We start from the raw sequence: 576,716 nt of genomic DNA, 5'->3' as shown, positions 1-576,716 counted from the left end.
GGAACAAGATGATTTTCCAGCTAGCAAGCTACTGCAGAGTCAGAGTGAGAGTTGAAGGAAATAATGTTGTGTGGTTAAGCATAATCCCCAAACACATCTGAGCATTTCAGTGTACTTTAAACCAAGATTTTGTATTCATGCCTCCTTACCACTGCAATGGTGAAAGCTCTGTCTCCTTCAGCTTGCTAATCTCTCAGCTCACTGCAGCTTGGCTGTAATTCAATAAACTTCACCCAGCTCAGTCAACCATCTTTCCCTGGTGAGTAGCAGCTGGGACTGCTGCAAAAATGGAGACCATGGTCACCATGTGGTCAGGGAGTATGGTATAGCATCCAGTGCCTCAGTCCAGTGAAGCCAATATAAGAACATGGAGTAAAATGCTAAACAATAATCAAAAGGCTGTCACAAACTACTTTATCTCAATACAGGTCAAAGAGTAATCTGAACAGTAGGAGATATTTACATGTGAAAATGCAGAAAGCGGGTTTGGAAGCCCAGCTCACCTGTTATAGAGGAGTATATTTGGCTTGATATTAAACAGAACTGGCCCCACTACTGAGCCCTGAGGAACACCACCATGACCAGAAAAAGAATTTTCAGAAAGGGTAGATCTTTTAAATTTGATTATTGTTTTTGTTTCATTCTGGAACAGGACAGAGTTGGTGCCACGATGACTCTGCAGGCTTTCCTCCACAGAGCACAGACCTGTTTTTAGAGAACTGCATCACATTCCCTCATATGCAAAAGCCTGAAGAGTAGCCACTTGCCTAGTGCTGGCATACTTTGCTTTACAAAAAATCTGTTAGCTTTTCTCTGGTCCCACAGACAGGCTTTGCACTGATGGACTTAGAACACCAGACATTTGCAATGAGACTAGGAACGTTAACAAGGGGTTGCATGTGCCCACTGGCTGCTACACTGCACTCCCTAGGAGTCTCCCAAAGGTACAGAAACCCAGCCTAAGTCTAGGGTTTCTACATATAAAGTGCATGTGTTTGGAGGTACAGTCATTCATTTCCTAACTGACAGATCTCTAGGATTTCTACACAAATGTGAGAATGTCAGTGTTCCTAGTAGAATCTCTTCATGAATTAGGAAGCAGTCCAGGTAGAGACAGTCCTCCTTGCTTTGATGGTTTCAGATAGCACTGCTGCTTATGGATGTTGCCACACAGCCCAGCCATAATTCTTTAAAGTTCAAAGTTGTGATGAAATAGTGAGAAAAGAGAACAGGGTCTCAAGCGTTGTCCCTTGGATCAGCAGCTCAGAGATATTCCATCCTCTGAAGTGTGCTGATTACTCAATTCAGAACCTGTGAGTCACATCTGTAATGACAGCTAGAGAAAGACAAATGCATGTCAGACTGACAGCTCCTATTGCCATTTTGCTTGCCTGCTGATGGACAGAGAGGTGAATGGCTTACTTCAGACAAGCAGCCCAGAGGTGATCTTGCAGCAGGCACTTGACCTCTGGCCTCTGGCTTGACATGACAGCCAACAAGACTAGATGCAATGCAACACTGCATAGCTCCTTTACATGTTGAGGCTGAAAGGAGGTAGAATTATCCATTTCCTCCCTACCCTGCCCTACTCCCCCATTTCTGTCACTTTAAGTCTCTTGTTTCTCTGCTGTTCTGCCACCATGAAAGTGTTACTGAGGCCAGAATGAAAACTGCTTCTGGGGCTCTCTTTCCTGGTTTAGGGGCATAGCCCCCTCCCTGATAGTAGCCTGCAGCCAGGTCCCTCTTCCCTAAACATTCAGGTAATTTCCTGAATCTGAGCCTCGCAAAGCAGCATTCAGCCACATAAAAACCTCTCACATCCCCCTTCCCTCCAGGGGCCCCAGCGTGATAGCGCAGCGCTTCACAACCACGCGAGTCTGCCTCTCCGTCACTGGGAATACTCAGCCCGTGTACGTGCTCCAGCATTTTACAAATTGTAGAGTTTCATCACTGGGCTGTGTTTAGCTCAGGGAGTGCAAATAAGTTCCTCGAGACCCATCATATGGTTAGTGTGAGCCAATGAGCAGGCTCGCAGAGGGCACCACTTGCCAAAAGAGCAGATGTGTCCGAAGCCTGTACCAGTTAATTTTGTGACCTGCTGAAATCACTGTGAGATTTATACTGCTAATTACTGACTTTGTTTCTGGTTTAATCATCCTTTCCTTCACCTTTCTGTAGAGCCAAGAAGGGAAAAACCACTGATAAACATCTTGTCTTCCACAGGATATTGTTTTAAATACATAAATACATGAAATAAAAAGAGGTGGGACAATTTGGGAAATAAAAATGGTTTCAAAGAAAACATTTTAACTAAAGCTTTTAATTCACCAGTGAGACATATCTTTATTTCATTTCCCAGCCAGAATCCTTCATGCAGTGACAGTAAAATGATTTAAAAATACTTTCTTTTCTGTTATGGACATGAAAGAAGGAGATGCAATAGACTGAAATTTCTCATAAATGCCCAGGAAAATGAGTGGCAGGAATGAGACTACATGAAAATACACTAAAACCTTAATTCTGTAGAGTTTTACTCCTCTTCATAAATACATTTATCATATAAATTCACTGAACCTTGTGTGACTACACACATGCATAAAATCACCAGTGCTCAGGGGAAGTGCTCACCTACTCTGATTTTCTGTCTGAATGGCACTTTCCAAGATTTGCTCTGGCTTTATGTGCTTCTCTCCCCCACACAGCTCTGATGCTGAGATCCCTTGTTTTCCATCATTGTCAGCACTAGGCACACCATGCAAACACAGGAGCAAAAAGGTCTGACTGTGAACAGTGGAATAGTAGACAGAAGAGAAATTCTGTGCCTTATTTCTTTGCATAGCAAATCTAGCTTTGAAACTGATTCTTCCTAAAGCCTTGGGCAAATTACTCCAATCTCTTTCTACCCCACAGAAGGGGCAGCAGTTCTTGCAGAGGTGCTCAGCAGTCTGGTAATGCCAAAAAGCTGCCACAGCCATCATGGAACAAAGCCCCTCAGTGCTCATGTTCTTTCCTTCAGGAGATGTTTGTTTGCTGGAAAGACCTGGTAGTGGGTGTATTTTGACCTTCTCACTGCAAGTTCTGCAGGTCAGAGAGCAAATGAAGAAACCAAAGGCAGTGTGCCACATCCCTCTGCAAGTTTTACTTCAGCATCTTCATCACTTGGTGCACTGAGTTTTTCAATGTCTCCAGGCCCTAAGGCAGCACCACTTCTAGTGTGTTAGGATGAAGAAGTCAGGATGTGGACCTCCAGTTTCAGTTTCTTCCCAAGAAACATTAGGTGCCTTGCCTCTCCCTCCTATCATTTCTCTTCACTCTGACTTTCTGGGCTTGCTTGTGCCTTAGTGTGGGAAAACAAATCTATAAGAAAAGTTTAGCCTAGGCACTTAACGGTCCTTCCTGGGCATTCAAATCCTCGCTAGCTGGTGACCTCGGTGTTAATATGCAAGTGGTACTGAAGTACTGAAGCAGTCAGTCTTGGTTGTCTCTCGGAGCTGTTTACAGCTCCTACCGTCTCTCCCAGAGGCGTCCCTGCAGTTAACCAAGGCACAGAGCACTCAGGTCCCACACCAAACCAAACCAGCACTGCCAACATCAGCACTCGGCACAAATGGTGTCCCCAATCCGGGAAAATTTGTTGTCAGGGACTTAACTCTGTATGAAAGGAATGTTGTTTCATTTCAGAACCAGAGATTTCCGACAAGACAGAGCATGAGCTTTCTGAAAGGCGAGAGCTTTTTGTTTTTTTCTCACAAACATGCTCAGACATAGCTTTCCTTTCAGCTAATTAAGCTGTTTTAAAGCAAACTGGTCAAACAGTGACATCGTGGTGGGGAGCCTTGGAATCAATTGCATGATATAGAAGGCAGGACATTTAAAGGGTGACTTCTGCCATTGTTTCCCCTGGCTGAATCTTTTCTACTTGGTCAATGCTGCCAGAGTGACCCTATACAATTGGGAGAATTCAAAGCCACTGACCTCAAGAGATGCCATTAAGAAGGCAACTGCAGAATAAGATTTCATGGTTGGGAGCCAAATTTACCTTCTCCTTCCATGTCTTGATGCTTACAATATTTTATATGTATGTTTTCTTCCTGTCATTAGCATATTGCTAAAACAGCTAAATAAAAAGAGAAGGCAGATGTAAAGCAGCATTTGCAACAATTGGATCTTGACTGTGCAGCAGAGCTGCACCATTTAAGGTGAAAGCTAGATCTACAGCATTATGGTGGTTCCTTCAGCTTCATGACAATGAATGATTGGTAGGAGTAAGCTCCACTTTGCTAGCACAGAGGATGGACTCTGCCTGACATATATTTTGTTAAACAGAGTATGACATCCATTGTTTTTCTAAACTGCTGGATATAAAATTGGTGAGTTCCAACATCTGCCAAATGACCATACAGTTTCCCATGTGCAAAGAATAGACAAATTTGAAATGTTCTGTTAATAAGCAGAAGCGATGGCAAAAATGGGTTCTGTACTGTTTTCTTTCTGAGGACATCAGGGAGGCCATTCAGACAGGCAGCCAACACACAAAGAGACCTTGGGAAACCGGCAAACAAGGGAGTCGCTGCTTCAGCCCAGTGCAAAGCCACACCAAACATAATGGCAGCAACTAGGGAAGGTTTCCTGCACCACTACAGAGGTGCTCCATCCAGATGTTTTCAGCACCCCCAAAGGAAGCTGAGGCTGTGCCAAGCTTCACAGCATCAGTCTGCTTTTCCACAAAGACCTCAGACCGGGTAGGTTTGCCCATGTGCTCGGGATGCACAGATAAAATGGAGGTGGTGCAGGACCATGGTGCAGTATGTGATGAACAACACTTATATGCCTATTTCTTCTCCTTGAGAATTTAACTGAAGCCCAGCCAGCCCCCTTGGACTTGCCCTACACCATTGCCTTCCTGCACATACACCTTGTCACTGTGTGGAGATCCTGCATCCTCTTGGGCAGAAGGTCTCCTGAAGGATCAGAGTGATCTGTCACCTCACCACAACACATGAGAGCAGTGCTCCTTCCTGAATCAGGGTGCTCAGGACAAGGTTGTCCTGCTCCCTGTAAATTTAATCAAGGCATCTCTGTGGACATGGGGCTGTCTTGCACCTGCAACCCATGCACATTATTTTAGAGGGTGCAAGGGGAATTTCTTTTAAACAGGATTATGCAGCTAAACATCTTCAGGTAACATCGTGGGGCAACACAACCCACATGGAAACATAATGTGGTGGCTTGCTTTGCACCACAACTGCTCCCAACCCAGCTGAGTGGTAGGGCAAATGTCTCTGCCCAGAGAACCCTCTGCAGCAGGTCACTGCTCTGGTGGGTCAGACTGGCCTGTCCAAACAACAGGGCTACAACCATGGCAGCAGCAGAGTCAGAGGATGGTGCATCATACTGCTGCATCATACAGAGTCAGTGCCCTGTGCACGCCACAGCCTCATGGAAAGACACTGAAGGTGGATTTAAGCCACGGGGATGGCCAGAGGAGCTCTTCCACGGGAGCATATCATCCCTGTGCCACCCCTTTCCCCACCTGTGCGCGCATGTGTGCTGGCATTTGTGAACACCCTGCCCCTCTCCCTGACACCAAGCCTCAGTGGCCACTGCTCCTGTTCCCGTGATGTCGCATGTTCAACGTGATGACTTGCTCTATAGAAGCCATGTGTTGTCATAATGTAACATCATTAAACAAAGTGTTTAGAGCAGTTTTCGCAGAGCCAGAACATGAACAACAAAACCCGCCAATTACAGTGTCATTTTGTGTAGTTGTTAAGGTTTCAAATGTCTCCAACTTTCTCTGGTAGGCCATATTGAGCATGTCACAGCGAACATCTGAGATAACGATTTGCTGGGCAATGTGTAATTCTCCCCTTTTTTTTTAAAATTTATTTTTTATTTTTTATTTAATATCCAGGAAGAAAGAGTTCTTTATAATAATTTGGCTCAAATGTCTACACACATTGCTCCAGCGTCTGTAGCAGCATGTGTTTCTAGGATTGTTCTGGAAGAGAAAATGCAGAAACAGCAGGGAGCAGAAGATAAACAGGCAATTCGTGACTCATTAAAACAAGCATTGGTAGCCAACATTGTGGAGTGTGTGAAGGCCCCAGATCCAACTCGCCTATAAACTTTTTTTACCAGCTGGACTTAGCATCTGTCAGAGTTTGGAAGGAGAGATAATCTGGTACAAATGATTTCAGTGTGTCGCATTTATTAACCTGCCACCTTACATAACGCTGCTGATTGGGAACTGGGGGACCAGCTTGAGCAGTGACACAGCTTATTGTCCAAACGGTGTGACTTTGCTGTTAAAGATGCTGTCTTCCCTCTCTCTTTTTAAATTATAATGAAGACAACGGAGCAACTGCAAAAGGGATAACGAAGCGAACTTACAAAGCGGCACCGTTTTGAGGAAAGTGTAACTATCAAGTTGCTATCCTCAGCAGATCTTTTCTACTTTGCTTTATTATTTTTTTCCCCAGACCCCAATTTAGTCCACATGCTCAGAAAACATTTTAGCCTGCTTGTCACAGGGGCTGGGATACACATCTCTGAGTAAAATAAATGCCCTATCTCACTGCCCGGACTACCACCCGCCGAGTGCCATGTTATTTACTGCCTGAACAGTTCCAGGAGCGGGAAGCATCGCGGATGTCATGGCAGGCTCAACTCCCCACATAAAAATGAACGTGCTATTTTTTCAGAGCATTTTAGAGAATTTCAAATATGTTCTCCCTTTTTAATGCAGTTTCTCTCATTAAGGGCCTGATCCTCCTCTAATTAGCGTAGATGGAAAAATTCCTGTGGGTTCCAAAAGGGGAGAAGGAAGGTTCCTGACGCTCTGCAGGAACTGCTGGTTCGGCAAGAGGGGAAAAATAAATATTGAAAAATATATACATTTATCTGAGTTTGGGTTCAGCTTTTTCCAGTTCACTGAACACTTACCAGGGACTCCTTGACAAACAGAAAACCACAAAGTGATATTTTGCTTCTTTTCCCGATTAGATGCCATGAATTCCAAATTAATAGAGATGTTTACTTCCTAATACAAAATTTACACGTATCCGCTTATAAAATATGAATATGCCTGTTTCTTGTTGCAAAATACAGTGTTGCAATTTCAAAAGCAAAAACTGCAGAGGCTTTGGGAGAAAAAAAATAACATTCAGGTTTCAGAATACCTCACATTTCACTTCGGTTAGCCTATTATTTGTAGTTTTGAAACTTTATTGGTCCCTGATCTAATCTTTTCTGAGTATGAAAACATTAACATATGGTTTAACACAGCACAGGGCTGGAAAGTCCATATCCCAAATGCACATTGTATGCAGGGTGACATTCACACTAAATATCATCCCACAGGGTCTGTACTCCATTTTACCTGGGATTGGAGAGCCATGAAATCTCTGGAAAAGTTGTTCATGAGTCTGAACCAAATGGCGTGCAGTGTACTGAGATACTAGCAGCGTGTGCTGCTGCCAAAGGTTGTGGCTCAAATGTCTCTCTAAGTAACATTAAAAATCTGCTGCTTCATGCCTATGAATTTCAATATTTATAGCGTTCAATAAAATGGTCCACTGTCAGAGAGAGATGTGCCACTGTGCGCTCTCTGAGCAGATGGGCTGCAATATGGCACATTTACATGGACCAGCTGTGGAGTGCAGAAATGAATGCTGGTCAGAGGCAGGCTGGAGGCACCACATCTGGAATGCAAACAGACCTGCCTCTGCAGCTACCGGGACCTTTTCTGAACAGGATGAGCTCTGATTTAGGGCCTCTCACCAGTGTACCTTAAACTGCATCAAGAGTCCTCATTAACACAAGAGACTACAGTGAGGTTTAGGGCCTGGAGCTTCTCTGCTGGGCATCTGTTAAAGCCCAATGATGGCACTCTGTAGCCTGGCATAGAGGCGCCCCAGGGAGACATTCTCTCATGTACTGTGTTACAGTTTAAATTTAGTTTCTGGGTTTTTCTTTCTATTTTTTTTTAAATACCCCCCTCTGTAATGTTGTACACTGGATGCCTTTCCGTGCAAGTGGCAAACAAGGCTTCTCTCATCCTCCCCTTCCCCTCTGGGCAACTGAGGAGTCTGCTAATACTCAGAAACTTAATTGAGTTTATTATTTGATGCAGAAAACAGCAAATACTCTATCACTGCATATAAAGAATAAAGTGTACTTCTGCTTTGTTTCTGGAGTAAAAAGGAATTTTCAAACCTTTAGATCATAATTTCTAGGCAAAAAAGGCTAGTGGCCACTTCTATATAAACCATTTTGCACTGCATTTGGGCAAAATCCCAGAGCCTCTGAAGTCAATGGCAGAATTCCCACTGATTTCCAGTAGAGATAGGATTTTGCTCAATTAGAATAAATAGACCTTAAAGTGGGTATAAAAAATAATTTACTCACATATTAAGGTCCCTCTGTGCTCTCAGAGTGGTCTAATGCATCCTTAGTGTATATAAAAATCACGTTTGAATCAAAAGGACAGAGTGAACATATATCTTTGATTCAGCACAAAAATAATCAAACCCAGTTGAATATATCTGATACTGCAAAACAGACCTTCCCTTTTTTCTAGACCAGTGTATTTCAGCACCACGTTTTACTTTCATGGAAGCAGTAAGTATGTGCTGGGGAGGAGAGTACAGGCGTGAAAGGAAAACTCCTTTTTAAAATCCAATGTTTTCTGTCATTTCAGCTTTCTCTGAGCTAATATCGCAGATGATACCAGACAAAGTGCAGTGCCTGCTGCATGGCATCTCCCCACTTACCTGGCTTTGGAGTATAAGTGAAAGAGTTTCACACATCCCTGAGGTTGAACATGCAAAACTATGGAGAAGAATTGATGCTTTTCTCCTAAGGAGCTTTCTACCCCTCCTCTCCTCCTCCTCTCACCTCCCACCTTTGCACTCCAGCCATTCACAGGTTTTAGAGCATTTTTAAAGGCTTGGATGGTTTTAATGAATAGACACACAAAGGGGGGGAATAAACTGCACAGTTTATGATTGCTTCTGTCATCTTGCTAAAGGAAGGCATGACAAGGGCTAACACAAGTATGGCTTCCAAGGGAGCATTGCTAAGTATCTACCTTATATTTTTCATCATTCCTTGGCATCTGTGACGCAGCAAAGTCCATATATTCTCAGGAAATCCATCACCAGCACATACACAGCAAGGATTTTGTGGCGTTGATTATCGAAGTGAAAACAGATACACAATTCTGCCCTCAGGGAAGTTAATGGTAGAGCTACCTTTGAGTGTTGGGGGCGCTGCAGCCTGGACCTGTTCTTAGCTCTTCAGTTAATAATTTAGAGGATGTCTGAAATCAAACATCCAGCATACTTCAAAGCTGTGCAAGGCACAGCATATTGCATGTTGGCAATAATATCCCAAATCTGATTAGGGCTGAACAGCTCTATCCTCATGGGGCAGTTTCCAGGGACTCTCCCTCCACACAGGAGATGTGCTGCAATGCTTCCCCACTTTGCTCTGCCAGGGAACAAAACACAAATTACATGGCAGGGTGGAGGGCACTGTTTGAAAAGCAGAGGATTAGGATGCCAGCCCAGAAAAAGAGAGCCCCTGCTCAGCTGCTAGTGAAAGCTGGGGGTGAATGAGGGTGTAGTGTGCACACATACATTGCAACCATTAAGGATGCTGTGACAGGCATGGAATCAGCTAAAAATCCTAAGGGAATCTTCCAGTGACCTCAGCAATAAGGGAACCTGAGACTCAGCCCTGTAGCTAGCTGGTAGTGTAGGCATAGCCCTAGTCTCTCTGTCTGTGAGCCACAAAGAAAAGTCCTACACCATCACAGGGAAGGAGAAATATACAGAGGGTTGTGAGGTGCCCCAGGACTGTGACCACAGAGCCATATTCACACCAAAAATATATGGAGGGCATGATGCCCTTTGGAACTGATGGCTACCTCCTAATCAAGGAAAGCTTAGGTAATTCCAATCTGAAGAAAGGCTCACAACACCTGTGTTTTTGTAGCCTCCCAGACCTGATAAGGGCAATTTTAATCCAGATTTATAGGCAGGACCTTCCTCCTCTGCCAGCCAAAATCGTGGGACTCACCCGAGTGGTCGGAGCCCTCAGGCCTACTGAGTGTGGCTGAGCAGCTTCCAGCTGATACAAGTTACAGCACTTGGAGACACTGTCTCTTGCTGTCTGGGCTGGAAGGCAGCAGACAGAGCCGTTACCATCACAAATCATTCCGACATTGGGTGTCCATCAGGCAAGCACTGTTCCAGTGTGGGGCTGTCTGGCACAACATGTGCCTGTCATGGACTGCTGCACAGGCGAGTTTTCCCATCTTGTAAGAGATATTTTGACCATATCCTTCCTGACAAGAAACAAATCTATTTAAGACCTTACTGTACTGCACACAAGTATATTTGGCTTCTAGTATTTCTTTTTCTTTTCCTCTCAATGCAGAAGCAGCTCAGGGAACTCCTAAGTTTATTATAATTGCTGTAGGGAGTTTTAAAAGGACTCAGACCTCAGAGTCTATTTGACCTTATCTATTCTTTGCCAGTAGTGGTATTTGATTGCTCAGTAATGAACACTATAATCCTGGGTGACTGCACAGTAAAGAAAGATTATTTTTTTTTTGCTCTGAACAAATTACACACAGTGGAAAAACACAAGTGTTACGGAGTTACTGACACATCTCGGATGCTCTTGCTCACCCCCAAGACTTGCTGAGTCCCAGCTCCAGGCTAAATTTAGAGCAGCCTGTGGGCTAATCTAATTTACACTGTTCTGGCAATGGTCACCAAAGGGGCTTCTGCCAGCTGATGATGGGGTGGATCAGATGAAATTGAGGGCTATATCCAGCCTCAGACAGGTTCCCCACCTGACAGTAGCACTTGAGTATTAAGTACTCCTTTTACATAGCAAACAGTCTGATTTTATAGAAAGATCTCCTAGCACTCTACCCCAACTCATAGTGCAAAACCAGTGCAGCCCAGGGGAAGGAAGTGGGATTCTGTGCAGCCAAGAGAGCTGTTGAGCAAAGGTGGCTTGGACAAATTTTTTTTGGTAGTACTGGTGGAAATATGCCAACCCCTGTGAAATAAGCCTGACTTGCACATTCCTTCATAGCTTGCATAGGAAAATGAAATTTTGTCATTATTGTTACAGACAGAGTACACCTCACCTGGAAACCAGTGCAAAGCAAGTGCAGAATTCTTTTCCTTTGTGCCAAGTGCTTTCTGATGGGAAGGAAAAGAGATACCATGGTGCACCTCAGTGTCTGTTGCAAGTGGAGGAGCATTGAAAAAACTGTCTGCAGACAATTAAACCAAATTTGCTGCACTAGTGTCTGCACTCCCATTTTTTGTGCAAACATTAGGAATCAAGTTGCTACTTGGTAATGCAAAATTATCACAACATACAGACTGAATCAAGATTCCAAGGAAGGCAAGCATATGCTGTCCAGGAAATCCTAAAACTCTTTATAGTGTTTAACAGCAATGGGGGGTAGGGGGGAAACAAACCACAAATCCAATCCTGTAGTAGTTTGTTCTGGAAGCATCACAACATGATGTTTTTAAAACCAGTCAGGCTCCTTTGTGCTCTAAGCAGCTGCCAGACTGTTTCATCCCCTCTTTTAACAGTGGGAAGTTTTTCAGCCACAGGATAGTGTAGTGCTGGATGTGGGGGCATGCTTGAGGGGGTCAGGACTTTGCTGACAGCTCAGGCCATGCTGCTGCAAAGCCATGCGTCCTCAGAGGAGCTGTGGATTGCCACTGCCCATGGAGATCTGCAGCACAATGTACCCTCTTTGGGTGTCAGAGCTGATGTTTAAGCTAGCAGAAAGGCAGCTGGCAGGGAGAAGTCACCCAGGACAGGGGGCCAAAGCAGTTTAGGTCCTCTGGATTACCTACCCTTTAGGTAAGTCGGCTTTCCAGTGTGGAGTGGAGCATCTCAGGGATACACTTGGACACGGCCAGCCCCAGCAGGAGTTCCACTCCACCAGCACCACTCAGCACAGTAGCCAGTCCCCGCTGCACCACATCCCATGCTGGCACACAGACACTGTGTGCACGCATTGGAAAGGTGCCTGCCAAGTCAAGATTAGTACCCAAGCAAGAAATATCTTTCTGTAGCACTCACAACCACCACAGCCCACAGAAGCACCACAAAGGTGCCCACCCAGGGCAGCAAAACTGCTGTTAACCCATGCCCTTTGAACTGCTTTAGCAGGAATGTGGCCACAGCATGCACAGCACCCAATGTCTCACCCCACGATGACACAGCCCTCTGTGCCTGCGTGTCCGTGGGGCATTTCTCACCCTTCTCCTTTGTCTGCAGCGTTGGGATGTTGCTTCCCCTGAAATCAGGGGCCAGAGCAAGGCATCAACAATAGTCTGACGCCGTTTTCATTTTGCAGTTGGCTGCATAATCTGAATAGAGCTGAGAGCACTGTGGGGACAATGAGAAAAAATTCATTTCTAAAAAGATATGGCAGTGTCAGGAGTGTAGGGTAGAAAACCTGTCTGGGTAGTGGTCTGCTGGGAGGTGGGGGCATGTGGCATTCCCCTCTGCCTAACAAGTTAAGCCTTTCATAAGCATGGTACAGGACTTTAAAACTTAAAATCCAACTACAGGGCTCCCGAAGTGCAGCTGGGCCCCCTGGTTTCTAAAGTGATTCTTTGGTACCTCTACTCTTCACCTCCACATTTGTTTCCTCCCTCTCAGCTTCCAGGGCAACCCTTCTGCTGTGTCACAGAAAAAAATCCAGTAGTAACAAATCTTGCTGCAGGTAACTCTCTGCAGAAGAGGTGAGAAACAGACCAGAGCCCCAACGCTGCAGTGTTTCACACACCATCAGCAGGGCCCTCTGGGTTTGCAAATTTGTACCAGTTTCTGGATTTATCTTACAGCTGGAAATGAATAATATAACACAATAAATACTCACTGGGGAAAATCCAAACAGACCATCATTCACATGCTACATTTTTTCCTAGCATCTAGGATCATGCTACTACTTACCGGCCAGAAAGACTTTTCATAGCAGTAAAACTGTCTCACACTGGCAAAAGGAGAAAGGGGGTAGAAGGCATAGAGGATATTTGCATTTAACTTCATCTCCTGGAGACAGAACATTAAAATGATATTGGGTAACTTAGTCATAGAGAAGAATAGCAGAGCCATAGGCCTTTTTTTCTTTGCCTTTTTTTTAAAAGATGTAACTCTTTTAAGAGTCCCCTTAAGAGTGCTCAGTAGGGTGTGTCAATATTGCTCCCCATGGAAATCATATGGTTTGCCTATGCAGACAGTGAATTGTTTTGTGGCTGTGAAATATTGTGTGTTGCCTTGTGAGCAGTGGAGCCAGTGGCTCGAGGAACCGTTGTTGAGACTGACAGTTACATTGTGCCACTGAATAGTGAAACGGCAGAATCAAAAACTCAAGTGGACCCAGACAGAATGTCCTGACCTTTAAGTAAAAGGCTGATTGGATATGGTGGGAGCTCCCCTTCATCTTCCACCATAATCCATTACACCTTTCTTGGCAAATCCTCGTAACTCATGTAGCTGCACAGATACATTTCCCATAGAATTTTTTTTCATGCTTATCGCTAAATTTATCTCTTATAACTTACTTGCCTTTGTATGATCCAGTTGTGACATGAACTGTCAGCTCCCTATGTTGAAGCATTCATAGTGTTCTGTCTAAGAAGTAATTCTGCACCTTGCAGTGTGAAAGCCCAGTAGTAATAAATTTGTAGGGACTTGGTCAGAAGGAGACTTTCTGCAGCACAGAAATAAACACACACAAAGATATTATGTAATGACCTGCAGTGGAAAAAGAATAGACCCCAGCCACATGAAAGCTGTGAACTTTACTACACTAGGTCTGTATTTTAAATTTGCTTGAACAAGACAGTGAACTGTTTGGGACAGACACATTTTATGCGCCTGTAATGTGCCATGGAAAGTACCTTATAAGTAGGAAAGAAAACAATATTGGCAATATCAATGTTGGCTGCAAACTCTGCATTAGAGAAGACCAAGGTTACATAAATGAGAACAAAATTGTGCTCTTTCAATCTTTGTTTTAAATTCTGGAATTGATTTTGGCTGGTGTCAATAGTTTACTTAATTGCTAAATGCATAGGAAAGGAAAGACACTGAGTACTTTTTAACAGAATATTGCCAGCATGTGCAGGAAAATTAATTTATGTCTTTATATACATTGCCTTGATCCTGGAAGCCAGAACTAATATGGTTTGTGTCCAGCACTCATTTTAGTGATGACAGGGTAAACTCTATATTCTATAACCCCATGTCCAACTGAATTTTTCCCTTAGAAACACAGGAACTTGTGGACACCTTTTTAATTTTTTTTCAAAGAAAAAGGAAAAGGAAAAGAAAAAGAGAAAGAAAAAGAGAAAAAGAAAAGAAAAAGAAAAGAGAAAGAAAAGGAAAAGAGAAAGAAAAGGAAAAAGAAAAGGAAAGAAAAGAAAAGGAAAGAAAAGAAAAGAAAATAAAAGAAAAGGAAAGAAAAGAAAAGGAAAGAAAAGAAAAGAAAAGAAAAGAAAAGGAAAGAAAAGGAAAGAAAAGGAAAGAAAAGGAAAGAAAAGGAAAGGAAAGAAAAGAAAAGAAAATGAAAGAAAAGGAAAGAAAAGAAAAGAAAAGAAAAGAAAAGAAAAGAAAAGAAAAGAAAAGAAAAGAAAAGAAAAGAAAAGAAAAGAAAAGAAGTGTTTTAAGCACTGACTGGTTTGTTGTTTTTTTCCCCTCCTTAAAATAAGTTAATGACCTGTATTTTTGTTCATCTGAAAGTGAAAGCTGTCAAGCCCTGTACAGATTTGCAGTGAGTACAGTGTTCATATTCAAGTCGCACACATCTGTTTTATATTATCACGCATATAAAAACACATTCCTTGGCATGAGGTTCTATACACAGACATGTTATTTCCCTGGATGCTATCTATCTCCTCTCTGTATGGGTTATCTTGTTATAGGCACACATTCCTCTTAGCCGACGATATGCACTTCGCCCACTTGCTTTGAATGAAACTGTATGACAGCTCCTGACGCGTCTGAATGTGGCACTGGCATTTCTTGCATCCCTCTTCTGCAAGAGGCGAGAATCTTCAAACTCAATTAGCATTTTAAAGAATAGGTTCAGTTTTGTGGTCCATTAAAGTCAGCTAAATTGATGCACTGCATGTCTTTATTTCAAAAATAAAGCTGAACAATTAAAGCCCATGTCTCTTTGCTCAGCTTTTGATTCCTCACAAAGCTTTCCCACTTGCTGCCTTTGGATGTAATGTTAACAAAGTCAGTTAACATCAAGAGCAGCACTAACAGGCATGGCACAATTCCTTGTTTTTGCTCAATCAGTCTGTGTTCAAACTATCAGTTTGATTTATTTGTCCATGCTGACCCTTATTCACCACTTAATTATCCTCGTATAATGTTTCAAGAGCCTCCTGACACAAGGAGAAAGACAATTGCTGATGTTCTGTGGAACAACTGTTGACCTGATGGCCAAAATGATGACTGTGGGTCGAAGGTTGGTCTCCTTTTGAAGGATCCACTCCATTCTTGAGGGCTCTGGCCGGAGCCACTTAGCCGGGGTGTTGCTGGCACTGGGCAGCTGGCCCCTGGTCCTTGCAGCACACCTGGGGTCAGCCCAGACAGACTGGCCGAGCCTGGCCGAGCCTGGCCAGCTGACAATCAGTCTCATGTGAGCAGCATCTTATCTGCCGAAAGAGTTGGTGTTTTGAGCGAGTCAGTGGGTGTGTTTTAATCCCCTCTGCTCCAGTGGCAGTGCTCAAGTTAGCTGGAACTAATCTCAACATCAAATTGCCAAAACCGAGATCAGAACCACATCCTCTAGGAAAAAAAGATACTACAACTGTCTCCACCACTGACCCTGAGCAAAGGAGCTGGCCCTTTTTCTTACAGCGAAGGACATTGGTTTAAAGTCCCCAATGCGTATACTCAGCCCCATGCCAGAGAGGGTGCACAATGACCTCCATTCATCCGGAAAGTATCTTTTCTGCTGCCTCTGCTTGGAAACACTGAATGACATTCCTATTCGTTTCCCATTCAGAAGCGAATAATCAACTAATAGGTTAATTTTGACAGGACACTGGCATCTCATGGGGACAGAGGGCATGGTCCACATTTTCAGGGAGACTGAAACAGTGCTCTGGAGCTAGGGAAAGAAGGGGCTGAATTGGCACAGTGCTAGAGTCCAGGCGTTAGGTGACCAACTTGTGCAAATTTTTCCATTGTTGGCTGTTGGGGGCTGAGTAGGGAAAGAGTCTGGCCCTTGTTTTAAACACAGTAGCCATCCCAAGTCTATGCAGTAAGGGCAAATTTATTTCCATTCAACCAACTGACTTTTCCTGAGCATGAAGGGTTCTATATTTCATCAGAGTTACACCATTTCAGACCATCATTTGAATTCTACCGCTTAAAGATCACCTCAGTTGTAAAGGCCTAGTATCCTCACCACCATTGGGCTAAACATGGTTAAATCAGCTCCATAATCCCCATGCCAGGAGGACCTTTCAGCCACACAAAGGCAGAAGGTCAACTCCTCTGTCATCCTTCATCTAGTTCTGTGGTGTCATCACTGAAAGACCGTGTGAACAGACTTATTTCTGGCTCACTGATCCCTGCCCATCTCTATAGCCTCAAGAAGGACTGGTAGGCACTGCAATTGGAAGCAGACTTTGGGCTGCTCTAGGTGGGATCAGCACAGGGCACAGCCGGTGCTGGAGCAAAGGAGTGTGAAGCCTATACTCAGGACCTCTCCACTCACTTACCAGTGCTTATAGTCTCAAGCCACCACCAAGCATCTGAGTGACAGTGAGGATGAAAACACAAAGAAGTAAAACGGAAGGCTGGATGTTGGGATGCAGCACTGAGTTCTCTGGCTCATGGGAGTCTGGGACATAACACAGTTGGTGCTTGACCTGCTGCTTTCTTTCAGAACTCCTGTTTGAGCAGAAATATTCACACATTAGTATTACCGTGATCTGAAAGGCTTATAACTTTAGTTTTCAGGCAACAGCATTTCATATGAAAATTCAAAAGCTGTCAAAAAATATTTTGGCAAGACAGAGGAAAATAATTTTCATTGGTCTTTTCTAGGAGAGAAATGAAGAATTCCCCAGCTGTCCTTATTAAATCACAGACACCTAAATGTGAAGGCAGAATGCTGTCAGCAACTCACTAGTTCTTCTCTTGATGTCCCTAGGAAAGAACCCTTAGCAATCATAGAATCATAGAATGGTCTGGGTTGGAAGGGACCTCCAAGGGTCTTCTAGTCCAACATCCTCTGCAGTAAGCAGGGGCATCCTCAACTAGATCAAGTTGCCCAGAGCCCTGTCAAGCCTCACTTTGAATATCTCCATGGATGGGGCCTCAACCACCTCCCCAGGCAACCTGTTCCAGTGTTTCACTACCCTCATGGTAAAGAAGCAGTTCCTAATATCCAATCTAAATCTGTTCTTCTCCAGTTTGAAGCCATTGCCCCTTGTTCTGTCACTGAAGGCTTTCGTAAACAGTCTCTCTCCATCCTTCTTGTAGTCCCCCTTCAGGTACTGGAAGGTTGCTATTAGGTCTCCCTGGAGCCTCCTCTTCTCCAGGCTGAGCAATCTCAGCTTCCTCAGCCAGAAAAATGATCAGGGTGCTCCAACCCCCTGATCATTTTTGTGGCCCTCTGGACCTGCTCCATCAGCTCCGTGTCATTCCCAGTGTCTGTGTCCCCAGTGCAGGGACTGTTGCCATACTGACACTGCTCACCTAGCTGACCCTTCCAGACAGCAGAAGAGGAAGCAACTAGTTGATGTCACAGAGGTTGATTGGATTAGAGGATGAAGTGTCCAGACTCATGGAGCTCCATCTGGCACCTTTGAAGACCTGGAGGTTGTTGGTGGAGCATGAGGGATTTTAAGAGACTTGCTTAAGGCTACGTGGCAAGTCTCTGTGCCAGGACAGAGGACCTTCTCTTCAAAGCCTAGTGTGCAACACATGATGGTTGTCAGTTGCTGGCTGTTTCCCATGGCAGGGACCATCATCTTTTCTCCATCTGCTTCCAAATGGAGAGTAGCAAAGGCTGGGCACAGTCCTCTGCCTCAGGTCAGTTTGAAAGCAACTGAATACCCTGCAGTATGGTGGTCCATCTAGGTTTCCTCATCAGCTCCAGATGGGAGAGATAGGTGGGAGATCCAAGCTGTGGGGTGTATCAGGGCAGAGGGACATGTGTAAGAGCTGAGAGCACAGAGCTCTGCCAGGGGATGCTGTGCTCAGCCGTGGATGTGGGGCTGCCAGCAGACCATGCAGCAGACCATGCCTGGCATGCCCAGTTTCTCAGCTTGGCCATGCCTCCTGAGAGGAGCTTACCATCCCTCCATGCTGTAGCTGTGCAGGGTGAGGCTCCGTACTAACCTGTGATGGGCCTTGGTCTGAGACCCACAACTTTTATTGGTGCTAGGAAAATCAAATGATGGCTATTTTATGGTACCTAGGAGAGGGCCAAGAGTTTCCCTGAAAGCTCATCTTTCATTTTGAAAAGAGCATCTAATCACTTAGGGGCAGAATAGCAGGACAGGGAAAGTCTCAAACCTTGTCTGAAAGATGGAAAATTTATGGCTGCAAAGGGCAGCATATATCAAAGAGCTTTTGGTCAAGGCTCACCAATAAAGCAATTCACCTACTGGGTGATGTGAGGACAGAGCAAGATGAAAGTAAAGTTCGATCATTTCTTCCCATCGCAACAAAAAGGTTGATAAAGAATATACTTGATATCAAACAGAGCTTCCTGCTGTCTCCAGTTACCTGGGAGTTTGGAGCCTGCAGTTTGAATAATGTTTCCTCCATAATAGGGTTGACAGCAGAAGTGTGGAGAGACTGATGGGCCTTCATGCAGGCTCAGCTTTTGTATTTCAGGCTCATTCTTTATTCTCAGAGTGGAGCAGATAATAAATGTGTAAATAAATAGTTAGCAATCTTCTGGCAGGGTAAAATAACTAGTTGCTTTCTTGTCCTGCAGAAGAATTCAATCACACTGATAGTAAAACCCCATCGGCTGCAGCATTTCACGCGCTTTGCAGATAGCTGGGGAAAGTCATTTTGTATTGTTTGAGACGGAATGGTGTATGGGTAATGCTGAACGTGTCTGCCAAAGGGACTGAAACAAAACAGCCACCACTGTAATTTTGGAAAATGAAGAGATTATTTAAAAAAAAAAAAAAAGAAAGAAAAGAAAAGAAAATTTCAGACTTTTTCTTCCCTTTAGTTTATAAAAAGAAGTCCACGCTAAATTCTGACTTGGCCATATGTTGTAGGGATAGATTGCATCACTGTTTCGTATGAACTCTGAGAAAATTAGAACAACTGCATTTACATTAGAATCCACAGTCTTTTCTTACTCAAATTATCAAGGTTTCCACTTGACTGCAACAGCTGTTGAGCTCTGGGTTTACCACACCAAGTTCATACACCTGAGAGAGATTCTTGTCCTGTAGTTCCAAGCAAAGCAGAGTCACAGCAAAATATCTGAAACATTTCTAACTGGGAAATGTATTTGTTTGTTAGTTAGCAAGTTATACAGCATTTAAGCCAATTACTTTCATGACAGATAGAAGCTACAATAATGTACAAATGCTTTGGATATGTCTGGGCAGTTTAAGTATTCCCACAATTGTTTTCCTTTAAAACATAAGCAGTGAGCGTCTTGCCGTGCACTTCTCTGCTACACTGGGGCAGGTCAGGGTTGAGCTAATGAAAAGATGCCGTCCGTGGGTACATTTGGATCGTCATAGCAGAGAGAGAGAGAAACTGGGTTGTTTCAAGGAGACACCCAACAAGAAGAGAGAGAATATGCCCTGTGAAATTCTCTTAAATTAAAGCACAAACTCTGGGGAGGACCTTTAAAAATGAGTGGAAGTGCCATTATTCCCCTCAGCTTGGTGCTTCAAAGGCATTTTTTCCCCCCTTTTTTTCTCTTCTGTGAGGAACTTACTCACAGGCAGCTTGAAATTTCCCTTTATCTGCTTGATCTTTTCCATTTTCAAAAAGTAATTCAAATAACTGATTCTCAGACATGCAGTTACTGCAGAAATAAATATACTTCAATACTTTTGGCCTTTCTTTGAGCAATGGAGATTTTTTTCATCCACAGTCAATTTATTCATTTACTTATTTTAAATGGAGGAATTACTGTTTTCTCTTTGGAGTGAGAAAAAGAACATAAAACACTGGAAATTTTTAAGGAAATGAGGAAGGAAAAAAGTAAAACCAAACCCAAACAAAACCCTCAAGGGAAAACAACAGACTCTTTCCACTCAGCTTTTTTTGACAAATATCTGTCCTAACTAATTTGTGAAATACAGTCACAATAGTGTGGTTTGAAAATTGCAAACCCATGATGTGTGGTTTTATCCTGGTGTTACAGGAAATATTTCTGGGCCTGTGCAAAGCCAGCACTCTGAGTATACAATGCAAAATTGCCAGTTAGAATTTCAGGTGGCAGCTCAGCATTAGCAGCATCCTTGACATCAAACAGCTGAAGCCCATGCTTAAAGTTAAATACAGCCTAAATGTAATGCTAAATAGCTGCATTGACACTTCATTAATTAGTAAATTAATGCCTTTAGCAAATTGTCTGCATACAATGGTGTCTGCTTCCTCCACAGATCTCTCCAGGCAATATTAGCATCTAGAGGAGTAAATACAATTAGAATGGGTGCACATTTGACTGCCTCTGTCATTACTGATTTAGGCGATGAGGCAAAAATCTTCTGAAGGCGTTGATGAGTTAGTGCTACCCTTCTGTGCTCTAGTGTCATAAGCTGCCATTGCACTGGTTTTATGAAAGAATGAAGAGTTTGTGTTTAAGGTACTGCTTTTATTTAAACACATCTCTCTCTTTGACACAGCCGCCATCAAATCCCCGACTTCCAAAGTGGAGGCTGACATTAGGTCTTTGTCTTGGCAAGTGCATTCAAGTGCAGCAGCCACTGCATGGGGAGCTCTGTGCCTCTGCAGGAACAGCTGCAGCAGAGGCCTGCCATAGGATCACATCTCTTTGCAACTGAGAGTTTCATTGAGAGGTTTATAATGTTCATGTTATAAAGAAAAATTTAAAAGTGACAAGTGAAGTCAGATTAAAAAAAAAAAAAGCATGTGGCACTTCAGTGACTACATTTTTACATTCTTTGGAGGAGAGAAGGAGGAAGAAACCCCCAGGCTGCTATAATAAAAAAGTCTCTTGCAGATCTAAAGCAGTGAACTCTGATCAGAGCCAGGAGAAAACGGAAAATCTGTTTGTAGGCAAACTGCATTATCATCCTTACAGAGGCAAGATCACACCCTGGTTGCCAAGGTACTCCTTGTTTGACGCTTGACAGCATGCTCTGCCTGCTACTCCTATCTTGAAACAGTGGCAAAACCAAAAGTGGGGCACTTTGGGTGCAATGCCAGAGTTCTTCACATCAGTTTCCTGCACATTGATGTCCACAGAGCTTGAGAGAGGCAATCAGATTTTGGGTCATCAGGAGCCCGAGGTTCTCTCTCCATTGTCATGGCAAGGTGTTTTTCCCACTCCAAGATCCCCTCTAGTGAACTTTCTTTCAGACTTCAACAACTTTCAAAAATAATTCTATGTCCATGAAGAATAGATGTTTCACCATAAAAGTAAGTGTTATACCCCCTCCAGCACAGCAGCTGGGAACCCAAAGGCACACAGGCACAGTGTCCCTACAGCAGAGAAGAGCTATTTCAGGGATTTGTTCCAATTTCCACTTAATATAGATGTGCTGGCACAACCTTGTGCTGACAGGTGAATGCTGGTGCAAGAGCCTGCAATTAGAGCAGCTGAGCTCTGCTTCCTCTGGGAGGGCCACAGAGGCCCCTGAAGCTCCAGCAGAGACCTGGGCAGGATCCAGCAGCCTTTGCTTGATCAGCTCTGTACCAGAAATCCTGCCAAGTAAAAGCCACTCTCTCAGAGTCTGCTTCCTAAATCTGTCAGACAGTTTGGTATCTCTTCTTTTGACTCCTCAAGGCAGCAAGATAATCTTTCACAGATGTGGCATTTAGGTAGATAGTTTGAGATCTGTGATGAGAAGCATTAGACTGGATCATTTTTTGCCCTTTTTTTTTTGTTGTGGTTGGTTGGGTTTTGGGGGGTTTGTGTGTGTGATTGGAACATGGTGGTTCCCCCTTCATCAGGCTGCTGTCATCATGCTGTCTGAAAATACTCCTGAGAAAAAGAGTGTATGTGTGTGTGTTTTGATGCCGAGTCTTCTCACCTCACCACTGATGCAATGCTGCCATCCTCTCTGGGGCTGCACGTGTGCTTGCATGGAGGGAAACTGCATGGCCCCATACAGCATTTTGTGCGGTGACACCACCTCAGGAGCAAACACTTAAGGGTCTGGCTCCTGGGTGTAAGTGGCTCAGCCCAGCTGCCAGTGGGACTTGCTGGCAGGACAGGGCACAGCAGGCACTTCCCACCAGCCCCGTCTGCCATGCAGTGCTGTACTGTGGTGCCTGCCTGCCAGCCTGTCTCAAAGCAAGAGCACTGTCATTAAACACGATATTTAGGGCCTCTCTGGATAGAGGCCTCAGTTATTAAAAAGTCACTTATTTCTTATTATTGACAATAGTGGAAGGATGTTTATGCCTTTAAATCATTCAGCAAGGAACAAATGCATGAGAGTCAAAACAAAGACGGCAAATGGTTTCTAAGCCTTTACTAATAGTTTTATGTAAATTCACTGGAAGTATCTGGATAACAATTAGTATTTAACAACCCTAACTTCATCACATGTCTTAAACCATATGCTTTATACATACTTCTAAAACATATTATTGTCATGCTCAATGCAGCATGAATACTGTGTAAAAATCATATTATTCTAATTAGAGGACATCATGACTGCACCAGAGATATGAAAGATGAACTGCCTTAGACAGCCTATGAAAGATATTTTTCTATGTACTGCTTTAGAGGAACTAAGCAGTTAAAACATGTGAGCTGCCGTCTGCCTTTCCAAAAGTGCACAAAATCAGTTTATTGTCAACACATGTCAATATATTTACTTGCACTGAGGAAATGGCTTCTGTTGATTGTTTTCAACCAGGCTGATATCTGTGTGCCAGATTTGCAAATCAAATGTTGCCACTACTGCATTTCTGGCAGAAAAAAAGCCAGAGCTGTAACTGCAGTACTGAAAAACGTCTGTCCTTCAGTGGCCTGACAGCCTTTGCAGATAGGGATATGAGATTGCATCTCTTTTCCAGAGGAGCAATGGTGAAATTCAGGATAGTCTCCACTGGAGCCATTCTGGGAGGCCAAGGGGCAGCGCTGCAGAAAACACTCACAGCTGACTGACCTTTTTAGTTATAAATTGTCCTGGGATGCTTTTATATTTCATTTTTGGCAATAAAGAAAGAAGTGGTAAGAAAGCACCAAACTCAGCAGAACTTTCGAGTTATTTACAAACACTATCTGCTGGTTTAAGGAACCTGCATCTTAGTGCAAATGAAGGCAGCACATACTTCTGCCAGGTCAAGTGTCAGGAACTCTTAGACTGGAGCAACACTGACTGGAAGGGATCCCTGAAGCTCATGTGATTCAGGTCTCCACTCAAAGAACCATCATCAGCAGTGGATCAGGTCTGCCATGACAGCTGAGCACTCACCAGAAGACTGGATCTAAGTCTACATACAGCTCATCTGTAAGGCTCCAACCCACCTGCATCTTCCTGAATGTTTCCATTTGCCTTGCTTTCATGACATGTGATCCATCAGCACGTGGTTTGGAAGACAGTGGCAGGCAGGGGCAATGTTGAAGCTTAACTACCTGGAGGCAATGGGATCTAGCATCAAATCTGGGAAGCATCAGGTCTCTGTGCTAATTGCTGATTCAATTTTCCTTTGAGTGAAGAGCTGTGTGTTTCTTCTGCCATTATTACTCCTGTCTTGAAAACTCTCTAACTTGTAATTATTTCACCTTAAAACATGGTGCAGCACAGCACAGTTTAATTACATACACACCCATGCAACTTGCATGTAAACACCAGGAGTGGAGTAAATACAAATAATTTTCTGTAAGTTACACAAAACTCTATTACAAATACTTTGTTCCTTTACATCTACAGCATTACACACAATGCTCAACGATATTCAGCTTTTAATGATCCCCCAAAATGCTGACCTTTTTTGAATTCAATGAGACTTTTCCCTGGGAGGACAGTCCATATTCAGGACTGGAGCTTGTTAGAGCAACAGACTCTGGAAAATAGCATGTGGAATCAGTCAGTACTAGTGTCTAGAAGAAGAATAGGCTCAGCCTTGAATGTTCATGTTGGATATTGTCTGAAAAGTTGCCCGTCATGTTACTGCTTGGAAGCCCTGGCAGTTGGGGATGACACGCTCCGGCTTCCCTATTAGCCCCCCTGCGCTGTCAGGACAAAGGGAACTGCAGGCTCCCAGCCAAGCACATACATTTGCAAACTGCCGCCAGTCAGTTCCCAAGGCCAGGGGCTGGATGCCATTGACAAAGAGATGCGAGCCGCAGGCATAGGCTGCTCTGCTCTCCCTGCCGAGCGAGTGGCACTTCTCATGGAGATCTATGGGGCTTGCTCTCTCCCCTTCACTGCCCACAAAGGGCTGGCCAGGACCTGCTTCTGATTTTTCAGGTTTTTAACCAGTCCTTTCCACCTGGCATGGGAGCCATTGGACCCTCATACATTCCTCACCAGTATCCCCTTCAGTGACAGATCTCTGTGGGGACATTTATCTGCCAGTGCACACAACATCTCAGTCTTTCATCTGCAGCATGGGAGAGCAGACCCTGATAACCCCGCTGGAGATTCAGTCTGGTCTTGCAGGTAGATGTAAAAAGCAGCAGCAGCACAGCAGCAGATAATCTCAGGAAAAGATCACAGGGCTGTGTGAAGCACAGACACATGCTTTATGTTTGCTCACTTGACTTTCACTTTTTTGCTTTACTCCAGTATCAGCCCATAGGGCTGAAAGGATATGGGAAGAATCAGCAGTATCTTCCATTTGGAGATGCCCAGCACCCAAGCTCATGCTTCTGTCATGCTGCTCTCCCAAACCATCACAAACCAAATGAGAATTTTTTTGCTGGTGAAATTAGACCTGAAACTGCCCTGAAATGATACAGGCTTGTGATGAAAGGAATTGCCTGGGTCCCAGCACAGCCTGTAAGGCAAGGAAAGCTCTGCTTTTCCCACAGACAGCCAATACCTCCTTTGGAGAGAAGCTGGTGCGTGCCCAGTACACAGCACCAGACCTATAAAGGGCAGGCACGATCTGGCCATGCTTCTTGCTCTAGGTTTAGTTGCCCAATGCAAGCATGAAAAATGACATGGCAAATATTGCTACTGGGCCACATGAGAGCAAGATCCAGTGGTACAAAACAACACATCTCCAAACAGCCTGTGAAACAGCACATGAAGTTCCTGCCTGACCTCTCCTTAGAGGGGACCAGGGCTCAGTGGAAGGGGGATGCCCTGCATTTAGAGTGACCAGTGTACAGGAATTAATTTTCTCAGCACTTTGTTGGCAGTAACTATTCTCCCCATCTTTTTCACCCTTTCTCTGCACCTCTTCACTTCTCCTATCTCTGGTCCCGTGTCCCAGTTCTCTCTGAGGTGCTCCAGAACTGCAATGGGGGCACTCAATCTTAGTCTAGCGTTGGCATTGACTCCCAAATGGCTTCTCACTAGCAATTTGCCTGTTAGCTGGGACCTGACACATGTGCTCTGTCTTCCCATGGGGGATATGCCACTGAAGCAGAAGAGCTACAAGACTGTACCTAGTATCAGCTGGAGGCTGAAACAACTTTCTTACTTGGAGGCTTAAAATAATACACCTGCCTGGAGGCTGTGTTATTCATAGCAGGATTCCATACTTAACCTGTGACCTTGGCCTGACAGGGTTTTATGTGTGATTTTTCTACAGATAGTTTTAATCACACTAAGCTGAAATTGCAGGGGAAAGCATCCCAGGTCACACCTATTTCTGAACCAAGAACTCTTTTAGACTGTGGGTTTTACCATGAATGCCCACTTGCAGCACTCTTGGCTCTCCCTGTCTGGTTATGAAATGGTGGTCTGCAACACTCCTCCTTCCCTAGTCATCAGCCAGGCCATCCCAGTGTATGCAGCCCACTCAGAATCACAGTTATCACAGAACTATTCAGGTTGGAAAAGACCTTCAGGATCATCAAGTCCAACCATTGACCCTGCTCCACAAAGTTCACCCCTAAACCATATCTCTAAGCGCCACATCCAAATGACCTTTAAATACATCCAGGATTTATCCTGGGATGCAAATACTCTTGATGCACAAAGATGATGCTCAGTCTGTTGCAGCAGCAATGGATTTCTTTCTCTCTCTTTTTTTTTTTTTTCCCCACTTGCTGCAGAAACACAGTGTGACAGTCAAAGCCTTCAAACCTCCCAAGCACAGAGACTGAGAACTCTGCTGGCAAGGGAACATTATATCTATTTACAAGATGAAGGAATGGCAAGAGTTAAATCCCACAAGGGTAAAATCTTGGACATTTACTTAAGAAAATACATGTATATAAAAAATTGTGTGAAGCATACTGATTTTTTTCCCCAGTAGAGTTCTGTTCTTTCCATTATGTGTCAGATTTGGGATCTAAGCAAGCTTTGAAAAGCACATGGGGCCCCAAGCATCCACCAGGCTGAAGGATAACTGCATTGCTGTGATTTCCTCATGCATCCCTGTCAGTTTTTTGCAGACCAGAGATACAGGCCTCTCATCTCATCACTCAGTCTTATATTCACATCTTCAGGCTGGGGCAGTGATGGAATCAGTGATGTTTTCCCTTCCTTTGCAAACCCCACTCCCAAGCTCTTGGTAGTTAGACTGTGAACATAGAGCAAACATTATGAAGAAAGACTGACATCCCTGGGGCTATTTAGGCTTGAGAAGACTGAGAGGGGATCTCATCAATGTGTATAAATATCTGAGGGGTGGGTGTTAAGTGGAGGGGGCCAAGCTCTTTTTGGTGGTGCACAGTAATAACACAAGGAACAACAGGTTCAAACTTGAACATAGAAGATTTCACCTCAACATGAGGAGAAAATTCTTTACAGTGAGGGTGACAGAGTACTGGAACAGACTGCTCAGAGTGGTTGTGCAGTCTCCTTCTCTGGAGACCTTCAAAACCCACCTGGATGCATTCCTGTGCAGACTACCCTAAGTCATCCTGCTTTGGCAGGGGGTTGGACACAATGATCTGTTGAGGTCCCTTCCAACCTCTCATATACTGTGATACTGTGATTATGGTTTTGCCCTCTTCCTTCTTCTTCCATCTCACAGAATCACAGGGATCACCAAGGTTGGAAGAGACCTCAAAGATCATCAAGTCCAGCACATCACCACAGACTTCATGACTAAACCATGGCACCAAGTGCCATGTCCAATCCCCTCTTGAACACCTCCAGGGACGGTGACTCCACCACCTCCCTGGGCAGCACATTCCAATGGCTAATGAATCTCTCAGTGAAGAACTTTCTCCTCACCTCAAGCCTAAACTTCCCCTGGTGCAGCTTGAGACTGTGTCCTCTTGTTCTGGTGCTGGTTGCCTGGGAGAAGAGACCAACCCCCTCCTGGCTACAACCACCCTTCAGGTAGTTGTAGAGAGCAATGAGGTCTCCCCTGAGCCTCCTTTTCTCCTTAATACTTTTTCCCCTTCAGCAGTGACTTGGAGTGTATAACCTTCTGGCTACAGCACATGGGTCAAAAGCATTTTTGCCATTTGCCTAGCTTTTAGCCTAAGCCTTCACAACCTTTTCTCACACTGTAAAACCAAAACCTAACTCCAAGCAGTGTGAATAACTCTATGTTATGGCCAGACCTATGTCAAAACTGAAAAAGCACCAAAAAATCTTTGTTTCATTGGGCACTGTATCCAGAGTCCAGAAGAATTAACACCATTGTCATAATCAGGAGAAAAATCCCACCAGGCTGAATGTGCTCACACACATAAGCAAATGCAACACACGCTAACCCAGATTTTTATGAGCAGCACTGTCAAGCAGGGAGATTGTTTATAGTTGCCAATAATTTATAGCTTTCAAGTGTAATGTTGGAATACAAATGGCTTTCCATGGCCCCTTCCCTCAGTGATCTGCTCATGAATAAGGCTGAAGGACTCACAACCAGGAAGACATGGAAAGAGGGAATGACTCAGCCTGCCCCCACTTTCTCTTGGCTCCTACAGATGTTCCTAGTCATGGATTTGCTCCCAGCCCAGCATCAGGGCTCACTCAGTGGACAGCTATGTGGGACATTTAACAACTCCTATCCCAGGCAATGAAATAGGAATAGTGCTCAGCCTACCCTGCAGCACAAATATATGAAATAGCATCAAGTAAAACACAAATCCCAGCTTTCTGGGGATGAGGTTTTCCTTTCCCCTACAGGATAAATGGCCATCCTAATGCTCCCCTCTTCTCTTTTCTCCTGCATCTTCAGATTGGTAGGGAAGAACAAGATACCAAAAACTGAAGTCAGTTTTATCACTGTTTAGTGGTGCTACAATTCATTGGCAGTCTTGGAAATCTATTTTGTCTTTAAGTAGTTACAGTCTGATTAAAGAAAAAAAAAACTTGCCAAGAGTGTTCCTCCAGACAGCCACCTTTTGCTCAGCTTGCCTAAAAGACCAGAGTGGAACCAATTGCTTTGGCTGCTGGTCTCTACCAAGTTTGATTGTGAAGGCTTAGAGGAGTATATAAAATAAGGTCAGCAAGTGATCGCAATGTTCATACAGTGCTAACAGAATGGGTTATCTGCAGAGCTTTTAACCTTCCTTCCCTTGTGTTTTCACTGGTTTTCTTCTCCCCCTCCTCATTCCTTTCTCTCCTCCCTCCCCCCTTATCTGTGATAAGGAACAGTATGGACTGCACAAAACTTTTTAGGATCTTCAGGTGGAAAGGCAAGGGCTAGCCTGTAAGATATTTATGAATAAGCACCAAGAACTGCAAAATATCTGTCTCACCTCTCACACTTGTGAACATTAACATTTGAGCCCTCAACATCTTAGATAAATAATAATGAAGAGCCCTGGATCATTAACTGTTGGGGGGGAGGGGGAATCAGGATAAACCTAAACAAACCACTGGAACAGGTTGGCCAGGGAGGTAATTGAGGCCCCATCCCTGGAAATAATCAAGGTCAGGCTTGGCAACGCTCTGACCAACCTGATCCAGTGGGAGGCGTCCCTGCTCCCTGCAGAGGGGGTTGAACTTGATGACCTTTGGAAGTACCTTCCAATCCAAACCATTCTATGATTCTGTGATTCTATAATGGGTGTTTCCAAATGCTTAAGAATTAAGACTATTGTGAGCTTCATTTAAAGCCCACGAAAAATCTGGGAGATTTTGTTTGGGTTTTGGGGTGGGTTTTTTTTGGTTGGTTGGTTTGGAGTTTTTTTGGGGGGTAGAACTCAGGAGTCAACTTTTCCAGCTTCTTTTCATCACCTTTGAATACAAGAAAATCCCATCTCATTTTGAAGGGATAACTGAAGCTTTGCCATGCTTATATGGTCACAGAGGGAGGGTTTTGAAGGGAAGTGTTAACATCACAGCAACTGACAGTGCTGGGAAAGACGACTGCAGAGGAAAGGAGCTGCAGCCAGATGGGGAAGGGCACAGGTAAAGGCTTCTGAAGACTGAACAGGGACACAGACTTTATGATTATTATGTGAGTTTGCAAATCTAGTATTGTAATGTATGTCAATACACACATATATAAAGTAGAAGAAGGAATCTCATGCTAGAGCTGTCAGAGTGAGCCTTGGACTGAAGAGCTTTGGTTTTGCCACATGGCAATATAAATAATATTTTTGTCCCTTAAATTATTTTTGTGCTGAGATAAGCCCCAGGCTTTTAGCACTTTTAACAATTTGAGCTACCAAAAATGAACTACCTGTACTGTTGCTTCAATTACTTAAGACAGATTCACAGAAAATTGCTTTCTATGGTTTTATTTAACTGAGTATTTCTGAAGGAGTCATCTTTTTCAGATAAGACTATCAAAGACTATTCAAAGTGAGGCCTGACAGGGCTCTGGGCAACCTGATCTAGTTGAGGACGCCCCTGCTTGCTGCAGAAGGGGTTGGACTAGAAGACCTTGCAAAGTCCCTTCCAACCCAGACCATTCTATGATTCTATTAAGATCATTATTATAATCTTTAAAACCTGGAAAGGAAATAAAGCAAACACTAAAAAAACCCAAATCCAACAGAGAAGTTTTCATCTAAAAACTGCAAACACTTTCCTACCATTCAAAATTTCAATTTGTCTGTTAGAAGCAACTTTCAGTTTCTTCATATTTTTCTCTTTTTGCTTTGATTTGTTTTTCACAAGAGCTCTCAGATATGCAAGGAGATGTTTTGAAAGCCAAGGCAGTTGAAGCAAAATATGTGCCTTTTGGGAGAAAATCTTTCTGATGTTGCTTTGTCAGAAGTGTAACTATTTCCACTGCTGCTAGGGCTATTGTCTCTGCAGTTCTGGGTAATTGCAGCTGCTCAGTCCCTGGAAGACCAATCTCCAGATCTTCGTTTGGTCAGCTTAATCCAGTCCTACTGAGGTGAATAGGACTTTTGTCCCTAACTCCACTGAGTACAGGATCACCTTCACCTTGCTGAAGTCTTAGGAAGAGGTGTCAGTCTTTTTTGGCAGGTTAGTCTGCTTTTTGCAAGGCTTTTGGCAAAATGCAGCCCTGCTGCTGGACAACATAAAACCAAACTCTTGGCTCAATGCAGGTGTGATAATAACAACACCTAGGGACTAAGGCACAAGAAAACATTCACTAGAAAGGAGTTACTTAACCCTGTGCCTTGATGGTCTCAGGCATCTTTCATTCCACTATCCTGTAGCCCAGCTTGTCCTTTCCAAGCAGTTCAAGATTTCACATGCAAATGAGACTATTTTCCAAACCAGGCTGGAGGGGAGCAATGCAATTCCTGTTTCATGTATTGTATACTATGAAGGAACAGCCAGAGCAACGCCACAGCAATATCAGCCTCCTCAGAACACATCTATCCACTGCCAAAATCAAGACAAGCTTTTTTGTCCACATCCCATAGCGGTTCTTCAGGTTGAGAAGCCCCTGTTGAGAGGCCACATTGGACAACCACCAGTCTTTTCACCTGTCAGGTCAGGTCTCCTTTCCCCTTGGCAATGCCAATCAGGTCAAATGTGGGCAGAGGGTACTAGCTCAGAGCTAGTGGCAAAGTCTCTACAAGAACTCACAGACCTGCCCTTTTCTGAGGCTCCCTGGGCTACATTTTAGTCTCTTCCATTCTCACATGCCTGTGAAAAGCCCAAAGCAAGGTCTTCACCCTTTTTGAGACAATTTCCCATTCTTAATCACTTAATCCATCTGCTTCCAAGGAGAGGTCACCAGAGGTGCTCTACTCCTTGCAAAGAGGAGGGAGGCAGAAGTATCAGAGAAACAAGAATGGGTTGTCCAGGGAGGTGGTTGAGGCCCCGTCCCTGGAGGTATTTAAGACCAGGCTGGATGAGGCTCTGGCCAGCCTGATCTAGTGTGGGGTGTTCCTGCCCATGGCAGAGGGGTTGGAACTAGATGATCCTTGTGGACCCTTCCAACCCTGACTGATCCTATGATACATAGTTACCTGGGATTTTGGGCAGTTGCATTGCCAGCTACTAGACTCCAGGCTTTGAGCTGAAGAATTTTTTGTGGCGCAATAGGTATATGCAGTATAGATTAAATTTTACCTGGCCTAGCTCTTCACTTTCCAGGTCACAGAGTCCTTCTAATGATGTTAAAGAGAAGCTTTGATGTATTTACAGTACTCAGCAAATAATTAATTCCTGAAAGTTGTGTTTTGTTGAACATAGAGTACATTCTCTCTAGCGAATGAAAAAATTAGTGCCACAATTACCTTGAAAAATGCTGTGATGATGCAGTTCATTTGGATAATTTTAAGCTGTCATCACTTTCTGAAAGAGCCAAATGATCACATTTATAGTATAAATAATCCTAAATTACAGTTAATATAGTTTCCACAACAGCACTTCTCAGGAAAGTGACTGCACATTAGTGGAAGTTTATTGAAGGGTTCATCTTCATTTCAAAAATTGTCAAATTGAAAATGTCCACATTGGCTTGGACTCGTTTTTCTTGGGAATATTGCAGATTCTTCAACTGCTCTGCATTCAGGCTCATCATGACATCTGCAAAAGTCTAAAGCAAATCACAAATACTACATGCCACCTTCATATATGTAATATATCAGAAGAGGGATTGCTGTAGAAATAGACTGCATGTAAACAGGGGCTGGATTGAGGTAAATAAACCAAATGAAATGTGTCGTTTGCCACAGTGGAAACTCTAAGTGTTCATTTATTAATTTTTAATTATACAAATATTGGAAATTATGCCATTCAGCAGAGATAAATTAGGCTTCAGATGGAAAGCATAATTCAGGTCAAGTAAGTAGCTGAAGGAAAAACTTGATATAATTAAATATTAACACTTGCATTCTTAAGACTCAGGTCTATGGGAGCTTATTTGAGATCTTACTCAGGAAAGAGCAAAACACAACATTTTTCCTGAATATTTATGTGGGAAAGCTTTTCAGATTCCTTGAGAAGATGTAGAAGTCTCCATTTTGATGCCCTCCCATGCAGCACCACAGGCTGTTTTACACTTGGAACACTGCAAAATACTGGTGTAATATATGTATATACTGGTGTAATACTGGTGTAATATGGTGGTAAGCAAGCACGTACATGGAAATATTCAAGAGAGAATCCTCTGATTTCTTTCAGCATATTCTGCTGACAAGATCAGGGTTACAACAATCATTAAAATTTCAGCACTGAAGATAGTTTCAAACAAATAAATCACTTCTAAGTGTAAAATAATGTTCATCCAAAAAGTAAAAATATGCAAGGATGCAACTATGTCATGATTATTGATGAAAAGTGTTTGGTGAGTTAAATTATCTTTTTAAGTATTATTTTAGAATTGTCATCAGTCTTATGCAGAACTACAATATATTGTCTATTGATAATGACAAGGGATAATGTCTACTGTTAAAGTTTTGTTCCAAAATACCCCGTGCCATTAATAGGCTAATGGCAATAGTAACTTCCTTCCCATTCAGCATTTTACACCACGTTCCCCCTTCTGACAAATGCTATCAAATGCCAATTGCCTTGGCTTCTCTGGAATTGCCCAGAGAATTGCAGCCTGGACTGCAGCTTGCTCAGCATCAGTTCTGCATTCTGGTTTGATCCTTTGCTAAATAGAGTAGAATAGAATAGAATAGAATAGAGTAGAATAGAATAGAATAAACCAGTTTGGAAGAGACCTTCGAGATCATCATGTCAAACAAACTCGGTATGCATTTGTATGGTGACTTAGGATGTTGTCCAGAAGGAAATACATCACCTTTGAAATAAGAATGGTCCAAACAAAAAGAGATGCAGCAACTGGGGCAGCAGTGCTAGTGCAAAGTCCCACGCTTCAGCATGGTCTAAGGATCTGGATTGCACACAAAAAATGTGGAGAAGGGACAAGGAACAGCAGAAAATTTAATGAGAGAAGTCACTATGCTATTCCTGTCCAGGGACAATCATTCTGTCTCTGAAATTTCTTTACAAAACTGAAACGGATTCATGTCCATTCAAATTATTACTAGTCACTGAAACTATAAGGTAATAATCTAGGAGACTTTTAATTTACAGATAGAAGGGGGTTTTACCTCTCTGATAACTGCACCTTTGTAAATTGCTTATGTTAATGTTGGCTTGTTACATAGCATGTCCTCTAATAAAACAGCATGCTAAAACTACCATGTATCAGTTGAGACTGGCATATAAAATGCTTTGGGGGGTTAATATCAACCATTACAGCATTTGTGAGATTTTCTGTATAACAGGGGGGAAAAAAAGGTGTCAGTTTTAATTATTTTTTTTTCCCCAAATAAAGTATACCATTTGCTGCTTGTAACTTACAAACCGAGGCCAATGCTTTTTCTCAATAGTTCTGCTCTGACAGCCTCTGTCCATTTTTGCAATCTTCATTTGACAATGACTTACTTTAGTTCCCAGTTCCATTTGGTTTACCTCCCAAAGCTTCCAGCCCTGTAGAAACCCAAGACAAACAGACACCTAACTGCACAAGCAGATACCACATAATTTTAAATTTTTTTCCCCCATAATGGCTTGGCACTTTGCCTTTACACCAGTTTGCAAAACATAACGCTATTCCTCAAATATCTGGCAAAACACGCTGTTAGAGTCTGCTTCCATAACCACGTTGAAACTCGGGCACATCGCTGAAGGTGAGTGTAAGAAGGGTCAGTTCCTTGCCAGTAACTCGGACGAGACAGTCCTAGGTTGCCAATCGGACCGCTCATCAAAGTGCCCCTTCGCTGTGTCGAGGGTAAGTAGAGCCGGGGGCAGCGCAGCCCCCGCCGGGCCGTGCCCGCCGCCCTCCGCCGCCTGGCCCAGCCTCGGCCGCTGGGCTACAGTGACTCCAAGTGGATTTGTACAGCTACTGCCATGCCTGAGAAGGGAAGCGCAACTGTTAAACTGAATCAGTCTCCACAACCCGCTGCCTCCTTAGGCTTAGGCACAACTTCATCGGGAGAGTAGTGACCCTGATTTCATTGCCCTTGCTTACCTCAAGAAAGGCGTTTCTGTGCACGCCTGTGTCAGAGTCTTCAGATACAAGATATATAGAAGGATAGAGAGAGAGATACATATACAGATATAAAAGCTCTGAAATCCAGTCTTGTGAACTTTTTAGCACATCTTTCTCTGTTGCTGGGTGGCCCTGCTGCCCACACGAAGACTGGCCACAGGAGAAGGTAGACACAGACATGCCTAGATGTGGGATGAGGGGAATCCCTCAAATACTCTATGGCCTTTGCAGTAGCTAACTGCAAACTGTGGAAGAATTTGCCCCTGTAACTGATCTAGTTACCTTTTTTTCCCCCGAGATTTTCTGAAAGGAACAGCCCATATATCATCCCTATAGATGTTACTGTAGTATCTCAGGCATTTTTGTTGGATAGTTTTTACTCCAAGATCTTACATGAATAAAGGCTATATAGAAGATGCTTACATTTTGAAGCAGAAAAGAATATCTCTCTCAGCCACCTCTGAAGGTAAATTCAGGTACTTCTTTGCATCATTCACTGAATGTTTGTTATCATAAACAAGCACTGACCAACCTGCAGAAAAGATGTACTATACTTAAAAATGCTTCTTTAGGCACTGCTGATAAAATATCTATAGACAGCCTGGATTTTGAAAGCATTTATTACAGTTCATGCAGTATGTTGGGATTTGCATATTCTTCTAGCCCCAGCCAGCAACTAAGCACCAAGCAGCCACTTACACACTTCCCCCCTGTTGGGTCAAGGGAAAGGATCAAAAGAGTAAAAGTGAGAAAACTCATGGGCTGAGATAAAGACAGTATAATAAGTAAAGCAAAAGCCTCACATGCAAACAAAGCAAAACAAGGAATTCATTCAGCACTTCCCATCAGCAGGCAGCTGTTCAGTCATCTCCACGAAAGCAGCTCTCCATCATGCATAATAGTTACTTAGGAAGACAAACATCATCACTCTGAATATCCTTCACCTCCTAGCTTTCTATGCTGAACATGATGTCATATGTTATGGGACATCCCTCTGGTCAGTTGAGGACAGCTGTCTGAATCGTGTCCCTTCCCAACTTCTTTTGCACCCCCCAGCTTGTCACTGGTGAGGAGGTACAAGAAACAGAAGAGGTATGAGAAACAGAAGAGGTCTTGACTCTGTATAAGCACTGCTCAGCAACAACTAAATTATCCCTGAATTATCAACACTGTTTACAGCACAAATCCAAAACACAGCCCCATGCCAGCTACTTTGAAAACTGATTCTATCACAACCAAAGCCAGCACACTCAAAGAGAAAGGTGTTACTTACCCAGCGAGCATTGCTTCCATCAACATTTGTTATTAGAACTGCATGTATCAGGCAGCTGCCTGACACCCTTTCATACTCCAGCACCTACCTCTAGATCATCAGAACAGTTTTCTAAGGGGAGCATAGATCTAGCAGCAGGAATCCCACTAGGGCTGCAGACAGCACTGTTAAGTGGTGAGCTGCCCCTGCCCAGCCTAGACAGCCAGGGAGACTCTGGAGGCAGAGACAGTGTTTCCCTGGGGGTCTCTGCCCACCTGCTACTGCCATCAGATCAGCAGTACTAGCTGCCAAAATTCTCTTTGAAGTGCTCAGGTCATGAGTTGAGCAGAACTAAGCGCTGTATCAACTTTCTCTGTCTTTTACCCTCATGAAACAGGTGTTGAATGATTTCAAACACCTAGAAAAGTCTAATATGGTAGCACTTCACCTGCCCTCCACACAGGTGTGAAGCCCACCCTGTAGGAGCACCCTGTCAGGCCCAGAATACCAGCTGTAATAACAGCTGTGTTTCACAGTCCAGGTTTCTTCAGGCTTTTGCTTACAAATATCTTTCAGAGAGGATTCCAGGCACAGTCAACATCCACCTCCAGATTTCCCAAGGTTAAAGCCAACCCATGTCCCCAGTAAACTGTCAGCACCTAACAAAAAGGATAAATCATTCCGAGGAGCCCAGCTTGAGTCATTTAAAAAAGAAAACAACTCACAGAGCCACTACTGCTCCAGAGCAAGGAGCCATTATCAGACGAATCCTCCGGGGCAAACTCAGTTGCGGTTGGTCAGTCACTTAAATATTCCTGTTCGGCTGCCTCCATGCTGTCCAGGACATGAAGCAAATGAAGCCTGGCTGTTACCCAGATGATCCAGGATGTTGTGACCAGATGGAACTTCGCTTACAACATGTGTAGGTGCCTGCTGGACAATAAACAGGCTTTCACTGTCTTTTGCTCTGATGAACTCAAGGGGGTTACTGGCAGGTTAAAACAATCACAGCCCCCAAAAGATTTATTTGGGTTTTTAAAATTTATGCCAGATGCACAGAACAACAACAACAAAAAGGTTAAATGGATGGATTTTTGTTCCCCCCCCTGTTAGTGTTGATTTCTGGTTTTAGCCACTTAAATTGTGATGAGCACAGACAAACAGCTGTGGTTTTGTCCATATGCTTGTGTTTCTTTATTTGTTTTCTCTTTAAATTGCTGCAAATACAGTTTACAGATAACCCCAAAATTATTGATGGACTGATTTCCACTGGGGGTGTTGGGGGTGTGTACATGCAAGCACGAATGCCCCCCTCCCATCTGTGTTTCTGCACAACTGACCATCTTCCTTTCCAATAACTTCAGAATAATTTTGACAATTTCAATTAAATTCTTATGGATATCATGAAAATGTAGAGCCAGGGACAGAAGAAAGAGGTTCTAGCTCCTGCTGACAGGAAAGCTTCAGTACAGGCTCCATCCTTGCCACCCACAAGAAGCTGGAAAAAAAGGAGAAACACACACACACACACACATATGTATTCTGACTGTTCCAGTTGTAGTAAAAACATTATTAGACCAGAGAAGATGCAGACCCATGGCCAGCCAGGCTATAACAGCCCTATTATGCTATTTCTCAGAGAATGGAATTGTGAAACTTGGGTGTAGAATAGAATACAGAAATGTCTGGCTCTTCTCAAAAGCAGAAGAGCCAAACCAAGCAGCCTTCGAACAAAATGCCTCCATTCAAGGCAAAGGATGCAAAAGCTGGTCCCAACACCCATGCTTTAAATGAAACTTTAAATGGAAGATGTTTGATTGTCCCTCACTCATTTCTAGAAGATGAACACTGATGGATTATGTAAACAACCCATCTCCTGCAGAAATTTGGCTTAATTATCTAAAAACACTATTGAAGCTTGCACCAATATATCCAGGTTTATGATGCAGGGAACACCCACAGGATCTGTTCCAGCAGCTCAGCTGTGCATGGAGCAACATCCAGATGAGAGGTCATATTGAACAGCTGCATTTTTTTCAAATGTTTCAGCTGGCTCTCAAATTATTTTGTAGCAACGTTCCTGCAGGGACAGAAATCTGTGCTTCTTTCACAGAAGAGAATATGGAAAATAGGCACTGTTCAGTATGAATCATGCTATTTTCCTGCGGTTCTACGCAAAAAGTATGTTGCTTTCTGGAAATGCAACATTTGTGCTGGAATAAAGAAATAAATCACAGTTTCCAGAGTGCAGGAACTTGGAAGCCTTTGCCTTTTAGTGAAAACACTCTGATATTACGTATTTTGGGTGCCTGTATTAATTCCATTTCCATATTTTCCTGCTGTTGAACAACACTTATGTTATTTGCCCAGTTTTCCTCAAAAAAAAAAACCCCACCCCATTCTTATTCTCCAGAGGTAACGTGTGTTTGTGAGGCTGAGGAGGAACAACCTTCAAAGAGTGACTGGTACACTCATGTTTTCACTTCCTAGAGTCAGAAGGGAAAGCATAAGTCATGGGAAAAGCTTAAGCAACAGTATCACAGTATCACAGTATAACTAAGGTTGGAAGAGACCCCAAGGATCATCAAGTCCAACCTGTCCCAACAGACCTCACAACTAGACCATGGCACCAAGTGCCACTTCCAATCTCCCCTTGAACACCTCCAGGGACGGCGACTCCACCACCTCCCTGGGCAGCCCATTCCAATGACGAATGACTCGCTCAGTGAAGAGCTTTTTCCTCACTTCGAGTCTAAACCTCCCCTGGCACAGCTTGAGACTGTGTCCTCTTGTTCTGGTGCTGGTTGCCTGGGAGAAGAGATCAACCCCTTCCTGTCTACAACCACCTTTCAGGTAGTTGTACCTTTCAGGTAGTTGTAGAGGGCAATGAGGTCACCCCTGATCCTTCTCTTCTCCAGGCTAAACAACCCCAGCTCCCTCAGTCTCTCCTCATAAGGCTTGTGCTCAAGGCCTCTCCCCAGCCTTGTTGCCCTTCTCTGGACACGTTCAAGTGTTTCAATGTCCTTCTTAAACTGAGGGGCCCAGAACTGGACACAGTACTCAAGGTGTGGCCTAACCAATGCAGAGTACAGGGGCACAATGACCTCCCTGTAATTAAAAAAAATCCAAAGACCTCTATAGGCAGATCAAACCCCGTGTTGCGATGAATAGCTGGTGTCAAAACAACATGCCACAGAAAAAGCGGTGTGCTGTTTTGAGCGGCTAAGGAAGGCAGCTGTGATGGGTGTCTGATCATGAAGAAAGGGGGAAAGATTTGTATTTTATCCTAGTAAATACAGGCACTTTTAATTCCATGAATATACGTTGAATGTTTAATCCAGAGTGATAATCTGCTCTGGACAAATGGATGTCCAGGAAGAATGCTCATTGGAAATGCTCTTGCCATTTGTAAATAGAGAAAATACTTCTAGACAGCATGGTCAGCCTTGAAGATGCACAAAAACGGAGGATAAGGATACATGGGAAAGAGGTATGCAAAGATAAAATTACCTCTCTTGTGGCTGTGATGCCATTCCCTCTCTATTGGACATAGTTTCACAGCACCAGACTCTCAAACTAATTGAGGTGAAGACTAGGAAGTGAGCAGTAAAGCCATTGTGCATAGATGTGATGAGTACCATATTCACAGGCCTTTAATGCCAGGCCTGCTTTCTGAAGTATTTTCTGACCAGACTCCAGCACCTTCTAGTCCTGGGTAAGTGAAATTCCATTTTCAGTTCTGTGGGGTAAGAGCTGATGATGAGGAAAGGTGACTGAAGAGGGCAAGCAGGCTTTGGGAAGCTGATGGGAACCAGTATGAATTTTGCAGGAGCAGGCTTTTAGGCAAGGAGGAGACAGAGATTTTTCAGAGAGCAGTGGATAAAGATATTTCCCTGTTACTCCTTGTCACCCCAAACCCCCTCATCCTCCTTACTTACTTGACCTCAGACTCTTTCTGGAGCTATCTTTAAAATTACACAGGTAATTCATATAAATAATTACAGTTGTGTCAAAACTGATCACCTTAGACATAAACAGCACCCAAGAAGATAATTTTCAAGACAAGCTGTAGTATTCCAAAGAGTTTCACTGGACCAATTTAGAATAGAATAGAATAGAATAGAATAGAATAGAATAGAATAGAATAGAATAGAATAGAATAGAATAGATCAGGTTGGAAGAGACCTTTGAGATCATCACGTCCAACCTATCATCCAACACCACCTAATCAACTAAACCATGGCACCAGGCACCCTATCAAGTCTCCTCTTAAACACCTCCAATGATGGTGACTCTACAACCTCCCCGGGCAGCCTCTTCCAATGGACAATCACTCTCTCTGTGTAGAATTTCTTCCTAACCTCCAGCCTAAACCTCCCCTGGTGTAGCTTGAGACTGTGTCCTCTTGTTCTGTGTCCTCTTGTTACTTAAACATGCCTTGAACAGAGGTCACTGAGCTGCAGCCTGGTAAAATGTTTCTACTCCTGGCTTTGACTCTGACTTTGCTAAGAAGCTCAAGACTCCAGACAAGGTCTGGCAAGGAAAGAGGAGTGTACACAGATGCTACTGCTCCTCATGTCCTCTCTGAGTTTTTCTCATGCTGGCTACCATCTGCAAACCAAAATCTTGCCTCCTGGCTGCCACCTCTTCTTTGTTATTCAGGGCTTGTTTCTGCCTAAGTATTTTCCAACTTTCCTCTGACTCTTGCTTGGCTCTTCTGTTTAAACTGCATACTTAAATCACACACAATGCTGACTAAAGTGGTATAAAGCAGAACAAGAAACTGAATAAGTTCATTAACCCATACAGTTCATTAACCCATATAGTTCATTAACCCAGCTGAAAATCTTTAAAGCTGCCAGAACTGTAAGTCACTCTGCACTCATCACTACACAGACAAGTTTGGCCACATTATGCACTTTTGAAACCTTTTAGCTACAGATTTAGTAGGTTAGTATGGCTAAACAAGCACACTGCAGAATGCAGCCAGTGCCAGGAAAATGAGATCACAAGTCACTGTTATTTTTCAGCTTCTGAATATTAGGAAATACCACCTGAAATAGTCATATGAAATGAGGTCCTCGAAAAAGACAACTGGCTAAGCAATTGAGCAGCAAATTACTTTGTGCAGTGAGAATACAGGGAAAGTTCATGTTTCTGAACTGCAAGTGTGGCTTCATTCATTAGCTCCAGACATTGATGCAGATAGTTTCAAAGATGTATATTTGCAAATATAGCAGTCAAACACTTACATGCTTGTTCTGTATTTCTTAGCAACAATGGAAGACAGGTGAAATTTCATGACCCAGGTGCTACAAACCAGTTGTGAACAGTGATGCACTTCAGCGGGAGCATCTGCAGGCTGCGCAGCTGCCTATGGTGCTTTGCACTTCACTGCATTAGATCGTTCTAGCTAACAATATTCAGCATCACTGCTAGACTGTAACTTCCCACTTTGTGCTGCAGAATGCTCTCAGGCTCTGAGAAGCACAAGCTTCTCAGAGCCTGCACTGGATTGCCAGCATCAGTCAGCTGTCTCTTCTGTGTCCTCAGGCAAAGACCTGGCCTCTTGAAGGGACTGTGCAAAGCAACTCCTTGCTTCCTTGCCCAGCCCATGCAGTACCATGGAGCAATCCTATGCTCCATGGCTCTCTAGAGGGTCACCTCGATGTGATTTTGCATAAGGGTGTAACCATGTAGCCTGCAGTAAGTTATTGTCATTGCTAGTAAAAGGTTATTTTTCTAAATTTTCTAATTCATCATCTGCCTATAGCAAATACTTCTAAACATTTTTGTATTTGTCTTTGCCTGGTAACTGCTGTGGTTTTACAAATCTAGCATAGCATGTGGTGTAAAGAAATACAGGCTTGGGGTGTGTGAAGACATGGAATGAAGTATAGAGGAATACAGCTGTGGAACTGCAAGAGACCAGGTGCAGGCCTGACACTGGAGACCCCAGAGGTACAAACAATTTACCAACAGCCAATTTAAGAAATGCAGATCTCAGCAAAGCTGGCTTTAGGTCAAAAAAGTGAACAAAGAAACAATACCTAACATACGTAAAAGCCATGAGATACAGCTCCTTCAGACAGGATTTGCAGGCCAGCAGAGAGAGAGCAATGTTTAAAGCACATTAGCAAGCACATAAAAGCAATCTAAAGTGGATCCTTGAGTGAAGAAGGAAAAGCTATCATTATGAACATCATATTCCTCCAGCAGAGGACTCCAAACACTGACAGCTTTGCCTAATACACACTCCACCACCTCCAGAGTCAAAACACCAACCCTAGAAGCCAAAGGAGCAAGGGAAAGGTGATTGAAACATTGGGAAAAGGCATAGAAACTAAGAGGGGTGTTATCGTTATCAATACTTCTGCAAGGACATAGTCTTTCCCTCTCTGTAATAGTTACTAATAATTTTTGGTTAGACTGTTGAGATTTGACTTACAGTAGCAACAGATTATTCTCTCTATACACAAGGTGAGTTTCCTCTGTGCCCATAAAGTAGTCATTGTGCATAACAAAGGATCCCAACACACTTTGGTGGGACCAGGATATACGATAGATTAACAGCCATGCACAGGAGATAGGGGCACTTTTGGCACTGGCAGCAAGTGTCCCACCTGAAGGGGATAGGACATCTCCTTTAGAGTAACTGCTCTCCCTGGGCAGTCACCCCCTCCAAAGGCTGATCACATCCAGTGCCTCACACTCCACAAGAAGAGATCTGGAGTGCAAAATCGTGTCAGGGTAGCTCCGTCAGGAGCAAGTTGGGTCATCAATATCCCTTCCCCAGTTGCACAAAGGTTGCAAATGGCATTCATAGGCCCTGAGATAACTGTGGTAGCAGAAAAGGGATTTTTAGCCAGCTTTCACTGAACACGAGGTCCACTTTATGGATACAATGCCTGCTCCTGAGTAGGGTAAGAGCTAGTGTCATCTTCTGCAGACAGGTGTGTCAGCAGTCTCAGGGTATCAGCCTGTGCCACAGTCAAAAATCCCCACAATCTGTCGCCTGAGGCATTTGGACCTGTCTACCAGCTCTTTGTATGCCAAGTTAAAAACAAACCAAGCCAAAACAACAAGTTATGATATGTTTTTAAAAAATGTATAAGATTTTGTTGGGAAAATAACCTCCTGTGTCATCAGTCTTTCTTCCTCCTAGAAGCCATTGCCATTCTAACTTCAGCATCTTAGGTCAAGAAGAGACAGCACAGCACAGTCAGCACTACCAAGGGCAAGACACAGATTTTATGAAATCTCTTGGATGTTCTTTTGTCTTTTGCAGATCCTGTAGCATATAATGTCAGCTTATTTAGGAACAGAGGCTCTGTTCTGTTTTCACACTTCCGCAGATGACACAGAAAACAGGATTTCAAAACTCTTTCAGGGAAGTGGTAATTGAAAAGTTCTGTTCATGCAGCTCTCTTGTACAATGTGAGCCACAGCTGGTAATTTTTTGCAGACAATTATGTACATATCACAGTGACCTAATCTATTACACTTCTTTGTTTTTGCATGGATCCTATAACTTCTGTTAAGCTATGGCATATTTTCTAGAAAGATGTTTCCCCTTGACTTAATATCAAATGCTAAAGATCTCATCAATTCCCTCTATAATTTGCTCTGACACTTTTCTTTCTTTTTTTGCACTGCATCTGTTTACAGAGTTTCCCCCAGACTCAAAATCTATCTTTTCTCATAAACTTCTTCCACATATTGGGAGACCACAATTTGCCTTCTGTTCAATAAACTGTACTGACCAACTTGGCTTGCTTTCTTTTCACTGGGAAGAATTTCCAAACCTCAAATTATTCTTTTCTGGATGCTCTGCAATTTTAAAGCAATTCAGGCACCATAAATGGTCACAACATTGAAGTGGCTACCTCAGTTATTTTGATTGTAGCATAGTATCGCTTCTACGCTTGTCTAATGTTCTGCTTGTGCATTCCAGACATACATTAGCTGTCTAACATACAGCTTCCTATTAGGAGCTTGTAAGAAGTAGCATGATAAGTAAAACAAAATGCCTATCCCATCCTTATCCTCACAGTGGCACTTAGGATAGGTTACCCAGATGCTCAGGATAGGATCTGTGCACTCATCTAGACACAGGGCATGTATAGAGAGACCCTTTCCTTGATAACACAATTTAGCATCTGGAAAACTACCTCACCAGCAAACTCAACAAGCTTTCTACATTAATCCATTACTAGCACCATGTGATGCTAAAAAGGCAGAATGTGCAACATCAAAGCAAACAACTTGATATATACATTGACAATTGTACTTGATATGAAGGAAAAGCAGGAAAATATTTCACTGAATCATAGAATGTTAGGGGTTGGAAAGGACCTTGAAATATCATTTAGTCCAATCCCCCTGCCAGAGCAGGACCACCTAGAGTAGGATATTGTTACTTTAAGCAGCATGCCAGATATCTTCCTCTGAAGTCATGGTTTGACAAAGAGAAAGTGCTTTTTCAGTGGTTTTGTTTTGTTTTATTTTGTTTTCTCTTAATTTACAATTTATATACAGATAAAGACATTTAGGTACAATTTTGCTAGAAGTAGTATAACAACTTTAATTAAATCAAAATCCTTACCACAAACATGCACCTCAAACAGTAAGTTCAGTTCTAATATTTCTAGATTTTCCTAAACACAAACTGCATCCAGCTGATGGTCTCAGCCTCTTCCCCTACGCAGTTTCGTTTTGACTTCGGATGGTATCAAACTCAATTTAAGGACAAGGTAGCAAAACAAAAGGTCAGACCATCAAAACTCATTTTGATCTGAGTGCTCACATGCAAGATAGAAGACCTATTAATTTACTCACTGACTGATTACTGCTCTCATCTGTGATTTTCTGTATTTACATTAATCATATTCTGACTTACGCAAAGCAGAAATCAAGTGGTACAGATGAAAAATAAAATAGGCATGCTGTAATCTCACACAATCACAGAATCACCAAGGTTAGAAGAGACCTCAAAGATCCTCAAGTCCAACCTGCCACCACAGACCTCATGCCTACAGGACCATGGCACCAGGTGCCATGTCCACTCCCCTCTTGAACACCTCCAGGGATGGTGACTCCACCACCTCCCTGGGCAGCACATTCCAATGGCTAACAACTCTCTCAGTGCAGAACTTTCTCCTCACCTCCAGCATAAACTTCCCCTGGCGCAGCTTGAGACTGTGTCCTCTTGTTCTGGTGCTGGTTGCCTGGGAGAAGAGACCAAGCCCCTCCTGGCTACAACCTCCTTTCAGGTAGTTGTAGAGAGCAATGAGGTCTCCCCTGAGCCTCCTCTTCTCCAGGCTAAACAATCCCAGCTCCCTCAGCCTCTCCTCACAGGGCTTGTGCTCGAGGCCTCTCACCAGCCTCGTTGCCCTTCTCTGGACACGTTCAAGAGCCTCAATGTCCTTCTTAAACTGAGGGGCCCAGAACTGGACACAGTACTCAAGGTGTGGCCTAACTAATGCTGAGTATAGGGCCAAACATACATTTACTTTCGGAAGACTACATAGATGGGATCTTTTTAGTCTTCCAGTCCTTCATTTGAGAATAAAAACTAGTTCCTGAAAACATTTGTATGTGACTAAACTGACACTGTATTCAGTCATATTAAATGTAATGTGTTAGATTTAGCAGCCTTTCAGTGCTTGACTTGCACATTTTACAATGTTAAAAGTGTGCATTGGTGAAGTAGCTACATCCACTCCCTGCATGCGTGCCTTTAATCCAAACTTCAAGGGCACATAGCTGTAGACAGAAAAGTAAGTCAGTGTTTTTTTCACTGTCTTTCAAACACAGATGTGTTTTCTTCCCTGGCTATTGTATGACATATGTGTTAACAATAGTACCTATTAGTTCCTCTCATTAGAAAGAGGTAAAACTGATGAAGTGCTGAAAGGTGTATATTACCTGTAAAAAGTTTGACAAGACCAGCAGCAGGATCAGAAATGTATCCCTGGCTCTGAAGTCCTAGGCTAGTGCTTTCCTTTTCCTTTCTTTTCTTTCTTCTCCCCCCCTTCCCCCCCCCCACTACCACCTTTGCTCTTTAAATCAGAGTACTTGCTTTCTACTTAGACATATTATCAACACTACAACACTAGAACTCCAGCTTTAAATACTCCCTCAGTCACTCACAAAGTATCATATTTCATACAAATAGTTCTCCAGTTCAATCTGCAGATGCTGATGAATGATAATGAATGATAAGAGTGGCTTAAATTCTCCTTTCCCTTCCTATAAGACACATCGTGTCTAAGCAATGGGCTTTGGGAGCAGAACGGAGAAACTGCAGGGAGTGGATGCAGCAGAAGATCCTGTGCAGCTGGAATGAAGCTGGAGGGGTTGCAGAGCAATGCTCCATGGATGAGTTGCCTGTATCACAATGCAGGGGAGGAGATCAAAGTCAGATGAAATGAATAATAATGAACAAAAACCCTTGTAATCCTTGATAAAACTGTGTTTATCTTGGGATGTGATCCCAAAGTCTCTGAGGTCTTAAAGTCATCAGCCACTCCTTCACATTTTCCAGACTTACCTAGGGATTTCCACATTAATCTGACACAGCTGTTATGGGGCATTTACTATCCATTTCTCCAGATTAAAGCATTATATATCCTTTCATTTGAATCACAGAGTTGCCTGGTTGGAAAAGACCACAATCAACCACAACCTTATATCTCCTCGTACACAACTGTTAGACCATTTCCTTAAGCATCTCATCCATACATTTTTTAAACACCTTCAGGGATGGTGACTCCACCACTTCCCTGGGCAGCCTGTTCCAGTGTCCAATGACCCTTTCAGTGACAAAATTTTCCCTAATATCTAATCTAAACATCCCCTTGTGCAACCTAAGTCAATTTCCTCTCATCCTATCATTTGTAACCTGGAAGAAGAGACTTTGCAACAACCTCCTTTTAGGTAGCTGTAGAGCAATGAGGTCTCCCCTCAGCCTTCTCCAGGCTGAACAAGCCCAACTCCCTCAGTCACTTGTCATAGGACATGTGTTCAAGAGCTCTCAGCAGCCTTGTTGCTCTGTTTAAAGTTACAAAGCATGCACGAATAAAGCATGGAAACAATGAACAGGTCTACAGGTCTGTCTAAAATTTTTTTTACAACACTGTGTCTGGCATTCCTCGTCTCTGGGGAAAACCAGTACAAACCAAAACACAACAAAACAAAATACAAAACCACATCCAATGAACCAACACCCCCACCGCCCCCCCCCCCCCTTACTGCTTGCAACATTTATGTGTCTTTTTACAGGCCACACCAGCAAGTTAGCTTTTTCACTGACATAAATGTTTCTGCTCTGCACTCTTGCCTCTAGAAGGGTAAAGGGTTTTAAACAATACACTGCCAGCTGGTTTTTTTATTTTAAGTATCCTGAAACTGTGTACCTGAGACTGGTTTAGGCATTACAGTATTACTACTCCTTGTTGGCTCCCTATCAGTCTCTTTACAGCTTCCCCTGATTTAAATTCTACTTGGCCTGAAGGTCATATATAAGCCTGGTAGCTACAGATTTGAAAATTAACAGGAAGTCTGACTCCTTCATCAGGCTCATATAGGGAAAAGAATGCAAACATTTTGCCCAGTAATGACAACAGCCATCCAGAGACACACAGGAAAACGCAGACCCCCTCTCTTTGACCACTTGCTTCTGTTTATCCCCCAAGATACATGCACATAGCAAAGCCTTTGCTGTAGTCAGGTTGCAAGGTATAGTTTGGCTGCAAAACTGATCACTCACTCATGTGTTCAGGAAGAAAAAGAACAGTTACTATGTTTATGTTTATTCAGCTTCTTGACCCCATTTTGCCGCCAAGTCACTGATTTTTCAGAACGCCAGGAAACTGGATAGTCTTTGTTTATCATTTCCACCCATTGAGGGGAGAAGTATCCACTTCCTCTTTGGTCAAAATTGAAAGACTTGGCAATGAACACAGGGAACTATATTACTGCCTTCAAAAAATAAGTAATTTAAGTCTCCCTTTCAGACCTACTCCATATTTCTGTAACCAACAACCTGATTCATGTTCTATCAGCCAAAGACAATCCCTTCCCAGCCACAGCAGGCACAGCACAAATACCTAGTTAAGATCATCAGGCCAAGAATGATTGCTTTTCTACAACCTATTCTGTCTGCTTGTGCACGTGCATGTGTCTTTACAGGTGCATGTACCCATTTGCTGCCTACTCATAGTGGAACAAACTCAAAGGTGAATTTCTTATCTAAGGTATCTGAAAGTTTGTTTTTTTTTCCTGGTTGCCTCCCATAAAAACAAATTACTTGCATGAGAACAAAGAGTGGTACATGATTTTCTTGGGTGGTTGTGGGTTGTTATTTCTTACATGCATTCACTGTGTAGATTCACAGATTTGTCCAAATGACAGCACTGTTTTGATTCTGGAACAGGATGGTTAGGGAAATAAATTGTGAAATAGTCCAAGTGTGTGGCCAGCTGCTCTCCAACATGATTTTCAAGACTGCTGTCACAGAATCATAGAATTGTCAGGGCTGGAAGGGACTTCAAGGACCATCTAGTTCCAATCCCCTGTCAGGGACTCCTCACACTAGATCAGAGCCACATCCAGCCTGGCCTTAAAACCCTCCAGGGACGGGGCTTCTTCCACCTCCCTGGGCAACATGTTCCAGTGTCTCACCACCCTCATAATGAAGAACTTCTTCCTAACATCCAACCTGAATGCACCCACTTCTAGTTTTGCACCATTCCCCCTAGTCCTATCACAAGCCAACATCCTAAAAAGTCCCTCACCAGCTTTCTTGGAGGCCCCTTTAAGATACTGGAAGGCCACAATAAGGTCTCCTTATAGACTTCTCCTTTGCAGACTGAATAGCCACAACTCTCTGTCACCACAGGAGAGGTGCTCCAGCCCTCTAATCATCCCTGTGGCCCTTCTTCAGACACGTGGCCCCTCTTTTGTGCTATCTATAGAAGTTTGTTCCATCCAATACAGTGTGCTAGAATGCAAAAGCTGCAGTTTTGTCTATCACACCCTGGTGGTGTTGAATCCATGGCATACATACAGCCCTCTGTGATCCTTGTCTTTCTGGAAAACTGTAACTGACCATTAGTAGCTTAGAGGAGAAATTATTAAGTTGTACTTTTATATTCTGGACAAAACATACCTATATGTTTGTGACAGATCTACACTTTCTAGTGGATTGGTTTTATCTCATTTTATCTTTGCACTTTATTTCAGAGATCCTTCGTCTTTTCTGACATATGAGTGATTTTGAACTCCTTGGGCTTTATATGGCTGTCCTCCCAATAACAGCAAATCACTGCAAGAGTCATACTATTTTCCAGGGAATCCAAAAAGAATTGTAGAAAAGTTTATTTTTAGGGGGAAAAAATCAGGAAAACGGAATTACACTAGTGTGCCCCAAGGATCAGTGCTGGGCCCCATGCTCTTTAACATCTTTACTGATGATCTGGATGAGGGCATCGAGTCCATCATCAGTAAATTTGCGGACAACACCAAGCTGGGGGCAGGAGTTGATCTGCTGGAGGGTAGAGAGGCTCTGCAGAGGGACCTTGACAGACTGAACAGATGGGCAGGATTCAACAACATGAGATTTAACACATCCAAGTGCTGGGTTCTGCACACTGGCCACAACAACCCCATGCAGAGCTACAGGCTGGGGACAGAGTGGCTGGAGAGCGGCCAGGCAGAGAGGGACCAGGGGGTGCTGGTCGATGGTAGGCTGAACATGAGCCTGCAGTGTGCCCAGGCAGCCAAGAGGGCCAGTGGCATCCTGGCCTGCATCAGGAACAGTGTGGCCAGCAGGAGCAGGGAGGTCATTCTGCCCCTGTACACTGCACTGGTTAGGCCGCACCTCAAGTACTGTGTCCAGTTCTGGGCCCCTCAGTTTAGGAAGGATGTTGACTTCCTGGAGCATGTCCAGAGAAGGGCAACAAAGTTGGTGAGGGGTTTGGAACACAAGCCCTATGAGGAGAGGCTGAGGGAGCTGGGGTTGCTTAGCCTGGAGAAGAGGAGACTGAGGGGTGACCTTATTGCTCTCTACAACTACCTGAAGGGAGGCTGTAGACAGGTGGATGTTGGTCTCTTCTCCTAGGCAGCCAGCACCAGAACAAGAGGACACAGTCTCAGGCTGCACCAGGGGAGGTTTAGGCTGGATGTTAGGAAGAAGTTCTATACAGAAAGAGTGACTGCCCATTGGAATGTGCTGCCCAGGGAGGTGGTGGAGTCGCCATCACTGGAAGTTTTTAGGAGAAGACTTGACGGGGTGCTTGGTGCCGTGGGTTAGTTGCTTGGGCGGTGTTGGATTGGTTGATGGGTTGGACGCGATGATCTTGAAGGTGTTCAGGGCGAGACTTGATGGGGTGCTTGGTGCCATGGGTTAGTTGTTTAGGTGGGTTGGATTGGTTTATAGGTTGGACACGATGATCTTGAAGGTCTCTTCCAACCTGGTTTATTCTATTCTAAACTACTAATTGTTTTGTTTTGTTACTGGTCTGTTTGTTGCCTATCAATATGTTTTATTTATGTTCTACAGTATGCTAGGTCAGTTTTGTTACTGATGTCTCATGTACTATGAAAGCAAATTAATTTTGTCTTACAAAGTATAAAACCTTATTGGCATTTTTTCTTTCTAAAAACTTATTTCTTAGGCTGAAGTTGATACAGTGGATGTACAGTGGTCACAATTGTGCCAGATCTTTGAACTGCCTAGTCTGTGGGGGGGGGTCTGCTGGTCATTTTGTTTTGATATGCTGACAAAGGAAACCCATGGCTAGTAGAAATCAGAAAGAGTCCTGATGAAATCAAGCAGGTTTTTTTCTCCTCCTTTCACCAGGCTTATATCTGTTGTAGACAGACGGATGTTGGTCTCTTCTCCCAGGCAAGCAGTACCAGAACAAGAGGACACAGTCTCAGGCTGCGCCAGGGGAGGTTCAGGCTGGATGTTAGGAAAAAGTTCTATACAGAAAGAGTGATTGCCCATTGGAATGGGCTGCCTGGGGAGGTGGTGGAGTCGCCATCACTGGAGGTTTTTAGGAGAAGACTTGATGGGGTGCTTGGTGCCGTGGGTTAGTTGCTTGGGCGGTGTTGGATTGGTTGATGGGTTGGACGCGATGATCTTGAAGGTCTCTTCCAACCTGGTTTATTCTATGTATTCTATTCTATGTATTCTATGTATATTCCCCTTTTGGCAGCACTATTTCAAAGCATTGTCAAAAGATTTTTTTCTTTTTTTTTTTTTTCTCTTATGGGGATATGGTTTGATTTTATTTTTTTTACAAAACCATAAAAAAATGTTGAGAGGGTATCAATAATACACTTCACCAAAAAAAAAATATGCTCGAATGTATTCTCAGCAGCTAATATTTATATGCACTCTTCAGCTCACCTGACAGATTACCAGAGTACTTTTCTTTGCTATAGTAAGCAGTCTTGTTAAGTAATTTCTTTCTTGGATGATCACTTTCTTAATCCCATTAATCTTATCAGGAAACTGTTCCAAGCTCTAACAATGGGAAAATTAGAAACTTCCTTCAGATTCTGAGCCTTAATTCATCTGCTTTAAAAATCTGAGACTACTTAAACTGCAAACATATTTACAGAGAGAAGTTCCTCTTCCAGGCTTTTCTTTTACCAGACTACACAAAAGAAGCATTTATGGTCTTTTCTCACGAGGGAGGGTAGCCACTTTCAACTGATGATCAGAACAGCTTCTTTCAGCACCCATTCCTGACTGTATTTGTCCTCTTGGGACACAAGCAAGCAGTTTGGTGCAATGCTGCAGAAGGCATCTATCCACTTTCTCAAATCCTGGAATTGATATTTCCCTGTCTCTGCTGGATTCAACACACTTACAACTGATTAGCCTCACAACTGATTAAAAAAAAGTCTGATACTATTGTCTACAGGCTTGCTAACAAGCACACAGCTCAAAACCAGCAAGTTTCCCAAAAGTATAAATTATTGTATAGAATAAAGACCAAGTATTTGTTCTGGCTTCAGCTGATGTCCCTGTTTCCTGATCCACCACTAATTTGTCAAATGCGCTGTGATTCTTTTTAAGCAACAGAAGCATAAACCCAACAAATTATATCTAACAAAGGGTTAAAATAAGAAATTTGGTAAGGCTGGTGCAAATACAGACGTTTTAATTGAAAACTAGTCTCTGTCATCTGAGATTTCTCCAAGACATCACTCAGCAATACTGTCCATGGGTTAGCCCAACAGAATCTTGGCTCAGGAATGCTCCCTGTAGAATCCTGAACTGAGAGAGTGATCCTTGCCAGGATGGAGCACAAGCCCTATGAGGAGAGATTGAGGGAGCTGGGGTTGCTTAGTCTGGAGAAGAGGAGACTCAGGGGTGACCTTATTGCTCTCTACAACTACCTGAAGGGGGGTTGTAGTGAGGCGGAGGTTGGTCTCTTCTCCCAGGCAACCAGTACCAGAACAAGAGGACACAGTCTCAGGCTGCGTCAGGGGAGGTTTAGGCTGGAGGTTAGGAGGAAGTTTTGCACAGAGAGAGTGATTGCCCACTGGAATGGGCTGCCTGAGGAGGTGGTGGGGTCGCCGTCGCTGGGGGTGTTCAGGGCGAGGCTTGACAGGATGCTTGGTTGTATGGTTTAGTTGATTAGGTGGTGTCGGATGATAGGTTGGACATGATGATCTCGAAGGTCTCTTCCAACCTGGTTAATTCTAATTCTATTCTATTCTATGTGTGTACATGGCTTCCGACGGGACACACAGGTGTGCCAGGGACATAGCTCATCTGTAGTTACGTGTCCTTAATTTCTCTGTAGAAATCTAATTTAACTTCTATTAATTGTTTTCACCTTTCATAATGTTCTATCAAGACTGTGCAGCACTGTAAAAACAAAACTTTATTAAGACCTTATTAAGGTCTGTTGATGTGGCTCCTACTTTAGGCACACTGATAGCCTTTCGGATGATTGTCAGAATACTTCACCTCTGTCCAGGGCTAATGATTCCTTATTCCTACTTACATTTGTGTAAAATACCATTTCAGTATATTAGAAAGTATCACAAAAACTTGCCATCACTCAAGAAGTTAAGCTCTGCATGCTAGTGAGTGGGCAATCCTTCAGTCACTACAGCTAAGCACTGGCTGATTGTGAAGCTCATTACTGCACTCTATTAAGCTCGGTAGTGTGTGAGCATAGTGTTGGTATGTAACGTAAGCAGAGTTTCACAAACCACTTTCTTCAGTCTTAGTGCAGCTGGGTGGAGATGCTGTCTCTCCAGCCTGCACAGACCCTACACCCCACAGCACCACCTTATCACATATGGACACCATTGCTTCTCAGGCCACACCAGTGGGGCCTTTTCTCCAGCAGTGATGCTATCTAAAGATTTCCCATTTCCTTGCTAATCATTCCCCACAATCACCTCCCCCGCTCCTCCCCGTCCTCCCCCCCTCCCCTCCCGCGCCCCCCCCCCCCCCCCCCCCCCCGACACACACAGCAAATCATGCTGCTTCCACAGCTTGGCAAATGCAGGCACTAGACGTCCCGAAAAACAATTCCTTGGCATCATTCTCCAGAAAGTGGGCCAAAATTTGGGATGGGAAATAACGGCTGGGGAGTAGCTGAAATAACTTTTTTTTTTCATGAGAGGCATGAGAAAACAGAAGCACAACGACTATGGCCAGAAGCTCTGTTTCCTGCTTTCCATCTCTTTGAAAGCCTAGAAAAAAACCTGTGGCTATCAAGGATCCCTCAAGTTGCCTCCATTATAGGTCTATATAAAAAGATATTTGCAGAATCTATGACAGGCGCTTAAAGAGCTACTACATCCTTCTTACAGCTGTGGAGATGTGTAGTGGAAAAGGTCTGTGTCCTTCTCATCTGGCCCAGGGTGGCTTTGAGGTTGAATGGTTAAGGTGCAGAATTGTCTGGCACTGGGAGACTGAGCAGGAGACACAGAAATGGGAAAGCAGAAGATCCGTCTTGCTTGGCAACACTTTATTTTTTGAAGTGTATATAAATTCAGGGCGTTTGCAGCATAGAATAAAATTTCTCAGCATGAATTAGGCCTGCCGCCCACCCAGGCTCCCCGATTCCGGCCTCCCCCGACGCCAGACTGGCGCTTCCCCAACTCGCAGGGCTCTCAGCCCGGCCGGGGTACCACCCGCTGCCCACCCACCCACGCACGCCGGCCCGAGGGGCGGAGCCGCCCGCCCCTTCCCGGCCGTGCCCGTGGGGAGCGCAGCGCGCAGGCGCTGGAGCGGCGTCGTGAATACCGAGGCGCGGTGGTGGAGGAGCCGGGGCGCTCCCCGTCCCGCTTTTCCAGCCGCTATGCGGGTGGTGCTGGCCCTCATGGGGCTGGCGGCGATGCTGGCACCGCGCCGGAGCGCGGCCTCCCTCGGGGAGCAGCCGTCCGCAGGTAACGGGGCTGGACGGGGCGGGCAGGCCAATCGAGCCGGGAGCACAGGCCCCCCGAGGGGCCCGGAGGGAGGTAGCGGGCGAGGGAGCTGGCGGTTGGCTACACGTTGTTCCCTAATATTTCGTGACTGTTCCCGCGTCCCTGCCTCTTCCATTGGCGCAGGGCGCCGGAAGGGAAGGGACGGGATGCGGCCCATTTGGTGACCTGGGGAGGGAGCAGCCGGGCGGCGGCGAGCAAACCGAGTCCCGCCGTCCCTCCCCGGGGCTGTGCCGTGTTACCCTACCGAGGTGGCCCGCTACCGCTGGATCTCTCTGTTCGGCAGCGAGATTAAGCTTTGCCGTGGAAGCGATGCAGAGGCATGGAAATGAGTGCCCTGGTGGCGCGACACCGTCCGTCAGTGCGTTCGGAGACCTCTCCCTGGTGCCTCGTTATTGTTGCGGATGTAGCCCCTGACTTTATGGCGCCTGCCATAAACGGTTACAGCCCTTTACGGTAAAGGCTGATACCAGCCTTATTTCAGGTGTTTGTGCATTTTCTCATGTAGTAAGATCAGTCAGTGCGTTGGGCAGGCTTACCGCACTGTGTTTTGTAAATGTGTGCGTCCAACAAAAAAAGGTTAGCTAGGAATTTCAAGCCAAAGTTTGGGAGTACAAGACTGGGGAATCCAAACAAGGCACCAGGCCTTGGCCACTGATGTGGGGTCACCTTGTCAGCCAAGCGTTGATGAGGAGGAGGGCTGGCCTGTCAGCAAAGACTGGAGTTTCATCTCTGTTCCGATAGAGTTTTAAGTGAATAGGGAAAGAAACAATCCATTTGGTTTGCAAGCTTCATTTTAAACTGGACCAGCTCATTAAAACCAGAGATTGCAGTTTAATATCTCAGGTCAGAAGAGAGCATGCATTTAGTTTTTAACCATGTTGAAAGCTACATACAAGGTCTAACGTGTTACGTTCTTCATGAAAGGTTTTGAAATAGGAAGCATGTCCACACATTAGATAAATGCACTTGATCCACAAAGTGAGATCCATTTGCCTAAAATACTGCTTGCAGGTGGTCACGGAAATAGTGATTACATCACCTTGGATTCTGCAGATGCATAATACAGATTCACTGGGACTTACTGCAGTTTAGATCCATGCCTAAGTGGAGTAGCTGAACTAAGTTACTGCTGGTGGTGGGCTACGCCATATGGAACTTTGGAAGGCTATTTAGGTTTCCTTAACATGGACTAAGAGCAGTAAAAATGGTAACCTACCTGTTGACTTATCCCTTAATAGTTTATCTGTTGAGCATGCAGTTTGTTCAGGTTTGTGGCTAGTTGTTAACCAGGGTGGAATTTTTTTCTACATTTGTTCAGTAAGGAGATTTGTAAGTTAAATGCTGTCTTTCAAAATTATTTATAAAATAGGCTACTTTTTCATTGAATTAATCAAACTTCGAGGTAAAAACATGATAACCAGTAAATAACTTGTAAAAAAAGCCTGGCATGATCCAGCCTAGTCCAGTGTAAGGCTACACCACAGCACTGTGGTAAAGTTGGTGCGGCAAGCTGCCTAGAAGCAATAAAGCTCATTTTTCTGCATACAAGTGCAGCAAACCCTCAGGTGAAAGGAGCAATATATACTTCTGAATTAGGCTTTGAAAACAAGCAGGGTTTTCCTAGTGATTTGCACACAGGTTGGCTACAGCCTCTATAACCATACCCCTCAGAGGCTTTGTTGTTTAAACAAAAACTTAGGTTTTTAGTGAACAAAAACATAATGAAGGGAATTCTAAGAAATATTGCTGTGTATTAGCTGAATGAAAATGCTGGCTATATCTGTAATGATGAACAAATACCATATCCTTACTTCATTATTGCATTGATAAAAGCAGACATGCTGGCTTAAAGTGAAAGGATGAAAGTAGAAGGGGAATTCTGAGGTATGTTTATAATGCTTTCCTTTGCAATGACACAGTGATTTGATTTATTTTTTCTTCAGTCTCAGTAGGGCTTCCAGTGTGCCAGTAACATAATACATATCTCAAGGCTGAGTGTAATGAAGGAGTGCCCAGTTGTCTTCATCTTCTGATTTAGGGCAGTTTTCCTTGGAAAAGCTGGACAAGCTGATGCCAGTTGTCTGAACAGACGAACACCCCCTGCATTTCCTTCATCTGGGTGTTTTATCATGCCTGCACAGATCGGCCTGTGACTCATCAGTGGAGATGAGACTTGTTGATGGGACCTCTTAAGTCTGTGTTTGAGTATCCTGGAAGAGAAAGTCTCTAGTCAAGATTATAGTGGTAGATGATTTGGAAACTGACAGCTCAGGTGCTTGCTGCACATTGAAAGCCAGATTTCCAAGGAGATGCGTGTACTCTATTTTTGCCATTGATTCACTGTTGTGAGTCTTAGTGGTCTTGATTTGTTGTGGGTGGTGATCCCCTGGTCTTGATTCAGATTATGGGCAGTATAACAGTTGTCTGTACATCTGCAAACAGACACCAGGTGATAGAAAGTGCTGTATTTAGATATAATCTATTAGAATGACTCAGCTATAAAAAAGGAAGAATAGTAATAAAATAGATAAAACCATATTTAGCATCTTCTATAACAGCAATAAGGTGGTGGTCAAGGTCTGCCTCTCTTCTCAATGCAGCATACCACCTTGCATAGATTGTAGTTGTAAACAACTCTTTTAAAAGCTTTGTGGAACAGCCTGAGCCCTGGGAAGATGAAAACCTCTTGTAAATGGAAGCTGTAAAAATGCAAAATGTAAATACTGCTTATGGTATTTATTCCTGATTCCTGTGAAATCATTTAAGTTCATTTAACTAAACATCAAAAGAGGTTAATAGTTTTAAATTTACCCCTGTTCTTCTGCTCTCTTTATTTTTAAGTAGAATTTGCCTTCTTTTATGAACTTAAGATCTTTTGAGAACTTCTAGTAGAACCTTCTGCATAGAATTGCTGCTGCATGCACTAATTTAAGATTGGTTTCAATAGCTTTGTTAAAGAAGTGCCATCAGGGCATAGGAGTGGTATTGCAAGAGATGTGTGCATCTTGGGTTTCTTTTGGGAGAAAGTGATTGAAGGCAAGCACCTGCAAACTTTATCAGTGCTGCTGTCACTTAGAAGACTGGGTGGGAGCAGGAGTTGACTTCTTCAGCACTCTGCTACTTGGTGTTTACAGGTCTGTTGAGCCTCCTGCCAAAGTCAGCCTACAGGCAGTCTGCTCTCCAGCAGTCTGATAAAAGTAGGAACTGGCCTGTTTACTTTCAGTGTCTGTCCTGCCAGGAGTGCACAATATAGATAAGCATATGGTAATTTTGGTGTACTGCCCTGAAGGGGAACGTGGCAGTGGACACCCCCCTCATGACAAGTCGATTTCCCTTTTTATCCTGTGACACAGGCTGCAAGCATGTGTTGAGCGCTGACCTCTTTCTCCTGAAATTGTCCTGCAGTTCTGGACAGTGCTCTTGGCTCTCTCCCAGGTGTCTGTACTATGCTTTACCATGAGCCAATCTTACTTGATTCAGAACATTCTGAATTGAGGCTCTAAATGATCAAAGTTCTCCAAGGAAATACAGTTTGCAGAAACAGGCTAAATTATTTATATGTGCTATTTTTCATCCTTAGCACAGACCTGCTTGCTACTCTGAACCCATTTTCCAGGTTTTCCTGGAAATCCAAAAAGCAGCAGAGCAGACTTTCTAAAGATGTTTTAACTTGTTTGGTTGGTTGGTCTTTACAGTTTGTCTTTTAAGCTTTCAGTTTGTGGTTTCAATCTGTATGTCAGTGCCTAGATGATGTTTAATAAGCACATGCAGTTTGAACTCTGTGGTTTGGCCCTGTTCTGTTGTCTGTTTTATTGCACTTCCAGTTAAATTGTACTTCTGTGAACTGCTGTAACAAATGTCACTGTGTATGCAGTAATGCCTTGTGGCCTCTGCCAGAATGAGGGAACTAACTTTGGTGTTGCACAAGATATAAACATAGGTTTAAGGGCTGTCTTTTTTTTTGTCTCTGAAATACCTTGTTCTTAACTTACCGGTTTAGTTTTTGCTGTTGGGCAACTGCTTAATGAATATGTGGGACATATGTGTTAGGGTGTTTTTTTATATACACATAAAGTCCTTCTGTATATACTTTCAAACCAGATTTTGCTGAGTATATCATAGTATCAGTCAGGGTTGGAAGGGACCACAAGGATCCTGTGGGCAGGGACACCCCACACTAGATCAGGCTGGCCAGAGCCTCGTCCAGCCTGGTCTTAAACACCTCCAGGGACGGTGCCCCAACCACCTCCCTGGACAACCCATTCCAGGGCTTCACCACTCTCATGGTGAAGAACTTCCTCCTCACTTCCAGCCTGAATCTCCCCACCTCCAGCTTCATTCCATTCCCCCCAGTCCTATCACTACCTGACATCCTGAGAAGTAGCTCCCCAGCCTTCTTGTAGGCCCCCTTCAGATACTGGAAGGCCACAATTAGGTCACCTTGGAGCCTTCGCTTCTCCAGACTGAACAGCCCCAACTCCTTCAGTCTGTCCTCATAGGAGAGGTGCTCCAGCCCTCTGATCATCCTCATGGCCCTTCTCTGGACATGTTCCAGCATGTCCATATCCCTCTTGTAATAGGGGCTCCAGAACTGGATGCAGTACTCCAGGTGGTGTCTCACCAGAGCTGAGCAGAGGGGGAGAATCACCTCCCTTGACCTGCTGGCCACAATTCTCTTGATGCAGCCCAGGATCTGATTGGCTTTCCGGGCTGCAAGTGCACACTTCAGATTTGTATTTCATAAGTATTTTCCATAGGTAGTGTTGTCAGGAGCAGTTATTCACCGAACAAGATAGGCTAGTTTCAAGCTAGTATAGGAATTTTTCCCAGTTTGCATGTGTCTGAGATTAGTGAAAGAATGGAATAGAATAAACCAGGTTGGAAGAGACCTTCAAGATCATCGTGTCCAACGTGCAGATGTTGTGTAGTTGACTGGGAAATGGATGTACAAAGCAAATCAATTCAGACTTGGATATATAAGCAAATATTTTCTGGTTTGATGCATGCATTTGAAACAGATCTATATCATACCATGTGGAGCTAGTGGATTAGTTCTACAAGTTATCTTCTTTAGTCTTAGAAGATACAATTGGGTAAAACTGTTTCTGTTACTTCGAAAAAACCCAAAACAACTGAACAACAAAAACACCAACTCTTATTTCTTAGCAGCCTGAAGCCAAGCACCAGATATTTGCAGTAAAAGAAAGCCTTTGGATGACATTTATTTTTTAATTTCCTCCCACACATATTTCCTTCCTGTCCGCTCTGCCAGTTTGCTCAAGTTGTAAGTGCCTCCAAAACTTAAATACATTAGTTGAGGTAATTGCATGTTGAGAAGATATTAGATTTATATATATATACACACACACAGAGAGAATATCTACATGCATGCACAGTCTCCAGTAGTCAAACCTGCTGAGGCCTTTGCCACCAACATTGCAGCAGTAGTTAGTCTGGATTGTTTGTATATGAACAAATAAATATTCATATTTCTCTGAGTAATGTGTATTGGTTATGAACTGATGCAGGTGTGAGTTTGCTTAGATAATCTGTGGTTTGCATTCCCAAGTCTGTTCTCTAAAAAATATACAACTTCTAGGTCACCTTGTGATCATACTTTTACTTGATTTCCGCCCTCCTGCCTTTGCTTTGTACCAGTCTGTTCCTTTATCCTCGAAATCCAGGCATGCTTACTTTTTCAGTAGAACAAGAGGACATGCTTACTTTTTCAGTAGAACAAGAGGACACAGTCTCAAGCTGCACCAATGGAAGTTTAGGCTCGAGGTGAGGAGAAGGTTCTTCACAGAGAGAGTTGTTAGCTGTTGGAATGTGCTGCCCAGGGAGTGTGTGGAGTCACTATCCCTGGAGGTGTTCAAGAGGGGTTTGGACATGGCACTTGGTGCCATGAGGTAGTCATGACTACATGGTGCCATGACTTGGTAGTCATGAGGTGGCAGGTTGGACTTGATGATCTTTGAGGTCTTTTCTAACCTTATTGATTCAATTATTCTAAATACATATCTGACCAGCCTTCCTTTCATTCCTTTGGATTTGCCTGTATATTCCCCTGGATGTAGAGCTGCTGTCTGAAGTCCCTTTTACACTGTTGCACAGTGCACATGCACAATTCAATTTCTGTATTTCTCTGAATTTTTTTTTTCTTACTGATCTCTGTTGCCTTTCTGTCAGCCAGTACTGCTGTCTTGCATGGCCAGTGGAGCTAACCGCAGATGGAAATAGCTGCCTGTGAACTGGAGCACAAACAGCGTCTTGTCGAGTATCCTGTGTCACACACTGTGACATGACTGTCCAATCAATTTTCTGCATACTTTTTCCACACTTAGTTTGGCACTGCTTGAATTTGCACCTGAAAGTAGTTTCATGTTTAAACATGTGATGGTTTAAGCCACCCACATTAACAAAAACCTGGCTGAACTCAGGAAGCAAATGGAAAGCTGTATTATCCAAGCAACAACTACACTCTACAATGGAATGCAATGGATATAGAATAGAATTAACCGGGTTGTAAAAGACTTCCAAGACCATCGCGTCCAACCTATCATCCAACACTATCTAATCAACTAAACCATGGCATCAAGCGCCCTATCCAGTCTCTTTCAAAACACCTCCAGTGATAGTGACTCCCTGGGCAGCCCATTCCAACGGCCAATCACTCTTTCTATGAAGAACTTCTTCCTAACATCCAGCCTAAACCTCCCCTGGTGCACCTTGAGACTGTGTCCTCTTGCTCTGGTGCTGGCTGCCCGGGAGGAGAGACCAACCCCCACCTGTCTACAACCTCATTTCAGGTAGTTGTAGACAGCAATAAGGTCTCCTCTGAGCCTTCTCTTCTCCAGGCTAAGCAACCCCAGCTCCCTCAGCCTCTCCTTGTAGGGCTTGTGCTCCAAACCCCTCGCCAGCTTTGTTGCCCTTCTCTGGATGCATTCCAGCAACTCAACATCTTTGTACAAATATACAGTATTTACAATATTATACAGGCATACAAAGAGAAAACAGCATGGAAATCCTCCTGTTCAGGAGGACACTGCCTCGCTTTCCCCCCTAACCTCTCCCTCCCCTTTTTTTCTTTCAGTTAATTAGAAGAAAAGAGAAAACAAGAATGTTAGAGAGAGTTCAATTAGCTCAAAGCGTCGTCAAAAAGTCAGTAATGCTTATCTGCAAAGTTAGCTGATAAGGGTCTCAGCAAAGCAGACATGCATGCCAGCAGAGAAAGATGGAATGAAAGAGGAATGTGAGATTCCTTAGAAATACATCCCCCACATCTGACCAATGAAATTTGTTCAGAATAATATCTTGTGTTCCTTCTTACACCCAACTGTGGATTTGTTTGTACTTCTTCACTCTCCTGCTCGAAAATCTGCAGCTGTCTTTTTAAAGGCACAGCCTAAAACCGTCACAAAACATTACTGTTGTGGTACTAGCTGCTAACACCTTCCTCCAGAAGCCATGTAGCTTCTGCTGGCAGTTCACATAAACATTCAGGTTGAAAAAGACCTTCAGGATCACCAAGTCTGACCAATAGCTCTACGCTACAGAGTTGACCCCTAAACCGTATTCCCAAGTACCACATCTAAACTACCTTTAAACACATCCAGGATTGGTGACTCAACCACCTCCCTGGGCAGCTTATTCCAATGCCTGACCACTCTTTCTGTGAAGAAATTTCTGTGACCTTGTCACCTTTTCTGTGAACTTACCACCTTTTAAACTTGTGGTTGATAACCTGATGATCATATTCCTTTTTTCCAATGACTGAAGCACTATTTTTGTACGTAGTAAAGCATAGCTAAACCACAGCACTTTTTGCAGAGTGATACATGTTGCCTTTATTGAATCTTTGTGGTTAATAGCGTATCTCAGACTCTATGTATTACTGTCTGTGTTATCTTTGTGGTCTTGTTCTCAAAATGTGAGAATGTTTGCTTTTCCCTCAATATATCACATAGAGTGAAGTTGGAGCGCCTTATGAACACGTGTTAGACTAGAGCAGGTGAAATAATGAGTTACCTGCTAATATTTCACAAAAGCTATATTAAGAGAATATTAAGGATGCCAAACCAGACATTGAGATGCAGAGAAGTAACAAAGTCACTAGAGGGACCTTAATTTTTCCCTTCTTAATGCCATGTGATGGCCATTCATAGATACAGAATCATGCATTTTTCTTTCCCCTGCAGCTGCTCCTCCGATATCTGTGTTGCTGTTGGTGCTTCAAACAGAACCTTGCTGTACAAGGAAACTATTAGTGGTGCTTCACTTTGTCTTGCTTACTCTCTTGCCTCTTACATTGTTTACTAAATGCACTTCAAGTGCTTTCCCATATATGGAACTACATTGCAGCTCCAGTGTTAAACTACTAACATTTGTAAGGAAGTTGATTGTCTTTACAACTTTCTACAAATACTGCTAGAGTGGTAAAAATGGCATTGTCAGACAATACCTACATTTCCCTGGCAGGTTTGCTGTCTTTTGGCAAGGCAGAGTTAGGAGGCAATAAGATTCAGCAGGACTCCCCTGGAGCACATACCCTGATAATGCAGCTTTGATATATTTTACCCCCTGCTCCCCTACCCACTATTCAGAGCAAGAGAAATCTACAACAGCTGGGCTAATGTCATCTAACTTTAGCAAATGAGTAGGCTGAGGTACTTAACACCTTCTTTGCCTCAGACTTTAAAAAAAGACTATCTCCAGGGCAGCTGGGTTCTTGAGTTGGTAGATAGGGATGGGGAGCAGAACGTGCCTTCTGTAATCCAGGGGGGAAGTAGTTAGGATCTAGATGGGATTCATCCTAGGGTGCTTAGACAACTGGCACAAGAGTCTGCTAAGCGACTCTCCATCATTTATCACCGGTCCTGGCTAACTGTGGAGGTCCTACATGACTGGAGGTTGGCCAGTGTGATGTCCATCCACAAGAAGGGCTGGAAGGAGGAGCCAGAAAACTATAGGCCTGTCAGCCTGACCTTAGTACCTGGCAGGGTTATGGAGCAGGTCATCCTGAGTGCCGTCAAGCAGCATATACAAGAAAACCAGGGAATCAAGCCCAGCCAACATGGGTTTAGGAAAGGACCTGCCTGGTAGATGAGGGGAAAGCTGTGGGTATGGTTTACCTAGAATTCAGCAAAGCCTTTGACAGTCCCCACAGCATCTTCCTGAAAAAGCTGGCAGCCCATGGCTTGGACAGGTGTACCCTTCATTGGGTTAAAAACTGGCTGGATGACCTGGCAGAGAGTGGTTGTGAATGGTGCCACATCTAGTGGCATCTAGTGGTCTGGTGACCAGTGGTGTCCCCCAGGGATCAGTACTGACCCAGTTCTGTTCAACATCTTTTATCAATGACCTGGATGAGGGGATTGAGTCAACCATTAGTAAATTGCAGGTGACACTACGTTGGGAGGGAGTGTGCATCTCCTGGAGGATAGGGGGATGATGAAGAAGGGCCTGGACAGGCTGGGTCTATGGGCTGAGGCCAGTGGTATGAGATTCAACCAGGCCAAGCACAGGGTCCTGCACTTTGGCCACAATAACCTCATGCAGTGCTACAGGCTGGGGGACGAGTGGCTGGAGAGCAGCCTGGCTGAGAGGGACCTGGGAGTGCTGGTTGACAGCTGGCTGAACATGAACCAGCAGGGTGCCTAGGTGGCCAAGGCGGCCAATGACATGTTGGCTTGTATCAGGAATAGCGTGGCCAGCAGGACTAGGGATGTAATTCTGCCCCTGTACTCCCCCTGCACTGGTGAGGCCTCACCTCGAATACTGTGCAGAGTTCTGAGCTGCTCACCTCAGGAAGGATTTTGAGGTGCTGGAGTGGGTCCAGAGGAGAGTGAAGAGACTGCTGAGGGGGCTGGAGGGAAAGTTGTAAGAGGGAAGGCTGAGGGAGCTGGGGTTGTTCAGCCTCAAGAAGAGGAGACTTAGAGGGGACCTTATCACTCTCTGCAATTACTTAAAAGGAAGCTGTAGTTAGGTGGGGGTTGGGCTCTTCACCCAGGCAATTAGTGACAGGGCATGGTATGAAACTGTGCCAGGGGAGGTTTAGGTTAGATATTAGGAGGCACTTCCTCACAGAAAGGATGATTAGGCACTGGAATAGACTGCCCAGGGAGGTGGTAGAGTCGCTATCACTGGAGGTCTGTAAGAAAATGTGGCACTTGATGGCATGGTTTAGCTGATGTCATGCTGTTAGGTCATAGGCTGGACTTGATGATCTCGAGGTCTTTTCCAGCCTCAATAATTCTGTGATCTGTGTAGTAGCAACATAGGAGTATAATCACCACAACTTATGAACATAATATGGACTCTCTGGTGGACTTGCTTTCAATGGACACAGGTTATCTGAGGTTCTGTGTTGCAAACAGGAAGAAAGCTGTCTCTTCAGGAGAGAAGAACGAATCTGCTTGCAGGGCTTGTATGTGTTTGTGCTGCTGACAGAGTTGGCTGTTTGGCGGGGGGCAAGTGTTTGTGATATTTGTCTGTAGTTTTTCCACTCGCTCCTAGTGTGTTGCCTTTCCCAAATAATTTAGAAATATATTAGGCTGTTCTTGTGTTTGACTAGGTCTATTTATCAAAATGAAGTTGTTCTGTTTCTTACAGTGCCTTCACCAGAGCAGATTGTAATAACATCTGAAAACTTCAAAACTGTGGTGCATTGGCAGTACCCTCCTATGTCTGAAACTCCTCATTTTATTGTGGAAATCAAACCTTACAAGTAAGTTCTTATTCTTTTGCCATTTCCTGTACCTGTTGTTCTCTGGAAGCATGCAAAACCAATCAGTCTCTGGTAAACTCTTTTGGTTTCTATGTGGTGAAGTCATATAGGATGAAGGAAAGGTCACCTAAGTGTAAATGAAGGCAAAAAATGTCAAATAACAGAGTGGTTAAGGTTGGCAGGGACCTCTGGTGGTCATCTGGTCCAGTGCTCCAATGCTTCTACTTAAGCAGGTTGCCCAGAACCATGTCCATGTGGCTTTTGAATATCATCAGGGATGGAGATATTCACAACCTCCCTGGGCAACCCGTGCCAGTGCTCAATCACCCTCACAGAAGTCTTGTCACAGGCAGTGTACTGTATGATACTGTGCAGTCGAAATGGTAATAACTATTGCTCACTCTGTTTTACAGTTCAGGTCACTATAAGAATGTCTCAGCTTGTGTGAACGTTGCAGCTCATTTCTGTGATCTCACAAGGGAAATAGGTGGCGCTTTTGAGTCTCACTGGCTTCGAGTTAAAGCTGTTGTTGGGTCACAGCAGTCTGAGTATGTTGAGACAAATGAGTTTATTTTGCAAAAGCATGGTAAGTTCCATCATAAACTAAACTAAACCTTGTCATTTTCCCCCCAAATAGAAAGAAAGTTAGTAATTATCCTTTTTGCTGTATTGTTTTGTCTCGTTTGGGAATATCATAAAGTCATGAGTCCCAGATGACATGAAGCATGATTGTTCAGTAGGAACTTGCATAGTTCTAATTTGTTAGCCCTGTGCCTGTAGTATCTGAATATTTTTTTAAAAACTTCTAAAGGCAGGGAAGTGATGCTGTTGGTGTATTCTCTGCCTCCTTCCCAAATTCTTGCCTGGTGTCTCGGACACAAATTTAGGCTCTGAAACCACTGCTTGAAGCTGCGGACCTTTCAACATCATTAAAGTAGTATACAGGTGGTTGGTGGTACTATACTTGACTCTCTAGCCCTATGTATTGACAGTGTGGGGTGTCTAGATGCTATCCAGAAAGTATGGGAGTCTGCTGTAGCTGGATAACTAACCATTACTCATTACTCCTGTAGATCCTTTGGGCTGCTTTGGGAGAAATCAGTGTCACGGTCCAACCGTCGGCAATTTGGCAGAAGTTAAACTCCCTTGGTTCCAGTTTGTACTGACTGTGGCTGAGCTTAACTCCTGAGTGACACCCAGTTGGATCTTTAATGTGACTAACTTTACACTCTCAGGAACAGAATTAAGACTCCAACACAGTCAAGTGCCAAATTGGTTTATTTGACAGGCTGCAGATGTAAATACTGCTGAGGTCAGGCAGATGGGCAGGGAGCGGTGCCAGGCAGGACAGCAGCTCGCTCTCTCCATGTCAGGCAGGGAGACAGGCAGCAGCACAGCAGGGCAACACGGCAGGCAGCACAGAGGTTTTCGATGGTCCTTGTCTCTAGCTACTGACTGCTCAACAACTGATTCTTCACATGCAGTTCCCTCACAAAATGGCTTTCCCATAACAGTGTCTTCTCATAGCAGGCAGTGATCCCCCCTAGCAGATTACCATCCTCCTGCCATACAGTGGCATATTTATAGTTTCACAGCTGTACTTCTGTTGCCTCTGCCACCAGGGAGTCTCCCCAGTTCTGAAGTCCCTCGCTTGACCCCAGGGGACCAAGTGCCAAGCTTCCTGTATCCCAAAAGATCCCAAATGATTCTCCCAACAATGTTGAGCCACATACATAATGATTCCTGGTCCCTTAGAATCAGTTTTGTAAAAGCAAATTGTGTGTCTAGACTCCAGGCCAGCCTGTCCAAAACTGTGCAACAGGCCACAGCATATCATGAGCTGTGCAAAGCAGGCAGAAGAGGGTAAGGAAAGATGAGACTTTCACTCATGTTTGCTGCATTCTCAACGAAGAGCTTTCAGGTGACAGATTACCCATGAGATCCTCCCTGACTTGGGCTGTGCTGAATTTCAGCATTGCTGGAACATAGGAATTGTGAGTCCCTCTTTGTTTTCCGTTATGATTCCCTCCTCACCCAGTACTCACGTAACTTAAACTCAGGGGCTGGTTTCTAGTGTTTGACAAAGGGACAGAACTCATGGTAATAATGCCAAGTTCGGCAATTTCCAGATAATTGATCGTCACACACAGAGGAAGGAGATAAAATCACTTGCTTATTGAACAAGAAACTTGCATGTTTAGTCAAACCAGCAGACGCAATTCATGTAGGCCACTGCCATTGGAAACAAGCCTCCTAAAAACTCTTGCTCAGGATAAGATTTGTTTAAATTTTCAGATAGCCTTTTTTTTAGCACAGTATTTTCGGATGACAGAGGTGATTGAAATCAATACGGCTGACCAATATGATCGGGTATCGATCCTTTATTGTTCCAGTATTGCAGGCCTATGGCTCAGGCCTATGGTGAAAGCATGGCACAGTAAAGCATGGAAGGAGAGGAGATAGGACAGGCAGAAAAAGAAGTGCGTAGCAAGGAAACTACTACAATTTATATAACCTTGGAGTGCCTTGTTGGCATGGACTCATTGGTTCCCTATGAGTGACCACACATCACACTCTTATAGATTATTGGTCCAACTACGGATGACACGAGGTTTGTTGATGCAGGTGCATGTCCTGTTGTCCCAAGATAACTTGCTATGTTTCTAGCTACCAGCATCTTTGTTTTTAGTTACAGTGCTGCAGGCACAGCACTGTTTTGGTACACTGGTAGCTGGCTCTGTGCTTATGCTGAGCATGGCCTAGCACCATGTCAGGCCCTAGGCCTGCACTGCCAGATTGCTCACACTGCTTGTTGCTGGCATTCCCACACAGTATTATTTAGCTGAGTGATTTATGGTGGGAACTAGTAAGCAGTATTTTGTGTTCTGTTCTCATTCATTTATGTTAAACTTTTTTTTTTAATGTTGTTAGTGAGCTGAGTTTTTATGGCTGTATGTGTATAGGAAAGTTAGATTGCTTAACAGTGAAAATCTGCACTGCTTCCATTTGAGAAGCAGGCTCACAAATGTGTACAAACGCATTCATTGCTTCTAAGTGTCCAAGCTGCTTGATGTTAGCAGCATTAAAATAAATGATGAAAGCTAACTATAAAAAGCACACTTTAAAATAAAAGTTCAGACCTAATAGCAAAGGTCTTATGTGTTGTAGGAAGAATAGGACCACCAAAACTGAACCTCTGGAGGCACAATGATGAACTCATGATTGATATTTTCCATCCTGAATTCCCCTCTGAGAATCTTCTTCCTTGGATTGGAGATGTTTACCCAATGCTCAAGTACTGGGTGACTTTCTGGGATAGTAAAAATCAGGTAAGTTCCAAAAGTAAAACTTCAAATTAAAATTACTTGTTTACCTTAAACACATATGAGCAAAAGGCTCACTCCTGTGATCCACGGAGCCAACTGATAGTAGGAAAACAATTGGCCGTAACATAGGACTGCTGAAGTCCTCAAATGTCAAATGCACCCCAGTGAGATACGGGATTGGAAGGTCTGGATTTTAGTTGTCTGAATGGATGTGTTATAACAAAAAATGAGATTATTACATTAGTTGTACACAAGATGCAGTTACCTAATCCTGTGCTACTGTTCCTGCATGTGTGCTTAACATTGGTAACTACTTGTGTGCCTTTCACCTGTCTAAATAGACTTTTCATTTAAGATCATCTGTTTAAGATACTGGTATCACACTTACTTAGCAATTGTGGAAGATGAACTTGAGCAAAAGGATCATAGGTATGTTTATTTACAGTAACCTTTTCATGTGCATCCAGCTACAAGTTCTAGAAGTTCATTAAGAATGTGAATCTAGACTATGAATAACACGTGCTTTAGCTTAAACCATGGCAGTGTGCTTAAATGTAGCAAGGTGCAAGGCCTATAGCTGATGTAGGAGGCACATCTAACAGTTACTGTTTCACATTTTTGGAAGTGTTGGAAGGTGCTGTAACATTTATATCGACTCAGATGACACAACCTCAGTTTCATTTTTTTTCAGAGCAAAGAAGAGTTTCCTGGAGACGACTGTACAAATTATACATGTAGCCTTGAGATCCCAATCCCTGCTGAAGGTTCCACCTACTGTGTCTCAGCAAAAGGAAGTTTATATGATGACCTGATGATTGGTGCCCCATCAGAAGAAAGCTGCATTCATGTTCCTCTCAAGCAGACACTCAGTAAGGGGATTCTAAAACTTTACTAAGAGCATACTTAGCTGGAACAGACCTTTGGTCAGACTCAATGTGTGACTGATACAGCCATGAGATGACTTTCATACATGTGGGAGAATATGAAAAAAGGAAAGCTTAATCATTCTTTTCCAAATGCACTTTAAAGATCAGGTATTACATGCAAGTAACCCTGAGTTTTTGAGTGCTCTTTCTCTTCTTAGGTATTGCAAAACCTATTTCTATAGTGCCTGGTCATCAGTGTAATTAACAAAAGACTAATGAATCATTCAGTATTCAGTATCACTAAGGTTGGAAGAGACCTCAAAGATCATCGAGTCCAACCTGTCACCACAGACCGCATGACTAGAGTAGGGAGGACACTAGTGCCCACTGCAGGCTTGAACTCACAACCTTCCCATTAAGGGTCTTATGTGCTACCAACAGAGCCACCTGTTTTATGCTTATTCACTGAGTTATATAATTTTCATAAACATCGTCCCTGATTTCTAACTATTTATTGTTTTTCTTTTCTCAGTCTTGTCACTGAGGAAAACATGTATGGACTTTCTCAAGTATGAACTAATAAAGTTGAGGGATTTCCTATTAAATAGTGGCTGGTGACTCAGCTTCATATGTAGCTCTGAGAACCTTTTACAAAGTTTTTAATTATGGCCCAAAACATCAAGAGAAGAGAGATAAAATTATTAGAAGCAGTTGTGTGCTTTTTATGCACAAGAGTCGCGGCATGATTGAATCATAGTATCAGTCAGGGTTGGAAGGGACCACAAGGATCGTCTAGTTCCAACCCCCCTGCCATGGGCAGGGACACCCCACACTAGATCAGGCTGGCCAGAGCCTCATCCAGCTTAAACACCTCCAGGGATTGGGGCCCCAACCACCTCCCTGGACAACCCATTCCAGGGTTTCACCACTCTCATGGTGAAGAACTTCCTCCTCACATCCAGCCTGAATCTCCCCACCTCCAGCTTCATTCTGTTCCCCCTAGTCCTATCACTACATGAGATCCTGAGAACACATAGAATACATAGAATAGAATTGAAGACAAGGACATTAAGGAGAGTAAGATCAGTGAAATCTTAGCTAGTAATAGTTAATAAGTCTATATTTTGGAAGATACCACATTTTCACTTTATTCAATCAATATGCCATCACATGGAAAACTTGCAAATCTGTTCATCTCCATCCATCATCTCCTAAGGAACAAAAAGATGAGTTACAAAATTCCTTTACCTCTATAAAAACATGGTTGTGTTTATATAAATTGTAACTCTTCGGTCATTCTACTTTTTGTTTGATATAATACTTTAAATTTTCTTGAGTGAAAAAGGTGGTAAATTAGCAAATTCACACATTACAGCAAAGCATTCTGACTGATTCCTAACTGATTTGCTCTAACTTCTTAGGCACACAAAGTGTCATCCTTCTGTGTGTTGTTACTCTGGCCCTGAGTCTGATGGTGGTAGTATATTTTGGCTGCAGGAAGCTAAGGAAGAGCAACATCAAGCTGCCTAAATCTTTGGTAAGTCCAGACTTCTTGTCTGCAATTTTTAATATACAGCTGGGTAACTTCTATAACATCTTTTTAACTGAAGTAGTAGTAGTTGGTCTAGTTTAAGACCTTGGTTCTTAAAAAAATAGACAGGTTTGTATTCATTCTAGTAGCAGAGACAGAGAACCACAGAATCACTGGATTTTTGGCTTAGAGACTTTTTGAGATCATCTAGCCCAACCCTTTTGCTCGAGCAGGTTGCACAGGACTTTCAGTTGGATTTTGAATACCTCTAAGGAAGGATACTCCACAACTGCTCTGGGCAACCTGTTGCAGTGCTTAACCATCCTCACAGTAAAAGTTGTTTTCTTACATTTAGGTAAAATTCCATGTGTTTCAATTTGTGCCCATTTCCTCCTGTTCTCTCCCTGGACACATGTGAGATTCCCTGATTATATGGTAGTATTTTGATACTGCTAAATGCTATGCTGTTCTGCAAGTGACGTGCAGAGTAAGGGGAGAGGAGTAACAGCACTGTAGGACAAGGGAAGAGTTAGGGGAAATCTATTCTCGCACTGAGTGGTTGCAGACAAAAGAGCTCAGAAGCTGCTCTGCCTAAATGTCCTTGCATCCATCCTCAGGAAACAGTGGGTGTTCCTTAAAGCGCAGCATTCCTTACTTTCTCATCAGACAAGAGTGCAGTATCTGACAAGTACTGTTACAGTGTCTTCCTGGTGTCTCCTTAGTTACATCTATGAACAATGGGCAGCAGTTGAAACAGGTTTTCAAGAACTGCCGTGTGAGACATTAGTAAATGGTGATTGTGTCAATAATAATCTTATGGGTGGATGCAGGAAGTCTCATAAGACTTCTAGAGAGAAGAGGCAATGATCTTCAATTCCTTGTCCTCCAAGACCCTTTAGAATAGAATAGAATTAACCAGATTGGAAGAGACCTTTGAGATCATCATCCAATGATATCTAATCAACCAAACCATGGCACCAAGCACCCCATCAAGTCTTTTCCTAAACACCTCCAGTGATGGTGACTCCACCACCTCCCTGGGCAGCCCATTCCAATGGCCAATCACTCTCTCTATGAAGAATTTCTTCCTAACCTCCAGCCTAAACCTCCCCTGGTGCAGCTTGAGACTGTGTCCTCTTGTTCTGGTGCTCGTTGCCTGGGAGAAGAGACCAAGTGACTCCTTCCTAGTGTGGGGGTAGCTCAATGCCTAAGGTCCCCTTGGAGCTTGCTTTTTGTGGAACAGAATGTTAGGAGATTGCTCTGACTAAATAGAAAAACCCAAGCCAGTGATGCTGGCTAGTCAGACAAAACACTGAAATGCTTGTTTCTTTCCCTGGGCTATGACAGAGCCATAAGACTAGTTCAGAGATAGCCATTTGCGCTGGAGACTTTAACAAATAGAGAGGAGAGAAAGCTTTCTGATGGAATCTGCAGGTAGACTGTAATATCAAACTACACAGGCCTGTAGAAAAAGTGAGACACTGGAGATTTTTTTTCTTTTTTTCATTTTCACACCCAGTATGTAACCGTCTGAATACACAATGTTATGTCCTACATACACACACAAAAAAACCAGCTCATCCAGAACAGCAGTGCCATGCTCAGTGGATCCAGTTATTCTGGCTTCTCAGTACCACTGTGATATTTTTTCCTGATCTAGATGCAATATCACACAAATAGAAAGTGTTCTTTTTAGCTCCTGTAAACCTCCTTATGCATGCTCAAAGTTCATGCTTCAGCTCTCATTGTAGAAACTCATTTGTGTGCCCGTATTCTCAATGTACTGGGTTATATTTTACCTTGTGATTCCAAGGTTCCAGTTTACCATGGTCTGGTTCACATTCCTTGCTATGCTTTGTGGCTAAGGTGCTGAATGAAACCTCTACCTGCTTATAAAGATTGTTTAGCTGTGTGCTTTAGCACTAAGACAGGAGCTAGTCATGGCCCCAAGACTGTCAATGTTCAGCGAGAATTTAGACCATGTTTTGAGGTGTATGATTTAACTTCTAGATTGCCCTGAGTGGAGTCATGAATTAGACTCTGGGAATCCTCTCTGAGTGGAATCAGGACTTTGACCCCTTCTGGGTCCCTTCCAAATCAGGATATTCTGTGATTCTGCCCATTGCCTTTGAAATCTGTAGTGACAAAAATGGCACAGCTCCTAAGGACAGTTTCTATATAGTTGATATGAATAGTGTGGCAGTTTAAAAATAATAACAACTTATGACTAATTGTTGATTATTTCATAACAAATCATATTAACTAATGAACAACTACTGCAAATAATGTAAGTTTAATGATATGAAGTTATCTTTATTGGCTTCTTGGACCTGAGAGCCTGTTGCTGACCTTTGAATGTGTACTAGATACTTCTCTGTATAGGTTATGACCCATTATATTTTACCTGAACTTGACTAAAACCAAAACATCTATTTTCCATCTATTATAAGGCTAGGTAAGATGACCTACCTTAAGGCTGCTTCATTCCTGGCAGCTTTAGGTAGATGATAAAACACTATTTGAATGACTTTCAGCAAGCTGGAATTCTCCAACAGGTGGAAAAGTAAGAATGCGTAACCATCAGGCATCTGCCTTGCCTGAGTCTCATGTACCCAAAGAAATGGGGGCAAAAAAACCAATCCATTGCTATTTAGATGTATTTCTTGTGCTGTTTGTGACTTCTAAGAATAACATGTCAATCATGCAAAGGCCTTTCTTTAACAGTGCAATTGTCTTTCAGTATGGGCATTGAATGATTAACTTCATCAGAGGAGATGTTGGATTAAATGATTTACAGAGCCTGTTCATAGTAAGATCCTGCCAGGAATATACATCTAAAAAAGTGGGACAGATTCCTTTACAAAATTTCATCATAGTAGTCTTCTGTTAGATCTGCTGAAACATCAGGGTTTTGTGATCAGCTGTAGTTAGCTGTTCATATTCTTTATTTCACAAAAAGTATTTCAGAAGGCTATCTCCTCCCACCCACTATCTACAGTCATTCTGGTTTGTCCTGTACTAGATTTCTGATGTAAGGTTTGTGTTAAGGTCTTGACCACTTTAAAAGGAGCCTGACTTTATTTTACTGGTAAGCTGTGGGCATTGCTCTCTGCTTGAACTTCACTGATTTTTAAGTGTCTCTTATCTTTGGATGAAAGCAAATCATTAGAAAACTCTTACTAGACGATAAGAGAGATTCCTTGAAAAGCATCAGCTTTCATTTTTAGCTCACATTTAAGTCAAGTTGTCCGTTACCTGGTGGTATTTTTTCTGAGCTTGACAGAGGACAAGGTTGTCTTCTCTCACTGTATTTGTAGGGCACTTATGGATATTTACAAAACAATTTCTTTTGTGACTCTGGCTTTTTTGGTTATGCAACATTATTTTCATTTTTTTTTAATTGGGAGAAATTTTAAGTGTCCAACAGCATGAGATTTAACACATCCAAGTGCTGGGTTCTGCACATCGGCCACAACAACCCCATGCAGTGCTACAGGCTGAGGTCAGTGTGGCTGGAGAGCAGCCAGGTAGAGAGGGACCTGGGGGTGCTGGTTGATGGTAGGCTGAACATGAGCCTGCAGTGTGCCCAGGCAGCCAAGAGGGCCAATGGCATCCTGGCCTGCTTCAAGAACAGTGTGGCCAGCAGGAGCAGGGAGGTCATTCTGCCCCTGTACACTGCACTGGTTAGGCTGCACCTCGAGTACTGTGTCCAGTTCTGGGCCCCTCAGTTTAGGAAGGAGGTTGACTTGCTGGAGCGTGTCCAGAGAAGGGCAACGAAGTTGGTGAGGGGTTTGGAACACAAGCCCTGTGAGGAAAGACTGAGGGAGCTGGGGTTGCTTAGCCTGGAGAAGAGGAGACTCAGGGGTGACCTTTTTGCTCTCTACAACTACCTTAGGGGAGGTTGTAGACAGGCAGATCTTGGTCTCTTCTCCCAGGCAACCAGTACCAGAACAAGAGGACACAGTCTCAGGCTGTGCCAGGGGAGGTTTAGGTTGGATGTTAGGAAGAAGTTCTATACAGAGAGAGTGATTGCCCATTGGAATGGGCTGCCTGGGGAGGTGGTAGAGTCGCTGTCATTGGAGGTGTTCAGGAGGAGACTTGATGGGGTGCTTGGTGCCATGGGTTAGTTGTTTAGGTGGGTTGGATTGGTTGATGGGTTGGACGCAATGATCTTGAAGGTCTCTTCCAACCTGGTTTATTCTATTCTATTCTAAACTTCAACTGATATTTGCCACAAATAACTGTCATCTTGTAGGAGAGAGTCTGCTTCATTAGTTTTTATGAAGGTGATTTGTTGTGGTGGTGGTGGGTTTTTTGGGGGGTGGGAGGAGCGGTGTTGTTTTTTCCTTTGAGCATCTATAAGATAATAGCATAGTCTCCTATTTATACATTTACACAACATTAATTTGTTGTGGAACCATGCAAAGGCCATGCAGATTTTGCCAAGGTCACAGGCCCTAATGAAATTTGAAACACACTTTTCAAACTTTCCTCTTTAAAATACACACCTGAAAGTACTCTGTAGGTGGACAAACCCATAGGAAAAAAAAAAGAAACAAACTGTTGATTGCTTTACCTGCTACTGATTCCTTGGGATTTGTGTGTGTCCTTGAGCCTGGCTTCCACTGGTGTATCTCCCTCGTCTGTTGAGACAGTGAAAGACCTAAAACAGGAAGGAATGTAAACACCTACACATTCCAGGAAATACTGCTGATATTTAGCTCAAGCTCACTGGTTGTCAGCTAGTATTAGATAACATGCATGAAAGAAAAGCACTAACTTACAGTAAGTACTTTTCTTGAAATAGCAGCTGTATCTTTATTACCCTTGTTACTTAATATGCATTGAATGGCATTCCAGTTAGTGTAGTAAACTGATTCTTTTGAAACTAGAAATAACTGGCATGGCTGAATGGCTAAATTGTCTCATAGTCATGACTCATAGATGTCTAAAGAACCCTTGGTACCAGGAAACCCACAAGAGTTTCTTCTTCTGATGGCTTCCTTCTTTCATGCATGGGAGGACGAGTGTTTTTGCATCATCTTGCTTCAGTCGAAAACTCACCAAGAGGAAAACAAGTTTCCTTTTTTGAGAAGAGAAGTCTTGGATGTAGTTGTACAGAGAGCATTTATTTTATCCTTGGGGTCTGTGTGCAAGCATTGCCAGCTGGTGCTGCGAAATAAGAACCTGTGTAGAGTACAGTGTGGTCCCTTAACACATTTCAGCACTGTGATTTCTAGAGCCACGTGAAAATCCAGGAAGAACAACTCATTATTTACAGCATTTATTGGTATGGGGAAAGATAGAAAGTTGTAAACACAACTCTTAGCTGTAGTTTCTGTAGTGTTTTGTCTTAATTCACATTCCTCAAGTATTCCAGCTTACAAAGAATCATAGAATCAATAAGGTTGGAAAAGACCTCAAAGGTCATCAAGTCCAACCTGTCACCCAAGAATGACAACTAAACCATGGCACCAAGTGCCACGTCCAATCCCCTCTTGAACACCTCCAGGGACGGGGACTCCATGACCTCCCTGGGCAGCACATTCCAATGGCTAACAACTCTCTCTGTAAAGAACTTTCTCCTCACCTTGAGCCTAAACTTCCCCTGGTGCAGCTTGAGACTGTGTCCTCTTGTTCTGGTGCTGGTTACCTGGGAGAAAAGACCAAGCCCCTCCTGTCTACAACCTCCCTTCAGGTAGTTGTAGACAGCAATAAGGTCTCCCCTGAGCCTCCTCTTCTCCAGGCTAAACAACCCCAGCTCCCTCAGCCTCTCCTCATAGGGCTTGTGCTCCAGACCTCTCACCAGCCTTGTTGCCCTTCTCTGGGCATGTTCAAATGTCTCAATGTCCTTCTTAAACTGAGGGGCCCAGAACTGGTCACAGTACTCAAGGTGTAGCCTAACCAGTGCTGAGCACCGGGGCACAATGACTTCCCTGCTCCTGCTGGCCATACTATTCCTGGTGCAGGCCAAGATGCCATTGGCCTTCTTGGCCACCTGGGCACACTGCTGGCTCATGCTCAGCTGGCTGTCAATCAGTACCCCCAGGTCCTTTTCTGTTTGGCAGCTCTCCAGCCACTCCGACCCCAGCCAGTAGCACTGCATGGGGTTGTTGTAGCCAAAGTGCAGCAGCATTATCTTCTTTTGTCACTTAGTGTGATTCTTGGAATTAGATTTTTAGCTTCCCCCCTAGAAAACTACAGGTGCTGGTCCATTCAAGGCCAGTGTGGGTGTAGCATAAGCATCCCAGATTTTCTTCATTTATCTGTGTAAACAGGTTTTCTAAAGGCACATTGATCTTGCAGTTGTTTGTAACATATTCAGTATCAACACATTATTGATCTCGTGCCCAGAGAAGGGCAACAAGGCTTGTGAAGAGCTTGGAGCCCATGACCTACAAGGAGCACCTGAGGGAGCTGAGGTTGTTCAGTCTGGAGAAGGGGAGGTGGAGGGGAGATCTTACCACTCTCCACAACTATCTGAAGGGAAGTCGGAGCAAGGTGGGGGCAGTCTCCGCTCCGTGATGACAAGCCACAGAACTAGAGTAAATGGTCTCAAGCTGTGCCAGGTGAGGTTTAGGCTGGATGTTAGGAAAGATTTTTTTCATGGAAAAGATTATCAAACATTGGAATGGTCTGCCTAGAGTGGTGGTGGAGTCACCATCCCTGGGGTTCTTCAAGCAGCATGGGTGCTGACCTGGCGCTTAGGGACATGGTTTGGTATTGGCCCTTTGGTGCTGGCTCAAGGGTTGGACTGGATGAGGAATACATACTGTATTCTGGTTTCTGCAACTGTCTTCTAAGGATTTGCTTCTTATGAATGGGTGAGTTCCATAAATACTCAGGGAAATTACTCTGAATGAATGTTCTTTATATAGTATTCTGACTCTTTCTGCATAACAGAAAATGAACATCCAGAGAAGAGTGTTAGCTAAATGGCAGGTAGGGGAATCACCTCACCTCTGTGACAGTAACAGCTTGTAAAGCTCAGTTAGATTTGTTAATAACTGCTCTCCAGGCAGTGTTTGTTTGCTTTCTGGTGGTGGTTGTTCCTTTTTATTAAACTTCATGGTTTCAGGGATCTGACATAAACCACAGAACCATCAATAGATATCAGGGCAACTGAAGAGGAAGGTGTGGGGCTGAAGTGAGAGATGAAGGCAAATTCTCATGAAGTCAGCACACTGAAGATATGAAAGTAACAATAGAGCCTCACAACCTTCTGCTCAAGGAAGATTCTTGAAAAGCACAGACAGATTTGATTGTCTGATTTTGATGGCTCAGTTCTTAGACTTTTTTGCCTGTTTGTAGCTTTTCTTAAACAACGTTACTGTTCACTCTGTTCTCCTCCTACCTGTGTCTGTCTTCTGAATTTGCCTCAACCTGCATTTCCAGTCAATTTTTTTTCTGAAAAGAATCTCAAAAGAGTGATTGTGTAACTTTTATTAGAAAATTAGCTTCTCTCTTAGTACTTTGTAGTCTGTCATACACTATATATATATATGTATAAATATATATATATATAAAATGAACTATGGAATTTAGAAAAGAGCATTTACTAATTGAGTAACCATTCCTCCTCGTGCTTTCTGCTAGCTTTGGGGAATATACCACAGAGCTGAAAATTCATCCCACTTTGTTTTTCCCTATATATTTTTTTTTTTTTAAACACCTTTTAAAAACAAACAAAACCACCAAAAAGCAGAAACAAATAGAAGACTCTAAACAGCCTGGAGCATGTCATAATCATTTAAAACAACACTGAAGGAATTAATATGCTCTTTGTGTGAAGGGAGTTTCTGAAGAAGGGTCCAGGGAGACCTTACAGCAGCCTTCCAGTATCTGAAGGGGGCCTACAAGAAAGCTGGGGAGGGACTTTTTGTAAGAGCTTGTAGTAACAGGATGAGAGGGAATGGATTGAAGCTGGGGGAGGGTGGATTTAGAGTTGGGTATTAGGAAGAAATTCTTTACAGTGAGGGTGTTGAGACACTGGAACAGATCACTCAGAGAGGTCATGGATGCCCTCTCCTTAGAGGTGTTCAAGGCCAAGTTGGATGAGGCCTTGAGTGACCTAGTCTAGTGGAAGATATCCCTGCCCATGGCAGGGGATTTGGAACTAGATGATCTTTAAGGTCCCTTCCAATCTAAACCATTCTATGGATTTACAAAACATTAAAGTTTGTCACATCATTGGAGTGCTTAGTGACAAGGGACTAGGAAGACTTCAGCAATAGGTATGACTGCTGGTATGCATAAAGGTCCTTATGTAATTTTAAAGGTCTCCTTCCAAAGATCACTTTCCTTCCACAGAATATTAGTCATTGCAAATTGCACTTACTAGATACAGAGTATGAAAGGTTTCCCCAGGTAGTTGAAGAATATTACAGCTTCTTTTTCTTTTGTTGTCTTCCTCTACATTGCAGACTTGAAATTCATTAAAGTACAGTGGGTCGTATGAAATAGATTTGGTCTTTGCAAGTGTGTTTGTCCATAGGAAGCATTTTTGAGCGTGTGCGTGAAAGTGTTACCGGCAACAAATGAAGTCATAAAATCTGGCAAGGTCATTATCCTATATCTAATCTTGATCAGTGGGATTAGTGAGATTACAACTGGGATTAGTTGTAATGACATGAAGTTTGTAATACAAACTTTTATTACAAACTTGTATCTTTTGGAGAGTGTTTTAACCTCTTAATTTTGTCAGAGGATGAAGCAAATAAACTAGGAGATAATGTGGAACTAATTTATTTTCTTTTCTCCCCCATTTCAGGTCGATATGATGATAAACCTGAACACAGAGAGCATTCTAGAACCAAAATCAGCAGCAAAATATATATCTGTAATAAGCTCCACCCAGTCAGTGCTGCCAGTGAATGGTGAAATAAACTTGCTGTGGGCAGAAGAAAAAGAAGTAGTAGTTAACCCTGAGAATTCCAGCGAAGGAGCATCTTCTGTTTGTCTCCCAGTGGCACCAGCCAAACCAGAAGAGGTGTCTGTGCAGGAAAGCATGGCAAACGTACCTTCTAATGATGACCAGAATCACAAAGTAAAAGAGAGTTACTTTGTTTCTGACAGCAGCCAAGTGGATATGTGTGGTAGCTCTTCAGATTCAGAGACTTCTGATGCAGAAATAAAACAAACAAGCAGCTGTTTCAAGTTTTCTGGCTATGACAAGCCTCATGTTCCATTGCATATGCTAATAGATGTTGGTGAAGAACAGCCTGTGATTGCTTACAGGCCAACTGACTAACCAGGATAGATAGAATAGAATAAAATAAACCAGGTTGGAAGAGACCTTCGAGATCATCGCATCCAACCTATCATCCAACACCACCTAATCAACTAACCATGCAACCAAGCACCCCATCAAGTCTCTTCCTGAACACCTCCAGTGATGGTGCTCCAATGGGCAATCACTCTCTCTGTGTAGAATTTCTTCCTAACCTCCAGCCTAAACCTCCCCTGGTGCAGCTTGAGACTGTGTCCTCTCGTTCTGGTGCTGGTTGCCTGGGAGAAGAGACCAACCTCTGCCTGTCTACAACCTCCCTTCAGGTAGTTGTAGACAGCAATCAGGTCTCCCCGAACCTCCTCTTCTCCAGGCTAAGCAACCCCAGCTCCCTCAGTCTCTCCTCATAGGGCTTGTGTTCCAAACCCCTCACCAACTTCATTGCCCTTCTCTGGACATGTTCCAGCAAGTCAACATCCTTCCTAAAACGAGGGGCCCAGAACTGGACACAGTACTCAAAGTGTGGCCTAACCAGTGCAGTGTACATGGGCAGAATGATGGCCACACTGTTCCTGATCCAGGCCAGGATGCCACTAGCCCTCTTGGCTGCCTGGGCACACTGCAGGCTCATGTTCAGCCTACCATCAACCAGCACCCCCAAGTCACACTCTGCCTGGTCGCTCTCCATCCACTCTGACTCCAGCCTGTAGCACTGCATGGGGTTGTTGTGGCCCATGTGCAGAACCCAGCACTTGGATGCATTCAATCTCATGCCGTTGGACTCTGCCCATCTGTCCAGCCTGTCAAGGTCCCTCTGCAGAGCCTCTCTACCCTCCAGCAGATCAACTCCTGCCCCCAGCTTGGTGTCGTCAGCAAATTTACTGATGATGGACTCAATGCCCTCATCCAGATCATCAATAAAGAGCATAATGAGATGAAGTGTTCAACCAGAGCTCAGGAGGAACATTACTGAAGGTTATGAGAAGTCTGGGTTATATTGTGACCATCTACAAATTTGTACTTGTTCTGGTCCAAACAAAGTAACCCATACACAACTTAGTACAGGGGGATTCTGAAATGGGACTGAAAGTAATGCCTCAGAACTGCATAAGAACTGGGGAGAAATTTCATAAGAATGACTTTTAGAAGAGTGAGTATATATGACTTAACTCACTCTTTCCTCCTTGGAGTAGCACTGTGGCTTTTCTGACAGTAACTATGGAGAACAGACTTCATGAAGGAGTATAAAACAGCTGTATCATTATTAGTTTCTGTTTCAGATTCTTTTCATAATTAATGCAATGAACTTAATGCTTGGGCAGTCCTTCACTTGTTTACAACAGAGATGTGCCACAGCTCTTTGAAAGGTTTTGCCTTTATTCAAGGTATTATTCTGCTTGTCTCTTTCTCTTTTGAAGAGTATTTTGTGTATCTTAAGAATTTGATTCCATGGCCATGAACCAGTTATTTATATTCTTTCCTGCAACCAGAAGTATGTACTTATAGACCTATTACTTCTTACTTTCAGTGAGTAAACAGTAGGCTTTTTCTTTTGTACTGTAAGTCTTGTGGCTTAAAAAGCTATTTCACAAAGTGCTGTTATTTGTATGTCATAGGTGATCCAAATGTTTTCAGAATTCAAAAGCCTGCTTCCCTCCAGAGCGTTCTTAGAACAATATGTTGTTGTTTTTTAAAATAGAAATCAATGGGGCTTCTACCAAACTCTTCCACCAGGTTGAAAATGAATCATTGCCCCCCTTTTTGTGACGTAACTCAGGAACTACCTCCAGTTCTCTCCCTCTAAAAACACATCTCAAGACTATAGAAAAATAGCATGGTAAGTTGTAGTTCCCTAAGGTGTTGTCATCTCTGAATTTTGTAGTGAGAGACTGTAGTTTTTAAAACCAAAGGATGAAGATTTTCTTTCTTTCTCTCTTTAAAAACTTTTGACTCTGATACCTGCAGTCCAGTTGTTTGCCTTCAGTCAAGTTTTGATGACTTATGTTGTTTGTAGGAAATGTTTGCAGAAGTTCTTTAATGAAGCTTAATTAAGAAAGAATAGGCTATTTTACATCCACCAGGTGCCTGTAACACCCCTTACAAATTTTTGTCTTTGGTTTAAAAGATCCAACCTGGTTTATTCTATGTATTCTATGTATATTCATGGTAAATGCATTTGTGCAGCTGCTAAGTTGAAGAGGAGAAAATGTCATCTGGCAGCCCTGGCAAGTCGTACTGAAACAGCTAACACCATCCAAATGTTTTCAAATAGTCAATAATACAATGCATTCACAGGACCTCCGGTGCAGTTCCAGCAATGAGCATGTTTCAACACTGCCAGCTCAAGGCTTCTCAGGCTCAAGAGCTCAGACTTACTACCCTGAAGATAAGGATTAGGATTTAGGGGACACAGTCTCAAGCTGTGCCAGGGGAGGTTTAGACTCGAGGTGAGGAAAAAGTTCTTCACGGAGCGAGTCATTCGTCATTGGAATGGGCTGCCCAGGGAGGTGGTGGAGTCGCCGTCCCTGGAGGTGTTCAAGGGGAGATTGGACGTGGCACTTGGTGCCATGATCTAGTTGTGAGGTCTGTTGGAACAGGTTGGACTTGATGATCCTTGGGGTCTCTTCCAACCTTAGTTACTGTGATACTGTGTGATCTTTTTTGTAGGATTATCAAAAATGTTTGCATGTTATAGCAGGTGGTTTGGAAGGAAAACCAGTAACATAGTACTTCTGTCCTTGTGTTTCTCAGTGGCATGAGCATTCCCCAGATAGACAGTTTATACAGCAGTTTCTGCACTCTTTCCATTTCTGCAGGTATCAGACACAAAGGCATATTCCACAAAGATTTAAAGACAATAGTTATTTTTTCCTTTCTCTACTCCAGATCTGTTAGCAAGGTATTGATAATTTGAGGAGAAGCCAAATCAAACAGGTGAATTTTGTAGTTGTGGTGTAATGGAAAGCTCAGCTATAAAAAGATTTCTCTATGTAGCAGTTGGCTTTGGTTTGTTTCTGCATTGTTCAAATGCACTGAGACCCTCTAGTACAATTTTTCATGTTCTTGATTGCTTTCCTAGAAGGCCATGCTGGTGACAGTGCTTAGGATCTCCTTGCAGCAGTGCAGAAAAGCATTTCCTTGGCATTAAAAGAAGGCTTTGGAAATCAGAAATGCACTTGGAACTTCCAACTCAACTGACTTTTCAGTTAATCATATGGTTCCTCACTGAAGCATGCTTTTAGTACCTCCTAAGGGGATGAGCAGCTGCATTTTGTGCAGAGCTTGAAGTTGATGCCACTTCCTTCAGGTTTTGTGGGTTTGTTGATAAATATGAACTGCAATAAATACCTCAGGACTTTATAAATGTCATGTAAATGTTTAAGTTTAATTTGGCTAGAAGGGAGAAACAGAGCATTAGAAATTGTGAGCTGTTTTGGGAAGATTTTTTTTTTTTGATCCATTTGAGTGTTGTGTTTGCTACTGCTCAGGGTATTTCATCTTATTGTGACTGATAGCTTGTTTTCCTTATGTCAGTTTTGTTAAAAATACTACTACTCTTCTCCAAGAAGCACAGGAATTTGCTGCTGTAGTCACTCCATTCAGTATATCTGCCTCAAAACTGTTCTGTCAGAGGCTTGTAATTTCTTGGAAATACTAATAGTGTGTTTGGCAACTCTGGCGCTGGTAGGAAAACTGTTAGCTAAGACTCAGCCTCTTAGATGTGTGTAAACATAAAAGATCACTAAGTGTTTTCTGTTCTGAAAGACTTTTCCTTTGCTGGCACTCTGGAAGAGGAATGCTACTTTTTGCCTGGGCAAGGGCAGATAGATGCATTTTAAAACCAAGTAACTGTCACAGATTCGTTTCTCTTCCTCATGCAGTACTATTGCCTTGTACACAGTCCTGAGTCTTACAAGTAACATGAAGTCCTATGTGAGTAAAAGGGACCCAGCTAGGTGCTAGGATATAATGAAGGATGTGGATGGTAAGACTGATCAGAAATACATCAGCACATGTGGAAAAGTACAGCATGGTGAGTAGTTACAGGTGGTGGCAAGCTGCTATTATTCTGCAAGGTGAAAATCAAGAACAGGAATGAGTGCTATGTGCTAGGCAGCATGTGTGTAGAATATATCTATGTGCACAACTGACCTTGTTGTAACTGTCACGTGGGTAAATGTCTCTTTTAGTGAAAAATTATGAATTGTAATTAACAAAAGGCACTGAGTTATCACCCTCCCTGTCTTCTGTATGCTGCGTACTTAAAAAGTAGCCAGTAGCAGGAGGATAGTTTAGATGTTCAAATTACTCAGGACAACTTGCAGATTATTTTAATTGGGAAATAAAAGAGTTGTAAGAGTGCACAAAGCACCACATTCTATTTATAATTTTTTTTTGTTTGGCTGTGACTAGCTGAATACATGAGGCCAGAGTTAGACAAGAAGGTGTTCCCTGAGTCAGTAAGCTCTACTTCCCCCGGTCGTCTTTCCAGAAGTTGCAAGTAGTGGTACTGAGAGCCTAAGAACAGGGCAGTTGCATGTGGTGCTATTGGTGCAGGGAGACAACCCAACAGCCTGCAGTGTCGGGACTTCATGGGACAGGGAACATGGAAATGCCTTTCCAGCCGGGTTTTGGCAGTTCTGTAATTGCCAAATATCTCAGCCACATAGCTTGGAAGATCATTTAGTAGCTCTTTCTTATTAATGGCTGTTTACATGGCACCACTGAAGAGCAATGGATTGTCTCTAGCCTTGCCATTTTAACTCGTGAAGGGCTCTATGCAAATATGCATGTCTGTTCCAAGCAGCTGGGATAATACAAGATGCCTTGTTTCCACAGATGTCAGTAAATTTGCCAAGAATGAATCTTTTATAACTTTTTTTTTTCAGCTACCTTATTGATGTGGGAAAAGTGTAAAAACAGATCAATTGATGCTTCTGTGACAGCACACTTCATTGTTGTTTGCAGGTGCGACAAAGGTAGATGGTCACTGGGTTTGAATCAATAGTTGCAGTGTGTCTTTAAAAAAACACACCTCAGAACAAGCCAAGCACAAATCACCTTTCATCTTGTGAGACCTGCATATATCTGGGTTTTTTTAAACTCAGTCCTTTTGACTGTAGAGCCTCTGTTATTAATACACTGTCTATAGTGTCTGAATGGATGCAATCATATGGCTAGGTGGGGGGGCCCAGGGGGTCTGTGGTTCATTCTCCTCCCCAGAACTGTATCGTTACCCCTATGCATTTGTTTAAAGACTGGGACACCATCATGCAATTTATTCTGGGAGTTTTTCACCATTAGAATTTCATGTTTAATGCAAGCCTTCCTGACTTCAGAAACTTTAATTAACCATGATAATTAAGGAGACCTTATTGTGGCCTTCCAGTATCTTAAGGGGGCCTACAAGAAAGCCAGTGAGGGACTTTTTAAGATGTCAGGTAGTGATATGACTAGGGGGAATGGAGCAAAACTAGAAGTGGGTAGATTCAGACTGGATGTTAGGAAGAAGCTCTTCACCACAGGGGTGGTGAGATGTTGGAACAGGTTGCCCAGGGAGGTAGTAGAAGCCCCATCTGTGGAAGTTTTTAAGGCCAGGCTGGATGGGGCTCTGAGCAACCTGATCTAGTGTGAGGTGTCCCTGCCCATGGTCCTTTCCAACCCTGACAATGCTGTGATTGTGTGATTCTCTAATGTTGGGCCTGCTAAACATATTTTGGTTTCTGTCTGAAGCTTGTAATATAGTGACATGGCACTTGGTGCCATGGTTTAGTAGTCATGAGGTCTTGAGTGACAGGTTGGACTTGATGACCTTTGAGGTCTTTTCCAACCTTACTGATTCTATGATTCTATGACTCTATGATTCTATGACTTTAAACTACTTGTAAGTACTGTAAATCTAAACACTTTTTACAATTCATTAAAAAAAGTATCTGAGAAGAAAAATGTGTATGCTTGCCTTTTTCTTACTGTTAGCTTTTGTACTGAAGACTGATTTTGGAGCTTGCTCAGTTCATGTTATGCATGTAGTGTAGAGCATTGTTGAAAATTAACAGGAAATGCCATGGGGGATGTGCAGAGCTTGTATGTGTGCATGAGTAATTCTGTGTAGCCATTTACCGTGTTACGTGACTAAGGACATTTCTTATTTGTCAAGGACACCTGTTGGGTGTGTGGTGGGTTGAAATTATACCCCAACTAATTTGGAGAACTACCCCCACAATAAATCACCAGACTGGCTCCATTTGGGGTGGAAGCAAATGAAGCTATGTTTGCAAGCAAACTACAATCTAGAAATATGAAATGAAATGAGTATGTACAAAATATACAATATATGTACCATATATATTTACATGTTACAAACAACACAAACTCCTCAGAACCCCCCTGGATGGATCCAGGGGGGCCGTTCACCTCCTCCCCCACTCCCCTCCTTCCTGTTACCTCACACAGTAGTCAAAATAGAGATACCCTGGCAAGGCCACAGGAGAAGAGAGGGAGAGAGAGAAGTTGCAAGCAGAACTGACAGAAGAAGAAAAGAGAGAAAGAACTGTTTATGCCACTGCTCTCTATTCCCATTAGCAATCCAATGAATTACACAGACCTTATCATTATTTTTCTTTTGTATCCAACAGTAATTTTTTGTTTGTTGTGGGTTTTTTGGGGTTTGGATGTTTGGGGTTTTTTTGGTTTTGTTTTTCTTTACTTTCAGTCTTTGCAGTCAGGAACTAGGTTAAACTTCCCCCTTCACCCTGTAACAGGGTGGAATACCTCTCACTCCAGACAGTAGAAGTCTCAATCTGAGGACATGATTGACATCACAGAATCACCAAGGTTGGAAGGGACCTCAAAGATCATCAAGTCCAACCTGTCACCACAGACCTCATGACTAAACCATGGCACCAAGAGCCACATCCAATCCCCTCTTGAACCCCTCCAGGGATGGTGACTCCACCACCTCCCTGGACAGCACATTCCAATGGCGAATGACTCTCTCAGTGAAGAACTTTCTCCTCACCTCGAGCCTAAACTTCCCCTGGTGCAGCTTGAGACTGTGTCCTCTTGTTCTGGTGCTGGTTGCCTGGGAGAAGGGACCAACCCCCTCCTGGCTACAACCTCCCTTCAGGTAGTTGTAGAGAGCAATGAGGTCTCCCCTGAGCCTCTTCCAGACTAAACAATCCCAGCTCCCTCAGCCTCTCCTCATAGGGTTTGTGCTCAAGGCCTCTCCCCAGCCTCATTGCCCTTCTCTGGACACGTTCAAGTTTTGTACAGGTGTGAGGTGGTGTCTTTGCTCTGCTGCAGGTGATCCTGGATAGGGATGAGAGTTGGCACAGAGGATCAGTTTGATCCACTGATTTTTACTATGCATCAGCTTTATCACTTTTTTTTTTACTCTCTGCAGCCAGCAGTAACTTCTTTTTTTATCTCTTCCCCCAACACATGTCTGCCAACCTCTCCCCCTTCTCATGCTGCAAGTCACCCTGGTGCAGTTTGTAGTCTGAGCAGGGCTTCAGTGACCAGGCACAGACTTCCAACCACCGCTCTGGTAATATTACAGGTACTGCCTCAGTTGTTTCTGGTTGAGGTGTGTCAAAGAAAACAAGTACCAGCATTACTAGACTTTGTGCCCTCTTTAGGTGGACCGGCATGAACATACCTCTTATCTATGTACCGCTTTCTTGCTGGTTAAGTCATCACCTGGCACCTTTCCTATACTATTAAGATTACCTAAGCAAAACCCCAAATCTGTGAATATTAATTCCACATGTCTCCAAGATGGTGACTTTTTGTTATGTTTTGTGTGTGGATGAATTGGTGAGGTACCCACAACCTACAGAAAAATTAGTCTTTTGTCAATGGAATTAAACAAGCTACAGCACTCCCTAGCAGGAAAAAATCATCATATAGATAGATACAAATCATATGGCCTTACAAATAAGGAAAACCTGAGAGTTTTAAAGAACCTTGTCATGTAGATAAAAGGCATTGAGCTCTTTTGGACTTGGTACTTACCATTCTTAATGAATGGTTGTGGAAGTTTCTGGTGCAGTTCCCTGTCTTGCACATTGTTAAATAAATACTTATGTGCAAACAATGACTTGGCACACAGCCTTCAGAGATCTTAATCTTCAGTATGTTCAGAGTCTCAGTATCAAGATGCAGCTATGGTATTGGGAATTTCTAACCATAGTCTTTAATATGTTGATCCAAGCCCTTTTAACAGAGCTGTACAGCAGGCAGGGGGCAAACAAAGGCACGCACTGTGGAGTGAAAGTCAGCCTTACTTCCTCAGAAACTTCTTTGTGTGATACGATATCACTTCCCTGAAGGGTGGGGGAAAAAATCATCTAGAAAGTCCCTTCTGCCTGCCTGGGGTTTTTCTGGTTTCTTTTAATTTTGTTGGGGTGTTTTTGTCCCCTCAGCTGGGAGCAGCAGTGTCTGCAGTGTCAGATTTATTTGTTTTTCTGTAAGGCCTCAATAAAAGCAGAAAAAGTAGCTGTCATAAATTGCATTGGTGGAATTCCACGGAGGCATATGGGGGAAAACTGGCCCTGAAAGTGGTTATCACAGGCTCACAGGATGTTAGGAGTTGGAAGAGACCTCCGGAGATCAAGTCCAACACCCCCTGCCAGAGCAGGACCATTGAATCTAGCACACATCACACAGGAATGCATCCAGATGAGTCTTGAAAGTCTCCAGAGAAAGACTTCACAACCTGGGGAGCCTGTTCCAGTGCTCTGTGACCCTCATAGTAAAGTTCCTCATGTTGAGGTGCAACCTCCTGTGCTGTAGTTTACATGCATCATCCCTTGTCCTGTCACAGGGTGCAATGGAGAAGAGCCTGTCCCCTCCCTCTTGACCCCCAGCCCTCAGATACTTAAATCCCCTCTCAGTCTTTTGCAGACTAAAAAGCCCCAGGTCTCTCAGCCTCTCTTCCTAGGCAGTGCTCCAGTCCCTTAATCATCCTGGTAGCTCTCCATTGGACTCTTGAGTAGATCCCTGTCCCTCTTGAACTGGGGAGCCCAAAACTGGACAAAATATTCCAGGTGAGGTTTCACCAGGGCGGAGTAGAGGGGGAGGAGAACCTCCCTTGATCTGCTGGACACTCCTCTTAATGCACCCCAGGATCCCATTCGCTGCCTTGGTCACAAGGGTATATTGCTGACCCATGGATAACTTGCTGTCCACCAGGATTCCCAGGGCCTTCTCCACAGGGCTGCTCTCTAGCAGATCATTTCCTAACCTGTACTGGTGCAGTTTATTATTCCTGCCCAGATGCAGGACTCTGCACTTATTCTTGTTGAACCTCATTAGATTCCTCTCTATCCAGCTCTCCAGTCTGTCCAGGTCTCGCTGAAAGGCTGCACAGCCTTCAGCCTAGCCTCCCAGTTTGGTATCATCAGCAAACTTGATGAGCAGACACTGTCCCCTCATCAATGTCATTGATGAAGATGTTGAACAGGACCGGCCCTAGCACTGATCCCTGGGGGACTCCACTAGTTACAGGTCTCCAGCTGGACTTGGCATCATTGACGACCACTCTTGGAACTCTATTTTGTAACCAGTTCCTAATCCATCTCACTGTCTGTTCTTCTGTCCCACACTTCCTGAGCTTGCTCACAGGGATGTTATAGCAGACAGTGTCAAAAGCCTTCCTAAGGTCAAGGCAGACTACATCCACTGGTCTCCCTCCATCTGCCCATTTAGGTATGGCATGATAGGACGCCATCAGATCAGTCAAGCATGATTTCCCCTTGGTAAATCCATGCTGACTACTCCTGATCATCTTCTCTTCCAGGTGCCTAGAGCTGACCTCCAGAATGAGTTGTGTGGGATAAGAATGCCATTAGACTTGCTCTGACCATTAGACTAGCCTGGATACCTCCATACCCTTCTATGACAGGTTTTCCTGTGAGTCCACACTGGCTGCTCAGAAGAGTAAAAGTCTGAAAATTACAGTTCCAGAATAACCTAAGCCACTCATTTTGTATTGTTACTTTGTGTGAAGTACCACATATAAAGGTAGCTTGTCTGGCCCCTGGTAATCACTAGAAGTATTTTTACTGTACTTTGGACAATTCTTCCCTTGCTTCTTCCCACACTCTCATCCAGGTGTCTAAGCAAAACCTACTCTCCCATCTGCAAATATCAGACTCGCATCTGAAAACCCAAACGTGGTGCTGCAGAAGCAGTTCCAGGGTTAAATTGTCTCCTCCTAATGGATGGGAAAACTCATTCAAGGGGAAAAAAAAAACATACCACAGAAACTGAGAGGTGGTGCTATCGTGTTGTATGAGTCACGCCGCTTCCAGCAAGAATGTAATTGACTTTTACCTCTATGTAGCAATATCCAATCCTTATGAGAGAGAACTCTGTTTGCCCATCATTTGGATAGGCTTTTATTCCAGGAATGGAAAAAAATTCTCCCCATTTCTGTCAGTTCACGGAAACATCAGTCCTCCTGTGTCGCAAAGGTTTGGATCTAAATGGTGCTTCAGTGTAACCTAGGATGAGCCAGCAGCATAACGAGTTGCTTGGACTCCACTGAGGAAAAGAAATACATTGCCATTTGCCATTTCTTTATAAAGTACTGTTCAGAGTGTTCTTAAATAATAGATAAGTTTTTAAGTTCTTGTATTTTAAATGGCATAGCAATGCATGTCACACTCTAGTGTTCCTCACTTGTTTATGTTTTCAGATGTATTCCATGAAACTCGAGGTACGTACGTGTATGCATTTGTATGTCTGGAGCTGGTACTAGTTTGAAGGTAGATGTTTTTATTACACAAACCATGTGAGAAGCAGCATGACTGAAGTTGATGAGTAGGACAACGTTACAGAAGCTAATAACCTGGGGATTACCAGTGGCTGCTTAAACAATCACAAACATTATGTGAGGAGATTACTTCAGACTATCAAGTCGAATTGCAGATAAAGCACTATCGGAGGACGGCATGCAGGAAGCCCTAAGTTGTTCTGTGGGATAAGCATTTCTTTCACTGCCCACACCACTGAGCAGCCTATTCTGATGGAAGCCCTGTCCATGCTGGGCAGGCTGGCCTTCACCTCTGCATTCATAGGAGGAACTGACATCAAAAGTGACTTTGGCAAAGCTCCACACCAGCTCCTGGCAATGGCTGTTAGCTGAGGTAGGGGAAGGTGTGTCAGTACAATTCTAGTAAGCAAATACAAACCTGCAAGTGAACTTTGATGATGCTTCAGTCTGATTCATAAAAATTCCCTTTTCCCCACAATCAAGCTCATTTAACATGATGAAATACTAATTGCACTTGCTGTTGGCAGCTACATAAAGGTCACTGGATTCTGAAAATGTCTTGGAAATGGATGGATAAAAAAATGCCCAGGCAATGGTGGCAGGGTGGCCTTTCTGCCTGCCACATCTCTTTTAGATTGTTGGGTTTTTTCTGTGTTTCCTCTAATTTTTAAAATTTCCCTTAATTGGTTTAACAGATTAATTATTAACAATATATCTCCTGCAGGTTTGGTGCTTGGATAATGGAGTTGAGGTGATCATCTGAATGAGAGCCTGGGCCCATAAATCTGACTGAAGCCAGCTAAAGATATCTTCATTTGAACCAGAACTTGTACTTTTCTGACCAGATAGGTGTTTTGCTTCCATCTTTTCCTGAAGTAAAGGTGATTGTTAGGTAAATTTTTGTTTCTCCAAACAAGCAGGCTACACATCCGTTATTTCTTTGGTGGGCATCATTACATAGTGCTGGAGAATGTCATATAAACTCTGGGGTTTCTCTTCATGCTTGTCAGTGTGAGAATACATCCTGACTTCTGCTGAGATATGGTGGTGTGAGAGCAGCAATGTACATGTGGATGTCAGCACCAAGGACCTTTTGAGGAAGAAGAGTGAGGGCCAAGGCTGGGCAGGAGGGCCAGCAGGCTCCCAGCTGCCTCCAGTGGCAGCACATTCACTGCCAGCAACCAACATGCCTGAGCTTCCCATATATGCCAGGAGCATGAAACCTGCCTGCCACAAGGCAGGTGCACACATGGCACCAAAGCATTTACAAACATGGTGCAGGGTCACCACATTTCACCACAGGGCACCCAGGCTCACAGGGATCTGCATGTAGGAAAAGCAGCATTCAACAGCAGCATTTGTGCAGACAGCATTGTGACACGCACCCATCAGTCAGGGCATAGAACAGGATTGCTAACAAAGTCCGTGCAGAGGCAACTTTGGCCTGATGGGCTGGGCCTGCCTATGCATTCCAGGCTGGCTGCCCCACCTTCCTGGCACCAATCCATTGAGCACATGGTATGGATGCCCTGCCCAACAGCGTGGCTGACAGCAATTTCACTGCCACTTGTTCCTCTGACAGCGTATTCCTTGATGACATCCTTCTGCAAGCGCACCTGGGAATGCCTCACACACAACCTGAATACAGGCCACCAACTCAGATGCCTTCTCATGGGTAGGTCTTTTACTTTCTTGTAGCAAAAATTGTGTTCTTCAACTCTGAGTGTCTAGGGAGCTGAAAAAAAACCCAAACAACAAGCAACAACCAAACAAATATATTTTAAAATGAATCTTAGTATGGGAAGTAAGTTTGCATGAGAAGTTTATGGGATAAAGCAATGTTTCCAGATGTCATTTGGGAATTAGTGCCTTTAAAAGAGGACCTTTTCATGCTGGTTTGCTTTGTAATTAGTTCCAAACTTCAGAGCGACCACAGCTGCCAAATAAGAACAACTGCTTGTGTTTAATTTGGAACAACTCATATGTTTCTTTCAGATAAATTAAGCCAAAGCCAAAAGGGGTATTTTGCAAACCTCTGAAAATAGGGAAATTCTGGACAATTACTTCCTCATTAGACATGCCCAAGAGGAAGAGACATGCTCTTCAGTCATGGAGCTGCTCTCCTAAGCATGAGGGGGATCACGCTTTCCTCCCTCTGCTTGCTGATGCACCTGCTTCAGGATGAGACAGCTAGTAAGTGACAGCTTTCTGCTTTTTTCCTGTGTGGGGAGGGGGGCACTGGGTGTGTTATTGAGTCTCTGGATCAGACAAAAATTGTTAAGGTCTTTTGGTAGATTTCAGAAGTCCAGTCACTTCCAAATGAGTCTGTTACTTTGTCTCTCAAGGTTCTGAAATGCAGATAAAACAAGCATGTTGCCCATTAAATTTATTCATGGCTGTACTACCAAGTGTCAGTTCAACTAGTACAAGTCTTACCTGATTCTGTGCTGTGCCAAGGATAAAGCTGCAGTTGTCTGGGTCTCATGAAGCCCAGAAAAATGTTAGCATTTGGATGCTTCAGACAGGTTGTTAACTAAGTCTGCTATCAGTAACTGTCACAGTCTGAAAACAAATTATCTCAAAAACTGTAAGGCTCCTTTTCCAGGAGTATAGACTAGACAAACAGTGAATCTCTCAGGTTATTTTTTTTTTATCAGGCAAAAGCTGATAAACACAGCTGTGGCAACAGTTAAAAGAGCTATAACCCCTGTAGGTTAAAGTTGAGATGTAGAGGACAGAGTACTTGACATTAACTGTTGATGGGGCTGCTCAGTGCAGGTTCTGTGAATTGATCTGAAGGGCTTGTTTCCTGGGATGTCCACCAGGCATCTTTCAGAGCAATAAACTGACTAAGGAAAAATGGAAAACAAAACAAAACAAAACAACAAAACCCTGTCATCAAAACACACAACAAAACCACACAAAAGAGCTTATTTCATAATATTGAATGTGTTTGTTCTGTAACTGCTAGATCAGATTGCTGGGATACGTAAAGTTTTGAACATGAGAGTCAGATTTAATTTCTTTTCAGTCTGCTAGTCTTGAAACCAAGTAAGCTGTAGCAATATCCCCCAATTTCAATATGGAGGAGCATGTCTGTGACAAATACATGATGTTATCTTGGTTGGTTGGTTGGGTTTGTTATTGTTATTATTTACAGCAATTTTAGGTTTGGAAAACCAAGACTTGCAATACTGGATCAAGCCACAGAAGGTGGAGTTTCATTCATTAAACTTCAACAACACTTTGCATTGGCAGCCTGGGAGGGCCAGGGAGGCAAGAGACACAGTCTACTTTGTGCAGTATAAAGTGTAAGTACCAGGGGAACTCCAGCCTCCTAGTGGGCTGGGGCCCATCCCTGCTTGGCACATCAAAGGGATTTCTCAGGCAAGGCAGGACAGTCTTCCTGTTCTTTGGGAACAGTCACATCCTACTCAACTGCCAGCTCTTGGTTGTTGCTGTAGTTGCATAAGCTGAACAGCCCAAGGCAGGAAGGGACCAGGAACCCCAAGCAATACATTCTGCATCTCCTTTGCGCCACAGAGTTGCAGGAAAAAATTGTAGTTTGCAAGGGATCTCTGGAGGCCACTGAGGCCAACCACCTGCTGAAGCAAGGCTGGATAGTTTCAGGTACTTCTGCAATCAGACATTTAAGGTATCTCAGTGGCCCACATTGCCCACAGGAGTGCCTCAGGGTGCCTTGCATGGCAAACCTGAGGCAGGCTAGGAACTGCTCCTCAGAGAAGCTTCCATCCCTGGCACATCCAGTGCACACAAGAAATGACTATTGCCTTTGAGAAATTAGCTGCTGGAAACCAGCATTCTGCCCATCACTGAACACACTGGCTAAGCCAAAGCTTGCCTGCCTCTCCTGACAGGCAACTATGCAGTGGCTTCCTACAGGGCTGGTGACCCACACATCTCTGCTATAGATTTCTTTCAGAAAAGACAGAAACCTGTAGCTCCCAAACACCCATGAAATCAACATTCCCTGCCATTAAACCGAAGGGAGTTAAGTTCCATGGCAGAACAGTTGTCAATACCATCAAGTTAAAAACCTTTATGGACCTAAATCTTCTTCCTTTCTTCACAGGTATGGGCAGAGCACATGGCAAAACAAAGACGACTGCTGGGGGATTCAAAGCCATGTCTGTGACCTAACAAATGAGACCTCCAACATCCAAGAGCCTTACTACGGCAGAGTGAAAGCCGCGTCAGCCGGCATCTATTCTGACTGGAGTCTCAGCTGCAGATTCACTCCCTGGCGAGAAAGTAAGTGCAACATATGGGTCTCCCTGAGAAAGGAATTAGATTGTCTGTGGCATGGACACATCATTTTTGCTTACAATTTGCAAACATCAGTAATTCTTTCCTAGCCACAGATCTCTACCAAAACAAACTGTGGGTCAGTAGCTCTCAGGTGAAGTGTTGTGATGAAGTAATTTTCCCCACGCTTGAAAGCCAACCAGTTACAGATAAACAGCCCTTATTGATAATCAGGCTGAGTGCCTAACTGCCTTTAATTGAGTCTCTTCCTAAAGACATGGAACTACACAAATATTTTTCAGCTGCTTTCAGAGATGCTGGAAGGATTGGAGTCAGTGCTTTGGGGGGAAAGGGAGAAGAAAGCTGAGAGCTGTGTGGCCACCAGCCTTCTCACATCTATGTGTTTTCCTGTCAGCAGTGTATTTAGAAAAGACACACACAGAGCTTTTAGTTTGTATAGTCAATACAGTGCCACAGCATGTTGGAAACTGGAGGACTGTCAAAACACAGAGCAGTACCAGTGTACCCACCAGTAAGTTCTCTGTGAATCAACCAGCTTTCTCTCTGGTGAATGCAATACTGAACTGTGAATGTCAGCTTCACAGCCCTGAAATGCAAACTGCCTTGAGCTTCTTGTACAGATGAAACCACAATTTTGACATAAAGCAGTACCTTGCAGCAGCAACAGTCCATCTTGCCCTGTGCCACCTCCTCCTGCAGAGATGTATTTACAGGATCACAGGATGTTAGGGGTTGGAAGGACCTCCAGAGATCATAGAGTCCAATTCCCCTGCCATAGCAGAACCATAGAATCTGCACACGTCACACAGGAATGCATCCAGATGGGTCTTGGAAGTCTCCAGAGAAGGAGACTCCACAACATCTTTGGGCAGCTCTGTGACCCTCACAGTGAAGAAGTTCCTCCTCATGTTGAGGTGGAACCTCCTGTGCTGTACTTTATGTCCATTACCCCTTGTCTTATCACAGGGTGCAACTGAGAAGAGCCTGTCCACTCCCTCTTGACACCCAGCCCTCAGATATTTAATAACATTTATTAAATCCCCTCTCAGTCTTCTCTTCTCCAGACTAAAATGCCCCAGGGCACTCAGTCTCTCCTCATAGGGCACATGCTCCAGTCCCTTCACCATCCTGGTAGCTCTCCGTTGGACTCTCTACAGCAGTTCCCTGTCCCTCCTGAACTGCAGAGCCCAAAACTGGATGCAATATTCCAGGGCAGAGCAGAGGGGGAGGAGAACCTCCCTCAATCTGCTGGACACACTCCTCTTAATGCACCCCAGGATCCCATTGGCCACAAGGGCATTCTGCTGACCCATGGATACCTTGTTGTCCACCAGGACTTCCAGGTCCTTCTCCACAGGGCTGCTCTCTAGCAGATCACTTCCTAACCTGTACTGATGCAGTTCATTATTCCTTCCCAAATGAAGGTCTTATCCTGGTAATGGGCAGCAGCTGTTCTGCCTCCACACACCTCTGTGGCTGCACACACAGGTAGAACATAGGCACTAGCCTGGACTCTTACCTGTGTTGAACCAAGCAAATTGGGGGGGAATAATAAAATCAAGAAGAATAATTAAAGCTGTGAGTCTGGGGTAGCTTCATTAGTTAGAATTGAATTGAGTTGAATTGAATTGAATTGAATTGAATTGAATTGACCAGGTTGGAAGAGACCTTTGAGATCATCGAGTCCAACTTATCATCCAACACTATCTAACCAACTAAACCATGGCACCAAGTGCCCCATCCAGTCTCTTCCTAAACACCTCCAGTGACAGTGACTCCACCACCTCCCTGGGCAGCCCATTCCAATGGCCAATCACTCAATCTATGAAGAACTTCTTCCTAACATCCAGCCTAAACCTCCTCTGGTGGGGGGGAGAAATAGCTGTTCTATGCATTCCTAACACACACAGGGAGGGTGGGAAACAATGCAAACAATACAAAGCATTTTGCTTGAACAGGCTGCAGTCAGCAACATTTAGCTCTGAGAGATTTCAAAAAGTTTGTCTCAAAGATGATTTACAAACACAAGAAATGTCACTCCCAAAATATACCCAGGAAATAACCACCAAGAAGCAAGGAGCACAAAGTGACACTTTAACAACAAATAGAGTACAATATATTGTTGTTAACAAGAACACTTAATTGTTGGACAGATTCCAATTGTATTTTGTGAGACTTTATTAGTATAATAATCTATAACTGTGTTCATAACTTTGGGGTTTTTCCCTAGCTATCATAGGACCTCCATCAGTAACTGTGGTTCACAGCAACAAATTCATAAAAGTAAAGCTCCAGGCTCCATGTTCTCCTTACAGAAGGAAGAAAGGCAGCAAGATACCAATGACAAACTATTATGATCTGCTATATCAAGTCTTCATAATTAACAACTTGCTGGATGAGGTAAGTGTACATTGAAATAGGAACCCTTTACCATTGAAAAACCAGAAAAGGAACAGCATGCTATTCTTGTTTTACAGCTCAAATACTCTTCTGAGATTGTGAGAGCATCAATGGCTCTTCAATTACATGAAAACCAAGGAGACTTACTGTTGAGGAATTGAATCTGACTGAATGGAGTTGCAATTCCTCTCTTTATTCTTTCCCATCTTTCCTATTGTTTCCCTATTAGTATTTCATACTCTAAGACCTAGATTAAAAAAAAAAACCCTAGGACAGGAGGGGGATTTTCTTTTAAAATCATAAACAAATTATTAATGCTATTCACTGTGCAAGTCCATGTGCTGCTCTGCATCCTCTGCTCTTATCGAACCTTACGGTCAGACACACTTGCTAAAGTGACATGCTTGACTGGCTATTTTTACTCTACTCTGAAGCAACACAAGCTCCTGGTATATGAAGGAAAAAACAAGGTTATTACAATAGAAGATCTGAGGCCTGGAGTCAGCTACTGCATCACAGCTAAAACATATGTGCCGATGCTGGACCGCAGCAGCGCCTACAGCAGCAGGCAATGCACCGTGCTGGAGTGAGGGCTGGAACCTCTGCAACAGGTAAGTCACCTGCTGAAACTGGATTATTACTGTGGAAGTCAAGAACTATCCCCGCCACCAAAGGCAGATACTCTTCACAGTCTCAGGCTGCATCAGGGGAGGTTTAGGCTGGAGGTTAGGAGGAAGTTTTACACAGAGAGAATGATTGCCCATTGGAATGGGCTGCCCGAGGAGGTGGTGGGGTCACCATCGCTGGGGGTGTTCAGGGCAAGGCTTGACAGGATGCTTGGTTGCATGGTTTAGTTGATTGGGTGGTGTTGGATGATAGGTTGGACACGATGATCTCGAAGGTCTCTTCCAACCTGGTTTATTCTATTCTATTCTAAAATAAGAAAAAAAAAGGGTTCAAGGCTCAGCATGAAACCTGCAATCCTGTATGACATTATTAGCCAGAGTTCTTACGTCATCATCTCAGCTAGTTTTACACCAGGTAAGAATGATATGGTTAAAGAGATTAGAGGAATGACGTAAGTAATGAATTGCATGCTGGCACAATCCACAGCAACATCCCTTCTTCCCTTTCTTTGTACAGTTATCATTTTTTATTGCTGCCATTAATAATTAACTAAGAAAATGAGAGACTTCCAGCTTTATTAACATGCAGTTCTTTTGCAAGCTCTGCAATTCCGTTCAGGAATCTACCTGATGTATTTAACTGAAATGAGTCTGTCCTCTTTTCATGGGCATTCTTCAGGTGACCATTGAAAATAAATCAGTTATGGAATTTCAGGATTTTCCACGGGCCAAAACGCAGGAGTTAGGTCAATCAGCTGGTCTTAAAATTCTGTTTGTTTACTTACCTCAGCCACTGCTCTATCTTCACATATTATATGCCCAGCAGAGAGAGTTGCTATCAATCCTGCCTTGCAGGTGCCAAAGCAGAAGAGTATATAAAGACCTAATCCAAAACTGGCTTCAGTGCCATTGGCTTCAGCAAGCTCAGATTTGGGACCTTTCAGGGGGTAATGAAGGAAAACTGGAAAAGCATCAGAGTTTGAACCTGTGCTTCTGTTCTCAGTGTGCTTCTGTTCTCAGTTTAGTACCCTAACTACAAAAGATTTTCATTCTTCTGCTTCATAATATCATGCATAAAGTTGGCCTCTCTTCAGACTTGGTCAGTGGGTTTAGGCTAAGGAGGGAGCCAGGTGATTTTCCTGCATTTTTGCTTGCTTTCCCAGTATTGTAAAAGGCTGGAATCCCAGGTTTGAGTGGGCTTCTGAACAACCTGCAGAGTTACAGGAGGGATGCAGGCAAATGGTGTGCATTGCACTTTCAGATAAGTTGAATACCATCCAGCAGCAATTCTTTTTCTCTTTCCAGTTACAGAGACAATGGCAGAAGATGCCTCCCATCACAGATCCAACTGTAACCAACACCTGTGGTCTGTCTGGAATACACACTCAGATACCTTTTAAACCTTTGCTGCATTAAATGATTTGACTCACCGTAATCATTTTATGCTACACAGAGGCCCAGGATTCTTTGTATGTCCTATAGTACAATTTATAGTGGTGTCTATTTGCATTTACAAAGCAAACAATCTTGTAATATATTTTTTTAAATAAAATTTAAAAAAAAACAAAACAAAACAAAGCAAACCAAAACACCAACCAAGCAAAACACGTGAAAAGCATCTGTGAAAATATCCTTACAATTGTTCCTGAAGTTTTTCCATTTGAAACATTGGAAGTAAAATGCTATTTATAAAAATAGCCATTTCAGATATTTTCTTTCTTCTGGAATGCAGGTTTCAACAGAAGATGGGGGGGGGGGGAGGGGAAAGAGCTCTTTCTTTAAAACACAGACTGTAGAGTACCAGAGTAAATCCCATACAGAGCTGTAGGAGTACCTAGGGGACACAGTCTCAAGCTGTGCCAGGGGAGGTTTAGACTCGAGGTGAGGAAAAAGTTCTTCACTGAGCGAGTCGTTCGTCATTGGAATGTGCTGCCCAGGGAGGTGGTGGAGTCACTGTCCCTGGAGGTGTTCAAGGGGAGATTGGACGTGGCACTTGGTGCCATGGTCTAGTCGTGAGGTCTGTTGGGACAGGTTGGACTTGATGATCCTTGGGGTCTCTTCCAACCTTGGTTATACTGTGATACTGTGATACCTAAAGTGCGCAGGCCTGGATAGAAATACAGCTGTCACGCTATGGAGCTGTGGAGACACTGGACACCTGAAACCTTGTCAGTTTGATAAGATGATTTAAAATGTGCAGCATGTATACTGGGGGAAGCAGTGGAAGGCCTGAAGAAGTCTTGCACTGTTGTGTTCGCTAACCAGATTTCACTTCCACAGCAACAACGCAGGCTTACAGAAAGCAGCATAAGAGCTGCAGGGATGGTGTAATTCTGTTCTGATGGTACCAGGATTTATTACTGCCAACCCCGTGATGTTCTGCAAAAGACAACTTTCTCTTTCCATTTGAAATGCAAGTTTACTTTCAGCTCTGCTCAAACCTGGGCAACGTGTAATTTTACTTGGGAGGGGTTTGGTAGTAGGACTGATGCTGTCGTTCTTCTCTGCAATCCATGGCAGTGAGCATATTCCCAGGATATGCTCCACTGAGCTTGCAGCATGAGGTTTTACAGGGAGATCTGCTGTAGCATAGCCCAGCTGAGTGATCTGCACTCACAGCTGCTAAGTAGCTGTGGGTTTGAAAAAGAACTTCATTATGCCTCAGCCTTTATGCTGTGCTGCTGTTTATGTCTCAGTGAGGATGGAATGGAGAAAGAGGTCTCTAAACTACAGCTGGGGCTTTTCCATTGCCAAGTCACTTCGGAAAGACCTGGAAAAGTGAGCCCTAGCCCTCTTTACCCATTCTCCTCATAGACACAAGGAGACCACATATGGCAATGCATCCAAAACCCCTCCCCTGCCCCATGGAGTCAGGAAGGGGGTGAAGATCAGCAAGTGTGAGAAGAGGGGTAAGGAGGAAGGCAGCTCCCCCCTTTCAAGATCGTGTCAGCTGGTACCTGGGCCCCTTTCCCCAAGTCACATGCCAGGGCAGAGCCCTGGGCCAGCACAATACAGAAGCTGATGCTGGTCAGTTTCTTGCCCTTTTTTGGGCATGTGGAACATGATCTGTGTCATTTGAGACACAGGACATCTGGTCCATGAGCTGATATAAAATTGTTTTGCTAGAGAGCACAGGAGGCTCTTCCTGGGATTTCCTCCCCCCACACGTGTGGACCACACTGTGCAGTCCAGAAGGATTCCTTGAGAAACAGACACTAGGAGGACTACCCACAAGGGGAACCAGGGGTGTGAGTATGTTTGGCACCTGCCTGAGTCTCTGGGGAATACCTTGTCGTGTCAGTAGGGGCAATATACTGCTCTTGGGTTCCATCATTTTCCAAACACTGATCTTCAACCATTTGTATCAGTTCCTGTACCCTTGAGACATTGTGCAACCCAGCAATGAACCTGTAAATAATGTTTTATAAATCTGTATGTAAGTTCCATGGGTGGAGGGATTTCTATGTTAATAAATTATATTTTGTCTATTTCCCACCTGCAGCCCTTCATCTGTTACACCACCTGCTATGGGTCTGCCCCTCCAGAGCTGCCTGTGCTGGCAGCTGGCCCTGCTGTTGTTAGTGTCCATGAACACCAATCAGTGCAGGACGCCTTTTACATCGTTAACTTGACATTGTTAACTCCTTCTGGCCATAAGTTTGCCATAAGACTGAGCTGAAAACACCATTTTCCTGGTTTTTTGGTTGGATTTTCCCCCAGTCACTTACAGAGCAAGCATTTTCTAACAAAGTGCCAAATGCCAGCTTCTCTTTCAGGAAACAGAAATAAATGCTAACTTCTAGGGGTATGGCATGTGGTGGGGAAGACCAAGCAGTGTAACAAAACCAGGACTTGTGCAACCTATTCTGTAAGCTCGTGCCTGCTGCATCACTGAGGGATGTCTGCAGTCACGGGCATGGTCTGTCACAACAGCCTCATCTGGCCAAGTCCCTGTAGTGGCTGAGGGTCCCATCAATGAGAAGTAGATATTATGCCTTCTAGAGTTTGCAGTTACTGATCTTTGTAGGAAGTGGAGCTCATCCCACAGGGGCCTACCCTTCTTTGTTTTCAAGCAGTGGTTGTACATCATCTTATCTGTTGATGGAGTAAGAGCTTATCTCCCACTGTAAATGGTTTTAACTTCCCCTTCCAAGAGCAGTATTCACCTATGAGAAATTCAAGAACAGGGCTCTGGAAAAGCTGAAAGAGCAACAGCAATGGACCAGATGCTCCAGCCTTATAAATTAGGAGAAGATTATGCATAGCCAGCTGTGCCATATAAATGCCCAGTTTTATATGATGCCATGATCCTCAGAGTTTATCTTATGCTCTAGCATCTGGCCAGTCCTGTTCATACCTCCCATATATCTGCTCTCATCAGATGTGGACTTGGCCTTTATTCACTTGCATGACTTCATTTTAGCTAAGAACCACTCTTGTGGCCCAGGGGTGGGTTGCTGTTGTGAAATTACATTGGCTTTTGCCAATGTATCAGATATTATCAAGGTATTCCAAACTGCAGGGAATTAATTGCAAATAGTTTGGGGGGTTTGTGGAATTGCTGTGGATTTCAATATTTGCTACAAAGATCAAAGAAACTAATCTGTAAAATCTGTCTGATGGGAAAAAAAGCAAAGCAGAAAGTAACCCCCAAACTCCTGAGAATTAGTTTCCCACAAAGGATGCAGGACACAAAACAGAGGAGCAGAGGGAAAGAAATTATATCAGTGTTCATCATCAGGAAAGTTACAGTCTCCCTGAGGACCTTTCATAAAGTGCTTCCAAGGAGAGGGAAAAAATACCAAACTCCAAAACAAACAAAACAACCCCAAATCAAACACACACACCCCCCAAAAAAAACCCAAAACCAAACCAAACCCAAACCCACAAAACAACAACATAAAAGCTAAATTCTTCTGAGGGATGAAATCAATTCACTACAAGCCTTATGTGTTGAGTCCACTGAAGTCTCAGGTCAAGCAGACATTGCTGCACAAATTTTGGCTTGAGATGGGAAGAAATAGGAACCTGATGCTTACAAGGAAAGTTGAAAAAGGAAATTCCTGAAAAGGCTTCATCATCTGTGAGGTAAATACTGAAGACTCACTGACAACTTTTGTGTGTGTGTGTGTGTGCTCTCTTCTAAGGCAGTGAGGACCTGATCCTGAGTTGCTTTAATACCCTCAGTACTGACAAAATGCAGCCCAATGCTATCATGCTCTGAGGACTAGGCTCCAGGATAACCATGAAGAGCTATTGTGTTAATTGCTATACCTGCAAAAGAGCAATTGGAAGATTATCATTAAATTTATTTCAGTTGCCATCATTCTGAAAGCCTTTTTTGGGGTTGTTTTGGGGTAAGAAATCATGAAAATCATACTGATTTCCAAGAAACAGCCATAAGCTCTTGTCTTTCATTTGATGAATATGTTTTACTGTTGCTTGTTATGGAACACTGAGTTTGTTTAACAGCTGTCAAGCAGATGACTGTTATAGGACTGGGCTAAGCTCTTATTTCAGAGCTTAATTCTCACTATAAATTCTTCTACTGGGAAGAATAAAGCTCCTAAAAGATATCAGCAATAAGAAAAAAATAGGATAATTTCTGTGAAATCAAACATGCACACTGCTAAGGGGTCTGTGAAGTTACTAATCATATCTTGAGTGGAATGAGATGACAGAAACTGCTGGAAAAGGCTGATTTTAAGCACTAAAGAATTAGAAAGAGTCCGCATAGTACAGAGCAACTAATAGAAGGAAAGAAGGCAAAGTACTCACAGAGAAGGGCTGGGAAGAAAAGGGCCTGCAGTATCAGAGCAGAAATGTGTATTTCAACACGCTTATGAAACAGAAGCAATGCAATTTGGCCAGCAACACAGTATAGCTAGCTGCTGGCACAGACACTGCACAGTTTCTGCCTTGGAAAAGGGGTCCTGTATTTCTGTGGAGCAGTTATTTTATATACATCCATAGCCAAGAAAAAGATATCACAGGATCACAGGATGTTAGGGATTTGAAGGGACCTCCAGAGATCATCAAGTCCAACCCCCTGCCAGAGCAGGACCATAGAATCTAGCACAGGTCGCACCAAGAATGCATCCAGATGGGTCTTGAAAGTCTCCAGAGAGAGAAACTGCACAACCTCCTCATGCTGAGGTGGAACCTCCTGTGCTGTACTTTATATCCATTTCCCCTTGTCCTGTCACAGGGTGCAACAGAGAAGAGCCTGTCCCCTCCCTCTTGACACCCAGCCCTCAGATATCTATAAACATGTATTAAATCCCCTCTTAGTCTTCTCTTCTCCAGACTAAAAAGCCCCAGGTCACTCAGCCTCTTTTCATAAGGCAGTGCTCCAGTCCCTTAATCATCCTCATAGCCCTCTGTTGGACTCTCTCTAGCAGATCCCTGTCCCTCTTGAGGTGGGGAGTCCAAAACTGGATGCAATATTCCAGGGCAATCACCACCAGGGCAGAGCAGAGGGGGAGAAGAACCTTCCTCAATCTGCTGGACACACTCCTCTTAATGCACCCCAGGATCTCTGTGGTGGTTTTAGGCTATACCTTTAAAATGTGGTTACAGATTTTGAACAGAAAAGTAGAAAAATACAAATAAATCACTATTGGGTGTAAGAAGGGAATGTGCTGCCCAGGGAGGTAGTGGAGTCACCGTCCCTGGAGGTGTTCGAGAGGAGATTGGACGTGGCACTTGGTGCCACGGTCTAATCATGAGGTCTGTGGAGACAGGTTGGAGTCAATGATCCTCGAGGTCTCTTCCAACCTTGGTGATACTGTGATACTGTGAAAAGATTATTCTAAACTAATTCATTAGACAAATATCTAGTGTAAGATGAGTTGTACCAAAACAATTCTCTCTTCTTTTCTGATCTCTGCTGTTTTGCTTCACTCAGGAGAGATTAACCTGCTTGTTCGCTGGCCTTGTCTGAGCTGTTAAGTCTAACCCACTGCTTTCTCTCTGCTTCTCTCTCTCTTGTGGGACAGGGGAAGGAGGGGCAGTGGAACAGCTTCCCTGGTCTCTGACCGGGAGGTGGTTTCATGCTGTTTGCTAATTGTGAATGCTGTATAATACTGTAAATACTGTGTATTTTGTACATGTTCATTGCATTCCATCATAGAGTGTACTTTTTGCTTGTAAATACAGCTTCATTTGCTTCCAGCTGAGTTGGTCTGGCAAAGTTAATGCTGGGGAGAAACTTCAACCCACCACAGATCCCATTGGCCTTCTTGGCCACAAGGGCACATTGCTGTCCCATGGATAACTTCTTGTCCACCAAGACCCCCAGGTCCTTCTCCACAGGGCTGCTCTCCAGCAGATCACTTCCTAACTTGTACTGGTGCAGTTTATGATTCCTGCCCAGATGCAGGACTCTGCACTTATTCTTGTTGAACCTCATTAGATTCCTCTCTGCCCAGCTCTCCAGTCTGCCCAGGTCTCGCTGAATGGCCACACAGCCTTCAGGCCTATCAGCCAAGCTTGGCCTATCAGCCAGTTTGGTATCATCAGCAAACCTGCTGAGCAGACACTGTCTGTCCCCTCATCAATGTCATTGATGAAGATGTTGAACAGGACTGGTTCTAGCACTGATCCCTGGGGGATTCCACTAGTTACAGGTCTCCAGCTGGACTTGGCACCATTGACCACCATTCTTTGGACTGTATTTTGTAATCAGTTGTATGCTGCTTGGAGAGACCATTTCAGATATTTCATCAAAATCTTAAAGAGCAAACAACTATTACCAAAAAAAAAAAGCTGGAGTGATAAATTTATCATTTGGAGAATCATAGAATGGTTGGGGTTGGAAGTGACCTCTGAATGTCATCTAGTCCAACCCCCTCTGCAGTCACCAGGAGCATTCTCAACTGGATCAGGTTTCCCAGAGCCTCACTGAGCCTCACTTTGAGTATCTCTAGTGATGGGGCCTCAATCACCTCCCTGGGCAACCTGTTCCAGTGTTCCATTACCCTCATAGTAAAGAACCTGTTCCTAATACCCAATCTAAATCAGCTCTTCTCTAGTTTGAAGCCATTGCCTCTTGTCCTATCACTGCAGGTTTTTGCAAACAGTCTCTCTCCATCCTTCTTGTAGGCCCCCTTCAGGTACTGGAAGGCTGCTATTAGGTCTGCCCAGAACCTCCTCTTCTCCGGGCTGAGCAACCCCAGCTCTCTCAGCCTGTCCTCGTAGCAGAGGTGCTCCAACCCCCTGATCATTTTCATGGCCCTCCTCTGGACCCTCTCCATCAGGGGCTCCAGACCTATACACAGTACTGCAGGTGAGATCTCACCAGAGCAAAGTGACAGAATCACCTCTCTGGATCTGCTGGCAACGCATCTTTTCATGCAGCCCAGGATGTGATTGGCCTTTTGGGTTGCAAGTGCACCCTACTGCTCATGTTCAGCTTCTTGTCCATCAGCACCTCTAAGTCTTTTTCCATAGGGCTGCTTTCTATCACCTCATCCCCCAGTCTGTATTGATAGTGAGGATTGTTCCAGCATTGCAACTGGTCAAGAAACAAGCATAAACTCACAGTGTGGCTCACTTCAGCATATGTCCCTCAACATTTAGCATACCTATGAAAATCCAGAATATTCACATGTGATTGGCAGAGACAGTCAGGGAGCTGCATAAGAACCCCACCTTCCCAGGGTGGCAGCTGAAGTCACAAGGACACATCCCACAACACGCAGTAGACATTTATGCCTGGGTGACTGAAGCTTTACCCCAGTTACTGAACTGCTACTGCAATGTACTAGTGGGCCAGTTACCACATACAAGCTGGACCATTAAGTCATGTCTATATGATTTGTAGGGTTACCTTAATAAATCTAAAGAGAAAACATGATTTTGAGGGTGAAAACAGATGAGAAAATGTTGGTGGGTACAATAGAGTTCCTCGTTAGCCTTTCTAATCTAAAGTGATTTTCTCCCCTAATATTTATAGCCACTACATGTTAAAGACAGCCAAAAGCACCAACTCATATTACCAGCAGCCACCTGAAGGAACATTATGTTGTTCATTTTACCATGACTGACCATTAGAACAAAAATATCCTCCTACTTCCAGATGAAGTAGGAAAAGTACTGTTTTAGAGCTAGGCCATCAACATGATCAAAGGAAAGAGCTATGCATTGGTGAACCCAGCACCTGGTGAGCTGTGGCTAGAAATATGACATCTCAAGGCACTTCCCAAGTCAGTCATGTTATTAGATATGGTAGGGAAATATGCCAAACATTGGAGGGCAAATTGAATAGCAGGGAAGCTTCAGCTGACTTTCCATAACCCATTGTGGATGACCATAATCCTGGTGTGGTATCGCAGCTGTTGCAGAGAGGCTGTGGAGCACAAGTAAGGACAAACTCTACACTTACTGTAAGCTGTGCCAAAAATCTGAACCAGTTTCAAAATCCAACGGATAACTTCATGCCATGACATAGACCATCTGCATTCACTTGCTTAGAGGCAGCATCTCAGCCAAGGTCTGCATAAAAACACCAGATGCGAATGGTTCACTGCCATAGAAAAATCAGAATTGCTTGGGAAAGAAAAATCCCAGTTTCAAAAATTAGGAGGAAAAAAAACCCAAACCACCATCACAGGTATGATTTCTTTGTATTTGCTAAGTGTATTAGCTTGACATGAGACGTGCCTGGAAAACTGAATGTCAGAAATGAGGCTGTAATGAATGTCTGCTCTCCCATTATTTGCCTAAAGAAAATCATGAAAAATCCCTGAGCAAAACAAATTCAGCTACTGGGGTTTTTTTTGTTCCTGAAACAGAGCTGCTTTTATTTTCTTGGAAGAGGTAGATTTCTACTCAGTGCAGATAGCTATTTCTCCACAGATGGAAAGAAACAGAGCTGAGAACAACAACAGCAAAATCCCAAATCCCAAGGCCACATTTTCTACATAGAGCAGCCTGGATGAACCATAACTGGCGTTATACTGACATTCTGTGGCAGGACAGCAGTAATGCAACGCCTTACTCACTTCTGGGATCATAAACCTGTTCTGCTACTCTCCTCCCTCTGGTGGAGATGCAGAAAGAACTCTGGAGTGCTCAGCCCCAAACTGAGTACAAGGACGAGGAACCTGAGAAAATACATAGAGCCACGAGGATGTTTAGGGGATGTGAGCATCTCCCCTATGAAGAGAGACTGAGATCCCTGGGGCTGCTTAGTCTTGAGAAGACTGAGAGGGGGTCTCAGCAATGTGTGTAAATATCTGAGGGGTGGGTGTCAAGTGGAGGGGGCCAAGCTCTTTTCAGTGGTGCACAGGAATAAGACAAGGAACAACCACTATATCCAGACTTTCTAACTTCTGTTGTAATTAAAACAGGTTCCTACCCACAACACTGTTATAAAGTAAGCGAATTTTATGAAGCAGCACCAGGTTTTACTTTGCTGAACTTTATGAAGTGAATTCAGTTTTGTTATTCACTGTAAGAGAGAGCACTGCAAAACAGAAAGGGACCTGGGGGTGCTGATTGACAGCTGGCTGAACATGAGCCAGCAGTGTGCCCAGGTGGCCAAGAGGGCCAATGGCATCCTGGCTTGTACCAGGAATAGTGTGGCCAGCAGGAGCAGGGAAGTCATTGTGCCTCTGTACTCAGCACTGGTTAGGCCACATCTTGAGTACTGTGTCCAGTTCTGGGCCCCTCAATTTAAGAAGGACATTGAGACACTTGAACGTGTCCAGAGAAGGGCAACGAGGCTGGGGAGAGGCCTTGAGCACAAGCCTTGTGAGGAGAGGCTGAGTGAGCCAGGATTGTTTAGCCTGGAGAAGAGGAGGCTCAGGGAAGACCTCATTGCTGTCTACAGCTACCTGAAGGGAGGTTGTAGCTAGGAGGGGGTTGGTCTTTTCGCCCAGGTAATCAGCACCAGAACAAGAGGACACAGTCTCAAGCTGCACCAGGGGAAGTTTAGGCTGGAGGTGAGGAGAAAATTCTTCACCGAGAGCGTTGTAAGCCATTGGAATGTGCTGCCCAGGGAGGTGGTGGAGTCGCCATCCCTGGAGGTGTTCAAGAGGGGACTAGACATAGCAGTTGGTGCCATGGTTTAGTCATGAGGTCTGTGGTGACAGGATGGACTTGATGATATTTGAGGTCTCTTCCAACCTTGGTGATTCTGTGATTCTGTAACCTCAACAGTACTTGGCTTCTCAGGCACAGAGCAGCACACAGCTACAGTAGACCTGGGACTACAGTGAAAACCCCACAGTCTACAGAAATGAGCAAGCAGTGCTTGTGCTGCTGACTTAGGTAATGTTTCTTTGAAAAGAACCACATGTAGTATTATTACCTAGAGTGAAAGGAATCATTTTTCTTTGCCTGCTGGCACATGATAAAGTTGTTTCACATCCCCGCCACTGCCTCGTGCATAATTCTTTCTGTCTTGACACAAATGTAGTTTGTCAGAATAAATACATATGCAAATACAAAATGGCTTGAAGGTTACTCACAAGAGAAATAAAAAGCATGACCCTTTAAAGCACTCAAAGTATACCTAAGGTGAACATGTTTAAATAAGCTTTTCCCTAACACACTTAGAGTTTCCTTGGCCAGAGACAAAAAAAAAGTTTAAAAAAAGCTGTTTCACAGCCCTCTGCTTCTATGCTTCCATAGTCCTGTGCTGCCTTGTTTTAGTAATTATTTTGTTATTTTGTGTTACTGCATAGAGTAGAGAAAACCACTGCAGCCAACACATGGCTCTGTGCTCAGCAGATAACAATTTCACCCTCCTGCTCTGTATATGTTGATGCCCACATCCCAGAGGAGTGCACTGAACCACAGCATGACTGGCTGAGGAGAGCCCAGCAGCTACAGAGGCAGCCCACCTAGTACAGGCCACAGCTCCAGTCACCTGATTTTGGTGACACCCATCTTTACCTCCCAGGGAGCCATGTAGCAGTCAGCAGTGCTGCAGCTGCCCTCAGGCTGTGCTAAAGATGCACCCATGGGGGAGCAGCAGCATGCCTCTAGCATCCACAGACCTGGGAACAGCAGCAGAGAGATGAAGGTCCTGTACTGCTGCCTTGCCTTTCAACAGCTTGCTGTACAGACAGCTTCAGGCTCCATCCAGGTTCTCCAACATGCCAGGAAAAAAAGGGCAGGGCAAAAGAGCAGCAGTCAGGGAGTACCAACAGGCCAGATTATAACAAGAGAGGAGAGACCCGGGAAAATTGCAGCATGGGAGCATGGCAGTAAGATAGAGACAAAAACAGTGGTGAGTCTCCTTCCCAGAAAGTCAGGCACTTCACCTGAGATTACATGCTGCACTGGGCACGATGCCTAGGAATTAAACACTGCAGTGCTGAAAACTGCAACGCTGAATGTTGCAATTCAAGAATTCTATTTGTTTCCCTACCCCCATGGAACCCTGGAAAAAGTGCAGCAGATTTTTCTTTGCTGACTGGCAACCCTCTGTAGGAAGCAGACAGGAGGAGGCTAGGTGTCTCCAGAGGAGTCAACTCGCCCTGACAAGGTTCTAAAGCAGACCACGCAAGAGAATCTTGCGACTTGCAATGTGGATAAATGTGTAAGCTTGAAAAACAAACCAATTGAATGCTTGAAAAAGAGAAACTACCTTGAAGATTCTATGAGCATTTCAAAGCCAGCCATTAGATGCAGTACCCACGATCTCTCCAATGCAAGCTGAGAAAGCAAAAAGCCTTGAACTTCTGCATCTCCTCGGAAGGGGGAGTGCAATGGTTATCACTGCTCCCTGCCTGACTGCAGAGCTCAGGCAGCGACAATGTGACCGTCCTTTAGTTTCTTGACGCTCATACCTTGTCCATGCGAGGAGATTCCAGTTGGTGACCTGTGAATTTTGAACCTGTTAAGTTTCCCCATATAGCTAAGTCTGCACTCTGACCTTTTCTTGACAAACTTAGGTCCTCAACTTCCTGCCTGCTACACTCACAGTCCACAAAGCAGATGCAGAAATCTCTTACACTATGTGTACATATTCCAGTGACAGAAGATAACTGGTAGGAACTCAAATGCTTTATGATGCTCACTGCTAACTAAATTACTTTGGTTTTACACTGCTAGTAATACTTATAAAAACTTAAGGTTTCTTAAGGTGAGACTTGTTAGAAATGGGGAAATGACAGTATTCTTGCTGTTTGATAATCATAGAATCATTAAGGTTGGAAAAGACCTCTAAGATCATCAAGCCCAGACATCAACCCAACACCACCATGCCCACCAAACCATGTCCTGAAGTGTTATGTCTACACTGCTTTTGAACACCTCCAGGAATGGTGACTCCACCGCTTCCCTTGGCAGCCTCTTCCAATACTTGACCAAACAATGATAATGGATTTGTTATCCAGGATAACATAGCTCAAGGGACTGTATAAAGGCAATAATAATACTAAAACACCAGGAAGGCAGGGGTAGATGTGAAAAGGCAATTTCTAAAAGAGAATTCTCTATCTAATGTATACCCAAAGGATTTTTACAGGGTTTTGTGAACATGCACACAATTAATGCAGCCAAGCAGCTGACTGGGTATTTGACCATCCCTGGAGGCAGTCTTGGCAGACTAGTCAATCTCCAGCTTTGGTTCTTCTGCAAATTCCCCACTTTGCCATGTGATTTACTGGAAGGAAGTGTCACTGCAGCTGGAAATAACTTTATGTCCATTCTCAGTTCCTTTAAAGTCAACCAATCACTCCAACCTCTTGTACTACTGCAGCTCATCAAAGACAGACGGCAAGAAGAGACAAGTACAAAATAATTGCAACAATGGCATTTCAGTGAGGCTGTGAATGTGAGGTGTAAGCCAGATCAAACTGCCACACTCACTACCATTATTGTTAATTGAGAAAACATCACAGCAAGCAGAAAACTCCCCAGGCATTTTATTATGTTTTAGCATGGTCCCAATGGTATAATGCATCGGGACTGTAATTTCTCTTTGTAGGCAGATGGCAAGACAACACACAAAGCATTGTAATGATCAGTGTGGGGTGTCACTAAGACATGAATTAAAGCTCCTGGACCATAAAGTCTAGGATTTTATAGAGATGAACTACATTATGGACACATGCTTTCAGTGTGGGCTCATCATCATTTGCAGAAATGAAGATTATGCTTAGCTCATGGCAACTTTTGGGGCTGACCTGATTATGTGCTGCTCATCTAGCTTTGTCTATGTCCAGCTGTTTTCTCTTGTGAAAGCCCTGTCAGGCTGAGTCCTCTGACACGTTTTCAAGTGTTGAAATGAATCCTATGAGGCCAGTTCATATTAAATGGAGTTGCAGTTGTACTGTTGAGCAGCCTCTTTCAGACCAAACATCACACAGGATGCTGTAACTTTCCTTTAATTCCAAGATTCCATTCCAATATTGATAGGTCTCCACTGAAAACATACATCTGGGGCAGGTTGTAGTGACATAAATCAGGGCAGCATGTACATTTTAGGTGCTGAGTGTATGCTGCCTGGCCTCCAGCTGCCATTGCAAAAGAGAATTCTTATCTCCCTGTAACATGTGTTGTATCTACCTGTAGCTGGATACTCAAGGGCATGGTAAACTGAGTAGAAGTAACACCTACCAGAGTGATGCATACTAATACCTCTGTCCTCTTAGGTGGCAATTTATTTTAATCCTGTAAGTTCTTGGCTGAGGTACAGAAAACTGCACATCCAAAACACACATTCTCCCTAAATAAAGACCACAGTTAACACTGCAGTCAACATAAGTGCAGGTTCTGCATTGGTGTTTAGCTGTTCACCCTTCTTACAGTGTTCAGGCTAGCTAGTTTGGATGCTGTTAGAAGGGTTGTCATGAAAATGCCCAAATAAGTTAACCACCTACAGGCACATTGCTATAGGTATGTCAGACACTTCAGATATAGGTTTAGATGCCACCATGGAATAGCATAACCCTTATCACAGTAAGTGCATAGCTCTGGTGATGTGGAATGGAGTAAGCCATTGGATAGGGGACATATATGTGCCATGGGCCTGTTCATCTTCCTGAGGCCTGTGTACTTTATATTGCTGTCCTATTGCAGCTGCAGTGCCACCCAGCCCCACACACAACTCGTTCTCATGACTCTGGTTTGGGAAACCTGCAAAAAACCATCCCAGCTATGTATGGGGATTTTTGCTTACTTGAAGCAGCCATGGTAGGCCAGCACAGAAGCCAGGATACCAGACTTTAAAGGTTAATGATCTATCCATTATGCTAAATCCTATGCAGCAGCACTAATTCTTCCTATTCAATCATCCCTTTCCCAAGAGCTCAGGACAATACAAGAGACATGGAAGGCTAGCTGATTTATTACTTTCATGTAAAAGGTCAGGTTAAGCAAGACCAGCCACAGGAGTTTGTTGCCCTATAAACTTAGTATCTGATGAGCCATTGGTTAGCTTGGTTCAAAACATCCTTTGACATGGAGAAGTTACTATACAAATAACACTTGGAGACTTTCAGTAACTTGTTCTTCCACTTACCTGGGTTTCTTTTGTTTGTTTGCTTGTTTTTCTGCAAAGCAAATGAGAAAATAGGTTTTATTACCTCCCAGGATGACATATTCACTCTGAAATAAAAGCTAGGACTTTCTGATTTACCATATCAAGCTACACATCATATCTTCATGAAGGGCAAACTGATGACTTATCACAGAACATAAATCTACAGTAAGACCATAGCCAAGATTTCTGTTACCAAGTCAGAATACACCATGTTAACAGAAAGAAGTAGTCAATATTTTCCCTTTGAAATAAACCTGCATGTCTCTCAGTCTTCAGCTCAAACCTAGAGCTTTAGGGTTACTGAGAACACATACATCAGCAGTACAAATGTGTGCTAATATGTGACATATTTGTCTGCGTATATAAAAACACATACGTGTGTAATGTAGATATGTATTTAGTATATATGAGCATATATATTCTCTGCAAGCTGACAGACACAAAAGACCCTAAGCCACCACTTCTGAGCTTCTCTCTGTAGGAGAGTTACCTTCTGACAGCAAGATAAATGAAGTGGCAGCTGTGTTCATTCTCTAGCGCTCACGCTTGTTTAGTACCCTGATTAATGATGAGTGCTTTACTTAGTCTAATTTATCTCTTGCAAGACTTTATATGCTGTTCAGAACCCAATGTAAAGTTTATGTGCAGATGCACCCACACAATAAAACGATTCCATATTGAAAATTACTTTAGTTTAATTTCAAAGTGAGTCCCCAAGGACCTCATTGCCAGAGATGTAGTATCTGCATCTGCCTTGACTTTAAGCTTGCATGATGGCTTTGTTGGCGGTCCACAAGAGTTACAACATTGCAGTAAAAGTGCACAGGAGATACTGTGAGGAAAGGGTGACATCCAGTCGCTACTTAGGAAAGAGGAACCTAGCGAGGTTCTACAAGAATAAGTGCAGAGTCCTTCATCTGAGAAGGAATTTGCCATGGGTCAGTTGTTTAGGTGGGTTGGATTGGTTGATGGGTTGGACACGATGATCTTGAAGGTCTCTTCCAACCTGGTTTATTCTATTCTATTCTTTCTATTCTATTCTATTCTATTCTATTCTATTCTATTCTATTCTAATAATAAACTGCACCAGTACAGGTGAGGTGATCTGTTGGAGAAGGACCTGGGAGTCTTGGTGGACAAGTTACCCATGGGTCAGCAATGTGCCCTTGTGGCCAAGAAGGCTGATGGGATTCTGGGGTGCCTTAAGAGGAGTGTGTCCAGCATATTGAGGGAGGTTCTTCTCCTCCTCTACTTTGCTCTGGTGGTGATTGCCCTGGAATATTACATTCAGTTTTGGGCTCCTCAGTTCAGGAGGGACAGCAATCTACTTGAATCCAATGGAGAGCTACCAGGATGATTAAGGGACTGGAGCACTGCCTTGTGATGAGAGGCTGAGAACCCTGGGGCTGTTTAGCCTGGAGAAGAGAAGACTGAGAGGGAGTTTAATGAATGTTTATAAATATCTGAGGGCTGGGTGTCAAGAGAGAGAGGATAGGGTCTTCTCCATTGCACCCTGTGACAGGACAAGGGGCAATGGATATACACTACAGCACTGGAAGTTCCACCTCATCATAAGGAGGAACTTCTTCACTGTGAGGGTCACAGAGCACTGAAACAGGCTGCCCAGAGAGGTTGTGGAGTCTCCTTCTCTGGAGGCTTTCAAAGCCCATCTGGATGTGCTCCTGTGCAACCTGTGTTAGATTCTATGGTCCTGCTCTCACAGGGGAGTTGGACTTGATGATCTCTGGAGGTCCCTTCCAACCACTAACATCCTATGATCCTGTGCATTTTTTCTCACAGACATTTCAGAAAGAGAAGGAAAGAAGCAAGGAAACAGATAGATACAACAAGTTGCATACTAGAAGTCTATTGTAAGAAGACATGTCTGCCTAAACAAGATAAGAAACTATGACCTTTACTCTGAGACTCCTTCTGTCCCTGAAAAAAAGTACATGTGGAGGAAACATCATGGCATGAGCCTTCTAAAGAAAAAGCAAATGATGGAGTCCTGTTGTATCTCTATTAAAGATTTCAAACTACACTTATAGGACGAAAATGACTGTTAAACCAGCATGATGGGGGATCATCAGGTGGATTTTCAGCACCTCTTCATAGACTGATTCATTGCAAACCTCTGGACTAAGAAAGAGCTATGTGAGCAAACTCCACATGAACCAAGCCCCAAATAGGTGAGCTGCAGATGCTCAGAAATAGCCCATGGTACCAAAGCAGGTAACAGAAAAAAACCCCACTTTGTTATAAATTCAAGTGCACACAGTTAGGAAGATGTGTGCATAACATTTGCTGGCTTTCAGCAAGTCCAGCTGAAATCAGGAATAACTGATTCTCTTCTTTGCTAGCATGTAAGCTCTTAAGGACAGGAGGCTTATATTAGTCACAAACCAAAGGATCCTCTATGTGGAAAGGCAAAAATGAAAAACACATGAAAGGATAGCTCCTCTCATGTGATAGCAAAGAAGAGAAGGCAACTCAGATCACAAATTCACTTTCTGCATGTCATCTGTTTGGCGGGACACTACTGAGACCTGTAAAGGGCTCATACATCCTCAGCTAACTAGGCTAACTAGGCACAAACTTTGAGACTAATCTTACTCAGAGTTACAATTTCAACTTTGACTTTATGAGGAGAGACTGAGGGACCTGGGTCTTTTTAGCTTGGAGAAGAGGAGACTAAGGGGTGACACCTCACTCATATTTATAAATATGTAAAGGGTGAGTGCCAAGAGGGATGGAGCCAGATTCTTCTCGGTGATGCCCAATGACAGGACAAGGGGCAATGGGTGGAAGTTGAGGCATAGGAAAGTCTATGGAAACAGGAAGAAAAAAATTTTCACTGTGAGGGTGACAGAGCACTGGAACAGGCTGCCCAGGGGTGTTGTGAAGTCTCCCTCTCTGGAGATATTCAAAACCCACCTGGTTGAATTACTGTGTGATCTGGTACAGGTGACCCTGCTCTGGCAGTGGGGTTGGACTAGATGATCTTTTGAGGCACCTTCCAGCCCCTAACATTCTGTGATTCTGTGACCATGTATTTCTTGTTCTTGCTCAGTGTTTATTTTTAAATGTAAGCTTATGCCTTTTGAGTACAACTTCCCTAAATAACTGCTCTATGGCAATGAACACAGATGTTCTCTTTGTTGTTTTATTTTTTAACTAGAACTGGTATAGTAAGCAAACATAAACAAAAATTATCTTTAAACTCTATGAGGTTTTTGTAGCAAATATAAATGCAGCATTTATTTTTCCAAAGCTAAGATGCTCTGCTGTGTTCTCTACGTCAACAAATGTAATGCAGAAATTGCAGTTTCCTGCAGTGAGTGAATTGTTAACATTTAAAAGAAGATCAGACTTACTAGACTTTACAATTACTCAAGTATTTGTGCTATCAAGCATTTGTGTGGTCACACAGATTTCTTTATCACTGTAGGGATATAGAGTAGCAATAATGCTTGTTTCCTTCAGAGGTTAACAGTCTGACTTTCAGCTAATGCTTTCAAAGTTATACCATTATGACATCTTCAAGGGCTATTCTTTTATTTTTCCTATGTCCCACAGTGTGGAGGATTGAAAACAAATTACTTGTAAAAACTTGATTTCAAGAGTTAGCAGTCTGATACTGGAGTTAAGCAGAGGAGATAAAATCAACAGACGCTTTACTCAGAACCTATGGTATCTGGTCATTTTCTGAACAGCTATAATGGAAGTAAAATGTCTGTTTAGGTTGCTGCTGTTAGTGCTACAAATGCAAACTCACCCTCCAGCCTCTGCAAAACAAGGCTCTGATTCATATCCCTAATTTCTAACCAGTAGCCTCATTAATCTCTTGCAGTGTTAAACTTCTCCGTAGGCACACATTCACTTTATTGCTGCTTCTGTGAGCTTTAAAATCACACTCCACTTCCATGAGTTTCAAGGGACTTGCTTGCCTGGTAGTAACAATTACTGCATGCAGTGGCAGTAGAATACAGTCTATTAATTAATCTATTAATTTATTCTAATTCCCTTGCTTGTCCACAGTAAATTGCCTGTGATCATTGGCAATATCTTTGCAAATTAGCAGCTGTCTTCAAGAAGTAATGTGTCATGTCTTGTTCCTAAGACATATGGTCACAGGTGTGACAATCCTGAGACATCCAGCTGCAGGCTTCACGAGGGATTTCACCACATGAAAGGCAGCAAATCGTCTCCTTAAGCTTGGTCAAAAGCATTACCAGAATGCTGGAGGGAAAGCCTTATTTAGGTCAGGGAATCTGATGGTAAATTAAAATAAGTATGACAGAAGCAGCAAGGAACTATTTTATTAAAAGTGTAGGGCAACTAGCACTCATCCAGTTACTTTAAATGCCCTACCCTCCTATTACCTCCAGACACAGCAAGTGCAGGCTGGAGTTAGACAGCAATCTCAGAAAGTACACTGCAGGAAAGGTAGCCTGCAATACCATACTTTGCAGGAATCAGCACAGAAAAGGTTGTTACTTGTCTTTTACATACTCTAGATGATGCTGAGACACCTCAGAGTCTCCCCAGTTTGTTTTTGCTTCAGAAATGCAGGCAACCTTCTTCCTCGTAACCCTGATCCATCCAAGGACCATATTCTGACATCCTGTTTAATCTTTCCCTTGTACTGATGTCCTCATAAGTGACTTACCCCTTGGCACTCATTCATTAGTACTTGCTTCCAACTACAGCTGTCTATATTACAGAATCACAGAATGTTAGTAGTTGGAAGGGACCTCCAGAGATCTTCTAGTCCAACGCCCCTCCTTCAAAGCAGGATCACCTAGGGCAGGTCACCACACCTCCCACTTGGTGACCAAAAAGCAGTGTAGATTCAGGAGAACAAGACAGACAAGCAAGTCAGCCTGACTTGCATAGGATGATGAGATGTTTGAAGCTGTCCAGTTCTATCCTTGTTTTTGCTTACAGGTAATACCCAAGCACATGTCATACTCATGTCTATTGGGAATGTGTGTTCAGCAGGAGCCCAGGCAATGAAGCATGTTCAAATCATGCCAAACTTGTGATGATTGACCATAGCAAGGCAGGAGGTGTGATTACATGGTTTAGTGGTAGATTTGGTAGTGTTAGATTGGACTCAATGATCTTAAGGGTCCTTTCCAACCTAAATGATTCTATGATCTAACTCTTTCAACCAACACTTCTGATTCTGTGATACACTCCACGCTGTGTTCAATTAAACATGGAAGTGGTGGCAACAGCCACTTTTACCACTTCATCCTAGAAGGACTGTACCCATATATGATGTGGAAGACTTACATTCCTTTACCCAGAAGGGAATGCCAGCCATCACATCTTCACTATTCAACTGCATCCAACTACCCTTTAATGCCAATAAACACATTTCAGGCGTGTGCCACAGCTCAAAGCAGCTGATAGAAGGTACCATGTCTGTGTGTGCTCCTGCTCCACTTGGAAGTACTTTTTACCACTGTTAGGACAAAACCTTGCTTTTGGACATCTGTTCTCCTTAACAAAATTCTGCTACAGTGACACCCTCTTACATACTTGCCATCTCTTTCAGGAATAAAAGAGGCCATTCATTATTTATATGGAATGGAGCCTTCTCCATTCATTCAAATGACTGCTTCAGCTGCTTCTTATGATTTATTCAGTATTTGCAATGTTTTTCATTTTCTTTGTTGTATTACCCTATCAGGATCACCTTGAACGGGACAGTTTCCACTCTGTTCCCAAGGGGCTGTAACAGAGTAACATAACACCTGCATTCATTAAGTGATAGTGAAACCTTTAAATGTGTGCCTTCTTTATCCATGGTGTCTTGAGTATGCTGTGGCACTTTTAGGCTCTGCCTAAAAGTTAGCTGCAGATTTCTAGAAGAAAAAGTGGAGAAATATAAACAATTCACAGTTGGGTGTAAAAAGGAAAACAAAAGAGTATTCTAAATGAATTTCATTGGCCAGATGTGTGAGAGGTACCCTAGCAATCTTACATATTCCACTTCATTCCTGTCCTTCTTCTCTGGCTGTTGACTGTTTCTGCTCGGTTGGGAGGATGCTAGCTGCTAGCTGACCTTGCAGATAAGGAGGCTAATGATGCTTTGAACTAACAGTTCTCCTAATATCTTTCTCTTTTCTTCTAATTATAGAGGGAAAGGGGGGTTAGGGAGGAGTGGAGCAGTTTCCTCACTCCTTTTGGGATACCAGAAGGGGTTCAGGGGGCTTTTCCGTGCTGTTTTCTGATTGTAAATACCTGTATAGTATTGTAACTAGTGTACATTTGTACATATTCACTGCATTCCACTGCAGAGTGTAGTTTTTGCTTTGTAAATATAGATTCCATTTGCTTCCCAACTGAGTGAGCCATGCTTTTTGTTAATGTAGAGGGAAAATTTTAAACCACCACATTTTTGCACATGTAACTCCTAGATGACAGTGCTGCCTGGGCTAACCAGGCCAAGTTAGGCTACAGTCTGAAAGATGATCCCCACAATGAGCCCAATGTTGAATACAATTCTGGACATGCCATGTCTATCTGTGTGGTGGCCATTCAATCTGCAGGTCTGCTGTGAACTCTGCCCTGTGCGTAGTGGTGCCAGTCTGACTGTACATGTGATGAAGAGCCCTAAGTTATTCAGATTCAGGCTTATCCAATCTTTAAGATACCACTGACTCAAGGGACCTACATTAATAATTATATGTGGCTTTCTAGCTACCTGGGCGAGGGTGCTAATTACAGCAAGATCTTCTGAAGTGTCTTGAAGACCTCATTTGAGAAAGACACCTAAAATAGGTGGCTCTGTCAAAACACAAACTCTTGAACACTTGACTGAAAATCAGGCTTTTTAAAGCTTATGCACATAAGCAGCACCCCTAACAAGCAGCCTTAAAAACCCCACAGCTGCTTGAAAATAATTTGTGAACAAAGAGTAATCCCACCAATACAGATGCCTGACCTAAACCCAGATGAGATTGCATCATTCTGGTACTTCTCAGGCCAGGAAAGACATATATAGCAGTAGGGGATGAAGCTGAAACACCTGTCTGTGGTCAGGTGCCATAATATGAAGGGCAGGTTGTACTCTGAAGGCCCATGCAGGAATAAGTTGCCTTCCTGTTTCAGGTGTGTCCTTGACAAATTTATGTTCTACAAGGTTGTATCTTAAGGCTATAAATGTTTCTGGCAACTAATAATCTGGTTTGCAGGACAGGCAAGTTTTCAGTGTACCATGTTCCTGGTTTTCTGAACATTCACAAGAGACCTCCTGGGATTCATGCTAGATCCTTTCAACTTTGTACAGCAAGTTTCCTCTTGCTGTGTCTCACTGTGCTTCTTAATTATCCAATAAATTAATAAAGAGAAGGGGATAAAAGAAATAAAATGCCTTGACCAGCTCAGTGGGACCTATGCATACAAATGACTTATTGAATCATCATTTTCCCTCTACTTGCCCTCCCGAAGAGACAACAGTGATACACACTTCATGGTCAATCCATTTTAGGCTGCTTTTGATTCCACTTAATCCTTGGGTGAAACCTTCTGATATTTTGGGGGTTGTTTTTCTGAGGACAGAATAAATTCAGCCTCTTCAGGAAGAACGTCAGTTGTTTTCCTCTTGAGGAGGCATGAACTGATTCCCATCAGCAGAGGATCTTAACTCAGAGGCACACTTCATATTGCCCACTGTTGAGTTCAAACATTTCTCAGAGGTCTTTGTGTTTGAGTGTCCTGGGTCAAGCTCAGCTGGGTATAGTGGCATTATAGTTATTAATTCTCTGTCAAGGTTAGATTTTTCCATGTCAGTGAACTCACGTTGGATTTGGTTTTACAAAACTGGACAAGTGTTTGACTGTGGTCAGTGCTTGGACCTGCTGTCTGGACTATGCAAATCAAGATTTGTAAATACACCATTAAAAATGGCCCTGCACCTGTGACTTTGGAGGGTGGAAGAATGATATTTACTTCCCTTAATGCAAGGGTTTAACTTTGTGAGTTTTGGTACTATCAGTAGATGGAGTCAAACCACAACCCCATGCCATATCCTCCCACATATAACACCTGGTGTTGTCTTAGCTGAATTAGAGACAGGGAACAACTCTGGTATAGTTATCAACATGTATAGGCACTGGAAGGATTATGCATTCCTGCTCTGTTAGTCCTTACAATAAGCAGTTTGCTTTTACAGGGATTTTTGACAGCATGGTAGTCTGAGGGATTTTGCTGGGAGAAGACATCTCACTTTAGAGTTTCTTTGTTGATAAAACCCAGAGCAGAGTGTGTGTGTGTGTAGCTATCTCTGCACTGATTTGCAACAGTCAACAGTCTCCCGAACTCCTGAGTTTAGATTGGGTATTAGGAAACAGTTCTTCACTGAAAGGGTTATAAAGCATCAGATCAGGGTGCTCAGGGAAGTGGTTGAGTCACCAGGCCTAGAGGTGTTTAGAAGATACATAGATATGGTGTTGAGGGACATGGTTTGGTGGCAACTTGGAAGTGTTAGGTTCGTGGCTGGACTTGATCATAAAGGCCTCTTCCAACCAAAATAATTCTGTGATTCTAAACCTTGAGACAGATATTTATTTATTTATATATTTATTAACTCACAGCTCCAGTAGGCTCCCATTACACATTCATGTGTGTTGAAGTCTTGCTTCAGTTCAGTCGTGACATAGGGGAGATGAGGGCTAGCTGCAGGTGAGGCAGATAATGCCACAGACAGTACTGCCACTCTGACTGCTGTGGAAGGGGAGAGGCATGGCCAAAGAAGTATACCTCCACTTCTACCCTTTTCATTGAAAGGAAGCCACCTGCAAAGCATCCACAAATATGCTGAAGCATGGGTATCAGAACTTCTTCCTTGGTCAGTGTTGTGTCTTTTAGCAATATCTTGTAAGAGGCAAGAGGCAAAGCATTTGCAGAAGAGTGGCATTTTAATGAATATGTAATAATTTCATTCACCTCAGGTTGCTTTTTAGAGAGTCTCAAGGGTCAGCTGTGTATAAAAAAATATTTTGGATTGATGCTCGTTTGTTTTATATATGAGCTTAAGATTACCTGTTTTGTACAGTCAGTCTACATAGAGCAAAGGAATAGAACAGAACAGAACAGAATAGAATAGAATAGAATAGACCAGACCAGAATAGAATAGAATAGAATAGAATAGACCAGACCAGACCAGGTTGGAAGAGACCTTTGAGATCATCAAGTCCAACCTATCATCCAACACTATGGAAGACACAACAAGCAGTTTTTAAGGTGTTTCAGTTCACTGTGAGCAACATCTTTTCATGATGTTCTGGAGAACATTGTTTGAATGAGATCCAAGTTCTCAGTGAAGTAGAAATATATCTGATCCTTTTCTTTAAGCTTCTGACTGAAAGTAACTGTACTATTTTGCATACCTTGGAAATCATATGCTTTTATAAAATCTCTTGTAGTAAATGACAAAAATATCTCAGGAAACAAGATGATGAAGCAGCTCTTTCACAAGAGGTACTTCATGGGGGCTGGAAGATGAATAACTGTTTTTACACTGAAACTAGTAGTATGAAGAATAACCTATAAACTCTGCCTAGGGGAACATGAGTCATTCCTCAAAACTCTCTTCACTAACAGTCAGAACAATTTGCTTTTGGCCTCCTCACATTTGTCTTTGGAAGCTCTGGCAGATTCACATCCAAGGTAAGGAACAAATGCTACTCCACTACTTGTTGCCTAAGTATCTTTTTCTTTTATTTTCAAAATGTGACTGAATTTCATAATCAGGAAGGAAGAATCACAAATAAGCGAGTTCTGTCTGTATTTTCCTTTGGACACTTTCTTGCTACAATGTTTTAAACAACATCATGGAGGGTAGCAAAGCTAGCAGTCAGGCAGTCTTCCCATTGATGTGGACAGCAAGCGCTTATTTCCCATCTATCTTCTACTGAGTTGAACAGCAAGACCTTTGCCTCGGATTGCAATGGCAAAACCCAGCAGCCTGCCCCTGAGTTTTAAGCTGGCTAACATAATAAAGATTGAATGCACAGGACTGATGAGTATGCAAAGGGGGTTGCAAACATGAAAGGCATGAAACTGTACATTATCAGAAGAAATGCATCCCAGTCTAGCCCTAAATTAATTGGTGAAAACAAAAAAGCACTTAACTCATGATTGCAACGTGGCTGGCCTTCAGGGTACACAAGGCACACAGGTCTGTTCCACACAACCACCACCTTTCTCAGTTCTACATCTGGATTTCAAAACAAAAGTATGATAGCAACTGCTAATACTTTCAAGTACTTTTAGCTTAAATTCCACTGAAGAATACCAAAATGCTACCATTCTATCAACTTCATGCATTCTGTTTCTATGGCTGCCTGCATGTTTAACTACAACCATTTAAATACTTCTGTAGGAAGACTGTGGCCACATCTCTGAACTTTCCAGTTCCCTCCTAATGTTCCTGTTGTTCTTTATGAAAACATTTGGCAACGCCTGAAGCTATCTGCCTTAAAACAAGTCACCTATTTACACTCCTGAGTTAAACTAATTACAGAGTGTAGGCGGTCACTTTATGAGGCAATCACTCCCTTTGTTGGTGGAAGTACTGAAAAAAGTTGGGTTTTTTTTCTTTCCTGCTAGCAGGTTTATATTCACGGGGATGTATCAGCAACCTGATGTTCTAAACTAAAAAAAAACCCAGCACTGTTTCATTGAAACAGGGCTTTTTATTGCTTTCAGACAACAGACATGATCTGTAGTAATATCTAAGAAGTCCACTTACCTCAATTTTTGTCCATTAACACATCCAATAATAGCCCCCACTCAAGTGTAGTCAATGTATCACCATCATCTGGCATAAACACAAAGCCAGACACTGCATGCCTCACTCAGACTAATTTCCATCTTGGAGGTCTCTTCCACCTGGTTATCCTGTGATCCAACAGCACCTGAGACTGAGAAAGGAGCACAGGGTTATAAACAGAGCTGAAGTCAAGCGCTGTGTATATTCATGTATACATGCACTGTTCCACAAAATATATGTCTTAGAAACATGAGCAGCACTCAGTGAGAGGTTCCTGAAAATCACAATCATAGTAATTTCAACTGCACCCCTTGTAATCAGAGTGGGGGGAAGTCCCAGACTATTCCTGTCCTAGATACATTCAAACTGGTTAACAAACCCCCAAGCCTGTCAAGCACAGCATCTTCTCCCTCCTGCTGGCTTTCTGGGGCTAAGAGGGTCAGGTGAAACAGCAAAGAAACTCCCCAAACTTGCCTGCAAGTTCCTTGGAGAGGCAAGCTGTTCCTTAACACCTGCCACACAGCATCTTACCGGGAAAGATTATCATCTCTTTCCCACACTTGACTGACACAGGCAGGAATTAGACCTGACAGTATCTCACAGCCCCAACAGCTAAACAGGAGTATAAATCAATGTGTCTAGGATGGGATTTTTTTCAATCCTAAATGGAGTTCTGACTTTTTTGTGTATAAATTACCTCACTTCTTGAACTATTGCAATAAAGATATTCAATCAACTCCATTTGCTTTAGATAGTACATAAATTCTGCTCTTAGGCACTCTCTTTTACAATCAGTCTGAAGCAGATCTACAGGAGTTAAGAGCAAACCCCAATTTGCTGTGATACAAATGAGAGACACTCTGTCCCATTGGATTCTCCTATCATTCATTTCCTCCATTCTTAAATATTTTTTTTAATGAAAAAAATAAAGGAGCTGAAGATGAAAAAGTCCAAATTACAATGGAAACAAAGCTCCAGTGTCATGGATGGTAGAGGCAGTCAAAGGTGATAGCTGAGTGTATGGGCAGTCGCAAACTCTGCCAGGATCATAAAATCATCAGGGTTGGAAGGGACCTCAAGGATCATCTAGTTCCAACTCCCCTTCCATGGGTTGCACTAGATCAGGTTGCTCAGAGCCACATCCAGCCTGGCCTTAAAAACCTCCAGGGATGGGTCTTTTACCACCTCTTTGGGCAACCTGTTCCAGTGTCTCACCACCCACATGGTGAAGAACTTCTTCCTAACATCCAATCTGAATCTAGTTTTGTTCCATTCCCCCTAGTCCTATCACTACCTGACATCCTAAAAAGTCCCTTACCAGCTTTCCTATTGGCCCCCTTCAGATACTGGAAGGCCACAATAAGGTCTCCTCAAAGCCTTCTCTTCTCCAGGCTGACCAACCCTAACTCTCTGCCTGTCCCCATAGAAGAGGTGCTCCAGCCTTCTGATCACACTCTTGGCCCTCCTCTGGACACATCCCAGCATGTCCAGATCTTTCCTGTAATAGGGGCTCCAGAACTGGATGCAGTACTCCAGGTGGGGTCTCACCAGAGTGGAGTAGAGGGGGAAAATCCCCTCCCTCGACCTCCTGGCCACACTTCTCTTGATGCAGCTCAGGGTGTGATTGGTTTTCTGGGCTGCAAGTGCACACTAGTGGCTCATGTTGAGCTTCTCATCCACCAGCACCCCCCAAGTCCTTTTCTTCAGGGCTGCTCTCAAGCCAGTCACTGCCCAGCCTATACTGGTGCTTGGGATTGCCCTGATCCAGGTGCAGGACCTTGCACTTGGTCTTGTTGAACTTGATCTTATTCCTGAATGAAGATTTTTAAAAATTAGTAGCAACAGGAAAATACCAGTGAGTAACAGGTGCAGCATTTGACCAACACTCATGCCACATCCAAAGAATGCAGGCAAAACCTGCAGATTTCTTTTCCTTCTAAGGCAAACTTCCCAGTAAAACTAACCCCAAAACTACTGAAATGTGACTTGATAAGATTCAATGCAGAGTAATGGGGAAAAACTCAAGCTTCCGAACACCCAAAGACACAGATGTTAGCCTTCAGCTAAAAACAAGGAGTATAACCTGTCCCGCCCACTTCGTTCTCATGGTGTCTCTGGGAGAGAGTTACTCAGCAGTGAGAGCACCGAGGGGTGCAGCAAAAGAAATCCCGGGGCATGGGGGCAGCACCCCCTCCCCGAGCGGACCCGCCGCCCATCGCACAGCTCCGCAGCCCCCGCGCAGCGCTGCCTGCCCGGCTCCTCCTCCCTTGCCCGGCGTGTCCCGCCCGCCGCCGCCCGGCTTCTTCCACCTGCGCGGTGGCGGCGGCGGGCAGCCGCTGGGCCTTGACATGTGAGCCCCGATGGTCGCCGTCCCGCCGCGGCGGGGGGCGGCCTGGCTGCTGCTCCTGCCGCTGCTGCTGCTGCCGCCGCCCCCCGCAGCGCACACAGGTAGGTGGCGGCGGTGCTGCTGTCCGGTGCCGCTGCCCGGTGCCGCTGCCGGTCGGTACTGGTCCCGCTGACACGGGAAACGTGCATCCCTCCCTGGGCCGGTGTGGGAGCCGGAGTCCCCGCGCCGCGGGTACCCAGCGTGGTTTCCGCGCTCGATTCTTCTGGCACGGCGGCCGGCCGGGACAGGCAGAAGCAGCCCGGGCTCATTGTGCCCTGCTGGCCGTGCTCCCGCAGCCGGCTGGAAGTCGCACAGGCGCCCCGGGCGGCCAGGGGTCCCGTGAGCCGCTTCTGTTAGGCAGCGGTGTCTTTGGGTGGTGGTGGTGTTGAAGGCATCCGGTACTTAACTGGAAGCGGAGCACTGAGTCTGTCTGTGATGTTGCTTCATCTTTTTCTTTCCCCCATAGTTATGCAGACTTAGATTTTATAATGATGTGCATGAATTGACTTTCAGCTGTATGCTGTGTGTCCTCTTGAGATGCTCCTTGCTATGTGTGTCACAGTAATTCCCAAAATATCTTTGGTGTTTCTGTCTTCCTTTGTGCTTGACAGCTGCCATCCCCAGCAGTCCAACCTGAGCAGTCAGGAGGCATCTTAAAAGAAAAGGCAGGAGGTATTCAGCTCATGTGCCAGTGTCCAGAGTGGCTGATTCTCTTCTTCTACCTATAGACTGGAGCGCTCCTCTGGTGACAGCCACACGTCCAAGCACAAGGAGCTGGGGGGAACATGACAGGGCAGCTAGAGCAGGCTGTATAAGCAGCTCAAACAATGCCGGGCATGGGCAAGGATGTTGCCAAGATGGACTGAGTTTGTAAACTGAAGCTGTTGAATATGTCTGCATGGTCGCTCCCCTGCTGCTATTGAAAGCATCATGCACTCCTTTTTGATATCCTCAGCTATAAAACTAAGCAAGGCATTGCAGAGATTAGCAGGTCCTGTGAGCTGCCTACTCTGCGCTCTCGTTCTGTACTCCAGACTAAATCCATAAGAACACAGTCTGCTCCCATTTAAAGCCACAATAAAAAATCCAGAACCTGTGAGTGTTCCTCATACCCTGACTGCTGTTAAGTAGCACTAAGTACTGTGTCTCAGTTAAGTCTCGACAAGCCACTCCATTGTGCATCAGTGATTTTGAGCAGCTTTCAGAGGAACCAGTGCCAGCATCTTTTTGAGGTAAATAACCACATTATTTTATCTTACTTAAGCCCACCCATCATCAGTGCAAGTGTTTTGGAAAATCTGTATAACTGGCATTCAGTTGCCCTTTAAAAAATATTCCTAATTTGATTACTACTGGTTTTGATTCTAAAGGTTCAGAAAAATGTCAAGGGGGTCGTGTTGCTTTTGTCTAATGGTTGTTCAAGAGAGAAGAGAATTTGTGTGCACATTCCTGAGGTTTTAGCTGGGCATAATTTCAGGGGGTTTTGACAGCACTACCAGCACAGAAGGGAAAGCTGTGTCCTTTTAACTGAAGGCTTGCAACTCCAATTTTCACCTCTTTCAGCATGAGGTGGTAAAAGTTGGTCTAATTCAGCCTGGCAGTATTTTGCTAATAATGGAAAAAAAATATCTGCAGAACTGTCACAGCAGTGCTCCTGTTCTTTCTCCAATGTAAAGTAATAGGTAGAGGAGTCCCTTTTGGGTACTTCCTCCCAACAGAAGTCTGAGTCCTCAGTTGCAAGCAAATGCAGTCCTGAAAATACTGTGGTTGCCCCGAGGCTTGGTCTTGTGCTGGAACAGGAACAGACTATAGCAGGGCCCAACTGCCTTGGAAAGCAGTTTTACAGCAGGGCTTCAGACTTGAATTCTTGGGTCTTGAGGGTCTGTCATGTGCCTGTCCCCTTGGGATCTCTTGTTGAGTTCCTTTCTGAACTCTGTCTCAGCAGCATTTAAATGGACCTCAGCAAAACATCAAGTAAATCACCTTCTGCTTTTACCGTGGTATGTTAGTGGGTAGGATTTGATTGGTAATGCATTAAACCTACATCTGCAGCTTCAGTGGTCGCTGACCGCATGCTGCTCTGGAGCGCTGCTGTCTAGTCATCTGTGCCCACCTAACAGCCTATCTGAGCATTGCCTGGGTTTGCACAGGACCCAGATTCCACTTGTCGCTGTACTTCAGTGGGAATTTTACAGATCAGTGTTTCACTCGTTGTTTAAAAGCCTGTACAAATAATAGTTAAAATCTGAGCAAATAAAAAAGCACAGAAAAAGCAAATTAAAAAGGAAAGAAAGGAAGATTCTTTTTGATCAATAGAACTACAACTGCAACTACCTGAAAGGTGGTTGTAGCCAGGAAGGGGGTGGTCTCTTCTCCCAGGCAACCAGCACCAGAACAAGGGGACACAGTCTCAAGCTGCGTCAGGGGAGGTTTAGACTCAAGGTGAGGAGAAAGTTCTTCACTGAGCGAGTCGTTCATCATTGGAATGGGCTGCCCAGGGAGGTAGTGGAGTCACCGTCCCTGGAGGTGTTCAAGAGGAGATTGGATGTGGCACTTGGTGCCATGGTCTAGTCGTGAGGTCTGTTGGGATAGGTTGGACTTGATGATCCTTGGGGTCTCTTCCAACCTTAGTGATACTGTGATACTGTGATACTGTGAATTGAGAATTGTAGCATGTTCCTCTTTAACACGTAAGAGAGCCTAGCAATTTTTGCACAAATCTCATAAGGATAGAAGGAATATTCTGAATTTTAGGAGTAGTAGAATGTTAATCTATTAATTTACCAAGCTCCACCTTAAGTCCTTCCCCATGTGGAAGTTTCCCTAACCACATTCTTCTGCAGTTAGAGAAACCACTAAAATATTTGAACCCTAGAGTCCAGTCTCTGTCTTTTAGATCTATGCAGAAGAAAGAATGCAATGGATACTACAATATATGTTATTCTGAGGAAAGAGAGATGAGCCTGAATGCTGCACTGCAGAAACAGAAGCATTTTGATACATGTAAGGCATGTTTGCTGGTTTTGTTCAGGTAAAGCATGTGATTTTGAAGCAAATCTCTCAAATCATTTCACTCACTGTGCTTTTGTCTGCGTTATGATGTGGTCTTGGAAAAGGATTTCTTCTGGACAAAGCTGCCCTGGAAAGTCTGTTTCATCAGTACATCTGATGTAACTAGAGCTAGGCCAGTCTTAAACAAAAGAAAAAAAACATGAAAGATTTTTTCAATGCCAACATTTTCATGTCACAGACCTGCTTATGTTGGGTTCCATTAACCTCTACTGTAGACTCAGCCTTAGATCCCACTGGACTTGGTATGTGACTATAAGCATTCCTTATGAAGCTTTCCCCTTTCAGTGTTTTCTTTCTAATAGTTGCATAAATTGCTTGCTCTGCACTGATATGCCTGATTCAATTCTCTTTCATCTTCCACTTTATCCCTATTTTTACTAATAATAGATCTATATTTTGAGAGGCAGCTTCAGGCATCCCTCTAAACAAATGTCAATGTTTTCTCTCACAGTTACTAGAGCAGTGAAATATACAAAACATCCCTTCTGGAGGGTAAATAATAATAAATGGACAAAAGGGCCTTGCAGTTAAGTTATTGAGCTGGAGTTTAGGGACCCCATTGATGCCCAGATACATTTTATCATGTTAAAACTAACCAGGAGGAAGGCAGTATTGGAGTGCTAATGATCCACCTCCCTTCCTCCTCATATATCCACAATGAATCTTTGTGAAAGCTTCCTGAAGTCAGCATACACACAGTGCTTTAAAACTTTGTAGTCTCTGGGTGGATGCTGCTCCTGGATTTAAGAGAAGGGAAGAGATTACTGTTTGAAATTCACTATCCCCCAAACCTGGGACAGCAGAAGCAACTTGCTGAGCTCGTTTTCTTAGAAAAAAAGCCTGAGCAGCCACTTCCTGTATGTCATAAATGGCCTTTGAGAACCAGTCATAATTTGTGCAGGACAGGAGTGAAACACTCAGCTCCGAGTTTAGCAGCGCTGTAATGTTTTGGTATTGGCATGAAGGTAATTAAAGGTATGTATTGGATCTGAGATGAGGCTGATCCATAGACAGTAAGTATTAGCTAAAGTATGAAATAGTGTACTGAAGCATCAGATTATTTCATATATGAACTATGCAGCATGCATGTAAAACATACATCACCCTGTGGATATATTCTGTGGTGTCCAAGTCCTGGGAAGCTTATATATTGCACTTGAAGTGCTGGCTGTATGTTAGCCAAACACAGGAAGAGCTCAGAGATAACTGTCTTTGTTGATTAGCTAAATGACTCAAAGAAGAAAAAAAAATGTTCATAAACCAGTAGAGATAAGAAAATCAGTGGTGGAAAATACTGTAAAATAATGATTTCTGAACCCTCAGAGTACTTGATTTTGTATGTGTGTGTGGTATTTTGTATTACCTACTCTATGTCTATATACTCAGCAGAACTGAACTGGGTTTGTGGTGGCAATAATCTGTGCGTTTACCTGCGAGGGCGTTAAGCTTCAGGAGCAGGCTGAGCTTGGTGTTTTTAATGCTATTTCCTGGCTATCTGCCAGTGTGAAAGAGAGAAGAATAAATGTAGCATACACATAAATAAAAGGGAACATTGGCCTAAGGAGTTCTACAATATATGAAAGAGTAGTGCCACATTTGTATAGATGAAAGGCTCATCCTTATCTTCTCATCTCCAAATTCCAAACCCATGCCAAGCTGTTTCAGACAATGCTGGGATCTGTGCCCTATTGCTTGGCTTTGCTTCTGATTTCCAAAACTTCACAAATTGTTATTACCTGCTAATTAGGACCAGAAAGGGTTAAAGGAGACACTTTGAATGCTACAAAGGGTGGCTACCAGGATGATGGAGACTGCCTCTTCACAAGGAGTCACATGGAAAAAACAGGGGGTAATGGGTACAAATTAATGCCTGCAGAGGTTCAGATTGGCACCAAGAAGAAAATTTTTCACCATGAGAACAGGTAGACATTGGGATAATCTCTCAAGGGAAGTAGTGGATTCCCCTGCATAGAATCATAGAATCAATAAGGTTGGAAAAGACCTCAGAGATCATCAAGTCCAACCTGTCACCCAACACCTCATGACTAAACCATGGCACCAAGTGCCACATCCAATCCCCTCTTGCACACCTCCAGGGACGGTGACTCCACCACCTCCCTGGGCAGCCCATTCCAATGGCTTACAACTCTCTGTGAAGAATTTTCTCCTCATCTCGAGCCTAAACCTCCCCTGGTGCAGCTTGAGACTGTGTCCTCTTGTTCTGGTGCTGGTTGCCTGGGAGAAGAGACCAACCCCCACCTGTCTACAACCTCCTTTCAGGTAATTGTAGAGCGATAAGGTCTCCCCTGAACCTCCTCTTCCCCAGGCTAAGCAGCCCCAGCTCCTTCAGCCTCTCCTCATAGGGCTTGTGCTCAAGGCCTCTCACCAGCCTCATTGCCCTTCTCTGGACATAGTTTAAGTGTCTCAATATCCTTCTTAAATTGAGGGTCCCGGAACTGGACACAGTACTCAAGGTGTGGTGTAACCAGTGCTGAGTACAGGGGCACAATGACCTCCCAGTTTCTGCTGGCCACACTATTTCTGATGCAGGCCAGGATGGTCATTTCTAAGACTCAGCTTGACAGGGTGCTGGGCCATCTCTTTTCAACTACTCTATCACCTAGAAAGGTTGGACCAGATGATCTTTGGGGTCCCTTCCAACATGGCATTCTGTGATACTGTGAAAGCTGTTGGGATTTGTGATTAAAGTCCAAATCTCAGATGTGCATTGCAGTAACCCATGCAAATGTTCCAAGTTGACCATTGTAGTTGATCACCTTACCCTTCTATGGCTATTGTTTTTTAGAGACCTTTTTAGTCTTAATTATAGCAGAGACAAGGGGTTAGGATTACTCAAGTCATTTGTGCATGTTTCCAGTTTATAGATTTTTTAATATATATATAGCTGTGGCTTGTACAGATTGATTTTTGCTGATTGGTTTCTCTCCAAGTAGTGGTGCTGGTTATCTAAAATTACAGGATTAATAGCTAAGAGAGAGAAAAATCACCCTTTATGAGCTAATCAAGAACTCTGATGTTTGAAGAAGCTCAGCTTTAAGAGAGCCTGAATTCTGGCAGCCAGGCCTATCTCTAGATAAAAATTAACTTTTACTGGGGAGTTTTGCTTAAATGATGTATAGATCTGTTTGTGTTTTATGCTGTATGTGTTTTATGATGTACCAGGAACTCAGAGGTTATTATCCACTGCTCATCCTATCTTGAAAACCAGTACAGTAAAACTGAGTAAATTAGACAGAAAAGGAAGCAAGTCATAGGACTGGAGTTATGGTATAGTTTCCAAATTAAGAGATTAAATTACTATATTTCTTTCTCATCAAAAATAGATGACTTTTCCTGTCTGCCTGACTACTGTAAGAGTATTTTAAGGACTGGAGGAAGACTGTAGTCTCATCTTGCCTTCTTTATACCCCAGCACCCTGAGCTAAATCTCACCTGATAGCTGAGCTATTTTTCTGCCTTCCGTTTTCCACTCCCTTTTCTGCAATAGGAACAGGAATGTGTCCAAAGAGAAGAGAAGCAGAAGGTTGCTTAAGGAGGTGAAAGGGTCTTACATACTGTTATCAAGATCTGTGTTTGAGCTTAATCACACTCCTTGAATAAGAACACACACATGAGGGGATTACAGCTCTTATATGAAAGGAGTTCCTTTATTTTCTACTAGTTTCCTAAAGACTGGAGGGAGCAGTTGAGATAGTATTTATTATTGCATCTGGTTTGCAAAAGACCTCACTTCTTTTGGTTTTCCTTGTCTTTTCTGAAAGTGCATCAATATCCTGCTCTAAGAGGGTACTGTAGTCAAAAGAGTAATGTACAGGATGTGGCTCAGAAGCACTGAAAACTGACTGTGCCCTGAGAAGGCTGAGGCACCTGTAATTACTGACAGGGCTTCTTCCCACTGTAAGAGCACACAGGCTTAGAAGTAGATAAGTTCAGCTCTCTGAGTCGCAGTGATTCAAACATGACCAAGAGCTAGCTCCTCTGCCATCTGAGGCAATTGTCAGACTCCTCCTGAGCTCATCAGAGTGTTGCCTGTTCCCTTGAATGTCAGCTACACCACACTGTCCCTTGGATCCAGCTGTGCTTTTTACCACATTTGTCACCAGCTCTAAAGCAGTCTTTTGTAACTTATGTGTAAAGACATAGGTGACTATGCCAAATCACTTCCTTTGTACAGCAAAATCTCTTTAAATCTATGTGCAGGTTAATGAGTCTAAAAACTTTGCCTGGTGGTTTTTACAAAAAAAAATTGTCAAGAACAGGAAAGATACTAAAAATATTACTACTGTACCTATAATTAGGTACTGAGTGGTTCACATCTGAAATTACTGTGGGACACTCTGAACAGTCATATGGTGCCTCAACGCACGCCACCTCTCACCTGACTGGAGACCAGCAGAAATGGGTGGGTACCCCAGGAAGCCTTCACTTTTTATGAGTTCTCTACAAGCAGTTGCTTCCTAGAGGCACTTATGTCTTTGATCATCTGTGGGTAGAAGTGTAAATGTGGGACATGAAGGAAAAATCATTTGGAAGTGCTTCAAGGGGCAGAGGTGCTTATCAGACTGTCTCACGCTTGTTGGGGTATCAGCAGCCAGCCTCTAGCACCAAGCAAGAGATCATACCTTGGACCTTGCTGGCTGTCCATGGGATGAACTTGAAATTGCCTCTTGCCATTTGCAAGCACTGGCTGGGCACTGGAAACTGGCAATTTATGATTGTTTGGATGGGGGTGGCTGTGTGACCTTGGTAGCTTGATTGCCTGTGAGATAAGGCATTGAAGCTTGCTAAGAGTGTTGGTCCTTCCTCTCAGATGTCAGATGCAAGAGAGTTTTTGACTTGCATCCTTTGAGGACTGCCTTTGCCTTAGAAATGAAGGCAAGTGCTTATCCTCTGTTGACATCACACTCAATCTTCTGGCCAAGGGAAAATGTGGATTGAGAATTGGGGATTTAACTAATTAAACTAGTTTGGACTACTCCAAGAAAAGCAAAATCCTTCCTCTAGACAGCCATCTAGACAAGCAAGGAGCAAAACCTGTTAGGCAATAAATTTGTCAGTTCTAACTGAACTGTTGTTGCCTGATAGACAGTAGCCAGCACTAAATGATGGAAGCCAAAACTAATTTTTGCTCAGTTTATTTGTAAAAAAATAGATCTTTTATGTAGGGATAGATGAGAAGTATTCCAAAATGAAGTGCATCAGGATCCACCTGATCACTGTCACATTGCATTTTTTTTTTTTTCACAATATTCAAACTTAACCTTTGGGTCTTTTGAAAAAATGGATTTGTCAGAGGTATTGTAACTAAGCTTTCATTTTGTTGGCTGTTGGGTCATAGTTGGCCTAAGTAGTAGTAAATTGGTCACGCTACATGCTCTAGGGAGAAAAGAAAATCCTCAAAATTACATGTTATTTTAAACATTTTATGTCATTTCAAAACACGTGTTTAAAAAAAAAAGAAAAAAGAAAAGGCAATTGTGTCATGAAATTGTCAACAATGTGCTTTTAAAATTGATTTAGTTTTCTTTTGGCAACAAATGGGTTTGCATTCCAAACAACAAAAACCCATTCGATTTGATAATTAAAAAACCCCAACAAACAAACATACCAAACAAACACATCCCCCCCCAACCACCCAGCAACCAACAAGCACAAAATACCTCTGAGGGATTATGACTCTGAAAGCCTTGAAGGGGTAATGAGTAATTTTAGAAGAGCACTCGCCTTGTTTCAGGCCAGTATTGATCAATCAGAATCAATAGAAAACATATGCATAGTAACTTTCTCCTGCTGAAGTACACCAAGGATAGTTTTTTTGCAGCAGGGTATGACTGGGTAGTGTGAACTCTGCTCTTGCACTTGCAAACCTTCTACACAGTGGGTAGAAAATTCAGTTTGTTCTCTTTCTGGAATGGATGTCAGCTGCCATGGCCATCTCAGCTGTCTCATAGCCAAGCCTTCAATGAACTGGGAAGATTTTCTCCTGCTTTCTGAAGATGAGTCTTTCTGGACCAAGTCTGAAATGTTCTTTGACCATTATTATCTGTAAAGGTGTTCTTATAAGTTAGGACAGGTTTGGATAAATAAATACAAGGCTTGACATGGAGGAGCAGAGCATGTCAGGACAAGCTGCAGTTTCAGTCCCTCTTCTGCATCTCTCCCATTCTTTGGGCAGTATTTCCACTCTCTTTCTTTCCCTGGATGACTTCCTTGAGTTCACCTGTTTCCAATGGCACCTTGCCTATTTCCTCAAAACCAAACCTCACATGCCCCAGTCTCAACCTTCTCCCACATTTCTCCACCAATTTCCTCATTTCTCCACCACCTGATTTTCATGGAGCCTTACATCTCCATTTCTGTCCCTGTCTTTCTCTTCCTTGTGCCTCCTCTGAGCAGGCTGTGACAGGAGTGACAGGCACCTGTTCTGGGAGGGCAAGAGTGTGCTTTGTGGTTAGCTCTTGAGCGCTGTTATGACTTGAACAGGAAATCACATCCGTCTCCTCCCCACATTCCCACCAGCACCACTCAAGTCAAAGGCTTTGCTAGCTTGACTTCATACCCAGGGCTTCAGGGCTCCGGCAATCCATCAGGAGAAAGGCAGCTAAGCTGTGATGATTCCTACACGCTTCTCCTCCTCCTCTTCCTTGTTACCCAGCCTGATGAGTTCAAGTCTAAAAGAATGGGCTCAGAGAAAAGCTTTTAAGCCCACTTAAATAAAAATAATTAGAGAGAGTGAGAGAGAGAAATGAAAAGAGCTCATTTAAATTGTTCCTAAGATGACTAAACAGCAGGTAGTGAGATTTGCTAACGTATTCCTGCCTTTGCTGGGTTTCCTTTCCTTTCTGTAACTTCTGATCTCCAATTTTGGCTCGGTTCCCCTGTTTACCACTTGGTGTACTCCCTCGCATTCCTGCATGGCCAGTGCCAGCTTGCTTGAGGCTGCAGATGTGCCAGAAAAGACAGTGCCACTGAACGTGATGCTAAACGTGCATCTGCTCTGAGAGAGTATGACGGTTTGTACGTTATGCTTAGGCGTGTTTGAGGGAATATTTTTCACTAACAGTATGAGCATTGAAACAGATGAACTGGAGGGAGTAAACAGAATAAAAGTGCCTTAAAAAAAATAAAATCAAGAGCAGCTGCATAGAAGGAGCAAGCAAGATTGCACAGGAGATTGGTGGAAGTCACCAAAAGCTGTACAGAAACACTGAAGAAAGGCCAGTGGCTTAGAGCGCTGCAGGAACCTAGATTGCTCCTAGATTGTCTAGATTGCTCCTAAATTGCTTGACGCTTCACTGGTGGGTCTCAGCTCCCAGTGGGAGAAGGTAAATCGAGGACTCAACCTGTTTGAAAGTCTGCCCTCCCTCCAAAGTGTGTAAGCGTGGATTACATCTATGGTCATGGTGTGGCAGCTGCGAATGGTGAGGCACAAGGAGTTCCTGCAGTGTTGCCCATAAATTGCATTCCTAGCACAAAGGAGCTTCTTCAGATATGCTCCCAGGCACCATTTTCATGTAAGAAAAGACAACAGGAGTTGAAACCAAAGTCTCTGTCGTTGTCAGAAAAGGAGTTCCTCTTTCAGATTCCCAGACAACTATATGGGCAGGGTCCCTGGGTTTTACTGCTGTGGCTGCTGGGGAAAGCAAGCTGTGTTGCAGTAAGGCCTGCCCTTCTCTCCTAATGCCTTCCACATCACTGATTGGCTTAGAGTGTATCTTACAGTTGTCTAGAGAAGCCCTGTGACATCCTTTATTGTTTTATTTTATTGGCTAATTTAGTGATTGCACCCTTGTGGCCATGCCACAGCAAAATATAGCTGATGATTGCTCTGAGAGCAGCACAGTCAAAAACTACCTACACAGGAGGCATTTCTGTGCCAATAGGGGAGCTTTCAGTGAGTCCTCTGCCTTCTCCCAACCCCAGAACTTTAGCCCATGTACAGAAAACAATCTCTATGTTTTTATGTGTTTTTGTGCTTTGCAGATTCTTGGTTACCCAAGTGGAGTGAAAGGTTAACCTGTTTGTAGTGAGGGTGGAGGTTGCTGTAGCTGTGTTTGTTCTGCAGCACTGACATTAAACACAGCTGTTTGTCACTGGGGTTAGCAGCGGTGCCTCCTGGCAGAGAGAGAGCAGATTCTGAGTGGATGGTAGCAGCAACATAACCAACCATAACTGAACCCAAACTTTGAACCCTGTCAACTCAAGTGAGACATGTGCCTTGCAGGGAGATCTACACCATTTAAAGCTGACCAGGTTTTTGAACCCAGCTGACACTTTGCTAAAGAGAAGATGAGGCATGTGCCATGCAGTCTTTTACTCATGCGGAGAATCTCAGTAACGTCAGTGGGTTTTTTCGCTCACACGTGACGGTGTTTTCAGGCTAAGTCATGTCTGTTTTGGAGAGTCTCACAACAGCTTATTTAAGATCAGAGCATGTCTCTTCATTGTGGAGGTGAAGTTTGCAAGTCTGTATTACTGCTTTCTTTTCAGTCCAGGTGTGTAGTCATGAAGATGTAAAGAATGGTATTACTCAAGGTTTGATTTACAGCGTTTCCAAAAGCAGTAATTAAGGTCTCCAGGTTTTGCCATGCAAAAAATAAATAAAGTAACTTTGTTATACTAGGAAGTGGTGACAGCTATTGCAGACTATCATTGAGACAGACTAAACACAGCTAACCAACATGTATGACTGATCTCTGCTCTCACGTAGGCCTGTGCAGACAGAAAATATTCCACGTGACAACCATGCCATTAATCTCAGTTAAAGGAAATAAAATCAGAGTATAACTAGATATATTGTGTTTGAAGACATGATACTGAAATAAGCAACTGATGTACATACTTGAGTCCTTTCCTGACTGATAACCTTGGGACATACAAGCTCTGTTTTCTACACATACCTCCTGATACTATCAAGTGTAGATTAGGCATGGAGAAGTTTATTCTTAACTCTCTCTGGAGAAACAGAGGTTTTACAGATGCAGAACTGAGGGATAAAAAACCCTTGCATAATCTGTTGTAAGGCTAAACAGAATCCTTTACTAAAGAGGCAAGACCAGAGACGGAAACCAAATCTCTGCTTTTGCAGCAAATAGAAAGTTAACCACCTCGATCCATCTGCCCTCCAAATCACACTGAGATGGGAGCACACTGACAGTGTTATGCCTTAGATCTTGTAGAGATACAGTCTGCGGGTTCTGCATGCTGAGATTGGCCCGTCTGCTGCAGTCAAGTGTTTTCTGTCTTGAAATGTCATTCACCACAACAGAAACCACACTAAGAGGAAGGATATTGAAAAACAAAATAAAACAAAACAAAAAATCGACCCAAACCCATCTTTGCATGCTACAAGTTTAAAAATCATTTAGTGTAACAGACAAATGCTTGACTCTTGCTACTTTAAAATGTGCTTGAGGAACGTAAATGTTTTGATGTGAGGATGGGCAAACGTCAAAAGGAACAGGCAAACAAAAAGCTATTCAGTAAACCAATGGCAATAATTTCCTGTGTCTGTGATGAGCTGGCTGCCTCCAGCCAGTTTAGTTCAGGGACTATGGATTAGCCTGAGCAGCAGTACATAGTTTTTAAACTTTTAAAGAAAAATAGGAGTGAAAAGTGAGCTGTTAAGGAAGTTTTTTGCTGTCCTGACAAATTCACGCAGTGTGAAGCCAGATTTATCTGATAGTGTAAGAAGGCTTATCAAAATGTGGCTGGTAGTGATCTTAAGAGATTGCCTGGTCCACTTACCTGTAGGTAGATTAAGATGAATTAGTGTTATTGCTAGAGGGGATTCTCTAATGATCCAGCAGGCCTTCTGGGTGACCCATCTGCACATGTTGCTCCTCTTCCCACAACAGATTACTCCCAATGCCTTCTTTCAGGCTGAAACTCAGCTTCATTCCTTTTCCTCCATATTCCTGGTGGACCTGGACAATAGATATCCTTCTCATGTAAGGACTTGCAGTGTCCCCTGCCTTTCCTCCCTGACAAGTGCTGAGGGAGCAGAGATCAAGGCTGACGGGCTTGACCATCACCTCTGCTGAAGAAAGAAAGAAGAATCCAGTCTGGTCCAGTCTAAATATGGAAGAGTATCTTTGTCTGCCCTCTGTGACCACTGCAAAGTAGAAACCTTGCTCAGGGTCCAAGTTACCAGACACAAATGTCCTCCACATCTGCTGCTGTTTAAGGGCTAGAAATTGTAGTCTTTCTTCCAAAGGTTTTTTGATTGTGGAGTATTATCCTCCAGACTTTGTTTTAGTCTTCAATATCTCCTTGCTGGGCATTTTTTTCCCCCTCTCATTGTTTTCTTAATGAGAAGCCTTTTATAGCTTTGATTCCTAGCAATCTAAGGAAATACCTATGCTGTATTTCCTCCTGCTTGCCTCAGTCCGTCCTTCACGTTCCACATGAATTTGCCAGGTTGCCTTTCTCAGGGCTTGGGCAGCATTGTGTGCTTCTGAGATTTTTGTTTATTTTATTATAATGTCTTATTCCTGGCTGTTGATTATGCAGTCAATGAGTTTCCTAAAGTGTCATACACTTCAGTGTTGGGATGTGGTACAAAGAATGAAACTTGATGCATGGATGATTTCTCATAGTCCATGCGATGCTGGTTTTAATTTGTTTCTCTTAATAGCACATACACTAATTCTTTACATGTTTTCCCTGGTTTACTGAGCAAATGTTGCCAGTTTTAGGCTGTTTTCTTAGCTCTCTTGGACAGCTTCATCTTTACACTTGGATTAGTTTCACCTAAAGCAGTTGGAGGGACATTTATTTTGGGGGAAATCAACACCTGAAGAGAAGGCTCGGAGGTGACCTAATTGTGGCCTTCCAGTATCTGAAGGGGGCCTACAAGAAGGCTGGGAAGGGACTTCTCAGGATATCAGGTAGTGATAGGACTAGGGGGAATGGAATGAAGCTGGAGGTGGGGAGATTCAGGCTGGATATGAGGAGGAAGTTCTTCACCATGAGAGTGGTGAAGCCCTGGAATGAGTTGTCCAGGGAGGTGGTCGGGGCACTGTCCCTGGAGGTGTTTAAGACCAGGCTGGATGAGGCTCTGGCCAGCCTGATCTAGTGTGAGGTGTCCCTGCCCATGGCAGGGGGGGTGGAACTAGATGATCCTTGTGGTCCCTTCCAACCCTGACTGATACTATGATACCTTTTGTTTTCTAGGTTCTGTATTTCCCACTTGGAAGCAAATATAGTAAAATAGATTGACTACTGGAGGTCTTTTTCTGCTGCTGCTTTCACGTCCCCTGGCATCCAGAAACTTTTAAAACATCATTATAGCTTGAGTCTATAGTTTGAGCTCTTGCAATATGACTGTCACTGGGCATTTTTGTGTTCAAGGAAATGGGACTTTCTATATAGTTTTTGTAAATAAATCAGCTTGCCCTAAGGACTATACTGGACAAAATTTCTTTTCCAGCTAGAAAAAATAATAATAATTAAAAGCCACTGAGATAAAAGAGAGCAGCATTAGAATGCCCTCTATAACCAGATATAAACAGAAGATACACAGATAAACAGAGAGAAAGAGATATAAATCCGAAGACACAGATGCAGACATACACTGAAGTTTGTCTTCTGCATTAACTTAGAGATGGAGGAGGCTTGGAAAATTTCCATTGGGAAAGTTTAAAAGTAATTGGTCTCTACAGAATTTTAAGGAGATTGTTTTAATAACCATAATGAAAAGAAAAGCTTTTACTGCTTGGCTCAAAGTCGACGGCTAGAAGGCAGCAAGTTAATAAGGAAAATGGTGGTGACTTTTGCTTACAAAAGCAACTGTATGTTGCATGTAAAGGTCAAAGAAAATGATTACCCTCGTAATGGTGAAATATACTACAAAAAGTCCCTTAAAGTCTGCTTAAGGAATTAATTAACTAATAATTTAGACAGGTTCCTAGTATTTGTGTTAATATGCTTTATTTCACCCTTTCTCTGTATCTTTTTGTTACCTTAAGAACTAGAATTGCATCCCAAGAGGAAGAGCTTAAAGGGTTTTGAAAAGTTCTGAAGAACCACAGGGTCACTTTTTCTCTTCCCTGTTATGCTCTTGTGGCCGCTTACAGTGAGAAGCTCCTTCCCAGCAGCTTCATCTTCAGGGCTGGTATATTGCAAAGATGTGAAATGGATTCTTTAAGAGCCCCAGACTTGCTTATCCATTTCAAAAGCTCATGCAATGATCAGCAATTTAGATGAGTGGCTTAACCATAGGTGTTTACTTTTGACTTTCTGGAGAATCAAAAATGACACTGGGGCTATTGTGATCATCCCATCTGATTTTCCAGTGTGCAGGAGACTCCATGTGTCTTCCTAAAAATACCTGGTTTAATTCTTTAAAGTCCACAAGAAGTCTAATTTAGTATTTTGTGTTAAATTGTTGTATTGGGTTGGACTGAGCTGGAGTTAATTCTCCTCACAGCATCTTTCTAGTGCTGTTATTTTTGCAGCAGTAGTTGATAACACAGCAGTGTTTTGGCTACTGTTGAATAAATATCCAGGCTGTGTCCTTTCACCATTTCCCTGCCCCAAGAGTACATTGAGGGGTGGGCAAAATCCTGGGAGGAGACACGGCTGAGCCAGCTGACTCAGACTGGCCAAAGAGGTATTCCATACCATATCACATCAGCTCAGGTATAAGAATGAAGTGAAAGAAGGAAGTGTGGGCATTCGTTCATGGTGTCTATCCTCCCAAGTAACCACCAAGCTTAGAGGGCCCTGCTTCCTGAGACCAACCATCGTCCTGCTGATGGGAAGTAGAGACCAACATCTCTGTCTCTGCTTTTTGCTTCTGCACGGTCTATTGCTGTTTGCTTATTAGTGTTATTAAAATTGCTCCTATCCTATTCCTGGCTTCTGTTGCATTTTTTTTTCCCTTCTCCCCCTGTTCACTTAAGAGGGGGAGTGATAGAGCGGCTTTGGTGGGCATCTGGCCTCCAGGCCAGGGCCAAACCACCACAATTGTGTTGAATTGTTCTGCTGTCTCAACGCTTTTATGATTTTAAAAAGCACCTCTCTTTGAGACTGAACTTTTCTAGCTTTAGTTTGTAGTTCCTGGCTATTTCCATGCCAATGTCTGTCATAAATGGCAAAGCCATTTTTGCTAAAGAAAACCCCACTCATACAGGTGAAATTTGGAACTGCACTAGGTTCTAAAAAGAAAGAAAAAAAATATTTTCTGTGGCCAACAGCCTTGTGATTTCAATAAGAAAGGCATCATGAAGAATTTTGTAGCTTAAATATATATTTGATTAACTTGCAAGCATATGTGTTTGCATGTTCTTAGTGTATATTGTTCCTTTCTTCTTTTCTTTCCCAGGAGAGTTGTATTATTCTTTGCCCAACCCTAGGAATGTCCATTTTGAATCCGTAAACATGAAGAATGTTCTTCACTGGTCAGCACCAGAAGGCACAGGAGATGGAGTACTCTACAAGGTGAAGTATTCAGTGTAAGTTGGCTTCCTTATTTTATCCCCCAGTGACTCTTATTTTATCATTTGAAATAATAATTTTAAAATCTCAACTCAAGATAAGGCTGCTTAAAAAAAAAAACAAAGAAAGGAGAACTAAAATATAGGTTAGACATAAGCAATATGTTTTAAAGTTTTACTTCTGGTACTGCTTACTTTGGATTCAGTTAACATAAGGAGACTTTCTTCATCTGAAGTGTAGTCTGCAGCATGGAGACTTTCTGCACACATTACAATGCATATGGAGATACAGAATTTCATAGAACATGAACATCACCCAGGGTTTTATTGTTGTTTCCTGACAGGCCCAACCCTCATAGATTTCTTCTGATGCCACAAGCCTCAGCAGTCTAAGAGAAAATACACTGAAGTTATCAAGTATTGTAGAAAATGAAGTAATGAGTAATATTTTCAAGGGGCTGCAACTTTGTAGGGTATCAAGGAATTAGAGTGAGGACCAGAATCCCTTTCCCAGCGAGCTCTGGGTCATTCTGTAGGACAGTGTTGGAACTTTAGCTTATAAATGGATGTAGCACTGTCATCGTGGATGATGCAATGCTTCCAATCTATACCTCTAATATTTACAATTCCATCAACCTAGCAGTGTTTTCATGACACTAAAACAAATGTAAGTAAGTTTCCTGTAACGTGAAGTGGCTACTGTAAAAAGCTAGGAGTTGATAATTGTCAGGAACTGCAACCTATTTTGCCCAGGTCTTTGTCCTCCATGCCAATAGAGGAGCAAAATAGTTCATCTCCTAGAAAAGGAGAGAGTGCTCAGTAATTGTGGCGTGAACAATAATTGTGTGCAAGGTAAAATGCTCAGAGAGCACAAGTTCTGCTGGCTGTGCAGGGTCAGCTGATCCCTGGAAGAGTCTGTCACTGTCTTTTGCACTGAATACAAAACCACTCAGATGTGACTCTCTGTACCTAGGGCAGCAAGGCCTTGAGTTAGGTGGAAAATGCTGGTGAGCAATACTGTCCTGCAGTCGTGTAGAAGCTGCCACACATCCTCGATAATTAGCAGCCAAAGGCAAATTCTTAATAATGTGAATATGAGGAGCAAGAGCTTCTGACCAAATCCAGGCAGGAATTTTCCAAGGATATCTTGATTCCTTCTACTAGTGTAGAAGAGCTTGTTGGTACTGAGGCATTATTGGTAGCAGGTATATGCTCTTCTCAACTAAAAGGATTTTTAAGCTCATTGTATTCCAAGGGAGTCTTTCTTTTAAACTAGAAAAAGAAGTTACAGTCACCAATGAGTAGTCTGCTGTCCACTCATCTTGGAGACCCTGAGCATCATCTACCCCTATACACACCAGGATGAGCCACTGATCATTCTGACAGAATTCTTTGTCTTTGTATAAATAGTTATCCTGATTCTATTTTCACATGTTTAGAGTTCAGACTAAAGCTGTGGAGACTAAATTTGAGAGATCTCTGATTTGTGCAAGCAAAGTAACATCCCAAACAGTTCCATATAGCCCCTTTTGGATCAGGCCCACTCTGATTTATTTTTCACTCAAAACTCATGGAAGTCTTGTGTTTTATCTCAGCTGAAGTTGGGAGTTCCTTGAAATTGCAGATTTCTGCAAAGCAAGCAAACTTCTTTATCAGCTGTAATACCAGTTTCTGTGCTATGTTACTAAGTAACTAACATCATGGCAATAGCTTTTATACAGCTCCTTTCTCTTTCTTTTTTTCGCTATAGATACGGTGTTGGCAAATGGATTAGAAAGCCAGACTGCAGGAATATCAACAGAACATGGTGTGACCTCTCCAATGAGACCTCTGACTATGAAGAACAATACTATGCAAGCGTTAAAGCCTTCCTAAATGGGAGGTGCTCTGACTGGATAGAAACAGCACGATTCAACCCTCTTACAGACAGTAAGGAAAGCTAATCAGACAGCCAGATGTTCAGTAGCCTTGGTTAATCTTGTGTGCTCAGACTACACGTGCCTTTGTAGTGTGTGATACTGAAATTTTATCATGAGGTTAGATACCTTATTGTGTTTTCAGTTGTTTCACATTCATGCTTTTGGCAGAAGTAATTGAAATGATCACATTGCAATTTGGATATGTGTGTGTTATCTATACAGTCTTACATATACACTGAATACTCTTTTATACTATAGTAAAGCTTTACTCAAGGCAAATAAAAGCTGCAGCATATCCACAGTATAAAGAGCTCTGCTTTTGAACAGGGTTTATTAAATCAAGCAGTAATCATACTCTAGAGAGCAATATCTATTATCTGTGCCAGATAATCTGAGAACATACTGGTAATTTAGCTTGTTTTAACAAATAGTGCTTCAAGGTTGTTTATTCTTCAAAGTCACAAGAATTCCTAGGCAAAAGTCCAAGTCAGTGTTCACCTCACTGTAAAGGTCACCCTAATTATCTGATAAAATAAATACAAAACACAAACGAATTGTTTGAAGTCCTATTTAGACTTGCCAAAACATTACCAAAAAATTAATATAATCCACTTTTAGAAACTGTATGGTCAAAACAGTGTTCCTATCTGCATTTGACTGCTTTTTTGCATACTCATTTTTCCAGCTAAAATTGATCCACCCATGGTAAGTGTATCTTCTACTGAGAAATCTATTTCAATCATTCTGACTGCTCCTGAGAAGTGGAAGAGAAGTCCTGAGGGAGAATCTGTATCTCTGCTTCAAGTGTATCCAGGTCTACAATACAACGTGTCTGTCCTCAACAAAAAAACAAAGAAGCGGGTAAGCTTTGACAGGGCTGCAGAGCTACACCTGTGAAACCTGTGCTTTGTGCTGCTCAAAATCCACTTTGTCTGTAACAGCAATGTTAAAAATAGAATTCATAGAATCATAGAATCAGTCAGAGTTGGAAGGGACCACAAGGATCATCTAGTTCCAACCCCCCAGCCATGGGCAGGGACACCTCACACTAGATCAGGATGGCCAGAGCCTCATCCAGCCTGGTCTTAAACACCTCCAGGGATGGTGCCCCAACCACCTCCCTGGACAACCCATTCCAGGGCTTCACCACTCTCATGGTGAAGACCTTCCCCCTCACGTCCAGCCTGAATCTCCCCACCTCCAGCTTCATTCCATTCCCCCTAGTCCTATCACTACCTGACATCCTAATTCATAGCCTTATAGGGCTTGTAGCATCATTCAGATTGGGAAGGAGCTCAGGAGTTCTCTAGTCTAAAGTCCTGTTCAAAGCAGGATCAGCTGTGAGCTCAGACCAGGCTGCTCAGGGTTTGTCCAGCTGCATCCTAAAAACTGTCAAGGATGGGCACTACACACACATGTTCCACTACACACTTTTTCCTCTGAGAGGCAAGTAATTTCTTTATAAAAAATAAATACCTTGAGGTTTTGATTGCAGTCAGAAAAAAAAGGATGCAGCTGGCAGTTCTTAAAGTTTCATTATTCTTCCCAGAAGATTTGTGTGCTTGTGATACATTTTGTATAAGAGCTTTACCTTTCTGTAACAGAGGAGTTAAAGGGAGAAAAGTAGTATTTTTTTTGTCTTCCAGTGGTTCTTCTCCATCAGCAACAACACCTTGCTCGTGCCCTGGTTAGAACCTGGAACGGCTTATTGTGTCAGCGCACAGATACATGTCACCACACCACTTTTGCACAGTGGGTTCTCCAAAGAATATTGCATTTCTACCTTGAGAGGTATGCATAAGCTGGCAAATTACAATTAGAAGAGGTCAGTTAGAAAAAATCATGGTGATTGACACTGTACACTTTTTATGTGTACAGTGAGAGTGAAAATTGTCATTGTTTCTCCCCTCTCTATGTATTATCACAGTATCATAGTATCAGTCAGGGTTGGAAGGGACCAGAAGGATCATCTAGTTCCACCCCCCCTGCCATGGGCAGTGACACCCCACACTAGATCACGCTGGCCAGAGCCTCATCCAGCCTGGTCTTAAACACCTTCAGGGACAGGGCCTCAACCGCCTCCCTGGACAACCCATTCCAGGGTTTCACCACTCTCATGGTGAAGAACTTCCTCCTCATGTCCAGTCTGAATCTCCCCACCTCCAGCTTCATTCCATTCCCCCTAGTCCTGTCACTACCTGATATCCTGAGATATTTGTACTTTGCCTTTAATAAAATATAACTGGAAGGTGATCAGAACCTCTGATGGAAATTATCTGCATTCTTTGAGTCTTAGTGAACATAGAATGTTTTGGGTTGTTTTTTTCCCTTGGGTGATGTTTGGGAGTGGCCGGGCTGGGTCAATGTGAAATTTGCAACGGGAGAGCCATAGGGAAGGTTGGGGTGATAACAAAAATTTGTCCTGTAGCTCAAATGTAATTTTTTTTAAAACTCCTGTTGATTCCTTGCTTTTCCTTGTGCAGTGTGGTGAATTCACTCATTACTATCTGAATGCATTAAAAAGTTGCTCAGTACAATGAAAACTTCCGCTTTTTGTTAACAGATAAAACAGCCGATGAGACTACAACAATCGTATTTGGATACGTTCTGCCTGTAATGCTGACTGTCCTTTTTATTTCAATGGCATGCTATTGTGTGCACAGGTATATTCATGTCATCAAACAGAAACACCCAACAAACCTGGTAAGTGTTCTCTGTTGAGAAGGAGGTCTCTGATAAACTTGGCACTCGCAGCAGAGCTGTGCATTTTCCAGGGCTCCGAGGCAGCTGTGAGGAAACCATGGCTAGCTGCAACTAAAAGCTTTAGTTGCTACTTAAATCAGCACAACATCACCTTGAGGGTTATTAAATGCAAGAAAAACAGAGTAATAACTCTAGTTAGCTACTGTGTCTAAAAAGATAACCAGATCTCAAAATGTGACCAGAGCTAATGAGAATCAGAACAGAGCTCTTCATTTGGCAAGAGCCATTGCCATAAGCAAGCTCTGAGGTGCACTGAAACAAGCTCTGTTAGGCAGTCAGCAATCCCTAAGTTTATCTGGGAATAAGCATTTTAGAGAGTCAGTGAACAAAAGTTATTAATTGGTTGAATTCAGAAACAGGAAGGAAAGATAATTAAGCAGTACCTAAACTCCCATGATGTTTTCTTGGGCTGTCACTAGGTACTACCATATTTTTCCACTTCATTGTGATTGTGAAGGATTCAGCATGTAGGCATCATACAAATAGTTCAATGTGGATTTCAAGAATACTTGCACATCCTGCACTATTTCCTAACCCCAATAAATGTATGAACAAATGCATTCTGTTATTTAGGCAGCCCCAAATACACTTTCTACCAAGAAATGTGCACGTTTCTCAAAGCTGCAAAGTTTGTTAATCATTAGGAAGAGCATACAAAGTCTAATAAATACTACTGCTTTCCAGCTCATGAGCCCAGCAGAGTTTTCTCACACCTAGCTCTAAGCAAGTTACTCAACCATAAACAATGACAATAATGAATGAACTCTTTGATGTTAATCCCATATGCGTGACACCCTGTGATAGGAGTTGTTTTCAACATCCTGATCTGAAATAATACAGAGCATCACAGAGGAGGTAGGAGAAACGTTCACTGAGAGACTGGGTTCAGAGGGGTTCAGGAGTAGAGCAGCTACTGCTGCAGTGTGGTCAGGTGTGCACAGAGACACCTCCTGTATTTGATGAGACACCAGCTTTATAATGGAATTCATAGTACCATAGAATCAGAGAATGGTCTGTGTTGGAAGGGACCCATGAAGGTCACCTAGTCCAACCCCCTCTGCAGTAAGCAGTGGCATCCTCAACTAGATCAGGCTTCCCAGAGCCCTGTCAAGCCCCAGTTTGAGTATCTCCAGGGATGGGGCCCCAACCACCTTCCTGGGCAACCTGTTCCAGTGTTCCACCACAAACTAGTCCACATGGGCACCCTGTGTGGTCAGGGGAGATGGAATAAGCAGTTTGTTTTGATTCTGACCCAGGGAAAGTTTTCAGACTACCTAGTACATTGATCAGTGGTCTTAGTCTGCCATTCAAGCTTTAAAGCACTGAAGTGCAGCTTTCTGGTGGTTGTTTTCCTATTGCGCTTTCCTTTAGCGACTGCTTCTGCAGTATTTATTCCTGTTAAAAATACTGCTCATTTCAGAAAGATTCCTGATGCTTAATTAGATGATTTATTACAGAGGCAAAAAGCAGCCTGTGACAGACTGCAAAGTGCAGGCTCCATACACTGCACTTCAACTTGATGCAGCTGTCTCTCTGAAAGGAAACCTGATACTATTTAATTCAATTTAAGCTATAACTTCAGATGGTACCTGACTCTGTGCTTGTGGGATGTGGAATAGATTGTGTAATCTGTGACCCAGGGGCAGCTCATGTTTTCTCCACTGTCACTTGAGCTTGTATTGATGGAATCAAAACCAGAAATTGACAGAATTGTTCTAATCATTATTTTGACATGGAGAAGATGAGAAAAGGTATATTAGAGCTAGTCAAAATATAGGTTTATTTTGGGTAGGACGAAAGAAGTGGAGCACGTTAACTCTCATGGAGGTTTATGTGATGAACTTCTTTCTTCCCTCTATTGAAATAATCTCTTCATAAGGTCTTGCCTGGCCTTATAGTTTGAAAATACATGACAGCACAAGAAGCAGGAAAACAGTATTTTTATTGTCCTTCACTCAAATTCAAACTATTTTTTTGCTTTGCAGGTATGGCACTACACTGACAAATGTAACGAAATGGTTTTCACACCACATGAAAAAATCAACCCCATCACTATTAATGTGGATGAGGCCAAGCCATCTCAGGAATCCAAACATCTATCAGAAAGCAGAAGTCCCCACTATTACAATGTTTACAGTGACACCCAAGGGGAGGATTTGCCTTCAAAAGAAGGGCTGGAAGCAAAACATTTGCTTGATATTCCCCACAAAATGGATATTTTAGCAGGAGGCAGCCAAAGTGGGAATTGGCCATCTTATGGCCAGCCTGAAACAAAGAATACTTTAAGACAGAAAAATTCAGAAACTGTGGAGTATGAACATGATATAAGGGCTGAAGACTTCAGTCCCAGTCAGAATCTAGAACAGAATACCTCTGCCCTCGGAGGACTACTAGGTGACCCACAGATGACTTGGAGAGACCTGGTTAATATGAAAACAGTACAGCCTTATTGTCCCCAACTAGAGATGAGGGCGTTAGACCCTTATTTGGGACAGAAAATAGAGGAACTTAATTTGAAGATGGTTGATGCATCAGGTGAACAGCCCATATTAGTAGATTGGGATCCTAACACAGGAAGATTGTATATTCCTGCCTTGTCCAGTGTTGAAAACCAGGTGTGTGAAGGAGTATTCAAGGTTGATGATCCTGACGAAGAAGGACTTTTGTTCAGACTGTATGAGAAAGAGATGTCTGATGAATCATCGGAGGGCCCAGAAATGTATTTCCTGCAATTCAAGGAACAATGGGGGCTGCATGTAGAAATGGAAGACTGAAGAGTAATTTTCTAAGAAATTCTGAAATGCTAGGTCTTGTTTACTTGGCCAAAGAGAGTGATGGACTCAGTGGAGCAAACACATCTTAACATATTAAACTTTTTGGAGCCATCACAGTTGAACAACTTACTCATGATATGTGTTTATAACAGTTTCCAGATGTGATATAAGAGATTTTGACTTCCATGATAAGCCTCTCAGGTAAAATATGCTGGTTATGAGATTGTCTTCTTTTAAAAAGTATATATATTTTTACACAGGGTGCTGTTAGGATTTTCACATTGTAATTTCTACATTTGAAAGCAGTTATTTTTAGCAAATAAAAAGCAACAATATGATATATTGCTGTGCTGTTTCACATATCTTAACACAACACAAGTCTTTTCTAGGTCTCACTCACACAGAATCACAGAATCACCAAGGTTGGAAGAGACCTCAAAGATCATCGAGTCCAGCCTGTCACCACAGACCTCATGAATGGACCATGGCACCAAGTGCCACGTCCAATCCCCTCTTGAACACCTCCAGGGATGGTGACTCCACCACCTCCCTGGGCAGCCCATTCCAATGGCTAACAACTCTCTCAGTGAAGAACTTTCTCCTCACCTCAAGCCTAAACTTCCCCTGGCACAGCCTGAGACTATGTCCTCTTGTTCTGGAGTTGGTTGCCTGGGAGAAGAGACCAACCCCCTCCTGCTACTTGTAATGGTTTGAGCTGAAAGTTGTAGAAGTTAAGGGCATTCCAGTGTACATTTTTTTTTCTTGTTTATAAATATTCTTCTACTTAGTGAAGTTTCTTTTGAAAGACTTGTCCAAGTTGAGGATTCCTTTCCATACTGTATGTCATGGGTTTAAGGCACTGGGATGTCTTAAACCACAGAGAAGTGTTTCAGAAGGACTAGACAGTCTGGAAGAAACATACCAGAAAGTGTAATCTTTTGTTACTTCATTCCCATAAGCCCGCCATCTCTGTAAAACCAAGCATTTCTGCTTGTTCTGCCCTTTTCCTCTCTCTGTCCCCTCTCCCAGATGGATCTTATGTCTTGTTTGTTATTTTGAGGGAGGGTTTTCAGCCTTGAGCAGCCTGAGCAATGCTGAATTTCTTCTGCCCTATTTGGGCCCAGAGGCATGGGCAGGGTAGAGAGGTATTGAGGGTGGAAATTGAGGCCTGGGGTTTTGGCCTAAGTGGGGGAGGTTTTGAAAAGGTTTTTTTGGATTAAAGAGGTTGTTGTAAGCCCAGGTCCAAGGACTGGGCTGAGGCTGAATGTGAATTAGGGTAGTTTGTAATAGCTCTTCCATTTTAATTCGAACTCTCCAATCATGTGTGAGAGCAGCTTTATTTCACTTCATTTGGGGGGCAAAATATAATTTTCTGTCCACTGTGCTGCACAGATACACAACCAGCAACAATTCCCTTAGCAGGTGTGCCTCCAAGATCAACAGATAGGAGAGAAGCAAGCAAGCGTTAGTCATATTTTAAACTGGGGGGAAATGTGGCAAAAAGGGATTCAGGGAAATGCCTGTAATCTTACTGGATGGACCATGTCTCACCCAGCCTTAGACAATCTCAGTACACCATCTGTATGACTCATCTCCTGCAAATGTCTGTTCCTCTCTGATGACTTTCATTGGCAAGCTGGTGTGGCCAGCCCAGATGGAAAAGTGTGCTCCAGACACACCGCTGCTTCTGCAGTCACTTTCCATTTGCTGTGGCAGACCCAGAAAGCATACTTGTGGGCTTCCCTTTTTTATCTGATGTCATGACCAGGACCATTGGTTCCAGTTCACTTTTTCTCCATGTCATGAGGTATGTAGTAGGGGTACTGATTGACAGCCATCTGAACATGAGCCAGCAGTGTGCCCAGGTGGCCAAGAAGGCCAATGGCATCCTGGCCTGCATCAGAAATAGTGTGGCCAGCAGGAGCAGGGAGGTCATTGTGCCCCTGTACTCAGCAGTGGCTAGGCCACACCTTGAGTGCTGTGTCCAGTTCTGGGCCCCTCAATTTAAGAAGGACATTGAGACACTTGAACATGTCCAGAGAAGGGCAACGAGGCTGGTGAGAGGCCTTGAGCACAAGCCCTGTGAGGAGAGGCTGAGGGAGGTTGTTTAGCCTGGAGAAGAGGAGGCTCAGGGGAGACCTTATTGCTGTCTACAGCTACCTGAAGGGAGGTTGTAGCCAGGAGGGGGTTGGTCTCTTCTCCCAGGCAACCAGCACCAGAGCAAGAGGACATAGTCTCAAACTGCACCAGGGGAGGTTTAGGCTCAAGGTGAGGAGAAAGTTCTTAACAGAGAGAGTTGTTAGCCATTGGAATGTGCTGCCCAGGGAGGTGGTGGAGTCCCCGTCCCTGGAGGTGTTCAAGAGGGGATTGGATGTGACACTTGGTGCCATGGTTTAGTAGTCATGAGGTCTGTGGTGACAGGTTGGACTTGATGATCTTCGAGTTCTATTCCAACCTTACTGATTCTATGATTCTATAATAATCAGAATTTGAAAACTTGGGAGCTAACCCACAGACTCACCTTATTAAGTTCTTTGGTCATGGTAATCCTTTTTTCTGCATCTCAAAATTTATAGCATTTATTTCCTCTCTTCTACTCTTGTACTTAAAAGGGCATCACCTTCCTAGTTAACACTGCTTGTGATCAGGGTACAAGATACTGAGATTCTTGCAGTCACAAAAGGATTTTCATGATAAATTAATTCTTTGGAATAGTAGTTAAATTTTGTTCAGTTAATTTCAGTGTTGCCTTCTTTTTGATAGAAATTTGCATGACATTCAGAACTGATAGTAGATTATGCAAACAGTCCTTCATATTTATAAGATGCACTTTCAAAGTGTTCTCAGGATAATCACAGGGAGGAGAAAAAAGCTTAGGGGGGAAAAAGTAGTAAATTAACTTTCTTTTATATGCAAAAGAATTTTTTGAGTTAGCTAGTCAACTTCTGAAACTGATGAGGCAGAAAACATGGTGCCAGTTTCTACAAGTATAATACCAGTAAATTGTTGCTGTCTGCAGAGGGACCTCGACAGGCTGGACAGATGGGCAGAGTCCAACGGCATGAGATTGAACACATCCAAGTGCCGGGTTCTGCACATTGGCCACAGCAACCCCATGCAGAGCTACAGGCAGGGGTCAGAGTGGCTGGAGAGCAGTCAGGCAGAGAGGGACCTGGGGGTGCTGGTTGACGGTAGACTGAACATGAGCCTGCAGTGTGCCCAGGCAGCTAGGAGGGCCAATGGCATCCTGGCCTGCATCAGGAACAGTGTGGCCAGCAGGAGCAGGGAGGTCATTCTGCCCCTGTACACTGCACTGGTTAGGCTGCACCTTGAGTACTGTGTCCAGTTCTGGGCCCCTCAGTTTAGGAAGGATGTTGACTTGCTGGAATGAGTCCAGAGAAGAGCAACAAAGTTGGTGAGGGGTTTGGAACACAAGCCCTACAAAGAGAGGCTGAGGGAGCTGGGGTTGCTTAGCCTGGAGAAGAGGAGGCTCAGGGGAGACCTTATTGCTCTCTACAACTACCTGAAGGAAGGTTGTAGACAGGCAGAGCTTGGTCTCTTCTCCCAGGCAGCCAGTACCAGAACAAGAGGACACAGTCTCAGGCTGCACCAGGGCAGGTTCAGGCTAGATGTTAGGAAAAAGTTCTCTACAGAGAGAATGATTGCCCATTGGAATGGGCTGCCTGGGGAGGTGGTGGAGTCGCCATCACTGGAGGTTTTCAGGAGAAGACTTGATGGGGTGCTTGGTGCCGTGGGTTAGATGTTTGGGTGGTGTTGGATTGGTTGATGGGTTGGATGTGATGATCTTGAAGGTCTCTTCCAACCTGGTTTATTCCATGTATTCTATGTAGTCTTTTTCCTTAACCCCTTGTAATTACATAAAACAAATGTAGCTGATCAGATGTACATGGTGTGGCCAGCAAGCCAAACAGTTAGCAAGGAATAAAATACTTCTATGTACAACTGTAATTCTACCTACAAGATTTCAGAGAAGAGGCAGCTATCAATTGCACGGAAAAGCCAAGCAATCAGTGAGCTGATGTGTTTGCAGTCTTTATTACACTTCACTAAACTGCAGTGAGACACATTTAATAGAGTTAATGCAGCCAAAAGTAAGGTCATATATCAGATGCAAAGACTATACTCAAACACAAGCCTACTTAGGGCCTTAAAATCAATTATTTTGAAAATTATGTGGGAGATTAATAGAACTAAGTAGCAGTATGTTGAGGACAAAAGGATGTGCACTTCTTGACTACAGTGGCAATTCAAACTTCACTTCTGTCTGCAGGGAAAATGTGATCACTACTAGAAAAACTGCATCCAGTTTACAAAATAAGTCATGAATCACAAAACCATTCAGGTTGGAAAAGACCCGCAGGATCACCAAGTCCAACCGATAACCCTACTCTACAGAGTTCACCCCTAAACCATAACCCCAAGCACCACATCCAAAAGACCTTTAAACACATCCAGAGTTGGTGACTCCACCACCTCCCTGGGCAGCACACTCCAATGCCTGACCACTCTTTCTGTGAAATTTTTTTTCCCCTAATGTCCACCCTAAACCTACCCAGTCACAGCTTGAGGCCATTCCCTTTTGTTCTATCACTAATTCCCTGTGAGAAGAGACCAGCACCAGCCTCTCTATAATGTCCTTTCAGGTACTTGTAGAGAGCAATGAGGTCTCTCCTCAGCCTCCTCTTCTCCAAACTAAACAGCCCCAGCTCCTTCAGTTGCTCTTCATAAGATTTATTCTCCAGGCCATTTCCCAGCTTTGTTTCCCTCTTCTGCACTTGCTCCAGCACTTCCACATCTCTCTTGTACTGAGGTGCCCAAGACTGAGCACAATATTCAAGGTGTGGCCTCACCAGAGCCGAGTAAAAGGGGGCAATCACCTCCCAGCTCCTGCAGGACACAACATTTCTGATACGAGCCAGGATGCCATTGGCTTTCTTGGCCACCTGGGCAGACTGCTTGCTCATATTCAGTTGCTTGTCGATTGACACCCCCAGGTCCCATTCTGCCAGACAGCTTTCCAGACACACTTCCTCTGTAGCATTGCTTGGGGTTGTTGTGACCCAAGTGCAGCATTTTACCTTGCTGAAGCTCATCCCATTAACATTGGCCTATTGATCCAATCTATCCAAGTCCCTCTGTAGTGTCTCCCTACCCTCACAAAGATCAAAGATGGAAGGCAAGTACTACTATAAAAGTCTAAGGCAACGCTCTTTCAAGCTTGAAAAAACAGGAAACCTCACTGTCAGTCGGATCTAATGGTGATGAAACATAGCTAGGTGTGGGCACAGAGTTTTGCAAAAGGAACTATAATTCTTAAGTGTGGTTTTGCTGCCTACAACTTAAAAAGAGTGACAGGGTTCTTAAGGAGAGACTGAAACAGGCAACTGAGTGCAGGATACCTGTGGTCTGACTTACAGCATCCCTGGGAAAACTGCACAGTAAGAAGGAGCAGATGGAAAGTAGGCAAAAATTCAGTATGAGCTGTATGCCTGGCATGGTAAGGACTGCAGCCTGCCCAGTGCAAGAAGTTTGCCAGGTCAGGAATACCTGATGAATGCCTACTACATGCTGCAGAATAGCCTGTAATGTGAAGCATAGGGAAATGATCAAATTGTTGGAAGGAAAATCAAATTACACAGCTATTGGATGCAACATCTGGATTGCTTGGACTTCACAGGCACTCAGCAACTCGCCAGAGGGCCACTCAAGGAAACATGTACGGGGCTGACCTGAGAATGTTCTCTGCAAAAGTGGGATCAGAAAGAGTTGCTGGCTTGCTGTGGGTAGAGCAAGTGGGTGCATTTTGGAGATGCCAACAGTGTTTTAGCATCTCTGATGTTCCTATAATGTGTAATGCACCACTAGTGCAATGGTTAAGAGAGGCGGGCTCTGAGAAGAGTACTTTACACTGTTAATAGATTGATAGCATAGACTTTCCTATGGGTATTAAGATGGATCCATCAAGACCTCTGAAAAACATTCTCAGGATCTAGAAAATGCACAATATGAGAACATCCTGTGTGAGGAAATAACTTCAAAATACATTATCAATAGACGACCACATAGAAACATGCTCTACTTCTACTGATTTCAAACTGAATTTTAAGTTAAGCCTATGTTTTAGCTCTTCCCTAAAGAGGAATAAAATTCTGAATTTGGCACTGGCAAAATCTATTACAGTTTATCAGAAGAGAGTTAAGTTATGCCTTCTCTAAGGTCTAACGTGCAAACTACATGAAACAACTGAAATGAGAAGCAAGTGAACCCTAAAATAGAATAGCAGCATGGTTCAAACTTTTAAAAACAAGGACAATTGACTATTTACTGCAAAAATTCTTCAAGGCCTGTAGGTCTTTCAAGCAAAAGTGCCTTTCTTCAACAATAATGCTAACAAATGAGTGCCATTTCTTGTTTGGAATGTGCTGAATGGTATAATGATGCTCACATGCTGTCAAGTCATAAAACTGATTAATCTTTTTTCCCCCCTTTAAATAAGAAATGATGGCTCGTCTACACAGTATAGTTTAAAAAAAAATAGTTATTTCAAGCACCATATTCTTAAACAATTGCAGTTTCTGTGTCTGACATGATTCACTCTGGCAACATCAAAGACTTAAACCTGTTCAGCTGTCTCCCATTGTCCATTATCGTATCCATAAAAGGAAAACACAGCAACAAGTCAAGATTTTTCTGCTTTGATTTTGCATATAGGTTTCAAGCTTCATCAGCCCAGGATCACATAACAGTAAGTGTAGGAAGTAATTTTCACATTTAGTGTCATCTAGAAACCATAAAGATTTTTGGTAATTTGCACTGTCAATAACACTAAGCTGGTCTCCTTAATTTCTCACTGTCTTTTCCCTTTCTGTTACAAAGGGGAGGGGGGAATAGAGAAAGAAAAATTTGAAAGCACACACTACCATTTTTTTTTCTTTATAACTTCTAGAATCAGTTTAGGTGAGACAGAGTTTCCTGGACTGATTTAGGTTTTAAGAAGAGGACTTGTTCCTTAGCACCACATAGCTATGAAAACCGTGGCTAGCTGAGAAAAGACACCATTCCAGTAGTGCTTCTTCAGTGCTCTGCTCTTGCATCCTTTCTGCTGGAGAAGTGCTGTCCTGCACTACAGCAATGTTTTTAAATCACACTTTCCCTGCTCTGAGTGCATGTTGCTTGCCACTTGTCTTTAAAACACTCAGGTCTCTGCAGTCTGAGAAACCTGTAGTAAGGGAACAATCCTGATTCTGTATCACTTGCTAGATAGCCTCCTACTTGCAAGATAGCCTCCTAAATCTCACTCTGCCTTACAGGGCATCATTCATCCAAGTAGGAAGCTATCGCTGTTCCTCTTCTCTGGCAGCAGTTTCTGCATACACTGTCTGCTAGCTTCCAAAATTGCTGTAACGACTCCTGTAGTGCCAGAAACCATTCTCGTGTCACAAAAACCCTCTCCCAGGTACTGGTTTTAGCAGCAGCAGCCTGTGCCATAAACATGCATTGTCAGTTCTGCCTTCCAAAAAACTGTCACTAAGAAACATCTTCCAGCTGTCCAAAGTACGGCAGCATGCTGACAGCAGCATGGCCCAGCATCAGGGCAGAAAAATTACTTAGGGTTTCTAAATTCTTATGATCCTGTTGTTGCAGGAGTAGAGGAAAGTGGTCCTCAGGACTCTGCACTGTAATGAGTAGGGAACTCTACAAAAATACCCAGACACCTTCAGTGTGACAGAAATTGGATAATTTAAGTAATTTTAACTGTTGCAGATGAAGTTAGCACTTCAATATATCATTCGTGTCTTTTAATTTTGGCCCAGATTCTTATTTCTGGTCATATTTTAGGCCCTCCAAGCATTTTACAGTCATTAAATACAGATAAAGAGGAGTTGTTATTTCAGTTCTACAGATAGGCAAACTATTATATGGAAAGGCTAAAACGGCTTGGAAAAGCATCATACGGAAAGTGTGGGGTGCAGGGCAGGAGAGATCAAAGCCCAGATTCCTCTTCCCCTGGGCCATGCAGTAACCACTGAGTTCACAGTTCCCCTCAACAGAATGTCACTGTAGTGCAAGTTACTCCAAGTTGTTGGAAGGGCTGCACACATATGTAGTTTGGCTTGAATTTAAGAAGTGGTGAAAATTTAGTACATGAACCAGCTGCAGAGCCTAGAGATGACCAGCTTGAAGATCAGAGCTCTGGGAAACCTGACACCCAGAGAAAAGTCAGCCAAGCTGATCTAGGAAAACTACTCTCCAGGGTAGACAAGATAGCAAGCCTTGCCATGCAGTCAGCTTCATGTGGCACTAATCTCTGTTTGTTCAGGTTGTAGCACTGCTTTCTTTCTAGGTAGACCAGTGGATTATTTAGCTATGGAAGAGCAGGCAGTTCTTAAGAACAGAAGAAAAATAATAGAGAAACATCAGTCAGGAGTGGGTTAGATACAGCTGATCTTTCTGGGGAAGAGGGTAAGAATCAAATGAACTGCTCCTGTTTTGTGTCCATGAGTGCTGCTAGCCAATGCTATTTTACAGCAAGCTGCATCAACCCAAACAGCAAACAAAGATCCCACTATGCACTCAAGCTGTCAGTGGAACTGCTTCTAGACCACTCCTTTTGGTTTTGGCCTCAGATGAGGCATGGGTTGAGGGAAGTGGTTCTGCTCTTGCAAACCACTCTGCCTGGGCTGAGAGGAGGCCCCGTGCATAGGTTTTCAAATTTCTTAGTCATGCCTTTCACTGTTCGTGACAGCTTACAGGCTTCTGGTCTTTCAGCCCTTGAATAGCCACTTTGCACTTAGCCCAGTGCTCCTCCTGAGTGAGTTCTGCTCTGCAAGCTCTCAAAGATAAAACTTCCTTCCCCAATACTCTAACTGTTGGGAAATGTTTTTATAGGTTTCTAAGTTTCCTTAATTATTCCCTGTGCAAAATCACCAGTTTTCAGAATGTTTCTGTACATATATACATGTATGTTCCTTAGCCTGCCCCTTGCTCCTTGTGATGTAAGCACCATTGCATCTACAAAAAGATCTCAGGGACTCAGCTTGTGCAGTGTAATTTAGGAAGTGTTTTCTGTTTTCCCACTAAAATTAAAAATACAGTGTGCTCCTTTTGACTCCTGCTAAGCTAACTTACACAAACACCCCAAAATAATTCTCTTTCTAAACTGAATGTGCTTATGTTTTCCTGTGTGCTCACAGAGGCATTTTACTCTTCAAGCAGTCACCACAGACTCTATGCATCTGTGGTGGGTTGAAATTACCCCCCAACATAAAATTGCCAGACCAGCTCAGTTGAAAGCAAATGAAGCTGCATTTACAAGCAAGACTACAATCTAGAAGTATGAAATGCAATGCATGTGTGCAAAATACACAATATTTACATATATGTACAATATATAAACAACACAAGAACCTCCTTGGAGAAAACCAGGGGGTTGCCAATAGCTTCCCTCCCCCTGTACACAGAACAAGAGAAAGAGCAGAGAGTTGCTGTTAGTACTTAACCACAACAAAGAACACAGCCAAGGTCAGCAAAGCCAGCAGTAGCCAGAGCTAGTATCTGCCAGAGTGGAGGAAGTGAAAAGATAAAGAGTTAGTGTACAAAACTAACTTTATGTTAGCTATCTGTCCAACAGCATCATTTAGACTGTATTATTATTTTCCCTTTTGCATCCAGTGGTAATCTATTTACATTCTATCACTTCCTGTTCAAGATCTGTGGAAAATTTTCTAGGCACAGCCTAAAACTACCACAACATCCATTTTAAAAACTCCTGGGGTGAGCATTTCCCTGGTATGCCAGATTGATCTTGCATATCTCACAGACTGATGGAAACAAATGTCTATTAATTCTTCCATGAGGATATAATACAACATTTCATATGATCTTCTAGTGCTTTCACGGTCAATCAGAAATTTTAACACACCCCCCCCATACATTTAAACTGTGAAGAGACATGGGTAGCAGTCTATTCTGCTGCTCAATACTATTCTCCCTTTTCTTCCTGTACCCTGGGCCTCACATTTTTAAGCTGTAGCCAAAAAGCTGCCTGACAGTAGGGCAGCAATTATCAGTAAGAAAGGGATGGTCAGCAACTGTTCAGGGACAGCCAACAATATTAATGTCAGGCAGTGCAGATGGCTGCAGTAAAGATGGTGTGCATTGCCAAAGAGCAAAAGAAAATGGTAAAAGCTGTTTAAGGCCTTTTCTGTTCTGCTGAATCACAAATTTAATTGTGTTTGAGATGAGCAGAGAAGTGCTGCACCTGCCCCAGGGCAATGGTAGGAGCCTTCCACCCTCTTCTTTTCAACAGGAACTTATTACCTGGAAACAGGAGCATCTACATCCCAGTGCTGACCTGCTAGGATTCTCAACATGCACTAATGAAAGCATTTGGCAGAAGACCCCAAAGTAATTATAACTACAAATTTAGCCTCTGCCTGAAGCTGGCATTCAAACTGTTTCTGTAAGGATTAAAAGCAAAAATTCTTCTGGGGAAAAAGGCATAGTGATTAGGAAACCTGACTTCTGCTCCTTTCAATCTCCAGCTCAATAGGGGACTTCGTTGCTGAGAAAAGGCCTGAAAAAACATCACCTGCTGCAATGTCACCTGCTCTGCTGAGCCTATGGAACCAATCACGAGCTGGTCTGTAAGCTCCTTTACTACTAACAAAGCTGAGGTTTGTCAGCAAAGTGGTCCCCTATCTTTTAAAGCACCACTTACACCAGTATCTTTAATAGAAAACTTCCCATAATCCACACAAGTTCCAGCCAAGGGTGCTTCTCAAAACCTTTTCTTTGTCAAAATGCAGAGTATTGTCACAGAGTAAAAAACAGTCCTGTTTTCCAAGACTGTGTCAATACCATCATCAAAAATAAGGTGGCCCAAGCTTAAATGGCACAGGGCAGACAATCTGCAAGTTCCCTCTAGAGGAGAATCTCTGTGCAACATTACATTGCAGCTGCCCTTAGGTTTGAATACTATATGCACTATTCTTTTTCCCATTCTCCTGGCAGTGGGAGATTATAGCAGTAGATGTTTTACCCTGTTTCTTTGTGCCATGCTGTTGTGGTTCAGGCCCAGCTAGCAGCCAAGCCCCACAAAGCTGCTCACACAACTGCCCCCTTCCACACCCATGGCAGGATGGGAAGGAAAATTGGAAGAAAAAAGGCAAAGCCCCATGGGGTGAGGTAAGGACAGTTTAGTAGAACAGCACAAAGAGACAACAACAATCAGGGAGAAAAATAACACTAAGAAAATAGATATACAGTGAGTGATACAAAACACAGCACTGAACACAATGGCCCAGCCTGGTGTGTCTGCCTGATCCTGCCCTGCTGCCCATGCCATGCCACAGTCACCTGCTCAAGGCACCCAAGCTTGCCCCAGCCATGGTAGGCATGGTGTCAGGATGGTATGGAACACCCAAGCTGCCTGCCTTGGCTGAGGCTCCTCCCAGCCTCTTCTGAAGGAAAAGAAAAGGGAAAAGAAAGGCAAATGGAAAATGTAAGCCTATCCTAACTGAACCCAGGACACAGCCTATGTTTCCTCAAGTCTGTTAAGGTTAACACCAGTTTTCCTTTCCTAGTCAACCTCAGAGGAAATCTCAGCAAAACTTCTGAATTGCCATCTCCCTTCTCAACATCACATGGAAAATGAGTGAGAGAGAAATCCATCTTCTGCCAGAGCTGGAGAGTTTGAAAAGTAGCATGGTCAGCACCGGAGGTCCTCAGTGATTGCACTGAGCACAGACACTCCTGCATTACAGCATTTGGAAAAGAAAACCCACCTCCCCCCAGGAAAGGGGGCTCAGTCCTACATTTGATGGAAGATGCAATGAAGATAGAAAATGGGAACTGAAGATATTGTTCTATAGTCACAGAATCATTTTGGTTGGAAAAGATCTCCAAGATCATCCAGTCCAACCATCAACCCAACACCTCCATGGCCATTAAACCATGTCCTCAATTGCCATGGCCACATCTTTATTGAACACCTCCAGGGATGAGGACTCCATCACCTCCCCAGTCAGCCTCCCCCAATGCCTGACCACTCCTGCAGCAAAAATTTCTTTCCTAATCTCCAGCCCAAACCTCCCCTGGAACAACTCCAGGCCATTTCCTCTCATTCTATCACCTGATACTAGAGAGAAGAGACCAACCTCCACCTCACTCCAACCTCCCTTCAGGGAGATGCAGGGAACAATGAGGTCTCCCCCCAGCCTCCCTCTCTCCAGGCCAAACAATCCCAGTTCCCTCAGCTGCTCCTCATTAGTCCTGCCCTTCATGCTCTTCACCAGCTTTGCTGCCCTTCTCTAGACACACTCAAGCAACACAATATCCTTCTTGGACATTGAGGGGCCCAAAACTGAACCAAATATTCAAGGTGTGGCCTTGACTTGTGTTTGATTTTAGGAAGTATTGATGGGCTTGTTCTTTTTGCATGGAGGCAAAGCAAACCATGAACTGCAGTTGTGCATTATGAAAGATTTGTGGAAAATGAAGTAATTGTAAAATCCCCTCCTTTCACCACCACCTCCCCTTTCCCACCATATCTGCCCCTTTTCCACCCCACCCACCCCATTTTTCCCCTCAAATCCCAGAGCACCTGGGCTCTGTTGGTATCTCCTCCCACCCCAGGTGTGAGCCATATTGCCCTTCCTGCCCACTCCCCTTTTTAAACCCCGCCAGGAAAGGCAGAAGCCCCAAGCTGAGCCCATCTGGGCTGGAGGATCCTCCTCTCATCACTGGTGAGTCCTTGTGGTGCGCACTGGGTGATGGTGGTGGTGACAACAAAGGCCGGGGGGCCTGGTGGCCCCCCGGTTAGGTAGGGTAATGATTGATGACTACTCCAATATCATTCACAGGTACTGGCTGGGCCTCCTTACTGGGGCTGAGCTCCTCTGTGTGGTATCTTGGCTGGTTGAGGGTCTTACTCCTGGCTCTGGGATGGGTGCAAAAATGGTGGTGTTCTCTTTCTAGTTTTACAGGAAAAGCATGATGCTAAGAAGTTGCAGCTACTTTGAGTTTCTGAAGGCTACATCTCACAGGACAGGAAGTCTCCATTGTTTTTCAAGACATGTGAACATCATCTGTACCTTGGTAGCTGAAAAGCTGAAAAACAGACTAAAAAGTGCTTCTAATTTTTGTGGTTTAATCTGGCAGGCAGCTGAACTCCACCAGCCATTTCCTTACTCCTCTCCATGAGGGAAAGAATCAGAAAGAAAAATTACAATTTGTGGGTTGAGATAAGGGTGGTTTAGTAGGATAGAAAAGAGAGAATAATAATATGTCCTGGTTTGAGCTAGAACAGAACCAATTCCATTCCGTAATTTTACTTATGAGCTGTCACAAGTAACTGCGCTTTCTGAAGTGAAGAGCACATTTTCACAGGCAGTTTCTGCTTACAGAAGTGATAATGCTTAATATCTATAGTTAGTATTAAGGAGTGGTATGCAGAAATGCTCTTGCTTATACTTGCTTCTATGGAGACCAAGGCCACTGCTAAATCTTATGCATTGTGTTGGAGGTGCAGTAAGTAAGAGGCTGCACCTGCAGGGAGGAGGGGACAGAACAGGTGACCCTAAACTGACTGTCAATGTGTTCTATTACAGATATGTCATACTCAGTATAAAGTTCTCTTCTTCAATGGCCAGTGTGCAAGGGCTCTGTCCATTGTGCTTTCAATCATGATCCATGCATTCCAGAATCCAGCTCACATCTGCCATTGAGTCCAGCCTGGGACTTCCTCCATGTCTTCCCATAGCACCAGTGGTGATGGTGACACAATTGCCATCAGGTGGCTTGGATTTGATACTGAGATTGTGTTTGTATGTATTTAATTTTATTGTTGTTATTTGAATTAAAGCTGGTTTATTTCTCTTATCCACAAGTCTCTCTCCCTTATTCCCTTTCCCTTATGGGAAGTCATGAGATCCTGGGTGACAAGTTGGACTTGATGATCTTTGAGGTCTCTTCCAACCTTATTGATTCTATGAATGCCTGGAGCACTCTAATGCCATATAACTTCCTGACATCTGTGTGGCACTCATCAGTGAAGAATCTCCCACTGCTAGGTGTCTTCTTAATAACTCTGCTTTGAAGCCCACCCTGTAGATGCAAAACCATTCCCACCTACCATCTGTAGTTTTTTCAGTGATCAGGTCATGCTGCCTTAAAAATTTGCATTTTCAGTACCTGACAAAGTTGAAATATGCATCTTCAAGGCTCCTGACTGATGCAAAGCCAAATATTCCAGTAAGTGGCAATGGTCAAAATCCATTAAGTGGATGGACCAGTTGTGGCTTGTTTTCCCTAGCTTTTTACTCTTACATTTTTCATTAGTAAGAAGGCAGATCTGTTCCTCATAACTTTGTTAGCCTTTATCAGAAAGCTATCTGCTATAGTGAGGCCATCAGAGTTCCCAGGAAATATATAATAAAGACCAAAGCAAGCAACCTCATTGAGACTAGGTTTGCAAATTTGCTTATCTTCTAATTTCTGGTCACCATGACACAGAGCAGATGGCTAGATTTCTTTCAGACTGATTTGATTACTACCTGGTTTTGTCTCTTCTGATAGAGAGCACATGGGACTCCACACTGAGCTAGCTGGGAAGAACCTTGTCCTAACAGTCTCACCAAGGTAATCTCATTACTCCATGATCCAGTGCACTCTCTGGTGCTTGTAATAGTGTAGAAACATCAAAAAACAAACAGTGTACACAGTTGAAATTCAGCTGAACTAAGCACCTGAACTAGGTAGTCTGAATATTATCTATTAAACCCAGAAATCTCATAGCAACAAGCACACTAGAAATGCCAATGCAGACAAGCAGCTTCTGTTAATGGTGGAAAACTGTTGCAGTTCAGATCCAGGACAGGAATTTAGCATTTCATCCTGAGGCAATGGAACACACTTCACTAAGACTTGAGGAAAACCAAACTGTTTCTCCCTTTTTATATTTCTGCCTCTATTACTCCATGTTAGCTGTTTTTAAAGTTCCTCAAACTGCTCTCAGCTTTGGTCTGCCTAGTTCAGTACCTTCAGGGACTAAAATTTTGCCTCAGACAGATTTTATTCAGCTGGAGCAAAACCAAAATAAACAGGAGTGTTTGGGCTGCCAAGACACACTGTTACTCCTGACAAACACCAGGTGCTGCAGGGGGAATCCTTTGATTCATTCTCTCAACCATGGAAGCTGCTTACCAGAAATAGGTCATGCTACTGAATGGGGAGGCCAAGGCAGAGCCTGAGAGCCTGGCTCCAGGTCCTTGAACACCCTCAGATGACTTTCCCAAGCCCTTGCTTTCTCAGATGGAGGGATGGTGTCTAGACCCTTTGTATGCTAAAGAAACTAATGATACTTGAGTTTCCCCATGCAATGGTAAGCCTACCCAAGGAAGTTGACTGTTGAAAGAAAACCTCTTCACAATCAGAATGGGAAGTTAAAAATCACAAAATGGATGGATTAAATGGATAGACTAAATCTGCTGCAGTTTTTTGACATTTTTAAGCTGATGCTAGTAGTGCAGGAGGAAGTACTCAGTGAGACAATCATCAGTTACAGAGTTTTGAAGCCACTTCCCTGGGCAACCTGTTCCAGTATTTCACCACTGTCATTGTAAAAAATTACTCCTTATAGCTAGTCTAAATCTACCCTCTTTTACTTTAAAACTATTATCCCTTGTTCTTTTGCAACAGGCCTTGCCAAACTGATTGTCCCTATCTTTCTTACAGGACACCTTTAAGTACTAAAAGGCTGCAATAAGGTCTCCTTGGAGCCTTTTCTTCTCCAGGGTGAACAATCCCAACTCTATCAGCCTATCTTCTTGCCTAGGAGAAGCCCCCAGGGTGGTTTTGCATAGGTCTGGGAGAGGGGCTCCCAGGAGGGAATACATTGAAACCCTTTATATCTGTCTTTCTAGAAGCTCCCCACCAGGATCCTCTCCATTTTGAGGGCTGTCACTATCTTCCTCTTTCCAGATGACAAAGATGTAGCAGTGAGTTCTCACTATTTTTTTCCATTATTTCTTAGATTTGTATTTCCTAAGAAATAGTGAGAGCAAACCAGAATCTAATAAAGATATTAAGTGCAGGAACCCTCTCCAAACTGGACTCAACTCTAGTTTGGTGCCTAAAGTTGTTACTTAAGTAATAAGGACAGCTGGGTGTCTCTAGAGGCATCAGAGCAATCAGCGCTTGAAAGAGAGCCCATCATGAATCAGAAACTCAAGTTCTGTGGCTTTGGGATGCTATACTTGGTATCCTGAGCCCTGAAAATGGGTATTCAAAGCAAGAAGGGCCTCAGTCTTCTCTTAGCAGGATGACTAGGTGGTAGGGTACCACCAGTGCATTTCAAAGTCTGAAGGCTGGATCATTCACCCAGGAAGTGGGTCACAGCATGAGTTCTTCCTCTGCCTAAGGGAAGATCCAAACCCATATCAATATCCATATTCTGCACATCAGGAATGTTTGAGGTTACATAGAAATTCAAGGAGGAAAACTTCTCACCTGTCTTGAAGAACACAAGAGGAAGCAACTCTGTCTTTTCTTGTCAGCAATATGGAGTCATTTATTCATGTTTCTTCTCTCCCTACTGATTATCTGGTTTATTCATTAAGGAAAATGCTACCTACAAGGGAAAGAATGGCAACTCTCAGGATGTCCTGCAGGAGAACACAGTAGCCAGCACATAATTTGTAGGGAAACCACACTTGTCAGTGTGTATGAAATTTTCAGAATAGATAAAGCCCCTGGGGAGACTTGGGAAGAAAAATAAAAAGATTTCTGGATTGCAGTCAGGTTCAGACATAATTGGAGTGTATCTACTGCCAAGATTCAGATCTTTTTCACCATTTAAATACGCCAGTTCCACACACTCTGTACCTCCAGCCATTTTTCTTTCAACAAAGGAATAGGAATTATAGAAGACAAAGACATTACACAGCAAAAGTTGGTTACCATGGATCCTGCTCTTCCTTGAAACATGTGAGAGAAAACACCACACCATTACAGTTCAAGAGAGTAGAAGGACTTAAAACAACCAGGCATAATCTGAGGATGGTAGCAAACTTCTGCTTCAGCTGTTACCCATGAAGATGATGTAGAACATGTTAAGCAGGATGATGTAGCCAAAATGGCCCAGGGGGATAGATATGCTAAACTGTAAATTGCTATCCATGATTTGGAAACAGAGCATGTAATCACAGAGTTTCTCATTACTGGCGAGTTAAAGCTCTGGAAAAACCTTTCAATAGCAGCATTTTTAAGAGCTTCATAAATTAGTGAAGGGAATAATATTCAAGACTGGACCAAAAATGGTCCTTAGCAGTTACGAGCTCATGTTTATAAACCAGGGAGTAGAGATTTAACAAAATCCCTGAGAGGCTATGCACTATTATCTTTCTGTGAGATCAAAAATACTGAGAACAGAATAAAATGTCAGCAAAGACTCCAAATAACAATGTAGACAAAGTCAACTTTTGCTTCCAGTTCTTCAGATCTTATATTACATATGTGTGATTGGCTGTGGTCTACAATTAGTATATTTCATGCAAATTCTGGACCATGCATAGTCACATGCAGGCACAAGTCCTGAAAATGAAAGGAAGCATACTCAAAAATGGATGCTGAGAGCCATATTCTGTGTCCTACAACTCTTACAATGAGGAGACTGTAGAATAGAATAAACCAGGTTGGAAGAGACCTTTGAGATCATCAAGTCCAACCTATCATCCAACACCATCTAATCAACTAAACCATGGCACTAAGTGCCCCATCCAGTCTCTTCTTAAACACTTGCAGTGATGGTGACTCCACCACCTCCCTGGGCAGCACATTCCAATGGCCAATCACTCTTTCTGTGAAGAATTTCTTCCTAACATCCAGACTAAACCTCCACTGGCACAGCTTGAGACTGTGTCCTCTGGTTCTGGTTGCCTAGGAGAAGAGACCAACCCCCTCCTGGCTACAATCCCCCTTTAGGTACTTGTAGACAGCAATAAGGTCTCCCCTGAGCTTCCTCTTCTCCAGGTTAAGCAATCCCAACTCCTTCAGCCTCTTCTCAAAGGGCTTGTGCTCCAAACCCCTCACCAGCTTTGTTGTACCAGACCATGAGGCTGTGAAGCCAGGGCAACAGTAATGCCTCAACTGCAGTGACACGAGGAATGCCTCTTCTGCAATGGCTGCTTCCACCGAGAGCAATGCCATAAAAGAGCATTTGAGGTCTGGAAGCAGTGTTCACCTTGCATTAGGACTTGGGCATGAAGTCACAGTACAGTCCTCTTAGTTTCTGTGCTGCTGCATGGGCAGGGTGGGGGAGAGAGAGAAAGAAAGAGAAATGTGAATGATGATGCTTGCTCCTCATGGAGCTGCTAAAAAGTGGGGCCTCTGTTCCTGTATGGACAAGTGCCCTGGACCATAAAGCTGATTACTGCCCAGGCTCCCTGGAACACTTTCAGATCGCTGTAAACAACCTGGTCTTATTTTGAGTCAAGGGCTCAAGCTTCACACATTTTCAGAGGGTATGAATACCATAGGTAGAATGAGGATGTGAACCTGATAGCAATTTTGCAGAGAGACTAATACTAGTAATTGCTATTTTGCTTTGAGTTTGCTTTATTTTAAAAATGTGTTTAAGTAAAAGCAATCCCTTTTTTCAGAGAAACCCAAATAATCAAGAGATCTGCCAAGACTTCTCAATTGGTTTCCTCTTTGAAGATAAATACCGTGCTTTTATGTTTAGATGCAGAATCTTCTGCTATGTGACTTCATCCCTGATGGATGGAGACACTGATGGTCCCAGATAAACAGCCAAAGGAGCAGGAGGCCAGCTTTAATCATTTGTAGCTAATACACTGTGCAACAGAGAGAGACTGGGGAGAATAATTCTACAAAATATTGTATTCCTTACAATTACCTGCTCTTCAAAGGAAAGAAATACTGTGGTGGTATATAAATACTGGTGTTGTGGTTATGCCATATCTGCTGCATCCTGTGTGAATTAGTTTCATTCAAGTATGGACTGTGTTGGTGGCTTTCTAATTTGCATTATGCCTCTCAAGAGTTTTATATTGCGTTTTCTATCGAGTTTTCTATCTTCTTTTGAGAAGAACATGGAGTTTCAGACAAATGGAATATTGTGCTCTCTTTCATGTAGATCATTTGGATCCAGTCAATTCAGGGTTTTTTATAGCCCTTTAAAAATGGCATTTTATTTTTAGAGTCTAGAGCTTTGTTTGTTTGCTGGAGCCTATTCTTTTGCAGGGGCACATTGTTTGTGAACAAGTGGCTTCACACAAACACAAAGGATCAGAAAAGCTGTAGAGGCTATAGGAAAATTTGAGGCTGGAACATAGCACTGTGATGTGATGCAATATATGACAGAAAAAATACCAGATTAAGTGGAAGAGCTACTTCATGATTCATCTATTTCAAGCCTTTGTCATGCTTATTACTTTGGGAAGGGATAGAGGAAGCCAGGAGCTGTATTTGCTGCACAATGTAGCAGTGACTGCACCTTCCAAATAAAAGATTTTGTTATGCTTGGCCATGGCAAGGAAATGCTGCTGCTTTCCTAGGGACAAGGCACCCTCTGCTTCCTCTCACAGAGTCTAAGATCTCCTGTGAGGGCTCCAGCTCCAAACTTCAAACTCCCAAACCCTCCAGCTCTAACAACAGGGAAACAGCCTGAAGCCTGACTGCACTGAGGGTTTTTTCCACTCTCACATATAGCCCCCAACAGAGGCCCACCTAGGGACTCTCCAGGAAAGACAAATTTGGTTTCCCCCATTCTTTTGCTGCTTTCTGACAGTTGCTACCCTGTCAGTCTCCATCTACATCAGGTGCTCACATTCATTTTCACTTCCTTCTGAAGGCTACGTTGTTCCCCATTGTAGAAGCAGTCACCTGTGACAAGGACAGTAGGTACACTGTCACAGATGTCTGGGCATCTACTTCTGTGGGTCCCACAGAATATTCTGTTATCAGGAACAGCCTGGTTTAAAAAGAAAGCCAAAATAAAACATTACAGGGGCACAGAGAGCTGCCTCACCAGGGCTTTGGAAGCCAGGCAAGGTGGGGGCCGGGGTGGGGCAGCTCACAGTATCACAGTATAACTAAGGTTGGAAGAGACCCCAAGGATCATCAAGTCCAACCTGTCTCCACAGACCTCACGACTAGACCATGGCACCAAGTGCCACGTCCAATCTCCCCTTGAACACCTCCAGGGACAGTGACTCCACCACCTCCCTGGGCAACACATTCCAATGACGAATGACTCGCTCAGTGAAGAACTTTTTCCTCACTTCGAGTCTAAACCTCCCCTGGCACAGCTTGAGACTGTGTCCCCTTGTTCTGGTGCAGCTCTGTTCACACGGGTGTAAATCAGTCTAAGTAGTCCTATGCTGTCACAAAGAGCTACTTTAGATGTCTCTGCACCTGAGGCAATCTGTACCTTAGATAATCTTCCCAGGAACAATAGAGTTATTGAGTGTAACTCATACACTAATCCCCATAACAGACCAACCCAAGAATACCACAACCCATTTTACAGAGGTGGAATGAGGCATGCAGCAGGCTTTGGAAATGGCAGTGCCTGGTTTCAAGGCACCTTGTTGCCTGTTGCAGTCCTCCGCCCCTGATGAGGGATGCAGGCCTGCAGGCAGGTCTGGGCGGGCATGGACGCCAAAGCATTAGAATCCAAGACTCTTGCTGCCAATCAGGACCTGCTAACACAGGAAATGCTAAAGAAGGCAGTGCATCTGAAAATGACTGTTGGCAAAGAATTTCAGTTCTCTTGTTCATTTGGTGCCCATGACAATTTGTCTAAGCTTGAAGGTTGCCAATTGTTTGGGTTTTTTTGCATAGCTAACAAGGACTAACCAAGTCCCCTAACTGTTCTTTCTTTGTTATGTTACCATAGAAATACCATCTTCAAAATGCAGTTAGTAAAGGGCCTGCAAAACATGAGAGATTTATAGTACAGAAGTATAGCATAGACTCCTAGTAGTGAAATGCATTAACCATCTTTTATCACAGTAGGAATGATTGCTCATTTTGGGGTCATCTGTGAAACTCCCATTAACTAGACAAGAGGCATCTAATAAAAGCTGTTTACCACTCACACTCCATTTATCTTCTAAAGAAAGTGAGGCCCAAGTCTATGTGATCAGTAGCTCCACAGACAGGAGTATTTCTCTGAAGCAAGAAACAGCATTAAAGAAACCCCCACACTTCACTCTCTCTTAGTTGGGTTTACAGTCAGAGGCAGATTATTCTTCCTTCTACCAGAGTGAAAAGCATTGTCAGAGGTAGTAGGAACGTTTTCCTTCTGCGATATATATACTGAGTTCACTGCTACAAAAGGCCAAACAGCATGATCCCCAGTGACAGCTCAGCTGAGCCTTTCACTGCAGCCACTGCACCATGGGCTCAGAGGACTTTCCTGTAAAGAGAAAACAGCGTCTGGGCAGCTGCACCTTCTTTATCTCACTTCTACACCTGTGAACTCTTCATTACTTCATCTTCCTCTCTTGAGATTCAAGCTATTATGAATTGTTAAAGAATATTGCATAATGTATTTTACTAATCAGAAGCTACCCACAGATGGAAACCTGTATTAGATGAAGCAATGCTATCTGTCTGCCCTGACAGGTTTGTGAACTGTGAGCATTTTTATTATGCACTTGATGCAGTTTTATCTGCTAGTAGTGCACACAATTGATGGGGATCACTCAACATTCAGATTGCAAAGTCTTTTGGCAGAGACCATCTCTTGTATAAGCAGAGCCTGACACAACAGGGACCTGATTTTGTTTGCAACTTCCAGATACTTCTGAGATGCAAAACCACTTCAGTCAAACCACCAGTCACCTGCAGCACTTCACTCCTTCTCCCCATTTCCACCTCTACATCCCAATATTGCCAGTCCAATCCAGACCAGCTCTCCCAGTCACCTTGCTCTTTGGTGAGCACTGTATCTAATTTCACAGAAACACAAAACCATTCAGGTTGGAAAAGACCCTCAGGATCACCCAGTCCAACCAATAACCCTACTCTACAAAGTTCACCCCTAAACCATATCCCCAGGAACCACATCCAAATGGCCTTTAAACACATCCAGAGTTGGTGACTCAACCACCTCCCTGGGCAGCACATTCTAATGCCTGACCACTCTTTCCATGAAAAAATTTTCCTGATGTCCAGTCTAAACCTACCCAGTCATAGCTTGAGGCCATAACATTTTGTTCTATCACTAATTACCTATGAGAAGAGACCAGCACCAGCCTCTCTACAATGTCCTTTCAGGTAGTTGTAGAGAGTAATGAGGTCTCCCCTCAGCCTCCTCTTTTCCAAAGTAAACAGCTCCCTCAGTTGCTCCTCATACAGTTCTTTCTCCAGGCCCTTCCCCAGCTTCATTGCCCTCCTCTGCACTTGCTCCAGCACCAATTCGGGCAGGCACAGAGATGAGGAGCTGAACCAGCTGAGATCCTTGGCTGCAGGAAAGGAAATCCCAGTGGGAACACGTACCTAGTACACACTCAGCTGCTGAAAGAATCTACACTCCTGCACCAAAGGAGCATGTGTTGGCACATTCTCAGGTGGGCTCTGGTCTCCCTGCTGCAGCAGTAAGAAAACTATCATGGAGGCTGTGACTATTTCAGTTCTCTTCAAGGCACAGGAGACAACTCTTGAGCTCTGAGCTGGCTAGTGTAGCCAGAGGGTGCAGGGTTCAGCTCCTGAGATCAAGCCTGAGCTGCAACAGGTGACTATCCCTAGCCCTGTTCACTACGCACAGCTCAGGATACCCTGTATCTCATCTACTCAACATACACATATACATTTGGTCCCTGAAAGGGGCTGGTGACATTAATGTAGCCCTGGAGAGCTCCACAGGGAGAAAAGCAATTAAAATCATGCTTTGCCCTCCATGTCTTGTACCACTGTTTGTTTTGTGCCTTTGGAAATTTAGCCTTGCATGTGTTCAGCTTTTAGTGCTCTTATGGATATTCCAAGCATGTGAATCAAATTATCATTGAATCAAGTCATTTCAAATCAGATCAAGTGTCGGTCTTCAAATTAAAATGTTAAATACAAAAAACAATGGGAGCATTTACAAAATATTGCAGTCTTGGGATTACTTTAGAGATGCAGTTACAGGTTTCAGGCAGCCGTAGTTGACTGCAGAGCGCAGGAGTATCTTTCAAACTCAACTCATGCCTCCACTTACCTTCTGCACACACTCGTGGCTGTTGCTCCTGTGGATGACATATTCCTGGGCTGAGCACACACAGCATCAATTGGATGCTTGAACAATCACCTGCAGCCCATGGCACATACATGTTTTCTCATAATGGGTAAGCAAACAGACCTCACCAGCCAGGAGACTTCTGAAAACAAAGTACTTTTAGGTTGGTACTGGACTATGTGTGTCTTACTGGAGACCAAACCATCCTTGAGTCATCAAGTGTAAGTCCATCACTAGGGAAAATCAGAGCAGAATGACAGTGAAGGAATTTTGGATTTAAAGTGGCCTTAAGCATGGCTGGATCAAGGTTATCCTCTGCTGACTTTAAGCCTTCAAAAGTCTGAACCATAGAACATACAAATTATTGGAGGTGCCTGGTTCTGGGCTGTCATTAAAAACTTGTGTATGTAAAATTTGCTGTAGGATTTTGCTGTTTCAAACTGTCCTCTTCTGCTACACTTAAGGTCCAACTAGATCCACAACCCAGATCATGATTTTGAGCAACTTTTGAGTATTCTTTGTGTCTCAAAGTACACTGAAGCCCTAGTACCTCTTCCACCCTGCAGTGCAAAGAGCTGCAAAGGATGTGGGAGCAGGAAAGAAATGGTGGATCCAACAAAGGGGAAGCATGTACGACCATTATCTCCTACAGCTGCAAACCACTGCTTAGTGTTGCACAGATAGTCTGGCTAAATGTTCTGTAGATATGATGGATGGGAGTAGTAAAATGGAGGGTTTTGATGACTATTGACAAAGCTTCATGTTGTGCTTGTAAACTGGGGATTGTCTAGTAGCCCCTTGAGGGGGTTAGAGCAGGTACATCATTCACTTTCAGGGTATTCTCTCGGGAACATGGTATAAGTGTTCCTTATAAATATTGTATTATAAATATTATATGTGTGCTTGCAATTACTGTGATGTTTAATAGATGAGGAGGTGGGGAATGCCAGCAGCACATACATTCAAAAGCAAGCAGTACTGGTGAACTTTTTTACCAGAACTCAATGGCTTTTGCAAGGATCTTTCTTTACTTCTAACCATGCCAAGTCACTATTTTGGCACAGCAGAGGATAAAAACTAAGCCAGAGTGCAGCAATGAAATTACTAGCATGTAAGCACATATGCTTACATATGTATGTACTGTGTCCAGTTCTGGAGCCCCTATTACAAGAGGGATATGGACATGCTGGAACGTGTCCAGAGAAGGGCCACAAGGATGACCAGAGGGCTGGAGCAACTCTCCTGTGAGGACAGACTGAAGGAGTTGGGGCTGTTCAGTCTGGAGAAGAGAAGGCTCTGAGGTGACCTTATTGTGGCCTTCCAGTATCTGAAGGGGGCCTACAAGAAGGCTGGGGAGGGACTTCTCAGGATGTCAGGTAGTGATAGGACTAGGGGGAATGGAATGAAGCTGGAGGTGGGGAGATTCAGGCTGGATGTGAGGAAGAAGTTCTTCACCATGAGAGTGGTGAAGCCCTGGAATGGGTTGTCCAGGGAGGTGGTTGGGGCGCCGTCCCTGGAGATGTTTAAGACCAGGCTGGATGAGGCCAGCCTGATCTAGTGTGAGGTGTCCCTGCCCGTGGCAGGGGGGTTGGAACTAGATGATCCTTGTGGTCCTTTCCAACCCTGACTGATTCTATGATTCTAAGAAGCCCTTAAAGTCAATCCACCGATTTCAACTACTTAGTGGTTTTAGCCCCTTGCTGTTTCAGGTGGAGCTGACAGCTACACGCAGGTACACAAAGGGCCTTTTGGATAACTGAAGCAAGCACTACTGTACAAAACCACGCTGCTACCCACGGTCTGCTGAGATTGCTGGTTGCTAATGTGGAACAGATTTACTAGTCTATGGTCTAGCAGAAACCACAGATTTCTATAATTTCTCTAATCAGAAGCATTTCTAGAATTACAGAAATGGGAGCATCCTCTCCCTCCTGCCAAAGCAGGATGACTCCATTCTGCAGCCGTTTACCTATGTGGGTTCTAGTTGTTGTTGATCACCACAAGTGATAACAGAACAATTAAATGGGTAGGCATATGGTGCATCAGATAATGTGGAAAGCCAAGCTGTTTGAGGTGGGCTGCAGCCATTAGGGTCTAATGCTCACATTGCTTCTACCAGTGTCTAACTCTGTACAGGAATTCACAGAGCATACATACATACATCTTCTAGCACAGCAGAGAGACATTGGGATGTCTAAATGGAGCTGCAGTGCAAATAGGGAAGATAATTTTGCTGCATAAGCAGTTTCTTCATGTACCAAATATTTAATTAAAAATTACTGGGGGGGGCAGGGGGGAAAAGGAGAAAATTAAGTTGCAGTTTTTCTCTCCTCCAGACTTAGACACTGCTTATTCAGGACTTGTTACAAGGAAGTGAGAGGAAACCTAAGACTAAGATGGGGAGCCTGCACAGTTGGAAGAAACAGAAGGATGGTTACCTCCTTGGGGGGATCTGCCACTGATGGAAGAAGCTTTTACACCCCACTGAGTTCATCCTTTTCCCATCTCCTGCACCAGATACTACTCACCCTGAATTTTGACAATGAATAGCTCCACACCTTGTGGATCTGTAGGCTGCATCTGAACTCGGGGGACAGACATGTCCCAGAACAGAGTCTGCACAGAGGGAGCAGAATGAAAGCTTTAACTAATGATGAAATCACAGCAAACTGTGCAGTGCTTAGAAAAACAAGTCAGTAAAAAGGTCTCCATTCAGCATGCAAGTGGACAGTAATTGCCATAGGAAACTGCTCTGCAACATGGGGAGTTGTAACAAGACAAAAATCCTGATCAAATCGTCAGCAGCCTGTATGCCAGGTATACCAAATCACACTCCCTTCACAGCAGCATTTATCTGCTGCTCTCTGCTGCCACAGCAAAGAACTCTGCAGTTTTATGTCCATTGTTTCCTGACTGAGAGAGATGCTTATAGCTCACGAGGGACCCATTTGTCCTGAACCAATTTCTTCCCAATCAATTTTATTGGCATTATGGGACCGTGCCAGTGTAGCAGAAGAGAACAAGCTCTTTACTTTCTTTGCAACACATTGATCTCCCCAAATGTGCAGAATTAACTCACAGCACAAATCAATGGATGAACCCCTCAAATACTCATGCCTCCTCTTGCAAAAGCAAGCAACAGCGCCGTTTCAGAGGGACTGCAATTCTATTTACAGCTGAAAAGAGTCCAGCAATGAAAAACCTGGCTATAGTCCAAGTCTAATGGGCTTTATTTAAACATACACACCAGCCCTGGAACACAGCAACGCCTATCACAATCGCTGTAACAAAAACGCCAGTGTTGGTGGACCATCTGATTCTTATCTCACAAGTCAGACACATCAAAAGCAAATAGAGCATTTCACCCAAACCCTCACCAGTCTTTAGGAAGCAAGTTAGCATAAACAAATATGACTAAATTAGCCTGAAGTCTGTGATCCAAGAAAGAAAAACAAACAAACAAACAGCCACAAAAAAAACACTACCACCCAAACCCCCCCAAACAAACAAAAAACCCCAAACCCAACCCAAACATTTTTGGCTTTCTTGTTTTCTTTTTTTTCTGGCAATATGCAATGTTTATGCTAGTTTAGGCATCATCACACAAAAAAATATGGGGGGTGGGGAGAGATCTGCCCCGGAGGAAAGAGGGCAGTAAACAGGACCATTGACCTGAAACAGCTGTGAAGTTTTACATGTTGGCTATATGTGCAAACACAACCTTGGACAGAAAGACAGAGAAGATGTATTTATTCCCAGTAACCCAGAGCCCTGCATGCCTTAGATAGGGGCTGCTTCAGCTATTTGTAGGCTCTTAAAGGTGATGTGCACAGGGAAGCTGATGGCTCAGACCCAGTAGCTCCTTCTAAAGCACCTCATGGTCTCCCTGCACCTCCATTTGGGTCAGATAGTGACATCAGCTTTAAAATAATCCATCTTGCTAGTACTCAAATGTTTATTCATTGTTCTGACTGAAAAAAAAAATGCAGAGCAACAGTAAATCTTTGAAAATGACCACTTTTGCTGTTTCCCTTGTTTTTCCTTCTTTCTTAGTACTCTTACATTATTACTGAAGTATTTTAATTAAAATGAGAGTTGTTTTCTGAGTGAATCTGCAAAATTGATCTTGTGTGTCTCTACTGGCAGCCACCCACATGCAGACTTCACTCACCTTAATGCTGGAAATGCACTTACCTAAATTAGATATCCCATGGCAGAAGAGTGCACTGATGGCAGGGGCATATCAGTGCCACCTGTGGCCCAGGAATCAGCTGGCTACTCCTTATCTTGCAGGAGATTGAATTTACAGCTTTTTTTGATTCTAAGGCTCAGCTCTAAGGATGCCAGGGTTTGTTTTTGTCAATTCAGCTCAAGAATAATGCTAAACCCTTGGCATTCTCAAATGGGTTTGAAGTTTGGTTGCAGCAAAGCCATTTTACAGAGTTCATTCTTCATTACAATCCTTACCTTTACATCTGGGTTTTCCTAGCTGCTTCGAAGGCAATGAAAATAAAGCAGCCATCAACCTAATCCACTCTATATGCTGAATTATTTTGCAAGATCAGCCAGTGCTGAATCGCCTGCAGGAACTTGCTTCTTAAATAAATCTTTCCTTCTACAAAACCTATTAATGTATTTGCATATTTCCTTTCAGAAATATAGAGGGAGCTGTGACTAAGGAAAAAAAAAAGGGGGGGGTGTGTGTCTGATAATAAAGGAACCATTTCTGTTCTGGTAATAGCCTGGCTGGATTGCACAAGTAAAATTTTTACCACTCCCCTGCATCACCACCATGCCACTGAATGTCTGAGCTGGCTTGTTACCTTGCACAGGGAGGGGACTCAGCGAGCTGCAGTGTGCCAGCTTCCTCTGAGGTGCTTTGGGAAAGAGGTAAATCCCTGACCCTGAAGGAGAACACTCATCCATGAAGCATTAATGGCAAGAGCTGCTCTCATAAGCTTCTGCAGGTACAGCTGTGATTGTCTGAGAGTGCTAGTACAGCCCTATCAGCTGGTGGCACTTCTCCAGTGGCATGACTGTGCCACCCAACCCAATGAGACATGCTGAGACAACAAAAACTCCCTTCTCCTGCAGCAGGTGTTTTTATCATCACTTGTCCTGCCACAGCAATGTGAGTAAATAGATTATGGGGAGGATGAGGTGTTTCCCTGACACTGCTTTGCTAACTGTGAGTACTACCTCCTGAAGCACAGAACTCTGATCAGTGGGATAGAGAAGCAATCTCAAAACTCACCTCTAACCCTCTCCTCTGGCTGGGGATGTGGAATACCAGCCATTACTGAGCCTCTAATGCAGCAAAATGTTTTCGTTTAGGTTCGTGTCCTACTGAATGCTGATTTAGCCAAGTCACAAAACAAACCTGTGCCATCGTATTTTGGTACCAAGGCCAGGACTACAGCATGAGAGCATCCCTGACACAACCGGGAAGGTGTTGCAGTGACTGCTCTGTATTGCCACCTAGGAACCTGCCTTCACATAGCAGCTGCAGCCTCCAAAGTTCACCCATTAAAGTGCCAGAACGTTGGTTCTATGCAATGCATGAAGAAACAATCTCTGATTTCAACTCTTGACTCTGAAGGCCTTTCCAAATGTGCTTGTTCATTATGAGTATAAATCAGTAATGATGCTCAACTACAGAACAGCACCTCCATGTCTTTGTTTGGGAGCATGGGATCTGATGGTTTTTGTCTGCTGGATGAAGCTTTGACTTCCCTGAAGAGGACTCACAAGGGTACGTGCCTGGCCCAGGGCCCCATTGTGCCCTACCTGACCAGTCACTGGTGGACAGGCAGAGGTGAAGCTGGCAGAAAGACCTTTAAAAAAGAGTGGTGCCAAATCGACACCAAAGCTCAGCCAGGATTAAAATTTGCAAGTTTTGAGGAAAGGCACTGAAGCAGATAAAACTGGAGTAAGTCTAAAGCTTGGATAAAAAATAACCAGAGCTCTTTCTGCAAAACCTTCTGTTGAAAAGCCAGTTCTGCCTGTCATTCTCATCTTCCACGTCTTAAATGAAAACATGATAAACCAGAGAAAATAATTTCATGTGATATATGCACATGAAACTGCTCTTCAGTAGTTAGGTATTGCTTAGTATCTCACTAGAACTGTAGCACTGACTACTTGGAGCAGCTGATTCTGTAAAAGACCTTTACTGGAGTACAAGTAAATTGTTGTGAAATAAATCCTGCAGATGGAAAATGAAAGGGCACTGGTTGTATTGGAAGGCAGAGCTGGATACAGCAATATCAGCCCTGGGCTGATCAAGCCATTGCAACATTCAAGAAATTCAGAAGAGTTCAGTTCTCCAGGACGTGACTAGATGCAACAGACCATTCTTCCCATGCTTCACTGTTACTAATTTCAAAACAAAGGCAATTTTAAACATCCAGTCTTGTCTCAGGAATCCTTGAGATGGGCTGCAGACTTAGCAGCGATAACTCTTTGGAGAGGAGCTCTTCACAGAGCCCCACATCCCAAATTTCCTAAGTTAAGCAGCTTCTTCCATGATGCCAAGCAAATGCATCCTGGTCACTTTTGGTTTAGAAAACGTTGTGACTCCCAAGGCCAAAATCCTATGCTTGTGCTGTCAGTTGTGTTCTCTGCATCAGCCTTCTAGTTCAACAAATACTCAGACCCAGGGGCCTGTCAGCTGCTACGCTTGAGGAAATGCAATTTGGTTTTGCCCTGCAAAATTGTGATAAAGACATACTCAGCTGATTTTGTATGCTTGTCAAAATATGTCTTGTTGGACATTTTCTGTGCCTCTGAACTCACCCAAGAAGGTGCATTGGCACCCTTCAGTTCATGGTGTGGTATTCAGAAAAGAAAATCCCTATTTTACCTTTTAACCAAGTGTACAAGGTTTGGAATTGCACAGGCCCAAAGAAGATATTTGCAAAGATACCATGAAGAATAAAAATGCACCTAAATGAATCAAGCCAATCCAAGATGCAAGGAGTTAATGGAGATACACACAGCAGCCTGTAGCTGTTTTTACTTATTGATGATACTTCGGGATTTGCAGCAGCAGGTAAACCTGACTGGTTTTGCTATTAAGTCCAGTTCCAACTCTTTATTCTCTCTCAAGAGACTCCTCCAATGACAGGTGAAAAACAGTCTGTGGCCTCCAGGGTATATATGTCCAGTAAAACAAAACAAAACAAAACAAAACAAAAACCAACCCCAAACCCAAACCAAACCAAAACTAAACCACAAACAGAAGATCTACCAGCCTCCCTGCCAACCAGGTCATTCATTCTGCTTCTTTGCTCAAGTGTCTTGCTTATCTGGGGCCATAAATTTAGGTGCATTCACTGCAAAATTCACCACAGTGCTTGACCCTGGGTTTCTGATGCTATCACTATTTTCTTTCCTTGTAAGAAGTCACAAGCTGAAATTAGGTGGAGGGGCTGGCTTTCAGCTTCCCAGAGCTGGGTGTGTGGTAAAGGGGTATGAGCTGAAACGTTTTGCTTTTCTGAGAAGTCTCACATTTTTTGTAACTCCCATAGTATTTTTCCTCATGCCTGAATCCTTGTACCTCTTAGAGCCCTGTTTTCATGCTCTCTACCCAGGTTTTCATTTCGGGTATCTCTCCTACCCAAACACAATGTCTAGCCTTAAAGTGTGAGTAGCTTTCCTGCCTCCACCAGAACATGCCTGCCTCACCAACAGTAATGATGGCAACCTCTTTTCAGGTGTATAGGTTTATTACTCAAAACACTGTGAAAAAAAATCTGGCTTTACAGTTATAATAAACATCTACACCAATGTGCACAACCAGATTTTGATGCTGGCTGGCAGTGAGAACCTTCACTCCCGCATCTATCCTGCACCCAGCCCAGCTCCACAGGAAATTGGTACGTAGCCCTGGCTCAGCTTCACGAGAAGCTGGTTCACAGCCATGGCTAAGCTATATAGGGAACTGGCAAGCAGGGAGCTGGTGTGCAGGAACATGCACAAAGGTAGCAAAAAGCAATCTGGACATACAAATCCTACTGTCCCACCCCTTCCCTGCCCTTCTGAAAGAAAAAAAGGAGAAAAATAACAGTGCTTCAGAAGCCTCTTCTGCAAGTCCTCTGCCACTGGCAAGAATTTTCAGGCTGGACACTGGAAAAGCGATTTGAGAAATACAGTGGGAACAAGGGAAGAGAAAGGAGGGCATGTGCAAACTCATCAGTTCCCAACGGGTGTGAGGTTGAAGTCAAAAGCTTCCTGATGACCTCCAACAAGCTACTGAAGCATGAATATAGCAGCTAATTGAGAGGCAGAGTTGATTGCCTGAGCTGCACTTAGAGGCTTCAGGGTAAAAAAATACAGAAGAAACCTCAAAGTGATACACAAATTTTTATGGGACATGGACAATGAGGGCAAGGAGAAGGGAATCTGTAGTGTTAAGCCTTAGCCACGACAAGCAGTACAATGTTCAAATGTTAATTTAGAGAGCAGAGCAGAAGAGCTTGCACCTTTTTGCCTAATGAAGCCTTTGCCTGCAGCACACACACATAATGAAATTATGGTAGGCTGTTAAGCACTGACAATAAACTATCCCTGGACATACACAGGGCTGTGCAGTGTTGCTTAATAAACTGTAAAATTTCTTTCACTCTCACCTGCTTTTTCTGTAGGCTGATGTTCATTTTACTTCTGGAAGGGATGGCAAATGCAGCATCGGTTTGTCAGTGATGTATGCAAATTTTTTCCATAGCCTTAGAAATTGTAAGTGTCTCTGCCTCCAATGCTCTGGCCTCTCTTTAATTTCTTTGAGAAAAATTCTGTGTTTCAGAAAAGATTGTCAGCCTGGCTTTCATGCTCCTGTTGCATGTGCAATCGTGTGCGTGCACGTGCATGTTCGTGCGACAGAGCAGTGCTAGAGCAGGTGTTACTCGACGATCTGCCGACACTGACATTAATGTTTATTCTCAGAGCAGCCATTGTGAATCAGGGTCATTCATTATACATAGAATACATAGAATACATAGAATAAACCAGGTTGGAAGAGACCTTCAAGATCATCGCGTCCAACCCATCAACCAATCCAACACCACCTAAACAACTAACCCACAGCACCAAGCACCCCGTCAAGTCTTCTCCTAAAAACCTCCAGTGATGGCGACTCCACCACCTCCCCAGGCAGCCCATTCCAATGGGCAATCACTCTTTCTGTATAGAACTTTTTTCTAACATCCAGCCTGAACCTCCCCTGGCGCAGCCTGAGACTGTGTCCTCTTGTTCTGGTACTGCTTGCCTGGGAGAAGAGACCAACATCCGTCTGTCTACAACCTCCCTTCAGGTAGTTGTAGAGAGTAATAAGGTCACCCCTGAGTCTCCTCTTCTCCAGGCTAAGCAACCCCAGCTCCCTCAGCCTCTCCTCGTAGGGCTTATGTTCCAAACCCCTCACCAACTTTGTTGCTCTTCTCTGGACTCGTTCCAGCAAGTCAACCTCCTTCCTAAACTGAGGGGCCCAGAACTGGACACAGTACTCGAGGTGCGGCCTAACCAGTGCAGTGTACAGGGGCAGAATGACCTCCCTGCTCCTGCTGGCCACACTGTTCCTGATGCAGGCCAGGATGCCATTGGCCCTCTTAGCTGCCTGGGCACACTGCAGGCTCATGTTCAGTCTACCATCGACCAGCACCCCCAGGTCCCTCTCAGCCTGACTGCTCTCCAGCCACTCTGACCCCAGCCTGTAGCTCTGCATGGGGTTGCTGTGGCCAATGTGCAGAACCCGGCACTTGGATGTGTTAAATCTCATGCCGTTGGACTCTGCCCATCTGCCCAGCCTGTCGAGGTCCCTCTGCAGAGCCTCTCTACCCTCCAGCAGATCCTGGAACACAGACAGGGTTGGTGGTTTTTTTCTCTAAACTGTCCTGCAGGCACCTTTGTGTGGAGCTCTAAGATGAATTCTGTAATAATCACCAGCTCCAACGCCTGGCACATCCCACTTTCAGCCATGAGCACATTACATACCTTTCATCCGAAGCAAAAAGGTAGCAATTAATGCTTAGGTCATCTCCTAGGGCCACCACGTTGACACAGCTGGTAATACAAATACTTAACGTCGTAAAATAAAATCATTATTAAGTCCTTTAATAAAGCAATGATTTTATAATGTAACTGTTAATAACGAGCATCATCTTATTTTTATGTGTTCTAAAGTTACAGCAGTTGCAGTAGTAGATACTAAATAATCTTAAACGTGTGACCAAAGAAATCGCTGCTGAGAACAGGCTGTACAGAGGACAGGGCCATTTGGGATTCTTGTGGTCCTTTATCTGTCCTTAGTCCCTCCGTCCATGACAGTATTTATAGTGTACGGTCACATGCTGAGGAAACTTGGACGGTACAAAAGAACAAGAATAACTGGAAATGAATGAAAATTGGGCACCCTAGAGTAGCAACAATAAGAAACCCAGAAGGCTTTTGGAAAGCAGTGCATTTTATTCCCACATCTCGTTCCGTAGTCTTCCGCTGATGCTATTAAAATACCTCAGCACGAGGCAGTGCTTTTATTTCATTGTGCAACAGTCTGTTTTTACTGAAAAAGTGGACTGCATCAGGGCCAAATTCCCACTTTAATTCAGGGAATTGACATTTATAAACGGAGTACAACATCACCACATCTCGACGATACATGCAAACAATACCACAGGATAACAGCAGCTTTTTTTGTTTTTTTAACAGTGAAAAACTGTTCAGATTTCCTCAAATTTCTACTGACACTTGAACAACAGTGAGCGGCAAAGCACTGAACCCTCCCAGGTTAGAAAGGCCTTCCACAAGAGTCCAGGGGGAGAGCTTTCTACAGCACGTGCCACACGCAGCGCAGGCTATGAGCTCTAAGACCGGCATCCAGGTCATGACGAGGTCCAGATTTCGTGTGGACGCTGAGCACAGTGAGGACAGATCAGATTAGGTGGTGTTGGATGATAGGTTGGACATGATGATCTTGAAGGTCTCTTCCAACCTGGTTTTATTCTATTCTATTCTGTTCTATCTCTTCGGCCATCCGTCTCTGATTGTAATGCAGTTCAATATTGCAATGAGCTCAATCGTACGGCAACTGTTAAGTCATAGGCACAAACTTCTGTAGTCTAGGACACGTCTGAAAAGCTAACAAAATCTCCATTATATTCACCTATAAACAATAAATAATCTTGTTGAAGAAGATGCCATGTGGAACTCGAATGGAAAGTAAACATGTTTTGGCATCCAGCCAGTGTCTCTCCACTCTCAAACACAAGTGACACAAAATGTGCGATGCACAGACCTCCATGCCCCATCCCCAGCTCAGCAGCTACAGGCTTTTAGCCTGAATGTCATTATAGCTGTCTCCAAATTCATGGGTGATGCCAGGTCACCCAACTTCTGCACTCACTCTGAACACATACTGTGGCACCCAATGCCTCTGCCTGCAATTATTGACGAGAATCTAAAGCTCCCCTCGAGACCAGTTTTGCAAATATTCCCTGCTGGGTAAATTGCTCATTTTGGATTTCAGTGCTGAATGTGCTGTGAGGCTAATGCTGCCTGCTTGGCTTCAGAAGGCATTGGGCTAGGCACTGCTTAATTAGGGCTGGGAATAATTGGGTTTTAGTTCAGTGGCTTAATAACTAATAATAAAAGCAGTAACAACAACAACAGTAAACAACTTGGTTCCTTTTTTCAAGAGATGGTAACAACTTGTTTCAGCTGGGGCACCCTTTTGGGATGAGGAAGACTGAGTCAAATCTCTTCTCTGCCTGATTCTGAGCAAAGGTTTGACCCAAGGACCCTCCCCTACCAAAAGGGTATCTCCAGACTAAGAAATGCTCAAACATCTGTTTCCCCAGTCCTTCCCATTGAATGTACAGGATACAAAATATTCACATATTCAGCAGAAAGCCCACTGATGGGCCTGCTTCTTGCTTCCCACAGAAGTGCTGTAGTGGCCAGGGTGGAGACTCAGCTCTGTCCCTCACAGCCCACAAGGCACTGGGGATCAGCTTCCACAAGAGCTGTGCACACCTTGCTGCTGAGGGCACCAAGCATCCTGGTCCACCAGTGCTTGATTGTGGGACCCACCAGCGCACTCTGCAGCTCCCTCCTTGCTTGCCTGTGCCTTCTCCCACTGGACACCACAGTACAGGGACAGCGAGGGCCAATTCACACAAAATCATGTCCCAGCACGTGGCCAGGATGTAGCAGACCTGTCCTGCAAAAGCACCCCTGGTGACCCCAGAAATGGTGTCCCCAGTTCTGCTATCAGCCTGTACTTCTGAAAGAGAGAGATAAGAGAGGACACCTAGGTTCAGGCTCTGGTTCACCTGACTTTAGGGTACAAGTTTGGGATAGCACAAGGCACACACTTCAATTTTTTTATAGCCCTCCTAAATCAAATCACTATATAAAACATTTCCAAACTCTTTTATTTGGGTCAAGCTAATATTCCAAATGCTACATGTAGTTAAAGCTCATAGAAAAACATCTGTCTTTTGCTAACCAAGGCTTCTCAGAAGTTCAGATGTGGTTCAGCTCTCTCACACACCACTGCAATACAAAACATTTATATTGAAGACACAAACCACCCAATGTAAACCAGGTCGAAGGCCCAGCCTGGCCTCGGAATCAAGGAGAGTCTCAATTCTGCAGTTAAATGGGTGATTTTTCACCAGTGTAAGTTGCACAACCTCTAGTTCTGTTGCATTTGCACTGACACAGAGGAGCATATAAAAGTACAGTTAATAGGACCTTATACATTGTAGGAATTTTATCTACATTGAGTACCTATAATTGGACAGATGCAGATAAGGAAGCACATCGACAGAGCCTCCAAATAGTGTTAAAATCACAAGGCTCCAGACACAAGCTAAGCTACAGGCCACTGCTGTGTCACTGGAACTGCCGACTAACTCAATGGTACCCGTGTCCCTTGTCGCTCAGGCTGCTGGGCAAGCACACCATGACTTCCCATTACCTAGCTCTCTGTGTCCACAGCAGAGGACTTGGCATTTTTAGCTGTGGTGGGTCTAAATTGATGTACCGAAAGCAGCTGAAAGCAAGCTCAAAGCATGAGTAAACTCTGACCTTTTGCTTTTTGACAATGAGGTAAAGTCATTCTACATGATCAGCATCAATGTGGAAATGTATGCTCTGCCTTTCCCCCTGTACCAAGAACCAGGCGTCTGTCCTCAAGCAATAGGTTTTCAGACCTGCTTTTTAAGGGTTTGGTAGCTCTTCATTTTCTATCAAATAATCCTTCTTTATATAATTAGCACCCCTCACCAACCTCCACACTCCAAGATAGGCATCCTTCAGGGAGCTCCTGTTCACGTCTTGTGTGCTGGTGGCTTCTCCCTGGACCGCCAGTCCCTTGACAGGTTTCTCAGTGCTGTCTTTTTCTTCCTCTCTGATCTGGCTGCTCCCCGTGGCTGGTCCTTCCACTGCTGCTTCCTCAGCTCCCTTCTCCTGGGAAATAGCCTCCACTGCAAACAGTGCTTGATCCCCAGCCTGCCTTTTCCCTTCCTCTTCTCTAGCTTCTTCCTCCAGGTCCTCATAATTGCTCTGCCGTCTGGTCTCAATGTACTTGGCCACGCAGTAAATGACAGACCCCAAGGTGTTGACCACAACACCAGCTATAAATAACCTTGTGGGCTCCACATCATTAAATGCCACCATGCCCACTGTGATAGTTGCTATGCTCTTCACCACCCCTACAAAGCTGGTGGTCACAGCTGAGTTAATGTAAGTGCAGTGAAGGGTGGTAAAGTTCATGGCACAGCTAATCAGGATGCAAGCGATAAAGATGCATACCATGGCAGGGTCCTTCCACCCTGGGAAGGACCAGACATTGATGGAATCCATGCTGGCAAAGGAGCAGATGATGAGAAAAGGAGTGGCTGAAACAGCAATGGCATACTGAGCTGTCAGGGGTCCATATTCACTGTCTACACTGGTCTTCTGAATGAGCACCAGGTAGGCAGCATGTATCAGCACAGCCAGCACACCCGTCACATAGCCCATAGCATCCCCAGTCAGGTCACCAGCTCCTGTTGGGAGAGTCACAGAAAGAAACAGGCACATTTTTTGTCATGTGAGACAGAAAGAGAACACTCTTTTGGACTGGGAGGATATTTGGGAAATTGGCATCTGCACACTTCCCATAACTCCTAGGATTTGTCATGCTTGTCCAAACAGATCTATCTTTTGGAGGGTTTTTTTGCACATTGCAAAACTACTGTATGTCATTCACCGTTCTCCCTTTTGTGAAGACATGATGGGTGATTTGCAGCTGAAAGAGCACACATGCAGAGCAAGCCTGGGCACCCTCTCGCCAGCACAGGCACACATCAGCTCTAGCTGGCCGAGATGCCTCGAGCCTCCAGCCCTCCTGCCCACCACGGCAAGGCCGAGATGCATGGAGTCCCCGCAGTAAGAGACTCCTTGCTGAGCTTCCCGACAGGCTTCTCTGCAGATTAAGCTACTCACCACCTGTGCTCCGTTCCCTGGGGCAGCACCCAAACGAGTTGTGCTGCCAGGCCACATAGAGCCAGCTTTGCCTCCTTCCCTACCTACACAGGTAGGGTGTCTGGCCCCACAGGTCTGCAGCTGAACTCAAAGATACCTCTTTAAGACTGCACTTACTCTAGTAGGGCTGCAGATTAGGTTGAAATTGCCCCAGACGATAGCATCTGCCTCTGTAAGGTTGCACCCACGTCTGATAAGACCATACTTCCCTCTGTGGGGTTGCCCTCCCCTAGTCAGGTTGCAGAATGTTGCACCGCTATCCATAATGTTGCACCTACTCCCACAGTTTAAGCACGGACCCTACAGGACTGCACTGACCCACACATGGATGCAGCTATCTTCGTAATGTTGCACTCAGTCCTGAAAGATTGTACCTGTCACAGCGCTGCACTATTTCCCCCGTACAGTTGCATCCCGTCCATGCGCCTGCATCCCCCCCGGTAAGGGCTGCACCTGCCACAGCGGGGCTGCAGCTGCTCCCCCCACCCCTGGGCTCGCACGCCCTTCCCATGTACTCGCACCCGGGCTGCCGGTGCCCGCTCCGAGGCGCAGCCGGAGCGGCGGGGGCTGCCGGTGCAGAGGCGGCGCAGCCGTCGGGGCGCCCCACAGCAGCCTGCCGCGTCCCGTCGCTCCGGTGCGGTCGCACTCACCGGCCAGCGCGGCGCCGCAGGTGGTGATGAGGACGGCGATGAGGACGCCGGGCGAGGGCATGCCGTCGCGGAGCACCAGGGCGCCTGTGAGGAGGGTGACGAGGGGCAGGCAGCGCTTGAAGACGACGTACATGGGGAGGCTGAGGCCGCGCAGCGACCAGAGGGTGAGGGTGGACTGCAGCGTGGCCAGGGCAGCCACGGCAGCGAAGGGGCGCGCCAGGCGGGGCCCGAAGGGCGGCAGCGCTGCCAGGCCCCGCCGCCGCAGCGCCTCCAGCCCCAGCGCCGCCGCCGCGCTGCTCAGGCACTGCAGCAGTGTCAGGAAGGCGAAGTGGTAGCGGGCCAGCAGGAACTTCAGCAAGATGTTCAGCGAGCCGGAGCACAGCCCGTGCGCCACCGCCACCGCGACGCCCCGCGCCCGGCCACGCCAGCGGCCCATCCTCCCGGCGCTCGGCCCCGCCGCCGGGACCCGCGGCACTGCCGCCCGCCCGGCCACCCGCGGCGGCGGGGGGGTGCACGGGGACTGGCAGAGACAGGGGGCGGGCGGAGGCAGGACGCGCTCCCGGCAGGGTGGCAGCCGCCCCCGACGTGTACCCCCTCCTCCCCGCCCCTCACATGCCCCCCCGCCACCCTCAATGTGTCTCCGTTGCCGCTTTCGATGTCCCACCCCATCTCGCCTCGCGCGGTGCCCCCTCTCTTCGTCTTGCGGTATCTCCCGGCTCAGCGGGGCTGGGAAGCCCCCGTAAGCCCAGACCCGGCGGTTGGCGCGGGCGGTGTCAGCACTCTGCTTCCAGTCCGGAGGAGAACCGTGGGCGCCCGCAGCATCGCGGCAGAGAGCGGGCGGCTCAGCAGGGAGCCTCGCGTCTCCCTGAGAGAGGCAGTTAGAGCAAGTCCGCACGCACCCCGAGGCGGGCACAAGCGGGCAGAACGCTTTCCACTCCGCAGAAGAGTACGGGCTCCCAGGAAGCATCGTTTGATCCCACCGGAGGCATCCCTCCCGCAGGAGCCCCCTTCCTCCTTGTTTGGGTCCCAGCCTTCCCCGGCCGCAACCGCTAATTAGAGAGCCCCTTCCTGGTCGAAGGAACCGCTGCTGAGAGAGCTGAGAAACTGTTCCTAGCAGGGGAACTTTCGTTGATAAGTTACCTGTAACTGGTTATCACTCAGCAACATCCAAATATTTAAAGCCCGGCAAAGTTTAAATAAGCTTTTTTCCCTCTCTCGACTTGCCGATGAATGTTTTAGGGGAAGACTGCAGTATATCATCTCGACTCTGAGAAAAACCAAAAGCTGCAGTGCTCTCAGCCAGCCGGTCCTCCACCAGTCTCCTTCAGCATCAGACAACACAAGGGAATGAAAACCTGTGCTTTTATTCAGAGCTGCCTTATAATCTCAAGCCTCCTTTTAACATCATACGTGGCTAGGGCTCTCAGATCATCAGCTAAGGCTACCTTTCACCCCACAACACAAGATTAGCAAAATTATTCTTTATTTTAAACAAAACCAGCCACAACTATTTTCTGTGATTTCTGCAGGAAAAAATGTTACATTTCAGCCTTAGTCCAGTTCACTGACCTCCCTGGACATACCCAGCTTCCAAAGCCTGCTCTATTTCTTCCCAGTCACTGCAATGGAAACTCTTGTACAGCTCAGTGTTCAGGTGAGACATGTAGCAACTGAAGGAAAGGGATGCTGATGCCAACAGATGTCAGCAAGAGCAGGGCAGGCACTAGGATTGCCAGGCAGGGAAGTGTGCATGAAATGACCATGTTAGTATGGAGGAGTGGCAGGGAAAATACATTGGACAGGCATCACTGGGATCTTCATCTGAACCAAGAGTAGCTAGCCATGCAGACCAGGATTACTGCTGGGTGTAGTAAGGGTGCTCTGGTTACTCACACCACGCAGTTGCACTGAAGAGGATGTGTTATAAATTTCCTGGGTTGAAGCTAGCGGTGCAGCTGGTACAGGCAGGGAAAGAAGGCAAAGAAAGGTTTATAAAAGGAGACAATAGAGGTACACATGAAAGTGAAGATGAAAATCGGCAATAAGTGAAAGGAAACCATGGGTACTGTTAAACAAGAAAGCAAAAACTAAAGGAGCTTCTTTTCTTCAACTTTTGGGGTAAGCATGGATGCAGAAGCAATGTTTGGATATCTGAGTCTGCTTCCAGAAGCCAGGAGCTGAGTGCAAGTCTACCTTCAGTGCCATCAGCCATGCTTGTGCAGGAGGTCAGCAGCTGCTGTTGACTCTGCCTGATGCAGACACAGCACTTGCTTCCTTCTACTTTCTGACGTATGTTCCTGCATAAATATTCTTTGTCATCCGAGGCTGGATCTGCCTTGCCTGCCTTTTATTTCTTAAATTAATTATATTTTTTAATACTCTTCTTATTCCCTCTTTCTTGCCTGGCATTTTCTCACTCACTTTCTTTTTCCCATTCCCATGACAAAGCCTGTTATTAATGCAAGGACAAGACTGACTTTGGGAGGACTGCTTTAATACCCACCCAACTCAAAACTGCAGCCTCTCTTTCCCTCCTCCACCTCTTTTCTTCTCCATCTTTATAGAACCTATGGGAGGATTATCCTGACATCTGTAATTTTAATTTGGCTTTTCCCCTTTTGCCTTTAAGTGTTCCCTAATTATTTTCCATGACAGTTGATTCTCCACTTTGTTTTCTCTCTAGTACTTTCCAAGGCAGTTGTATTTTCATCTTCTTTTTACATGCAAACCTTTAGCTTTAGTAATATTTGAATTTGTACCTTTCTTTTGATTAAAAACTCTATACTGATAACATTACAACACTGAACACCCCCTCACACCTTCACCTCCCCAGGACTCCTTGTGTATCACTACTCTTAAAAGGCAAGTGTAGTACCTGTCTGAATTTCTCAGATGACCTCAGTCACAAGAGCCATATATGTAAATCAGGATAGTTGGAAGTTTAATTTTTGTGCATACAAAATGACACCAATTGTGGTCACCTCCCTGGTGTCATGGGGTGCTCAACCTCAGGGACCTTCACTCACTTCAGCAGCTTCACCACAGCATAAGATGTGAACTCACAGTGAGGGGTCCTGAAATATTAAGGCATATAAAGGTCAAAACTCTCAGTTAAATTTACTGGATACCAAATATCCAAGTATTCAAAACCAACTGGAGAACGGTGCCAATGCACTTACACCAGCCTCCATTTGGACTCAGACCAAGGCTACACATGGCACAATTCAAAGGAATGTGTGGATCATTGTGACACTCTTTGTACATGGGAGAAAATGCCTCCTGCCAAATGAGTGTGGGTGGAAGAAAAGTCTAATCACACTTTCTGGAAGTGCTGTAGGAGCTGGCACTCCACCTAAGTGTAACCTCTGGAAGAAATGATTTTGTCCCCTCACCAGAGAGATTATCATTAGAGAAGTGAGCCTCTGACATTGCAGAGGATCAGGCTGCAAGTCTGCATTGGAGGCTAAATAATTCCCTGACTGAAGCAGAAAAACAAGTGTATCAGAAGAATAAAATTTGAGTAGAATAAATAGTTCATTTGGAAAGGACCCATAATGATCATCTAGGCCAACTGCTTGGGACCAATTCAGGGCTGACCAGAAGTTAAAATATGTTGTTGAGGGCACTGTCCAAATGTCTCTTGAACACTGACAAGTTTGGGGCATCAACCACCTCTCTAGGAAGCCTGTCTCAGTGTTTGACCACCCTCTCAATAAAGAAATGCTTCCTAATGTCTGGACATTAGGAACCTTTGCTTGCACAGCTTTGAACTATTCCCATGCATCCTCCACTAGATACCAGGGAGAAGAGATCAGCACCTCCCTGTTCACTTGCCCGCCACAGGAAGCTATAGAGAGCAATGAGGTCACCCCTCTGTCTCCTTTTCTCCAAACTAGATGTCTTCCTCATAGGACATTCCTTCCACTCCCTTCATCAGCTTTGTTGTCTTTTTCTGGGCACATTCAAGGAGCTTCACATCATTCTTAAATTGCAGGGCCCAGAACTGCACACAGCAATCCAGGCAAGGCTGCACTAACACTACATTTAGGAACTCAAATGTCTGTGGCTCAAGTCCTACATCCTATCTCCTGGATCTCACTTGTGTTGCAAGGGCAGCATCTTCTACAACATCTCTCATGGCACTCCTAATTTTAATCTTGTCTATACAAAACAAGGAGGGCAGAGAGGATGGTGCTGTCTTTTGCCTAACCACCCCTTTCACAATATGGACTTGGGCCAGGCCCAATACTAGTTTCCCACTGTCCCTCCACACTTGCCAAGACAAGTTCCCCTGCTCTTTGCTGGGAAGGGCTTGGACAAAGCAGCAGAGAGACATACTTGAGGTACTATCCTAACATGAGCTGTTTGTGTCAAGAGACAGCAGTGGGTGCAGTTCATAAGCTAACATGGCTGGGAAATTTTGACCTAACAGGGACACAGATCCCCTTGCACTGTGGTTCATTACAGTACGGAGATGACTGTGATCCTTCACTCAAATCCTTTGATGCAAATTGTGTTCAGTTTTGCATTTCACCTAGGTACATTGTGAGAAAAAAACCAAAACAACAACATGTGGAACAAACTAGTGTCAAATTCCTAAGGGCATCACTTCTTTAAATGGATTCTTCAATGAAAATGGTGAAGGATCTATTATCAAATGTTCAATGGACAGTTTGCTTTAATTAGGGTGCAATGCAACCAGGAGGTAGATAGGGGTTGTGCAGAGTTGAATCCATTCCCCATCACATGATCCTGAGCACATTCAAATCTAAGTAGTACTACTGGAAGGCTTAGTATGCCCAAGCCTCAGCAGCAAATTTTGAGGCCAGCATTGAACTTGGGTATAAGAAAGAGATCACTTCATTACTGGCATGTAGTCTGCACAAGACACCACCAAGAGCTGGTTAAAATATCTTTTCTTTATCAAAATGGAAACCTGGGGGGGCATAATGCTAGGGAAAGTTGCATAAGGTGTGGTCTCTGAAAGCAGAGAGAAAAATGTGACTGTCACCCAGTACTCATATAAGACATATGCCATGATTATGCTACTCTTTACTTATATGATACTCCTAGTATCTTTCACTGCATCTACTTTTTGATCAATGTTTCTTAATTGGGGAAGTGAATACAAGAGTGCAGCCAAAGATACCGTGTGCAATTAGTTTAATAGCATTGTAGCACAGCAAATCCACTCCTTCAGAACATGCTCAGTATGTTTCTTGAGCCAAGGAGAAACCTATGGGCTCCCACAAAACAACATCTTCCACAGGCTTAAGTTTAAAAGTAGAACATGTTACATCTTTTAGATTGATGTCATTAAAAGTCTGTTTCAGTAAACAAACAAACAAGATGAGAAGCTAGTATTATGGTCATAAAATAAACAGTATTCCTTTAAAACAATTACAGCAAACATTCCCTGAGAATCAAGAATCAGCAACAACTATTGCCAGATTGGTTTTCCTGTTACAGTGCAGAAATTTTACAGCATATTCTCTCCATTCAAACATCACACTCATTAAGATTAAAGGCCACAGCTTTTTATTTACCATGTGCATCTTCTGGATGTGCTCCTTTTTCAAGAGAATTAAATCTGGACACAGCACTGAAAGTGACCAGGACATGAGGGGAGAGAAGCTAAGAAAAGTTTTAATCCACATTTGTGTGTGTGTTTTCGGGATTCATTCCCTCCCAACTCCCTGTGCTAGATTTTCTACATTTGCCCTTCCAGCTCACTGGCTATGGCAGCATTCTGGAACACCATCCTCCCTCCCCCCCCAGAAACCCACATATAAAATACATACCCATCACCAAAACCTTCCGCTAACTCAGGCAACTAACTTGTAGCATAAGCAGAAAAGGGGTATAAAGCAGAGGAGGTTTCAGCTATTAAGGTTGAAATAATCAATTTCAACGCCTAAAATCGGATTTTATGGCCCATGGTACTGCTGAAAGCTGCATGCAGCACAGCTTTGTCGCTGCAGCCTTCCTCAGCATACAGAATTAAAGTGCGGTAAACATTTGGAATTTGGTGCCACACGTTGCCACAACAAAAAAGAAAACCCACTTCTTGTTATTAATTCATCTTGAGAAGATGGCATTCTGGGGGCAGTTTGCACTGACCCAGGAAAAAATATGATCCTGTCAGGATCCAAATTCTCATGTTACAGAAGAGGGTCTCTTTCTGTCTTTCCCTAGCACCAAATCAATATATGTGTATCTCCCTATGGTTACCTGACAGTTCCCTAGCTTTCTCTCCAAGACAGCACAATATTTCTTTCCTTGCAACTTGCAGGTCTTAGCTTTGCTGAAATCTCTCTTCCACTTCTTCAAAGCATCCAGCAGATCTGGCAGTGTCTGCTATTGCTTGATATACGAGTAGTGCAATACTGAAGTGTACAGCATTCGTTAACAGGAGGCTTTGAAAGCCCAAATAAAGATTTCCAAACTGGAAAGAGTCTTTTGATGGTAAAGATTGTTGATATGGGGTAACAGTAGAAGGGAGACAGCTTGAAGAAGGTAAAAAAACAGGCCAGCAGGAAATCAGGAGGGAAGCCTAACATGCCAATGAGAACTGCAGAAGTAGAATAGAATAGAATAGAAATTAACCAGGTTGGAAAAGACCTTTGAGATCATCGAGTCCAACCTATCATCCAACACTTATCTAATCAACTAAAGCATGGCACCAAGCACCCCAACCAGTCTCTTCCCAAACACCTCCAGTGATGGTGACTCCACCACCTCCCTGGGCAGCCCATTCCAATAGCCAATCACTCTTTCTGTGAAGGACTTCTTCCTAACCAGCCTAAACCTGTCCTGGCACAGCTTGAGACTGTGTCCTCTTGTTCTGGTGCTGGTTGCCTGGGAGAAAAGATGCTGTTGGATCCTTAAAGAATATTCAGAAAAGACTGGAGAAGTACAAAACCCAAACATCTTTACCTACCCCAGAAAAACGAAGATGAAAATACCAGTATGTGGGCTGAGGAGTCAAAGTGGGCATGCAAAATGCTCAACATACTTAAAATGTGTTGAGCCATGCTGGGTCTGCTATGCTTATGTCATATAGTCTATCTGCATCGGTGTAGGTTTAACTAGTCTGGACACAGCTCTCACTTTGGCCACGCTCTCACAGGTCCAGAAACACTGAATGTGGCTGAATTCACCTTCTCTCCCTTGGAAAAACTTTTTCAGCAAAAATAGAAGAGTCTTCTAAGTCTAATAGAAGAGATGGTTGTCCTGTCTCTAATCTTGAGGATTGTGATCCAATTAGTGTTGTATCTATTTCATTTTTTTTCCTAAGCCCTTCCTCTATCATTGGAATATCTTTCCACATGACTCCATTAACTGTTTTACCCAAGAAGATCTAACAGAAAAAAAATAAATATGAAAATGATCTTTACCATCTTTGTGATGGTAAATCAAAAGGGTCAAATGAATCAGCTGGCTATAAACTGCATTTACAATCAAGAGTATTCATTAGATTGCACAAGAAAATGCAATGTGAGTCACAGTAAAACAGAAATATAAATGCATCTGAGTGATAACAAACCTCAGCTGACACTACAGCACTTTACAGTGAAAAGTCACTTTTTTCTTTCTTTTCACAGTATCATTATTTCAAATACACTGCCAGTTACTTTTCTTTATAAAGATCCAGAAGATTCAGGCCTCTACTCTCATCATCAGCCACACAGATCACAAAGTTCTGTTGGTGATTCTGCTCTACAGACAATAGCTCACACCTGCTACTGCCACACTTCAGCCATTCAGTAGCCGTTCAACATTTTGCTGTCTCAATTACTACCTGTACAGTAAATCGAGCCCTAATATCTCCACGTGCTTAAGTGTACAACACTCTGCTCAAGTTGAGTTTTACTTTGAAAGAGATACTAAGATTAGTGACACAGCTGACTCTGGTTGTGGTGAAAGGGAGAAGGGTTCCCGCTGTGTCACATCTTCTTTGCTTTTTCTTTAGACAGGAACTGCCAAACATGACGGAGTATAGATCTTGACTAGTTCGTCCCAAGCGCAGTCCACCACCTACAAAGCAAATAACATCCTTTTAGAGCCTTCCTAAATGCCATTTTTACAAAAACCCAGAAGGAACTTAGAAGACATTAATGCAGTTAATGCTGGTTGGTACTCTGATGTATGCTTCTTCAAAAGCACGAATTAATATAGGGTTTGGTTGGTTTGAATAGAATAGAATAGAATAGAATAGAATAGAATAGTTTACTCTTTTTTATTAGTAGTAGTAATAACAATTTATTTTAAAGAAACAAACACAAAAACTCCCCAACAAAACAAAACAAAACAAAAAAACCCCAAAGAAACAACAAAACCCCACAACCCCCCAAACATCAGCTGTGTCTCAACTTTACTGAGATGCAACACAGTCTCCTATTTTTCATGCTCCCCATGAGGGAAGTGGAAAAACTTGTGTATTTGAACTGACTGTTCCAAATAAGCTAAGGAACATAGAGTGAAAAAGGAAAGACACAATGAAGTCCAGATCTGGTGGTGTTTCTTCTCTTTAGAGCATTTCAAAGCCCTTTTGCCATGCTATCTAAACACTTCATGACCGAATCTGAGAAGCTTTCTTACACTTGCAGGTATGGAAAATTATTACAGACAAATTCTTAATGGAGAGCTGAGGAACAGAAGGAACAAAGAAGTTGATCGAAATGAAATGGAATGTTTCCTGAAGGATTAAGCCAAACTTTCAGTCTCATGATCATACGCTGTATTATCTCAGATCACTGTATTATCTTTTGTTGAGAAGAGTTGTTTGTTTGCTGAGCATTAAGAACTGTGGGATGGTGGTGCTGTTTCAAGCACTACCTAGACCCCACGTGTCTGAGAAGGAATGCCACTTTGAGCACTAGCATCTTATAAACACAGCAATTGATTTCAATTTTAACTGAAAGTTTTTTGAACTGCAGGTCCCAAGCTCTATTCCAGATGCATGCTTGAACCTAAAAATCACAAAACTAGAAGGTTAACCTACTTTGACAGTATTAAAAGATTTTAATAAATAACATGATTGCACAGAAGAGTAAATAATATTTTAGAATAGAATGGAATAGAATGGAATAGAATGGAATAGAATGGAATAGACCAGGTTGGAAGAGACCTTCAAGATCATCATGTCTAACCTATCATCCAACACCACCTAATCAACTAAACCATGCAACCAAGCACCCTATCAAGTCTCCTACTGAACACCTCCAATGATGGTGACTCCACCACCTCCTCAGGCAGCCCATTCCAATGGGCAATCATTCTCTCTGTACAGAACTTCTTCCTAACCTCCAGCCTAAACCTCCCCTGGCACAGCTTGAGACTGTGCCCTCTTGTTCTGGTACTGGCTGCCTGGGAGAAGAGACCAAGCTCTGCCTGTCTACAACCTCCCTTAAGGTAGTTGTAAACAGCAGTAAGGTCACCCCTGAGTCTCCTCTTCTCCAGACTAAGCAACTCCAGCTCCCTCAGTCTCTCCTCACAGGGCTTGTGTTCCAAACCCCTCACCAACTTTGTTGCTCTTCTCTGGACTCGTTCCAGCAAGTCAACCTCCTTCCTAAACTGAGGGGCCCAGAACTGGACACAGGACCCGAGGTGTGGCCTAACCAGTGCAATGTACAGGGGCAGAATGACCTCCCTGCTCCTGCTGGCCACACTGTTCCTGATGCAGGCCAGGATGCCATTGCCCCTCTTGGCTGCCTGCACACACTGCTGGCTCATGTTCAGCCTACCATCGACCAGTACCCCCTGGTCCCTCTCTGCCTGGCTGCTCTCCAGCCACTCTGACCCCAGCTTGTAGCTCTGCACGGGGTTGTTGTGGCCAATGTGCACTTGGATGCGTTCAATCTCACGCTGTTGGACTCCGCCCATCTGCCCAGCCTGTCGAGGTCCCTCTGCAGAGCCTCTCTACCCTCCAGCAGATCAACTCCTGCCCCCAGCTTGGTGTCGTCAGCAAATTTACTGATGATGGACTCAATGCCCTCATCCAGATCATCAATAAAGATGTTAAAGAGCATGGGGCCCAGCACTGATCCCTGGGGCACATCACTAGTGACTGGCTGCCAGCTGGATGTGGCACCATTCACCACCACTCTCTGGGCTCGGCCCTCCAGCCAGTTCCTAACCCATTGCAGTGTGCTCCCATCCAAGCCATGGGCTGACAGCTTGCTGTGGGGGACAGTGTCAAAGGCCTTGCTGAAGTCCAGGTAGACTACATCCACAGGTGTCTCCACATCCACCAGGTGATCACTGATCATAGAAGGAGATCAAGTTGGTCAGGCAGGACCTGCCCTTCCTAAACCCATGCTGGCTGGGCCTGTCCCTTGGCCATCCTCCAAGTGTTGTGTGATTGCACTCAAGATGACCTGTTCCATAATCTTTCCTGGCACTGAGGTCAGGCTGACAGGCCTGAATTCATCCAACAGGCACTTTTTGTGTATGGGCACCATGCTGGCCAGTTTCCAGTCCTCTGGGACGTCTCCAGTGAGCCAGGACTGCTGAAAAATGATGGAAAGCGGCTTGGCCAGCTCATCTGCCAGCTCTCTCAGCACCCTAGGATGGATTCTGTCCGGTCCCATGGACTTGTGGGGATCCAAGCGGCTGAGGAGATCTCTACCCCATCCTGGAACAGAGGGGAACTATGCTGCTCCCTGGCTCCTTCTGCCAGCTCTGCAGGCCAGCTGTCTGGAAGATGTTCTGTCCTGCTAGTAAAAATTGAGGCAAAGAAGGTGTTAAGTACCTCTGCCTTTTCCTCATCTTTTGTTACTATGTTCCCCTCCATGTCCACCAAGGAGTGGAGGTTGTCCTTGCCCCTCCTCTTGCTATTTAGATTTGAAAATTATTTGGCAATTCACTTTAGAGTCTGTAGAGCCTGTAACCAAATGAAAGGGTTAACCACATTGATGACTCAAGTAGACAACCCATAATACATATTGACAAAATTGTGTGGGAGCCAAGAATTAAGGTAAAGGGAAGAAGGAAGAGCAGAACTAAAAAGTTGTTGAGCCCCACAAATATATGTCAACAAATCTGACAGAATCCATCTTGCATTATCTTTATGATGTCCTTTCCAGTTGGGATCAGAAAGGATACAGCATCAGATCCTCTGCACAAGTTTTCTTCTGCTGCAGACTGCAATTCCTGTTCTCTTCTAGAGCCAGAATGAACAGCTGCACATCAAAAATTTGGAAATCCAACTTCAATATTTGATTTCAGACTATAATTAGCCCATTTTGTGTTTACTATACTGAACTACTATTCATTTTTATTGCTTCCTTAGCTGGTTCTACTTAGTTATTTGAAGTGGTTTCCATATACATCTAAATGGATCAAAAAAATCTCTTGACAACGTGTCTGCCTATTCATACAACATAATAGAGCTTTGTGCTATACAATGTTCTGCTGCATTGCAGTCTCCCAAATTGTACCAAAAAGAAAATCTCAATTCTCCACTAAATGCTATTTAGAAACTGGCAATCACATAAAACACAGCATCTTTAGCATTCTCCACAGCTCTGGATTAATATCTGTATTTTTGTAGGCAACACTTTCTACCTTCATAAAGAAAACAAGAAATAGAGATAACATTTGGAAAAGATCCCACGGGAATTCCCACCTGTTACTAATGTAATTAGGATCTTTGAAGTACCCTCTGAACAAATAGTTACAGAACCATTTAATCTAGCAACACCACAAATAATCTAGAGATTTAAAAAAAGGAGTTTGAAAAGGTAATTTGCCCAACACATTGACTTAATGATAGCACAGGAAAGATGAAAACATGACCAAGCAAAGGAAAATAAAAGCTACAGCAAATATCAGTGTACCAAGTTCCCCTGTGTAGCAGGAAGTCTGTAACAGAATACAGCTATCAGAAAGCAGAATAGAATAGAATAGAATAGAATAGAATAGAATAGAATAGAATAGAATAGAATAGAATAGAATAGAATTAACCAGGTTGTAAGAGACCTTTGAGATCATCGAGTCCAACCTATCATCCAACACCACCTAATCAACTAAACCATGGCACCAAGTATCACAGTATCACAGTATCACAGTAACTAAGGTTGGAAGAGACCCCAAGGATCATCAAGTCCAACCTGTTCCAACAGACCTCACAACTAGATCATAGCACCAAGCGCCACGTCCAATCTCCCCTTGAACACCTCCAGGGACGGCGACTCCACCACCTCCCTGGGCAGCCCATTCCAATGACGAATGACTCGCTCAGTGAAGAACTTTTTCCTCACCTCGAGTCTAAACCTCCCCTGACACAACTTGAGACTGTGTCCCCTTGTTCTGGTGCTGGTTGCCTGGGAGAAGAGACCAACCCCCACCTGGCTACAACCACCCTTCAGGTAGTTGTAGAGGGCAATGAGGTCGCCTCTGATCCTTCTCTTCTCCAGGCTAAACAATCCCAGCTCCCTCAGCCTCTCCTCATAGGGCTTGTGCTCAAGGCCTCTCACCAGCCTTGTTGCCCTTCTCTGGACACGTTCAAGTGTCTCGATGTCCTTCCTAAACTGAGGGGCCCAGAACTGGACACAGTACTCAAGGTGTGGCCTAACCAATGCAGAGTACAGGGGCACAATGACCTCCCTGCTCCTGCTGGCCACACTATTCCTAATACAGGCCAGGATGCCATTGGCCTTCTTGGCCACCTGGGCACACTGCTGGCTCATGTTTAGGCGGGTGTCAATCAGCACCCCCAGGTCCCTCTCCGTTTGGCAGCTCTCCAGCCACTCTGACCCCAGCCTGTAGCTCTGCATGGGGTTGCCGTGGCCAAAGTGCAGCACCCGGCACTTAGACTTATTAAATGCCATCCCATTGGACTCTGCCCATCTGTCCAGTCGGTCAAGGTCCCTCTGCAGAGCCTTTCTACCCTCTAACTGACTAACATCTGTTCCCAACTTGGTGTCATCTGCAAACTTGCTGATGACTGACTCAACCCCCTCATCCAGATCATCAATGAAGATGTTAAAGAGGATGGGGCCCAGCACTGATCCCTGGGGGACGCCACTGGTGACTGGCCGCCAGCCGGATGTGGCACCATTCACCACCACTCTCTGGGCTCGGCCCTCCAGCCAGTTCCTAACCCAGCACAGAGTGTTGTGGTCCAAACCACGAGCTGACAGCTTAGCCAGCAGTTTACTGTGGGGGACGGTGTCAAAGGCCTTGCTGAAGTCCAGATAGACTACATCCACAGGCCTCCCCACATCCACCAGACGGGTCACCTGATCATAGAAGGAGATCAGGTTGGAGAGGCAGGACCTGCCCTTCCTAAATCCATGTTGGCTGGACCTGAGCCCTTGGCCATCCTTCAGGTGCGCAGTTATTGCCGCCAGGATAATCTGCTCCATCACTTTCCCTGGCACTGAGGTCAGGCTGACTGGTCTGTAGTTTCCAGGTTCCTCCATCCGTCCCTTCTTGTGGATGGGGACCACATTGGCCAGTTTCCAGTCACCTGGGACCTCTCCAGTGAGCCAGGACTGGAGGAAAATGATGGAGAGCGGCTTGGCCAGCTCATCTGCCCCAATCAAGTGCCCCATCCAGTCTCTTCTAAACACCTCCAGCGATGGTGACTCCACCACCTCCCTGGGCAGCCCATTCCAATGGCAAATCACTCTTTCTATGAAGAACTAATGAAAATACACATGCAAAGAACAGCAAACAGGTACATATGAGATGCAGGATCACCACAGCATGGAATGGCATTACAAAATGCAATAGCATTTCTATGTCTTCAAAATACAGGCAAGACTAAGAGAAATGGGACAGATGCAAGCTATCAGCACAGCTGCCAGCATTAACTGATAGACAGATGCTTCATGCCCCTTTGCCTCAGTTTAGGAAGGATGTTGACTTCCTGGAGCATGTCCAGAGAAGGGCAACAAAGTTGGTGAGGGGTTTGGAACAAAAGCCCTGTGAGGAGAGACTGAGGGAGCTGGGGTTGCTTAGCCTGGAGAAGAGGAGACTCAGGGGTGACCTTATTGCTCTCTACAACTACCTTAAGGGAGGTTGTAGACAGGTGGAGGTTGGTTGCTTCTCCCAGGCAACCAGCACCAGAACAAGAGGCCACAGTCTCAAGCTGCACCAGGGGAGGTTTAGGCTGTAGGTTATGAGGAAGTTCTACACAGAGAGAGTGATTGCCCATTGGAATGGGCTTCTGAGGGAGGTGGTGGAGTCACCATTACTGGAGGTGTTCAGGAGGAGACTTGATAGGGTGCTTGGTTGCATGGTTTAGTTGATTAGGTGGTGTTGGATGATAGGTTGGACGCGATGATCTTGAAGGTCTCTTCCAACCTGGTTTATTCTATTCTATTTTATCTCATAGCTTATCACTGCCTCAGATACAACTGACTAAAATGAATCCTGGGATAATGAGAAGTACCTGTTCGTGCAGCTACTGCATCAGTTTACATCATGTCTTCTCTAGTCATTTTGCCTTTTATATTATGATCTGTCTTATACAATGGTCTTACAACCATGGTATGCCTTTCCCCAGATGAGGGGAACATAGGATGTGGAATCTAAGGGCTTATGAACATTTTAATACAGACTTTAATGATCTTTAGCTGATTCAAAAAAAAAAAAAGTAAAATCACCTCACAACAAAACCACTAAATGCTACTTAATTTAAATATTAAATAGCAGCAGGAATTCCTTTGGGATGAGGGCTGGTCCAGAACATCCTAGTAAATAAATACGGCATAATAAAAGCTGCAAGGATCTAGAGGCTATATTTTGATCAACGAGATGATGTTAGTAACAGATGGAGGAAATTCTCCAGTGGTAGGATGAAGGACAAAGGAAAATTGAGAATGGACTCACATGTTATTTGCATACCTGATAAAAGTTATTGCCACTAGGAACACAAAGACATGAAGATTTGTCTTTCTGTAAAAACATCCACTGTCCTGGAGACAGATTTTACTCTTGGAATGGGCTACCCAGGGAGGTGGTGGAGTCACCGTCCCTGGAAGTGTTCAAGAGGGGATTGGATGTGGCACTTGGTGCCATGGTCTAGTAGTGAAGAGGTCTTGGGTGACAGGTTGGACTTGATGATCTTTGAGGTCTTTTCTAACCTTATTGATTCTATGATTCTATGATTTGGGGCTGTTTAGTCTGGAGAAGAGAAGACTAAGAGGGGTCCTTATCAGTGCTTACAAATATCTGAAGGGCGGCTGTCAAGAGGATGGAGCCAGTCTCTTTTCAGTGATAGGACAAGGGGTAATGAAGGTAAACTCAGTCACAGGAAATTCCATCTCAACATAAGAAAATTTTTCACTGTGAGGGTGATGAAGCACTGGAACAGGCTGCCCAGAGAGGTTGTGGAGTCTCCTTCTCTAGATATTTTCAAAACACACCTGGATGTGATCCTGTGTGATCAGCTCGAAGTGGTCTTGCTTTGCAGGAGGGTTGGACAAAATCTCTGAAGGTCCTTTGCAACCCCTACCACTATGACTTCTATGACTTCAATATTTAGAGGGTGCATTTTAATTTTTTTTTTCCCTTAGGCTGACAGAAAGAGTAGAAACCAGTTAATTTCATATACTTTTGAATATTTTGGACATCCATGAATATTAAATCGTTCTTGTAACTACGAAACAAAATTCTACTACATCAACTTCTAACCCTCACAAATTGCAAGGAAAAGGAGAGTAAGTACAGTTAAGTTGTAAACCAAGAAGATTCTGCCTTAATCTGACTGGTAAATTACATCAAGAAATAATGCAGAAAGAAAAAGCACCCTGAACCTGGTAATTTTAACTAGAGCTATATGGAACAAAGGCTGTCCAACAAAGTGACATTTCCCACTTATCTCTAATGCTTTTACTTCAATACCGAAGTTGCAGTATTTGTATATATGCTAGGGTTACTGTACTTCTATTACTGCAGAATGAACATCATGCCAAGTTATCTGCCAGTAGAGATTCAAGTAAGTCTGTCTGAAGGACATAAAATGGGGATCACTGTATTTCCCTTCACATAAAGCAAAAAAGCAAACAGTCATCACGGGAAGCTAATTGCTTGACTGGAAAACCATACTTTAACAAAACTACTACCCTGTATTTTATTGAAGTGTTTATCCATGTCCCAGGGTATAACAACGTTTCCCACCAATTGATTTAATACTGACATCCATTCATTTATCAAAGCCACTTCCATTTACTCACTAACTGATTTACTCTTCTGACAGGCCCTCTGCTTCCTATTCATCACAATCATCTTGCTTTGCAATAGACTTAGACCTTTTCCAGCACCCGAGGACAATCTGTTCAGTCTAGTGCAATTACCCGCATGACATTCTGCCTCTTTGCTGCGCAGAAGCAAGAAAACAAAAGAAATCTCCCAAGTTAGTAGCTAACTTGTTGGGTTTTTTTCAATATCTGAAGGTGTAATAAACTCCCAAGCCCTAACCAAGATTAAATACATTCAAAAGACCAGCTAAACCCATTTGAGTTCAGTAGTGCTTTTACAAAGGCACAGCATCAGAAGAAAGTACAGCCCTCTCTACATAAGCGTTTCTGGAAACATCTTGGTGCCACTCAGCTTCCAGAGTGCTCATTATAAATCATAAGACACAGATGTGAGTGACCCATTTGTCTTCTCAGCCCTTCTCCATCCCATTGTGAAATAAAACTAATAAGGCCTGTCTTTTTCTCTGTAGAAGAGACAGCAAAAAAAGTAGTCACTTCTTCACTTCCATTAATGTTGGGGTTTCCTTCCTTTTTTAGTTTCTTTTCTTTGGTGTCTTTTCATACAGAATTTAATGGTCTATTTTTATAATTATTATGTATCTTTGAAGGGTCCTGAGCATCCTATGTAAGTCTGTGGGATGGAGATTGAGTGGAGATAAAGCAAGCTATTAGGTTTGCTACTCATCAAATTACTTTCACGGGTGGTCAATAAAACCGGTTATTTAAGTGCATGATAGATCATGCATGAGTTTAAATACATTTGATACCTTTTTTGTAGTAGAAAATTCTAACCACTAGTGTGGCCTTTTGTTTGGTCAGCAGCTGCCAGGGTGAACTGCACATGACACCTACTTTTACAAGGACTGAAAGTGATGAGAATTTGTAAATCAAAACTGTTTATTTTCTATGTGCAATAACACCAAATGGTTTTTAATTTGCTTTACAAAAAGACATGCATTGATTTAATGATTATTTCCAGTAAAGACAGACTAAAACAAACCCTGGACCAGAAGCTCTTATTATAGCTCAAATTACAGTTTTGGGGAACAGATGTTCCAAATACTGCTTAAGAAATCCATTTCTCTCTTAAGGAGAGCAAAATTACTTGATGAAGATTCTTTTTCAGACTGCAAAGATTAATCTGAAAAAAAAACCAAAAGGGAGCTTTTAAAACATTTGTTCTGTTGCTCTGACATGGGCAACAGGAAGGTGACTGGGTGGTCGTGCTACACATTTCTAAATGCAAGTCTTCTGAAGGTGCATTTCATCAGTAAGATGTACGGGAAATTGAGATGAGTTACAGGTTAGAGAAATCCTTGGAGTCTTCACAGAACATGTAGCTACTCCTCTGTACTCTACCAATGAGGGGAAAGCTATCTCCCCACTTTTTTTCCAAGCAGCATTTTTAATTAGTAAATTCAATCATAAGTTCTGAAGAAGATACACTGGAACTGCAAAATCCTTTTCTGATCTGACTCTAACCTTGATGCAGTCAATTCACATGCTGCAACAATGTGTTTTCTAATGACTCTATCCAATCTTCAGATTCATCTTTCAGCTCAGAAACAAGCCAGGTTCCCTTCTTTTGGAATATAATCTGCAATAATATATATATATTATATATGTAAAATATAATATCAATATAATCTAATCATATAATTATAATATATAATTATATAATATAATCTCAATATAATATAATCTCAATCCACAAAATCCAGTTGTCCACTACTGCAGTTCATTGGGCCTTCTCAAACAGATTTATTGATCATGCAGAAAAGAAACAAAACCCACTACAATGACTAAAAGGCTCACAGAAGCAGCAAGTCTTTGTAATACAATGCACAAGCAATACACTGAATGAGCAAAGAACTGTTGCCTTCCATCTCTTCCCATTACTTCAGGATCAAAATTAAAGTGTATTTTCCTCTCTTTACATTTGTAGCTTTTACAGAATTATGATGCCTAACAGCAACCTTTCCAAACACCTTAAGGAGAGACTTCTGATGATGGCAAAGAGTGACCGTTACTTATGAATGCCTAATGTGAAAGTTCCATTTTAACAGTTTGGGAAAGACATACAGTAAGCACCAGCAGTGTCACCTCCATTTTCCTATTCCCACTCTGTAAAGTAGTTAGAATAGAATAGAATGAGTTGTATTGGAAGGGAGCTCAAAGATCACCTAGTTTCAAAGATCATCTAGTTCCAACCCACTGCCATCAGCAGGGACACCAATTGTTTTAACGTTTGCAGCTGGTTAAATTTGATCTTTCCATGCAAAAATCCACTCTGAAATTAAGTAAGAGAACAGATGCTGTAAGATCTTTTTATCTCAAAGGATCACTAATTGCATAACTGTAGTAGCATCCTGAAGAAGGACCATAAGGAGAGATTAAAACAAAGTACAGATAGCAGTGTAATTATAGCAGTGTGATAGCCACAACAGCTGGGTAGAAGCTATTGATTCCCTGGCAATTAAGTGTAAAACATAACAGCAAGTGATCTAAAGAAAAAAAGAAGAGAAAGTATCTGTTTTTCTGTGCTATTCCTTAAGATGTAGCTCCCCTTTTAGATAAAGCAGTCAACATTTCTGGACCAGTTGAGGGTGGAAAATTAATTCAGATTACCAACAAAATACATAGGAGAATAGCTTCACTAAAGACATCCTCTGTATTTATATTCAGCTCTACTGGTTAACCCAACCTCAGCAGCCTGGCTCAATAATTTATGCTTTCTACTGGCATAAGGTGTGGGCTGAGAAAACTTTGAGACAAAATTCAGAGCTTCAGTTTTTCTTAGACAAAATGCAGCTTTAGAACTGCCAACAGACAGAATTGGGGGAAAAAAGGCTGTTTTTTAAAAAAGCTGCACAAATAATACCAAACCAAGTTATGTTCATGCTCACATGCTGCAGGTAAGCATAGCAAAACCCAGTAAGAGCTAAGCTGGAAGGAGCATTCTCTCTTAATTCATCAGAACATTCACAGATCATATAGAGGGAAAGTATCAGAAGAGAAATAAAAATGACTCAGAAGCTGGAGTTCAACAGAGACAAATTCCTCCCAAGTGTGCCAGGTGTGGCACCGCAAAAGCCACTGAATCCCCTCAGGTGCCCCTGTATAATAGATTTGCTGTTCTTAGTGAGCCTGTTTTCACCAAAACCAATGTTTAGCAAGTGAAACCAACTAAGAGCAGCTATGAAAGCTTGTCTAGTTTATGTTGTTCAGAGAGGCTAGGAGTGAGCAAACCTAGTGTCGAAACATCTGCAGTTAAGAAGAAATGATGGGTGCATGTCATTGGGGACTCACTTCTGAAAGGCACTGAGGGCCCTATATGCAGAATTGATCCACTCTTTAGGGAAGTCTGTTGCTTACCTAGGCCAGGGGCAAGGATGTAGTAAGAATACTTCCTACCCTGGTCTGCCCAGCTGACTACTACCCCTTGTTGGTTTTCCAAGTAGTCAATGATGAAATTTCAAAAAGAAGTTTGAGATCAGTGAAGGAGGACTTCAGAGCCCTGGGACGAATGGTTAAGGGGTCAGGAGCACAAGTACTATTTGCTTCTGTCCCCCTAGGTTATACCTAATGATGAAACAAATATGAAAATCCAGCAGATTAATGCCTGGCTGCAGTACTGGTGTCAATGGCAGGATTTTGGGTTCTTTGATCATGGGCTACTCTACAAGACCCCAGGCCTGCTGACTATAGAAAAAACTGCTTGTCTCTAAGAGGAAAAAGAATCCTGGGACAAGAGCTTGGCAGGGCTGATTGATAGGTCTTTAAACTAATTTCAAAGGGGGAAGAGGGGAAAAAACAGGCTCACTGAGGACATTCCTGGGAGAATCGTGAGGCAGGGTACCAGCTCCACTGCTGTCTCAGGGGCTGTAGGAGATAGTGGATTATGCAACATCCACAACAGTAACAGATACTCCTCTGCTAAGTCTCTGAAGTGTCTGTATGCCAACACAAGAAGCATGGGAAATAAGCAGGATGAACTAGAAATCTGGGTGCAGTCACAGGGCTATAATCTTGTGGCAGTTATAGTGACAGAGTGGGACAGCTCCCATGACTGGAATGTGGCTATGGATGACTACGTACTTTTCAGGAAGCACAGACTGACGAGATCTGGTGAATATTCAAACATTACCTCCTCCAAGCTCAAGAGAAATGTATTCCCTTGAAAAAAACAAAATCAAGTAAGGCAAGCACAAGACCTGCATGGATAAGCAAGAAGCTCTTAGTAAAACTCCAGAAGAAAAGGGAGGTTTAACAATATGTGGAAAAAAAGGATTAGTCAGTTGTGAGGATTATAGAGATACAGCCAGAGAATGTAGAGATGCAGCAAGGAAGGCCAAGGCCCACCTGGAACTGACTCGCCAGAGGGGTGAAAGAAAACGAGAGTTTTTCCAAATACATCAATGATAAAAGGAAGACCATGCAAAAGGTGGGCCCACTGCTGAATGATATGGGAGATATGGTAACTGATGATGCAGAGATGGCAGAGTTGCTGAGTGCCTCAGTCTTTACTCCTAAAACCAGCCCTCAGGAACCTCAGTCTCTAGAAGCAAGGGAGCAGAACTGGAGAGATGTGGACATTCCACTGGTCAGTCAAGACTGAAGACAAACAAATCCATGGGCCCCAGTGGGGTGCATCCACAAATGCTGAGAGAGCTGGCTGACACTGCTGCTGAACCTCTCTCCATCATCTTTGAAAAGTCATGGAGAACAGGGGAGGTGCCTGGTGACTGGAAGAAATCCAGTATCACTCCAGTCTTCAAAAAAGGCAAGAAGGAGGACCCAGACAACTACAGACCAGTCAGCCTTACCTCCATCCCTGGAAAGATAATGGGGCAGTTCATCTTGGAGGTCATCTCTAACCACACTGAAGACAAGACGGTTATCAGGAGTAGCCAACATGGGCTTACCAAGGGAAGATCCTGTCTGACTAATCTGATGGCCTTCTATGAAATTATGACCAAATGGGTAGATGAGGGAAAAGCAATGGATGTCCTATGTTATGACTTCAGTAAAGCTTTTGATACTGTCTCCCATAACATCCTCATAGATGCTCAGGAGATGTGGCATAGATGACTGGTCAGTCAGATGGACTGAAAACTGGTTCAACAACAGAGTTCAGAGGGTCATCATCAGTGGCACAAAGTCAACTTGGAGGCCTGTGGCCAGTGGTGCTTCCCAGGCATCAGTACTGGGTCCAGTTTTGTTCAATACCTTTATCAAAGACCTGGGTGAGGGGATTGAGAATACCCTCAGCAAGTTCACTGATGATACAAAACTGGGGGTTGGCTGACACCCTGTTGGGCTGTGCAGCCATCCAACATGACCTGGACAAGCTGGAGAGCTGGGTGCAGGCAAACCTCATGAAGTTTAATAAGGACAAGTGCAGGGTCCTGAATCTGGGGAGGAATAACAACATGCATCAGTACAGGTTAGGGGCTGCCCTGCTGGAAAGCAGCTCCATGGAGAAAGACCTTGGAGTGCTGGTGGACAGCAAGTTCTCCATGGAACAATGTGCCCTTGTTGCCAACAGAGCCAAAGGTATCCCAGGATGCACATTTTTCTATGCACCAGGAAGTTTGTTAGTCATCTGAAACTGTTATGAACCTGACACCAACATTATGGTGGAACAAAACCCCAAACCAAACAACCGCTGATTTTACTAAAATGTGAAGATTTCAACAAGTGCTTACTTTCTGTAGATGCAGATACCCCCAAATAAGTATCAGAATCTTAATTAAGCACAAAGGAGTTTTGTGTTTCATCTAGCTGATACTTACTTTACAACCTGGGAACCATTCTGTGTCACCAGATCTTGAGATCTAGCTCCCACACACTGCCCCCTGTTAGCAGGATACTGTACAAGAATCAGCCTGCCTACATGTACCTACTCTCTGCCTGTGTATTCTGTTCAATGCTCAATCAGTTCCACAGGAATGTCTTGCAATTCCTAGACCAGGTATTTAATTGCAGTATCCACTTGGAATACTTTTTTCTACATTACAGACTGTTTTTCCCCCTTGACATGTAAAACACACTTCAAAAATGCTGAAGTTCACTAGCCAAAGCCACAGAATCTGGCTAGACAACAAAAACATCATTAAGAACAAAAGCAAAGGTTAATGACCAGAATGGCACTTAATTTGACTGTAAATGAATAGCTTGTCCGTTAGGAATGAAACACCCTGCCTGCAAGGAGGAGAGAAGCAGTTCAAATCCCAAGTTGTAACTCCTTATAAAGCACACAGTGAAAATCACCAATCATACAAATGCATGTGGAACAGCCATGACTGGGGATTATTATCAGGTACTGATAGAAAGCAGACATGAAAGCAACCTGCATATTGGAAACAGCAGGATAAAATTTAAGCAAATAATCTTTGTTGGATTGATGTAGAAGCCAAGGAAAAGGTGCAAGTATTCAGGAAGTGTTTATTTGTGTAGTTAAATTATGTGGCAGGTTTTTAAACTTCTTTAAAAACCAGACTGTTTACACTTTTGACTTGCTGTGATATCCAACCCTCACAATATATTAAATCAACTCAATAGAAAAAGAACCCAGAATATTAAAGTTGTTGCAGCTGCAAAACTTCTGTCTGGAAGGCACTCTGGCATGCACTGTGTATGAATATGTACCTCAGATTTACTGATTTTGTGCATTAAGTCCAACACTGGACTTGCAGAATTTGTGGGGGGAAAAATATAACTGGATGCATAACTGCATAATGTAGATGAGTAGGCACACCATCATTTTCTTTTTTCCAATGTATAACTGCACATGCAGCTGTTTGCTTTCAATTCATGACCTAATCAATAAGCACTTACTTGACCTTGTTCCAAGAAGGCTATTCCATACATTGCAGTTACAAAAGAAAGAACATCCACACAGTGGCAACTCCAAGTTTGCAGACAAATTGTATAAAAAGAAATCACATCTAGCCAGACAATCAGAAACACCATCCACTGAGACCCATTCAGTAACACACAGGGCTCTTTGCAACAGGGTTATAATCAAGCTATCATCACACCCTCAATACAAAAGGAAGCAAAATCTTCTTGCCTCATTCAAATCCATAGCAAAACCCACACCAATGTCATGGAAAGCTGAACTGGGTTCAGAGCATGCAGTGATACAGCACTCTAGGGCTCTAATGCACCATGCTAAGCTTGCTGCTCCCTCTGAATCACAGAATCACAGAATCACCAAGGTTGGAAGAGACCTCAAAGATCATCAAGTCCAACCTGTCACCACAGATCTCATGACTAAACCATGGCACCAAGTGCCATTTCCAATCCCCTCTTGAACACCTCCAGGGATGCCGACTCCACCGCCTCCCTGGGCAGCCCATTCCAATGGTGAACGACTCTCTCAGTGAAGAACTTCCTCCTCACTTTGAGTCTAAACCTCCCCTGGCACAGCTTGAGACTGTGTCCCCTTGTTCTGGTGCTGGTTGCCTGGGAGAAGAGACCAACCCCTTCCTGGCTACAACCACCTTTCAGGTAGTTGTAGAGGGCAATGAGGTCACCCCTGAGCCTTCTCTTCTCCAGGCTAAACAATCCCAGCTCCCTCAGCCTCTCCTCATAGGGCTTCTGCTCAAGGCCTCTCACCAGCCTTGTTGCCCTTCTCTGGACACGCTCAAATGTCTCAATTTCCTTCTTAGACTGAGGGGCCCAGAACTGGACACAGTACTCAAGGTGTATCAAGCCAAATATTTTGCCAAACTTACATCTTTTGCCAAACTTACATCTTTCTCCTGTATCCTTTTATGAGTAGGAAAAATTATGATGGTTTTATTTGCTTTGTCCAATCAGAATTTCAACACAGATGTTACAAGTCATTTTTATCTGAGGTATGTATTAGAATCTAGATGCAAATGTTGTCTGTAGCCCATTAAATCGAGCATTAGTTAGTTAATTCAGTGACAGTAATTTTTGTGTGAAAACTATGGGCTTTCTCATTTTAAAGATTTCGTTTTTCTGCCTTTCTTGCCTGAAAACAACAGTTTGTTACACACAATCCTTTACAAAACAGAAACAATTGCAGCAACAGAAGCAGCAGAGAACCCTACACAACCAATGCCTGAATAGGTGTTCCTGGTAAAATAGGTTCTACTCATGCATGTTAATAGTTGAGGCTTTACAATTTTGGTTACATATTAAGCCTCTTCTAGTACTCCAAATATTAAGACAAACCAAGTCTAGGTGTCATGTGACACTCTAACAACAACTCTAACAACTGGACATTCTAAATAGATGGAAGAAAGCTCTGTATCTCCTCTTGGCATTCTAGGCTCTTCTCTATCCCTTCTGAAACAAAACTACAGCATTTTGCCCTGAGCTCACCATGGCTTTCAGCTGTCTGATTTTGCGATTCCATCTGTCCTGCCCTCCTCTCCTACCCAGCCCAAGTAACTGCTTTATAAAGAAAGATGGAGCTAAAGTGAGGTTTATTTAATAAGCATTCAGACAGACTTCCAGAAGCTTTATTCAGGCTCTTACTTAGGATCTGAGTCGTACAGTACAACCATGACCACAGTGGCTGTAACAGGCAAGGAAAAAGTAAATTCATCCCAGATCTTACCTGACCACGGTTGTGAAGACTTAAATCCAGCCCACATGTGAATTCAGTATGGTGCTCAACTGTTTCCAGCAATGGATTAGGTTTGGAAAAGTCCCAGAATCTACAGAGTGAGGGAAGGAGGGGGAGAGAGAAAGAGGAAGAAAGAAAGGGGGAAAAAAATTAAAATAATTCAAATAAACCACAATTAAAGTAATTGAAAGGCTGCCAGGGTGTTCAAAAAAGCAAACGCATCCACTTAGGAAACATAACAGATCATATTCCTGCAAAGCCATCTGCTGATTTGCATAAATTAAACCTCACTGGGCAAACCCATCTTTGTCTCCTGTTGCAGAAACTGAGATCAAAATTGGCACCAAACAGCAGCCATTGGGACATTATTAGAACAGAATATGGGGTACAATACTCTTTTCCATTTTTTGATGGTTGGAGAATTCTATACCTGAAAGACATGAGCACAGTTTATGATTTTTCTCAGGTTTTGGTATTGTTCACTATGGGGTCTGTATTTAATGAAAATTATACATTCATTTAGAGAAACTGGTCAGTCCCAGTGTAAAACTTGAGACTGCAAAACAGAACTTAGTATTAATAACATTTAGTTTATTAGTTTTAGTTTACATTTAGTTTATTTAGTTTATTAGAATTTAGTTTATTATAATTTAGTTTAATAACAGATTTGTATCACAATGATAAGTTGCATGATGCAGTTAATGGCACTAGTACATACTTCAAAAAGCTATTTTTCTTTCCAGCCTTGGTTGATGTAAATGTTTAGGAAATAGATTTGTGAAGTGAAATCTCCATCAATGGAGCTAACAATGGAGCTAAGGATATGAGAGGCGGAAGGGAAGATGAGATGAAGGTATAAGGAATCTCAGTCATGAAAAGAGGATTCAGGAATAGACACCATATAATGGCACAAAAGAAGGATTTGGATTTCCTTTTTGTGTTGTATGTACTGCTTAGAAAAGTCCATGGGCTGCCAAGCACAGCACATTTTTAGGGCTGACAGCTGTAATCATATTTTCAACAGCTTGAATTTTCTCATAGTGGTCAATCATATGCCTTACTTCTGTAACAACAGAGGGCTCTCTGCCTTGCTCCTATTGGGGAGAGTGACAATACTTCATAAGAACAGTTCATTATCAGACCAGCTACACTGAAAACACTGTTATGTTCCCACCAATTCAGTTAAAACAGCAAACACTGGAAGCAGGACAGTCAGTTTGTTTAACATGTAGATGTAATTTCCTTCATAAATGAGCAGAGTGGTATCAGCACAATGGCTACACCATAGCAACAATCCTCTTAACTTTTTCCTAGTTCCTGAGACCTAAGATAAATGACTTATTTTGCAGGACAGAGGAACAAAAGACCATCTCAGCACTTTCATCCTCCCACATGCGCTCATAAGTAGGTAAGGAAACAAATTTTGGGTTTTTTTCTAAGTAATAATGGTAGCCTTTCTTACCACATTAACTCTTGAAAGACAGATGCTCATAACTGAAAACTAAGATTAGAGAGACAACTTCAGATCTACATGAATAAAAACCTGAAAAAGACTTTTTGATCAATTTTAAACATAGGACAGTTCAGTGGTAGTTCCATGAAGTCATGTCTGCGAGAAGTCAAAAGCAGTATAAAGAGTACTGCAACTTAGTCCAAGTTCCACAGACTGTCTGGGATATAAAAATAATTATTATATTACTATATTATAGTAAAAGTAAAAAAATGAAGTCTCAAGGCTGAAAACCACTGATGACAATTATGGCTCTCACAATGATTTTGCAGTCCAAAGTGAAAAACACTATCTGTAAGTCAGCTTCCCAAACCTGCATAGTGACAAGAGTATTCTCCTAAGAGTGAACTTCTATTGCACTCAGAAGACTGAAAGTGCAATGCAGGTTTGGTAAGGCAGTGTTTATCCCAGCATGACAGCTGTACAGCAAAATGAAGGTGCATTCATAGCACAAGTAGGTGTGTTCACATTGCTTTTAACTGTAGGTGTACCTACACAGCTGGCAGCGTGAACTTCAGCAGCGCACTAGACAACCACATATGCTTTTAGGGTCCATTAGAGGTCTGTGCAGCTTGCACAGCCAGAGGTGTGTCACTTAGAACTGCCATTTTTACCCACATCACACACATAAAACTAGCACTCACAACTGCAGTCATAATTTAAACACCCTGAAACCTGTATGAATGTATTATATTCTTTTTTATTCACTGGAATTGTTGAAAGTGTGTATTTCCCCCTTTTTTTGTAGTTTATTACTTGTTCTACATGTATTCCACACACAATTCATAAGCTACATAGCAAGGAGACTGCTTCTTCTAAACAAGCCATTGAATAAAGAGAAAAAGCCTGTCATCCTATGGATTTTGTACCTTGTACCACTCACTGCTCCAGATTTCCCCATCTTGTGTGCTCAGGAGTTTCCACTAAATTTGCACAAACTTAGTAAACTTAGACTAAAACTCTTCCATCAGATCCAATGACATTTTCAATAGGTTCAAAAGTTACTTTACAAAATAATTCAGGGAAAATGAACAGATGAAAGAATAAAGAACACAACTCCTCGAGTCCATTTCCTGGGGAACAATAACAAAAACCCACATGTGGATGAAAGCTTCACCACTGCTCTTGGGTTTCAGACAGAAGGTATCTTCATACATGAGATTTTTAGGTGTGTGTGAGACTGCTCCCCACAAAGGCTCACTCAATTATTAACGTCACCACAAGTTTTCAAGGGTAACCCAGAATTCAGTGCCGTTTGCTACATGTGTATCTCACAATTCATTCTCCTGCTCTCATTCTCTCACCCCTGTGCAAAGAACCTGTAAAAGTTCTTCCTGCAAATTAGAAAAACTTCTAAGTTGAACTTATTGTCAAGACACTTTTTGGATACAGGCCAATCAGGGCAGTGTTGTTACTTCAGGCGTTAATTTGGAACATCTAACTACTCCCACAATAACGTCTTTAAGAGATTATTTCATTACATTTCCAGTAATGTATTGACATGAAGAAGCAGCTTGGGTATAAGAGAAAGCCTTTATTCAAACTATTAGAATAGAATAGAATAGAATAGACCAGGTTGGAAGAGACCTTCGAGATCATCATGTCCAACCTATCATCCAACACCACCTAATCAACTAAACCATGCAACCAAGCATCCTGTCAAGCCTCGCCCTGAACACCCCCAGCAACGGCGACCCCACCACCTCCTCAGGCAGCCCATTCCAGTGGGCAATCACTCTCTCTGTGTAAAACTTCCTCCTAACCTCCAGCCTAAACCTCCCCTGACACAGCCTGAGACTGTGCCCTCTTGTTCTGGTACTGGTTGCCTGGGAGAAGAGACCAACCCCCACCTCACTACAACCCCCCTTCAGGTAGTTGTAGAGAGCAATAAGGTCACCCCTGAGTCCCCTCCTCTCCAGGCTAAGCATCTTATTATCTTCCATAAACACCAAAAAAAAAAAGGAGAAAGAATTGCTGGAGTGCCAAATGAAACGAAAAAGGATCCAAAATAACTAATTTTGAAATAGGTTTCAGACTCTGTGATCCAAGTTACAGAACTTGTATAAAGCTACAGAGAGCTGGACATAGTGGTTTACCTTAAAGCATCTTGCAGACATAATGTCCAGCATAGTACAACTTTCAACAAAAATCACAGCACGCTGCTGTGAATACATGTCAAGATCTGGCCTGGTATCAGCTTAATGAAGTTCTACAATTTATCAGATCTTCTGTTTAGATTTTAGTGAGCACCATCTGTGCTTAATGCACCTAGATATTTTTTTTTATATACTGGAGAGTCCAAAAATATAAACCAGTGATTCCAGTAAGAGATGACACTGATGTTCTTTCAAACTGAATTTTGATAGAGATAAGGTTTCAGAACACTCATGCAGACCTAAATAAGTCCTGGAAATTATATAGTACTTTTTCAATTTCCTGACACTTTAATGAGTCATCATTGTTAAAACTACTCTTTTATTGATCTATATTTTTCCTAAACTATTCCAAAAAGGAAGGAAATTATATATATAAAAATATATAAATATTATATATATATATATGTGTGTGTGTGTGTGTGTATGTATCAAAAAGAAGTCTCAATGAGGCATTTACTAGACAGGGGTTAAATCCAAATTATTATGCCCAAGTATGTAAAAACTCCAGTTCAAACCTAGACCCTCTTTTTCTTAGCCCCTAGTATGAAGCTGACCTCTGAGCCATTTTCCTTTTAGAATCTTGAATATAATGCACACATGCAATGATTATCCTATTTGCAAAGGATGAAGCTAAGCATTGCTAACTTTGCTTTCAACCTACTATTTCTTGCTTTTAGGTAACACATTGTCATTACATGCCAAACTAGCTGTTCTACCTGAAGCTAAATCCCTGTCTCTTATGTGGCAGCTTGCTCACTGTATCTAAGACTTGCACTTGTTTAAGCAAAACAATAAAACTTCAGTAATATTTAAGATTACAGAGCTTAAACAGTAAGCTATACTGCATTCGGTTATCTACTACATGTTAATGCTTACAGACAATTCTGAGCCTTAAATAGAAACATTAAGGAAAATGAAAGAACAAGATCACCATTAAGCTGCTGTTAAAAATCTCTCTGCTTCTCATCTGTTAATCTGTTTTAAAGGACATTTGTGAAGAAGTCCTGAAGCTCGGCATTTATGGGCACTGCTACATGACCTAGGAGCAATCCTCATCTTTACTGACTGGTGCCACATATGAAAATGTCCAGTCTGGATTTCAGTACTGCATGAATAACTGTAGTGCCAAATCTGAAGGATACATAGCTGGTGTCAAAAATGGGAAGAGCATGACAACATAAACAAGTCACCTCAATGCATCAGCATCCTGATTATTAGTCTTACTGCTCAGACAAGGCCATTGGAAGAAACCAATTACCACTTTCTATCGTAGGATCAGAAACCTTTTGAGAAACAATACACTCACACTGCATCAGTAAAGGATGTTAAATAAGAGCCCATAAATAACTTGCCACAGACCACTGTGCAGTGTTCTATTAGAATTACATTTTAAACAAAAGTAAAATGAAGCACTCTAAAACAGAATGCTGGTACAGCAGTCTAGAAAGCTATATACATATGCACATCACAGCACTAACACTGCCAAATTCCTGGCACCAACCACACAACAGGCTATCCCTGGCAAGGCACTACCCCTTATAAGAGCGAGCAAAAGAGAAACTACCTAAGTGTAGGAAAGGTTCTCAAGCACTGAAGTCTTTTACTGAAATATTGACATGCCTATGGGGGACAGGAGGATTATAGAAGGTCATCATCCAGGTCTAATCTACAAGAGATAAGTGCAAGGAACAAGCCCATACAGGGTCTGAAAATTTTAAGGGAGTGATGGGACTGCTAAACTCACAGATATACCACTACCACCACCTCACTTTCCTAACCTCTCTCTGCTGAGAAGACTTTATCCCCTGCAGCACTCCAGTCTTGCGCGTGGTCTCGCCACCTCTCTGTAATCCCCAAAAGGCCACAATTCTGCTGCTGCATGCAGACTTCCAATTCCCCTTTTGTGTCCCCCTGCTGTATACAGGTGTCGATTTGCTTTCACAGAGAAAGTGCAAAAGCCTCTGGTATGAAGCTGTTTCCCACTCTTCTCTGATCCTCAGGCCTTCTCTTTAGGATATGGTTGCTCTGTCCTGGTAGTTTAAAATACCCTTCACTGGGTTAAGCAAGACTGTTGGCAAAGATGCTCTTGCACAACTTTGCCAGGTGGATCTTCTGCTTGCTTCACAGTACCCAGTGAGGATCCTGTGGTTGCAAAAGACAAAGTTCTCCTTATGACACCAGCTATGCAAGCAAGGGTTGACTTGTCTTTTCCTACCTGAACCTTTCTTCTTTGCTGTCAGGATCAAGAAAAACACCTCCTGGGCTCCCAGTGCCACTCTTGATAGATTCACAATCACCTCTTTCAGTAACATGGGAACTCATAGAGGTAACTGAAGAAAGACAGTGTACTGAATCTGGACAAACCCTAGCAGTGTCTCTCCATCTCTCCTCATCCCAAGGAAGGCAACAAAACCTTCCAAGGCATCAAGTTGGGTTTGGAGATACATACATCTAGAAGAAATGCAACAAGATGCAGTCTCCACAATTATACACTTTTTTTTTTGGTGCAGACACTTGATCCAAGCTCAGCTGACTACTAGAGTCACTGCATGTTACAAAATCAAAATGTAGGTCAAAGAATGCGACTAAAATATTCAGGAATGTATTTCATATTGACTTATGACACTGTGTATGTTAAAGAAGTCCTAATACAAATTCAAACTTCTTAGGACTTTTAATCAGCTTTAAATCAGCTGTATTATAAAATTCTCAGCAGCATCAGAAGGGCAGGAAGGGCAGTTTGCAAAACTAAAGAACTTCAGCATGCACCTTATGGAATTAAATACTAAAGCTTTCTCAGATACTGGAAGGACAAAAGCTTTGCTCATAAGAAGCTTAAATAAAAACATGTCACAGAAACATACAAAGCCACCTACCTACATTCATTTAAGAGATTATTATCTTCTTACCAGACACTATCACAGCCAGATGCAACCACATTCAGCAGAGTAATGTGAAAAGAATTCAAGGAAGCATCTGTCAGAGCAGGTATCATTCAGAAGAGTAATTGGGCTAGCCTTTAAGTGTAGAACCCATGCATTTTCAACACAGTTTTCTATGAAGACATAAAACGTTTGATAGCAATACTAACTGCAGTTCAGCATGTCCATTTTAGAACTGTCTTCTATTGCAAGCCACATGATGATAGATTATCTTTCATTTTTATCCAATTGAAAAACAAGTACCATACCTCACAGTAAAATCATAGGAGCAAGAGGCCAATAAGGTTGCATGGAATGGTGAAAACTGCAAGAAAACAAAACAGGTCAACTTTAAAATTAAAACCATTTTGAACATACAGGACTTATTACAAGTAGAAAGTAACCTAGGTGTAACTGTTTAAACTGTCTTGGTAGGTACCATAGCATGCTGCAACAAAACAGACTATGTGGAATTTCCCTGTTCAGAATACTTCTGTTCTGTAAAGGTAAGAAGTTTTAGGACAGTCATACAAACACTGATTAAATTCTCCTTCTGGCTAACAAGCTGAGTATCATCTCATTATATAAACTGGGTTCCAGAAAAGCTATGTGACCAATTTATTATTTTCAGAGAGAGAAAATTTGTGGCATACTGCAGAGAATGTAAGATATATTACCGTCCTAAAATTCTTTAGTTGTTTACAGAAATGAGAAAACTGGAGATAGCAGAAAAACTGAAGGCAGTATAATGACCCTTCATAACTTCCCTCTCTCCTGCAGGGCATTTTACAGGACATGCTCTTCTACGGATTTCTGCAGACAGGTCCAAGAACTGCAGCAATAAAGATGCAGTTATGTGAAAACTGTTGTAAAATTGACATAACTTCAGTTTGAAATGAAGGTCACCCACGTCATGGTTCATAGGTAACATTCTTCCTGCAAGACTTAAAATCTCATTCACAGCTACTACAAAGCCAAAAGTTAAGCCTCAGCTACTGCCAGAACTGCCCAAGTTGCCAAGGGAGCAGTCTATGTCGTTGCCTGCTGAGCTCTGCTGACAGAGCACTCTTAACCATAGCAGAATTGAGGGCTGGGCACATTTCAACTTTAACCTCCACAGCTTTCCTGCAATTTTTCTAGAAGGAAAAAAAAATAAAGATAATCACAACAAAACACCTTTTTCTTCTGCACCTCAAGTATATGAATAATAAAGGGGAAGAAGTCTGATGGGCAGAAAAACCCAGTGGCACATTTCCCACATGCCCTCTTTTCAGCTTTGTCCAGTTTCAGATGAAACAAAACCAACTTGTCCAAGCTAAAAAGCTTTCTCATTAACCTTAAGTATCCTAGAAACTTACCTAAGTAAAGTCTATGAAAATACTTAGTGGAGTACTACACATAAGTTGAAAGAATTTGCATACTGTCATTCTGCTACAAAGAGAAGATAGTATTTTAAAATTCTGTTCCAGTGAACTGCTAAGATACAACAACTGAACAGCTGTATAGGGACAGAAGGGCCCAATGTATCATCCAGCATGACCTCCAATATTTTTGCAGACCATTCATCCAAACATCTTTCTACATAAACTCAGAAACTGTAACTACATTTCAGTATAACAAATTGAAGTCAGTGAAACCTATGAAACATACAAATACACTGATGGCAAAATCTCCTGTGAAATGGGCTCCAGCAACCTGTGTTGGTAATGTGCTGCACTGCAGTGGAACACCACGAGAAATCTGCAGAAATCCTGACAGTGTTGTGTTGGGTAGAATTCCCTGCCAGCCTCAGATCTGGCAGCACAATCTTGAACAAGCAAACAGAAGACAAAAGACAAACAACTGAAGACCATGATTTCATGGTTGGTTTAAGATAATTTAAGAGTACACTGCTGCCAAGACTTGTAGCCTTCCCTTTCCACTTCAAGCTTGTGCTCCTGTCCTTCTCTTTTGTTTCAGGGCTAGCAATTGTGCAGAGGAGTGACAAACTGAAACAGCTTAGTGATCTAAACAGGAACTAGTCACTTTTAAGGACAGGATTTTGAGTCGCAGCAATCAGCTAAGCCAGCTTGCTGCACAGCTTTATATGGCTAGTATCAGCACAGTTTTAGAGGAAGCGATGTCAATGGGGACAGCTGCCTCTATTTAGTAGCATCCTGGTCTTTCTCTCTATTTTCTGTGACTGCTGAGGTCTACCACACAAGTGTAGATATGCTGTATCACCTCTAAGTCCTTAAGTCCTCAAGTCTCATACCGTATGTCCACAAGGACTACACCTGTCTTGAAACAGAAACTACAGAAGCCTGCTGAGATGGAATGGAAGTTGTGTACTCTCACATACCTCACCTTTGCAAATGTATGCACATGCAGCCTTTGAGACCAGTGCAGTATGTTTACACAGCATGTCCTGTATTTCAGTTTACATCAGTCACCTCTGGTCCTCTCACTAGATACCACTAAGTCAGGGTTTGTTTTGTTTCTGATTTCCCAATTGTTTCTATGCAGTGGTAAGATCCTCCCTGAGCCTTCTCTTCTTCACACTAAAATTCTAGCTGCCTCGATCTCTCCTGGTAGGACAGGAACTCCAGTCCCTTAATATTTTTTGTGGTCCATTGCTGAGTTTACTCCAGTATGCCCATGTCTTCCTTGTACTGGGAATCCCAGAACTGGATCCAGCACTCTACATGTTGTCTCACTGGTGGAGAGTAGCACGGCACGATCACACCCCTGATTTTGCTGGCAGTGCTCCATCCTCACCCAATCCAGGACAATAGACAGCAGAGAAATTAGTTCTAAGCTGAAAGTTTCCAAGGACAGTCACTGGAGCATCTAGAATCTTGACACCTTTTTTATTTTTGGAGTTATTAGATAATATAAAACATTCCTGCTTTCCAGAAAAATGTGTGCAACAATTCAGTGGTGGGCAGTGGAGAAGAAAGCACAACTTACTTTCACTCTTCTGATAGCATAGGTATGACCAAGCAAGACGAACACTGGTTGCCGGATGTTCCGCAAATCCCAGCCTTTCAAGCTGCAGTCAACTGCCCCAGTCACCAGCAAGTTCTGATGATTTGATAAGACAGAGGTACATCAGGACAATTTAATTACTAAGTTGCAGCAATGTGTGTGTTGGCTACAAAAGTCAGATAAATCAAACAACGCAGATGCATAAATCACAAATGAAGACTCCAGAGTATAAAATATACCAAACAAAAATACAAACTGTTTCTCTGCTATGGACCACTACACAAAATAAAAGCAAAACCTCTGATCTCTTTGGGCCACCAATCTGTTGGACCATTGCAGAGGGACCTTGACAGGCTGGACAGTTGGGCAGAGTCCAACGGCATGAGATTGAACACATCCAAGTGCCGGGTTCTACACATTGGCCACAACAACCCCATGCAGTGCTACAGGCTGGGGTCAGAGTGGCTGGAGAACGGCCAGGCAGAGAGGGACCTGGGAGTACCGGTTGATAGTAGGATGAACATGAGCCAGCAGTGTGCCCAGGCAGCCAAGAGGGCCAATGGCATCCTGGCCTGCACCAGGAACAGTGTGGCCAGCAGGAGCCCAGTTCTGGGCCTCTCAGTTTAGCAAGGATGTTGAGCTGCTGGAACATGTCCAGAGAAGGGTAACAAAGCTGGGGAGGGGTTTGGAGCACAAGCCCTATGAGGAGAGGCTGAGGGAGCTGGGGTTGCTTAGCCTGGAGAAGAGGAGGCTTATGGGAGACCTTATTGATGTCTACAACTACCTGAAGGGAGGTTGTGACTAGGTGGAGGTTTGTCTCCTCTCCCACGCAACCAGCACCAGAACAAGAGGACACAGTCTCAAGCTGCATCAGGGGAAGTTTAGGCTGGATGTTAGGAAGAAGTTCTTCATAGAAAGAGTGATTGGCCATTGGAATGTGCTGCCCAGGGGGGTGGTGGAGTCACTGGAGGTGTTTAGGAAGAGACTTGATGGGGTGCTTGGTGCCATGGTTTAGTTGATTAGATAGTGTTGGATGATAGGTTGGACTTGATGATCTCAAAGGTCTCTTCCAACCTGGTTAATCCTATTCTATTCTATTTAATATTTTTCAGAAGATGTAGTAGCATATGAGAGCAACAAAGCAGCTAGATGTGTTTTTATAAAGAAGGTTGCAATAAAAACCACCCAACTCCTGCTATTCAAGCAGATTACTTCAATTAGGAAAACAGCTGGACATACAAGTTTATACCTCATCATATTTGCACCAGTCACAGCTCAAGATCTCAGCTTGGTGTGCTGGTATCACAAGTTTGACTCCTGGGGCTTTTATATCCCAAACTCGTAAAGTCTGGTCACCTGAAACAAAGAGAAATTGATTCAGCGTTGCTGAATCTGTTACAGGAATAAGGTACAGGAATAAGCGTTTCTTTAGCAGAAACACTTCTGGGATAGTTAAATTGGTTATCATCAATAGTTACTGTTTTTGTGCTGTTTAGATACAAGCATTTTGATGGATTTAGTGCCCCGTTGGTAACTGGCCTTAAAAATGCACATCTGGACACAAAATCATAGCTCTTTTCAAGAAGCTGTCTACAGTTCAAACAAAACCAGCTCTGGAGCCACAACAGTAATATTCCTACTGAACAAACCACCAGGCACTGTAGACTTTGCAATAACATAAAAAACATGTGCAAAGTCTGAACACAAAAATGAAGGTGGAAAGCGCTTGGTTCTACTACCTGACACAAGAATGGCTTTCACTGTGCTAGCAAACAGATCGTGGGAAGCTCTGCTCTGATTGTTGGTTGGCTTTTCCTGAGACTCAATGATTGCAAGAGATCCTGTAGTCTTTGGTGGATAAATTCCCTACCTATAAGGTGGGAATAGCACACATTTTTCCACAGTTTTCACTCCCCTTACCTATTTTAATACTGTCAAGTGCAAGTGCTCAGTGTATGTATGTACTCCTGACAATGATACCCTGCAGTCAGCTGAAGCCCCAAATATCACTACAGTGCTTATAAAAACCAGGGTAACATATGGAGAGGAAGAAACAGGACCAGCAGGGTCTTGGCAAAAAAAAGGCAGCATGCCCATCCACCCACCATTAGCCTTACTAATCTGCTTCAGTTTGAGTACTAAGTCTGAGATATTATAATGTACTTCTTAAAAAGCTTTTATTTTAATTTGATCAGCTAGCTTAGATTTGAAGGGGAAACACATATTTCACTACAGACAGGATCATTTCTCCCAAGCAAATAAACATACAAATCCAGGTAAACGAGAAAGAACTGCTACAGAGATGGGCCACAGTAGTATTATGAGGGCCAAAAACACTTGGGAGAAGTTGCTCAGCCAATAACAAATTTGACACTATAAATGTACAATTGTCTCAATTATTTCTTTTGTAATAGAAAAAGCTGATGCACAAGAAAAAGAGCTATTTTCCTTTTTTTTTCTTTGAAAATGCTAGACTTAGTTGTTATTCATTCTGGCTGGCACTATTTGTGAAGTGTTTTTTGATGGAGTAACACAGCATGCAAGTGAACCTTTCTGTGAAGAGAAATTTTGCCAATGGCAAATCCAATTTTTCCATTTAAGGAAAGGAATGAGATTAATTAAAACCAGCTGATAAACATACTTTAAGACTTTTTTTTTAGCCTCAAACACCTTTCCATGATCTCACTACAGATAGGTAGACAGACAGAAAAACTTTCAACAAAAGTTGCTGTTAGAAATTTTGGAATATCCACATTTCCATGACTCCTTCAAATCTGCATTATGAAGGATGTATTCCATATGGTAAAGTAGGAGTAGGATAATAATAGTAATAGAAAGCAAAAGCAAAGCACACCTCATATTCACTAAGTCACTTCTCCAGTTGGCTTCCCAAAGTAAGTAAAGAGAAGGGTGGCCAACAAACAATTCCCTCCCCAAATATTTCTATTTCTGTAACAAGCAATTTCTCTATGGCAACAGATTTTTGCTGGTCTGTTAGATAATTATGATTCCAGATTTGTTTGTATATTATCCTTGCTTTCTTTCATTTTAATGAATATTTGTGAAATCTTGGCCGAGTCACTAGAACTGCACAATATATACTCATCTATTCAAACTGTTTGAAAGAGATGCTCATCTCTAAGTGCATCAGCCCCGTACACAGGATAAAGACAGCTAATGTGAATGACAATGTATGATTGTGAAGAGATATAGTTTATTTAAGATTTAAACTTCATGTAGGTTTTAGACTGGCTTTTTACTCACAGAGAAGGCAACAAAGTTGGTGAGGGGTTTGGAACACAAGCCCTATGAGGAGAGGCTGAGGGAGCTGGGGTTGCTTAGCCTGGAGAAGAGGAGGCTCAGGGGAGACCTTCCTGCTCTCTACAACTACCTGAAGGGAGGTTGTAGACAGGTGGGGGCTGGTCTTGTCTCTCAGGCAACCAGCACCAGAACAAGAGGACACAGTCTCAAGCTGTGCCAGGGGAGGTTCAGACTGGATGTTAGGAGGAAATTCTACACAGAGAGAGTGATCGCCCACTGGAATGGGCTGCCCGGGGAGGTGGTGGAGTCAGTGTCATTGGAGGTATTCAGGAGGAGCCTTGATAGGGTGCTGGGTTGCATGGTTTAGTTGATTAGGTGGTGTTGGATGATAGGTTGGACACGATATCTTGAAGGTCTCTTCCAACCTGGTTTATTCTATTCTATATTCTATATTCCTCAAATCCATGAATCATAATGTCCTAAACTGTTATAATAATCAGCTAAGCAATCATTGCCAGACAGTGCAAAAGTACAACAATAACTATAAAAAAAACAGCTAGGTATCTGGGAGATTACTAAAACTCCAAGAAACCTTAAAATCTAGCTGAAAGCAAAAAGTATTTTAACCAGGATAGATACCAAGTTTCTCAAGAACCAAAATACTGTTGCAGCAACAGATTATAAATGAAAACCTGGAGAAAAGGAGGCTCAGAGGAGACCTTATTGCTGTCTACAACTACCTGAAGGGAGGTTGTGGCCAGGTGAGGGTTGGTCTCTTCTCCTGGGCAGCCAGCACCAGAACAAGAGGACACAGTCTCAAGCTGCACCAGGGGAGGTTCAGGCTGGATGTTAGGAGGAAGAAGTTCTTCATAGAAAGAGTGATTAGCCATTGGAATGGGCTTCTCAGGGAGGTGGTGGAGTCACCATCACTGGAAGTGTTTAGGAAGAGACTGAATGGGGTGCTTGGTGCCACAGTTTAGTTGATTAGATAGTGTTGGATGATAGGTTGGACTCAATGATCTCAAAGGTCTCTTCCAACCTGATTAATTCTATTCTATTCTGTTCTAAAACACCTCACTTCATTACATAGATCTGACAAAACTAAGAAAGCAAGCAAATTATATTTTAAGTTGCTAGCACAAACATCAGTTTAGCTAAACTGGTATGAAGCCCAGTAACTCCACAGTTAGTTTGCTTTCTAGATGCTCAGTATGTACAAGGTGACATACAGTAAATTGAAGCCTCTTATTCCTTCATCCCTCAAAGATCTGAATTCCAAAAATGACCAATGAAAGGTGTTCATGATGGCATTTCTTCTCGCACATTCAATGGCCAAATAACCATAAGGAGAGTGGACCCATACCCAAACTAATGGAATATAAACCTCTAATAAAATGTATTGGAACTCATGACAAACCACTGTCATAGCAGAACAGATTATTTCCTTTGGGGTTTTTTGGTGGGGTTTTTTTGTTTGGTTTTGTTGTTGTTTTTGTTGTTGTTGTTTAAGAACCAGAACAAACACAAACATCCTTGGAAATACTTGTCTTTAAGACTTATCCCCCAACAGCTCCTTGCTTTGTCCTATGCTGTTTCTGAAATGGGAATGTGAACTGAGGCTTCAGAAAGCTGAAGTGGACAACCTGACAATCCCAAATTTGGTCTAGGAACTTACATATGAAAACTTACACACAGAATCATAGAATTGTTAGGGTTGAAAGGGACCTCAAGGATGATTTGGCTCCAACTCCCCTGCCATGGGCAGGGACACCTCACGCTTGATCAGGTTGCTCAGAGCCACATCCAGCATGGCCTTAAAAACCTCCAGGGATGGGGCTTCTGTTCCAGTGTCTCACCACCCTCATGGTGAAAGGAGCTGCACTCAGGGCTATTCCTTTCCAACTAATTCATCCCCTCAGTAGAGGTACACCTTGCCCAGCTCATTATTTCACACAAAATAGTATGTTCATTTTTAGTTTTCTTTTACAATTTGGATACCAAACAGAGAAAGATGTGCAAAGACTACATGCCAGCCTGGTATATGAACCTACAGCTTGACAACTGCTTCACTACACACATTTGTCACTAAGAGATCAGCAGGCAAAAAGACAAACTTTTACAAACACAACTCATTATGTCAAGGCTGGCAATAAAACAGAATACAAGATAAACAATGGTTTTAACTTGAAGATTAAAATCTAGCACTGAATGGAAGGGCTTAAAAGGAGGAAGGGCTCTGTCAAATCCAAAACATTCTCATTTTCATTTGCCAGTCTCCTATCTGTATCAAAGAATACTACAGTTATGCAGATAAGGGTAAAATAGCACCCATTAATTACTTTCCACTATTAAATTTAAAGGGTAATAAAACCAGCTGATACTATGAAGGATACTTTCTTTGTAAACCAGAGGACTAAGTCAGGGAGAATCATTTAGTAGAACTGATTCATGTTTGAACATACACTAATCTTGTGTGCACTTGGCACCCTTCTCATCTGCCTCTCACCAATTCATTCTCTGGGTGAATAAAAAGGAGGAGGGAAAAAAAAAAGGAAAATAAAAGAAGAAAAGAAAGAGACCTTTTGGGCAAAGGATACAATGACTCATTCAACCCTTTTAGCCATAGATGCTGTTAAACACTTATGTCACTTCTTCCATGACATTTTGCACGACTGTTTTTTCAGTCTAAGGCAGATATTTACCAGGGCTCTAGGTTGGTGCCGCACGTACACCTGAACCTCCTGCTTATTTTATCAGCTCAAAATTGGTACTGGCATCACAACAGCAGCTATTTACATAGACAGAATTAACAGTTTGTCCTGTTACTATTAACTCCCAATTTCAAACAATAAAATGAGAAGCCATTTAGATGCTTTTTAAACGACTGGACATGAAGATGGCAGCGTTGAAAAGTACCTCACACATCCCTGTAAATGTTAAATGGAAGTGTATCAGATGCTGGATAAAAGCTAATTTAACTGAAGCATCAGACAGATCTGTCTTCTCTAATTTAATTGCATTTTATTGTCCACTGCAGGCAAACTGAGTTTTCCTGTATGTATTCAGGTCAGGGATTTAATGAAGCAAAATAACTATACTTAGTATCAAATTATTTTTCAGCTGTTTTATATTGTAGCCTTAGGTTTCTCATTCTCTTCACTTGTATTCTTCTTCTGGTTTCAAACTGGTCTTGAGAAAAGGTTGTATTTTAAAGGCAAAGATTTAACCATATCAGCTTCAGGCAAAAGTTATCTAGGAACATAATGGTCCCTCTCAGCACCTATTTTAGTGTGGCTTGGCGTTGTGCTTGTATTTTTCTATTCAGTATTCAAAACCTAATTACTTAAGTGGAAATCAAACTTTTGCTGGCAATTATGTGGATTCAAATAGAGAAAAAGAGCAGAGGTGAGGGATGCAAAAGGTTCCTAAACCTCCTTCCTTTTTCCTTATTTTCTTTAATTTTTTTTTTTAGTGCACTGCTTTACTCAAATTAGTTAAATCAAGAGCATTCCAAGACTGGCATTTTTTACTGTCTACAGTTAGCAACATGAAAATTTGAAGGTGTTGAAACATGAAAGAGCTAATTTCTGGTCTGAAGTGCTAAGACTTTATACTATTAAGACATGAGTAAATACATGGGTGTGGGTAGGCGTGTGTGAGGTTTGATGAGAGGAAGGGGACAGGAGGAGCAAGAGACAGCAAGAACACACACACTACAATACTAAAGCAGTGCAACTCCTCCAAAAAGGGAATGTTTCAATATTCTCCAGTAACACCCTGCAAAAAGCTATCATTAAAAACAGTTAAAAAAAAATAGAGATGAAAGGAAATGCAAAAAGTTTCCCTCCAGAAACATTTTCAGGCAGTAAATTTCAGGACAACACGAAGTTGCAATGAAGAGACCACAAACCTTAAGGTCAATCCTTCCAGCAAGTGTATGGAAGGGAAGACCTGTAAATTCAACACACCAACATGTTGAGATTGTAAGGTTTCTACAGCAACAACTTTAGCTCAATAGGAGTAGAATGGAATAGAAACTCTATCCTTTACTGGATGTGGGGGGAAACACAGTGACCAAGGATTGAGGAAAAGGCTGAAGTACTGAATGCTCTCTTTGCCACAGTCTTCAGTTGTAGAACCAGATATTTTCTGGGTACTCAGCCCCCTGAGATGGAAGACAAGGAACAGAATGAAGACCCCATAATCCAAGAGGACGTGGTTAGCAACCTGCCGGGACACTTAGACACACTCAAGTCTATGGGGCCAGAAAAGTAGAGAGAGCTGGCAGAGGTGCTCACCATGCTACTTTCTATCGCTTATCAGCAATCCTGGCTAAACAGGGAGGTCCCAGTTGATGGGATGTTAGCATATGTGATACCCATATACAAGAAGGGCCAGAAGGAGGATCCAGGGAAACACAGATTTTTCAGTCTGACCTCAGTGCCAGGAAAGACAATGGAGCAGATCATCTGGAGTGCCATTACACAGCACATAAAGAGCAGCCAGTCGATCAGGCCCAGTCAGAATGGGTTCATGAAGGGCAGGTCCTGCTTGACTAACCTGATTTCTATGACAAGGTGACCTACTTAGTAAAGGAGGAAAAGACAGTGGATGTTGTTTTACCTGGACTTTAGAAACCCTTTTGACACCATGTCCCACAGCATTCTCCTGGAGAAACTGGTTGATTGTGGCTTAGATTGGCATACACCTGTGTTAAAACCTGGCTGGATGGCTGGGCTCAAAGAGTGGTGGTAAACGGAGTTAAATCCAGTTGGTGGACATGTGGTGCTCCCCAGGGCTCAGTACTGGGGCCTGTTCTCTTGATTATCAGTGATCTGGATAAGGGGATCAAGTGCATCCTTGGTTAGTTTGTAGATGACATAGATGACATCAAGTTGGATGGGAGGGCTCTACTGTGAGACTTGGGACAGGCTGGATTAATGGGATGTGACCAATTGTATGAGATTCGACAAAGCCAAGTGCCAGGTCCTGCACTGGGTCACAACAAGCTCAGGCAACTCTACAGGTTGTGGGGAGAGCATTTGGAAAGCTGTCCAGCAGAAAAAGACCTGGGGGTGTTGGTAAACAGCTGTCTTAACATGACCCAGCAGTGTGCCCAAGTGGCCAAGAAGGCCAACAGCATCCTGACCTGTACCAGGAATAGTGTGGGCAGCAGGACTAGAAAGGCCATTGTCCCACTGTACTCAGCAACTGGTGAGACTGCCCCTTGAATACTGTGTTCAGTTTTGGGTCTCTTACTACAAGAAACACTGAGGTGCTGAAGCAGGTCCAGAGAAAGGCAACAAAGCTGGTTAAAGGTCTAGAGAACAAGTCTTATGAGGAGCTGTTGAGGGAACTGGGATTGTTTAGTTTTGAGAAAAGGTGGCTGAGGGGAGACCTCATTGCTCTCTGCAACTACCTGAAAGGAACTTGTAGCAAGGTCAGAGCTGTCTGTTCTCCCAAGTAGCAAGCAACAGGAGAGGAAACCAGGGGAGGTTTAGATTGGGCATTAGGAAATATTTCTTCACTGAAAGGGCTGTCAAGCCCTGGAACATGTTGCCCAGGGAAGTGGTTAAATTATTACTCCTTGAAGTATTTAAATACAGGTAGATGCACTGTTTACATGGTTTAGCAGCACACTTAGTAGTGTCAAGCTAATGGTTGGACTCAAGCTTAAAGGTCTTTTCCCCTGAACTATTCTATGATCCTACAAGCAGTGAAAACTGACTGCAATTAGCTTCAGGCTCCAGCAGTACATGTTAATCCCTTCCAAGAATGAAATTCACAAAAGAATAGGAACTCTCTAGTGTTTTAGTCAAAACTTCCAACAGCTGCACCCACTGACTCACTCAAAGAACAGATCAATTGTATGTTGCTGTACCCAATTTAAGCACCACCAGATACTGCATCCAACAATCACTGTTTCCCAAAATTGCTCAAGTGGCAACATATTAAAAGAGAGTTTGGCTTTATATCTTAGAGAATTGAATTTGAAATGAGGAGCTGGATTGGCAAAGCACTTTTGCTCATCTAGAATATAAAAAATTTTGTATGAGTAAGATTACCATGGAGAGGAAACTTCTGAGCAGGACTTTGGAGAGATCACAAAATCCCCTAGAATTTGCAAAACAACCTAAGCACTGTTTTCTCCACTTACCTTTGACCAAACGGTACTTTAGTGAGTACTCTGCAGTATATAGCTGCACTTGAACAGAACTGTTCATACGGCACACAGGGCTCCATCCTGTCAGTTTCTGCACATCCTGTCAGATAGGTACCTCACTAAGTGCTATCTCCTCAGTTTGAAAATATCTGTGCTTCCAAGCACTACTGTGTTAGCACAAATCCATGTAACTTACTAGCCATTCTAGTTTAATTCTGCAAGCAGTCTCGGATGGAAATAGCCAAAGTGAAATTTTAGGAAAGCCAGATGTACTTTTTGATCAAACTTGCCACAAAATAAGGAAGATCAGTATCTTGCATACTCACTGTCTCTCTCTACCTTCAGTAACAGAAAAACGTTTATACTTGCTTACCTTCCTGATATGAGCACTAAACAATTCCTATTGCAATCAGAAGTAGACTTGAAATCAGAGAAATGTAAGTCACTGGAGTTAATCTAACAATATTTGCATTAAGGTAGTGCCTTACTGCCCCTCTATTCCCATGAACACTCTCTGGCTCACAGAACCCCTTGCCCAGTTAGGCAGCAGTTAAGCTCCAGGTCTCAACCCAGAGCTCTCCTTGTGTCTCTGGAGCAGGAGCAGTGTTTGGAAAACACTGTCACCTCATCATAGAATCTCTTTGCCTCCATGTACACTCAACTCAATTATTCTGTTGATGAGTAAGACTCAGAGCACTGCCAATTACCTTTCCCAGCAAACATGACACACAGACCTCCAGGAGTACTGAAAAGAAACTGTACCATGGGAACTATGCTTCTCACAGCTAACGGTCTACTGACACCTGAGATCATCTGAACAAAAATGAAACTTTGAACAGAAAACAAAGCATTATTTAGTAGTCAGTAACAACAGTGAGATGAATGAAAGAGCCAGATAAAATAACTGGAAAAACTGCTACAAGGTCATTGAAGTGACTGCTAGAAATCTGCTGATCGTTGTCTAAATGGCCATGGGGGTGATTTACAGATCATAATAGAACCTACAAGTCCCACTCCAGCAATATGTTTATCTTTCCTTCTTCCCATTTTTTGATGTGATACACACCCACCATCTGCTGGACAAAGTGCTGAACTAATCCAAATAAAAAAAATAAAAGGGTTTTTTTTTTTGGTGCAAGAACTCCTTTACCATTATGTTTACCTGAGGCAGAGGCAAAACAGCCTGGGATGTGTGGAGACCATATAGTGCTGTAAACAACCCCTTCGTGGCCTTTAAAAGTGCATAATGACTTCCCCACTGCTGGATCCCACTGAATAAAGTGGAAAAAACCAAAACGAAACACAAAACCAACATTAAGGCACACATTCAGTAAGGAAAATATTTCATAGATAAAAAAGCTTTATGCATGCAGAAAGGACTAAATAAAATTCTTTTTACCATGTATCATGAAAAGCATTTGCATACTGATGTCGTTTACCTGGACCCGAACAAAGCCTTCAACACTGTCCCGCACCACATCCTGGTCTCCAAACTGGTGACACATGGGTTTGATGGGTGGACCACTAGATGGATAAAGAACTGGCTTGATGGCCGCACCCAGAGAGTGGCTGTCAATGGGTCCGTGTCCCAGTGGAGGCCAGTGACAAGCAGAGTCCCTCAGGGATCAGTCCTGGGACCAGTCTTGTTCAAAATCTTTGTTGGTGCCATGGACAGTGGCCTTGAGTGCACCCTCAGCAGGTTTGCTGATGACACCAAGCTGTGTGGTGCAGCAGACACGCTGGAGGGAAGGGATGCCATCAGAGGGACCTCGACAGGCTGGAGAGGTGAGCACAAGCCAATCTCATGAGGTTCAACATGACCAAGTGCAGGGTCCTGCATCCGGGTCAAGGCAATCCCAGGCACAAATACAGGCTGGGCAGTGACTGGCTGGAAAGCAGCATGGAGGAGAGGGACTTAGGGGTGCTGGTGGATGAGAAGCTCAACATGAGCTCTCATGTGCACTTGCAGCCCAGAAGGCCAATCAGATCCTGGGCTGCCTCAAGAGAAGTGTGGCCAGCAGGTCAAGGGAGGTGATTCTCCCCCTCTACTCAGCTCTGGTGAGACCCCACCTGGAGTACTGTGTCCAGTTCTGGAGCCCCTATTACAAGAGGGATATGGACATGCTGGAGCGTGTCCAGAGAAGGGCCACAAGGATGATCAGAGGGCTGCAGCACCTCTCATGTGAGGACAGACTGAAGGAGTTGGGGCTGTTCAGTCTGGAGAAGAGAAGGCTCAGAGGTGACCTAATTGTGGCCTTCCAGTATCTGAAGGGGGCCTACGAGAAGGCTGGGGAGGGACTTCTCAGGATATCAGGTAGTGATAGGACTAGGGGGAATGGAATGAAGCTGGAGGTGGGGAGATTCAGGCTGGACGTGAGGAAGAAGTTCTTCACTGTGAGAGTGGTGAAGCCCTGGAATGGGTTGTCCAGGGAAGTGGTTGAGGCCCCATCCATGGAGGTGTTTAAGTCCAGGCTGGTTGAGGCTCTGGCCAGCATGATCTAGTGTGGGGTGTCCCAGCCCATGGCAGGGGGGTTGGAACTAGATGATCCTTGTGGTCCTTTCCAACCCTGACTGATTCTATGATTCCATGATACTTAAACTGGTATCAACTGAGGGATAAAGCAACATCTCAGTTAAAACAGCATTTAAGCCTCAGGGTAAAAATAAAGAGGAATGGTGCATCAGTGTTGTGTCTTAACACAATGAACTATCATGTCCAAAACAAATCACAATTGTCACCTTCAGCAGAACACCAACATACCAGCTTAGCTGTTTGATCCCATGAACCAGACACCACTAGCTGCTCTCCTCTAGTTTGGCTCCAGTCAACACTATATGCCTGTAAACAATACAACAAGTCTAGTTTAGAAACAGCCTTAAATAAAAGTTTGAGACTCCAGGTAGACAAAGTTCCATGAAAAAGATTTGGATTTGCAGATTGTATCATGATCAGCTTAAAAAACCCACGCCAATCAAGCACTACAAAGCTGATACCAAGGACATTTCTTTGAAAAACACATTTAAATTTTACATCTCAGTCTGGCATTAAAGGTACATGCAGGCTCAGACAAGTATTGAAAAAAAAGTAAATACTGGCCAAAATAGAGGGCAAAAAGAAAAGTTGTAACAAAATCTACACAGACCCATCATCTCTGTAAGCTTCTACCACCGTAAAAACCCATAACTGAGACTGATCTCTTACCTTTGATCCAAATTTATTCAAATATCTACAGTTTCTAAGCACTACTCATGTAAAGGTGCTCTCTCTTTTCACAGCTGACTATGGAGTTGACGTTGAGGTTTCAGCTGACTAACAATAAATACCTTTTTGTATCTAACTCTCACAGGAAATACAAGCCACAAAATATTTCTGATTTGCATCTTTTCCAGGTTCTATGACACTTTTTTTAGCATTCATATCTTTAAAGAAATAAAGTGAAAATCTCAGCTTCCCTAGGAAAATTACTTTTCATTGCATAGTTGAAATAAGTTCCCTTTCTTCTCTGACAGTTTCACAGAATTGCGTAATGTTAGGGGTAGGAAGGGACCTGGCCAATGGCATCCTGGCCTGCATCAAGAATAGTGTGGCCAGCAGGAGCAGGGAGGTCATTGTGCCCCTGTACTCTGCATTGGTTAGGCCACACCTTGAGTACTGTGTCCAGTTCTGGGCCCCTCAGTTTAGGAAGGACATCAAGACACTTGAACGTGCCCAGAGAAGGGCAACAAGGCTGGGGAGAGGCCTTGAGCACAAGCCCTATGAGGAGAGGCTGAGGGAGCTGGGATTGTTTAGCCTGGAGAAGAGGAGGCTCAGGGGTGACCTCATTGCTCTCTACAACTACCTGAAAGGTGGTTGTAGCCAGGAAGGGGTTGGTCTCTTCTCTCTAGCAACCAGCACCAGAACAAGGGGACACAGTCTCAAGCTGCACCAGGGGAAGTTTAGGCTTAAGGTGAGGAGAAAGTTTTCCACGGAGAGAGTCATTCGTCATTGGAATGGGCTGCCCCAGGGAGGTGGTGGAGTCACCATCCCTGGAGGTGTTCAAGGGGAGGTTGGACGTGGCACTTGGTGCCATGGTCTAGTCATGAGGTCTGAGGTGACAGGTTGGACTCAATGATCTGTGAGGTCTCTTCCAACCTTGGTGATACTGTGATACCACAGATCATCTACTACAAGTCCCTGCCAGAGCAGGACCAGTAAGAGTAGGCCACACAGGAACACATCCGGACAGATTTTGAATATTTCCAGAGGAGACTCCACAACCGCTCTGGGCAGCCTGTTCCAGTGTGCTGTGACCCTCACAGTGAAAGTTTTTACTTACATTTACATGGAACCTCCTACACTCCAGCTTGCACTCACTGCCCCTTGTCCTATCATTGGACATCACAAAGAGCCTGGCTCTGTTCTCCTGACACTCGCCTTTCACATATTTACAAACATTAACGAGATCACCCTGCAGTCTCCTCCAAGCTAAAGAGCCCCAGCTACCTCAGCCTTTCCCTGTAAGGAAGATGTTCCACTCCCTTAATAATTTTTGTGGCTCTGTGCTGAACTCTTTCCAAGCAGCTCCCTGTCCTTCTTGAACCAAGGGGCCCAGAACTGGACACAATATTCCAGATGTGGCCTCACCAGGGCAGAGAGTAGAGAGGGAGGAGAACCTCTCTTGACCTACTAACCACACTCCTTCTTATAGACCCCAGGATGCCACTGGCCACCTTGGCATTGGTCCCTGCCTTGGCAGAGTGTATTTTAGCTCCTTCCTTCACTGCTGATTTTTCTACTGCCTCAGTGGAAACAACACTCCTATGGTAGCTCTTAAAAATACCTCAAGTCTTCAAATCCAAAAGTTGGAAGTAAAACTTCCATCTTCAAATTCACCATATCTTTATCTACATGATGGAAGGTGAAGTCTACTGTCTAGCTCTACCCAACATCAAAATGACTCAGTAAACTGCAGCAGGACATGAACAATTTCAGTGCTAAAGTGGATCAATATTAGCTGAAGCAGTTTATTTGCTTCATCTTCTGACCCAATCAGACTATGACACTTCTCAGAAATGTGGCCACTACTTCCCAATAGCAGGTAGCAATGCTTTCAGTCAGGCTACTAACCAAGGATTTGTCCTCCAGCTGGGACAACCTAGCTGTAGCACAGCACTAGATCTAATCTGTAAGCCAACGCACTAGATGCCATGTTTGTCTTGGGTAGATGGAATCATGCATTAAATGACAGCAACCCTGTTTTGAAGGTGAAAGTATCTGGATTTGTGTCACCAGATAAAAAGCAAACCACACAAAAAACAAGCAAACCAACTTAAAACAAACAAGCAAAAAACCCAAAGAAATAAAAAAAACCCCACCACCAGCACCACCAAAACCACCACCACAAAAACCCACCCAAAAAATCCAAAGTCTTCTACAGAAGCATCCTGTCCTGTATGAGAAAGGAAACTGTGGTTCCTGTTAAGTATTTCCATCTACGCTAGATTCAGCTTAAAGTAACTGGTTTTCAGCTATTTGCTTGGCTTTCCCTAAGTGGAAAGCAACCACTGTCTGCAGAAAACCAAAGTGCATTACCTGCATCTTTCCTTTTCTGCAATGTACTGCTTCCCATATACAAAATGGTGCTCTAGCATAATTTTGTGCTAGCTCCCTTCCTTGAGGAATTTATAATCCAAATGTACCAGACAGCAACCACAAAAGCCAAACAGCAAACTCAGGGGCAATTCTTCTGTTAGTTTTTCCAAACCATGCCTTTACCTCCTGTCTTTTTCTACCTTTGCCAGCTAACTACAGTACTCAAGCTCATCAAAGCACCTTCCCTTTCAACCTGCCATTAAAATAACAACAAAGACAACACACAAGTACCTGCCCATATTTTAATAATGGAAGACATCCCAGTCTCTGAAGTGGCTCCTGAGTTCCTCACAAGCATTAGTCTCTCTCATTCTCCCTGAGTCTGTCTGCTGGCCTGGGTTCCAACTCCTACAATGTTGCTCTTTGGAAATGCTCCTAAATGTATCACTGCACAGTATGCCTCTTTGACACAAAGGTCCTATTAAATCAGCTCAGATGGACGTGTCTCACTCACATGTTCACATCCAACATCTTCCAGAAAAAAGCAAGTCTGAGAAATATGCACCTGCATCACACAACTCACCCAGCCTCTCTTCGGGGCAGGTCTACTGCAGATAAGGCAAAGCACACGTAAGGTTTACAACTCATTCACAAGCTATCAGAACACAGCACCTGTTGAACATGTGTTGCAACAAGGGTCTGTGTTCACGTAACAGATGTGGCTGGGACTGCCCAGCACACTGCAGCTCCATCAGAGGCAATGGGACCTGGGCAAATTCTCATGTGGTCAAGAATTATGAACAGAACAGACAACAGATTCAGAAAAAGAAAAGCTATTTTCCATTTCTATGTGACAGGTCCAGATTGTGGGAAGAGAATGAAAAGAAGGAGGTGGTGAGGACCACAAAAGGTTCCCTTTCATTCTTCTTTCCTTTTCATGCTATCATGCAACATAAATGTACAGACACCTCAATGGAAGCTGTGTTGAGCAACTGGGAAAGACTAAACACAGCATAAACCTTAGTTGTGAATCTTTTAGTATTTTATCTTCGATCACAACATACATTAATGCTAGTTTATGCCTAAACAGTAGCATGAAATTCCCCAGGCAAGATGAGAAGATGAGGAACAGTTACAAACCCATAAAAAGTAATTAAAAAATACATGTTCAGGCTAACTTTACAAGACTAACTTAATTCAAGCAGTCTATTGGCTCACATTCCAGTGAGATCTCATCAAAACTAAAGTAAATTAGACTAACTTATTAAAGAGATTCAACATTTGGTTAGTGCTGGAATAAAACCCATTGTCTTTTGATAATACAGATGCAATTTGAAATTAAAAATGCACATTGTTTTTTGAAGATACAAAATAACCCCACTTAGAAAACAAGAAAGGGATCCTTGTCAATCTTGCCTTGGAAGTATTATAAAATGCAGTGATAAAATTGTCATTAGAAATGTCAGACAGGGATTAAGGATTAGGAAGGTAGTCAACGATTTTAAAGAGCATTGTCTGCCAGTGTTTACCACAAATGACTAGGTAGATTCCTTCTGAGATCTACCCACTTAAGGCATGTTTATAAAGAATCAGTACAAACCTTTCCTGTATGATAAACACTCAGCCCATGCATCCTATACTGCCTTTCTAACGCATGGTTGAATGCATCCACCTCCCCGTGCTACCTGCTAAACTAAGACTTGGCCACAGAAATGTTTACTTCAAACAACAGATGGTGTCACAGAACCAAAAAAAAATTATGGACAGAATTTCAATGAGAGAAAAAAGATAATATATTTAGTACTATGCTTTGCCTACATTTTTCTGCTACTACCATCCACCTTTGAACACTATCACAAAATCCTAATCACAACCACAAACCCATATCTCAAAATTCTTTATTTACATAGAATATGTATTAAATCAAAGTTGGAAAAAACCCAACACTAAGAAATGAGGTACAGAAGACAGACTTAGGTAATTTCAGTCACTCAGCTGTTTCGTGTTGTGCTTTGTATCTGAGAAAAATCTTAATGTCTTTTTTAATGCAAAACTGGATTTCAAAGAATGGCTTAGGTTAAAAGGGACCTTAGAGATCATCTACTCCAACCTCCCTGCCCTGGGCTGGGATCCCTTTCAACTAGGCTCAGCAGCTCAAGGCCTCATCTAACCTAGCTTTAAACACTCACAGGGAGGAGGCATCCACAACCTCCCTGGGCAGCCTGTTCCAGAGTCCCACCACCCTCATACTGAAGAACTTCTTCCTAAGATCCAGTCTAATTTCCTCCATCGTTTTTCACCAACTACATACCCAATAGATTATTTTATTCAGATTTATGTTATTCAGATAAAGTGTAAATAATGCAGAATAAAATGGATTGCATCTGAAATTCAAAGACTTGATAGAAGTGAATCAGAATAAAAGCATGAAAAAGTTAGAAAAAAAAGATCACTTGAAGGCAAATATACTAAAGCATACATGTCCTTAAAAATATGGAAATACATTCATGAATGTATTACTGTAACATTTTTTCCTAGACATATCATATTGCATAAAGAGTTTGAGATTCAAAGAAAATAAAATGCAACAGTACCAAACCAAAGATAAAAAAATACATGCTGTTAATCAGGTAGAATTTCAAAGACACTAAGCTGTGCCAGGGGATGTTTAGGCTCGAGGCGAGGAGAAAGTTCTTCACAGAGAGAGTTGTTATGCATTGGAATGGGCTGCCCAGGGAGGTGGTGGAGTCACCGTCCCTGGAGGTGTTCAGGAGGGGACTGGACGTGGCACTTGGTGCCATGGTCTAGTAGTCATGAGGTCTTGGGTGACAGGTTGGACTTGATGATCTTTGAGGTCTTTTCCAACCTTGATTCTATGATTCTATGGAAAAAGATAAGCAATTTCCAGCTACAACAGAAGTCCTAAAGATCTGCATAACATGCATCACTCACATTATCCTCAAGAATATATCCTCAAGGATAATACTGCTATACAAATTAGCTGTCTGATTTAGACCTATCCAATAATGCTCTCTCAGAATCACAGGATGGCTGCAGTACATTCACACCATACAAGTGCTTAGCCTACAAACACTATTTCTGAATATATTAGATTTATGCAATTAAGTGATGCATACTACAGCACATGAACGTGCATATGCAGGTGTATAACGGGTAATTCACTTTACATTCAAAGTAACATTGCTACAAATCCAAACCACAGATGCAAAGTTAAAAAACAGACAACCCCACTTTTGAATGTAAGTCCACAAATCTTTCAGTAATTCAAACATTAGGTTTATTAATTTTTTACAAGTTTGCTTGTTTTACCTCCTGGGTGTGCTCTTTATAGACCTGCAGCGGACCTTTGGTTTTAGTTGTATCCCAGATTTGCAGAGATCCATCTCCACTAGAAGTGATCAACACATGCTCATTATTCTCACTCCAGGTCACATCAAACAGGCCATCGTTCCAGTCAAAACTAAGTTGGAACAACAAAGAGACTTGTCTGTGAGAGTGCACAACACAAACCTCTGAACTAGATACATGCAAAAATGGTACTTCTTTAAATCATCCATTTTAAACAGCATTTTAATATATTTGAGTTTCCAGTAAATCTTCTCACCATTAACTTAATTGTTATATGTCAACTTCTACAACTGTATGCCAGGATAGGTTAAGTTAAAGCATAAATGAGCCAAAGACCTCATACAGACAAACAGAAACAGAGGTACCACATCTCAGTATCTTTTGCAGTTTGTTTAGCATGTTGCTACAGAGGTAGAAGCCCTTTGTCATGGAAATAGAACTGTGTTGAGGGAGCTCTGTCCAATTCACAACACCATTAGGAAACTTGAATCACCATGAAAAAAACAAACAGTCATGACCATATTAAAGATCTTTACACTCCCAGTTTTGTTGAGTATGACCAATTACTTGTTAAACACATCTATTTCAGCCCTCTTAACTAAACATCTCCTTCAAAATGTTATTAAAAAAAAACCAAATTGGGTCAATTATAGCATGAAATCTCCTTCTTCTTCTCCTACCATCCAGAACACAAATAGAACTCCTCTCAAATCCTTAGAATATTCCATCTTCTGGGAAGAAGCTCCATGAGTTTATGCAGCTTCCTGCTCTATTTTCTGTACAAGTAAATCATAAGGGCATAAATGTAGGTGGCAATGAACTGCTCCTAAATAGCTAACACTTTTAATTTCACACTAGGGCAGAGAGGCTGCATGTAATTTACACCGTCTGTTTTCTATGAACTGACTTACACTACTATGCAACATAAAATTATCATTTGCATACAAATATAAAGACATGTATTCAACAGATACTATAGCATGGATATAATACTTTTTATTACTAATAACCCAAATTATTTGGCTTGTGTGTTGCACTCACAGGTACATAATTTTTTCCCTTGCAAAGTGAAAACTTAAACCTGTTACCTCCTAAGCAGAACAATCCCAGCTTCATTTTGTTCCAGCACTGCCAGAGTTCCACAACCTAAACCAGCAAAATAAAAGCAAAATATCACAGCTAGTTCCCCCACGCCAAAGGACACTACTGTGGTCTTCAGGCAGCTTCAGTGTACAGACAGAAAGGGCAAGTGAACTTTAAGAGGCCAAACAATCAGCCTCACAAATAAACATGTATTTAATTTGCATTAGATTGAGTTGTGGTGGTTGGGTTTTGGTTTTGTGTCTGTCTTATTTTACCTCCAGCATTACCTGTAGCTTAGGTTGGTAAAAGAAACAACTCACAAAGCATTAAAATCCATTTTCCCTGTGAGCTTCGTTACAGACATACCAGCATGGGGTTTCCTTTTAAATTTTTGATAATAACACTTTTTCACCTTCCACTCCCTTTGAATCTAGTAATATGAAGACAGCTCTTCAAGAAATTAAACAATTCTGTTCTGAGAAAACATGCATGAGTAGTGCTTTTCTATGTGACCAGACGATAGGATGGGATGGGATAGGATGGGATAGGATGGGATAGGATAGGATAGGATACGATGGGATAGGATAGGATAGGATGGGACGGGACGGGACGGGACGGGATGGGATGGGATGGGATGGACCAGACCAGGTTTGGAAGTGACCTTTCAGATCATCATCAATGCAATTCCACCTTTAGAATTTATTTTTTTTTAATTGAATGCTTTAGGAGGACTATTCCCACTGGAAAATGTTTGAGTGTTGAGAAAAGCTCTGCCTGAATCTTCATCAGGACGGCAGAGGCATCGGGGCCCCTGTGGACATCCAGTGACTGAGGCTGGAGCAGCTAAAATTTTGAGGAGAAAATATTTTCCGAAATTCCATTCCCACCGTGTATGTTTCTAACACTAAATTTATTATCAACTCTATACAATCAGTACTCCTGTGAGAATGTCTTGCCAAAAAAACCACCACCGAAACAGAGGGTTTGTATTTTCGTATGCCGGAGAACGGGCAGGTCGTGGACGTCAGAGGCAAGCATCAGGCTGCGGTCTGCTCCGGGTCTAACCCCAGCCCGGGCACAACATACAAGTTCTACCAAAGCAAAACAAAAGCAACGCAAACGGAAACCCCAAACGCGTTTAAAGACACTGACTGTCCTTCCGGACATCCGAATTGCCAGGCACGGGCGGGCCCCGCTGAGGAGCCGCCGGCGGGCAACACACGTTAACCATTACCCCACCGCCCCGCCCGCACCTGCGATGCCGTAGTACTGTGAGGCGGCGCAGGCCACGCGCCCCGGCCAGTAGGGCGAGAACTCCACCGCATAGCCGTGCAGCCCAGGCAACCGCAGGACACCGCCACCGTTAGGGCCCGCCGTGCCCATGGCCCTACCCGGGCCCCGGCTGAGACGCGGAGGAGCCGCCGCGCGCAAGCCCGCGCCGGAAGCGCGCCGCCCGTCGGGCGGTGCTGAAGCCGTAGGGCCGCCGCCATCTTTGCTAAGGGTACATTGTCACGCGGCTGGTCGCGCCGACTCCGTCGTTCTGGACTGGCATCGGCGGCTTTGACCGGAGAAACGGAACACCGCTGCTTCAGAGGCTCCCTTGGGCTCCAGGAAGACCGGTGCTGGCGCCGAGTAGTCGTCCCGCTCTGCCTCCTCAGCAGCGCCTAGCGGCTGCCGGGTGCACACTAACTGACTCTGAACGTGGCAGCCTTGCGCCTCAGTGGCTTATTCCTCTGGTGTAGCCTTGTCCTCTGATCTCTACCGAGGAAAGCTGAAAGCTGAAAGCTTCGGGGAGCCCAATAGGAAAATTATAGTTGGATACTGTTGTGCTTTCGTACATACCCCCGTGTGACTCGTAATTACAGGTCATCAGGCCCAGAGCAGGCCTCCTACCATTCAACAGCTGATTCCCACTATAAACAAATGGTGCAAAAATCTCCTTCTAGTGCTGAGTAAATAGCTGTCAAACTTTAGAAACTTCTTTTTTTTTTTTTTTTCATTTTTTTAATATATGCTATATAAGACATAAATCAGCTTGCTGTGTGTTTGTCGGCTCGGGTGCATGGAGTACTGTGTCCAGTTCTGGAGCCCTTTTTACAAGGAGGATCTGGACGTGCTGGAACATGACCAGAGAAGGGCCACGAGGATGATCAGAGGGCTGGAGCACCTCTCCTGTGACGACAGACTGAGGGAGTCGGGGCTGTTCAGTCTGGAGAAGAGAAGGCTCTGAGGAGACCTAATTGTGGCCTTCCAGTATCTGAAGGGGACCTACAAGAAAGCTGGTGAGGGACTTTTTAGGATGTCAGATAGTGATAGGAGCAGGGGGAATGGAGCAAAACTAGAAGTGAGTAGATTCAGACTGGATGTTAGGAAGAAGTTCTTCACCATGAGGGTGGTGAGACACTGGAACAGGTTGCCCAGGGAGGTGGTAGAAGCCCCATCTGTGGAGGTTTTTAAGGCCAGGCTGGCTGTGACTCTGAGCAACCTGATGTAATGTGAGGTGTCCCTGCCCATAGCAAGAGAGTTGGAACTAGATGATCCTTGAGATCCCTTCCAACCCTAACAATTCTATGATTCTATGATATAAGTAGATATGCTGCCTCTCATTTTTCCTTTTGGAAAGCTCTTCTATCTCATCCTCTAATTTCTTGAATATGTCTTTGTATTTTATCATTCTTCTTGTGATGTAGCTATGCTTTATGGAAGACCATTTCTAAACAAACTCACATTTTCTTACACTTGTGCCAACTTCTGTTTAAATCCGTGGGAATTTTGCCTTTGAAGGGAAAGGGAGTGGGGGGAGAGGGCGGTCCGAGATTACAAAATACTTTAGCAGCGCAGCAACTGCAGCTTTTCTTTTACTCCATTCTGTGTGTGATGTACAGGACTTGAAAATACAGACACTGAAATTCCAGTTTGACACAAACACAAATTCATTATCACAAATTCATTATAGTGACTTGTCTATATGTGTAAAATATGAAAATACCAAAAACAAACAAACAAACAAAAACCACAAAAGTATTAATCAAGGTTACATCATGGAGCTTGGAGGGTGTTTATGTATTCCTGCTATTCAGCCTTATATTTAAAACTAAGCAACTGAAAAATCTAATGTAAAGTCACACAGATGTCTGAATGCTTAAAGTCGCACTCAAAGGCAGGTCACTGAATTGGGCAGTTCCACTAATTATTTGATCTCATGGTAACAATGAAAACATACTTTGTCAAGCAGCTTCCAAGGTTTTAGAATAAAATCAATCAGTGCAAGTGAAGCTCAGTTTAATGCATCCTTTGGATTATCACAGCAGCTCTCAAGGCCTCACAACTGGCAATATAGGCTGAATTTACTGACAGACATCATATGAGATCAGATTTATTAACCCTGGGGCAAAGGAATACGTCACTGAATTGGCTGCTGCTGGCCAAATTCCACCATTTTTAGCCTCTGTGTAGTTCAAGTTAGAAGACAATTTTCTGAGCAAGTGTTTTTAAAAGTAATTGCCCTTTGTCACTGAGATATCAGTAATGACGTTTGAAGAGATACAAAGCCACCATGGTGGTGCAGTAAGTAAATCTGGGCACTGTCCTTTGTGAGTTAAGTGCTTGATGGTGTAAAGTCCTGTTACTCTCTAGATGTTTTATCACTGATATATCTGAGTATCAGAAAGGTTTCATCAAGTGCATTTTCAAATCCAGTTGATCTTTTGTCATGAGGGAAATTCCACAAAGGGATTATGCAAACAGGAAGCAGTTCTTATCAGTGGCGCAGCTTTGTTTTAAAGCCAGATTAAAAGAATTTTTGTAGATGTGAAGATCAAGAAGTGGGTAAAAGGTTACAAGGAAGTCCTGAGAGAAGGCCAAATTCTCGAAACCTTTTTAGTTTGTGAGTTGAGGTTTTGATGATCCTTAGAAGTGAGAAACAAAATATTACAGTGAATGAATTATTTGCACACAAGATTTCAAGGTAGAACAACTAAAGAAACAAAAGCTATTTTACAAGCAAAGAGAGAGGGGCTCCAAACCCCAAAACTGCTAAACATGACTATATTTCCTCCACAGCTCCCGGGCAGCTGAGTAAATTAAAAAACCACGAAGGGTGACCTATCACAGTAGCATTTTTTATGCAGCTATTGAAACCGGATGGTCTGCCAGCCAGCGTTTTCCACCGACACCGAACAGACATATGCCGCCTGCAGCGGTAGATGGCAGTCATGTTCCACGTGAAAATGAAGCCCTCAGTTCTCAAAAATTTCCCTACTACACTGAAGGGAAAATAGAAGAAGTTGCTTAGTTTGTTCTTTTTAGGCTATATTTATACTGCAGCCACTTCTCTGAGTGCAGCTCACAATCATACCCCTCGTTAGCATTAGAATAGGTGGTTGAGATGCTTACAGCAACATCTCCACATCCTGTTCTGTTACGAACAGATGTCCCTCGTTTCCTCAGCTTGGTGGCTGACAGCTAGCTTAGCTTTGACCAGGGCTGGTAACCATCACTGCTGTATACACGAATCCTTACAAAAGCCTTTGCTAGTGGGCCAAAACAGTTATCAGGAAGGCTCAGGTCCAAGCATTTAAAGACGTTGTGGAAAGAGGTTTTCTACCATAGAAAGTATATTGTGAGCTATACTCCCATGTGCAAGGACAGGAAGCTTTAAACACCTAAAATACTTGGGGACCGCTGTAAACTTTTTTCTGCCATGTAGTTACTGAGCCATTTATTAGGCTTCATGCAATCTAGTTTTCCTTCTACAATGGGGAATGCTCAGTGGCTAATAGAAACACAGAGATGTTCTCAGCTGAAATTCCCATACAGTCATAAAGCTGCACAAATTGAAGTTTTCCAAGGAACATTTAGTGTCCCCAAGGTTCCTGATAATATTACAAACTGGCAACAGTGAAAATAAAGTAACAAAGGGACCTGCAAGAATGAATACAAAGGGAAAAGAGCCCCTTCATGTGGGGAAGATGAGAGTTGTAGAAGTTGGAAGGAAAAGGAAGTTAGCAGGGAGACTTTTTGGTGAGTTTAAAAGAACAAAAGCAAGAGGAGGGAAAGATGCTGGAGCAGAGCAAGATTTAGACTAAGAGATTCAGAAATAAATGTGAGAGTTCTTTGGGGGGGAAAGGATATGAAGCAAGAGCAGTGCACATTCTTCACCACACTCACCAGGCAAGGCCTCCAAGGAGAGTCTTGACTGAAGAAATATCCATCCCCAATGATGTATCTGCATTGCTGCAGGGGTTTTTGCTGATTGCCATTTATGTCCACAATGACATCATTTGGTAAGTGGATTGCTCCTGTTATTACTGTTCCATGATCAGCTGCATCCCTGCACAACAGTCCCCAGTTTCTATTTACCTGCACCTATGTACTTAAATATTGCTTTAAATGTTCAGCACTCTCAGATTGACTTCTTAAAGACTGGCAGCTATCTGCCTCATAACAAACTATTGCCCTCTCTCCATTGCACATAAATGATAGAATCATAGTATGTTCTGGGCCAGAAGGGACCTCCAGTGGTCATCAAGTCCAACTTCCCTGCAGTCAGCAGGGACATCCTCAACTAGATCAGGTTTCCCAGGGCCTCATCAGGCCTCACCTTGAATATCTTCAGGGATGGGGCCTCAACCACCTCCAAGGGCAACCTGTTCCAGTGATTCACCACCTGCATGGTAAAGAACTTGTTCCTAACATCCAATCTAAATCTGTTCCTCTTTAGTTTGAAGCCATTGCCCCTCATCCTGTCACTGCAGACCCTTGCAAACAGTCTCTCTCCATACTTCTTGTAGGCCCCCTTCAGGTACTGGAAGGCTGCTTTCAGGGCTCCCCAGAGCCTCCTATCCTCCAGGCTGAACAACCCCAGCTCCTAGCAGAGATGCTCCAACCCCCTGATCATTTTTGTGGCCCTCCTGTGGACCTGCTCTATCAGGTCCATGGCCTTCCTATATTGAGGGCTCCAGACCTGTACGCAGTAGCCCAGGTGAGGTCTCACCAGAGCAGAGTCTGCTTCTGATTCTCTACAGTGATATATTAAGTCTAACTTTTTAGGACAGTTTTTAGATACAAATTTTTAATTTCAATTTGATAATTTCTACTGCTTGTGAGAGTTCTGGTCTAAAGCTCACAGAGATTTCATTAGTTTATGTACTTTCAATATCTCATTTGGATTTTTGTATCTTCATATTGCCTTTTTGTTGTTGTTGTTGTTTTTGTTTATGCTCATAATTGAAGCACACTGGACTTTACTCCTGCAGTCTTCTTTGTCTTAACAGTGAAGAGTTTACAGTCTATCTCCAGTCTCTCATTTCTCTATGTTATCCTGTAAATGAGGGCCTTAAAGCATGAAATTTAGCCCTCATTTTAAGCCTAGTATCTGCAGAGATGTATTTAGTCCATTCTATCAATTCCGTCAGCTCTACCATAAGCAGTGCCTGCTGGACACTGGTGGCCATAATACATAAAAACATAATTTTGAGAGTTATGTTAAATGCACATTTGTTTTAAATTTAACCTCTATTAATCAGGATACACTGGAACTACCCTTTTTTGGTCTTGGATCTTGTCTGCACTAGTTTGAGTAGCTAAATCAAGTCTGTGGCATCTGCCATATGCTGTTTGTCAGTCACCAGAAATAGCATTTATATTTGCAACTAATAAAATTGTCAGATTCTTGTATAAGAGGCAAATGACATAGAGCTGTAAAAACATATAATGAAGGAGAGGGTCATTATTTCAACAAATACTACATCTAACTGCTTGTTACAAGGGTTTTTTTGTCAGGAAAAAAACCAGAGCTGGAACAGGGTGCTACTGCATTGTGATTACATGTAAACCATCTGTTGCTAAAGATGTTAATTTTACAGCACTTGAGAAACAAGTGAGCAAAGTAGGTGTGCTTCTGATAAATGGGGGTTTATGTATTAAAAAATAAATAAATAAATAGAAATTATTACCTCCTAATGAAGCATTAGAATTCAAGAGCTCCAAAAGGTCTGATCACTCACTTCAAAGAGTTAACAGATCAAAAGATATTTTTGTACTTTATACAAATTTGGGCAAACCATGTTTGTTATTCCAGATTCAACAGCATTTTGGTATTTCCCCCCCCAGTTTAGGGCCCAACCTCACTTCCAGCCAAGTCCATAGAAAAACTGAGTTGAGTGTGGAACAGGCCGGGTGCTAATAATGACGCAAGGCTCACAACTCAGTAATGTTAAGTGGAATAGCATGTTGTTTCCGTCTCTTTTCAGCTCAAGACTTCCTTCTGCATCTGACAAACACGGGCTGTTTTTGAGAACAACAGAGACATATTGTTCTTGCTTCCTGTAAGGTGATGTAACTGCAATGCTGAATGGATTAACACAGACTCTGCATTTTTTGGAAAATGGCATTATTTAGAAAAACACTGATTGCCATTCAGACTGTAGCAAGAAACAATAAGCTACTGTATCTGGCAGATTAGCAAATATTAACCTTTCCCTCTAAATTAGTCTTTGGTTTGCCCGTCATCTTCCCACCCCATTTGCCCATTTCTTATCAGCAGAAGCAAATGCCTGGCATATCTCATTGAAAAGGGGGACTGCTCAACACAAAAGCAAACAGAGCTACTGAACGTACTGCAGTAATTAATGTGTTCTAATTATTCCAGAACTGATCCTCTGACTACAGAAGTAATGGAAAACAGGAGCAGGCTTCATGCCAAGTTGAGTAGTCTTCATGAGATCAATTTAACAGGATGGACCAAGTGACAGGACATATAAACATTATTGTAAACATGTAGAGTACTATTTTTTCATTCTTTTCTCCTGCACCTATTTAATAGAAATGCCTAATTAAAACAAACAAAAAAAAAATCAAATTTCATGGTATTTCTATTCAAAATAAGACTCTATTAAAAAACCCTCTCAACATAATTTCCTTTTCAAAACCATTTTTAATTCCTCATTTTTAATTTCATTCTTGGCCTGCAAATAACCTGATAGTTTGGGGTGTTCCTCCTTCATATTACACCTTATTTCACGTTGAAGGATCTTTTCCTCTTCCTCGACTGGGCGTTTGAGCATACAAAGTCAGTGCAGCTTTTGGCCATATACTAGTTATTCCAGTCAGTTTCTTTGTCCATTAACGGTATTTTTGCTAATTGTCAAGTGCTACAATGTTTTTGACAGGCACAATACTGGTGAATTTATGAAACTGACATACTTAACATGCAGGAGTAGTTTTCCAGGTTCTAGGTATAGCACTTGAAAACAATGAGGCTGAAAGCATACATCAACCCTTCAGTGAACTTTGAAGCCATTTGGGAACACAGAGAGGGACGCTGAGGTAGGAATAATAGTAGAAGACAAGAAAAAGAAACTGCTCTGAACACACAAACACGCACCCAAAGATAAGGGGGCGGTGGTGTGTGTACTTCTGCTCGGAGGCGGGGCTGGAGGGAGGTGCCGGGCATTGGGGCCGCCTCAGCCCGCGCTTCCAGTGGCAGCTGTCGCTCGGCTGAAGCGGGGGCGCCGAAGAGCGATCCCACAAGTGGTTCCTCCCTGCGGCCGAGTAATTTCGCTCGGCCGGAGGAAGCGCGAGGTCCCCGGGGCGGCAGGAGAAGGAGGTCGGGTTGGCGGAGGTCGGCTTGCCGGGTACTCCTCAGAGGTGCGGGGGAGAAGGGAAGGCGCGTCATGGTGTCGGCGGCAGACAACGAAGGAGGCTGTGCTCGTCTCTCTGCCTCCGGCAGCCTTCGCTAGGGCCCCAAGGGGAGCCCCTTGCTTCAGCCCAGCCACCTTCTCCCCTCCAGCAGCTCGGCAGGACCGTTCCGGGGCGGGCGGCGCAGCATGGCATCAGCCTAACAGTGGCGAGCGCAGCAGAGTCCGGGACCCGCCGCGGTGGCGGCGGCCGCTTCTCAGCCAGAATGAGTGACAGCAGCGAGGGGATCATCAGCTTGCCGGTGCCCAGCCCTCCCGGCGGCGGCCCCCCCTGCGAGGAGGTGCTGGGCAGGCGAGCGCAGGGGGCAGACGCTGGCGCCCGCAGCCTTCTGCCCGATTTGGCCGCGCCGCCGCCCGGCACCCTCTGGGCTGAGGACGGGGCCGCCGCCAGTCCGGGCAGCGCGGCGCGGGCCAAGGGTGGCGGCAGGCGGACCGCCGTCACCTACGTGATCAACGAGGCGAGTCAGGGGCCGCTGCTGGCGGCGGAGAGTGGCGCCCTGCAGAGCCTGCGGGAGGCGTGCGAGGTGGTGGGGGCCACGCTGGAGACGCTGCACTTCGGCAAGCTGGACTTCGGCGAGACAGCGGTGCTGGACCGCTTCTACAACGCAGGTGAGAGCAATCTGCCGTGGCCCGTCGCTTGCCGTCACAGCCCTGGGGTCATGGCAGGGCAGCGGGAGCAGGCGGCGCCCTCCCCCGCTGCGGGGCCAGCTCCGCCTGCAGACCCCTCGCTGCTACCGTGTTTCAGTGACACCCTTCGGGTGGCCACGATGGTTTACGTGGAGAGGCAAAAGGGCGACAGAGCCTGTTCTTGACGGCCGCAATAACGTGTTTTGGAGAATAAGTTCTCGGTCAGCAAGCGTACTGTGAATCAGCACTTGGGATTTTTCCCTCTGGGTGAAATAAACCTGATCGTTTGCGCCCCGTCTCCTAATAGAGCACAGGGGTGCAAGTTCTCGCTAGCGCTTCGAGCTCTGGCTGGAACAGGCAGGAACTGCGAGGCCCCGGGAGCTTTGAAAAGCAGATTTTGGCACCAGCCGTGTAGCTCCACAGTTTCTTTCTGCTGACACAGGATCAGGGGCGCTTCGTGTGCTTGTGCTTGGAAGTTAGTGCTTCTGATACTGGTTGCATAAAACATTTATGATGGACGGGCTTGAACAAAAGTGCTACATGCACCGGTCGGGTTGCTTGGCAAGAATACCCAGTGCTGCATCCTCTTACACCTGTTTGCTCATTCTCTTAGTGGCAAAATTGTGATGCCTTCACATGTGGTGACCCAGGATTGTATGCTATGATTTACTTGTCCCCATTAAAAAAACCCCACCACCGCCAACGAAACCCGAAAAGCTTCCCTCGGTCTTTATTTTGTTGTTAGATATATGGTGTGAATGTAGACTATAGAAGCCTGAGTACTAGATACATACAACTAAAATATTTATAGTACTGAATTAATGTCTTTTTGCCTTAAAGTACTAGAGACAGAAAACTGACCTAATTTACATTTTTAAGCTTATTGTGTGGCATGTGTTTTTTTCAGTATGTGAAAGACATGCAGAAAATAAACATTTAGAAAGTTTTGGCTGCTATAGTAGTTTCCTCCATTCTGTGGGATGAGAGAAAAACCCAACAAACCAGTAACAACAAAAATCCCCTAAAAAACCAAACAAAACCCCACCCTGGTGGTATTGTAGACAGTTTGCATGAAAGACTTTTCATCATGGACGTGCTTATGCATGTAATCGTTTTGAAAGTCTGTGAGCTTTACCTCCCAGACTGCTGCTTTCAATGAGGTGGGCAGTTCTGATGTGTGCTGTGCCAGCTCATTCCCAGTGCTATTTGCAGAGCTGTGTCGTGAGAGGTAACACTCCCAGAAGTGAGAGGAGCTGTCCTCGCAGGTGGAAATGGGAAGGCCATAGAGCTTTGTTATAGATCCTGTACTCTCTCCACACAGAAGAGAGACTTCAGTTCTCAAGCAACCTGACATCTCCACTGTTCCCAGGCAGGTGAAACCTGAGACTCTCATTTTGTTCTGTTTTAGAAGCTATCACTTAGTGAAATTCATGGAGTTGAATTATCCTGGGTGGTTTTGTGCCTCTTATGCTGGTTAATTTTTAGACCAAACTTTGCAGTAGGTGGGGTCTCAGTCGTTCACAGAGGTTTTTCTTTGTAATGGGAGACTTGACTTGAAGTGGGCCCCTTTTGATTCTGGCAGTAGGCATTTGGCATAACTGCACACTTATGTAATATAATTGGTTATTTCTATGGCTTTTGAGCAACTGTGCAAATGTGAAAGCATTACTTTTTATTTCAGTACTGTTGGCTATGGGAATTTAATCAAAGTATTGCAAAACAGGAAAAATACTTTGCTGTTCTGCTTTAGTAGCAAAGCCTGTAACCATGTGAAGAAGTAGGAGGGTTCATCACATCTAGCTCCTGGACTGAAGAGAGCGGGATGTAGGAGTTTGCGTCTGCTCCATAAATACTTGTACTGTCTGAGCTGACGAGTCATAAACCAGCTGCGATCCCAAAACTGTTGTGCTGCCGACTCTAAGGCTGAACTTAGGTGTAAAGTGAGATTTCATACTTGTTTCTTTACTCGTGTTGCATTTTATACATTCTATATATGTTTTTAAGAACTTCAAAATTCTAAGCTACCAAAAAAAGAAAAAGTATTTCAAGAACAAAACATTACAGTTAGAAGCTGTAGAAGATGAAGAATGCAAATGTGGAACAAGAGTGATCATGGAAGGTACATTCTTTTTCTAACTGCTTTAACAGAGTGGTGGAGCAGAGCATTTGCACGTGAACTAAACTCCTTCCCTATTTCCTTATGTGCTTTCAGTGATCAAAGATGCTATCAGTGATATTGAAAAAGAGTATCTGCACACTACATTACTTAAAAATCATAGTGTATAAAAATACAACATGACTGAATGTCAGATGAAAATTGAGCAGTAAAAGCATTTTCAAATTAATGAATGGTTAATTGGCCCTAATCAAAGTATCGAGCATTGCTGGATTCATAACGGCCAATGAAGTTACATGAGTAAGGAATGGTGTGATTTCACCAGGGTTTGGAAAATTAAGCTTGTAACTGTTTGAATGAAATCACACAGCCTCTCAAATCTGGTAATGCATATAAATCAACTGTGATTCTGGGGGAGAGGGAAGAGCTACAGTACAACATATTTGTCCATCATTGAGCCTTCCCTTTTTAGTGTCACATTTCTTTTTTTTGTGAAACGGTCTGAACTCAGGTTGATCTCTGATGTAGGTTCGCTTCATGCCTCTCTCTGCTTCAAGAAGAACTTCAAGGAGTATTAAATAAAATCTAATCTAGGATGTAAATACTCCATAATCTGTTCTAAATGTAGATTAGCCTACCAATAATCTTCTTCAGTCAGCAGAATGTCCTTAAATGCTGAGACATAATTAGCAGTGCATATGATTAGTGAGTAGGTCTCAGCTACGTATAATTGAACCATTCAAACACCAAATACTAAGAATGAGCCTATTCTAGCATTTCTACTGGCGTGCTTTAAATTTGGCCTGATTTCAGAAAAAACCCAAAATTGCTTCTTGAGAAGTAAGCGTCAAATTTGCCTTAAACTGTTGGAAAAGTGTCTGACAGAAATAGAGGGTTTAAAATGTATCACTTTTTTCCTCCGCTTAAAGAGATAGTAAGGTGGGGGGAGGAAAATCTGGTCCAATGTGTTGCAAAATTCTTAATAGCTGGGTTTGATCAGCTGTCTTAAGGGCTTTTTTTCCTTTATGAAGAGCATACTTAGAGGTTTCTCTATTGTGTTGCTTTTGTTAGTTTGATTTGTATTTTTTTAAGCTGCAGGTGAACTGCAGGTCTCTTTTAAAGTCAGCTTAATTTCTAAGCAGTTCAGAAATGCTTAAAGAGGCAGGCAGTTTGAGACATGCCAAAATACAGCAGGGAGACCTCTCTACAGTGCAGTACGTAGTCATGGTGTTTTAGAAATTGCTATAACCATTGATATTTGTAATTAAAGGGTATTTTCTCTACATTATAATGACCAGAACTGCATACCCTATTGTTGTTTTGTTTCTTTATATATATATATATATATATATTTAAATTGTTTAGTTCCTTTTGAAAACTGAGCCATAAGTGAATGTAGCTTATTTATTGTTTGATAAGTATTTTTTACTTTATCCTTTTTTTAAGCAATTTAAATTAGGATGATTTGCTTTCTGTGCAGACCTTTAGGCAGTCATGTTGTATTGCACAAATGCATTTATGGAATAGCTGAACAGAGGGTGTTAGAAAAAGGGGGGGAAATAAAAGGAGAAGAAAAAATAACATTGATCAGTAATCTTGATCAGCCCTTCATAAGAGGGAGATGCTCTAAGTCAAGGTAATTTCTTCACACAGGCTTTTAAGATTAGACAGGTTTTTGTTGATTACAAGTCAAATGAGACATCTGGAATTTGTTTTAGAATGGTATTGATTTTTAAAAGGCAGGGTGTGTTAGGAGTGAGTGTTCAGTTGACTAGCAAGACAAGTAGTATACAAGTTTCAAGACCAGGATAACTAACAGAGGTTGCTAACTGACAGGTGGGAATGACCTGTAGAGTACTGTAAAGGTGAAAGCTGTGCTCTTTATTCTTGAAGAATTTAGTGCTCTCATGTTTTGAGGGAGTCATACCTTAAGGAGTTAGGGAGAAACCATATTGGAAGAAGTACTTTGCCCCCTCTCTTTTGGAGAAACATGTTGACTTAAGAGTGCACAGATGGAGGGCTCCTTTGTCTAGTGTTTTCAGTTGTGTGTTCTTCCTCCTCTTCTGCCTTGCAAAGTTAACCTACAGAAAATCTTCACTTTGTGAAGATGTAAAAACATTTTTTTTGAAGGCTGACAATTTCTCAGAAGCACAGCATCAGGCATTCTGACCTCTGTGTTCAATATCTGAAGGACCAGTGGAAGACAAGGGCCACACAGTCAGTGACTGAGGAGGGTCTGGATTTTCTAATCTGTGTGGTCACCTGTTTTAGAAGAATTATCAGGCTAAACAGCTTGACTGATGTGCTTGTCATACAAATCTCTCCTTGTAACCTGAATGTTGTCTTATATTAGGCAATTTTCTTCAACTTCTTACACTCAAGTTTGATGAATCAATGGCTTTTATGGTAATAATTTGGTACTAACACTATTGGGTGAGGCTGAGAGAATTTCTCAGAACAGCAGTGATTAAGTAAAAAGGATGTTGTTGGATAAAAGATAGAATAGGTTTATTATCCTCTTGTTTCTGGAATTCAGTATTGCTGCTTTTAGAGTTCATGCAGGCTTGGGCTAGAAATCATCAGTGTCAGCTTACTGGGCTTAGAAACATTGTGCAATGTGCTTGGGGAGAGTCTTGGCGTACACAACATAAAAAATCTTCAGAGAGGCATTGCAGGAACTTGTGTGAAAGTGAACTTTGCTTGGAAGATGTTCTACACCTAAATTATTTCTGCAGACATCACAGAACATTTGTGGATTGTGCATTTATAAACATTCACAGGCACACAGAAATGCAGTACCAGCATGAAACTACATTCTTTCAGTTCATTCCTATTTTTCTCTAAATAGGTTAAATTCTCTGTTGTTAAATTACTCTTTTTTTATGTGATTTATGCTTTTATATAAGTTTCCTGAGTGTTCTGTGATTGTGATACACTAATGCAGACTCTCCTCCTGACCTGAAAGAGGTGACGTTCTCTTCAAAACACATGTTCTTTTTTTCTGGCAGTTAATGTAAACGTTTTCCATGGTAAAAAGCAGCCTGCTTGCTACCATATTAGTTGTTTGTAGGAACCAAAACCCAAACAAACAGTGAAAACCTAACCAACCAAAAAAACCCAAACAATCTGCCCGAGACAGTTAACTGCAAGCTTCAATCTACAAGTTGTATGTGAGAATGACTAGATGTTTTTCACCAACTTTTACTCAGTGAAATGGAGAGGGGGGAAAAAATACTAAAAAAGGAAATACTAGCAGTTTTTCAGACACTTGAAATACTGCACATGCTTTCTGTGGTTTTGCAAGACTCACATCCATCATATTACTTTTTTGACACCCCCCTCCTAATTCCTCCAGGTGCTGCTGAATCACCACTACTGTTTCTATAGCATCACGACTGGATAATCTCTGTTCCAAATGATAGTTCTAATTAACATAACAGTGGAAATAATCCTGATGCATTGTTCTTGTCCAATTTCAGAGTCAAGGCAAACCACTAAACAAAAATGTTTAGCCCCGCTGTGAGCAACAGTATGTTGCAAATGATGAATTGCGGCAAGAAACACAAGTAATAATGCAGATGATGTGCAGAATAGAGTTGATGATTATAGCCTTACTCTCAGGATAAACGCGTCAGGGGTGTGAGGTAGTATGAGTACAGGATATTTGTGTCTAATGCATAGTTTATGTTGTAACATTTAACTGGAGTGGGTTATAAAGCTCCTTTTGACTCTGGATATTGATTCTGGACTCTATTACCTAAACCAAATGCATGGTGCATTTGCAGCATAAACCAATATTTCATTCTGAAGCACTTGAATATGATCTACAAATCCTGATACAAAGTTTCTTCTGTGTGTTCATAGTTAGCGCTAGTTGAGAACTTCAGAATTTGGAAGAAATTATGGGATTTGCAACAACACAGTCACAAATACTTCCATGGCTGGACCAGTTGTAAATTTTATAACCGGATTACAGTGTTGGTACTGTATGCATAACTTCCATTAGGCTACTTCTCAGAAGGTGACTGGAAGCTTACTATCCCATCAGTTTCTGTATGAAGTAGGAGGAGCACAGCAGATGCATAGGGGGCTGTATGGGATTGATGGATGTGGACTGTGAGACCTGGGTTCTCTTTCAAACTTAAGTCACCGGCCTGCCACAGGAGTTAGTAGGTTTGATGTGTGGGTTTCTCCTCCCAGCTGAGAGGCTTGTATGGCATCTATCATGGTCATGTCCTGGTCACCAAAGCATGTGAATTTCCAGCCATTCCTGTAATATGAATAATACTAAGGGTGTGCTTTTGCTGTGCTTATTTACTAAATCTCCCACTAATATCTGCAAGACACCTGAATAGATATTCCACATCCAGGCTTCTGTTGGCTTATTAGAAGTTATAGGCTTTTGACTTAGAGTTGTAGAATCAATTAGGTTGGAAGAAACCTCAAGGAATATCAAGTCCAAAGATCAGTCTTCTCTGAAGTGCATCTTTATTAAGTGCATCAGGGTGTTTGAGTTAGTTTTTCAATACTATGTGTTGTGCAGTATTTGAAATGGTGGCAGAAATGCATGTTATGAAATTATTAGTCTCTTAAAATACAGTAATGATGTATATCATCCCTATGAGGAGGCATCATGAAAGTCTGTTCCCCAGCAGGGAGAAGGCTGAATGGAGCTAGATAAATGCTTTTTGAGAGTAATGCAGAAGAAGGCCTGTGACTAAATTTTTTTTCCTTCAGTCTGTGTTTCTGTAGCTCTGAACAGGATGTGTCATACAAAAATGACTCCTGAATTCAGTGCACCCATGATAAGTATTTGACTTCTTATTTTGCACTCTCTAAAGAAACAAAAGACAAAAAGCTGCAAACATAGCAAGTGACAACAGAGCAAATCAAATCGTGTTAAAGCCTTAAGGATCAAGTGAAAAGTAGAATAAGGCCTTAGGGTATCATCTAGGATCTTTTTCCCCGGTAAGTTTTCCAGTTTGTGGCCTTAAATAAAATCAAGGGAGTGAAAGTTTCAGTTTATTGGCAGTTCATTTTTGTCTCTTGATAGAGAAAAGCTGAATTTAAAACATTCTGTAGTCCTGGTAATTTAAAACTTGTTCATTTTCCCCCCTGCCCTTTGGAGGAGTTGCTGTTTAGAACTGCTGTATTTGCACACATAGGTAACTTGTAAGCTGTGTTTGTAAATTATACCCAAATAAACTGAAAAAGCTCAATGGCTCAACAATAATAGGGGGTTTTGCACATTTGTAGTTAATAAATGGAACTTATTGCTGAGATTCCTATCTTTCATTGTAGTTTCTCTGCTATAGATTGTCCCCAAACACCCACTGTCCACGGTAGTCTCTGCTTATTTTGTATGGCATCTCTGGGGGTTTAGACTCAATGATGGAGACACGCTCAGGGTTTGTTGGAATGAAACAAGAGGACACAGTCTCAAGCTGCGCCAGAGGAAGTTTAGGCTTGAGGTGAGGAGAAAATTCTTCACAGAGAGAGCTGTTAGCTGTTGGAATGGGCTGGCCAGGGAGGTGGTGAATCCCTGGAGGTGTTCAAGAGGGGATTGGATGTGGCACTTGGTGCCATGGTTTAGTAGTCATGAGGTCTTGGGTGACCGGTTGGACTCGATGATCTCTGAGGTCTCTTCCAACCTTATTGATTCTATGAAATAGACATATAAAGCAGTCATGAAATCCTCCTGTACAGCAGAATGTGTGACAGATGACAGCAGAATCTGTTTTGACATTCGGGGAATTTTCTGGTAATCGCTGATGGGTACATTTCTGTGAGAAGTTTGTAATTGTTCATATTCCAAGAGAAAACAAACCTCAAGCTGAGCCTGACATGCGAGCACAGGCTGCTGCTGCTTTGTGTATATTACCTTTTTTCCTCTGAGACCAAATTTATTCCTTGACTGGAGCACACGTAATCCTCCTTTCAGTTATGAAGAGCTGCTGATCAACTAACAATGGCATACCAGAGTTGAATTCTCCTCTTAATCGTGTCTGCCTTTATTCGTAACCTTTGGGATGCGTTTAGATGCAGCACGGATCCTGAAGATTTCCCACAGCCTGACTCATTTGAAGTCGGTGGGAATCGGCACTCTTTCAAATCCCACAAGAAATGTAAATTTTGATTTAAGAACTAAGTACCCTTGTAAAAAATTGGCTCTGCATTTCTCCCTTACTATAATAAAGTAAATGAGTTGCTCTGGGACTTGCTTGCTGATGGCATCAGTGGATGTCTCTTGCAGAGAGTGCGCTCTGGGTGAGTAAGCAGCTGATGCTTTCGGCAGTGAAGATAGATTTTTAGTGATGTCTTCACAGAGGAGTTATCCATAGTTCTTGCAGAGAGTTTTATGGCATCATCTTCCCCTTTACATAATCACAGAATGTTAGGGACTGGAAGGGACCTTGAAAGATCATCTAGTCCAACCCCCTGGCCATAGCAGGATCACCTATACCAGATCACACAGCAACTCATCCAGGCAGGTTTTGAACACCTCCAGAGAAGGAGACTCTCCAACCCCCTGTGCAGCCTGTTCCAGTGTTCTGTCACCCTCACAGTGAAAATTTTTTTTCCTTGTGTTTCCATGGAACTTCCTATGCCTCAACCTCCACCCATTGCCCCTTGTCCTGTGATTGGGCATCACCAAGAAGAGCCTGGCTCCATCCTCTTGGCATTCACCCTTTACATCTTTATAAACATTAATGAAGTCACCCCTTAGTCTCCTTTTCTGCAAGCTAAAAAGCTCCAGCACCCTCAGACTCTCCTCATAAGGAACATGGTCCACTCCCTTCATCATTTTTGTGGCTCTGTGCTGCACTCTTCTAAGCAGTTCACTGTCCTTCTTGAGCTGAGGGCCCCAGAACTGGACCCAGTGTTCCAGATGCAGCCTCACCAGGGCAGAGTAGAGAGAGAGGAAAACCTCTCTCAACCTGCTAACCACAGCCCTTCTACATACACCCCAGAATGGCATTGGCCTTCTTGGCCACAAGAGCACAATCCTGGCTCGTGGTCAGCCTTCCATCCACTAGGACCCCCAGGTCCTTTTTCCCTTCACTGCTCTCCAAAAGCCAGTTCCCAACCTATAATGATACATGGGGTTGTTCTTTCCCAGGTGCAAGACTCTACACTTGCCTTTGTTGAATTTGATTAAATTTCTCCCTGCCCAGCTCTCCAGCCTAAGTCTGTCTGAATGGCAGGACAACCTTCTGGTGTGTCTGTCTGATACAGACAGGTATAATGCTGATTTCACTGCAGTCTTTGTGCTTTACTCGGGATTATAGACTGAAACCTGCAATCTGTGAAGTGTGAAGAGATGCATATTATAAAATTACCAAGAGTTGAAAGTCCTCCAATACCTTCCCGTGGACTTGCAAGCTTTGACAGAAGCATGTTCTGTAGCATGCTGGAGTGCCCAAGTCAGTCATCTCACTGACAGCGCAGAAAGTCCTGGATGTGAGTCAGGAAGACTCAGTGACCTACCAAGCAGAAAGGAGTGCTTGTACCTGTAGGAATTAATTTATGGTTCTGAAGTGTGGCCCTTCCTGCATGGGATAAATGTATCCAGTTATGTTGACATAGTAGCAGAGTGCTTCATTTAACTCCACGGAAGAGGCACACCCACAAGATAAAAAGCTCCTACTTCCACTGTTCTGCCTTCAGTATAGCTAGACCTGCTTATAAAAGTGTGACAGTACTGTTTTCTTTCCCCTCTAGAGAAGTATCTGAGGGGAAACATGCTAGATAGGTGCCATCACTTTGTGTTTTACTGCTTTATTACTGCCGTTCAACATGGTGTCTAAGATAAGGTTTCTCAATCTTCCTCCAGGAACTTTTTGAGTGATTCATATGAAAATGGGTTGACTTTAATCTGAATGCATGTGTGCTGACCACTGGTGTTGCCTCTATGTGCTTGCACTAATGTGCTGCTGAAAGGCAAGTTTTTAGTTGTCTTCATTTATTCCTTGCAGCTTGTGCCATTAGTGGAAGTGACATGGCATTTGTAGAGAAGGACAGAAGCTATTTGCCCCCTGAACATAACCTCTTCCAGATCACAGTTGGAAGTAAGAAGTTTGTGCCAGGTGTTGGTGTGAAGGACTGGGAAACCTTCCAAGTCTCCCTGGGAGCGGAATTTGGTCAGTTCCAAACACCATCGCCATTCCTGGGAGAAGTGCAATTGCAAAAGGCTCAGTTGACACTGTCTGATCACTTTCACTAGACAAGAAGTGGTTGTTACCTGTGTAAATAAACTGAAGTCCTGTTTATTTATGTTCAGATTCCTTCAGGTCAGTTTCAATTTTTGTTTTCTGCAGAGCTGAACTCCACTGGTACTTCATGCAGCAACAAATCTACTTCTTATGATACTTGGAGTCCTTTAACATGTAGTCTTTTATGAGGACTTTCAGTGACATTGCCCATCTTACAAACTGCTGTGCAGAAGGTATTTGATTTGCTTATGATGATGAAACTTAATTCAGGAGGTAAACTTCCCTGGTTAATTCATTCTGTATTAGTATGTTATTCAGCAAGGCCTTTGACACTGTCCGCCACAGCAAACTCCTGGCCAAGCTTGGACAGCAGCACACTGCGCTGGGTTAGGAACTGGCTGGAGGGCCGAGCCCAGAGAGTGGTGGTGAATGGTGCCACATCCAGCTGGCAGCCAGTCACCAGTGGTGTGCCCCAAGGATCAGTGCTGGGCCCCATGCTCTTTAACATCTTTATTGATGATGTGGATGTGGGCATTGAGTCCATCATCAGTAAATTTGCAGATGAAACCAAGCTGGGGGCAGGAGTTGATCTGCTGGAGGGTAGAGAGGCTCTGCAGAGGGACCTCAACAGGCTGGGCAGATGGGCAGAGTCCAACGGCATGAGATTTAACACATCCAAGTGCCGGGTTCTGCACATTGGCCACAGCAACCCCATGCAGAGCTACAGGCTGGGGTCAGAGTGGCTGGAGAGCAGCCAGGCAGAGAGGGACTTGGGAGTGCTGGTTGATGGTAGGCTGAACATGAGCCTGCAGTATGCCCATGCAGCCAAGAGGGCCAGTGGCATCCTGGCCTGCATCAGGAAGAGTGTGGCCAGCAGGAGCAGGGAGGTCATTCTGCCCCTGTACACTGCGCTGGTTAGGCCACACCTTGAGTACTGTGTCCAGTTCTGGGCCCCTCAATTTAGGAAGGATGTTGACTTGCTGGAGCGTGTCCAGAGAAGGGCAACGAAGTTGGTGAGGGGTTTGGAACACAAGCCCTATGAGGAGAGACTGAGGGAGCTGGGGTTGCTTAGCCTGGAGAAGAGGGGGCCCAGGGGAGACCTTATCACTCTCTACAACTACCTTAAGGGAGGTTGTAGACAGGCAGAGGTTGGTCTCTTCTCCCAGGCAACCAGCACCAGAACAAGAGGACACAGTCTCAGGCTGCACCAGGGGAGGTTTAGGCTGGATGTTAGGAAGAAGTTCTACACAGAGAGAGTGATTGCCCATTGGAATGGGCTGGCTGAGGAGGTGGTGGTGTCACCATCACTGGAAGTGTTCTGGAGGAGACTTGATAGGGTGCTTGGTTGCATGGTTTAGTTGATTGGGTGGGTTGGATAATAGGTTGGGCACGATGATCTTGAAGGTCTCTTCCAACCTGGTCTATTCTATTCTATTTAAAATTTCCAGACTGTGAAGTCCATGCAACTCTACCTTCCACAACCTGTTTTTATGAACATGTGTTTACTAGGAGAGGAATGGAACTTAAACAGTGTGTTTTTTTTAAGATTGTGCAACTCAAGACCTTTGTGGTTCTGGCTTCATTTTCTTTTCTGATGGAGGTTTTTTGCATTCTTTTTATGTCTCCCAGGGTTGTCACTTAATTTTGGAATTTTCCTGATTTATTAACCAGGAGTAACAAGTCTGGGTATGAATCTTGCATATATGAAACATAGGAGAGATTGAAGGGAAAACCAGAAAAAAAGTGGCACATCCAAAATATCCTTTACAGTCACAGCATTGATGTACAAAGCAGGATTTTTTTTTATTTTATTTTGTTTGTTTTAGAAAAAATTGTTGGTGTTCTTTGTTAAAGGGGAGAAAGGGCATGATCCCCAGTGCTGCAGTTCTAAGGAATGGGGGCAGGGGGAAACGCTCCCTTGTCATGAGAGCAGGCTGATGCAGCTGGTGCTATTTTCTTTGAGGAGGTGCTGGGATCTTTTAACACTGCCTGCTTCTGTTCTGTTCTTGAGAGATAATGTTCTTTCTTACTCCTAGATGAGAATGAACGTAGAACTGTTTTTTGCCTCTGCTTTCACAGACCCCGGGTAGCACATGGGTACCCTGATTTAGCACAGCCATAGAAGGCCAATTCTGGTGGTGAAGTCTGAACTTCACATGGCATTGCTGAATCCAGGTCTTTAGCTGTAGAGAAAGTACAGCATCAGAACAAGAGGACGCAGTCTCAAGCTGCACCGGGGGAGGTTTAGGCTGAAGGTTAGGAAGAAGCTCTACACAGAGAGAGTGATTGCCCATTGGAATGGGCTGCCCGGGGAGGTGGTGGAGTCACCATCACTGGAGGTGTTCAGGAGGAGACTTGATAGGGTGCTTGGTTGCATGGTTTAGTTGATTAGGTGGTGTTGGATAATAGGTTGGACACGATGATCTTGAAGGTCTCTTCCAACCTGGTCTATTCTATTCTATTCTACTCTATTCTATACTTCTGCAGCCTCTCATCGTGAGGGAGGAAGCTCTCTGGGCTGAGCTGGAGCTGGGGATGGGTGGTGTGTGCAGGGTTCGGGACAAGCTGTTTTCTGTGCCAGACCTTCTAAAGGCAGCACTCTCTGGGGTCATGACTGAACAATGCAGGCCAGCCCAGCTGTGCTAGCAGCTTTTTGCTGGACCAGTCTCAGGATGTATGGCAGAATTCTGCAGATGAGTTTTCAAGTGTCTCAAGGATTTGGCTGCCCCTGAGAAGATCTGTATTACAGCTTTACTGAGGTGCACTTTGAGGTTTAATAACAGAAATTTGTGGAGGTCATTAAGTGTGAAGTGGTTTTAACTTGGTTTAAATACCTCACTCAGCACACTTGGGTGTATTTCACAATTTTGAGGAAAAGGGAGAAAGTGTAAAAAGTATGCACGCCGAAAGATTTTCCACAAAAGAAGCAAGAAAATAAGGATTCTTGCCAATAATTCTTTTACCAGAACCCGTGATCTCCCTTTTCCAGCAGATGCAAAAAGGCCAAGATGCAATAAAATGCTAGGAAAATGGACTGATCTCAGGCAAGAGCTTCTGTATTAAACCCTGCCAGATGGGTGTGTAACTGGAAAGCTTCCAGTCCCTTTTGTTGCTTAACTGCCTGCACTTCGCTCTGGTTTCTGCAGTGTCCCAGAAGTGTCTCTGCTCCGAATGATCACTGTGTTGACAACCTGATATTTTGTCTCTATTTGTTTAACTACTTCAACAGTAGATCCAGTGGAAAAATTTCCTAGTAGACAGATTTCCAATGCCTTAGTAGATTTCAGTTTATCCTGTGGCTGGTTGCAGACTGGCAGGTACCTGTCCTCAGGATTTAATTCTCTTTGCAAGAAATTATTTATTCCGTATCTATTATTAATTGAAGCTATTGATTTAAAGCCTCTGCCATAGTAATTTCGTAGCCATACATCTGCAGTAGACCTGTCTCAGACTTTCAACACTAAAAGGCCTAGATGACATGACATATTGTCAAATAATCTTAAATTCTGATAGATAAATACAAGTAAGGTGACAGTTACTGAAATATGCCTATTAATATCCAAAAAGGAGAATTATTCTCCTGCTAAGGGTATACTGCTGGCTTTCTCTGGTTGCAGTGCTAAGTAGGGTAAGAAGATCATAAAATCAATTTTTGTATGCACTCTACTCTCCATAAGTAGCACTGATGGAAGAACTGAGTTATTGTATCCCTTTGAGGTGCAGTCCCATGGCAGGTTAAATGGCTGAAAAACTGGAATAATGCACTCCTCCCTGGTGCTGGTTTCAGTATTCAGAGTTAGATGGTGAGGTCGGTCCTGGAGGTGACCTGATTGTTAACTCACCCCTTTCTTTCTTTCTGGTTAGCTTCCTGTTCAGTAAATTCTCTGAGCTGAGCACATGTTCCAAAGAACAGAGGCAAAGCAGGACTATAGCAACCTGAGTTGAGATTGCCTAAAGGTGTGGTTTTATGTTAGTCTTGATCCTGTCTGGCTGTGGGTTGCCTCATATCCTTTCCTCTTCCTGTAAGGGTGGCTAAGGAGTGTGTTTCGTGTTGACTGTGCCAGGTGCTTGTGCTCTCAGCCTGATATTTGTTCAGAAACTTCAGTTTACAGGAACATTTGAGAACATGATTTTACACTGGTTTGGAACAACAGCTTCAGGACATCTCACCAGCTAAAAGTTCAAAGATTCTGCCACTTGAATTTGAAACTCTTGACTGCCTCTCTGCTAGCGAACAAGAGCATTCATAGATACTGGAGTTCAGCTGCCTGTGCTGTTAGCTTGTTACCAATTCTGACATGCTTTTTGCCCTGGGACCAACTGATACAATCTCGGTAGCATTCCCCGTGGCAAATCTGGAGGCCTCAACCTGAGTCTGGGAGAATTTAAGATGTGTGTAAGACGTTCCAGGCCACTTGGTCCACATGCAGAAGTGGGATCTGGGGCGTGTTTAATCAGTCAGTGTCAATTTACTGGTTTCATAGTTCAGGTGTAACAAGTGTCCTTTGTAGAGATTTGAAGCTTGCACTGAGAACTGAGAACATGCAGAGTTGCAGTGCCATATCTGTTCAAGGAATTGGGTTAAAGATACAGCCTCTATGAATGCATAATTCCAGCAGCTGTATTAGCTTCCAAATTCACAAACTTTCTTGGAGCCCTTGAAGTGAATAAAAGGCAGTGGGCAACTGTTGCGAGTCTCAGGCTGCAATAGTCATCAAGCAAATAATCTGACAATATGAACTGTCTTCTGAAAAGGAATCTTTCCAACAGCACCTCACAGGACTAGATTGCAAATACGATGTTTGTGCATCTTTTCCAGCATGGATCATCAATTCCTTTGAACCTTGCAAAAAGTCATGACTGAATATTGTGTAAAAAATTTAGTACATTTGGACTTTCAGTACGAGTGTAAGGCATGACTGAGAGAGTGCCTCTCAGTTCCTGTTTTGATAAAAGAAAGTTTATCAGTGATTAATTTCAGCATAATATAACCGCTCTGCATTACTGCAGTTACTTACATGTGGGAAATGAAGAAGGTTGACTGCAAAAGAAAGAAATGAAGTTTCAGGAGCTTAATTTGGACTCATGCTGTTGTAAATGATTTGTTCAGTGCTGGCCAGGTTTCATGGTTCAATATGCTGGCCTTTGTATCCAGGTACTTTTGGGAAAACTTCAGTATTTCTCAAAGAGCAAGGGTGGCTACTCTGCTCAAAATGAATGTGTAGGTAGGTGATAGCTGTTGTCACTTTTTCCTACAGTGTCTCAATGTTTCACAATCCTAAATTACTCAGGTTTTAAGAAGTTGAAGAGGCTGAAGCACAAGAACTCAAGTGTTAATACTGTACAAATGCAAACTGAGATGCATTTCTTGCCAGCTATGTTGGATATGTTGGGGTTGCTGTGGCCAATGTGCAGTGCCAGGTTCTGCACATTAGCCACAGCAACCCCATGCAGTGCTACAGGCTGGGGTCAGAGTGGCTGGAGAGCAGCCAGGCAGAAAGGGACTTGGGAGTACTGGTCAGTGGTATGCTGAACATGAGCCAGCAGTGTGCCCAGGTGGCCAGGAGGGTCAACCGCATCCTGGCCTGCATCAGGAAGAGTGTGGCCAGCAGGAGCAGGGAGGTCATTCTGCCCCTGTACACTGCACTGGTTAGGCCACACCTTGAGTACTGTGTCCAGTTCTGGGCCCCTCAGTTTAGGAAGGATGTTGACTTGCTGGAACATGTCCAGAGAAGGGCAACAAAGTTGGTGAGGGGTTTGGAACACAAGCCCTGTGAGGAGAGGCTGAGGGAGCTGGGGTTGCTTAGCCTGGAGAGGAGGAGACTCAGGGGTGACCTTATCACTCTCTACAACTACCTGAAGGGAGGTTGTAGACAGGCAGAGGTTGGTCTCTTCTCCCAGGCAACCAGCACCAGAACAAGAGGACACAGTCTCAAGCTGCACCAGGGGAGGTTTAGGCTGGAGATTAGGAGGAATTTCTACACAGGGAGAGTGATTGCCCATTGGAATGGGCTGGCTGAGGAGGTGGTGGAGTCACCATCACTAGAAGTGTTCAGCATGAGACTTGATAGGGTGCTTGATTGCATGGTTTAGTTGATTAGGTGGTGTTGGATGATGGATTGGATGTGATGATCTTGAAGGTCTCTTCCAACCTGGTTTATTCTATTCTATTCTGTATTTAGTTTGTGAAGCTGAGTATCTATTTCACTTGCAATTATTTGAAGACTTGCATCTGTGTAAGCCTTCCTATTCACATCAGTAATTGTTGCAGGAAAAAAAGAATTCTATTTTTGGCAGAAATTACTGTTATCTTGCCATTTCATCACTACAGCTTGCATGGAGCGTGAAGCCTGTCTTGAATCTTGCAGTTAGGTCTTGCATACTGAGTTACTTCAGTTAATTGATACCAGGCCACTTGGAATGCTAATTGAATTTCAGAAATTACTTGGAATGAAAACATTTTTACCTGCATCTGGGAAGGAAGAATAAACTGCACCAGTACAGGTGAAGAGGTGATCTGCTAGAAAGCAGCCCTGTGGAGAAAGACCTGGGAGTCCTGGTGGACAACAAGTTATCCATGGGTCAGCAATGTGCCCTTGCAGCCAAGAAGGCCAATGGGATCCTGGGGTGCATTAAGAGGAGTGTGTCCAGCAGATTGAGGGAGGTTCTCTTCCCCCTCTACTCTGTCCTGGTGAGGCCAGACCTGGAATATTATGTCCAGTTCTGGGCTCCCCCCTTCAAGAGGGACAGGGATCTGCTATAGAGAGTCCAGCAGAGAGCTACCAGGATGATGAAGGGACTGGAGTACGTGACCTATGAGGAGAGGCTGAGAGCCCTGGGGCAATTTTGTCTGGAGAAGAGAAGACTGAGAGGGGATTTGATAAATGTTTGTAAATATCTGAGGGCTGGGTGTCAAGAGGGAGTGGACAGGCTCTTCTCCATTGCACCCTGTGATAGGACAAGGGGTAATGGATATAAAGTACAGCACAGGAGGTTCCCCCTCAACATGAGGAGGAACTTCTTTACTGTGAGAGTCACAGAGCACTGGAACAGGCTGCCCAGGGAGGGTGTGGAGTCTCCTTCTCTGGAGACTTTCAAGACCCATCTGGATGTGTACCTGTGCTAGATTCTATGGTCCTGCTCTGGCAGGGGGTTTGGACTCAATGACCTTTGGAGGTCCCTTCCAACCCTTTAAATCCTGTGATCTAGAGCTGAGAAGAGAACTCGGGTTTCCCGAGTTTGTGAGCTGCCACCTACATTGGATGCACTGCTGCTGTGATTATTGGTGATTTAGATATGATTCATTTCTGTTAAGAAGATGAGCATTTTTGGTCCTTATCATCAAAAAACAGAGGCTGGGTATTAAATTCCACTGCAGTACTTCTAAATCAGTACTGTAGCAAAAATAAAACGAGTCATACAAAGATATTTTGCTTTTGGAAGTTAAGTTTGGGCACTTGTGTATTCATATAGAGTGGCAAGCAGTAGTCAAGGCTATTTTTGCTGTAAAACTGAACTGAATGGGAATGAAATAGCTCTTGCAGGCCACCTGGAGTTGCCATTGACAAAGTCAAACACAGCCCTCCTTATCAGACATGTTTAATCTCGTTTTGCAGCAATTAGCAGCCTTAATGTCAAGCGTAAAGAATTTAACTCAGATGAGTCATATCCGTTTTCAGTTGTGGGATGCAATAGTGCAGTTACTTGTGAGGCTGGGCAGTTGGTGCTACCTTAGTGGCAGGTCATGGTGTAAGCAGTAGTAATTTTAGATATATAGTTTTTTGGTATTTGCAAATTAATAGCTGCTTCTCAAGAAATTTGAGAGTGCAAATCCAGAAATTTAACACTAAGTAACTTCTTCTGTATGCACATGCGGTTATTTTAGTAGAGCAACTAGTGTAGTTTTATCCTCCTCAATAAAGATCACAGTATCACAGTATAACTAAGGTTGGAAGAGACCTCGAGGATCATCGAGTCCCACCTGTCTCCACAGACCTCATGACTAGACCATGGCACCAAGTGCCATGTCCAATCTCCCCTTGAACACCTCCAGGGACGGCGACTCCACCACCTCCCTGGTCAGCCCATTCCAATTACGAATGACTCGCTCAGTGAAGAACTTTTTCCTCACCTCGAGTCTAAACCTCCCCTGGCACAGCTTGAGACTGTGTCCCCTTGTTCTGGTGCTGGTTGCCTGGGAGAAGAGACCAACCCCCTCCTGTCTACAATCACCTTTCAGGTAGTTGTAGAGGGCAATGAGGTCACCTCTGATCCTTCTCTTCTCCAGGCTAAACAATCCCAGCTCCCTCAGCCTCTCCAAAGATAAGGCATATACTTCCTTCTCTCCCCTTTACTGATACTGTCTTACCTTAGTGGGCTTGAAACATGAGGGGTAGGTGTGTGATACATGGATCTGTCCATTATATCTCAAATTCTGAAAGTGATTTCAAACTTGATTTGTGATAAAGAGAGATGAACTTAAGCTGAATAAAAGCAGCCTGGGTGAGCATGAGTCTGCCTGGACTTAAAAGATGTCCTGGTTCTAATAAAGCTGCTATGCCACCAGTTCCAAACATCGAGTGATTGTGCACTGTGTACCTAATTAAGAAGCTGGATCAGAATCACAACTTGCAGGAAAAGCTAGTATGTTTCAGCTTTGAGTGTATCTTCAAAATGAATTCAACAGGCTGGCTGGTCCCTCCCAGCTGAAACCACGGCAATTTCATAAGACTAACATTCTCATCATTTTTGGTGTTCTATCTTCTCCCTAGATGTAGGCTACATTTATTTTATTCAAGACTTTTGTAATTATTGTCCTTGGGAACCAGTGAGACATGAGATTTACAATAGGACAGCCATTCCAAATTTTCTTCTAGCCAGCAACCATACTTTCACTGTAATCAAATGCGTATGTCTGCAGCCATATACAAGGCTGCAGCTTTGGTTTTTTTCCTGATGGAAAGAAACTCCTCATCCTTTTGAGTTTTTAAAAAGATTAAAGATTACTTAAAGCCATGCTGTGGAGTGCTTTGCAGAGCAGGACACTGATTCCAGCTAGATCTTTTGTGAATAGTTGTGTTAGAGGTAATATGGACATGCAGGAATGTGTCCAGAGAAGGGCCATGAGGATGATCAGAGGGCTGGAGCAACTCTCCTATGATGACAGACTGAAAGAGTTGGGGCTGTTCAGTCTGGAGAAGAGAAGGCTCAGAGGTGACCTAATTGTGGCCTTCCAGTATCTGAAGAGGGCCTACAAGAAGGCTGGGGAGGGACTTCTCAGGATATCAGGTAGTGATAGGATTAGGGGGAATGGAATGAAGCAGGAGGTGGGGAGATTCAGGCTGGAGGTGAGGAGGAAGTTCTTCACTGTGAGAGTGGTGAAGCCCTGGAATGGGTTGTCCAGGGAGGTTGTTGAGGTCCCATCTGTGGAGGTGTTTAAGACCAGTCTGGATGAGGCTCTGGCCAGTCTGATGTAGTGTGAGGTGTCTCTGCCCATGACAGGGGGATTGGAACTAGATGATCCTTGTGGTCCCTCCCAACCCTGACTGATTCTATGATTCTTTGTCACTTATCAGGTACTGATGGAGACTTACTCTTTTATTTTTTTTTAATTTCTAAATACTCCAAACTATATTTTTATCTTGACATTTGAGACTTTCTGTGTGAAGTAGGTACTTTTATGAAGTACTTTTTGGTAGGGCTCAGGATATCTTTTAAATTGAGTTTAATTAGGTCTGTGGTGTTTGCTTTACTCGGCACTTTCTTTGTGTTGACTGAAGTAAATTCCCTTGTGTAGCTGAGTGCTGCAGGTGGTACAAAGGATTCAAATTATTCCCTGCTAAATTGTAAGGAGAGCTGCATGTAAAACTCATCCTCGTGACTTGTGACTTAGTGAGGTCTAACCAAACCCTGGGAGAGTTTTCCCACCTGCTTTCAAATCGAGTCTGACTTATGAAACTTTAGTACTTGTGTTAAGTCAAAAAAGCAAAAGCAACTTAACTGGAGTTCTGTAGCTTGCTTTTGATGATGAAAACAACTGATGGTGGTTTCCCTCTCTCTATTTTTTTCTTTCTTTTTTTTTTTTTCATTTATAAAAGGAAGAGCTGGAAATGGGTGAGGTATACAACTAGGAAAAATTACAAATCATCTTTTGAATTTAAAGAGTGAATATTTAGGTTCTTTGTATGTAGACAGTAAATCATAATAAATTCTTGTGCTGGAGATGATGAATTTGTTATTGTGCTTGTAGGGAAGTGGGGGAGATGGTGCAGTCGCCATCATTGAAGGTGTTCAGGAGGAGACTTGATGGGGTTTAGTTGTTTAGGTGGGTTGAATTGGTTGATGGATTGGATGTGATGATCTTGAAGGTCTCTTCCAACCTGGTCTATTCTATACTATTCTATTCTAAATAAGAAGTAAAGACGACAGAGATTGGAATCAATACAGCTAACCAATATGATGGAGTATTGTTCCTTTATTGTTCCAGTATTGCAGGACTATGGTGTCAGTATAGCACAGTAGTGTAAAGCAAAGAAGAAGAAGGGAAAGGAAAGGAAAGTGTGCAGCAAGGGAACTTCTACAACTTATATAAACTCGGAGTGCCTTGTTGGCATGGACTCATTGGTTCCCTATGAGTGACCACACATTGCACTATTATAGATCATTGGTCCAACTACTGATGACACGCGAGGTTTGTTGATGCAGGTGCATGTCCTGTTGTCCCAAGATAACTTTCTGTGTTTATAGCTACCAGTGTCTTGTTTTAGTTACATGCTGCAGGCACAGCACTATTTTGGCATACTGCTAGCTGGCTCTGCACTAATGCTGAGCATGGCCTACCACCATGGCAGGCTCTAGGCCTGCACTGCCAGATTGCTCACACTGCTCGTCGCTGTCATTGCCACAGGGAAGGAACATCCTTTGCTACCTGGAAACCTGTAAGCAATGAAGTAGTTAATAAAGTAGTGTTTACATGGGTTTGTTTTGAGAAACACTGATCAGTGTGGTCACTAGAATAATTTCATTAGCTAATGGAACAGACAGGCACGAAAGGACTAAATGCTGCTGGACACACTTGTTTTCTAAGCTGTTAGGATGCCTAACATTGGTTAGAGCTACTGCAAATGTCTGAAAGCCTCATGGGAGTAATAAATTTAAAAAATAACAAAAAAAGACAAGTTACTAGGAGAGAAATGAGGAAAAACTAGAAGAGTCACTTGCTGTGTAAATGTGATGTCTATCTATGATTCCATGATTCTTGTGTCTTCATTATTGCACGCACCTCTGCTCATTTCATTCATAAACTGAATGTGTAACTTGGTGAAAGACACAGGCAAGAGGCATTTTTCAGAAGGGAAAAAATGGAATGGCAACATAATTTTAAAATTAGGAAGGGAAAGGAAGGATTAATGAGCAACTCCTCTTTTATTTGTTTTCACTTTCTAGCCCTTATCTGCAAGCAACTTTCCATGCAAGGACGTAGTTAAATTGCCTTCAAAAGGACTAAAATTCATAAGGGATGGATTTGCTAAGATCTGTTTTGTGTGGTAGACACTTGAAATGTCTCAGGAGGTCTTCATGGTGTTGGATTTCCAGAAGCTTTAAGGATGTGCCAGGTGGCTCTGCAGTTGCTCTGTTTCTTTTCCCAAGTAACTGATATTGACAGTGGTAGAGATGAGATGTTGGACTAGGTGGACTTTTGGATCTGATTTAATGCTTATTCTCTTAAGACCAAACTGACACAGTTCTTTGGCAGATAATATACATTTTCTAATTAACTTGCTAGACAAGTGAAATTGTAAATGCTTTCCAGAAGTAGCTGCAAATGATGATGGTGAGCAAGGATGACCTATTTAATGCCAAGTGGGGGAAAATTGTCAGCTAATATAACCTGATTCACAGAAGCATGCTGTTTTGGGCTGGGTGAGGATTGGGCATCTGAACAGCAGCAAGACTGTCCATAAGTATAGTGCCAGATTGGCTTTGGGATGTGTTTTCTGTGCACCGTTGCACAGCCACAAGGGTGATCTCCTTATCTTCATTGCAATGCAGCTCTGGGAGCTCTATTGTTAGGATGCTCTCCTCTGGCAGTAGCTCTGCATCTTTAATTTGTCACCTTCAAAGTAAAGCCAGGGAATTCGGTGTTTCAGCTCATGTCTTTTGTTGCATGAATTCCAGTAACCTGTAGCTGGGACTTACAAAGCAGAATTGAGTGGAGTTGGGACTAGGATCCACTGGCAATGATTATCTGAGAAGACCGTCCTAGAATGTACTGAGACCTCATAGATATTTGAGGCAACCTGAATTCCAGTGAAATGAAGCTCATCTTAGCGTGATTTCCTTTTGATGGCTAGGCTCTGTAACATTGAGGATATCCCTAGGGATGCTTTAGAAAACACTTTTCACAGTCTAGTTTCTGACAGCTGTGTTTTTGTCTTCACACTTAAAGTGGTTCCTGTAAGTATATTGGAGGTGGATAAAAGCAGTCAAAAAGGGTTTCTGTTGATGTAGCTGTTGTCAGTAAAGGGTGCAAACTAATCATGGCTCTTTGAAAGGTCATTATTAGGATATTTTGCTCTGGGACAATTTTCTGCCAATGGGATGGGAGTTGTTTTTAAAAGTTCTTGTCAGTAACTTAATGTTTTTGCTCTTCAGTACCTACCTGCCTCTGACTCAAGTGAAGGGAGGTTAGTTCAATATAGACTACTTCTGGAGGCAAAAGTCTTCATTACAGCTCCTAGAGTGTCACTGTCCTGTAATTCAGACACAAGGAAGGTTTTGTAGAAGGTGCCTTTAGGAACTTCACAGAACTGTTCAGGTTGGAAAAGACCCACAGGATCACCAAGTCCAACTGATAACTCTACTACAAGGCTCACCCCTAAACCATATCCCCAGGCACCACATCCAAACAGACCTTTAAACACATCCAGGGTTGGTGAACTTCTTTTGATTGGAATTGTGTGTGGGTATGATGCAATGCCTAATTTGTGCAAAACCACTAAACAGAACATCAGAAATATCTGGAATGTGCTGAAGCGAAAAGAGCACTTTCCGTGGTGCATCTTGCTCTGCTCTTGTGCAAGTTGCTTTGTGTGCTGAAACATTACAGTGTGGTTGAGCATGATGTGAGTGAGGTTCCCATTTTGTCTTTTCATTTCACAGATATCTGAAAGGGAGATTCTCTACCCATTTTCATTGTACCCTTTCAAAGAAAAAGCTCTTACAAAATGAGATCTCAGACTGCTGGAGATGTTTGTTGTCTGCTTCTTTATTGTGAATATGACTTTCTGTATTTTATGAAAGGCCCTTTGATATATAATCAAAATGCACATGTTCAGAGCTCTATACACAAAGTGTTTGGAATACCTGCAGTATAGATACTGACATAAAAGCATTCCTATTTTTAAAATAGAATAGAATAAACCAGCTTGGAAGAGACCTTCAAGATCATCGTGTCCAACCTATCAACTAATCCAACCCACCTAATCCTTCTACTTTTTGATTTACGCATCATCATATTGTTATAAATGCATTTCAAACATGAAGGAAACTGCCCAAGTTAGTGTTCTAATCACATAAACCAGAAGCAGGAATGCAGTATGGTTTTTGTTAAATGAGAACAGTATGGCTTGCAAATACAAAGAGGCCAGTGCACGTCGTAGAGGAATGTAGGGTTGGTAAGAGGTCCATGGAGTTGTTAATCCATCTTGAACTGTTGACTGGAAATTTCCAGTCCAAAAGGGTCTTGAAACTCCCTTAAAGCCTGCTTAGACACAACTACCTTTAGAGAGAGAATGCTTTTCCCCCAGATCTGTTCTAAATCTTGTTTGCTTTGGAAGCAAATGTATTCCAAGAGATGTTTTAACCTCCCCCCAGCGTTATTCTATATTTTAACTGAAAGTAGATTTTATTTAGTTCTGTTATTCTTTTACTCATCAGAAATGCAGGGAAATTTAATTGCTCTTCTGCTTGGCAGCAACTTTTTATGCAGTGAGGGGTTATCACATGATATGTCCAGTGACAGTAATTTATTTTTTTGCAGAGTTGAAACAACTCCACATTGTTCAGTCATGTCTCCTTCATCAGGTGTCTTTAAATCTCTTCTTGATGTCATGTTTTGCTCCTTTCTTCTGGATACTTTCCCAGTTTGATTTTCTTCCTTCAGTTATGCCCTCGATTGTGCACAGCATTTCATTTGGTGCCTTGTGAGTTGCCAGGTAGAGGATGATAATGATGTCTTATGTTTTTCATTTAAACTCCCCTTCCCACAGTCCAGAATGTTTTGTGTTTGTGTGGGTTTTTTGGTTTTGTTTTGGGTTTTTTTCCCCCTCCAGTAGCCTACAGTACTGCCTCATTTGTTCTGTGATTACTATACGTGCAAAATAAGTATTTTTTTTAATCCTTCTTTCCTGTATGCTGTCTGGACAGTTTTACATTTTATTTCAGCACCCTTATGCAAAAGGGGATAATAAATACTCTTTACTGAATGTTGTCAGTCTTACTTCAGAATAGGCTCCTCTGTTGGCCTTCAGGGTGCTTCCCTAATGAGTGCCGTAGACAAATTCTATCTATGTTGACATTCAAGTCAGGAATGCAAGTATGACTTTGCACAGTTCTTTGTGATATTGCACTGCAGTTTGACAGTGAGTCATGGGTAAATACTCTCATCCTGTTAGAAGAAAAAAGATGTGTATTTTTTATGGAACTTGGAAACTGCAAAAAGTAGACATGAGCATTTTAAATTCTGGAGTCTTCAACCCAGCCTGAAGTTTAAGTAACACAGCGTATTGCTGGCTTAATAGTTATGATCAGATATGTTAGATGAGACTTCTCATGTCAGTTTTTTAACAGACTATAAATTGTTATGATTCTTAGCTCCTCTGCTGCAAAGCAACACACTCCTTTCTGGATTAATCCTAATGAATAAAGTATTTTGCACTTTTTGAGAGATGGTGGTGTGTGTTCTATCAGAAGTCACGGTGCGTGAGAGTCCTTGGGGATCTAGGGTCTTTCTGTTCCTGGGAAAACGTTGGACACAGCAGTGAAAATGGTACAATGTAGACATTTTTCTGGAGCAGTTGGTTAGAGCCAGGACTGGTAGATGTATTTTGTACCTTTGGTTATGATGAAAATTGGGGCCCAAGATTCTCAAATGGGGTACTATTTATGAGAGTTCTTCTTAGGATATAAATATTTTCTTGACTAAATGAAGATATTTAGCCAATGTGTGTGTTTCCATCTCTTAGACTGCTTTTGTTTCCAAACTTTCAGAAGCCTGGGAAGGTCCCCATTTTGTACAGGCATTCCAGCTGCTGTTCATCATACTCTTGAAATACTATGTAGATGCTTTTCAGTCTGTGCTCACTGCTCATGAATCTTCTGGAATGTGCCCAGAGAAGGGCAATGAAGTTGGTGAGGAGTTTGGAACACAAGCCCTATGAGGAGAGGCTGAGAGAGCTGGGGTTGCTTAGCCTGGAGAGGAGGAGACTCAGGGGTGACCTTATTGCTCTCTACAGCTACCTTAAGGGAGGTTGTAGCCAGGTGGGGGTTGGTCTCTTCTCCCAGGCAGCCAGCACCAGAACAAGAGGACACAGTCTCAGTCTGCACCAGGGGAGGTTTAGGCTGGATGTTAGGAAGAAGTTCTATACAGAGAGAGTGATTGCCCATTGGAATGGGCTGTCTGGGGAGGTGGTGGAGTTCCCCATCATTGGAGGTGTTCAGGAGGAGACTTGATGGGGTGCTTGGTTGCATGGTTTAGTTGATTAGGTGGTGTTGGATGATAGGTTGGATGCAATGATCTTGAAGGTCTCTTCCAACCTGGTCTATCCTATCCTATCCTATCCTATCCTATCCTATCCTATCCTATCCTATCCTATCCTATGTTTAAATCATTTTTGGTATCACTGGATTGAGAAATGTTAACTCTCGTGACTTGAAAATAATGTTAGATATAATTCTACATTTTTGGATTAAAAATGCTTCTGGAGTTTTTTTGAACAGCTTCATAGGCATGGTTCTGGCTTTATTCAGAAAGGTCTACACATTCTGCCTCAGTCTGTCTTATCCTTTTAGTTTGACCTAGTGCAGATCACATTTCTTCTAGAAATTGTGCAAGAATGAGCAAGCTTCTTACCAAGAAATTGAAAGGAGTAACTAAAAAGAGGGAAAAGCTTTCAGACAGCCTGAAGACATCTTAGGGAAAATTGCTTCCAGAAATGCATGTTACTTACTAAAAGAAATTTCAAAGGAGGAAGGAATGCAATTATACCTTTTGAAATGGGGACTTCTGTCCAGATAGGGAAACAAGTTTAAAACCTCATGAATTATGGCAAAATAAATGTAAGCCTTACTAAGACAGCTTCTAAGAGAGTTTGAGCAATACTTGCTGAAGACAGACTATAAATTAAAAAGAAAAGGAAAAAAAGAAAGGAAACAAACAAACACAAAAACTAAACCCAGAAAGAGCCACCCCAGCATTCTCGAGGAAGCAAGGTAGAGATCCTGTGAAATCAAGGTGGAGAAGGAGAACCTGACAAAGCTGCAGTTTTCCAGCTACGATCTTAAAGACTTTCAAGGGATATGGCTGAGGACCTACCTCAGATTTAAATTGTGAGGAGAGGAAGTTTTGTAAAGCTGATAAAATGAGCAGTGACAACTCATAGGAGCTATGAGATGATAAATCGAAAGTTCTCAAGGAGCTCCAATTGAAACAAACCGAGCTGTTAATTCTAGTGTGTGACTTCTGACTTCTGTTGATGTTGGCAGCATAGGAAAGAGATATGATAATATAATACCAGTAGGACAAATGGGTTGAAAATATAAATACTCTGCATAGGCACCTGGATTACATCTAGTGGCTTTTTTTGTAGACTGAAATCACACTTTTTTGTGAGCCTGTACTTAAGGGTGATTCATTTAAGAAAGTATATTGGGATTTCAAAAAGCTGTTAACAGGTAAGAGATGGCTTACTGAAGACTCTTCAAGACACAGAAGGACAGGAGATGACATCTTTACTCACTTCAGATGAATAGGTTCTGGAACAAATGGAACAAAAGATAGTTCTGCAAGGAAGCAAGTTTGCCAGTAGAAAAATGTGTTGGTGAAAGGATTACTCTACTTCCTTCTTGAACTGAGCTTATTCAGAGGATTCATGGCCAATCTGGAAACTTCTTGCTGGTGAGCAACATGATGTCAACATTTACTGATGTGCAGGCTAGTCAAAACTGTTAAGAACTGGCTATCAATAGTTACAGAAAGTCTGATGGTATCAGGCAAATAGGTAAAGGAGAGTTAAGTTCAGTGATAGTGAATGCAAAGTAATGTACATGAAGAAAATAAACTCTAATTATTCACACAATATTAAGCACTAAATAAGTTGTTGCTATTCAGCTTTCTAGATAGCTCCAGAGTTTTCTGAAAATGTCTCTGGATTGCTGACTGAGAAAGGTCAGTCTTTGCCCCATTCTTACCTTGTCCAGGTCAAACCTCCCAGCTACCTTAAGGGAAGTTGTAGACAGACAGAGGTTGGTCTCTTCTCCCAGGCAAACAGCACCAGAACAAGAGGACACAGTCTCAGGCTGCGCCAGAAGAGGTTTAGGCTGGAGGTTAGGAATAAATTCTACAGAGAGAGAGTAATTGTCCATTGGAATGGGCTGCCTGGGGAGGTGGTGGAGTCACCATCACTGGAGGTGTTTAGGAGGAGACTTGATACAGTGCTTGGTTGCATGGTTTAGTTGATTAGGTGGTGTTGGATGATAGGTTGGACACGATGATCTTGAAGGTCTCTTCCAACCTGGTCTAGTCTATTCTGTTATAAAGGTGTGCTTGGTTTTCATTTTTCTGCTGTTGTGTTTGTAGATTTTATTATTATTTTAACAAATTAACATTTAATACAGGTTTTCACACTTAACTAGCCCTGCAAAGTGCTCAAGCTTTCAGCTGGGGCTCCTTAGTTACCTCTTTGAGCTCTATTTCTTTCTAATGCAAGATTTGGAGTTCAGATAGTATTTAGTATTTGGTGTTCTTGGCACCAGGGAGCCTGTTTCACTGGGATTGATACAGATGCAGTAAGCCTTGAACATGTTGAGGTTATTTTTAAATAAATGACTCTTTGTTTGCTTGACATCTTTTATTCTTGCTTAATTTTGAGTTCCTCCCACAGGCATCAAACTGAGAGTGGGCTTTTCTGAATTGCTGAGGATTGGAAGAATGTGATAACATCACAGGTCTTTGTCTTGGGCCAAGAGAGAGTACTTTTTTTTTTTTTAATCTCAAGATTGTTTCTTTTTTTTTCTTTTTGTTTCTTTTTTTTTTTCCCAGCAGAAAACCTTTCTGTATTTTTCCAGTTGTCTTCAGATCACTAATACAGTACTTGAGATTTTACCAAGTAGCTTGCTGTATTTGTTTCTGCATACTCCCTTTTCATGTGTGTCATCTACATGTTTTCCCTTTTCTTAACATCTTTATGAACTTTTTTGTTTTACCAGTTAGTTGCCAGCTTCTGCTTCTTTAAGTATCCTTTGCTTTGCTCTTATCAGTCTTGGATTACAGAAGCAGGAGAACATAATAGAATAGAATAGAATACACCAGACCAGGTTGGAAGAGACCTTCAAGATCATTGTGTCCAACCTATCATCCAACAAATCCTAATCAACTAAACCATGCAACCAAGCATCCTGTCAAGTCTCCTCCTGAACACCTCCAATGATGGTGACTCCACCACCTCCTCTGGCAGCCCATTCCAATGGACAATCATTCTCTCTGTGTAGAATTTATTCCTAACCTCCAGCCTAAACCTCTTCTGGCGCAGCCTGAGACTGTGTCCTCTTGTTCTGGTGCTGGCTGCCTGGGAGAAGAGACCAACCTCTGCCTGTCTACAATCTCCCTTCAGGTAGCTGTAGAGAGCAATAAGGTCACCCCTGAGTTTCTTTTCTCCAGGCTAAGCAACCCCAGCTCCCTCAGCCTCTCCTCATAGGGCTTGTGTTCCAAGCCCCTCACCAACTTTGTTGCCCTTCTCTGGACATCCTCCAGCAAGTCAACCTCCTTCCTAAACTGAGGGGCCCAGAACTGGACACAGTACTCAAGGTGCGGCCTGACCAGGGCAGTGTACAGGGGCAGAATGACCTCCCTGCTCCTGCTGGCCACACTCTTCCTGATGCAGGCCAGGATGCCATTGGCCCTCCTAGCTGCCTGGGCACACTGCAGGCTTGTGTTCAGCCTACCATCGACCAGTACCCCGAGGTCCCTCTCTGCCTGGTCGCTCTCCAGCCACTCTGACCCCAGCCTGTAGCTCTGCATGGGGTTGCTGTGGCTGATGTGCAGAACCCGGCACTTGGATGTGTTCAATCTCATGCCGTTGGACTCTGCCCATCTGTCCAGCCTGTCAAGGGCTCTCTGCAAATCCCCTCTACCCTCCAGCAGATCAACACCTGCCCCCAGGAGCTTCTTGTCCTTTCATGTACTCACAGTGCAGTCTACAAGGCCAGGATTTAAACAGAAGCTCTCAGTCTAGAACACTGTTGTTCTAATGCGCCCCCCCCAAAAAAAATTCTTTTTTGGTTGTTTTTGTGGTTTTTTCCCTTCTCCTTCCCTGGGTGCTTCTGCTCAGTGAAGTCTTGCACTTGCTTTTATAAGATCTGAGACAATTAGCTACAAAAGTTGGTAGGAATTGATTTTCATGGATTCTCCTGAGAAGTACAAAATCATAGAACTGTAGGGGCTGGAAGGGACCTCCAGAGAGCATCTAGTCCAACCTTCCTGCTAAAAGAGTTTCACCTAGATCAGGTTGGAAAAGAATGCATCCAGGCAGATTTTGAACATCTTCAGAAGAGACTTCACATCCTTTCTGGGCTGCCTGTTTCAGTGCTCTGTCACCCTCAAAGTAAAGGAGTTTTTCCTTATGTCTTCATTTAGTTTTTCCATAATCACCTTGATATATCATGTGTGTTTTGCAGTGCTCCTATGTGACAGCAGAGCAAACATCATTGGTCCAGAACATTGTGACTTGTGGGTTATGAACTTTCTTGTGATTTCTGGTTTAAATTTAAAAAGGGGCAGCTTATGTTTCCTTTTGCACCACATTGCCATCCTTTAGCTTAAGTTGTTCTTTTTCCTTACCTATCAAGGAATCAGCTACTATCAGTATTTTGAAAAGAAGAAAGGTTGCTTTTTTGCTGTTTTTCTCATCAAGCAGATTCCCAGAGATCTAAGTTGCATCTCATACAGAGTACACCTGTACAGATTACATCTGTAATGGGGTGGATTGAGGTGTATGTATGTGTTTGTTTTCTGCATTGTGTCTCAAGGAACTCTTCTTCCTCTGATGAGGTTCTATCTGGAGTTCACTAGATGAGTGGATGTTGTTTCCATGTCTGTATGGAGAATAAAATTTCCTTACCCACTAGAAAATCCCATGACACTGTCTTAAGTAGAAGTTGGGAGGGATTCAGCTGCATCCCTGCAGATACTGTAGTGTCTGGTGCTGCCTTTGTTTAGGACCTAGTGCATGTGTGGGTGGAAAGTGAGATCATCTAAGTGATCCAAGAGGCAGCTAATCTTGTGCACTCACCTTACCCCTCCCAGCCAGCAGAGAGACTTAGTTGTCTCGTTTGGTATTAACCACACTAGATCTGATATAAATGTGGGGGAAGGTAAGGACCACCCCTAACAGTAACAGCTGACTGAAGAGTTTATCTGAAGTGAAATCATACCTCTTGCTTATGAATCTAAGTGTAGAAGTTCACTTCAAAATTGAAGAGAAATTCAACTCGGCTATTCAGGGAGCAGTGGGCTTAAAACCAGTGTGAGGACAGCATGGTCCTGTTGTATAGAGGACACAGTCTCAGGCTGCGCCAGGGGAGGTTCAGGCTGGATGTTAGAAAAAAGTTCTATACAGAAAGAGTGATTGCCCATTGGAATGGGCTGCCTGAGGAGGTGGTGGAGTCGCCATCACTGGAGGTTTTTAGGAGAAGACTTGATGGGGTGCTTGGTGCCGTGGGTTAGTTGTTTGGGTGGTGTTGGATTGGTTGATGGGTTGGACGCGATGATCTTGAAGGTCTCTTCCAACCTGGTTTATTCTATGTATTCTATGTATTCTATGTATTCTATTTACAGGTAACTTGTTGCTTTTGGGGTAAATACCAGGTGCTTTAAGTATTTCTATCTCTACTTTGAGCTATCCAGCATCCAGAAAGGGACACAACAGACTGCTGGGCTTGTGTTGCATCAGCTGGAAATACGTGGTCAGAATACACCTGTGAATAAATTGCAGGCCTGCTTTACATTTCAGTGATGCAGCATCTCTGCTTCCATTTCATGAAAATGAGACTACTTGAGCCAGGATTACTATCAGGATCCTGAGCCATTATGCTTTCTATGAGGTAAGAACTAGCACATGTCAATTGCATGTCTCTCTATTGATGGCTTTGAGCATACCTTGCACATCAGTTAGAGCTTCTACAAGTATGCTTTTCCCCACATATACGACACACTTAACTTGCCTGTACTGAGTCATCATTATCAGCTTTTTCTTCCCCATAGCCAAGTCTGTCTCAGGCCCTTATATAAGTTCTTTTTCAGGCTAGCCTTTCACAATAGACTTGCTCAGCTGGTCAAGTTACCTGGAAGGTCAGCCATTCCCTTGTGTTTAGGTGTTCTCAGTGGCTCCCATCAATTGTTTCCGGTCTTTAAGATGTCTGAGACGCTCTTGACAGGAAATGTCTGATTCCAGTGGTGCTGACAAGTCAGTGATGCTGTCGTTTGCATGGTTGAACCAGAAATTCCAAGCTGTGCTGATGTGCTGGGATTTCCCAAGCATATTTTCTGCCTCATGCAGGCTGTCTCTGGGTAGAGCGGAAGATAGCCATGCCAAGCATAGAGAATGATGAAGAAGTTGAAATAGATAAGGATATTTCCTCATTTCTGGAAACTTATCCAATAATAAATGGCATTGGGGCTTGTCAAACCATTGTTCTAATGCTGAGTGGAGAGATGCAACTGCAGTATAAAAAGTAGTTAGTTTTCAGAGCTGCATTGAACTAAATTTTGACACAAGCTCTTCCTGTATCTCTGTCAGAAGAGCATCTTACTGTGTCTTCTAACCTCTGAGTGGAAAAGAATCCGAGACACTGGGCTGTCTCAGAAATTGCCCCTACCAGCTTTCCTTGTGCCCTGATTCATTGTGGGACAATGAATGTAAGACAATGGCCATGTGTTTAATACCAATTTATGAAAATATAATAAGAAACATAAACATTCATTAGTTTTATAGCTGCTCTGTTTGTATTAATTATTTTTCCTGGCAGCACTATAGTAAGCAGGTAGTATCAAAAAGTAGGGTCTACGTGTATGACAGAGCATTTGTTTAAACATTCTTCTTTGCCCTGTTCTATTTGAAGCAATATACACCAGATGCACTTTGGTCATTGCCTTTAATTTATTGCTTTCTTGGTGACTAAGGGCGTCATTGATAGCCAAGGGCAAAGGGCTTTGTATCCACTAATGGGCACCTACCCTTCTTGCCCATGGTATTGTGTATAATCATAAGTTTTTACTGTTTCTTTAAGAAAGCCTAATTAGTAGAGATTTTATATGTGAAGTTCTTAGACTTTGCGTAGCTTGAAAAGAGCTAAGTGGATTTACACTACAGGTAAGAATTGTTGGTAGCACAGTTGTGATATACACCACAGTTCAGAGATGTGTCCTTTTCCCATGCTTCCAAGGAAGGGGTCAAGCCAACTACCTCCAATTCCATCACATGAATCTGGTTTTCCAGTCTAGTAAGAAGCCATTCTCAGTGTAGTGGTGTTTTGTTTTCTTGAATACGTAGTGGTGTGTTTCAAGCTATTGTTGGTGCAGATGTTAGTTAGCCTGATAACAGAGTGTAACTGCTCTTGTCTGTAGCTCAGTGTGTTGTTAGACAGATAACATGTAAGGTAGGCAACTTCATTACAGATGACTTGGTGGTTGTCATCAGGCAGGTAGAGCTCTGGGTGGTCTAGGAAATAAATGGAATCTAAGAGCTTATTGAACTGCTGCCTTCTGCATTTATGCTGTTTCTACAATGTAAGCCACAACTAAGCTCTAGTCTCATGCTTATAATATCCTTCAGTCACATCTGTGTAGGCATGCCAGTTGTTTAAGAAGATGGGAGAGAAGGTTATGGCTAGATTGACCTCATTGTTTGTAAATTAGCAAGACACAATCATTTACTGTAAGGTTTATTATAAGACCTTTTAGGCATAATATCAAAGATGACCTGCAAAGGCAAAGACCACAATATCCTTGTTTTCTGTAAATAGTATTAGTGATCTGTAACCAGGTCTGCTTTCATAAGGAAGAGAAAGCAAAATTTCATCTTGTACCCAAAACCGAAGTAAGGGATAAAATGTATTCTTCATTGCGACCTGTGGTGGTGTGAGAATTGCACTTCCCTATTTCTTGCTCTTGGGTTGCATGGTGTGCTTCCATACCCACACTACTCATTACTCTGCAAGTGTCTCTCAAGTCTGATTGTTCTTTGCTGTGACACCAGGGACATGCAAGAGCATTTGGAGTGAATTGTCAATCTCTGGTCTTTGAAGTGGCTCATCCTGAGGGCTTATGTGATGAGAGGGTTTTACTCTGATTCCTGTGCTTGGTCAGTTTTGTTTTTCTTGCCTTGAAACTGAAACTGCAAATACTTTGAGTTTTATTCCAATGTAACCATAGAGATAATTCTTCCACCTTTAGTGAAATAGTACTTTGTCATGTGTGGAATTAGGTTTTCCATCCACTGGAAAATACATCTTTCATTGCAGTAGGCTGTTAGATAAATTTATATTGGAGATCTGAGAGCCTGATAAGTGAGATTCTGGCAGTTGATACATATAATAAGAAATTCTTCATAGAGAGAGTGATTGGCCATTGGAATGGGCTGCCAAGGGAGGTGGTGGAGTCACCATCACTGGAGGTGTTTAGGAGGATACTTAATGGGGTGCCTGGTGCCATGGTTTAGTTGATTAGATGGTGTTGGGTGATGGGTTGGGCGCAATGATCTTGAAGGTCTCTTCCAACCTGGTCTGGTCTGGTCTATTCTATTCTATTCTGTTGAAGAGTTGATGTCTCAAGTATGTTACTTTTCAACAAGTTGGAGAGACACCCTCCCTACTTTCCTAGTTGAGAGCATGGCCATAAGGCTTATCTTTTATTGAATATCTTTGGTACAGTTTTGATGATCTAAGCAAATAGGGAGGGTGAAAAGTTGTGGTTAGAGATAGAATCTCATAGAAGATCCATTAGAGAAAGTTTCTCTAATGGATCTAATAAGATCTTGTAATTTTTTTTGTTTTCTGGTAAGCTTTTTGCCCATGGAGCTTGTCTTGCTATCCATCTTTTCTATCATAAAAGCATCCACAGAAAGGGGAAAGCAAGGGGAGATACTGGAAACCAGGCTGCTTGGGTTTTTTTTTTGTTCTACTCTTAAAAGAATTATGTTCCTCTGGAAAAAAAGAATACACAAAGCAAATCCCTAAAAAACCAAACTTCTGAAAGAAAAGAAAAAAACTGAATTGGTTTAAGAGGCAGAAGCACTTTTGCAGGAGTGGTGGAGATGAGTCAGTTTTCTTCTTTTGCTCTCTTGATTCCACAAGCCTTTTGCAGTGGAAATATGCTGCCTTTTTCAATGGAAGCCTTAACTGTTTCTGCTGACACTTTGTAATTGCCTCTTGCTTTACTTAGGTGTGAATCTGGGCAAATGAAACACGTGTTTTGAGAGAAATTCTCCACTGTATTCCCTGTTCTGTAAGCATTTGTGCATATGCTTAGTTTTATCCATGAACAGAATTATCTGCACAAAAAAGTTTTTACTTACATGGGAATTTGTATGGTTTTTACATACTCGCTCCCTCTCTCCTTCCTTTCTACTATACAGCTGTTTTCTTCTAAAGTTCTAATACAAAATCTATGCTGTAAGTTTTGCAGTGCTGTAAATGTATTACATGATTATTATTTTTTTTTGCAACTTGGCCAGAGGGTGAAAATAAACATTCAATGGAATTTTTTTTCTTTTAAATAAGGTCATCCATCATTGTGCATTAACCAAATAGTTTTCACTCTCCAAATTAACTTTTTGACTTTTCTTGATTAGAGTTATTTTTTTTTTACTTGAGGAAGTCATATTTTCTTTCAAAAAAAAAAATAAAAAAGGTAGAAGGAAGGAAGAAAGAAAAGGTAAAAAATTAAACCACATCCTGCTGACTAAATTGAAAATTCAGATGTGACAGCTAAAATGGGGAAATCCCTCTCTGTCTCTTCTTTCCTACTTGAGACTGGGTCCTCTTAACAAAACAAATAATGTGAAAATTTATAGAATCGTAGAAAGCTTCTTGGGGTGGGGCTTCCCCTACCTCCCTGGGCAAACTGTTCCACTGTTTCACCACCCTAACTGTAAAAAAAAATAGTAAAAATTCTCCTTGTATTTGTTCTAACCCCACACTCTTTAAAACCATTGACCCTTTTCCTGTTGCAACAGGCCTTGCAAAAAAGGCTTTCCTCATCTTTCACTTGGGCCCCCTTTTAAGTACTGAAAGGCCACAACAAGGTCTCCTCGCACTTTTCTCCAGGGTGAACAACTCTGAATCTCTCAGCTTTTCTTTATAGGAGTGGTACTCCAGCCCTCAGATCATTTTTTGTGGCCCTCCTCTGGAACCATTCCAACAGGTTTGCAGCGTGCTTGTGCTGAGAGCTCCAGAGCAGGATGCAATACTCCAGGTGTGGTCTCACTGCAGTGGAGCAGAGCAGCACAGTGCAGCAGAATAACCTCTCTGTCTTTTAATGCTGCCCAGGATGTGATTTGCCTCCTGGGCTGCAAGCACACATTGTTGACTAATATTCAGCTTTTTATCCACCTGTACCCTTGTTACATCATCCCCCAACCTGTATCAATACCAAGGATTGCCTGGACCCAGGTGCAGGACCCTGTGCTTGGCCTTATGAGGTTCACACAATCCCACCTCTTGAGCTTGTCTGTGTCCCTCTGGATGACATCCTGCCCCTCTGGCATGTCAGCTGTACCACTGCATCTGTCCTAGATTCCACTGCCTGTTCATTTTTTTCTTGCCCTTTATTTTGACTATCAGGTCCCAACTCAGCCATGCCAGTCTCTTCCCTTTCTTGCCTGATTTCTAACACCAGGAGATTAAAAGCTCATGTGCTCTGCAAAATGCATCCTTAGAGATCTGTCAGCTCTGTTCTGCAACTTGCCCCTGAGGACCTTTTCCCAGGGAGTCTTACTAACACTTTGGAAAGATGGAAGTTTGCTTTCATAACATTCAGGGTCCTGACTTCAGTCTGTCTGATCCTGTTTATCCTGAGGGATATCCCTCAGGATTGTGAACTCCACCAGTGTGTGATGATTGCAGCCCAGGCTGCCTCCAATCTTGACTTTACTGACAAGCTTGCTTGTGTTGGTGACAATCAGGTCCAGTATTGCATGCTCTCTGATAGGGCTGTCTATTACCTGGCTGCAGGAGTTATCTTTGGTGCATTCTGGGAGTCTCCTCTACTGCTTGAAGCTCAGTGTGCTGGGGAAATCCCTCTAGATCACTTACATCCTACTTAAAATTGGGTCTTATCAAGGCAAATTCTGTGAAGAGATACGGTGTAGAAGTATTTGGCTGTCAGAAACGTTTCTCATTAACAACTTTTTTTCTTTCTGCAGATATTGCTGTTGTAGAGATGAGCGATGCCTTCCGTCAGCCTTCCCTGTTCTATCACCTGGGAGTCAGGGAGAGCTTCAGCATGGCTAACAACATTATCCTCTACTGTGATACAAATGTGGAGTCTCTGCAGTCACTGAAGGTAGATTTGAATGGAAAAATGGGGTGTGCTGGGAAGAAGTCACAGTTAGTCCAACTCCTGAAATGGGTGCTCTGTTTATGTAGGAAATACAGATGCCACCTGTGGTTCACCAAAGAATAGCAAAAATATTCTGAGGTCTGGAAAACATGGCCACAGTGAAATGTTAGGAAAACTCAGTTAAATTTTCCCAAAAGAAAGATTTAGGTGAATTTTATATCACAGTCATTAAATAACTAGGTGTGGAACGGTTCTTTATGGATACAAAAGTTTGATAAATTTCAGATGAAGAATTAGTTGATATTATGCCACTAATGGTTAAAAGACATGATTTTTTTTTCATTCAAAGGAATTACTGGTGTTGGGGATAAATTGTTACTAATAACAGTCAGGTGAGAATGGTAGTGTGTAGGGGCCAGCAAAATAATCCTTAAGTTTTGGCTCATGTGTGAAGTAGCAGTTTTCTGGCAAAAGTTCTCTTGGAGCCTTAGATGACTTTTGGTATATCTTGCTGAGTTATAGCTATTTGCATCAGGTACCTGCAGGATTTCTGTGCTGGAGTTTACCAGCAGCAGATCAGAGTTGGTGAAAACAAAACTTGTGCATGGTTCTCAGGGTCACAGTAGGGTAGGTTGGCTTAAGGGAAGATGCTGATTTAAGATAATCCATAGGGCTGTGAATTGTGTCAGCCAAGGAGTTGATACTTACTTCCTCCTGCAACTCTACTGAAGATTTAGTAACTCCCATGGGGATGGGCAGACAACTTGGATGACAGCCTTTTCAATTATTTCCCTTCCCTCAGATTCATTGGCTGTTATCAAGAGACGTTTTGTGCCATTGCACTTCCATTCTAGGCATTAACTGAAAACTCAGCTTATTCTGCTGGCTCTTCCCTCCAGATTTTCTTGGCCAATTGGACTAGTTGCAATCCCATTTTCTTTAGCTCTTTTTGCAGCACAGAGTATTCAGATGAAAACCCTAGAAATAAAACTGCTAATGACAAAAGACCTGTCTGTCACTAGAATTCAATTTTGCAAGTATAATGATCTACAGTACAAGCAGAGCAAAATCTCATTGTACTGCATAAGAAGCCAAATATCGAACACCCGGTGAAAATCACTTGCAGTGAGGCACCAGACTTCCTGGGGCACTTGGGACAACTTTTTACTAGTTTATGAGCCATATTTTGCAAATAGGTCACATGCATGGTTCCTGTTGACGTCAGTGGAAGCCCAGTTCTGCACAGGAAGATCTGAATGTCCCACTTGCCACTGGTACAGTGCCCGTTAAAAAACTCTCTTGAGACTCCTTTAGCTTTGAGCTGGGTCCATGTTTCTGCTTTTGACAGTTTGCAGAAAAGTCCTCAGAGAGTGAGATTCTTTCTGTGTCATTTAGTGACTGCATGAAACAAGTAGTCGTGGGCACGCCTGGACATTTTGTATTTGCTACAGCCACCAGATAAGAGTAGAAGAAATGCAGGAGTCTGTATGCTGTTCTAGTGGTGAATTCCAAACCTGAAAATGAATGCAGGAAGTAAACTGCAGCACGTGGTTTAACTGGGATATAAAGCAGTGTAGGTAGTAAACTCTTGCTGGTGTTCCTCTATAGGAACATTCAGATCAAGATGGATGAGGCTTTGAGCAACCTGATCTAGTGGAAGACGTCTCTACTCATGCCAGGGGTTTGAATTGGATGGTCTTTTAAAGGTCCCTTCTACCCCAAACCATTCTGTGATTCTATAGATGTACCTACATAGGTTTGTGTATTTCTGTATGAAAACATTTATATCCCCACACTTCAAAAGCTTCAGCAGTCGTAAGGCAGACACGTCCCCTCAGCAGGGGGAAGAGCAGTTTTATGGGACCCTGACTTAAGCAACATAAAAAGCATGAGGTCCATTCGTTTAACTTTGTTTTTAATGCTGTGGTTTAGCTGAAGCTGAAGTGTATCTGCCTGATAAATTTGGCAGAGTTCTCATCAGTTACTGAAATTGCAACTTGCTGACAAATTTTTCAGGACGCAAGGTCTACAAGTGGCTCACACTTGGGCTGTACCCCTCAGATGAGAGCGCAAGAGCCAGCTCTCTTAATCTGTATGTGCTCTGGCTTCTTGTCCTCTGAAACTTTACATTTGAGATGTGGAGATATGGTCTTTGCATTAGACTTATTGGAGCAACTTGAATTTCAAGCAGTTTTGGAACATTTTAAAACCTCAGCAATAATTACTCTTGCTGTTCTTTGCCATTTCTTCTGCTGGCAGCAAAATGTTACTTAAAATATTTAACTTCTCAAATACAAATGGTTGTGTATTAATAGCCAACTTTGGGATGACATCTCTCTAGCAAAATTTATGTAGGGGGGGATATGTACTTGTGTGTATGTATGTGTTTGTATATACAGATGCAACTGCTACATATATGTAGGATGTGTGTATCTACTTGGTTTCAAGATTGTTGTGTCCCTTCTGAGACAATACATGATTTTATATTGTTTTGACAGGCATAGACAACATCCACTAACCAGCTCTTTCCTGTCATGTGTCGGTAAATGTTAATGTTAGCAAGTCAAACTGAGCAGTTATGTTTCCTAGTAGTTATTAAGTGATACCAACGTTATCTGTTTGTCTTTTTTTATATTCCAGGAAATTATTTTCCAGAAGAATAATGTAAGTATTATTTCTGGCTTCCAGCTGAATTGTAAGCATTCCAAACTTGTGTTCTGTGTGATGCTGCTTGTCTTATGCTTGCCACTTGAATCCATTTAACACTCTCCCACTGTATTTTACAGAGTTAGATGCAGAATTCTGGAAATCCTAGCAGCAAATCTGTGTATATCACTTCGTTGCTAGGTGCCAGGCTCATTTCTTACCTTGCCTACATCTATCAGTGTATTTTCCTTGCTGCTTTTACTTGTCTGTCATGTTTTTTTCTCACACACCATTTACATCTTTCATTTTGTGGTTGGGGTTTTTTTTTTTTGGTTGCCTTTTTTCTATGCAGTATTCTTTAGTGGTTTTTTTTCCCAAGAAAATACTTTATTGAAAAGAGGAAACAGATGCTCATTTTAGAAACCCGTAGCTACAGCTATGGAAAAATACATACATTTATGAAGAGTGTGTGTGTGTGTGTATTTGTGGAAGTTGAGTCCTGGAGCCTGTTAGTCCTAGTGCAGTGCAGATCCCAGTGCACTGTCTGTGACTGCCAGTCATTAAGCAGGGGATTTCTGCACCTTGGTATCCTTCTGGTTTCTGAGGTTGCCTTAGAAAGCACCATTCCCTGTTTCACTCCCAAGCTGAAAGGAGTTGAACCTGTGACTGGTAGAACACTGCTTTCTCAATGTGGTTTGTGCTGGAGCAGGAGGACCAGTCATGTCAAAATAAAATATCTGTCATGTCCAGTTGTTCTTGGCTTCCCTTTGGGTAGGCATGTATGCTAAGATACAATCTCACAGCATTGAGTCAGTAGTGTGCAGATATCCTGAGGTGCTACGTGCATACTGAGCTGTTCTGTATGTTTGAAAAAAGCTTTTCTAGGGGGCATATGAAGTAGTGTATTTTAGAAACTGCTCAGGTTTTATTTCACATGGTGTCAAAACAGCCTTCCTGGTTTTATGTCAGTTTAGGAAGTTTATGTCAGTTTAGGAAGGACATCGATGCACTTGAACGTGTCCAGAGAAGGGCAACAAGGCTGGGGAGAGGCCTTGAGCACAAGCCCTATGAGGAGAGGCTGAGGGAGCTGGGATTGTTTAGCCTGGAGAAGAGGAGGCTCAGGGGAGACCTCATTGCTCTCTACAACTACCTGAAAGGTGGTTGTAGCCCGGAAGGGGTTGGTCTCTTCTCTCTAGCAACCAGCACCAGAACAAGAGGACATAGTCTCAAGCTGTGCCAGGGGAAGTTTAGGCTCGAGGTGAGGAGAAAGTTCTTCACTGAGAGTCGTTCGTGGTTGGAATGTGCTGCCCAGGGAGGTGGTGGAGTCACCGTCCCTGGAGGTGTTCAAGAGGGGATTGGATGTGGCACTTGGTGCCATGGTCTAGTCATGAGGTCTGTGGTGACAGGTTGGACTCAATGATCTTTGAGGTCTCTTCCAACCTTAGTGATACTGTGATACTGTAATAATGAAAGCCATGGATTAAGCATTGACTTGTGCCTGTATGAAACTGGATTATTTGAAAAAGATGCAGTGATCTACTGTGGCTGATCCCATTTCTAAAGGTGATTTCCCAGTACAATACTTTGGCCCTAGCACTGCATTTTAAATTACATGTTATTTTTTCATTAAAAGAAAAAAAAAGAAGGCAAAGAGGGCTCCATGTAGAATTTCTGTATAACTCTTAACCAAAAAGTGCTTTTCAGAGACTCACAGAATGCTGTCACTGATGTGCTAAACTAAAAATCTCTCTCCTACCTAATGGAAGTGGGGTAAATGATCAGTTAGGCTTTTACAGAAAATGAAAGAGAACAGTAAGGCCTTTCTTGTAAATGAATGTATTGCATGTTTTACTTTTGTTCTGGTGGCCCAGGATGTAGGGAAAATGATGTGTGACTAATGTAATGTCCCTGGGAGGGTAGGGGAAGAACTCTGTTAGCAGGAAACCAGCAGGAGATGACTGGTACAGTAGAAAAAGGGGGAGATACTGTCATTTTGTCCTGTTTTTAAGTGACAGTCTCTGACGCTTAAGGAGGGGGTATGATAACTTGGCAGTCATCTGTTTGAGAAAGGATTGTTCTGTTTTCCATGTAAATTTGGATAGGTGGCTGTGAAACTGTCACTTATCACTTTGAGAAATATTTCAGTGTATGCCACAAAAAGAATGTGTTCCTTGAGAATCTTAGATGTTTTCAAGCACACCCACGTAACATCTTTTCTGGGAGGAAGTATTTTCCTGAGGATTAGAACAGAGAACTCAGTGAAACTGGCTTAGCAACTCTGCAGCTGATCTATTTATTTTACATTCTCCCTTTTTTCCACCTTTTTTTTTTTTTATTTTGTCAGCCAGATTACCTGGAAGTAGACTATTCATAATGTTGATATATGCCTAAGTGTTGAAGATAATTTCTGCTTCATGCAGTTCATGTTTCTTCATAAATCATGAGACTTGAGGATAAATGAGCGTGACAGAGGTGCCATTCTTGAGAAGCTGCGACTGTGATGCCCACCCTTACCAAAAATAGGCTTACAAATGATGATGGGAGGTTACAAATATTATAAATAAATAAATAAATAAATAAATACACCTGTGAATAAACTAAAGCTTTAGCCCTGCTATTCTAGAACATGTTTTTTAATAGCATGCAAACATCGGCCCCTAGCAGGACAATGGTATCCCTGGTACCGGGGGATTAAAAAGACTGCAAAACAAGTGTGTGCGTGCACGTATCTATATATATCTGTCTAACTGAAATGCCTTCTGTTTGCTTTTCCTGAGCCTTGTGTCTCTAAAACTAGTGGGGAGAAGAAAAAAAAATAAATAAATCCATTACCAACTGTTTTGTTCTTTGTTCTGCCTGGGGTTTTTGTGCTTCCTAATAACAGTCAATACAATGTTGCATAGCTAGGATAAGCTACCTGGAGCCTGTCAGGGCAGAGCAGTATGAGATAACATAGGCCCATTTCCTGTTGTATGTGGGTTTATAGCTATTTAGTTGGACTTTTGCCAAATGCTGCAGTAATACCAGTACCATACATTTCTACAGAGAGTGATACTAAGACAGGAGGCAGTTACATTGATACCTGAAATCTGAAGTTCAGTTTTTGCTGTTACCTAATTTTTGAGGTCAACCAAGCAGCAGAGGCATTCTAGAAAATACCAGTTAAGAGTTTCAGTCACAAGGAGATGTTGGTATAAAGGGTACAGTTCATGGCTGTAGTTTGCTTGTTTTAGCTCACCAGTTTTTATTTCATCTTAAATATCCCCAATATGATTTTTACTAACTTTGGAGAAAACTTGCAGCTCAGGTTCCAAATTTGTTCAATTAAAAAAAACCCAACAACTTCCCTTCTTGCTGGAACTGAATGCATGCATTATACATGTGAACTATAACCAGTTCGAGTAACACATCCACACAGTGCTCACCTTTCAGTTCAGGCTGCTTGCTTGCACTAGGTTGTAGTGATAGGAAGCCTCATGAGCTGCCAGGGGTGTGAGACAATGGTGTAGTTGCTGGTCCGATCAGAACAGTGACTGGGAGGTGATTGGAACCGTGCTGCTGAGCAGCTGGCCCACTGGCGTTAGTGATTAAGCAACAGAGTTAATGTTGTATGGCTGGGAACTCTTGATTAGTGTTATCTTTTTCTGATGCTTGGAGAGATCAGAGATTGCAAGTTTTACTGCTTTTCCACAGCCCTTCCTAACTGCCTCATTTTAAGATGTGGTTTGGGAGATAGTTTTGATGCACTGCTTCAGCAGGAGGTTCAGTGACCCTGGATGAGGCATGTGAGAAGTGCCTTACGGCTTGGAGCCTCCATATAGATAACTGCTGGAAGACTGCTAGTCCCATAGGGTATGTCTAACTATTGGTTTCTTTCACCGTGGAAATAAGAAGAAGTATTCTTAATACCCCTCACCCAGCTGACAGATTATTTGGAGGTAGCTTTATTTCTGGTATCTAGGTATTTAAAAATGCTGCCTAGTAACCTTCACTAAATATTTAATTGATAACTACAACTATGGTATCAATTGTAATTTATGATATTTCTCTCTTTCCTCCTTCCTTCTTTCCTCCTTCCTTCTTTCCTCCTTCCTTCTTTCCTCCTTCCTTCTTTCCTCCTTCCTTCTTTCCTCCTTCCTTCTTTCCTCCTTCCTTCTTTCCTCCTTCCTTCTTTCCTCCTTCCTTCTTTCCTCCTTCCTTCTTTCCTCCTTCCTTCTTTCCTCCTTCCTTCTTTCCTCCTTCCTTCTTTCCTCCTTCCTTCTTTCCTCCTTCCTTCTTTCCTCCTTCCTTCTTTCCTCCTTCCTTCTTTCCTCCTTCCTTCTTTCCTCCTTCCTTCTTTCCTCCTTCCTTCTTTCCTCCTTCCTTCTTTCCTCCTTCCTTCTTTCCTCCTTCCTTCTTTCCTCCTTCCTTCTTTCCTCCTTCCTTCTTTCCTCCTTCCTTCTTTCCTCCTTCCTTCTTTCCTCCTTCCTTCTTTCCTCCTTCCTTCTTTCCTCCTTCCTTCTTTCCTCCTTCCTTCTTTCCTCCTTCCTTCTTTCCTCCTTCCTTCTTTCCTCCTTCCTTCTTTCCTCCTTCCTTCTTTCCTCCTTCCTTCTTTCCTCCTTCCTTCTTTCCTCCTTCCTTCTTTCCTCCTTCCTTCTTTCCTCCTTCCTTCTTTCCTCCTTCCTTCTTTCCTCCTTCCTTCTTTCCTCCTTCCTTCTTTCCTCCTTCCTTCTTTCCTCCTTCCTTCTTTCCTCCTTCCTTCTTTCCTCCTTCCTTCTTTCCTTCTTTCCTCCTTCCACTTTGACTAATTTGTGGCACATACATTCCTTGGAAAGCATACAAAAACATTTTTCCCTTTGTGAATATGACCCTATAGAGTGGCATGTGGCATGGTTGCAATAGAAAGTTATTGCTGGGCATATAAAGGAAGAATATATTCCCAAAGAAAATGGGAATTAGTTAAAAGAGTAGACCCAGTCTCTGTGCTTCAGTTCACTTGAGATGTGAGGCTTACTCACGTTCCTTTTCAAATCGGTAGCAAGACTGTCGTTCCTATGAGTGGGATTTGAAGTAAACCCAAACTGAGTCTGTATTCATTAAAACATCAACACTTGTTGATTTACTGTGTGTTTGGGGGATGGAGGGAATAGATTTAATAACTTAGTTTAGGATTTTGCCATCTGCTACATGTAACAACGTGTGCAGTCAGAGAATTACCTTTTAAAAACAAATCTCTTTGGATGAATTAAAATGAAAGCAGATATTCCTCAAAAGAACTAGTAGAAGAAGTGCAAAAATGTGGTCTTAAACAGAGGAGAGTCAGCAGGAAGAACAGTTCCTACTGTGAGAGATACTGGCTATTTTTATGACCTCAGCTGATTTTAATTTTATGTCTTTTAAGGTTTCCTTAGATGCTGACCTAAAGCTTAGGCAAGTAGATGAGGTTCTGCTAGATTCTCCCACCCATGAGTAAAGCATCATGGTTTTGTTTTAGAGGATTTTGGTTTTCTTCTATTGTTTCTGCCTTTGAAGGCAGCTTTCTTCTTTGTGGATATTTGACTGCCAAATGATTCCAACAGAGTAGAATAGAATAGAATAAACCAGGTTGGAAGAGACCTTCAAGATCATCACGTCCAACCCATCAACCAACCCAACCCACCATGGCACCAAGCACCCTATCAAGTCTCCTCCTCAACACCTCCAATGATGGTGACTCCACCACCTCCCTGGGCAGCCCATTCCAATGGGCAATCACTCTCTCTGTATAGAACTTCTTCCTAACATCCAGCCTAAACCTCCCCTGGCGCAGCCTGAGACTGTGTCCTCTTGTTCTGGTGCTGATTGCCTGGGAGAAGAAACCAGCCCCTGCCTGTCTACAACCTCCCTTCAGGTAGTTGTAGACAGCAATAAGGTCTCCCCTGAGCCCCCTCTTCTCCAGGCTAAGCAACCCCAGCTCCCTCAGCCTCTCTTCATGGGGCTTGTATTCCAAACTTCTCACCAGCTTTGTTGCCCTTCTCTGGACATGTTCCAGCAAGTCAACATCTTTCCTAAACTGAGGGGCCCAGAACTGGACACAGTACTCAAAGGTGAGTAGTGTTAGTAAAAAGCCTCAGGGAACTGAGATGACTGCCCATTGGCTCCCTGAGATTGTGCACATTTTCTCCCTCCTTTTGAAGTAAAATTCAAAATCTGAGAATTTATTTGGCAGAACTCAAATTCTCATTTATGTAGTACCATGTCTTCATCTGTACAGCTTTCAGAGAAAAATCTTCTGTACTACTTCAGAGGTATTTGTGGCCAGAGAGACCAATGTGTACCTTATGGCGTGATGATGTTTCTAAGATGACATGAACTCCAAATTGAAGTCCCAAAAGACTGCCTCTTTTACAAGCAACAGTTGTGTCTTAGAGGGGCATATTGAAAGAAGGGCTAATGTATATTCTTATTGTGATTATTAAAATACATAATGTATTTTTATCTCTTAAATACAAAAAGGTGCTATGTTAATTTCTCCTCAGATGCTGAGAAAGGATATCAAACAAGAAGGAAGTGCTTCATGTTCCAGTGACCAGTAGGTTTAGCTAGGAGCAGCACGGTCATAAATTCTGTAACTGTAGAGCTATTAAGAAAATGTTATGGCTATATTTAAACTGAACTTACACAGACTCTGGAACTAGGATTTTGCACAGTGAGGAAGGGACATTACAAAAATACAATTATAACACTTGCAAAAGTGAATCACAGGTTTTGTCAGTTTGTGGAAAGCATTTATGCGTGTGTAGCTGACTGCAACTCTGCCTTCTAATTAGTCTGACTGATTTGATGAAATGGACTGTGACATAGTCTTATGGAAGGTTGCCTGGTGTTGCCAAGTACCAAGTGTGCTAGCCCAAAGCCTTCAAAGATAAGTTTTTTCTTATCTCCTAGACATAACTAGTTCAGCTGATCTGAGAGCTCAGGCCAAGTTTACCTTATCTAACATCCTGAGTTCCTGTGCATCAGGCTGAACCACGTTAACGATCTGTATGCACACTCGTGGCCTGTCACAAGCCCTGATGTTTTCATAGTACTTTTCAGCTTACAAGTCTTGTGACCTGCAATCATTTTGTGACTCTTGTTAGCATAATCTGAGCTCTTCAACCTCTAAATAATGAGGGATTTACAAAGAATGGAAAATTAAACTTTTATCACTTGTTGTTTGGGAAGGGTTTATTCCCACCCACTTTTGAGACCCCTTTATGCAATTCATGTTTTTTTTAAAGGGTGTTGATGTAACTGAGAATATTGCAATTGGATTTAAGGTATTAATCCTTCCAAACTGCCCATTTTTGTTAAATGCCTCGATTCTGTTACTTTCATTATACCTGGTTTGGCAAGTCAGCAGAAAGGATCAAAGGGAAACAGCAGTTTTGTCTTGGATGCTATGCAAACTTACAGCAAAGCTAATTAAGGTTAGGAAAGAATATCAGAGTTTATAAGATTCGAGTGGGATGGAGTGTTACAAAGCAGTTTTTAATGAGTGGAGTGCATTTAAACTTCCAAGTGGAATAAGGTGCGATAGGTGAAAATGTCAATGCATGAGCAGATAGGAAGTCTGTGTCAAAGACGACCTGATGATTCCTGAGTAAGGTCAGCATAGCTTATATTTTGACAAAGATGAGAGATCAAGTAGAAGTGGCTGAGACAGAGGTTGCATAGCCTGGGAATGAGGGAAAAAAGCAAGTCATGCATTCTGCTTCAGGGAGAAAGGTTTAGAGCTGTGTGATATTGGAGCAGCTCCTCAGCGGCTGCCTTCACAGTCTGGTCTCTTAGGCTTTCATCTCAGTCATTGCCAAAATACAGTCAGGGCAGGGCAATTTGTAGTTAGAATATGTGATGGTGACAAAATATGTTTCTTCAGAGTGGGAGACCATGGACTTTATTATACAAGAGCAGTCTTGTTGTCACTGTTATCTTACCTTCCTTCCTCCACCACCTTTAGTAAATAATGCATAACTTCTGGGTTTTTTTTCCTCCCTTTTGTCATCAGAGCTACTGCAAGTCTGCTTTTGTCAGGTTCAGCTGTCAAATATCTAATGTGCTCTTTAGCTAGCAAAGAGAATTTGAAGTGAATATTTCTTTTATTAACTTTACTGCATGTGTTCTCTCCTTTTTTTTCCCGTTCTTTTTCTTAAAGTTTGTTTTCTAAGGAAATGTGTAGGCTACTTCCCCTCCCCCCCTCCCCTTCTCTACCTTCTTTCTGTATCTGTCTTTTTGTCTGATGAGTTTCAACCAAATCTGAGCAGTTTCAGAGATACAGAGCTGCCCACAAAAAGTAGGTTAAGTTACCAACCACATTAATGCCCTGGCTGAGGGAAAGGCCACTGCGTTCCCACACAACTTACTCCAAGGATCAAGCTCAGAGAACCACAGGGGCCCTCTGCACAACTGTAAATTGATTTTGTTTTCTTCTCTTTTCTTCCCACATAGTGTTTTCTTCTGTCTTTACTGTTAAGTTCTTCCTTGTCCCTTGCTTCTGAAGGCTACTGCGTCTGTGCATCTTCTAGAGTAGGCTCTATATCACGACCAGCATGTAAACTGATTTCTCCTGGCTCTCTTGTTCCACTGAAATAGATACTTACTTGCTACAGAAGCTGCACTCAGCATCAGCTGATAAGAGCTCTTGCTCAGTAATGGACTCAGGCATTCGGCCCCTGCAGGAAGAGTATTTTTCCTGCTTGTAGGGTTATTTAGGTACTGTCTCTTCAGGTGGCCTGACCATTATGCCAGGATAAACTTTTGATTCAGTGGATTTCAAAAGCTGGAAATAACTTTTTTCAGAGTTGATTTTTAATTAAGACCTGAGCTTTGGAATCAGTGTGCCAGAGGTCTGAGGCAGCCTTCCTGCAAGTAGTCTTGAATTTATTTTTAGCGCATTGAGTAAACGTTAGGAAGTAAAATACTTGCCGCAGGATATCTGTGGCTACTTCATCCTTTCTCTTGGTTCTGACTTCCCAAACTTTTCCATCTTTATTTAAAAAAAGGAAAGTTAGAGAATCATCTGCCTATGCTTCATAGTGCCAGTCACTGCATACCCTTGCCCTGTGATTGCTGAAACTAGTCCCAGCAAACTCATCATTTCCTCTGCTTTTGACTGTGGGGCTAATAGATTACATCAGGGTCAAAGGTTGATCCATTCACTCTTGAATACATTTGTTTGCCTTGTGTGTACCATATTCTTGAACAGAAGTGTCCATTCAATTCTTTGTGTAAAGATGAACAGTGTGGGCTCTAACATCACACTCCTTAATTGCTGGTTCAAGGTACTGTCGTACACTTTCCAGTTCTTAAGTTTCCTTTGGAATTGCTGCACTCATGCACAGAAAAATGTGTCCTAGTTATTCAACTGTAATAGCTTGCAGTTGTTGAAAGAAAAAGACTGAACTCATCCTTGTTGAAGTCTGTGTATGCAATAATCAACAGCCAGGTTCTGGGTTGGCTGAGCTCAGAGGGCTTCATGTAAGTGCCTGTATTGATTACTTTTGAATTGTACAGAATTAGTCTATATCCCTCAGAAGTGGGGGAATGATTGCCTTTATAATGAGGTCTCATAGTTTAATAACATACTAGGGTATAATAAAACAGAAGAAAAAACCAACAACAACCAAACAAAACCCCAAAACCAACCCAGCCCAAACAACAACAATAATAAAACCCCCCAAACAAACAAAACCCCACCCCTTTACCCATCATAGCCAATCTCTGATCTGTACACAGACGTATTTACTGATGTGTCTGTAGATACACGTTTATACAGATGAAAGTACCTCAGTCCTTCCATGTTTTTCAAATCTAATAATGCATCTTACAATGCATTTTAAGAACATACAGTGAAAACTATTCAGTCACTGCTCTCTCAAGGCATGGAGCTCAGTTTACCCAAAGAGTCTCTGAAGTAGTATCCCCATTGTTGTGTTGACTTCTGGGAAGGCAGAACAATCCGACCAGAAAGTAATTAACCTTGAAAGTAATTTTGGAGTACCAAAACTATTGGTCTCAAGAATTGCCTCTTTAAAGCTTTTCTTGCTGGCCTTCTGGCTGCTGTGGTAGTGGAGATCCAAGTGACAGAACTCCTCCTGATTTTGATGGTGTTCTGTCTCATGGTTAAGAGCCTTCAGAACCACAAATATTCAGCAAGCTTTCTATCTGCATAAATCTGTACTCATACTACAGACACCTTACGTCTCTCTTTCCTGGAAGATAAATAATTATTTTTTATTTAAAAAATATTTAAAAGAAATGTCTGTGATGCATTGATACATGGAAAGCAATACATTTTAGCAGTGTGGTTATTCTGAAGTGTGTATAGTTTTAAGTCCTACTGGCCAGGAAGGTTTGCTGTGTAGCAAGGAATTTAATTTGGTTTTGTTATGCTAAACTATTTGAGCCATTTTGCAGTTCATACAAGGATTAGTTTTCTCTACAGTTTTCCTGTTGTAAAGCAACTGGCTCGTGTTATTGTTTTCAACATCTATGAGCTTAACTATACTTAACTTGAGTGTGCTTGCTGTCTTCTGAACATCAGTCACATTGAGAAGTGTGTATGTCAGCTTCCTTTGAGTGTGTGTGCTGCTTAGACATGACTAGGGTGTGCCCTCAGAACTGTTTTGCTGTTGAGGCATTGACTATTTTAAGGTCAATGTGATGTGTCTAAAAAGACTCATCCTGCAGGAAGCAGTTCAGAAATCTGAAAGAATGTATTTTGGGTATATATAATATTAGAGATGAAAAATGAAGGTATGTAATCCTAGATTTCATAAATAAAATGTTGGTCTTGCTGAAGTAAGCAGCAGGATCTCCTTCTGACTTAAGCAGGTGAAATTCGGCCAGTAGTATATGCAGTTGTTTTATGCTTACACTTGCAAATTACAGCTGCTCCAATTATTGCACTTTGTTTCCCTACAGATGTGCACTGGTAACTACATATTTGTTCCTTATATGATAACTCCACATAACAAGGTGTACTGCTGTGATACCAGTTTTATGAAGGGTCTAACAGAGCTGATGCAGCCCAGTTTTGAGTCGCTGCTTGGGCCTATATGCTTACCCCTGGTGGATCGATTTATTCAGCTCTTGAAGGTGGCACAGGCCAGTTCGAGGTGAGTTGCTTTTTCATTCCCCTGTGTAAAACTCTTATATTCTGCTGGCAATACAAATGTTGGACAGTTGCTTCGGGGGGATTTGATGTTCTGGCTTCTGTTGAGACAAATGGATAATGAATAATTTAGCTTGGCCAAATCTCTCTGTTGACACTTGACTATCAGTACTGCATCCAGTTCTGGAGCCCCTTTTACAGGAAGGGTCTGGATGTACTGGAGCGTGTCCAGAGAAGGGCCACGAGGATGATCAGAGGGCTGGAGCACCTCTCCTATGAGAACAGATCAGTCTGGAGAAGAGAAGGCTCCAAGGAGACCTTATTGTGGCCTTCCGGTATCTTAAGGGGGCTTACAAGAAGCTGGAGAGGGACTTTTTAGGGTGTCAGGTAATGATAGGACTAGGGGGAATGGAACAAAACCAGAAATGGGTAGATTCAGATTGGATGTTAGGAAGAAGTTCTTCCCCATAAGGGTGGTGAGACACTGGAACAGGTTGCCCAGGGAGGTGGTGGAAACCCCATCCCTGGAGGTTTTTAAAGCCAGGCTGGCTGTGGCTCTGAGCAACCTGCTCTAGTGTGAGATGTCCCTGCCCATGGCAGGGGAGCTGGAACTAGATGATCCTTGAGGTCCCTTCCAACCCTAACAATTCTATGATTCTATCATCAACAAGTTTTCCACATATAGATTGTGGAAGACCAAAAAAACACCCGTCATACAAATGCAAGGGACCTGTCCCAGACTGCTGACATGAAGTCATTCATTTCCAGCCAGTATTTCCGGGAATCCATTCTGAATGACATCAGGAAGGCTCGTACCCTCTACACAGGCAAAGAGCTTGCAGCAGAGCTGGCAAGGATTCGACAGCGAGTGGATAGTGTCGAAGTCTTGTCTGCTGACATTGTCATAAATTTACTGCTGTCTTACAGAGATATCCAGGTATGAATCCTCTGCTCTAACATCACCTAAAATACGGTAAATTAAATTGCATTCTCAGTAATATATTCAGGGTATTTTTCCACAGGCTTGCTAATAAACTATATGAATAATGCACACCAGTAAAAATGTTCTACAGCATCTCCCCTGATGTTTTTTACCTTGTTTTGTAATTACACTATTTACAGAGCGCCTTTGCATAGCAGGAAAGTGTTGTTACATTACACAACATGTTATAGAGTTACATTACACAACATGTAATAACTCAGTGTTACCTTGTGATGAACAGCCCATAGCATGGCCTACTTAGCAGAATGCTACCATAGTGTCTATTGATATGTATATGTATTCTTTGTCATCATGCTTGTGACATAAAGTGTTCCTATGTATTTCAGCTTCTGGAATGGTGCTAATAATTGCTTACTTTGTTACACATCCTTTCAACTGCTGCTCCTCAATTATCTTGAAGTGCTTTGGGTTGGTTTGTTGTTTATTAAGAAAAAAACAAAGCCAAACCCAAACCAAACAAACCCCCCTCAGTGAATAAGTTACTTTAAAAGCTGTGGTATTGTAAGATTGGTGTGTGTTTTGGGATTGTTTGGGGAGGGGTGTTGGTTTTGTTTTGGGTTGTTGTGGGGGTTTTTTTGTGGCTCATGCCTGCTTCAAGAGTTTTGTGATGCCTCAATTCAGATGCAGTTAGTGTTGTAATGTCTGCCCAGTATGAAATCTGGTACGTGTTCTGTCCCTAAAACTATTTGTCTTGTAGGTGTGCTGAAAGTTCCACAGATCTTTAAAAGAATCATTAGTATGAATGAAGGAGTGCATAGTTCAAAGAGGAGTTTATATAGGCATACCTCAGTAGAGGCAGCTAAAATATCATTATTCTCTTCTTTTGGAAGGATTATGATTCCATTGTGAAACTGGTGAAAACTTTAGAAAAACTGCCTACTTTTGACTTGGCTTCTCACCACCATGTGAGGTTTCATTATGCCTTTGCGCTGAACAGGTAAGAATCTACCCTTCCTTTCACTGTTGAACAGTAGATCAGAACTGGAAACTTCAGGCAGGGTTGTGATCCTAGCTGAAGTTTCCTACCAGAATCTACATGTCAAGGTCTAATGTTTTCACTGAAGTAGCTTTGGAGACTCTGAGCTTTGTGATCAATCTAAGCTTTTCTTTTCTCTCATACTGTCAAATCCCATTCCTTTTCCTTTAGTGTGTTTGAATTGTTTTTCCATAGGTTTGCATAATTTTTTCTTTTCTTTTTCTTTTCAGTACCTAAATTGGATCAAATAGATACCTCTCAGTAATTTGCCTCTGCTAAATGTACTTTTTAAGACTTCTGTACAAGTGGTAGTGCTGATGAGACATCATGTCATTTGAGTCTGAGTTCTGGTAGCATCAGTAGACAGGAAGAGAACTTTCATCAAATGTCCATCAGAAGGTTTAATTATATTATGATAACAATAAACTAATTTTTGTGTTACCTGATAACATGCACAAACATGCACCCAGTTTTCCTGGGTAACATGAGAGCAAGCCTAGATTTTACTCTAGGATACTGGCAGTTGGGCAAAGCACTAAGAGGGGGGCTTTTCAGTGAAAACTGTAGAGGTTTTCTGCTCTCTTGCTGCTATCACATGGAATATTTTGCTACTGACATTTAAAGGAGTAGACCAGGTGTCAGGAGGCATTGAAATTCTCATATACAGAAAATGTCAACAGATTTTTCTGTTTCTCACAGGTTTGAATACTGTAATTCAGGTTCACTGAGGAGACTCAAAAAGCAATGTCAAAATCTGTTACAAGTATTTAGCTGAAACAGTAAGATAAATTAGTTTTGCAAATAAACTGGAAAAAAAAAAAGAGTATCAAACCCCAAACAACATCACACCCCTCAAACCCCCAGGAAAAAAATAGCAAACAAACAATTAAAACCCCAACAAACCAACCAGAAGAATTTCCAACACCACCCCCCCGCCCCAAACCAGGTATATAGCATTGTTTTGTCTGAATAAAATGTCCAGATACTTTCTTGTTCCTTTATTCCACATACATGAAAATCTAAATATTGGGCCTTTTTTTGTTCCTGCTTTGCCATAACTATGTGCATCTTTGCAGATTAAATAATCTAACATATGCTGGCATTTCTATGTAAACCTCCACAAAAGGAGGTGTACCTTGGAGTCTTAACAAGTTATTTAGACCTCAGGGTCACCCTTTGCTAAAACAACCACTGAAAACAGGTTCTCTGGGGCACAAAAAAACCAACCCTGTAAAACTGCAGTTCCATCTTTTCAGGCAGATCTTTGTGCTTCGTTGGTTCTGTTGGGACTTGCAGACTGAAAGGTCTGTTTTCACAGATGTGACTGTAAGATGTAGCCTTTGAGTTACCTGTCAGACAAAAGGTCTACCTAGTACCTCTAAAGGAGATCAGATATTTTCTTCTCTCTCCCTTTTCTGGATTGTACAGTTAGCTGAAATCCATGTCAGTCATGAAAATGTTCATGTTTTGGTTGTGCCATGAAGAAATTACTTTGGCTGACTGTAGCTTGCTTTTTTATTGGGAATATGGAGGATATTTCTTCAGCTAAGGCAACTCTGGAATAGCCTGCACATCTGAGTGTTTGCTGTGGAAGAAGCTGTCCCTCTTGCTTCTAATCCAGGTCACTAGTATGGAAGGATGGAGCAGCTCAATTCGTCAGGATTAGTCTGACCTAAATCAAGAAAGTGTGTGAGGGAAGAATAAGCAGGGGAAAAATAGAGACCTCTGTTTGGAGACCAAACACTGTTGTGCGCTACAGGTTTTGTTGTCATTAAGTTCAGCTAGCTATTGGTTTGGTCTGGATTAGTGGTAGTTGATACAAGATGTGGAAGAGTTACCCACCTGAAACTGCATCCTGAAAATTGCCTTTCTGTAATGAAAATCAGCTGAAAAACAAAGAAGCTGCAGACTTGCCCTTGTTGCTTTACTTCAGTGGTCACTATGAGAAGAGAAAACAAAAGGAAGCAAACCTTCAAACCTCAGTGATCAGTTGTCAGGGGACATAAAATAACATAGACCTAAAGGGGACTGTTACTTGCTCAGGCAGGAGCACTTGATTTCACTTTCTTCTACACCACTTGCTTCTGGAGCTTCAGAGCTTATGAGCTCGGGTATCAGTTGGAGTACATACGCTCTGATCTCTCAGGTTTGACATCGACACTGCCTGTACAGAACTTTCATGTGTTCTTGTAGAGGAAGAGAAAAATCCCTTACTGAACCTCTAATTGAGCAGTATCTGCTTTAAGATGGTTGTGCCTTTTGAAGTGTGTGGGGATTTTTTTGTTGTAGTTGTTTTCTTCTGGGGTAGCCCACTCTTGAAAGCTTCCTCAGTGCAAAGCTTGCAAGACGGATACAAAATTACGTTTTTTTCTCAAGTCAAATTCTAGCCTCTCCAATAGTGCAAGCAATTTCTCCAAAAGAATATAATGCTGTCCCCAAACCACCAAAGAACAGTTTTTGCTGAGAAAGGAGTCATTTTCTTCAGTACACAAATATGTACAAAATTTTAAACGCTTGATCATGAGTGATGTATGTATCCAAACTGTGAGTCACCAGGAAGTGTCTAATGCTTGCAAGTAAGTGGTATATTTGTCTGAAGTGGTACTGTAAATATTGTCTTACTGGCTTCACTTCCTAACCTTGCCTGTCATGAAGATTTAGTCTGGTTGGTGATTTTGGTGGTGTTTCTTTTTGTATAGAATAGAATAGAATAGAATAGAATAAACCAGGTTGGAAGAGACCTTGCAAGATCATCGTGTCCAACCTGTCATCCAACACCACCTAATCAACTAAACCATGCAACCAACCATGCTTGGTTCATTTCTTTTGCTTCACATTCAAAGTGCATGTATAAAAAAAAACCAAATCACAAACATCAGGTGGAATCGTTTTCTTTTCCTTTAAATTTTGAATTCCTATGAAAGAAATACCAGATATGAAACCAAGGCTCATCTCTTTCTGTTTTTAAAGCAAGTAACACATAATCTTTTTAAGAGCTGCTTTTGAGGTTCTTGTCAGTTCTTTGCTCTGATACTTCACGAGAGAGACAAAACCCTGTTTGGGGGGTTTTATAAAGGTGTCCCATTATGTTAAGAAAAGGAAACAAAAAGGAGGAGGAGGTGGAAAAGAAGTATGTGTATATAATATAGTCCATTGTGTCTAGAAGCATAGTTTATGTGGTCATAAAAAATTATTTCTTGTCATTTTATTGGATTTTTTTTAATACTTTTTTTTTTTCTTTTTTTAATAGGCGAAACCTGCCTGGAGACAGGCAGAAAGCTCTAGAAATTATGATTCCTCTGGTAGAACAGGAAGACCAAGTAGCTTCAGATATGTACTGCCTGGTTGGTCGGATTTACAAGGACATGTTTCTGGAATCTGGGTTTATAGATACAGAAAGCAGGGACAAAGGGACGTTCTGGTGAGTACTGTTTTCCTGGTCTATGTCCTTTTGTTAGCCTTGGGAGAATATTCCTCAAACAAGCATGTATTTCAACTGTTTTTTCATTCCAAATATTTGGCACTCTTAAGGGATACACTAAATCTTCTAAACTTCACTTATATTTTTAAGAACAGGAGATTTATGTTGTTCACAAATCTGGTTCTGCAAAGTTCTTCAAATGCCTCAGAGGCTGGTAGTTTAGGTGGCTCTTATCAGTGTATTTTCCTCTTCTCCATCAAGTATGAATTCTCTGTTTATTGTACTACTCTTGGGAATCTGGGCCAGACAATATTCAGCCGTGACTCAGCTAGTGTATCTGCAGCCTGATAGATAGGCCATACCTTGAGTACTGTGTCCGCTTCTGGGCCCCTCAATTTAAGAAGGACATTGAGACTCTTGAAGGGCAACAAGGCTGGTGAGAGGCCTCAAGCACAAGCCCTATGAGGAGAGGCTGAGGGAGCTGGGGTTGTTTAGCCTGGAGAAGAGGAGGCTTATTGCTGTCTACAACTTCCTGAAGGGTGGTTGTAGCCAGGAGGGGGTTGGTCTCTTCTCCCAGGCAACCAGCACCAGAACAAGAGGGCATGGTCTCAAGCTGCGCCAGGGGAAGTTTAGGCTCGAGGTGAGGAGAAAGTTCTTCACAGAGAGAGTTGTCAGCCATTGGAATGGGCTGCCCAGGGAGGTGGTGGAGTCACCGTCCCTGGAGGTGTTCAAGAGGAGATTGGATGTGGCACTTGGTGCGATGGTCTAGTAGGCATGAGGTCTTGGGTGATAGGTTGGACTTCATCCTTGAGGTCTTTTCCAACCTTGTTGATTCTGTGATTCTATATTAGCTAACTGGGCTTAAAGGTGTTGAGGTTTAACTCTGGCTGGATACTTAGAATGTACCATTCTGTTTTTTGGGGTTTCTGCACTTGCAAGTGATATGACTGTTCCAAACTCATGCAGGTAAAAGTTTTTTCCCCATCATCACCATATAGTGTGTGCATATTGCAGTGGACTACAGTACCATGGATAGTCAAAGCAACACACAATAGGCTGGACAAGCTCTTAATTTAGAGGTATCATTGTTTTTATTGCTTTTGAAATGCACAAAAAAGCTATGTAGAATAAATTTTTAAATGGAGACACTGGATGCTGCCCTGGACTGTGAGGATGGCTTTTCTCTATTATGGCTCAGAGGAGGAAACAATTTGCTCTTGTCTCCTGCACATCAGATCCTAGTTCTGGTCTTGTGCTCATCAGCTGCCTGTTGAAGTAAGTTCCTAGAATGGAAACATTCTTCTCACTCATTTATCACATATTTGCAGTCAATTTCAGATTAGAACTGTCTCTGGTAAAAGATAAGATAGAATTGCTTACCATTTATGGCCTCAGAATACAAGTACTGTTTGTAATTGCTGGTCATGCTTTACAGTTTTGCAATGCTTACTGGATTTTATGAAAGATGTTGAAACACCAGGGATGCAGCTTATTATCATCATCCCTCTCTGTAATTTTGAGTTACAGAAAAATTTTATTTCCTCTAATGCAAGATTCTGTATTTTTTAAAACAATGCTTTGCTAATACAATGGATAAAAATTGATAAATGTAGACCTGTACACAAATATTAGGCATTGTCACAGGTTCACAGAATGTTAGGGACTGGAAAGGACCTCGAAAGATTTAGTCCAAACCCCCTCTGCCAGAGCAGGATCACCTATACCAGATCACACAGGAACTCATCCAGGTGGGTTTTGAATATCTCCAGAGGAGACTCTGCAACCCCTCTGGGCAGCCTGTACCAGTGTTCTGTCACCCTCACAGTCAAAAATTTTTCCTCATGTTTTCATGAACCTTCCTATGCCTCAACTTCTACCCATTGCCCCTTTTCCTGTCATGGGGCATCACCAAGAAGAGCCTCTTGGCACTTAATGTTTACATATTTATAAGTATTAATGAGGTCACCCCCCAGTCTCCTTTTGTCCAAGCTAAGGTGCCCCAGCTCCCTCAGTCTCTCCTCATAAGGAAGATGTTCTACTCCCTTAATAATTTTTGTGGGTCTGCACTGGACTCTTTCAAGCAGTTCCCTGTCCTTCTTGAACTGAGTGGTCCAGAACTGGACACAAATGTTCCAGATGCAGCCTCACAGGGCAGAGTAGAGGGGGAAGAGAACCTCTCTCAACCTACAAAGCACAGCCCTTCTAATACAGCCCAGAATGGCATTGGGCTTCTTATCACAGGCTAAATGCAGTAAATGAAAATTACTTTTGCTATTGTACATCTTGCTTTCTCCTCATTATAGTGCCTTAGGAATGGATAAAGATTTTCAAATCTAATTGGACTAAGAATGATTATATTAGCAGTAATTACTTCTAAGATATTTCATGTAGCCATTGTAAGAGTTTTAATTAGATGTGTCTTAGCAATCAGGATATTCACACATTTGATGAGGTGGAGTGATTGCAGTCAGGCAAGTTTGGGAGAGGACAATAGACTAGCAGCTCCTGCAGCAGGGTAGGATGTTGACCAGGCCAGCTTCTAAATAATCCCTGAAGTCTCTGGCAAGTAAAACCCAGTACAGACTCAATATTGGGGGAACCTGCTGACAATGAACAAGGTGATCTCTGTTGAGTCAAGCTGAAGCTTGGCCAGAAGCTGTACCAAATAGGCCAGTTGCTTTTGGTTTGCAGTTTTTGATGGATATTGATGTGAACTCTTGATGTGGCTGAAGAGTTGACTCAATGGAAAGCTCTTAGGAAGGACCAGACCTACTGTGGTGCTAAAGCAGGCCACAGTGAGGGAAGGTGTGTGCAGGAACAATGCCTCCATGATAGTGTTACTTAATGTTGAGATGGAAATTATTATCTCTGTCTTGGAGAAATGAGTATGTAGGAGAAGTATAGTGATAAGATAATGAGGATTTGGAAACAGAAGCATTGATTTTGCAACAACTGGTGGTGTCAGGGTACTTCGGTCTGTTAAAAAACCCAAAACCATCACTCAAAAAAAAAATACAAACCCCCCCAAAAAAAACCAACCACAAAAAGAAAGAATCACAGAATCAGCCAGGTTGGAAGAGACCTCCAAGATCATCAAGTCCAACCAATCACCTTACCCTAACTAATCAACTAGACCATGGCACTAAGTGCCTCATCCAGTTGCTTCTTAAACACCTCCAGGGACGTTGACTCCACTACGTCTCTGGGCAGCCCATTCCAATAAGTGATCACTCTTTCTGTGAAGAACTTCTTTCTAAGATCAAGCCTAAAAGGAAGTCAATGTGCTTTCCTGGCAATTAAAAAGCAGAATAAAAGACATCTTTCATATAAATATGAGAAAAGAGGTGAAAGATTAATTCTTTACTATCACTTTCTTGTTGCATACTGACAGTGTAAACCAGACTTCCCAAGGCTATCAAGTCTGGATTTGAATCTTTTCACTGCTACCTCCTGAATTCAGTGTCTGCACTGCAATATTTTCCCAAATGTCAGCTTTCAGTTTCTTGATGGCATTTACAATTGCATCAGCTAAGCCAGCTTTTACTTCATAGGCAGACTTTTGAACCTTACTGCCTTTCTACACTACCGTGTTGGCCACTCCAGTGATATCTGGGGCCTGACAATGTACAGAAATTGCAGCAGTTGCATTTAAATCAATTCAGTCAACAGATGTGAGTGCTGGGTGCTGCACTTTGGCCACCACACCACCATGCAGAGCTACAGGCTGGTGTCAGAGTGGCTGAAGAGCTGCCAAACAGAGAGGGACCTGGGGGTGCTGATTGACAGCCACCTAAACATGAGCCAGCAGTGTGCCCAGGTGGCCAAGAAGGCCAGTGGCATCCTGGCCTGCATTAGGAATAGTGTGGCCAGCAGGAGCAGGGAAGACATTGTGCCCCTGTACTCTGCATTGGTTAGGCCACACCTTGAGTACTGTGTCCAGTTCTGGGCCCCTCAATTTAAGAAGGACATTGAGACACTTGAACGTGTCCAGAGAAGGGCAACGAGGCTGGTGAGAGGCCTTGAGCACAAGCCCTATGAGGAGAAGCTGAGGGAGCTGGGATTGTTTAGCCTGGAGAAGAGGAGGCTCAGGGGAGACCTCATTGCTGTCTACAACTACCTGAAAGGTGGTTGTAGCCAGGAAGGGGTTGGTCTTTTCTTTCTAGCAACCAGCACCAGAACAAGGGGACACAGTCTCAAGCTGCGCCAGGGGAAGTTTAGGCACAAGGCGAGGAGAAAATTCTTCACTGAGCGAGTCATTTGTCATTGGAATGTGCTGCCCAGGGAGGTGGTGGAGTCACCATCCCTGGAGGTGTTCAAGAGGGGATTGGACATGGCACTTGGTGCCATGGTCTAGTTGTGAGGTCTGTGGTGACAGGTTGGACTTGATGATCTCTGAGGTCTCTTCCAACCTTGGTGATACTGTGATACTGTGAGGTGTTTGGGAAACAATATTATCATATTTTCAAAATTAATTGTTGTAGGTTGATTTCTTTTTTAAAATTTTTAATGTTTGTCTGTAAACTTTTGCTGTCTGGACTATGTGGATACAAGGTAGGGTTAGGAATGTTAGCACAGGGTTGCACAAAATAGGAAATTTCACTTTTTTTGGTAATAACTGTGATGGCACAGGTCCAAGGTTAAGAGTATTCTTTGGTTTCAGTAGCATGTAAAGTTGAATAGAAAAATGGAGTTTTGTTGCTGGGAAGGGAGATTTGTTAGGGTTTGGAAGGAAAAGGTGAACCCAGGAACAAAAATTCTCAGGATGTCCCTTCTGGTCTGTTTGGGTTAGCTCCTGGCAGAAGGGGATTGTGAGAGTGGCCTCTGACAAGAGATAATTCTCAGCCATCTGTGATGGACTCATGAGTGGTCAAAACTGAGCTCATCAGCAGTGCTGGTGGTGCCTCTGTGGTAAATATTTAGGAAAGGGTTGTTTTTTTTCAGGCTGCTTCACCAAGACTTCTGCAAGGAGTAACTATTTGGCAAACTTAACGCTCATCTCCTTCTCCTTTGCCTACATGATTAATGCTGTTTACAGCACAAATGTTGATACACATGAGAGATGCCTCTTTTAAATGTTGAGGGTTTGTGTGCATCTGTCCAAGAACTAGAAAAATTTTGATAGTCATGCCAGAAATGAGAAATTTTGGGGCAAACCAAAGTTAAAGTACACAGTGTCCCGTACTGGAACAAAAATACTTATTTTCAAGGTTTTTGTCTCCTCCTCTCCTCTCTCCTTTTCCTGGTATTGCACAAGGATTACATCATGAAAGATCCCTAGGATTAAAAAAAAGGAGTCCGGTTCCCAATGTTGTTGTCTCTCCAAAGTGATTATACCAGCCAAAGAGTCTCTTAGACAGGCAGAGGTTGGTCTCTTCTCCCAGGCAACCAGTACCAGAACAAGAGGACACAGTCTCAGGCTGCACCAGGGAAGGTTTAGGCTGGAGGTTAGGAGGAAGTTTTACACAGAGAGAGTGATTGCCCACTGGAATGGGCTGCCCGAGGAGGTGGTGGAGTCACCATCACTGGAGGTGTTCAGGAGGAGACTTGATGGGGTGCTTGGTTGCATGGTTTAGTTGGTTGGGTGGCGTTGGATGATAGGTTGGACGTGATGATCTTGAAGGTCTCTTCCAACCTGGTTTATTCTATTCTATTCTATGTAGATATATATATGTACCTACATATATGCAACTAAACATGTGCTTACTCTGTAGAAAACGTTTAAAGCACTCTAGATGTGCTGTCACTGTTGTCACTGTACCTTTCATTGCCAGCATGAAGATATTGTGTGGTGTATATGTGAAGCCTCTCAACTTCTTTGAGGCTATTTGAATGTTACTGCCATTCATCTTGCTTGTTCACTTCCTTGAGGAGAAAGAAATCTGGTATAGTCCCATTTTATGTGCACAGACTTGTAAGGACAGTGTCAGTGAAGAGTGAAGTTTGGAGCAGCTGAAATTGTAGCTAAATACAATATGTTCTTGTCACACTTGCTTTTGTGCTTGTGCCTTTTGATATACTTGTATGTCACTGTAGCAGCTGCACAATAGAAGATGAAGTTTCAAGTCAGGTAAAATTAATATATTTGAGAGCAAATTAATGACCTTAATAAATATAACTGTGAGACAGGTCTCTTACAAGCTATTAGCATGAGTTGATTTTTTTTCTTCAGTCTTGAAGAGAATGGGAAATCTAGTAAGATACTGTAACTCTATTGGGATTGATGAGTAGGGTCTGTGCTTGTTGTGTGAGGGGAAAGGAAATGGGAGGAGGATATATAAATAACTGACTCCTAAAAATAACCACAAAGCATGTGTGGAAACCAGTAAAATATTTTTGCTTCCATGGATTCTTGCTGTGTAAACAGAAGATAAGCACTTGAAATACCTAAAAGTATCATTATGTCCCTATTAGATCACGTTATTTAGAGAGTAAACTTGTATGTTTATTTTTTTCTAGGTTCAAGAAGGCATTTGAGTCTGAGCCCACATTGCAGTCAGGAATCAATTATGCAGTACTCCTCCTGGCAGCTGGACATTGCTTCGATACTTCTTTTGAGCTGCGGAAAGTTGGTAATTACAGTTTGCAGATTCACAGTGAAATCACATTCCAGTGGAAGTATGATACTCCCACTGACATGGGAGAAACCTGGTGGTTGTACACAAGTGCTTTGATAGTGAGAATCTGAACATTTTACTTGGTCTACCTCTCCAGTACTGATCCTACATGACTGTGGGTGAGGGCTGTCATGGGCTTGGTCCCAGTTTCAAAGCCTTAATTGGTTACTGGAGGTCAATGAAACAGGAATGCCTGAAGGGGGAATGCAATTCTAGTTCACATTCTTGAAAACAAACAAAACTCCCTGTAAAACTGTGAAGAATATAGGCCAAAAATCAACCCTATGAGTGGGGAAAATGCACTTGACTTGAGCTTGGGATGGACTGAGACAACAATTTTTTTTCTTCTGATGCTTTCTTTGCGGTTTTCTGAATGCCTGTACTCATAGAATCAGAGTGGTTTGTGTTGGAAGGAACTCTTTAGAGACCATTTAGTCCAAGCCTTCTGCTGTGAGCAGGTATAGAATAGAACAGAATAAACCAGGTTGGAAGAGACCTTCAAGATCATCGCATCCAACCTATTATCCATCCCACCTAAACAACTAAACCATGGCACCAAACACCCTATCAAGTCTCCTAAACACATCCAATGATGGTGACACCACCACCTCCGCAGGCAGCCCATTCCAATGGGCAATCACTCTCTCTGTGTAGAACCTCTTCCTAACCTCCAGCCTAAACCTCCCCTGGCACAGCCTGAGACTGTGTCCTGTTGTTCTGGTACTGGTTGCCTGGGAGAAGAAACCAGCCCCTGCCTGTCTACAACCTCCCTTCAGGTAGTTGTAGAGAGCAATAAGGTCTCCCCTGAGCCTCCTCTTCTCCAGGCTAAGTAACCCCAGCTCCCTCAGTCTCTCCTCATAGGACTTGTGTTCCAAACCCCTCACCAACTTTGTTGCCCTTCTCTGGACTCATTCCAGCAAGTCAACATCCTTCCTAAACTGAGGGGCCCAGAACTGGACACAGTACTCGAGGTGCGGCCTGACCAATGCAGTGTACAGGAGCAGAATGACCTCCCTGCTCCTGCTGGCCACACTGTTCCTGGTGGAGGCCAGGATGCCATTGGCCCTCTTGGCTGCCTGGGCACACTGCAGGCTCATGTTCAGCCTACCATCAACCAGCACCTCCAGGTTCCTCTCTGCGTGGCTGCTCTCCAGCCACTCTGACCCCAGCCTGTAGCTCTGCATGGGGTTGCTGTGGCCAATGTGCAGAACCCAGCACTTGGATGTGTTAAATCTCATGTTGTTGGATTCTGCCCATCTGCCCAGCCTGTCGAGGTCCCTCTGCAAACCCTCTCTACCCTCCAGCAGATCAACTCCTGCCCCCAGCTTGGTGTCGTCCGCAAATTTACTGATGATGGACTCAATGCCCTCATCCAGATCATCAATAAAGATGCTAAAGAGCATGGGGCCCAGCACTGATCCTTGGGGCACACCACTAGTGACTGTAGAGAGTGACTAGAGCTCTCACAGATTGCTCACCCTGACTTTTAACCCTTCCAAATGGAGCATTCACAACTTCCATGGGCAGCCTGGTCCAATGTCTCACCACCCTCATCATTAAAAAAAATGTCTTCTTTATGTTTTTCTGTTTGGGGAGAATGCAAAGTCAAGATTACTCAGTAATACTTTCAGTGCTTTCTCCCATACCTTCCCTGAATGTTGTAATATGTAGTTATATGTTCTTTGAAACTGGCATTCTTCTCCATGAATTTGTATAATTCTTGACTTTCTGTAAAGTCTTTTTTTAATCCTTCTGCCTCCTGAGGAGGTTGTCAAGTGAGAAAGAAACAATGTCCTTCACTCCAAAAAATATACCTGTAATCAGTCACTGCTCTAGGTTAGTAGGTAGGTGTGCACTCTATCTCTGAAAGTAATTTCTTAGTGGTTTTTTTGAGTGAGATGGTTGCTTTCACCTAAATAATGGAAATGAAATTCAAATTCTCTCATGTGAATGAAGGTACTCACTTGGATGCAAGGGGCTGTGTAGAGTTGCTTCAATTACTGTGTTTGTCCTTCTGTGAGTGGGTGACAATTTGCAGTTTGGGTCGGTTAGAATACTTTCATCTGCTGCACTGAAATCTGAATTCTTGTGCCAGTGTGGGAGGTAAAAATATGTTTTGTTTTCTACATAGCATCAGCAAATATTCACTCAGCAAGCCCTATGAGGAGAGGCTGAGGGAGCTGGGTTTTTTTAGCCTGGAGAATGTGAGGCTCAGGGTAGACCTTATTGCTCTCCACAACTACCTGAAGGGAGGTTGTGGACAGGCAGAGGCTGGTCTCTTCTCCCAGGCAACCAGCACCAGGACAAGAGGACACAGTCTCAAGCTGCGCCAGGGGAAGTTTAGGCTGGAGGTGAGGAGAAAGTCCTTCACAGAAAGAGTAATTGGTCATTGGAATGTGCTGTCCAGGGAGGTAGTGGAGTCACTGTCCCTGGAGGTGTTCAAAAAAGGATTGGACTTGAAGCCATGGTTTAGTTAGTCGTGAGGTGTTGGGTGATAGGTTGGACTTGATGATCTCTGAGGTCTTATTGATTCTGTGATTCTAAATGAGATATTTAACTGAAGCTGGGCTTTGTTTATTTTGTTGTTTAATTTGAACCCTTCCACTTTGAAGAGACTTCTCAACTGAATACAGACTGCAGCCAACTAGGTTTGGACAAATTAATTGTACTGATGAAATCTGGGTGTTCTTTGTAGGGATTAGGTATTTGGTATCATCTGCCTGTGAGTTTGTCCACTGTTGTTTTCTCTATTGTTTGTATGAAGAATTTTACTTAGAGTAATAAGGAACCTTAATTTAAGGTTCCATCTATGACTCATTAATGGTTTGGTGGAGAAATATCTGGTAGCACATTAGTGGAAGGTTGTTTTGGTGGGTTTTGTTTGTTCTGGTGTTGTGGGGTTGCTGTTTGTTTGTTGGGTTTTTTGTGTGTGTGTGTCTGCTTCCCTTGTGTAAACTTGTACTTGGTGTCTGATGAAAACCCTTAATTTCAGCAACCCCTACTGTTACCTGCTACTGTCTATCTTTCTTACTTTGTTATGGGACATATTGTCAAAATATTTTAAGCCTCAAACTGACACAGCTAATTTGAAACAAATTTTCACACATGTACCTAATATAGACCCTCTGTGTGTCTTTGGTTTCTTGTTAACAACTCTTGTGATCACTCTTTATAGAATGATAGAATACCAAGTTGGATGGGATCTCAAGGATCATCTGATCCTAGCTTCCATGGCAAAAGCACTGTCTGTGCAAGACAGCCAAGCACCCTCTCCAGCTGAATTTTAGAAGTGCCCAATGTTGAGAATTCCCCCACTTCCCTGGGGAAATAATTCCAATGGCTGATTGTTCTTGTGAAAAATTGTACTCTGGTGTCAGATTAGAATCTCCCCAGGAATAACTTGTACCCATTATGCCTGGTCTTTTCCCATGTGACTGCATCTTCTCATTAACCACCATTTAAATACTGGAGCATGATGATAAGGTCTCCTCTAAGCTTATTTGTCTCAAGGCTAAGCAAACTCAGTTCTAGCAGGCCTTCCTCATATGGCAGCTTCCCAGCCCTTTGTAGCCCTTCTGTGGACCTTCTCCAGTCTGTCCACATCTGTAGTGTGGACCAAAACTGAGCACAGTGTTCTAGGTGTGGGCTGAGTAGAGTGGTGTCATGACTCCTTTATCTCTGCTTGGTGCTACCCTCATTGATGCAACCCTCATCCTGCTGCTGCAGCATGCTGTTTGTTCATATTGAGCTTGTGGTCCACTAGGACTCCCAAGTCCCTTTCCACAGAGCTGTTCCTCAGCCAAGTGGATCCCAAGCCAACCTGCACTACTGCATTATGTTTTCCTAGGTGCCTTAGTACAATGAGGTTTGTCAGCTGGTTTGAGTTGTACAACATTCTGAGCAAAATTTGTCTTGGGTGAACTGTAATGTTTTGAACAACAACAACAAAACCAAAAAAAGGCAAACTTACAGGGGTTGTGTGGGGAATTTTCTTTGTCTTCTTTCCTGTCCCAACAATCTTTTGCATGCATGTCATTCTTTTGATGTAACTTCTTGCTTAGGTCTATGTGTACAAGACCGTTCAGTAGCAGTAGATTTGCCTGGCAGCACCTTCAGTTTGGTGTCCACCTGCAGTACTAGCTGTAGCACATAGAAATTAGAGGAAGTCAGTCTTCTGGTGGGAGAGACATGAGCAAGCTGGTTGAAGTACAGTCCAGGCTGTAAGGAAATGATGCTAGTAGGTTGGGAACGGCTAAGGAAGGATATTGTGCCTAACAGCACTTCAGAGGGTGCATGAGGGTGTAATCATAAGATGTATATCTGATTACATTGGCAATATTGTGATAATTCCAGTAGAACTAAGAATCCAACAGACATTTCGCCACTCTGCAAGAGATCAGAAAATTTGCTTTCTAAATGTTCCTACCTCTGCTTGTCAGATAATGGCTTACAACTAAATGATTGTGTGAAGCATTAACGAAAATCTTCCTTCAATTTTCTGAATAGCATTGCTTTCTTAATGGTACAAAACTGCAGAACTCTGAGAGCAAAACAGAAATGCAAAGCTTTGCACTGACAGTAACGATCTCTGCCGGCTGTGCGACTTCGGCACATGAAGAATCCAGTAATGCAAATTGTTCTGTCAATATTTGAGCAGGGAAAGCAGTTTATTTATAAAGCCTCCATAGTAATGTTTAACTGGCAATATCTACTTACTGTATCTTATGTTCTTTACAAACTGTGGATATATTCTCAGAGCTATAAAAACAATGGCTTGCCTGGCATTAATGGTTCCTCTGTTTTTGCTCATTCATTCTTAAGACCAAATATTTTTTATAAAAGCTACTGGAATTCAACTGCTGCTTTTTTTCCTCCCTTCATGAATGCAAAGTTTGTATGTCCTGACTTTGCCTGGATTTCTTTATGCTCTCAAAAAAAAAAAAACCTTTTCAAGATGGTGCAATCAAAATAAACTAGAGAAATTATACACATGGAAACCACAAACTCAGGGTGAAATTCATGAAGATGTTCGCTTTGCATAGACAAGTTGTGTTCCCCCCAACCTCTCCAAAAGACAAAACCCATTGGAAAACAAAGCAAAGCTAAAAAAACCCACCTCTAAATTAGAGTTGTGGTCTTTTGAATCTATTGCTAATGCCTCCACATTTTTTGCAATTGTGTTTTTCCAGATTGCTTTTTAAGTATAAGTAAGGGTTTTTTTTAGATGATCTTTGTAGAGGAAGGTCAGCAAACTTGAGTGAGTTTTAGCACCAAGTGCCTCATCTTTCTCAGAAGTATCTGAGAGGCTGATGTCTTCTCTAAGGTCATAGAATCCACTTCACAGGATACTTGAGTAAAACTTTCAGTTCACCTAGGGTACAGTATCACAGTATCACTAAGGTTGGAAGAGACCTTGAGGATGATCGAGTCCAACCTGTAACACACTTCACAGGATACTTGAGTATAACTTTCAGTTCACCTAGGATACATAACAGTAATGATTCTCAAACTTGGTGTCCTCAGGTACCATCTCTGCCACACATCCCTCCATTCTCCCACTACCTTCCTGTAGCTCTCCCTTATTCTATGAGCTGAGACTCATTAAGCTGCCAGTCTTACCCTCCTAACAAACACTTCTCCCTGCCATGCCATTAATCCCAGTTGTGCTTCTCATCAAACCCACGTATTCCATTTGTACCTTGCTTTGAATCAATTCTCATGCCTGGAGCACTGGAGGGTTCTGATGGATGAATTCCTGCAGGTGCAATGAAGGATGGCAGAATATGTGTCCTGTGAACTGGAGACCAGTGATGCTGCTTGCTGTGACAAATAGCTTGTGATAGCTTGTTAGCTGTCACTGCAACCTGTCGGTGCCATAGCGCAGTATTCAGCCTTCCACACAGCTGAACTGCTCCTTTATCCCATCTTCCCAGCTGAAATGATTCATGTGTCCCTGTGATAGCAGCTCCTTACATTCCTTGTGCTGAAGTCATATCCAAAGCCTGTGGAAGTTAACAGAAGTCTATCTGCCTTTGTATGTTGTTGCCCACATGCATGCAGATGTTTTAGACACTCTAGCTGAGGCCTTCAGCCATTGAGGATCTTGCTGAGTAGTGTTACTCTAGGGTGCTGGGGCAGATTAGCTTTTGTTTTCTGTTTACTGTGTTGTGTAGGAAGCTTGTAAGTTTTGGTTTCTGGAACCCAAATGAAGTTGAAAACATTTAACACAAATTCCCCCTTCCTGTCCTACACTGACAAGTGTAGGTGTATGTCTTCAAGCAGTTTCTTGACGATGTGCATGTGTATAGCAGCCTGGCTTAAAGCCTCACAGATCTGCTATCCAGAAAGATGGTTACTGCTGTATGTTGTGGAGTTAATGCAGGTGATGTACACTGCATCATGTCTCAGGTAGAGCTGAGATATTTTGTAAAATCTACTGCATATTTTTCTCTTCAGGAATAAATAAACAAAATTCTTTCCTAAGAAGTGAACAAATAATGTTAGTATGATTTAAGTATTACTTTGTTATGTGTGTTACTCAAGCTTGACAACATCTTGCTAGCAAGAGAGCACATACTGTGAAATATAGATCTGAAATAGGCTGTAGACCACTTGGATACAATTTCACACTTCAAAAGCATTTATTATGTGATGCTGATAAGAAAAATATGAACATGAGAAATCAGGATGTGTTTTGTGGGCTGAAATGTACCTAATGTAATGACAGCCTTTTAGGTAAGATTTGTTGCTGCTTCCAGCATGAAGTTTTGTCTGCTACCTACTTAAGGAAAAAACAAAGATCAACAGTCAGACTGAAATTTCTTGTGAATAGTCAGCTTTAATATCACAGAGAATGGAAGGTGATGTGGGAGGGAAACTGTCACGGTGGAGTGTGGAGAAAGTGAACAAAAGACTACAGTGGTGAAGAGGACTGGTTTGTAAGCTGCATACAGGGGGTAGTGTAGCGTCTCTCATTTAGCCTATAAATATGTAGCAGCTAATACTAACTAAAAATCATCCTGAAGGCCACAGGAAACTTGTAGTTCTCAGAAAACTTAACAAGTCAAAATAAAACCTGAGGCTCTCCACAGTCTTGAGTTGCTGAGGGTCTTTGGAATATTAATAGATGTCTTTCATTGGGGTAGGACTTGCGGCAATTTAAAGAACATCACTGCTGGAAGAAGCCCAGTGGATCATCAGTTCCTTCTGCATGGGGCCTTGTCTATAAAGGTAAGTTTGGGGCTTGGGGCTCATGAGTTAAAAAAAAAACAAAGCAGAAAAAAACATAATAGGTGCCTTATTCAGCATCTGTTAAGTTTTTACCAGCTATGTTGTGTAGCCTAAGGCCCCAATTTACCTTTACAGATGAGGTCCATGCAAGAACATAGGTAATCTGACTATGGCCTTGTCCTGACAGTGATGCCTTAAGTTTCCTTTCTTGAGAAGACTTTAGGAAGATGGGGAGGGGAAAAAAAAAGTGCTACAGCCTAGGGTGTTTGGAAGGCATATAACAGTAACTGGTAAGTATGATTTCCATTTTGCTTCACTGAAATAGAGAGGCTACAGTAATTTAAGCAATTAATAAGTTTCAAATCAGGAAAATGCTTGTGGGTTTTTTTAAACTGTATGGATACATTGCTGGGTATTTTTGTTTTGTTTTGTTTTTACTACAGGAGTAAAGATCAGCAGCCTGCTTGGTAAAAAGGGGAGCTTGGAGAAACTGCAAAGCTATTGGGAAGTGGGATCTTTCCTGGGGGCCAGTATGTTGGCTAATGACCATATAAGAGTGATCCAGGCTTCAGAAAAGCTGTTTAAGCTAAAGGCACCAGCATGGTAAGGGGATAAACAAGATCATGTACGTGACTGTGATAAAACAGCTTTCACATTCAGTGTTGTATTTCGCTGACAGAAGATTGTTTTGGTTTCTTCAAACAGAGTTTGCTGTCTGTGTATTCTGTCACTGCACTTTCACCCAGACAAGGAACTCTCTTCCCCTTTTGTCCTTATTCAGGGACAAGCTTAACATGGATCTTTAATTCAGTGTTTGAGAAGGGCAAATTCACTGTTGGCTCCAGGCTTTTCTGAGGGCAAGGGAGGAAGGAGGAGTTACTTGTAAGGACCATACGTTACCATACAGTTACGTTGCTGAAGAGAGGTGGTATTGATTTACAAGTTTAGTCATAGTGCCTGAAGGTTTGGGGAATGCAGAGAGCTTGGATTGAGAGGCATGGATATACCTTGGAATACTGTGGTGGTTATTGCACATACCAGTTACTTTAGCAACTTGAATAGGAATGTGATGTGTGGGGCAAGTTGCATTTCATGCTTGAGAAAAATGCAGATTGAAGTTCAGAAAGGTTAGCAGAAAGGTTAGCAATCTAGAGCTAAAGATAACCCTGTGGACTCAATATATGTTCTGCAAAGGCCAAAAGATATGTGCTCTGAAAGGAAGCTTCCACACCTGTTTTGCTTTGGATGTGGGCAGCAAGTAAGGACTGGTCACTAATTAAGGTCTGATATCCTGTTATCTGGGCAACCTTTTTCTGACTAAAAATGGTTGTCACTGCCAATTGAAAGAGTGTGTATGTTGCAGCCTGTGTATTTTTGACTTTTTATAAAGACTAGAAAATGTCTCCAAAAGCTGGTCAGAAGGAAATTATAGAATGGTTTGGGTTGGAAGGGATCTTAAAGATTACCTTGTTCTGATCCCTTGCTATGGGCAGGAACATCTTCTGCTAGATGAGATTGCTCAAAGCTTCATCCAGTCTGGCTTTGAACACTTGCAGGGACGTATGTATGTGTGCTAAAATATAGGCATTCCAAAATTCTTTATCAACCTAATATGGGAAACTGTCAAGATTAAGAACTCTAAATTACTGACCAAGTACTCTATAAATGCTGTCTACAGAGCATTTATCTTCATGATTTTCCATTTTTAATATGTGCATGTTTTACTGAGAAGCTGGATAGCACTCTCTGCAAGTCTCCTGTTCAGAGTTTTCTGGCGTTTATGAATGCCTGATTGTCAGGATTTTATGTACCAGTTCCCGTGGGGTTTAAGTCAGTAGATTAAACTCTGAAAATACACAGTCGTTTGTGCTTCAGGAAGGATTTCTCCTGTGAGCAATTCCTTCCCAGTCTGATTCCTGCTGTTTGTCAGGGCCCACCCGCAGCAAAGGGGAGTAGATCCAGTGTTTTAAGCCAAATATCCTTATGCCCTAAGAAGGATGACTTGAAAATACATAGCTGAAGGCCCTCTTGAGTTTACATTATACCTTCTTGTTATAAGCCTGGAAACAAATTTTCCATGAATAGTCTAATTGTGATAAGGTAATAGCTGTGATAAATCCTCTCTAAGCATGTGTATCTCATTTGCTGTTGTATTCATAAAAATGGTGTAAGATGATGTTTGCAACTTTGCTTTCTCTTGGCATTCCTGGAAAAAAATAATGTTATAAAGATTTCCATAAATTAACCCCAGAAAGCTGAACAGCAGAGAAAGGCATGAGCTGTATTTAGGAGAAGCATTCAGCACTGCTGTTTTCCTTTCTTAGCAATGCCAAAAGGCTGCTTAGCATAGCTCTAGTCATCTTTATCAGATAGTCAGTTCCAGAAGTGTCATGTTTTAGGAAGCTCTGTTAAACAACTGCCAGTGCTGGTACAATACAGAAGACAGAACAGTGTAACAAGTTAAACTAGTGGATTTCTCACTTGAGGTATTCATTTGATGTTGGTCATTATTGAAACAAGTTTGTCATGGGCTCAGCTTGGTCCGTAGGTGGAAGATTTAGTTGTCGCTTGAATCTTTCATGGTTTAGGATACTCCAGAGTATGGGATCAGGAATTTAAGCAGGAAGGAGCGTCCCAGAACTCACTTAGATTTCAGGTTACTAATAAAGCAGCTGTATTTTGATTTCTAAACGGTAATTGCTATAATTTAAAGCAATCCTAGAGAACCAACATCTTACTGACTGCCTTGGTGTTGCAATGGTCAATGTTTCAGTTGTGATTAAAGGTAGAGACATTACTATTTACAGACTGCCTTTAATGTGCTAACTCCATATGCTTGGATGATCACAGGTACCTGAAGTCTATTGTAGAGACTATTTTGATACATCAACATTTTAAGAAACTGACTACAGAGCAACATACAGCCAAACAGGAACTAGTGGACTTCTGGATGGACTTCCTCGTTGAAGCCACAAAGACAGATGTGTCTGTAGTTCGATTTCCAGTAAGTGGTTGTCTTATTGTTGGTTTTGGTCTTTTGTCAGAAATTGTGACATGAAGGAAATGGACACAAAACACTGCTGATTTTTAGGTTGCCAACAATAAACTGTTTGGCCCACATATTAGATTGGCTTGAATTGATTGCATGTAGCTACGAAAGGATTGCACAGCGTGTTCCACACAAAAGTGATGAGGAAAAAAGTCAAGATACAATTGTGTTGGCTAGTGTTTGCTAGGAGTGGGTATACTTCTGAAGCAAAGCTTTGCAGTATATCCTAGGTTATGCTATGTTAATTATATCGTGCTTTGAAGAAAAGCTATTTAATTTCAATCTCTTTCTAGCTCAGCAGGCTTTACATAACCTGCTAGCAGTTAATCTAGTAGAGGTTAAATGTCAGCCCATGCAATTAGAAATCTCCCAGCTACTAGACAGTATGTTTCAAAACCATTGCACTATGAATATATATATATGTGTATGTACTTTTCTGATTTCCTTCACAAACACTTTGCTGAAGTTCTTTATTAGACACCCTGGTATTGTACAATGTCCTGAAAATACACTGTAGAAAGATCTTTGTTCCTGTACATATTAACTATATACATATGGGAAATAATGTCTGGGGTGTTCCTTTTTTAGTTATGCATTAGCAAATACAGCTTTTTGTTTTCAATAGCAGTTACTGTTGCCTCCCAGATACTCCCAGTATTGTACAGTTCTGTTGACTTATGTGTATAGATGGCATAATAAAGCATAAGGAAGACAGTTGTGTTGAACAGCAACAGCTTAAGGCAGTAAAGCAGAACCAGCATGAGACTCTCCAGGGAGTCTGATTCTTGTTCTCTAAGGAGAATTGGTGTAAAGATTTGCAGGGATGCAAAAAAAAACAATTTTGGAATCCTCTGGTATTTGGAAAAGACAAGGCTGTGTTCTTTTTTGATGATGGAATGGTGCATTTGGATAGTTAAAGTAAGTTCTGACCCATAAAACTGTCAAAGTCTGGATTTTGGTTTGGATTTTTATTAATACTGAGACAAAATGAAACTGATCATGGCAATAGCATGAGCCAAAAGGAAAGCCCAGTGACCACATAGTTGGACTGTGTGGCATAAGAAACTATCCTGATATTGCAGGCAGACATACACAGTCTCTTATGATACAAAAATTCTGTTTGTGTCTAGTCAGAAGGAAAATTGCATCATTCAGCAAGTCACCAAAATGAGACATAGTGGCTTTCTTTTCCTTACCTTCTCCCAGATTCCTGCAAATAAGTTATCCTGATTTTTTTTTTTTCCCCGTAATTCCTTACTGTGAATTGTTCTTGGAGCTTGAAATTAAGAACTTTGCTATCCATCATTACAAGCTTAATTGTCAGTTACTCTCTTATCTGGTAGCATCAGTGTCATAAATCTCTTTTCAGCCTTTAGAGGAAGAAATGACACAGCGTGGGGTTAACTTGCTATAGGCTAAAGACCCAAATTAGTGAAATAGTCTAAACAAGATTTTAGAAAGTCTAAGTGTCTGAAGATGCCAAGTGACACGTTGGTCATAAATGCCTTGGTACTTTTGAAAGTGTGGCCTTCTGCTTCCTCCAGTGTGTCTGTCTGCTCATTGTGGGATATTATGTGGCTTAGATTTGACTCTAAGAAGTCATGGCCCTTTCCAAGACTTTCTGCTTAGCTGTTTATGTATTTCTTGCAATTTTTGGTGTTTTTTTTTTTAATAGATATAGACCAAGTTGCTCCAGTTAATCATTCTTTCCTAAAACTGCTATTTGAACTCCAAAGAATTTCTGTATCTTGAATTTCTGTATCTTGAATATAGAAAGCAGCTCTGAGGAAAAGGTCTTAGGGGTGCTGATGGATAAGAAGCTGGACATGAGCAGGCAGTGTGCGCTTGCAGCCCAAAAGGCAAATCACATCCTGGGCTGCATCAAAAGATGCATTGCCAGCAGATCTGGAGAGGTGATTCTGCCATTTTGCTCTGGTGAGACCTCACCTGGAGTACTGTGTGCAGGTCTGGAGCCCTCAACACAAGAAGGACATGGACCTAATGGAAAGGGTCTAGAGGAGGGCTACAAAAATGATCAGGGGTTGGAGCACCTCTGCTATGAGGACAGGCTGAGCAAGCAGGGGTTGTTCAGCCTGGAGAACAGGAGGCTCTGAGGAGACCCTAATATCAGCCTTCCAGTACCTGAAGGTGGCCTACAGAAAGGATGGAGAGAGACTGTTTATAGAGGCCTGTGGTGACAGGATAAGGGGCAATGGCTTCAAACTAGAGAAGGGCAGATTTAGATTGGATGTAAGGAACAAGTTCTTTGCTATGAGGGTAGTGGAACACTGGAACAGGTTGCCCAGGGAGGTGGTTGAGGCCCCTTCCCTGGAGATATTCAAGGTGAGGCTCAACAAGGCCCTGGGCAAGCTGATGTAGTTGAGGATGTCCCTGCTGACTGTGGGGAGGTCGGACTAGATGACTTTTGGAGGTCCCTTCTGGCCTGGACCATTCTATGATTCTGTATTTTGAAGATAGTGTTTGATTTGAGCTTTTATGGGAGAGGGAAGGACAGAAGAACAAAAGATTATCAGGTTTCCCCAGACTCTTCTCCAGGCTGAACAACCTCAGCTCCTTCAGCCTGTCCTTGTAGGAGAGGTGTTCCAGCACCCTGGTCATTTCTGTGGCCCTCCTCTGGATCCACTCCATCAGGTTTGTGTCCTTTTTGTGTTGATGACAGTTCTAGGGGTTTTTTTCTGTTCATTCCAGGAAATTTTCTGTAATCTTTAGATCTCTGCTCCTTGTTGCTTTTGACAAAGTAATTTGACCTGGTGACCACAGTTAACTGTGGTCCAAATCTAAAGCAATTTAATCTAGCACTAGGTTGCTGTGTTTCTCTGATTTACCCAAATACACTTCATCCAAAAGGTGATAAAATCACAGTGTGAATCTTGTCCACCTGGGTGATGGGCATTCTTGAATGGCATTGCAAGAGAATGGATTGTGACAGAAGTGGAGTGTGACAGATAGTGTTCAGACATATAATTTGGAAAACTATATTATATTTGCTACCTATTGACACAGCAGGCTTATGTAAAAAACTAAAATTGCCTTTAAAAAATATATAAATCTTAAATTACTCTCAGCCTACTAAACTAGCCTGGTACCTAAAATTTTACACACAGAATCACACAGAATCACCAAGGTTGGAAGAGACCTCAAAGATCAAGTCCAACCTGTCACCACAGATCTCATGACTAAACCATGGCACCAAGTGCCACGTCCACTCCCCTCTTGAACACCTCCAGGGATGGTGACTCCACCACCTCCCTGGGCAGCCCATTCCAATGGCTAATAATTCTCTCAGTGGAGAACTTCCTCCTCGCCTCGAGCCTAAACTTCCCCTGGCTCAGCTTGAGACTGTGTCCTCTTGTTCTGGTGCTGGTTGCTTGAGAGAAGAGACAAACTCCCTTCATTCTGTTTCTTCTGCCTTTCCTGCTTCCTTTACAACAGAAATAGTTGTAACTTTTTAAAAATTCTATGTATTTTGTGCTAACTCTTACAAATTATTTTGTTTTTCTGCAAGGTTTTAATATTAGAACCAACAAAAATCTATCAACCCTCGTATCTCTCCATCAACAGTGAAGCCGAGGAGAAGACTGTATCTATCTGGCATGTACTGCCTGATGACAAGGTACACCCTCATGTTGTCTCTAGTTGTAGCTATTTTCAAAATTAAAGTATCCATGGTACATAAGAGGCATAATACATAAACAGTAGCATCTAATGATGGATTCTGCAAAGGAGAGAAGTTATTTAGCACAGACAGGAAGATGCTGTGATCATAACTTGCCATGCATGTTTTAAAGTAAATTTTTTTCATATGACATTCTTCATTTTTTTTTCTTTAAGTTTGTCCTGTTGTTCAATGGATCTTTCATCTCTAATTCCTAAAAATGACTTGCTTCATCTTTCAGGTTGTTTTAAACCAATGTATAATATACAAGTCTGTTGCTTAATATCTAAGTGATTTCCAATATACTGTCACACGAATAAGGTAGCATAAAATTAAGTATACAAACAGAACTGTCTTCTTCCTGTGCTTGCAGTGTTCCTTGTCAGCTGTGGTACATATGTCCTTTGCTATGAAAGCATTAGAAGCTAGTGTCTTAAAGCAGAATCAGTGAAAAGCCAAAGAACTGTCTTGCAGAAGGATAGATAGATAGATGGATGCTCCAAAGGCCTGGAAATGGAAAATGCTGGGAAGTCCTTAAGTCAAGATGTGATATAGCCAAATGTATTTGGAAGGGAGCTTAGAAAATCCATACATGCAAGGGGAGATGAAAACCTAGACTCATTATTGCATTCAGTAATGATTAGGAAGCAAAATCTTGGTAAGAGTGAAAACAGGGAGACATCATAGAACCTCAGAGAAGAACCAGGAGCACAGAAATGAGGGGAGTGTATGAGGAGTGAGCACAGGCCAAGTCAGCTGGAGGCACATCTTGATTTGTACTTGGCAATATGATTTGTAAGAACTAGCAGTTAATTCTTCTGTGGAAGCATTTTATTTGCCTGCAGGATAGGACAGTGAAGACCTGCTTTTCAGATAATCCATCTGTCAACTTTTGTACTTCTAATCCCTGAAAGGAGAAACATTTTTGTGTGTAGAGTATGTGAAGGTGAGCTGTTTAGAATTTGTTCTGGGTTCATGAGGAGGTGTAAATGGACAGTGGCTGAAATAGCATACATAGAGCACAAACTGAAATGTTAGTCTAGACCAGTGAATTTCTGGTTTTGTGGTTTATTCTGACTGATGTTTTTTCAAGTAGACTCAGCCTCTGAAAATACTATAAATAAGTTTCTTGCACAAAACCAAAATTTACCACAGAGTAAATAACTATTTGTCAGCAGTACTATTTCTGTGTTCGGTTTAGTCTCTTTAGAAACTACTTGAACATCCATTTTATGGTGGGGTTTGTTTGTTTGATTTTTCTTTTAGGCTAGGCTTTTTTGCATTTGCATGGAGTTCGCCTCCAAACAATATTTTCCACTCTTTTATGTGGCTTATCTATAGCATAAGAAAGAACATATGACTAGAAGGAATTTTCTGGGATACTGAGTCATCATAGAATGGCTTTGGTTGGAAGGGACCTTAGAGATCATCTACTCCAGCCTCCCCACCATGGGCAGGAATGCCTCTCAACTAGATTCAGCTGCTCAAGGCCTCATCCTCACCTTTTGCAGACACTCTTGGCATATAGAGTTTGAATACTAGTGTAGGTTTCACAGGTCACTATTTGTGCTGGAAAGTAGTTTGAGAATGCTATTGCATCCCCGTAAAAGCCTAGAGTGGAATATTGCTGCTGAGTAGAAGACTCTTAAGTCTTCTAGCTTTCAGTATGAATTTGTTTGTTGCCATTTCGTACTCATTTATTCTTTTGCCATTGGTCTGTCAGAGTTTTACCAGCTCACGCTTCAGATTTCAGTTTAATTTGGCTCATAAGTTGTGATTCTACTTATTTCCTTAAATGTAGTCAGTGCTCTGAGAATAAGAATTGTGAGTTACAGAGCGTATGAACTTCCTTTCATGCACAAAGAAACCAAATTCCCATTTCAAATCCAAACTGGAACTCAGTGGAGCCTGCAGCTGGCAGTTTGTAATAAATAGGCATATGACACCAATGCCAAGATAAATAACATGGCCTCTTCTGTGGCTTACTTTTTCAGTAGTGTATCTTAACATTTATGCCTTTTGTACTTCAAGTTTAACCTGAACAAATGCCCACAAAAATCAGTGTTTCATTTTGTAGAATGCACATTACCTTTGCCTTGCAGTTCTCTCATTTTAGCAGCTCTTTCTGCAGGGGGAATGCAGTAGTGTTGTTTGCAAGTCTGAAGCAGAACAGCCTGTCTCTGTTTTGCATTGGATTCTGAATCCATTTGGAGTTTTGTTTTGGATAATTGTAGGGTTTTTTTTGTTGGTTGGGGTTTTTTTTCTTCCCTAACCAAAGAACAGATGCTGAGTTTGGATAGCATGCCTGATATGTTTACTCTGATGTAGTCAAAACTTGGCCAGATCATGAGGGATGTAGCTTTTATAATATTTAATTGCCTGAGAGCTTTGTGTGGTAAATAAAAGATATATGAATGTATGAGAGATTAGTTGCACATAGATGACAGGTAACATTCACAATAATTATGCTTCTTATGCTTCTTGAGCATTTCTGCCTGTCAGGATATATCTTTTTAACTTCTTTAGATTTTTAGATTATGCCCAGAAGTGGGAATTGGATAAAGACCAATAGCTAAGATCCAAAGAGCTTTTCCAAGCATGGAAAATTGGAAAGTGTCAGAGTTTGTCTGGGGAGGGAGGAGTAAGAGACAGTGCAGATACACCCTCCTTATAAGCAGAGGAATTGAGTTGGTTGTCTGTCCTCGTGCAGGAGAACCAGGTAACCAGAATATTAGTTTTGCAAATACTTCCTACTACCAGCAGCTAGTGCCTCTATGTCAAGGTGCAAGCCCAACTTTTCTTACAGTCAGGCTATTCTCTTGTTCCTATGTGCCACTGGAGAAACTCTTTCCCCCATTTGATGTTGAAGTGGCACCAGAGTTTATCACTTTGTACCCTATAACAGTGTGAAGCGTGGGCTTCAAGAAATATTTTTGCTTTTATTTTTGGTACATTGCATTAAGAATTTTATGTTAGCATCTCAGCCTTTAACACAATTTGGAGAGGAAGGAAGGAATTACAGAGGAGGAGAAAATTGATGCATCAAACCTCATAGAAAGCTGTTATAGTTGGGAGAATAATTTCCTCTATTTCCTGCACATTGTGCAACTCTTTAGTCAGCATATCTGTTCTGACTTCTGTTCATGAACTGTTTTATAAGCTACACATTTTTAAGTCTTCTTTTGGAGTACATTTGATTATGTTTATGTTTGACACTATGTCCTTACCCTATAAATTACTCCTCGGCAAGAAATGCCTCTGTGCCTTTTAATTGCTCAGGTGTAAATGAAATGCCAAATAAAATTCAGCTCTAGAAAGCAGAGATTCTTTAAATATGTTGCTTATTGTGGTGGTACCCCAAGGGTGCCAGGACTTTGAGGTAGTGTAGTTCCACCTTTTCCTGAAAGGAGAATGTTTTCATTAGAATATACAAAAGGCTTCTGTTTCCTGCAGTGAAATTTTATTAGGCCATAAATATGAGCAATATGACTGTCTACAGAGAGGACTCAGTTCTGCTGAATGAGACATGTAAATTTGAAAGATCTGAAAGTAAATGAGGCTGTTTTCATAGGGTGACTTCTTTCTTCCAGCCACATGCATTACTCCCAAAGCTCTTAGGAGTTTTGGTGCATTCTTACTGCTCTCTTCTGGATTCCTAGGGAAATAGTTGCCTTTCTGTATTTTTGGATGCCTGGCCTTCAGATTTTCTCATTGCCTGGGCAATTCCTCCTCCTTCTCAAGAACTTCTTGCTTTCCAGCTTCAGACTTCCCACTTGTAGCTCTCTTCACCTGCTTTTCCTGCACATGAGGGCACACAGACCAGGCTCTTGTTATTCAAGATAGAATTCCCCCTTCCCCCACTTTCCAAAGGGTTGTGCTGATCCCAAGTCATCACCCAGACCAGGCTATACTGGCAGCTGTTCTGATCTGCTGTTTTGCATATTTTCTGAAATAGTATATTGTTTGCAGAGTAAACAGTTAAGAAACAACCCAAACCTTCCATCTGTAACTTCTGGTGCTTTGGGTTTGGGTGGAAAGAAAATAAAATCCCTGGAAAATGAATGTTAAAAGGTCATAGGCTGTTGTAATTCGAGTGATTCTCTTTGCACCTCCTGACTTTCAGTCTAGAGGATGTGCCTACTGGTGCTTCATTCATAAAAAGGAACTTATTTATTTGTTTATTTTCTTCTGTATGTTACAGAAAGGTATCCATGAGTGGAACTTCAGTGCTGCTTCTATCAGAGGAGTGAGGTAAGCTGTTTCCCTTTCAAGGTTTGGAATAAAAAGAGTGTCAGATCAATATTGTATTAAGCTGTGGACTTTGTTGGAGTAGCAGACACTGAATCAGGGCAGTGTATTGCAGGTACTTCACAGGTGCCCGGCTGTTAGTGAAACCCCAAGAGTCATTCAAAAATGACCACTTGCAGAGTTCATTATGTAAAATTCAGCAGTCAGAGCCCACTGAATTCAAGAAAAAATATTGGCTGAAAGTTGGTAGTCACTTTCTTTATGCGAATTTAAATAACTGCCTGGAGCACAGAACATGTAAGTAATGAAGTTATGTGTGGATGCAGAGCAAGAGGGTATGAGGAACCGACAAGATTAGGATGTCTTGCCACACCTTAACTGCTTACCCCTTGTTGGGTTTTGCTGTGAGTGTTTAAGTTTCAGGGGTTTTTTTGTTTGTTTCTGTGTCTTGTTTTGGATGTGGCAGAAAAACTGTTTCAGAGGAGGCCCATAAGGGGAGAAGCCTGTCAGTAGTTAGACCACAGAGTGAAAATGTGAAGGTTGTTTGAGAAAACAGAAAAGGCAGTGAGAGAAAACAACCCCTCACGTCCCAGAGAGTCACATGGAGTAGGATTAGTAAATTTTATGATCAAGAATGACATGTGCAAGACTGCCTTGACTAGATTAGAAGGGAACGATGTTGTATGTCCAAGGCCCGTTTTCATCAGCACACTTCCCTCTTTGGGACAGGGTTAATGAGATAATGACAAAGGAGTAAACTTTGCCATTTATTTATTTGGTTGCAGCAGAGTGTTTTCTGTCTACTAAGCAGAAAGGAGAATTCTTTGCTGGTTTGTGTGTGATACTGTCAGTAGAGGACAGCTGAATCTGGGCTAGTGGGTCTGATCTGCTAGCCCCGGTTCAACGTAGCGTGCATTGTTCGGCAAGTCCAGCCTTGCAGTTTGTTTCTGGGGTTTTACCACTGCTATGGTTCTATTCAGATCAATTCTTTGCCTTAGTCTTTTTTTTTTTTAACTAGGACTGATCTGTACTTTGGCATCCTGCAGCTTTCCACTTTTGTGGTTGCTTTTAATATAATTTCTAAAGTCCAGAAATCTTAACATGAAAAAAAAAAAAAAAAAGTCATTTCTCTGTTCTAATAATAACTGTTCCATACACACAAAGCTGTTGCTATGTCTGCAGGACATTTTTGTACAGATGGATGGTTTTTATTTTTATTTTTTGTTCCCCAAAGTAACTTAAACTATCAATAGACACAGAAATTCAATCCTGCAAGATTCGGCTTATTTTAGGCATAAATTGCAATGATATGCTTAGTCCAGTCTGGTTTGGGTTTTGCTTACAGTGTATTTTTGTGTGCTTCTAAAAGCAAACACACACAAAAAGCTAAAAAAGAAGAAAGTATGTATTTATTTTTGGCTTTTTTTTTTTCTCTTTCCCTTCCCCCTTACTAAACCAAGCTGTGGTCAGTACGGTTTCTGGGGTTTCCTCCTGTATTTGTTATAGAAACTGTTAATTGTAATTTAATTTTTCAATTCAATTTCAAATTTGTTCATCTGGACAGATGCCCAAAACAACTTGGGAGACTTTGTAGTGCAGCAAGAGTCACTGTGAATTCTTAGAAAACAGGCTGCTTCCATGAGGAGCTGCAGGGGGAAATCTTTATCTTTTGCAAGTACAAAACTGAGTAAGCCTTGGGGGTTTTGGATGGATTTTTTTATTTCTTCTTCCTCCAAATATATGCAAGTTTCTGATCACTTATTTTTTCAGTGGGTTTTTTCTCCCCCTAGTTTTATGAAGGCAGGTATTCTTTAGAGTGGGACAGCCTTGAGAACCAAGCTTGATTCCAATCTATTTTTATATCAAGACTATTTTTGCCTGCTTTGAATCTCTTGGACTTAATGCAGTTTAAGAAGGGGGAGTTCCCAGCTCTGTGAGGATTCTCAGCCTTTCTAGACTATTAAGTGCCAGCTTTAGAAGTGCAGCCTTAATGTACAAGGCAGGTCTTTGTACATGGTCTTGGAGGCTTTTTCAACAAAGGCCTCCATAAATATTTGCTGCATTACGTAAGGAGAAGGCAGGTCTGAGGAGACATCTAGCATTGAAATGGCTAATGGGTTTTGTAAATTGTTCAAGGAAATGACTGAGGGGTCACCACTTTGTGCTATGTATCAGCCAGTGTAATCAGCATCTTATTTCATGAGTAATAGAGTTCCACTCTCATGAGCTGCAAAGGGATTTGGAAAGTATACATAACTCTGAACAGTGCAGTGCTAAATCGCATCCAGTATGCAGGGAGTCATAGTTACTAGGTTAGCTTCAACTCATTGATTTGCAGTTTGTGTGCTGCTGTAAATAATTCTGCTTTTATCTCGTGGCTTCTTGACCTCTTAATGTAAATATTTATTATTGAACCTTAAAGGCTTTATAAGAGCCTTTGAGAACATGGCTGCTACCCCAAGGTGCTGTGCGTCTTAGGTGATCCAGAAAAGTCTCTGGTGTTCTTCAGAGCTGACATCATGTGAGCAAGAAGATACAGCATCTTTATTTTTCCAATTTAAAAATAAAGTAGCAAACTGAAGTTGCTAGACTACAGGTTGGCTTTTTCTCATTGTTTGGGACAAGCACTGTATTATGAAACAACTGCTGCTTGTGATGTTTCCATGGGAGAGTGTCTCAGAGGTCATGCTGATGAATGCAGTGTTAGAAATGGTGAAAATGTTGAGTTCAGATCTGCATCCAGTTTTCTTTGTAGCTTAAGAATTGGCAACAAGGATATTTGTCTTCCATCCCAAGTCCTTGGAGCTTGGAATCTCACCAGACTACTTAATTATGACAGTGGGAAGTGTCTATACTGTTACGCTTCTGAAAACAAACAGAAGTTTCACAGAGCTGCATTTCTGTTGCTGCCAATGCTCAACTGTTTTATCTGCTGCTTCATCTGGATGTATTAGTAAGCAGTAGTTAGAGCATTTGCAGTACTTCTCATGGCTAAGGGGAGTTCTGGATGCACAGGAGCTGGGCATACGGCCACGCTACATTGTACTTCTCTGTCTTCAGAGTTTCACAAATTCAACCCAAATTCTGCTGTCAAAGTCAGTTGGTATTATGTGAGCTTGGGAACTGTCAGAATGAGAGACTTACTAAGCAAATTATCCTTTCTCTTTTTATAACATGGTATGTTTTAGTCTTCCTTTTTTCACTTCAACAGCTTTTTTTTTTTCCTTCCCTTTTATTTTTTTTCTTCCAAGGAGGAAAGTAACATAAAAGGAATGTAAATGTTCACTTAAAGGCCTGAACTATTTATGAACGTGCCTGTCCTTTTGCTTAGCCTTTTGTTCACTGCTGTGTAAGTGGCTTTGCTGCACATCAGGTTTAAACTGATAATTTATGCAGTAAAACATTTACGTTTACATGGAACTTGAAATGAATGAGTAACTCTGGTAATATCAGTGGCTCCATAGCTGGAGGCTTTACCTGTATGCTTTAAAAATTGGAGAAGAGGCTCAGGGGAGACCTTACTGCTGTCTACAACTACCTGAAGGGAGGTTGTACCCAGGAAGGGGTTGGTCTCCTCTCCCAGGCAATCAGCACCAGAACAAGAGGACATAGACTCAAACTGTGCCAGGGGAGGTTTAGGCTCACGGTGAGGAGAAAGTTCTTCACAGAGAGAGTTGTTGGCCGTTGGAATGGGCTTCCCAGGGAGGTGGTGGAGTCACCATCCCTGGAAGGTGCTCAAGAGGGGATTGGACGTAGCACTTGGTGCCATGGTTTAGTAGTCATGAGGTGCTGGGTAACAGGTTGGACTCGGTGATCTTTCAGGTCTTTTCCAACCTTGTTGATTCTATGATTCTATGAAATGTTAGTTTATAGACTGGAAACAGTGGCTGTCTTCCCAGATGTGTACAGTACTTAGCAGTTATGAATTTTTTCTGACATAAAACTAAACGAGTCAGCACCCTGAAAGCAAAATATTCTTACAATATAGCTCACTCTTCTCCTAGATAGCTTCATGAAAGGCAGGCCTCACAACGTGTCTGACCTGCCATTTGTTTATCAAAAGTTACACAGCTCTACAAACAGAGGCATTCTAAAAGGAAGCAAGGATCAGACAACCTTAGATGCCTATTAAAAGTTGAAAATTGCAAGTATTTCCTGATATGTGAAGAAAAACTGTAATGTTAATCAAATCATCAATCCTTTGGTACAGCATAGAATACAATCTTATAAACATGATGTTTATATTGATGCAGCTCAAGCAGAGTGATTTCGCTAGGACTGTGGATTTTGTCCAGTATCCTAATGTTAGCAAGGGGACTTAATTTGTCTTGGCTTCTCAAATACTGCATTATATTCCTTTGTAATCCTGCTAAGCCACATGGTTTTTTTCCTTTCCTGATATAGTAACAATCAGTTATGCTACATCAGCTTGACACCTGGCAACATGTGACAAAGTTACAGAAAGAGCTGTTTGAAATAATATTTAATGTTTTCTATGAGGAGCACAGAAGTGACATGCAAATGGAATGGAATGGAATGGAATGGAATGGAATGGAATGGAATGGAATAGAATAGAATAGAATAGAATAGAATAGAATAGAATAGAATAGAATAGAATAGAATAGAATAAACCAGGTTGGAAGAGACCTTCAAGGTCATCGCATCCAACCTATCATCCAACACCACCTAATCAACTAAACCATGCAATCAAGCACCCTATCAAGTCTGCTCCTAAACACCTCCAATAATGGTGACTCCACCACCTCCCTGGGCAGCCCATTCCAATGGGCAATCACTCTCTCTGTGTAGAACTTCCTCCTAATCTACAGCTTAAACCTCCCCTGGTGCAGCTTGAGACTGTGGCCTCTTGTTCTGGTGCTGGTTGCCTGGGAGAAGAAACCAGTCCCTGCCTGTCTACAACCTCCCTTCAGGTAGTTGTAGAGAGCAATAAGGTCACCCCTGAGTCTCATCCTCTCCAGGCTAAGCAACCCCAGCTCCCTCAGTCTCTCCTCATAGGGCTTGTGTTTCAAACCCCTCACCAACTTGGTTGCCCTTCTCTGGACATATTCCAGCAACTCAATATCTTTCCTAAACTGAAGGGCCCAGAACTGGACACAATACTCAAGGTGCGGCCTAAGTAGTGCAGTGTACAGGGGCAGAATGACCTCCCTGCTCCTGCTGGCCGCACTGTTCCTGATGCAGGCCAGGATGCCATTGGCCCTCTTGGCTGCCTGGGCACACTGCAGGCTCATGTGCAGCCTACCATCGACCATATGAAACAGTTCTGCTGAATGTTTGCAAGAGCTGCAGCCTACTTGGGGTAGGAAACTGTTATGGGTACCAGAATCTGCACCTCTTCTGTTGGGACATCTGTGCATCCATAAGAATATGACCAACATGCTACTTCATTATATTTTTTTTCTCCTGTTATGGCAGATACAACATAAAACTGAAGAAAGGTATGGAGGGCAAGGGTGGTGAAGTCATGCATCTAATTTTTTTATGCTGACTTACACTGATAGCCTGTTGGGAAAATATTAACAATTCACAAGGAACTGATCAGAAATTTTTGTTCAAGGTTGAGCTGCGGCTGATTTCTAAAGCAGGAAGAACTCATAAGTTGAGTTCAAAGTCCAGCTTCCTGATGTGAATCTGAAAGCATATTTCATCCTGGCTGCAGGGGTAGAAATTAAGGGTGTTAACTAAATGCACTGCAGAAAAAAATGAGTCAGGTCAATGGAAATAATCCTATTAACTTTTCTCCTACTCTTTCTCAAGCTATGTGTACTGGGAGAGCAAGCTGAACGATAGCAAACAGTAGAATGTGAATGTTGGAGGATACAAGAATGTAATTTAGGTTTCATGTGGTGCTTCCCTGTATTGAATGGGTTGATCTGTGTGGTTTGATACAGCAGGTGGGAATGCAAATGCATGTGTCCAATAACGTTATTTACTTGGCTGTTCTTTCAGCATTTCGAAATTCGAAGAACGATGCTGTTTCCTGTATGTGCTGCACAACTCAGATGACTTTCAAATCTATTTCTGCACAGAACTCCATTGCAGAAGGTGTGTCCCTGTTACTCCAGGAAAAAATGTGGCTTGTGATGGGGTAGTTGGTGTTTGCATGCACAACAGAGACTGTTTCAGAACTGTGGTGAAAGCTGACCTTAGCATCTTCAGTGATCGCTGTCTTCTCATTCATACTACCGTACTCTAGAGATGTAAGAGAGTTTGAGGGAAAAAGTGTAAACTCAAACAGGTGTTGGAAATAAATGTGATTACAAATTAATTTTTTTTAACACACTTTGAGGGATTATTTTTCATTTTTTCTAATACTTAGAATACTTTTTCTAATACTACAAGTGTTCATTGCCTTCAGTCCAACTAAGCATCCTGAACTAAAAAATGGTCTTTCTGAAATAGGAACACTTGAGGTAACAATAAGGTCTGGTCAAGATTTGATTTGTACTGCAATTAGAAGTTTATATATGATTATGAGGAGGCATGCTTAATGTTCTATACACTAGCATCATGTTTACATGGGTGAGATTGTACCAGTATCCCCACAGGAAACGAGACAAGGGTTTGGTGCACGAAATTAAGGGTGTTTTGGTTTCTCTAAACTGTGTGTCTGCTGCTTGAGGGCTGTGAGGATGAATTGTTCCAGAAGGTGTTCCCAGAGGAAACATCACAGGGTTTTATCCTAAGAAAGGCTGCAACTTTACCAAAATTCACTGCAGTATGCTGTATTAATGGCTGTGGCCACCTCCCAACTCAATGCATCACTTGTTCCCTCATCTATTTTAGTTCATATAGATGATTTCACCATGTTTGTTCCCCTTTGTTTCCGAGCACTTCTTAGAAGGCATTTAAGCCATACCTATTTGTACTTGCAGTCTTTCAAAGGGGTAAAGTCATTTGGGATGGTTTTGTTGGGTTTTTTTTTAATGGAAAGTTGTAAAATAGACTCCAGTTTCATTCAAGCAAGAACTTGAAGCTAGCCTTCCTGCACTACAGAATCTCCTCCAAATGTAGGCAGGACTTCTGGGCACTTCCATGGTGCTTCAGTGCTTTTATTGGACATAAATAAATGGGGGTGTAAGAGGAGAGATTCGGCTGATAGTAATTCCATCAACAATTTCAGACATCGTTGGATATCTTGCACATATAAAAGAAGAATATAAGAGAATAGGAAAACTGCAAATTTTCCCTTCCCTTAATTCTCTATGTAAACCATTTATTTATGTTTTTTTTTACTGACAAACTGAGTTTATACTTACTCTACTGAAGTCCTCTTTAATCTCATTCATTACTGTAGAAGAAGTGTTCTTTTTTTCCCTTCTGTTGTCTTAAATATGTATTTGCTATTCCTTTCTGTTTATTTTTCCTTTTAACAGGTTTTTTGATATGGTGAATGGTATCACTGAAGAAATAGGGAAGACTACAGAGGAAGGGGAATGTGATGGAGACTCCTTAGAGGTATTTTTACTTCTTTGGTTTTTTTTCCTCCCCTCCCCGACATACTATGTGGAGCTTTTAGTGTCCCTTCACTGCAGGGAATAACTTACCCCTTCTCTGGAAGAGGTTAGACAAGTTACTGTTTAGAAAATTTTATCCTCTACTGTTTATAAATGAATTACTCTTTTTAATGGTCCTTATGTAGCTTTTATTACCAGCATAGCTAAATCTCTCATATCTCTGTTGGCACACACGCTTGAGAATGTACTCAGCCCTGGAATTCTCCAGTCGTGTTTATTAGAGTGACTGTTGAAACAGTTGCTCCAGAATGTGGTCAGGCAGCATTAGCATCTCTTTAAATTTTAAAGACTGTTTGTTGGCTGTTTCATGCATCACTGGAATTGTGTGCACTTACATTATTGGGAGGTTATCTGCACAAAAAGTAAGGATCACGGGATGTTAGGGGTTGGAAGGGACCTCCGGAGTTCGAGTTCAACCCTCCGGCCAGAGCACAGGTCACACAGGAACACATCCAGATGGGTCTTGAAAGTTTCCAGAGAAGGAGACTCCACAACCTCTCTGGGGAGCCTGTTCCAGTGCTCTGTGACCCTCACAGTGGAAAAGTTCCTTCTCATGTTGAGGTGGAACCTCCTGTGCTGTAGTTTATATCCATCATCCCTTGTCCTATCATAGGGTGCAAGTGAGCCTGTCCCCTCCCTCTTGATCCCCAGCCCTCAGATAAACATTTATTAAATCCCCTTTCAGTCTTCTCTTCTCCAGACTAAAAAAGCCCAGGTCTCTCAGCCTCTCCTCATAGGGCATGTGCTCCAGTCCGTTAATCATCTTTGTAGCTCTCTGTTCGACTCTCTTGAGTGGATATAACTGTAGCAGGGGAAGGCTTGTCTTGCTAATTACCAGACAAATACTGCAATGAGCAGCAAACTTAAATCAGATGATCATGTCGGTGCTGCTGGAGGTTGTTTATACCCCCAGCCCATGAGCTCACACTGAAACTGCTACCCCTGTTAGCTAAGATATAGCTTGTATGGGTACTCTATTACATGTTGTATTCTTACCTTGGGTTTCTGGTCTGAACATATATGTAATTGTTTGTCTGAATATACATGTAATTGAAAGTTGAGTACAGGGCCACTGAGTGCAATGCAGTACTTAGGCTTTCTTTTGGATAGCAGGGAACAGGATAGAATATCTCTAATCCTATGTCCTATTACACACAAATCTAGTGTTCTGAAGCTCTAGAGGTATCCAGAGCTATCTCAGAGTCAGCTCTGTGTAATGAATACAGACAGCCCTCCATCCCGGTTTTGATGCTGGAATTTTTATAATACATCTGAAATTGGAGACAGGACAAAGAGAAACCACTAGAGTGGTTTGTAGGATAGAAAAATACCCTGCAATGAAAACAGTAGGGTGCCTAACTTGATTTTTGCAAAAAGAAAAGCAGTGGGTGACTTAATTACAGTGGATAAGTATTTTTACAGGGAGAATTGTGATGTGCTAATGGTCTCTTTAATCTGTTGAAGATAAACATAATGAAGTAGTGACACCAAAGAAATTTGAATTTAGAGGCATGAATGCATGAGAGTAATTGTTGAAACAAAGTACTAAAAGCAGTAGTGGATTCTCTATTTAAAAGATTGCAGTCTTTCTTTGGAGAAAAATACACCCATTATCCAGGCATAAGATACTGGGTTTAGCATGAGAGCAAGTCTGTGAAATTACATGTCTGTGTTACACAAGAGGACAGATCAGATAACTATCTACTGACCATTTCTGGACTGCCCTTAACATCTTTGATGTTCAAATTCAGCCAAAAAGAGGTTTACTGCACCGCAGTCGTGACTAACCTCCATTGGCACATTCTGCTGGCTGACCCAGCAACGGCAAAATTAAGGTTGGAAGATGTGGTCAGGTCAGGAGAGCATGTGGAAGAAATTGAGGCGATCCTGCCTTGCTTTCAGTGCCTGTGTGGGAGCTGAAGTTTTGAGCTTGGCGCAGAGGGCCCTCTGTCGTCTTCTGTTGTTATAACAGTACCCTGCCAGCAGGATTGCAGATGCCCGTTGAGTAAGACATGCAAATGTAACTACACAGAACAGGTAAAGGCTGGCTTAGTTTTATGCATTTACCTGAAATGGGTAGCTTAGAAGCCAGTGTTTCCTGTACAGTCAGTGAAGGAAAACAGGCATATCTGCACAATACCTGAATTTTGTTTGTCTTGTGTTTTGTTGTGGGTTTTTTGGTTTTTTTCCCTCTCCATGGTCTGCAGAAAGCAAGTAGCATTGTAGATGCCTTAGTTATGAGCACAAGGTCAGGTGGAATTACTCTTCTTCCTCTGTTTGATTTCATGTTGTTGTTTGCTTTGCAGTATGATTATGAATATGATGAAAACGGTGAGCGAGTCATTCTGGGGAAAGGAACTTATGGCATTGTGTATGCAGGACGGGATTTGAGCAACCAAGTCAGAATTGCTATTAAAGAAATACCAGAGAGAGACAGCAGGTATGGTAACTGTGGCTGATTCCAAATTTTGTGCAGGACATAATTTAGTCAGTAACATGATCAACCGGTTTGCTGATCAAGGAGTACTTCTGCAAAGCAGCCACTGAAGTACCTCTGCGTGCGGTATGTAGTGGTGTTCTCTATCTTCGTAACCAGATGTTTCCAAGTTATGGAATAGATTATGACCACAACAAAAAAAAAATTAATGTTTACTGGGTTTGGTGCTAGTAGTTTATAGTACTTTTTCTTTACAAAAGAAATGTTGCTGAAGTGCAGGTTCTCACTTATACACCTACTGATAAAGCCGTATCTACTTATCATAGTATCAGACTTAGACATGCTCAGGCATGTCCTTGTGAAAGAACTATTTGTATTCATCATTTGTGGCATCGTGTAACATTCTGAGCCTGAACAAATGATAAAGATGTTTTCATTTCTTATTTGTGCATCATTTATAATGAAGCCTCTTAACATCAGAATAAATCATGTGGAGTGATCTTTTTGCCCACTTTCTGATGCAGTCTCTTTGTGTACTTGTTGTCCTCTCATTTATAAAGGTTGCCACGTAAAGAACAGACACTTGATGCCCTTAGTGCTTGTATACTTTATATATATATAATTACAACCTGATGTTTTAGCATTTTGGAAGAAATCTATAGAAAGAGAAGGATTAACCATCTTCTGAATTCATAAGGAATAGTTAAGTTCTGAGTCAGATCATGCCAGAAACGCAGTGATTCCTGTACAAAAAACAAGTCTTGGATACTGCTGTCTGTTAAAAATCAGCTACTGATTACTTCATTGTCAGGAAATGTTAGACTGCAGGGACATATTCTGAAACAAAAGGAATCATTCCTGCAGTGCTGTTTCCTTCAAATGCATTTCCAACACTACAAAATAGTTCTAGTGGCCATATCAGTTTCTCAAGTTAAACTAAAATCACGTTAGGCAGATAATCCTAGAAAGCTAGGTCTTGCTATGATTTGCCTTTCCTCATAACATTTAAAGTCTTCTAATTACCAAGTTCTAAAATACTAAATGCTTCATCTAACTGTAGAACTTTCTTATGGCTTTAGTTTATTTGCTAAATTATTTCAGTTGCTCAAGACTCCATTACCTCTGCACACTTCAAAAGTGCATGGGGAAGAATTATAATGAATATCCAAATGAATATCCTGTTAGATCTCAGGAATACAATTTCTTTTTCTTTTGCATTTCTGAATGACTAACAGTGTAGTCAGAATCCTTATAGTCATGGGTGAAGAGGCAAGCCAAAACTCAGATGAATTTTCAGTAAATAGAACTGGAGTTGCATAATCATTAACCAAATACTTCCTGTGTTTTGCAAAACAGTTATTTTCCAGAGGGATGTTCAGATGGACGCTTGGTATTTTTTAGCTCTTCCCTCTGCTTTTTTGAATTGAGCCTCCACTTGTAGCTTGATGCTGCTGTTAGACTGCTCCAAAAGGGAGTGGAGGTTATAGACACTTTTTCCCTGAACTTCAGATGCATTAGAGCTTTGATTGCATTTCTGGCACGGGCATTCCACTGAATCCAGGGAGAGCTAGCTCCTGGGCTTGTGGCAGCAGGAAACTACCCCTCCTCTCATTGAGTAAATAAAATTTTATGGTCAGATCTTTAGGGGACAAGAATGCACCAGTGCTGGTGCGAAGTCTACACTGAGAGCAATGTGGTGGAGGAGGCAGTAAAGCTATTCCTTTTGGTGCCAAGTTGAGTTTGCTGCTTACTATTCTCTCACTGTAATCATCTGAATATGTCTTCCGCTTGCTCAAGGCTCTACAGCTCCTTCTCACATCTGGGCTGATAGAAGGAGGTCCGTATCTTTCACCTGGTTTAGTATCCTGAAAGTCTGACTGAAGATGTTAGTGCTTTAGTGAAAATAGCCACCAGACTCTCAGCATATTGTCTGTTTTATCACACAGAATCTGGTAGCTGGCCTGCTTTCAGCTCACCCACAGTTGGACGAGCAGTATTAAGGGCTGGCCCAGGGGGCACATCAGGTGTTGAAATCTGATGGACCACACCTGAGAAGGAACTGTACTCCAGAAACCTTGTCACAGAGACTGCTGAAAAACTGACATCTGAAAACTCTTTTGCCTTGGACTAAATGACATTTGACGAAATTGTTTTGATCAGTTCTTCTGAATATTTTCACATGAAGTGATTCCTGTTTTCTTCTTCTAATAGTTATCCACTCTTGCTTTCCCATAAGACTTCTACTTTAATTACTTAAGAGTTAAATGGTGATTTATTTATTTAGTTTTCATTAATGAGATGAATTGTATACTAACTTTATGATTTGCTAGTTCACTTTGGCACCAGTCTGAATCCAAGCCCTTGTCCAGCTGTTTATGCTCAAGTTAGGCTGGAGAAAAGTTAATTTTCCACAAATTTTGTTTTGCTTAGTCTATGTACATTTACCACATTTTGTGTGGGTATGTATACACAGTATTATGTCTATTTTATATGTGTTATGTACTTTTATATATTGTTACATGAATTTTTTAGTATGTGGTGGTCTAACACAGTCATTTTTGGTGAAAACTGAAATAGACCTGAAATAGGACTTCAGCTACTGCACCAGTGGTAGTACTGCTACAGCACTTTCTTCCAAAGGTCAATATTGAATAAACTGCTTCTTTTTTTCCCAGATATTCCCAACCTCTGCATGAAGAAATAGCTTTGCATAAGCATCTTAAACATAAGAACATTGTCCAGTATTTGGGTTCTCTTAGTGAGAATGGCTTCATAAAGATATTCATGGAACAGGTGCCAGGTGGTAAGTTGTTGGGGAAGGTGGTTTGGTGGTAGTTTGGTTTCCTTGTCTTTTAGCATTTTCAAAGTATAAAAACCTATAGTACTGCAACAAGATATTTCATGGAATGTAATATTCTTTAATGACTCTTTCCTAAATTAATGGGGAAATCTGTGTCACCAATGTGCTTGAATCCTCTCATTCAGTATTTAGGTAGTAAGTGCTACAGATACAGGTCAGATCATTGCTGTGGCAGGTGAACTCCTTTTATCCCCAGATGTGGGGTGAGTTGACCCTGACTGGATACCAGGTGCCCACCAAAGCTGGACAGGAAAGGGAAATAAAGGCTTGTGGGTAGAGATAAGAACAGGGAGAGTTCAGTCATCAGTTGCTGTCAAGGGTAAAACAGAATTAACTTGGTAAAAAAGAAAAAATTATCAGCAATCAATTATGGAGTAAGATAATGAGAAATAAACCCAAATATTAACACATTCTCCTAACACCCCCACTCCCCCCTCTTCTTAGGCTTAACTTTACTCCCAATCTCTCTACCTCTTCTCCCGCTCAAGCAGCACAGGGGGATAGGGAGTGAAGTCAGTTCATCATCACATGTCTCTGCTACTCCTTCCCCATCACAGGGAGGACTCCTTATATTCTTCCCCTGCTCCAACATGGGGTGCCTCCCATGGGAGACAGTCCTCCCTGAACTTCTGCAGCATGTGTTCTTCCTAAGGGCTGGAGGTCTTCACAAAGTGTGGGTCCAGTGTAGGTCTTTTCCACAAGGTGCAGTCCTTCAAGACCAGACTGCTCCAATGTGGGTCCTCCATGGAACCACAAGTCATGCCAGCAAAACTGCTCCAGCATGGGCATCCCACAGGGTCATAGCCTCCTTTTGGCATCTACCTGCTCCAGCATGGAGTCCACAGGCTGCAGGTGGATATCTGCTCTACTCCTGATCTCCATGGGCTGCAGGGAACCCTGCTATAACCCTGATCATGGTAACATGGTCTTCACTATGGGCTGCCAGGGAATCTTTGTTCTGGCACCTGGAACACTTCCTCCCCTTCCTTCTTCACCGACTTTGGTGTCTGCAGAATTGTTTCACATATTCTCACTCCTCTCTGTGCCTAGAGTTGCACAGCAACTTTTTCCCTTTCTTAAGTACATTAACATTGCTGATAGGCTCAACCTTGGCCAGTGGGGAGGCCATCTTGGAGCTGACTGCATTGGCTCTATCGGATGTGAAGGAAGATCCTAGCAACTTCTCAGAAGCCACTTCTGTAGTCTTCCCACTACCAAAACCTTTCCACACAAACCTAATACAGGATCAGAGATGATCTGACTAGAGAGACTGTAGTTAGTATCATATGGCTGAGCCATTCTCAGATACCTGATACAAGAGAAAGATGATTGATGATTGTGGCTTCTTTGAGACCAAAGAACTCCTGGCAGCTGGGTACAATAGAAATCCCACTTCTTGAGTTTAGCTTTTTGAGGAACTGGAGTTGATGTATGCACAAAGACATGCAAAGCACATCCACACTTCCTCACACTTTTGCACCATTCTTCTGGGGCAGCCTGTCCAGGCAGAGGAGAGAGGTGAGCACATTGATTAAGTAGGTTCTGATCTGCCTGCTTGAGGAAGCATATGCTTCTCTGCTGCAGTTGAGTCCAGTGGAGATACTGAGGCTCTCTTTTTATTTACTCACACTGGTAATGATGCAAGTTAGCATTCACCTGGAGATGCCTTTGCTTACAGAAGAGGTGCCTACACTTGGCTTGAGATTGATTTTTATTGTTAGTTTATGTTTTTCCTTTGGGGAGAGAGAGCAGAACTTTATTAGATTTTTAGTCTCACTTCCTTTTTTTCTTTCCCCTCTCCAAAACAATAGGCAGCCTTTCTGCTCTTCTACGATCAAAATGGGGACCATTAAAAAATAATGAGCAGACAATTGGATTCTACACCAAGCAGATTCTTGAAGGATTAAAATACCTCCATGACAACCAAATAGTGCATCGAGATATAAAGGTAAGAATTTGCAGAGGACTGAGCCTGGTAGTGTTATGTAACTGCATAACCATTTCTTTGTCCTCTAATTTAAAACCTTTTCATCTGAAATGTCTTTGTTGTCACGTACCCTCTCTGTTAGTAGGAACTTTGGGTTGGGTAAGTTAACCATTGTTGATTTGAATTTGCACCAACAAAATATGGAGGTGTTTATTAATTTCAGAAGAATTTGTAGATAGTCACTTAAGATGTGATATCTATTTTCAGCGACATGTTCCGTCTTTCATTAAAGCTTATTAGAGGTGAAGAAGATTGTGGATGGGATATTAGCAAGTTCTTTTCCAAGGAGACTGCAGATTAAGATGTTCCCCTCTTTAGAAGTAAAAATAATAATGAAAAAAGAAAAAGACAGCCTTTCTCCTCCTCTCTTAGTGTTCTTTGACTGAATTCCTGTATGTTCCTGTAGTAGGGGAAGTTTACTTTGAAGTGAAGTTTCTGGTAGTGGGATTACATGAGGCAGGACACTATTGATTCTTTTTTCACTTCCCCTCTTAAAGGCCACAAGGCAATCATTACTTACTAAAGAGTGCATTGTAGATACAGGGTATGCAAGAAGTATTAGATAAAAAGTCATCAGAGAAAAATAACTGCTCTGAATGTTCTGTTCCTCAGGGTGATAACGTGCTTATCAATACGTATAGTGGAGTGTTAAAGATTTCAGACTTTGGAACGTCAAAGAGACTTGCAGGAATCAACCCATGTACTGAAACTTTCACTGGTATGTTCTCAGAGGGGACTCTGTTCTCACATAAACTGTGCATGTAGGGTCAGAATCTCACAGCTACTGAACTTTCATTCAAATCCATATGAAAAGCTGCTGCTGGCATAACTTTTTGTGTAGCTTTAATTTTAAACTGTAAACCACACTTTATGCACTGTTCAAAGAGAATGCTGGTTTGGAAGTTCCACTTGAACATAAAATTCCTGTAAAACAGAAGAGCTGTCTGCTTCCTGTGTTGTATGAGTCTGCCTCTTCTGTGTGCATGGCTTTTTTATCTTGCTGGTCAAAGGCTAACTACCTCCTTTTTTTTTCTTTTTCTACAACTGGCCTGGGCATCCTGGCATCATCTCTAGAGCTGCTTATCTAAAGAGCCTGTAATTACCTTGATCCACATTCTGTTTGATAATTTGATTTAAATCATGCAGTGGCACTTCATTAAATAATTATGTGAAATCACAAGTGGCTGTTATTTTAATTCTGTCCTCTGCTATTCTGTTTTTGCTCTTAAGTGGATCAGAATGCAGAATGATGTGTAAGGTTGATTCTCTTACTTCAGAGAAAGTGTTCGTGTCACCTGCTGGTTTAGGTTCAAATTTCAGGTTTCAGTTCCTTTTGTCTCTGGATGCAATTCAGAGTGCTCTTCCTTATTTTAATCTTGAATAGAGTAAATGAAAATGCTCTGTGATTCAAAGCTCATTGAAACATCCTAAGAATTGTAACTAATCTCAAAAAGTGACATCATCAGATGAGTACATGATACTAGATACTTTTAGCACAAGTAGTATTTTGAATAGAATTTTGGTTTATGTAGAATGCATATGGAAGATGTTGAAACTGAAAATACTGATCAACTCTCCTGATACTGCTAACTCCTCAGTGATTTTTGTCCTTCTTGTCCTTTGGTTACTTGGATCATTAGTGTACCTAAGGAGGAAAACAAAAAACCCCCAACAACTGTGTTTTAAACAGGTACCCTTCAGTATATGGCACCAGAAATCATAGACAAAGGGCCACGTGGCTATGGGAAGGCTGCAGACATCTGGTCTTTAGGATGCACAATCATCGAGATGGCTACAGGAAAGCCCCCGTTTTATGAACTGGGAGAGCCGCAAGCAGCTATGTTTAAGGTCAGACATCTTCCTTGCACACCTCTGACCAGTATTTGTAAACACAGGAAGTCTTCTGACTGTTCTGGAGAAGCTAGAATTAAAGATTGCAGGGAAAGAAGATAAACAAAATGCTTGGTTAGTGAGGATGTTAAGAAGAATGAGGTGATTCAACTGAGTGGGTGTGTGGTTTTCAAGAGCATAATGGAGCAATATCAGATACTCAGCTATTTGGTTTTGCTTTGTGAGAGCTGCTACTTGCAACTGCAGGGGTTTATTAATGTGATTGCATACACAGATTGAAATAGTGTTGTTTGGTTTTCTTCTCAACATTAATCAATTAGTTGGACATGATGATCTTTGAGGTCTTTTCCAACCTTATTGATTCTATGAAAGTTGAGAACAATATACCACTTTTATGATACAAACACCTTTTTTGATGCTAATTTAGCATTTGGGAAAAGAACAGTGTAGGCCATTGTTTCTCCCTCTCTTCATCTCAGGTTGGAATGTTTAAAATACACCCAGAGATTCCTGAATCCATGTCTGCAGAAGCCAAGGCTTTCATACTGCGTTGCTTTGAACCAGATCCCGACAAACGAGCTTTTGCTCACGAGCTACTTATAGATGAGTTCCTGAAGGTTTCAAGCAAAAAAAGGAAGTCCCCATCAAAGCTCTCAGGTGAGTGTAGCTAAACTCAATCTGAACTTCTAGTCTTGCCAGTAATACTGTTTCTTGAAACTGCTGCTTCAGTCTTTAAGATGACCACAGCAGATCTCTGTGCCAGGTAGACAGTCAGTTCTAACCTTTTCCAGCAGCTTGCTTCAGAAAAGCTCTTGTAGCAGAATTCTATTATGTTGTCACAAAGGTGTTTTATCTGAATATGTCTAATGAGGTTTCTAGAAGTCTTTTCATATTCAGCTTTTGTGTCTTGTGGTTTTATTTGTTTGGATTTTTTTTTCTTTTTAATTTGCATATTTTTTCATTTGGAGAACGTTTGCACAGGGTGCATTTTGGGTAGGGTTAGAGCTTCCTGTCGTGCCTCAAAGTGAGCAAATTAATATCTGCCCCAGAACAAAGGTACATACACAGCATTACTCTTTTTTTTTTCATGTACTGGTTTCCTGTAGTTTTCTCTATTATGGGTTGTAACAGGACTTTAGAGACTGTGAATGACATGTTGTACGTGCATATATGCATGAAAATACCTTCTGTATATTTTTAGCATGATACCTCAAAGAAATAAAAATAGCAGATAAAGGAGGTGGAATTGGAACATCAATTTTGGTGTGATTTTCATCCCTCCATATTAAAATTAACTTGAAATCACAATAAATTATGCTTTTTAGAGACTACAGACAAGAGAGTGCAGATAGTCCAGAAAAATGGGAAGAGAGCTATCCTTTAGCCTGTGCTTATTTTCTCAGTTAACTTCAACACATTTAACTTTCTTTTTTCTTTGCTTTTCTCCCGCAGTTCTTCCAGCTAACACAAATGGTGAGTTTTATTATACTTCTCTCTCAAAACAGACCTGTGTAGATACTATGGTTATCACTTACTGTGGTATAATTTGTCACACTGAAGTGTTGCAAAGAGGAGTGGGCAAGAGTATGAAAATAAGTGACTTCTCTCTGTGAGAAACAGTCTAATTCATGGTGAATATCCTGTCTAATCCTTCCAGACTATGGCTTAATTGTCTAGGCTGGTGGTAATACAGGCATTTGATACACCCTGTGAGGCCTGGGTAGAGGGTAGTTAACTCTTTCAGAAAATTAATTGGATTGGAGGGTGCAAGAGTGAAACTGAACAAAGACATAGTTACCTCCATGCTGACTTGCTATAAACATACATACTGACATGTGCACATGTAAAATAGGTATGAATAGTTTCTTGCAGCAATAATGTGTGCTCTGGATTTAAAAACAAAAGTTGTGTCTTAACATGTGTGACTATGAGCTAATTAAACTTGCACAGAAATAATCTGATAAAATGTATCTTATGTGTTTTATGTGTCTTATGTCTTATATGTGTCTTTATATGTATCTTATGTGTTTTATATGCATGTATGGTCTATACATAAATCTATTTATTTCTATATACACATAAGATTAAGATTTGGCAAGGTGCTTGGATGACTTACCCAGTAGAAACATTTTGCTACCGCTGGAAGTGTGCACTAATGCTCTAAGATGCACATTCACTCCAGTGGTGACGTTATGTAAGTGAACTTGCAAGAAAGCCCAACGCTTCCATATCTCAGGAAGCTTTTGAATAAAAACATAACTGAAAGATAACTCTATTCCAGAAGAACAAGCTTTAGAAGGTTTGGGGTTTTTTTGTCATTTTTGTTTTAATATACTGTATTGGTGTGGGGAAGAGTGGAGTCTTTCTGTTCCCTCTGAAGGAATCAGCTTTTCGCTCCGGAACTGCGATGTCCCTATTACATTCTAATTCCTGAATGTTTCCATATGAATAGAGTATCTTCGGAGTATTTCCTTGCCTGTTCCTGTTCTGGTGGAAGATACAAGTAGCAGCAGTGAATATGGCTCTGTCTCACCTGATACAGAATTAAAAATTGATCCATTCTCTTTCAAAACAAGAGCCAAATCCTGTGGAGAAAAAGATGGGAAGGGAATCCGGTCCCTTTTCCTGAGGTAAAGAACTCTCTGGCATTTATGTTATACAGTAGATTAGGAATGTGTGTATTGCTTTTATAAAGTTTCCTTTCACTGAGTGTCTTCCATTCAGCATCCCAGATGAACATTTTGAGGATCACAGTGCACCTCCTTCACCGGAAGAGAAGGATTCTGGGTTTTTCATGCTGAAGAAGGACAGTGAAAGGAGAGCCACTCTTCACAGGATATTAAGTGAGGACCAAGAGGAGGTGGTGCGAAACTTGATGGAAGCTTTGGCTCAGGTAAAGTAATTCCAGAAGGCAGCCAAAATGTTATGGAATTTGTAGACTTCTCTGCAGTTACTTGAAACTTTTGAAATTATACATAGTAAAGCAATTAAAAAAATAAAGCTTTCATGGTTTACTGTTTTACTTGGGGTATTAAAATTGTTTATGCTACATCATGTATGCCTTTTGTTTGCAAATACTATAATGTATACCTGGATATTAGTGCTTGCCAGACAATGAAAATCTTGGTTTGATGTTAATGTATTTTGACAATGATTTTCAAATGGGACTGATTGAGGCTGTCAGGTCAGTACATCTAAGATAGATCATCCCCTGGAGGCTCTTACCTTGCCCCTCCTTATGGAGTTCTATTTTTGGCTGATGGGTTTCACACAGAGAGGTGGGCTGGCTGGTATACCATTGCTTTCTACCCAACAGCCATGAAAGAAGAGTGAGTAGGCTAGGGAGGAAAAGACATTTCAGCTATTCCTCACAGCAGTGGGGTATACACATGGAGGGGAGGGAAGGTGGAGTAACAGTGGGAGCAATAGCAAGCAACAAAATAATTGCAGAATGACCTTTTCGCCCTTCTTTCAGGGAATGATCACAGTTAAGGATGACACTGAATAAATTACAGGTCATGCCCATGCTGCTAAATGCTGCAACACCTTAATTGGATGATGTGGGTTTTTGTTCTTATTTGTAATGTTTGTGTTAGTTAATTGACTCACTCCATTCTCAAGGTTAAGTATTTGTGTAAAATGTGACAACTCACCTTCCAAAGATAGTACTGTTTAGAAACTGATGCAAAGCAATATGATTCTAGTGCATGAACTACAGTTTATGTAATTGGAAATGGATGCTATTCCAATAAAAAAGGGCTTCTAACTCTTGGTGGAAGGGAGAGAGGGAGGAGCCCACAGTTGCCCTGGTAACTACAGAACTTGTTAAAATAGGAGACCATAAGAGAGGTGCTCATGATCTCTGCTCTGCTAGTGTTGCTGTAACAGAGACAGTTGTTAGCAGGTGTATGAAAGGAATAATCAGTGATTGTGTGAGGCTGAAACTCAATCACGAAATCCAGAGGGGGTGCTTGGTGTTTCATGCCTTCCTCAGCTGGGGCTGGAGCAGTTCAGGAGAGGAGCAGACAGACATGGAGTTCTGGAGCAGAAGAATTCAAAGCATGTGTGGCCTTCAGGAGGATGCAGAGCACAGACTCATGAATGCTGTTTTCTCCCTTGAGAAAGGGACCCTGGTGAAAGAGTAGGAAACTTACACAAACCACCAGAAAGTGGTAGTAACTGCAGTTTAACAAGAACTCAAATGCCAAAAGTTGCTTGTTAGGCCTTAGCAGGATTTATGCTTTGCTGGTGCTTTTTCCTTCACAAAACCTTTCCTAAGAACAATCTTAACAAAGTCATGAAGTCAGGGGAGGGGACTGACCACCCCAAAGTAGATCACTGGTTTTTATTAGGGAGCCATTCTGGTTGCCCTGTTGCCAACATGCCTTGATGAACTTAGGTCCTGTAGTCCAAGGCTACAATGTGTTGTGTTCAGCTATCTGCCCTAATGGCTTTTTAATTATTTACACGAAAAGGAGATAAACCATCCACTGCAATTTAGCAAATCATTGGGTCAGTCCTCCAAATCATGTCAGAATTAGAGGCTAGGATCTTTATCTCAGCGATGGGTGCTTTAGTCAGTGGAATGTTTGTCTGCTCTAGACAGTCTTCTTTTGTCAGTTTCTCTCAAATTATTTTTGTTTCATCCTGATCAGAATTAATTAACTAAAAACCTTAACGTTACTGATGTCTGGGCAGTTGTAACAGTCATGGCACAGGACTGGCAAATGCAACAGAACCAAATGCTGTGTGTCCTTCTGTTATGGTATCTTTAGTCCTTATAAATAATTACTTTTCAAATGCTTATTCTGAAGGAAGTTACTTGATGTTTAATAATTAGCACAGTGTTCTATCTCTGGCTTAATATTTGGAATTGAAATTTGTATTCAGGTGGCAAAACTTTACTTTAGAGAGTAAATACTGTACTCTGATTCCTAGTTACTTATGCTGATTATTATGTGAATGCTTTCAAGGTTTTTGACACTTTGGTAGCCCGTGTGAAAACAGAAAAGCTTTTAAAAATAGGCATATGAATATTTATAATAGAAAGATGAGAGATTTGTAGACCTGCTCTAAGAATAGGTAAGTGTAGAAGTTCCATATCAAGGGAATTTATGTAGGAAAGAACATCTCTGAGCCTTCTGCAGTTTGATTAATCCCTTCCTTTAGAATACATAGAATATATAGAATAAACCAGGTTGGAAGAGACCTTCAAGATCATCGTGTCCAACCTATCAACCAATCCAACACCACCTAAACAACTAACCCATGGCACCAAGCACCCCATCAAGTCTCCTCCTGAACACCTTCAATGACGGCGACTCCACCACCTCCCCAGGCAGCCCATTCCAATGGGCAATCACTCTCTCTGTATAGAACTTTTTCCTAACATCCAACCTAAACCTCCCCTGGTGCAGCCTGAGACTGTGTCCTCTTGTTCTGGTACTGGCTGCCTGGGAGAAGAGACCAACATCTGTCTGTCTACAACTTCCCTTCAGGTAGTTGTAGAGAGTAATAAGGTCACCCCTGAGTCTCCTCTTCTCCAGGCTAAGCAACCCCAGCTCCCTCAGCCTCTCCTTGTAGGGCTTGTGTTCCAAAACCCTCACCAACTTTGTTGCTCTTCTCTGGACTTATTCCAGCAAGTCAACCTCCTTCCTAAACTGAGGGGCCCAGAACTGGACACAGTACTCGAGGTGTGGCCTAACCAGTGCAGTGTACAGGGGCAGAATGACCTCCCTGCTCCTGCTGGCCACACTGTTCCTGATGCAGGCCAGGATGCCATTGGCCCTCTTGGCTACCTGGGCACACTGCAGGCTTGTGTTCAGCCTACCGTTGACCAGTACCCCCAGGTCCCTCTCTGCCTGGCTGCTCTCCAGCCACTCTGACCCCAGCCTGTAGCACTGCATGGGGTTGTTGTGGCCAATGTGCAGAACCCAACACTTTAAATGCTACTGTGGGACTTTGCATGTCTGAAATTAGAGGCTGTATGAAGTAGATTTGTTTGCAATTGGGAGCAATTTATAGGATTCAGTGCTCAGTTTATTTATTCCTATCTTTTTACTCCTGTACAGTGAGACATACAGACTGTAGTGTGCACACATATTCAACAACTGCTATAAAGCAAAATCAGCTACTTGCTTGTCTAATAACCTGCATTACCAGGGAGCTCAGTGCTAGAGCTCTTTGCTGCTGTAGTTATGCTGCTGCCACTATCTGACCTGCAGCTGCACCTTTCCATTAACCATAGCAACAGTTTCTGAAAATCTGTCTTGCCAACTGATACTATTGGCTGAAGTCCCTCAGAGTGTGTATTTCAGAAGATGGCTATCAAAACTATTTCTTTTCCTCTCTCTTCTACCAGGGAGCTGAAGAGCCCAAGCTGAAATGGGAACATATCACAACGCTTGTGTCCAGCCTCAGAGAATTTGTACGGTCCACAGATCGCAAAATCATCGCAACCACTCTTTCGAAATTGAAACTGGAGTTAGACTTCGACAGCCATGGTATCAGTCAAGTGCAGCTTGTGCTGTTTGGTTTTCAAGATGCTGTAAGTTGTCATTTTTACTGAGAACTTCATGCACCAAAACTGACACTCCCAAGAATCTAGAAGTCATAAGCAAACAAAACTTCATGAATAGAATAGACTAGACTAGACTAGACTAGAATAGACCAGGTTGGAAGAGACCTTCAAGATCATCGCGTCCAACCCATCAACCAATCCAGCCCACCTAAACAACTAAACCATGGCACCAAGCACCCCATCAAGTCTCCTCCTGAAAACCACCAATGATGGTGACTCCACCTCCTCCCCAGGCAGCCCATTCCAATGGGCAATCATTCTCTCTGTATAAAACTTCTTCCTAACATCCAGCCTAAACCTCCCCTGGCTCAGCCTGAAACTGTGTCCTCCTCTTCTGGTGCTGGCTGCCTGGGAGAAGAGACCAACATCTGCCTGTCAGCCCATTCCAGGGCTTCACCGCTCTCATGGTGAAGAACTTCCTCCATATGTCCAGCCTGAAACTCCCTACCTCCAGCTTCATTCCATTCCCTCTAGTCCTATCACTACCTGATATCCTGAGAAGTCCCTCCCCAGCCTTCTTGTAGGCCCCCTTCAGATACCAGAAGGCCACAATTAGGTCACCTTGGAGCCTCGGAGCCTTATAATACACAGGATAAGAAGGAAGGGAAAAAAGCTTACTTTCTGTCAGTAATTAATACAAAAATTACTATTTCCTACAGTGAGCAACCACATGCACACATTGATATCCTTTAAATAGCTAGCTAACTGAAAGCAAATGTTTTCTCTTCTTAAGCTGTGTAAATGTTAGATCAGAAGCAATTAGGGTTAATGATTAAGATGAATAATCAACATGGGAGGGTGCGTCTGTGCTGGCCATCATTTGTCCAGAATGAAGTCAGGTAGCAAAAATGAAATGACAATCTGGATAGGCATTTGAGGTGGATGATTCTGTTAGCATTTAAATCTGGGACAGTCTGATGAGTAACAGAGATGTCAGGAAGGATTGCATAGCATGCAAACTATTTGTTGTGTAGACTACATGGACAAGATTGAGGTGCTATTTATGAAAAAAAAAACAACATAATCCTCATGTGTGAAATGAAATTTCTCTTTAAAAGAGAAATTTCCACTAGCTGAAGTTGTCTCTTTTGAGTCTTCACTTCAGCCCTCTGTTCTATTTAGTCTCGTATAAATACTGCTTTGATACTTGGAAGAAAACAAAGCAAAGCAAAACCAAACAGACAACAAATGTAAAAGATTAAGAAAAACATTGAAAGGAGAAAAGTGCTAACACCTGTTAGAGATGTTACTGGGCATCAGTTGTTCAGCAGTATTGCCTGAATGGTGTTATTGTCAATAAAGATTTTACCCTGTTCTTGTTAACTTCATCACTGTGAGTTGCTTGCTTTTTAACTAATAAATGTCTCTTTCATTCCTATCTGTTATTTAACTAAGATAACCCACAGAAAGTTTAAAGAAAAGCTTTCCTTTATACATGCCCAGTTTTCAGTCTTTTGAACATACATCAGTAGGGCACTGAAACCCAAATCAGTATCAACACCTCAGGTATTACAGAGGCTGGGATATTGCTAGAAGTAAAGTTGTTCCCATTACCAGGACTAAATAGGGTAACCTCAGGTAACAGGGTTTCATAATCACAATATCCTCATTGAAGCAATGAAGAAAAAGTAGTTTTGTGCTGTAATGTAAATAGTTCAGTCACATTAGTGTGGGTTGTTGTGTGCTTGATGAAGGTACATCCTGCTTCTTTGGTAAATAGGCTGCACGTAGCTGAACACGTTGTCACTGTCTTGTCAGGAGTCAGTATGGGAAAGTGCAGAGTGCCTGCCAGCAGAAGTTGTGCTGCCTCAGAGGGTCGTGGGCAAGCCTTTGGAGCACTTTGCTGTCCAAACGTTGGGCAGAGGGCAGGCTGCCCCGGCACAACTGACAGCTCCCCAAGTCCAAGCACAGTACCCAAGTGCCATCTTGTGGCCATCGGCTGTAGAATTGAGAAGATGTAGGTAGTGTGGTGCATTGACCCCAGCTGGCTGGTAGTTGCTTGCTCACTTCTAGCAGGATGAAGCCAAGAATCAGAAGAGTAAAACATAAGAAAACTTGTAGGTCAAGCTAAAGACTGCTTAGTACATGAAGAAGGAAAAAACCACCCCAGACCTGAGAAGTGATGCAAATGGAATCATTCACTATTAGCAGACTAATGCCCAGGCAGTCCCTGAGCAATGACTCCTTTAGAAAATCTACACCCCCCACCCCCCAGTTTTCTTGTTGAATATGATATTATATGGAAGGGAATATCTCTCAGGTCAGCTTGAGTCAGCTATGTGAGCAATGTTCCCTTCCAGCATTTAGTCTACCCTCAGCCTACTCACTGGTGGGACAACGTAAGAAACAGAGGAGGTCTTGACACTGTGTACATTCTGCTCTGCAATAGCTAAAACATCAGTGTGTTATCAAAGCTGGTTTAGTCACCAGCCTGAAACATAGCAACACCATGTGAACTGCTGTGAAGAAAATTAACTCCATCCCAGCTAAACCTATTGCTGCATTACTGACTATTGTTGCTTTGGGGCAGTGCAATTAATAATGCCTTCTGAAGGCATCCTTTTTGTACTGTCAGTTATCTTTTACAGAGAGAAGAGGATTAACCTACTCTCTTTTTGTAGGAAGACCTAAGAGTGAAATACTGTCTTGCTACATTTTTTTTTAGCAAGCAGTAGTTGCTATGGTTTTTTTTTTAATGTCTTTGAGTAATTTCATCATTTTTCTAAACATTGTTATATTTGTTTCTTTCTGCAACTTCTTGAGTGTGATGTTTCTATGGAGTCTGTTGCTTTGGATTGCTTCCATGGCTGGAAAACACCACCAAGTCTGTTTTGTGCTATTGCCAACTACTGTGGCTAGACGTTTTGTTGTAGCACTGTCACCCCACCTGCTTCTTGAAAAACGGTTCCCACAAGGCAGAGACATTCTTGCAAGTGGTATGGAGCATTCATAGAGGCACCTGGGAATATGGCTAAAAATGGTTTGAAGGCAAGTCTATAGTCAATTAGGGGAAACAGCGTAGAAAACTATCTGTATGAAGTAAAAAGTAGGAGAGAGAGAAAGGCACAGTATACAGTTGAAGTCCTCTGACTATTTAAACTAATATTAACTATTTTCTGTATCAAGAAGGATCAGCATTACATTAGTTCTTTGATATTTCCTGCAATTGTGCTCAGAGCAAGCAGTGCAAATTATGTCCCCCAACCCCCCACGATTAATTATCTTAAGTTACAATCCTTTCATAATATAGCCCTTGGTATTTGTCTTGCTAGCATTCTTTTTATGTTTCTCTCCACACCCAGGAAGGTTAAATAAACTGCAGTATCAGTCATCCAAAAAAATCACCTAACACAGGAACTAGTACCTGACAATAAATACACAATATTGCATGACTTGTAGTAAAAGGGTAGGAGCTGGCTGTGTTGCTAGTTTATTCAATGACAACATGAAATGGTCTTAATCACCTGCTTTTGATACAGTATCTGTAAGTTCCAACACCTTATACAATGATGAAATAGACCAAAACTTAAAACTGTAACAGCTGAATTAATTCTCTGTTGCTAGGTCAATAAAGTTCTCCGAAACCATAACATCAAGCCACATTGGATGTTTGCATTGGACAGCATAATCAGAAAAGCTGTGCAGACTGCTATTACTATTCTGGTTCCAGGTGAGTGATTTTTCAATAATCAGCTAATATTTGTCAGCTGATTTCTTTAAATGTGCTCAAGGCTTGTGATCACAATTCTTCACTCAAGATTCTGAAACCAGAAGTGGCCTTTATGCTGCTCGCTGTCTGGCTTGGAACTCAAAATCAGTGTGTTGGCCAAGTTATTTTGGAAAGCATGTCTAATCTAAACAATCCTGCAACACAATGAGCAGTGGTAGGCTAGGGTGCTCTGGGGACTCCTTTTTTGAGGTGCATAAATGCTGCCTTCTGAAACCCAAAGGACAGACCACTTGTCAGTGCATGCCAGTTTTAGGAGGTGTTTTACAATGTGTAGATTAATGAGGTGCTTGTGGAGCACTTGGAATTCTCTGTCTCCTGGTTGGAAGCTGTCTAGAGAAAAGAAATCTGCAGTGCCTGCAGTTTGAATATTGTATTTTGAATGTTGTGTAAGTAGAATGCACAGCACAGCTGGAGAAAGGAATCTGTGTAGAACAATCTGTAGCCCATTCTGTTACTGGCCTGCCTATTTCCAGACTTAGCTTCTCTGCTGCTTCTTAATTTTTAAGCTTCTTGTTTTCAAATACATGATTTCATGCTTTAAGTCTGAAGAGCTATGTTCCTGGTGTTTTGCAGTGGGTTAAGTCTGAAATTATCACAAGGGCATCAGCAAATTCCAACAAAAGTTACATCTCTCTCTGTTCTCCATAGTATTTTCTGCATCCCCAGAGCAAGGTACAAAGATTACACAGGATTTCTGTGTTACTTAAAAGTCATAAGGAAAATCTTGTCTTTTGGTTAGAATGCTGAACACCTTTAACAGGCATGTACTTTATTGCTGTATAATACAAGTACTGTAGAAGTCCTCCTTAATAGATTCTTTTTCTCCAGACAGCACAGTACTAGCATTGAGTGTATGTAGTCAAGCTTAAACAAAAGCCTCTGTGCTTTAGCAGCTTTTGGCCACTGATCATCTGCCTCTTCCCTAACTGCCTTACTCTACTCTGATTGCTTTCCTTTGCCTTTACCTTTCTGGTTTTTATTATTATTATTCATTTATTTATTTGGTGGGTTGGTTTGGGGTTGGTTGGTTGTTTTTCTGTTCCTATGAATGATTTATCTCTAAATGTGTGGGATTTCTTTTTTTTTTTTTAAGCAGATGTTTTACAGTGGTACTGTCTGTTGGTGAACAAAGGCAAACCAAGCTTCTGTTCTTACTAGCATGACGTAGAAATGTAAAGCAAATTCAAACATTTGCTTAGAAATGTTCTTGTAATATATAACAGATCTGCATTCTTTAATTTAGAGGAGGCAAAGCTCTGTGTTCATCCTAGGAGAATGTATCATAGTATCATAGTATCAGTCAGGGTTGGAAGGGACCACAAGGATCATCTAGTTCCAACCCCCCTGCCATGGGCAGGGACACCCTACACTAGATCAGGCTGCCCAGAGCCTCATCCACCCTGGTCTTAAACACCTTCAGGGATGGCGCCCCAACCACCTCCCTAGACAACCCATTCCAGGGCTTCACCACTCTTACGGTGAAGAACTTCCCCCTCATGTCCAGCCTGAATCTCCCCACCTCCAGCTTCATTCCATTCCCCCTAGTCCTATCACTACCTGACATCCTGAGAAGTACCTCCCCAGCCTTCTTGTAGGCTCCCTTCAGATACTGGAAGGCCACAATTAGGTCACTTCGGAGCCTTCTCTTCTCCAGACTGAACAGCCCAAACTCCTTCAATCTGTCGTCACAGGAGAGGTGCTCCAGCTCTCTGATCATCCTCGTGGTCCTTCTCTGGACACATTCCAGCACATCCATATCCCTCTTGTAATAGGGGCTCCAGAACTGGAGGCAGTACTCCAGGTGGGGTCTCACCAGAGCTGAGTAGAGGGGGAGAATCACCTCCCTTGACCTGCTGGCCACACTTCTCTTGATGCAGCCCAGGATCTGATTGGCTTTCCGGGCTGCAAGTATGTATGTAGCATTGAAATGATCAGACAAAACAGATCAAGGAATGAAATGTCCCTCTAGCAAAGAAATGTGCTTGTTCTTAGCAGAAATGATTCAAACATACTACATTTTCTTTTTTCTCCCTGAATCACACTTGGTTTTTGTATGTTTTGGCGAAGAGACTAAAGAGAATGCTCAGCAGTAAGAAGCAAGAATTTAAGGAAGGGAGGGAGAGAGATTTGTATGAAATGGTTAGAATTGACAGATGTTGTTGCATTAACATGTTGTGTAGGAGTATAAGATTTGGTAAGATCTGTTCGGCAGTTTAAACAGGGAGTAACAGAAACCAGAGTACCCATAGCTTTGTATACTCAGTTTTGTGGATGAACATCATTACAAAATATGCAGCATTCTCCCTGATAAGTGGAAGGGAAATGTGGTGCTTTTTGATTGTTGAGAGAGGGGCATCTGTTTTGTTATTTCCTCTCTATGGATCTAGATACATTTTTGTTGTTGTTGTTAAACACAGTATTCCTATGAGAGAATGCTAAATATGCCAGAATAGCAACAACACAAACAAGTGGATAGGGAAAAAAAAAAAGGGGAAAAAAAAGGGTTATTGGTTTAATAAAACATTTCAGGTCAGAGACAGGAGAAATTGCAAACCACTGAGAATGGAATTAAGCAGAAGAAAGTACTTCTGCTGTGCATAGTACTTCAGCACAATTTGACATGAAGTGCTCGCCAAATCTGGAATCTTGTTCGTCAGACTTTTGGTTATTAGAGCTTTTGACTATTCAATAGGCTGAATAATAATCAGCATAAACTAATGTGATGTTATGTTCTGGTGGTCTTCAAACCATGCTACAGGACTTCCCAGATTGGTTTAACCAAAGCTGTAGGATGGTCTGTAAACAGTCACATAGCTCTGCTTTTGCTTTAATGTTAATGCTTAATATCATAGACAATAACATACAATAACATCTATACAATAACATCTTTAATGTGTTTGTTTGTTTTGCTTATATTTTTATGTGACTAATAGAATTGAGGCCACATTTTAGTCTTGCATCTGAAAGTGATACAGCAGATCAAGATGATATAGAAGTTGAAGATCAAGATGAACAGCCTCAGAATCAAACTATCCAACAGCCTTGCATTGTCATGGAAGATGCAGTAGCTACTTCAGGTGTAAGCACGCTCAGCTCTACAGTATCCCATGACTCCCAGGCTGTTCACAGAACACTGAGTGTCCAGCTGGGCAGACTAAAATTAGAGACAAACAGGTAAGTCTGGACATGAGGAGACACTAGCCTGTGATAGTATATGTATTGTTTTGCTTTTCAAATATATGTGCTAGAATATTAATGACAGTATCAGCATTCCATAGCACTGCAAGTTGTTCATTTAAATGATGTTCATTGTTTAACTGTGACTGATCACTTACATCCATTTTATTCATTTCAAAGGAATAGTGATGCAAGTTAAGGTCAATCTTGATTTCAGGTGACCTTTCAAGGAAGGCATGAAAAAAAATGAGCTTGCTGCCAGGCTTCTGCTTTTTCTCACCTTCATATGCTGTTTATGGCTGATGAATGATACTATGTTTTGTTTCCATTAAGGCAGAACTTGCTGTTCTTTTCTGTGGTTACTCTTGGGCAATGAGCTCAAGCTAGTGGACAGCCACACATGAACTCTACAGGAAAACTGCTTCAGACTTGCTTTGTGCATAGAATTCACTGCAGCAGGATCTGTGCTTACCAGCAGATGTTACTGTTTTACTATATAAATTTTGTTCATCAGAGAAAGATGGGGGAAATGGGTGTGTTGTTTAGAGAAGAAATAAGCCAGGAAACTGGATATTGGGTTGGGTTTTTGGGTTGGTTTTGTTTGTTTGTGGTGTTGGGTTTTTTTGAACACACATACTTCATTTTAAACCTGAGAACCTTCTTTGTTTAAGAAGTGTCAGAGACAAATCTGTCTCCATTTTTTTTAATCCAAATAATCTTCCATAGCTTTTTGTTTTCTCATCATTCAAATATACCAGATAGTCTGTTTAAAGGAGGTATTTTAGCTTTTGCAGTATCTGATTTGTGACATTGGATCTCCCACTGACCTCAGTAAATTTTGAATATGGTCTTGATAGGGAACATGCCTTCAATATGACAGTTGTTATGCTGCCAGAAAATTTTGTGATCTTTCCAATGTAAATGAAAATGTTCAATTTCACTTTTAAATGTGTCCAAGAATTTTGCCATCATTAATCTATTAGACTGCAGTAATTTTAATGAAGTAGTGACATGTTTGAGTTCTTATTTTACAGTTCCTGTTTTTGCTGGTGGTAGTTTTACTGCTTTATTGACACACTTAAATACATAAATAATTTTGACTGGCTCAATTTTCTTCCCAATTTCATGATGAGGATTAGTATCAGAAGTGATCAGTTTGCAGAGGTACTGTTTTCTGTGCTTCACTCTTGTCGTTTTCCCAAATGTAAAGCCTTTGGCCAAATAATTGCATTCTGTCATTCATGCAGAAATTTTGAGGTAAATAGTATGAACAGTTGTTTAAGTATTAATAATTGCTTGCTGCTTATGCCAATAAAGCTTTAATCAAGAAAAAAAAAAAGATTATTTTATAGGCCCTGAAGGCCTTTACAACTAGAATGGGTAGAGGAGGACTAAATTAACTGAAAGGTGACTGCACATCTGTCTGGACAGAACATCAGCCTGCACTGAGATTAACCAAGCTGTGAGTCTGCATAGCGGCACAAAGCAGCTCTGTTCACATGCAGCCTGGAGTTGCTAGCTCAAGTGTGCAAGCACTCAAATGCAACTATGCTGCTGGTAGGCCTGCATGCAAGCTTAAAAGTAGGGCTAGGTAGTTTTCTAAAGCAATCATAAGGGATGTAGTTTCCTTCTGTGCAAGCACGGGTAAGGTAACACATTCTCTAGCTGAAGTCCAGAATATCCTTATATTTCAGTGTTGCAGAATAAAAGTTGCAGTGCTTAACTGATAAATAAAATCTTAAAGCAAACAGACCAAAACAAACACCAAGCCACAGAACAACAACAGAAAAAGAACTCTAAAGCCCCCCAGCAAAACAAATAAACACAACTGAACTAAAATCTAACTAAAATAGTTATTGCATGGTTCTCGGGCTGACAGAGGCTTCAAGAAAGGCAAGAAGGTGCTGCAGAACTTCCTAAGACTCAGAAGACAGTGATAGGTTTTTTGAGTGTGTTCTCAATTTCTCCATCCAAGTCCCTCAATACATATTGTTCACAAGTCCTCCTTCTTACTAAAATACTTTTCTGAAACAACAAATTGCAGGATTTCACTTACTAATTTTCCATTGTATTCTGATTATTTTCCTTTGATCAGTTTGAAGGCTGCTGACCACTGAATCTTTCTGGGTTTCTCTCTGGGTTTGTGTTATGAAGGAAGTCAGTATGGGCTGTAATTTGTTGCTGTTTGAGACTCTCAAATGTAATTTCTTAGGAGAGGACATAAGGTGTTTTGTCTCCTCTTTTCTCACTCTTCATATAGCGTAAGAGGATAGGCACAAAGTGCCTAGCATGTCAGGAAGGTACGGCCCTTGTATGGGGCCATGAAAGGGTATGATTACATTTCTTAAAGGGGGAAAATAAGTTTTCACCATTTTTTCATCACAGTTCCACCCTTGAAAATGTCTGCTAGAGAGATATGAACTGGCATTTTTTCCTTACAAGAATGTCACAAGTTTAGCTCTTGGTTTATGAAACACTTTGGTACTTGTTCTTCACAGTTACACAGTTTTGTTTAAAACAAAGCTGGATTTCACTGAAATATTGGACCATGCCACCTGTTTAGTGGATGGATGTTTATACATTGGAGGCTGGTGTGTTTGGGGCTTTTGTTCAGGTTATTTTGCTTGCCTTTTTAATTTATTTGGTTTGGGTTTTTTAACGAGGTATAGCTTTAGAAACCAGTCAATGTTTATGTCTTGATCTGAGTCATAATAAATTTATAGTGAGAACATATTCCTATGAAAGCTGAAGTTGTTATCTCTGTCAAGGTTTAAGTGTGGTATGATCTTTGCTTTCCTGAAAATTGAAAATTACTTAAGGAAATGTGCTTCCTTGTCATTTCACAGGTTATTGGAAGAGTTGGTTCAAAAGGAGAGAGAATTTCAAGTCCTCTTGCATCAGGCTATAGAAGAAAAAGATCAAGAGATTCGAAATCTACGGCTGAGGTCACAGCCAATAGGTAAGTAATTTTCAAGGAAGTTTTATACTGGCTACAGATGAAGACAGTGGCAGCTAAACTTCTGTCCTTTTTATTGAGCCAGTCTCAACAAAGATGCTTTATTGTGCAGCTTCTGGTAGGGTTCACTTTGAAGTATGCATAAATGTTGTGGAAACAAATTACTGCGTTTTTTAATCACTGTACAAGGAATGGTCTGATTTAAATATGTTTGATTGTGGCTACATGGAAGAACACAATGTTCATATCCTACAGAAGAGATACTTCTAAGGAGGATAATCTAGTACAGTCAGGTATGTGTTCTTTGAATTACAGGCTGTTCCAATTGTTACACTGAAAGTTCAAGAAGATCTAATTAGTAAGATGTAAATACAACTCAAAGCTTACTGAGGAAAGCTGAGTTTCAGCTGTGTCTGCCCTGAAGAAGATGGAAGTGCTAATGTAGTTTGATGTTTCAGTGTAATGTGCTTAAATGAAGCGCTGCTTTTCAAAAGCAGCTGATCCTAGTCTAAGGCATTGCCTGCCTAGCAATTGTGTGAGTTAGGCTGAACAGTTTAATTAAATGGATTAAAAAGTGTTGGTGTAGAAGCAGCTACAGTGAAATTGATGTGCTTTCTACTAGGAAAGTCATTTTCTGATGAGGACAGAAAATACATCTGTATCAGTGTTCACACTACTTTAACTGTACCCCTGACCAAGTAAAGTAATAGGTGTAAAATGGTCTATAAACTGTAAGTACATGCTTTGGGAATTTACACTCATCTTTCTATATGGAGATACTGGCAGTCTAAGCTTGAAGGGAAAGCACACTGAACAAAGTGCTTCAGCAGTCAAAAAATCACAAGAGGTTGCTTTGGCAACACAAACCCTGTTCTCAAAAATACTTGTTGCAGATATTCCAGGACTGTCTGTCTGTCATCGTCATTCCACTGGCACGGGGACCGAAGACCCTGATCTCATAAACTGGCTGAATGTTCAAGGAGCTGACGAGGCCACAATAAACAAGGTATCAATGATTTTGTTCACTCTGGCACAGTTTTGTTTCAGAGTATCAGATAAAGCCAGGAACATGAAGGCCTTCATAAAAAATACAACTCTGTACAACTACCTGAAGGGAGGTTGTAGACAGACGGATGATGGTCTCTTCTCCCAGGCAGCCAGCACCAGAACAAGAGGACACAGTCTCAGGCTGTGCCAGGGGAGGTTTAGGTTGGATGTGAGGAAGAAGTTCTATACAGAGAGAGTGATTGCCCATTGGAATGGGCTGCCTGGGGAGGTGGTGGAGTCGCCATCATTGAAGGTGTTCAGGAAGAGACTTGATGGGGTGCTTGGTGCCATGGGCTAGTTGTTTAGGTGGGTTGGATTGGTTGATGGGTTGGACGCGATGATCTCGAAGGTCTCTTCCAACCCATTCCATTCCATTCCATTCTATTCTATTCTAATATGGTCAGTAATCCCTATATCACATTAGGAATAATGGGAATAAGGGAACAGTGTGCTGGTAAATAGATGGCATTGCTTTGGTTTATACATTTTTCAGTGTCTTTACACATTGTAGCAGTTCCTGCTGACTGTACCCTGGATATGGGGTACATTTTCACCCTTTGCTCACTGTGCTGAAATCTCCTGAAGCAGATCAGTCTGCTCTGCAGCAAATTATATAATTTTAGAGGTGTTAAGCATCTCAGAATTTCAGCTGACTTAAACCTGCATATAGTTATCACTCCTACAGATCAGATCAAAGCTTTCTCAAAATTCAAGTACATGAGATTTAGATGTCACTTTTGAAAAGGTAGATCTTGACTGCTGCTTTTAATTTCCTCATGGATGAAGTGTGGTATTAATTATGCTCTTGTTTGTGTTCATGGAAGTCTGTGACTCTGAGATATCAGTGCTAACAGTAGAAATGCCACTTGACAGAAGCTTTGAGTAGCAGTAAAAGCATTACACCTTTCAAGTCATGCCTGGTATGCCAATGTATGCAGTATAAATATCAGGTAGCTTCACTGTATTTCTACAAACAGTGGATTAATCTGTTACATAGACACATTTTGGCCCAAATTTAGGTTTCTTCTAAACGTCAAAGTTCTATTTTCAAGTGCAGATGGTACATAAAGCTTCGAAAGTTAGATTATATTTCTAACAATGTTCATTTAAACTTCTTTTTGTAGTTCTTGGCTGAAGACTATACATTAATGGATGTTCTCTGTTATGTTACACGAGATGATCTGAAATGTCTGCGACTGAGGTAACGCTTCACAGTTAAAGGAACTGCGCTGAGCAGGAGTTGTGTTCTGTTACAAGAGTAAATAGCTGATACTGTCTCTAGTACTGTCTCATTTGTCACTGGAATGTGCTGCCCAGGGAGGTGGTGGAGTCACCATCCCTGGGAAGTGTTCAAGAGGGGATTGGACGTGGCACTTGGTGCCATGGTCTAGTTATGAGGTCTGTGGTGACAGGTTGGACTCGATGATCTTTGAGGTCTCTTCCAACCTTGGTGATACTGTGATAGTATTGGGTTGTGCAGTATTAATACAAAACAAGCAATGCACTCCAGTGTGTCTTGTGTACTGATGCATTCCTGATAAACTGCTGATAGTGTTTAAATTTTAAAATATGCTTTTCTGTTAAAGGAAAGCAAATGGATTTTTTTTAATTAAAGCTTTTTAAAGTAAAAAAAATTGCAAGTAAACCTTAGACATGGAGATGCTGGATATCCCAGCAGGGCCTTGCTTTTATTTAATAAAGATTAAGGTAGCAAAACATTCTGTAGTTTATCATCATCCTCGAGCTTCAGAAATACTCCTCGTGGACTTCAACTAACCCTAGATTCCACTTAATTATGCCAGGTGTGTGGGTCCCTGCAGAAACAAGTAGAAACAATGGAAGTGATCAAATACTTTGTGTGTGCCCAGTCATTTTAAAAATAACTAAATTAATTAACAAAACAAAGGAAGACATTAAGAATTTTTCATAATCAACACACTCATAATGCTGGAAACTGCTGTGGGTTATGCAGGTCCTTTGGACCCGAAGTCTGAATTCCAGAAAGCAGGCATCTGAAAAATGGAAAGACTGCCCTGTACTGTAATCAGAAAAGGACTCTGCTCTCTGAGTATTGCATGTTGAATTTCACCTTTGATCAGCCATCCCACTGAATTTCATTGGTCAAAACCACAGCAAGAGAATCAGAAGGCACCTCAGTTAGAATGCTTTCAGGCTAGAGAGTATCTTTGTGCCTGAGCATCTTTGTGATTTTTCTTTACAGAGGAGGAATGCTATGCACACTGTGGAAGGCCATCACTGACTTTCGAGAGAAGCACACCTGAGACTGAAGCTTTTCTTCACTTCTCTGCAAAGAGGGAAAGATTTCCTTTCAGCACAGAGCAGGTGTGCTGTCAGAAGGACTGTTGCACTTTAATCCAGTATTTGTTTACCAATGCTAAAAACTCTGCAGCTTCCTGACTGCTTTTACTCCTCTAATCCGTAAGGAATCTGTAAACAACCTGCAACATTATTATTTTACTTCAAACGTTTTTACATGCAAGTTTTTCAAACATTAAAAGCAGAACCAAACCATTATAAACTCATGAAATATTGTAGTTAAAAGTATCCAGGTGTTAATTTCATGACAAATGATGTAAGATTTCATGTGACTGTACATCACTGGAACAAAACCAAAATGTGACAGGAACTTCAAGTTTCTTTTTCTTTGTAATGTATCTCAATAACCTGTAGTAGAACTTCATAATTTCAGTAATAGATACTTTTCTTTTAGTGTGCAAGACCTAAGGGTAATTGTTCTTACCTACTGCCCTACATAGTTTAATGTTTATTTTTGGTAATTTAAGTTCCATGGTGCATCTGTTTTAGAGTTGTTTATGTACTACTGAACTGTACCAGTTGCATACACCTGAACCACAGTACTGTTAGCTTGTTCTAAAGCTATCTCTGACACACACAGTTGAAAATAAAAAGAACCTAAGACTGACTTTTTCCTATATTTTTGGACTTGGAAAATACTAAAAGTGTAGAACTGAAAAATATTGGAATAAAAAAGAGGAAAAAAAATCATACCGAGTATCAAGGGAACCTTTCTGACACATGCTAAAGTTACTGTGATTTGAATTTGATAATCATAGCACTGAGTATTTTCTCTATTTTCCTGTTCAGTCTGATTCCCACACTGACAGTCCAGGGCCAAACAAAATTTTTCTCTGGGTGCTCTGCTTGACTTGAGAAAGTGATGTCCTGACTCCACATACTGAGTAGTCATTGTGGCCTGTTGGTTTTTTCTGCTGTTGTTCATAGACTGTGTCTTTTCTTACATATAATGACAAAGGATGGTGGATATTCCCTGTCTGTGCACTCTTGTTATCAGTCCAGCACTCCAGCACTGGGTATCACCAGATTCTTATGGGGAAGCTGCAAAAAAAATTCCACTACGAGACTTGTCTGGACAAGAAGCTGCTTCATTCTTCATAAGCCTTGGTAATCAGTGGGAAGCTTCTGCCCTTAATTTTTCAGGTCTAGCAAGTATTTTCAAAGAAAATTAAATACACTTTTTTCTAAACATAAACATTGTCCTAACATGTATGTAGTAACTTGTGATTACTAAAACCCCACAATTACATCTAATTTCTATTACCGCAGAAATCAGTACAATTTCAAGGTACTTTTAAGCACTGGAAAGAACAGTGGTGGAGGCTGACCTGCAAAACATGAAGCAGCTAAGAAAAATTCCATGAAAAAGTGACCCTAGAACAACGAACTTCCATTTTTGTGTAACATGAGCCTGTATCAGTTCATAACCTCTGTTTTCATGCAGCATGAATAGAACAGAATGTAATTGCATTGCATGCAGCCTGATCTCTGTGACTCAGGGTGCTCAGTAATGCCAGCTATGTGGAAGTGAAGGGAGTGTGATTGAGGAATCAATGTCTCCACAGGACCTAGCCTAGGCCCAGCTGGAAATCAATTCCTATAGTTCACTGCTGGCCTCACCAGACTCATCATGGCTTCTGCACAGCTGCTCAGCAATCACTTCTCTTTTCTCGACTGTTAGATTGTATCAATTCTGATGCATGCACGGACTCTGCTGTGTACATTCAACAGCAGCTGAGAGACCACAAACTGGTGTGAATGTGATTCCGTGAACAGCACCGTTTAGCCATCTCTGCTGGAGTAGTGCACAAAAGCTTATGTAATATCCCTACTTCGGGTTCCTTCCTATAGCTTCTGCCTCGGGCAGAATGTGAAGAACGTTTTGGGACACACTGGTGGGTGCTTACAGGGATTGCAAAATGAGGTATTTCAGATTATGTTGTAAGGATGTATTATGTTTTAGTGATGGATTTTGCCGAGGGCAACCTCTGTCATATAGGGCATCTCGAGCTTGCATAGCCTTTACAGGAAGGACTGCTACATTGACAGCTCTTCACAGAGACATTTTTGGTTTTGGAAGCCGAGTGTTGCAGGCAGTTTAGGCCCTTTAAAAGCATGTGCCGTAACAACGAGACTACAGCAGTACCGTTCTTTCCCAAACGACGCGGCATAGCGCCTGGGCTAGTGCGGTGGCTTACATCTCTTCCACCCTCCTGTCGAGACACCGGCGGTGAACCGGTCGGCACCCCAAACTCTGTTTCTCTCCGCGCCAGCACCTAACGACCAATGCCAATGCGGTGGGAGCCCCTCAGTGGGAACACCGCACACCTGAGGACACCCCGGTACAGGGACTCGGGGGGGGGCTGCCGCGGGCGCCGGCTGCGCGGACTGCTCGCTGCCTGCAGTCCGCCCCCGCCTTGCCGCTTTACCAGCGCCGCTGAAGGCGGCGGGGTTGCGTGCCCGTCAGGGGCGGCCGTTACGGGTCCACGGCTGTCGGGCCCGCCCTCACCTGCTCCCGGGCAGCGGCTCGCCCGCGGGGGAGGGGGGACGTGGCGCTCTCACCTGCCCGGGGCTGCGGAACTGTGGGGCGGAGCAGCCGCGCTTGGCGAGGAGGAGACATGGCGGAGGCCGCGGGCAGGAGCGGCGGGCACCGGCGTCCTGCAGGTGAGGTTCTGCGGACGTTTGGGGTGTAGGGGAGCGAGCGGTAGGGGTCGGCGGGTGCAGGCGTCCTTACGTACCCGAGCGGCTGCGAACATCTGTGAGGAGAGGGACCGCAGCGGGGCTCGGCGGCGGCCTTCTACTGCAACAGGTGCGGGGCCGCCCCGCGGCTGCCCACGGCCGCTGTGCTGTGAGGGGGTTTCTCTCCCTTCCCTCAGGTGTCATCCTCTGTGAACCGCCACCTCCAGACCCGGCCCGGAGCTAGCCGGAGGAGCGGCCGCACGCAGGGGTGCTGCGGCCCGGCCCGGGTAGAGCCGTGCTGTGCCAACGGGGCCGGCGCGTCCGGCCTTTGCCCCGTCTTAACGGCGAGAGCCCTCACGACCACCCGCCGGCCCCGCGGAGGGGTGCGCGCCGTTGTGCTCGGGGCGCCGCTGGTTGTTTTGAAACCACTCGCTTTTAGGGCTCGCTGCGCCGTGGGTCGCTTTCACCGCGACGGGGATGACGCGGGGGTGCCGAGAGGCGCGGGGGAGGCTCGGACCGGCCGGGGGTCAGGGGCTTGGGGTGCTGCGGCCGTCAGGCTCCGGTGCGGGAGCTCAGGGCGTGCGGGACAGTGGGTAGCGGCCAGCCCCTGCAGTTAGGGCGAATTACTGCCGCGTCGCTCTAACGGGGCTGAGGCAAGCCCTAGCGAGGGAGAAGGGATGGACCGGTGGGGTTAAGGTACCTGGTAACTGTGCCCAGGTAGTGGTGATCGCCCCTGCGAGCGATGCCTGGGGCCTGCACCCTGCCCCCACGGTAGGGAAGTTCTGCAAGAGCCCCGGGGCTTTGGCTGCGCCTTAAAAGCGTGCAAGCGATGGGCTTCTGCAAGCTCATACTTCCTATAGGAAAAGCAGGGAAGTAGGTGTTTTTACATCTTCTTTAAAGAAGGATGTACGCTGCAAGAGCATTTAAAAATGCTTTTATTTTGTCCTAAGGGTGGGGAGGGTGCAGGGAGGAGATTTTGGCTTACGCAAGCGGATCAACCACTGTATCACTGTTGTAGGCGGAGATGCTGTTTGCTTTTGCAGGCAATGAAGGGGTTGCATTTCTGGCACATTTCACTGGGATTGCTGCTTGCTGGACTGTGCAGTTTACTTCATCTTTCAGTCACAGAATCTCAGAATGGTAGCAGTTGGAAGGGACATCTGGAGATCATCTAGACAAACCCCCCGTGTTAAAGCAAGTTCACCTAAAGCAGGTTGAACAGGACTACATCCAGATGGGTACTTAATAGCTCTGAAGGAGACTGCAAAAGTCCTCTCCTTTCCCCCATTTTTCTCCCTACTTTCACAGTACAATTCTGCTCGCCCTTTGCCAGTCCTTCATTTCTCTAACATGAATCCAAGTTCTCTGAATCACAGAGTGAGGTTTTTCATCAAAACAACATATGAATAGGCCATATGGCTGTTGGTTAATTGTGTTTCCACAGTATAATATTTTTAATACATACTTTATATAACTTGGGCATGCAGTCACAGGCAACAATTGTGGGCAGACTTATCCAAAGGCTCTTTCTCTATTAAAGTTAGAAGTATCCTGCTTGTGCTTAGAAATCCTTTTAACATATCGTTCCCAGACAGCACTCTGAAGTTCAGCATCAGAAAGAATGCACTTCAGTTATCCTATGTGTTTCAGAGTTAGCAACTTCATTAGCATCACTTTTCCACAGGAAGAACTGGCTGTCATTGTGTTTTTAAAGCCATGTTCTCTACTGTCCATTGTCGATGTGATTTAGAAAACAAAAGAAAGACAAAACCAACACACACAACAAACTAGACCTGTATTACTAGTGTTTTTTAAGTTAAGAAAACGCCAGACAAGCTGCCAGGCAATAGGTATTTTGCATATGTATAGTTTTAAAAGTAGGTACTTAGATTTTTTTCTGATTTTGCTTTGTAGTTTTGTTTGTTGTTACTGCGTTGAACTTTTACTCATTAGGACATATTTGTAGGCAGCAGGTGGATCTACTTGCATGAGTTGTTGATTGTTTTGAGTTTCAATTGCTTTGTGCTGTCAAAGTTCATTCTAAGCCTCCTCATGTGTGAAATGCCAGTATTAAACTTCGGTGAAGCTGTTTATTGTCCACGGAGGATCTTATAGGCCTCTGAGTTATCAGAGGGGCTGCTTTCCAGGCATTCACAAATACGAGCACCCTCTTTGCTTGTGAGGGAGCTGCTCCGTGGCTGTTTGATCCTTCTGTGAGTGAGCAGATGTGTGTGCCCAGGGAGGGCCATGCGGGTGGCCTTGGCTGTTGTCTGCTCCACAAGCGGAACGCCCGCGTCTGGATCCGGCTGCTCAGGGAGGTCAACCTTCTGTCCTGGTTAGGTGAAATTGCATACTGGTTGACTCCTGTTTTAAAAACAAAGCAAACTAAGTAAACAGTTTTGTGTGTTGTATGTGTGTTTTGTTTTTTCCTCTCCTATGGTTAGATCACAGGCTTTCAGGCTAGATCACAGCTGTTCCTAGGGAAAGCTTTAACAGCAGCTCAAGGACTTTGCAGAGAAATGCTAGAAGTGTATCACTTTATTATTGGGCAGATGGTCTGCTGCATTTAACTTCCTTCAGGTGAATGGCTTAATTACCAGGATGAGGTTTATTTTGCTCTGCCATTCATAAATGTGTAGATGGCACAATGCACACAGTGCTGAGGGAGTTCACTAACTTACACCAGTTACAATTTTTTAATCAGAGTTACTCGAGCAACTTGTAGTACTGAAAAGCTTTGTTTTTGTGATTCCTGAGATGAGAGTGGCCTCTTGTGGGGGATACAAAACAAGAAAATCTCCTCCAGCACCTTATTCTGTAGCTGCCTACTCATAATGTTATGATTTTGATACTCTTCTAGTTAGTGTTCTCCTCTAAGTGAGTTTAATACTGTTCAGTTCTTTTTGCAGCAAAGTAAATCAATGCCTTAAATGATGTCAGTGTCGGGTAGCTTGTTAAAGCCAGACCGAGGTGTTATTTGTAACAGCTGCTGAGGCTTTGCATCTATTGCTTGCTTGTCCTGGTATTTTGTCCATCTGAGTATAAATCAAGTTTTAGCTCAATGTTTTTGGGATTCGTTTGTTTCCTTTTTACCAACGGCTGCATTAGGGAGGCAATCCCAGCGGGACAGAGAACGTATATAAACACTACGTTGGAACTTAAAGCGGTGTCCGTCTGCCCGTGGTGACAGGCGTGCTCTGCGGGACGGGGCTGTGCGGCACTGGCACGCACGGCTTGTCCCCGAGTCCGGCACGGGCGGATCCTGTCCGTCCCGCGGGGAGCCGCCGGCGTTCCCGACTCCGCGCGCTGTGCACCCGTGAGCACCGCGCCGCCAGCGGCCGGCCACCGGCACCGGGGCGGGGGGAGTCGGGCCGGCCCTGCCCCGCCCTCCGCTTCGCGTGTGCGGGGCGAGGGTCAGCCCAGCCTCGGCCGTTGCTCTTTGCTCTCGGTGAGCTGGGTGGCGTGACGGTAACGGCGCTTGCCGCGCTGGCCTGCGCGTACAAAGGCTGACTGTGAGCGGTGCTGGAGTGCTGAGTTGCCGTCCGCAGTGGTTTGAACCTCAGACCCGTTGTGAATAGTTCCTGGCCTTACACAGATAAAATTGAGGATCTGGCATTCTTCTATTGCTATCCCTCTCTGATAAAAACCTATTCAAACTTAGAAATTCCATGCCACGTCTTACCGTGGCTTAATTGCTCCTAGATGAGTAATTTCCTGAGTCAGTGCTGTAGCTCTGAACACAATGAGGCTCTAAATTATCAGTAGCTTGAAGAATAGAAGTGATACAACTAAATTAAATTTGGAAGTGTGGGCATGAGAGGGTTAACATCCTTAGAGAAGGCGTCGCTCAGCTTTTGAAAGTCACTGAAAGTACTGTCTCTTGATACCTTTCACTGGTAATGTTTGTGCAAGGCCTACACACACTGGAAAAGTTAGAACAAGTCTTTTTATATGCAAATTGTCTAACCTGAGTCAGGCTGTCTTTCTCCACCCACCTACTCCCAGCACTGCTACTGTACAAAAAGGGCCATGAAGGGGGAGACCACAACAAACACACCTCTCCAACCCCTTCCCTCCCAACCAACCCCAAAAGAAAACCCAAAATACCACACACACACACAAACCCCCAAACCCTCCCCCCACCAAAACCGACAAACAAAACAATCCCAAACAAAAATCCTGAAACCAACTACTGCCACAAAAATAGTCCAGGGTTGAAAAATCAGGGCAGTTGAATGATGCTGGAGCAGTTGGCTTAAGTGCTGCTTCCATAGGAAGAGAGCTTCTACTGATGAAGCTGAAGGAGTATGCATTGCTGTTTTACTTGAGCTTCACTTTGAAAATGGATGTTCCTTTGTATGTGCTGTATCAAACTGTAAAAACAGTACGTTTCCAGTAATCCGAGATGGCTGCTGTTTTATTTGTTTGATGACTGGTTTATAGAATAGAATAGACCAGACCAGGTTGGAAGAGACCTTCGAGATCATCATGTCCAACCTATTATCCAACCCACCTAATCAACTAAACCATGCAATCAAGCACTCTATCAAGTCTCCTCCTAAACACCTCCAATGATGGTGACTCCACCACCTCCCTGGGCAGCCCATTCTAATGGGCAATCACTCTGTGTAGAATTTCTTCCTAACCTCCAGCCTAAACCTCCCCTGGTGCAGCTTGAGACTGTGTCCTCTTGTTCTGGTACTGCTGTCACAGATAAACAAGTTTAATAGTTTACAGCTGAAAATTATTTGTGATATTAAAAGTAATTAAATAATTGCCCCAATTATGTGGATTCTGTATAATCTTGCACCAAGATACTTTCTTTTCCACTTGAAAAAAATATGCATTAATCTAGACCCAAAATATAAGCCATTGCCTTCTGCTGATGTTGCTGTGGTAACTCTTGTTGCATACCCACCTTTCCTACAGGACACAGATCTCCTGTATGTGACTTGTGTTAAATAAATGCAGTGGCCTGCTAGGAACCGTGACAGAACAGGCTACATGCATATGATACTATGAGAAGATGCTGCATTTGTTAAACTGTGCTGGGTTGAGACCCTCCCCACCACGGGCAGAAACAATGACTCAGACAAACGGATTGCAAAAGTGATGGAAAGTTTAAATGGAAAGCGATGAATGTGTACAGAGAGCCAGAAGTGCAGTGACAAAAGAGATCCCAAAGCAGACCCAGAAACATCCCATCCCCACCTGAGGGTACACCCAAGACCCCCAGGGCTCCTTCTTCCCCCTCCCCCCCTCCTCCCCCCCCCCCCCCCCCCCCCCCCCCCCCCCCCCCCCCCCGCTAGGCTAATCTCAGCTGGCCAGATCTGAGACTGCCCATCCCCCCATGTCTTTGGGCCTAACCAGGCCCAAGGCCGGGAGACATCTCTCCCAGTTACCGGGTGGCAGAGGGGGGAAGAAAAAGGAAGTGCCAGACCCTGCACTGGATCTTATAGTGGTGCAGAGAATCATGGTATGAAATACCTAATTTCCTGTGTCCACCCCGCTGGGCTGGACTTCTGGACACAGGAAGTAAACACAGCAGAGGGCACCCAGCCCAAACTGCTACATAAACCGAGTCTGTTCCTGAGTATTGATTCTGGAGTCATGCTGTTATTTGCTGTTACTAAAATCAATCTTTGCTTTAATTAACCTATGTAGAAGGTGTGTTTATATCCTTTGTGGCTTTGGAGAAAAATCTTGAAAATATGTATCCTAGGAGATCTGTCAGAGTTCCAGGAAAACTATGCTGAGCTGTCTGTTACGATCAATCATATAAGGGGGATAGGCTGCCTGACTGTTCAAACACATGGAGTTAGCCACCTTAATTTCTGTTGACTTTAATACTCTTCAGACATGTAAGTGATGGTATGATTTATGCTCCAGACTAATAGTCACTGTGAGACTAGATTATGGAGGGATGAAATCAAGCCTCCAATTATTAATAACAATGCAATATATTAAATGTCTCCAAGTATTTCTCATGTCTGTGTCTGATATTTTAGCATGTTGTCCTCCAAAGTTCATGGAATCCAAAAATCCAGACTTCTTGGTCACTTTCTAAGATGGGCTGAAAAGTGGTGTCCCTCAGGAGTCTGCTTTGGGCCCAGTGCTGTTCAATATCTTCATCAATGATATCAACAGTAAGATTGAGTGCACCATCAGCAGATTTGCAGATGATACTAAGCTGAGTGGTGTTGTTTGTAATACTGAAGGACAAGATGCTATCCAGAGGGACCTGGACAGGCTGGAGAGATGAGCTGAGGAGAATGTGAGGATCAATAAGGCAAAGTGCAATGTCCTGCACCTAGGTTGGGGCAATGCTCCATGTCACTACAGGCTGGGAGATGACAGAGAGCAGTCCTGCAGAAAATGATTTGGTGGTACTGGTGGATGAAAAGCTGGACATGAGCCGACAATTCACACTTGTAGCCCAGAAGGATGGTCACATCCTGGGCTGCATCAAGTGAAGTGTGGCCAGCAGATCACTCTGCTCTACTCAGGTGAGACCTGGCCTGGAGTACCCTGTCCAGCTATGGGGCCCCCAACACAAGAGACATAAACCTGCTGGAGTGGGTCCAAAGGGCCACAAAAATGATCAGAGGACTGAAGCACCTCTCCTGTGAAGACAGGCTGGAAGAATTTGGGCTGTTCAGCCTGGAGAAAAGAAGGCACTGGGAAGACCCTATAGCTACATTTCAGTATCTGAGAGGGACTTTACAGGATGGCCGGGGAAGGATTGTTTAAAAACCAGCCTGTAGCAATAGGATGAGTGGCAATGGTTTTAACCTGAAGCAGGGTAAGTTTAGGTTAGATATAAAGAAGTTCTTTACAATGAGAGCAGTAAAATACTGGAGCAGGTTGCCCAGGAATGTGGTTGAGGCTCAGTTTCTGGAGACATTCAAGGTCAGACTTGATGTGACTCTGGGCAGCCTAATCTGGTTGGAGGTATCCCCGCCGACTGCAGCGGGTTGGACGAGATGACCTTTAAAAGTCTCTTCCAACCCGATACAATCTGTGAATCTGTAAGAAAGGTGTTGGGAAATGAGATGTCAGGAGAGTGCTGAAAGTTATCACTGCATGAAGCAGTTCACAGGATTCCATCCATTGGATACTGTCAGTAATACAGCAATAAAGGAAATTTTAATTGGTCTTGGCATGCTGCCTTTTCATTCAAGTATGTTCACGTTTGTGTGAAAAAGCTTAGGGCCTTTTCTTTGACGTATGTTAACGTTTCTGTGAAAAAACTTAGCACATACATAAGTGCTCTCAATTTGCAGTGTTTTACAAGTACTTGGTTCTTTTGACAGCTGTACAAACTGGGTATTTAAAAACTAAGCTCTTTTTACAAGCAGAAGCAATGACAGCACTGTTAGGGTAATTAGCATTGATGACTTCTGTCTTATACTGAATTACCTGCTTCCTACTGCACTCTAGAGTCCCCATAGCTTGCTCTTTCTCCTTATTTAACTGAGCATGGCTGAAGCTTTAGGGTGTCAGATAATGATAGGACTAGGGGGAATGGAACAAAATTAGAAATGAGTAGATTCAGATTGGATGTTAGGAAGAAGTTCTTCACCATGATACTGTGATACTGTGATGAAGGTGGTGAGACACTGGAACAGGTTGCCCAGGGAGGTGGTGGAAGCCTCATTCCTGGAGTTTTTTAAGGCCAGGCTGGCTGTGGCTCTGAGCAACCTGCTCTAGTGTGAGGTGTTCCTGCCCATGGCAGAGGGGTTGGAACAAGATGATCTTTGAGGTCCCTTCCAACCCTGGCAGTTCTGTGATTCTAAGTTGCATGGTATGTTTTACTATAGGATCTGACACCCAGTTGAGTGGTGCAGTTTGGTTGACATGACTGAGGGTAGATTTAGACTAAACATAAGGAAAAAAAATTTACATTGGGTGTGGTGAAACACTGGAAGATGTTGCCGAGAGAGGTGGCAAATGCCCCATCCCTATAAGCACTCAGGATCAGGTTGGACAGGGCTCTGATCAACCTATCCACTGGAAGATGTCCCTGCTCACTGCAGGGGGTTTGGACTAGATTTTTGGACTAGGTTTGGACTAGACTTTTAAAAGTCTGCTCTGACCAAGCCATTCTGTGATTCTGTGGTCATTCTGTTGTATGTAAATAAAAAGTGTTGGCTAAGAATGATCCACTCTGTTTTCATTCATCACGGTATGCGTTGTGCAATTTTGAGTAGTCAGACAATGCAAATCCATTTAATTAGAAAAATGTACCAAGGCTTGCTAATGTACATCTTGGTTGTTTTATTGGTGTGCATGTGTTCAAAGTGGGTTTGGATGATGACACTCTTGCCTCCATATTCATGTGGTTTTGGCTCTGATGAGTGAGTTTGAGTCAGAACAAGGCAGAGCTCCCAGCCATCTCCTTGATTTTCCTATGCAATAGTATGCACACAGATTCAGTTTTAACTGGCAGAGGGGAAAAATGTTAATGCTTACCTTCTAGTCAATTTTGAGGAGCTCTTAAGATCCCTTGGTCCAGCGTGTGGCACTGTGCGTGTCATAGGGACAGCTGAAGCTGGGAAGAGGTCACCTCTGAGAGAAGCCTTCTGTGTCTAAGCACATGTGTGAAGGGCATGTTCCCTGGTGGAGCTGCTTCCTGCTGCAGGGACCTGTAGGCAGTGTAGCTGCTGGCACAGCTGCCTGCCTGTGATTCACCAGAACCACAGTGGGTAGTGATGAGGTGGGGACTGGAGAAACAAGTCTCTCACATCACCTGAAGGATTTGCCGTGACTGCTTTTATGAACCTATAGTTCTGCAGCCAAAAATTACATCATCTTACTGTTTTGATCAAAGTAGTATCTAGAATGTGCAGACATCACATCTTTGCTACATCTTTGTAGTGCATGTGCTGGGATCCATAAACAGATGGGTAAACCACAGGAGCCAAAGTGGTCAGGATACTTGATAGGAAAATAAAGACCTGGTGTCCGCCTTTTGTTTCCAGGCCTATGACACTTAAAAATTGTCATCTCTTAGGCAGATATGTACAATAATTCAGAATTCAATTTATTGGAAAGGGAGATACTGGAGAGGTGGGTGCAGGCAAACCTTGTGAAGTTTAATAAGGACAAGTGTAGGGTCTTGCATCTGGGGAGGAGTAGCAACCTGCACCAGTACAGGTTAGGGGCTGCCCTGCTGGAAAGCAGCTCCATGGAGAAAGACCTTGGAGTGCTGCTGAATAGCAGGTTCTCCATGGAACAACAATGTGCCCTTGTGGCCATTAGAGCCAATGGGATCCTGGGATGCATCAAGAATGGTGTGTCCAGCAGGTCTAGGGAAGTTCTACTACCTCTCTACTCTGCCCCGGTGAGACTGCATCTGGAATACTGCATCCAGTTTTGGGCTTCTCAGTTCAAGAAAGACAGAGACCCGCTGGAGAGAGTCCAACAGAGAGCCATGAGGATGATCAGGGGACTTGGGCATCTCCCCTCCTATGAAGAGAGACCGAGATCCCCCAGGGCTATTTAGTCTTGAGAAGACTGAGAGGGGATCTCATCAATGTGTATAAATATCTGAGGGGTGGGTGTCCAGTGGAAGGGGCCAGGCTCTTTTTGGTGGTACACAGTAATAAGACAAGGAACAATGGGTTCAAACTTGAACATAGAAGATTTCACCTCAACATGAGGAGAAACTTCTTTACAGTAAGGATGATGGAGCACTGGACCAGGCTGCCCAGGGAGGTTGTGGAGTCTCCTTCTCTGGAGACTTTCAAAACCCACCTGGATGCATTCCTCTGCAGCCTACCCTAAGTGATCCTGCTTTGGCAGGGTGGGTTGGACCTGATGGTCTCTGGAGGTCCCTTCCAACCTCTGATATACTGTGATACTCTGATACTGAGATATAAATGAGAATAAAGACATGTTTGTTCAAACTCCAGGAGAGCAAGGTCAAAAGAGCTGAACCTGCCTTTTGAAGTTTACTTTTTGAAGAATCTTAATACTGCACTGCTCTCCCCACTTTCCCTACCACATATGTGAGTGTTTGCTTAGAAAGGCTGAAGAGTTCTCCTCTTTCTTGATTTGAAGCACCTAATTCAACAGATGAAGAAAGAATAAGTTCATGCAGCTACCATGGTTTTATGGCCTTGACTTTTTAAAGTGAGTTAACTCATTGCTTATTTAAAGCTATTCAGAATGTGTCTGTACTCTTGTCATCAGGATTCCTAGTCAAAAAGATGGTTTACCGATTAATGCCAGGGGGCTTTTCTTTTCTTCCAAGAAGGTGGAAGGAAGAAATCAACAACTGTATCAGTATATCACAGTATTACTGTGATACTGTGATACTGTGTGAAAAGATGTTTAAAACAAATAATGTAGTGCTGCAAAAATAATTTTCCAGTCCTTTAGTTTCATGTACATAAAAGTGAGGCCTTAGATGTATCTTAGAAGAGAGCCTTAGAAACTCTGTAATAGACAAGGTTATTCTCTGTCCTTTTTTGACAGTTAAGAGGTAGAAGGAAGAAGAGTATAAGGATAGCAGTGCAAATATTTGGTGTGCATGATGTTTGAGGGAAGGAAGCAAGTATTTCTGCTGATGCAGTGGCTATTTTTGCTATTCCCAACTTACCTTTTTTTTTTTGGTTACTGTTTTGGTTTGTTGTTACAAAAAATAAATTAAGAGAGGAACAACTCTGCCTGTCTTTTTGAGGCTATTTTGCGCTGTCCTAGATTTACATGGCACTGAAAAGGAGATCTCCAGTCCTTTGATGCTGAGTAAATAGCTGTTTTCTCACACAAGGGTGGGGGAATAAAGGCTCTACTTTCTCAGTTCTTTTGGCCTGATTTAAAACCCAGTGAAGCAGAATGTAAATGTGAAGAGGTGAGCCTTCTGAAGGAAAGCAGAAGGAGATTAAGTTTGGAGTTCAGTTGGTGTCCATGTTTTCCAACACTGTCCTGTGAGGAGTAGGGAGTTGAGAATCCTTATGGGCCCCACCCAAGATATTCTACAATGGTATGATCTAGCAGTGTCTATATTATGTATTTCAAACAAGTTCCTAAAAAAACCCTTTTACCATAGATGATTAGTGTTGAAAATGTCCACACAAAATATGGTTGTGTGTTTTGATGAGTAGGTAGTTGACATTTTTTGATGTACTGTTTTTGCAGAGCAGGATGGGAGCTTTTGACTGTACCCTGGTTTTCTTGGTCTAAGAAAGAAACACTTAGAAACCAGTTCCTTATTGTTTCATGCTAGGAAAACACGACTGTAAATGCAAATGTCATATCTGCTGTTGTATGAGATTGTATGGGAAGGAGCATATGTAGAAATAATATATTGATTTGATCTAATTATTAATGTAAAATGCACTTAACTTGAGGGGAAGCTTTCCTGTTATGGTAAAAGGCCTTCAATCACCATCCAAGAGCAGAAGTAGAACAGTGTCTGCTTTGCTTTACAAATTCTGTGTCCCAGACTTGTAATAAGTTAGTGGTGTTTGGAGGGTTTTTTGGTTGGTGAGATTGGGTGGTTTTGATAATCTCCAGCCGTTAGCAGTTTCAGGTAAAACAGAAGAACATACTAAGGATTGTGGACAATGCTCTAAAATCACTGAAGCAATATGTGTGACTATTCTTGTTCAGCTTGTGGTTTTCACAGTCCAACCTTTTTCTCTTAATTGTTTCAATAGTTGAATAGTTTATGAGTAGCTCTTATAACAGGAAGGTCATGCAAAATATTCTAAAAGAAAGATGTATTTTATAAGAATCAATGGGTTCTTTTGGAAGAATTCTTTTGAAGTTTTTATTCCATTCCATAACTGAGAAAATGAGGATAGAGGTTATGACTTACCGCGAGCTTTGCAGAGCTTAAGTGTCAGAAAGGACAACAGTGGCAAGCAGGCTGCCCTGGCTGGGTACATGGTACATCCATACCTCAAACTTTTGTTATTGTTGTTGTTGTTGCTTGTTTGGTTGGGTTTGGTTTTGTTAATCCCTTTGGCTGGCAGTGAGGAAGAAGGGGAGCTTTAAGCATGGATATTGTAATCAATGGGTGGTCGTATCTGGGTTTCACAATAATGGCAGACATTAGGGGGTTTTGATCTGGAAGAACTGGTAGATTGGTGTTTGCTTTTTGTTTGGTTGGTTGTATTTTGGTTTTGTTCTGCATGGGAAGGTCTTTTCCAACCCATTCCATTCCATTCCATTCCATTCCATTCCATTCCATTCCATTCCATTCCATCAAACCCCCAACTTCTTAGTTACTTGCTCTTTGCATGTGGTATTCTTCTAAAACAGTTTTTAAAATGCTGTTACATTAAGAAAATAGCATGAGGAAGACATTAAATTCCTATAAAATGTAGGTTGTTGAACATACAATGGATATCTCATGCAGCAGGAGGAATGTCTATATATTGTCATTCAGCAGTGTCTTAGGAGTGCTTCTGTTTGCAGGGCTTTTCATAGGCAATATGTTTGTAACTTATTTTTTTTTTTTGCAATAGTGCATGATCCTGCATTCAGGTGGTTTGATTTTCTGTAAGGTAACCTGGCATGCCCAGTGATACAAGATGGCTTCTGGTTGGTGTTCTGTCAAGTGTTTTATCTCTTGAAAATATACACAGTCCTGGTTTTCACAGCATGCCAACCTTGTGAAAGATATAAATTGTCTTCTCTTCACACGGGTTTTCCGTTCTGTGAGTTAGTTAACTTGTGTTGAATGTGGCCTTTTGTCTTCCCACCCCACTGTGAGAAAGCAAAAAGGTTCACCTGAGTAAGTTGGAACTTGTGGTCCCTTCCAACCCCGACTGATACTATGATACTATGAAGTTCAGACTGACTGAGTGCTTCACAGGGCAGTGACTATAGGACATGAGCTTGGGTGCAACTCATTATACTCTAAATCACAGTAATGAGCTTCATGTAATGTCTGCAGAGTATACAGGGACTGAAACAACCCTGTGGGTGAAAGAAGATAGCAAATCTAGAGTTCAGTCATTGAAAAGTCTCAGATTACTCATAGCAGACTGCATGGTGTCTGTTCTGGTGACAGGCTTCAACTTGATTTTCATTTCATGGGTGGAGTTGTTAAGCCTTATGTGGTGGGTTGTCCCTGGATGGATACCAGGTGCCCACCAAAGCTGCTCTGTCACTCCCCTCCTCAGCTGGACAGAGGAGAGAAAATAGAATGAAAGGCCAAGATAAGGACAGGGAGAGATCACTCTTCAGTTGCTGTCCCATGCAAACTGGAGTTGAATGGGGAAAAAATAATAATATATGACCAGTCAAACTGGAGTAGAATAATAAGAAATAAACCCAAATGTTAAAAAATACCTTTCCCTCACTCCTCCCTTCCCAAGATAAACTTGAGTCACACCCCTGTCACTCCCCACTAGCAAAAGCTTGCTGTGGAACCCCAATCCACCTTAATGTTAAAGCAGACACATCAATTAGCACATTGCTATAAACATTAGCCCTTGTCAGATCACAATATAATTATCATAATAGCCTTTATTCAGACTGCTGTTTAAGAATATTGTCTATCAGATAATGTATTGTGCAGGTAATTACACCTGTAGAATCCAGTGGATAAAAGTGGGTGTGTTTAAGTGTAGTGGTTTAACTGATAGTGCATTTGAAAGTGTTGTGAAAAGGAAAACCAAAAAATTATCTCCAGTGCCCTCAAGATACACAGTTGCCCTCATTCTGTCTCTTGAGAGTCTCATTCTGTCAGCAAGAGCTCAGCTGTGATTGTATTCACAGTATGAGTAATGGTTAGAGGTGGGGGGAGAAATCACTAGGGGCAGTGTGAGCAAATGTTTTATTGTGTTTTTTGTTGTTGTTGTTTGTTATTATTACCTTTTTTAAAAGTCTTTAACAGCCTAACTAGTAAAAATATCCACCACTTTGTTCCCTCCAGCAAATCGTTCTTTCATCTCAGTTTTCATATAGATGCTCCCCCATAGCTGAGACAAGGTTGAAATAAGCAAAGCTTTCTTGTTAGCAATACCTCAATAATTTCTTATTCTGCACTAAAGCAAATGAATGGAGGGAGGGGATTTGCCAGCACAGGCTGGTTTTTTGGTACCTTTTAATGCATGTTTAATAGTGTTATTAAGAAGGCTTTTTTAAGAAACTTCCCAAACTACCTGAAGTTTTATGGTGTCTTCTATGTGGCTAGGATGCCATTTTATTAGAGATTTAGAAACACTTTATTTCAGGGCCCCTGTGGTTTAAAAATCCTGCTGCATAAGCTGGATGTGTTGCTGATTCTTTTCTCCTGTCAGAATTAATCCCTGCATTAGTAAGTCAACACAAAGAAATAGGCACCAACGCCTTGGTTGCCTGTGTGTCATAGCCCAAATCCATCTTCATCAGCCCCTGAAGTATCAAACTTAGTCATTATTGTATTTTGCACTCAGCATAAGTCACTCTTGTGGGTGCAGGGGATCTCGCAAGAACCAAGGACGGCATTCTCAGTCTTGTAACTGTTCTCTGTGGCTCCTCAGGTAATGGAGAAATGGAAACACTGAAACAGTTATCATACCTGTAAGCTTGAAAGCTGCTTTAGAAGCCACTCCAGTCAGGTGCATTTTTGTGTGTTTGATACTTCTAATATGTTTTCAAATGGCCGTTTAAGTAGTTTGGCAATTAAAGGTGATTGGTTGAACATAGTGTTTAAAGGGATAGGAATCCTTTCTTAGTGACTTAAAATAGTGAAACTGAGCAAAGTGATTTAAGATGCAATGTAAGTGTTTTCTGTTACTTTTGTTCTGTTGGCAGCAGTTTTGGGCACCTATGAAAAGCTTTCACAGTGCTAACTACCATCCTTTTCTTGTGTCTGTGTATGTGCTGGTGTGTAGTACTTGTGGCAGGCATTAAGTGGATGGGATTTGAGAAATTGAGCTGTTTTTCTTACAGAACAAAGTAGCAGCCCATATAAACCCCAGAAGGCAAATTGCTAAGCTTGAGAAGAGTTTGTATTAGAACTTCGTTTCTTACATCTTTTTTTGTTTGCTTATTTCTTTGTTCACGCCCTTTAATGTAAAGTGTCTTTAACTGTAGACAAATGTCATGCTGTCCAGCTTCCTTGTATGCCCAGAGAGTCCAAGGTGCAGCCAAGCAGTAAGATGTAGCCAGGAGGAAGTATGTACCAGAAGTGCACTGTGGGCTTAGTTCAGAACTGCTGCCCTCTTGCAGAATACTTCTGTTTTGATTGGATGTTTAGTGCCTGTGCTTGAGAGAAGGAAGAACGGTCCAGCTGAGTCTTCAGGTGTTGCCGTGTTCTCCATCCACTAGTTTTCTGGATGATGAGCCTGAGGTGTGTGAGAACAGAGCTGTCCAGCCAACTGAGCATGATCTGTAAAGAGCATCTCAGGCCACTGTGATACTCACCACGTTGACCACCATAAACTCTGACCCTTCTTCTTCAATATTAGGCTTGTCAATGAGTTGGTCATGTGCATCGGTCGATCTTGTATTTTCAATAGAAGACACCTGCAGGCTCGTCAACTTGTATGTGCCATCTTGTGGTGGCTGATCACATTGCATCAGAATTCGTTTCTTTATAGAAAAAAAAATCTGAAGTGGGGAAAAAAATCCTGTAATTTGAACGTTATAGAGATGTTCTAGCTTGCAGGTTTTCTTCATCAGCATTTTCAAATGGTGAGCACACATTGAGCTAGAGAGGTGGAAGTGCATCAAATCAAGATCTCAAAGGAAAAACATCCAGCATGTTGCATAGCATCATTTGGAGACCTGGAAGATTGCAAAACTCGTGAACAAGTGCTCTGTCACAAACAGCTAAAGAAAATCCAGAATGCTAGCGTGTGAAGGAAACCCAACTAATTAAATGCATTTTGTTCATTTTGCAAAGTGAAGGCTAATGGTTGGGGCTGTAAAACTAATGGTGCTGTACAGGGTATTCACTCCAAAAGTCCTTTTGTTGTCCTATGTTGTCTGTACAAACTAGAAATCCCGATTTTTTTTAGTTTTCACACGTGGAAAGGAATGTTCCAACACCTGCCTTTTAACTGGGTGTATACGTTCCTAATGCAAAAGGTATGCACTGCATAGGAAGGTGATTAAGTTAAGGGATGGGGCACGGGGTGGGGGTGGGGGAGCACCCAACACATGCATATATGGAAGAAGACTCATCCTTATTGGTTTAGTTTAGATTAGGCTACAATTGCTAAATATGAATAAACAGAGCAGCTGGCAAAACGCAGGTTCACGCCTGGAGCCTTCAAGGCTTCTTCTCACTCAGTGCTCATCAGCTTGTGCAAGCACAGCTTCATCCTCCCACCGCCCTGCGAGGAGGAAGGAACAGCCCCTGCCGCCGAGGTGCTTCCAGCTCCCCGCAAGCGTGCGGGAGGGAGACAGCGTTCCTGGGGCCGGCTCGCTGCAGCTGAGGAGACAGAACTCAGACCCTCTTTGATTAGGATGTGTCAGTGTTGTCAGGGCAACTGTTAACAGTGGCGTATCATATTTTGTCCTTGTGCTGCGTGCTGAATATTGTAGTGTGCTGTAGCTGGAAGAGAGTTGCCGAGGGAAAGGTGCTGCAGCACGGAACCTGGAGCTGTGGGCTACGATCTGACTGAGCAGGTTAAGACAGCGACGAGCAGCATCCAAAGCAATGTGCCTTTAACTGGGGCTTTTCCTGAAGGTGGGGAAAGACTTCAAGCCTTTTGCTGCCGACTGGATAGTGGCATTTGTCAGCTGTTTGCAGACTGCTTATCCATAGGGGATCTATTACAAGTGCTCAAATGAACAGACAGCGCTGCAGCTAGCAGCTAACCAGGGGCTGCAGTTTCCTAGTTGTTGTGGGTTTTTTTTAATAAGCAAGAGGCAGCAGCAACATGACTGGTTCAATTGCTGCTCTCCGACAAGAGAGGCTGAAGAAAAGTGCCAGGCCAAATCCCCCGGGTTTATTCACCATTAACGAAGAGGATGAGCAGCAAAAGAACGGGAATTCCAAAAGACCAAAAGGTACGCGGCGGCTCTGCGGCGCGATAGGGGCTGTGGGGGGTGGGGGGAGTATGCTGCACGGGGGGCACAACATTTTATTGGCTTTTCTGTCTGCCGTAGAGAGTCTGTAAGTGCCTGGTGCAGTTTGGCAATGCCTAGTGGCACCCACAAATGCACTGTGCCTTATAGGTGTCTGTACTTAAATCCCCTGGATTGTTATGCAATAATCTACTTAGGATATGAAGAAAAAAATACTTTTATTAACCCCGATTTTTCCAGTAGGAGTAAGAGTCCTCTGTCATAAACTTAGAGAATTTCTCTGTGTTTTCTTTGATCTCTGTGCACATTTTGGATAAATACCTATTAAAAAGGTGATCATAGGCTTGGAGAGTACAGAACACAACACCAGCTCGTTCCAGATGACAGCTTTGCCAAAGACAATGTAAAATCAGCAATACTTCCATTTGTGTGCATAAGGGGAAGCATGCCTTTGGCAGGGTATAAAAAATATAACACATTGTTAAATTGTACTGATTTTGAGAAGTCTGACCAAAAAACCCCCAAACCCAACCCAACCAAAACCCCAACAAATTGTAACTACTAAAGAAAACAATCTGTGGTGTTTGAGGTAGGTGGTGGTGAAGGGGTGCTGATGGCCACTGATTTACAACAGAGGTCTGTCAAGCCTGTGTAGCCACTCTCTATCTTGTATCATGTAATTAATGTTTTCCACCTGGATCCTAGTGTTTAGATTCTGTTGGTCTGGCAAGGATCCTGCACCTTTGCAATTGTGACTAGAATTTTAAGTCTAATCTTTACAATTGCTTTTCTTTCTTATTTTTTTTTGTGACCAAGTGATTCCATTTGTATGAGCGCTCCTTTTTGTGGTCTTCTAGGGGGGGTGTGTGTGGAAATCGTGCCAGATTTAGTTTGTTTACAAAACAGATGTTAGTTTGCAGCCTCAAGACTGTTTCAAATTTCAGATATTACCATTTTACCATGTAACAGGAGAGGCCAGCGAGCATTTAAATAGCAAATTCATAGTATGTATATTTATTAGAGCTGAATCATTTACAGCTAACAGGTTATTTTCTTTTTCATGAAGGAAAAAGGTAGCTTGGTAGCTGTTACAAACAAATCTAGAACTCAAGGTTTCCTTGAGTTTGCAGATTGTATTTTTTTTTTTTTCCTCAGAATAGTAAACCTGACAGATTTGGGCATCATGAAAAAAATAGATACTGCTAGTCATTGTTAATGTCTCATGTGTTATGGGCTTGTGTACATAGTTACTACCACTTCTGTGTATTTGCAACTGCCTATATGAAATGGAAATACAAACTCTAGTGTGAGGTTATTGAATTTTCAATGTTTTAAGAAGCATATTACTTTCCTTTATCACTTACTGGATGACTTCCAGTGTCAATAGTCCACAAAGCTCAGAATCAGTAATTATAGTAGTTTTGTTCTGTGTCACTGATAGTTTCCCAGGGTGAAACCTCGCCTGCTATAACTGAGATTCCATTTTTGATTATTCCTTTTTTAAAATCTTTTTGCTGTGAAGTGTAAGTAGAGAAATGAATACAGGAGCACAGACAGCAACTTAAACAAGTGCATGGGATTTCAAAAAGATAAAAAAATTGGTGACTTACCTTAAATGCTCCCTGTGAGAAATACCATAGGAGGCTGCACAAAATATTTTGGAAGTATACTCGTTTGTTTTTGTTGTACTAAATACTTAAAATGGCTCCTGATGTTTCTAGAATGCCATTTGCACACTGATGCATGTCATTGTTTACCCTATTGTACATTTGAATGTGTTATCAGTGGTTAGGTAGGTTAGAGCTGGAATGCCTGGTCATGGAGAGTGCAGGGTGGTGCTCCTGCTTGCCAGTACCAAGCAAGGTGACTCCAGTGCAGCTCTGAGAGGAAACATAAGATATGTGATGGACCTCTGTAAGGCTTCCTTGAGTTTTTAGTCTGTTGCTCTGTTGCTGCTTTACAGTGCTGCTTTGTCTTAGTTCTTTACCTGTCCTCTTTGCTCAGCAAGCACCTGCAGCTGCTGAGAGGTTTGTTTTTTCCTTTTTCCTCTTCTATCATGTATTAAGTTAGTGTCATCTTCATAGGAGCTGGGCTATATATCTTCTTCTTCAGCAATTTCTATAATCATGCTGAACATTATTCAGTGATTCAAAATCCAAGAGACCTTCAATGAATCTAATACTCCAAAGTAATGAACTTTCTCTTTCCTCCATTAATCCCATCACAAGTTTTAAAATAATCATGATTTTGTAGTTCAGATCTTCTCAGAATACTATGATTTGGTTAGAGTTTGTATGAGAGTGGGTTTTTTTGTCATCTGAGAAACAAATATTTTTTTGGCTCATGAAGTGACTAATATCTGTGAGATTTTCTGTGTATTAGTTTTGATACCAGCCATTTCTTTGCTTGTCTTTGGCTGCCTATATTGTATCATGAGAAGTGTGGTAGGCAATGAGTTTTCTCTTGTAAACAAATAATGAAATTGTATTTGTCTTTTTTTTAATTTGGATATATTAAAAACCTGCAGTGATCTTTGCAGCTACATGCTCCTGATTCTTCCTTTCCTGTGATAGGAATTGTATCCTCTGCTTTTTCCCCAAATATTTTCATTTCCTTTCCTCCTCTTGTCTTTGGGACGAGGCCTGCATTGTTGTTAAAGAGTATCACAGTATCACCAAGGTTGGAAGAGACCTCAAAGATCATCAAGTCCAACCTGTCACCACAGACCTCATGACTAAACCATGGCACCAAGTGCCATGTCCAATCCCCTCTTAAACACATCCAGGGATGGTGACTCCACCACCTCCCTGGGCAGCACATTCCAGTGGCGAATGACTCTCTCAGTGTAGAACTTTCTCCTCACCTCCAGCCTAAACCTCCCCTGGTGCAGCCTGAGACTGTGTCCTCTTGTTCTGGTGCTGGTTGCCTGAGAGAAGAGACCAACTCCCTTCTGGCTACAACCTCCCTTCAGGTAGTTGTAGAGAGCAATGAGGTCTCCCCTGAGCCTCATCTTCTCCAGGCTAAACAATCCCAGCTCCCTCATCCTCTCCTCATAGGGCTTGTGCTCAAGGCCTCTCCCCAGCCTTGTTGCCCTTCTCTGAACACGTTCAAGTGTCTCGATGTCCTTCTTAAACTGAGGGGTCCAGAGCTGGACGCAGTACTCAAGGTGTTATGTGTCTGTATACTACCCACTACTGTAGGATAAGAATAATGCAGATAAAAGTTACTTTGAATTGCCTTTTTTCTTTTATTAATATCCTCTGTTCTGCTCTCCCATTCCAACATAAAAGAATTTTGTTAAAAAGTGCACTCTTCCAATACATTTTGTATGGGTTTACAGAAACTTTCTTTGCACTTGAATTGGTTTTGGTTTTAGTCACCAGCTTTCCAACAGTTCTGTGACTGTATCCACAAAGGAACCAGACGAAGCAGGCACAGAACCACCCTTAACAGCTTCAGTGTTCCCTTAAAGCTTGGCTTGTAAAACAGATATTGTTTCTGTGACTGAAGATGGCCTGTGAATACGGTTCTCTATGTAAATTGCAAAGATATATCCAGATGCATTAGTGCTTAATTAAAGTAATTTTGTGCAGGTGAACTTTGGCCTCATCCATTCTTTAGATTCAGGCACAAGTGATTTGATTCACCTTAGTATTCCCCTCCTCTGCCCTGTTAATTTTGTGAACCTTGAGTGTAGTCTTAATAACTGTTACTGGTCCTACATCTGGCTCAGAGCAGACCCAAGCACTGATATACGCTAGGCCAGAGACTGGCTTGAGAGCAGCCCTGAAGAAAAGGACTTGGGGGTGCTGGTGGATGAGAAGCTCAACATGAGCCAGCAGTGTGCACTTGCAGCCCAGAGAGTCAATCACATCCTGGACTGCATCAAGAGAAGCGTGGCCAGCAGGTTAAGGGAGGTGATTGTCCCCTTCTACTCCTCTCTGGTGAGACCCCTACTTGGAATACTGTGTCCAGTTCTGGAGTCCCTATTGCAGGAAGGATCTGGAGGTGCTGGAGCATGTCCAGAGAAGGGCCATGAGGTTGATCAGAGGGCTGGAGCACGTCTTCTGTGGAGACAGAGTGAGAGAGTTGGGGTTGTTCAGTCTGGAGAAGAGAAGACTCTGAAGAGACCTTATTGTGTCCCTCCAGTATCTGAAGGGGTCCTACAAGAAAGCTGCTGAGGGACATTTTAGGATGTCAGGTAGTGATAGGACTAGGGGGAATGGAGCAAACTACAAGTGGGTAGATTCAGATTCGATGTTAGGAAAAAGTTCTTCACCATGATGGTGGTAAGATACTGGAAGAGGTTGTCCAGGGAGATGGTGGAAGCCCCATCCCTGGAATTTTTTAAGGCCAGGCTGGATGTGGCTTTGAGCAACCTGATCTAGTGTGAGGTGTCCCTGGCCATGGCAGGAGGGCCGGGCAGGATGATCTTTGAGGTCCCTTCCAACCCTGACAATTCCGTGATTCTGTGATTTTTAGTGGTGCCTACTCTCCTTCCACTTGAAGGGGAGGAGGATTGCCTTTTCACACTATTAATAATGTGTTTCTAAAATTGTCATTTAAAGAGCATAGCAAAGTAATGGTTATGTTTTGAAATTAAAAATCTGAATAATTCATAACTGAAATAGCTACCTTATAAGATTTATGGCAGAAGAAAAGTCTCAATTAACCCAACAATGGAATTCTCCACCCTCTGGTTTATTTAAAACTGATCAAGGGAGCATACCTCTAATCTGCTGAGTGCTGATGCTTATACAAAGCTAGACATATATACTTTATGTCTCTGAGCAGTAACACTGATTCTCTGCCCTCTTGAAAACAAGAGAAGGGTTTTTTCCTGTTCTCTGGTGTGTGGCAGAGATGTCTGTGATTAACAACAGCTCTTGCTGCTGTTGCATGGATGGTGATGTTTTTGTGTGATGCTCATTTCCGATGTACACTTTGTTCATCGAGATAAATGAGGGAGATGTCTTTCAATGTGACTGTTGGTGTGTTTACTCTCAGGATTCTGCATGTATTGGGGAAATGTGTATTCCTCATTAAACTCAGATTGGCTAGCTTGTAATTCCAGTGTTATTTTGTTGCTATATGGCTATCCCCAAACACAAACTTAAGATACCTGAAAGAAAAGGGGATTTGGCATCTTCAAGGGCATTAAACTGATAGTCCTGGAAACTGAAACTGTATAGCTACAAAACAGGTACTGCATGGGGTGTGGAAGTGTAATCTTATCCCACGCTGTGGAGTCTGTGCCTCAGGCTGGATCTAGAATGACAGCTTGGTCTCTGGCTTTCACCATGCTTTAAACCAGCAAAACTGCTTGAGATGGTGGTTCTCCCAGTGGGGCCTCTTGACGCTGGTCAGTAGCCTGAACTTCCAGTTTGTTTTGGGCAGAACGATGAGCAGCTGTTAGTTTGGTGAACTGAATCACCAAAATCTAGTATTGGAGGTTTTCATGGCAGTTAGTAGGCTTATCTTGCCCATCTGTAGCTGAGGCAAGGTTAGGGGAAAGAGTGGGTGGAAGGAAGGAAAGGTACCAGTTCTCATTACAATACTAGTTGTGTAAAAGGGTAGGGCTGAGAACCTGCACGATGTGGCTGGTCGTTCTGCTAATGTTTCTCTACACTTCCTCTTTTTGCTAGCCAAGGCCAGAGAGAGATCCCAAAGTAGCTGTGATTTTTTTTTTTTCTAGATGTATTTTTTTCTTCTAGATTTTTTTTTAAATGCCTCTCAAAGTATCTGGGGTATGCATGCTTTTTAAAAAGCAACTTGTAGTGATCATTTAAATTTGAAGCTGTGGGGTGCAGAAAGAAGTTGTTGTTCTTTCGGGAACCTGCTGCATAGCTGTCTTCTCCTTTGTAGGATTTCATTGTTCATAGCTGTAGGTGCTGAGTAACATAAAAGAACTTACTAATAATAAAGACAAAGAGATCCTCTTATTTGCAATAAAGCAAAGAGACTCTGCTGGAAGTCTTGGGGATAGGAGAATATATATCTGCAAACCAGTAGTGCAAATCTGATTTGTTCAGTCCCTCTGGCTTTCAGACTGGAAGTCTCTGGTCTGAGGCCTTGACTTGTAACACAGCCTGTTCATCAAAGTGTGTGCTGGGATTACTGAAAGTTTATCTGTGCTGGGTAAGAATCATCTTACACTTCTAGCTCAGCCCCATGAGAAGAGGCTTCCACTGCTGAATCTGGAGGGTTGTGTTCATATCTTTTGTCACTGCTTTTGTTGGAGGAAACAGCCTGTGATCTGTTCATGTGCCCAGGGAACATACTTGATAATTGAGTATGTAGACAGCAAAATTCCAGGACTGATGATCTTTAGAGTTTAAGATATTTGTTAAACTTAATTCAGGTTAGCTTGGCATGTGAATTGAGGATAATCTAACTAGGGAAAGACTGAATTTTGCTAAGTAACTTTTGCAATTAACAGAGCTATTTCAACCATGATACAAATTATACCATCAGAGCTGTCCATGGGAGAACAGGGTGCTGTATTTGGTTACTGTGCTTGCTGTACAGAATGCTTGTTGAAATTGTGAAAAGATTAGAGTTCAGTTTAATTTGGACAACTCTCAAGAAAGCTTTATATATCATAGTAAGAAACACCACTCATGAAGGATCGATAGCAAGCAGTGAAGTTTCTTCCTTACTGTTGCTACTGTAAAAGTGTCAGCTTTAAAAGCCTTGAACTTGGAATATGATTCCAACTGTGGGGATAATACATGCAAAAGGAAAGCAGGTTTATGGTCATTTCTTATGAGAGAGAAACTTGGAAAGTGGTGGATCTGACCAAGGATCTTGAAATTCTCTGAGGTCATGTTGCATTTTTTTTCCCCTTGAAAATATGCAAATAATACTCTTTCCAGGGACTTATACATTAACATGCCATTGGAGTAAGATGACAGCAAGAATGAATAGAGCTCTGTGCCATATCTGTACCACATTACACATGCCTGGGCAGTGCCATGGCATTATTTTGCAGTGGGAAAATGGGACAACAGCTAAGCATGTATTTTTAAAAGAAAAATGTTGCATTTAAATTCCCTGATGTTTCTGTGATTGTGGTGTTCTCAGGAGTCTTGGCACTCTGGCTGCTGTTTGTAAGTGCTCTCAGAAACCGCTGCATGCATTCACTCTTTCAAAATTGCCTTTGTATCCAGGTATACAGAAGTCTGGCTTTAAGAGGAAGTCTTTTACTTGTCACATTGAACTCCAGAGAGATTAATGAGCACTGTCCTGGAGTGTTGCTTCTGGCCATAAGCAAGTGATGATGGAACTCTACTCATTACTGGGCTCAGCTGAATCAGTAGGAGTACATCACTTCTTCCTGCACAAACTCACACATTCTTTGCTTACTCAGCTACCCACAGAGTACTTTTTGTGCCTTTTCCCCCCCCACCCCCTGCTTCTTCAAATTCAGTCTGCACTTTACAACTGAAGAACTTGTTTTTCTGGTATTTGAGAATTAAGAGTTCTAAGTGAAAAGCATCTCAAAAGATTTTTATATTATTCTCAGAAGTGTCTTCAGAAATGACCTGTGCTTTTTTAAAGCCATGTTAAGGAATTATTTAACCCAGTCTGCCCAAAGTTAGGCCACATCAGTATTGTGCCAGGAGAGCAAAATGCCACAATGATGGATGCAGTTTGCTGTATGGTAATGAACCACCCTCACTCACTGAAGTTGCATCTTGTAGTGCACTGTTTTTGCAGCCAAGCACTACTTGAAACTCATACATACAAGTTTCACCTGCATTGAGTTGAAGTACTGTATGAGTAGATGCACATATCTGTGGTTCAGATGTGTATAATGAAGGTGAGGGAGGCAACAGGCAATGTTTAAAAAACAAATGAAAACACAGATGAAGCATCAGGAATCAAATTGTGGAGTGCTTGAGCTTTCACATATCATTGCTGTGAAAGAAAGTATTTTTCTCTTACAGAGAAATGGAGTTACATTTGCCAAATTAATCTCACTGATTTATAGGTTTGATTATGACAGCCACTGAGTTACTGAATTGTCCCAAACGCACCTTAGTGAACTGTATGTATAGATGTACTGTAACTGCTTAGTCAGGCTTTAGGTGGAAATGACTAGGGATAGCATGCAAGTTGTTTATGTTTTATACTAGCAGTTTCAGAGAGGCACTCAAATATTAGCTTCACTTTCTCCTTTAAATGATTAACTTGCTGATAAAGGCAAGAATAAACAAAACTCCAGCAGGCAAGTCATAGAATCATAGAATCAATAAGGTTGGAAAAGACGTCAGAGATCATCAAGTCCAACCTGTCACCCAACACCTCATGACTAACTAAACCATGGATTCAAGTGCCACGTCCAATCCCCTCTTGAACACTTCCAGGGACAGTGACTCGACCACCTCCCTGGACAGCACATTCCAGTGGTCAATAACTCTTTCTGTGAAGAACCTTCTCCTCACCTCAAGCCTAAACTTCCCCTAGTGCAGCTTGAGACTGTGTCCTCTTGTTCTGGTGCTGATTGCCTGGGAGAAGAGACTAACGCCCACCTGTCACTGCAGCTTAACCTGAATGAAGGTTTCTCCAGAAAGTAGATTTTCCCCCACCCCGTACTGGAAGGGGAGACAACAGGTTTGTGTCAAGCTATGCCAGAGAAAGATGAATTATTCTGTGTGTTTGCACCAGGGAACTGTTGTTTTGAGCTGGAATAATACCTTCTGTACCTTCAATAAGATGATAGTACAAGGTTCTCTCTGTTAAACTGTTTGCCAGATTAAAAGTTCATTGAAATTTGTGTTCCTTTTTATTAATGCTGGGCAAACAGGTTGTCTTCTAATGTTTTCAGATTTGTTGAAGCCTAGTTTTGCTCTGTAGAGGCCACACATTTATTTTTTTTTTCCTTGGGGATTAACTATGCTTCTGTAGATTTGAGTCTATATCTAATTTATACAGTTTATCTGTGCAGATGTCAACAAGATGAACTGGATTTGGAATCTGGAGTTGAGCAAATAAAGCAAAGCTATCTGCTGAGACTGGTGGGAAGCAAAATGTGGAAAACAGCAGTGATTCCATGTCACAGAAATCTTCCAGTTGATGCCCTTCACTTAGGAATAAAACTAGCTAGCTGAAGCACTCCTTTTCTGGTGCTAGCTTCAGGGAAAGCAGGACTTTCTTGTTAGAAGTCAGAGTTGTGGATTATTAACCTCAGTAAATGGTTCTCAGTAGTGTGTGTTAGAGGTCAAGCTTAACACTTGTCTTGGAGGAAGAGGCAGAGTCACTTCGCTTAGGAGCTGAGAGTTACCCAAAACATTAAGAACCCAGAAGAAATACTCCTGGTACTGGAAGTCCCAGAAGGGACTTGATATTCCAGCAGACTGATTTTGTAGTTTGGTTGTTGGCCACCTGTTCTCCAGGCTTTATTTCCCTTGTTTAATACTCTGAACTGACATCTGAACCTCCACTTGAGCCTAGCAATTAGCCTAGTCCTTTGCATGGAGGTTGATTTTATTTTACTTGTCTATATATAATAATTTTTTTCACAGTCAACTTTCTTCTGAGTCTTCCTCTTGCATCTGCAGCTCATGTAGGAACAACTGTCCTCCCGCAATCTGACATGCCAGGTACAACTTCTCACAGATCTTGTCTGTGATCTGCCACTGATTTTTTTTGTTTGGCCTTGGAGGGTTGTCAAATGAGGCTGGTGCCACTGCACACTGTTGCAGCCAGGAAGTACTCCAGTTGGTGTAGTTTTGTCTTCAGAAGAGCCTTGCTGCAGCCAGTACCATAGACACGTCTTACTGCATATTATGCTGTGCTAGAAATGTGTTCTATCCTTATGAGGGTCATGGATGCCTCCTAAAGGATCTGAGGGTAGTGGATGACATGGAAAACATTAAGAAGAATTATCTTTGTGCTGGGAGACAATGAGGGAAAGGAGTGAAGAAGTATCATACACTTCCAAAAGTAACATTTCTGCTAAATGCCTGAATCTTAATCTAATTGATGGGAAAGCCAATTGTATCCTGGGCTGCATCAAGAGAAGTGTGGCCAGCAGGTTGAGGGAGGTGATTCTGCCCCTCTACTCCACTATGGTGAGACCCCACCTTGAGTACTGTGTCTATTTCTGGAGCCCCTATTACAAGAAAGATAAGGATGTGCTGGAGTGTGTCCAGAGAAGGTGAGAAGGTCCACAAGGATGATCAGAGGGCTGGAGCACCTCTCCCATGAAGACAGAGGGAGTTGGGGTTATTCCGTTGGGAGAAGAGAAGACTCCAAAGAGACCTTATTGTGGCTTTCCAGTATCTGAAGGGGGCCTACAGGAAGGCTGGTAAGGGACAGTTTAGGATGTCAGATAGTGATAGGACTAGGGGAAATGGAGCAAAACTAGAAGTGGGTAGATTCAGATTCGATGCTAGAAAAAAGTTCACCATGAGTATGGTGAGCTGCTGGAGCAGGTTGTCCAGGGAGATGTTGGAAGCCCCATCCCTAGAATTTTTTAAGGCCAGGCTGGATATGGCTGTGAGCAACCTGATCTAGTGTGAGGTGTCCCTGCCCATGGCAGAGGGGTTGGAACTAGATGATCTTTGAGGTCCTTTCCTGCCCTGACAATTCTGTGAATATGATCATAGTGATGATTCCTGGGCAGTGACAGTCAGACTGGTTGAAAGCCCAGTGAAAGGTCTTGGACCTAAAATCTTGTAACATCCTAAAACATACTCTTAAGTGTGCTGAAGAAGTTTGGTTTTCCCATTCTTGAATTGCAGATCTTTTTCAGCTTCATTTTAAACTCCTGCATTGGCAAGGTTTATTATAGAAGTGCTGACAGAACTTGATTCACGCTGGTGTACAAAGCTATCTTGTTTCTCAATTCTGCTTCAGAGAGCTTTTTGGAAAGCTGTTTTGGAAATGCAGGTTTATCCAGTTACCCGCCCTCGAGATGAGAACTCATCCTTTTATGCAGCCAGTTCGAGTGGTGGTGGTTTTTTTTTCTTTTGCAAAATTGGTTTCCTCATTGCCTGCATGCTGACTAATGCACTGATGAACTTCACAATACTAAATTTTGGCTAGCATACTAAGACACATCAAACCTTTCTGAGCTCATTTGGAAGATAGAAGTGTCATGTCAGTGGTGTTTGCACTTGTTTAGACTTGAGTGCAGCAGTGGCAGTAGGGTGGAAAACAAACTGCTGAACCTTCTTGCCTGTCACTCCCTCTTTATTGTCACAGTTATTTCATTGAGGAAAGGGCACCCCATCATGGACATGGACTCTGCAGAGGTTAGTCTCTTCTCCCAGGCAACCAGCACCAGAACATGAGGATACAGTCTCAGGCTGCACCAGGGGAGGCTAAGGCTGGATGTTAGGAAGAAGTTCCACATGGAGAGAGTGATTGCCCATTGGAATGGGCTGCCCAGGGAGGTGGTGGAGTCACCGTCATTGGAGGTGTTCAGGAGGAGACTTGATGGGGTGCTTGGTGCCATGGTTTAGTTGATTAGGTGGGTTGGATTAGCTGATAGGTTGGACATGATGATCTTGAAGGTCTCTTCCAACCTGGTCTGGTCTATTCTATTCTATTCTATTCTATTCTATTCTATTCTATTCTATTCTGCACAAACTCCAGGCAGTGCTACTTTAACATTTTGTGTGCATTCCCTTTCATGGGGAAACCCAAAACATGTTTACTTCATCCATTTATTCCTTACAGCAAAGGAAGAAAATAACAATTTGTGTTTTAAAAAAATGCTGCAAAGAGGGTAAAGGGGTGAAGTAAAGGCAGATGGCAGTAGCCATCTGTAAACCAGAAAAGGACAACAGTAACCAGCTGCCGAGTGAGATATTGGCAATAAAACCAGGCTATAGCCCAAGCAGCTTGTGTTTGTTGTTGTGCCTGGATTATCAGCATTTTGGTATGCTTTTACACTTACAATCTGTCTTTTCTGAAATATTCCATAATGTATTTATTTACTTTTGTCCCAGGATGTTGTTTTTTTCCACCAAGTTATTCTCAACTTTAAGAAACACAGCTGTCAAGTACTTTGTGTTCAGGAAGTTTCTGTGAGCCTCATTGCCCCTGTGAGTTGCCTGGATTGCTGCTGTAAATGTCTCAGATGTGCAGTATCACTAAAGGCTGTCTGCAGAGTAGCTTTGTTTTTCACTGCAATATGTTTAACATAAATCTTTGGAGTCAGTAACAAATGCAGAGCACAGGAAAGCAGTATAATGAAGACACTGATGCTCACACCATGGTGATGCTAATGGATGCCTCTTTTTTTTTCCTGGTAGACTTTTGTTTAATCATCATCCTTACAGATTTCACTTGTTTGTGCCATCTGCATGATGAGCAGCATTCCAAGGCTGAAATATTTAATGTGACAGTATGATGGTTTGATCTTCTCCTGAGGAATGGGGACATTACAGTGTAGTTCTGAATAGGCTCCTGACCCCAGGGTTTGTAGAAGTGATTTATGTTCATCCTAACTCTGCAAATAGGCCTTGCTATTGCCTGGCTGTAAACAGGAGTTCAGTGTGTTTTACTGCTGCTAGCAGTTCCCTTTAATGCTCAGCTTAAATTTTGAGCAAGTGCTGTTCTCTGGTGTTTCTCTTTATAGTCCAGGTTTTGATTAGGGAGTTTTCTTAAACTTGTCCTGGGATTCTTTTTCAGAAAGATCTAGATAATTGCCAGGTGCAAGCTCTTATCACTAATCTAGTCCCAGATGGTGATGTTCTAGCCTTTTTTTGGCTATAAATCAAGGCCAAAGAAATCTGCTGATGAAATATGGAAGTCTGCAGAGCAATTTTCAGTGCAGTTCTCTGGCAGAGGCATATATGTCAAAGATGCCTTTGACCTCTTTTGATTGTGGTTTGTGGTGTTGGTTTGGTTTGGGTTTGGTGTGTGGGGGTTTGTGTGGGTTGGTTGGTTGTTTTGTTTTGGTTGGGTTTTTATTTTTCCTTGTTTTTTGGTTTTTAAGTAGGGGAAACAACAATATGGCCTTGCAAACTCGACCTGGTAAATTACCAAAAGGTTTAAGAAGGTGGCCTGTGTTAGTGAGAGTTACGGTCCACTCTTACTAGCCCTTGTCTTGACCTCTGGGGGTGTGGTTTGACACATTGTGACCAGTGAGTCATTTAAACAGGCACCTGCTCTTGAAACCAGAGAAGCTAAATTAGCTTCAGAAAGAAACGATGTAGGCAGCAACCTGGTGAGGAGGTTTACTTTTCTATTCCTGTTTTGTCAGTCCTTAAAGAGAGCCAAGATAGTTCTTATAATGAAGATGTAGAATAGTTAAAGGAAGTTGGTAGAGTTGTTGCGTACTAAAAAATGGGATGTTCTGTGGAGTAAGCAGGATCTAACAGCTGTAATTCAAAGTAAGACTCTGAATTTTTCTCTTGGTTACAAACCCTTTTGTAATGAGTGCATCTCTGTGGGGCCATTTATTTATTTTAAAAGCCTTTGTTCTTCCTCATTCTCAACTAATTCTCTGCCACAGACAATCTAATCTGATCTGCTCACTTTGGTGGACTGAAGTAATGTGAAGGTACACCAAGAGAGGCTAAGGGTGTGCAAGAGTCGTGAAGTCAAGAGAAGATGTAACAATGTAGATATGGAGTCATGCTCTTCACTTGAAGAGGGCTTGGGGTTTTTTTTTTGAGTTTTGAAGCAACTGTCTTCTGAGGCTGGTTATTGGAAAACTAGTTACTGATTAATGCTCCTTCTCAGACCTGTGTTTCAAAGACTGCCTTTGCCTTTCTCGTGACTTAGAAAATAACCAGTGATAAATATCACGTCTAGTAACCTTTACAGCAACAATCTCTGTTTCCCTCTCTGGGGAGGAGAAACTTGGGTTTTGCAGGACACCCCAACAATAGCGATTATAAAAAAGTCTTCCCATTTGACTCAAGTATTCCAGGCTGCAGGGATTATTGAATATTATACTCTGGAAGAACTGCTGGACAGTGAGACTCTAATTACTTGTAACTGAGCAACAGTGGACCTGCTTCTCATTCTTTGCACAGTGTTTTCTCTCTTTCTTTGTCACAACTGATTTGATTAACCTTTTGCTTGAATGCTCATTAAATTAAACCAGCATCAATTATATACTCCAAAAATGTTTCCTATGTTTCCTATCATGTATATGTTTGTGACCTATATCTGTATCTGTGTAGAGATATAGATATATCACAACATTCTTTTTCTTTTTTACCAAATGACAACAATGTATTTTGCCTGTAAATCTTCTGAGAAGGCTTTGCTGCTTGCAGGTGTTAAAAGATGTTGTGAAATCACTGTGCATATGCTTAAACTTTCACTCTCTTTTGTGCTTTTGGATCTTCAACTGGGAAAATCCAATGAGATCTGGCTTTCCTCTTACATAACACATTGCTTGGAACACATTGCAATGGACAATGCTGAAGTAGTGTGGTGCTGAAGTAGTCTGGTGCTGTGAGGTGTCCCTGCCCATGGCAGCGGGGTTGGAACTAGATGATCCTTGTGGTCCCTTCCAACCCTGACTGATTCTATGATTCTATGCATTGTGTCTGATGCTGTGCTTTTTAAGGAGGGGGAAAAAACATGGGAGAGTAAGAAGGTTTATTCCAACTTTCTGCCAAACGAGACATTAATTTGTGTTGGGTACAACTCACTGCTTAGTGAGTGGAGCATAGAGGCTTATGATAATCAGCAGTGGGGCCTTTTCTGCTGCTTCCCCCATGCTGTACTCTGTGACCTGTCTGGGCAGGGCTACCATGGGTTGTAGCTGGTCAGAGCAGCTCAGGTACTGATACCTTCAGAGTAGGGCTTTTTAAATGGACTGCTTCCGTAACATGTTGATTGTGATTCACTGAGCAATACCGTTAATGTGCCAGTAGAGGCAAAAGTTGTGTGCTGAGGTGTTGGTGGCCCGGCAGTTGCCAGCCATAGATAATTCTACAAACATTGAATTGTAGTCTGCTGTCACAGCTGGAATGCTGTCCCGTGGCATCAGTTTGAGCCCGGCTGTTAAAGGACTGAAGTAATTTATTTTATGAGCACTAAGAAGTTAAACTTCACATGTGCTTCCTTCTCTTGGATCTTGAAGGTCTAAATGTCTTCCAAAGGTCTTTTAATAAAGCCCTCTCTGAACAGAAGTTGAAACTGGAAATTGGAAAAGTATGCAAGGGAAAAACAAAGCTTACTGACCTTGAAGTATTTAGAGTATTGCACAGGACAGTTGCAACCAAATGGTTTGCACTTTTCAGAGCTTCAGGTGTTTTGCAGGGCTGTAATCCTGTCCTGTGTAGTTGTAAGTCATGTGTAGTACAAAGCCTGTCACAAGAAGAGGTGTGTGTGTGGGAAATATAAAGGAGGTGTTTGGCAAGAAGATGCATGATAAGACTTGTGCAAAAACCATTAAAGAGGCTGGGCCAACTTTGTTTCTGTTAAAATTCTTCTGAAATGAATTGAAGTAGTGACTCTGACCTCCTTTTTTCAGGCTTAGAGCACTTTTTCTTTTGGTAATGGACTGAAAGCACTTACTGCCCTGTTCTGCCTGTCTTTCTGAACTGACGTGCATTTTGCAAGTAAACAATTAGCATTTTAATTCTTGCTTGAGATAAGTAACCATACAGTAGTGACAGGACTAGAGGAAATGGTTTGAAGCTGCACCAGGGGATGTTCAGACTGGATGTTAGGAAACACTTCTGCACTGAAAGAGTTGTCAAGTGTTGGGAAGGGTCTGCCCAGGGCAGTGGTGGAGTCACCATCCCTAGAGGTCATTTAAACAGCATGTGGACCTGATGCTTAGGGACATAGTTTAGTGTCGACCCTTCAGGGCTGGGTCGAGGGTTGGACTGGATGATTTTTGAGGTCTCTTCCAATGGGATGTATTCTGTGATTCTGTATCCATTTCAAAGAAAGAGAAAGCTTCCAAGGAGAGATTTAAGCTGTATTCCCAAAAGCTGCCTTGAAGAAACTGGTGCAAGTTTCTCATCAGCCTTTGAATCCCAGATCTGTTTATCTTCTGAGTTACTGATGGGTCTGTACATCCTGCTGTCACATTCAGTCATATCTCAAAATAGTAGAAGTACAAAGAAGTTTATAATTTTGCACTGGAGTAGTTAAAAAAAAGCCTTTCTTGAAAAGTAGGGAATTGTTATATTATTAGGCAGCTTCCAGAAAGGGAGTTTGGAGCTGAGCAGCTGTAAAACGCTCTGAATCACCCCTCCCCTCCGTCAGGGTTGAGGCAAGCTGGCAGGACTGCAGGCAGTGCTGCTCCAGCACAGCCTGCTATTGCTTGTATGTAAAAACAAAAGGCTTCAGTGCTGAAGTACTCAGCCTGCTACTTGTCAGAGAGCAGGGCTCCATAGGATTTAAGGGGAAAATAAGAGTGGCACAGGGAAGAAGGATATTACAAAGGATTATTCCAATTGTGGTTCAATTGTATTTTTTATTCCTGAAATCTTGCTTTTTCATGATTCATGTGTCTTTGTTGAAATGGTTGCTTTCTTGAAATGGTTACTTACCTGGTTTTCCCAGAAAATGGCACTGTTTACTTGGAGTAGCATGTACTTGTGCACCACTAGTTCTTCAGACTTCTCATGTGCTTCAGTTTCCCAAAGATCAAAGCTGCATTTACAGGAACTGGGCAGGCATGATGCTGGACTGGGTCCAGGTTCCTTGGGTTTGTTCTTACAAAACTGGCAGTAAATGTCTGGTGAGTTTTGCAGCCATACCATAAATTTGCCGCACTGCTTAAATCTATGGGGACCTGGCGCTGGATTCAACTCTGCTGCATCATGAGTCAAGAGAAACTAGTGTTAAATTGATGGGTTGTGAATGCCATCCAGTGTATATAAAGTCAGCACTTTCCAACACAAAAGCTGTAAGCAACTACTGATGCAGTTGGTCTGTGCCTTAGAGATCCTATCACAAAAAAGTGAGGTGGTACACTCAATTCTTTCATGTGTAGTCTCTGAAGTCTGTGTTATTGAATAGTGAACGGGTCCTGGAAGTTATTGGCTAGCTCTGGAGGCTTTTTCAGGGGTTTTGGTTGGGTTTTTTTTTTGTTTTCTTTCTTTTGTTCTGTGCAAGTACTTCAACTTGTGCTAATGAGGCTACTGCTTTAAGACCAGGCTTTGGCTGCAGCTTATGTACTGCCTAAAATAACACTTTGGGAAGTAATGAGGCTACCTACTCTCACTACTGAATGAAATGCTTAACTGCTGCATGATTGTTCAGGCTTTAATCACTGTTCAGTAATTGCCGTGTTTGATAGTGTAGCTCTGTTTTTAAATCTGTTCACCAAATTCCTCAGTTCAGAGCTGTTTCCTCAAAGAGCTGCCAAACAGACAGCTTAGCTAAATGCAGAAGAGACTGTTCTTTCCACAGCATTTTGTTTACTAGGAGAAAGTGGAACAGCGTGGAGGAAAGGTGCACCAGTACATAAGGTGCATTTCCTGACAGCGCATGCAGAGAAGATGTGCAGGTGTGTAGTCACATACAGATGTGCTTATAACGAAAGTGAACTGGTAGTGTTTCACAAGGAGGCGTGAATACCATGGGTACTGGATGGTAGGTACACCTGTAACACTTTGTGACACCACACTAAAACATTACTTTGGAATATGTCTGCATTTCCTAAGGAAAATGGCCTACCTTGAACTGTTCGCTGAAGTTCCTGTCTTTGCAGTAGTAACACCCAAGTGAAGGCAACTTTAACTGCTGTTGCCTGCATTTGTTCTGCTACTGAAGAGTGTACCAGATGTAATTGTTTACCTAAATGTGTGGAATAACTCCCTAAGTTCACTCATTTTGAGCACAAGCCCTGTGAGGAGTGGCTGAGGGAGCTGGGATTGTTTAGCCTGGAGAAGAGGAGGCTCAGGGGAGATACTGCTCTCTACAACTACCTGAAAGGAGGTTGTAGCCAGGTGGGGGTTGGTCTCTTCTCCCAGGCAACCAGCACCAGAACAGGAGGACACAGTCTCAAGCTGCACCAAGGGAAGTTTAGGCTCGAGGTGAAGAGAAAGTTCTTCACTGAGAGAGCTGTTAGACATTGGAATGTGCTGCTCAGGGAGGTGGTGGAGTCACCGTCCCTGGATGTGTTCAAGAGGGGATTGGATGTGGCACTTGGTGCCATGGTTTATTTAGTCATGAGATGTTGGGTGATAGGTTGGACTTGATGATCTCTGATGTCTTTTCTAACCATATTGATTCTATGATTCTATAGTGGGTAGGAGTGAAGCAAATTTCAGACTCAAGTGAATTGCCTCATAACCATATTATTAATTAAAATAGCTGTTGGTTTGTTTGTGGGTTGGTTGGTTTGTTTGTTTTAATGTTGATTATATGGATATAGATTCATAGATTTATAGAATGGTTTGGGTTGGAAGGGATCTGAACGATCATCCAATCCCCCCCCCTGCTCCAATATGGGCAAGGAGACCCTCCACTAGACCAGACTGCTCAAGGCCTCATCTAGCCTTGCCTTGAACACTTCCAGGGTGGGGGCATCCATGATGTCCCTGGGCAACTTGTTTCAGTGTCTTACCCTCCTTACTGAACAGAATTTCTTTCTAATATCCAGTGTAATCTACCTTCAAGCTTCAATCCATTTCCTCTCATCCTATCACTACAAGCTCTTATAAAATGTCTCTTCCTGGTTGGCGTAGTTTGGGCTGGGTGCCCTCTGCTACAGGGGTGTTTCCTGTGTCCAGAAGTCCAGCCCAGTGGGTGGACACAGGAAATTAGGTATTTCTACCATAATCCCTTGCACCACTATAAATTTTACGGTGGGGTCTGGCACTTCCTCTTTTCTTCCTCTCTGACACACAGTAACTGGGGGAGAGATCTCCCAGCCATGGGCCTGATTAGGCCCAAGGCCACGGGGGGATGGGCAGTCTCAGATCTGGCCAGCTGAGACTAGTCTAGCAGTATGGGGGGGGGGGGGGGGAAGGAGGAGCCCTGGGGGTTGTGGGTACACCCTTAGGTGGGGTTGGGATCTTTCTGGGTCTGTTTTGGTCTCTTTCTTGTCCCTATGTTTCTTTTTTGTACACACTCACTGTTCTCTATTTAAGCTTTCCACCACTTTTGCAATCTGTTTGTCTGAGTTGTTATTTCTGCGTGTGGTGGGGAGGGGGTTTGCCCCAACCCATTACACTGGCTTTCTTGTAGGCCCCCTCAGATACTGGAAGGATGCTACAAGGTCTTCTCAGAGCCTTCTTTTCTCCAGCCTAACTGAAATCCAAATGTGTATAATTATATGAACTTTACTGTAGAAATGTTTGAAGCCAAAATGCTGTCCTGAGAAGGTTCCATCACTAAAACTGTGTAATTGGGGGGAGGGGGGTGGGGGAGAAAGTTTTTTACACATTTGAATCACATTGCTGGACACAGAGGCCTTCCTTCAGCATCTTGATGAAGCTTCTCGGACTACCCAGGTCATGCACAGCCCTTGTTCCCGGCAAATGGCTCATGAGGGCTCAAAGAAAGATGTATTGTTTGTTCTTCTTCCTGGAATAGGAACTGCAGAGCACTTCTGGTATCCATCAGCTGCCAGCCAATTTCTCTGCTTCTCTCTTCTTCTGTCTGTGCTTTGCCTTACGCAGCTTGCTCCAGGATAGCCGTGGAAGTGATTAAATTTTCAAAAAGGGCAGAAGGCATCTCTACATTTGTTCCTTCTTGGTTTTGAGCTATCACACTCTGCTGTTTTCCGTAAGTGCTCTATGGAGCTTGGGAAATGTTTTCCACATGAGAGATCTGCTCTTAGAGCACCGATGCTGCTACTTAATTATTCTCTTTTGTGCTTACATACATCACCCTATGCAGGGCTGCGTGGTACAGAGAAAATAGACTTTTACCAAAACATTAAAAAAACCTCCTACAAACTACTAAGATTCACAAAGCTTTTGTTTTGTTTTGTTAAGAAATGGAAGATAAACATTTTTAAAGAGAGTAGGATAAAGGAAGGACAGAGCTCAGACAGTGAGCTAGGCAAGCAAACACAACTGCACCGACAAGGAGCCCTGACTTCTGCTTATTTTCATGCCACTGTGAATATTGACTTATATTTATATATATACACAAAGTTAAACTGTGTTATTACTGCTATGATTCAGGAGCAAAAAGGAAGAAACTACTTGTTCAGATTTTCAATATGTTTTTCTGTTAATGTATTAAAAGAGTTCCATGAGGACATTGAATCTACAGTGGAAGCAAGAGTCTTGTGAGGAGAGTTTTCAGGCCTATAAATGTGATTGCCTCCTGGTTACCTGCAAGGAAGAAATGAAAAATACTCATCTATGTTTTGATACCTAAAGAACAGGGGAGGGAATTAATAAATCTGTATATGCATGATAAATAACTGATGTGGTGATTTAGTATGGAGGCATTTATAGACACAAAGGAAAGAGTGACACTTCTATTTGCAGTTAATTGCACAGGATTATACAGTTCTCACAAGTGTAAGCATTACAGACTCAGTGCAGGAGGGGCAAGGTTCTAAATACCAAGCTGTGTATAGCAGCTATATGTATGTATATATCAGTGTCTTCTGATAGAGTTATGATGAAAACTTCCCATGGACAGTTTCCAACATTGTGAAATTCTTTTAATAAACTACTTGCAGATCCTTTTATACTTCTTTAAAAGGAGGTAGAGTTAAAGCCTTTGTTGAGACTTTGAAAACCTGTTGTACCAGTGGATTTGTCTTTTAATATTTAAATTTAGGGTCATATTTCCTGACAGTGGTCAATGTAATGAAAGTCACAGTGAAGCAGAGGTATTCAAGGGAATATAACATGTTGAAATACACACTCACACCCCTGCCCCTGCCAATGTTTCTCTGCTGCTATTTGACAACACTGACTGCATTTAGGCACTTTCAATATTGTCAGCCTGCTTCAGTTTTCCTCATTAGGATTGGCATCAGAGTATATCCTTGAATTTTTCAGGTTTTCTTTAGATTTCTGGCACTTAGATTTTCCTCCAAGTCCTCTCCCTCTTTATGAATACAGGTTAGAACAGAGCCAACCTATGACTTTTGCATGTGATCCCCTAGGCATGCAATAGCCTTGTCAGAAACACAGAAGGAGCACCAAGTCTTGTCTGATGCTCATATAATTTCCATTTTCTTTTTTGTTCAATGCTTTCTGTACTGAACCTTCTTGGAGACGTGTCTAGAAAGTTAAGCAACAAGCTGTAACAGTAGCTTCCTCACTGAATACTGTGCAGCTATCATATTACTCATTTTGCAAGGGCTGTGATGATGTAGGCTAGTGTTCACACTCGTGTGGCTGATGACTGAACTTTACCTTGAGGGACTAGCTAAAGAGAAGTCTCCATACCTTCTGTTCTGCATTGCATTGATGTCAGGGAAGAAAGGATGGATTAGTCTGGAGTGATAAATTGATAGTATGTATCATTTTTATGCTTTAAGTGTTGGGTGGTTCACAGGCAGTTTAAGAAGGCCCACTCTCAGAGTCTAGCCAGCTAGGGATGCAGGGTGGAGATTGTTCTGGTTTTACTGCTGCTCACATGGCTAAAGGTAAAGCCTTGGCTGCCGGTGTAGGGCAATCCTCCGCTAATCTGGGGAAATCCGTTTTGTCTCGGTCAGTTGATACAGGTAACGATATCTTCACTCAGACTGAGCTTTATTCCTCAGAGATAACTTGGAGGATGACATGAGGAAGAGAGGCCACTGTCCTCTGCACTGCAGAGATTAAAATGTGTCTCTCGGTATTTTAATGAGAGATGTACACTTGTCATTGTCCCAGTGCATCAAAGATCTGTTGAATGGAAATGGCTGAAGTTTAGGAAGATGACTCTGGGATGTCCCTAGTTTGTTAATTCATTTATCACCTTAATTACCTTCTGGTACCTACAGTATCATGGATAAGCATGGTTAATGTTTGTTACTGCAGTGCTGTAACACTCATCTCTTTTGGTTCAAGATGCTGCCTTTTAACATGGAGTGTGGGATGGTGGAGAAAGATAAATTGTGAATTAGCCTGAAATGTGACAAGGGATTTAAGGGCATGCTGTCTGGCATGCTGGGATCAATCTTTGATCCCTCTGATCTTTACTTGTTTAGCTCTTCCAGGTTACATGTTTTACCTGATCTAGAAAAAACATCAGCTGTTAGCTTTTCCTAATCTCTGCAGAAAGAGAAGAGTAGGAAAACTTAATTTAGAAAACAATTGAGAAACTATGTAGGGGAAACATCTATCAAAGTTTGTGTCTGTACTCTTGTAAAGTCAACCTTCTATAATATTTCATGGTTGTGGTTTGTTTTCTTTTGCAAATACCACCTTTTTCTTTACCTGACCTTTTCATCCTGCACCAAGTATTTTAATACAGCCTTTCTCATATGTGTTGTGTTATACACAGGCACTCCAGCTCTGCATGGAGATAGCTTTCAGATGACTCTCCCTTTTAAACTCAGCTAAATAATGTTTGTTAAGGATTAACTTCAAGGATGAAAATTAATTTTTCTCCCTCTTTTCAGCCCTGGCCTATCAAGAAGTTTTAGTGCCTAACCCTTCCTTGCAGCAGAGCTGCTCAGTCTTCATGGCCTAAATGTATCTAGGGCATTCTGCAGCAGCTCTAGCACACTGTGCAGCTATTTTTGGCCATGTAGCTTTTGTCTGACAGTGCTGGAGAAGGATGGCATATGCTCAGTGCTGTGCATGTGACTGATCTAAGGGTGAATGATGTGATTTAGATTAAAAAAAAAAAAAAGGCATCTGTATTTATCAGCATTTTAAAAAAACCCAACAACTCTATATAATATTACAACCCATACAAATTTAATATGCTTGACTGCATTAGTTTTAATTTCCTTTCTTATGTAATTGTGTGCTCAATGGACTATGCATTGGAAAGTGAATTAGCAAGTTAATTTACCCTACATGTTGGTGGCAGACTAGCTTTTGCCTCCTCAGGCCACACAATCTGAACTGCAATGTGAGTGCATCAGAACACACAAGCACTACTTCATACTGTTAGAACCATTGTAGGGTGGGGTTAGTTTAACCTCTTCTCTCCCTAGATTTTTAATTCTGCTTCACAGTCAGCATCAATGGGGTGGGTTTGGACGTGCTCTGAATGAGCTTGGTTCTGGGTTTGTGTGTTTGTTTTCCCTACTTTATTTGCTGTGCCTCAGGGGGACCACTTGTAGAGCAAGGTACCTGCTCATCATCTGATCAGGATGATGAAATTAATTAATCTTTAGTGTTCGTAATCAAAGGTAATTAATGCTTACACTCAAACCACACAGTGATTAGCAATCTGCCTCCCTAATATTCCATAAAACCTAGTTGCTTCAGGCTCACATTTTTACAGAAAGAGTTCTAGAGCCTTAGTTATTGTTTCTACCACAGGGTACTTAGGACCCCAGCAAAAAATTGGGCCCCATTATGAGACTGAAGAAGAATGCATCAGGGCCCATTTGAACAGAGAATAGAAACATTTGAATCTAAAGATACAGATCCAAGGTGGCATGCCTAAGAGGAGTTAGTGCTCCTGGGGGTATCATTGCTATGGTTATATGGGAAAACTCTGGCAGGACCAGATGTTCAGTCCTACTCTCAGAGGCTCCCTGGCCACAAGGCTGCTTTTTGTGTTGCAGCCCAGGCTTGGCTGTGTTGTCAGGGCAGAGCTTTGACTTCTGTGGACTTTTCTAAGCTCTACATGGATTTGCCATGTAGAGTGGGTGGGAGATGCTCATGTGTCGCACAAGAGTATAGTAGTTGTTATGGCTTAGCAAATTATTATTGTGGAACTAGAGTGCTTATAAGCTGTTGGCAATGAAATGAGAGTCTAGTGAAGGCATGATCTTGTTGATGTGACAAATACAATTTAATTTCTTTTGTAACAAAATTTATAGTGATGAATTTAAGAGGATTGTTCGATTGTATTGCATAGAAGTGTTTTATATCTTACAGTGCAAAGTAAAACATGATGTAGAAAATGTGATAATGCAGCACAGATTTTTCAGGAAATAAGGATTCAATGTGCTATTAGCATTTTTTTGAGGATGGGGGAAGTACTATAGCAGGTGCTGTTAAGGTGCTATTGACTATGCTATTGCCATAATATTGGGTGAAGTGCTGACATTAGTGATATCACTTGATATCACTCTGCTCACTGGAGTCTCATTTGTTATCTGCCAACAGAAACACATCAAGAATTACTTGCTGTCCAAGAAATGCTGAAAAGTGTACCCGGTGCATTCATATCTTGGCTATAGCTGTACCTGCTTGTGTACATGTGCAAAAACCCTTCACTAAAAACAAGGTCCCATCCAAGTTTTGTTGGTTTTTTTTTTTATTATTTTGAAATGTGTGTTGTATTTTTTTTAACATTGCTGCAACTGATCTGTGCACTGAGGTGTTGAAAACAGGCTGGATATTTGAAACTATTGAGGGACTATCCAAGGCAAACATAGAGGCTCTGCTGTCCTATTTTGCCGTTTTATCTGGAGGCAGGTTGGAGCTGACTGACCAAGGCCTTCCTCCCAGGCAGTGTGTTTTGAAATAGGAAGTGGGGCAGTGTGGTAGACAGCTGCCAGCACCAATAACCGGTGGCTTGAGCTGCTTAACTGAGGCTAAGCCCAAATCTATTGACGCAGAGCACGGGGAAGTGCTCGGCAGACTTCTCCCCCCTCCATATCCTTGCGTATAATCTCATGATGCTGTGGATGTGACAAACTCCATTTTGATCAGTGTTGGTCCAGAAATGGTGAGAGTGGGTCACATTTGACCTCAAAAGGATATTCTGATGGTATGCAGTTTTGACAGTTTCTGAAGCTACACCTTTTCCTTCTGTGATACCTTCTCCTTTCTGCTCTGGGTTTGCATCACTGCTGGCTTAGACTTTTTTAAATGTAGGATGAGAGACTGAAGCCATTCATATGGGGTACTATGGATCATGCTATGGATTCACAGTAGACCTCTGAGGGGCAAATGAATGCACAGTACTGAATATAATGGACGAAATAGGTAAGTGCCTTGTTCTTCATATTTCCAGAAATAATCCTTTTAAATGGCTTTCCAATCAAATTTTGTAGATGGAAAGCACTAGTATCTCTACTCATGGGATGCATGAGTGCTTTTCCTTTGTACTTTCACTTTTTAATTAATTGTAAGTAGTGTAGCAGGGTCCAAGGAGTTTGCAAAAGAGTGATCTGTGCATACGCTGATATTTGGATTTGAATTTTTTCAAGACACATTGTCAGATGTAAGAGTTTATCTTTCTTTAGTGTTTGCAGTTAATAACTAAGTAATTCACTGCCAATTGTATTACAAAGCCACAAATTTCTTAGGCAAGTGGACTTCTTGGTTGTAAGTAGCCATATTCTTGATATATAGTGTAGTTGCCTACTTGCTCACTACCTCATTCAATCTAATTTGTTTTAACTTCAGGTTTGCAAGACTGATGGGAACTGAGGATGATAATATGCAGAACAGGAAGGGGACTGTTTATAATCAAATCTTTTCATAAATTAGGGGCTGCAGTTGCTAAATCAGTAATGCAGCATCTCAATTCCAAGCAAAGCAGCAATTTTGGTAGCAGAATATTTCCTTTACTACATCCACCCTAGGCCATACAACTAGAGAAAGATGTTCTGTGGTGTAGAAGTTATGCATGAGGAGTTATTTCCCGAGTGGGGAATTATCAGAGCCTTTTGTAACTCTTAAACTCTTCAGTTATACGTTTGTACGTGCAGAGCATGAAAATTAGTATTGTTTTGCGTTTTCCCTCCTGCCTTGACTTAGCTTATTTTCTGATGACTAAACTCAGCAAGATTTATTTGAAAAAATAGTAAAATCTTCCTTATGAGTATACTTGTCTGCTGTCCCATTTTGTCAATCAACATGCCCAGTTTCCTCTTTTTAGTAACTGCCTGCTGTATTTACTCTGTGAACTTTGCGTTATGCCATATGGGTATCTTTTTGGTTTGCTGTGAACTATGTCTGAAGTAATAAATGAGTTGCTGTTTTCTTTGTTGTAAGTGCTGCTTAACATACCTCAAAGTAGCCTGATCACAGCATCACAGGATCACAGAATGTTAGGGGATGGAAGGGATCTCTGGAGATCTTGAAATCCAACCCCTTTGCCAGAGCAGGACCATAGAATCTACTGCAGGTCACACAGGAACACATCCAGATGGGTCTTGAAAGTCTTCAGAGAAGGAGACTCCACAACCTCTCTGGGAAGCCTGTTCCAGTGCTCTGTTACCCTTACAGTAAAGTTCTTTCTCATGTTGAGGTGGAACTACCTATGCTGTAGTTTGCATCCACTGAATAGCAGCTTGATGCTTCACCTGAAATGTTTGTTTTTCCCCTTATTGTGTTGACAGCTCACAGTCTCTGAACAGAGATGTGGCTTTTCTTCATCTTCTGTATCCCAGGTGCCAGCTGCAGAAGTTTTGGGTTTTGTTTGGTTTATTTGTTTGGATGTAGGTTTGTTTGACAATTGGTGTCTGGCATGTTTGGCTCTAGAGCTAATGTGGAGGAGTGGAAGCTAACATACATCCTGCAATCGGTCCTGCAATCTGACAAGTCAGCACCTCCAGATGTTGACTTCTGTTGTAATGCCTGCCCTGGCACAGAGCAGTGATTGATAAGTGCTTGCCAAGTGCTTGTCCATCATGTGGTCCAATTCCAGAGAGCAAAGGCTGCATGTGCATGCATACTCACTGCACAATCAGAGGTCCTAGTAAATGTTGCTTGATTTGATGTCTGCAACTTTCATTCTTTAAAACTGTGGTTCTCATACTGGGATTGTTCTGAAAGTGAATTGAGTGAAAGGTTCTTTAATCTCCAAATCATGTGGTGAAATTATAACAGGGAATTATCCTGGGGTTTTTGAATGTACTGGTTAAGTGAGACAAGTCAAATTTAGTGCTCCTGGAAACAAAGTACTGCTGGTACTACCTGATCGCTTACTACTCTACAGGCATATTTAACTCTTTTCCTGATGGTCACAAGAATTTCTCCCTTCTTTTGTTCTTGAGCTTAAATTGCAATCTTTTTCTCTTGGGAGTGGAGGATTTAGGGAGGAGAAGGAAGGAGATGCTGAGCTGTGGAATAATAGTGAGGGGCTCAAGCACTGGAAGTAGGATGAGACTACCTACCTCACCTTAATTGCAAACACAACTGGGAACTTCCGATGCTGACAGAATGATGTAATGTTAAAAAACCCTTGGAAATTCAATTCATATGAGATTCTGATAGTGGTTGCAAAGTGGTGGAATTTTGCAGTTATCAGACAATATTGCCAAGCAGAAATGGAAGTATAATATAATAAGAAAAACGTAATTGAAGGAAATGAACAGGGGCAGAATTTCATTATAAGGCTTTGATTGAGTTCATTTATAGAAAACAAGGCAAACCTTTAGGCTGCTAAGACTTAATATTGGTATCATTTCTTTAATCAGTTATTCTAAAAAATAGACAATGATAAAATTACCAAAATAAACAGGAAGTTCCTGCATTTTGGGGCTATTTTAGTACAGAAGGAAAATACACAGCTGGTGTCAAACTCTTCAGTACTTATAATGAGAAAATCCTACAAAGTAAGGGGTTTAGATTTCTTTTGCTATTATCCAGTACTGTCATGTACTTGTAAGCAGTGTTACAAAATCAAAGCTGCTGAAAGTTTTCAAACATATGCACAGTGGCCAGCATTTGTAAATGAACTACAGAAGCAGAGGCCATGTAAAATAATGCATGGGGAGGAGACTTGGAGCATGTGTTTACACCTTTCTATATGCATCTTCTAAGTATTTGTCTTTCCCCAGCCTCTGGTTTAGTTGCAAAGCAGATCTCTATTAACAGAAAGATGTCATTGAGTGGAGGCAACTGAAGGTGCCATTCCTATGAAACTGAAGATCTGTCTGTTTGTCATGATGTTGTGATTTAACCACAACCAGCTACTAAGCACCACCCAGCCGCTTGCTCACTTCCCTGCAGTGGGATGTGGGATTGAATAGGAAGAGTAGAGGTAAGAAAACTCATGAGCTGAGATAAAAACAGTTTAATAGGTAAAGCAAGTCTGTGTGCATGAGAAAAGGAAAACAAGGAATTCCTTCAGCACTTCCCATTGGCAGGCAGCTGTTCAGACATCTCCAGGATGGCAGCTCTCCATCATGCATAAAAGTTACTTGGGAAGACAAACATCATCACTTTGAATGTGCCCCCTTCTGTCTTTTTCCCTCAGATTTATATGCTGAACGTGTTGTCACATGGTCAGTTGGGGTCAGCTGTTCTCTCCCAACTTTTTGTGCTCCTCCAGCCTCATTGCTGGTGAGGTGGTGTGAGGAGCAGAAGAGTGTAAGCAACAGGAACAGACTCTATGTAAGTGCTACTCAGCAACAGCGAAGTCACCCCTGAATTATCACACCTTTTCCCACACAAATCCAAAACCAGCTGCTACGAAGAACATCTACCTCGGATAAAACCAGCACACCTGACTTTTCAGAACCTGAGGTCATGTAATGAAGTGTGACTTGGCTTGTGTCATTCCTGCTTGTCGTTAGGGATAAGAAGACCATCCTATCTGATCAAATACAAATGATGAAAGTGAGACTTTCAGATTTAGTAACAAATGTTATTCTGAAAACTTCCACATGAAGTTGTCAAAAAAAAGCTCACTGCATTGTTAAGTTATAAGTCATACCATTTGAAAATTATAATGATGCAATAAAAAGTAATGTAAGGAAAAACTTTTTCACTGTGAGGGTGGCAGCACACTGGAACAGGCTGTCCACAGAGGTTGCGGACATTCAAAACCCACCTGGATGTGTTCCTGCGTGACCTGCTCTGTCAGGGAAGTTGGACTAGGTGATTCCTTCTGACCCACTGGAAACACTGGAAACGGAGCTTGCTTTTGTCAAGTTATAGCAGAATATATGGAATACATAGAATAAACCAGGTTGGAAGAGACCTTCAAGATCATCGCGTCCAACCCATCAACCAATCCAACACCACCTAAACAACTAACCCATGGCACCAAGCACCCCATCAAGTCTTCTCCTGAAAAACCTCCAATGACAGCGACTCCACCACCTCCCCAGCCAGCCCATTCCAATGGGCAATCACTCTCTCTGTATAGAATTTTTTCCTAACATCCAACCTAAACCTCCCCTGGCGCAGCCTGAGACTGTGTCCTCTTGTTCTGGTGCTGGCTGCCTGGGAGAAGAGACCGTCATCCGTCTGTCTACAACCTCCCTTCAGGTAGTTGTAGAGAGTAATAAGGTCACCCCTGAGTCTCCTCTTCTCCAGGCTAAGCAACCCCAGCTCCCTCAGCCTCTCCTCATAGGGCTTGTGTTCCAAACCCCTCACCAACTTTGTTGCTCTTCTCTGGACTCGTTCCAGCAAGTCAACATCCTTCCTAAACTGAGGGGCCCAGAACTGGACACAGGACCCGAGGTGCAGCCTAACCAGTGCAGTGTACAGGGGCAGAATGACCTCTCTGCTCCTGCTGGCCACACTGTTCCTGATGCAGGCCAGGATGTCATTGGCCCTCTTGGGCCCCCTAACATTCTGTGATTCTGTGGAAGCCTGAGGATAACTGAGAATTAGCTAGTGACTAGACACACTTCCTTTAGTCATGAAAACCAAATGTGGATATGTTAGTAAGTGGCTGCTTGCTACTTGTACTTCTACAGTAGCAGTTTTTTCAGTTGTCTGAGGACATCAATAGGCACAGCATATTTACAGGGTCACGTAACTTCGGCTTCAAGCTTAAGTGATCTTTTCAACACAAGATAGCTGAAAAAGCATGTGAAATGGCTCTCTGCTATTTTTAATGTCTAGCACTTTAAAAAAAAAAAAAATCCATATAATCCTCTGGAAACAGATGGCTACAGTGAGTTAAAATCCCAGGCTAGGATTTGGCCTTTTACATGGTGCTGAAACCAATGTCGTGACACAGGGATACATCACTGAATTTGAAGGTGAAAACTATTTCAGAGCTGTGGGTTCTTGCTTGGTTTTGTTTTGCTTTGTTTTATTTTGTTTGGAAAAAAAAAAAAAAAAAGCAGCCACAATGAACTTCTGGCTATTGAGTTGCCTGGTAGTTTTAGTTTATGTATTGTATCATGTCTTTTTCCAGGCTATACAGAAATGTGTCAGTTGGTTTTAACTAACTGTTCCCAAACTGCCATGAGAGAAGAAAGATAGGAAACTAAATTCTTTAACTTCAAATCCTGTAAATACTTGAGCTGCCTAACTAAAGGCACAATTCAAACTGAAGTTGTTGGTTTGCCTGTACGTAAGGATAACCCAGGCACACTTTGGGGGATAGGGCTGGGATGAGGAGGAAGACATTGGCTTAGTCTTACCTAGAGCTAAAGCATGCTTGCTTTTGTGCCATCTTTTTGTTTGGGTTGTTGGTTTGTTGTTTTTTTTTTTGCAGATGGTTCTTTTATATATAAAACTAATGTCTCTAGAGATTGTGACAGAGCATTGGTGTTCTTGTGCAGGTAATGGGAAATAATTGATTAATAGAAGAAAGGCAGACTATTTCAGTGTACTTGCTTCCTGCATGTTTTTGATCACAGTATCACAGTATAACTAAGGTTGGAAGAGACTCCAAGGATCATCAAGTCCAACCTGTCCCAACAGACCTCACAACTAGCCCATGGCACCAAGTGCCACGTCCAATCTCCCCTTGAACACCTCCACGGACGGCGACTCCACCACCTCCCTGGGCAGCCCATTCCAATGACAAACGACTCGCTCAGTGAAGAACTTTTTCCTCACTTCGAGTCTAAACCTCCCCTGGCACAGCTTGAGACTGTGTCCCCTTGTTCTGGCGCTGGTTGCCTGGGAGAAGAGACCAACCCCTTCCTGTCTACAACCACCTTTCAGGTAGTTGTAGAGGGCAATGAGGTCACCCCTGATCCTTCTCTTCTCCAGGCTAAACAATCCCAGCTCCCTCAGCCTCTCCTCATAGGGCTTGTGCTCAAGGACTCTCACCAGCCTTGTTGCCCTTGATCATAACAGGAGGCAAAGGAGTGGAAGGTTAAAGTCTTTACAAACCTTTCAGTTTTTACAGTTAAGTCACTTTGTAGCTAAAATGTAACCCTGGTGCATTCCAGCAGCTGACAGAGATTATTTTGAGCCTACTAGATGCAGAAACAGCAGTCTTTCCTCAGATTAACATCTCTGTTGCACCAAATGCATTTAAACTTAGCAAATACAAACCCCTATTCTAACTCTTCTTCTACCTCTCTATAAAATGCATACATTTCACAGAATAGGTTGTGTTTGGCAGTGACAAGAAAAGTACAGCCCAGGTATAGCCTCAATGGGTACTACCCAGCTGCTCTGAGGATGCCTGTGTGCCCCTGTTGTCCTCTGCATCAGTTCACCATAGGAGTACTCAAGCATTTGCACCTGCCTTCTTACTCATTTTTGTTGCCAAATGCAGCACTCAAGGGGCTGAAATTATGTAACAGGGAAGTCTTAAGTAGTGTAATGGCAGGCTTTAAAAATGACCTGAACTATGGAGTGGTGAAGCCTGTTTTTTGGATGTAAAAATTTAATGTGGTATCTTGAGATGCATTCCAAACTTCCTTATGCTCCCCTAGTTGTCATAATGCAGTGTAGGCCTTTCCTAGCAAGCTGAAGGACAAAATGTATACTAGAATATAAAACATTTTTGAGAGATGTCAGGGAGATTCTTTACTGAAAGCTGAAGAAGTCCTTCAGGCTGGTAGCTCACAGTATTTAATATTTCTAAGGCTCTTACTGCAAAGCCTACTTTAGTGTTCTTAGTTTACTGCTCTAATACCTGCAAATAGCACTTGGAAAAAAGCAAGCATATAAATAACTAGCTCATTGATGATACATTAAACTGTGGTGTCTTTACCAGATCTTACACATGTGAAAATATCTCTTAGACTTTTCTTGGAGCATTTCTGCTTCTTGATACAATTTAGGTTAAATCTGGGAAATTCTTAAGAGGGCATCTAGGAGGTGAGAGCTGATCTGGTAGATGCAGTCAGTTGAAAAGCTGAGTTTCTCTGGACTTCAGTGACAGGTTGCTGTTAGGCATGTTGACACATGCTAGATTTAATCTTTAAAAAGCTGGTGATGTGGTGAAGTCAGATTTTTCATCCCACTCCACTCACCCTATTGAGAGAGCTTTTCAGCTTGGTAACATGCCTCTATTCTCAATTTCTTAATGTTACTTCAGATAGACTACTTCGTTGAACTGCAAAGCAAGCTAAGAGCACTTTAAGAGGGACAGGGAGTAGAAGGTTTGAATGTGTTACATCCATTAGGAATGTCCTGAACAAGAAGTATTGCTGCTGGGCCTGCCAGATGAATAGTTTAGAAAGTAGGTTATTTTGAAATAACTTGATGCTGTTGCAGTCATGGATTACTTGTGTGGTTTTAGCTGAGGAAAATACAGTGTATTTATGATGAAGTGTACTATTGCTTTGTGCCATGGCTTTAAGGTGTGCTTACACAGATGAGTACTGGTTGTTTTGTGAGGGCGTATTTGGAGGGGGCATTCCAGCAACTTTGTTCAGTTAAATCATAACCAAGTTTTCCCTCAGCTGTACAAAATGCAAATGTAGCTCTTAGTCCTGCAGATCTTAATAGCCTGAATGCATACCTGGAAGCCAAGGTAATATTCCATAGGACTACACCAGATCAAAATGGTAGCTCTAAGCATTACCTGTAAATGAGGTTTGAAGCTCCAAGTGAAGGATAGGTCTTAAGCTTTTTCTGTGTTTCCTGCAGCTTTCACATAGTGGCCAAGGGAGGCCTGGTACCTCAACCCTTGCAGCTCGTGTTACAAGCTCTTTTTGCTCAGTGAAACTGTGCCCCCAGACTCCCAGGGGCTTGCAAATTCATGCACGCTATAGAGCCTTCTGTGTGCTAGTGTGACCTCATTCAGTTTGTCAGCCTGAAGTGGGTGGTGTACCCATGACTTACAAAAAAGCCAAAGATTACCTATTCTGTCTAGTCATAGTGACATTTGTGTATTTACAACAGCAGAAGCATCTATAAATTAAAAGCAAGACAGGGAAATAGAGGTTATGTTCTCACTGCTTCAGCCTTGCAGCTGGCTGATACAATGACCACTATTCCTCTTGGTGCTGGTGTAGTGTAGAGTGTGTATTAGCATTAGCTTCCAACCACGTTTTGGTAAAAGACTGCTGCTTCTGTCTACTGGGCATGGAGAGGGATCTGGAAAGGGTGAGAACAGGAAACAGCACAAAGAATTTTGACCCTCTCTTTTCCCCTTCCCAAGCATGACCTCTGCTTTCTACTTGGTTTTGCCTTAGAAAGGCTTCCTCTCACCATGCAGTGGCTTGTGCAGAGGGATTGCATGATTTCCTTTCCCTTCTCCAGCTCCCTTAATTAATATTTACATTGCTTAATCTACCCAGCTGTGCATGCCTACATGCCTTCTCTTGTTACAGCCTCTGAAAGAAGTGATTTAAGAATTCCATAATGATACACCTCGAAAAACTGATTTGTATAACCGTGCTTTATTGAAAGCTCTTAATTAGCTTTGTGGCATGACAGAATATGATACCATTTGTTACAAAACTAGGAATGGATTTGGTGCTAGCTTTTGGGACTGTTTCTGCCAAACAGAAAGGGACCTGGGGGTGCTGATTGACAGCTGCCTAAACATGAGCCAGCAGTGTGCCCAGGTGGCCAAGAAGGCCAATGGCATCCTGGCCTGTATCAAGAATAGTGTGGCCAGCAGGAGCAGGGAAGTCATTGTACCCCTGTACTCTGCACTGGTTAGGCCACACCTTGAGTACTGTGTCCACTTCTGGGCCCCTCAGTTTAAGAAGGACATTGAGACACTTGAACGTGTCCAGAGAAGGGCAACGAGGCTGGTGAGAGGCCTTGAGCACAGCCCTGTGAGGAGAGGCTGAGGGAGCTGGGATTGTTTAGCCTGGAGAAGAGAAGGCTCAGGGGAGACCTTATTGCTGTCTACAACTACCTGAAGGGGGATTGTAGCCAGGAGGGAGTTGGTCTCTTCTCCCAGGCAACCAGCACCAGAACAAGAGGACACAGTCTCAAGCTGCACCAGGGGAGGTTTAGGCTTGACGTGAGGAGAAAGTTCTTCACTGAGAGAGTCATTCGCCACTGGAATGTGCTGCCCAGGGAGGTGGTGGAGTCACCATCCCTGGAGGTGTTCAAGAGGGGATTGGATGTGGCACTTGGTGCCATGGTCTAGTCATGAGGTCTGTGGTGACAGGTTGGACTTGATGATCTTTGAGGTCTCTTCCAACCTTGGTAATACTGTGATACTGTGAATTCTGTTAGATTGCTGGAGTAAATTTCCTCTACCTTGTGGAAAGAAGGAAGTAGGAGAATGAAATATGTGTTGGTTGAAAATTTTTAATTGTCTGATTTAACTTAGTGTTGCTGTATTAGGAACTCACTGAGCTTCAGCTTGTCCACAATCAGCATGACATGAAGTTTTTTCTGGAAAACATACATTTGCAGGTCTGACATTTCAATACCAAACAAATACAGCAATAACATAACAAAATCATTTCACAGAAAACATTGAAATCATATTTCTAAAATGTAATCTCAGATTAAACCACTCTGGGATGGTTGCTGCTGTTTCTTACATCCCTGGCCTCATACCCAGCAGTGTACTAATAATATCTGTGGCTGTGGCAGTTAGTTAGAGGAGATGCAGTTGGACATCTGCACAAACAAAACTGTAAAGGCAAGTACATCATTGCAGATGGCTTTCTGAAGACCAGGAAAAAAAGTCAACCAAACCAAACAAAAACCCCAACTACAGATGAGAGAGCTGCCAACTGTTATGCAAATGTAGAGAAAACCTTAGAAATCTGTGCTAAGATGTCTACATGTTTAATATGCCATTAGGCACTTAGCCTCAGGGAAGGAGGCCTACATAAGGTTTTTTTCTCCATCTTTGGAGTGTAGTAGTTCAGCAACTGTTTCTCAGCTGGTCTATTTAAGCCTGAGCACATGTATTGAAAAGAAATTTTTCCTCTTTCTTGATTTGTGTATGGTTCATTGAACAAGGTGGCTGTTTGAAACCAGGAGTGTTGAGTATTGTATGTCATGTCACCCTTTGCTTTTACCCCAACTGACCTTTCAGCTCTGCAGAAGGGAACACATACAGCAATTAATCAGCCCATGCTCATTACTTCAGGTCACTTCCATGGCTTACATAAAAGGAGGGAGAGGAATATAAATGCAAATATTTTGAACCATTTGCTTTTAAGGGTAGGAGGGAGCATGATAACCTGGGCTGCCTGCTGTGTTACAATGAATTTTGGTGGTGTGTTGCCTTTTGGTGGTGTTAATTTGAATGCAGTTGGCTGGGTGGCCACCTCTTAGCAAGAACCGCCAGAGCTGCCTATGGCTGCTGCAGCTGTAGGGAAAGGGCAGTCATATCTTCACAACAGAATTAGGGGCATCCTGAGGCAGGGGGTCGGATGGAATATCCTGAGCACTTCTTTGTATTTAGGATGTTTTGTGGTAGGAATTGTTAATAGGTAATGATCCATGGGAGGCAGTGTGCTTCAGATCTCAGCAGGCATGCAAAGTATCTGTGCAAACAATACAAGATATTTTTGAAAGTAGCTTTATGGAGAAATATAAAAAAATGTACATATTACCCTACAGCCAATTATTTGTCCAGTGTTTCATGTGCTTAGAAGGCTAAGCTCTCACAAGACTTATTTTAAAAGCTTTCCTGGGGAAAAGTGGTAACTGGTCCTTTAGTAGCATGCAGACACTAGGAAATTTAGGACTTTCTTTATTATATTATTAAAGAGGTGTTTTGTTTCTGTTCAAGGAGTCTATAGCTATTATCTGTTCTGTGTATCTCTGGGACCTATCTTATCTTCCTGCTTTGTCAGACAGACCTGGAATAAGTCTGCTCTGTAGCAGTTACAGATTCCTTAGTCAACTCAGATCCAACTCTGGTAAGAGTCTGTGAATGTGCTGTAGTTTGTGCCTCTTATGGCCTCGACAAGGGCCACAAATCTATGTTTGTGTAAGAGGAAGTTCTGGCAGGATAGGAGCTTTGATTGCTGCTACTATGTAGAGAAGATTTGAACTTATGCAAATATATAAGCCATTTATCTTCCTACTGAGTATGTTGCATAGTCTGACGCACAGCAGCACTGTGATGTGTGGACTAATTGGGGTACAGTGTCCTCCCAGGTTGCTTACAGTCTCTTAATCATTACAATATCTAATCCCAGATTAGAAGTTCAGAAAGAAGAACCATTTCCAAAGCCAGTCACAGTGTTAGCTCCTAAGCAAGTGACTCACTAGTGTGTCTGTAAGAGATTTCCTTGGAACATCCATAGAAGATTATTGTTCTAGCACAGGTCTGAGAGCATCACAGATACGTTCATGTCATGTAACTATAAGACTAAATCTTCCAAGGAGAAGATCACATAAACCCTTAGAAGGCCTTTTTTGTTTTCACAGTATTACTAGAGCAATCTTCTCAAATAATCATACTTGCTGGTGTGTGTAACTCAGCATACTACCTGAATTTCTTCCAAATAGGGAACTGTCAAGTGGTCTGCCCTCTCCACTGTTCTTTCAAGGTGGTATGATATTGTTTTGCTCTTAAAAATAGATCAATTTACTCCAGTATACACTGAGCACAGCTATGGGGAGAAGTCTGAAGTGGTGCACATCCTGCCAGTGGAAATAAATTTCATAAGTTTAGCAAAATCTAATTGCACAGGTCTAGTCTAATACCAGAATTAAAATAATGTTGTTAATTTCTGGTAAGCCAGGAAAAAAAGCTGGACTGCTTTAATTCATATTGTTTCACGTGGTTTATCAACAGCAATCAGGGAGACTTCTGTTCAAGGAAAAAAGGTCTCAAAATTAAGCCCCAGCTCAGGATCAGATCTCACTGTTTCGTGAGACTGTTAGTGTCATCAAAGTAAATTCAAATGTAGACAAAATAACATTTTTATATTGGGTGACAATTAATTTACTTTCTCCCTACAATCTCAGATGAAGTTATTGCTCTTTTTCTGCTTTCTAGTCCCTGAAATAAAACTGTTCCCAATCCCTTCCTAACCTACTCCAAACCTAAGCTATTTAAAAGGAATTATATCAATTTTCCCACTCAGCTGTCATTCTCTGGGCTTGTGAACCAGATTGTGGGCAGCAGAGTAAATATGCACCATGTGAGGGAATTCACCCCTGGGCTTGGCAGCTGAAGAACCTTCAGAGGCATTAAATTCACTGTGGGAAAAAAATATGGTAGACAAGTAAAGAGAAGGGGTTGTTCTCTATATAAAAGAATGGCTTGAACGATTGGAGGCTTGCTGTGGGCAGGTAACCTGCCAGGAGAGATCTTGTGTATAAGGGTCTCAGATGATGCTGCAGTCCATGTCCGTTGCAGACGTGACTGAGAAGCGGGATGTTAGAATACATAGAATAAACCAGGTTGGAAGAGACCTTCAAGATCATTGTGTCCAACCCATCAACCAATCCAACACCACCCAAACAACTAACCCATAGCACCAAGCACCCCATCAAGTCTTCTCCTGAAAACCTCCAGTGATGGCGACTCCACCACCTCCCCAGGCAGCCCATTCCAATGTGCAATCACTCTTTCTGTATAGAACTTTTTCCTAACATCTAGCCTGAACCTCCCCTGGTGCAGCCTGAGACTGTGTCCTCTTGTTCTGGTACTGGCCACCTTGGAGAAGAGACCAACATTCGTCTGTCTACAACCTCCCTTCAGGTAGTTGTAGAGAGTAATAAGGTCACCCCTGAGTCTCCTCTTCTCCAGGCTAAGCAACCCCAGCTCCCTCAGCCTCTCCTTGTAGGGCTTGTGTTCCAAACCCCTCACCAACTTTGTTGCTCTTCTCTGGACTCGTTCCAGCAAGTCAACATCCTTCCTAAACTGAGGGGCCCAGAACTGGACACAGTACTCGAGGTGCGGCCTAACCAGTGCAGTGTACAGGGGCAGAATGACCTCCCTGCTCCTGCTGGCCACACTGTTCCTGATGCAGGCCAGGATGCCATTGGCCCTCTTAGCTGCCTGGGCACACTGCAGGCTCATGTTCAGTCTACCGTCAACCAGCACCCCCAGGTCCCTCTCAGCCTGACTGCACTGCCATCCAGACTGGCATGGGAATTGCAAGAGGGGAGCACACCTGTTTTTGAATGCGCTCCATCTCTTCTTTCTCCTTCTGTTCTCTCTCTTCTGCCTGTCGGCGCAGACGCTCTTCCTTTTCCCGCTCCTCCTCCGCATCCTTTCTTTTCTGTTCTGCTTCCTGCCTGCGAGCTTCCTCCTCTTCTCGCCTTGCTCTTTCTTCAGCTATCCTCTGTGATAGCTCCTCCTTCTTTTGCCTTTCAAGTTATGCTGCTGCCTTTAGACAGCTGAAGATAGATTCACAGTCAAGCAGTCACCACTGCCTGGGTGTTTCTTAACCACTTTTCTGGAAGGGCAATGCAGCAGAGTGCTAGAAATCAGGAGATGAATTCAGTACATTTCAGAACAATTCTCGATGCAGGTGATCCATGAACTGACTGGCAGATGTGTTCTGCTGGATCTGTTACTCACAAAGAAGAGCTGGTGGATGATATAAAGGTTGAGGGCACATTTAAACTGTTGTCTTGCAAACTTGGGTTTTAGAGAGCGTTTGTCTCATCAGCTTCTGGCACCGATGTTCTATTAAAAGCAAGGAAAATGCTTATTGGAAATAAAAAGTGCTGAAAAGTTTGTTTTGGTGTTTGTTTTTTAACTACAAAACTGGCACAGCAGTAGGTAAGCACTAATGAAAGTAAGGTAGTTGGCACTCCTGGTTGTGGAACTAATGGTTTTGGAATGAATATTTTAAAGCATTTTGGACAAAACCGGATTGCTTCTTGTTATTATGACATCTGTTTATCGCTGTGATATGAATCCTAATTGTTCAGAGCATTGGACAGTGATGTTCTGGAGTTGTCTGGCTGTGCTGCTTAAGGAGTGGTGGAGTGTGGTGATCACTTACACAGCAGTACCCTGTGTGACCGTTTCAAAGCAATCCATCAACTTTGAAATGACCATTGTGTGAATGAAGATAAACCATGAAGGTGACACAGGTTATTTTAGTCACAGTCCATAGAGCTTTAATCTTCCTGTAGCCTGGAACCTCCGTAGTGGTGAGCGACTAAGTGGCCAGACCTGTGGAAAATGCTGCACTTGCATGGATGAAATGGATGAGATCAGAGTTTACCAAGAAGGGTTGTCCTGACAGAATGGCAACATACGATGTCTGCTCTGGAAAAAGTAATTTTTCACTTGTAGCACAAGTAGCCAAATCTGGTTGGATAGTGTAACAGTGATGAACACAGAAATAGGGGTTTGGCTGAAAGATAGGCAGGTGCAGGACATGAACAACTGCAATCTGGATCAACAGGAGGATGGGGACTCTCTGAGTAGATTTATGGAGCATGGTTGTAAGAAATTAATGCTCTGCTCTCAGGGTGATACTCAGCATAGCAAATTATTCAAGCTTTGGTTCATTGTGGAAGACTGGCAGAATGATGGAAAGCATTGTTAGTATCTGGATGGTTTTGAAACAACAGAAAAGGAGAAAAAGTGTGCTTATCTTTGGACTTCAGAATACAGTCTTCTATGGGACTGGATTTCAGAGCTGGACTTGATGATCCTTATGGGTTCCTTGCAACTGGAGATATGTTATGAACCCTGCTGTGGAGCTATTTGCAATTGGTGAGACTTCTTCATTACCAAAGCCTTGTCTTAATTTAAGTAGGAGTTTGCTAGTTTTTAATCTTATGAAGTTGAGTCATTTTGTCTCTGTATTGTAGTTCTGTGTAATGAAAAATAATTTGATGAAGTATTAAAGCAGGCTTGATGAGTCTTTGTCTCCCTACAGAATGCAATCAAAAGAGCAAGGCTTGAAGAGTAGCCTGGTAAAGCCACTTCCATCCTTACAAGTAATTTCCACCAGCGTAATACAGGGAGCCTGGGAAGCAGTTGGCACTTGGCCTGATGCCAGCAGGGCATCTGTAGGGCCCCAAGTTCTGTGTAACCAAACCTGGTATATGTCTTGCATATGAGCAAAAACTTTATAGTATTTAGTCAAGCCAGGAAATTGTGAGAACCATTGCATTGTTGGTATGCAGCCAATTCTGTCCAGGGGTTGCACACAAGAAAACTTAATGGCTCTGGCAACCAGCCTATCAACCTCTGTCTCCATGAGCAAAGGGAGGAGCTGGAGGACAGTGCTTGAGTGACTTGCATAGAGGTGAATCAGTCTTGAGCACTTCTCCACCCCATTGCCTCTACTCATGACTCTACTCATGAGATTTAACACATCCAAGTGCTCTCCAGAGTGGCTGGAGAGCAGTCAGGCTGAGAGGGACCTGGGGGTGCTGGTTGACGGTAGACTGAACATGGGCCTGCAGTGTGCCCAGGCAGCTAAGAGGGCCAATGGCATCCTGGCCTGCATCAGGAACAGTGTGGCCAGCAGGAGCAGGGAGGTCATTCTGCCCCTGTACACTGCACTGGTTAGGCCGCACCTCGAGTACTGTGTCCAGTTCTGGGCCCCTCAGTTTAGGAAGGAGGTTGACTTGCTGGAACGAGTCCAGAGAAGAGCAACAAAGTTGGTGAGGGGTTTGGAACATAAGCCCTACAAGGAGAGGCTGAGGGAGCTGGGGTTGCTTAGCCTGGAGAGGAGGAGATTCAGGGGTGACCTTATTACTCTCTACAACTACCTGAAGGGAGGTTGTAGACAGACAGAAGTTGGTCTCTTCTCCCAGGCAAGCAGTACCAGAACAAGAGGACACAGTCTCAGGCTGCACCAGGGGAGGTTCAGGCTGGATGTTAGAAAAAAGTTCTATACAGAAAGAGTGATTGCCCATTGGAATGGGCTGCCTGGGGAGGTGGTGGAGTCGCCATCACTGGAGGTTTTCAGGAGAAGACTTGATGGGGTGCTTGGTGCCGTGGGTTAGTTGTTTGGGTGGTGTTGGATTGGTTGATGGGTTGGACGCGATGATCTTGAAGGTCTCTTCCAACCTGGTTTATTCTATGTATATGTATTCTATGTATATGACAAAGAGAGGAAGCCTGGTTACCCTGTCTGAAGTTATTGCATGTGTTAGCAGTGGCTAGCAGGTGTTGGTGCAGGCTGAGTGAGCTTTCAGAAATATGACACAAACACGGTGAACAATGTATTGCTGTGTGGAGTCAGATGGTATGAATTCAGCATTGTGCTACTCATCTCTTTTCTCTTTTTCTGCACCATGTATGTAATGTGTATGTTTTTATATGAGGCTTCTTTTTTCTGTGCTGAATTGGAATATTAAATGCACATTACAGAGTAATAGATTGGATTTTGAAGTATCATGGTGATATAGTGAAGTCACTAGCAACAAACAAGCTGTCAGCCTGTGGCTTGGACAGGAGCGCTCTGCATTGGGTTAGGAACTAGCTGGAGGGCTGAGCCCAGAGAGTGATGGTGAATGGTGCCACATCCAGCTGGCAGCCAGTCACTAGTGGTGTCCCCCAGGGATCAGTACTGGGCCCCATGCTCTTTAATATATTTAGTGATGATCTGGATGAGGGCATTGAGTCCATCATCAGTAAATTTGCAGATGACACCAAGCTGGGGGCAGGAGTTGATTTGTTAGAGGGTAGAAGGGCTCTACAGAGGGACCTCGACAGGCTGGGCAGATGGGCAGAATCCAATGGTATGAGATTTAACACATCCAAGTGCTGGGTTCTGCACATTGGCCACAACAACCCCATGCAGTGCTACAGGCTGGGGTCAGAGTGGCTGGAGAGTGACCAGGCAGAGAGGGACCTGGGGGTACTGATTGACAGCTGGCTAAACATGAGCCAGCAGTGTGCCCAGGTGGCCAAGAAGGCCAATGGCATCCTGGCTTGTATCAGGAACAGTGTGGCCGGCAGGAGCAGGGAGGTCATTCTGCCCCTGTACACTGCACTGGTTAGGCCACACCTTGAGTCCTGTGTCCAGTTCTGGGCCCCTCAGTTTAGGAAGGATGTTGACTTGCTGGAACATGTCCAAGGAAGGGCAACAAAGTTGGTGAGGGGTCTGGAACACAAGCCCTATGAGTTAGCCTGGAGAAGAGGAGGCTCAAGGGAGACCTTATTGCTCTCTGTAACTACCTGAACGGACGTTGTAAACAGGCAGGGGGTGGTCTCTTCCCCTGGGCAACCAACACCGTAACAAGAGGACACAGTCTCAAGCTGCACCAGGGGAGGTTTAGGCTGGATGTTAGGAAGAAATTCTTTATAGAGAGAGTGATTGACCATGGGAATGGGCTGCCTGGGGAGGTGGTGGAGTCACCATCATTGGATGTGTTTAGGAGGAGACTTGATGGGGTACTTGGTGCCATGGTTTAGTTGATTAGATAGTGCTGGGTGATAGGTTGGATGCAATGATCTTGAAGGTCTCTTCCAACCTGATCTATTCTATTCTATTCTGTTCTGTTCTGTTCTGTTCTGTTCTGTTCTGTTCTATTCTCCCTTATTTGCCAGTTGTTTTGTCCACCAAACAAAATAATTAGCAGCAAGAATGTGTTCTTTCAGAAGTTCCAGAGTTACACGTGGTATGGCACAGTCTAGTCTGTCAATCCTTGTGAAACAACTCTCATAAAACATTTAATCTTTAAAGGCAGGGACTCAGCTACTGTGTACAATATTGCTAACATGTTCTCATTGTTTCTAGGGGCAAATTCAAACAACTTTCATGAAATTAAATGTTTAGTTCTGCTGTCACAAAGAGTGGTATTTCTTTCATTGTTGGTACCAGTTTGCCATGGTTAGGCTGCTGCAAAGTGTATGGCTTAGAGGTCTAAATTCTTTTTTTTCCCTCTATCCACAACAAAGAGGAAGCTACTATGAATTAGAGAGCTGCAGTTCCATGAAACAGTTCAGTGATGTGGTAAAACCAAGATGTTTTACATAATAAAATAACCCCAAGTGAGCATTTTATCCTTCTTATGCTTGATTTGAATTTTACAAGGCAGATGGCAAATAATTAAGGTTGCATAACATTTCCCATTAAAAGAGGTTTGTTTCAATCTCTTTATAACTTTGCTAGATTTAAATGGTTCAGCCTCTGTTTCTCTCTTGTCAGGTTCTCTACCTCCTGTTTTTTGGTTTTGTTCATCTTCAGCAAATGGACCAATTTCTGAAGAATTAGACATGGGAAAGTAACGGAGCCTTTTGCTTCTTTAAAAAATCTTAATATCAGTCTCACAGGGATAGGTTAAGGCCACCATGCTTCAAAGGAGTTATTTGAAACCAGGAACAATATGAAATTGGCTATAGAGCTACACTGCCTTCTGTCCTTATGAAAAGCCATCCAAATTAGCCACATAAAAAGTCACGGTTAGTCCATGCCTCATGGGTATGCATTCAGCACTTGAATGCTATATTTCTGTCTTTTTTTTTTGTGTGTGTGTGTGTGTTTTGGGTGGCTTTGTTGTTTTTTGGGCTTTTTTTCCCCCTGAACTGAGGCAGCAGCCTTTCCTCTGAAATGCTTTGGGCTCATCAGTGTTCGCATGATTCACCATCCCCATGGAATGAGCGAGCACGCTCCTCCCCGGAGCTCCCAGGGCTGACTGGGACTTTCTTTCCCTGGCCGATTCCTGTCTCTGCAGACTGCTCTGGCACCAAGCTCACCAATACTGAGCACAGAAGTTTGCTCTCCTGTGATGCCCAGGTAACTGCTGCTGGGTGTGCAGGAAAAGTGATCTGGTGTTTGGGTGGGAATAGTGCCAGACAAAAAACTGCAAAGGTAGAAAGTACAAAGGCAGAAGAGAGTTGTAGGGTAGCAGGATCAGGAATAAGAGAAGGAGATTGAGGCAGTACCTGAGAGGTGTGGAGATGCAAGATCAGGGAAGGAGCAAAGGATATGGTTTAAAAGGGACAGGGCAGCAGTACAGCTAATGGAGAGGAATGGAAAATATTTGCAAAACATGTTGTTCTCCCCATCTAGTGGCAGGGTGGTAAATCTGCCAAATGAATATCTGTTATCCCAGAAAATAAAGCATTGAGATTTCCTGAACTGTTTTGATTTTTGGGGGGTAGAGGGTGGTGGTGTGTAAATTTACCTGTTTGTTGGGTGGTTGTTTTTTTTTATGCTGGCATGGTTTTAATTTTTGGTGACCAATGTATGTCAGTAAATAATGCAAGCTCTGTGTTAACCTTTAAGGTTTGAAATTCAATCACTTGAAAAGTTAGGAAATTTTGAAGTAAGATTTGTTCGTGCCTCTTGGTCTGATATAACCTACCCATGTGCATACAATCAAATAATTAATGTGTAATTATGCTCTTGGAAGTTAATAGCTTCATCAGCAAGGCTAAACCATTGTGTATGAAGTTAGGCTTTGATCTGTCCCAGCAGTAAGATGCAGCTTAATGGAAACTTCATTGCAATTTTTTTTCTGGGTCAGTGTCTAAAAACTTTCCCGGATTTGAAACAGTTTGTGGTTTAATTACCAGAAACATTGGTCCAAATACAAAGATTTGTACAAGTCTGAATATCAAGAGTGAGTGAAATTAGTGCATAATACTGGGCACTTGAGAGTTTTGGTGTAAAATCACTTAGGAGTTTGTTGGTTTGGGTGTGTGTTGGTTTTGTTTTGTTTTTCTTCCCGAGTACTTAAAACACGGTGTTAAATAGATTTCATTACTGTATGATGTGGTGCTTAGTCAGATGTTTTACACTACCTATTGTACCCTGTCATCCTTATCAAACAATTAAAAATTAGGAGTGCAGAACAAAGGGACAAGTTTAACACTTACCCTAAGACTTTGTTCTGTTTGTTAGACACAGTCCAAGGAGTACAATGGTAGTGGGTTTTCCCCATGCAACTAAGGCCCCAAATCCAGTGACAATAATACTTTAACACCTGCTTTGATCTGGTAGACAGGCTGTTCATGTATACCAGACTAAAAGCAGTGGGATGAGGTAAGAGTTTTGTTGCTTCTGTTAGGAAAGCAGACTAACAAGTGTTGGGTTTTTTTGTTTTATTTTCATTTATTTTCTGTAGCAACCTATTGTTAATATCTTACCTGTTATTTCTCTAGAAGACTAAATTGTCAAGGAATACTGCATGTGGTGGTTTGAAAAGACTTATATTCCCCACTACCAGAAATCATTAATTTGGCATTTTATGACTGTAGGGCATTACCATCCTGGAGAGGGGATTCTGGGTCCCTCTCTTACTTTCCAAGTCCCAAGTGTGCAGGTGTCTTTCTCTTGCTTTCAGGGTTTCTGGGTGGTATTTTCCCTTTCCCTTTCTTTCTGTTTCATATATACTCTGATGTAACCTGATACTTTTGTAGTGGAGGAGTAAATACTCTGTGTAAGTCAAGTGGGAAAAAATCCCTGCCCCTTTTTTAACTCCCTGTCTTATCTCTTGGTGAGAGGGGAGGGAGGAGGTGGGAGGGGAAAGGGCTTGGGGGGGAGCACTAAAGCTATTACACGGCTGCATCCTTCAGACTATTATTTGAAATCGTGGAATGTGCTTAAAATAAAAGCTATTCAGTCAGAGACAAAAGGGTTCCCTGAAGACTGGAGAGGGAGTAAAGTGAAAGTTATGTCTCTGAAGGCCAAGAGCTGCAGATTATGGCAGACAGGCAATGCATTCACCGAGACAGCTAACAAGCAGGTACCTGGAAAGCCAATGACACCAATGCTTATGGAAATAAATAAAAACCTGCATGGAATTGGAGTGATTTATGCTTTTATGACATGTAAAGAGCTATCATAATACTGCAGTTAGGGCAGGCATTGCCCTGTCAGTAGTAGTCTGTGACTGTGTCTAAGAGAAATTAACTGTCCATAGAAATTCTATGGAGAAATTTTGGTTTTTAAAAACTTTATGCACAGTGGGATGGGGAAGGCAGCTGGGGGGTGGGAAGGGGTGAGGGAGCATAGAAAGGTAAGTCTGACACTCATCATAAGATCCTCAGGGAAAAATATGCTTTGGCTTTGCTGGCACACCTGGAGTGATGAATTATTCTTGTAACACAAAAGCCAAAGAGCTCCAGTAAGCATTTGATGAGTTCATAATAAAAAGATAATAAAAGTAAATGTTAGTGGTATTTAAAGATTGCATGTGAGTACCTTCATGTTCAAATACATAACTTAATATAACTTAATTTATATAGCATTTCCAAAGGCATGGAGCTCAGAAATAATTAAGCTTGTTTGTGTGGCATCAGTTCTGCGTATGCAGTGTTGTAATTACCTATTAGAGTCTGCTACCCTTATGCCAAGCAATATCTTACCCCTCAGGAAGCCCTGTTTCCTGGCAGCTGCGTATCAGTAAAGAACGGGTCCCTAAACTGAAAATAAAGTTTTTCAGCTTCCTGTGATACTTGCTTTGGAAGAAAACTTTTCCAGTAAATGATGTCTTGAGAATTTAGTTGAGCTTTTGGCTGGTAGTAGTTGTATTTGTCTTATGCCTCCTTAAATATGACAGTGTAGCCCTGGCATGGTTTTTATTTTTGACAGTGACTAAAGTGATTAAGGATAAATCATGCAACAGAAATACATTTTCTTAAGTCAGCGTGTCAGCTTTGTTCCCTGCCCAGAAATGGTAGGAAATAGTCCTTTTTTGCTTTGCTCTTTCTGAATATATGCATTTTGTACCACATTAAATGCTTGCTTTATTTAACTTACAGTAACAGGATATCTCTTTTATATAATGAACAGTAGAAGAATTAGAAAATGGAGTGTTTCTTTTGCTCTAAGTAGATACAGCACCCCTTCTACTGAAGTAGGGGCCTGGGTTTCCTCAGGTGAGTGTACCTTTGATTAGAGTAATAGCTCAAATGTGTGCATCCAGGAACTTAACTGCTGAATAATAGCATTCAGCCTTTGTGGTTCTAACTGAGAAATAATTGTCTGCACAGAGCAAGCTATGTAAACAAAGCCAGGCTTCTGTGAATCTTTTTGCAGCTTTTAGTTGGGAAGTTGTTGTTACTGTAGTGGCTGGCAAGCATTATTAATGTATTATTTTTCTAAGGCTGGAAGGACACTCTGAGATACAGAGACACTCTGAGTGTCTGCAAAATTTATAAGCTGCAGAGCTTTGCCCAGGAAACTGCAGCAGAGAAATGGTTACCTATGTTACATTTATTGGTCCCGCTACCTTGTGGGTGGTCTAGAATTCACCTCTCAAGGGAAGAGGAATCCCAGCAGATGTCCCAGACATAAATCTGTGTGGTGCAATGTTCAGCCTGGCTCTTCAGCTAAGAAGAGCTCCTGTGTTGGATTCTGGTGTTGACAAGGCTCTCCTACTTTGAGTGCCTGTGATGCCTCAAGGTGCTGAGTCAGGAGATGGAACCCACACGGCAGTGAACTTTTTCACAGCAAACAAGGTCATGGTACTGCATCATGAAGAAATCTCCGCTTCTATACAAATTATAGCCAATTTTACCCCATGCTCCATTGCATGGATCTCTGTAAGCCTTAATACTTCTACTTCTTTCCCCCCCCGCCTTGTGTTCTCCTTTTTGTGTTTTGAAAATCCTTATTTTTACTGATTCTTTCATAAAAGATTTGATAAAAGCTCAGTAAAGTAGTTGTCAGAGCTTGTGCAGAGCAGTTTCTTTGGGACAGAACACTTTCAAACTCAAGTGACTGCTCTGTCTTTGTAAATGTCTTTCTGTTATTGCTAACTGTAAAATGAAATAGCCACTAAATCTAGAGGCTGTTTCTCTCCTTGCAATAGGCCCCCATTTGTTCTTTCTCAAATGAGGTAATTCAACAGAGTTTCTCCTGCAACCCAGTTTTCTTCATAAAAGCAAAGGGTGAGACTGAAGATGGTTTAAAGCAGTTATGGGATGATGGCCAGGAGTCCACTTAGTTCAGCAGATAACAGTGAGTCTGAATTTAAAGTCATTGAAAGCTGAGGAGGGAAAATCTTAGGTAATGGAAATCTCTTAAGCTTTATTGTAGATGTCTTTTAACAGGGAGTGAGGGAATTGTCCTTCATATGGCAGGCTAATGATTTGGAATCCAGTGAGAGCTGCTGTACTGCTGGTAGGAGCTCTGTGGAAACAAAGTGGTTGGAGGTACCCAGAAGGTCACGGAGCTGGTTTAATGTGCTCTAAAAGTAATGCACTGGGAGAGCTGTGGTGCTGGAGGTGTCACTTGCATAGTTGTGTAAGGTGACAATGCAGAGTAACTCAACCAGAAAGACTTTGAAAGGGAGTAGGCTTATTTTTGAGCTAACTTTCTTCTGCTTATAAATTTCGTATTGCTTTATTTGTGCAGTGTTTTATGCTTTCCTGAACCACTTGGCAGCCCTTCTTGCATAGGGAAATGCTAGAAGCACCCCAGTATTTAAAGTGCACCTGCAGTTGCACAGAAGAGGAAGATAATTAAAGCAGAAAAATAAGCTACTTTTCTGTATAATGCCCCAAAGGCCAGTACCTATCTGATTTTACTCCTTGGAGAAAAAAAGCAGTTCTAGAACCTCACCTTGCTTTCATGAAGTAAAGTTTACCTGTTAAGAGTAAAACTCAGCAGACTGAAATGTCAACAAAGATAACAAGTGTTTATTCTTACACAGGGCATACTGAGCCTTCACCTGAATATGGTGTGTGTATGCATGTGTGGATGGCCCCATATGGCAACAGAATCACTGTTACTGTAGAAAGGTATTAATCACTCTGAGACATAAAACCAGTTTTGCCTTGCTTTTGAATAATCACTGTGTTTCCATGGCAGGAGTGCCACCATTCCAGGCCTGCTCTGTATCTCAAATGTGAAGTCACTGGGATGGTAGCTGGGAACCTCATTGCACATGGCATTAAATCCTGTTAGACTCATGTAGCCTGAGCAAATCTGGAAAGAGTTGAGAGTTTAAAGGAAAGCGTGGATGGGCACAGCACTGAGAAGGGGTGTGATGGCTTGTGTATGTCAGTGGACTGGCAAGAAGGAAGCACTGTGCTGGTCTGAGAGCTGTGTGAGTCTCCTAAATTATTCAGTGGATACTGTTCATTTGGGGACTTTTCAGTTAAAAATACATATTGCCTCAAAACAAAGCTTTATTTTACTTCTTACCTTTATGGGGAGAAATCATAAACTTCTCTTGTTGCAAAACTGAGACCAAAGAGATTGCATTGTTTTAAAAAATGTTTGGATCCCAAGATCAAATTACTTAATACAGCAATGTATAGCCAAGTATCCATTTTCCCCTTCTTTCCATCCCCACATTGACTTCACTGTACTGCAGCTGCTATCTGTGTTTTTGCAGAACTCAAAGGCTGCAGTCTGCTTTGATCATTGTGCCCTCTGAACAAGGATATTGAATAATGAATACTCAAGTTGCTCTCCTCAGCTTGAGCAATCTGACCTTGGGATCAGTGTGATATTGAAAGCAGGCTAGCCTGTGCCTAGTTCTCCAGTTCTCAGTGGCAGGTATAAGCTTCATTGTGAAATGGAAATATTCAGAAGAATTACTTCACAGCTTGGAGCAAGCTCTCTAGTTGAAATCCAGAAGTTTTTCATCTAGAAAAATGTACAGGTGCTCCATTTCACACTCTTCGAGGTGACCTTCCACGTACAACTGCTACAACAGTACACTGACACACACTGAATGTGAGGATCTGCCTGACATTGTGGTATTAAATGCTGCCTGCATCAGTCAGAAACCTGAGGAGGACAGGCAGCTGGTACTCTTGCACCTCGGCTTGACAATGTTTTACCCTTGAGCAAGGTGGTTGCAAAATACTTGCTACTGGTTGCATATTCCCCAATCTCGGTGGTGCTTGAAGAGCACATGGCCTGAAACAGGCTGCACAGCACAAAATGATGGGTGTCTGGAACTAAAGTTGCCCTGCATGCCCTCAGGTAATGGTATTTCAGCTTTTATTTTGGTGTTGTGTAATTAAAAAGCTTCAGTTTGCTTGTCCTCTCTGTATCTGGGTGAGCTTGCCAGCCTCCTGGTCAGCTGCAGAGCTATCTTCACGGCACAGAATATTCAGCAGAAAAGAGGGTCCTTTTTTCCCTGTGGTCCTTTTATGTTGGTTTATACTGCAGTAAGATGCTGCAATGTAATTATCTGGAGGAGATAATGTGAGTGTCAGCTTTTTTGTCAATGCTGTGGTAGTCATTGTTTTTTTGTTTATCACCTTTAACAGCCTAAGTAGCATAAGGGCTCTCCCTACAAAGGCGCTCAGTTTGGTATGTTCTTCTATGTTATTTAATATTTTAGGATGCAATGCTTTTTAAACATAGTCAGCCAAAAGCAATCTTTTATAAAGATCAACAGAGCAGTTATGCAATTTTAATAATAAAAAAAAAAAAAAACAACAAAACAACCCTCCAACCTGTGTCCCTGTAGTGATTTGCATCATCCAGTTTGATGTCTGGATTGTTTCCAGAGAATTTGGTGTATGCTTCTGGTTTTAGTGTGTTGCAGTTTAATGCTGAATTAGCTGTGACAATTTAAAATCATCTGTTTATCTTCCCAGTCTATAGTACAATGAAAACAATGGGAATTCTTACACTGTTCTGTGAGCTGTAAACACTAATGCTGATGAATTTTCATTTGTGCTTAGCTCAGCAAGGACACCAGCAATGAAGAACATTTGTGACAGTGCTTCATGTGACAGCTCTGATGGTAGACTTCTATGATAAGTGCCAGAGCAAAATTAAATTGGGATCATCACTGCAGCTGATGTCTTTTTTTAATGTGTAATAATATTGGAATTGTTTATATTTGCAAACCAGGCACTTAAATTCCACAGTGTTGGAAGTATGAAAAGATGTATTTAAGAATAGAAAATATGTTAATGTGAAACTAATACAGAGGTGTGATTAAATAAGGCACGAACTTTGCTTTGCTTTACTGTTTCAGTGGGGACGAATGAAACGGATATTTTGTCACTCACAGAATCACAAAACATTAGGGGTTGGAAGGGTCCTCGAAAGATCATCTAATCTAACTCCCTGACAGAGCAGGATTAGCTAGAGTAGGCCACGCAGGAATGCATCCAGGCAGGTTTTGCATGTCTCCAGAGAAGAAGACTCCACAACCCCTCTGGGCAGCCTGTTTCAGTGTTTTGTTACCCTCACAGTGAAAAAGTTTTTCCTTACGTTCATGTGGAGCCTCCTGTGCTCCAGCTTTCGCCCTTTGCTCTTGTCCACTTCTCTGACTCAAACTCCTAACTTGCCAATGTACTCTGTGAGCACTGCTATTTAGACTTTTTGAGCTAATAATGACTATTTCAAAAACCTGACCTATGAAAGACTCAGCTTACCTGCACTAAATAATGGACTAGTCTATAGTCTGGAAATACTCTTTGCTTCACCCTAGTTTCCTCAACAGTTCTTTTTGACCTAGTTGCCTTAACAAGAGCATCTTAGTGTTGACTTCAAACCAAAACTAGACACATTCATTTTGAAAGAATAAAGTGGAGTCTAGATCCTAGTTCTAAATCACTGGAGTGCATTAGATCTAAGCCTTTAGAGAATTCACACACATTACAGTGCTTGCTGCATCACTGCTGTAGTAATGGGCAGCACCTTGTAAATATTTTAGAGTATTTTTATCAGTGTTGCTGATTGGAACATTTTGTTACAAAAGGGGTTTGACTGGAGCTTTAATGGGGCCTCTGAGGCCCTAGAGCAAGTCAGGATAAAGGAGGAGTTTGCCTTGGTTGATGAGGACTGGGTTGGATCAGACAAGCAATCTGGACATCCATAAATCCATGGGTCCTGATGGGATTCACCTGTGGGTGCTGAGGAAGTTGGCAGAAGTCATTGCTAGGTCTCTCTCCCTTTGGTAAGTTATGGGGAATAGGAGAGGTGCCTGAGGGCAGGAGGAAAGCAAATGTCACTCCAGTCTTCAAAAAGGGCAGGAAGGAGGACCCAGGTAAGTCTAGACTGGTCAGCCTTATCTCCATCCCCAGAAAGGTGATGGAGAAACCTATCCTTGGTGCTGTCTCTAGGCAGATCAAGGATAGGAAGGTTATTGGGAGCAATCAATATGGTTTTACCAAGGGGAAGTCATATTTAAGCAACCTGATAGCCTTTTCTGAGGGCATAACCAAGTGGATAGATGATGGTAGATGTGGTTTATCTTGATTTCAGTAAAGCATTTGACACTGTCTCCCACAGCATCCTTGCAGCTAAACTGAGGAAGTGTGGTCTGGATGATCAGGTAGTGAGGTGGATGTTGAACTGGCTGAAGGAACAAAGTCAGAGACTTGTGGTTAGAGTCTAGCTGGAGGCCTGTAACTAGTATAGTCCCTCAGGGGTCAGTACTGGGATCAGTACTATTCAGTATATTCATCAATGACCTGGATGAGGGAACAGAGAGCACTGTCAGCAAGTTTGCTGATGACACAAAACTGGGAGGAGTGGCTGACACACCAGAAGGATACTTGGACAGGCTGGAGAGTTGGGCAGGGCGAAATTTAATGAAATACATCAAGGACCAGTGTGTCCTGGTGGACAGGATGACCATGAGCCAGCAATATGCCCTTGTGGCCAAGAAAGCTGATGGCATCCTGGGGTGTATTAGAAGGGTTAGTAGGTTGAAAGAGGTTCTCCTCCCCCTCTACTCTGCCCTGATGAGGCCACATCTGGAATATTGTGTCCAGTTCTGGGCCCCTCAGTTCAAGAAGGATCACAGGGAACTGCTTGAAAAAGTTCAATGCAGAGCCACAAAGATGATTAGGGGAGTGGAACTTCTCCCTTATGGGGAAAGGCTGGGTCTCTTGAGCTTGCAGAAGAGGAGACTGAGGGGTGACCTCATTAATGTTTATAAATATGTGAAGGGCCTGTGTGATGTGTAATGACAGGACAAGGGACAATGGGTGCAATTTGGAGCTTAGGAGATTCCACATAAACTTAAAAAATGGTTTTTGTTCACTGTGGGGGTGACAGAACACTGGAAAAGGCTGCCCAGAGAGGCTGCTGAGCCTCCTCTGGAGACATTCAAAACCTTCCTGGATGTGTTCCTGTGTAACCTGCTCTGGCAGGGGGATTGGACTAAATAATCTTTCAAGGTCCCTTACAAACCCTAACATTATGTGATTCTGTGATAACCATGCCCATTCTGCTAACAGTTTCCTGAAGCATTTAAATTAAGAAGCTTGAGGATGTGTTTTAGATATTTCTGTTTTTCTTCTGAAGTGATAGCTCTGTTCAGAGAAATCTTTCTGGTGTTTCTCTATGAACTAGGACTTTTAAGAGACCTTGGGGGTTTTTTTGGATGGAATGGAGGTGTCTTGACAGTAAGCAAAGTGTAGGCTTTCCATCCTGACACTTCAGTTGTTCCTATCTGTATACTCTTCCCCTAGAGCCAGTGCACTGTAAGTGTCCTAAAAAGCTCCCATCCCTTGTGACAAAGATTCTTCTAATTGCATACAGGCCTCCCTCCCTATTGGGATCCTCTGATTCTCTCCTTGTCTCCTGCAACCTTTCACTCAGTCTTACAGTGGTCCCATGCTTCATAGAATCATAGAATGAATCATAGAATGGTCCAGGCCAGAAGGAACTTCCAGAGGTCATCTTGTCCAATCTTCCTGTAGTCAGCAGGGACATCCTCAACAAGATCAGGTTGCCCAGGGCCTCATCGAGTCTTACCTTGAATATCTCCAGGGAAGGGGCCTCAACCACCTCCCTGGGCAACCTGTTCCAGTGTTTCACCACCCTTATAGTAAAGAACTTCTTCCTGATATCCAATCTAAATCTGTCCTTCTCTAGTTTGAAGCCATTGCCCCTCGTCCTGTCCCTGCAGATCTTTGTAAACAGTCTCTCTCCATCCTTCTTGTAGGCCTCTTTCAAGTACTGGAAGGCTGCTATCAGGTCTCCCTGAAGCTTCCTCTTCTCTAGGCTGAGCAACCCCAGTTCCCTTCAGTCTGTTCTTGTTGCAGAGGTGCTCCAACCCCCTGATTATTTTTGTGGCCATCCTCTGGACCCTCTCCATCAGGTCCATGTCCTTATTATATTGAGGGCTCCAGACCTGTACACAGTACTGCAGGTGAGGTCTCACCAGAGCAAAGTGGTAGAATCACCTCTCTGGATCTGCTGGCAACACGTCTTTTGATGCAGCCCAGGATGTAATTTGCTTTCGTTGTTTTCCCATCTCATTGTGCTTTAAAAAGTCTTCATTTCCAAGCTCACCTCCAGCACTGCTCTAAGCCTCCCAGCCTTCCTGGAGACACTGGGAAGCTCTTTGTCCATAGTGACTGAGAGCAGACTTTTCTTACAGTGCTTTGTTCCTGCCCTCAGCAGCTGCTCAGGGGGAGCATCTGCTGGCTACCAGGACAGCGCAACCACTGTGCAGGAAGGGCTCTGCAACAAGATTTTTAAAGGATGAAGTCTGCTTCAGAATGGTCTGTGGAGGCCAGCAGCAACCCTTCCTGCAGGGAAGGGACATGTTAAATCGTTGCAGAGGAGAAGAAAAGCAGGAGATATTTTATATGAATAAAGTAGTGATGCTTAGTTCTAGTGTTTCTACACCCTTCAGATGTCAGCATAATGATCCCAGATACAGCTATTATCAGCAGTATGTACAAATGGATTTCAGTAATGAGAGAAGGAGATGGTTTGGTTTTGTGTTCAAGCTTTTGTGTTTGGATTTCTCTGCTTGATCCACCTCCATGCTTCTCAGCAGGGTTGTACAGCATGTGTTAGCTGAAAGTAAGAATTCTCTTGCTATCTTGTTTTGAAGGACTCTTGCTTTGCTGTTACCTATGTGTGCATGAGAGCTTACAAAAGCAAAGGTAGTGCTGGCTGCAGTGTAAATTTTGTGCCCTGAAAGCAGTGCTTTAGAATAATCTTAGGGCAAAGCACATGGAGTCCTGAACAAGATTAGGGCCTCATAGTCTGCTTGCACAATGAATAAATGAAAGCTAGGAGTAGCCTTGACTCAGTGTTCAGTGCAGACACAGCTGGAAGAAATAGCAAAGTATAAGAAGTTGGTTTGTCCAAGGTCAGTCCAACTTCCAGTAAAATGCAGCAACACCAGAAAACATTGTCCCCAGCTGTATCAGAACATATTGCCAGGCTAATTCTCCTCCAGTTCTTCTTGAGGAGTAGTTTCAGAGTTGTTATTGAGAAGTGGCCTTTGTGAAAACTTGTCTTTAGCAAATGCACCTGAGAGTCAAATCTCACCTTATGGTCAATTGGAATTGCACTGATGGAGTCTCCATCCTTAGAGGTATTCAAAACCCAGCTGGGCATAGCCTTCTCAAAGGCACTCTACTTTAGCAGAGGGGAATAGACAAGGGTGATCTCCAGAGATCCCATCTAGCTTCAACAGCTTGGATTCTGTGACTCTTTCCCAGTATATCTGCACTATTACCCAGGCTCTCTTCAGTCTTTGAGTTTCCAGAAGCTACACAGAAAAATATCCTCTTATCTCTAAGAGGATATTTTCCCCTTCATGTAAAAGTAGTGGTTCAAAATAAGGGACAAAGCAAGTATTAGGTAGTTGAAATATGTCTACCTGGCATCTGCTAGGTTAAATCTTGCTGGAATCAGTGCTTTCAATATTTAGATTTAAGATGTTTCATTGTCTGATTAATTTGTTTGTATTTTAGAGCAAGTGGTATTTTATGTGGGAGCACACCTACACTAGTTACTGAATACTTGTGCCAGTTCTTATTTGATATCCAGCAGCGTTAAAATTCCTGGTTGTGCCATCTGTTCTTCATCACTCGTCATATGAGCAGTCATATGAATGTATACTCAAACTGTGCCACAAAATAGTCCAAGGAAATGTCAGACAAGAGCAAATATGGAAGGGCCTGTGTACCTAGGCACTGTTACAAGTGCATTATGTAGATGCCATTACAGCATTGTATGGAAGTTAATGGAGTATTACATAATTCTACGGCACAGCACTGGAAGAAAATGATGCACCTGCAGTGAGATGCAAAGAAACTTGTGCTGAAGCTCTTGGAACACCAGCATTCTCACTAATACTCAGAAACAATACTTTTATTCTTTTGTAAGAGTTTCCTCTTTCATATGGTGCCTCAGGCCAGGCTGATGGGAATCACAGTGTAGGATCCTCACATATTGCAGTGGGGCTTTCTCTGAGAATCTTCTAAATGGCTCCCCAGGCTAAGGTAGCAGTAAGGTATAAAGATTTTAAAATCACTTTGCTGAACAAGACACTTATTTTCAGGCTTAACACCACCAATTTGGAACACAGGGAAAAAATTACGGATTTTGATAGAGCTTACAAAGTTTGGAGGTGTAAATATTCAGCGTTGCTCAGATTATCTGTCCATGTGCCTATAGGTGTGGCAGTCTAGCCTGGGTGCCTCCTGTTCCTGCCACACAAGCTACACCTCCAGTGTCCCAAGGGTCCAGCCCAGTAGGTGGACACAGGAAATAGAGTATTTCATACCCATAATATCTTGTTCCCTATAAATCTATCTGCAAAGTCTTTCTCATCCTCTTTCCTTCCTCTCTGCTCCTGTGGGAGATGCTCCCTATCGGGTAATGGTGGGGGAGTACCTCAAGGCCTCTTAGGCCTGGCTAGGCCTAATGCCAGGGGGAGAAGGTGGAGGGGCTGTCTCAGACCTGGCCAGCTGAGACTACCCTAACAGTGTGGGGGGGAAGAAAGAGCCCTGGGGATTCTGGGTACACCCTCAGGTGGGGAAAAAGGAAGTGTTGGGAGGTTTTTGGGTATGCTGTAGGGGACTCTGTATGCTGTGGATTTCTTTTGTCACTATGCTTGTAGCTTTCTGTAAAACACTAATTGCTTTTCCATTTAAACTTCTTATCACATCTGCAATCCATTCTGGTGTGTATCTTCCTTTTGCCCCTGTCAGGGGCAAGAGAGGTTCTACCTGGCCTCAAACTAGGACAATAGGTCAAACTAATCCTTTATATGAGGCCTTCTAAAAATGGCAAAATACTGAAATGTTTTGTTGGGCTGCCTTTGAGGTGTGAGAGTTCTTATTATGATTTAGAATCAATATGTGCTAAATCAAATAGTAGTTGCCTATATTGACCACAAAGACTAAATACAGTTGTTGGGGGAGTGTCCTCTCTTTTTTTTTGACATTTATTTAAATCTTCACACATGATTTGTTGTAGGTTTTGGTTTTGGTTTGGTTTGGGTTTTTTAGTTTATTTTAGGGGGGAGGGTGGGCAGGGGGACTGGGTTGTGCATGATGTGATGGGACTTCTGAACTCTGTTCTAGCAAAACATTGCTCTTGAGCCCTGAACATTCCACTGATACTGTTCTCCTGTTTCAATCACCTGCCTCCCCTCTGCAAAAAAGGGTACACTAAGTGTCACATAAGTTCTTCCTGCTACCTTTTATCCTATATGCTCTTCCAGAAACCTGCCTGTAAGAGGTAAAGGGAAAATAAAGAGTTTCGTCAGGCCATGTAGGGAATGAACTCACTGAAGTACTAAGGGACCTGAGTGTTGTTAAAGCTGATAAGCACAGGAAATTGCTTGGACCTTTCTGGAAAAATTATTACTTCTGTTTTCCAGAGTGACTCTAACACAGTGGTGCACATTTAGCTTCCAAAGCTTGAGTAATCAAGTTTTTCAACTTTTATTTCTAGTGATATTTTAATTTACATTAATTGTTTGGGGTATTTCCTCCCCCCCCATGTTTTATTGATTTAACTATGCTTGCAAATAATTTCAAGCTGTCTGTGGTTCTTAGAATTCTTACAGTCTGTCTTCCCAAATGGCTTGCGTTGGATTCAAACACTCCTATAGTGGAGCTGCTAGACTTGAAGGTGCTGTAAGCTGAGAAAATCATGACATCTAATTTCCTGGCTTGGCTTTTAATTCTAAATAGATGCCAAGAATATGGTTGTGATTTGAATTATAATAGTGAATATAATAGTGAATCTTTTGGGTTTTATTTACAAAGGGAGTTGATGTGTGGTGCATTCAGAGCCCCAGAATTACCCCTTTCTAGAGTGAAAGAGCCTTATCAGAAGTCTATTGAAAATAATGGGAATCTCTCCTCCATGTGATTTCACTTCAGGTCATAAATTGTTCTCTCTTCAGTTCTGCATAAAGGATGTGTTAATAATTGGTAATGAGCCTATGAAGTTTTTGCTTTCATCTTGTACTATACTTTTAGAAACCTACAATCTGCAAACTATCTTTAGCAACACAGTTTCCTCCTTGCATCTTTGAATGGTTTGCTTCTTCAAAGTCACTCTGCAGTGTGGTGTTTATCAGTGTGATTAATTGAGCTTCCTGTAAGAGAAATTAATTCAATTACTTTTAATTAAAAATTAAAGGCTGCTATTCTTTGGAAGTAGTGGTTTCCAAAGCATTGCTGAGAAGTAAGAGGAAAAATTACCTGCATTTATAACATTAGTGTAGAAGGTGTGGGGGGCGATAAATACTACTCCTTATGAAAAACCAACATAGTTAAAATGGAATCCTCTTGTGGCTCTTTCCTCAGCTTGAATGGGTAACTTTTATTGTAGCCCCAGTGTTTTCTGTGTGACCTTAAGGATTTTCCCTATGCAAAATGGTGCAGAATGGTATTAAAGTGGTATTTCAGAACCATCTTGTAAAAGAAATTTGTCAGTGTATAAGTTACACTAGAACAATTACAATTACAATAGAATGGTTGAGCTCTTGCTTAGTTAGATGGTCATTAACCTCTTTCTTTTTCTTCCCTATTTTAGCAACTGAAGGTTCTAAAATACAAGACAAGAAAGTTACTTCAGGACAAAGCAACACTGGAACTAAGCCAGGTATGCCACTCAGCATGCTTCATGTTATAAAGCTGTTTGCTGTAATGCCGTGTGAAAAACATCGGTCTTCTAAGGAAGTGTTAAAATGTTTGAAGCTCTTGGGCCTTTCTTAATATTTCACTCAAAACTGGTATCAATGACTGTCCCTGTTTAGTTAGGCTGGAATCTCTGATTGTTTGCAAAGAAACAAAACTGGGGGGGTGTGAAATCTTATTTTTCCTTAGGAATGAGAGTTGGGAAGTGAGACAGGGCAATAGAAGCCACTGTACTTGTATCTGTGCTTGCATGAGAATTGTCTGCTGTAGGTAGAGACGTGCAGCTTTATATAAATGTGCTTCTGTTCAGACATTTCTTCAGTTATCACAAAGCATGGCATATTCTGTAATATACTCTGTGCAGTGGGCAGAACTTTGCCATTACTTCACCACACCCAATTGGTGCATTGTGTGGATTTAATTCATTGTTTCACTTACACAGTTGAAAGTCTGTAATGTAGTTCTTGATGCTGTCAGTCTGTTCCACTTGCGTGCTTAGGCCAGAAGAACCCTTAAATGTCTAAATTCTGCCTGTACTCAGGCTTCAAATATGCACTTAGTAATGAGCTTGTTTAGATGCCTGAGAAAAGACAGGTGCTTGTGCTGCTGAGGACCAAGCATACTCTCAGCACCCCCTTTTCAGCTCCTTGACAGCTTGGCAGCTCAGTGGCTATTTTGTACTGACAAATTCTTCTCTGTCCCCAAACTGGCACCTTTGGCCTGTGTGCCCAAAAGGAAGCAATCCTAGTGCTGTCTGTGTTCAGATCACACCCTGCATGCTCTGCCAGGCAGTGCAGGGTTCTGCACAAAGTGCAGCATTCATGGTGCCTCTCAGTCAGAAAGGTAGTGGGGAAAAGAGGAGAGAATGGAGGTAATATTACCCACTTCCAGAGCAAAAGCAGAATTCTTGGCAATTAACAGCCTTCAATATCCACATTATCCTGCAGTAGTTTAATCCCAGTTTTAATTTCTCAAGAGGGTGTCTAGCTGCTCCTATGTTCCCTTCATCTGTGCTGGTGTGTAGAAAGGAAAGCAAAATTTCTGGGGCTGGAGAGAGGGAGGATTTAGTTTTACAGGCAGATGGCGAAAGTCCATACTGAAGGGAGAATTTCTGAGAACCTGAATGCTCAGTGTTTGGGTTTTGTTCGTTTTAGTCTTGTTGTGGTGGTTGTTTGTCCTTTAGACTGCATCTGAATTTTGTGTCAAACTGTTTTGGTTAAAAAACAAAAGGGCTTGCAGCAGGAGTGACAGCTGTCACTATAAACAATGTCATTATTGTCTGGAAGGTGTCTACAGGCTGAACAGCTATTTGGAGTCCAATGCAACTCTGAATGTGTGCATGGCAGTATGAAGGGGGCAAGAGAAAGGGAAGAGAGTCTGAAATCCAAGCAATACACCTTTTCGAATGACACTGTAGCTTACATGTCTTTCTCCCCACAGCACCCCTGTGAACTAAAACAAAGTGACTATATCTGGTTTAGTTTCTTTAGTATAAGAAGTTAGCACCCTTGAAGTCAAGGGCAGAAGGGAAGCAGACGTTTGTGAGAAGATATTCAGAGGATCATAGGTGTAAATGAAGAAAAATAGTGTGACTATTAAAGTCACACTGAGCCACAGAAACTGGCTATCTGTAGTAAGTACAGATGACAGTTACTAATTTATCAAAATTAAAACCTAATTTCTATGCTTAAGATTTCAGTAATTATTAGATTTGAAAATCCTGCATTTTTCTTTTGTTAATACAATTAGGGACCAAAAGTGCTGAGTTTCTACCAAACACTATTCATGGATGGCTTCTAAGCTCTCTTAAAAGAACTTGTAGATTTTTTAACATACTCCCAGTAATTGTTGTGAGTTTATGGAAAAATGCAGGTTTCACATGTAGTTTAGAGCCTTAATTTCCATCAGTAGGTGCAATGTTAATTTCTCCTTTATAGAGCTGTGGCATGTTTAATTTCCAGATATTCCTCTCAGGTATAATATTAAGTATTTGTATGTTATGTAAGTGTAGTGAAATGGGTTGCTGAGCATGAGTTCACACTTGCTTCCTCATCACCGGACTGCAGCTTCTACAGCAGCATGTGGGTCTTCCCCACATGCTTTGCATATGCTCAGTTACCAGTTATCTCTGTAACAATGTTTCCCATCTCCTTGTGCGGCAACTCAAAGCTGTTGCCCCATGCCAAACCCAAGCAGAGGAAAATACCAAGTACCTCATGTGTTTGTCCCGGTGTTCCTACTGAGTAAGAGGAAATGCCAGTCCCCCAGGTTTTTGCCTGACCGGTTATTAACGAGCAGAGACATGAGAAATTAAATGAGGAGCAGGTCAGTGAACTTTATTGTTTTGCCACAACTTGAAGCTATGTGCTGAGGGGGTCAGCAAATTAATTGGATTCAGAATGCAATTGTTGGAGGTTGAGCTTTTAGCCAAACTATGAAGGATCATTCTCAAGTCTTAAATGAGACATTTTTATTAGCAGCGTAGATTTGCACCAGTAATGTGTGCATTGGCTTCTAGTAGAGCAAAGGCAGTGCTAGTCTGCTACAAAGGTGTTATGCACATCTTTGTGCCAATATTGATTTACCTCTTTGTGATCCCAGAGGTATGCAAAACAGCTTGAGGTTACTTAAGCTCTGCATATCCTGCAACTTCATGTGAGTTCTTTAGAATTGTTGTAACGTACAGGGGTGTTGGAAGAGAGGCTGTGTGTGTGTGTGTGTGTGTGCACGTGTGAATACTATCAGGTGTGTGATGCAGAAAAAATAATTGGGTGTCTTCAAACAGAATGGCAGAGGACAGCTTTAAAAATTTATTTTATTCCTTCCATTGCTTATAATTAGGAAGTCTTAAGGGAGACCTTTTCAGTTTGATTGTCCACATAACCCTCCTGCCTCTTTGAAGAATTGCCGCTTCTCCCTGACAGGGAGATCTCTCCTCTCAAGAAAGGAGAACAAAACCTGCAGGAGAATAGTACATTGTAAAAGAAGCAGGGGTTTACATTATTCCCCAGTGTCTCATCATTCTCTGTCAACTTGATGTTACATTGACTTTGCTGACAGCCCTTGCAGGGAATGCTTATTTTCCAGGGGAATTCATATTGAATGTGCATTATTCCACTAGCACTAATTACTCATGCTACAGAAATTCATGTTTTGTGAATCTTGTGTGCCAGCCATGAGAGAGAAGGAATATAATTACCCTTTTGACCTGTGTCTGCATGCTGAAGAGACTGCATGCGAGTCGGCACGCTTCCGAACAGCAGGCAAATGTTAACCTGCAGCATACATGGGACCAATCTGCACTGGTGCAGATAGGCTCAGTTTCATAAATGGCAGCACCTTGTGCTGTACAACCAACATTAACAATTTGATCTGCAACTGGGTGGTGGATTACCTTTGTCTTTGCTTAGTGACATTCACTTGTTGCACTTTTCACTGGGGTTGTCATGTTTGACCATTCTTCCTACAAAGTATGTGATGGGTTTTCTTCTCGCAACTATTCCCTTCCATTGCTGTGAACATCATTAATTTGGACTGCAGTCTCTGTCTATTGTTGGGATTATAGTTTTTCACTGATGAGAGTTCTAGAGTAATTTAACTGAAGCTAGTCATCAGTGAATTTGTTCATCCAAGAAATCCTGTCATCCTGATGCAGAAACTTCTGTTACAGTGTGAAAAGCACATTACTTGTTTTACTGTCTCATTCAAATAGCTATTCAAAATCTGCCAAGCACATCCTTACTTCAGGGATTTATTTTTGCAAGCATCTTTATCCTCATTTTAATGACCCTTTGTATTCTTTTGCTACTAAGTTTTCATAGAGATGCAGTCTGTACACAACTGGGCTGCCTTTACACATTTTTACAAAATGCTTGCTTGTGTATTCCCACTGAAGAACAAAAAGGATCTGTTGCCTTGTTTTTATGTGCACTTCCATGGTGACAGTATTCTAGGTAGTTCTTTGTCTTGAAATATTTAAAAACTGAGTTCCCCTCAATACTAAAATAAATTGCATGATTTCTTTATACCCAGAAATCTTCTTATCTCTCCTGTGTGTTTGGTTTTGTTGTTGTTGTTGGGTTTGTGTTTTTTTAACTTATGTTTTCAGTCAAAGCAGCCTTTTTCATTGCTAGTGAAAAAGGTATAATATCAACAGCTTTCCAGGTTTAACAGAGCAGGTTAAGATTGCATAGGAAATTAGTTTTGGCAGCATGCTGAGATGATTTGGTAACTTGGATATTGTTTCCTTTTTGTCTGGAATAGCTCCACTGCTGAGGCTGGAGGTAGGATACTAGCTGTTGAGCATTTTGTTGTCTTCTAGTGAATTCACTGTACAAATAAATGTTTTTCCAACCAAGCCTGAATTCTTCTACAAGGCTGGGCTCCAGCAGATTTGTCATATTATTCTCAGTCTTATTACTGTGATCCAAGTGGCCAGCTGCAGACATTTTAAAATGAATTGTACAGCTAACTTTAAGTCTTCAAGGACAGTTGACTAAACTATCATCTTGCTTTACTGGTTTTACACCAATTCATACATGTGATGCGCTGTCGTAGTGTGTTTGCCCCACAAACATCTGTGGGCATCAGTATCAGGCTCTCTGCAGAAGCTCAACCAGAACTGATGGAGTTTTGATCCAGCTTGTTCTGCTTGGGTACTGAGCTTCTTTAGTCTCATGAAATGGGGCTTAATGGTGTTTTTTTTCAAGACAATACTGGTGGCAAGAGGGTGCTGCATTATAATACAATTTCCTGTGGATGCAGTTTGGAGAGAGGTTATGGAATAAGAGTATCCTGTCAGAATGCTCTTAAGCAGGTATTTTTTTCATAGGTTTGGAAAAAAACCCAAAACTTCTTCCTGTGTTTTCACAGGCAGCTCTCTTGTCTGTGATTCAGAGTTGCAACTTAGTCCATTCTTTGGGAGCACTTGGGGAGGTTTAGGCTGGAGGTTAGGAGGAAGTTTTACACAGAGAGAGTGATTGTCCATTGGAATGGGCTGCCTGCGGAGGTGGTGAGGTTGCCGTTGCTGGGGGTGTTCAGGACAAGGCTTGACAGGATGCTTGGTTGCATGGTTTAGTTGATTAAGTGGTGTTGGATGATGGGTTGGACATGATGATTTTGAAGGTCTCTTCCAACCTGGTTTATTCTGTTCTGTTCTATTCTATTCTGTTCTATTCTATTCTATTCTACTTCAAAACTCAATAATTAGAATGCATTAATACTTCTTTTAATAGTCTCATCCTTTTGGGTTTTTTTTTCATAAGATGTCTGAAAATGTGATCTGTTTTCCAAGTAAAATAACTAGAGGTGTTTAACCTAAATGCTGGTTTATGGTACTGTTTGATTTTATGCTATATATATAATATTTTCTTCCTCCCTCCATTTGTAGATCATCCAACAATACTTAAGGTTGATGACAGGCAACGGCTTGCTAGAGAACGGAGAGAAGAACGAGAAAAACAGCTAGGTAAGGCCTACTCTAAATTGTCTTTTTTGAATGTACTGTCATCTGTCAACATGCATCCAGAAAGCTGATTGTGCTAGCTATGCAATAATGCCTTTTTTAGGTACGTGATTACGCCTTTAAAGTAGATCTTTTAATTAATGCACATCTTGGGATTTGTCACTGCTATACCTTTCACATAACTGTTACTTCTGTGAATCAGAATGAAAAATTGTTTGACTTCTTAACTCATGTAAGAAACTTCACTGTTGTAAATGGAATGTCTACCTTTCAGAATATTTTAGCAATTAATGTTAGACTACTTAACGTTGAATTAGAATTGCAGAATATGTTGCCAGTGCATGGTTTGAATTTTCCTGTGTAAACCTGGGGTTTTCCAGGTAATACCTTTAGTGGGCATCAAATAGATGTGCTCAATATCTTATAAAATATCAACTGTGCATGAGCATGTCTGCACATCTACACCATTAAAGTGAACAGTGAAGGTGAAGATTACTTACCAAGCGACTGGCAATGACAGTATGCTGAGTTGTGGTGGCAAGAGATTTACAGAATTAGGTGAACTCAAATTGATGGCTCTCTGACAACTATTTACATATTTAGCTGCCACAACATTCTGTGACAATTAGGGGGTTGAGAAGCACAGATGTTTCCTCTTATTTCTTTTGCATGTTCATCCTGATTTCTCTGGATGCTGCATTGTACTTATGGCTTGAGAAATAGAAGTTCTTTATTTCTATTTTTTTTTTTAGCTGATGTATGTTTATAGAACTATATCATAACCCAGAAAGCCCTAATTTATTGCCACCTGGGTCTTAATAGTATTAATATGCTTCCTTCTTTACAGCATCCTATAACACTGTGCTAGCCATACATGAATCACTAGGGTTGTTTTGGAGGAGAAAAGTAAAGCTTTGGTTTTGGCTTGCTCAAGTGGATAACATGACAAGATGTTTGCCAGTCCCCAAAAAGCTGCTCCTGAAGCTGAGGTTAGTGGTATACACAGTCTTAGTTTCTTCAGGTTCCAGAGTAAATGAAGGTTAATGGCCCATTTTAATTAATTTGTCATAGATGACACTTCCATGTCTTGAATTTAGTTATTTTTATGGGAGGTTTGATCCTTGTATAGTAAAAATGCTTTATTAAAGTGCAGAGGGATATGCCTTTCCACAGTTAGGTTCTCCTGAACTCTGATTTTTCTAGCTATCAGTGAATGTATTCATTGATTGATAAATATATTTATCAAATAAGCACATTTATTGATAAAAGTATTCACCTGTTACTGGAAGGACAAGACTTCTGTTGGGAAACACCTCATTTTGTGTGTCATATCTTAAAAATAAACATCAGACTGTTGGGTTTTTATAAGTTGATGTGGAACCCCTCATTTTTAAATGGGAGAGTTCTGCATGTCACCATGATGCATAAGCATATTGTGTGTTCTTGCCTAAAGAAGTATTTGAACTAACAAGAAAACTGAAAGTTGCATTGTCTGCTAACATTATGATTTAGGAACTGTCTCTTTAGATGTGTGTTCCAGTACAGCAAAGCAATGATTTTTCATAATAGAATAGAACAGAATAGACCAGGTTGGAGGAGACCTTTGGGATCATCCAACACTAACATCCAACACTATCTAATCAGCTAAACCATGGCACCAAGCACCACATCCAGTCTCTTCCTAAACACCTCCAGTGATGGTGACTCCACCACCTCCCTGGGCAGCCCATTCCAATGACGAATGACTCCCTCAGTGAAGAACTTTCTCCTCACCTCAAGCCTAAACCTCCCCTGGTGCGGCTTGAGACTGTGTCCTCTTGTTCTGGTGCTGGTTGCTAGAGAGAAGAGACCAACCCCTTCCTGGCTACAACCACCTTTCAGGTAGTTGTAGAGGGCAATGAGGTCTCCCCTGAGCCTCCTCTTCTCCAGGCTAAACAACCCCAGCTCCCTCAGCCTCTCCTCATAGGGCTTGTGCTCAAGGCCTCTCACCAGCCTTGTTGCCCTATAGGACTGTGTCCTCTTGTTCTGGTGCTGGTTGCCTGGGAGAAGAGACCAACCCCCACCTGGCTACAACCTCCCCTCAAAAAAAAGAAATAATACCCCTCCTTAGTCAACCTGGTGTGCTTCAGCTCCCCAGGGCTCACCATATTGATACTGGCCTTAGCACGGATGCCCACTTGGCATAGCGCACCGCAGCCCAGAACTCCTGTGCTCAATAGCATGCAAGCTTCTTCTTTTTCCTCTTTTTTCTTTTCTTTTTTTTTTTTTCTTTTAGTGCAGAATCTAGATAATCAGTCAGTCATGTCATGTGAACCGCAGCAAAGAAATGCCTAAGCTGTTTATCTTAAACATCAAGTTGTATAATGTTGTTACATAAATGAGTCTTGCTGAAAATTAGAGTTGGATTTTGTTAATGCTGGGACATCAGCCACACAGCAGTAAAGCGACTGAAGGAATTATTGTTTATCGAATTAAGTTGGATTTAAACTTCATTCCTTTCCTTTCGATTCAGGGGATCTGTCAAGTTTAGCAAAGCCTACATTTTAAGAGGAAGTTGAGCATTTCAGTCATACCTCAATCGACACTATTCTCTGCTCCAAAAAAGAATTGACAGCATCCAGTTGTGTAAGCGCAGAGCTGTAGTAATCTTAACAATTTCAGTTTGTAGTTGCAGCAACTCGAACCACAGGAGCTCACATTATCCATCTTTTCATGAAAATCAAGTTGTTTGACCCTTCTGTTAAGTTTGTGTGGAGCACCAGCTTAATAATGATTGTGCTTATTTATTGGGCAATATTCTGATGTTTCCCCCTTTTTGTTTACTCTCAACCTTTTATTTTGTTCAAGTTCCACTGTGCTGTGGTAGATGTGGCTTTCACTGTGACCACTATACACTCTGCACTCTTGAGGGTTTGCTTGCACCTGGCAGTGGTATTTTATCACATTTTATCACTTACCACACTTGGGTGTCTACCTCTTTTTAATGAGAGTTTAGAGAGTAGGAAAAGTGAGTGCTGTCATTTTTGTTGTCTGCATACATGTAGCATATGTGTAGTGAGGCTGTGAGTATCTGCTGGGTTTGAGGATCACCTTATGCTACTTAATCTGAAAGAACAAAAGGGCTTCTACGAAAATGCCTCTTTCACTGTAATACGTTCTTGTCTAGTTTTAGAACACATAGAAGGCACACAGGGACACATGCTATTTCGGCTAATCACCCCATCAAGAGGGAAGGATTTTTAGTTCCTTCACTGTAGGAAAGACATTGCTTTTAAAATGCCATCCTATCCCATGAAAGGTTAATATTTTTTTTTGCTTTTCTCTGTGCAACTTATGTTTTCCATGATTAATAAGTTGTATTAATTCTTGGGGGTTTTTTGCTTTATTCTTAGGCTTGCAGTCATGTTTAAGTTGTTTTCTTATTCCTTGACCATGTGGTAATGTTTATATTACTTGATGATGTGTACATTCAGGCTTTTAAAAGGTTATTAGGGTAATCTTTCCTTGATTCTATAAATAATGCTTCCAGTGTGTCACTTGCTCTTTAGTAATTGTGTTTTAATTTTGTCCTGTCTTTGTCAGCACTCTTTCCCACAGTGCCTATATACGAAGTTAACATCTGTCCTTTAAAATACAACTATCAGATCTCTCTCTGTGAGACTAACCCTCTTGGCTTGTTCAAGATGGAAATCCCAAGAGGGGTGGTGGTAGGTGAATGTGGCTCTTCTTAGAGCACTGAGTGAAAGCAACTGTCACACTTCTGGCTCCAGCTTGTGTCATAGGCTCCTTTGCATGTGTCATGCTGACTGGCTGTGTTTGGCACTGGAGGCTATGTGAGACACATGTCAGAACTGAGTTATTTGTGAATGCAAACGTTGGTGGCCTGGTCAAACTGGAAAGTTTACTAAAAGCTACTGCTTTTTTCAGTAGGGAGGCTTCACTCTTATCTCTGCCATATTGATCAAATCTGTAGTGGCAAATTAAACAGTACTGAAGAGCATTTCCTGGTGCTGAAACTCAGTTGTTCTTACTATTAAACTCTTATGATGGATCCTGGTAGGATTTGGACTCCAGCCAACTAGCTGTCTCCCCATTCATTCCCAGACAAGGTTTGGGGATTGTCAGGGGAGCCCTATGGGCTTCCCCCATGTGTTGATTGACTACTGGCACCATTTTGCAGGGTGGAAGTTTAGTAGTACAGGTAGAAGTTGGTCCATGCCAGTTAGGCTCTGTACACTTTCCATTTATTGGCATAGACCTGGTTCTCCATAACTGGAAATAAAAATAAAAATATGTTTTTCAACAGGGAAAGTTGCTGGGATTTTAAAATGAGTTTCATTCTGATAGGCTTAAGTAGTGTCCTAACAAAGAGGAAGAGTTGGGAGATTTCTTGGGTTTGCTTTGCAGTCCCTGATTCACCAGAAAAACATTTGAGTCTTACATTTGTGCATGTTTTATCTACACTAATCCTGCTTAAACACTGACCTTTTTTATCACTATTATGATCCTGTCAAATACACATGGTTCATTTACTTTTTGGCACTGGGAGCAAGAGATGGTAATCCTGCCATCTTAGTTAACTCTTCATAAGGAAATGTGTTATTAACCTTGGTTTTTAGAATATGCCTGAAATTCAGGTTGGTGAAATACATTAAACACTTTTAACATGTACAATGCATCAAAATAGTATTGTAAAGATCACATTAAGATATGCACTCCTCTTCCATTTGCAAGTGAGCCTTAGCAAAATCATAGAATTAATAAGGTTGGAAGAGACCTCAAAGATCATCAAGTCGAACCTGTCACCACAGACCTCATGACTACTAAACCATGGCACCAAGTGCCACATTCAATCCCCTCTTGAACACCTCCAGGGATGGTGACTCCACCACCTCCCTGGGCAGCACATTCCAATGGCTAACAACTCTCTCAGTGAAGAACTTTCTCCTCACCTTGAGCCTAAACTTCTCCTGGTGCATCTTGAGACTGTGTCCTCTTGTTCAGGTGTTGGTTGCCTGGGAGAAGAGACCAGGTTGAGACTGTGTCCTCTGAATAAATGGCACATTAATAAAAATTACAATTTTTTTGGTTCCTGTTAGTGAATTCCCTCTGGTTTATTCTCTTTTCTAGCATTTGGTGACAGAACTTTATGAAATATTTCCAGTCAGAAGCCCCACAGAAACCAGCACTCAGTGACTTCAGCATATGAATAATTTGGGGATGTCCTCAGAGGACTTGAGTGTCAGAAGTGCTTATAAGACAGGAAGGCAATTTTTAAGGAAGGTTAGTTTGATGGTTTCTGTGCTGAATATCCCTCCAAGCATGGTTATTGGGGAAAGGTTGGCTTAGAGAATCTAATGTTAACTTCAGCTGTAACCACAGCTCTGAAGTTCACCTTCTAATTCATTCAGTCAGCCATTTTTGTGGAATGTCCCCATTTTTAGGTATGGTGAAAGCATCACTGATCCATTTTTCTGCTAATGTAGCAAGGAGGCAATCACAGTCTCAGACAATGCAGAGCTGGCAGTGAGGAAAGGTGAAACAGCGGTCAGAGGAGAAAGCTGAGGTCAGTGCTGTAAAGTCAGAAAAGATAAAGGCTGGAAAGATTGACAAAGACCATAAGATCTTTACTCAGGTAATCTGTCCATCCAAAGTGAATGCAAAAGGCAGACTGGGAAAGTGTGTTGCTGGAATGATCTGCTTTTACATAGGCAGTAAACCAGAAGGAAAAGTACTAAAGTGGAGACAGCAGAAAGGATAGCAAAAGAGGAGCTGGAGGGACATCTCTTACTTCACATGAATCAAGTAGAGACTTTGACACTTAATGCATGCTTCCCCTTCCCTCACAGGCTAAAACCCCTGCAAAGAAGGGCTTTCTGGCTGTGTGCATGACTGGTGAAAGAAAATACAACATGATTTCCACAAAAGAAATGTGCATGATTGGAAGTTAACATCTCCCACATTACGTCAGTTAATTCTAGTGTAAAATTGATTGCTTTCAGGTCTTACATGTCTCTTAATATTGCAATGTTTCTTTCTTGTTTCCTTTTGATCTGTTATTCACTCCAGAGGTGCCAGAAACACAGCATTGAGTATCTTGCTTTTAATCTAATCCAGCATTACTAGTTTGCAAACAAGAAGGTATTGACAGTATGGTCAGGGCTCAATTTCTAGGCCTTCTTTTTATGCTCTAATTTTGTGTTCTTCCATCACCTGACTGTATTCAAATTTGTAGTTTCTACTAAATAACGAGACAGAACAAGGTCAGGCTGTGACTTCTCTTTGCATTTTCCAGTTTAAATATAAATGTTCCTATGCCATTTAAGCTTTCAACACACAACTACTATTTGAATGGTGACCATGCTTTCTTCGATTCTCACACGCTGTCAGGCAATGTGTGTTATTACAAGGGTGAGAAGTGCATCAAGTTGTTAAGGCTCAGTCCCAGGAAAAAGCATTTTTGCTGGACCATACCCATACTGGGATTTAGCACTAGCTCAGCAATGGGCATAGCTTCTGGAGGAGCTATCATAAAAGCAGGTATTTTACTCTTCCTCATCCTTCAAATTGGCTGCTCTTGCAAGCTGATTGGACATTTGAGAGGTATTTTCTATATCCTGTAGACTCATTCTGCTACCAGCAAGGTGATATATGTGTCTCTATAAAACATGGCTTGCTGTGCTTCTAGAAGTGCACCTATGTATTCAGAACAGGGCTTAATCCTCCTAATTTTCACCTCAGAGGAGGCTTTTTTGACCCTTGAGTAAACTTCCATTTTTACCCTGGAATGCAATTTAGTAATTTCAAAATAAATAAATAAATAAAGTCTGTCTGCAGCAGCAGGGGGGAAAAAATGTCTGCAAATTCATAAATAAGGATATGAGAATGAGATTTAAAAATGCTATTTTAAGATTTTCCCTGAAGTTATCATCATATATCTAAGGACACTGACACATCTCTGTATAGATCTACCTTGTAGATGTCAAAACCAACCCTTAAGGTCATGGAAGAATGTCAGTAGTTCATATAGGAAGCAGTGAAAACAAAGAAGATATTCTCCTTTGATGTTCTAAGAAGAGAAAATGTAGGAATTAATACTTAAAATAACTTAAACTTCCCTATCTGTAGGAAAAGAAATATTAAAATAGATACTACACTTTTTCTCAGAAAACAGATATATCACAAATCATGCTTTTATACACTAGTTAAATACTTGGTCCAAGCCTAAGATTAAAAGCTTCTGCATGTTAACAAATGGGTGTTTATTTTCTGCTGCCTTTTGCCTGTAACTTAAAGATTATGGAAAGAGGTAGCTTCTAAGTTTGTTCAAAATCAGATCCATTTCTGTTGTTGTTATTTAGTCCAGCCAAACACTTCCTTTTACCTTCATTATGCAATCACTGATGTGTGCTTCTGTTATTGAAATGCCTCTCCTTATCACCAAAGTATGATCATTGGCCAGCCTGATCTAGTGTGGGGTGTCCCTGCCCATGGCAGGGGGGTTGGAACTAGATGATCCTTGTGGTCCCTTCCAACCCTGACTGATACTATGATACTCTTCCCTTCTCAGAGAAGCAGAAAGCTGAAAACTAGTGTTCTGTCCAGAGGTTTAGCATTCTGATTGTCTTCCCAGCAGTAAGGGTTTATGTGAAAGTTAACTCTCTTAAATACTAAAACATAAAAATGCCTTCAGCCTTCTTCTTCCCAGGTTTAGTCTTGAAAGTTCAAATGTACTATTTTCATTGCTTTTTTAAATAACATGACAGGCTGAAGCCAATGGAAATCACCACAAATAATGCCTCAGGAAGTTCTAGCCATTTACATTATTGAGAGAAAGAACAATTTCTATCATTTATAGTGTGGTAATTTTAGGCAGATGCACAGGAAATTTTTTCACAGATTGAGTAGAAAGTGGTAGAATGTAAATAAATTACAACTGGATGTAAAGGGATCAAGTCTAAATAATCCTATTGGTCTGATAACTAGCATAAAGTTAGTTGTATAAACTAATTCTTTTTAGCTTCTTCACTCTAGCTGATACTAGCTGGAGATTTTGCTTGGCTGTTGCTGACCTTGGCTGCATTCTTCTTGTGGCTAAGTACTAACAAGCTACTCACTGCTTTTTCTCCTCTTTCTCTTTTCCCTCATATGGGGAAGGGGTGTGGGGTATGGGAAGGAGAGGGGAAGCTATTGGAAGCCCCCTGGTTTTGTCCAAGGGGGTTCTTGTATTGTTTATAAATTGTAACTATATGTAAATATTGTATATTCTGTACATATTTATTGCATTTCATATTTCTAGATTGTAGTTTTGCTTGTAAATATAGCTTCATTTGCTTCCATCTGAGCTAATCTGGCAATTTTATTTTGGGGGGGGGGTGGGGGGTGTAATTCTCTCAAATTTGTTGGGGGGGGGTGGTGTGCAATTTCAACCCACCACATGTAGGCAAATTAATAAACTAGTGGCATGAGTTAAGAAATTTGTTGGGGGTTTTAGTCTTTGCTTTTGTTAACTTCTCATATCCTTTAGGAAGTGTTTTATTTTCAGCAGAGAATAAAAGAGCCTTTTTGTGCTGGGTTGCTGTTGCAAGCAGATTCCAAGCACAAGAGATCCAGTTGATCTCAGGATCTGTGGGAGCCTTTTATGCTCACAGCAGTGGCCTATTGGTTTAGCTTTGTTTTGGTTTGGGTTTTAATTAATTTGTACAGCACCATGGTGATGGGATGCTATAAGACTCTAGAGCATCCCCTGTGCAAAGGGGGTCTAACTTAGATTGCAAAGCTTATGATGTTGCACAAGGGAACAATCTAGTTCAACTCTTGAATTGTTAGCTAGGGAAGCTGAAGCTTAGAAAAGCATCAAATTGTGCACATTTTGTATGCAATAAATGAAGTGGGATCCAGATTTCCTTAGAAGAGGAGAACAGGGAGTGATTCTCGTTTTTCCTGAAGAGCCATTTCCATGATTTCTACAGATGAACAAATGATAAAAACTGGAAGTTAACACTAGTTGTTATAGTTTGTGTATGTCCATAAAATCATTTAAGTATTACTGTCTATATGTATCTTCAAATGCTGTCTGCACAACTGCAACAAACCTTTCGGTATCAGAAATGAAATGGAACAGTAGATTCAAACAGAAAAAATTCAGATGATGAAAGCTAACAATAAAAGCTTCACAGGAAGTAGTTATACAGAATGAACAGTAGGAGAGAGTAATACCATAGCCTCCAGGAATGGTATTTAACACTTGTTAAACATTATTGCATTCTAACACTAATGAGCAATTACTTGAGGAAAAAGAGAAAGATTAAAACCTAGTGTTTGAAGGGGAAAAAAGTATTAAAAATCTTGTGTTGTCCACAGTGCATTATTAGTTAAGTTCTGCTCACATTTGGTTTTTTGGAGTAAAATGTTTTAGCTATTCAAGCCTGTAAAGTTGAGCTCTGAGTGTCTCTTTGCTTCCTTTTGTGTCCTCATGAGCAATAGACATGATTTCCCAGCCTCCATGTGCCTTTTGTGAAACTGCTGTCTTTAGATGGGTGGCCAGTATAGAGTAATCTGTTCTGCTGATGGGGCAGGAAGAATTAATTTTTGGATAAAACATATCCTAAGCTAGGTGTATGACATGCCATACAGGAGAAACAGAAATGTGATATTGATCCAAACAGTTGGCAAAGATGGAATCAGTCTTTTCTGGACCTAGACAATTGAAAGACAGCATCATGAAGGGTCATGTGGTTCCAGGAAAAGGGTACACTCTAGTGAGAGGCATCTCTCTGTCCACCTCATCTCTTGGTCAGCTATTGACTCAAGAAATGGCAGCAGATGAATATTTCTGGTTTACTAATCAGTCTTGCATTTGGAGCACCAATCTTACGATGCTGTAAGACTTTTATGTAGAAGAAGGAGCCTTGCAGATTTCATTTGGCCTGGAAGCTCCTTTTTCTGCCATATTCTCCCCCTTTTTTTCTGCCTTAGTCTGCAGTTTACATATCCAGAAAAGTATTTCTAGAAATCTTCCCCTGGCTCTTGCATTGGTGTTTTACATTTGTAGGTGTCAATTGTTGTTAGCAATTATCTAAGCAACTCTACTATTCCCTGTTGCTGTAATTACTCTAGCTATGATTGTTCTATTTCCTGCAAACATGTTGCTGAGCTTTCATCCATCTTGCCAAAAGGGAGCCTTAAGGGTTGCTTGTAGCTGCTGATGCAAATTCTCTCTGTTAGTTTGTATCCCACAGCAAAACCATACATGCTTTCTGCTTTTCTCAGCAAAATATTTCATGTCTGAACTGGTACAAAGTTGTTTTCTTATGGGAGATACTCTACCTATGAACTGGTTTACTCAGGTTAGAGATTTCTCATGAGATTTTGTCAGCAAGTAGAGTCACAGAATGGTCCTGGCTGGAAGGGACCTCTAAAGGTCATCTAGTCCAACCCCCTCTGCAGTCAGCAGGGGCATCCTCAAATAGATCAGGCCACCCAGAGCCTTGTTGAGCCTCACTTTGAATATCTCCAGGGATGGCACCCCAACAACCTCCCTGGGCAACCTGTTCCAGTGTTCCACCACCCTCATAGTAAAGAGCCTGTTCCTCACATCTAATCTAAATCTGCTCTTCTCTAGTTTGAAGCCATTGCCCCTTGTCCTATCACCAAAGGCCTTTGTAAACAGTCTTGCTCCATCCTTCATGTAGGCCCCTTTCAGATACTGGAAGGCTTCTATATGGTGTCCCCAGAGCCTCCTCCAGGCTGAACACTCCCAGCTCCATCAGCCTGTCCTCGTAGCAGAGGTGCTCCAAAACCTGGATCATTTTTGTGGCCCTCCTCTGGACCCTCTCCATCAGGTCTTGCCCTTCCTGTATTGAGAGCTCCAGACCAGTACATAGTACGCCAGGTGAGGTCTCACCAGAAAAAAAGTGGCACACTCACTTCTCTGGATCTGCTGGCAACATATCTTTTGATGCAGCCCAGGATGTGATTTGCCTTCTGGGCGGCAAGCTCACACTGCCTGCTCATGTCCAGCTTCTTGTCCATCAGCACTCCCAAGTCCTTTACCACAGGGCTGCTTTCTATCACCTCATTCCCAAGTCCATATTGATAGTAAGGATTGTTCTGCCCCAGGTACAGGACCTTGCCCTTGCTCATGTTGAACCTCATGAGGTTCACCTGGCCTCACCTCTCCAGCTTGTCCAGGTCCCTCTGGATGACATCCAATCTCTCTGGCATATCAACTGAGCAGGTTTAGAGTGAGGTTTAGAGTGTAATCTAAGTTGTTCATTTGGTAGAGTGGGATTTGTTTGAGTAGGCAGAAAAGTGCAGAAGAGCATTTTGGTGAAGATGAGTTCTAGTGTTAGAAGAAGTTATTGCAGGGTCTCCTTTGAATGCCTAGAAGCATTTGGATTTTTTGGGTTTGGTATGTGGTTGTGCCGAACCACACAGGGTATCTCTGCTAATTAAAGGCTGGAGTCACTATTCTAGAGTACAGGATTATAGCAATAGGCTCTTTTCTTTTTTTTCTTTTTTTTTTTTTTCTTTTTGCCCCAGATTGCATTTTAAAAATACTGTTTCATGTAGGTGGAGAACTTCCTTGCATTGCTGGCCTTGGAAAGTCATAGTTTTCTGGCTATGTTTTTCTAATGAGGTTCTCAGTGATGTTTGTCTTGTGACCATCAGGTACATCTATTCTTGCACTCCCATCTGTCAGTTAATGAAATTCCAGAGCTATCAAATGTCTGGGAATTTAGAAAAGCAAGTAAAGGGTGTTTTAGAACACAAACATTTCTAGGCCTTGAAGCTTTCAAGACAGCAATAAGAAGAGGTCCAGGGTTTCACACGTAAATGATTTCATTTGTACTACAGTTTGAGCTTGTGTTCCAGCAGATGACACCAAGTTGGGAGCAGGTGTAGATCTGCTAGAGGTTAGAAGGGCTCTGCAGAAGGATCTTGACCGGCTGGACAGATGGGCAGAGTCCAACACGATGGCATTCAACAAGTCCAAGTGCTGGGTGCTGCACTTTGGCAACAACCACCCCATGCAGAGCTACAGGCTGGGGTCGGAGTGGCTGGAGAGCAGCCAAACAGAAAGGAACCTGGGGGTACTGATTGACAGCTGGCTGAACATGAGCCAGCAGTGTGCCCAGGTGGCCAAGAAGGCCAATGGCTTCCTGGCCTGCATCAAGAATATTGTGGCCAGCAGGAGCAGGGAGGTCATTGTGCCCCTGTACTCTGCATTGGTTAGGCCACACCTTGAGTACTGTGTCCAGTTCTGGGCCCCTCAATTTAAGAAGGACATCGAGACACTTGAACGTGTCCAGAGAAGGGCAACAAGGCTGGTGAGAGGTCTTGAGCACAATCCCTACAAGGAGAGGCTGAGGGAGCTGGGGTTGTTCAGCCCGGAGAAGAGGAGGCTCAGGGGAGACCTCATTGCTGTCTACAACTACCTGAAGGAAGGTTGTACCCAGGAGGGGGTTGGTCTCTTCTCTGAGGCAATCAGTGCCAGAACAAGAGGACACAGTCTCAAGCTGCACCAGGGGAAGTTTAGGCTCAAGGTGATAGGAAAGTTTGTCACAGAGAGAGTTGTTAGCCGTGGAAATGTGCTGCCCAGGGAGGTGGTGGAGTCACCATCCCTGGAGGGGTTCAAGAGGGGATTGGATGTGGCACTTGGTGCCATGGTTTAGTAGTCATGTGGTCTTGGATGACAGGTTGGACTTGATGCTCTTTGAGGTCATTTCCAACCTTATTGATTCTATTATTTTATAATACCTTAATGAAAAGTCAGACTCTGACAGGCAGCAAACTTTATCTTGTGGTACTTCTTAATTTGTCTAAATTTACACTTCTGAAGCATTGTTCAGAGCTGTGCAGCAGTGGAGTTTTATGTCAGATTAAAGTTCACGTTTAGTCTAACGTCTTTGTGGGTGACTTACTTCCTTCTGGTCAGTTGTTGGTATGGCTAGCAGTCTAGGTGCTGGAATTGTCATCCCAACCATTTCTATTGTAAGACATCTGTATCGATAGTTTTCTCTAATTTTTTTTCTCTTATTACAGAAAGTGATCATGGTTTGTACAACAGAAGTGTGGTCACATAGATCTGACTTAGGTATTTTAAACTAACAAAAAATTCCTTCCTCCACATAGAAATTATGTGTTCCAATAACTTCACTATTTCTGGTGGTAATTCATAGTAAATAAATTGAGATTAAATGAAATGTATGTGTGACCAGGGTACACAACATGTTAGTAGATGAAGAGACTAGGGTTATTATGTATGTCTTCCTAAGAAAATGAGGCCAGAATTCTTTTCCACACATCTTGGTTATTGAAGTTGTATGAAAGGTTTAAACACATAGAGCATATTTATATATGTATTTCTGATTTTTCTCACAGCTGCAAGAGAATCCATCTGGTTAGAAAGAGAAGAGAGAGCCCGGCAACATTATGAAAGACACCTGGAGGAACGCAGAAAGAAGCTAGAAGAGCAGAGATTAAAGGAAGAGAGAAGGCGAGCTGCCGTAGAGGAAAAGCGAAGGCAGAGACTAGAAGAAGATAAGGTAAGGATAAATGCCAGGAAAGCCCTTTCCAGCTTGATTTTACAATAAGATACAGTATTATCAAACCTTTTCTTTAAGAGTTGAGCGAAAAAATGCAACATAAGCCATGGTCAGAATGAAAGAGCTTGCAAAAGAGGATTTAAAGCCTTACTTAGATACTGATTCTTAAAGTGTCCTTTAGCAGTCAAGTGCAGCTAAGTTGAGCATGTCAGGGTTACAGTCTATGGCTGTGCACAAACTCATGCAGAAGAGTGAAAACTGAGCTATTGTGTATGGTTATCTGTTCATTCTTAGACTTCTAGTATAAGGGTAGCTAAACAATAGTTGCCCTAAGAAAACCTTTAAGAAAGCGTGCAATGAAATGTGTTCTTGGCTGATTTGTTTCAGTTAAGCTGAGAACTCCATATAGTATAAATCCTATGTAAGCTGGCTCATCCTTGTGGATATTTGTTTCCAATCTCTCTCACTGTTCTAATATTTCATAGGTGGGAGATACAAGATGGGAAGTAGTCCTAGGGTAAGTTTGTGTAGTGGCTGCCATAGTAGGGCAACTCTTTTCTCTCTACAGTTCTGCAGGTCTCAAACAGATCTCAATTCTTAATTTTCAAAATTACAGTTAATATTTTTACTTATTTACCATTTAATTGCTGCTTGATCCTGTTCCCAGCATGTGTCTTAGTAGGCAGCATGCAAGCTTGACTACAACTGCAAGATGCCTGCTAGGTACGTGGAGGGTAGCAGATTGTGATGAGAACAAACCTAACGCAGTGGTACCCAAATGCATTATCCTGTTGTACTTAAGGAACGACATGAGGCTGTTGTACGTCGCACAATTGAAAGAAGCCAGAAGCCAAAACAAAAGCAAAACAGGTGGTCCTGGGGAGGAGCACTGCACAGCCGCATTAATAACTCAGGTAAAGAGGGAGGCTTGGTTTGCTAACCAGTTTCCCTGTCCTGACAAATAACTGGAATTTACTTTGCATCTGTTAAAAGGAAGGATGATTCAGTGTATGCTGGTTTAAATTCTTTGCTCTTGATCTTATCGTTGCTAGCAATGGCATGTTTCTGACATTCTTGTGCAGCAAAAAGAACAAGGAGAAATCTGAACAAAAGTCAAAATTTGTTTCAGGAGCTGACTGTAACTCTTACCTTGCTACAGCTTCTCGCTTCTGCTGCTTTGCTGTCCTTTGTGTTTGTGGTGTGCTTGTGCTGTGTCAGTCCTGTGATATGAGCTGCTCTCTGCAAATGCTAAATATCATGGCGCAGGAAAGGTCCGGTGGAAGTTACCAATTGATGAGATTAAAACAGACATGAGGAAGAAAAATTGTTCTTTGTAGTAAGATACCTGTCCCCTCTATAGATACTTTTGGAGATAGAAGTCTATTTTTTAACTTAGAAAAACTTAAAGATGGGCAAATTAAGTGAATTGTAAGTATATGGGTTTCCCCTAATCATCTTCTCTAACTTAATCTGCCAATCATTATGTGTAAATGCCCTGTTAAATATGACTCAAACTCAAAAAGGAGAATTTGTCCTTCCTTTCTTTCACCAGAAAGTGGTACTTAGAATTCTTCTCTTTCTACTCTGTATACATTTCAATGTGTCCAACCTTTCATCAAGAAGAAAAAACAAAACCAGTTGAGAAAAGAATGCTCTGAAATCTTTGTCCTATTTAAGTTCAACAAACAATTATTTTTTGCTTAACTCTGTATAACTTACTTGATTTTTATTTTCTTTACTGTGAAAAATCATTTTCTTGCATTCTGTCCCTAGGTTATTTTTTTGAATCATCATTCACCTTTCTCGATTTAGCAGGCCTGGAGCACCACTTCAGATCTCTGGGTGGTGCTAGAAAACCTGGTACATAATTGCTGTGGTTTGTTGATTCCTTCACCCATAGCTAGTCCTCAGGAGAGGAGATCATCAGTAACTAAACCACCCTCATGTAGTTGCAATGCATGCTTAACATCATGCTGATAGAGTAGAACTGTAGTTAGTAACAGATTTTTTTCATTATTACCTATTTTTTACTATGGAGAATTACTACTGGCTGACTCTAAAGATTTGGCACAATTCACTGAAATGAAGCATAGTATTCTGCCTACTGGAATTCAAGGTGACTCATTTCAAATGTTGTCTTTTCTAAAACCCTTTTGGCAACTGCTTATACACAGGATTGCCAATTTTTTTCCCCACATGAGCACAGGCATGTAACCAGCTTCACTGGCTAATGTGTTACTCGTGGATATTTTAATTGTTGGTGTGGTTTGTTGGTTTGGTTTTGGTTTATTTGTTTGTTTATTTAATTTATTGATTGTTTTTTAAACAGAGAAATCAGCAGTCCTCTAGGCAATGGATTGCATTTGGGCTATTCTATGAATCTTCTTTATAGGATTCATATTGACAGCACTTACACACAAATCCTCATGCTGAATTTCACTCATTTATCAAATAATGCTCATAGACGTGAGACAAGTGTTGGTGTGCTAAACACAAGAGGTGACTTTGCATATTGTCATTTGTTCTCTTCAGAAAGCTGTTACATGCAGTACATCCTTTATGCCAAATGTAGAAATGGCTGCACTGTTATGCTGTGCATTTTCTCAGCTATACATTAGGTGTAAGAGATCAGAAACCCTCCCCTATTCCCACAAATGCTGTTCTAACAAAGATCATCTGTGACACATCAAGCCCGAGTATCCTGTTTCCACTACTGTCACACAGCACTCATCAGTATGCCCCACAGATTAATAGACATAATCTTGCCAGCCTGAAGAAGTCTTGTTCTTGCTATAACACTTTGATTTTTCCTTTTAAAACCCTTTTCTGAGTTTTATCCCCCTTCCAATACCGTTTTTCCTGATTCTGTGCCCTCCCTGAGTCGTTCTAACTTTACTCAGTCAGCAAATAACCTTTCTTCACCCCAGCCAGTTAGAGTGAATCCTGTATAGTTCATAGGTCTGAGGAGAGCAAAGACATTTTTTCATGAACTGTATTTCTATGAATTTTTTTACACATTTTATGATTTTTTTTTTAAATCCACTAGATCAGAACAAGTAAGTACAATGTTGTTTTGTCATAAAGAAACAATCCCGCAGTGTCCTCCTTCTTGTCATCAGTGTCCTGAGTTTATATCAGCTTCCAAAACACTACGTAGGTGTATTTTTGCACACAAAGAATATGAATCAGCAGAGCATCTAGGCATATGCTCAAGCCTCACTGAATTTCAGCATGGTTGAGTGCTTTGCTGAGCAGTGCTGAGATTCAGTACATGCTAAAATGTAAGCAAAAGCAGAATTGACTTTCCAAGTGTCTTGTGAATGCTGGATTTACAAGTGGAAATTTGAAATGGAGGACATGTCATTGATACATGCAGCTCTGTATTTTTGAGAGAATGAAAGCATACAGCTGGCCTGCTCAGCCCAGTCCTCCTCCTCTGCCATTGATAGCAGGTTTCATGGAGGGAACATACATGCACTATGCATGTACAATACGTATTCTTGAAACAGCCATCCCCCCTCAGAATGGCACAGGCAAATGATGTAATGCTGCTCTAAAATGTACAGAACTTAAAGGTAAAATAAACCCCCTTAGTATTACACATTAAGCACAACATTACAAACAGTCTAGCCCTCCACAGAAACTCATTTTCCTTATCTCCTCAGCTGTGTGCTGGTTTGGATTGACTAAGTGCTACTTCATACACAGCAGGTAGAAAACTACCCTGTGGGGGGAAGTTCAGGACTTACACATAACTACTAAGTTAGGGATTCTTAACTAAATCTTTTAATTCCTTTTGGGCTTACCTTGCTTCCCTTGTGAACTAGTCTTCTCTTAATCTTTCAGCCTTGTATTGTCATCATATTGACCTTCAGCCTAGTGACAGTGCTGGTCAAATGTGGCCTTTCTTTCAAGTGCTAAGGGTTTCTGTGTTTTGGGATTTTATTTAACATTTAATGTTTCCAAGCATGTTTGTCCTTCCCAGAAGCTTTCTATTTTGAGTCACAAGCAAGATTTTTTGTGAGAATATTGAAAGGAATGAGAAAATATCATTTTGTCTACTGTCATCCAGCTTAGATCCTCCTGTAAAGACTTCGATTGCAACCTGGTTGAATGAAAACCAATAAGCAGATATTTGAAACCTGAATGGTTTTGTGCCCAGTCTTTGAGTCACCTGTACAACACCTACTGAGAAGTCTGTTCTATTTTGAAAGTTCTTGTGGTAGATCAGGAGTGACCTAGTCGTGTTTTCCTCCTCCCACTAGTGAGCTAGGAACTTGCACTTTTGCATGTGGGCTGTCAATTAGCATTATCTCCATTTGTTTTAGATCCAGACAGGCGATCTGTTTCAACAATGAACCTTTCGAAACATGTTGATCCAGTCATTAACAAGCGGCTCTCCTCCTCATCTGCAACATTACTAAATTCTCCAGACAGAGGTACAGTTTCAAATGATCAAAAGGAAAAAAAAAAACAAAAAAAAAAGGAAAAAAGAAAAAGGAAAAAAAAAAAGGATAAAAAAAGCAAGAAAGAATGTTCTATACTGATGTATTACTTTGCACATAAAGCAAGCTTCTGAAGTCGTTTTCTGTACTTATCTAAGTGGGAGTGAAAAGACTTCAAATGTGAAAAGTAAATGGTTGAACATTTTTTCCTGTGAGAAGAAACATACACTTCTTGTTTCTTTAAAAACAAGAGAACTTTAACCTAAACAATTTTACTTTAGCAAATGATAAAAGCAGTGCTTCTGTCAGGTTTTTAGTAAATGAGGTACAACTATTGAAAGAATACATCGCTCCACAGTGCATGCAGTCACGTGTGACCTTTTATTTGCATTAGGCCATTTCGTCATTGTTTTGTTTTCTTTTTGTCTTTGGTAGTAGTTACTGAATATTTAAGAACATGTTGCATGAAGCTTTCACGCAGTTATTTTATTACCATTTCTTCTTATTTTTATTGAAGAGGTATGAGACTGTTTTTATATGGTCTGTTTATTGACTTTTTTGTGGCCACTTACTTTTCAAAGATTGCCGTGTTTCAGTGTCTGTTGTTGATGTTTACAACTCTGCACAACTGATAAACCATCAAGCTCATAAAAAAAAAATTAACATAGCTGAATTGCTGCCTCTGTTCTGAGGATTTATGAGGTTGAAGCATTGAGCTTAAAGGAGTTTTATAAAAGAATGTCTCTTGTATAACTTTTGCAAAGAGCTTTACAGAAAAGAACTTGGTAGGGATTTTTTTTGTCCTCGACTGAGAACGAGAGGTTTTGTCCCACTTCAATCCAGATAAATGCGTGTTTTCAAAAGCAATGTTTGGAATGGAATTTTGGTTGTGTTGTAAAACTGATGGGTAGACATCATTATTTGTGTGTCTTAACTAAGTGCCATGTTTTATATGCATGTATGTGTGTGTCTGGTTGATTTGATGAGCCGTGTTAATCCTAGTGGGCTAACTTTGTTGTGGAGTCTGGTAACTTGAAAAAAAAATTCACCATTATACTAGAAAATAATTTATTCCAAAACTCCATTTTTTTTCCTCCAAATACTGGAGTCAAGTTAGTTGTATTTCTATTAGCTTTATAGGTGTAGATAAATAGATCGATTGATAGATAGATCAAGCGATAGATAGATAGATTCAGGTAGTTGCTGTTCTTCGCCAGAGAATGCTCCTTTTCAAGGATCTTGGCAGTGGTTGGAGGGGATGAGAGCAGTAGACATTAAATAGGAATAGTCTCTTACAGACTGTAACTTACTGTGTTCTAATTCCTGCCACCCACTTCAAATTCAGGAGAAGTTAGACCAAATAGTGGAGAGTCTAGCAGTAGAGAAATGGAAGGAATATGAACATGGTGGTCATATGTCAAAAACTGTAAATGTTGAGGCATTCTTTGCATGGCATTTTCATGAAAACAGCACAGAAATCTTCATAAGTTTCTTGTGTCTTTTGCAAACTCCAAGGCAGAAGGCAAACCAAATACTAGAGATGCTCTGTTTCCTGTGCAAAATCATACACCTAAAATCTAGTTGAGCATATGCCTGGAGAAATACCACTGACCTCTCCAGTGGCTTCAAGGTCTTAAGAGATGTTCTTCCTGCTCCCCATTTCACCTTCCAGAGGGCACCCAATCACACCTTGTAATGCATACTCTGACCTGCAAAACAGCAATCTGGAGATAAGGGTGATAAGCTAAGTGGCTTATACCTACCATCCAGAACAAGTCTTTTGTTAAACAGCACTTTTTTTACCATTTGAGGGACAGGATTTCATTTTTTTCCCCTATTTGTTTTGGCCCAGCAAAAGGCAAAAGTTTTCATTATCTAATTGCCTAATGGCCTGGTTAATTCCTTTTCAAGTATAGTGTAGCTATATAGCTCTTTATCATAGTTTTACAATCAGGTAGCTAAACCAAGCTTCTCATCATGCTTTTATATTACTGGTAGAGGTGTGAGTAGTTGAAACTGAGAAAACATGAACAGGTATCCAAGTGGAGAAAGCTCCTGTTGACCAATAAATTTTGATAATTGTCTTCTTTAAGGAAAGTTTAGCAAGTAGGTAATACTTCAGATGATGTGGGAGTTACACACTTGCTTATTTTTGAAAAGCAAAGCTTGCACCATAGTTGTGTTCTTCCTTCTCTCTGCAGTGCTCCTCTTTTGAACAGGTGATGGTCTCAATCACTGCATCACCTCTGTCTGCCACCTTTACAAAAGAAATTCAGGGATTCCAGTATTGTTTCCCATTGAAAAGGGAATCTAAGGATAGAGCAATATTCTCCCCATCTACTCCTCACCGTGTTTGTGGCTCTATATGAGCAAACACCACTGTTATCAGTAAATCTCCTTTGTGGTGCTCATCAGGAAGCCTGTTAAATCCCTGCCTCCCATCTGTTCCTAGAACTAGTCAGATACTTCTGTTTGCTTACTTGCAATTTTTTCTGCTGCTAAACAACTTTTTAGTGTTCAGTTTATATATCCTGAAAACAAATACAGATTATTGTATCAGTTCACTGCTGCTGCCCCTCTGGGACTTTTCATTTACAAGTTAGGCTAGAAAGATATTTAAACTAACTTGCTTGTAGCTGGGGGTAGGGGGTACTTGCTTACACCAGCTTATGTGTGGAAACAAGGAGCATGCTTATTGTGTGGAAACAAGGACCAAAGTGCCTTAAGAGTGGTAGTCTAACACAGCATGCAAGTGAAAACTATCATTTCCTGTCAATCATCAATCATTTCCAAATATCATTGTCTGTCAAATGATTTGAAGAACTAAATCCTGAAAACATCACCCTAAGGCATTAAAACCAGAACCAAACAAAGAAAAACAAGGGAAAAAAACCCAAACCCAAAAAAACCCCACACAAAACAGCAACAACAACAAACCCCAAACCAAACCCTGACCTCATTGTCTTGAAGTTGATCTTGTTATTTTGGGATGTTCTTTGTTTTATATTCAATTTTCTTCAGTGTGCTCTGGACACCAAAGCTCAGTTGTTCAATGCGTTTCTAACTATATCACCCATGTTACAGAAGGTACAAGGCAAGAACCGGGGAAACAAAAAGCCACCCACTGTAAGCGAAGATCAGGTTCAAGACCACTTAAAGAATCTGAAGGTGCATGAGTCCATGGGACCTGAGGCAGTCTCACCTCTGTGCTCAGCAAGATCATGGAGCAGATCCCCTTGGCAACTTGCCTAAGGCACATGAAAAATGAGGGGGTGTTTGGAGGCAGCGAACATGGCTTCACCAATGGCAAATTGTTCCTGGCAAATTTAGTGGCCCTTCTATGACAGGGTAGCAGCATTGATGGACATGGGAAGAGCAACTAAAGTTATCTTCCTGCATTCATGTAGTTTTTGACACTGTCCTCCACAACACAACATCCTGGTCTCTGAACTGGAAAGACATGGCTATGACAGGTGGACTATTGAGTGGCTAAGGAATTGGCTTGATGATCACACTCAGTGATAGTGAATGGCTCAGTGCATGAGTGGAGACAAGTGGTGAGTGGTGCTCCTCAGAGGTCAGTACTGGCACCAGTGTTGTTAAACATTGTTGTTGGTGACACGGACAGTGGGATCGAGTGCACCCTCAGCAAATTTGCCAACAACACCAAGCTGTGTGGTACGTTCAGCACACTGGATCAAGAGGGATCTTGACAGGCTTGAGAGGTGGGCCGATGCCAGTCTCATGAAGTCCAAAAAAGCCAAGTGCAAGGTCCTGTGCCTGGGTTGGGGCAACACCAAGCACAAATACAGGGTGGGTGAAGAATGAATAGAAAGCAGTCCTGAGAAGGACTTGCGGGTGGATGAGAGCTGGCAATTTACTCTTGCAGTCCACAAAGCTACCTGAATCCTGGGCTGCATCAAAAGAATTGTGGCCAGCAAGTCAAGGGAAGCTATTCTCCACTTCTGCTCTGCTCTCATGAGACCCTACCTGGAGTACTGTGTCCACCTCTGGAGTCCCCAAGACAAGAGGGCATGGAACTATTAGAGTGAGTCCAGAGAAAATACATGAAGATGATCAGAGGGATGGAACACCTCTCCTATCAAGACAAGCTGAGAGAGCTGAGCTTTTACAGTCTGGAGAAGAGAAGGCTCTGGGGAGACCTTATAGCAGCCTTCCAGTACTTGAAGGGGACTTAAAGGACAGCTGGAGAAGGACTTTTTGCAAAGGCATGTGACAAGGAAAAACAGATTCAAATTGGAAGAAGCTAGGTTTAGATTAGGCGTTGGGAAGAAATTCTTCCCTGTGAGGCTAGTAAGGCTTGGCACAGATTGTCCAGAGAAGCTGAGGAGGCTTCAGCCCTGGAAATGTTCAAAGGCAGGTTGAATGGGGCTTTGAGCAACCTGGTCTAGTAGGAAGTGTCCCTGCCCATGGGCAAGGGGCTTGAACTAGATGATCTTTATGGTCCCTTCCAACCTAAACCATTCTATGATTCTGTGATTTGAAGTGTTAATACTGTTGTACCTGGAAAGCTGGGCAAAAGCTTATTTGGTCGTTGGAGGTTAATGGTGATGCTAAGGACTGTTTAGAATATGTATTCAAAGTGTCAGATATGATGCTTTCAGGCAGCTGTGCCTTTAGAAGCCTCAGTATGTGACAACCTTCATCCACAAAGCCAAGGTGTATTTAAAATTAACTCCAATCAAAACCCATTTTAGGGATTTTGGGAGACTTCACTCCAGGCTCCTGGCTAAAACTATTTTGACACCTCTGAATCCAGACCATTGCTTATATGGAAAGAGAGTTTTTCTTGGTCTCTCTTAGCTCACTCTTGTTGCCTATCAGCTAGTTCACTTCCAAATACTGCTTCAGTGCTCTTAGTTGGATGCTGTGGGCACAGAATTGCTTCCAGCACATAAGGTTGATATAAGTTCCCCTGTGTTGAGGCAAAGAAAGTGAAACCATACTCACCTTTAGGACAAGTGACATGGGATAGGTGAGACAAGGCAGGTTAGTGTTCTAAGTTGTGAGTCTCTTAACTGTGTTCTCTTGAGACTACTTCATCTATGGGACCTCCTGTATAAGGTCTGTGGCTGACCAACAGGGCCATATTACATTGTGACATTTACTTACCAGCTGTTTATAGCTGTACAGATGAACTCCAAGAAATTGACAATATACATAGGATTGATTTATTGGCCTAAAATTTCAGAGGTTGCTTTCTGAAGTTGTATGAATTTTGTGTTAAACTACAGCAGAAGATTTTCTCTAGGTTCATCCATACTCATGCCTCTGAGCCTCACCTAGGAAAGCCTGAGGGCACAAAATAGAATCTGTTGTCTTGCAATTGTAGCTTTAAACAGTGATCATTCTGAGCATGGTGCCTGGAGAGAAAAGAAGCCAATATTGTGCTACTGTTGCATCCTGTTTAATGGTAGTTCTGTAATTATTTTTCATCATTATTGAATTACAACTTTAATGATAATGTGTGTGGTATAATGGTGGTCTCTACAGGGTATTTTGTTTCTCTGTATAGCCTGTCCCAATGTAAAATGGAACCATTAATCACAAAAAGCTCTGGCAGTAGTACGTTTTGTAAGGGCATTCATCCAGAGGGCCTGCTGTGTTTGAGAGTCCTGTAGTACTGCCCCTTATTGAGATAGAAGACTTTAGGGAAGCAATTTGAGAAGTGAAAAACAGTACTGAGGACAGCTTTGGCAGTTATATTTGCATAGGATGAGGTTGAGATCAGCCCCTCTTTTCATGGGGCTCAGCATGGAGTAGGTTAAAGACAGATTCAGGGCTTATGGCTGTTAAAGGTGATGGATCTCTACCTTTTAAAATGCAAATTAATCTCAAATGTATTACAGCAAATCATTTCAATGATATTTTTTAGAGACAATCTCATAAATTCAAGCTTCATTTTTTTGCCATAAACACCAATCTAAAGCCAATGAATGCTGAGATGCAAGAAAACCTGATTTCACTTGCAACACCCAGATTACTGCTATGATGTGAAATTATCCTAATGAACTACTATGGGAACTAGTTGAATGTTTTATTTGGTGATGCTCACTGCAATAAACTTGTTGCATCAAAGAAACTTCTAGTTCAGTACAAAAAATAACTTGCAGGGCTCTTTCAGTTACAATTTCAATGTTTAAATAGGACTTTTTTTAAAGTAAAGCAGCTTTAAAACCTAAAAGGAATATATTGATTGCCAAGTTAAATTTGCATTAGGCAAGTTTGGGGAAAGGAAGGTAAGGGAGTAACTACAGCAGGTCAGTGTGTAGTGTGCTTTCCAAACAGACATAATGATTCAAAAAACAGGCTCATGCTACAGTTCTAAATTGAAAATTATCATTAGTAGGAATTTTTTGACAGAGAATTAATGATCAGATGTATTTACTGCCTCTTGTGGCTTCATTTATTACTGAGACAACTGTAGCTGTAGAGCTGGGTACCTGCAGTTGATAAAACCCCTGTCTTTGACACAGTTCTAGTAGTAAGCAACCTTCTTTGCTTTCATCCAGCTGGGCTGGCAGACTTTGGAAGGTGCTTTAGTAATTGATCTTTTTTGTAACTAGAAGACTCTGTACCTCATGTGTAGAAAGAGTTTGGGACACAAACATCTCTGTCAAAGTCTGTATTTATCAGTGGCAACTGCTTTCCTAGTACAAAATTACTCTATCATTTCCCAACAGGGAACTTGGCATACGTGCACAATATCGATATTAATGTGATAAAAATTCTCCACAATGCCAGAGAAAGTAACACAAAGTCAATGTTTAGGTATATGTGTTCCTATGGGAATTCTTCTACTGTAATGGAGTAAAAGTAGAATCAAAACCCTAAGTGATTGTATGCTTTTCATCTCTGAAGGATAATACAAGGTTTTTGTGGTAGGCAGCAGTAAGGACATAATACTTGTGCAGCATGCAGTTATTTGTGCAGTGTCTGAACTAACATCTTGCTTGTATGGTGCACGTTCAGCTCGCCGTCTGCAGCTCAGTCCATGGGAGAGCAGCATCGTTAGCAGGCTCCTGACGCCCACTCACTCATTCCTGGCCAGAAGTAAAAGCACTGCTGCATTGTCTGGAGATGCAGGTAAACTTCTAAAAACAGAGACTTCATGTCTCAACCACTTCTTTTTCCAGATTCCCTGTGGGATGTTGTAAAGCTGTTGCTCTAATCATGAGTGCATGGTCGCATCCTAAAATGAGCGGGAATGTCCATGATTACATTGCATGAAAGCTTGTTTGTGCACTTTGCAATTCCTCTTTCTCTCACCCACTCTTTCTTAATTTCTTTTGCCTCTTTATCAACACAATAAATGAATGCAACACATGCAAGACAGCAATGTCACACTGTACATGACTGTTTAAGGAAATGTCCCAATGTTGGAAAGAGCTGGTTCAGTACACCCACTGCTAAAGCTGTGTACTGCTTGCTGTGAAGAGTAGTGTCACTCTACCAGGACACTTCTCACGTGGAACAAGTTAGACTTGAAGAAAGGTAGGGCCTGGCTCCAGTGGATTTAAGACATGTGAAGCTAAATGTGCAGGTTTAGTGAGGTTGTAATAATTGTCAAGTCCTCTGCCAACCCCAGAGCAGCTCTCTAATGTACTTCTTGAAAGGAAAATTAACATGCAGAAAGGAAAAAATAGATCATAACTTAAAGCCCAGGGAAAACTGTATTCCAGTGACAACTAGGGCATACCTGTTTATCATGTATTTTAGGCAGGTGACATCTGCTTCTTTTACCATAGGATGTTTCGTGGTCATGCACTGGAGACTACCATCACAATAGTGTATGGCTGCGTATGCTAGATGTTTTAACTCTAGACAGGGCCTTTCTTTCTGAGGTGAACAAGACTTTCATTTTAATTAAAGGACACCGAAAGAGAGAAGGAGTAGAGTTCTGCTAAGATTACTTTTAAAGAAGCTTTCACTTAAGAACTCTTATAACTAATTAGGCTGCAGTAGACATCGACAAGGGTAGCAGGATATCGGAAGCTCTGCTCTTCAGTAGGGAATAATTGAGAAAGCAGTGTCTGAATTTTGAAAGTGCCTACTTTACTGGAGCAAGCATGAAGATTTTGTGTGTGTGACTGCTGTTATTTATACTGCACAATAAGCTAGTCTAAACTGAGTAGCCAGGAAGGGGTTGATCTCTTCTCTCAAGCAACCAGCACCAGAACAAGAGGACACAGTCTCAAGCTGCACCAGGGGAAGTTTAGGCTGGAGGTGAGGAGAAAGTTCTTCACTGAGAGAGTCATTTGTCATTGGAATGTGCTGCCCAGGGAGGTGGTGGAGTCACCATCCCTGGAGGTGTTCAAGAGGAGATTGGACGTGGCACTTGGTGCCATGGTCTAGTCATGAGGTCTGTGGTGACAGGTTGGACTCGATGATCCTTGAGGTCTCTTCCAACCTTATACTGTGATACTGTGAGTGGAATATTGAGAAAATTGCAAATAGCAGGAATGACTGACTTGTCAGTCATCAGCCCGAGCTAATTCTCTCCCTTGTGCTAACTGGAGCTGTACCACCGGGAAGAATAATCCATTTGCCAGTTGTTTTCAGGTATTATTCTCTAGGAGCAATAACTGCAGTTCCTTCATGCAGGACACTTCCTGGAGATTAATGATCAGGTGGTGGTAATGGCTGACAGCTGTGCTCTGAGCACTCAGCGCATCCCAGCCTGTCATTATTCCCCAGAAAATTACCCTACCCTTTGGCTGTAAGGATAAATTACAACACAAAAAACCCCAAATCAAATTAAATACTGATTCATGTCCTTACATTTTAAGTGAGCTATTAGAAACATCCAGCGTAAGAGTACATCTGGATCTTTTAAAAAATAACCCTCCAAAACCAAAATGGTTTTTAAATAACATCAAAAGCTCCTCTGAATAGATGTAATCCTGTATGTACAGGAGTCACTGGGAATGCTGCCTAAAGCTTTGTTTGGCAACATTGCAAATGAGAATGAACTGCTTGTCTTTTAATGCTTATACTGTCATCCTTGGTGGTACCCTCACATAACCAACTTCCAGCAAGAGAACTGATACTTTTAGAGCGAGAACAACACAACTTATAAGCTGTTTTAAACATATGTTTAAAACCTGCTGAGGGAAATGGAGTTGTTTAGCCTGGAAAAGAGGAGGCTCAGTTGCTCTTTACAACTACCTGAAGGGAGGTTGTAGCCAGGAGGGGGTTGGTCTCTTCTCCCAGGCAACCAGCACCAGAACAAGAGGACACAGTCTCAAGCTGCACCAAGCGAAGTTTAGGCTCAAGGTGATGTGAAAGTTCTTCACTGAGAGAGTCTTTAGGCATTAGAATGGGCTGCCCAGGGAGGTGGTAGAGTTGCCATCCCTGGAGGTGTTCAAGAGGGGATTGAACGTGGCACTTGGTGCCATGGTCCAGTAGTCATGAGGTGTTGGGTGACAGGTTGGACTTGATGATCTTTGAGGTCTTTTCCAACCTTGTTGATTCTATGATTCTATGTTGTGCCACTGTCTCCTATCTATTCTAGATACACTTAACAAAAAACCCACAGAAGCAAAAATCCCTGTTTTCTTGGGGTTTGAGTTTTATGATTTCTTTTAAAGTCCATCATCTTACAATACCTCAGTAAACATAAATCCCTATAAATGATAAAGCAAGCATGAGTGCTGTTGCTGTGACCCATGAGGCTCTCTTTATTCATAATGTTAATGTCTCAATGCAGGAATATTCTCAGTGTTAGTCCTGTTAAGTCTGTGAGCTCTTCCTGTAACAGCAGCTGTGCTGTTGTAGGACTGGAAGAATTAACTATACGTGGCACTGCATTCTTTCATACAGGCAAGAAATGTTGGGGGTTTTACCAAGGAGACTGAGGATGTAGTTCTCATTTACTTGAGAAAAAACCCCTCTGCAGTAATGATATAATTTTTCCCAGTCTTGGTTCTCAGTTAACCCAAGAGAAAGCACAGGAATACTTCGCTGGAAGAAGTTCCCCATGACACGTTTTGCAGTGTCAAAATTCTCTTTGAATATGTAATCAGAACACTGTTTATCTGCTAGCCTGCTGTTGGAGGAGCTCTTTCAGTAGCAGTCTTTGTCCTTGTGCAAACCAACAAAACCTGCTATCCTGGTTACTCAAAAATTGATTTCCAAGTTGATTTGTTGTTATTAGCTTGCTTTATGTAATGTGTGAAAAGTTTTCTGTTGAGTATGTGTTGAAGTCAGCTGCTATTTTAGCTTTAGCAAAACATTGTAAAACTTCTTGAGTGGGCTTTAGCTATTCCTAAAAGAGGGCTTTTTAAAAACACACTGCTTGCTAGAAACTGTAGGTAGCAATTTCATTGATTTCCTAGATCACACACACAGAGAATCACACACAGAATTAACCAGGTTGGAAAAGACATTCGAGATCATCAAGTCCAACCTGTCACCCAACACCATCTGATCAACTAAACCATGGCACCAAGTGCCCCAACCAGTCCTATTTATACACTTCCACAGTGACTCCACCACCACCCTGGACAGCCCATTCCAATGGCCAGTTACTCGTTCTGTGAAGAATTTCTTCCTAACATCCATTCTAACCTCCCCTGGTGCAGCTTGAGCACAGATTTCAAGGCATTGAGACAGTACTCATGGTGCAGAATAGGAAACTCCCATATTTTTTTCCCTGTGCACACATTTCTGCCTCCTTGGAAGCATTAGACCCTCAGTAACTACATACTCCATGATCCTGATACTGTTCTGAAGCTGTGGCGAGGTGAACCATAAAGACTTTAGATATATCTCCATTTAAATTACATTTTACAAAGCACAGACTAGTTTCTCCATTGTTTACATTGATGATTTTCCATTTAAAGAATACTTTCAGAGTAGAAGGCTTTATATCTGCTCTTCTGACAGTGGCATTCCTTTGCATTGAAGCTGCCATATTGTTAATGTGTTTTGATCTTTCTTTGTATCTCCTGAAATGTTCCTTCACTTCCAAGACCAATTAATAGGCATTCTGATTTTAGTTTGATCATTTTCTATTCTGAATGTAATTGAAACTCAGGTCAATGCATACACAAGCTAGCCAGTCAGATCAGCTATTGTGTCCACTGCTTTTTCACAGCCACCAGCTGTTTGAAAACTCAACAGAAAGACATTGTTACCTCCTGCTACCCAGCTGTGGCATGCTTCTTAACTTATTTAAAAGAAATTAGTAGTGTACAAATGAAAAAGTACATGAATGCCTATTGAAATTGCATCCCTGCTCTGTGTGTCCAAGCTAGTGTATCAAATGATGATTCTGACTTGATAATTAGCTATTCTTCTGTATATTAATACCTTCTTTCTTTTCTGTCTTTCTCGGTTATTTCTGTTCCTGCTGGCTTTCCTCTGTCAATTCTCCAATGCTGCTCTCTAACTGAAATGTGTAACTAACAAACCCAACAAACACCGTAGTTATCCCCATTTGTCCCCGTTCAGCATCTTGCAGCCCCCTCAGTCCTCTGTCCTACAAGACCATGAGCTGTAGGAATTCAGAGCGAGCAAAACTTTATGCCTCTACTGATGCTGTTGGACGTAGGAGAACAACGCATCTGGCGGGGGTAAGCATGCCGGTTGTACCTAAGCTAGCATTTCGTGCCTTCAGCTCCTGATTGCATTGCTTGTTAGGGCAGGAAGAGTTTTAAGGGTACTTGATAAGTCTGATTCTCCCCTTCCCACCCTCTCCAATGTCTTTTGTAGATCACTGCTTTTTAACTGCAGTATACTATGTACTGTGGTAACATGGGCTGATTATGCACTGAAGAATCAACGTGGACAAACACCCATGTTTGCAGAGTGGATACCTCATCCTCTCATGGGTCACTCACAGTGTGGATTCTTTTCTGTCTTGTAAGGCCCAAGCTGGTGATGCAGCTTTTCCCTCAGTGGGGAATCTGTTTTTCCCAGCAACCAGTAGAATTTCATATCCTCTGAGACCACTGTCACTTCAACTTTACTTACCTAGGAGACCAAGATAGTAAACTTTTTTGTCATTTAGAAGAAAGAGGGTGGTTTAGATGCATGGTTTGTAAATGAGGTTTGCCACAGGTCAGCTGTTCGTTCTGAATTATTTGGTAGCAGTACTGTGGCTGAGCTGAGCTTTTGGGAAAGATCAGAACAGTGTGATGCAGGTAAATTCATGTTGAGTCTGCTCCAAGCCAATGGCATGCAGTCAGCTCCAGTTCAGATATTGTTTGCTGAACGTGAGCAGTTACATTTTGTACCTACAGGGTGAGTTTGTTTAGAATGTGAGAAGAGTTAAGTCTGAGCTCATTGTTCCAAAAGCCTGTAGTTTTCCATCTATAGTTAAATAGAGGAAGTATACAGATGCCAAAATTCCAATATGTATCTTTAAACCAGTAGTTCTGTTGATAAAATACAGAGCTATAACAGAAATATTTAAAAAATATTAAAAAATCTGAGTTGAAAAAGAAATAAAGAGGAAATTGCTGCCATGAATAAGAATCAATGGCAAAAAAAAGGTATGTGCGGTGAAATCATAAAAAAAAAAAGGGATAATTGTTGTACTACATTTGAGGGCTTTGGGGGCACCTGTGATGTTCACATATAGGCATAGAAGCAAAAATCTTGTGCTCTGTGGGGACTGTGGCTAGGTGTGAGCCTGGGCAGGGGGCAGGTAATTTTTCCCTTTCTTCAGAAGAAATCCTGGGTTTATGGGGAGTATTGGAAGGTACTCTGTGGGAATCAGCAAGGATCAAACCTTAAAAGGCAATCTTTTGCATATGTAAAAATCAGCCTCTGCAAAGCCCATTGCATGTCTTAGGATAGTAGAGAACATGATGAAGAATTCTTCTAGTCAAATGCATATTTACTGACAAAGGTGGTGTCAGATTACAGGGTCTCTATTAATGAACTTGTTAAACAGGCTGTAGAAACTATTGACTCAGCACTGCTTTTTCCCAGCTCCCCGACCCCACATCCTTAACTGAGCTTGCTTTGCTTTCTTTAGCCATGTGAACTCTGGCTTGACTTTGTCTTTTTGTTTGATGAACTATAGACTGACAAAAAAGAAAAAGAGAGAGACCATTTGTCATCCAGCTTCTCAGCCAGCTTTAAAGGAGGTCATTTTTCTTCCAACCCCAAAGCTAGATCACCAGCTCCCTCTCCAGTTTGGTAAGACAAGTACATGCCTAGCTAGGGGTTGAGCTATAGGCAGCTCTGATTATTCTATTAATTAAATGTGAAACATTGCAAACTTATTTGGTCATTTAGGGGTTTTCTCTCTGCAACAAAGGAAAGACAGTCTTGCTTTTAGAAAAATATTGCTACTGCTTTGAGGAAGGAGAAGATAGCTGGTGGTGTTTTTTATCCTCTTGGCTGGGCTTAGTGCTCACACATCTGGAGAATTGTAAAGAGAAGTATTTTGCCTGAAAGCTAATCAGTTGCTCGAGCGGTCCTGCTTGATAGCAGGGAAAAAGAGAAGTTGTTTTATTTTTAGCTGCTATAGTTGTAGAAGTGATATGTAGGTGATGTCCAGCAGAGCATGTCTGTTAATGGTTGGCACTCTTTGGTTAACAGGCATGCATCAAAGTCTTTGCCTTTTTTGCCTGGCACACCCAAGCAGATAACTTCCCCACCTGGTTGCTCCAAAGTTTCCTCTACTCAGGCACGTCCTCCTTCTCCTGGCAACATCCGGCCAGTCAAAAAGGAGGTCAAACCAGAGACTGAGAAGAAAAGACCAGAAAAGGAAGTTGAAAAGGCCAGTGAGGAGAGGACAGAAGAGAGTAAAGGAGAATCTGCAAAGGAAAATCTCACTATCCAGGCAGAGCTCACTCAAGGTAAGGAGAGAACCTCCTTTAGATTAAGAAATGTCTGAGAATCTCTTCTATTCTTTCTTTGCAACAACATAGCTTTCAGTACTTTGCTATCAAGCATTAATCTAAATTCTTGAAAACACTCCTGCTCAGGTATGTCATGATGAGGAAAGTGTAAGCAGGTTGCAGCCCTCTTGCTTGTAACAGTTGAAACAACATGCAGGCCTACCTCACACAATGTGGATTCACATCCTTTTCTTTGTCCTTTTGGATGGGGATACCCAGGTACTATCACACAGGGCACAACCCTGCTAGAAAACTAGCGCTTTACCGTAACAGATGCATCTGTTGGCCATGGGCATGTAAAGAAGTGATGAGGTAATTGCCCTGTTAGCATGGGTTTTCACTGCTCTTCTGATAACCTTTTTGCCTGTTTCCTTTTTAGGAGAAAGCTTCCTTTTCAAAGGATTTCAGGGATTTGCAAAGATCTCTTTGCAAATGTTTACAAGTGAAACGTTGCAATGCTTGTTTGGGTTAGCTCTGGAGGAAGAGAGGCTCAGCTTCTTTGCAGAGTCAGCCAAAATTTGAGTGTGAAAGAAGGACACTTAGTATGGAAACAGGGTATGTGTGATAAAGATACTGAGAAGTGAAGTAGTTTGTATTCAGATCAAAGAAACCGGTGGAGAGAAGCAGAAGAGAAGGAGTGGTGAGTGGCACTTCAAACTGGGTGTCTTTCACCAAAGCTAGAGGAAGTGGTGGTTGAGACCAAGCATCTGCAACCTCAGTCTAAGCATTTCACATGTGAGATTAGGGGGCAGGCTTTGTACTGCAGATAAAGGCACAAACTCCCCAAACTTGCAAGAATTTAGAGAGAGGGGCAAGTGTAGCATTTGGGGCTAGAGGGACATTGATGCTTCTCCCAGGTCTGTGTTGCAGGCAAAATTAGCTGATTTCTTCAGTCCACTGCATTGGCCTTTATCACGTCTGGCTCAGCTACCTGCCAGCTGTTGTGGTTATAGGAGCCAGGTCAGCAGGTAGTGATCACTGATGGAGCCCTTTAAGGTGTTGCAGGCAGATCTCACATGACTTCACTAATACCAGTGAAGTTTTAAGTTGGGTGTGCCTGTGCAAGCTGTTGTCACATTTTTTCTGACAGCAGGGCAGGTGTGTATTAAACAAACCAGTTGTTATGCTGCCAGCTTCAGCACCTGAGGCAAGAAGTGATCCCCAAGTAGTATACAGCTGTTCTCCTTTGGAGAGTGACAGTCCTGCCTCTGTCAATATTAGTAAATTAAAAGGGGCTGAGGCACAGAGACTCTGTTATTACACTGTTTAACTATTAAAAAGGCTCTCCAGCATGTTTCTGATCCAGATTGTAATTATAGTCCTACATTTTCTTACCTTCTGTTTCCTGGACTACAAAGAGTATAGCTATAAAGGGGTTCTCAAGCTTTAAGGTGATCAGATTACTTAACCTCTTTATATCTGACCATCCCAGAACTTTCTGAGTTCCCAGCTAACATCTTGGAGGTTAGCCTAAGCCTGGACTGTTCCCTAGGGGTGGGCTGAATACCTGTTTGGTAATGTGAGAGAACAGTGCTCTGGCTGAGGCTAAACTGCCAACTCACCTCAGGGCTAGTGAACAGGCCCTGACACTCTTTAATTCACTGGTGTACAGGTATCACTTGAATCCAAGGTGAAAGCCCTGAAGGAGTTATAGAAAGACCTGCACAGGAGTGAGCACATGAGCATTCAGCAGAGAGCAAGGAGCTGAATTTGTGTTTGTATACATGACGAGGTATAGGAGAGGGGAATCAGGGAGGAAGCTGTTAATGGGGTGAGGAAAATGCTTTAACATCTAAAAGGGTGGTTAGAAATGTAGATTTAAAATCATCTCCTGGCAGTTCCTGATGACTGACTTTACATGTATCTCCCCAAGATCGGAATCTGATTCCATTGACAGATCCAAATATCTGCTGTCTGTACAAACAAGTTTTCCTTCCCATCTGTTTCAGCAGCTAGCCCATCCCTACCTCCTGCTCCACCAGTTCTTTCTCCACCACCAGTCCCCACAAAGACCTCTGCAGGTACAACTGACCCTGAAGAAGCAACAAGGCTGTTGTCTGAGAAGAGGCGCCTTGCCCGTGAGCAGCGGGAACGGGAGGAGCAAGAAAGGAGGGAGAGAGAGGAACTTGAAAGGTGATTCTAGACTTCTGCAGTGGAGAAAATATGTTTTTAGCAGCTTCCTAGCACCTTGGGTATATTCTGTTATATTGTGATGTATGAAGCACAATACTGGAATTCAGGAGCTGTGAGTTGCTCCCAAAGACTAATTCTACCCTTGAGGTATTTCATAGGCACAATGTACACATAAGCAGATCTGTAAGGTTGAAACTTATCCCACGTAGTCCTTTAAAATAGGACAGGAGGAGAGAACAGATCCTTGTTGCAGTGGTTCATTGTTTCCTCAGAGATTAACAAAACTATACTTTGAAGCTAGAGATCACTGCACAGCTGTTTTCAAGCTCTGTGACTGCCACAATGTCTCTTACTTTGAATTGTAAGACCTCTACCATGGATAGTATTTAGGTGTCAGCAGCTGTGACTTAAACCTCTTTTGTCTTCTCATTCAAAATCAAGACTCCCAGCAGTCTTGGAGGGTGATTGGTACTGTGTCTCATTTACTACTAGCAACTGAATAGCCATCTGAATACTTTTTACTGTGGCTATAACACTAATTGAGCACCCTTTTAAAGGACTGACATGCCTCTGGAACTTGAGTTCTTTAACAACACTGCTTAATATAGGAACAAGGCAAGGCCAGTTAAAATAGCTTCACTCACAGCATTGTCACAGTATCACAGTATCACTAAGGTTGGAAGAGACCTCGAGGATCATCGAGTCCAACCTGTCACCACAGACCTCATAACTAGACCATGGCACCAAGTGCCACGTCCAATCTCCTCTTGAACACCTTTAGGGATGATGACTCCACCACTTCCCTGGGCAGCACATTCTAATGAGGAACGACTCACTCGGTGAAGAACTTTCTCCTCACCTCAAGCCTAAACTTCCCCTGGCACAGCTTGAGACTCTGTCCCCTTGTTCTGGTGCTGGTTGCCTGGGAGAAGAGACCAACCCCTTCCTGGCTACAACCACCTTTCAGGTAGTTGTAGAGGGCAATGAGGTCACCCCTAAGCCTCCTCTTCTCCAGGCTAAACAATCCCAGCTCCCTCAGCCTCTCCTCATAGGGCTTGTGCTCAAGGCCTCTCACCAGCCTCGTTGCCCTTCTCTGGACACGTTCAAGTGTCTCTAAAAAAGAATTGTCCCTCTAAAAAAGAATTTTAAAGAAAAAAGCCATAGTGACATAAGAGTAGCATCGTGATTAAGTACTAAGACAGTAAAGGGAGTTTCCAGTCTCTGTGCAGTGCCTTCATAAATAGACCTGAAAGGAGTTGTGGCCTGTCAGATAAAGCTGTGTTCAGTGAGCTAAAGAAGTTGTGAAGAGATTCAGATGTGTCTTACATTGCTGAGATACCAAATAGAAGCTGAATTGCAGTATTGCTAAAAGGAGTGCAGGTATGGAAATGATCCTGACTTTATAATTAAGACTATATAATTAAGATATGGCAAATATTGTTCTCAATAAAAATATTAATAACTTTTTCTTAATATGGAAAGCTGCCATAACTTTCAAATAGGTTTGCTGTACAGTTAGAATGTCTATTTACAGTGGGAATGTACAACGTTTAGGCAATATAACTATGTTAACAATTTTATGCAAACCAGGAAGAATAACAGAGCGATGGAATCCCCAGGACAAATATGGTGCTTGACCACACGGGGGAGACTCGACAAGAACCGTTAAGCCAAAGAGGCAATGAGTTAATTACTCACACCCGGTTCCACCCAAGCAGGGAGTGCTGCTGCTGTGTCTTAGCCGTTGAGGCTTTGGGGTGTTCTCATGTGGCGCTGGCACAGCTGGTTCTGGCAGGGACGCCAGGCAGTCCCAGGGCTGGTCTGGCTTCAGCAGGACATGGACTGTTTACGATGCTATTGCTGTGACAGGCTCTTGGCTTTCCTGGGTAAACTGAGGCACGGCAAAATTCTAGTTGCAAGGGGAACCAAGGCTTGGCTCTGGCTCCTAAGGCCTGTGGCTTCTCTAGCTTGCAGTGAGTAGGCTGGTGGCTTTTATGCCAGGCTCTGAACCAGGCAACTCAAGGTAGGGCAACTTGAGGCAAGGCTTCAAGCAAGGCAAAGGTGACTAGAAATCAGTCTGTTTATATATCTTGCCCAAGATTCAATGGGCCAACAGGGCAACTGAAGCCAGCAAACAGTTACCCAATAAAACGGGATTCTGCCAAGCTGTGGCCATAGTAGGCAGAATCATAGGCCTGGTCAGGGAGAAGCAGTGGCCAGTACACATGCTCTTACTCCAGATATGCATGGTCCTGTCCCTTTGTTCCTTTTCCTGTGTTACCCTGACTCTCTGCAGGAAGCAGGAGGGAGAGTGGGACCATGTCTAGACACATCGGGCCTGTCTGGGTTTGTGCTGGGCCCATTTGGCCCTACCATGACAAGCAGAACGCAATGAAAGCATCATCCTGAACTATCCAAAGTGAATCCATGTCTTTAACATTGAGTTTTATATTTTTTGAGATAGTAGGACTATCACCTGTATAGAACAGCTCCCATATGAAAATCTACTAAATAGATGATGATTCTTAAACTAGGAAGACCATCTGTCCTCTAATTCTGAGTGGGGATTTGATAAGCTACAAAGTCCTAAATAATTGTATTAATATCAAAGACGAAGGGGAAAAGTTATTCACACCCATAACACAAGGACAGAGGAAGCATTAGGTGAGGTTAGGTGGTAACATTCAAATATCAAGATAAGTTTGGTTCCAACAATGTAGACTATTTCAAAATATGACAAAGTGAAATTGCAGAAAGTGCTTTGCAAGATGTGTCAAAGTCATTGGTACTGTTTCTGAGTCAGAGGCATGCAAGACATATTGGTGAAACCAGGCACAAGCTGGAGAGGCATTGCTGTTGTCTTGCAAAGTTTTTTATATTCCATAAATCTGCTTTGGCCCCTGCTGGAAGCAGAACAGATAATTTATGAACGAGACAGCAGTGCAGCCTCTATCCAGCTGCTCTGCAGTGCGGGTGTCTTGGATCAGGAGCCTGGTGGTTTGGTTTGTATGTTGTTCCCTTTCTTTTTTTTTCCCTTACTTTTCTTATGCTTGTTTCACGAATGCAGGCAAAAGAAGGAGGAGCTATCACAGAGGATAGCTGAAGAAAGAGCAAGGCGAGAAGAGGAGGAAGCTCGCAGGCAGGAAGCAGAACAGAAAAGAAAGGATGCGGAGGAGGAGCGGGAAAAGGAAGAGCGTCTGCGCCGACAGGCAGAAGAGAGAGAACAGAAGGAGAAAGAAGAGATGGAGCGCATTCAAAAACAGGTGTGCTCCCCTCTTGCAATTCCCATGCCAGTCTGGATGGCAGTGCAGTCAGGCTGAGAGGGACCTGGGGGTGCTGGTTGACGGTAGACTGAACATGAGCCTGCAGTGTGCCCAGGCAGCTAAGAGGGCCAATGGCATCCTGGCCTGCATCAGGAGCAGTGTGGCCAGCAGGAGCAGGGAGGTCATTGTGCCCCTGTACACTGCACTGGTTAGGCCGCACCTCGAGTACTGTGTCCAGTTCTGGGCCCCTCAGTTTAGGAAGGAGGTTGACTTGCTGGAATGAGTCCAGAGAAGGGCAACAAAGTTGGTGAGGGGTTTGGAACATAAGCCCTACAAGGAGAGGCTGAGGGAGCTGGGGTTGCTTAGTCTGGAGAGGAGGAGACTCAGGGGTGACCTTATTACTCTCTACAACTACCTGAAGGGAGGTTGTAGACAGACGGATGTTGGTCTCTTCTCCCAGGCGGCCAGCACCAGAACAAGAGGACACAGTCTCAGGCTGCGCCAGGGGAGGTTCAGGCTAGATGTTAGGAAAAAGTTCTATACAGAAAGAGTGATTGCCCATTGGAATGGGCTGCCTGGGGAGGTGGTGGAGTCGCTGTCATTGGAGGTTTTTCAGGAGAAGACTTGATGGGGTGCTTGGTGCCGTGGGTTAGTTGTTTGGGTGGTGTTGGATTGGTTGATGGGTTGGACACGATGATCTTGAAGGTCTCTTCCAACCTGGTTTATTCTATGTATTCTAACATCTCTTATGCAGCACCTAGATTAGAAGCATCTCTAAAATTTAAGTGCAGTGTATAAAGGGAATAGAGTTGGGGCAGAGTTCATTCCACAGAGTGGTTCAAAGAGTAAAGATATTTTTTCTTGACAAAAACATGTGGTAGGGGGATGAGTTTGGGTTTTTTGTTGTCTTTTTTTCCCTGTATAGTTTATTTACTTAGAGAAAAATCCTTTCCTATTCCTGATAGATCGTGATGGAAAAGTCAGTAGAGTTGTACTGGAGGGTTTTAATGAATGGTGTTATGCCACAGAGTGTTTATCCCCACAGTTATAAAAAGTCTAGGTGCCAAGGTAACTAACTATTCAGAGTATTGGAGACATTGCCCAATATTGCTTTTGTGTGGAACAAGTAAGAGGAATGGGTTTTGATCCCTTTCATCAAGTCAAGAAGTACAGTCCTGGTATCAGAGCAGCTACTCAAAAAACCTAAGAGTAAATAAATCACAGTACTATTTTTCAAGTGTTCTCATATTGGATGGGCATGCTGTTCCTTTACTGACTTTAGGAGAGGCTGCAGTAAGCACTTTGGCGAGGGTTCTTTTCTTCTCATGCATCCTCTTACTTCCCTCCAAAATTCATCTACTTTTGTTTGATTCTCAAAACCATCCACCACTCAAAATGTGAATCTCTTTAATACTTTCCTGGCTGCTGTTTTAATAGTGAAGGTTAGGAAATCTATTCCTTGTTTTTCATCTGATGTGTTTCCATGCATGTGCCCCAGAACAAGCACAGAACCAAATATGATGTCCATTGTTTAGCTGTACGACTCTTAATGACACACAAAACATGGAGAATAAGCAAGAAATGTGCAATTCAGTCTGAAGAAGGTTGTTGGTGACTTGTAAACCCTGAAAGTTTCTTTTCAGGGTCTTATAGATATGCATAGTTAAGCAGATATCAGTGTGGAGAGCAGATATCAGTGTGGATATCAGTGGAGAGTGGCCAGGCAGAAAGGGACCGGGGGGTACTGATCGATAGTAGGCTGAACATCAGCCAGCAGTGTGCCCAGGTGACCAAGAAGGCCAACGGCATCCTGGCCTGCATCAGGAACAGCGTGGCCAGCAGGAGCAGGGAGGTCATTCTGCCCCTGTACTCAGCACTGGTTAGGCCACACCTTGAGTACTGTGTCCAGTTCTGGGCCCCTCAGTTTAGGAAGGATGTTGACTTGCTGGAATGTGTCCAGAGGAAGGCAACAAAGCTGTTGAGGGGTTTGGAGCACAAGCCCTGTGAGGAGAGGGTGAGGGAGCTGGGCTTGCTTAGCCTGAAGAAGAGGAGGCTCAGGGGAGACTTTATTGCTGTCTACAACTACCTGAAGGGAGGTTGTAGACAGGTAGGGGCTGGTCTTTTCTCCCAGGCAACCAGCACCAGAACAAGAGGACACAGTCTCAAGCTGCACCAGGGAAGGTTTAGGCTGGATGTTAGGAAGAAATTCTTCATAGAGAGAGTGATTGCCCATTGGAATGGGCTGCCCAGGGAGGTGGTAGAGTCACCATCATTGGAGGTGTTCAGGAGGAGACTTGATGGGGTGCTTGGTGCCATGGTTTAATTGTTTAGGTGGGTTGGCTTGGTTGATGGGTTGGACATGATGACCTTGAAGGTCTCTTCCAACCTGGTTTATTCTATTCTATTCTAAATTTACCCTCAAGTAGTAAATTATTTCCCAGTTCTTTTTCTTTTACCATCAACTCAGAAAGAAGAGGAGGCTCGCCAGCGGGAAGAGGCAGAGCGGATTCGATTAGAGCGTGAGAAGCATTTCCAAAGAGAAGAGCAGGAGCGCTTGGAAAGGAAGAAGGTAACTCAGTGCATGCAGAGAAACGGCAATTCATTTTGCTATAGCAGTTGGTTTGCTCCTCAGTTGTAGAAAGTTATCCATTACAACTACCTGAAGGGTGGTTGTAGCCAGGAAGGGGTTGGTCTCTTCTCCCAGGCAACCAGCACCAGAACAAGAGGACACAGTCTCAAGCTGTGCCGGGGGAGGTTTATGCTTGAGGTGAGGAGAAAGTTCTTCACCGAGAGAGTCGTTCGCCATTGGAATGTGCTGCCCAGGGAGGTGGTGGAGTCACTGTCCCTGGAGGTGTTCAAGAGGGGACTGGATGTGACACTTGGTGCCATGGTCTAGTCATGAGGTCTGTGGTGGCAGGTTGGACTTGATGATCTTTGAGGTCTCTTCCAACCTTGGTGATACTGTGGTACTGTGACATAAATATGCCCTCAGAAGAGCTGCTACCCTCGTCTGCCTGATGTGAAGGTGAAAGGAAAGTTGTCGACAGTAATAAATTATCATTATTCTTCTTGCAATAAGCTGATGCAACTGATAAATGGCAAGTAGTTGTGTGTCAGGAGGTGTTTTTAAGTTAATTCCAGAAAACACTATTTACCCTTTTGCTTTTCATTGTAGAGGCTTGAGGAGATCATGAAGAGAACTAGGCGTGTAGAAGCTGTCGATAAGGTCAGTGCTTCTACTTAGCAAGCATGAATATTGAACATGTTTCACTTCCTTAGTGCTATTTTTAATTTACAAAACTGTGCTTCCTTTGTAGAAAACCAGTGACCAGCAAAATGGACATATATCAAAGGCAAATAGCACTGGGGAAGCAGGTACTGTGTTTAACTGTGCTCTGAGCAAAATAGGTGAATCAATGCCTACTAAGCACGTTGGTCTGAGATACAGGTCTGAAACGTGGCACACTGATTGCAGTGAAGTGAATCCTGAGGGGAGTATAACTGAAATCTTAGCAGATGTTATGTATTTAGCCTTTCTGTATAGGTAGGGAGCCATTGCTAAAGGAGTCAGCTGGTTTAGCAGCTTAGTCACAAGATTGTTTAATGCAGTTGCTTGCTGGGTTTACTTATGAAGTGAAAAGAAACAAATCCCTTCCCGATTCTGATTGTAGAAGTTTCCTTTGCATAGTGTTACAGATGTGGTTGTGGCAGATTCCACTGTCTCATCTCAGTCACCAAAACAAACCGTTGATTGTCCAGACCTCTCCCTGTGATTTCTCTCTTCTGTGCCTGCTGCCTTGCTGTTTCCTTTAAAACTCAGCTCCTACAGAAGCTTAGAGCTTCCCTGTCACATGCACACTTGCAGTCTTCCCATCTGTTTCACCTATTTTATATTTTCCTGGCCATTTTGAGTTTTATGTAAGAGTTTAATACTTACAATGAAGGAAGCAAAATAAAATGTAACCCATATTCAACAGTCACCAAGTATGAATTAGCAGTATTTAAAAACATTGAAGTCAAGCCATCAAATGCCTTTATCCTGTTGTAGCATAAGAGATTAAATGGTGCTGATCTTCATTTCAACATGGAGGAGTGGCTGCATAGACTTCTTTTTTATGTTGAAATTAGCACTGCCAGGAAACCTTTTGACACAGATTTTATTACAAGTGTATGGAAGCTGATTATGTATTGTCTTAGAGATAGGGAAGGGGGGAAGTTTGGGAGCTGCTAATACAGAATGCATCCAGGATGCCATCTGTTGCTGCAGGTGCTGGTGGTGCTACAAACCACTTAAATAATTCTTGAAACTATAAAGGACTCTATAACCTGTGACCAGTGCTTTTCTGAACGAGGTAAAAAGCAGTAGAAGACTATGGTAGTAGTCAGTTTCCTAAGGCATACAAGAAAATTGGACCTCCATTGCCCCAAGTGAAAGAGAAAACCCTCAGGGCAGCTTTGCTTTAGCTAGATATGCTGAGTTAAAGGTATGAATTAATGGGTGTGTTTCAGTCAACTCTGACTTCATGTATTATGTTTTAACAGACTTCTGACCACGCACAAATGGTGATCTTTATTCCTTTCAGTCCTACTGTTTGGCAAAATAGGAGGCCTTTGCAGGAATAGCCCAGTGGAACAAAAATCCATTCGTTTTTGCCATTTATTTGGCCTCTGCTTCCCAATAGGACACAGTCTGCCTTTCCAGAGCAGCCCTTTTTATGCCTTTCTCTCTTCAATGTTAAAGCAAATGTATTTTTCTCTTGTTCCACTTGTAGAAACACTGAAACCTGTACTGCTAATATTTTTCATGCAAAAACTTGCCAAATATCAGATGAAGACATTTGGTATGTCAGGCCAAGCATTTAGAGCTTAGCAAACCAAAAGCAGCTGAAGGAGAGTCTTCTCAGATGAGATTTTGGGTAACCGAGAAATATGTCCTCATGATTATCATAGCAGATGCTGGTATGGGAGGTGTGCGATTGCCTCCTGTGCAATTGCTTCCTTTTACCAAGCTGTATATGAATTACTGTGGCTGTAGATACAAAGCAGAAGACTGTAATTGTACCTTAAAGGAACATCCTGAGGCAGGCCAGTAACATCTATCATGTGGTGCTTGGATGAAGCACAAGGATGCTCTAATTTTGTGTCACGCACTGCAGGATTTTATAGTAGTGATTTGGCACTTGTTGAAAGGAGTATTCTTTCCATGGACACTTTTGACCTCTTGATTATCTTTTGGGTTACAGTCAGTGATCAACATGGGAACCAGGAAATACTAGTGTATGAAACTGATGATTTCCCAGTGATCTATTCCTTTCTCTCTTGCTGCATGAAAAGTGCCAGCACTTCTGTCAGATAGCAGCCTGCTCTGACCACTGATTTATGTGTTGGAATTGTCTCTGGCTGTGAGGTTTAGACTGGATGTTAGGAAGAAATTCTTCATAGAGAGAGTGATTGCCCATTGGAATGGGCTGCCTGGGGAGGTGGTGGAGTCGCCATCACTGGAGGTGTTTAGGAGGAGACTTGATGGGGTGCTTGGTGCCATGGGTTAGTTGATTGGATGGTGTTGGATGACGGGTTTGATGTGATGATCTCAAAGGTCTCTTCCGGTCTGGTCTGGCCTATTCTATTCTATTCTATTCTATTCTATTCTATTCTATTCTATCATTGTCCATAAAGCAATAGTTTTGAAATCTGTAGCCTCTACTTCTGACCTGAAACATTGCTTCTGTGCCCCAAAACTGGACAAAAGCAGTGGCCTGTGGGAGGGAAGGGTGTGGGAATGTTATTTTTCAAACTGTAGCTTGTCTTGACTGTGCTGGGTTTTGTAGGAGATGTTTTATCCTAATCTGCAGGTAGATGATGTCACTTGCTTTCATGAAAATCTGTTTTCTCTCTGCAGTGATAACCAGTCCTGCATCTCCCTTGGAACCTGCGGGAGGATCTCAGCTTCAGCATGAAACGCAGTCTCCGCACAATGGGCAGCCCATCACCTGCTCACATGTGATTGTTTCACACCAAGCCCCTCTAAGCATGGACAGGTAAGAGCACTGCTAGGTGCTGGGTGATGTTTAGAGGAGAAGGGTGACTAGAGTAATAACTTATTTTCAGAGACAGCTGTTCCATCTTCATCGTTTCCTGCCTATTTTAATGTTTCCTGTGCTCAGAAAAGCACTTTCTCATTTTTCACGTAGCAGTAACCCATTTTGGCCAACTGATTGGGAAGAATTTTGCAGCAATACAGGACATTTGTTGCAGTGTTTGGAGCAATGTGTTGTTTGTTGCATAAACTGAAACTTAATGGAAAGGGCTTTCTTCCCCTGCTCTTTTCCATAAAATAAGCTTCATAAGCCCCACTCTGGGTCGGCAGTGCTAGTTTCTGATTGGGATAATGAGCACTGTGCTTTCAAGCTAGATGTCTTGGTTTCTGAGCTGCTGGAAATATTCTCATGTTGTGCTTGCTAACCAGAAGTCCCTCACGTGAGATACCGAGCTACTCATTTTGACCTCTTGTCCTCTGTAAGGAGGATTTGGGGAGGCAGATATTTAATACTGGAATCTCTCTGTAGCCATAAAGCAAGTCACTCAGACTTTGAGGAATTGTTGAAATGCTTGAAATCTTGATGCTGCACCGAGAGGAATCTGTTACATAAGCATGAGCTGTCAGTTATTTCATTTTTAGTAATGCAGAAAGCCAAAGAGTGCCTTAGTCTTTTCATGTTTTATGCAGGTAGTACCAGAATATGCATGGGAAAACTTGAATGTGTGAAGGCATCACAGAGTCTGTAATGGGCAATATGCTTCAGGGTGTGACTGGCACTAATTAAGGAAGGAATTTGCCCTCTCTTGGCCCCTTCCTATGCCTGGGGAGATCTTAGCCTCCTATCCTACTGACACAAGTGCTGCTGTTGAGAGAAATACTGTCAGTGACACTGAGCACTGAACTGCATTGGATGAGCTGCACAGAGCTGCCTCATGATTGTCTTGGGCAGCTATTGAGTGTTTATCATTCCCAGCCTTATGTGCACCTTGATATTTGTAATCTAAAATGTGCCACTGTCCTGTAGCATTGTAATCTGTGTGGAGGAGACCTCAGAATGGACAAACTGAAGAATGAATAAATGATACTAAAGAATAGCCATGGTGGGATGTGGAGGGGCTCTGCTTTAGAGGTGCATTGACACAGGCTAGGAAGGCAGAGGCTGAAGTGCTTGTTAGCATCACTGTGTAAAGCTTAGCCCAGGCAGGTTGTGAAACCATTGTAAGGAGTTTGTGGCAGCATAAATCTTACACCTGGGTAAAGCCACAGATGCCAACACCACTGCTGCTGCATCCCATGTGCTGCAGTTGTCTGGCATCAATATATACCTGATACTGTAATACACACAACAGCAGGTGGAAATGGTCTCACTTCAGCTCCCAGAAAGATTTGACTTTTGTCTGGAGAAGACTTGAGCATGTTTTAAATGCAAGGTAGCTTTGCCTGTGTGCATTGTGTCATGTGCTTGTATGGCTAAAGCAGGGAGCGAAGGAGAGGAATCTTTTTCAGTCCTAGAACAACAATTAGTCTTGTAGGAAGTGTGGGAAGTTTCACTGGGTGTAAGATAGTTAAAGTGTGAGTGGGTCTATTTTATGGAGCACTGGGGTCTAGCCTGAATGTGCTTCTTTGAACAGGACTGGTGATGGTGTTCAGTGACTGTACCTAGAATACCTGTGTTTGGGATCAGAATACCTGTAGTTGGGGGCTACTCCCCAGACAATGCAGGCACTCTGTGCCTTGCACTAGTAGTGTTGGAGGAGGGTGATTTGAAAGGCTACTAGAGATTTCCATGAAGATAAGGAGTTATGTTCTGGAACAGGCTGGACATTCTTCAAGAAGACAGTCTGAGAAGCATAGGAAGAGGCCGTCTCCATGTGCTGAAAGATGGGTTGGCAGAGAAGAAGGCTGGCCTGGCTGAAGAGAGAGATTTGGTTGCAGCTCAGGAAAAAATGGGGAGTGTATGGTCTTTGGAAGAAGGGACAGGCAGCTCAGGAGGACTACAAAGTTGTGAGGCTGTGCAGAGAGAAAATTAGAAGGTTGAAGACCAAAGCCTAAGTAGAAGTTAATCAGTCTTGTGCTATTAAAAGCAACAAATATATTAGCAACAAAAGGGGGACTAAGAATCTCCATCCTTTATTAGATGCAGGGCACATAAAGTGGTCAAGGATAAGGAAAAGGCTGAGGTACTCAATACCTTTTTTGACTGAGTCTTTAGTAGTAGAACCAGGTGTTCACTGGCTACCCAGTCACCTGAAGTGAAAAATAGGGACAGGGTGCAGGACAAAGCCCTCATAATCCAAGAGGAGATGGTTAGTGACCTGCTGCACCACTGGGACATACACAGGTCTATGGGGCCAGACAGCATCCACCTAAAGGTACAGAGAAGTGCTCACCAAGCCATTTTCTATCATTTGCCAGCAGTCCTGGCTAACCAGGGCTATCTCCACATTGACTGGAGATTGGAAAGTCTGTATCTACAGGAAGATCTAGAAGGAAGATTTGGGGAACTACAGACTTTGTTGCCAGGGAAGGCTATGGAGCAGGTCATCTTGAGTGCCATCACATGGCATGTACAGAACAACCAGGTGATCAGGCCTAGTCACTGTGGGTTCATGAAAGGCAGGTCCTGCTTGACTAACCTGATCTCCATCTATGACACAGCAACCCACTTAGTGGATGAAGGAGGCAGTACATATAGTCTACCTGGACTTCACTAAAGCATTTGACACTGTTTCCTACATCCTCCTGGAGAAACTGTTTGCTCATGGCTTGGATGGGTGTACTCTTTGTTGGGTAAAAAACTGGCTGAATGGCCAGGCTGACAGAGTGGTGGTGAATGGAGTCAAATCCAGTTGGCAGCCAGTCACTTGTGGTGTTCCCTAGGGCACAGTAATGGGGCCTGCTCTCTTTAATGTCTTTATTGGTGATCTGGGCGAGGGAACTGAGTGCACCCACAGTAAATTTGCAGATGACACCAAATTAGATGGGAACATCATCTACTTGAGGCCAGAAAAGTTGTACAGAGGCATCTGGACAGGCTGGATCAATGTGCCAAGGCAATATATGAGGTTCAACAAGGCCAACTGTCAGGTCCTGCAGTTGGATCACAACAACCCCAGGCAAAGCTACAGGCTTGGGAGAGAGTGGCTGGAAAGGTGCCCATCAGAGCAAGACCTGGGGATGTTGATCAACAGCTGGCTGAACCTGAGCCAGCCGTGTGCACAGGTGGCTAAGAAAGCCAACAGCATCCTGGCCTGTATTAGAATGTTACTACTGTGTGACAAAGAAGACCAGGAAAGTGATTGTCCCCCTGTACTCAGCACTGGTGAGGTCACAACTTGAGTGTTGTGTTCAATTTTGCTACAAGAAAGACATTGAGGTCCTGGTGCATGTCCAGATAAGGACAACAAAGCTGGTGAAGTGTCTAGAGACCAGGTCTTTCAAGGAGCAGGTGAGGGAACTGGGTTTGTTTAGACTGAAGGAAAGGAGGCTCTCTGCAACTGCCTGAAAGGAGGTTGTAGCAAGATGGGTGTTGCTTTTTCCCTAGCAGTACAGGATAGGATGAGAGGAAATGGCCTTAAGTGTCTCCAGGGGCAGGTTTAGATTGGATATTAGAACGGGTTATCAAACACTGGAATAGGCTGCCCAGGGAAGTGGTTGAACACCATCTCAGGAGGTGTTTAAAAGCTGCACAGATGTGGTGATAAGAGACATGGTTTAGCACCAGACCTGGTAGAGTTAAGTAATGGTTGGACTTGATCTTAAAGGTCTTTTCCAACCAAAACAATTCTGTGGTTCTGTGATAGGAAGTTGTCTGACTGCTTGCTGTGCTGAACCTTCATCCCTGTTCCTCCCCATCATGTCATGTGTCAGCTCTGTGACTGAGGTTCAGTTACAACTGAGAACAAGAGTCCTGGCAGAGTGAAGGCAGCTGATTTCACCACTACACTGTTCTCTGCTGCTGCTTTTGCTCAGCAGTGCAGGTCTTGGACTGGAACTGGATTAGCTTTTCGAGGCAATCGATCTTCATAAACCCTAAGGAAAACGCTGTGATCTGCTGCATTGTTTCCTATATATCTAGTGCCAACAATTGTTAGTTTTATTAATAAACATTTATTGCAGAGGATAGACTGGCACCATCATCTGTCCCAATTAGTAGTTTGTCCAAATTTTTGTTGGTGTTCCTGCTCCTGTGTTTTAAACAAATGAGCATTGCTTGATTTTCCTTAGGCTTCAAGCTTCCTCACTTTGCATCATGAAAGAGAAAAGAAACCCAGATAAATTTGCCTGTGAGTTGAGGTGGTTTACCATGTTGGCAGTGAAGGTTTTCAAACAGATCTTATATGAATTCTTGGCTCATAGAAACTATTCCTATTTCACAGTTGACTTAAAATTATGTATCTGAACATGATCATGATTTTTGTGGTATATAATTTTAAGTGGTGCTGCAGAGATTCTCATTTTGCCACCTGAGTGTCTTCTCCATAGATACACTCAGTTAACCCATTGGATGCTTCAATGATAATGAAAAGCTTTGAGTTATTATTAGGGAGAGGAGAGGCAGGGAGTGGCTTTATATCTGACGTGTAAGTTTGTGGTAAGGAGGCCCACAATTGAACTTCAATGAAGATTTCTCATCCAGGTGTGGCACAATAGAGAGAACAACATTAAGTATGTTTTTAAATGGGCTTTTCCATTTCTGTACTGAAGGATCTGAAAATGCCAAGAAAACTGGTAGGTCATGGACATGACAAGATTATTAATGGCATGCTAACTTCTGGCTAGATTGTGGGTTTGGGATCTTTTGGGCTTTTTCCCAACAAATGGAAAAATGAACCCTACCCAAATCCTTGTCTCTGCTTTGCCCCACTTGCTGGCACACACTTCTTGAGACTCAGTCCCTTTATTTCTTCCTTTTATTCCGAGATCCAGTTACCACCAGTTGCAGAGGAGGACCACAGTAAGACTTAAAAATGGATCCTTTTCAAAGTTGGCTTTAAAAAATCACCGTGTTGGACACTTAAACTCTGTGACTTTATTCTGTTATCAGCAGGGAGCTGGTTCACCTTTGTAAAGCTCTAAAATGAGGAGAGTGTTTAAGCTCTTGCTCCACAAGTGAATGCACAGATAAGGGGGTGTGGTGAAATTTCCCCCCCAACATTGAATTTGCCAGAGCAGCTCAGCTGGAAGCAAATCAAAGCTGTCTTTACAAGCAAAACTGCAATCTACATTGGAATGCAGTGGATATGCACAAAATACACAGTATTTACATATTTACAGGTATTTACAATTAATAAACAGCACAGGGAGCTCCCTGGCCAAAGACCAGGGGAAGCTAATAGCTTGTCCCTCCCTACTGCCCCTTGCCCCCTTGTACACAAAAGGGACAAGATATATTTTGTTAGACCGAGCCAAAACAATGCAGCCAAGGTCAAACAGAAGCGAGTCACTAGTGGTGTGCCCCAAGGATCAGTGCTGGGCCCCATGCTCTTTAACATCTTTATTGATGATCTGGACGAGGGCATCGAGTCCATCATCAGTAAATTTGCTGACGACACCAAGCTGGGGGCAGGAGTTGATCTGCTGGAGGGTAGAGAGGCTCTGCAGAGGGACCTCGACAGGCTGGGCAGATGGGCAGAGTCCAACGGCATGAGATATAACACATCCAAGTGCCAGGTTCTGCACATTGGCCACAACAACCCCATGCAGTGCTACAAGCTGGGGTCAGAGTGGCTGGAGAGTGACCAGGTAGAGAGGAACCTGGGGGTGCTGGTCGATGGTAGGCTGAACATGAGCCTGCAGTGTACCCAGGCAGCCAGGAGGGCCAGTGGCATCCTGGCTTGCATCAGGAACAGTGTGGCCAGCAGGAGCAGGGAGGTCATTCTGCCCCTGTACACTGCCCTGGTTAGGCCACACCTTGAGTACTGTGTCCAGTTCTGGGCCCCTCAGTTTAGGAAGGAGGTTGACTTGCTGGAATGAGTCCAGAGAAGGTCAACAAAGTTGGTGAGGGGTTTGGAACACAAGCCCTATGAGGAGAGGCTGAGAGAGCTGGGGTTGCTTAGCCTGGAGAGGAGGAGACTCAGGGGTGACCTTGTTGCTCTCTACAACTACCTGAAGGGAGGTTGTAGACAGACGGATGTTGGTCTCTTCTCCCAGGCAGCCAGCACCAGAACAAGAGGACACAGTCTCAGGCTGCGCCAAGGGAGGTTTAGGTTGGATGTTAGGAAGAAGTTCTACACAGAGAGAGTGATTGCCCATTGGAATGTGCTGCCTGGGGAGGTGGTGGAGTCACCATCATTGGAGGTGTTCAGGAGGAGACTTGATGGGGTGCTTGGTGCCATGGGTTAGCTGTTTAGGTGGTGTTGGATTGGTTGATGGGTTGGATGCGATGATCTTGAAGGTCTCTTCCAACCTGTTCTGTTCTGTTCTGTTCTATTCTATTCTGTTCTATTCTATTCTGTTCTATTCTATTCTATTCTATTCTATTCTATTCTATTCTATTCTATTCTATTCTATTCTATTCTATTCTATTCTATTCTATTCTATTCTATTCCTATTCTCTCCCAGAGCGAAGAAACTAAAAGAGAGAAAGATTGTTTTGCACAGCTAGTTAATCTTTCCAATGTGATTGCTTAGAATTATCATTATTTTCCTTTGTACACCCTGAGGGTGTACCACACTTACTCAGAATTTGGAAGTAAAATGAAATTTTATTTGCAGCGGTAAACTAACTATAAAAGTATGAAAGGCAATAAACATACACAAAAATATCTGTATATTTACAGTTCAACAACACAACACCCCCTTGTACAAATAATCCAGCTCTCTCCCTCTCCCCTCCTGTACAGACCCACACTCCCATGGACATAAAAGTCCAGAGGGCTGTGTATAGCTAAGTTCTCTTTATCCTGTGCTGTGTCTTACCAAACCCGAACAGAAAATCAGCAAGCAAGGTCAAAGGCAGAGACAGAATAGCAAGAAGACAGGTGAAGAAGAGCCCAGAGAGAGAGAAAACAAGCTTATGCCTCAAAGTGTAAGAAATGAGAAAGTGTAAGAAAGTATAAGAAATGAGATAAACCTGTCTTTCATTATTCTGCCCAGCCCCTAGACTTTTTTCCTCTGGAAGACCGTATTTACAATTAAGCATAGCCCTAACACTGTAACAGTGCATGATCCTGCTCTGGCAGGGAGGTTGGACTCGATGATCTTATGAGGTCCCTTCCAACCCCTGACATTCTCTGTGTGTGTCTCTGTGTGTGTACTGAACAGCAGGATCCTGGGAGAAGCACAGAAGCTGGAGCTGGACAAGAAGTACAGCTGCTTGATCCATCTCCCACTTGCAGATTTTTGCATGTCCTCCACTTTCTAATTCTCTGCCCAAGTGAGGTCCTGTGTGCTATTCTCAGAAAGCTGTTTCAGTACAGTGGTTTATGTTGACAATATTTTCCTTATGCAACTTTTCCTGTAATTCCTTTGTTTCTTTTTTTCTGCTGCATTCCATAAATGCCTTCAATGGGCCTCAGTGAGAGCAGATCACTTCATCTGTATGCTTCCATCCTGTACAAAGGGAGATGGTTAGCTGGGTAGATGAGATAATCACTTTGTAGAAATTCCCAGGGAGGTGGTGGAGTCACCATCACTGGAGGTGTTTAGGAAGAGACTGGATGGGGTGCTTGGTGCCATGGTTTAGTTGATTAGATGGTGTTGAATGATGGGTTGGATGTGATGATCTCAAAGGTCTCTTCCAACCCGGTCTGGTCTGGTCTGGTCTGGTCTATTCTATTCTATTCTAGTTACTGGGTTCAAATTCTTATGTAAGTGTTCCTTGCTCAGTCTATGGGATAGCCCACTTGAAATTTGCTTTAGCACAACCTGCCCTTCTCCAAGCTTCCAGCTCCTTTGTTGCTGGCTGGTTTCAGTGCTGTTATCTCAGTGGATTTAGAGTAGATACTGCTTTATTTAAATCAGCCCAAGGATTTGGGGTTGGTTTGTTGTTAGTATCTATCTGTGATACCTCTGCTAAAATCATGTCAATAAATGAAGCAATTGGCATTGTCTTTCAGATCAGGAATAGCAGCTGGCACAAAGGCTTAGAAGATTGGTTTGGGGTGGTTGTTTTTTCTTAGTTAGTGTTGATTGGTCTTTGGCTCCCTGGAAAGAGGTTGGAGCCAGATGGGAGTTGGTCTCTTCTCCACTTTATCAGGTGACAGAATGAGAGGAAATGGGCTGAAATTGCACCAGGGGAGGTTTAGATTAGAGGTTAAGAAAAATTTATATTCTGCAAGAGAGGTCAGGCATTGGAGCAGGCTGCCCAAGTTGGTGTTCAAGAAATGTGTGGACTTGGCACTTGGGAACATGTTTCAATAGCCATGGTGGTGTTAGGTCAATGACTGAACTCGGTGATCTTAGAGGTCTTTTCCAACCAAAACAATTCTGTGATTCTGTTAATTCCAATGGGTGATCAGAAACAAACCTAGGAAATTCTGGCCTTCTGTCTTTCTTCTTCACTACCCTCAAATTCCTGACAGATTATGTCTACACAGACCTTCAGCTAAAGTTATTTATAGCAGGTGTATTTTTCAGTAGCTTTTAACTTTTTGGTTGTTCCAGTTGCTTTAATTACATTAGCAGTTCTTCTCTCAGCTTCTGGTCAGTCTTGTTAATGTGTCCAGATCAAACTGCAAAGCAGCCCAGATGGTCTTTAGCTGCCCTGAAGCTGTCCTTCAGACTCTTACAGACTGCTGTATTTGGAGATGCAGTCTGAACAACTCGGGCAGGTTTTTTTAACTACGTAGGTGTCTTGCTACAAGTACACTTGCAGAATATGTTAGATTGCCAAAATCATGCAGTTCTGTATGCCTGAAAAGGATATTCTCCAGTGCTGCGTTGGACACTGAAGCTGAGATAGCATTACATAAGCTGTAGCAGGTCTAAACTCCATTACTTTGTTGCGTTCTTTGTTTTAATGGCCTGTGGCAGTCGCTTAGGGGAGAGTGTAAAGGTAAAAAAGGGCTTGCCCTTTTACCAGGAGATCATCTGGTCAGTGAAGGGTTAAGCATTGTGTTCCACAGGCAGCCATAGGCTCAAGTACTCTATAAGCTGCTAATTACCAGAAGCTGGAGGGCAGACCAATCTCCTAGGAATTTGCCTAATCTCCTTTTGATTTTATGGCCTCTAGGAACTCCAGTGGAACTTAATCCCAGAGTTCCATTTCCCCCTTGGTTTCTTCTACATTTGCCCCCCTAGTAATAGTAAAATACAAAAGATTTTATAGCATAATTATAATTATGGTTTCTTCTTCTGTACCATCTTTGTGGTTGTGTAGTCTTCTCTGCCTCAAAAGACATCATCCAAGTGGGTGAATCCTGGTGTAACTCGGTATGTAATGCTGCTTCCTTGTGTGATGGAAAATAAATATGAAGACCTATTTATCTATGAAGTCAGTTGATGAGGTGGACAGAAAACAATGACAAGTTTGCAGAAGCAAGAGGCTTCTTCGTTATACCAATACCTGTGGATGTAATATACTGTTTAATTGGTACAAATGAGTGGTTGCTCTCTTTCCTAATCCATCAGAAGGATCAGGGGTGACCTCATTGCCCTCTACAACTACCTGAAAGGTGGTTGTAGACAGGAAGGGGTTGGTCTCTTCTCCCAGGCAACCAGCACCAGAACAAGGGGACACAGTCTCAAGCAGGGGAGGTTTAGACTCGAGGTGAGGAAAAAGTTCTTCACTGAGCGAGTCATTCGTCATTGGAATGTGCTGCCCAGGGAGGTGGTGGAGTCACCGTCCCATGGTCTAGTTGTGAGGTCTGTCGGGACAGGTTGGACTTGATGATCCTTGGGGTCTCTTCCAACCTTAGTTATACTGTGATACTGTGATCCATCAAACCTGACGTGTAATCCCACCTCAGGTGAGGTTATTGGCAGTAGATAGGGATAAAATAGATAATAGGATACCCAATAGTGAATTACAACCTAACAAATATACATTGTGGTTCAGGTTGTGTTAGTCATAAGGCATTTCACAGATTCTGCTCATCTTAACAGCTATGGATCTCTGGCACAAAAGGGTGAAGTGACTTGTGACCTCTACCAAGCAGCCAGTAGGGTTTCTATGTCTTTTCTCAAACTCAGTGCACTGGAACCTATTTTTCACTTTGAAATTTGCTCAGTATATCCACAGATGAAGGGAGTGCCTTTCTGAAAAGCAACTGGTGATGGTTTGAAAAACTAGGAAGGGCTCGATGTGAAAGCTAGTGTGTCGTTCTCACAGGAAATCTAGGGTTTAGGCACAGCATTGCCACCTTCAAAAGAGCAATAATTACTTTCTGTCTCTTGGGAAGCACTGTAAAACGATTTCTTTTTTCTCTAATTGCTTGTGAAGAGTCACACAACTAAGGAACCAGCAAGTGAAACCATGAGCCAGTTACAAGCAGGGGGTTTTTTAAGATGAGTAGATGTACCATCAGGAGAAACCAAGGCACCTGCTCAGAAATGGCCTGAGGAAACTGACAGCCTAGTTTCAATCTAGGAAAATTGTTCCTGGGCCTGTGTGGCTGAAGCATTTCCAAACCTAAACAGTTGTGATGTGATCTGAGTAGGGAACCGGTACCGAGATTGTCAGGGTCTAGGTGTTGAGGGCCTTAAGGAGCGCCTGTGAAAGATCACGTGGGGTTTGAGTGTCATTTAGATACTTGCTCTTTTTTAAGGTGCCTATAGTCCCATTTCTGTTATCCTGTTCACTAAAGTAGCACCTCGATTTGTCCCCTCCTCTGGCAAGATGATGCAGTCCACCTGCAAAGACGGCAGGATTCAACAGTGCAGCACCTAATAACAGGGTTGGGAGTGAGGGACATGACTGTGAGATAGGACCATGTATCTTCTCAGGAGGGTATGTGTAATGGGAGAGGGCATCTGTGCCTGTACTGCTCCTCACTGGGAAGATGTACAAGAGCTGGCTCATAAGGCAGCTGTCAAGTGGGAGGTGGAAAAAGTGCAGACTGACAAGAGGGATACTGGGAGGTGTTTGTTTTGACTTGGGCTTGATCAACAGGATGAATGCAGTTGGGTAGTGCCTTGAAAATAAGCCCTAAGAACTTGTAGGGGAGGAGGAAGTGAAGGGAGAACTGCATTGGTAAGGGAGTTTTTTCTCTCGCTGGGTGGCAGGTAAAAGAGGCTCCTCAAAGCCAGAGGCAGGAAGTGACCCAAGAAATAACAAAAATTACACTGATCTTCTCTAAGGTCCATTACATTTAATTTGCAATAAGAGGAAGGGTATGGCAAGGGGTGTGAGAGCTGAAAAACAGGTTAGAGGCAGCAGGCCACATTAGGAGGGTGGCTCAAGTTAGCAGTGATGGTGCTGCAGGGATTTTCTGAACTGCTTTCCTTTGCAGTAACTTCTCAGAACTGCCGTGCCCACAAACCCCTCTGTGTTTCTGGGTATTGCGTAGCCAAATACAACAACCCATCCTGTGTACTGGATAAGAGAATCTCGGGATTAATGCAGGCTTTTCTTCATTCCTGATGCTGCTTTGAGCAGCAGTACATTTCTGTTCTAGCTGAAGTGTGTGAGGAAACACCTACCTTTCTCTTTCAGCAATCTCAATCCAGAGAAAAATGCGAATGAAAACGGAATGTCTATGCAGAATGATAGCTTTGAAGAGATCATAAACCTGCCTATTGGTTCTAAACCATCCCGGGTGGATGCCATGAACAATGATGGAAGCAATAGTTCTGAGATTCCTTTGAATCCAATTCTAGCCTTTGAAGAGAAGGGGACTCTTTTGCCTCAGGTAGATAGTGTTCAAACACATCAAACAGCAGGTAAGTTTGCCTTGGTTCATTGACACTTGTGTTGTAATTGAGAGAGGCCCTAGAGCTTTTAATTGAGATAAATTGATTAATTTGAGCATTTTTAACCCCCTCATCTCCTCTTTGTAGAGCTACATATGCCAAGTACATAGAGATGCTTTTTGGAGGGGGCTTTATCAGTTACACTGGACTTCCCCTCATTTGAAGTTGCTTGACAATGTTTGCCCTGTGCTTTCAGACAGAAATTATAAGTGACAACTGCTGTTGCTAGCTTGTGATCAGCAATCATGTTCCAGTTCTGCAAGTGTAATACCTGCTTTGTGCATGCAGAGGGTAGTTGGTACCTCCCTCCCATGTAAGGTTCTGAATAGACTTCCCTCCCGAAGCTGTTGTTGACATTAATGCCGAGGGATGGTTTGCAGCACGCTGTGTTTTCCTGAATCACACCACAAATTGTACAAGTTGCTATGTAAACAAATCCTAGTTTTGTAAGGTAAATTTGGCTTCCCCTTCCCCCCTTCCCTATGGCCAGAAAAATGTAAAGAAAATCATCTTACAATAAAATAGTTGTACAAATGCACAGCTCTTTGGAGAAGAGGAGACTCAGGGGTGACCTTATTACTCTCTACAACTACCTGAAGGGAGGTTGTAGACAGGCGGATGTTGGTCTCTTCTCCCAGGCAGCCAGCACCAGAACAAGAGGACACAGTCTCAGGCTGCGCCAGGGGAGGTTTAGGTTGGATGTTAGGAAAAAGTTCTATACAGAGAGAGTGATTGCCCATTGGAATGGGCTGCCCAGGGAGGTGGTGGAGTCGCCATCATTGGAGGTTTTCAGGAGGAGACTTGATGGGGTGCTCGGTGCCATGGGTTAGTTGTTTGGGTGGTGTTGGATTGGTTGATGGGTTGGACGCGATGATCTTGAAGGTCTCTTCCAACCTGGTTTATTCTATGTATTCTATGTATGTATTCTATGTAAGCCTTGTCGCTCTTTGCTGACCTGTCATTTTCGATACCTTCTGTTGCAGAAGTGATCTGATTGTTTCTTCTGAAGAACCAAAGGTGATGTGAGCATCTCTGCAGTCAGTGGAATTTCTTCCATGCTATGAAGGAGTTTTATTTTTTTTTCTCTCCAGTTTTCTAAAGATTTCTTGAGTATCTTTTTTGGAAGAACTTTAGTAAAACCAGCAGAAGAAATGATGGGAATAGACTTGGATCACGTTTCTACTAGCTTTCATCACTAGAGAAATCATGCTTCACCTGCATTACGCAATATGGCTTTTTCCAACAAGCTTTTTTTCCGTTAGTCAATGGAGATTTCTGCATTCCTGAAGACACAAGACACTGGAATCTGAAAGCAATGAGCTGATTTGGGTGGTGGGACTGATGTATTAGTTGGGGGTTTTTTTAAAGGTGGGTGTTGGTTTAAGAGGCATGATTGTAAAATTGGCAAAGAATCTTTTACACTTCGTGGTTCTAATACTTGAAACACAAATACCTCATTGCTCTACAAGTAGAGCTGCCGGGGTGTTTCATTTAAACCTGGTGGTTTAAATATTATTGCAGAGAACTCTAATTATGGGGGCAAAGTCTAGGCTTCTGTATTAGGTTCTTGTAAATGTAATTCCTACAGGGACATTCTGTAAATGGAGATGTCACTCTGATCTTCTCTCTCAAAAACACAGCCCAGGGCAGGTTTTGAAATGTGAAAATTCGAGAGCGTTATTTTTTCACGGACAAGAGGCAGACCTACTGTTCTCCTAGATGATGTATTTATGACTTTTGTTCAGTACAGAAATAACTTCTTTAAATGAATAAATTAGCAAAATGTGGTAAAAACGCTACTGCAAACTTCATTATTTTTTTTTAGTTCCAACCCCGTTCAGAATGCTACAGACGATGTGCCCGCCCCGGCGCGCGCACCTGCCAGGCCGCACCTCCTTCGGAGTCCTGTAAATTGCTGCTGTTCCAAATGATGGAAGATTTTGCCTTATCAGACTAGTGAAGACTGTGTGAAACCTGAAATATAGGGCTTTGGGGTGATGAAGCAGGTTTTTTTGAGGTTTTGTTTGGGTGTTTTCTTTCCTTTTTCTTTTTTTGGCTTTGCTCGTTTCAGAGCAAGTGGCAGGCGGTCCTTGGTTGTGCTTTTCATGTGGCGCCTGACGTTCATCAAGCCGCGCAGCTCGAGTGGGGAAGAGGAGCAATGGAGGTTGCTCTCCCTTCGGTTTGATGCTGATTCCTGCTGTGGTTTTTTTCATCCCTCACTTTGGGTTGCTGTTGGGCAGAACTGTAAAAACGTGCACCTTTTTGTGCTTTAACAAACAGTGCTGTTACAAGGCAAAGCTCACTCTAGGAAGCACCAACCAGGGCTTGATGCATTGCTCGCTGAAGTCAGTGAGCAGATCCTTGGGTAGTGGAAATGGAGGTTGATGGGGTTTGAGTTCATGCTACCTGAGAATGTACTAGAGAGCAGATTCCTGCTCTTGCTTTTAGTGAGCGCTGAGCTAGGCCTCTAGGAAGCTGTGCAGAAAGTCTGTGCTAGCTGAAGAAATCCTCTAAGACAAAAGCTGAAGAACTCTGGAAGAAATTGCTTTGTGCTGCTGCCAAGTGTTCATCTTATACAGCAGATGGGATAAAAGCAATGGAAATGCAATGCAAGAGAGACTTCACCTACCAGAATATATATGGAAGGGCAAAAACAGCCATTCAGTCAGAATGCTTCCAATAGTAGCTTGTAACACAGTAAAATTAATTGGGTTCTTTTCTTGCTTTCTTTAACTTTTCATGTACATAGCCACAATATTTTGAAGTGTCCAAAATATGTAGTTTTTCCTTAAATCTATATATAGCATGTAAGTATCTAATAAAACTTGTTTGAAATATTTACTTCTATTTATATTTTCATTTTCTTGCACAGTTGAAACAGAAGTCACTCTGTGATGGAAAACTCTTCTGGCTACTCCTAAGTCTGCTTACAAATTTTCTTCAGGTTTCCTTTCACCTCTTTACTACAAAATCAGTACCAGATCACCTTACAGGTAGAAACAGAGCAAAGAAAGAGGCAGTCAGATTTAGATTACACTTTAAGTTTGAGGGGGTTAGACTCGATGACCTTCGGAGGTCCCTTCCAACCCAGGCCATTCTATGATTCATTCAGGCTCAGGTTTAAATTCTGTTGATCTTGGTCTATTTAGGCTCTGTGATAGGCACAGGGATAAAGAGCCTGATGAATGTCTTACACATGGTGGGTTGTTTGTTTTTTTTACAGGAGAGCAGTAAAAACTATTTATAATTGTATTACTTCCAGGTTTGCTTCAAATGATAAAATCTCCTCCTTTCCAAGGACTTGACAAATTAGAAGCTAGAGAATTGGAAAAAGAATTAGTAAGGTGTAAAAATCCATAGAAAAGAAGAAAGCAAGCTGACTGAAATTTTAAGTCTTGGTTTAACCCCTTTTGTTAAGTGCAGGGGGAAATCGTTTCTATTATTGAATGTTGTTCTTGACAATGAAATACGGTACCAAATGAAGGTCAGCTCTTTTGCCTGCTATTGCAACTGCCTTTGTTGTGTGTAACCACTCACTGACTTAGAACTAACATTTGTAGAAGCCAGAGAGCTAGTCTGAAGATAGGGAGTAGTGACCTTTCACAGCAGCTACACTGTGTCCTTCGGAAAGACTCAGCTCCTTGCTTTTCTCTTAACAGCACAACTGAAGTGCTTAGGCGAGTGCCATTCAGTGAGTTTAGCTCGGTATATCACCACTGCTGGGTTGTTCACCATTAGCTTGTTTCATGTCTCTCATCTCATTCCTGCTGAAGAGTGCTTCATTATTTGTCTTCTTGCTAGGACCTCGATGTATATTTTGCAATTAAGTAGCTCAGGCAAACAGAGAGTTCTCAGTGCCACTACTTGATACTGCATGGATTTTATTCTTAGAAAGTTATCTAGAGTCACCAAAGGAGGTGGCCTGAAGTTTGCCTAGCTCTGCTCTTTGTAGTCCTCTGTTCTACTAAGCCAAACTGCCCACAGCTTAGCATATCTTTCACATGAGATTTCCAAGGAAAATTCCTGTCCCACATGAGTATTGCAAATGCTGCACTGCTTTACCTGAAGCCTGTCTGCCCTGGTCTCTAATAGGCCTTTTTACTGCACTGCAGAGAGGCTGTTGAGTATGTTTTTGGGTTGGTTTATCATTATCAGAAGTGCATCTCCCAAGCATCCAAACTAAGCTTAGGGATTTGGGCCACAGTGAAATGCAATGTTGAGATCCTTGTTATAACAGAATTTATTCTTTTTAATTTCACTTTTATTCTATGTGTATAGCCAGTAACAACTCCAAAGCTCTACATGCATGTAAGAGTTACACCATGGTCAGAAGCACCTCAAAAGACAGGAAACTCTTCTGAAATGATTTCAGAAGGAACTGTGCTACCTGGGACTAGATGTTTGCCACGGGGAGGGGGGTAAGGAAACCCAAAACAAATGATGGAAGATTACCTAAGCATAACAGGTGTTCTCCAAACAGTTGGAAGGAATGTAGCTGTAGTGCTTAAGCAGGCAGCCAAAGCATTCAAGAGGTTGTCTTTTGATCTGCTCTGGTTCTTGCTATTGAAGTTACCACGTTGTGAGATGAAACTGTATGTAGCAGAAAAATTTTAACTGCAGGTGCCAATGAAATGAATTGCCTTCTCTGAAAGATCAGGCCCTCGGATCTGGTAAGTTTTCATAAGCCATGTGGCTTAAATATTAGATTTCTTCATGGCAAATAGCTACCCTAAGGAGCTCTTGAGTTTCTTCTGTCTGTCGACGGACTTGCTCAAGGAGTTTGGCCATTTGGCTTTTTCTGAATGCTAATGAAAATTCTGGATCTGGAGAAGAAAAACAAGTGTTAGGCAGCTTGTATTTTAATGCAGATGCTTAGCTTGTGTTTCAGGTTAGATGCAATTGATGGTTCTTAGACAGAACCATGGAATGGCAGGGGTTGGAAGTGACCTCTGGAGATCTGAAGACCACCCAGTCCAACCTGCTTGTCAGAGCAGCTTCACCTAGACCACACAAAGCAGATTTTAATTTAGTTGTTGTCCCTATGACCACTCAAGACTGCTGCTGAATTCTCCAGATCCAGATGTCTAAAGCTAGTTGCCAAATTCAGCCTTATGCAACTGGTGTGTATCAAGATGCAGCAGGGTGCTGACTCTGGTTTTACATGCTATATACATTGATTACCCTTTTATAACTCTCATCTGTACTCATCTTCTACCTAATCCCTTCCCACCCACCCCACCCCCCCCCCAAAAAAAAAAAGGGAAAACAAAAAGTAATCAAAAATAGAAAATAAAATCAAGGAGCAAAATTTAAAGTATGAAAAATATGTGGAGCTTCCCAGCTTTAAGAGCAGCTAATCATACAGCTGGCTTGTTTGCTGGCTTTGTCAAAAAAGGAAACTAAGCTCATGTTTGAAAAGCTTTTAGGCTACATCTGGTGCCAAACATTTTTGTATTGGATAAAAACCTATCTACTTGAAGTCCTGTTCCTCTGCTGATCAAAAAGCCTTTAAAGCAAATAAGCCAATCAAACACACAAACACACACCCATCGTTATCAAGAGATACTCCCAGTTACTTAAAACCAGGTAACAGCTACCCTTGAGATGATTCTGCTCACTTAAGTGAGCTAAGCCACTTGCCAGAGGAAGTTTCCCAGCACTGTCACTTCTGTTAGCAAGCAGTGCCCATTTGCAGCTGATAGGAGCAGGCAGCATCTGGTAGGGCCTGGATGCTCAGCCCAGCAGGGAGAACATTACCTTCTCTTAGTCTGCAGAATGTAGAGATGCCCAGCTGCTGAAAGCGAAGCTCTTGGTGGGTAAGGAAATTCCTGAGGTAGGCCTGAATCTCTCCCATGCGCTGCTTCAACAGCAGCATCATTTTTCCTGCGTAAATGGGAGAACCACTGGAGGTCAATGGCAGCCTTTAAAACACTTTGAAAACAACTTCTGTAATGTTTCAGGTTGTTAATGACTCAACTACCTTCATCTACAACCAGTGCTACTGCAGAGAAGGGTAAAGGACTTCCATGTACTGCAGCCTCTAATGGCACTGCTGACAGACAAATAAAGGGCTGCTGTGCTAGGAAGCTGCTCCTTGTGTGAGGCATGTGCCGGCCAAGGGCTGATGAAGCTCTCATGCTAACCCATCTGTGAAGCAGTTATGCTGCTGGACTCTGTTCACTACTTGAGAGTCTGCTCTGTTGCAAATCCTCAATGGTAGAATTGAAACTGGTTTGTATTTTCCGTTAATGGAGACTCATGACTACCTTCAGTTTCTCTCACACCTAAGGATTAAAATCTAACCAGGCTTTTTTAGAGAATGTGGCAAGAATCATCTGAACACCTTTTTTCTTGCAGGTCTTAAAGGCTCTTAGCTGCATGGGACAACTATATTAAGCATAAAGCTGTCTTCTGCAGGAAAAAATAATACTCTCTTCATTCTCACTGGAACTTATGAAAATATATATTCTTAAAAGCCACTCCACTGCTCCTGCTAATCTAGTCTAGAACTACAATGGCAATGGTTGGTTCTGTAAGATGCTTTCCTTTTGCTGTTCAGGAAGTAGAGCTGATCTAAACTTTTGCAACACAAGCATCCTGTTGTAATTATCTCTACCAATCTCTGCTCCTGTCTGAGGAATGCCATCACACTGTATGTACTGAAACGGAGGGTCAAACTCCTGTGTCAAACATCTTCTCATCCTTCCTTTGGTAAGGAGGATTCTGTGCTCTCCCACCTTTCTACTTCAGTTGGTTTTGAGGCCCTCAGAAGTGCCTACAGACTAGCTGTGCAGCGTGATAGTGCTTGAATAAGACAAGAAACGAGTCATATCCACAGTCCATTTCCATCCCTCAAGCATTCTTTTATGTGTATTTCAAGAGTGACTGTAGTTGTTTTTATGCTAATACAAGTGTAGAGAGCAGATAGAGGATGCTAAAGGATTGCTAGGGGTTGTTCAGTGCCTGACAGTTAACTCTTTTGGGAAAAGGCTCATTCCACTCCAGCCAGCCATAATCTCTTTGAAAGCACAGTTAATGCTGTGTGAGAGTTACCGTGCCCTATCATGTGCTGGACGATGGAGGCAGCATGAAAGGATGGCTCAGTATGTTCCAGTTGGCCAGCCAGTCTCACCAAGCACTTTGTCAAGGGTTCATCCATCCATTGGACCATGCATGATGTGGCTCCTTCTGGAAGACAGAAAGGTAAGAGAGTAGTCTGTAAACAGAAGCTCCAGTGTCAAAGAAATGAAGGTGAGAGGTATGCCTATACTGCCTAAACTATGCTGCCTAAACAGGAAATCATTCTTGCAGCTGGAGAAGCAAAATGAGAGCTGAACTTGTGCAGTAAGTATGCTTAGGTGGGAGGAAAAATGCCAGGTCCTGAGGTTACACTCTCAGGAAGATAAGCCCATGGCTTTGATTCATAGAAAAATCAGTGGAGTTTTATTTTGCTGGGTTTGTGTTCTGAAAGGATGAATCACTTTATGTATGAGATCCACTCTTGTCTAGCAGGCTCAGTCTGTCATAGAATGGTCTAGATTCGGAGGGACCTCAGAGCTCACCTACACCAACCTCCCCACGTCCAGCAGCTGCAGGGCACAATGAAACATGACGTGTTGCCAGCTGTGTGGTGGTCACACCAGGTACAAGAGATGAAACATTGGACAAATTCCACAGCTGGGGCAAGCTAGGAAAATGTACCCTGATCCTGATCCTTTCTGCCATGAGGAGTGCTCTACCTTCTGTGGGTGCCAATCTGGGGTCTGTTATACATACAAAAACCAGAGCTGCTTTGTGTTCTAGTCTTTTCCTTTTTTTATCTTAGTTTCTGCCATTGTGAAATGAATTCAGCATGAGAAACTGGGTGATGTTACAACACAAGTAGACAGGCCATGCACAGCACTAAAGGTCAGCACAAAGAATTTTGAATTAAAAGTTTGAAGCAGTTCAACCAAAAAAGTGTGTAAGCAACCAAGCCCATGTGTCCTGCCAGGGAACCAGACTTGGCTCTTTTGGGAGCTTACAGCAAAACTCCCAGTGAATTTAAAGGGCTTGAGCTGTACATCCACCTGTGATGCTTCTCCTGTCAGCATTAACAAAGTACACACACGCTTCTCAGATGAGGCCAGTTGTGGTGGGGTTGCTTCCCTACCTTGCTTCGCTAGTTCAGCAAGGCAAGATGTCACATAATGAAGAGAGTCTTCTTGAGTGTCAGTAGAAAGCATGGTCTGGAGGAGAGCTTCAACACATGGGCTCTCAAGGATTCTCTGCAACAAGAAAGTGATTCATGGTTAGCACTTCTGTTATGTTTTACTGGTGTCTGAAGGAATCAGGGGTACTGACTAACTCTTAGCAGTACTGAGGGATACAATAGCAATAATGCAAATGTCTCCTCACAGACCTACCACAGCAAGGTAAGAAACACCTTGGCTTATTCAGAGATCACCTCATTTCAGGCATTTCCCCAGGCTTGCTCTGTCTGTTCTCATGATCACAGATCACTCAGAGCTCAAAGAATTCCTGACCTGCTGCTGTACCAGGACTGTGTGTTAGCATTAAGCTGTCAGTTGCTCAAGTCTTGCTGCAGAGGTGAACAAGCTGAGTGCTCCAGGGCAAAGCACTGGGGGATTTTTTCAGTTTTTCTTTTTTGCCTTCAGGGCTTTGAAAACTTTCTGGTGTTGAAATGCTCTGATCTGCAGAAATAGGAGACCTCTCACCTAGCAAAGGCAAGTTCTGTTTCTGAAGAGAAATGTTATGAATTAAACATTTCTGTGTGTATCCCTTATCTTTTGGGTTGAATCTGCTACTCTGAGAGTGCTGTTGGACAGCTGTACTGGAACATATATTGGGGAGACTGAGTCGAAAACCATTGGGAGACCTAGCCTGTGCTGACCTACATTCAGAGTGCATAAGGCCAAGGAATGAATCCTGAATGAGTCACCTGGGAGGTCCTAACAAAGGAAACTGCTCACACCTCCACAAGAGTACTCAGGTATCTCTCAACAAAAGGGAATATCTTTTTATGTGTGCTCAGCTGATGTTACAGGGTTTCAACTTGCTGCTTAGAAGTTGAGGTTGAATTCCAGACTGTTGCCTTTCAAGCTCCCACACTCTGTTCATGTCCTGTTGACATAAGAACATATTTTTCCTCTTGTTCCAAGAACTCTAAAGTGTTTGAGAGATGGTTCCTTAGAACTGACCCTGAGAATCTGGCATTCTCACTGTGTTTTAGGCTTTAAAAAAAAAGTTTCACAGATGTTGAACAGAAAGTAGTCAAATGTAAATAACTCACTATTGGGTGTAAAAAGGACAATAATGATAGTTCTAAACAATCCCTTTGGAAGAGATAAGGGACTTAAACTAGTTTTCCCAAAACAATCTCTCTCCTCACTTCCTCGGGCTGGGAGATACTAACTGGCTTCTGCTTGACCTTGGCTGCATTGTTTTGGCTAAGTCTAATGTCTCTCTGCTCTTTCTCTTGTCCTTTTTGTATAGGGAGGTAAGGGGGGTAAGGTCTTTGGCCAGGGAGCTCCTTGTGCTGTTTATTAATTGTAAATACCTGTAAATATGTAAATACTGTGTATTTTGTGCATATCCACTGCATTCCAATGTAGATTGCAGTTTTGCTTGTAAAGACAGCTTTCATTTGCTTCCAGCTGAGCTGGTCTGGCAAATTCAATGTTGGGGGGGAAATTTCACCACACCCCCTTATCTGTGCATTCACTTGTGCAGCGAGAGCTTAAACACTCTCCTCATTTTAGAGCTTTACAAAGGTGAACCAGCTCCCTGCTGATAACAGAATAAAGTCACAGAGTTTAAGTGTCCAACACGGTGATTTTTTAAAGCCAACTTTGAAAAGGATCCATTTTTAAGTCTTACTGTGGTCCTCCTCTGCAACTGGTGGTAACTGGGTCTTGGGAAAAAAAATGAAGAAATAAAGGGACTGAGTCTCAAGAAGTGTGTACCAGCAAGTGGGGCAAAGCAGAGACAAGGATTTGGGTAGGGTTTTTTCCCCAATATTGATTGTTATACCCGCACTGTTTGAATTAAAATGCAAGGAGAAAGGAAGTGCATCTGTGGATTTCATTAAAAGCAAAGTCAGCTACAGAGATCTTTATAGCATCTGGGTGTAACTGGTATCATGCCAAACAAACAAAATGTGCATCAGTAGCTGGGGTTATATTTAACAGTCTGGGAGTGGAATCAGCTCAGTGTTGGATGTGATAACTGGGTAACAAAGCTGCAGAGCGAGAGATAGGAAATGAAGATTCAGTTTATAACAAACCTCAGATTTTCCTAGGTGGCTCCTTTAATTAGTATGAAATAACCTTGCTAGTGTATTTTCTACCTATGTAATGTCATTTAAATGAGGGAACACCATCCTTCATAGGAGAATTTAAATATTTCTCACCTCTCTCAGTGTTTTTGTGTTGTAGTGGAAAAATATGGAAAAACCTTCTTTCATTTCAGGTCCTTTCATTCATAGACACAATTTTCTTGTTTCATTACAAAAAAAATTACTCTTTCTATAGGTAATGCTGATTTGATATAAAGTAGAATAGAGTAGAGTTAACTAGGGTGGAAAAGACCTTCGAGATCATAAAGTATAAACATATCTCCCCCCTCCCAGGGTATGTAGTTCAGTGATGGATTTTGGGCACCTACCTGTCTGTTTTGAGAAAGGCTCAGGTTTTTGATGATACAAGCAGTATGGCCAACAATCACAGGGTCTGTTTTATGTGCTGACAGTAGCATCCCCAGGCTCTGCAGTAGCTCAGCACATGCCAGAGTGTCCTGAGAAGAGCAACCAGTATCACAGTTACATCCAGCAGGGACAGCACACTGTAGCTTTGCTGCAAACTGTAGATAGATCGATCTTAGCTCTGCAAGAAGAGCATTGCTTTGCTCATTGAAACCAGTGGTGTAGCAGATGGGTCCTGTGCTTTTTCTCTCAAAATATGATCTACTGACTGACACTGATCTACAGTGCACTTGCTGTGGAAATGTGGAGTCTTTAAGGTTTGGTAGTTTGTTTTTGTCTGCATCAAACACTTCCCAGAAGTCGCTAGTAGTCAGGGGAAGGACAGGTGATCCTGAATTGGTCAGCTTAGGTGTGTGAAAGGCAAAAGTACATGGTGAAGTAGCAGCAGCAGTGTGCCCTTGATTACCACAGCAATTGATTACCTACAGTAATGGACTGTATGCTTAGATCAGTTTGTGATCAAGCACCACTCTAGTTCTGAACAGCATATTCTGAAATTATATGTACGTTTCTCTCTGTGTCTGGTGGCTACTTTAGAGAGACTTTACTGAGTCTTACTCCTTCCTCAATGCAGTCTTCCGCCATTTACCACTATTATTAATTGAACCAGATCTTGTGAGTTTAGATTACTGCCCAGGTAGCTTTCTCAACAACAATATGGATTAAGGGGCCACCACTTTTTATAGAGAAAAACCTGATTTCAACAGGCTCTGTGTTAGGTTTTAAACAAAATACTTCCTCCTGGGAGAGTGTTTTCTTTCAGTCCCTTTCCCTTATAAATTCCATCTTGGTTTGAGCCATGAGCTGCCCAGGGCAAAAGGACAGAAAGCATTTGATAGAATCATAGAATTGTCAGGGTTGGAAGGGACCTCAAGGATCATCTAGTTCCAACCCCCCTGCCATGGGCAGGGGCACCTCACACTAGATCAGGTTGCTCAGAGCCACATCCAGCCTGGCCTTAAAATACTCCAGGGATGAGGCTTCCACCACCTCCCTGGGCAACTTGTTCCAGTGTCTCACCACCCTCATGGTGAAGAATTTCTTCCCAATCTGAATCTACCCATTTCTAGTTGGGTTTTTTCCATTCCCCCTAGTCCTATCATTACCTGACACCCTAAAAAGTCCCTCCCCACTTTTCTTGTAGGCCCCCTTAAGATACTGGAAGGTATCCTCAGAACCTTCTCTTCTCCAGACTGAATATCCCCAACTCTCTCAGTCTGTCTTTTTAGGAGAGGTGCTCCAGCCCTCTGATCATCCTTGTGGCCCTTCTCTGGACATGTTCCAGCACATCCAGATCCTTCCTGTAATAGGGGCTCCAGAACTGGACACAGTACTCCAGTTCATTATGCAGTTTTTATGTTTGTTATCAATGAGCTGGATTATTTGTGCTACCTAGAAATTGAGATCACAGAATGGGTGTCAAGTGGAGGGGGCCAAGCTCCTTTTGGTGGCACACAATAATAAGACAAGGTACAGCAGGTTCAAACTTGAACATAGATTTCACCTCAACATCAGGAGAAAATCCTTTTCAGTGAGGGTGATGGAGCACTGGAACAGGCTGCCCGGGGAGGTTGTCTCCTTCTCTGGAGACTTTCAAAACCTGCCTGGATGCATTCCTGTGCAGACTGCCTTAGGTGATCCTGCTTTGGCAGGAGGGTTGGACCTGATGATCTCTGGAGGTCCCTTCCAGCCTCTAATGTACTGTGATACTGGGGGTTGAAAGGGGCCTCTGGAGATCATCAAGTCCAACACCCCTTCTAAAGCAGGTTAGCACAGATCAGGTTGCACAGAAATGCATCCAGGCAGGTTCTGAAAGTCTACAGAGAGGGAGACTCCACAACATTAGCAATATATTATGCATTAAGGATGTATACATTACATGTTAGTAATACATTAGCAATAGTCTTCAGTGTAAAACAAATCATCAGCCCTGTATACAGCAGAGAAAAATTGCACTGAAGCAGCCCTGAAAGGCACATGCCTTTAGAAATTAGTTTAACTTGCATCTTTCTCTTACTTAAGTTACACTTTAAAAGTGTATCTTGTTTTGATATCAGCTGACATCTTCACTTGTCTTCATTCTAAGCACTGTCAAAACCAGCAATCCTTTAAGGAAAAACAAGAATAGAATAGAATAGAATAGAATAGAATAGAATAGAATAGACCTGACCTGACCTGACCTGACCTGACCTGACCTGACCTGACCTGGTTGGAAAAGACCTTTGATATCATTGACTCCAACCTATCACTCAACACTATCTAATCAACTAAACCATGGCACCAAGCACCCCATCAAGACTCTTCCTAAACACCTCCAGTGAAGGGGCAGTGATATGCCTAAACTCAGGGCATTTACAGACTCCTATATATATAAATTTTCTCTGGTTTTATTTGTCTTTCTCTTCAAAGGCAGAAACAGTATGATTTTAGATAATGCAATTAAATTACCATTGGTGACTGCTCTTGGACCAGGTGTCCTCATTTCTATGTAATCCTACGGGACCCTTCATCAATTTGCTACAGCCTGACAGGAGGAAGTTTTCTATAGACTATAAATGAACTTCTTAATATACAGTAACTTCCCTGCCAAGCTCTTCTGTTTATTTAGGACCTACATTAGCAAGTGACAGTACTTCAGATTTTGCTGAACTGTTTTGCTTTGGCTGGCACATGGCTGGGATCCCAATTTTTTTTTCATTTCATTTTATTTCCTGGCTCAGCTCTGCACAGTGTGAGAGAATCACAAGAAAGCTCAGAGTCAAAATGGATTGGGTCATTGAGATATGTATTGATCTAACTTCTCCCAAGACTGTAAGTATTTAACAAAAGAAAAAAAAAAAGGCAGGAAAAATCCTTCCAGAAGCAACTGTTCTTCCAATTGCAGTGCTGCACTCGCACCCCCTGCCCAGGGATTTCTTGCCAAGATAAATATTATCCCATATCAGAAGAAGAAATGTGGGAAGGCAAAGTTCTTTTCTACCTGGAGGTGAAAGTCAGTGGCATCATGTGGGATAGAGAGGCCCCTGCCCACCTTGACTTTTAGGTCTTTGCTCAAAAGAATGTTATCTAAAATGCTGTTTCCTCACAAAGCCTTATGTTTTCATTGGTGTTTCAGAACTGGGCTGTCCTTGGGACAGCTGAATAAAATTCTCCCTGCAAGAGGGAAGTCTTCCAGCACTTGCTGGGAGCTGCTGTCAAAAGCCTGGCTAAGGGATGGCAAAAAAAAGGGGTTTAAGCAGGGAGAGGAGCTCCTGTGAAGCATTCCTGGGGGGTTGCTTCATGGTAACGAAAGGGCAGATGAATTCTGCCCTATTGTATCCCGGGTAGTATTTGTAGTAATTCAAGCATCACTTGACTTGGTTGTAAAGGTTAGCTTTGTTCAATGGTTTGTTTTCCAACAGCTGTTCCCATGGAGAAGACCTTCTTTCACTCATAGAGAATTCAGCCTGAGTTAGAGAAAGAAAAGCTTTGAAAAATAGGCCAGAAAAGGCATGGAGGTGGGAGGCAGCATATGAGTAAGGAGAGGTCAAACTCTTCTCAGAGTGCCCAGGGCTTACTTACACAAAGCAGCCGCACTCAGTAGTCAGGGACAGCCATGTTTGCTCACTAGAACAAAGTTTGTGGTGTAGATACTTCTCACTGAAGAATAAACCCCTAAAGGTGATGCTTTGCTTTCCAGCCTGCTGCTGCTCACCCTTTTCTCCCCATGAAGGATGGGCTGTTTCACTGCTGGTGTAACAAGGCTGAGCTCTTAGTGCCTTTGTTCCCACTGATGCCGCACTGTGCCCTTTGTAGCTGGGCACTGGTGAGGACATGTTTCAGGATCAGGGAGAAAAGGAGTTGTGCTCAGAGAACAAAAAGTACAAATGGTGTTTGAGGGCAAGAAAAGCAAATGCAAGTGGGGACAATGTTCCAGGACAGTGCCTCATACCGAGTAACATTTTTATGTGCAAACAGCTTCCAGCTAAATTAGTGTATTTCAAGTTGTAAGCCTGTTGAGAGCAAATTGTGTTTTGATTACACGAGGCAGTTTGACAAGCAATGAGGACATTTGGTACTAAACGCAGCCAGCACAAAACCTAGGAAGCCACAGTGCCTTTGAAAAGCTCTGTGCTCTAGTTGCTGCTTCCCAGGCATTGAGCTTATTCATTTTTTCCATCATGTCCCAGACTTAGAGGAGGTGCAAGCTGGTTCATACTGTGCTCATGTGCAACTGAAATGCAAGGCACTGGGCTTCCAATACCCAGAGGAAATTTCAAACTAGACTTGAGGGTATTTCACCCATGAGAAACACCTAAGCCCAGATGTGGTTACTCAGACTGTCTGTCACTAGTGCTTAAAGCAATGTGACAGGAAAAGTTCTCACGTTATTTTGCTTCATCTACTTGAACTCCATCTCACTTAAAAGGTTGTTGTTAGCTTAAGACACCTATGAGAAACCTGTCATATCCATGCTCCTAATGATGCCTTTAATTCCTGTAGGGGAAAAGCACATTTCAAAATAATAATTTCTCATTTGCTACTTAGTGGTTTTGCTGTTTTATGTGGAGGATGAAAATACAGCAGGAGTGTCTGTTTTGTCTATTTACTGTAGTTTATTTCTAGTCAGATTTCTTCAAGTATTTGCCCAGTGTTGCACTACTAGTGTTGGTGAATAGAATAGAATAGAATAGAATAGAATAGAATAGAATAGAATAGAATAGAATAGAATAGAATAGAATAGAATAGAATTAACCAGGTTGGAAGAGACCTTTGAGATCATAGAGTCCAACCCATCATCCCACACTACCTAATCAACTAAACCATGGCACCAAGCACCCCATCCAGTCTCTTCTAAATACCTCCAGTGATGGTGACTCCACCACCCCCCTGGGCAGCACATTCCAATGGCCACTCACTCTTTCTATGAAGAACTTCTTCCTAACATCCAGCCTAAACCTCCCCTGGTGCAGCTTGAGACATTACCCTGAATGTGGGCAAAAGAACTGTTCTGTGACTAAGGACATGAGGGGACACAGGAAAGTTCTAGTGAATTAGCTGAAGATAGATAAGGATCTGAAATTGTCTTAGCCCCCCTTGCTCTCTTGATCCTAAATCAAAAGGTGTTACATTTATGCAAATGTACTTTTGAGCAGCTGTCCACATAGGGTAGTAAATTATTTTTGCATTTCACTTTGCACTGATGCACTTTAATTCACTCTAAATTAGTTTCTCTGTTTTTCAGTGTGCAGGGAAATGTGTAGCTGAGGAACCACTTCCTCAGCTGCCCTCATGGTTACAGACTCTCCTCATGCTTCGCCCTGTGTCCTGCCCTTGTACTCCCCCATCTGATGACCTACAATCTGCGGACTGAGGGGACTGTAAGGAGTGCAGAGCACTGTCTCTACATCCAAGGCATCTGACACCCCTCTTCCCCTCTACCCTCCCCCTGGTCCTCTTACAGGCAATCTTGTTATCTGTGGGATCCTTAGGATCATTTGGATCCCACTCACCACAACAGATAGACTCCAGTAGTTAGTGACAGCATAGATGCAGTAGCCCAGACCTTGCTATCTTGGGTGGAAGGCAGAAGGGTTGGGAAGTCTCACAGAGCCCGCTGGTCACTCTCAAAATGCATTTCTTACACAGTTTTGCCATTACAGAGCATTACCCTAGGTGGTAGCCAGAACTACTCTTACCTCTCTGGGCTTGGGAAATGATCTCCCCTACCTGGTTGTGTGGGTGCTGGGACAGTATCCAGAGCAGAGCAACGGATGCATGACGCACATCCTCACTGCTAGATGCCAGGAGAGAGCGCAGCTTGGGCAGGACATCCTCAGCAACCATCTCGGCCTGGATGTCTGCTGATTTGGGAAAATGACCAAGGTCAAAAAGCTTCAGGGCACCATGAAGAGGAATTCAGGCCTCAACTGAAACATTTGCTTGTTCCTCACTGATGAAATTAGAGGGTACCTCCCCATCTCTGTGGGGTGGGACAACACTGGATGTTTGGGTATAAAAATAAGCTTTCATTTGTTTCATGTTCTTTTGCCAAAAGATTAAAGTAGGCTTGAGAGCAGAATGTAGGTTTGGGGGCACCCTTCAGTTTGTGTCTGAACCTCAGCAAGAAGAAATGAGGGGAGTTTTCTGGCCCAGGTAAGAAGGTGGTAGCTTCTACTGCACAGACAGAAAGAGCTCCTCAAGCAGCACCTATCTTGCAGAGTTATAGTTAGCTAAGGAAGAGAGATCAGGCAACCTGGCTGAATCCTTACGTCCTACTCGTCCCTGCAGCCCCAAGAGTGCTTTTGGGTGTTAAAAGACAATTCCAGAGCAGCCAGCAGATGGAGCAGCAGTCTCAAAACGCCAAGCAGGCCGGCGCTTTTCAACTATGCCAGCGAGCAGCACGGTAATTCCTTCACCCCTAGCTGCGCTATAATTGTGATTGCCCGAATATTAAGCACTTCTACATTTTCTAGACGAACTTCTCTACCCTGGACCCTCAGGCTCTAGTGCTGAGCGTGCCAGTCCTCTGCTTTCATCCCCCAAGTATGCTGTAGAAACAGATCTTGGGCATTTAATAGGATAGATTTTTTTCAAGAGTATGACAAATGCTTTGGAGAAAATTATATTTAATGATAGCTAGATTCATGCCCTGGGAGAAAGCAGACCCCCATTTCAGCAGAAATTTCAGAAGACATTCTATCCCAATCTGTTTTAATGCTTAGGATACATGTAAGGGAGAAAAAATTAGTAATTTATTAAGTGCAAAGGCTCTGTGCAGATGAAGACCTCTGATGTCTCTCTCACTGTGTCCAGATGCATCCCTTGCTACCTGGGAGCTCCAAGGCAGATTTATGTAGTGTCTGTGCTGCACCCCTCTTTTCCCAATTAAAATGCAGAAAAGGAATAGAATAGAATAGAATAGAATAGAATAGAATAGAATAGAATAGAATAGAATAGAATAGAATAGACCAGGTTGGAAGAGACTTTCGAGATCATCACGTCCAACCTATCATCCAACACCACCCAATCATCTCTCTGCTTTTACTACAAAGGGTTCCCAGCCCACTGTGCTCACTCTGAGAGGCAGAAAGAAGAAGAAACAGTGTGGTTTGTTTATTATCAAGATGTTGCTTACCACTTGTAGCCAAATTTCTTAGACAAACACACGCCTGGCTTGAAACCTGCTTATCCAAAACGTGGGGTGGGGGAAGAACAAAAGAGATGGGGAGAAAGAGCTGTTTCAGTAGTGCATGTTCTTGCCTGTTGCATACAATACAAACAACGCTATCAAGCTATCATATTATCTTCAGAGAACAAATTTTGGGCCATGACTGTTTTTTTCAGCCTCTGCTAGTATCAGTCATCCTGTAGCTGATGAGGAAGAGCCAATGGCTTCAGAGGCTAATTAATTCCAAAACATCAGGTAAGTTATAGGAAAGTGAAAGGAATTAATGCATGTCATTTACTTTACCTTTTTGTCACTTCACTCAATTTAAGGTTCCACCCTTTAAACCCTGAACTGTGGTTTATTGAAGTTTCTTTGGTGTGGCTCCCAACAAAGCCAGATTTTCAAGGTGTTATTCTTTGAAGACATGTAAGTCACAGTTAAGGATACCAAAAAGGGGAAGAAAAAAAAAAAGGTAGCATAACAGATGCTCCAGATACCTTCTGCTGCAGATGCAATGATCAAAGATAGTTAAGAGCCTGGACAAAGCATTTCACACATGTAGTTTCAAGTGTAAAAAAACCCAGTTCATTGTAGTTTAAAGGCAGTGTCCAGAGCTGTGGAATAACTTTGATGAAGTCCCCTCTCTTTGTCCATACATTAACTTTGTAGAACCTATGTATCTACTAATGCATCTGCCTTTTCTCATAGGAAAGATGTTGAATAGGGACATATACAGTAGATGAGCAGAACTGTGTTAGACTGAAACTGGAAGCCCAAGTTATAGCTCTACTCTGATGCTAAGCTTTTACACAAAGAGAAAGCTAGAGCATTATTACCTTATCCACAGAAGAAGACAGGAGAGAGATGAGCGTATGCAGCAGGAATCTGTTGCTGGGTCTCAGCATGGCTTCGTGGTGCTGAACATTGGCTGCCACATTGCTTAGTGCAACACAGCTGTAATACTGCAGAGAACAAAGAGAAAAGCAGAGAGAGGAGGTCACAGTGGTGACATGCTGAAGAGAATAAAAATTAATTGAAGAACTGGTCAGATTTGGAGCTGAAGACAATAAAGTGCTGTTTCATATTAAAGGTGTTTTCTTAGGTAGATGTGATAAGAGCCTAAGTTGGCTTCCTCTAGGAAAAGTGATGCAATCTGCTAGAGCTGCAACAGCGGTTGTGCTGTGTCACTGTATGTTGTACAAATCCATTAGCACTCTGGGTATTTGGGAATGTACTGTGCTCCTGCAGCAGCACTGCTGCTGGCACCACACCTAGGTCATCTGTGTCTACTCTATTATATGCTTACATGTATTTACTCAAGCTGAAAGTAGTCATTGCCCTAGTACACCAAGAGAACATTTTCAAAGGATTTAAACATCAATGCTAAGAAGGATTATACATATAAGAGCATGTATTACTAGGGAGGTATAATTAGAAGAAACAGGTTGAGCTACAGAGAAGGAAACTTCAAGATGAATCTCAGAGAAGGCTGATGATGCTGAAACAGTTCGAAGAAAGCAATTCCAGAGGCTCTACCACTTCAGACATTCAAAAGAAATCTCAACAGAGATAACAAAACCAATGGAGGAAACAATCCTGTACTACTCAAAGGACTCAGTGAATGAACTAGTGGATTTTAAGGTTTACAACTCTGATTCATAGCTTTTCATCAGCATACCTTTGAATCAGGACCAGCTCTCTGTTAAGTATGCAGAATCACAAAGAGGTGTCTGTGGTAGGTATAAAATAGGAAGATTTCCCAGATGTTTACAAGAAGAACAAAAAAAATATCTTTGAAGTTATGCCCTCTCAGAGCACTCAGTAAAATTGCTTGGAGTGGAAGATCAAAGTTAGGATTAAAAAAGCACCAGAGGAAGAGGCCTATCTGTGTCTTGTCTGATGAGCTGAAAGACACAACAAGGTAACAGTCTAACAATGGTGGGGGGATGATCTTGTGTGTGCTGGCAGGTGTACTTCTGCATCATAAACTTTCTCCTGTGGAGCTAGGCAAACTGTTTTGTATATGCATTATCTGACTGAGCTGAGTTTCACTAAGATGTTTTCACATGTTTTCCCATTTCTCTAAAGAAACCTTCCCTCCTCTCCATTTTTTCATTTCCACATGCTGTGGTTTCTGTTCTCCTTACAGTCATGCTGTTACTGTTCAAAAATCTGACTTGTCTGAGCCATACCTGCACTTCTGAGTCAGGAGAGTCCAGCAGCAAGGCAAGAACTGGCAGGGCTCCTTCTTTGCATAGGACCTGTTGGATTTTCTCTGGAAAAGAAAATGAAAGGGAAAGGGAAAGGGAAAGAAAAGTATTGTTAGTGTATCTTTCCCCTTCCCTCCTCCTCCTCAGAAGGCACCATTCAAAAGGGATATGCACATCACTGGATTCTAGAGAGTGGTGATGTTGCCCAAATATATGTCAATCAGTGTGACTGGAGAGTAGGTAACTTCGAGCTTGTGCACTACAGCAGTTATGCTGACTGGGATAACAGTGTCATCTAGACAGGTGAGATTTAATGCTGGGGGGAGGTCAGAGCTAATGTCTGGTGGTGCATGTATCGGAAGACTGATTTTACTGCTTTTTTTTCTAAAGCTGCTGGCAGACATCCCAGGAGCCATTAATGCTTGGCCCATAATAGTTACATTTTGCATCTCCTAACATCAAGTTAGGGATGCAAGCCAAAACGTTCCAAGAGCTTGACCTTGCTGCATAACCTTCAGAGATTGCTTCAAAGTATCACTGAATGTGCTGGTAACCTTTTAGGCCATGTTAATTCTTTAACTTGTTTTTTTGTTTTTTAATATTTCTTTGATGATTTAAGTACTTGTCTATTAGCTCCTGAGGCTTGAAAATGAAGCCTTTCTGTATCAGTATTCAACACCAAAAAAGGGTCTGTGTTAGCTACAGAGAGTCTGAACAAAGCCTAAGCCTATGGTATCAACACGAATGCCACACAGAAAAGGAAACCATTTGAGAAATTTTCTTTCAGCGTTTTGAGGCAAACCATTAGTCAGAAGGTACCTGATTGTGTGAGGTTGAGAATAGCACCAACTGCATTCTGCTGGACTCTAGGATCGTAGGACTTGGCAAGAGACAGCAGGGGTGTAACTCCTCGAGCGGCACCAATAGCCTCTCGGTTGGACTCTGGAGAAAAGAAGCAGGGAAAGAAAAAATAAGATATTGCCACATCCTGTGAGCCAGGAGCAGGAAAACTAGCAGGACAAATGTCTTTGGTATCACAGAATCACCAAGGTTGGAAGAGACCTCAAAGATCATCAAGTCCAACCTGCCACCACAGACCTCACGACTAGACCATGGCACCAAGTGCCACGTCCAATCCCCTCTTGAACACCTCCAGGGATGGTGACTCCACCACCTCCCTGGCAAATGACTCTCTCTGTGAAGAACTTTCTCCTCACCTCGAGCCTAAACCTTCCCTGGTGCAGCTTGAGACTGTGTCCTCTCGTTCTGGTGCTGGTTGCCTGAGAGAAGAGACCAACTCCCACCTGGTTACAACCCTCCTTCAGGTAGTTGCAGGTGGTGTTCAACTCTGTAATTCTTCAGTATATATTTTTCTACATACTCAAAGGAATCTGTTTAAAAATTCCAACAGCTCAAAGGGAAAGAAACTAATTCATGAGTTTTGGATTAGCCATAGATCACAGCTTGTTCAATGCTTTTGTTTTGTGACTGGGATGATGAAACTAGAAGGACTGTAAGTCTCCTGATACTAGTTAGCAAGATGTCATACTTGCCTTGTACCCCCTGCTACGTCTAAGATATTCAGTGTGCCAGACAAAACCTACACAACTAACTGCAGGTAAGACTGAATTAAGTTAGCAGGATATATTCAGGGCCAGTTTCTCTCTTCAAACGTGCCTGTGTCACAGGCAACAATGCAGAGGTTTCTAGAAGCAGAATTTGACTGCACACCTTGCATGGCAGCATATTAAGTTTTACAACTAGTTGTATTCAACACCCTGGAGTACAAGGAGCATTCAGAAATTATCTGCAGAGCACTTTGAGACTGTTAGATTGAAAACTGGGGGGGGAAAAACTGTAATACTTAATGCCACGAAATTAACCAGAGACTATAAAATACTATGTAACATATATATATATATACTCTATATATGCATAATACATATCATAAAGTTATGCTATGAAATGTAAGAGTGCTTAAAAAAAAAAATCTGCTTTTAATTCTACTCCTTTTGTTTTGAACTTACTGAAGGTAGCCTCACTTACGCTCTTCCCCCCGCGACTTGACCATGAGGCCATCAAAACATTTGCAACAAATGACCTGCTGTCACACTGAGACACGTGAGGCCTTCTCCTTTTATGTCTAAACATTATCTGTATTTGTGTCTGATGTATATTTTAAGTGGCACAATTTGGGGGGAAAAAAAATAAGGTTTTGGCAGTGGTGTTCTTTGAAGTTGATTACCTTTAAATAGTGATTAGACCAATGAAGAAATCTCTTAATATTACAGCATTCAGTAGATGACTTCATAAAAGGAAAAAGCAAAGTCCATTGTTTATGTGAGCCAAACTGCCACTGAAGACCACAGGAGTTTTGGTGGAGTCTTGCTTCATTTACATACCTTTCTAGACAGTTTAAGCAATGGGCAGTCTCTGAAAGATTGCGGAGAGAAACATAAAGCAGAAGAAAGCAGGAAATAGTTGGATGATATCAACTCTTCAGGTGCCAACTACCTTAGAAAGTTGTTTTTTCTATACCTGGAGCCTATCTATGCTGGGGAACTGCCACACACAGGTAAGCTAAGATATTTATTCAAGTATAGGTCAGCCAATATCAGTTAGTATGCAAGGATCAGTCCCTTTCTGCCTTCATATGAATATTTTACTCAAGAGAGTATTTTATGTGGGGAAAAAAATACTCAATTGTTGAGAAAATTGTTCTGGAAAGAGTTAGGTATTTAAAAAGCTTTCCCATGTGGGAAGCTACTCTTCTTGTGAAAAATCATTCGTAGATGACCTGATTCTGGGTCAGGGTTTCGTACGTAGCAGAGCAGCTCCCTCGCTGCGATCTATTGAGAATCATCCCTCAACACAAGCTTTTGTTTCACAGGGAGGTGGTGGAGTGACCATCCCTGGAGGTCTTCAAGAGCAGACTGGACGTGGCACTTGGTGCCATGGTCTAGTCGTGGGGTTTGTGGTGACAGGTTGGACCCGATGATCCTCAAGGTCTCTTCCAACCTTGGTGATACTGTGATATTCTGATCAGTTTTGTAAACAACCCCGAATAGTGGTTTGTTGGGATTTTTTTTTCCCCTCTCAGTGGAAGTAGAAATTCTTCTGTGTGGTTCCAGCTGATGAAAACCAATCTGGTATGATGTAAACTCTCATTAGTTGAGTAAAGAAAAGAGGTAAAATGATTGAGAATTCAGATATTGCTGCTTCCTTCATTCTTTCACACTCCATGAACATTTGTGAATGTGGAAGGAAATATCACATTTGGGCAAAGGGATTACAAACACTTGGACAAAACTTGGGTAAATTTTCTTCCACTTTCCCTTCTAAGGCTGGGAAGTGTATTCCTATATCCTCTCATAAAAGAACCTCTCAGAATTTCAGACTTCCAGTCTGAAGGTCTTCTGGAGGAAGAACTGGCCATGACAGAATATGAGCCACTAGATGCTTTAAGTGTTTTCTTCCATGAAGAAACATAATTGGTATAATTTGGAAAGGTTTCACAACCATGACAGCTTGAAAAATTTTTCTGCCTGAGGGCCCACAGGTGGTCATCAACACTGGAAGCCTACAGTGACCAAATGAGCTCTTACAGCCTGCTTCAGAGGGAGGTGGCACGTGGACACCCATTCCTGCCTGCACTGCATCACTTGTCTCTTCTTGGGTTTCATTTCTCTCTTTTTTTTTTTCACTGTACTGATTTTCTATGTACTGTATTTTATCTTAGTTATTACATTTTTCTTAACCCATGAGTTTTGTGTTTTGGGCTTTTCCCCCCCCAGTTCTCCCACTGTGAGGGGGAAGAGTGAGCGGGTGGCTGTGTGGTGCTTAGTTGCTGCCTGGGGTTAAACTGTGGCATCAACTTATCAACAGAATGGCTGGGGATATCTATCTCACCCAGATGTATAACTGTATTCCTATCTCCATAGGAGATGTGACAGGCTAGATTACTTTTTTCTTCTGGCCCACCTGTTTATCTAAGTAATGCAGTTCCTCCACTGACTCCACTGTAACCACTGATGTCCATTAGAGTGCTTTTAGTATTCAGGTGCTTCTCTAAAATGGGGAAACCTTGAAACCTGCATGGAGAAATTCTTTCTACCCTCTGCCATTTGTGTGCTTGAAAGTTCTCCTGTTAGCACAACTTTGAATGTGCTCTACACTCAATGCATCCTTCTTGTTTAGCTTAATGCAAATGCTAAGGCCTGCTGAAACCCTTGGTATGAATGTTTGCCTCTGTTCCTATGTACTCTGAGAAGAGTTCTTCTCCCAGAACTGATTGCTTTCACTCACAGATTGAAAAGCTGCAGACAATCGCAAATGTGCACATGTCCTTTTGTTGTGTGCACAAATGCTGATATTGGAACAAGTTGACCTTCAAATTCTTTTCATATGATGGGTTTGTTTGCTGCTTAAATGGGGTTTTTTTGTGTGTTTTTGTTTGTTTGTTTGTTTTCTTTTTTGGCTGGTGGTTTGGGGCTTTTTTTTTCACTACATACTACAGTATGTGTAACTTGCAGTCATACTGCTGGATAGCTTCACTTAGTATCCAGGCTTGCACATTTATTGCAGCAGAATTAAGACACATTACCATTCTGGGATTTAGAATTTGAGTCACCTTAAAGATATCTAAGGATCTTCCTAATTGGTTGTGCTTCCATATTTATCTTTTAAAATCACTCTAAAGCATGAGTGGCTTGCTTAAAGGACACGACTGAACAGCATATTTTTCCCAAGCAGACCCTTTAAATAACAAGAATCTGTGAGCTAAAAATAAAATAAACTCTAGAGAACTGGCTCTTGCTTTAGTCTCATTGCTGTAGTAGCTAAATATACTCTGAAAAAGAAATTTATGGATTCAGTCCATCTGAATCCTAGTGAAACTGGGACAGAGATCCTCAACACCGATCAAAACCCAGGCAGCAACCCACCTCTCTGTCCAGCAGATGCCTTCCTGTCCAGACTGAAAACATCTTGAGTGCTTAATTTGAACTATTTATGCTCAGAAGTACACTGGCACTTAAGGGAGTGTGCAAAGGCACTAGGTGACCACCCCAGACAGGGAATGAAGGTGGGTTAGATCAGGAGCAGCTGTGTGTTCTTTATACTCTGGGCTAAAGCCAGACACATCTAAAAGGGCCAGAGGGCCTTCAAGTCTGAGAAACATCCTTAGGTGCTCAAAGAAGTTGCTTTCTCCATGGGCTGCTTGAAACAGGAGAAGGGATGTTCCTCTGTAGATCTTCAGGGTATAAATTCACCAACCACACACAAAGAAAGTCTTTCTAGTGCCAGGTACCTAATATTTTAGTGATGCCATGCCTAATTTAGATATTGAAGTGAGGCAACTTACATTGCTCAAAGTAATGTAGACTATGGAGCTCTTAATCTGGCTGTAATAACATGCAAATAATTTTCAAAGGGAAAGGTGTTTTTAAATCTGCAAATAAATAAATGAACAGTGGAATAAAATTAAAATCAGCACTTTTATGTAGTTGAATCCTGTTTATCCACTCTCCCTTTGCTACATAAATACTCAAGTGAGAAAGTAACACTTTCACCATGCTTCTCACAGCCTTCTGGGACATTCTGATTGCAACTTCCCATGCTGGAGAGGGAAGCAAGTGGAATAAGCAGTACAGGGAGGGAAATAAATGTTATTCATAGCTGTTATACAGGCTTTGCACAATTTGCACTCTAAAGCAAAAGGTAGAATAAGCCAGACTAATCTGTTAACCTTTCTTTGGATGACTGTAGTTGAGCTTATCTGTCTGGATGCCAAGAAAATACCTATATCGTGATATATGCATAGTTATGCAGGAGAAGTTAGTGACAAATAGGTGAAGAACTGACTAAAAGCAAGCTGGCAACAAGTTTTGTGAATGGGAAAGACCATCTGGAAGGAGGCTACAAGTGAAGTTCCACAAGAACCAGTCTGTAATTGGGTTTAAACCAGAAAGTTCATACAAAGGTGTGAGTGGAGCACTGTGAATGTGGTGGAGGGCTGGAGTATTTTACAAGTAACAGACAAGCTAGGAAGACTGAAGCAACACAAACAGAATGAAACCTTCCAGTACAAAATGCAGAGATGTACACTTGGAAACATTTGTTGCAGACCCTTTAATAGTTGGTGTCTTTTGGAAATACAGAGGAGGAGAAAGACCAAGTGATGAGTCAGCTGCAGAATGGCAACATCACTATGATGCAATCACAAACAAACCCCAGGAGTGATAGATGTACCACGAAATGCATTTGCCTGGATGCCACAATGAAAGACACAGGTGAGACCCCAGCTGAAATACTGCACATTTGTGGTGATTTCTCCTTCAGAAGAGATCAATTTAAAATGAAATTGTTGCAGCATTTTTGTACATTTTGGGATTGTAACAATGCCTGACAGCAGATCAAATTGCTATGTTCCTTTTCTGGAACATATAATTCACACCCAGAAGGGCTATGAACATGAATGGAGAGCCTTGCTTACAAGAGGAGCCTTAATTAAGCCTGGCTTTTTCAGTCTAGTAAAATGAAGGAGCCTCATTGGCATCGACATCAGAGAGACAGAACTACTGAAGCAAAAGCCAGTGTAGAGGCTAGTAAGCTGGTCACAAATATACTTAGGTTGGAAATCAGGAAAAGGGTTGTAATCAGAAAAGAATGAAGGTCAGAAACACTGAGAAAAAGATCTTAACTGGAATCCCAAAGGGTTAAATTTATAATGTGGGAATGTCAAAATTTGCTGCTGCATTTTATGACTCCTACACCAATTACAAATATGTCATTTCACCTTGAAATATGAGGTAAGAGTTGGATTAATACACTGCAGAGTGAAGTAAGGAGAGTCACTAACTGTTTTTCACTATTGGCTATTGTTATTTGCTATTAGGTTTTGATCTCCCCATTTCAAGAGGATAAAGAGAAAGAACAGCATACTCACCTGAAACAGCCAAAGTCATGATGCAGGCACAGGAATTACATTGGACAGTGGGATCCTCTGACTCAAGCAGATCGAGAATTGGCTCAAGTAAACCCATCTGGACAACTAATTCTTTGTCAACTATTCATAAAGTCAAGAAAAAGTGGGCAAACAGAAAGGTAACCATGAATGCATTTGTCAAAGAATATATCCTCTGCATGTGTTCCTGTGTGATCTGCCACAGGTGATCCTGCTCTGGCAGCAGGGTTGGACTAGACAATCTTTCCAGGTCCCTTTCAGCCCCCAACATTCTGTGATTCTCTGATCTTCCTTTGACTGCTGTAAGGTCTATATTATCATTATACAAAAGCAGCCTGAAAGGCACCCATAGTCCCTAGCTTGGTTTGCTTAATTCCTCTTCAGACTCATGACAGACCCTAAGAGATGTTCAGAGCTTCTAGTTCAGAAGGTCCCACATATTTCTGCAAGCAATTCTGTTTTCAAACACAAAGTTCACTTTGGAAAGTGCAACTGCAGCTTTCCAATAGGTCCACAATTTATTCAGCCCTCTCATTTTTCTCTTCCACAATATCCTTTAATTTTTTCTTTTATTTTTATATTCACTTGTAAATGGTGATGTGATCTTATTTGCAGTAAGATCCTTAAAGAAAAAAAAAGGCAAAAAGCCACCTGCATTGAAGACTGACCCTGTCTTCTGCTGTTACTGGATAGTGAGATGGAATACCTGTTGTGGCCCAGGTGCCTGGGCATGCAGTGGTAGATGCAACAAAGACTGGGTCGATGAGGCATGGGATGTTTCTGCCCTGTCTGTCAATATAAACTTTACTGGGAAGGTTTTCATCTGCAGCTCCCAGATCCTATCTCAATTGCATTTGCTCTGTTAGCTACAGAAGAAAATCAATTCTGTTAAGCATTTTAATTAATTTTTTTTTTTTAATCTGCAAGCAATGCAAGAGCAAGGTCCAGTTAATAAATAACAAGAAAATGTGAACTGTCTGATAATCAGCTGTGTGTGTTGTTGAAAGGGTAAGTGGTGGGTTCTTGATCCAAGAATGAGAATAGTATAAGCTTTTCCCACACTAGCCTGGGAATAATTTATCAGCCTTTGTATACAGATCCAAGATCTCTTGCCACATAATATAATCTAGCTGCAGGGAAGTGATATACCCTGGTGTCAGCAGAATCTATGATGTGGCTTGCAGACAGAAACAGATTCACACCTCTCCTGTTAGGAACACTAAAAAACCTGAATTTGGATTTGTGTAGATCTGGATGTTTAGATGTGCCCTCCCTTGCCTCAGCCTCGCTGAAGAGACACTTTTTCACCTGAAGAGAGATGCATTGTTAATTGCTTACCATTTCCTTCCAGCAAAAAGTTGACAAGGGACAAAGAAGACATTTGCTGCACCTCCAGGTCAGTAGACCGTAACAAAGCATAGAAGGGTTCCAGATGCTCCACAGGCAGGGGGATGTTCACTGCAGGAACAACAGGAAAAATTCAGGAATCTCATTGCTCACATTTTTCTCCCGATGGTCTTAAGCCTCAGGTGCTACCATACATAGGCTGAGCAGTATTCCTCTGCATTTAAATTCCAATGCCACCAGCAAAACAGGGCAAGTTTCCTGAAAAGGCTTTGAATAATCAAGTACTTAAAAACATCAGAGAAAGGGAGCAATGTGACTTGCTACCAAACAAGTCATTCGGCCTCATAGCAGGTCCTCAAGACATGGTTATGTGCCCTTTTTAGCCAGAAAAAAGACATGGGATAAAGCTATCAAGCTCAATGGCAGAATATTCTTCTTGAAGTAATTTTAAACCAAACAAATAGATAAATAAACCACAGCCTGCTTGTCACTTGAATTTCTGCCTTTTTGTAGGACCCAAACTCGCTGCAACCTTATTTGGCCTGTCTAGGCTGACTTCTAACCATTACTAATTACCCCAGGAGTCTTGTGTTCCCACAGAATAGTAGAAGCCAAGAAGAATCTTTCCTGCATAAAGTTTCCACTATAATCTGGCCCCTATGTCTTTGTCCTCTTCCAAAAATGATATAAAATAAAACCCTAAACAATCACCACGTCCCTTTCCTTCCACCACAGTTTTGACTGTGTTGCTCTTGGGAGATTCAGTATACATTGACTTTAACAGCTCTGGGTTCTGCCAAGATTTCCCCAGAAGTTTAGGATTACATAAATGACAGTCTCATGAGAGACATCTCCTCATAGCAAAAAATCCAGAATATAACGTGGCAATGACAGCATTTCCATTTTCCTTAGCAAACAACACAGCATCAAAGGAGGACTTTGATTAATGGATCAAAGGGAATTTCACAGTTGGAAAGAATACTTAGAATTCTGTGAAAATTTTCTCAGGCACTGATATAACTTACTGTGCTGACTCATATGCAGGTAATAGAGGGCAGCAGACTGCTGTAAACCTGGGTTTTCTGAAAAGGCTAAGGTCCTCAAAGCTTCCAGAGGGTCCTTCCCAAGTGGTGACATTTCAAAACCTGAAGAGGTACAATGACAGCACAGACTCAATTACACCTGAAATGGGTTAGTTTGCAAAAAGAAATCAAACCAACCCAAACACTTAAGGATTTTTTGCCCTGCTCCATAGATACATAGAGCCCATGTATCCTTGTTCATGTTTCTGTGAAGAAACAATAGATGAATCTGGAATAACCTGTCCTTGGCCATGCCTCTTGTGAAGCTCACAAACCTAGCAGTTGGAAGCAAGACAAATTATAACCTTTAGACATTTTTATGCTATCCAGTATAAATGCAGGAGTTCTTGTTCTCTAAAAGTATCTGTTTCCTGCATCCCAGAAGAACTTTCTTAAAATATATCTACTGACCATAGTGTTTATAGTTATGAGCTATAGAAAGAGTATATATTTTTTTAATTTACTACATTTTAAGTTTACTTTGTTTCCTCTCCCGGGTATTACAACAAAGGATTTCAGAGAACAGAAACATGGATTGCAAATGGGCTTGCCTCAGGCTGAAATGTCTAACATTCTACCTGTTCTTGAGTATGATAGTTCCACTATGAATAAACCAGATGTTCAGCAATAGCCATCAGGCAGTAGCAGTCATGCATGACTTCTATAAGGCACTGCATCATGTAATGATAATGTGTGGAATGGAGCAGCAGAGAGGAAAAAAAAAAGGGGGGGTGGGGAACCCTTGAACCTCTGCTCAACAGTATAAACAGTTGAAAAGGTAACACAGTATAAACTGACCAGTGGAGCAACAGTTGTAAGATCTGCTTTCAGACAATAGATTAAAGCAGTGCATGAAGGATTTAAATACCTTGTGAACAAAATCTAGTTTCCCACAGAATAAACAAATATGAGGGATGCAAAGGATATGAGAGCTCAAGCCTCAGTGCAAAACTCAGCCAATATCTCAAGTCATTATTAGAAGCTGCTGACATGTCAAGAGTAGCAAACTCCAGCTTCAAGGATCAGATAAGTATGCTTCACAAAACTAGTTCATAGAAAGATTAATTTAGTTTAATAATTAACAATACAGTGATAAGGACTAGCCAGTGTAGGCAAGGTTTAGTTCCTTACATACTGACTGTCTCAATCTCCCACAAATCTGTGCATTCTTGTTTCAGAGGATGATAAAGCAGAAGCCACTCAGAATCTTCACCTGCTTATAACACCAAGCACTTGCTGCCCTAGCTAATAGCCGAGTACAACATTTAACCATGAGGTCTCTCCTTGCTCCCAAATAGTCCAAATGTTGGCTTCCTTCTTACTACAATTCGTCCAGAACTGAGGATGGGCTTCCTCCATCTTGCAATAAAATACACAGGTGAGTGTAAGAGGGATGTGTCTTGATACTCTTTGTGAGGCTTCCCTGCCTCCAGCTATCTTGGCATCAGGACTTGGCCACTCAAGCAATTATCCTTGGTTGTTCTTCTTGGCTGCTGTGTATGTCCTATCACAGACATTGTGTCAGCCCTGACAGCACACATTGCTATCTGCATACTGCTGTTACAGAAGCTCTAGACTCCCTCCTGCTGCACCCCAGGTCCTGAGGATCCAAGACAGATCAGCCTTTTGAAGACTCATCTGAGAGAAGAAACATACACTTAGGTTTTTCAGGAAGCACTAGTGCAGCAGCAAAGGGCAGTTCTGGCTTCAGCACTTTTGAAGACCATCTTTTCACTGCACTTGATGCATCAACTGAGCTGAGATACTACCGAGACAGCCTAGCTGAGGTTGATTCACTGATGTTCATAACAACTGGCATCACAGCGATTATTCCAAAGGCTGTCCCACGACAAATCATTTCAAACAGCATTAACTGTGTCACACCATGGAAAAAACAGAAGAATATGCAATTTTGTGTAGTAGCTTTAGCCCAAGGTTGTTAAAGCAATATACTGAATCAGCTGTGAGACAAAGCAAAACCAAACAAGCTACGGATCCTGCCTAAGCTTGAGACAAGGCATGTTTTTAGGTTGGACAACTGACTACAGTGACTAGGACAGGAGAGGACATCACAGATAAACCAGGACTAGTCAGGCAGCCTGTAAAGCAGAGGAGTTATACAAAGAGCTACAGATCTGCTTTAATTCAAGCAGAATCCTGTAACTGCTTTAAAGCCTTGTGGCTAAAATGTTTGCACAAAAGCACTTAGGCAAGCTAGTTGCTTGGAAGCCTAGGAACTCAATGGTGTTTGTCTCTGAGTGACTTTGGCCATCCCCATGTACAATGCACTCCCAGTGCAAGTCGAGGTGTTCTGCAGCCAGCCAACATGGATGTGCACAACTCAGCCAGGACCACACAGTGATTTGCCTGCTCACAGCTTGGCACTTGAGTAGGACCCAGTGTTGGTACAGGCTGTTTCCAACTTTGTTCCTTCAGAAGTTGACTTTTAAAAAAATCTTCAATTACAAGAAAGACTCACTGTTATGAAACACATTTACATGGGCTATGTATTAATGGTGGTGGCAGAACAAGAAAGTGACTATTTCCACCTAGATCCAACTGTGACACCACTTGAGCCCTCGGTGCCCTGTACATGAAGAAAATGCTTTGTAGCATGCCACAACAGTTCAGTCACCAATCTGTTTTCAAGGCACAAAATAAATTTCCTTTGCTTTTCAAGACCCTTTAGGGGGAAAAAAAAAGCCCTCTTACCTGTTTCGATATGCTGCAGAAACTCCTGCACTGTCACCCTCTCATGAGGCTGCAGGATGGGCTTGTAGAGCTGTCTGGTTTTAGAGCCACTTTGTTTTAAGCAGGAGCATTTTATTATCAGAGTTAGGAATTCCTTGATGCCATGCACCAAGCTGGAGGACATCCTTTGAACAAAGGCCATGAAGTCACACAGCAGCTGCATGCATCGTCCACACAGTTGACCCATTCTCGTTTCAACGGAAGCAAACACAAGATGACAAGGAATAAGGTGGAAAGAAAAGTTTCTTCTCAGCTTCAATGATCCTATGAAAACTTGTCCACTTCTGCACTAAATTGCTCCTGAATGTTTGTCCTGTCTTAAGGGTGTTAAGACTACACCGTGTGCAGCTGCTGTAAAGCAGACAAGCTTCTGGATGCAAAAAGCTACATTGCACAAGGCTGGTTTCTGCAGATATCCCAGAGTCTAAAAAATATTATTTAAAAGGCTTGACTGTAGCCACATTTAAACACCCTCTCTTTGCTTGAAGAAAAATAAAATGATGTCCTAAACACATTTTGTGGAGAACGAACAGAGTTTAGCTCCAGGAGCATCCACCAAAGCCTTCATGAGGCTAGAAGAGCTCTGGGATAATGGAAAAGCCAACCTCAGTTTTTGTAAGGCAGCTTTCCACATGAAAGGTAGGCACCACCTTGTCTGCATGTGTACAAGCTGCAGCTGCCAATGAGAGAGGAAGAGCAGGAAGAAAAAAAAAGAAGCACACAAACGTGTTTTTCCAGTTTTCGCTGAAGCATAGACCAGAACAAAAGTCCCGTTGGGCAAACAGCTCATTACTCAACCAAGTGAGACTTTGCCAACCAGCAAGGATAGAAAAGTGAAGGAAAACAAAATAAAATTAAAACCAACCAACCAAACAAAACAAAACCATACAGTGGTGTCAAACTACATTTTCTTAATTCACCAGCCTGGAGCATGTGCCCACCCTTAGCTGAAGAGTTTTACAAATTGCCTCAATCTAATTAAGCATAGAATGAAATTACACTTGTAATATTCTTGAGGTTTCCAGTAAAATCTGGTTTGATTCAAGATCACTCTCATTAGGGAATCAGTAGGTACTGGTCTGCTAAGTGCTGTTCACTTTTGTTAACTTTGCTTTAACTGTGGATTTGATGCATTTATTCTAGCTTCCATTTGATGCATTTATTGGTAAGTTTTAGCTTCACTCTCCTTTGGCAGATCTTAAGTTTCTAAATAAATTGTGTTTGAAAATCAATGCTTTGTTCTGCACACATCTCCAAACACTGATGAATAGCATCATCCAAGTCTAACTGGTCTGTCAAGTTACCACCATTTCTTTATTTACATGTGATCTAATTTTCCTAAACACAAATACCATGTGGCACAAATAAACCTGTCTACACCTGTAAACCAAAAGGAGTAAGACCTCTATGGCACAACACAATCCGTTACAAAGAATCAAGATTTCTGGCTACTTCCACAACCAGCTCTGCAAGCCCATTCAGTTCTGATCTCTCTCTGCTATCAACAGCAAGGCTAACATTCCTGTTCTCTCAGTGTATTTATGGATCCTGTCAGTAGGGATCTTCTAAAGTAAAAATAACACATTATCAAGTACTGCTTCTGCCACCACTTGCTCTTCACCTTTTTTTGTGATCTTCCACCCTTCAGATTCTGTCCTGAAAGCAGTGAGGTGGCAGATCCCTGGGAATCCATCCCATGCACCTTGTGAGTCTTGCTCTATCCTGCCTACAGAACTGCACAGTTTAATTTTTGAGAGGTTTTTAATATGGTAGTTTGAACTGTACTGCACTAAGATGGAGTTAAAAATGGGACTGTTTCAACAAGACACTGGTAAGTAATGAGTGCATATCTGTAACATATTCTTACTAAGCATTTGGAAAAGTATAACAGATGTTAAAACAGCTTTCTAATGTATCTGTAAGGAAGATAATCCCCAAATGGTTTAAAAACAAGTTTCAGAGGTGCTGCACTCATGTAACTCCATCTGAAATAAATGGCTGTTAAAGAAATGCACCACACCTGAAAACTAGGCTAGTTTGCCCGAAGGTATAAAACCCAGGTGCCTACTTTGATGACTCTGTCACCAAACCCTTGTTTGACTTGAAAGGACTACTTGATAGAGTAGATGGCTGCTGTAAAGGGAAAGGTGCAGCCATAAACGAAATTAGTTTAATGACCTAGATGTTTCCTTGTCTGACTGAACAAAACGTCAGCTCAAGATTGCAGAAATAGAAGGAGGAAAATTACTAGTAATGTAATAGTGGTAAGTATTTCGATTTTATTCTTCTAAAGAACATGTTCAAAATAGTAGAAGCCCCATGCTGTCTACCCTGATTTTTTTCCCCCAAAGGATAAAAAAAACCCAACCAAAAGTTCCTTTGTAAACTCTTAAAAAAAATAACCTTGAAAATATTTTAGTTGCATGCAAAAGACACCCCCAAGTAGTAGCCTTACTGCATGCAGACCATTTTGAATTCTGTAGAAAATACATTCAGAAGTTTAAATCTATTTGCCAAATACTAGGGGGATGCTGCAGCTAAACAGCGCTTTCAACAAAGAGCTTCCAGTGGTCCAGCATTTTATCTGCTGTGTTGCTTCTCCACACAAAACTTTGCCTTTGGGCACAGTCCCATAGGCATTCAACACTTTCAGTAGGTTAAGTTTGTAACTAAGAGGAGAAGATCTAAAAACATTTATTTATCACCCAATCAATCCACTGTTTTACTTGTATAGCAAACCACTGCTTGAACCACTCCTTGTTAATAGTGGCTTATTTTACCTAGTCCTTTATCTAGTTTGCAATGATGCAAAGCTTTTGATTGCTTAAAAATTGACTGGCACTGAAGAGATGTACACAGATACTCTTTATACTCCTCTTTCATATATAACCCTAAGGGCTCTTCATTCTAACAGTCCCAAAAAACCTTCAGGCTGTGACATGAATATTGGAAAAATGGGTCAACATCTTTATCTGAGCTATAGTAGCAAATGCTTCCCTCGTACAGGAAGAAAATGATAGCTCCAGGTTCTGGATTTTAGAAATTATGTTATCACTGTGATTTTAATCAGTGGAAAAAGGATTCTGGGGCAGTGTAGGAGGGAGGCAAGGACTGAGAACATATGGAGTCTAATTTGACTCGAGTGCCAGTCAAGGAAGAAAATAGCTAAAGGAATGTTTTAAAAGCAGTAAATTGAAGAATATAGTCATATTTATCAAGAATCCACAATTTAAAAGAAGAAAAAAGAACTAATTAAATTAGCATTTTATGAATTTGTCCCATGTAATATTTTTTTATTACACCTTTTCTTTAACATGTGTTTCTTTCACTCTCTTTTCTCGCCCTTCTATTCAGGGGTGAGAAAAACACTGTACAGTTTATAAAGCTGTATGATGATGGCTGTACATTACTGCTCTGTTAGCAGCAGATTTGGTTGAAAAAGGTGATAGCTCCCCTAGTGCCTAACAGATCTTTATTGCCCCCTTACCTGCAGTTAAGGCCTCTTCACTGGTGTTAATTCAGTGCAATTGCATTGCTTCAAAATACAACAAAACCCAAGTGACAAACAAAAGGGCTTAAGTTCTTATACTGCATCTGCTACTGAGAGAAGAGTAAAATAAAATCAGGAACTAGGAAAAAATGGTTGAGGAAGCAGAACAGTTCTAAACCCTGATGTGTGTAACTTACATTACCAGTGAACTCTTTAAAATGCATATATATATATATATGTGCGTGTGTGTGTGTGTATATATATAAGGGAGGTGGTGGAGTCACCATCACTGGAGGTGTTTAGGAAGAGAATTGATGGGGTGCTTGGTGCCATGGTTTAGTTGATTAGATAGTGTTGGATGATAGGTTGGACTCGATGATCTCAAAGGTCTCTTCCAACCTGGTTAATTCTATTCTGTTCTAGTCTAGTCTAGCCTATACAATATATGTTATATAATACAACACAAATATATAGAGGTATATATATTATACATATATGTATCTTTTAAACGTGTGTGTTTGTGTGTGTGTGTGTACATATATATTTATGTATATATTCACAATCAAGATTTCATGAGGAATTAAGGCTGAACAGAAACAGACAATAGTCATTTAAACTGTGAGAAAAACATGTATGAGGACTTGATAGATCCAGATTTGTGGAAAAAAACTGCCAGGGGTTACTTCATTGCTTAGCTAGGCAGAGCTAGCTTTGTTTGCATTCCTTGCAACTTCTGTAAATAAAATTGCACTCACTGAACCAAATTCCTTGGCTGAGGTATTTGTTCATCCTCATTCAGAGGGACAGTGCCATCTACTGAAGCATCCCTTTTACACAGCTTGCTTGAGTCCTGTCCCACTCGTGGATTGACAAAATCTACCCAAGAGGGTTGTAAAATTGTAAAAGGTTTTAATAGGAAGAGAAGCTGCTTTAGGTATGAATCTCTATTGTAAAGTAACAGCTGCATATAAAGGCCAAAGACAATAAATACCACTGACTTGTACAAGCCCCAGTTTTTGAAGAGACTGAACCAGCATCACTCTGGGTTTCTTTTTCATAACAAATCTTTAGAACCAAGACTAAATCACCATTTAGTAACAGCTAAGAGCAGCATTCCCTGATGGGGAAATGTGATTTCACTGCTGACTGTTAGCTGTAGACTTTCCTAATCATATCCCCTTTCAACATTAGTCCTCAGAAGATGAACAAGTGCTCAGCTGACTCACCAAATAGTGAGGATATCTGCTAACAGACAGCAAGTTTGTCTTGGGACCATGGTGACAGAGTATTATGCTGCTTCATCTTCATGTATCTTCCCATTGCCTTGAACTTCAAAGAAAGTGGCATTTTGTGTCATGTCCAGAGCTACTATCTCCTATGAAAATAAACATATACATGTGGTTGTTTTGTGGGTTGTTGTGAGTTTTTTTCCACACATTTTTAGATCTGTAGCAAAAGAGAGTTACTCAAAAGCCACAAAGGTAGGTCAGAGGTGCCTACATATCTTAGAAGTCTGAAGAAACTATTACACAAAAAATCCAAAAAAACAATAGTTCTGAAATTTTACAAGGTAAATTGCTTCTCAAAGGCAGAGCATCAAGTATTTTAAGTAAACCAGCTTGCAGGACAGAGGTCAAGGAAGGCCTCTCAGGTTATGTTTCACATCAATACCCTTAAGAAACCACTGGTGAGCTGTGTTTCAAGGCACAGGTGCATGGCCTGATGTTTTTGCTAACAAAGGGCTGCACTGAAGAATTAAAGAATCATAGAACAGAATCATAGAATCAACAAGGTTGGAAAAGACCTCAAAGATCGTCAAGTCCAACCCTGTGAATCTTAGAAAAATGGAGATGTGCTCTCCATCACTGAAAGGAAATGAGCATCCCACACATCTTCAGAACCACTGAGAAATACCTCTGTGTGACGGTGTGCATGTGTGTGAGTTGTGCATAGCCAAATCCCACAATTGTTCTGGAAATCTGAATGGTCCTATTATGGAAAAGATTGGATTCAAACTCTCTAAGACCAATTTGAAGGTCTAGGGAGCAAAAAAAGGCATTTGTTTCAGATCTGGATGTGCAGATCTGAAATGCAAAGGTCCCCCCACAAAGTCTCCACACGCTAAGGGCCTCTCCTTACAGCATTTAATACACACATCAACACATATTCATCACTTTTCTCAGAAATCTTTAACATATTCATCAGTCTTTCGGAGCTCATGCTAATATATGCAAATGTCTCTCCCACATTCACACTCCCATCCTCTGGCAAATTTTGGTGAAGGGTCTTCAAGATGAATCCCCCCCTGAATTCCTCCCCCTCCAATGCTCCCACGTTCTTCATCAGACTGTTTGCTGGTTCACACATGCTCAGAGAGGTGCAGACTCATTAGTGATAATCTTAATTGTTTAGAAGACTCTGTGTTCTTATCTTCAAGAAGATGGCTTACTTCACAATTTATTACATTTCCTTCTGCAATTCATCATCTCCTTATCTGAGGCCTACAAAGATGATCTCCTTCCAGCTGTGCTCTGCATCATCTCAAAGAAACAAAGGCTAACAAACTAGTAATTATGGCTTCTCTACTGTGCTCTAGTTGTTTCATTGACCTATTTCATATTTGTTTATTTATACTCTATTTGCTTCATTACCCTACTCTATTTTTTACTTATAGCCCTAGCAAGCTGGCTTACTCCCACAAATCCATTATTAGTTTCCACTTTGTGTCTTATTGTTGGTTACAATGGAGGTACAGGTAAGTGCCCTGCATAAAGAAAAAGCTTAAAGGAAGGAAATTGTCTGTCTCTCCAAAATAGGTTTTCAATCAGCTAACCACAACTGGTCGTAACTAAAAACTTTTACTGCGTTTGTTTCAGTACCAGCCACTCATTGGTTGCCGCTTCTACAGCTCTAACAGCCAAAAGAAATACATCTAAGCAGTGCACGCCTTTCCTTACAGAGAAAATAGCAGAGCAGCATTTGGGCATTATGTCTGCTTTCCATCTTCCGTGCCTTTTTGCTCTATCAGTTGATTTTGGCTGCTTCCCAGTCATTGTGCCCCAAATTAAAAATCTCAGCTAAAATTGCCCATATGCTTCCTTTCCCGCTTTTTATTTATAGGCGCTCTTCTTGCCTCAGAAATAATATGCGATAGCCTTTTAAAAATCAATCAGCTGTGTATGATCTGTGTAGCGTCAATTTTAAGTTTTCTCAGCCGACTCGCATCTATGTACCAGTGAATACTGCTCACTCACAGCCCTTCACTGCACTTCCCGGGTGGTACAGAAACCCCGGGCACGTTTTCCCCAAACGTTGCGCTGCTGTACTGCAACCAAGCTCTACGCAGCCATCTGCTGCAAAAGGTGCTGCAGTAAAGTACCGCGGCTACGCGATCTCCTTCCTGCTGCGCCGGGGCATCGGACGCAAATGCCTCTTGATGGTGATCCGCTGCTTTGGCTTCGCTTTACAGACAGGCCCTTCCAAGCAGCAGTTGTGGATGGATGCGCACCCCGCCCAACAGGTAACCGGGCAGCGGCCGCGGAGCCCTAACCCTTCGAATCGCTCTTGGGAGGGCGGGAGGGAAGTGACACCTTTCAGTCGCAGCAGTACGGAAGGAGTCAAGAGCTGCAGGCGGTAAGGCACGGAGCCTCCAGCCGCAGGATAGTATAAGGGGACATAGGGAAAGGCCGCCATTAGCTCCCCTGGGACACAGGGACGCGGCCGGCCTGCAGACGGCCACCAGCACCGCTGACCGCCATCTTCATTGCGGACTGCTACCCAAAACCAAGATGGCGCTCAGATGGTGAGGGGTGCTTGTGTTTCGCCGCCCAGGGCGGAAGTGACGCCCCCGCGGCGGCGGCCGCCCCTAGCTCTCTATGGTGTTTTTTTCATTTTTCCCTGTGGGCCCCGCGTCTCTTCCTCCAGCGAGACGGGAAATGGCCGCCTGGTTGCGATAAGGGAGCGGGGCCGCCGGTAGTTCCGTCCGCCAGGTGAGGAAGTGGTGGAGGTTAAGGGGCCGCGGGGAAGATTTGCGGGTCAGTGGCATGTGGTACCCGCGGCCGAGCCAGTCCCGGGGAGGTTGGAAATGGCGGGGGGAGGCTGAAGGGGAGCCGCCTACCCCCCCCCCCCCCGCTCCTTTCTCCCTCCCGCGCCCCCCCGCGCGTGGCCGCACCTCCCGCTTCCCCTCCCCCCGTGGCCGCGCGGTGCCCGCGCGCCGCGCCGTCCCGCCCTTCTCGCCGCGTGATCTCGGCGCTCCGCAGCCATTATCCTCCGCGTCCCCCCTCTCGCGCCGTCCGCGCCAGCCCCTGCGCGACGGGCACAAGCGCTCCCCTGAGGGGCCGGGCCGCCGCCGTCACCGCCCTGCGGAGGGCTGCCGCCGCTTCCTGCGGGAGTCGGGCCGAATCGGTGTCGGCACCCCGGGGAGCGAAGGTAGAGAGGGAAGGGTGTTGGGGGGCGGGAGGCGGCCGTGAAGCTGCATCTGGATGTTTGCAGCATCTGGAAGCCCACCATGGGAGGAGGCGGGGGGTGCGGAATGAACGACCTGCCCCGCTGGGCCTCCACCCCGCCCGTCCTGGGTGTGTAGTCTTTCCGCTCACCCTGTGGGAGGTAGGCCCGAGGGGATTGCCGTGCAGCACTAGTTACAGGAATAGAAAATCTCCCCGTTATTCTCGCGGGTGTGACTTTAAGGAGGGAAACGGTGCTGGGATGAAAGGATGCTTTCCGGTATTGGATTAGCCAGTTGGAGGAACTTCCCTTCGGGCATGACTGCGGTTCAAGTGCTTGTGCCTTCGATACTCTGCTCCTGTTTGCCTCTGCGTTCACTGGCCTGTTAAGAAATGCTCTCAAAAGCTGCTGAGGGGCTGGGGTTGGCTTGATGCGCTTTGATGAAGGGGCTGTTATGTTGCTGGTGTTGGTTATGTTGCAGGGACCTTTGCAGGATCTTGTCTCTCATTTCTCGTTTGCTTTGTAAGTCCCCTACTTCCGGCTTTTAATTCTTATGAAAATCACATTCTTGTTTTGTGTCTTATGGTGATCCTTTACCAAGTCAGTACAACCTGTCACCCGTTTATATCTGGGATCAAAGTTTTACCTTAACTGTAGCAGTTAAATTGTGCTACAGAAAGACTCGAGGACAAGTTAAACAAAGGTGTTCTTGACACTGCAAGTAGTCATCGCTTGAATAATGGTGGGCTTACTAGAAACGTATAAGAACATAAGAATAGTTGTGCTTGGTGTGGGAAGGATTGATTAAGAAGTGCAGTGTTACAGGAAAATGCTGTCTAGCTGTTGTCTTTTTCCTCCTTTTTCCCCTCTTCAATAATCTCATTGCTTTAGACAATAGTGGGCAGAATAAGAAAAAGGGTAGGTACTCTGGCTTCTTGGTGTGCTCTAAACGCATGCAGCTCGTGGCAGGGATGATAGGAATTGCTTGCTCCTGCTAGTTCCTTTTGATGCTGACTGACAGTCTGTGCTGAATCGCAAGAAGAGGTTTAATGTGTTACATATATCAATACCTGGGGGTGTGATTGCCTCTCTCCTGAACACTGGCTTTGTAGCTTGAGCAAGTTCATCAGGTGAAGGCTGTGGCTGAAGGAATCTTTCTTGGGGGAATTAGGAGGGAGCCTGTACCATGGGCAAGGGCTTGTTGCCATTGGTGATGCAGGAAACAAGGAGTGGTTGCATAAATTCAGAACGGGTCAGCAGGGAGCTGTTGTTTGGAGCTAGGGTGCAGGTATTTGGATATGTTAGATTTGGGCTGGCTGTCAAGGAGAGATTGTGATGTATCAGTTTGGGGAACGCCAGAGAACAGTTGAGGATTCTTTAGAAGCAGTGGAGATAGGTGAAGGGAACTACTAAGCAAAACAAACCTTCAGGTTACAACCGAATACAGTTTATCTGTGCAAAGAGTTTCTCCCAAAGTGTTCTGAAAATGTACATCGCTGTCTTGTTCATTGTGCTGGCACTGGCCTCCATGCAGCCTTGTGGTATATGGGATCTTGGAGGTGTTGAAGCTGAAAAGTCAACTTTGTAATTTCATTCAGAGTAGTTTTTTTCTGGACTAGTTCACTACTCCAGCTCACCTGTATGAATATCAGTCTTGAAACAAACGAGGGAGGGAAGATCCACTTTTCTGTGCAAACATTTGTAGCAAAAATATTGCAGAAATCCCTGTGTGAGAGCATACGAAACCACGTTGTTTAAAATGCTAAGCTAAAAAAGTAACAAGAAAGACTATCCAAAAAGATGTAGCCAAAAGCATGCTAATTCCTTTTTGTGTATCGACAGAGTTCTTAGAAATAGTCACTTCAGTTTCTGTGTTTTTAGTTGGAGGAGAAACCTGCTTTTGTTTGCCAGTCATGTTGCATAGAAGAACAACTACCAATCACGTGATGGTTTCGCAGAGCTGATTTTATTGTTACTAGGATGCTGTTTGTTGACTTAATTTGCAAATATTTTGTATTGTTTTCTATAAAGAATTGAATTATTGGGGGAAAAAAAGGCCTTGTAGGTGTTACTGTTCCAGCTGACTTTCATGCTGTAGTTTTCACATAGGTCTGTTTTGTCTTTGTGGATATTACGAAGGCTATGTTATATATCAGGAATATAAAATAGAGGGAGGATAATGCTCTCCTGATCTTGTACATTCCAAGATGCTTTGAACAAATTTCCTGTGGTATTTTAGTGTTTTTAAGATTTTCGGAATTGGTGATCTGATTGATACGGGTTTACAGTCACTAATCAAATGCATTCTGTTCTTACTTTTGATGTGCTGTTGTTCACTTTGTGGGCATTTTAAAAAAGAAAAAGGCTGTCTAGGAGGTAAAACTTGGCAGGTGTACAGGATCTAAATAGATGCTTACACTACTGTCTCAATAAGACAGTTTTTAATTTAGCATGTGTTATGAGAGAACATTACAAATTCTGTGGGGTTACTTGACGATTGTCCTGTTGTTTTGCTTTGTCCTGGTTATATAATCCTCATTTCTTTTGAAGCCCAAAAATCTGAATGGAGATGCATTTTGGCAACAGCTTTTTAATTACTTTAACAAGATTTTGATTTAAATCTTCCTGACAGTTTTCAAGTAATGCTTAGGCAAAAGAAATGTGTACTACTATATAACTGAAAGATAGCTAAAATAATAAAGCTAATAGGAAGCAGTGTTTTGCTAGTGTAAGTGGGGATGGTGAGCTGCTCTAGAGCATCTTAAAAGAACTTCCATGTTAAATTATGTGTTGCATCTGCAGTCTGTGTACTCCGAGAAAACTGTAACATCAGTGGTTTAGAAAAGTTTCTCTAAAATAATGTTTCCAAGGAATTGGAAACTGGGGGTTTTTGTTCTTCCCATTTCTTTTAAACATAACAAATATTAGCAGTGACATTTATTTCCTTATTGTGTTGTTTGCAGTGGTATAAGACTGATTTTTGTTGTCTTGGTTTTCCTTAATGGTCACACTTGCTGATTGAGACTGATTTAAGACATTCAAAGATCCTGCTGTCATGTTGTTAAGAAACTTTTCTTTGTTCATGAATGTGACAGGTAGTGGACTTCTTTATTTTCATGTGTGTATTTAGGTTTCTGCATTAAGGGGGTTTTGTTGTTTGTTATTGCTGATGGAAAGAAGCAGTCCTGGCTGCTGTTGTAACTTCCTTGTTATGGCCCAGATGTTTGTGGAGCTCTCATGAGCCATATCACAAAAACTACTTGCATTGAAAGTAATCCATGTGGTTCATATGTTTTCATCTAATTCACTATGTGGCTACAGAAATACTTGCAGGGGCATAAGAGAGAAGGTCATTAGGAATGAGAGGAAACAAAGGATAGGACAGATAATACTGTTTCTTTAAACTAGTGGTGCTAGTTTATTCTGTTTTGAAGTACTGTGGAGCTGCAGAACCTTCCTTTGTAATATTCAGATTCTCTAACACGGGAGTTTAATGGCCGAGAGCCAGCCATCCCCCTTTCACATATTTAGGACAAAAACCAAGAGGGAAAAGCGCTTTTTGCAACTGAAGCTTCATGTATTACGACCCTGACATTTCAACCATAGACTATAATGCTAGTGGTCGTGGTCCTCTCAACAATGCTTAGTGTTGGTGATGACATCTTGTGATACATTCTTAATACACATCTTTGGTGTGCTCTGGGTCTCTTCTGAGACTAGTCCAGAAGTAAGCTTTGTGCACTGAAGTGAGAGGGGCAATTAGTATTTTAGTGATTGATGATGTCCTGTAGCAACATATGTCGCTAAGCCCTTCTTTTTCATTCTTCTTTACTACTCATGCCCTTGTGTAGCCACCACAGACCAACAGAGAGCACAGGAAGAGTATGGGTAATTTTACTTGATACCATGAAACAGTATTTTGTGGTTGTGATGCTTTCAGGTGTGAAGCATGTAGTTTACACTTCTATGAAGGAGCTATTTTCCAGCGTATTTCTTTATCTACCACTGTTCTACTCTAAATTAACTTTAATAGAGGTTTATAAAATTTTAGATTCTTGCATATTGTGAAAATGTTTACATAGCTCTTTTTTGGATAAAGTTTTGTCTGTAGTCCTTTCATTTCTGTTCCTAACGAAAGTGGTTTGGAAAAGGAATTTTTTTTTTGTCAGCCTTTTATGTATTACAATTAAATGGAAACAAAAGCTGCAAATAGTTCAAGTTGTTCTTTTGATTTTCAATAATTAAGGTTTTTCTATTAAAAGCATTTTTCTTTTTAAGATGTTTTATCCATGCTCTTCTTAATGACAACAAAAAGAAGTTAGGAAGAAGAGTAGCTGCCAGAGTTGGATGTGGTATACCTGTTTGACAGGGGGAAAAAATGTGTAGCTACTTCTCACCCTAATCAAACTCCCCAAACTGTGATGAAGTGACTGCCCGAGTTCAAGTTATAGTAATTTAAGATCCTACCTTCTGCCTAGAGTTCTTAAAGGTAAAGTAACTCTGTTGCTCTGTATCCCCAGGATCTAAAGACTTGTCTAAATTAGGATTTTGGATTTCAGTTAACACCAACAAACTGGGTTTAGAAGTCAGAAGTAGAGGTTATTTAAATACTGATTTAAGATCTTGGATTGAACTTCAACCATTTAGAAGAAGTTTGTGTTACATTTTCTGTACTAGACTTCTGAATGCCTTAATTAATCTTTGCTAGCTAATACCATCTCACCTTTTGTCTAGACAAGATCTGAAATGGTCCGATACACTACTGTGCTCCTTCAGAGACTCATGCTTGATGATGATGAGAAGTAAAAACATAATCTTATTAAAGCATATATTTTGTAGAAATTGGAAATATCTTGGTCACTACTAGTGAATGGTAAGTGGACTTTTGAAAGCAGTGTTTCTGAACACAAGTGCTATATTCTTCTTATAGATGAAGAAAACATTGAAAACATCTGTGAACAAGTGTGAAAGTGACTTTTAGGAGCAGTGGATGTCTTATGACTTTGGCTTTAATAATTAAATTATTGAGATTCAGAATTTCTGGAAGATTCGTCCTGTCTGTATTGAATTGGGGCCAAATTCTGAGTTGGTTCAGTGGAACTGGAAAGTGCTTAATGTTGAATCAGACTACAAATGTTTACATAGTCTAAGGCTTTGAGGTAATTAAAAACTGAGGCCAGTGAAAAGTTTGTACTTTTGAGTCTGGTTTCATTATTACAGTTGTTCTTTGTTTCTGTATACCTGAAGAAGAGTGTATTTTTGAAGAAGAAGATGTCACTTATTTAGGTAAAGTCCTATGTGTATGCATTTTAAACAAGAAAATATAAGAGAATAGTGCTTGTGTAAATGCTGCAGAAGAGACCTAAAGATAAAGCTTTCATTGTTATCCTTCCCCCATCCCCCTCCAAAAAAGATAACACTAGTTAAGTGCAAAGCTGTATGTTAAAGAGTTCAAACTGGTCCAACAGTTTGCCAGTTCACTTTCCTTTATGCCCCCTTCCTCCTGGTTGTTTGCTCTTCTTTCCCCTGTAATTCATCTCTGGCACTTGTTTTGCCCTTCATTAAGCCAGATCACTAACCTAGCCATATGAAAGTGACTTCTGAGTATCAATAGCCTGCTCATTGAAGGACATGAAGGGTGTCAGTGTTGTTGTGAAGGTGAGGATAGTACGTTATACAGCCCTGAAAGCAAGGCTTCATGAAGGGGAGTGATCATACATGGAAGGGGAATAGGATTTTTCCATTGGCAGTGGCTAGCTCTTGAGCAGCTTCAGTCTTAGCATCCAGCTTCCCTGAGTTCAAGAAGAAATTCGCCATTTTTTGTGTTATCTTTTCATGATAAACAGATTCTTTGAACTGATTTAAGGAAAAGCTATTACCTTTTGTAGAAGTTCATGTCTTTGACTGTCTCTTTTTTTCTGTTCTATAGGGATCAGTATTGAGGAGAACACAAATAAAGAATTTTGAAATAATTGCTTCATTGGCAACTGACAGTTTGAGGTAAGATTCACTTAATTCTGTTCTTAAATGTTCTGATTGAACTCAAGCATTTAAAATGAGAATTGATTTTATTTTTCCTTCTTTGTTTTTCTCTAAAATTTATGCTTACAGTAAGAAATGACAGTACCTAAAGCTTTCTGAAATTAGTATGTCCCTTATAAAGGTTAACTGTTGTACAGTATATATGTACACGTTGTGCATAGGATGCAAAACTATAAATGTTGAGTAAAGGGAAAATCAAGCAAGCTGTTGTTGAAGTTGGGTTGTATTATGAATGTATCGTACATTTGAAGTTTGGTCTGAAAATTGATTGTAATAGCAAGAAAGGAGTTTTTTTTCTGTCTGTCTTGGAAAATTGGTATGCTTCATGTCTTACAACAGTTTTAACCCCTTAATTTGTTGTCTGTGAGCAAATGAGCCTAACAGAGTATAAGCCATTTTCTCTTGAGTTTAGTTGAACACAGTGAATTAGAAGCCACCTTCTGAATATAGGTTAGGTAAATTTGCTTTTTAATGGAAGAAGCCAATAAAAGATAGAATTCAACGTCTTCTTCACCAAGGTAAATAATTTTTTCTTAGTTAAATGGAAAGCTAGCTTAGGTGGTTATTTGTTTTTTTTTTTCTGTTAGTTTCAGATGAGTTTGTCTCTGGGGCCATGCAAATTCTTGTGCTGCATGGGGAAATTCATTGGGGCAGGAAGGACCAGTTTGTAAGAGGAGGGTTGGTCTGCTTCTTTTATTTTGATTTCGCTTACATGTGTCTACAATTTCTAAAATTTTATTAACTTTAAGTTCTAATGCTGCTTATTTGCCTTTACATAATTGAAATATCAGCCAGGTAAACATGACATTATATAAAATACATTGTGACAGAAAGTTCTTGTTGTATTGGTCTTGTATTTTCAATACAGTAATTTTAGGCTTTTGTGTGTGCTTGCAGTACAAAAACTAAATGTTAGAGTTTTTCCATTTTTGTTTTAATTATTATTGAACAATTAGTATACAAAGGCATGAAAATGTGTACTTACTTGTTCACAGTTTATATTCAGGTTGTCTAATGTGACCCTTTTGTTTTCTTTAAAGCTGGGCAAATTCAAAAGAAAATGGTAATGGGTGAAAGTGTTTATTAATTAAATTGGGGATTTTTAGCCACTGATCTGAAAAGAAAAGGAAAAGGTGTGTATTTTTTTTTTCTGTTCAGCACTAATTAATTACAAACATTTAAAACTTAGATAAGTATTTTCTTTCTGGACTCATTGCTTTATAATTAATTGTAGTTTTCATAGCTTCATCTGAGTTCAAAAAATACGTCAAATTTCTATTGCAACCTGTATTACTTAGCTAAATGTTAAGATCTTTTTAAGTTGGTCATGCATTTTACATGTTTAAAAAGTGAAGCTAACCTGAAAATACAGAGGGTGGGCATATTGACTGGTGGAAAATTGGATCAGAGTGATTAGTTTTAGTGCATGTGGTCAAGAGAAGTAATACTTCTGGCTCAAACCAAAAATTTGGTTGAGAATACTTCAGGGATTTTTCTTTGCTTTTGTAAACAGTGCTTTGCAGAGGACTGTAAAATCCTTGTAGAGAAGGATTGGCACATTGAAAATGCAAGGAAACTACAAACCACAAAAATGACAAGAAATTTATTTAAAATATGTTAAAATGTGCAATTGTTCAGACAATGTTATTTCTTGCATTAATTTGCAGCAATGTTTGGGGTTTTTTTTCCTGTTGCTTTCTCTTTCCTTCTACAGGATCTGTTTGCATTTTAGTCTGGAAAACCTTTTACTGTTATGCTTTTGTCTTTTTAGACAAATTGTGTTCTGTAGTTATGTTAAATTCTTAAATTGAGCTTTTAATAATAACTTTTTCTTCAGAGTTCTGTTCAGGAAATGCTGTTAACTCTTTCTAATCCTATTTTTAGCATATAAAATTCATTTGCATGGTTTGTGTGAACTCTAAATTGGTATTTTCTTTTTCCTCTCCTCTCTCACTGTTTTCCTTTTGGGAAGGAGTGTATCTACTGGAAAAAATGGGTCGATCTAACTCTAGATCACATTCTTCAAGATCAAAGTCCAGGTCTCAGTCCAGCTCTAGGTCAAGATCAAGATCACATTCTAGAAAAAAGAGATACAGGTAAATTGATATCCTACTGCATGGAAAGTTGGTTTAGTACATTAGCCTTATTTTTTGTTTGCGTGATGCTGTGGCAAAAGTGAGTCTGGGCGCTTGTCATTTAAGGTGATAGGCAAATTGTGCTTTGTATGTAATTTCTGTTACTTTGATTATTAAATACTTGGCTGTTTCATCTTTTCCTGTATCTTGGGATAATTTCAGATGCTAATTGTTCCTTGTCATTTGTAGCTTGTTTGATGCTCTTTTTCCCCCTTCACATGATGTTTGCTTTTTCCAGTCTCTTTCCCTCTGAATTATTTTGTATTTCTCACGCAGCCTTTGAGATCTGGAGTAACTTAAGGCTTCAACAGATAAGATTTGCTCTATCTTGTCTTCTCAGTTACCTCCAGCCTTTTACTTAGCTGGCTTACTAGTGAACATTACCATCTCCCATAAAGGTAGTGGCTGAATTTGAAAGTCTACTGCTGTCTCAGCTGCTGTCCACAGGCTGGTATATTAAACTGGTGGTCTTGTAACTTCCTGTTACAGGCTGTGAAACATGGTGCCTGAGGAACTGAAATGCAATGCTTCAGAGTAGTGATATCTCTAATGAAATGTCAGGAGAGGCCACTGAGACTGCTAATTTCATCATCATGTGATGCTAAAGCCTAACTTTCACAGTCCTTTGGACTATGGACATGTTTATTAAAATCCTTTGAGACTGAAATAATAGATAGATAGGAGAAGTTGCTTTAAGGCTGCTAATCCTCTTTGTTTACCATTTTGATTGCATTTGAGAAATCTAGCATTTAGTGTCTTTTTTCTTTTTGTAGTTCTCCAATTGTCAAATATTAACATTTGCTTTTTAATTTTAGTTCTAGGTCTCGATCCAGGACATACTCACGATCTCGCAGCAGGGATCGTGTTTATTCTAGAGATTATCGCAGAGATTACAGAAATAATAGAGGAATGAGACGCCCCTATGGCTACAGAGGAAGAGGTAGAGGGTATTATCAAGGAGGAGGTGGTAGATACCATCGTGGAGGCTATAGGCCGGTCTGGAACAGAAGACACTCCCGAAGCCCTAGGCGTGGCCGTTCACGTTCCAGAAGTCCAAAACGAAGGTCTGTGTCTTCCCAGAGGTCCCGGAGCAGATCTCGTCGATCTTACAGATCTTCCAGATCACCAAGGTCCTCTTCATCTCGTTCTTCATCTCCATACAGCAAATCACCTGTCTCTTCCAAAAGACGTGCGTCTCTGGAAAAGCAGGCAAAGAAAACTGAAGGGGCTCCTTTACAAGAAAGTCCCCTGAAAAATAAATCACAAGATGAACAGAAAGATACATTTGAACATGACCCATCCGAGTCTCTTGATGATTTTAACAAATCAGCAGCAGCTTCTGGCGACATTTGGCCTGGCCTTTCAGCGTATGATAACAGTCCAAGGTCACCACATAGTCCTTCTATTGCCACCCCACCTAGTCAGAGTTCATCTTGCTCTGATGCCCCTTTGCTTAGCACAGCCCACTCAGCAAAGGACACACCTCAACATTCCCATTCCATTCAGCATAGTCCCGAGAGGTCTGGCTCTGGTTCTCTTGGAAATGGTTCTAGCCGTTATAGTCCTTCTCAGAATAGCCCATTGCATCATATCCCTTCGAGGAGAAGCCCTGCAAAGACAATCCCATCACAGAATGCTCCCCGTGAGGAGACTCGAGTGCGGTCATTTTATCCAGAGGGTGGTGAACAGGAAACTGCAAAAGGTGGAAAGTTTATGAAAAGGTAAGAATGAAATTCTAAACCTAACGTTGCCTCATAAAATGCTGTCTGTTAGGAGAGTTTTGAAAACATCATCACTGTGCCTTGGAAAATGCAATATGAAATACCATGGAATAAATACTGCTAATTTTAGTCTGATTGCAGTCAAGCTTGAAACATGTGTGTTCCTCTTGAGATGCTTCAAGTTCTTGGCCTTTAGCTAGTAGAGATAGGGATATGTGTCCTTGAGGAAAAACTGGAGTTTTTCCATTGTGGTATATATTCTTGCACTCTCTTTAATATGAAGAAAAATACTAATTGGACTAGTGCGTCAGAGTTGCCTGTTTGATAGTGAATTCTGTTCAAGTATTTCAAAATTTTAATGCTTCATGTAGTTTGAAATGCAAATCTTCTGGAAGTCTGAAAATGCAGATGTGCAGTGATTTCTTTGTTAGTATAAACAGCATCAATTGCTAATTGTGTGGCGAAAAAAACTTCAACTTGCATTATTTATGAAAGAGGGTAGGTCTTGGTATTCTTGGCACATAATTCTGTTGATGTGAAAGACAACATATTTAAAGTTAAAAGTATGTTTTCCAATAATGTAAAATTCTTAAATTTCCTCTTAAATGTTTAGTAACATAGCAATTTTTAAAAGTTACAAAGTCTTAGTAAGACAGTAGACTCTCATTCTAACGTGACTTCAGCAGGTTGCTTATAAAATGAATTACAGAGCAAAGTTGTGACTATGGCATGTAGGCACTTTATTGTAGGCTTTTGAATGAATTTGTCCAGACAGTGAATTATTATGTAAAAATACACTGCTTATAGCAAAAATGTGACTTCTCCTGGGTTAGATGTATTTGACTTGGTGAATGCGTGGGACCTGTGTGAAAATGGTGTATAGATAAGGCAGTGGCTGAAATAACTGTGTGTTTGTGCTTTGGAGAGCTGCCTCCTAAAGGTTCCCTGTTTGTACCCAATATAGTGAATGCATTAAACCTGAGTCCGATTTTGGAACTGTCTTAGAAATGTGCAGGATCTCAAAATTTAGTAACTTTTTTAATGGTACTTTTCTAACTTTTTTCACTAAAAGTAGTACAAAAAATGATTGCAATCTGCATTATAAAATTTCATGTGAATTTGATGGACCTAATGACTGGTGTAAGACAATGTGAAACTGGGTACTGATTAAGAAAGAGCAAACAAACAAAACAGCCACTAGCTTTTTAAATAGACTTAAGCAGACAATTTCTAAGTATTCTGTGGAAAAGCATTATATTCTTCAGATGCCTCCAATAACACATGAATGACTGGGTGCACTGTTCATAGTGTATGAAGCATTGCATGCTGAAGTTGAATTGCTCAGGGGAATGTATTTTCTTCTTTGTGTGGGATTGTCAGAAAGAGGAATGTAAGTGAACTGAAATGAATGCAATCCAGAGTTACCAGTCTCTTCTTTGCTGTTCACAGGTACACAGATGAAGAGTCTAGAGTATACCTGCTTGATAGGGGTAATACCAGGGAGAAGGAGGCCCAGAAGGAGAGAGGATCAGAAAAAGGGAGGACAGAGGGAGAAAGGGAATGGGAGGAGCAGGAAACCTTAGATTTTTTCGTTGATAAAGAGACTGGGAAAGAAAAGTTTAATGACTCTGAAGGGGAGGACACAGAGGAGACAGAGGATTACAGACAGTTCAGAAAGTCTGTCCTGGCAGATCAGGGTAAAAATTTTCCTACTGCATCTCATCGGAATGCTGAGGAGGAAGGAGCCAAATACAAATCTAAAGTATCAATCAAGGGCAATAGAGAGAGTGATGGATTTAGAGATGAGAAAAGTTTTAAGCTAAAAGAGACTGGCTATGTAGTGGAAAGGCCTAGTGCAACAAAAGATAAGCACAAGGAAGACGACAAGAGTTCTGAGAGACTAATGATGAAGAAAGAAACTCAGTCACCTGAGCAGGTAAAGTCTGAAAAGCTCAAAGAACTCTTTGATTACAGTCCCCCTCTACACAAGAATCTGGATGCGAGAGAAAAATCCACCTTCAGAGAGGAGAGCCCACTTAGGATCAAAATGATAGCCAGTGATTCCCATCGTCCTGAAGTAAAACTCAAAATGGCACCAGTACCTCTTGATGATTCCAATAGGTAAATTATTCTACTTTACAGCATGGTTCTCTACCTGCCTGCTGTATCATTCATCCTTGTTTAAACCAGCGGTTTCTTTTTGTGTGTCTCTTTTGTTGTTGATGCATTTTTAGACCTGCTTCCTTGACTAAAGACAGGCTGCTTGCTAGCACACTTGTCCATTCCGTCAAGAAGGAGCAAGAGTTCCGATCCATCTTTGACCACATTAAGTTGCCACAGGCCAGCAAAAGCACGTCAGAGTCATTTATTCAGCACATTGTGTCGTTGGTTCATCATGTCAAAGGTACGTATTCAGTTTATTGTGCCGAATACATATCTTGCAACTTAATTTATGCCTGTTTGCTGTCTCTAGTACAGGAAGATTTCAGCCCTCTTTTAATGTTAATTTAGTCAGACTTGATGTCTTTTGAGTAGACACAACAATAATTTAAAAATTAATAGCCACAGAAGCTTAGTACAGAAAAATCTCAAGCATTGTAGAGTATAACTACTGCTTTTATAGTGTGTTTCTGGATAAATTTTTCAGCTTAAGTAGCATATGAAGTTTGAAATTCTGAGGTGTAGCTTTAAACATACTACACTTGTCAATCTTTTCTTAGTTTTATTTTAATGACTCTAACATACAATTTTATGTTAAGTGGTGCAGTGTTGGCTGACAGGTGTCTTTTTCACTACAGATACAGTGGCGTTCCTTTTGGAGCACCCTATAGCTCATTTCTAGGTTCTTACTATAATTTTTCTGGTCAAAGTAATTAGATTTCAGAAAAATTGTGCTCTAAACTGCATGTAAACCCACTGTGCTGTTTATTCCTACTGACAGTTTTGTAGTGCTGAAGCCATAAATTTCACTTACAGGAACTTGGCAATGGCTAAAAAAACATCCATTACATTAATTATATGCTATTTATTTTCTAATTTAACAGTAGTGACTGTTGCTTACTATAAACACCCAAAAACCTCCAACCAACCACCATTAATAACAATGAAGAAAACCAACCCCAAAAAGCACCGAAAAACCAAGCCATCAAAGTACATATATTTTGTTTAGGTCCTGTGTCCTGTCATATTATTCTGATGGAAAAGTAGATAATTCCTTAAAGTACAGTGAGGATATTTAGAGAATTTTTTGTTGGGTTTTTGTTGTTCAGGGCTTTTTCCCACCCCCATACCATTCACTTTGTTTCACTGGGCTGTTGTATTGTTCTTCTGTTCAGTGTAGTGAGATAATAGGGAAGTATTTGCTGGTGAAAATAATTCTGCCATATCATTATACAAAGGGGGAAAAGTGGAAATGCTTATTTAGGTTACCAGTTTCAGCATACCTGCCTGCAAGCATTGTATTTTAAGATGCTTTATCTTCTAAAGTTGCAAAGATTTGTGTGGTAGAAGTATGTGATAAATTTGTATTAAAAGTCTCGATTTGTTGGCAAAATCTGGTTTACTGATGCCAAATGTTTTCCTGCATTTCAAATTATTTATAAAGAAGAAAGTAACAGTCAACAACAATAGGTTATCATAATGTATTGGATTAAAAAAAAAATCTTACTGAGACACCTGTTTGAGTATAATGATTTGTTGTGAAAGTATCTATTTACTGATATGTAAAGAGATTTTTAAGGCTCAGTCTAATGAGAGCTACTCAATAAGTAAATTTTTGCTTATATAGTATATATGTGAGCTGTAGGTGAAATAGTATTCCTGAAACTCTCACATGTTGATCACAGAATAGACTGTTTTTCTGTGAACTTTCATATGTTAAACTAATACCTGGTAAATGTAACTGCTTAACAGCCTATCTGGTCAAGTTATTAGAAAATATGTACAGTTACAGTTGTTTTTGAAAGCAGAACCTCTCTTTAAGTTTCAAATCTACTGTGGTCTGTGATCAGATTTTAGTAACTCTTTTGAGAAATTGAAATCATGTTCATTATTGGTGTGATGCGACCAGTCTGAACAGCTCTTTATTAATGTAGAGCTGAAAATGCCCAGTGATGTTTTCTTTTTCATTGTAACTAGGTCCTGGAATGTGTTTTGAAATGGCAAAATCCATGTTACAAAAGTAAAATAGCTGTTGAAAGATACAGATGCCAAACAGGCAAAGTTGAACCTTCTGTCTTCCTGGCAAAAATGGCATAAAAACAGAATTGCTAGCTCAAATTCCTGTGTTTGATGGAATTATGATTGAGGCACTACCCTTGTAGTGGCCGTTTCAAGTTTTAATGGTTGGTTATGAGACAAATACTGGATTCCGGGCGGTAAGTTGATACAGATGTATGTTGACCTGTTAAGCGGATAGCTTGCTTCATATGTAACATTTCATAGCTCATGACTTTATGTATTTCTCTATTGCATTTAAACATTTGTTGGGCTGGTTTAAAAACTGAGTTTTGCTGTTGCTAATTTAACTGTCTCTGAAGGAAAGAGAAACTGTCAGAAAAGTTGTCAAGTTTGCCAAGATGCCAGATGCTTAAATGAATTTATTTACAGATAGGTGTGTTAATTGTCTTGGATCGTATATCATCACAACTTCAAATCAAGATACTCTATTCCTGTAAGAAATTACTTGTTAAATCATTCATGTAGTTATTGAAAGCATACTTTACTTAAGCGTTTTCACTGAATTAAGTTAAAGATGACATGAATAGCAAAATACATTTATTACAACTATTCATTACTCAAAGTGACTTCATTTTCTCACTTGGGCAAAGTGTAAAATAACTTTTAAGAAGCTGCTCCTTTCACTAGAGGAAAATGTCGTTGAAAATGAGCAAATCCAATCAGTAACTGGTGCTTGAATTAGATGTAATCCAGTCACAGCATACTTAAAAGCAGAGTTGCAGCAATGCTGTGCACTGTTACTGTGTTTGGGTTACAGAATGTGCGAATGTAGGGAAGACGTCACTTTTGCTTGTCCTGATACTTTATTGGAAGTACTGTTTTTTGCCTGCTACTTGCCTTTGTGAGGAGTAAAATACCTGTCAGTTGAATCGATCTAATGAAACAGTGTTTTTCTATTGTTACCAACAGAGCAATACTTCAAGTCAGCTGGAATGACCCTAAATGAGAGGTTCACTGCATATCAAAAAGCTACTGAAGAACACTGCACCCGGCAAAAGAGCCCAGAAATACATAGGTATATGTTAACTGCATATGTAAATGCTTTGTGTTTCAAATAACAGATGCTAATATTTCTTTGGAAAACCCAAAATATTTTTTCTAATCTTTATGGAGTAATTTCTGTGTAAATGCAAAATATAGAAACAACCCCACCAAAACCCACTTCAGTAAAAGAGCTCTCGTCTGAGCCAAGTCTGGCTTCATCTGTGGTTTTGTAGCAGGTATTTCTGTACTTCAGTATCTCATTTGAGATATATTTACTTTTCTCACATGCAGTGCTCAAATATTGAGGGGCATATGTCTTGAAGATGAAACGAAGCCCTGTACATGCATCTTTATTCTTCAGTGTGAAATGTTCCATCTCATACTACTTTAGTGTTTGTGTGTGTTAATTTACAGCAGTTTTTTGAAAAGTCTGAGAGCCTGAAAGGTAAGAAGGTAGACATGCTGATGTAGTTTCTGATCATGTACTATGGGTTTATGATGCAGTGTACTATATTTGTGTTGCATGTGAGGATATAGTATCTCCATATTCAGTATCCAATTTTACAAGTTTTCTTGACTGTTACTTTTGGCTTTACAGCACCCTATCCTAATGCTATTGACTTCTTGGCGGGGGGGGGGGAGGTTATAGTGGATTTTTAACTGGATACATGTACTGATCTCCTTTTTAATATTTATATGTACAAAGCTGTAGTTAAAAGTGAAAAATGAAACTGCATGGTTTTTGTATTTGCATTTTTTAGTATATTTCACACAGGCCAGAACCAAGTCCTTTCATTTTCAGCCTGCTTCTGTGGTCTGATGGCGGGGCTTTATATGCAAAAGGTTTTTTTATGTTTTGTTTCTCAGTTTTATGTTGAAAGAAATGTCTGAGGCTATTTACAGTTGCATGCACATATGGCACACTGCTTGTATTTTATATTTAGGAGGATTGACATCTCTCCAAGTACCCTGAGGAAGCATACCCGTTTAGCAGGTGAAGAGAGAGTCTTTAAAGAAGAAAGTCAAAAAGTAGGTTCTAAGTCAGTGTCCTATCTCTATTTCTAAACTGAATTTATTGTGTTTCTTCTTAAATCTCAACTTCAACTTTGTGTTTACATATAGAAATAATAAAAAGAAAGCATTTATTGTGTCTGAGTACTTATATTTAGAATGTTTGTAACTTTTTTTTTCCTCTCCTTTGAGTAAAACATGTTAGTAACAAGGCAGTTTATGTAGAATGATTTTGCCATTTTGGTGATTGTATGGCATATAAAGTCAAGTGTTCTCCCACCCTTCCTTTGTTCTTGGGTATTTCTTGACCAGTTTTGGTGCCACTTAGGGGCTCAAGGACAAAGGATAGGAGGGAGTGGGGGTAGAATACTGAAATGGACAGTGAGTAGTATGATTGAACTACAAAGGTGCAAAAAAGCTCTGTCAAAACCAATACACCATAAGAAGCAAATAACTGAAACCTCTTCCAAACCATGTATTAGGGTTTGTCTGCATCCAAACATAGCTGCCACGTTGCCTTGATGGGAATGCTTGCTAGAAACAGAAATGTTTGTTTGTTTGTTTGTTTTTAAGACCTAGCTGTTGCATGTAAAGGGCATTCAATTTGTGTGCTGAAAAATAGCTAAATCCTGTTGGGCTTTTTTGAAAATTGATGCACAACTTGCCTTTTCTGTTCAGATTTTCTCCTGGATGTTTTGTTTGAAAGCCTTGTCCAAAATACGTATTTGTTTACAGGGAGATAAAAAATTAAAGTGTGATTCTGCTGATCTTCGTCATGACATTGACCGACGTAGAAAAGAGCGAAGTAAAGAGCGAGGTGACTCAAAGGGTTCCAGGGAATCCAGTGGGTCAAGAAAGCGGGAGAAAACTCCAAAAGATTACAAGGATTACAAATCTTATAAAGAGGACAGGTAAATACTCGAAGTCTCTATATAGGTTTTTTGCTTCTAATTAGCCTTTTGTAATTGTAAGCTTAATTGCTTTCAATTTTCAATGTATAATGGAACATTTAAATTTTAAACAATTGAAATTATTTGTTTTACAGCAAATATATATTATCTGTCTTTTACACGGCTTATGGTGGATGAGGACAAAAACTTTGGAATAGCAAGCTAACACTGAAAAAAAAAATGACAAATTAATCTGTCCTATTATCCAGGCTACATCAGGAGGTTGGACTTCAATGCAATACATTTCTATAAACAGTTTGTGTAAGAACTTTGGCTCGTTATGCTTGATTCCGCACTTTTTCAACTCATAACACCCAGAGTATGAGACTCTTACTGATACTTAGGTTTTAACATGGGTGAGAAGGGGAATTGTTATGTTTGTCTAAAGCCAGTGGGCTGTTTTTAAGAAAAAGAATGTTAGTATATCAGTGGATACTTTGTGGCAGTGGTAAGAGTTACTTCAGGTACGAGCTTCCTTTGAATAGAATATTTAAATCTTGTAAATTGGGTTAAGTTAATACCACTGTGGGGTTACTAAAAGCTTTGCTGTAGAATTTTTCCCCCCTTGCTTTGTACTGTATATCCAATGAATTTTTACTTTTGCTTCCTGTTTCCCATTTACTTTCTGACTTCGGTATCCACATTATCTTCCACTGGCTAATTCCATACAGCCATCTGCATAGGGAAGCCCACACCATGTCTTCTCACAGTGTGCAAACTGAACTATGTAATGTTACTGCAAAACTTTGCCTTAAGGGTTTCTTCCCTTCGATTTCTGTTTTTTCTCTGCCTCAGAAGAAAGGCAGATCTTAAAAGTAACAATCTCTTGATGGCATCAAAACGTGGAAAAACTGTTTGCAGTTTGCAGACTGCTGCTTTCCAACTCACTGGCAATAATATACATTTAGTGCATTTAAATGTTTAAGAGGAGGCTGGAAAGTGGAAATATACCTCACCTTTAACATCTGAAATATGTAACCATATATGTGACTTTATAACCAGAAGGGGATAGTTTTTGATAAAGTGTTAAGAGACCCTTTTTAGTATAGCATGTTACAGACTATCTCGTACTTTTAAAATAGCACATAGTGTATCTTTTTATTTTGCAGTAAACAAAAAAGAGATCAAGACCGTGCTCGGTCCTCCCCATCTTCTTCCCCATCTTCTTCCTCATCCAGTTCTCGAGAAGAAAAGGATTGCAAGAAAGAGAGAGATGAAGAATTCAAACCCCATCATGAGCAGAAAGAATACTCTGGTTTTGCAGGAATCAGCAGGCCAAGGGGCACCTTTGTGAGTTGCTCTCTTACTCTTCCCCCAAACTCTGAACGCTTCATTAGCAGTAATAGTATACTAAAACGTTAGGATAGATTTCCTTCATAACCATGATTTTTGAGTTCTTTCATGTGCTGTACCAAACCTGAAAATTTACTGGTTTTTTTCTGCAGCCCTAGCTATTAGCAGTTAATTGGTGTGTAAATACACCATTAGAGACCCTAGCATAAGGGTGGGGAAAAATGATTTCTTGGTTATTCCTAGTGTTTTTGTGCTGTTTCCTAACAGGATCTGAAAGTTTGTATTTCTGGAAAGATAAAATCTTTCGATCTGTTATTTCTTATTTCCCTGCAGCTTCTGTTTTTCCCTGTCATTTACAGTTTAGTTTTGTCCTTTTACCTGTGTGATGGCTGCAACTTGTTAAATAGGAATGGCACATAATTAAAACTAAACATTAACCTTGAAACAACTGTATTAAGGAGAGGAGATGGTATACTTGTTGTTTTTCAGTGTTTCTTTTGCTTGGACTGTCGACAAGGAGCATGAAAGCTCATTAATTTGGCTTTGGGATGTGTTTTTAGCATTGTGATTTGGAAAGTGACACATGACCACTATAGTCTCCAGAAAAATCTTAACATTTTAAAATTCCCTGTTAATGTAATTACTTAACTGGGACATGTAGAAGCATGAGGAAAGACTAGGAATCAGTAGAGGAGGCCTTGAAAAGATAACAAACACTTTAATTTAAAACAGCAAACACCACCACCCCAGGAAAAAACCAAACCAAAACCAAACCAACAAAACAAAACCAAACATCCTTGAAACAAAGCACTAAAAAAGCAAGTTTTGTGTTTGGGTGGAGAAAAACTGTCAAATAGACTTACATAAAAGTAGAAGTTAACTTCATACTTTCATAGTAATTCCTTCATGTAGCCTGTAATTCAGATTAAATAATGCTAAAAGGCATTATTTGGTATAAATGTAAAATTTATTTGGTATAAATGTAAATTAAATTGTTTATAGTACTATAAAATAAGTTCTGAACTATGCATGAGGGCATGGGAAATGCATGTGGAGTGTGCAGCACCTGAGCTAAGGTTTGAATCTTCCAGCTGAAACACTAGCTACTTAGAAGAAAATTGGAAGTTCAAAATTTCTACCCTTGTCTTTTCTGTTTGCCCACAGATATTGGATAGGTCTTAAAACCCTTCTACAAATTGTTGTTCAATCTGATTTCAGACTAGTTTTAAAACTCTCCAGCATAAATTTGACATTGGAAGTTTTGGACCATAAATACTTCTCTTTTGAGTTAGTTACATGTATTTTGTTATTTTGCTTTGTTTGTTTGGGGTGTTTTTGGGGGTTGTGGTTTTTTTTTTTCAGTCTATGTTTATGGACATAAAGCAATTAACAAAGGAAACTGATTCCCAGTCACTTTTTTATACAGTTACTCTGAAGATCCAGTTCCATGATTTTAACTAGGCTGTTCATGGAAATCACATTCTGTAGTAACTGCAAAGTGTAGCAGTTTTACCTTCCCAGCCTAACTTTTCATCTCGATGACTCTTGTTTAATGCTTTCTACAAGCTAAAAATTTGCCAACTGAGGGAACTGTATTTATTACTTCTTAGGGTATTCAGGGTTAAGTAATTAAAAAAAAAATTTTTCTTAGGCTTTTTAGCCTAACCCTTTAAAATCCTGTTAATGAATTATAAAGAATATTTCAGACCCTTGCCTTTTTAGTTCAGGCATTGCTATTCTGTGCAGGACATGCTGTTGATTTTTGAGTAAAAAAGTTACCAATTTGAAATTCAATTTGGCCCAAAGCACACTTCTGAATCTCACTGAAAATACTGAAGTAACACAAATTGAATATCCTTATTTGGAAACTGCATTGTGTTTATGTATTCTAGAACCACATTCTCATAACTGTTATGACTGACTCCATAACTGACCTTTCTTTTCCCCCTGAGTTTTCTCCCTCTTTCAGTCTAGTTTCTCTGGTTTTTTTTTGTCTGTGAACAGCTTCAGAAGTGTCTTCTGACCTTTTGTTGCAACACACTGGTTTACCAGCAGTCAAAAGAAATTTATTTTGGTGGTTATGGGTGAATTTATGCCAAGAATTCAAGTGCGTTTCATTTAAGTTTAATAAAGTAATTATTTCAAAGTGAATGCTTGAATATATTACATAAGGTTATACATGAATTTGAAAATGGTTTACACTTGTGGTTACTGTAATTAAGCACAGAAAGAGAATTTTTAGTAATAGAGATTTTGAACTCTTCTTTGTGGTTTTATGTAACTGGATTAAATGATATCTTGGTTAATCAGTTTCGAATTAGGGGCAGAGGAAGAGCCAGAGGAGTCTTTGCTGGCACAAATACTGGTCCCAGCAACTCAAATACTACTTTTCAGAAGAGACCGAAGGAAGAGGAATGGGATCCTGAATATACCCCAAAAAGCAAGAAATACTTCTTGGTGGGTGTGGAGAACTCGATATCTTATGCATGCTTTTGTTTTCTCAGACTTTCTACAAGTGTAGAAGTAGCATGCATGAATGGAGAGGGAATTTGGTTATGTCACCATGAGAGTATCAGCATTGCTACAGTTCTGCTGTACAGTCTCTTGCATTTTTCTGTGTTAAATGCCATAACAGAGGCCTGACACAGGATTAATCTCTTAAAACTTTCATCAGTGAGAGTGGGGAAGAAGGCAGACTCAGACTAAAATTATTAACAAATTCTAAACAAGAAAAACTTCTGTGTTTTCCTGGATTTTGTCTGTATGGCATTAGAGCTGTGTCTTAGATTTGCCTGAAAGTCTGCCTAAGAGAAAGATTAGGAAAAACCAACAATAATTGTGGATGTATATAGGCTGACTGTTATTAGCAGTCCTTCTGTTTTCAATAGACTAGTGTTACAGTCACAATAAAATCACCTCAGTTTTGAAGTCTTTTTCCCATTTGGTTTATGAAAGGGGAGGACTGTTGATGTAACTACCCAGTAAGTAATGTGGTATACTGAATGCATAACCTCTCTTTCAGCTGATTTCCTTAACAATGCAAACTTGTAAGGATATTGTTTCACCCTTGAAAAGTGTTAAGATTAGACCTGCTGTAGCATTCTAGGTTGTCACAAATATGTTAACAAGCAATCCTAAGAAATAATGCATCTCAGATTGGATGTTTGTAGAAGGAGTTCTCCTCGGTCTCCTCACATGTATAACATTTTCTGATCTATAAACATGGAATGACAGGTGATAACAGGTTAAGAATATTACAAAAAATTGTAACTATTAAACTTTTTTTCTCATCTATAAAAACTTCAATCAGTAAAGTCCCATGCTTTGACTGTTCTTAAAATTGTTAACAAGATGCTGTATGTAGGTGTGGTATGTATTTTAATAGCTCCCATTTCTTTCCAAATCGCAAGTGGGAAAAAAAAAAAGGCAGATGTTGAAGCAAGTGTACCTCACTCTTCTAAATACAAACTTCTTCTGTATTAAATAGTCTGTAGTGTTCATGCAGTGCATGGAATGATTATTAGAATTTGTACCAAACTCTAAGCTTATTAACCTGAGAAGCTCAACTGTTGATTGTCAGTGTCAGATTTAAACAGTTTAAACTTCATTTGCCTTATGCTGTGCAGGTAAAGAAGGATTTCTAAATAGTGCCTTCAATTATATTTCCTTGAAGTGTAAAAAGCTTGGATCTCTACATTAAAATAAAAACAAAAGAAAATCCTAGCACATTCCTAGAGATTCCTCCTGTCCAGTTGTGGGTTTCCCCCCCCTAACCCCCCCCCTTAAAACCAGTGAGTAATTCTTTACTCTAGATAAAGCAACATAACTAATTTACTAGTCACAAACATTTGGGTAGACACACAGCTAATGAGGGCTCTTAAAACAATCTAATTGTTGTGGGTTTAGTTATAGAATCATGAATTCCAGGGATATATTTCATAATGTATTCTATAAATTATGATCTGAACTCTTAAATTTTCCTTAATTGTTGTTTACTATGTATAAATCAGAGTACTAACATTTAAAGGGTACAATTAACAGGTGTTCTAACTTCACTCTTTGTCTGGTATTATTTTAGCATGATGACAGGGATGATGGTGTGGATTATTGGGCCAAAAGAGGAAGAGGCCGTGGTACGTTCCAGCGTGGCAGAGGGCGGTTTAACTTCAAAAAGTCTGGTAGCAGTCCGAAGTGGACACATGACAAATACCAAGGGGATGGGATTGTGGAAGATGAAGAAGAAACAATTGAGAATAATGAAGACAAGGACAGACGCAAAGAGGAAAAGGTAAGAAGTTTAGTGAATTGCAAATTAGACTGTAATCATTTGGGTATCTGGGGGTATCACTTTGAAAGCTTTCAGAGTTTGGTTATTAACAGTTTAAAACAAGACTGTTTTCTCTCTTTCCACAGGAATAACCATGGAAGAAAGTTGTAGCTGAAAGAGCAGCTCTTGCACCATCCACACAACATTTTTAATATCTTTATTTTGGGTTGTTTTTTTTTTTGGGTTGGTTTTTTTTGGTTTTTTTTTTTTTGGTTGTTAAATGAATGTAAGCATTTTACTTAAAATTTACTGTTGGAAAGTAGTTTAGAGGGATTGTTTTTGTTTTAAGCCTTTAGAAAAAAAAAAATCTTGATATAGTAAACTATGTTAATGATCGTACAGGTAGAAGGTAAAATATTTGTAACAACTTTTAAGAAATTTTACTGTTTGTTATATGCAGCGTAATTCTGCTTTGTTCAAATATATGGTCAAGTACAACTCTAAAAGTTTTGATTCTCCCCTATGTCTGTGTTTTATTCTGAAGTAAACTTGCAGCTCTGCACACCTGAAATCTTGGAGCGGCATTCTTTATGACCTGATTATTACTATCGCGTTGACTTTTTGCAAGCATAGTTATCTAGTCGTACTGTAAGTACAAACAGTTGTGCAAAACACTGATTTGCATATGTTAGTTCAGGAAAAGCACATTTACATAGTGTGTCAGTGATAAACCTTGATTCTGACTCCACCCAAGAAATTTGTCTTTGAGCGTGGAATTGCCACTCTTTACTAGCCTAAGAAATACATAGGTACATGAATACTGAAGTGAGTTCCAAGTGTATTGCTTCCCTTCTGGAATGTAAGGTTTAGGAACCTATTTCCAAGTCGCTGCTGTTGGTTATAAACTTGAAAACATATCTGAACACAAGTTCCCTCCCCCATCTCTGTAGTTAGTGCAGAACTACTTGCAACTAGATTAATTCCTGTAACTTGTGTCTAAAACAGGCGAGTCATGTATTATGGATACCTAGTGATTTGCTTAGTCACTAAAAGATACTTCTTGTATCAAGGATAACTTGGTGAAGTTTTAAAGTTCTTGTAAACCTAGGGTTTAAACTCACTGCAAGATGTGTGCTGTCCATGAAGTGGCATTTTCAGTGCCACTACTACTGATAACTGTTTCAGCTTCCTGTTGATAGTTTGATCATCAACAGAACACTTTAGTTCAGAAGTTTGTGGCAGTATCAGTCTAGCTTCTTTATTAGCATTTTTTTTATTGTGCGTTGTTAAGACTGTCTCCTGATTTTTCTTTTACGTGGACTCGCCTCTCCAGTTGTGCACTCTGGCAAGAATAAGTGAATTCTGTCACATTTGCAGACTTAAGTGAAACGGGGGGGGGGAGGGGCAGGATCTAGGAATTTAGGGGGACAATGAAACTAAAGTGAATGAAAAAACAACCAAAACACCACCACAAAAATCCCTTAAAAAGCAAGATATGTTACAACCTCAATCAGCAAAGATACTTCAGATCTACTAAGTGTTTTGTGTAAAAGTGTGAATTCTATTACAATGCCCTGGAGGTACCTTTCTTTAGTACTCCACCTCATAGAATGTGTAAATTCGAAGTTACAACTCAATGGTGGAAGTTAAGTCAGCAGAAGGTAAGAGAAATGAGTCTTACTTTCATTGACACTGATGTCTAAATAGTTGTAGTATTGTAGCCAACATGCAGCAGTAAGTCTACAATAGTTTTGTTGTTTGGTTTATTTTTTCAACAAAAACAAGCCCACAAACTTAGTTTAGTGGTGGGTATTCTTTTCACCTACGGAATGTTAGGGACGGCAGTAACATAGTTGAATTACCAGAACAAGGACATTCCGGTACAACAAATCTACTTATGCTGTAGATGCAGTAAATCTTGATGTTACTTGGAGTTAAAAGTGTGGTTATTCTTAGCTTGCCCGCCTTTAAAAAAAGAACAAAAAAGCTTTGGTAGAAGTGTTTGTAATAAATACATATGTAATGCATATGGAAAAGCCCTTTTACTGGCTTTACTGATAGGGAGTAGTTCACCATCTGCCCAATCCAAATTAAACTCTGGAAGGCAAAAAAATGTAGTACTGTCACTAATCCTAACCGTAGTTGAAGAAACGGTATTTTGGATTCACTAGTTTACCAGCATCTGTGTAGAGATGGAAATAAGAATACTTGTAATCCAGTAGTAGATACTAGAGGTTCATCCCTGCCATATGGGTGTTTAGGGAAACTCTACCATTGTTGAAAGATCTGCATTTTTTGGTATTTGTTTGAAATGCAAAACTGATTATTCCTTGGACTTATTAGCAAAGCTTACACCGACTGTGTGTGACTTAGAGTAAGGAACAAACCAAACTTGTCAGCAGTGCTAAAATCTGTCCTAATGAGGCAAAATTTAAAACAAATAGGACCTAGATACACTTGAACTATCATAACCTTAAAACAGATAATGTGTATTACCTAGGTCAGGTTGAAAGTGGATTGTTGTGATCCATCTGTCATAAGGCAAGATAGATTTGCCTCATCATGCAGGAACTTAAGTTTTCTGCTTCAGTTGAATAACCAAGGAAATGAGAGATTGCTTTGATAATGGCATTTGATTTTACAGACTTACCTGTAAATTAGGTCATAAGTGGTTTGGTTTTTTTTTGTTATCCTTAATTTCCGTGCAGTTTATTAAAAAATGTCATTTATTGATTATGGAGCAGGTGGTGACAGCCATAAATTCTCTTAGTTCAAGTAAGTTTCTTAAAATAATCTGGTTGAACAGGCAGGTTGCAGTCTATCAGAGATCTGTAAGAAACAAACTAAGTGGGAGTTGAGATGATTGTTTTTTCAAAAATCCCAAACTAATGCTTCAGTATTTATTAGTCCTTCAACATCAACAGTGAATTTTTCTGTTGTGGTAAGACAAATGGTGCTTGAGGTTTTCATTTGGTGGTACTGAAGCAGTTATGACTGCTGGGAATGGAAGTTAATACATTTTGTGTTTCTCTCACGTTGGAAGGTGAAGATCATCATTGGTGGATCCTCAGGGGAAAAAGAATCCGAGCATTCTACTGGTATAAAATGTCTAACTACACTTTGAGTGCAGGAGTTCAGTCTGGCTTGTTGACTTCAGCAATGGAGCAGTTTCTGAGTCTGCTTTATCTCTGCATGATGTGCATTTGAAGTTATCCCTGCAGCTTAAAGAAAAGCAGACATCCATTTCACCAGGCACCAGAACTCCCAGAGTCCAGTAGTTATGTTCTTAGTCAAGACTCTCTGCACATACCCAGTTTCTTGGTTTGGAATGAAGTCTTACATCCTCTTCTCAAGAGCAATCAGTGGCATTACTGCAACAGTGAGCATCTACATGTGATTAACCCTTTCCTGCATTAGTTCTGTTGTGCTGGTGCTTCAAAAGAAGAGCTGTTACCCAGCTGCAGCATTAAATCTTAAGCCCCATGCCGCTTCCTAATTTCTTAAAGATGGCCTTTCAGAAAATCGTTTTGTTAATGAGATCCTGCAGGTCTCATCTGTGCTGTTCAAAGTTGCACTTGCTGTTTTGTAGGATCTCTCTAGGAGCTCCCAGCTGGTACCTGCAATTCTAAAGCAGCCTTTTATTTGTGGTGGTGCAATCAAACTGAACTGCCTCGGCATTGCTGCTGATACTGTGCCTCTCAGCTGTGTTGTCGAATTGCATGCAACACTTGTTCCCATCCAATTGTGCTGACATGTCCCCTTCCTTAGTGAGTTGGTTTTGGGGGTGTGTGTGAGTGAGAAGTACATTCTGTTTGTTTTTCAAAATACCCATTAAAAAGTCTTACTCTTCATTTGCTCAAGTTTAAACCCTCCTAAGCCCCTGAAACAGGTTTGTGCTGTTACTACAGTTTGTCACCAGTGCTATTCCTTCTTTGTGTTTGGTCTTAAATAGCCATGATCATGACAAGTTATGGATCGCAGCAACCACAACAAAGGGCAGTAACAAGTACATTGCCAAGTATGTTGCAGCTGGAGAATTTTGTTTGTTTAGGAACTGTTGCTGAGACATACCTGTAGGGGCAAATAAATGTCTAATAATCAAATTTATCTTAAATTTCTTGAAAGCTTTGAAATTAGTGTTGCTGGACCTTGAAAGAAGTCGTAGTTATGATCAAAAACCACTAATTGTGTAGCTGGAGGAAAAAGATCTCCACATTTCTTCTCTCAGTAGCAGTTTCCTTACACTCCTGGCTTTCTTGAGATTTCCAACGTTCTGTGAAACAGCAAAAATTATGACAGAAGAGCATCCACAGCCACACAAGGGAGCTCAGGGTAGTCAGATGCTGTCAGGTAGGTAGTGTTTGAGATTTTTTAATTTTTTTTTTTTTTAATGTATGGGAACTGCTACTATCTTGGCTTTTAGTTCTCTGAATTAAGGAGTTAAGGACCTAAAGCATTTCCTCACATTTTAACAACTTTGGCACGAGTTCAATTACAGCCTCTTGCCCTAAGGTTTCTTCTAGTGCCACGGGTGGAGGTTACATTTTCTCACGAGTACAACAACTATCATTCTAGCATGCGCATTAGCCTGGGTGCTGCACTCACCCCCTCGCCCTGCAGCACATCTGTACAGCAGTCACTGGAAACTTCTGCAACGGTGCTGACTGTCCGCCGGGGCAGGCAGCGGGCAGTGCCGCCTCCGGGAGCGGCGTGCAGCAGTTGGCATCGCGGCGGCTTTCAAACGCCCCCCCTCCCGGCACCCCCCGCGTGCGCAGCCTCTTCATTGGCCCTGCGCTG

At 42.4% G+C, this 576,716-nt stretch overlaps 9 protein-coding genes and 1 long non-coding RNA gene across 30 annotated transcripts; 6 read left to right on the top strand and 4 right to left on the bottom strand.

Moving 5' to 3' along the window:
* Window positions 1-1,201: 1,201 nt before the first annotated feature.
* Window positions 1,202-13,736, bottom strand: LOC128897297 (uncharacterized). The gene is made up of 3 exons (XR_008462303.1): window positions 13,617-13,736; window positions 13,006-13,104; window positions 1,202-1,336 (listed from the first exon to the last, which is right to left on the bottom strand). It is a non-coding gene; the product is annotated as an uncharacterized LOC128897297 (long non-coding RNA).
* Window positions 13,737-54,297: 40,561 nt separating this feature from the next.
* IFNGR1 (interferon gamma receptor 1) lies at window positions 54,298-80,382 on the top strand. The gene is made up of 7 exons (XM_054162456.1): window positions 54,298-54,406; window positions 65,057-65,171; window positions 65,585-65,761; window positions 68,344-68,504; window positions 69,196-69,366; window positions 70,785-70,900; window positions 79,665-80,382. Exons 1-7 carry the CDS (start codon window positions 54,319-54,321, stop codon window positions 80,142-80,144), a joined length of 1,308 nt encoding a protein of 435 aa, XP_054018431.1. The 5' UTR covers window positions 54,298-54,318; the 3' UTR covers window positions 80,145-80,382.
* Window positions 80,383-92,899: 12,517 nt separating this feature from the next.
* On the top strand, window positions 92,900-98,192 carry IL22RA2 (interleukin 22 receptor subunit alpha 2). The gene is made up of 5 exons (XM_009911399.2): window positions 92,900-93,090; window positions 94,058-94,208; window positions 94,991-95,169; window positions 97,415-97,584; window positions 98,019-98,192. The coding sequence occupies exons 1-5, from the start codon at window positions 92,994-92,996 to the stop codon at window positions 98,172-98,174; spliced, it is 753 nt and encodes a 250-aa protein (XP_009909701.1). The 5' UTR covers window positions 92,900-92,993; the 3' UTR covers window positions 98,175-98,192.
* Window positions 98,193-126,863: 28,671 nt separating this feature from the next.
* Window positions 126,864-150,896, top strand: IL20RA (interleukin 20 receptor subunit alpha). Its single transcript, XM_054162477.1, has 7 exons — window positions 126,864-126,943; window positions 143,302-143,431; window positions 145,164-145,342; window positions 146,018-146,193; window positions 146,979-147,123; window positions 147,896-148,035; window positions 150,081-150,896. The coding sequence occupies exons 2-7, from the start codon at window positions 143,358-143,360 to the stop codon at window positions 150,867-150,869; spliced, it is 1,503 nt and encodes a 500-aa protein (XP_054018452.1). The 5' UTR covers window positions 126,864-126,943; window positions 143,302-143,357; the 3' UTR covers window positions 150,870-150,896.
* A 34,310-nt stretch (window positions 150,897-185,206) lies between these two features.
* Window positions 185,207-189,744, bottom strand: SLC35D3 (solute carrier family 35 member D3). Its single transcript, XM_054162455.1, has 2 exons — window positions 189,309-189,744; window positions 185,207-188,180 (listed from the first exon to the last, which is right to left on the bottom strand). Exons 1-2 carry the CDS (start codon window positions 189,742-189,744, stop codon window positions 187,351-187,353), a joined length of 1,266 nt encoding a protein of 421 aa, XP_054018430.1. The 3' UTR covers window positions 185,207-187,350.
* Window positions 189,745-196,947: 7,203 nt separating this feature from the next.
* On the bottom strand, window positions 196,948-244,556 carry PEX7 (peroxisomal biogenesis factor 7). The gene is made up of 10 exons (XM_054162638.1): window positions 244,380-244,556; window positions 243,132-243,189; window positions 242,005-242,155; window positions 235,864-235,941; window positions 234,265-234,373; window positions 224,928-225,034; window positions 223,661-223,774; window positions 220,981-221,036; window positions 214,116-214,215; window positions 196,948-197,345 (listed from the first exon to the last, which is right to left on the bottom strand). The coding sequence occupies exons 1-10, from the start codon at window positions 244,507-244,509 to the stop codon at window positions 197,277-197,279; spliced, it is 972 nt and encodes a 323-aa protein (XP_054018613.1). The 5' UTR covers window positions 244,510-244,556; the 3' UTR covers window positions 196,948-197,276.
* Window positions 244,557-251,595: 7,039 nt separating this feature from the next.
* On the top strand, window positions 251,596-371,015 carry MAP3K5 (mitogen-activated protein kinase kinase kinase 5). The gene is made up of 30 exons (XM_054162637.1): window positions 251,596-252,434; window positions 289,478-289,617; window positions 292,255-292,278; window positions 303,184-303,377; window positions 304,142-304,310; window positions 305,207-305,313; window positions 308,603-308,773; window positions 315,230-315,342; window positions 323,061-323,220; window positions 325,468-325,621; window positions 329,193-329,300; window positions 333,544-333,593; window positions 339,561-339,656; window positions 340,988-341,069; window positions 343,435-343,568; window positions 346,241-346,368; window positions 348,237-348,373; window positions 349,025-349,130; window positions 350,103-350,260; window positions 350,743-350,920; window positions 351,716-351,736; window positions 352,716-352,893; window positions 352,988-353,156; window positions 356,625-356,810; window positions 360,408-360,513; window positions 363,507-363,747; window positions 366,597-366,709; window positions 367,600-367,712; window positions 368,878-368,954; window positions 369,975-371,015. Exons 1-30 carry the CDS (start codon window positions 252,032-252,034, stop codon window positions 370,033-370,035), a joined length of 4,077 nt encoding a protein of 1,358 aa, XP_054018612.1. The 5' UTR covers window positions 251,596-252,031; the 3' UTR covers window positions 370,036-371,015.
* Window positions 371,016-372,627: 1,612 nt separating this feature from the next.
* MAP7 (microtubule associated protein 7) lies at window positions 372,628-510,700 on the top strand. 8 transcript variants are annotated; one of them, XM_054162633.1, is made up of 19 exons: window positions 372,628-372,754; window positions 448,350-448,418; window positions 453,843-453,920; window positions 467,304-467,467; window positions 468,270-468,381; window positions 469,241-469,327; window positions 471,796-471,906; window positions 478,906-479,019; window positions 483,364-483,509; window positions 484,967-485,082; window positions 485,488-485,747; window positions 487,739-487,922; window positions 490,990-491,185; window positions 493,653-493,754; window positions 494,361-494,411; window positions 494,503-494,560; window positions 497,085-497,223; window positions 508,822-509,048; window positions 510,062-510,700. In XM_054162633.1, exons 1-19 carry the CDS (start codon window positions 372,709-372,711, stop codon window positions 510,070-510,072), a joined length of 2,271 nt encoding a protein of 756 aa, XP_054018608.1. In that variant the 5' UTR covers window positions 372,628-372,708; the 3' UTR covers window positions 510,073-510,700. The 8 variants fall into 8 exon arrangements, with proteins under 8 accessions (XP_054018608.1, XP_054018607.1, XP_054018605.1 ...); XM_054162632.1 differs by lacking the exon at window positions 372,628-372,754 and adding an exon at window positions 389,099-389,728 and having other exon boundaries at window positions 483,388-483,509; XM_054162630.1 differs by lacking the exon at window positions 372,628-372,754 and adding an exon at window positions 389,100-389,728.
* Window positions 510,701-513,505: 2,805 nt separating this feature from the next.
* On the bottom strand, window positions 513,506-541,626 carry LOC104310012 (uncharacterized). Its single transcript, XM_009911403.2, has 14 exons — window positions 541,306-541,626; window positions 538,537-538,656; window positions 537,503-537,622; window positions 536,147-536,266; window positions 530,020-530,142; window positions 529,183-529,265; window positions 527,827-527,952; window positions 526,958-527,003; window positions 525,550-525,683; window positions 519,744-519,872; window positions 517,231-517,345; window positions 516,132-516,266; window positions 514,836-514,961; window positions 513,506-513,901 (listed from the first exon to the last, which is right to left on the bottom strand). The coding sequence occupies exons 1-14, from the start codon at window positions 541,529-541,531 to the stop codon at window positions 513,780-513,782; spliced, it is 1,725 nt and encodes a 574-aa protein (XP_009909705.2). The 5' UTR covers window positions 541,532-541,626; the 3' UTR covers window positions 513,506-513,779.
* A 6,468-nt stretch (window positions 541,627-548,094) lies between these two features.
* BCLAF1 (BCL2 associated transcription factor 1) lies at window positions 548,095-572,155 on the top strand. 14 transcript variants are annotated; one of them, XM_054162618.1, is made up of 15 exons: window positions 548,103-548,354; window positions 554,012-554,150; window positions 555,207-555,277; window positions 556,360-556,452; window positions 557,292-557,415; window positions 558,270-559,175; window positions 560,625-561,296; window positions 561,410-561,579; window positions 564,324-564,429; window positions 565,343-565,427; window positions 566,145-566,320; window positions 567,469-567,649; window positions 569,963-570,109; window positions 571,731-571,940; window positions 572,066-572,155. In XM_054162618.1, exons 5-15 carry the CDS (start codon window positions 557,312-557,314, stop codon window positions 572,069-572,071), a joined length of 2,763 nt encoding a protein of 920 aa, XP_054018593.1. In that variant the 5' UTR covers window positions 548,103-548,354; window positions 554,012-554,150; window positions 555,207-555,277; window positions 556,360-556,452; window positions 557,292-557,311; the 3' UTR covers window positions 572,072-572,155. The 14 variants fall into 14 exon arrangements, 12 of the variants coding, with proteins under 12 accessions (XP_054018600.1, XP_054018602.1, XP_054018593.1 ...); XM_054162616.1 differs by lacking the exon at window positions 556,360-556,452 and having other exon boundaries at window positions 548,104-548,354; XM_054162626.1 differs by lacking the exon at window positions 556,360-556,452 and having other exon boundaries at window positions 548,106-548,354; window positions 561,150-561,296.
* Window positions 572,156-576,716: the final 4,561 nt, after the last annotated feature.

Source organism: Dryobates pubescens, chromosome 6 (assembly GCF_014839835.1).
Source record: "Dryobates pubescens isolate bDryPub1 chromosome 6, bDryPub1.pri, whole genome shotgun sequence".
NCBI lineage: Eukaryota > Metazoa > Chordata > Aves > Piciformes > Picidae > Dryobates > Dryobates pubescens.
This window is presented reverse-complemented; position numbering and strand designations above follow the sequence as displayed.

Bases quoted from the DNA above. Each gene is read 5' to 3' on its own strand.
- SLC35D3 (XM_054162455.1), bottom strand. From the start codon at position 189,744: ATGGGCCGCTGGCGTGGCCGGGCGCGGGGCGTCGCGGTGGCGGTGGCG. The intron at 188,181-189,308 runs GTGAGTGCGACC...CTCTCCCAACAG, and splicing joins CTGCGGCGCCGCGCTGGCCG to GAGCTGGTGACCTGACTGGG.
- BCLAF1 (XM_054162618.1), top strand. From the start codon at position 557,312: ATGGGTCGATCTAACTCTAGATCACATTCTTCAAGATCAAAGTCCAGG. The intron at 557,416-558,269 runs GTAAATTGATAT...TTTTAATTTTAG, and splicing joins TCTAGAAAAAAGAGATACAG to TTCTAGGTCTCGATCCAGGA. The intron at 559,176-560,624 runs GTAAGAATGAAA...TGCTGTTCACAG, and splicing joins GGTGGAAAGTTTATGAAAAG to GTACACAGATGAAGAGTCTA.
- MAP7 (XM_054162630.1), top strand. From the start codon at position 389,599: ATGACTGGTTCAATTGCTGCTCTCCGACAAGAGAGGCTGAAGAAAAGT. The intron at 453,921-467,303 runs GTAAGGCCTACT...TTTTTCTCACAG, and splicing joins AGAACGAGAAAAACAGCTAG to CTGCAAGAGAATCCATCTGG. The intron at 471,907-478,905 runs GTACAGTTTCAA...GTGCACGTTCAG, and splicing joins ACTAAATTCTCCAGACAGAG to CTCGCCGTCTGCAGCTCAGT.
- IL22RA2 (XM_009911399.2), top strand. From the start codon at position 92,994: ATGCTCTTCAGTCATGGAGCTGCTCTCCTAAGCATGAGGGGGATCACG. The intron at 93,091-94,057 runs GTAAGTGACAGC...TATTATTTACAG, and splicing joins GCTTCAGGATGAGACAGCTA to CAATTTTAGGTTTGGAAAAC. The intron at 94,209-94,990 runs GTAAGTACCAGG...CTTTCTTCACAG, and splicing joins TACTTTGTGCAGTATAAAGT to GTATGGGCAGAGCACATGGC.
- LOC104310012 (XM_009911403.2), bottom strand. From the start codon at position 541,531: ATGGGTCAACTGTGTGGACGATGCATGCAGCTGCTGTGTGACTTCATG. The intron at 530,143-536,146 runs GTGAGTATGCTG...TCTTTTCTCCAG, and splicing joins CATGACTTTGGCTGTTTCAG to AGTCCAACCGAGAGGCTATT. The intron at 514,962-516,131 runs GTAACTCTCACA...CCATTTACGCAG, and splicing joins CCAGCACATGATAGGGCACG to GAAAAATGATGCTGCTGTTG.
- IL20RA (XM_054162477.1), top strand. From the start codon at position 143,358: ATGAAGAATGTTCTTCACTGGTCAGCACCAGAAGGCACAGGAGATGGA. The intron at 143,432-145,163 runs GTAAGTTGGCTT...TTTTCGCTATAG, and splicing joins TACAAGGTGAAGTATTCAGT to ATACGGTGTTGGCAAATGGA. The intron at 147,124-147,895 runs GTATGCATAAGC...TTTTGTTAACAG, and splicing joins TTGCATTTCTACCTTGAGAG to ATAAAACAGCCGATGAGACT.
- PEX7 (XM_054162638.1), bottom strand. From the start codon at position 244,509: ATGGGCACGGCGGGCCCTAACGGTGGCGGTGTCCTGCGGTTGCCTGGG. The intron at 243,190-244,379 runs GTGCGGGCGGGG...TTGCTGGTTTAG, and splicing joins ACAGTACTACGGCATCGCAG to GTTGTGGAACTCTGGCAGTG. The intron at 197,346-214,115 runs GTAAGATCTGGG...TTTGCTTTGTAG, and splicing joins GTCTTCACAACCGTGGTCAG to GTGGTGGACTGCGCTTGGGA.
- MAP3K5 (XM_054162637.1), top strand. From the start codon at position 252,032: ATGAGTGACAGCAGCGAGGGGATCATCAGCTTGCCGGTGCCCAGCCCT. The intron at 325,622-329,192 runs GTAAGTGGTTGT...TTTTTCTGCAAG, and splicing joins TGTCTGTAGTTCGATTTCCA to GTTTTAATATTAGAACCAAC. The intron at 343,569-346,240 runs GTATGGTAACTG...TTTTTTTCCCAG, and splicing joins ATACCAGAGAGAGACAGCAG to ATATTCCCAACCTCTGCATG.
- IFNGR1 (XM_054162456.1), top strand. From the start codon at position 54,319: ATGCGGGTGGTGCTGGCCCTCATGGGGCTGGCGGCGATGCTGGCACCG. The intron at 54,407-65,056 runs GTAACGGGGCTG...TGTTTCTTACAG, and splicing joins CGGGGAGCAGCCGTCCGCAG to TGCCTTCACCAGAGCAGATT. The intron at 69,367-70,784 runs GTAAGGGGATTC...CTAACTTCTTAG, and splicing joins TCCTCTCAAGCAGACACTCA to GCACACAAAGTGTCATCCTT.